General features: G+C 49.5%; 18 protein-coding genes, 2 long non-coding RNA genes and 1 pseudogene across 52 annotated transcripts; 7 read left to right on the top strand and 14 right to left on the bottom strand.

Annotated features, from left to right (window-relative positions):
• Positions 1–29,570: 29,570 nt before the first annotated feature.
• On the bottom strand, positions 29,571–47,498 carry THBS3 (thrombospondin 3). The gene is made up of 23 exons (XM_077840947.1): positions 47,420–47,498; positions 43,762–43,968; positions 43,148–43,404; positions 42,917–43,019; positions 42,109–42,135; positions 41,479–41,561; positions 40,932–40,983; positions 40,679–40,827; positions 39,774–39,914; positions 37,686–37,763; positions 37,442–37,594; positions 37,176–37,286; positions 36,767–36,874; positions 36,323–36,482; positions 35,896–36,014; positions 34,061–34,113; positions 33,498–33,691; positions 32,601–32,779; positions 32,272–32,320; positions 31,774–31,970; positions 31,431–31,603; positions 30,264–30,403; positions 29,571–29,629 (listed from the first exon to the last, which is right to left on the bottom strand). Exons 1-23 carry the CDS (start codon positions 47,496–47,498, stop codon positions 29,571–29,573), a joined length of 2,871 nt encoding a protein of 956 aa, XP_077697073.1.
• Positions 47,499–53,065: 5,567 nt separating this feature from the next.
• MTX1 (metaxin 1) lies at positions 53,066–63,050 on the top strand. Its single transcript, XM_077841392.1, has 8 exons — positions 53,066–53,194; positions 57,060–57,129; positions 57,938–58,017; positions 59,452–59,544; positions 60,121–60,303; positions 60,770–60,846; positions 61,837–61,991; positions 62,592–63,050. Exons 1-8 carry the CDS (start codon positions 53,114–53,116, stop codon positions 62,813–62,815), a joined length of 963 nt encoding a protein of 320 aa, XP_077697518.1. The 5' UTR covers positions 53,066–53,113; the 3' UTR covers positions 62,816–63,050.
• A 4,779-nt stretch (positions 63,051–67,829) lies between these two features.
• On the bottom strand, positions 67,830–80,435 carry LOC144279607 (lysosomal acid glucosylceramidase-like). 2 transcript variants are annotated; one of them, XM_077841181.1, is made up of 10 exons: positions 80,369–80,435; positions 72,219–72,410; positions 71,975–72,121; positions 71,676–71,809; positions 70,713–70,885; positions 70,102–70,339; positions 69,744–69,968; positions 69,474–69,637; positions 68,171–68,296; positions 67,830–67,932 (listed from the first exon to the last, which is right to left on the bottom strand). In XM_077841181.1, the coding sequence occupies exons 1-10, from the start codon at positions 80,433–80,435 to the stop codon at positions 67,830–67,832; spliced, it is 1,569 nt and encodes a 522-aa protein (XP_077697307.1). The 2 variants fall into 2 exon arrangements, with proteins under 2 accessions (XP_077697307.1, XP_077697308.1); XM_077841182.1 differs by lacking the exon at positions 80,369–80,435 and adding an exon at positions 72,747–72,813.
• Positions 80,436–91,437: 11,002 nt separating this feature from the next.
• Positions 91,438–101,615, bottom strand: GBA1 (glucosylceramidase beta 1). Of its 6 annotated transcripts, none has more exons than XM_077841134.1 (12): positions 101,561–101,615; positions 100,631–100,694; positions 99,314–100,205; positions 98,786–98,977; positions 98,535–98,681; positions 98,185–98,318; positions 97,513–97,685; positions 96,979–97,216; positions 95,255–95,479; positions 94,995–95,158; positions 92,579–92,704; positions 91,438–91,914 (listed from the first exon to the last, which is right to left on the bottom strand). In XM_077841134.1, exons 3-12 carry the CDS (start codon positions 99,378–99,380, stop codon positions 91,809–91,811), a joined length of 1,572 nt encoding a protein of 523 aa, XP_077697260.1. In that variant the 5' UTR covers positions 99,381–100,205; positions 100,631–100,694; positions 101,561–101,615; the 3' UTR covers positions 91,438–91,808. The 6 variants fall into 6 exon arrangements, with proteins under 6 accessions (XP_077697260.1, XP_077697263.1, XP_077697264.1 ...); XM_077841137.1 differs by having other exon boundaries at positions 99,314–99,446; positions 101,561–101,598; XM_077841138.1 differs by lacking the exon at positions 100,631–100,694 and having other exon boundaries at positions 99,314–99,446; positions 101,561–101,579.
• A 2,478-nt stretch (positions 101,616–104,093) lies between these two features.
• Positions 104,094–115,493, bottom strand: ENTREP3 (endosomal transmembrane epsin interactor 3). Of its 2 annotated transcripts, none has more exons than XM_077841140.1 (13): positions 114,835–115,493; positions 113,727–114,020; positions 112,712–112,768; positions 112,333–112,443; positions 111,732–111,863; positions 111,310–111,417; positions 110,778–110,938; positions 110,330–110,429; positions 109,720–109,804; positions 108,805–109,395; positions 108,320–108,388; positions 107,462–107,724; positions 104,094–105,642 (listed from the first exon to the last, which is right to left on the bottom strand). In XM_077841140.1, exons 2-13 carry the CDS (start codon positions 113,943–113,945, stop codon positions 105,469–105,471), a joined length of 2,070 nt encoding a protein of 689 aa, XP_077697266.1. In that variant the 5' UTR covers positions 113,946–114,020; positions 114,835–115,493; the 3' UTR covers positions 104,094–105,468. The 2 variants fall into 2 exon arrangements, with proteins under 2 accessions (XP_077697266.1, XP_077697267.1); XM_077841141.1 differs by having other exon boundaries at positions 114,908–115,493.
• A 1,026-nt stretch (positions 115,494–116,519) lies between these two features.
• SCAMP3 (secretory carrier membrane protein 3) lies at positions 116,520–124,444 on the bottom strand. Of its 2 annotated transcripts, none has more exons than XM_077841571.1 (9): positions 124,334–124,444; positions 123,092–123,169; positions 121,152–121,295; positions 120,858–120,981; positions 120,561–120,689; positions 120,045–120,204; positions 119,423–119,524; positions 119,081–119,198; positions 116,520–118,795 (listed from the first exon to the last, which is right to left on the bottom strand). In XM_077841571.1, the coding sequence occupies exons 3-9, from the start codon at positions 121,212–121,214 to the stop codon at positions 118,649–118,651; spliced, it is 843 nt and encodes a 280-aa protein (XP_077697697.1). In that variant the 5' UTR covers positions 121,215–121,295; positions 123,092–123,169; positions 124,334–124,444; the 3' UTR covers positions 116,520–118,648. The 2 variants fall into 2 exon arrangements, with proteins under 2 accessions (XP_077697697.1, XP_077697696.1); XM_077841570.1 differs by lacking the exon at positions 124,334–124,444 and adding an exon at positions 124,157–124,316.
• Positions 124,445–125,637: 1,193 nt separating this feature from the next.
• LOC144279441 (complexin-3-like) lies at positions 125,638–126,786 on the bottom strand. Its single transcript, XM_077840946.1, has 3 exons — positions 126,635–126,786; positions 126,228–126,315; positions 125,638–125,844 (listed from the first exon to the last, which is right to left on the bottom strand). Exons 1-3 carry the CDS (start codon positions 126,784–126,786, stop codon positions 125,638–125,640), a joined length of 447 nt encoding a protein of 148 aa, XP_077697072.1.
• Positions 126,787–132,231: 5,445 nt separating this feature from the next.
• CLK2 (CDC like kinase 2) lies at positions 132,232–144,162 on the bottom strand. Of its 3 annotated transcripts, none has more exons than XM_077841567.1 (13): positions 143,975–144,162; positions 139,927–140,096; positions 139,283–139,520; positions 137,364–137,460; positions 136,946–137,012; positions 136,517–136,633; positions 136,079–136,245; positions 135,551–135,645; positions 134,508–134,637; positions 134,118–134,200; positions 133,728–133,807; positions 133,353–133,443; positions 132,232–132,890 (listed from the first exon to the last, which is right to left on the bottom strand). In XM_077841567.1, exons 2-13 carry the CDS (start codon positions 140,094–140,096, stop codon positions 132,708–132,710), a joined length of 1,518 nt encoding a protein of 505 aa, XP_077697693.1. In that variant the 5' UTR covers positions 143,975–144,162; the 3' UTR covers positions 132,232–132,707. The 3 variants fall into 3 exon arrangements, with proteins under 3 accessions (XP_077697693.1, XP_077697695.1, XP_077697694.1); XM_077841569.1 differs by having other exon boundaries at positions 137,364–137,457; XM_077841568.1 differs by lacking the exon at positions 143,975–144,162 and adding an exon at positions 142,610–142,760.
• Positions 144,163–145,960: 1,798 nt separating this feature from the next.
• LOC144279735 (uncharacterized) lies at positions 145,961–147,829 on the bottom strand. The gene is made up of 3 exons (XR_013348693.1): positions 147,699–147,829; positions 146,996–147,105; positions 145,961–146,201 (listed from the first exon to the last, which is right to left on the bottom strand). It is a non-coding gene; the product is annotated as an uncharacterized LOC144279735 (long non-coding RNA).
• Positions 147,830–150,804: 2,975 nt separating this feature from the next.
• HCN3 (hyperpolarization activated cyclic nucleotide gated potassium channel 3) lies at positions 150,805–170,332 on the top strand. Its single transcript, XM_077841249.1, has 8 exons — positions 150,805–151,208; positions 163,474–163,903; positions 164,126–164,287; positions 165,606–165,824; positions 166,232–166,378; positions 166,499–166,739; positions 168,400–168,564; positions 169,188–170,332. Exons 1-8 carry the CDS (start codon positions 150,805–150,807, stop codon positions 170,330–170,332), a joined length of 2,913 nt encoding a protein of 970 aa, XP_077697375.1.
• Positions 170,333–177,602: 7,270 nt separating this feature from the next.
• Positions 177,603–183,903, bottom strand: PKLR (pyruvate kinase L/R). Of its 3 annotated transcripts, XM_077841315.1 has the most exons (11): positions 183,820–183,903; positions 182,468–182,647; positions 181,817–181,908; positions 181,228–181,359; positions 180,784–180,970; positions 180,249–180,519; positions 179,422–179,572; positions 179,005–179,157; positions 178,638–178,804; positions 178,121–178,302; positions 177,603–177,854 (listed from the first exon to the last, which is right to left on the bottom strand). In XM_077841315.1, the coding sequence occupies exons 2-11, from the start codon at positions 182,619–182,621 to the stop codon at positions 177,748–177,750; spliced, it is 1,596 nt and encodes a 531-aa protein (XP_077697441.1). In that variant the 5' UTR covers positions 182,622–182,647; positions 183,820–183,903; the 3' UTR covers positions 177,603–177,747. The 3 variants fall into 3 exon arrangements, with proteins under 3 accessions (XP_077697441.1, XP_077697439.1, XP_077697440.1); XM_077841313.1 differs by having other exon boundaries at positions 180,249–180,970; XM_077841314.1 differs by lacking the exon at positions 181,228–181,359 and having other exon boundaries at positions 180,249–180,970.
• Positions 183,904–185,937: 2,034 nt separating this feature from the next.
• Positions 185,938–189,633, top strand: FDPS (farnesyl diphosphate synthase). The gene is given in 10 exon segments (XM_077840989.1): positions 185,938–186,087; positions 186,089–186,247; positions 186,685–186,825; positions 186,973–187,053; positions 187,206–187,328; positions 187,689–187,777; positions 188,154–188,226; positions 188,470–188,547; positions 188,634–188,768; positions 189,146–189,633. Coding segments are annotated over 10 exon segments (1,230 nt in total). The 3' UTR covers positions 189,347–189,633.
• Positions 189,634–193,616: 3,983 nt separating this feature from the next.
• On the top strand, positions 193,617–213,959 carry RUSC1 (RUN and SH3 domain containing 1). Its single transcript, XM_077841507.1, has 10 exons — positions 193,617–195,174; positions 197,364–197,957; positions 201,583–201,681; positions 208,475–208,551; positions 208,878–209,052; positions 209,388–209,493; positions 210,103–210,149; positions 210,619–211,696; positions 212,356–212,484; positions 213,226–213,959. The coding sequence occupies exons 1-10, from the start codon at positions 193,617–193,619 to the stop codon at positions 213,392–213,394; spliced, it is 4,032 nt and encodes a 1,343-aa protein (XP_077697633.1). The 3' UTR covers positions 213,395–213,959.
• Positions 213,960–221,180: 7,221 nt separating this feature from the next.
• ASH1L (ASH1 like histone lysine methyltransferase) lies at positions 221,181–375,971 on the bottom strand. 2 transcript variants are annotated; one of them, XM_077841176.1, is made up of 28 exons: positions 375,774–375,971; positions 347,392–347,914; positions 310,339–315,034; positions 290,014–290,115; positions 284,423–285,161; positions 280,472–280,651; positions 257,960–258,054; positions 252,213–252,286; positions 250,586–250,631; positions 250,226–250,334; positions 246,347–246,553; positions 245,545–245,691; positions 244,347–244,455; positions 244,004–244,165; positions 243,714–243,808; positions 240,025–240,182; positions 238,752–238,904; positions 238,237–238,291; positions 238,001–238,133; positions 237,186–237,434; positions 236,664–236,750; positions 235,936–236,026; positions 228,496–228,634; positions 227,995–228,167; positions 227,449–227,615; positions 226,119–226,159; positions 225,036–225,337; positions 221,181–223,439 (listed from the first exon to the last, which is right to left on the bottom strand). In XM_077841176.1, exons 2-28 carry the CDS (start codon positions 347,812–347,814, stop codon positions 223,348–223,350), a joined length of 9,024 nt encoding a protein of 3,007 aa, XP_077697302.1. In that variant the 5' UTR covers positions 347,815–347,914; positions 375,774–375,971; the 3' UTR covers positions 221,181–223,347. The 2 variants fall into 2 exon arrangements, with proteins under 2 accessions (XP_077697302.1, XP_077697303.1); XM_077841177.1 differs by lacking the exons at positions 221,181–223,439; positions 225,036–225,337; positions 226,119–226,159; ... (1 more) ...; positions 227,995–228,167; positions 228,496–228,634 and adding exons at positions 232,207–232,717; positions 235,344–235,413.
• A 213-nt stretch (positions 375,972–376,184) lies between these two features.
• Positions 376,185–405,686, top strand: DAP3 (death associated protein 3). Of its 3 annotated transcripts, none has more exons than XM_077841262.1 (14): positions 376,185–376,302; positions 378,875–378,936; positions 380,513–380,559; positions 389,567–389,689; positions 391,024–391,125; positions 393,902–394,010; positions 394,258–394,350; positions 394,835–394,965; positions 395,632–395,712; positions 396,159–396,317; positions 398,555–398,614; positions 400,353–400,442; positions 401,020–401,137; positions 405,284–405,686. In XM_077841262.1, the coding sequence occupies exons 3-14, from the start codon at positions 380,518–380,520 to the stop codon at positions 405,367–405,369; spliced, it is 1,194 nt and encodes a 397-aa protein (XP_077697388.1). In that variant the 5' UTR covers positions 376,185–376,302; positions 378,875–378,936; positions 380,513–380,517; the 3' UTR covers positions 405,370–405,686. The 3 variants fall into 3 exon arrangements, with proteins under 3 accessions (XP_077697388.1, XP_077697387.1, XP_077697389.1); XM_077841261.1 differs by having other exon boundaries at positions 376,188–376,330; XM_077841263.1 differs by lacking the exon at positions 398,555–398,614 and having other exon boundaries at positions 376,188–376,330.
• Positions 405,687–406,457: 771 nt separating this feature from the next.
• MSTO1 (misato mitochondrial distribution and morphology regulator 1) lies at positions 406,458–425,295 on the top strand. 6 transcript variants are annotated; one of them, XM_077841471.1, is made up of 14 exons: positions 406,458–406,827; positions 407,263–407,392; positions 407,697–407,766; positions 408,365–408,440; positions 409,982–410,036; positions 411,020–411,161; positions 411,321–411,438; positions 411,532–411,666; positions 411,946–412,098; positions 413,263–413,394; positions 413,722–413,906; positions 414,281–414,385; positions 414,477–414,592; positions 424,784–425,295. In XM_077841471.1, the coding sequence occupies exons 1-14, from the start codon at positions 406,735–406,737 to the stop codon at positions 424,822–424,824; spliced, it is 1,551 nt and encodes a 516-aa protein (XP_077697597.1). In that variant the 5' UTR covers positions 406,458–406,734; the 3' UTR covers positions 424,825–425,295. The 6 variants fall into 6 exon arrangements, with proteins under 6 accessions (XP_077697597.1, XP_077697595.1, XP_077697594.1 ...); XM_077841469.1 differs by lacking the exon at positions 424,784–425,295 and adding an exon at positions 414,877–415,217 and having other exon boundaries at positions 406,465–406,827; XM_077841468.1 differs by lacking the exon at positions 424,784–425,295 and adding an exon at positions 414,874–415,217 and having other exon boundaries at positions 406,479–406,827.
• Positions 409,825–413,265, bottom strand: LOC144279808 (uncharacterized). The gene is made up of 2 exons (XR_013348697.1): positions 412,592–413,265; positions 409,825–410,235 (listed from the first exon to the last, which is right to left on the bottom strand). It is a non-coding gene; the product is annotated as an uncharacterized LOC144279808 (long non-coding RNA).
• LOC144279802 (GON-4-like protein) lies at positions 415,425–490,172 on the bottom strand. 7 transcript variants are annotated; one of them, XM_077841460.1, is made up of 32 exons: positions 490,145–490,172; positions 472,038–472,613; positions 469,498–469,719; positions 467,778–467,974; positions 466,229–466,303; positions 465,808–465,858; positions 465,295–465,345; positions 464,626–464,721; positions 461,564–461,683; positions 460,012–460,182; positions 458,848–459,040; positions 449,146–449,247; positions 448,336–448,376; positions 447,304–447,407; positions 444,429–444,627; positions 441,771–441,857; positions 440,597–440,768; positions 439,623–439,767; positions 438,930–439,080; positions 438,219–438,335; positions 435,653–437,398; positions 433,841–434,102; positions 428,408–428,589; positions 427,807–428,004; positions 427,186–427,329; positions 426,584–426,727; positions 426,010–426,129; positions 425,545–425,658; positions 422,125–422,332; positions 420,424–421,249; positions 418,498–418,600; positions 415,425–415,999 (listed from the first exon to the last, which is right to left on the bottom strand). In XM_077841460.1, the coding sequence occupies exons 1-32, from the start codon at positions 490,152–490,154 to the stop codon at positions 415,850–415,852; spliced, it is 7,077 nt and encodes a 2,358-aa protein (XP_077697586.1). In that variant the 5' UTR covers positions 490,155–490,172; the 3' UTR covers positions 415,425–415,849. The 7 variants fall into 7 exon arrangements, with proteins under 7 accessions (XP_077697586.1, XP_077697588.1, XP_077697589.1 ...); XM_077841462.1 differs by lacking the exon at positions 490,145–490,172 and adding an exon at positions 472,807–472,940; XM_077841463.1 differs by lacking the exon at positions 425,545–425,658.
• LOC144280052 (5S ribosomal RNA) lies at positions 457,764–457,881 on the bottom strand (annotated as a pseudogene).
• On the top strand, positions 472,861–518,255 carry SYT11 (synaptotagmin 11). 7 transcript variants are annotated; one of them, XM_077841478.1, is made up of 6 exons: positions 472,936–472,992; positions 497,290–497,363; positions 497,593–497,624; positions 498,667–499,490; positions 510,288–510,411; positions 515,161–518,255. In XM_077841478.1, the coding sequence occupies exons 4-6, from the start codon at positions 498,804–498,806 to the stop codon at positions 515,469–515,471; spliced, it is 1,122 nt and encodes a 373-aa protein (XP_077697604.1). In that variant the 5' UTR covers positions 472,936–472,992; positions 497,290–497,363; positions 497,593–497,624; positions 498,667–498,803; the 3' UTR covers positions 515,472–518,255. The 7 variants fall into 7 exon arrangements, with proteins under 7 accessions (XP_077697601.1, XP_077697600.1, XP_077697603.1 ...); XM_077841479.1 differs by lacking the exon at positions 472,936–472,992 and adding an exon at positions 473,124–474,346; XM_077841475.1 differs by lacking the exon at positions 497,290–497,363 and having other exon boundaries at positions 472,861–472,992; positions 510,288–510,408.
• A 31,573-nt stretch (positions 518,256–549,828) lies between these two features.
• On the bottom strand, positions 549,829–564,530 carry RIT1 (Ras like without CAAX 1). Its single transcript, XM_077841482.1, has 6 exons — positions 564,277–564,530; positions 563,990–564,113; positions 562,261–562,317; positions 556,930–557,003; positions 556,076–556,267; positions 549,829–552,769 (listed from the first exon to the last, which is right to left on the bottom strand). The coding sequence occupies exons 1-6, from the start codon at positions 564,421–564,423 to the stop codon at positions 552,539–552,541; spliced, it is 825 nt and encodes a 274-aa protein (XP_077697608.1). The 5' UTR covers positions 564,424–564,530; the 3' UTR covers positions 549,829–552,538.
• Between the last annotated feature and the right edge of the window lie 1,072 nt (positions 564,531–565,602).

Raw genomic sequence — 565,602 nt, 5'->3', positions numbered from 1 at the left:
CAAACAGCCCAGTGTCTACTGTAAATATGGCTCTTGTCACGCGCCCAGCTCTGCCCCTCACTGCCCCCCACCCCGACCTGCACAGGCCTGCCCTGCCAGCAGGCCAGGGGTCCGGGCGGAGGGGGCGCACCCTCCAGGCAACACCAGCCCCTCCAAGGTGCCTAGGAGCTGGCTACGCGCCCCGCCTGTCCCGCCCCAGCTTCCCATGACTTGGCTCTTTTGTCTCTAGCCGGGCAGAGGTAAATATTTACTCAGGCCGGGTGTTTGAACAGCCTGAGCCACCGGCTGCAGAGCAGAGGAGCTGGAGCCAGCCCAGCGAGGAACAGGGACACGAACACCCACCGGGGCGGCTTCAGGGCCCAGCCCCCCAGGAACCTCACCGGGCAGCAGGGCTTCTCTGCCATGCCAAATGCACAGCCGGTGACAACAGGGACTGACGAGCCCCCAGCTGCCCACTCCTCCGAGCGCCGGCTCACGCCAGCTCCCAGCCCAGCCCAGGCGGCTCAGCTGGCGGGGCCCCCCGCAGACGCACCCCCCCACCCCCTGCAGAGGGGCTGCAGGCTCTTGGTGCTGGCATCACTAGGCCCCTCACGCCGATAGTGCCCCCCAAGTCCTCCACCCCTGCACCGTCCCGGCTCCCCGTCACTGAGCCCTGGCAGAGCTCCTGGCAGCCCCGGCGCACCATGGCACCAGGCAGCTGTGCCGGGCCGGCGCCGGGGGCAGCGGGCGAGGGGGCAGGGGAGGCTGTTCAGTCACAGGGAGAGAAACGTGGAGCCGAGGAGGCACCAGCCACCCGCTAAGGGCTGCCGGGGCTCCATGGGGAGGCAAAACCAGAGCCTCACGTCCAGACTCCTCCTGCTCCCGCCCAGCACCTGCCACCCGGGCTCAGCATGGGCCTCGGCTGCCCTCCCACCGGTCAGCAGGGGCGTGAGAGCAACACTAACCCCCCGTCCCGGGGCAGGAGCGGGGCCGCCTGGGATCCATGGGCACGGTGCAGGGGGCAGAGCCCAGCCAGGCCGCCCCGGGCAAGGGGCCCAGCCAGCGCTGCCAAGGGGGCCATTTGTAGAGAGCCTTGTCTCAGAGCCAGGCATCGACCCACCTCCACCCCGCTCCCTGCCTGCCTGACCCACCACCTCGCTCTGCGACCCCACCCCATCCCACTACCCCACCACCTCACTCTGCGACCCCCGCCCCCTCCCTGCCTACCCCACCACCTCGCTCTGCGACCCCCTCCCTCTCCCTGCCTGCCCCACCACCTCGCTCTGCGACCCCACCCCATCCCACTACCCCACCCTCAACCTCACCCCCACTCCATCCCCCCTACCCACAGTGCCATCCTCTGACCCCACTCCTCTCCCTCCCTGCCCCACCACCTCGCTCTGCGACCCCCTCCCCCTCCCTCCCTGCCCCACCACCTAGCTCTGCGACCCCCTCCCCCTCCCTCCCTGCCCCACCACCTCGCTCTGCGACCCCACCCCTCTCCCTGCCTGCCCCACCACCTCGCTCTGCGACCCCACCCCATCCCACTACCCCACCCTCAACCTCACCCCCACTCCATCCCCCCTACCAACAGTGCCATCCTCTGACCCCACTCCTCTCCCTCCCTGCCCCACCACCTCGCTCTGCGACCCCCTCCCCCTCCCTCCCTGCCCCACCACCTAGCTCTGCGACCCCCTCCCCCTCCCTCCCTGCCCCACCACCTCGCTCTGCGACCCCACCCCTCTCCCTGCCTGCCCCACCACCTCGCTCTGCGACCCCCTCCCCTCTCCCTGCCCCACCACCTCGCTCTGCGACCCCACCCCATCCCACTACCCCACCCTCAACCACACCCCCACTCCATCCCCCCTACCCACAGTGCCATCCTCTGACCCCACTCCTCTCCCTCCCTGCCCCACCACCTCGCTCTGCGACTCCCTCCCACTCCCTGCCTGCCCAACCACCTCACTCTGCGACCCCCTCCCCCTCCCTGCCTGCCCCACCACCTCGCTCTGCGACCCCCTCCCTCTCCCTGCCTCCTCCACCACCTCGCTCTGCACCCCCACCCCCCTCCCTGCCTGCCCCACCACCTCGCTCTGCGACCCCCTCCCTCTCCCTGCCTGCCCCACCACCTCGCTCTGCGACCCCACCCCATCCCACTACCCCACCCTCAACCTCACCCCCACTCCATCCCCCCTACCCACAGTGCCATCCTCTGACCCCACTCCTCTCCCTCCCTGCCCCACCACCTCGCTCTGCGACCCCCTCCCCCTCCCTCCCTGCCCCACCACCTAGCTCTGCGACCCCCTCCCCCTCCCTCCCTGCCCCACCACCTCACTCTGCGACCCCACCCCTCTCCCTGCCTGCCCCACCACCTCGCTCTGCGACCCCCTCCCCCCTCCCTGCCCCACCACCTTGCTCTGCGACCCCACCCCATCCCACTACCCCACCCTCAACCACACCCCCACTCCATCCCCCCTACCCACAGTGCCATCCTCTGACCCCACTCCTCTCCCTCCCTGCCCCACCACCTCGCTCTGCAACCCCCTCCCTCTCCCTGCCTGCCCCACAACCTCGCTCTGCGACCCCACCCCATCCCACTACCCCACCACCTCGCTCTGTGACCCCACCCCCCTCCCTGCCTGCCCCACCACCTCACTCTGCGACCCCCTCCCTCTCCCTGCCTGCCCCACCACCTCGCTCTGCGACCCCACCCCATCCCACTACCCCACCCTCAACCTCACCCCCACTCCATCCCCCCTACCCACAGTGCCATCCTCTGACCCCACTCCTCTCCCTCCCTGCCCCACCACCTAGCTCTGCGACCCCCTCCCCCTCCCTCCCTGCCCCACCACCTAGCTCTGCGACCCCCTCCCCCTCCCTCCCTGCCCCACCACCTCGCTCTGTGACCCCACCCCCCTCCCTGCCTGCCCCACCACCTCGCTCTGCGACCCCCTCCCCCCTCCCTGCCCCACCACCTCGCTCTGCGACCCCACCCCATCCCACTACCCCACCCTCAACCTCACCCCCACTCCATCCCCCCTACCCACAGTGCCATCCTCTGACCCCACTCCTCTCCCTCCCTGCCCCACCACCTCGCTCTGCGACCCCCTCCCCCTCCCTCCCTGCCCCACCACCTAGCTCTGCGACCCCCTCCCCCTCCCTCCCTGCCCCACCACCTCGCTCTGCGACCCCACCCCTCTCCCTGCCTGCCCCACCACCTCGCTCTGCGACCCCCTCCCCTCTCCCTGCCCCACCACCTCGCTCTGCGACCCCACCCCATCCCACTACCCCACCACCTCACTCTGCGACCCCCGCCCCCTCCCTGCCTACCCCACCACCTCGCTCTGCGACCCCCTCCCTCTCCCTGCCTGCCCCACCACCTCGCTCTGCGACCCCACCCCATCCCACTACCCCACCCTCAACCTCACCCCCACTCCATCCCCCCTACCCACAGTGCCATCCTCTGACCCCACTCCTCTCCCTCCCTGCCCCACCACCTCGCTCTGCGACCCCCTCCCCCTCCCTCCCTGCCCCACCACCTAGCTCTGCGACCCCCTCCCCCTCCCTCCCTGCCCCACCACCTCGCTCTGCGACCCCCTCCCTCTCCCTGCCTGCCCCACCACCTCGCTCTGCGACCCCACCCCATCCCACTACCCCACCCTCAACCTCACCCCCACTCCATCCCCCCTACCAACAGTGCCATCCTCTGACCCCACTCCTCTCCCTCCCTGCCCCGCCACCTCGCTCTGCGACCCCCTCCCCCTCCCTCCCTGCCCCACCACCTAGCTCTGCGACCCCCTCCCCCTCCCTCCCTGCCCCACCACCTCGCTCTGCGACCCCACCCCTCTCCCTGCCTGCCCCACCACCTCGCTCTGCGACCCCCTCCCCTCTCCCTGCCCCACCACCTCGCTCTGCGACCCCACCCCATCCCACTACCCCACCCTCAACCACACCCCCACTCCATCCCCCCTACCCACAGTGCCATCCTCTGACCCCACTCCTCTCCCTCCCTGCCCCACCACCTCGCTCTGCGACTCCCTCCCACTCCCTGCCTGCCCCACCACCTCACTCTGCGACCCCCTCCCCCTCCCTGCCTGCCCCACCACCTCGCTCTGCGACCCCCTCCCTCTCCCTGCCTCCTCCACCACCTCGCTCTGCACCCCCACCCCCCTCCCTGCCTGCCCCACCACCTCGCTCTGCGACCCCCTCCCTCTCCCTGCCTGCCCCACCACCTCGCTCTGCGACCCCACCCCATCCCACTACCCCACCCTCAACCTCACCCCCACTCCATCCCCCCTACCCACAGTGCCATCCTCTGACCCCACTCCTCTCCCTCCCTGCCCCACCACCTCGCTCTGCGACCCCCTCCCCCTCCCTCCCTGCCCCACCACCTAGCTCTGCGACCCCCTCCCCCTCCCTCCCTGCCCCACCACCTCACTCTGCGACCCCACCCCTCTCCCTGCCTGCCCCACCACCTCGCTCTGCGACCCCCTCCCCCCTCCCTGCCCCACCACCTCGCTCTGCGACCCCACCCCATCCCACTACCCCACCCTCAACCACACCCCCACTCCATCCCCCCTACCCACAGTGCCATCCTCTGACCCCACTCCTCTCCCTCCCTGCCCCACCACCTCGCTCTGCAACCCCCTCCCTCTCCCTGCCTGCCCCACAACCTCGCTCTGCGACCCCACCCCATCCCACTACCCCACCACCTCGCTCTGTGACCCCACCCCCCTCCCTGCCTGCCCCACCACCTCACTCTGCGACCCCCTCCCTCTCCCTGCCTGCCCCACCACCTCGCTCTGCGACCCCACCCCATCCCACTACCCCACCCTCAACCTCACCCCCACTCCATCCCCCCTACCCACAGTGCCATCCTCTGACCCCACTCCTCTCCCTCCCTGCCCCACCACCTAGCTCTGCGACCCCCTCCCCCTCCCTCCCTGCCCCACCACCTCGCTCTGTGACCCCACCCCCCTCCCTGCCTGCCCCACCACCTCGCTCTGCGACCCCCTCCCCCCTCCCTGCCCCACCACCTCGCTCTGCGACCCCACCCCATCCCACTACCCCACCCTCAACCACACCCCCACTCCATCCCCCCTACCCACAGTGCCATCCTCTGACCCCACTCCTCTCCCTCCCTGCCCCACCACCTCGCTCTGCGACCCCCTCCCCCTCCCTCCCTGCCCCACCACCTAGCTCTGCGACCCCCTCCCCCTCCCTCCCTGCCCCACCACCTCACTCTGCGACCCCACCCCTCTCCCTGCCTCCTCCACCACCTCGCTCTGCGACCCCCTCCCCCCTCCCTGCCCCACCACCTCGCTCTGCGACCCCACCCCATCCCACTACCCCACCCTCAACCACACCCCCACTCCATCCCCCCTACCCACAGTGCCATCCTCTGACCCCACTCCTCTCCCTCCCTGCCCCACCACCTCGCTCTGCAACCCCCTCCCTCTCCCTGCCTGCCCCACCACCTCACTCTGCGACCCCATCCCATCCCACTACCCCACCCTCAACCTCACCCCCACTCCATCCCCCCTACCCACAGTGCCATCCTCTGACCCCACTCCTCTCCCCCCCTGCCCCACCACCTCGCTCTGCGACCCCCTCCCCCCTGCCTGCCCCACCACCTCGCTCTGCGACCCCACCCCATCCCACTACCCCACCCTCAACCTCACCCCCACTCCATCCCCCCTACCCACAGTGCCATCCTCTGACCCCACTCCTCTCCCTCCCTGCCCCACCACCTCGCTCTGCGACCCCCTCCCCCTCCCTCCCTGCCCCACCACCTAGCTCTGCGACCCCCTCCCCCTCCCTCCCTGCCCCACCACCTCGCTCTGCGACCCCACCCCTCTCCCTGCCTGCCCCACCACCTCGCTCTGCGACCCCCTCCCCTCTCCCTGCCCCACCACCTCGCTCTGCGACCCCACCCCATCCCACTACCCCACCCTCAACCACACCCCCACTCCATCCCCCCTACCCACAGTGCCATCCTCTGACCCCACTCCTCTCCCTCCCTGCCCCACCACCTCGCTCTGCGACTCCCTCCCACTCCCTGCCTGCCCCACCACCTCACTCTGCGACCCCCTCCCCCTCCCTGCCTGCCCCACCACCTCGCTCTGCGACCCCCTCCCTCTCCCTGCCTCCTCCACCACCTCGCTCTGCACCCCCACCCCCCTCCCTGCCTGCCCCACCACCTCGCTCTGCGACCCCCTCCCTCTCCCTGCCTGCCCCACCACCTCGCTCTGCGACCCCACCCCCCTCCCTGCCTGCCCCACCACCTCGCTCTGCAACCCCCTCCCCCTCCCTCCCTGCCCCACCACCTAGCTCTACGACCCCCTCCCCCTCCCTCCCTGCCCCACCACCTCGCTCTGCACCCCCACCCCCCTCCCTGCCTGCCCCACCACCTCATTCTGCGACCCCCTCCCTCTCCCTGCCTGCCCCACCACCTCGCTCTGCGACCCCACCCCCCTCCCTGCCTGCCCCACCACCTCGCTCTGCAACCCCCTCCCCCTCCCTCCCTGCCCCACCACCTAGCTCTACGACCCCCTCCCCCTCCCTCCCTGCCCCACCACCTCGCTCTGCGACCCCACCCCCCTCCCTGCCTGCCCCACCACCTCGCTCTGCGACCCCCTCCCCCCTCCCTGCCTGCCCCACCACCTCGCTCTGCGACCCCACCCCATCCCACTACCCCACCCTCAACCTCACCCCCACTCCATCCCCCCTACCCACAGTGCCATCCTCTGACCCCACTCCTCTCCCTCCCTGCCCCACCACCTCGCTCTGCGACCCCCTCCCTCTCCCTGCCTGCCCCACCACCTCGCTCTGCGACCCCACCCCCCTCCCTGCCTGCCCCACCACCTCGCTCTGCGACCCCACCCCCTCCCTCCCTGCCCCACCACCTCGCTCTGCGACCCCCTCCCCCTCCCTGCCTGCCCCACCACCTCGCTCTGCGACCCCATCCCCCTCCCTGCCTGCCCCACCACCTCGCTCTGCGACCCCACCCCTCCCTCCCTGCCCCACCACCTCGCTCTGCGACCCCACCCCCCTCCCTGCCTGCCCCACCTCCTCGCTCTGCGACCCCACCCCCTCCCTGCCCCACCACCTTGCTCTGCGACCCCTACCTCCATCTCTGCCCCACTACCCCACCCTCAACCTCATCCCCATTCTATCCCCCTACCCACAGTGCCATCCTCTGACCCCAACCTCCTCCCTCCCTGCCCTACCACCCCACCTCCACTCCATCACCTCACCCTGCCCCTACCCCCACTACCAAAGCCACCCTCTGACCCCCCTCTCACTCCGTCCCCCCACCCACTGTTGCACCCTCTGATCCCAGCCCCACTCCAGGCCCCCGCCCCTCTGGAGCAAGGCAGGGGGCTCGTTCCCCACAGACAGCAGCAGGAGTCACAGAGTCCAGGTTGGACTGTCCCAGGCCGGCCAGCCCATGGTGACCGTCTCGTCTGACCAGAGACCGGCCCGGAGTGAATTGCTGCCGAACTAGGGCCGAGTGTTCAGCAAACGCCCTGTCTGGCGCAGGACCTGCCGGGGCTGGAGAAGCCAGCGGGGCCGGGGGCTGGTCAGGGGTTACTCGCCCCCAGCCACACCTAACGCTCTTCCCAGGCTGAGGCTCTCTCCCCAAACAGCCCTGCTGAGGGTCCCGCTGGAGTCGCGCCGAGCCCCCATGGGAATGGAGAGCGATGGGGCGGGGGTACGGACCATCCGAGCCCTGGTCCCAGGGCAGGCAGGGACAGGGGACGCTGGTGCTGCCCAGGACAGGACAGACCATGGCAGGTACAGGACTGGCGGCCCCCAGAGACCCGGGCAGAGCCGTGGGGGTGGGGCGGGCAGAGCCATTAGCTGCTGGTTTCACATCAGCCAGGAGCTGCCCTGTTAGTGATTAACTCAGCGAGGGGGGCCGGGGTCAAGGTCAGAGGCTGCCCCACGGGACCTGTGCTGCAGCCACCTGACTGGGGAGAACAACACTTCCGCGGACTCCGGTCAGACCCATCCCCTGTCCCCCCAGGAACATGCACCCCCACACCACAGGACTACCCGCCAGGACCTCGCTCTATAATCCCCCAGACACCCCCAGGAACCACACCCCATAACCAAACCAAGACCATGCCCTATAATCCCACAGGATCACACCCCATAACCCCCTCTCTACCCCAGGAACACCCCTCAGCACATCCCACCCCACCCCCCCGATGAGCTGTTGTGACGAAGTGGAACTGTTCTTAATGTTTCCTCTGAATAGTGTGAGGGTGCCTCAGTTTCCCCTGTGCAGTTCTTAAGTATCTAGCTGGTGGGGTAAGGGGGTATGATCGTTGCAGAGCCCTAGAGGGCAGGTGTGTGCAGGGGTCTGGACACAGACAATGGCCAACACCCTGTTTCCTGGCAACTGATGACCTGGGCCCTTCCCCCCTGCAAGGTGAGAGCTAAAGGGTTGGAGAACAAAGGAATCCGGTGACCTCCTGACCCGGGAAAGGGACAAAGCCCAGGGGAGGAGGGGCTGGAGGGAGTTTCAGTTTGGGGCTGGCTGGGACATGGAGTGAAGGGCAGACGGGGTTGTCTGGCTCACTGCCCCCCAAAATGGACCCGGCTGAGGGTTCCGGTTCTCTGCACCTACAAGCTCTGTTTTAGACCATGTTCCTGTCGTCTAATAAACCCTCTGTTTTACTGGCTGGGTGAGAGTCACGTCTGACTGCGGAGATGGAGGGCAGGACCCTCTGGCTTCCCCAGGACCCCGACTGAGCGGATTCGCTGTGGGAAGCGCACGGAGGGGCAGAGGAGGCTGAATGCTCCGAGGCCAGACCCAGGAAGGTGGAAGCTGTGTGAGCTGTGTGTCCTGCAGACAGGCTGCTCCCAGAAAGGCGACTGCCCCAGAGTCCTGCCTGGCTTCATGGGGAGCAGTTCCAGAGCATCGCCCAGGGACTCTGTGACAGCTGTATAGTGCAGCAGGGCCCCGTGCTTACATTCCTGGCTCTGGGATCCCCTTTGCCCTTCCCCCGGCCAGCTCTGTCCTGGGGGGTGCATTGCGTGGGACACAGTTAGGACCGTGGGAAGCACCATGCCACCATCATGCACTAGCCCCCCCACACCTCCGGGTTTGTGTTCTTCTCTCTGGTGAAATTTTCTGGGATGAGCTCACCAACACCCTTTTCCCCTCAAAACCTCCCCTCAGTGAGCAATGTGGGGGACATCCACCCCCAGCGTGTGCCTGGCAGGGCTGCCATGTACTGGGGGCCGGCATCCGGGGTGCACCCAGGCAGTGTACGGGGACAGGCATTGGGGCACACGCTGGGCGAGGGGGCACCCCAGGGCAGGACCAGGCCCCGCTGCTTACGTCACTGTAGGGGTTCTGCTTCTTGCCGGGGGCGCTGAAGCGCCCGTGGGTGTGGTAGGTGGGGTACTCGCTCATGGGCTGGTAGGAGGCCTGCGAGCTGAACATATCCAGCTTCCCGCGGTTCCTTCTGCAGCACGAGCAGACGATCTAGAGGGGCGAGAGGAGGCTGGTGAGCGGGGGCGCGGAGGGGATGCAGGGGTCAGGCAGGGCGAAGGAGAGAGGCTGGAGGGGCCTGAGGCCGGAGGGATGGGCAGCGGGGGGCACTCACCAGCAGGATGAAGAGGAGAATGCTCAGCACCAGCCCAATGCAGACCAGGACCAGCAGGGCGATGCCCCAGCCGGGCACCAGGGGTGCTGGCGCCGAGGTGGCTGGGGGAGAGCTGCCAGAGTTGGCTGAAACACAAGTAGGAGCAGTCAGGGCTGGGGTGGACCCGGAGGGGAGGGATCCCGTAGAGGGGCCCACGCCAGGGGATGCAGCTGGCCAGGCAGAAGAGCCAGGGAAAGGGGCTGTGGGAAAGGGGCTGGCCCAGGGGTGCTGGGAAGAGGCTGAGTTGATGGCCGGGGGCCCAGCCCCAGGGTCAGCGAGGACGGCTCTGAATGGGCGCCCTGCCAGGGGGCCCAGAAACCCTCGCTCCCTCCCTGGGACAGATACAGGCTGGGCCGGGCTGGCAGGGCAGGGCAGGCACCCTCCACAGACACGCCCCAAAGCAGCCCAGCCAGGGGGCTCTGCTGGGAGCTGGAGGAGCCCCCGAGGGCAGCCCGGTCTCCACAGAGCTCTGCACAAGGGCCAAGGACACCAGCCCCCCTCAGCCATGGGCTGAGCCCCCCAGGACAGGGACCCCCGGACACGTGGCTGTGGCCACACTGTGGGGCCTGGCTGGAGCCTGCTCACCGCGGATACTGTCCAGCTGGAGCCCATCAAAGCTGTTATTCCTGCCCAGCCTTTGTCTCAGCTGCTGCTCAATGTCGGCGGCACTGATGCTGGTGTCGTCGCTCACTCGGTACAGCAGGACGGACTCTGTCACCACCGAGCCCTGGCTGCCGAGCGTGCCGGAGAGGGGGCGTTAACTGGGTCTGGCCCCGGCCCTTCCCGTGCCCCTGCACCAGCTCCCCTATTCCCACCTGCCCCTGCCCCAACCCCCCACTTCCCACCTGCCCCTGCCCAACCTCCCCTTCCCACCTGCCCCGGCTCCTCCATTCCCACCTGCCCCTGCCCAACCCTGCCCTTCCCACCTGCCCCCGCACCAACCTCCCCTATTCCCACCTGCCCCTGCCCAACCCCGTCTTTCCCACCTGCCCCTGCTCTGGCTCCTCCATTCCCACCTGCCCCTGCCCAACCCCCCCTTCCCACCTGCCCCGGCTCCTCCATTCCCACCTGCCACTGCACCAGCTCCCCTATTCCCACCTGCCCCCGCACCAACCTCCCCTATTCCCACCTGCCCCTGCTCCGGCTCCTCCATTCCCACCAGCCCCCGCACAAACCTCCACTATTCCCACCTGCCCCTGCCCAACCGCCCCCTTCCCATCTGCCCCTGCACCAACCTCCCCCATTCCCACCTGCCCCTGCCCAACCCCCCCTTCCCACCTGCCCCGGCTCCTCCATTCCCATCTGCCCCTGCCTCAACCCCCCCCTTCCCACCTGCCCCTGCACCAACCTCCCCCATTCTCACCTGCCCCGGCTCCCCCATTCCCACCTGCCCCTGCACTGGCCTTCCCACACCATCCGTCTGCCCCCCACCTGCCACCTAGCCCTGCACCAATTTCCCCATACTACCCACTGGGCCCTGCACCAGCTGCACCACCCACAACCCCCTTGAACCGTCCCTCCTTATGCCCCCATCTGCCCCTGCCCCAGCACCTCCGCCCCCTCCCCAGGGCAGCACACCTGCCCAGCACGGCCTCAGGCAGCCAAAGCTCTGGGCTTCTCAGACATGGCCCCCCCAGGGTCACACGCTCACAGATTTAGCCTCTCTCTCCTCACCTTTCTCCTCCACCCCAGCCCAGGAGGCAGCAGGCTGCCCCCTCCCCTGCCCACAGCTGGGGCAGCCCCATGGCACACACTGTACCTGAAACGCAGATCAGTCAATCCCAGGTAGTTCTGCCCATTCGGGCACGTTGGGCAGCCATAGATCTTGCCGTACTGTCACAGACAGAGGGGAACAGGGTCACCGCCAGCACCCAGCCAGCTCGGGGAGGCTGGGAGCACCCAGCTTGGCGGATCTGCCCCGGCCCCTGCCAACCTTCCTTGTTCTTCTCTGTGCTCTTCGCTGAGGTGCAGGGGCACGGGGTGTCTCCCCACAGCTGGCTGGAGAGGGGCAGAGGGGCCCAGAGCCGAGGGCAGGGTCCCGGGGAGGGGGCTCCCCAGACAGGATTGAGGGTCTGTCCCTTCACTGCTCCAGGACAGGAGACTCTGGGGCTGAGGGGCCTGGTGCCCAGGACTGGGCCGGGGGGTGGGGTGGGGGTGTCTCCCCTCCCTGCTCCATGGGGTCTCTGTGTGTGGAGCCCGAACGGCAGCAGCCACCAGAGGCCCGAAGACTCATTGCACGGCAGCTCAATGGAGCTCCCCGCAAAGCCCCCAGCCTGGGGCTGGCAGCCACCCCCAGCTGGCAGGCCGGGGCAGGGTGCCGGGAGGGGAGGGAGGAGCTGCTGTGCTCACCATGATCTGGATTTTGGAATATAACTCCTTGTAGTAACTGGTGGTGGGGTCGAGAAGGGAGTTGTTGAAGTTCCAGTTCACAATGCGGAAGGCGAGAAATAAATGGATTGGGGCTGGGGTTGTTATGGAGGTGCTGGGGGGCAGGTTGGTCGTGTTCCCGGGGGACGAGATGGTCGTATTCCCGGGGGACAGGGCGGTCGTGTTCCCGGGGGACGAGGTGGTCGTATTCCCAGGGGACAGGGTGGTCATGTTGCCGGGGGACGGGGTGGTCGTGTTGCCGGGGAACGAGGTGGTCGTGTTCCTGGGGGACGAGATGGTCGTATTCCCGGGGGACAGGGCGGTCGTGTTCCCAGAGGACGAGGTGGTCGTATTCCCAGGGGACAGGGTGGTCGTGTTGCCGGGGGACGGGGTGGTCGTGTTGCCGGGGAACGAGGTGGTCGTGTTGCTGGGGGATGGAGTGGTCGTGTTCCTGGGGGACGAGATGGTCGTATTCCCGGGGGACAGGGCGGCCGTGTTCCCAGGGAACGAGGTGGTCATGTTGCCGGGGGACGGGGTGGTCGTGTTCCCAGGGGACGAGATGGTCGTATTCCCGGGGGACAGCGTGGTGGTGTTCCCAGGGGACGAGATGGTCATATTCCCGGGGGACAGGGCGGTCGTGTTCCCGGGGGACGAGGTGGTCGTATTCCCAGGGGACAGGGTGGTCATGTTGCCGGGGGACGGGGTGGTCGTGTTGCCGGGGGACGGGGTGGTCGTGTTGCCGGGGAACGAGGTGGTCGTGTTGCTGGGGGATGGGGTGGTCGTGTTCCTGGGGGACGAGGTGGTCGTATTCCCGGGGGACAGGGCGGTCGTGTTCCCAGGGGACGAGGTGGTCATGTTGCCGGGGGACGGGGTGGTCGTGTTCCCAGGGGACGAGATGGTCGTATTCCCGGGGGACAGCGTGGTGGTGTTCCCAGGGGACGAGATGGTCGTATTTCCGGGGGACAGGGCGGTCGTGTTCCCGGGGGACGAGGTGGTCGTATTGCCAGGGGACAGGGTGGTCGTGTTGCCGGGGGACGGGGTGGTCGTGTTGCCGGGGGGCAGGTTGGTCGTGTTGCCAGGGGATGGGGTGGTCGTGTTGCCGGGGGATGGGGTGGTCGTGTTCCCAGGGGACGAGATGGTTGTATTCCCAGGGGACAGGGTGGTCATGTTGCCGGGGGACGGGGTGGTCGTGTTGCCGGGGGACAGGGTGGTCGTGTTCCCAGGGGACGAGGTGGTCGTGTTGCCGGGGGACAGGGTGGTCATATTCCCAGGGGACGAGGTGGTCGTGTTGCCGGGGGACAGGGTGGTTGTGTTCCCAGGGGACGAGGTGGTCGTGTTGCCGGGGGACGGGGTGGTTGTGTTCCCAGGGGACGAGGTGGTCGTGTTGCCGGGGGACGGGGTGGTCGTGTTGCCGGGGGACGGGGTGGTCGTGTTGCCGGGGGACAGGGTGGTCGGGTTGCTGGGGGACGGGATAGTCGTGTTCCCGCGGGGCGGGGTGGTCGGGTTGCTAGAGTGAGGGGTGGTCGTGCGGCTGGGGGGCGGGGTGTTCTGGCTGCTGGGGAGCAGGGTGGTCAGGTTGCTGGAGTGAGGGGTGGTCATGCTGCCGGGGAGCGGGGTGTTCATGCTGGTGGGGAGCAGGGTGGTCATGCTGCCAGGAAGCGGGGTGGTCGTGCGGCTGGGGGGCGGAGTGGTCCTGTCGGTGCTGCCAGTGGGGGGGCGGGTGCTGCTGCCCTGTGCTGCGCCTAGGAGAGAATTGGTCCATTCAGTTCAGGAGAAAACAGAACAAAACGTGAGGTGCAGGCGAGGAGCAGAAACCCCTGGACGGGGCAGCTGGGGCATCAGGCGCCCACGAGTCAGGGGCAGTTATTTTACACAGCACGTGATGAGCCTGGGGAACTCACTGCCACAAGGTCCCAGCGAGGCCGAAAGCTCCCAGGGCTCAGCCAAGGCCTGGCCTGTCACAGGGACAAGGGGGGCAGCCGGTGACCCCGAGGGGATGAAGTGGCTCCTAGGCAGGGGTCAGACAAGGAGGGGGCACGTCACTGTTGCCTGGGGGTCCTGCAGGAGCCGGGGGTGGCCTGTGGGGACAGGTCCCGGGGCTGTGCTGATGATCCCCGTGCTGGTTGGATGGGAGCGACTGGAGCGCCTGGGGCCGCAGCCTGACACATCGAGTCCCCCTCCCCCCCCGAACTCGGAGAGGGGCTGCGCTGCCGGGGCTCCAACACCCCGATGTGGGGTCTGACGTGGGCCCCGCCCAGCGACCCCTGGGCTCCAGGAAAGCTCAGCCCCGCTGCGGATCAGGCACCTTCCCCGAGCCCCGTGTTTGGAGGCCGGAGTCGGTGCTTGGAGCCGGGTGTCGGGAGCCCTTGGGGTCCCACCTGGAGCTGCCCGATGTCCCCCGTAGAGACAAGCCCTGCAGGGTCCCCGGGGAGCTGCCCCCACCCCTGGGTTCCCCGGAAAGCTCCCCAGACCTGTGTGCCCCGTGTGGAGCGAGCCGTGGGGCGGGCTGGGCTGGGCTCTGCCTCCCTCCTTTTCACAGATGGATGGGGCTGAGCCCCAGGGGCAGGGCCCTCCCTGCCCCTCCTGGCCTCTCCTCTGCCTGCTGGCACGCCCCAAGGCAGGGCTGCTGGAACAATTTGTACAGTGCGGGAGCTGAGAGCCATTGAAGCAAAGTTTAACCCTGTGTATGATGGAAACCACTTCAAGCCAGGGGGTGCGGCAGCCCCCAGCTGCCCTAGCTCCACACCTGTGCCCCCAGGCAGTGCGGGCGGCCGGGGCTCCAGCCCTGGAGCGCTGAGGCTCTGACCCCATCCTTCCTGGGCCTCGCAGCGCCCCGCTGCAGCATCCCGCTGAGCAATTCCTGCCGCTAACACAGCAGCCCACCCCGATGCCGAGAGCCCGGCCGGCCAGTGGGCAGCACTGCCCCGCTCACAGGCGGCCCATGGGCCACGCAGTCCTGGGACTGATAAAGACGCCCTCGACCTGAGCCCGCAGCTGGGGCCTGTCCTGCAGCCAGCACCAGCCTGGGGCTAACATCCCCCCTTCTCTTGGGGCGCGTGTCCCGGCCTCCTGGCAGGTCACTCGGGGCGTGGGCTCCCTGCACTCTCAGGAAGGGACCCACATGCTGCCCCCGGGGGTCCTGGACCGGACGTTCCCTGCTGGGCTTCCCTGACTGGTCCTGGGCCGTTAGCACTGGGCTCAGCCAGACCGACACAGTCCAGACACACCTGCGTCAGCCCCCGGGGAGTGTCGGCCAATGGCTGTCGGCCAACGCCCTCCTGGGTCCCAACCCGGGAGTTCCTGGGCGCCATCAGAAAGGGGCCCGGGGGAGGAGAAGGGGCTCCCCAAAGCACCCAGCCCAGGGGAGAGGGGACCCCATGAACACAGAGCCCTGGGTGGGGCTGCGCAGAGGGCACCCTAGGAACACTGGGCCCTGGGGGGGGGCTGGGCAGAGGGGACCCCGGTAACACTGGGCCCTTGTGGGGGAGCTGGGCAGAGGGGACCCCAAGAACACTGGGTGCTGCCTATTGTTCTCTGGGTCACTGCAGCATCTGGGACAATCAGGCCCCACTCGCCCATTGTCCCCCGTCGAGGGGCAGATCAGCGGATCAAGGCGGCGGAACAGAGCTGGGCCCTGGGGCTGCCGGACCTGCTGAGCCATGGCCCCACCCCCATCTGAGCAGCCCAGAGCCCCGGGGTGGGTCTGAGCCGACTCCACAAGTGCTGCTCAGGCCCGATGGCCCCCTCCCAGCAGCTCCTGGAGACTAAGGCTCACCTGTGGCCAGCAGCAGCAGGACTAGACCTAGCCGCAGGGCATCTGTGCTCAGGCTTCTGGGCTTCATGGCGGCTGGTGGGGTCGGGGCTTGGCCCCAGGTGTCCCAGCACCGGGCTCTGTCTCTCTCTGCCTCACTCGGTGGGGCTGCGCCTCCCGTTAGCCCACAGGGCTCTCGACAGTCCAGGAATCAGGAACTGGCAGCGGCTCTGGGGCTGGAGCTTTATAGCAGCACCTGCGAGCAGGTGTGGCCTCACCCAGCGGGCTGGGGACACTCCCAGGAGCTTGCTCCGTGTCACCCAGGTCTGTGCTGGTCTTGGGGCCCTGCCCTCCAGGGCACCCCCAGCCCTGGGGCCATGCCCCCAAAACCTACCCCCAGCCCTACCTCACCCGCCCTCCCTAGATGGGAGATGGGTGTGGAAAGGTCACAGAACAAAACCCTGGATTGTCCCCAGCACAGGGGCTCGGTGAGGGCCAGGGGAGGGCCCCGAACTGGGGCTGGGGAGAGGCCCCCCTGGGTGGAGAATGGGGCAGAAGCCCCAGGCTGGAGGAACGTGTGGATCTGATTCCCCCGACCCATCTGAGCACAGTCCTGGCCTTGTACCACAGCTCCAGAGGGGGTGAGAGGGGAACCAGGCCCAGAGATGGGGGTGAGGGGAGGGTCCCTGCAGCCCCTTGACTCAGATACCTTGGGGCCTCGGTGCTGCTTGGCTGGCCACCTAGTCCCCTCCCCAGCTCACGCCCGGTGTGGGGTTAATCATTCCAGGCACCAGCTATTGTCTGGCCCTGGGCTCCCCTCATCTGCCCCAGATTCACCCATGCAGAATGCACATGGTGTAAGCCCCAGGGCATGCCCAGGTGGGCGCCCATCCTGCCGGGTGCCAGCGCCCTCGCTCTGCTGGGCACCAGCGCCCCCCGTCCCTCCCCACCCCAGTCTCCCACCTGCCATGGTTCTGGGACTGGAGTGACCGTGACTCTCCCTCTGCTGGCACTAGGGCCTCTGCCCCCTCCCTGCTTCTGCCCACGACCTGCCATCATGCCCCTTGCATCTGAGTCAGTTACCCAGGCCCAAGCCAAGGGCGCCCTGGGGAAGGGGAGCCCAGTGGCAGCAGTGAGTTCTGTGCTGAGCCCCAGAGTCCCTACCCCACCTGCACTGAGTCCATGGGGGGCTTGGCCTTGTGTGTCGCTGGAGTTCCCAGTGCCTGGGCAGGGAGGATGCAGGGTCTGGTCTGCAGCACCAGGAACTGGGGAACACGGTCCTCTGCCCAGCGCCCTTGCCGGACCACGGCGCCAGCCATGGCCGCCCAGACTCCCAGCCCCCCGATGCTGCCAGGAGAGTCGGTGACATGGAGCTCGTGTTTGCTAACAGGGCGGGAGCGAGAGCAGGGCTTACCCAACAGAAACAAGGAAAAAGGGAAAAACAGCTTCACCCAGGCATGTCATGAGCAGGCCAGGGCTGCTGACGCCATGCCGGGGCAGGGCAGGGGGACATGATCAGAGAGGGGGCTGTCTCCATACGGGAGCCCCAGGCCTGGGGCCAGCCGCCAGAGCTGGGCATCCTGCCCAGCCGTGTCCCACTGCCACATCAGGGATCCAAGAGGCGAGGCGACCATGGGAATCAGCTGCAGGGATCAGGAGCGGGAGGGGCAGGCCCAGGGAGACCCCAGGAGCTTGGGTCTGGCCGGGCCCTGCGGCAGGCTCCTGACAAGCCCAGCGCTGCGGTGCAAGGTCTCTGTGCTGGACTGGGGCGGGCTGAGGCCGAGTACTGCACTCACAATGTGGGGAGCGTCCGGCAGGAGCAGGGCAGGGCTGGGGCTGTTCAGGAAACTGGGCAAAGACATCCGGGGCCGGGGGGGCTTCGCTGCGGAATGACACCAGGGCAGCTGGGTGTGAAGAGCGTCCAGCGGGGCTGAGCGGAGACCAATGGCCAGCAGAGATTTGCAGGGCCAGCGCTTCCCAAAGGGACGTGGCAGCCCAGGGCGACAGAACTGCTGTCAGGCTAATCAGAGGCCATGGGTCTGCAAGAAATGTGGAGGCGACCACCACACCATGCTGAGCCCACGGGGCAAGAGCAGCTCACGCAAGAAACGCAGCAGTGCCAGAAGCACGTTACCCCTGCAGAGAGCTGCAAAATCCAGGACCGCCTGCAGCTGGGGCGGCCAGGACTCTGGCGGAGACGAGGCAGAAGCAGGGTCTGCCTGGGTCTCATGCTAGGTGCACAAAGGCAGGTGCTGAGCACGGTGTGACCCCCGACATACAAGGTGAGCGAGTGCCCAGGGTTCACACGGAAACCTGGTTCCCTAGGCAGGTGCAGAATGAGCCCCGCTGTGAGGCTGCACCAGCTGGTCCGATAAGAACGGAGGCCCCGCAGTGTGTTTGAAGTAGCAGCGCTGGAAGCCTCCTGTGTCCTTGGCCTGCAAACTCAGATAGTCCAGCAGGTGCATGACCTACGCAGCAAACTGCCCAAAGCCCCTTAGCCTGGGAGAAAAAGGAAACTCAGACGCCAGCTGACTGGGCTGGCAGGGGGGCGCAGTAATAAAAGCAAACGAGGGAAGAGATCATGCAGATTCAGATGATCCAAGGATGCGACGGACCATGAGCACTGCCCCTCAGGAGCTACTGGCAGGCACCGGGGTGCTGAGCCAGGGCACAAGTCAAGGGTGTGGCTGGCAGATCGGGGGAAAGCAACTTCCCTTGGGTGCTGCCCTCGCCCCTGAGCTACAAGGCCCTGAGCAACCTGCCCAGATCACTGAGCAGCTGGCTGGGCGGGAGCAACTATCGACGGTCCCGGTCCTCTGCCGTGGGGAAAAAATGATCCGTGCCCCGTGCACTGGGTGACTGACATGTGCTGGGGGTGGGGTGGGGGGAAGATGGGATCTCTCCAATGGGGCAGCGGTTCCCAGGCCTGCAGAGGGAGGGGTGAGCTCCTTTGTAACCAGCCCCCCCTTCTCGCTGCCTCATTCCAGGAACTGGGGCAAGGGGGGGTCAGACAGGCAGGGGATGGACACAGGGTGCAAGGGGAGGGCCAAGACTGGTGCCTCTCCCTATCTCTCCCATGCCTTCTACACCCCCTGCCCTGGCCGTGTCTATCTGCCCCGGGCCCTCTGCACCCCCCTGCCCTGGCCATGTCCCCCCCACAGTGTAACGTTGTAAAGTGTGGCATGGGGGATCCGGTGGGCTCCTCCCCTCCTGCCCCAGCCCTTCCCACATCCCCGTGGCCCCTGTTGGGCGGTGAGGGCAGCTCATTGCTCGAGCGACGCTGCCTCCTGCTGGGCATGTCTGTGTTCGCAGCAGCTCCCCTGGCCGCTTGGAGGAGGCGCCTGACGCTGCGCTGGGGTCTCTGAAGTGCAGGTGAGTCTGAGCCTGAGCGAGGGTCCCCAGGACAGGACAGTTCGGGGTCTGGCTCCTCGCTGAGCACCAGCCGCGTCATCGTGCCTGGTTCTCTGGAAACGTGCTCAGCGTGCAGCGGCTGGCTAAGTAGAGGACACGGTGCTAGGCCCTGCTAGGGAAGGGGATAGACAATGAGACAGTAAATACGTAATGGCACGATGTAAACCCCTGGTATCCCCCGCCCGAACACGGCCTGCGGGGCTGGTCGCCCCCTCTCCGAAAGACGTATTAGCCTTGGAAAAGGGGCAGAGAAGGGCAACAAAAACCGTCAGGGGGCTGGAACAGCTTCCGTACGAGGAGAGATTAAACCTGGGACAGGTTCAGCTTGGAAAGGAGCCGACTAAGGGGGGGCTATGACAGAGGGCTATAAATCTTGAGTGGTGTGGAAAAAGCAAATAAGGAAAAATTATTTACCCCTTCATGTAACACAAGAACCAGGGATCACCCAATGAAATTAATAGGCAACAAGTTTAAAACAAATCTGAGAAAGTATTTCTTCACATGACACACAGTCCACCTGTGGAACTCATTGCCAAGGGATGTGGTGAAGGCCAAAATTGGAACTGGGTTCAAAAAGGAATGAGATACATTCTCACCCTGCTCTCTGCTCTAGCTCAACTCCTTCCCGTTGTGCACCGAACACCATGACTAACATCGGCGAGAGACAGGGTGGGTGGGGTAATATCTGGTATTGGACCAATGCCCGAACTACACCGAGCTCTTCTTACACTCTGTAGCTTGAAAGCTGGTACCTTCCACCACCAGACACTGGTCCAGGGAAAGCTTTTCCCTCACCCACCTCAACTGCTGGGACCAGCGCTGCTACGACCCTGCAACTGACTAACAGGTGTCCCATGTGGTTCATTTTCTCTCTACGTCTCTCCCCAGGGCAGGGGGATTGTGTTTGGGAACAGTCAGACTGGGTCAGACCTGAGGTCCGTCAGTGTCTCTCTTTGACAGGGCAGCACCAGATGCTGCATAGGAAGGTGTAAATACCTCGCATTAGGCAGATGTGTGAGTCTCTACTCCCGCCCCCGGAAAGTCTCACTCATTCATTTAGATACCCTGGGACCAGGCCAGGAGGTGCCTTGACACAGAGACCTTGAACTTGGCTCTGTTCTTTGGCAGGCCAGTGTAGGGAGCAGAGGGCAGGGTGATGCGCTCGTGGGATCCAGTCTTGCTGAGGAGACGCCAGGCAGGAAGCAGGGCACAGACGCCTCTTAAAAATGGTGTTTTGTGTCTGCAAATTTCATGTGCCTGCCATCAATTGCAAACCTCCAGCCCGGCCACTGGCAGCTCCCTAGCGCCCTCTGGTGGGCGCTGCCCCCAGCACTGCCCCTGGCAGCTCCACAGCGCCCTCTGGTGGGCCCAGCCCCCAGCACTGCCCCTGGCAGCTCCACAGCGCCCTCTGGTGGTCCCAGCCCCCAGCACTGCCCCTGGCAGCTCCGCAGCGCCCTCTGGTGGGCCCAGACCTCAACACTGCTACTGGCAGCTCCACAGCGCCCTCTGGTGGACCCAGCCCCCAGCACTGCCCCTGGCAGCTCCACAGCGCCCTCTGGTGGTCCCAGCCCCCAGCACTGCCCCTGGCAGCTCTACAGCGCCCTCTGGTGGTCCCAGCCCCCAACACTGCCCCTGGCAGCTCCACAGCGCCCTCTGGTGGTCCCAGCCCCCAGCACTGCCCCTGGCAGCTCCGCAGCGCCCTCTGGTGGGCCCAGACCCCAACACTGCCACTGGCAGCTCCACAGCGCCCTCTGGTGGTCCCAGCCCCCAGCACTGCCCCTGGCAGCTCCGCAGCGCCCTCTGGTGGGCCCAGCCCCCAGCACTGCCCCTGGCAGCTCCGCAGCGCCCTCTGGTGGGCCCAGACCTCAACACTGCCACTGGCAGCTCCACAGCGCGCTCTGGTGGACCCAGCCCCCAGCACTGCCCCTGGCAGCTCCACAGCGCCCTCTGGTGGTCCCAGCCCCCAGCACTGCCCCTGGCAGCTCTACAGCGCCCTCTGGTGGTCCCAGCCCCCAACACTGCCCCTGGCAGCTCCACAGCGCCCTCTGGTGGGCCCAGCCCCCAGCACTGCCCACTGGCAGCTCCGCAGCGGCCTCTCGTGGGCCCAGCCCCCCGCACTGCCCCTGGCAGCTCCACAGCACCCTCTGGTGGTCCCAGCCCCCAGCACTGCCCCTGGCAGCTGCACAGCGCCCTCTGGTGGTCCCAGCCCCCAGCACTGCCCCTGGCAGCTCCACAGCGCCCTCTGGTGGGCCCAGCCCCCAGCACTGCCCCTGGCAGCTGCACAGCGCCCTCTGGTGGTCCCAGCCCCCAGCACTGCCCCTGGCAGCTCCACAGCGCCCTCTGGTGGGCCCAGCCCCCAGCACTGCCCCTGGCAGCTGCACAGCGCCCTCTGGTGGGCCCAGACCTCAACACTGCCACTGGCAGCTCCACAGCGCCCTCTGGTGGTCCCAGCCCCCAGCACTGCCCCTGGCAGCTCCACAGCATCCTCTGGTGGTCCCAGTCCCCAGCACTGCCCCTGGCAGCTCCACAGCAGTCTCTGGTGGGCCCAGACCTTAACACTGCCACTGGCAGCTCCACAGCGCCCTCTGATGGACCCAGACCTTAACACTGCCACTGGCAGCTCCACAGCGCCCTCTGATGGACCCAGCCCCCAGCACTGCCCACTGGCAGCTCCACAGCGCCCTCTGGTGGTCCCAGCCCCCAGCACTGCCCCTGGCAGCTCCACAGCGCCCTCTGGTGGTCCCAGCCCCCAGCACTGCCCCTGGCAGGTCCACAGCAGTCTCTGGTGGGCCCAGACCTTAACACTGCCACTGGCAGCTCCACAGCGCCCTCTGATGGACCCAGCCCCCAGCACTGCCCACTGGCAGCTCCACAGCGCCCTCTGGTGGTCCCAGCCCCAAGCACTGCCCCTGGCAGCTCCACAGCACCCTCTGATGGACCCAGCCCCCAGCACTGCCCCGGCAGCTCCACAGCGCCCTCTGGTGGGCCCAGCCCCCAGCACTGCCCACTGGCAGCTCCACAGCGTCCTCTGGTGGGGCTAGCCCCCAGCACAGCTCACTGGCAGCTCCACAGCGCCCTCTGGTGGGCCCAGCCCCCAGCACTGCCCACTGGCAGCTCCACAGCGCCCTCTGGTGGGCCCAGCCCCCAGCACAGCTCACTGGCAGCTCCACAGCGCCCTCTGGTGGGCCCAGCCCACAGCACTGCCCACTGGCAGCTCCACAGCGCCCTCTGGTGGTCCCAGCCCCAAGCACTGCCCCTGGCAGCTCCACAGCCCCCTCTGATGGACCCAGCCCCCAGCACTGCCACTGGCAGGTCCACAGCGCCCTCTGGTGGGTCCAGCCCCCAGCACTGCCCACTGGCAGCTCCACAGCGCCCTCTGGTGGGCCCAGCCCCCAGCACTGCCCACTGGCAGCTGCACAGCGCCCTCTGGTGGTCCCAGCCCCCAGCACTGCCCCTGGCAGCTCCACAGCGCCCTCTGGTGGGCCCAGCCCCCAGCACTGCCCCTGGCAGCTGCACAGCGCCCTCTGGTGGGCCCAGACCTCAACACTGCCCCTGGCAGCTCCACAGCGCCCTCTGGTGGTCCCAGCCCCCAGCACTGCCCCTGGCAGCTCCACTGCGGCCTCTGGTGGACCCAGCCCCCGCACTGCCCCTGGCAGCTCCACAGCATCCTCTGGTGGTCCCAGCCCCCAGCACTGCCCCTGGCAGCTCTACAGCGCCCTCTGGTGGTCCCAGCCCCCAGCACTGCCCCTGGCAGCTCCACAGCGCCCTCTGATGGACCCAGCCCCCAACACTGCACCTGGCAGCTCCACAGCATCCTCTGGTGGGCCCAACCCCCAGCACTGCCCACTGGCAGCTCCACAGCGCCCTCTGATGGGCCCAGCCCCCAGCACTGCCCACTGGCAGCTCTACAGCACCCTCTGGTGGTCCCAGCCCCCAGCACTGCCCACTGGCAGCTCCACAGCGCCCTCTGATGGACCCAGCCCCCAGCACTGCCCCTGGCAGGTCCACAGCAGCCTCTGGTGGGCCCAGACCTTAACACTGCCACTGGCAGCTCCACAGCGTCCTCTGGTGGGCCCAGCCCCCAGCACTGCCCACTGGCAGCTCCACAGCGCCCTCTGGTGGGCCCAGCCCCCAGCACTGCCCCTGGCAGCTCCACAGCGTCCTCCAATGGACCCAGCCCCCAGCACTGCCCCTGGCAGCTCCACAGCATCCTCTGGTGGGCCCAGCCCCCAGCACTGCCCACTGGCAGCTCCACAGCCCCCTCCGATGGACCCAGCCCCCAGCACTGCCCCTGGCAGCTCCACAGCGTCCTCTGGTGGGCCCAGCCCCCAGCACTGCCCCTGGCAGGTCCACAGCGCGCTCTGGTGGGCCCAGCCCCCAGCACTGCCCCTGGCAGCTCCACAGCGCCCTCCGATGGACCCAGCCCCCAGCACTGCCCCTGGCAGCTCCACAGCGCCCTCTGGTGGGCCCAGCCCCCAGCACAGCTCACTGGCAGGTCCACAGCGCCCTCTGGTGGACCCAGCCCCCAGCACTGCCCCGGCAGCTCCACAGCGCCCTCTGGTGGGCCCAGCCCCCAGCACTGCCCACTGGCAGCTCCACAGCGCCCTCTGGTGGGCCCAGCCCCCAGCACTGCCCACTGGCAGCTCCACAGCGTCCTCTGGTGGGGCTAGTCCCCAGCACAGCTCACTGGCAGCTCCACAGCGCCCTCTGGTGGGCCCAGCCCCCAGCACTGCCCACTGGCAGCTCCACAGCGCCCTCTGGTGGGCCCAGCCCCCAGCACTGCCCACTGGCAGCTCCACAGCGCCCTCTGGTGGACCCAGCCCCCAGCACTGCCCCTGGCAGGTCCACAGCGTCCTCTGGTGGGCCCAGCCCCCAGCACTGCCCCGGCAGCTCCACAGCGCCCTCTGGTGGGCCCAGCCCCCAGCACTGCCCCTGGCAGCTCTACAGCGCCCTCTGGTGGACCCAGCCCCCAGCACTGCCCCTGGCAGCTCCACAGCGCCCTCTGATGGACCCAGCCCCCAGCACTGCCCACTGGCAGCTCCACAGCGCCCTCTGGTGGGCCCAGCCCCCAGCACAGCCCACTGGCAGCTCCACAGCACCCTCTGGTGGGCCCAGCTCCCAGCACAGCCCACTGGCAGCTCCACAGCACCCTCTGGTGGGCCCAGCCCCCAGCACTGCCCCTGGCAGCTCCACAGCGCCCTCTGATGGACCCAGCCCCCAGCACTGCCCCGGCAGCTCCACAGCGCCCTCTGGTGGGTCCAGCCCCCAGCACTGCCCACTGGCAGCTCCACAGCGCCCTCTGGTGGGCCCAGCCCCCAGCACTGCCCACTGGCAGCTCCACAGCGCCCTCTGGTGGTCCCAGCCCCCAGCACTGCCCCTGGCAGCTCCACAGCGCCCTCTGGTGGGGCTAGCCCATCTCTGCACACTAGCACGCTCCAGTGGGCCTAGTCTCAGATCTACATGTTGCAGTTTTTCTCCAGCTAGCCTGCTGTTTTCTCTCACTTCCTAAGAATGGACCCTGCCTTGGGCCTGGAGCCACCCACTCTCCTGGGGGTCAGAGGAGACTTCAGTCTCCCGGTTACTATAACAGAGAGACCTGCAGTAAGATGGGATGCACCTGGATTTCTCAAACCTTCGGGAACAGAAGCTGGCTTCCAGCTTGCCAGCCCAAGCTGCTTGGCTGGGTTTAGGCACCCTGAAGTGTTCCTCCACCCTGCCCAGCGCTGAGCCCTCCGAGATCAGCAGGTGCTGGGGCAGTGCCTGGCAGGATTGGGCCCTGTGTGTTCTAGGAACATGCTTTCAACAAGTCACATGAGCTGTTCTTCATCCACTGGGGGGAGGGGTGTGACTCCTCTGCCCTTGCCCTTGGAGTGGCTTCCCAAAAGCCCTTAAGCCACTGAGCCCGACTCCACGCCCACCTCAGTCAAGCTCAAGTCAACACCAACCCTTGCAAAACATGAGTGTGTTTGTGCTTCTTACCAGAAGGATCCACCTGTGAGGGAGGGGCAGCTTGGAAGCATGTATTGACAGTGAAATACACACAGTGCAACCCAGGGCCGGCTCGTGTGTTGTGCAAAAACTAGTATGTGATTGTTTAGTTAAAAACTGTCTAATAATTAGGCTTGGAAGGAATAGGTTTTTTAAAATTGGTAAATGTTGGTAAACATCTATGTCATATTTCAGAGTAACAGCTGTGTTAGTCTGTATTCACTTATGCTCAAATAAATTGGTTAGTCTCTAAGGTGCCACAAGTACTCCTTATATATGTCATAGTACACACACAAACCAATGACAACTATTTCCCTCGATAATGAGTGGAATTTACAACTAGGCAAATTACAAAAAATGCTGGTTGATTTAAGGATATTTACTTTGTATATTTTGACATGTGATGTTGATCATTTGTGTTTTAATGGGTATAAAGCTTTAACTTTTTGAATCTCAAGGTCTGTTGTCATTAAATAATTATTGTCTGGCTTCCCCACAACTGTCAAAATTTAAACTGAAAAAAAAAAATACTTAAAACCCATAACCTTGTGCAAGTGTGAACATTTACACTGATTAAAAACTGGAAGACAGGGATGCTTAGAGATAAAGATTGCTATTACACATTAAAATTATTAGAAAAATAAAAATCTAATTCTACCAAGCCTAATCATAATGCATACACACAAGGCGGCCAAATTAAGTTTGCATGGGCAGAGTTCATTCAGGCATTTCCTAGTGCATGCCTTTGCAGCCTCACTGGTCTTGTAACGTAGGGGTTTTTAATGCAGTTTCCCAGGTTTTTCAAAAAGGCAACTGAAAAAATAGAAATTCCATCCTGTGGCCTCACACTGACCAACATACAAATCACCATGAGGGCTGGAACCTTTCGATCGACAGCACAGAGCTAAGAGAGGTAACTTGTAGCAGTAGTAGGTTGTCATTCTGTGTGAGGACACACCATCAGAGGGGGATGAGACACATAGTTTGCCAGTGGGTTTCACAGGTGTTTGCTGACAGGAGAGGAACACTTAGCGCTCGTCTACACTAGAAGTGCTACAGTGGTGTCTGGAGAAGACGCTCTGTGCTGACAGGAGAGAGCTCTCCCATTGGCATAATAAATCCACCTCTGTGAGCGGCGGGAGCAGGTCTCACACCGACACAGAACATCCACACTGGCACTTAAATTTGTGTAATTTACATCATACAGGGGGTGGATTATTCACAGCCCTGAGCACCATAAGTCATATGGAAGTAAGCTCTAGTGGACACCAAGCCTGAGCCTCAGGAATCCTTGCTTCCATGCCAGGTTCTGCAGGTGAGTGTTGTCTCCTGTTTGCAGACACTTATCTCACAACAGGGCTCCATGTCTGTCTCCTCTTCTCCATGCTGCCCGAGTGCTCATGAGGGTGGGGGAAGGGCAAAGAGAGCACAGGAGAGACAGTCCCTCTGCCCTCGGTTGCGGTACTCTGTGGCTCTGGGGTTTGGAAGGAGCAATTGCAGAGAAAGTCCGGTTCCGACCTAGCAGCCTGGGGCCGGGGCATGCTCAGGCCAGTTGCCATGTAGGAGCTGGGGCGTGGGGCGCACTCAGTGCAGGTGGAACGTCTGGAGAACGTAGCTCCCAGCCTCTGATGAGCCTTCACTAAACGTGTGCATATTGTCAGATGGGCAGATTTGGGCCGACTTTCATGGGGACAGAAAAAGGCCCCTCCCTGACACAAAGACCAAATGACAAGTCCCTGCACCAAAGCATGGGGGCGCTAGAGCTTCTCACTGAAGCAGTTATAAGAAATTTGAAACATGGGTGATGTATTTTCCCATAACCTCTTTCTCAGAAATGACTAAACTGTTTTTGCTGAAAATTTCCAGAAAAATTCAGCCTAAAGCAGATGCTCAGCCTGGGAAATTTCAGCCAAAACAGCCTAAGTTTGGTAAAGTTACAAGCAATTGAAAATAGTCTTATCACAGAAAGCAGCAGACAACCTTGACTACAGGTGGCGATGAGCCGCTCCATCCCCCCATCAGTGTGGTTTGGCAGGAGCTCGAAATGGTGACAACTCCCCCGCTTCTCGAGTACAGGTGACACCCACCTGTGCACCCTGCCGCCTAGACCGGACAGGGACATGGCAGCCCCTGGTGACTAGGAGGTGGCACTGAGTGCCTCCAGCAGGCAGCAGGCCCTGAGCCCCATCTCCTGTGCATTGCGGGTGTGGAGTGGGGGCATAACCAGCTCACTGTATCCCAGTTGCTTGCACCAGGGCATGGGGTGGGGAAGGACTGCCCCCACCCCACCCAGGACAAGGGCTGGAAGCCCCCTGGCTTGCACTGTTGAAAGCTGGCCTGAGCAGAGCCCCGGGGAGCAGCCCGCAGGCACAGTCAGGACTCACTGCCAGGCTGGGAGGCCAGGCTGTCCTCAGTGGGTCGGCTCAGTCCCAGGCCAGTGGGAGTGCATTGCCCTTTTAAGAGGGGACTCTCCATGCCTCAGTGAACTCAGGCGACTTGGCATTTCCATTGTTGGGCGCTCCTCGCACTCGGTGCTGCAGCGTTTGGAGGGGAAGGAGGCAGGACCCGGCCCAGGCAGGTGGCCGGAGCCAGGAAGGGGCGCAGGGAGCAGCCTGGCACAGGAGGGCTGGGTCCCCTGCTCCTCTGCCTGGCCGGGGGCGCAAGGCAGGTAAGGGGGGTCCTTTCCCGGGGACGGGGCTGCAGCTGCCCAGGGACCTGGGCTTGAGGCTGGGCTGCCCAGGGGGAGGGGAGGCAGGGGCTCAGCTGCTCATTGTGACCTGCATTCAGCCCTGTTGCTGGGACACTTGTCTCCATGGCAACAGTAACTCTGATTATTTAACCGAATTCCCACAGAGCCAGGGCGCGTTGGAGCGCAGGGACCCAGTGGGTCCGGACGGGGCTGCAGAACCCGGCTGCACCGGGACCCACTGGCTCCAGGCAGGTCTCCCCCGTGGCTGGGGTGGTTCTGGCCCGCCTGGATCCTCAGAGAGCCCGGGGCCTGTACCGAGGGGATCAGTAATTCCTGAACTTTCCCAGGAGTGCTCAGCCGGGGCCCAGCCTCGACCCCGGGGCCAGGAGAAGTCGTGGAGCCAGGTGTTACCCCCTGGAGCAGGGGGAGCCCGAAAGGATGAGCCCAGCGGAGGTGAGATGTCGCTCGGGCGAAGGGCTGCGGCTGGCACCTCCTTCCAGGGCAGCAGGAGGGACGGGATGCTGTGCAGTGTTGTTCTATCACCAACCAATATTGCACTCGTCCCGGCCTCCTGCCTCCCTGGGCTCCTCCGCACCCAGGCACGCGAGGCTCCAGAGCCGCACCCTCCTGCCCGGCCTCACTCGCTGCTCCCCAGCCCCGCGGGGGGGAGCTGGTCCCTTTCGTTCTAAGGTTGGGAGAGCTGTAATTGGCATGACTATTTTTCAGAGGCATTGCACTCGTCCCGGCCGGAGTCAGAAGGGATTTGAGCCACTCAGCAAGGAGAGGGGTGGGAGAGCTCTGGGCACCCCGCCCTGGAACAGCTTCCTTGGCGAGGGATTAGTTACCCCTCCTGCCAGGGCTGACCTACCATGCATGTGAGCTTCTTCCAGCTGTGCCATGTCAAGATCCCCAGTGCTGCAAACTTCCTCCCAACAGCGCCCTCTCAGTGCCTAGCTGAGACCTCAGTGCTGCGAGCTTCTTCCCAACAGTGCCCTGCCAGTACAGGCTAGAAACCACAGTAAGACTGGAAGTGCATGTCAGCAAAGAGGACATAGTCTGGGTTCCTCTCTCCAGACAGCAGCATCCCAGAGAGATCCCGGCATTCCCACCAGCCCTGGACAAGATTCAAATGGGAAATAGGGCCCCAGCTGAACCCAGGGGATACTGGGATCTACAGGGCAAGCAGCTCCGAGTGCTGGAGTTGATCTTCCCTCTGTCTCCTCACCCTGGTCCCACCCCACCCAGAAACAAGGCGCACAGGGTAGAAAACAATCAGAACTTTATGGCCAGGTTCAGGGTGAAGGTTCCAGCAGGAGAAGGAGCGCCAGGGCTGAGGGGCGGGTGCTTTGGGCTTTAGCAGTACCAACTGGAGAAGCTCGCCTGATGGCCCCAATCCACTGGCAGACACACCAGTTGCCTTGTGGTCCTTTGCTCAATGCCCAGCTACAGAGACACATATGGCTGGGTCCTGGCGAGGCTGTGTGCTTTGGTTATCCTGCTGAGGGGGAGACAGGCCCAGCTGGGCTGGGCAGGCACTTTAGTATCAGTTAGCTGCAACGCACGGTCCAATGGGTTCCAGTACCCGGGTCTGGACAGCGTGGAGGCCTGTGGACCACAGGCAGGGAGAGGCCGGGGCCCAGCTCAGGGAGGAGGCTGTAGAGGCCACAAGAAGTCCCTTGGTGACGACTTGGAGAGGTCCTGGGTGTGGCTGGGAAAGGAGACTGGCTCACTCACGGCCCTCCAGCAGGAATCGGCGGAAAGGCTCAAAGTCTCCTGGGATCGTGTCTGACAGGGAGGAGAGAGAAAGAGGATGAAGGCAAATGCAGGGGGCCCCCGGGAACAGGGATCGCTTGGCACTTTTCCCCATAGGGGCTCCTACACCCTGATCGTCTGGGCTCATGCCTCCCTCTGTCTCAGAGAGGTGGGGAGTGGGACACAGGGGTTTTCCCCTCTAAGTGGTGCCAGGTCTGATGCAGGCCCAGAGCATGGGGGTGGGGAATGGGACACGGACCTTCCCTTCTCTGAGGCGCTGCCTCTGGTCTGACTCTGGGTCAGCAGTGAGTGAATGCCCTTTAGCGACCACTAAGCGGGCTGCAGCTCCCCACGTCACAGAGATCAGCACCTGCACCGGTGCCCTGGGCAGCCCCAGTGGAGGGGCCTGAGTCCGAGCCCCCGGCGCTGGCAGAACATCAATAAAATCCGAACGTTCTACGCTGAGAAAAGCCTTGTCGAGTTCTTGACACCACGGCTGCGTGGGCACCGCTGCCTGGCACAACCCCTAGTGCAGCCCAGGTGTGGGGGGACCCTACCCCCACCCAAACCCTCCCTGCCCAGGCAGGTCACACAGCAGGGCAGACTGGCTCGGAGTTGAATCCTGGAGCTGAGGATGCAGATTTATCCCCCGCCCCGCCGCGCTCACCATTGCACCGATACTGCAGATTGGACCAAATAATGTTCTCCTGGGAAAAGCAGAAGACACCCAGCCGCCCGCCCCGCATGGTGGTGTCAATGATCACCCCAGAGTCGGCCACCAGACGGGGTCCCTCATAGAGCCGTACCCTGGGGAGAGATGGGCCGGGCCCAGTGAGCACAGTGCCAGGGAGTGAGGGCGCTGGCCGGCGAGACCTGGGGGGCCATGGATGGTGGGGGCACCCCTTGGGGAACGGCCAGCTCCCAGGCTGCCCCGCAGGGCTCAGGAGGGGACATTCTCAGGCCCCAGCACCTGGCCTCTCCAGGCCCCATTGTTCGGCCTGTTTGCATGTGAAAGGCCTTTGCTGGGCCGGAGCATGCCGAGCCGGGATTGGGTTGCTATGGCGACAGGGACAATGGCCGCTGAGGCCCAGCTTGTGAATGGAGTCAGCGCTGGGCTGTGGGGGCCGGTTCCCAGGCGCTGAGCTGCACAAACACGTCCCCCACCCACCCCCCAGGAGCTGCCAGCCAGCGTGGTGGCCACATTAAAAAGGAAACTGCCTTGCACGGCCGTCCTCCTGGGCCCAGCTTCCAGTGGGGCCCCCCACCCTGAGAATGGGGTCCGGGGTCCCCCTGCCAGCCCCACTATCTCCACTGGGGGCCCCACCAAAACTGCAGTGTGCTGGGGTCCCTCTGCCAGCCCCAATGTTCCTACTGAGGGCCTCACCAAACCTGCAGGCCTCCAGGGTCCCCCCATCAGCCCCACTATCCCCACTGGGGGCCCACCTAACCAACAGGGTGCTTGGACCCTCCCTGCCAGCCCCTGTATATCCACTGGGGCTCCACCAAACCCACAGGGCTCTGAGGTCCCCCCGCCAGTCCCATTGGGGGTCCACCAAGCCCACAGGGCTCCAAGGTGCCCCCACAAGCCCCATTATCCCCACTGCGGCCCCGCCAAACCCATGGGGTGCTGGGACCCACCTGCCAGCCCCCCTATACTCACTGGGGGCCTACGAAACCTGCAGGGCTCCGGGGTCCTCCTGCCAGCCCCATTGGGGCTCCACTAAGCCCGTGGGGTGCTGGGACACCCCCGCCAGCCGCGCTATCCCCACTGGGGTGTGTGCTTTCCATGCCCTCCCCACTCTTACTGCCGAGCTCTGGGCCTGCCCCTCCTCACCTGATGTAGCCCACCTGGGGCCTGTGTGTGAGCTGCCATCGATAGGAGGTCTTGTCTTTCCAGCCCACATTGCGGGGGTCTTTCCAGAGGAGCCGGACCTGGTCTGGGGTGTGGCCCGTGTGCCACAGGGCATTGCGCAGGTGCTCCCCGGGGCCGTTCTTGGACTTCACGGCCTGTGGGAAGCAGGCAGGAGAGTTAGTGGAGAGGGATCCCAGGGGTGGAGGATGGGGACTCGGGTGCCCGCCGTGGGGCAGGGACAGCGTCTGCCCGACTCAGCTGGCTGCCTGATGCGGTGTCCAGGCCCGGCGGTTCCCGTGCAGCTCCACGGCTGCCCAGCACTGACCTTGAGCTGTAGACCTGGCTCGGCCACTGCCCGGAAGGGCGTCGCCTGCCAGTACGTCTGCTCTGTCTGCTTCCACATCACCACGTAGAAACTGGCGCTGTCCTGGTAGCTGAAGATGAAGCCGGCGTAGTCGTCGTCCGTGATGGTGTTAACATGAAAGGTGCCCTCGAAGTCCACCCCATTGAAGGCCGTGTAGCCTGTGTGCACAAGGGCAGAGTGGAGAGTTAGCAAGGAGCAAGGGCTGCCCGGGCAAGCAGGGAAGGGACCCCAGTGCTCCAGCTGGGGGACTGGCCATGGCAAGTAAAGGCCCTGTCCAGCATCACCCCAGCAGCCTGCTGCCTTCGTCTCCTGTCTCCAGAGGTCACGCTAGTCGCGGGAGTGGGGAGCCTGGACCTTAAATCTCAGCTGATGAGGGAAAGGGGGAGAGAAGAGGGGGAGGTGTAACTTGCGGCAGAGACCAGCAGGAACTCTGGGCAAAGGCCAGGAAAACCCACCTACCTACTGCCAGGCCTGGGTCACTGTTCATGGTCTGCACAATCTCCATGCCCTGGAAGGAGAGAATTTGGATGTGACTTTTAGTCTCCGTAAGTACAGCTCTGAGAGCCCTGCCCCAAGGCCAGCACTGCCCCGGCACCACACACTGCCCCAGCCATGGTCCTTTCTGTTTGCAGGGAGGAGCTCCCCACGCTGTTCCCTGCTTTCACCCTCCCCAGTGCTATGCACCCCGGGCACCAGCCGGGGAACAGGAGATGGGGCTGGGTCTCCCATGCAGCTCACACAGGCCACGTACCCCCTGCCCCACGAGGGGACACCTGGCGCAGCTGTACCTGATTGAGAACAACCCAGTTGGGGTCGATCTGGGCATCCCCTTCAGGGTCGAGGATGACGGTCTGGTAGGCCCGGAAGTCAGTCAGCGTCACCTCAGCGCTCTCCGGACACACGTCCAGCTGGTCCACCACAGTGTCGTTGTCAAAATCCTCCTCACAGACGTCGCCCACACCGTTCCCTGAGCACACAGCAGGCAGCTGGTCACGGTACAGGCCATGGGCAGGGACCCACACGTGCAAAGTGGGAGGAAGGCGCAGGGAAGAGTGCGCACGGTGCCAGGGGAGGGGAGGGGAGGGGAGGGCACGGGGCAGAGCCCACGGCGCCAGGGGAGGGGAGGGGAGGGCGTGGGGCAGAGTGCACGGCGCCGGGGAGGGTGTAGGGCAGAGCCCTTGGTGCCAGGGGAGGGGAGGGCACGGGGCAGAGCCCACGGCGCCAGCGGAGGGGAGGGGAGGACGCAGTGCAGAGCCCACGGCACCAGGGGAGGGGAGGGGAGGGCGCAGTGCAAAACCCACAGCGCCAGGGGAGTGGAGGGGAGGGCAGGGCAGTGCGTGGGGCAGAGCAGTGGGGGCTCAGCCTCCAACTCACTGGGCTCTAGGGCCTGGGAGCTGCAGAGCTTCTGGCCAGCCTGGCACTTGGTGCTGTAGCTGCCGGTTGGGGCCCTGACTCTGGGTGACATTTCCATGCCAGCAGAGCCTTGGGCAGACGCGATTCCAGTGGCCAGGAAATGCCTGTCCCAGCAGGGCCCGTTTCCCGGGCCAAAGCGGTACAGTCTGTATGTCAGCAGCCCTGTGCAGCCGGCGTGAGCCATGTCTGCATTGCAGGGATGGCTGGCTCCTTGGAGTTGCCCAGGCCTGAGCCGCGCTGGTCCCCGCACCCCGCCGGGCCAGGCCACTCACCGTCCGAGTCCTTCTGGTTGGGGTTGGGGATGAGGCGGCAGTTGTCGGGGCCGGGCGCCATGTAATCGGGGATGCCGTCGTTGTCATCATCGTTGTCACACTCGTCCCCCAGCCCGTCATTGTCCGAGTCCAGCTGGGAGCTGTTCGGGATCTCGGCGCAGTTGTCCTTGGTGTCCTGGTGCCCATCCCCATCACTGAGCGGCCCGAGAGCGGGATGAGTGCATGTGGGGCACAACACAGGGACCCACAGCTCCCCAGAGACCCTCCCGTGACCTCCTCTAAGCCCCTGGTGCCCCCCAGCGATGCTCAACTCCCCCCAGGACCCCAAATTTCCCCAAAGGACTCCCTCCAGAGCCTCTGCCATACCCATCTCCCCTAGGATCTCACTACCCCAACTCCTGAGGGACTCCCACTGCCCTCTAGAGAGCCCTGCTGCCCCACAGGGACCCACGCTTTCCTCCTGTGGGAGCACAGAGCTGCCAGGGAGGGACAGAGGCAGGAAAGCCAATAGCTGCCCCCTCCAGCCATTCTCTCCTGGGCAGGGCAAGGACACGGGCACCCACCTGTCCTCATTGGTGTCACAGACGTCTCCCACCAGGTCGCTGTCCACATCTGTCTGAAAGAGACCAGAGCCCCAGTTCAGCAAGGAACCTCCGAGGGACAGCCCCAATGGGCAGTGAAGGGGCTCCCTGCCCCAGCCACCCCAATGGGACCCCAGCTACTGAGGAAGGGGGGGCTTCCTGCCCCAGCCACCCCCAGCTACTGAGGGAGGGGGGGCACCCAGGTATCCCAGTAGTTGGGGTGTAGAAAACATGTTAAGTTTCAGTAACGTAATGAACAATATGCGTGACTCAGTTTGCCCACTCAGTGGGACAAGGGAGTAGGAGTCGGGACATGTGCAGGCCCTAGGTGGGTGTGAATGAACTACCAAGGACTGTCCATGTACGAATGGAGAGAACTGAAACCTCAGCAACCGACTGGGACATTAGCTGTGAACACCTGCAGCCGAGGCAGGGGAAGAGGTGGACACAGCAAGGCTGCAACAAGGAACCAGGGAGGAGGTGTGAGGGGTTGTGACGAAGTGGGACTGTTCTTAATGTTTCCTCTGAATAGTGTGGGGGTGCCTCAGTTTCCCCTAGGCAGTTCTTAAGTATCTAGGTAGTGGGGTAAGGGTGTATAATCACTGCAGAGCCCTAGAGGGCATGTGTGCAGGAGTCTGGACACAGAGGATGGCCGACACCCTGTTTCCTGGGAACTGATGGCCTGGGCCCTTCCCCCCTGCGAGGTGAGAGCTGAAGGGTTGGAGAACAAAGGAATCAGGTGACCTCCTGGCCCGGGAAAGGAACAAAGCCCAGAGGAGGAGGGGCTGGAGGGAGTTTCAGTTGGGGGCTGGCTGGGACATGGAGTGAAGGGCAGACGTGGTTGTCTGGCTCACTGCCCCCCAAAATGGACCCAGCTGAGGGGTCCCGTTCTCTGCACCTACAAGCTCTGTTTTAGACCATGTTCCTGTCGTCTAATACACCTCCTGTTTTACTGGCTGGCTGAGAGTCACGTCTGACTGCGAAGTTGGGGCGCAGGACCCTCTGGCTTCCCCAGGAGCCCCACCTGAGTGAACTCGTTGTGGGAAGCGCACGGAGGGGCAGAGGACGCTGAATGCTCTGAGGTCAGGCCCAGGAAGGTGGAAGCTGTGTGAGCTTTGTGTCCTGAAGACAGGCTGCTCCCAGAAAGGCGACTGCCCCAGAGTCCTGCCTGGCTTCATGGGGAGCAGTTCCAGAGCATCGCCCAGGGACTCCGTGACAGGGATCTGTGTTAAGGTTGCTACTGAGGACGGGGCGGGGGAGCCCCAGAACGGATCCCAGAAGAGCCTGGGGTATCGGGGTAGTTTCCTTGCCCAGCTCTGTCTCTGTGTGCAGCCTGGCTTCCCCACACTGGATTCCAGGTGACTCATCAACACTGGCTTGCTCTAACGAGGCTACTCGCTGGGTGCGCTGCCCCCTCCAGGAGAAAAAACCTCTAAGCAGGAGTCTGAGCTCGGCTGGACTCCTGTCGGGAGCTCATGGAGAAAACCAGGGGTGGGGGCTGCAGCCCGACAGCCCAGTCTCAGAGCCAGGGACTGCAGAGCTCGCCCGTGGGAAAGCCCGAGCTGTGGGCTTGGCAGAAACCTGTGGCTCCTCCCCGGAGGCTCAGCACACCCCTGTGAATTGGTAATGGAGGCAGGTGAAGAGACTCCTACCCCCAGCCCGGCCGGCTCTGCGCACCCCCACAGCCCAGGTCGGTGTGCGGGAGACCAGACTAGACAGTCTGTGGTCCCCTCCAGCTGGGAGCAGCAGTCGACGTGGCCTGTGGCCCCGGCAGCCAGGGGCGGGCATGGCAGGGTCAGTGGCACCCGGCCCCATACCTGAGTGGGGTTGCTCATTTCAGGGCAGCTGTCACAGGCATCCCCGACCCCGTCCTCATCCCGGTCCGTCTGCAGCGGGTTGGGCACCTTGGGGCAGTTATCGAGAACATTGGGGATCCCTGTTGAGGGACAGCACAGTATGTGTGTGAATGGGCACTGCCCACGAGCCCCTGCCCCACATAGCCCCCAGCCCAGCCCCCAGGCCTCCTGCCAGCCCAACCCCCTCCCAGCCCAATCCCGAGACCCCACCCCCAGCCCAGCCCCCAGGCCTCCCGCCGGCCCCGCCAACTCCCAAGCCCAGCCCCCAGGCCTCCCGCCAGCCCAACCCCCCCCATCCCAGTTCCCAGCCCCACACCCCTGGCCCAGCCCCCAGGTCTCCCACGAGCCCAACCCCCTCCCAGCCCAGCCCCCAGCTCCCCTCACTCACCATCCCCATCGATGTCATTGTCGCAGGCATCCCCCTCACCATTGCTGTCCGTGTCCCGCTGGTCATTGTTGGGTACATTGGGGCAGTTGTCACAGGCATCCCCGAAGGAGTCCGTGTCTGAGTTCTGCTGGTCTTTGTTGGGGAAGAGTCGGCAGTTGTCCTGTGAGAGAGAGAGAAACCCCCATCACTGGGGGGAGATGAAGAGAGACCCCTTCATCTCCGCTCTGGGGAGGCATGGAGAGACCCGCATCCCAGCCAGGGAGAGAGACCCCCCTCACAGCCGTGGGGGGTGGGGGGGTTGACAGGGAGAGAGACCCCCATCACTGGGAGGGGGGAATGGGGAGAGACCTCCATCACAGCCAGGGGACACCGTCATAGGTGCCATCAGTGGGGGCTCTCAGCTGAGAGCCCACCACAAGCAGGAAGCCCCCAGCACCAGGGCACCTCCACATTCTTGATGCCGTCCCCGTCCGCGTCGTCGTCACACTGGTCCCCGACACCGTCATTGTCAGCGTCCTCCTGCCCGGAGTTCGGCGTGAGCCGGCAGTTATCCTGGAGCCGGGAACCCGTGTTAGAGCCGGGGGCAGCAATCCTGTCACTAGGCAGACACCTCCCCGCCCCAGCTCTGGAACTGGGAACCCCCATTGCTCTCTGTGCTGCACCCCTCCCAGGGACAGGGTCCCATGGCCAGCCTCCGGACCCCAGGGCTGGGTCCCCCCCGACTCCCTTCGCCCCGGGGCTGGGTCCCTCCCCACCAGCCCCACTCGCCCCAGGGCTGGATTCTCCCCCACCAGCCCCACCCACCCCGGGGCTGGATCCTCCCCCACGAGCCCCCCTCATCCCAGACCCCCACCTGCTGGCAGTGCTTGTCATTGTCGATGCAGGGCAGCGGCTCGTCCGGGTAGCCATCGATGTCCGTGTCCCGCCCACACACATTCCCGTTCCCGGCCCAGCCCACGTTGCACTGGAAGGAGAGGTGGGGGAAGCAGGAGCCGTCATGGGTGGAAGAGGCCCACAGGGAGCAACCAGCCATGTCTGCCCCCCTATGCTCACTGGGCCCTGCCCCGGCTCTGCTCCCACCCCACAGCGGTCACTGGCCCCCACCCTCCCCGCTCTCACCGCACAGGAGACGTCGCCGTTCCGCTCGAACATGCAGTAGCCGTTGATATCACAGGGGTTGTGGGTGGGGCTGCTGCAGGATTTCTGTGGGACGCAGCCCAGCGTCTGGTTCCCCAGGAACCCAGTCTTACATGGCCCACACCTGTAGGAGCCCTGCAGGGAGACGGGGCGGAGCGGGTGAGCCGTGTCCAGGCAGCCCTGGCCCAGGCCGCTCAGTGCGGGTAAGGGGGCAGGTGCTACTCACCACTGTGTTGGTGCAGATGGAGTTCGGGTCACAGCCACCATTGTTCCCATCGTTACATTCATCAATATCTGTACAAACCTGCAGCAGCCCAGAGAGACAGTCACTCCGTGGCATGGGCCCCTGGGGACTCTGTGCCATCCCCAGCATAGTACGCACCATGGGGACACCCCCCACAGACCACAGGGACATGCCCCCTGTGACGAAGCGGGACTGTTCTTAATGTTTCCTCTGAATAGTGTGGGGGTGCCTCAGTTTCCCCTAGGCAGTTCTTAAGTATCTAGGGGGTGGGATAAGGTGTAGGATCATTGCAGAGCCCTAGAGGGCAGGCGATTGCAGGGGTCTGGACACAGAGAATGGCTGACACTCTGTTTTCTGGCAACTGATGGCCTGGGCCCTTCCCCCCTGCAAGGTGAGAGCTAAAGGGTTGGAAAACAAAGGAATCAGGTGACCTCCTGGCCCCGGAAAGGGACAAAGCCCAGAGGAGGAGGGGCTGGAGGGAGTTTCAGTTTGGGGCTGGCTGAGGACATGGAGTGAAGGGCAGACGTGGTTGTCTGGCTCACTGCCCCCCAAAATGGACCCAGCTGAGAGGTCCTGTTCTCTGCACCTACAAGCTCTGTTTTAGACCATGTTCCTGTCATCTAATAAACCTCTGTGTTACTGGCTGGCTGAGAGTCACGTCTGACTGTGGAGTTGGGGGGCAGGACCCTCTGGCTTCCCCAGGACCCCGCCTGGGCAGACTGGCTGTGGGAAGCGCACGGAGGGGCAGAGGATGCTGAATGCTCCGAGGTCAGACCCAGGAAGGTGGAAGCTGTGTGAGCTGTGTGTCCTGCAGACAGGCTGCTCACAGAAAGGAGACTTCCCCAGAGTCCTGCTTGCCTTCGTAGGGAGCAGTTCCCAAGCATCGCCCAGGGACTCCGTGACACCCCCCCAGCCCCACAGGGAACCCGTGCCCTCCCCGGCACCACTGGGACACCCCCCAGTACAACAGGGAACCCTCGCCATTCCTGGCACCACAGGGACCCTGCGCTAGCCTTGGCATGCACACGGACCCCCCCACGCCATTCCCACCACCCCAGGGACCCCAAGCCATTCCTGGCACCCCAGGAATCCCGTGCCCTGATACCACAGGGACCCCACGCCCTTCCTGGCTTCTGCAGGCCCCCAACCCTCCCTGCTCTCAGGGGTCCCAGGGCAAGTAGCTATAGGCCTCACCCTGCACCCATGGGCCTCAACTCAGGCACTCATTAGCTTCTCTCTGCCTGCAGCTCCTACAGGTGCTTCTGAGCGCACAGGGCATAGGCGCCGACTCTGTGGGTGCTCCGGGGCTGGAGCACCCACGGGGAAAAATTGGTGGGTTCTCTGCATCCACTGACAGCCAAGCTCCCCTCCCAGCCCCCCCGAGCGCTCCACGTCCCCGCTTCTCCTCCCACCGCTTGCCGCCACAAAACAGCTGTTTCATGGCGTAACAAGCACCGGGATGGAGGGAGGAGGAGCAGCAACAAGGTGCACTCAGGGGAAGAGGCGGGGTCGGGGTGGGGATTTGGGGAAGGGGTTGGAATAGGGGCAGGGAGGGGGCAGAGCTGGGACAGGGACTTTGGGGAAGGGGTTGGAATAAGGGCAGGGCAGGGCAGGGCAGGGGCGGGGCAGAGGGGGGTCAAGCACCCACTGGCGCCAGCAGAAGCTGGCACCTATGGCGCAGGGATGGGGTCCCTGAGCTGGGACCGGCCAGGGCCCCTCGAGAGCATAACTCCCCCCAGTTACCCTGCAATACTCTCTCCGCAGAGGGAATCTGCCCCGCCCCAGCTGAGTGTTCCCTGCAGGCGCCACCCTGGAATTGCCAGGGGAAGACCAGGCCCAGCAGGTGGAGACCATCACTCAGCCCATTGCCTCGTACTGTCCTGCAGCAACATCACCCACCCCAGACCCCCCGCCCCCAAAGCCTACGTATCCCCAGAGCACCCATTGCCACAGGCTGGACACAGAGCCTGTTCGAGGAACCCACCCCCAGCCTCCTGCCACCTGCGCTCTCCAGAGGCCCCCAGCTGCACGGAGCAGCCGGCAGCAGGGCCGTGGAGGTGCTGCACTCACCTGCTTGCTGGCCTTGGCATAGTCTGCTCCCACGCCAGAGATGAGGTTCCCCTTGTACCCGTGTGGGCAGGGCTCGCAGCGGAAGCCAGGCATAGTGTTAATGCACTTGGAGCCCGGGAAGCAGGGGTCTGCATAACCGCACTGTGAGACAGAGGGAGGGTCCCACGTGATAAGCCAGGTCCCCAGTACCAGAAGCAAGGCCAAGGCTCCCTTTGGGTCTGTTCCTTGGCCCCCTGACATCAGGCCCATGGGGAGCGGGGATCGTTTGGGTGACTTTCCCCAGCGTTTCTCTCAGACACCATGGCTAGAAATTCTGTTTTAACCGAAAGCTGAGACTCTCCTGCTGTGAGAGCCAGGGATCACCAGCCCTTGCCAGATGGGAGCTGGTGAGCAGTGGGGTCCTGGCACCCTCCCTAGAGGGCACAGGCTGCAGGCAGGCCCTGGGGGATGCTGGGACTCTAAGGGGCAGAAGTGGCATGGAGCTGCTCCCTGAGCCTGGAGCCAGAAGGTAATGGAACCCCATTGTGTGCTGGGGATGGATGGGGCGCTGTCTCCCAGGCCCGCATGAGCCCCAGCTGCAAGCTGTGCAGAGACGCTGGCCCCAGGAGCATGGCAGGGGGGCTCCGTGGAGACGCTGGCCCCAGGGGCATGACAGGGGGGCTCCGTGGAGACACTGGCCCCAGGGGCATGGTAGGGGGGCTCCGTGGAGACACTGGCCCCAGGGGCATGGCAGGGGGGCTCCGTGGAGACACTGGCCCCAGGGGCGCAGCAGGGGGTCCGTGCAGAGACGCTGGCCCCAGGGATGCGGTGGTGGGGTCCGTGCAGAGACGCTGGCCCCAGGGGTGTGGCGGTGGGGGCTCTATGGAGACGCGGGCCCCAGGGGTGCGGTGGGGGGGCACTCTCACCTCGTTGATGTCGGCACAGTGGGTGCCATTGCCCTCAAAGCCGGGCGGGCAGGGCCCGCAGCGGTACCCGGGGTACTCGTACGTCTCCATACAGTCGACGCTGCTGAAGCAGGGGTTGGGACTGCAGCGAGAGCGGTGCTCATGGAACCCTGCAGACAGAGCCAGGGGGGGAGGGCAGGTCAGCTGGCCGACCCAGCACAGGGAAGGGGACCCCTGAGGCAGGCGCCAGCTCCCCCAGGGCCCAAGCACTCACCGCAGACCTGGCATTCCATGATGGTGTTTCGGATCAGAGACATCTCCTTCACCTGCAAGGCAGCCGAATGCAGGGTGTCAGAGCCAGGGACCTGGGTGCCAGGCAGGGCACGGTCTGCAGGCTGGGCAGCACGTGGGGGAGATGCTGTGCCCCCAAATGTCACTACAGGGCCCACTTAAGGACACAAGAACCTTCTTCACGCCACAGAGAGAGGGGAAGGGGGCAGGTGGGTCAGTCTAGGCGGGGGTGGGGCCACGGGAATCAATCTGGGAAATGGGAGGGCAGGTGGAGCAATGGGAAGTCACCTGTGACGCCTGTCTCTCGGCTGTGGTTACATTCGGTGACCCCACCTGTGCCTGCCCCACCCCACCCCAGACTCCACCCCAGCACCTGTCCATCTCACCTGAAGGCACCCAACCACCAGCCTGCCAATGCGCAGGGCCAAGGTGAGAATTGGGCTAACGGGCACATCCAGACTGTGCCGATCCTGCCACAGCAAGGGGGCCACCCTGGAGCCGGGGAGCACCGGCCCCCAAAGCTGACTCACCTGGTCATGGATGTCCTCTCGCAGCTGCCCCAGGATCCGGTTGAAGAGGGTCAGCTGAGTCACCAGGGCCTTGGCCTGCTCACCTGCCCACACAGAAAGGACAAGGTCAGGCTCCAGGCCAAAGGCTCCGGGGGCTGCTGGCTGGGGACCACTCTGCCCACAGCCACCCTGAGCTCACGGGGAAGGGCAGACGCCACCACCTAGTGGCCAGTAGGAGCCGAGCCCACCGGGGACAAACTCCGAGTCAACCCTGGGTTCCTGGTTCTTCCCCTGGTCACCAGACCTGCTGAGACAGACAGGGCCAGGGCCAAGCAACGCAGACCAGGGCTGAGTCCCATCGCACAGTCCAGCTAGTGCCCTGCTATCCCAACCCTGAGTCTTCTGAGCACAGGATGACACTCCTGTTCAGTGGCCTTGTGCGGTGGACAAGGGAGCAGGCGGAGACCACCAAACCCATTGCTTTTGTGGCCCTGGCAGTGATTGCACTCAGGTATGGCTGGGCAAAAGTTTAGGTCATTAGACAGCTGCACGACTCCCCATCCCCGCCGGCATCCCTGAGGCCTCCAGCTGCCCACAAGCGGCTCCCCAGACCCAAGGGGGTGGGAGGGTGACGAGCAGCCAGCAACTCACCCAGGATGGAGTTTAGCACCCCGGTCACTGCAAGGGAAGAGACAGGAGGAGAAGTTAGTCTGGATAGCGCATCACCGGCCTTCCTGGGGCAGGAGGCCACGGCTCAGGGCTGCTGCAGAGGGAAGCCAAGAGCAGCCTCCCAGGCTGCAGCATCACCCCTCCCTCAAATGCCAAGGGACCGGAGATGACGAATGCCCCACAGGAAAGCTTCCAGGTGGTTCGAGGCTTTGCACCCTCCAGGAGGAGGCTGCTGGGGACAGCCCGCCCGGGTGTCATCAGTGCTGGAGGAGAAGGAGGTGGTACCACCCAGCTGTGCTTGGCCTGACGGACACTCTCAGTAACCTGTGTGTGCGTGAGCTTGTGGCCACCTGTGTTCCTTACGTGACACATACATCTGGGTCACCTCCTTTCCATGTGTAACATGCATGACTTGGATTCTCGCCATGTCCCTGCAGTTTCCCCGTTCAGTATGTGACACACACATGTATGTGTACGTGGACGCCCCATATGTGCTGGTATGGTGCCCGTGTTCAGTATGTAACACGTGTGTCTGTGTTGGGTGTATGACATATGTGTGTCCATGCGGTGCCCGTGTGGGGTGTATTACATACGTGTGTCCGGCCCACGTGCGTCTCTGCGGTGCCCGTGTTGGGTGTATGACATACGTGTGTGTGGCCTATGTGATGCCTGTGTTGGGTGAATAACATATGTGTGTCTGTCCCACGTGTGTCTCTGCAGTGCCCGTGTTGGGTATATGACATACATGTGTCTGACCCATGTGCGCCCACACAGTGCCCGCTGAAGTTACCTGCATTCTGGATGGATTCATCCCCTTGGAAGGGACATTCACTCAGGGCCCCAACTCGGCTCATGGACCCTCCTAGAATCAGCTTCATTGACTCCACAAACCCCTGATCCACAAAGAGAAAACGGATCAGCCTCTGGGGTCCTGTGACCATGGTATCTGTGGGACAGGGTGGGACCCGGCCACCTCCAGCGCTGGGCTCCTGCAGCCCCACAGTTCCCAGCTTTCACTCACCTGCATCCTCTGATAGGCCTTCTGCCCTGTGCGCACCTCGACCGCCTCCACCTCGGCCTGGGGCAGGATCATCAGCTCGGGCAGCCCCATGCTGGAGTCCACCTGCTTGCAGTCCACGTAAAGCTCCATGGCCAGGGTGTCCCCACGCAGGCCGCTCAGCCGCACGATCACCGCGTGGCTCCGCCCGTCTGCCACGCTGGCGTGCTGCAGGTTGACGGAGTGCACCTTGCCATCTTCCCGCATGTACCGCATGAGCACTGCCGAGCAAAGGACTGGCCATGAGGGTTTCTCCACACGGCGGGGACCCCCAGGGGACGGGCATGCTCTGCCCAGCACGCGCATGCCAGCCAACGTACCCTACCCAGCAGACGACCCGTCTCAACAGCCAGGTCCACTGATGCAGCCTCATGGGCTTCCCCTCCCCACAGAGCCCACCCTGCCTTGCTGAGACCACTCTCATGGCTGGGATGAGAGCCCCGCCTGTACTGCCAGCTCCCTGCGTGCACTGCCCCCATACACCCCACCTTTCCACTTCTCTTCAGGGCTTGAGGCAGGCACAAGCCCAGAGGCCTCCCATCTCCCGATGGGCACCCCTGTTCTGGCACACCCCATACCTTTGTTGATTTTCCCAATGACAGAGGCCTCCAGCCACCTGGTGTTGTCCTTTTTGGAGTACAGGCCGAAGAGCAGCCCGCCCTGCTTAGGGGGCAGGCGGAAGGTGGAGAGGAGGTAAATGTCATTGACTGCCAGTAGCTGTGTCCTGATCTTGTCTGCCACACTGGCCATATGCCGGGCCTCGGTCACCGTCAGCAGGTCCAGGACTGCAGGGAGGAGAGAACAGGCAATCGCACCGACAGCCAGAGGTACCTGCAGAGATCCTAACCCAGGACCTGCCCACCACCCCCAGGCGAGGGATCACAGCGCTTGGGGAGACTTTGCAAAGCTTCCCCTGCAATGGGGCAGGCTGGTCGAAGAGGGCAGCAAAGGACATGCTGGAAACACCAGAGATGGACGGATGCAAACAGAGCAAACCACTCTACCTCCAGGGCAGTGACTGACTGGCAGAGAAGAGCTCAGAGACTGCAGTTCCTGCCCTGGGGGGCTGGCATCCTTTCCATTCTGCCTGAGCAAGGATCAGGACCTCCTCTCCAGCTCGTCGGAGCCCCCAGGATCACCCCGCATCTTCCCTGCCCATGTCACTCTTCTTCCCTGGCATCAGTGCAGGAGAAATTGCTGTAGAGCCCCAGGGGCCTGGAACTGAACCCAGGGCGGGAACCGCACCCCATGGGGCCTGGCCTCTGCAGCACCCAGCACAAGGAGGGACAAACCTCTCCTGGGAGCTGAGCCCACAGGTCTCTCGCATGGGAGCATGGAGCACTGGCCACAGGGAGTCCAAGCCTGGGGAGGTGGTAGCCCCGTGGAAAGGTGCAGGCTTGGCAGAGCGGGGGGCTGGTGGCTGTGGCCACCCTAAAACCGTTTAGCCCTGTCCCAGACCAGTCGGCCCTGGGGCACAGGCCCAGCCAAGTCTCTGCCACCTCTGGAAACAGCAGGGTCCGGTCCTGGGTGCCCCTCACAAACAGGCAGCAGGGAGGCCAAGCCACAGAGATGCTGAAAAGGAGCATGCGGGAGGGGAGGTTACCTCTGTCTGTCCTACTGACTGGCTTGTCTCCACCAGCAATGCACTCACCTGGACTAAAGGTTCAGTGGCCATAGTACCTGCCTCTGTGAAAACCGCAGCAGCTGCCCACTCCCTTAGAATCATAGAAGATTAGGGTTGAAGAGACCTCAGGCGGTCCTCTAGTCCAACCCCCTGCTCAAGGCACGACCAATCCCGAACTAAATCATCCCAGCCAGGGCTTTGTCAAGCCAGGCCTTAAAAACCTCTAAGGATGGAGATTCCACCACCTCCCTGGGCAACCCATTCCAGTGCTTCACCACCCTCCTAGTGAACTTGTGTTTCCTAATATCCAACCTAAACCTCCCCAACTGCAACTTGAGAGCATTGATCCTTGTTCTGTCATCAGCTACCACTGAGAACAGCTGAGCTCCATCCTCTTTGGAACCCCCCGTCAGGTAGCTGAAGGCTGCTATCAAATCCCCCCTCACTCTTCTCTTGTGCAGACTAAATAACCCCAGTTCCCTCAGCCTCTCCTCGTAAATCATGTGCCCCTAATCATTTTCATTGCCCTCCACTGGACTCTTTCCAATTTCTTCACATCCCTTCTGTAGTGGGGGGACCAAAACTGGACGCAGTACTCCAGATGTGGCCACACCAGTGTCGAATAGAGGGGAATAATCACCTCCCTCGATCTGCTGGCAATGCTCCTACTAATGCAGCCCAATATGCCGTTGGCCTTCTTGGCAACGAGGACACATCGCTGACTCATCCACAAGACTATGAAGAGCCTGCTCCAGAGCGACCGGGAGCCTGGTACTCCAGATTCCAGATCCCGTCCCTGCTACTGTCTCCCTCACTCCACCTCTCCACTGCAGCGAGGTGAGGGGCCTGTGAAAGGGGTGAGAATGATACTTGCCCCCCACCCACTGGAGCCAGGAGGGTCACTAGTTCTGGTCTGAAAAGCACGCTGGAGATAGGAAGTGCTGGATGCTGAGTACAGGGATCCCTCAGCTGATTCAGCTACCTCTGGGGCAGCCGTCGGACCCTGGAAAGCCCCACAGAATCTTTAACAACGTGAACGCGGGGCACACAGACCCCCCAATGCACCCTGAGATGCCGCCTGCTCCTTCTGCAAGGGAATCCGGGGCAGCAGGGTGTAGTATGTGCCCCCAACGAATTTCCCTGCATTAGGTGAGCTCAGCCAGCAGCCCCTCAAATCCAGCCCTGAACAGGCAGCTGCCCGAATGTCCCAGCTGGCTCAGGCTGGCACTCTGGGTCACCAACAGAGGGGTCTGCGGCCTGCTTTCTGACATCAATCTGACCAAAGCCAGAATAAACTGTGACCCAGCCCTTTGAACTCTGACCTCAGGCTATATCCTAGACATCTAGCGCCTTGACCCTTTGAGCACCCCTGAACTCTGACCCCAGGCCAGCTCCGGCCAGTCAGCACCTCTGACCTTTGACCTATGGGTTTCTCCTGGCCAATGAGCACCCCTGAATATGACCTATCCTGAAAGCGCCTCTGAACTCTGACCATGCGCTGCTCCGGAACCAGCCAGCCCCTTTGCTAGCGCTTGATTGCACCCACCAGTGTGCTGGAAGGAGCGTCCGGTCCAGAACCAGAGGCATTGGCTTTGCTCTCGGCTGCTGGCTGAATATTTAGATTGATCGGTTTATACACAGCCCTTGGTCTGGTTCATCACCGCGAGTCCCTGCAGAGTGCTGTGGGCAACACCCCGTCCTGGATGGACCCCCAGTCCCTCCAGCAATACCACTCTGCAGGCTGCTCTGTGGTTTCCCAGGCTTGGGGGAAGAATGTCCTTCTGTACTGCAGCACAGAGACCCAGACACTTGTAGCTGTCCACAGTCCCTACTGCCAGACCTCCCAGGGAGGTCAGGAATCCAGCTCCCAGGTCCCAGCCGGCACGCTGCTCCCCACCAGCCTGATGCCGTGGAGCTGAGCACAGACGGGCTGTCCCAGCTGGGGAAGGAGCGGTCCAGGAGCACTTGCAAGTTCCTTCTGCTGCAGAGTTGGAAGCCACTGGCTGGGATGGTGGGGCTTCTCCTCCATTGCTCAGGTCACAGGAAGGGGATACTGAAGAGAGGCCGGGCGGGGGTGTGGGGCAACATGCTGCTGGTATCTGCCCTTTTCCAGTCCCTCCGCTCCCCAAATCCCAGCCAGTTCCCAGGGCCCCAGGGCTCCCAGACACCTCAGTGACCCCATCCCCCTATAACCAGGATTTCCAACTTCCCCAGCCTGCAGCTCCCAGAAAGTCCATCTCGCTTCCCCTTGCGCCAGCCCCTCATGCCGGCACCCCCAGCCCTTGCAGTTCCTCACCACCCCGCACCCCATCCATTCACTGCAGCATCCCTGGCACCATCCTGCAGCTCCAGGCTCCACACGGCCCCAGCCCGAGCTGGCAGGTCCCCCCAGGAGAAGGGCAGCCGAGGCTTCCCCCTACTAGATCTTGGGGGCTGCCTCTCCCTTACCCCAGGGCGCAGCGCCCGGCTCCGCGCCAGACAGGCTGAAGCCGAAACACACTCGGGGATCATCCCCTCGAGGTCGCAGCGCGCCCTGGAGCGCAGCCGGCTGCAGCACGGGGCAGTCCCAGCCCGCACCTCCCCTAGCTGGGGCACGGCGGGGCCCCTCTTACCTTGCAGCTCCTGCCTGGCGGAGCTGGCCGCGCCGAGCAAGAGCAGCGCCAGCAGCCCGCGGAGCGCCCCCTTCTCCATGCTGCTCCCCAGCCCCTGCGCGCGGGGGAAGCCCGGGCGAAGCGCCGGAGCCCCGAGCGCCGCTGCTCTGCGGCGGGGGGAAACAAAGAGCCGCCAATCAGGGGCGCTCCTCGCGGGGACCCGAGCGCGCAGCCCGGCTTCGGAGGTTTGAGCCGCCGCCAGGCCAGCTGGCTCGCAGGCCTCTTCCCTCCCACGCCGCGGGGAGCCCGGCCCTCGGCTGTCAGCGGCGCGCAGCGGCACGGGTCAGGTTGCGCTGGGTCTCTGCTGGGGACACCGGGGGTGCTGGGGCGCGCTGGGTCTCTGCTTGCAGCGCCCGGGGGCTGCCCTGCCCCGGAGCAGGCTGGGCTTTAGCAGGGAGACTCAGGGTCCCCTGGCCTCTGATGGAGGCGGGGGTTCAGGCCCCAGAGAGGCACACCACTGAGCGCTGGCAAGGCTCTCTCCCTGCCCTGGGGTAGCTGCAGCCAGCCAGTCCCCTGGCCTGCCCGGGAAGGGGCTGGAGGCAGGCAGCGGGCTATTAGTCGCCATTAGGCCTGCAGACAGACAGCAGGGCTCGTGGGCCAGTACTGTACCACCAGGTAAATCTGTGCAGGAAGGGTAATGGCCCCAGATGGCAGAGGAGGTGACTCCCAGCCAGCACCCACATGGCATCAGTGACTCACTTTCCAATGGCCCAGCCTCACCAGAGCTCTGATTAGCCAGGCAGCCCTGCCTTGGTGAGACAGCCGGACCAGACGGCTGCCACCAGCCGCCTTCCCCAGGCCCAACTCCTCACTCACAAAAATTAAACCTGACGCCCTCCATTCAGATCCTGCTGGCAGCTGCAGGGTCATGGGGAGGTCAGTCAGTCTGGAGCCAGCCCTGGTGTATGCTTGTGCGCCCACGAGTGCAGAAGACATGCATGTACCCTGCCCCAGTGTCAGCCCCCAGAAGGAGGATGGGAACTTGGAACAAAGGATGGACACGCTCTTCCAGCTCCTAGCCACTGTGGGCTGGAAAGCTGAGTGCAACACGTTGCACAAGTGACCCTGTGCACCTCTTTGCATGAGCAGCCAAACACTGGGCTTTGCACGAGCACCCCTGGGAGAGGTTTCCTGAAGGGAGTGTGCAGTGCAGCATACGGCCCATGATACACCATCACCCAGCCAACACTTGTCACCAACCATCCTGCCGACCTGCCCCACCTGCAAACGGGACAACCTGCCCTCCTCCCTGGGCCTGGGGAGGTTCTGTGGGCCCAGCACTCTCAAGAAGCAGAGGGAATGTTGGCACGGGAAAGGTCCGGGGCAAGGCTATGGGGAAGAGGCTGCTAGGCAGGGAGAAACTGCTCCATTAGCTTCAAGGGGGGGAGGGGTCATGCTCCAGGGAAGGCAGCAGAAACCAGGGGTCCCATGAGCAGATGCCAGAGACCAAAGGGGAGAAAAAGGGATGTGTGTGACTGGGGCAGCTCCAGAGCCTGAAAGGTCACCCCCTCCCATCCCCCAGGGCCTGCCAGAGACAGGGGGTCACCCCCCCCATCCCACAGGGCCTGCCAGAAACAGGGGATCACCCCCACATGCCCCAGGGCCTGCCAGATACTCAGGATATTTAACTCCAGCCACGCATTTGAGAGTCTGCCATGGTGGGTGTGCAGGGGGGTCCCCTCTCCTCTCCCCATGGGAAGCCTAAGTCCCAAGACAGGTTGTTCTCAGACCTCGCTGGAGGTGAGGCAGCAAAGCCAGGCCACCTAGCAGCTGCACAGCTGCATAAATCAGCTCTCAGGACCGGACCTAGGCTCCAGAACAAAACAAACGAGGTCATCGAGGAAGCTCCTTCACCTCTGAACTCTGCTAGCAGGGAAATGCAGAGTGGGGCAGGCAGGGACCCACAGATCAGGGGATGGGGAGGCACCATTGGTCAGGGCACTCAGCCGGCATCCCACAGGGCCAGGGCAGCAGCGCACATGCGAGGGTCGCAGAACAAGGCCAGGCCATTGATCCATGTGCTCCAGGGCCCAGCTTCTGGTGATGGCCAATGGGATATGCCGTGGATTGAGTCACAAACCCATAGTTCCGTGCCATTCTCTAGCTGGGGCTGGCTGCGCATCCTCGCTGAGCGGCCTGCAATGACACGGGTCCTTTCCAGTGAGGCTCCGGGTGATCAGGGCATCTGGGGATGGCAGAGGTTTGCAGGACACAGACTCTGGAGGCAGTGTGTGGGAGGGTCGGTTTACAGAGAGTAAAGAAAAGTGACTGGTCTGATTTCCTGTTGTTGCCACAATGGATTGGAGCCCCCAGCCCGCCGAGGGAGAGGGCAGGGTCCTCACTCCAGTGTCCCATTCACTCCCACAGCATCATGCCCTGCACCATCTCTGCACCTCACTGTCTGCGGAGCCTGTCAGATCTCCCGAATCCTGCTCTGCCATCCTGGTACCCTCCCTCTGCCCTGCTGGGGGGATGCGGCAGTGGGGCTGGACCCTGGCAGGGCGAGAGCTGCGACTCTCCATGCCTGCCTGTCAGCATGTGGGGAGTGTTCCCCAGCTGTTTGGATGTGTCCATATCTGACTGGGGCCCACGGGACACAAGGAGCTCCCTGGCGAATTCACGCAGCTGGCCGGGAAGGTCGTTCCTGAACCACAGCCAAGCCCTCTGCCGCACCAAGGCTCGCTGAGTGCAGCGTCAGCCGTGTTTACTCTTTGTTTCCATTGCCGTCATAACAACAAGATGAGCCGTGCCCAGGTGGGCTCCCTCCAGCCCTGGCCCTTCCTCCTGCTCTCAGCCAGGCAGGCCAATGCCAGTGGCTCGGCTGGATCTACTGCGGCAAGAGACTAAATCGAGTCCCAATTAACAGGGACTCCAAAGAGGGAGGGGGAGTTAGAATTCCTGCTTGGATTCTCCCAAATTACAGAGAGCAGAGATTTTCCATCCCTTTGCGTGTGCTGCTCCCCCACCCTGTTTTCTTTCCATGGCAACACGCACTCTGGAACGCAGGCTGCGCGCTGCTGGGTGGTTTTGGATCCAAGCATCGCGACCTCCTGAAAACATCCAATGTCTGGACAGGCCCACGCCACCCTCCTCGCTAAGCACAGGAGCGGGACTCAGATGTGCCGCTGGCTAGAGAGGCAGGAGCTCTTGACACGGACACCCCAGGGGACTAGATCCAGAGAGAACATGGTAAAACTGCAGCTTGTTCTGGGGTTTTTCCCCAGCTGAAAGTCTGCTCCAGGCAGCTGCAGCCCCAGAGGACCCACAAATGATGGGAAAGGGAGAGGCACACAGCTATGCTCCTTGTGGTGCAAGCACCCCGCTCTCCAGGAATGAGAGCTAGGAAGAGCAGGCAGGAGGGTTGTGTCACCACTCAGCCCACAGCCTGTCATGCACGGGGAGGGGAGACCCGCAGGTATTAACAGGCCTGTTAGCAATCCTGCAATCTCTCTCTCTAACAACAACATCCCCAGGGAGCCCTGGGCCTTGATTCGGGGACTGCTTCACTTCTGTTCAGCCGCAGCTGACTTACTTTCCCTGCACGTGTTCTCTGAGGGGGGCGAGGCTGCCTCTCCAGCAAAGTCCAAGGCTTAGTGTGGCAAATCCAGCACCCACTCTGCCTTTTGTTGGCACCAGGGATGAGCCCCAGTTGCAGATGCATGTCAGGGTATTAGTTCCTTCTATTTCATGTTTGCAGTTTTCAGGTAGTACTTTTCAGTGCAACAGGCTTCAAGCGTTACGGCCTCTCTTGTAAACCCTCGGTCCCCAGAACGGTGTGCACAGCAGAACAGTGGCTGAAGGACTGAGAAATTCAGAGGTGTGGGCTAGGCATGAGAAAGAGGTTTTCAGCTGGGAGTCGAGATGGGGCAGGGAGAGATAAAGGGAGACTCTTCCTTGCAGGAAAAGCTGAAGGAGAGGCTCTTTCACCCACAGTAGCCAGTAGAGCTGCTCGGGGAGCAGTACAAGGCCTCAATATGCTGCCTCTGGAGCCTTCACAGGATAAGCAGCCAGGGGTGAGAGACAAACATGGTGTCCCTGAGACAGGGGGAGCCTTCTTCAATGCCTCCTAACTCTACAGTAGTTTTGCACGCAGGATACCTCATACCATGATGATGAGTGCATTGTAAACACAAAGACTGCTGCAGCTGAGCCAAGCCTGTAACCAGACATAGCACAGTCCAGAGCATCTGTCACAAAGCTGTGACCATTCCCGGGGGCCTGTCAAAGCTGCAGCAATTGGTGCTAAACGGCTGTCAATTCCCTGCTCACTTGAGGATCACTAAGAGCCTTACCAGCCACAGCAGCCCCATTTTGGGAGAGAAAAGGAGGACTTGTGGCACTGAACGCATCCGATGAAGTGAGCTTATGCTCAAATACATTTGTTAGTCTCTAAGGTGCCACAAGTCCTCCTGTTCTTTTTGCGGATACAGACTAACACGGCTGCTACTCTGAAACCTGTCATTTTGGGAGAGGATCATTATCACTGTTCCACATAGGGGAAACTGAGGCAGAGACCAGCTCTTCCCCCCCCTCCCCCCCCCCCCGGAGATTTATATGGCACAAGATCACACAAGGAATCGGTCACAGAGCGAAGAGAAAAACAATCCCCCAACCAGCTATCCTTCTGCAAACACCCCCCCAGCAGCTCTGACCAGCTGTCCCATACAGGGCGGGGTGGCAGGTTTACGATGTGGGGACTAAGCTAAAATGTTCCAACTCTTTTATGACTTGCTGCACATTCAAACCATTCTGCGGAGATTCCCAGTTTAGCTGCTACAGAAAACCAATGTGACAAATAATTCATCCTTGGAATTTGCAACGCTGAGAGAAGAAGTCCCTGGGGAGATACAGGCAGGCCCTGTGGAGATATGGGGGCTGAGAAAGAGTTGCAGGGTCCGCTGGGGAGAGAGAAAGACCAGGCCTCTGCAAGGGGGTGATGGTGGGGATTTGGTCTCCAGGATGGCAGGGCACAGGGAAGGTGCAGGGGTATCAGGCTTGGGGGTATTGGGACACAGGGGGTCGGGGTATGGGGGCACAGGGGAGTAGGAGCATGGGGGATTATGGAGGTACAGGAGGGTTGGGGTATTGGGGCACTTGGGGTATGGGGGTATAGGAGGGTTGGGGCACAGGGGGTATGGAGGTGTGGGGGATACGGGTATGGGGGTACAGTGGGGTATTGGGGCACAGGGGCATGGGGGATTATGGGGGCACAGGAAGGTCAGGGTATTGGGACACAGGGGGGTATGGGGGCATGGGGGGTTGGGGTATGGGGGTACAGGGAGGGTAGGGACATGGGGGATTATGAGGGCACTGGGGGATTGGGGGCCAGGGCTCAGGGGGCATCGCAGGGGCTGGAGGGGGCACAGGAGGGTAGGGGGCACAGGGAGGTATTGGGGCACAGGGGGCAGGCTCAGGGGTCATCGCAGGGGGCGGGGTCGGGGGCACGGGGGCGGGGCTGAGGGGCGGAGCCTGGGGCACGGGGGCGGGGCTGAGGGGCGGGGTCTGGAGGCACGGGGCGTGGCTGAGGGGGCGGGGCCTGGGGCACGGGGCGGGGTCTGGAGGCACGGGGCGGGGCTGAGGGGGCGGGGCCTGGGGCACGGGGCGGGGCTGAGGGGCGGCCCGGGCCGTGCGGGTCCGGGGCGGGCGCGCGGGAAGATGGCGGCGCCCATGGAGCTGTTCTGCTGGGCCGGCGGCTGGGGGCTGCCCTCGGTGGACCCGGACTGTCTGGCCGTGCTGGTGAGCGGGCCCCGGACCCCCCGCCTCTGCCTGCCCCCGGGGGGGCCGGTCCCTCTCCCCCCCCCCCGCCTCTGCCTGCTCCCGGGGGGGGCCGGTCCCTCTCCCCCCCCCCGCCTCTGCCTGCCCCCGGGGGGGCCGGTCCCTCTCCCCCCCCGCCTCTGCCTGCGCCCGGGGGGGCCGGTCCCTCTCCCCCCCCGCCTCTGCCTGCCCCCGGGGGGGGCCGGTCCCTCTCCCCCCCCCCGCCTCTGCCTGCTCCCGGGGGGGGCCGGTCCCTCCCCCCCCCGCCTCTGCCTGCCCCCGGGGGGGGCCGGTCCCTCTCCCCCCCCCGCCTCTGCCTGCCCCCGGGGGGGGCCGGTCCCTCTCCCCCCCCCCCGCCTCTGCCTGCTCCCGGGGGGGGCCGGTCCCTCTCCCCCCCCCCGCCTCTGCCTGCTCCCGGGGGGGGCCGGTCCCTCTCCCCCCCCCCGCCTCTGCCTGCTCCCGGGGGGGGCCGGTCCCTCTCCCCCCCCCCGCCTCTGCCTGCTCCCGGGGGGGGGCCGGTCCCTCTCCCCCCCCCCCCGCCTCTGCCTGCTCCCGGGGGGGGCCGGTCCCTCTCCCCCCCCCCGCCTCTGCCTGCTCCCGGGGGGGGCCGGTCCCTCTCCCCCCCCCCCGCCTCTGCCTGCTCCCGGGGGGGGCCGGTCCCTCTCCCCCCCCCCGCCTCTGCCTGCTCCCGGGGGGGGCCGGTCCCTCTCCCCCCCCCCCGCCTCTGCCTGCTCCCGGGGGGGGCCGGTCCCTCTCCCCCCCCCCGCCTCTGCCTGCTCCCGGGGGGGGCCGGTCCCTCTCCCCCCCCCCGCCTCTGCCTGCTCCCGGGGGGGGCCGGTCCCTCTCCCCCCCCCCGCCTCTGCCTGCTCCCGGGGGGGGGCCGGTCCCTCTCCCCCCCCCCCGCCTCTGCCTGCTCCCGGGGGGGGCCGGTCCCTCTCCCCCCCCCCGCCTCTGCCTGCTCCCGGGGGGGGGCCGGTCCCTCTCCCCCCCCCCGCCTCTGCCTGCTCCCGGGGGGGGCCGGTCCCTCTCCCCCCCCCCGCCTCTGCCTGCTCCCGGGGGGGGGGCCGGTCCCTCTCCCCCCCCCCGCCTCTGCCTGCGCCCGGGGGGGGGCCGGTCCCTCTCCCCCCCCCCCGCCTCTGCCTGCGCCCGGGGGGGGCCGGTCCCTCTCCCCCCCCCCGCCTCTGCCTGCGCCCGGGGGGGGGGCCGGTCCCTCTCCCCCCCCCCCGCCTCTGCCTGCCCCCGGGGGGGGCCGGTCCCTCTCCCCCCCTCCCGCCTCTGCCTGCTCCCGGGGGGGGCCGGTCCCTCTCCCCCCCTCCCGCCTCTGCCTGCCCCCGGGGGGGGGGCCGGTCCCTCTCCCCCCCTCCCGCCTCTGCCTGCCCCCGGGGGGGGCCGGTCCCTCTCCCCCCCCTCCCGCCTCTGCCTGCCCCCGGGGGGGGCCGGTCCCTCTCCCCCCCCCTCCCGCCTCTGCCTGCCCCCGGGGGGGGCCGGTCCCTCTCCCCCCCCTCCCGCCTCTGCCTGCCCCCGGGGGGGGCCGGTCCCTCTCCCCCCCCTCCCGCCTCTGCCTGCCCCCGGGGGGGGCCGGTCCCTCTCCCCCCCCTCCCGCCTCTGCCTGCCCCCGGGGGGGGCCGGTCCCTCTCCCCCCCCTCCCGCCTCTGCCTGCCCCCGGGGGGGGCCGGTCCCTCTCCCCCCCCTCCCGCCTCTGCCTGCCCCCGGGGGGGGCCGGTCCCTCTCCCCCCCCTCCCGCCTCTGCCTGCCCCCGGGGGGGGCCGGTCCCTCTCCCCCCCCTCCCGCCTCTGCCTGCCCCCGGGGGGGGCCGGTCCTCGGCAGCCCAGCAGGGAGCCCACGAGGGCATGCGTGGGGGGGAGGGGGGAGAAGGACCGGCCCCCCCGGGGGCAGGTAGGGTGGGGAGAGGGGAGAAGGAACGGCTCCCCAAGGGGGGCAGGCGGGGTGGGGGGTGAAGCACAGAAAGCCATGGGGGAGATCATGTCTTACTACTCTATTAGAGTTCTTCAAGGGGGTCAATAGCCATGTGGACCAGGGGGATCCAGTGGACATAGTGTCCTTAGATTTCCAGAAAGCCTTTGACAAGGACCCTCACCAAAGGCTCTTATGTAAATTAAGTTGTCATGGGATAAGAGGGCAGTTCCTTTCATGGATTGAGAACTGGTTAAAAGACAGGGAACAAAGGTTAGGAATAAATGGTAAATTTTCAGAATGGAGAGGGATAACTAGCGGTGTTCCCCAAGGGTCAGTCCTAGGACCAATCCTATTCATCTTATTCATAAATAATCTGGAGAAAGGGGTAAACAGGGAGGTGGCAAAGTTTGCAGATGATACTAAACTGCTCAAGATAGTTAAGACCAAAGCAGACTGTGAAGAACTTCAAAAAGATCTCACAAAACTAAGATCTGGTTTGACTGGGCAACAAAATGGCAAATGAAATTTAATGTGGATAAATGTAAAGTAATGCACATTGGAGAAAATAACCCCAATTATACATACAATATGTTGGGGGCTAATTTAGCTATAACTAATCAGGAGAAAGATCTTGGAGTCATAGCGGACAGTTCTCTGAAGTCGTCCACGCAGTGTGCAGCGGCAGTCAAAAAAGCAAACGGGATGTTAAGAATCATTAAAAAAGGGATAGAAAATAAGACGGAGAATATCTTATTGCCCTTATATAAATCCATGGTACGCCCACATCTTGAATACTGCGTACAGATGTGGTCCCCTCGTCTCAAAAAAGATATACTGGCATTAGAAAAGGGCAACTAAAATGATAAGGGGTTTGGAATGGGTCCTATATGAGGAGAGATTAAAGAGGCTAGGGCTTTTCAGTTTGAAAAAGAGGAGACTAAGGGGGGATAGGATAGAGGTCTATAAACTCATGAGTGGTGTGGAGAAAGTGAAGAAGGAAAAGTTATTTACTTGTTCCCATAATATAAGAATTAGGGGCCACCAAATGAAATTAATGGGTAGCAGGTTTAAAACAAATAAAAAAAAGTTATTCTTCACTCAGCGCACAGTCAACCTGTGGAACTCCTTGCCTGAGGAGGTTGTGAAGGCTAGGACTATAACAGGGTTTAAAAGAGAACTGGATAAATTCATGGAGGTTAAGTCCATTAATGGCAATTAGCCAGGATAAGTAAGGAATGGTGTCCCTAGCCTCTGTTTGTCAGAGGGTGGAGATGGATGGCAGGAGAGAGATCATTTGATCATTACCGGTTAGGTTCGCTCCCTCTGGGGCACCTGGCATTGGCCACTCTCGGTAGACAGGATACTGGGCTGGATGGACCTTTGGTCTGACCCAGTCTGGCCGTTCTTATGACACAGGTTTTGCACCCCAGGTTTCCTTTCTGAGGCCTGGCGTCCAGATCCACATGCCAAGCCACCTAAGCTAGGCAGTCAAAGCTATGGAGAGGGGTTTGGCCTAAGCCCAGCCCTCAAAGAGAATTTGGCACCTAAATCTGGGTCATAGAGAGGCACTTGTCTCTGCTGGGGACTCCCCTATCCTGGAGCCATGGACCTACACTGCTTCTTGCAAGAAACAGGAGGAGGAGATGTCACCCTATAATCTTTAGCCGAGTCACCCAGGATGTAGGAGACCAGGGTTCAGTCCCCCTGACATGGAGAAGGGATTTGAACTTGGGTCTGCCCATCTGGCAGGTGAGGTCCCTAACCACTGGTCTGTGGGGGGTTCTGGGGCTGTTCCACCATGACTGGAACCTGGGTCTCACGTCCCATCTGAGCGCCCTGGCCACGGGAGTCATTCTCACTCTGAGCCAGTGCACAGTTAAATATTTATACACAGATGTCCATCTGAGTCTTTCTTCCACTTCTCTTCCAGACCTATGCCAGATTCACAGGTGCGCCGCTCAAAGTTCACAAGGTCACTAACCCATGGCGAAGTCCCTCAGGTAAAGGGGCCTATGAGAAAGGGGGAGGGGCATGTGGGATAGAAATAAACAAACATGAGGTGCACACGCGACTATTGGAGCCATCACAAACCACCAGAAAATAGGCAGAGATTATCTCCCTTTTACAGATGGGGAAACTGAGGCATGGTGAGGTGCCCAAGGCAAACTGGTGGGACAGCCAACATCAGAACTGAGCAGCACTGCCTTTAAACAAAGCCTTGCATTTAATTTCCCCATTTCGTTTAAGGAGGCAGGCAAACAAACAGCTCCTCTCTCCTGACTCCACGGCCCTGCCCTGGGGTGAGGAGACATTCTCCCTTTTGGAACTCAGCTGTCAGAGCAGCCCAGAACCCATGCCAGAGCTGACAGCTCTGCAGAGCTCTGCGACCAGATGGCCCAACATGGTGTTTGTTACTTCTGAATCCTGTCTGCCACACATAGCCTGGAGACTCCTCAGCAGGGACTAGGCACGTGGAAAATTCGTGTGTGAAGTCCAGCCAGTTAAGAGCTGTCCATGTGCAAAATCCATTTCACCCTGGAATGAGTCTCTCACATTGTTCAACACCAAACCAGTTCAGGCTTCCAAAAGGAAGTCACTGCATGGACTGAGACCAACCACGGAAACCCTCAGCACCACTGGGGCACATGAAAACAAAGGGATCTCTTGCAATCTACGTGTGATGCTGGCACCTGCGCCAGGATCCCCGATGAGAGCAGACGGGGTTGGGGGTGCTCACTGCATGCAGGAGGCCTGTGAAGGGGCAGCTCTGGGCAGGGTCTCCCCTGTATTCCCTTTCTCTGCTTTCAGGGTGTTTACCTGCTCTGAAGACAAAGGAGGAAGGTGTCCTCTCCCAGATGCACCAGATTATCACTCATCTCAGGAAACAGGTATGGGATGGGGACACAGACTCAGGCCCTGCTGCCCCAGAGCGAGAGGAGACAGTCACTTCCCACCTGCGGCTCAGGCCTATGGGGGGTGGGAACTGGGGAAAGCTGAGAGTAGAACCGTGGATGGAAATAACTGTGAGGGCTTTGCTGCAGTGGGTGGGGAGCCGAGAGCCTGTAGGAAGCATCCCTGGGGGAGGTGGGTCAGCAGGGTCTGCAAAACCCTGCCAGTGGAAGCATTGTGTTACGCAGCTAAGTCTCCAGTTGCCACAGAGCCTTGCCAATGGACCTATGCAGCGAAATCTGGCTGGTCCTGCAGTCAGTCTGGACTAGGAGAGGGCTGAGAACTGCCACAGCCCAGCTCAGCTCCCCAGATCCTGACCCATCTCCCCTGAGCAGCACTCTGTACTGGCCCTGTCCCGAGGGCCCCTGTGTGGCCATGGAGGAGAGGGCAGAAGATGCAAGGGTCCCCGCCAGAGAAGCCCCTCTGTCCCTGTGTGCTAGTTTCACCCTTTGAAGTTGCTCTTTCTTTGGAACTTGTGTCTGAAGATTCAGTTCTTCCCCTCCTGTCTTCCCTGGTCCCAAGTGCTGAGGCAAGTAGGGTACCAGCTCTGTGGATGGTTTGCCTGAGGCTGGCTAGCTGTGGGAGGAGCACAAGTGGCTCCTTTGAGGCCTGAGGGAGGTGTCAGTCTATGGACTCGGGCGGCTCTCAGACGCCAGGGTGTGTGCCAGCCACACCACTATTCAGGCTGCTCCCGGCTCTGTGGAACTAGGCCTGCCTGGTGCCAACTTTCCTTGGAAAGGCTGGAGTTGCTCCCTTTCACTGCTTGCACCCTTCATCCCAGACTCCGCCTTGGCCCCAGCTTTCCTGTTCTGTGTCATGCAGCCGCACAGACGAGCACAGCCACAGCCAGCGTGTTCTGAAATGGAGCAGGCTTCCAGCCAGGTTAAATACACCAGGCAGCGCTCACTGCAGGGCTGGCCAGAGTCTCCCCTTGAAAGCTGCAAGGGCAGCAGGCCTGTGCACTGGGCGCCTGTCCATGCACCTCCCCCCAGCCCATCGATACTGCTTCCTGGGGCGCCTCTGGAAGTCCAGGCTCATGTGAGCAGGGTTCAGCTTTGGCAGAGTTGGGTCTTGAAAGGGAACACGTCTCCTCAGAGCAAACAGCCGGGCGGACGAGCTCTGACCCCTGGGCTCTTGGAGTCGGCTGCGCATCAGCGTGTGCATTTTAGGAAAAACCCAGGCATGGCACTTAGTGCCTGGAAAAGTGTTGTCTGTGAAGGGAACTTGCCTGGGGCCCGTGTCACGCCCGGCACCCCGATGGGGGCTGCATTGCTGTGTCTGTCTCTGCAGCTTATGGAGAGGTGGCTGGAGCACAGGACGGGCTCATTCACCACTTCCAGCCCAGGCCTCACACTGTTCCCTTTACTCTGTAGAAATACAACGCTGACTACGATCTCTCTGCGAGGCAAGGGGCAGATACGCTAGCCTTTGTGTCTCTGCTAGAGGAAAAGCTGCTACCCGTGTTGGTGAGTGCTCGCGTGGGCCAGTGGAAGGGTTCCCGGAACGCTGCTATGGGAGGAGCTAGCTAGTTCGCAGTTCAGATGGATTCTGGGTCCAGCCCAATGGGACGGGCCCTCACAGCGAGGGAGTGAGGCGTATTGGCAGATCCCAGAACCACAGGGTGGAAGCTGCGGGTTGGGACTATGGTGCAGTGACAGCTATGGGAGGGTCTGGGGTAGCAGAGTGTCTTATAGGGCACTGCCAGGGCTGCATTTGGGTCCCCAGCCTGGGGCGGCTCCCAGCCCTGTGACTGTACCCTCTAATGCCCCTTCAGCCCTTTAGTGTCTCCCTGTCCCTGAGGAACGTGCCCTCCAGCACAGCGGGATTCAGTCGTGCAGCACCTGCCTGCGCAGGTTCATGAACCCTGTAGCACTGCTGCAGGCCAACTCTGCAAGCCAGGCCTGTGTGGCCTCCGTTCCCCAGGGCCTCAGAGAGAGACGAAAGCAGCCTGCGGAGCGTGAGCCACGCCCCTGGCTGCGCTGGGGCTGCAGAAAGCAGCCCTGCACTAGTTCTCATGGGTCACCGCTGTCCTCGTGCCCTAGATTCACATGTTCTGGGTGGATGCAAAGAACTATGTGGAGCACACGCGGAAATGGTATGCGGAAGCCATCCCCTTCCCGCTCAACTTCTTCCTGCCCAACCGCATGCACAAGCAGCATCTGGAGCGGCTGCAGCTGATCTGGGGGGACAGCTGTTTGGAGGACGAGGAGGAGCTGGAGAAGGAAGTGAGTGGGCTTGCTACCCTTGTGGCAGCTGGGAGGGCTGCCTGGGTCTCCTCTGGGAATCCATCACCCTGCCCCTACATGGAAGCACCATGAGGGGTCACCCTGTTCCCAGCTGCTGAGCATACTCCTGGTTCCCGCTAGGTTAGAACAAAGCCAGCTCCCATGGGGTGTTAGTGCTTGAGGGCTCAGTCTCTGTATTGAGTTTAACCCTTTTGTGCCCAGCCCCAGAATGCTCTGTGGTCGCTGGCTGTGATGCAGAAGCCAGAGTCGGTCCCTGGCATGGGCAGGTCAGCCAGTGGCTTTGCTCCCAATAAGGATGATATTCGCTCTCTTTGCTGGCGTTCTTGGATTGGAGATAGCTAGTCCTGGGACATGGCCTTTGCCAGGGGAGGTGGGGTCTCTGCCTCCTGCACCTCGTGTGCTGAGGAGATGTGACACCGGGGCTGCTTCTCTCCTGATCCCATAGATGTACCGCGAAGCCCGGGAGTGCCTGACGCTCCTGTCTCAACGCCTTGGGGACCAGAAGTTCTTCTTTGGAGACTCGTAAGTGGCTCTTGGAGGAACGTTCTTTGTGGGGGAAGTGAGGGCTCTTTCCTCACCTGCCCACACGTGGCTCTCACGCCCCTGCCCAGCACTCGTGGCTGGGAGCAGAATGTTCGAGCAGAGGGGTTCATGGTGTTAAGTCTCAGATCTCCTTGCAGCTCCCCGGCATGCTGCAGGACACCGGCCTCAGCAGCTCTTTGAAAGAGCTCTGAGTATTATAGAGAAACCTCGGAGGCAATTAAAGCGAAAGGGGGGCCCCAAGCTGGGCTGAACAGTGTCTCTCTAATGGAAGGCAGGGCCTTGGGGAGGGGGCAGTTACTTGCGTCCCATTAGGCTCCATCCGTTCCCACTGCTGTCCTGACAGTTCCCCTTCCTCTCCCATAAACCTGTGAGCAAGGACCAGATGTTCCAGCACTTCAGCCACGGCCTGCGTAGGAAGTTTTAGCCCATTAGACGGATGCCTTGTTTGCTTCATGTTTAATGGGCCCATAATTTATGAAGCTGTAAACGGTAATGGCTGAATATGCTGCTTATTCACTTCCAAAGAGCCAGCTGCGGTGAGTAGGAATCAGAGGAGACAGACACTTATTCAAGCGCTTGCAGAGAAGCCGTCTCCTGCCTTTGGTGACCCAGCACCTCTGGCATTCAGGCACCTCCAAGATTGCCTGCAAGAGGAGTTGTGAGCTCCCGCAGCCAGCAGCCCTGCCCAGCTCCTGGCAGCACCGTCTGCTGGGACAGGCCAAGATGAGCGTAGCTGGGCTCACCCCCCACAGCCCACACTCCTGTCTGCTCCCTGCACACTGGGACTGCAGTAGCAGGGAGAGGAGCAGCCTCAAGGGCTCTAGGTAATTTTGGTCATGCCCAGTGCACGCAACAGTTGTACCCTAGTGACGGTGTGAATTTGGGCCAGCCTGTTCCAAAGCCTGGGGTCCTGGGCCCCTGGCACTAGCAGAGGCCAGGAGCCACTAACACAAGCTCTCTGTGCCGCAGCCCCGCTTCCCTGGACGCATTCGTCTTCAGTCATCTGGCACCTCTCCTGAAAGCCAAGCTGCCCAACGGGAAACTGCAGCAGCACCTGAAGTCCCTGCAGAACCTCTGTGACTACTGCTCCTCCATCCTCAGCCTCTACTTCCCCTGGGACGGAGGTGAGGAGCCAGGCCTCTAGCCTCTCCTTCGGCCCTGGGCAGCTGGGGGTCAGCTGAAGTCACTGAAGCAAGGTCACAAAGATGTGGGGGGGATGCGAACAGGCTTGAACCGTGCCTCAGACCCCACAGGCTGAGGCTTGCTAGTCCGTGGCAGATCAGGAGAAGTGGGCCAGTGCCTTGGGGAGGAGCTCAGCTCACCTGGACTGCTCCACTCCTGGCTGCCAGGGGATGGGGGGGGAGACTGGACTTCCCACCAGGTGTAACACAGGGACCACTCTGTGTCAGCTGTGGTGTGGGTGTCTCCTGACACCCTGCTGGCTGTACCTGGGGCCTGGTGAGGGTGGGGAGCACCCCCTGTCCGGCTCTTGGAAAAGGAGGGGCAGCTTCTCCCTTTTTTCTTCCCCTGCTGCTTTCGGACCCCTGCTCCAACCCTTCCCTGGGCTCGCTGTGTTCACCCGTTCCCCAGCAGCAGTGCCCCTCTCTACCCCGAACGAGGGTAACATGCCTATGCTCTTCCAGGCTGCCCCCACTCTCTGCCCTCTGGGCTGGGGTACAGTTCGCCAGCTGGGTCTGGTTTCTGACGTGTCATTTCCTTGCAAGGGGACGCCCCATCCAGCACCCCCAAGACGTCTGCCTCTGAAGGGACCGAGTCCGAGGAGGAGCCCTACAAACGGCGCAATCAGATCTTGTCGGTGCTGGTGGGACTGATGGCGATGATTGGCTACGCCTTCCTCAGCGGGATCATCTCCATCCAGCGGGGCCCTCCTGGGGCTGCCGGCCCCCGGCCAATAGCCATGGAGGAGGAAGAAGAGGAGGAGGAGTGAGGCACTGGTCTCAGAGCTTTGATTCTCACTCGTCTCAGTATCACTTGAACTCAGTTTTTTTTTTACAGTGCTGGGTATGGCCTACTCTGATTCCTGCACACTGCCCCGTGTCCCGGCAGGACCCAGTGGCCTTGTTCAGTCCGGATCCCGGCGCTGCTGCAAACACCCGCCCAGATTTCTAGACCGTGTCACAAGCAGTCTGCCCCCCACTAATAAACCCGGAGCGCCCCCTGAAGGGCATCTGTCTGTGCTCTCTGTCTCTGCCCTCTGCAGCCCTGGGCACAGAGCCTGCATAGTGCTGGGCTGCTTAGCCCTAGTGGACCAATGCGCTGGGCCCTCCATCTCTACCCAGGGCAGACCTTCCCCACAGGGGGCATGCAGGACAAAGCAGCATGGAAAGGGAACCTTGGCTTGAAGCTGTCCCTGCTGAGCTGTGCCCCACAGTTCCCTGGCTACCCCCAAGACAGCGGGAAGAATCCTTTTGACTTCACATCCAGCTCCAATTGCATCCCTCTGTCCCTGAGGGCTGTGTTGCACGCAAGAACCTGCCCCTTTCCAGGGCGGGGAAGCCGCAAGTGGAGCGGCCTGGCCTAGAGATTCACAGTGACTCTGCCTAACTGCTTGGCTTTTGACCTGGCCCTGCCGGCAGCTCTAGCCCGGGCCAGCAGCCAGAACCAGCCCCTCAGGGAGCTGCCCTGAGATTGCCAGCCCAGGTCAGAGCGGCAGGGCTCAGGGAGAGCAGTGGCCATTGGGGCACAACCTGTCCATGGGGGAATATTTCCCCAATCCACATCACTTACTGGGTAGCACCTGTCCTGAAGCAGGGCACTTGGTGTCTGCAGCCGGCTGCTTTCGCTGTCCAGTCAGACCTCGGATCCTCCCCGTAGCATGGTGTGCCTGGGGTTAACTGCCCATGGAAGGAACCTGGGTCTTGTATTGTAGGGCAGGAACTAGGAGACTCCATTTGCCTTCTCTCACCTATTCATTGTTTGTTCTCCCTCAGTCACGGCCTCTCCCAACCCAGTGGTTCCAGTTGTTTCAATCTCTCCAGGACACTGATTGCTTCCCCGGCTCGTCTCTGGGCCCCATCTGTCCCGCCGTATCCGTTGAGGAAGAGCACCCAGGGAAGGGCAGCCCAGTGCTTTGCCTGACAGTCTTTTCATGGATGTTTCCATCTTGTTCTCTAGCCAGCCCAAGGCTTGGTTTGCTGTGGCTGTGCTGAGCACAGACCAGCCGCTCTGAGCTGGCCATGGTAATGCTCCGGGCCTTCCCCAAACGCTTCACTCACAGTGCCCCCGGTCAGGTTTATGAGGGGTTCATGTGGTTCTCTCCAGTGTGCATTATCCTGGCACTTCTTGACAGCGCAGCTTAGCTACTCCTTAGCTAGCTAATCGGTCTGTGTCAGCTGCAAATGTCCCCTCCCTGGTCACAGCCTGGAGCCCTGTGGCACCCACCGTTAGCCACGTGCCATGCTGAAAATTCCATTAGTCCTATGCTTTGTGTGGAACTGGAACTAGTTTCCTACTTCCTACATTTGACAGTCCAAATGAATACCACCTTTTGGTGCCAGACCCAAAGACTGCCAGGGCTCCAGTCCTCTCCCCTGTTACTCAGCGGGTGCGCAGAGCCAAGGGGCAGGCAGGGGAGATGTGCTGAAGTCCAGCTGTGCACAGCTGTGCCCAGCGCTACAGCACGGCTCAGAATGCTGCTTCCTGGAAGGTCTCCAGCCCTTGCTGCTGGGCATGGGGCAACCAGCCCAGCCCAGTGACTGACCGGCCTCTACGCCCACCCCACACACTTCCAGCTAGGTCCAGTTCCACTGCAAAGCTGTCAGCTTTAGGATACTGGTGCCCCAAATACAATAGACCCAGAATGCCAGGCCAGCGCTCACACACAGGACCTTTACCTGGTCACTAACAGCAGCCTCTGCCCCCAGGTGCCAGGAGGAGCTGCAGGAATAGACCTGGGTAATAGACAAACACCTGTCAGGGATGGTGCAGGAATTCTTAACACTGCCTCAGCACAGGCTGCTGGACTCTGACCTCGCATGGTCTTGCCTCACCCTGCGTTGCTGTGACACCTCCAAGGACAGCAGCATAGGCCTCAGGCCCCCGCTGCCAGAGCCCTGACAGCACCACCCGCTCCCCAAGAGCCACAGCCATGCCCAGGGGCCTGACTGGTGACCTGGGGAAGCCCTGCTGACTGGTTTGTAACATCTAGCCAGAGCTGCAGGCTGCACCTGGAGAGGCACAGACTGGCTGGAGAAGTGTCTCTGCCAGGCAGCCGCAGGGTTTATCCCCACCACCCTGGCCCTTGTGCCTTACCTCTGCAGGGAGAAGAGGGACCTGGGCTGAGGGGGACGAGGAGGTACCTGAGCCCCACTAATGCTTTCCCACAGTGGCTACTGAAAGACCAGCAGCTGGGACTGACTATTGGTGGCAGGCGGCCTGGGCTGGCTTTGCTCTCTGAGCGGGAGGGAAGTGCTGGCTCCCCGGGCAGTGGGAGCTGAGGGAAGCCCCCTTACCCTGTCTCGCTGCCGTGGTTTGAGAGGGGCCAGCAGGGAGTTGCTGGCCTGTTCACGTTAGAGATTCCTCCAGTGCTGACAGCTTTGTTTGCATTCCTGCCTGCACGCTGGCCAGGATGGGGGCTTTCCTTGGCGCTGGTGCTGCCAAGAGCGCGTAGCTCCAGAGTGAGCAGCCAAGGCCCTGAAGACAGCAGAGCACAGCATGAGGGGCTGGAAGCACTCGTCGTGAGATGGGGAGGGCAGGCAGTTAGTGCATGGTGCTGCACCTACAGTACACACAGGACTCCCTGCCCCTCGCTCGCTCCTGGGGAGCTGCACCCAGGCTCCTCCGGGCCTCGACCACGGGTGCTGGCAGGAGGGCCAGGGTGACAAAATGCAGTGCTGCTGAGTGTGTGGGGGTGCTAACGGAGAGCCCTAGCTTCATGTTACCTGTAACCCCCGTGCTGCACCTCCTGCACCCGCCTTATCCGGGGCTTGGCTCGCGGGGCCATGCGAGGGCTTCTTCCAGCTGCTCTTACATTCCTAGGCTCCATATGGCAAAGCAGCTCCTGGGTGACAGCTGGCAGGGGAGGCTGTTTGCATTATGCAGCCCTTGCCTGTTCTGCCCTGTGGCACCTCTCCCAGGATGCCTGGAGGCAGCGCTGTGGCTGCCCCAAGGAGAACGCCAGGGCCTGTTTCCCTCCGATTTAGCCAACCAGGCTGCAGCTCTGGCACAAGGTCCTGGCACTGCTCACAGGACAGAAGCTCCTCTGCTGTGCACTCGACAGCCTGATGTCAGCCAGCGCCCATACCCCAGTTTCTGCAGTGCAGCCCCCTGGGCGTGGGGAGCACCTGCTGGGGAACCATGCATGGCCTGGCACTAGCATGGCATGCTCGCAGGCACGGCTACAGCCCCCAGCACCAGAGGGCTGAGGTTCCAACGTGCTACCCTGTGCTCCGCTTGCAAGGCCAAGAGGTCTGGGGGCACCTGTAACGGGCACTTTCCCAGGGCATGACATTCACCCAACTCGCTTGGTGCTACTTGCCCCCCCCGGCGTACATGTGGTGACCCTACAGCTCAGCACCCCACCCAGGTGGGTCCCCCGCTGCGCCGTGCCGCAGCTTACCCTGCGCTCCCGCCTTTGCAGCCAGCTTGGGAGTGACCTTTCAGGGAGTGACGCAGGGCCCTGGGCCAGGCTGAAGGCAAGCAGAGCCCCTCAGCTTCTCCACTGTGAGTCTGTACTTGGAGCAGGGCATGCCCCTCCTCGCACACAACCCCAGCAGCTTCTGGGGCCTCCCAGCTGCTAGCCCAGCTGGCAGGGGCCCTGCCCCTCACCCTGAGGGGAGAATGACTCACCTCCCCCCTCCCCCCCAGGCTTCTGCTTCCACCCCATGTCAGGCCACCCCACCCCTGCCGCCCTGGATAACATCACTTTGGAAGTATGTGCTGCATTCTCCCACTGCCAAGTAGCGAGGGGAGGATGGGGGCGGGGGGCATTGCTGCTGCCTCTGGCCCCCAAGCTCCCTGCCACTGGAATTACCGCTCCAGTAGGAAACCGCAATGGATGGGCTCCCGCTCCCTTTGGAAAGGAACCGCAAGCTTGGCTGACGTCAGCACTCTGATTACATTCCCGTCTGCCTCACTCCGCATCACCTTCCAGCACAGACGCCAGCTGATTAGCAGGCTGGCGCTAGGCTGTGTGCTAAGACGGCACTGCTGAGCTAGCAGGAGTGGGAATTTCCTGGCACCACCTGGTCCCAGCCTGACCTGGGGCCTGCTCCGAACACTCCTGCTCCCCATGGAGACACCGGCCTTCATGTCACGCCTGGACAGAGCGACAGGCTGGGCTCTTGGCTTTGCTGCTACCCCCAGCCATTGATGGGCCAGCGCTCCAGGCTCGGGGCCTGCTCAGAGGGAACATTCAGCTACTCTTGGGCAGCGAGCTCTGAAGCTTCCTCCCCTCCACGCTTCTCCTCACCCAGGCCCTTCCCCGCCTCACCTGACCCCTCCCCAGCCCACAGCTCTGGCCAACATCCAACCAACCAAGGACAGGTGGAAGAAAAAACACCAGGAGAAGGTGTAGAAAACCTGTTTCTTGTATTAAAACAGCTAGGAAACAGTGGGACCCGGTGCTCTGGGAAGAGGCCCGTCGGGCTGGGGAAGGCAGAGGGGTGGGGGAGCCCTGGGCTGGGAGGCAGGTACCCAGGTGGGTCGGTACTCAGCATTTGCTCAGTCCTGGGTCTGTCATTTACAAGCAGGTTGGTGCATCCTAGCACAACACAGTCACTCAATGTGACCCTGCCCAACCCCAGCCTCCCCCTCCCTTGGATCCTTCAGGTCTCCTGCACTCAGCAAGGCAGCTGACTGGGTGAGATAGGACCCATCTGCAAGTCCCTCCCTGGAGGGATGGGGGGGTTTCTGTGTTAAATGGGGAGGTATCAATGCAGGGGGGCACGTCCTTCCTCCCCCGACAGCCCCCAGCTGCGATCCCGCCTGCCCTGGCCTATTCCTTAGCGTCTCCACAGGTAGGTCTGGATGGAGTCAGCCGGAGCCACAGCCTCAATGAAGCCAACGCCTGGGTCTGAGATCCCGAACGGCACATCCGTGGGGTACCTGGGGAGAGTGAGGTGGGGTGGTGATGCACATGGGAGAGGGGGAGGTCGGTCCGACGGAATCGGAGGCAACTAGAGGGGGGGCTGGGAAGGGCTTTGGGGCTCTTTCCCCCAGGAGGTTTCTTTTCTGCAGCACCCCCATCCTGGGCACCCACCCTCCGAGCTCCTGCCCCACTCGGAGAAAGGCAGCGCCTGGTCTGGACAAGGAGGCGGCCCTCATGGCCCGGCCAGGCACTCACCTGTTCAGGACCACGAGCGCGGCAGCCCGGTCTGGGCGCAGGAAGGCCGCGTACTCCAGGTTGCACTTGTAGCATTTCTTGGAGATGAGCAGCCGCACGCGCTGGGAGCCCTCGGAGACGAACTTGCTGCACAGACAAAAGCGGGAGCAGTGAGTGCACGGTACAAACAGCATATGGAAAGATCATTAAGTGGACTGCCGAGACCCTCAGCAATTTTCAAGTGGTCCGTGAAAAAAAAATGTTTGAGAACCACTAGAGCTCCACTCCAGCCCCAGCTGCATTAAAGACTAAATTTAGATGTGCCTTTCCCCAGGGTGCCGGGATCTAGTGCACAGCCAGCTGCACACTGCAAACCAGCACACGGACGGCTGCTGAGAGCAGCAGGGTCCTGTCACAGCACTGCTGCAAGTCAGCTAGGGTCAGAAATGCACAGTCAGGCCAAAGGGGCTGTGATGAAGTGGGACTGTTCTTAATGTTTCCTCTGAATACTGTAGGGGTGCCTCAGTTTCCCTATGCATTTCTTACGTCTCTAGGTGGAGGGATATGGGGGTGTAATTGTTGCAGAGCAAAGGGCCAGTGTATATAAATGGCCGACACACTGTCTCCTGGCAACTGATGGCCTGGGCCCTTCCCCCCCTCCCCCCAAGATAATAGCTAAAGCTAAAGGAGAACAAAGGAATCAGGTAACCTCCTGGCCCAGGAAAGGGACAAAGCCCAGAGGAGGGGGGCTGGAGGGAGTTTCAGTTTGGGACTGGCTGGAGACATGGAGTGAAGGGCAGATGTGGTTGTCTGGCTCACTGCCCCCCAAAATGGACCCAGCTGAGGGTCCGGTTCTCTGCACCTACAAGCTCTGTTTTAGACTATGTTCCTGTCATCTAAGAAACCTCTGTTTTACTGGCTGGCTGAGAGTCACGTCTGACTGTGAAGTTGGGGGGCAGGACCCTCTGGCTTCCCCAAGACCCCGCCTGGGCAGACTCGCTGTGGGAAGCGCACAGAGGGGCAGAGGATGCTGAATGCTCCAAGGTCAGACCCAGGAAGGTGGAAGCCGTGTGAGCTGCTTGCCCTGGGGACAGTCTGCTCACAGAAAGGAGACTTCCCCAGAGTCCTGCCTGGCTTCATAGGGAGCAGGTCCAGAGCATCGCCCGGGGACCCCGTGACAAGGGCACATTCTGCCTGGTGTGTGCAGGGATACGTACACACGACGAGCTGCACCCACCCTCCTGTTCACGTGCACAGGACATAACAATGCCAGCTGCACCAGGCAGCTCAGCCCTCTCCAAGCCTTCGGCAGGGCCCAGCTCACCTGAAATGGCCCATGTGGTAGAACATGGGCTGCTTGTAAAAGAGATCCTTGCTGCTGTCCACAATGACCGGGCTGTCCACATAGTTCTTGCTCCAGTTGGGCCCCCCGTCCATGTCCAGGGCCAGGTTCCAGTCTGTCCAGCCCGTGACGTAGTTGTTCAGGTTCTGTGAAGGGGAGATGGAGACGCTCAGCTGGAGGCTCTTGGGGGCCAAGGCCCTGGCTCCTGCCCCCCGGAGGAGGCTGAAGCAGTGTGCACTGAGGGGGTCTTACTGTCAGGATGCTGTGGCTGTACTTGCTCCCTCGGTCCCAGCCACCCAGAACCACCCTGGGCTCCCAGAAGTAGGACCCTGTGGAGGCCTCTGTGGAGAGCAGGTAGTAGCTGGGGAAGAGGTGGTGGGTGATGGACAGCGTGAGGTCGATGGGTGCCAGGAAGTCCAGGTACCAGTGAATGCCGATGCCGTTGATGAAGCTGGCGGCCACAGGGTCATTCAGGACCTGAGAGGAGGAAGGAGGAGGTCACCTGCTGCCAAGGCCACCACCAGGGGTGGGGGGCCTGGCTGGTGCCAACCCCTCCACCAAGCCACGCTGCCTGCTCGGAGCCGGGCAAGGCCCAGGCACGTGGACTCACCACTTCCGCCCAGTAGGGCAGCATCACTCGCTGGTCGTCCAGCATGATGAGCTGGATGCCCTTGTGCGAGCTGTTGGCCAGTGCCGGGCCCAGGTCCTGGGCGATGAAGTCCCGTTGGTGCTCAGGAGAGAAGCCCAGGCACTGGAAGGGGTAGAAGACGATCTCTCCAGCCGTGGGCTCGTTCCCAGCTGTCACCGCCCAGAACGTCAAGTTGTGCTTGGCGTATTCGTCCAGGAACCTGGGGGCCAGGAAGACAAGAAACATTAGCAGCCCCAGCCCCGCCCCGCAGCGCCCCTCCTGGGGTGCAGAGACTAGACCCTCTGCCCCCCACCCGCATAGTCTGTAGAGACCTCACCCGCAATAAGATCGTTTGGGGGCAGTTCTCTGGGCTGGGCAATACTGGGGGTCAGACTCATGCTCACAATGGGCCCTTCTGTGATTGTCGCTCTGCTGACTCAGGGAGCTCACATGGACTCCTCCAACGCCCCATCCCTAACACCCATCCAGCCCGTTACCTTGCACAGCACCAGGGCTAGCTGTACCCACAGAGACCCGCCGCATCCTGCCAACTTCTCTCCCCAGGAGAGCCCCTGCCCCGCGCTGCCCTTTACCTGATGAAGTAGTTGGCCCAGGTCTTGTGATACTTGTCCCCCGGCTTCCCTTTCAGCGTGCCCCTTCCTGTCATGGCTCCGTTAGTTTTCAGCCAGATGGGGGACGTCCAGGGACTGGCGTACAGGGAGAGCGGCGTCCTGGCCACAGCCTGGGCATGCTGGAGAATGGGGATCTGAGGGGCAGGGGGAGGCAGGGGATCATGCGCTGCAGTGGCCCCGTGAGCGAAGCTCCCCAGACCACCTGCCCTGCGGAAGCCTCCCTCCACCCGCAGCCTCCCCTGTGAAATGGAGCCCCCATGTCAGGCTGCCCTGGGGCGGGGGCTGAGCAGAATTCGAACACTGTACAGAAACCCACCCCCCAGGCAAGAGCAGGGCCCAGGGACACATGGGAAATGGCACCTCATGGCCCTGACCCAAGTGGCCAGCCTGGCTTTGACAGGCCCAGGGGCCCCAGTGCCCCCCAGAAAGGGCTGGGAGACGCCTGCCCAGGGGGATGTCAGGGGCGGCCAAACCAGTGTCGGATGGAGAGACTAGGATGATCGTGGAGGGGCAAGTGCCAAGGGGGGGGCTCAGTCCCAGCCTGTGATGGCCACAGGAAACACCCAGCATCAGGCAAGGCCAGGGAGCTTGGCCAAGGAGCAAACTGAGACTGGTGTTTCCTGCCGCATCCTGGCTCCCCTTCCCTGCCTCCAGTGCCGTTCCCCCCAGCCCGTCCCCCTTCCCTGCTTCCAGCACTGTTCCCCCAGCCTGTCCCCCTTCCCCGCTTCCAACACTGCAGCCCCAGCCAGTCCCCCTTCCCCGCTTCCAGCACTGTTCCCCCAGGCAGTCCCCCTTCCCCACTTCCAGCAACCCCCCCACAGCCCGTCCCCCTTCCCCGCTTCCAACACCCCCCGCAGCCCGTCCCCCTTCCCCACCACAGCTCCTCCCCACCCAGGGCCCTCACTCGCCGCAGGAACTGCTCACTTTCAGCTTTGTGTCCTCCTCGGTCAGGCTAAAGTTCCTCAGCTCGAAGTCCCCCTCAGAGTCGTCATAGGTGTAGAGACGGACAGAGAAGTCACAGCTGGCCATGGGGACGCGGACCAGGTTGTACTCGATCCCTGTGGGACAGGAAGGAGGTGACCCGGGACCCAGAGCCGGGCCCTTGTCCAGCTGAGTGGACAATAGGAGGGAACCAGGCCCAAGGGCCTTGCTGTGCCCTGGGGGTCAGCAGCCCCGCTTGCCCCACCATGCCTGTATCTCCAGGGCCCAGCCCCACAACTCACCTTCCTCTGAGAAGTACGACTTGAGTAGGTTGGTCTGGGCGCCCGGGGACAGGGCCATGATGTTCATGGCGGCAGAGTCTGTGAGAGCCCCGCCAAAGCCCTTCACTTTCTGGTACTGCTGCGCCGTGTCCAGCTTCAGCAACAGATCTGCGGGGCAGAGAGCAGCTCGGCTCAGAGCCCTGCAGCTGGGAGCAAGGGCCAGGGCCAGCCCTGCCCTTTGCATCCCTAGTGCCCAAGCAGATACCTGGGGCCGTGGAGTCGCTCTGGAACCTCCCCTCGCTGCGCTCCAGCCGCTTGCCTGCTTTGCTGCTCTCATACTTGGCGTATGTGCCCATGGCCGGGACGACAACGGGGTCCAGCGTGTCACAATACGAGGCGTTGCATTCACACACCAGAGAGTCGTGGCCAAAGTTCTTGGCATTGCAGGGATAGCCGCCTAAGGATGGGGAGACAGACAGGGCTGGGGCCGGGCTCTGGGTATAGTTTGAGGCTTCCCCACCCCTCCTGGGAGAGGATACCCACCCATCGATCCCATTCCTCCGAGCTCTGGGGATGGCCCTGAGCAAGGTCCCTACCACACGGTCCCAGACACCCATCCCAGGAGCAGCAGGGTTCTCAGCACACCCGTTTGGTCCCTCAAAGCCCAAGACTCCTGCACCAGCTGATACCCCACAATGCCCCACCCCACCCCGAGGAGAAGTGCAGAGGCTGAGCGCCACCCAGGAGGGACCCTTCCCGCAGGTCACACACACAACACGTCACAAGCGCTTACCTGCCGCCCCGGGCGCTGTCTGGATGAAAAGGAACCAGCCCAGGATGCTGGCGCACCCAGCCCACATGGCGCCTTTCCTGCCCAGTGTGACCCCGCAGCCAGTCCCAGCGAGCGCGGCGCTGGGCACCTGGGCCTGAAAGCAAGATGGAGGCTGTAAGTGTCGGGGCTGCTGGGTCACCCACTCCCCACTCACTGCCCCCTTGCTGGCTTCAGCCTCAGGAACAACCAGGCGGCGAGCCCAGCACTGCGGGGGCTCCTGGAGCAGCACACGGGGGGAAGGGTGGGGCAAGCTGCCCTGCAACAGGCTGTGTCCTGGAACAGAACTGGCGGCCCAGAAGAGTCCTCTTCACCTGTGCACCCTTGGCGTGGCTTGGGCTGAGTCTGTCACCTGCCCTCAGCTCTGTGGCCCCAGGCTAATCTCTGACTGCCCTGCCCAGTTTCCCTTGCAGCCAGGGCTTGGCCTGGTCCTGCTGCTTTCCCTTTTGTGCACCCAGACTTTCCTCCGGCTCTGCCCCCGCAGCAAAGGCTCCTGTCCCTGCACTGGGGTGGCATCTCCCCCCATCTCAGCTCTCTCCCCTTCTGCCCGTCTCAATGCCAGGGCCAAGAGGAGCTGCTTCCCTTAGGACCCTGGCCAGGATTCCCCCTTTCCTAACGCGGCCCCATCTCCTCCCGTACAGCCTGCTCCAGCCTCTCCCTCACCTTCAAAGCACCACCCAGCTCCACTCCTGGCTCCAGCAGCGTCTCCCCACTCCTACACCTGCTCCACCCTGGCTTCTCCGGCTCCACCCAGCTGCTTGCCAGAGCTGCTCCCTTTCCCTCGCCCACTTCTGAAAGTGAACCTTCCCACTCAGCCCCCCAGCTCTTCCCATTGCCCCCATCCCCACACACCCCTGCAGCCATCCCCTGCACAGGTCTTCAGGCGGGAACACTGTGTGCCTCCATGGGACGGCAGTAACAGTGGCTGCTCTGCATTCCTCATGGGGGCTCAGCAGCCATGTATGGCTCAGCCATTCAGGGTCCCTTGTGAGATGCCGTGCACAAGGGCTCCCAAGTTGTGGCTGCAGAAGAGCCCTCAGCTCCAGGGAGAGGGGCTGTTGGGTGCTTTTAACCTCAGTTTCTGAGCTCTGCTCTGCATAATTGCACCCGCAACTAAAGCGTGTCCAGGCTCCAGTTGAGCTGTGCCCAGTATGTTCTCTGGGCGTCGCCAAGTGCGGCATTTCTCCAGCTGGCAGTACGGGGAGCCCAGCTGGGCCCTGCCCACCCTAGAGAACTCGCTTGGCATTGGGAACATAACTTAAATAAGGGACCAAGCAATGAGTCGGCTGAGCGACCACAACGGCCTTTCATTGGGACTGGCTGTGCCTAGGTGCGAAGCCACTGCCATGTCCGGCAGGTGGTGTAGCACAGTGATGAACTGGCAGTGCAAACGCCCCCCCTTCCCACAGTCCCAGTGCGTCATGCATGGACCCGGGATTCACTAGGTCTAGCCCTGACTCTGCTACTCCTAGGTCTCTGGGCAAGACTCTGCCTCTCACAGAGCCCCGGTTTGCCCATGTGTGGAACGGGGCAGCTCCACCCTGCCTCCCATAGGCCAGTGCGGGTTAACTAATGAACACGCTCTGTATTCCCCGTGGGCAGCTTTCCACTTACCTGAACGACCTCAGTCAGCCCCCATGCCCAGCACCGAACAAACCAGACTAGCCCCACTCACCTGGTGAGCCAGCAAAGCAGAGACCCCTGCTGCTGAGACCACAGGTCCTGCTCTGCCTCTCTCCCCAATCCCCAAGAGACTGGGATGCAGTGGCACCTGCCTGGTGGGGCAGGAGCTCTGTGGGAGGCGATGAGCCAACCTGCTCAGCCAGAAGAGTCTGTCATGGGGAAAGGGAGGTTCCCTGGCACTGACTGAATTCTAAAGGGAATCTGGGGAGGATTTTGCAACTTTTGCTCCGACCCTCCCAGCAGCATTTGCAAACCTCTGGTCACACAACACGACCCAGGAGCAGGGAAGGCCCCAAGTGCTGGTCTGGGGCAGAGGGAGAGGACCCTCAGGGGAACCCCCTACCTGCCTCTCCATCTCTCCCCTGAATTCCTTCTATGGACTTCCCTGATGCACAGGATCAGCCCCACCCCCAGTCCAGAAACCTGGGGACAGTTCAGAGTTTCTCCTCTGTAATGTGTTTGTGCCACTTCTGCTCTCATCTCTTTTCAGGCTGTTGTCTCAGGGTCCCCTGAGCTCTCCTGTGGGTCTCTGTAAATGCTCAAGTCTCCACCAGTCCAGACAGCAAACCAAGTGCTGTCTCTGCAGATGTCTCCAGTTCTCAGCATTGCCTGAGTCACCCCAACACCCCACCTTGCCTCTGGCCGCAAGTCTCACGGCAACAGTTCTGCAACCTAATAATCTTTGGTTTACATTTCTCCAGCCATCTCCCACACTGACGTCTTCCGCTAACTCCACCAATCAGCTAATTCTCGGCTTTTGGCAGAAACCCCACACGACCCCCTCGGTGAATAGCGAGGAGACGGTCGGCCACAGGGTAAGACACCTTCCCGGGCACATCTGCGTCAGTCACCCCAGCACTCATGTGCCGATGGGATACCTTTCGCGGTCTTTGAAAGTAGGAATGCGCAGTGGCAGGTGCCCTGGCCTCCCAGAAAACCCCTGAGAGCAGCTCCCTCCTCAAGAACCTATCCACAGGCTCATCTGGAGAGCCCTAAAAAGCCCTGTGCTAGGAGCAGTGATTACCCTGGGCTTCCCAGGAGGCAGAGGCCTTACAACCTTGTTAAAACAGCTGTTTATAAGAGCCCCCCCTCCACTTTCCAGGGCTGCTTTTCGCAGAGGGTGGGTTGGATTGCCCCCCCCGCCCCCCCCGCTCCTAAGAGTTAAACAGGCCACAACCAACAAGTCTTGTGTTTTTGGTTGCTTTAGAGCCAAGATCTGGTCAGCGCTGGCCCATTCCCTGCTCTGTCTCAGCTGCCTTGGCTAGCATACCTGCCATGGACTGCAGCAGAACCAGCCCTTCCAGGCCAGCACCAAAGTGCAAGTTCTGGGATGTAAACACCTCCTTTCCTGCCTGGAGCAGGCAGCGCTGTTCTTGCGCAGTAGCTTGTTTCCTAGCACAGAGAAAGGGTGAGAACATCTAAGGTTTCCCCTGTAGCCTTTGCCACACCTGTGAGCAGGCAGCCAAACACTCAGCTTCCTGACACCTCTCCTGGCGTGTGAAGCAGATGCCAGCCCCAGGCTCCTGTCAAGCTCTGCACCAGGTGGCAGGGGACAGCTCAGACTGTTTGTGTTATTCAGCAGGACAGGAGACCCCAAGAGCTTCCTGTGCCCTTAGGCTGGTGGTTCCCCCTGTGACGAAGTGGGACTGTTCTTAATGTTTCCTCTGAATAGTGTGGGGGTGCCTCAGTTTCCCCTAGGGAGTTCTTAAGTATCTAGGTGGTGGGATAAGGGTGTATGATCATTGCAGAGCCCTAGAGGGCAGGTGTGTGCAGGGGTCTGGACACAGAGAATGGCTGACACCCTGTTTCCTGGTAACTGATGGCCTGGCCCTTCCCCCCTGCAAAGTGAGAGCTTAAGGGGTTGGAGAACAAAGGAATCAGGTGACCTCCTGGCCCAGAAAGGGACAAAGCCCAGAGGAGGAGGGGCTGGAGAGAGTTTCAGTTGGGGGCTGGCTGGGGACATGGAGAGAAGGGCAGACGTGGTTGTCTGGCTCACTGCCCCCCAAAATGGACCCAGCTGAGGGGTCCTGTTCTCTGCACCTACAAGTTCTGCTTTAGACCATGTTCCTGTCGTCTAATAAACCTCCTGTTTTACTGGCTGGCTGAGAGTCACGTCTGACTGCGAAGTTGTGGGGCAGGACCCTCTGGCTTCCCCAGGACCCCCCTGGTCGGGAAGCGCACAGAGGGGCAGAGGATGCTGAATGCTCTGAGGTCAGACCCAAGAAGGTGAGTTGTGTGAGCTGTGTGTCCTGAAGACAGTCTGCTCACAGAAAGGTTTCAGAGTAGCAGCCGTGTTAGTCTGTATTCGCAAAAAGAAAAGGAGTACTTGTGGCACCTTAGAGACTAACAAATTTATTTGAGCATAAGCTTTTGTGAGCTACAGCTCACTTCATCGGATGCATTCAGTGGAAAATACAGTGGGGAGATTTATATACATAGAGAACATGAAACAATGGGTGTTACCATACACACTGTAACCAGAATGATCACTTAAGGTGAGCTATTACCAGCAGGAGCGTGCGGGGGTAGGGGGGACCTTTTATAGTGATAATCAAGGTGGGCCATTTCCAGCAGTTGACAAGAACGTCTGAGGAACAGTGAGGGGGGGGAATAAACAAGGGGAAACAGTTTTACTTTGTGTAATGACCCATCCACTCCCAGTCTTTATTCAAGCCTAAGTTAATTGTATCCAGTTTGCAAATTAATTCCAATTCAGCAGTCTCTCGTTGGAGTCTGTTTCTGAAGTTTTTTTGTTGAAGAATTGCCACTTTTAGGTCTGTAATTGAGTGACCAGAGAGATTGAAGTGTTCTCTAACTGGTTTTTGAATGTTATAATTCTTGACGTCTGATTTGGATCCATTTATTTTTTTACGTAGAGACTGTCAAGTTTGCCAATGTACATGGCAGAGGGGCATTGCTGGCCCATGATGGCATAGATCACATTGGTAGATGTGCAGGTGAACAAGCCTCTGATAGTGTGGCTGATGTGATTAGGTCCTATGATGGTGTCCCCTGAATAGATATGTGGACACAGTTGGCTTTGGGCTTTGTAGCAAGGATAGGTTCCTGGGTTAGTGGTTCTGTTGTGTGGTATGTGGTTGCTGGTGAGTATTTGCTTCAGGTTGGGGGGCTGTCTGTAAGCAAGGACTGGCCTGTCTCCCAAGATCTGTGAGAGTGATGGGTCGTCCTTCAGGATAGGTTGTAGATCCTTCACGATGCGTTGGAGAGGTTTTAGTTGGGGGCTGAAGGTGCTCTCCTGCTGGTAATAGCTCACCTTACCTGACACCCTGTCACGAACTCCCTAGGAGATGCTCTGGAACTGCTCCCTGCAAAGCCAGGCAGGACTCTGGTGAAGTCTCCTTTCTGTGAGCAGCCTGTCTGCAGGACACAAAGCTGCTCACACAGCTTCCACCTTCCTGGGTCTGACCTCAGAGCATTCAGCATCCTCTGCCCCTCCGTGTGCTTCCCACAGCCAGGCAGGCTCCTGGGGAAGCCAGAGGGTCCTGCCCCCCAACTCCGCAGTCAGACGTGACTCTCAGCTAGCCAGTAAAACAGACGGTTTATTAGACGACAGGAACATGGTCTAAACCAGAGCTTGTAGGTGCAGAGAACAGGACCCCTCAGCTGGGTCCATTTTGGGGGGCAGTGAGCCAGACAACCACGTCTGCACTTCACTCCTCGTCCCCAGCCAGCCCCAAACTGAAACTCTCTCCAGCCCCTCCTCCTCTGGGCTTTGTCCCTTTTCCGGGCCAGGAGGTCACTGGATTCCTTTGTTCTCCTACCCTTTAGCTCTCACCTTGCAGGGGAGAAGGGCCCAGGCCATCAGTTGCCAGGAGACAGAGTGTCGGCCATTTATGTACACTGACCCTTTGCTCTGCAACAATTACACCACCTTATCCCACCCCCTAGAGACTTAAGAAATGCCTAGGGGAAACTGAGGCACCCCTACGGTATTCAGAGGATACATTAAGAACAGTCCCACTTCGTCACAGGGGCCTCCGCACCCAGCTCCTCCGTAGGGTCACTGTGACTCTTCCCTCTGTGGCTCCTCAGAGAGCATTAGCCACATAGGTGAGTAGCTGGAGGCAATGGAGGGCAGGACAATGGCAAACACCATTGTGGCACACCAGCCACTGGGCATGGAACACTTCCCAGAACAGCTGGGCACTGGCAGCCTCCATCGGGAGGCTGCTCCAAGAGCATGGGGTGGCATGAGGTTCTGCCTGGGTGTCACTTGGGCACCAGATGATGGGGGTGGTACTCTTCCAAGCTCTACCCACAGAATGAGCTCCACCCACGAAACACCACTCTCAGACACTCGTGCAAAATATGGCTTGGCTAGGCTCCTTCTTGGGTGGGTAGGGGTGGCTCTTCCATGCCCACTCACTCTTGATGCAGCAATAAGCCGTCATGCACTGCAGCCGTGCCGATGTTCACACCATGCTCCTCCCCATGTGCTCCAGTGAGCCGCCCAAATAGGCAATCGGCTACACACCGGCACTGGGTACCAGTGTGAGCCCCATGGGGGGAAGGGGCAGGACATGCTTGGCATAGCTAGTGTTCCCAGTTCTGCTAATCCAGATGTTGCTGCCTCACTGATGCTGGGGGCACGTTTTGGAGGCTTTCAAAGGCTTTCAAAGTGTGTCCAGTGCCTAGCTTAGCAGAGCCACCATCCAGCCTGGGGCTGCCCTGGCCTCCTTGCTTCCAGCTGCTTCTCTGTCCCACAGGCTCTTCATGGAGCAGGATCACAGGAGCAGCTGGAGAAAGGAGGCTCTGGCTGAACTGGTGCCAGTGGACACACAGCGAGGGGAGATGCCCTGAGGCCCAGAACTGCGGGCAGCTTGGTGCCAGCCGCAGCACTTGCCACGGCTGGTGATCGCTGCAGCGGGTTCATCGATCACAGGGGTGGGGGGTGCTCTCTACATCCCCCCCAAACGATCCCAGATCATAAACCTACCCACCCCCCCAGTCCGTGCCCCCTTTGCCCCCAGCCGGGCAGGGCAGAGTCCAGCCCCATAGTATTACGTGATCCCCATCGAGTGTGCTGGAGTGCAGGCTGCTCTCTCTGGCCCTTTGCAGTAGCCCAGCCCTACTGGCAGCAGCTCACTGTGGCCAGGGTTCCACCCCCCAAGGGGCCTCACTGGGTCATTCCACCCCCCAGCAGCTGGGTGGGGCTGGGAAAGCTGGATTTTCTAATGACCTCCAGCCATGGGCAAGCCCCAAAGTCTCCAAGCAGAAACCTGCCCAGGGTCCCCCCATGAGAGAGGGCCCAGCCCCCTGTGACACGGACACCCACATGGCGGGCTGCGGGAGATTCTGGATTTGATTTTGCAGCTTAGGCCCTTTTCTCCTCCCCGTTCTCCTTCCAATGCACCTCGTCCCACCCCGCTCCTGCCCATCTGCACACTGTGCCCACCAGGCACCCGCCTGCCCCAGGCAGGGAGCCAAGCCAGGAGGGGCTGGGCCGCGCACTGCAGCCTGGGAACCACACCGCTCACTCCCTGGGATGCTGCACCCCCTGCTGGATCACTGCTTTCTAGCATGACTAGTGCATGCCACCTCTGCACCGGGTGAACTGTGCCCGCAAACTGCCCCGCCCAAGGGGCGCCCAGGCAGGGCCCCTTGGGGGTGTCTGTGCACGCGAGCGGATGTTCGGCAGGGCCAGATACAGGGCCAGTGGGGAGGGGATGCAGATTCCAAAGGCAGCAAGCCCAAGCGTTTGGGAAACTGAAAGCACGAACGTTGTGGATGCCTGCAGCGTGGGCATTGCGGGTGGGGAATGGGGCCTGACAGGGCAGCTCCATGGGAGCACACAGGTCCTGGGGACAAAGCGCAGAGGCTGACCTGCCCCCAGGAGGGACCCTCCACCCGGATCACACACACGACGTGTCACAAGCACTTACCTGCCACCCCGGGCGCTGTCTGGATGAAAAGGAACCAGCCCACGATGCTGGTGCACCCGGCCCACATGGCGCCTTTCCTGCCCAGTGCCATCCCCACCGCCAGTCCCAGCAAGCGCGGCACTGGGCACCTGGGCCTGAAAGCAGGATGGAGGCTGTGAGTGTCGGGGCCGCTGGGTCACCCACTCCCCGCTCAGTGTCCCCTCAGCAGCACCAGCCTCAGCAGCAGCTGGGCAAGCCCAGCACCACAGGGACTTCTGGAGCAGAACATGGGCAGGGGGCCAAGCTGCCTGCCCCAGCCCAGTGATGGGGGGGGTCAGGGAGTGGAACTGGACCAGCCAGCTGAGTCCTTGCTGCCAGCACCCGGCACTCAGCAGGGCTTGGGCTGAGGCCATCACCTCTCCTTGGCTCTTCTGCCACTGCCGGGGGCTGCACCATGGCACCCAGGCCCACGGCCCCGGCCCAGCCCTCCGCCCGCCCCTCTGGCCCCACAGCCAGGGCCCGGCCCGGCCCTCCGCCTGCCCCTCCGGCCCTACAGCCAGGGCCCGGCCCGGCCCGGCCCTCCGCCCCCACCTCCGGCCCCACAGCCAGGGCCCGGCCCAGCCCGGCCCTCCGCCCGCCCCTCCGGCCCCACAGCCAGGGCCCGGCCCGGCCTGGCCCTCCGCCCGCCCCGTCCCCACAGCCAGGGCCCGGCCCGGCCCGGCCCTCCGCCCGCCCCGTCCCCACAGCCAGGGCCCAGCCCGGCCCGGCCCTCTGCCCCCCCTCCGGCCCCACAGCCAGGGCCCGGCCCGGCCCGGCCCTCCGCCCGCCCCGTCCCCACAGCCAGGGCCCAGCCCGGCCCGGCCCTCCGCCCCCCGCTCCGGCCCCACAGCCAGGGCCCGGCCCGGCCCAGCCCTCCGGCCGCCCCTCCGGCCCCACAGCTAGGGCCCACCCTGGCCCTCCGCCCGCCCCGTCCCCACAGCCAGGGGCCAGCCCGGCCCTCCGCCCGCCCCGTCCCCAGAGCCAGGGGCCAGCCTGGCCCTCCGCCCGCCCCGTCCCCACAGCCAGGGGCCAGCCCGGCCCTCCGCCCGCCCTGTCCCCACAGCCAGGGGCCAGCCCGGCCCTCCGCCCGCCCCGTCCCCACAGCCAGGGGCCGGCCCAGTCTCACCATTTTGCCCTCGTGTCACGTTTCCAGCCTTTCCTGCCTCTCTGCCCCAACAGCGAAGGCTCGTGTCCTGGCTCCAGGAACTCCTGGCTACTTCACGCCAGCTCCCCCAGTCTGGGGCTGCCCAAAAACGTCCCTGAGGCTCCTTTGGGGCCAGGCGTTCCTATAAAGGGCCTTCATCTGCCCGCCCAGCTGCAGCCGGCTGAGTCACCCGCTCGGACAGCGATGGCAGCCGGACCACCCAGCGTTCGCGTCTCCCACCCGGAGATGCTGCGCACGTCCTTGCTGCCCGCCATGGGGCACAGCAGGGCTAACCCCCAAGGCTGGCCAAACTGGGAGCCCATTGGACAGGAGACAAAGAGCCAAGAGCCAGAGGGGTGGCAGGACCCTTTCCACCCCAGAGGTCAGTGGGGACCCATAGCCTTCATAGCAACGGCCTGTGCTTGCCAATGCCGGCCTGTGGGTCCCTCAGGGACCCTGGGGAGCTGTAGAAGCTGGGGAAGCCTCTCCAAAGCCGCAGGCTTGGCAGCAGCTTTGGGGTCTCAGGTGGGGCATGGGGTCCCTGTGGCCTAGAGGTGCTGCAGGGACCAGCTGAGGGCCACACCTTAGCACTGTCATGGCAAGTGTGGACCTAGCCTCGGGCCTCGTCCCTGACCAGGGGAGGGGCTGTGCTTTGGCTTGTTTTCAGCATAGCAAGTTTATTGGTCAGCGTGACCCCCCCCGTCCATCGGTCCATCCATCCCCCAGCACTCAGCCTGGTCCCTCCTGGGCAGTGCCTTGCACTGGCTCCCCCCGCCCAACCCTGGTCACCTCCATCTTCCCCTAGCTGCTCTCGCTGAACCCCATTCCGTAGGAAGCGGCACTGCATCCGTCTCTGGGCTCGCCCAACTGCTCACGGCTGCCTGTCCCCCCCGAACGCCTTGCCACTGGGGCACCCTCAGCTGCCAAGTGCTGCACAATTCCCCTGTGACCATGGTGGCCTTCTCAACCACTCCTGACTTGCCACCCGCTATTCCTGGAGCATCCCCCAAACGCCCCTCTCCACTGCTTACTACAACCCCTAAGCCCCCCCACCCCATTCCCTGGGCCACACACCCAACGTCACACAACGCTCTGGTCGCCTGGGGCTAAACACCCCCAGTAAAACAAACATGAAGGCTGCAGGCTCCTTCAGAACTAGGCACCGGCTCAACTGCAAAACCCGTCCCAGAGCCATGCGCTGCACCGCTGAGCATCAGCGTCTTGGCTGCCAGGGCGGGAGTGCTGTGACAAAGTGGGACTGTTCTTAATATTTCCTCTGAATAGTGTGGGGGTGCCTCAGTTTCCCCTAGGCAGTTCTTAAGTATCTAGGTGGTGGGATAAAGGTGTATGATCATTGCAGAGCCCTAGAGAGCAGATGTGGGCAGGGATCTGGACACAGAGAATGGCCGACACCCTGTTTCCTGGCAACTGATGGCCTGGGCCCTTCCCCCTGCAAGGTGAGAGCTAAAGGGTTGGAGAATAAAGGAATCAGGTGACCTCCTGGCCCGGAAAGGAACAAAGCCCAGGGGAGGAGGGGCTGGAGGGAGTTTCAGTTTGGGGCTGGCTGGAGCCATGGAGTGAAGTGCAGACATGGTTGTCTGGCTCACTGCCCCCCAAAATGGACCCAGCTGAGGGGTCCTTTTCTCTGCACCTGCAAGCTCTGTGTTAGACCATGTTCCTGTCGTCTAATAAACCTTCTGTTTTACTGGCTGGCTGAGAGTCACATCTGACTGCAAAGTTGGGGTGCAGGACCCTCTGGCTTCCCCAGGAGCCCCACCTGAGTGGACTCACTGTGGGAAGCGCACGGAGGGGCAGAGGAGGCTGAATGCTCCGAGGTCAGACCCAGGAAGGTGGAAGCCGGGTGAGCTGTGTGTCCTGTAGACAGTCTGCTCACAGAAAGGAGACTGCCCCAGAGTCCTGACTGGCTTCATGGGGAGCAGTTCCAGAGCGTCACCCGGGGACTCCGTGAGAACTGGTGGTAGAGGTGGGATGTACTGCACCCCATGGGTGGCACTTCCTGCAGTAAGTGACTGGGGAGCAGTAGCACGAAGGGGGATTGACGAGGACCAGGTGTGCTGAAGGCTCAGAGAGGAGCGGTTTCGGAGAGCGGTTAACCCCTGGGAGTGTGTGACCAGCGAGAAGGACTGTGCAGTAATGGGGTCCCCCCCGGGGACTGCGGTGAGCAGTCTCAGGGGCAGAGGAGTCTGCAGCTCGACCCTGGCAAAGAGGTGGTGACCTCGAGAAGGGCTGGCACACTAGGGGTTCTCCCTGGAAACCGTGGGGAGCTGAGAGTACACAGGCCTGTGAGTCCACAACAACTTGGGAAGAGCGGAGTGATGGCCTGTCACCGTCTCCTTAAGAAGGACATTGTAACCCTGTGCAGAAAGAGAGGGTCGCACATTGGAAAGTTCACCAAAGCACAGTTAATTGTGCAGCTGGAGGAGGACGACTGCCCTAAGGAACAGATTCCTGACCCCAAATGGGGCTATAGCAGGATCTGGGAGCAGCTGGAGTGGGAGCCAGGCATCCCCAAGACTCCAGTCCCCGACCAGACGAGGGTCTTCACGATCGGGTTCCCCATCGGGGGATTGGAGACGGACGGGATTGGAGCTGAGTCCCAGAGAGCAAGAGGACTGTGAGAGACAGCGAGAGCCCAAGAAAGAGCTGCAGAAGCAGCAGCAGCATGAACTGGAGGTGGGGGAGCGGAGAGGCCTAGGGGACCCCCCAGGGGTGAGTGGGGTTAGACCCTGGGGGGCCAGTTCCGCAGGGAACCTTGAGACTAAATTGCTGCACCTGGTTAAGGAGGGGGGGGTGTGTGGATGCCCACCTCACTGCCTTTGAGCAGGCTGGCGATTTGAAGCAGGGGGACCCTGCGGAAAAGCCCCAGTATCTAGCTCCCTTGCTGGGTCCCAAGGCCATAGACTCCGTCAGCCAGATGGGTGGGGAGGCGGACAGGCTCCCACTCCTGATCCCAACCTATATGTCTGTGTGGAGTTTCCTGGGGCCAGGCCCCTCGGACCTCCAGTGGGAGCAGAAGGTGATGGTCAATGCGGAGACATTTCTGGGGTGGCGAGATCCTGGGACAGAGAGAACTGTTGTCAGGCCCCGGGTGGTGCAGCCTCAGATGCCGAGGGGCTGTGTGAGGGTCCCAGGGACGAAGCCCCTCGCCCTCTCTATGGCCCAGATCCCTGTGAAGACCCAGGAGGGGTGGGGCTGGCTGGTTGTTGGGGTTCTCCAGGATACCAGCTGCAAGACCCTGTTGTGGGGTGACTGTCTCTTTGGGACAGGATCCAGACCCTGCTCCGGTAACAGCCGAGGGTTTGAATTTGAATCCAGGGAACCAATCGGTGGAGAGGAAAATGGTCAGTGAAAATGCAGCTGACCTGGCTGGCAGCAGGGAGGAGCGGCTAGGCTCAGGCTACCTGCCTGCCTGTAACCAGACCCCTGGGGCTGGGTGGGACAGAGAGATGCTCCCCGCCCCCTTGCACACCGGAGAGGGGGGCTCAGGGGGCTCAGGCTGGTGCTGATGCAGTGAGGAAAGCAGCGAGCTCACTGCTTACCCCCACTGGGACAGCAAGGGCAGCGCTGAGCACAGTGGGAGCTGAGACCCCAGCTGAGCGGGGGGACCCACAGGCAGGGCAGGGGATCTGTTGGGAGTGACAAGGTGCTTGGTAATGAAAGTTTGGATGAGCCTAGGCAGCCTTGTGAGCTGATGGCTGTGTCTAGTCAGCAGTGGGGGAAGGCGAGGAGAGTGGAAGATGAGTGTCCCTGGACCTCACCTGTTAGCTGGGTGGAGAATTGTGAGAGTGAAGGAAACGTGCCTGTGTCTGTCACGGGTATTGACTTGCCTATGGAGGGAGCTACCCTAATCTCCAAGCAGCTGTCTGTGACCAGCCTTGTGTGCTGGGACAAGGGGAAAGAGATCCCAAGCTGTGTGTCTGGGAAAGGAGAAAGTGTGTCCGGCTCTTCTTTGTGGAGCAGACAGAAGGGGCCTTTCAACCTGTGACGGTTGAGGATAGTGCAGTTGTCTCAGAGTTGGTTCTGGATTCAGCTAAAGCCCAGGAAGGGAATGGTCCTAAGTCTGTGTCTGCTCGGGAGAATGGCCCTGTAACTAGGTCTCATCCAGTTAGTGTCTATGTAAAATCCCAGAGACCAGACAATTCTGGTGCTTGTATTTTGCCTGTTGCTAGTGTGTGGCAAAGGGAAGGAGAATGCTTCTGACCTTTTATCTAGGAAGTCTGTCAGTTTGCCTGAAAGGGGATTGTGTAGAAATCCGCCTGATGGGCCAGAGGTAATTCTGGATGTAAGTGAGACCCAGAAAGAGTCTGTTGTTGCTCAGGAAAGTGTTCCTCTAGAGCAAGCCCTAGGTAAAGAGAGTAAGAGCAGAATTTCTGTGAGGGGTGAATTGTTGCATAGAAAAGCCCTAGGGAAAGGAATCCTCATGGAGTCTTTGCAAGCAGTTTACAGCCACTGAAGGGTGTGAAAGTGATTTAATCAAGAAAGTTTCAGTTGCTAAAGGCCAGAAATTTTCTGTTGTGAATGGATCCACTGACTTTCCTGTTGAAAGATCCAGTGTGGATAGCTTTGAGAAGGTCTCAGATGGAGTGAAAGCTGTTAAGAAAGGTAAACCGTCCTATAACCAAGTGGCTGTGTTTGGCCAGCTTGTGGGGGAGACAAGGTTGTTGAGAAAGGGATGTCTCCATGCTAGTTCTGTAAGTGAACAGTATGTGGCCCAGGTCAAGATGGGGGCCCTTAACCAAGAGAGCCCGAATTGCAGCCCTCCAGACTGGAGCACTCGGAGAAGACCCAATCCCAGTTTGATCCCCTGGGGTTTTGGGGGGGCCAAAGGGCAAAGGCCGCATGTGGGAAGATTTATGCGGCCTGCAAGTGCTATCAACCACCCCCGACCTAAGGGAGGGTGTGAAACTGGAAGGGCCTGGTGTAACTCCCACCAAGGAATGGGAGAGATGCTGGGGCATCAATGGGAAAGTTGGTGGGTTCGAACTTCCCCAGGTCACCGGCTAAAGTGACCCCGCTCAGTTCGATCTTGAAGGGGGGAGAAATGTGACGAAGTGGGACTGTTCTTAATGTTTCCTCTGAATAGTGTGGGGGTGCCTCAGTTTCCCCTTGGCAGTTCTTAAGTATCTAGGGGGTGGGATAAGGGTGTATGATCATTGCAGAGCCCTAGAGGGCAGATGTGTGCAGGGGTCTGGACACAGAGAATGGCCGACACCCTGTTTCCTGGCAACTGATGGCCTGGCCCTTCCCCCTGCAAGGTGAGAGCTAAAGGGTTGGAGAACAAAGGAATCCAGTGACCTCCTGGCCCCTGAAAGGGACAAAGCCCAGAGGAGGAGGGGCTGGAGGGAGTTTCAGTTTGGGGCTGGCTGGAGCCATGGAGTGAAGTGCAGACGTGGTTGTCTGGCTCACTGCCCCCTAAAATGGACCCAGCTGAGGGGTCCTGTTCTCTGCACCTGCAAGCTCTGTGTTAGACCATGTTCCTGTCGTCTAATAAACCTCCTGTTTTACTGGCTGGCTGAGAGTCACATCTGACTGCAAAGTTGGGGTGCAGGACCCTCTGGCTTCCCCAGGAGCCCCACCTGAGCGGACTCGCTGTGGGAAGCGCACGGAGGGGCAGAGGATGCTGAATGCTCCGAGGTCAGACCCAGGAAGGTGGAAGCTGTGTGAGCTTTGTGTCCTGAAGACAGGTTGCTCCCAGAGAGGAGACTCCCATAGTGTCCTGACTGGCTTCATGGGGAGCAGTTCCAGAGCATCACCCAGGGACTCCGTGACAAGTGCCTAACTGCTTCTCTGTGGTATCAGCTATCTTTATGGGGCAGGGCAATTAAACTACTTTCCTCTGGTGCCACCAGCCACATCTGCCCTGCTACGCACAGAGCAGGGATAGGCCACACACAGCTGCGGGGACCCTCAGGGAGGCCAGCACACAGGATGCATCCGACTGACAGGCTGCAGCCAGGTCAATGCATCCCAGGAAGTGGGGACAGAAGCTGGGAAATCTCCAGGGAGGCTTAGTATGGAATGTGACCAACTAGAGAGAAGCCCCTTGTCCCGACCCCCCACAGCCCGCGTGGAGATGCCTGGCCAAGGGGAACCCCTCAGCCAAGCCCCATCTCAGATACTCATTGTGATCAGCCCCTCAGTTTGTCTTTTCATCTGCCTGCCTCACGGCTGAGGAGCTCAGCCAGGGACAGAATAGTCAGGGAGAATGGCTCTTGCTTTTCCCTGAAGCTGGGTGGGGGCTTGGGGCCCAGCCCATTCCCACAGCAGCAATTCTGCTTTAGGAAAATGACTTTAATAATGGATCCAAACCCGTGACTTGCAGCAAAGCTTCAGGAGCGGCTCAGTGCAAGGCCCTGTTCCCCAGTCCCGAGGCAGGCAGGCAGGCAGCATGCCACTGACGGAACCACAGAAACACACCAGGGGTGGGAAGGTCAAAGCACCCCCCTCCCCGCCTACATCACTGCTCAGAGAGGTGGCCTGATCCAGCCCCCTGGGCTTAGACCGTCCGCGCTCCAGGCCCCAAGGCCCCTGCCTGGCCATGGGCTCTCACTTCTCTGTGCCCTATTTCCCCAACTCACCCCCGAGAGGGCTGCTGTGGTGCTCAGAGAACAGCCCACGCTCAGCGTCTGTGCACACACCTCGCCTGCTCCTCTAAGGCCAGCCCAGCCCCTGGGGCCCTGGCACCCCCCAGAGCCACCATGGCTTCAGGTCTCCCAGGACCAGCCCTGCTCACCTGGCGATTGAGCCCGCGGCACTGCCAGCAAAGCCGGTGGCGCTTGTGCAGCCGGCTGCCAAGGAAACAGGAACTGACAGGAGTTGTCTTGCTCCACAGAGCTGACAGGGATACGGGGACACCTGCCTTGCAGGCCGCACTGCTCGGTGATCATCCTGGGGACAAGGCAAGGCCCTGGCTTTGCATTTAGGGGAATCCAGGGAGGATTTTTCAACATTTGCTCCAATATAACGTTCAAATCCGCCGGCTGTGCTTGCCAATCTTTGGCTTTTCACCCATTCCCAGTGCAGGGGAGACCCCGAGCACTGGGCAGGGAGCAGGGAACGAGGATGAGACTCCTTCTCCTTCCAGCCCTTTGGGGCTTGGGGTGGATCATTCCCTAGAAACCCTCCTGCAGACCTGGCCAGACACATGGTCCAGTCTTACAGCCGGTCTTGGACCACGTCAGAGGATGAGGTAAAATCACCCAGAACATATATTCCAGGAATCCCAGCTGAATGTGGAGGTGAGGTTGAGTGCGTTGTAGTGTCTCAAGGGTAAAACCGTTACAGGGAACACAATCGTCACAAACCCAGGAAAGGCCAAGTGAAGGTTAAACACAAACACAATCCAGACATGGTTATTAGGGGCTGGAAATGCCCAGTTTACGGCACCCAAACAAAGGTACGGCCTGCCCTGTAGCAACATCATGCAGTAGCCAGACACTGATCCCTCCATCACAATGCTTGCAGTTCCCGCTTAGGTTAAATGGATTTATACACATATTAGATTTTCTTCCTTTCTTTCATCCTGTTGCAGAAGGCTGGAGTTAGAGATGTTTCCAAACCTTAAATTCTGCATTCCCAAGCCTTAAGGAACATGTGGGGCTTGCTTTTAAACTTTCTTCACCTCAGCATTTCCTGGGTTTATAATGCCCGGCTTGGCGATAATTGCAACATCCCTGTAACATTTGCAGGTTCTGATACACACTCAGACTTAACGTCATTTCAACACAGACTGCAGCTGGCAATTTCCCTGCTTTCTGTTATTATTACAAACTCAACATAGGAACTAAAGGAGAAACCCAAAGCCAACATTACTAGTGATCCTGAGGAGTGTCAACCTTAAACGTTTCATTTATAGGGGCAGCTTCACCACAGCACTTTGGCTGTGCACCCACTCTGGAGCAGTGCAAAGTAGGCAGAGCACGCAGTCCCCAGTCCCTTGCTCACACCTACTTCCCCTCACACTCCTCCGGGTGCGTGCAAGCCCATATCCACACTGAAGCTTCCCCCTGCTCTCCCCCGCACCCTCGGTGAGCAGAGCAGGTGAAACAAGGAGCTTTTCAAAGCCATTTGTTTCTTTAGGACTGAGTCTCTCTGCTGCCAAGCCCCACCAGTGTCCCTAAGGGCAGGTTGGCTTCGTTACCATGGGTCATTTTGAAAGATGGCATCCTTGCTGAGGGCACTTTCAGCTTCGCTGCCACTGAGCCAACAGGAGACAGCAGCCAGGCGTTGTGTGCGGAACTCTCTGCAGAAGAAGATTAGTTGTCAGTCCCTGCTGAAGAAACTTGCAGTTACCAAGACCACTGCCAAAAAATAAAGATTAATCCTCTTAAAAAAAAGAAAGAAAGAAAGTCTTCAACTGTAGCCAGTGCACCAGGTTTTAGTGAGTCTGAAGTGGGCAGTTTGAAGCATCTCTGTTATCCCATTAATAAGATCATTCAGGACACACAAAACAGTCTGACACCAGGTGCTAAACTTCTTAAAGGAACCATTTTAAATTAATTTTTATTCAAAATAAGTAAACAAATTACTTGGAAATGTTCCGAAATTTCATTCTGTGCTCAAAAAGTAATAGCTGGAACGTGGAGGAAAGTATGCTGTGTTCCTCATACATAAACCAGTGGTGGAATACCTGCTTTACATGCAAAACAACTCCGCTTCAGTAACGGGGCCACTGGTCTGCTCGTTCCTCCTAGAGCAGTGAGTCACTGGGTCACGCTAGGAAGCGGGAGGGTTTAGATTTTGTCCAAGCTTTGGTTTTATCCTTTCAAAATGTAACTATGGGTGTTAATCCATATAAATGACTAATGCTTTTTTGGAATCCTATCAGCTCTTGGCCTCAGTGAAATCTTGTGGCAGTGAGTTCCACAGGTAAATTATGCACCCTGTTAGAAATAATTTCTTTTTATGTACTTTAAACATTTATTTCCTTACAATTTCATCTGCTGGGCCCTTGCTCTGCTATTCGCAGAAAAGGTAAAGAAGCTCTCTCACCCATTCCCTATTTCCTCTCCCTCAGGCCTGCCAGCCCTGGGGCAGGTGATGCAGGGAAAGGCACTGTCAGAGCAGCATGTTCCCTGGGCCGCTGCGCCCCTTGCTAGTCAACAATTATTCAATGTATACAGCACCATCCGCAGCATGAACTCTGCCAGGCAAAGTCCCTGGCCCAAGGGCTCCCAGGCGGGGAGAGCCTGTAGGGGTTGGAACAGCATCCGGCATGCCCCACTGGAGCCCGATTCTGTCACAGAGCAACAAGGAACACAGAGCCCAGAATGAGCCTGGGCCCTCATCTGTGACCCCCTGCTTCAGTTATCAGCCACTGTCTGAGGTGAGGGTCCAACCTCAAGGAGCTCCCTGTGATTCCATCTCTTGCAGCCCAACAGGGGAAGGCCAGAGATGCCGACAGACGGCAGCAGAACAGGCAGCCCAGCAAGCCAGGGGGAGACGGGGAGCCAGCCGGGGCACCCGCCCCAAACGCGGACCTCCCTGGGGCAGATTAAGGTGAGCAGCGCTCAGCCCAGGGGTAATGGCTCCTGGTGCAAGTGCAATGCCTGCCCATTGGATCTCAGCATGAAGCTACCGTCCTTGCCCAGGGGCTTCACTTACCACCCTGCAGACTGAGCCTCCAGCAGGGGTTTATAAAGGAGATTATTTCCCAGCATGCTCAGGGGTCTTTCCCCTCCGGAACCAGGTGTTCCGGTCTCCTTGGTTCAAGGCACCCAAGGAAGTGTCACTGGGGTGGGAGCAGCCTGGGGCGCAGTGCATAGGAGGGGAGAGGCGGCGGGATTTTAACTCCCAGTTGATGTAAAGCTCCAGACAGGCACCCACGCCGCTCTGACAGACATGCCCATGTGCTAGGCTCTGCTGGAGACCAGGCTGGGGTGGGGGTGGGGGTGGGGGTGGGGGTGGGGCCCAAAGAGAGCCAGAGACGGCTGCTGTTTGGCAGAGCAGCAGCGATTGTGTTTACAGCACATGGATCTTCACTCCTGTGAGGCAAAGGGAGTCCTGCTCCCACTGTGCCCGGGTCCAGTAGGGCCCAGCTGGCTCTAGACATGCTGCAGGCTTGGGGCTCAGCTTGTCAGCTCTGCCCCTGCCCAGGTGCTGTGCTTTGCAAGGGGCAGATCTAGGTGGGTGCTCGCCTCCCTGTCTCCCTGAGGGCCCCACCCAGCCCTGTCTGTTCTGCCTGGAACGTCCCCACAGAGCGAGTCTCCAGAGCAGCACGCAGAGTCCTTCCCCCCACCCCAGGCCCCCCGAGCCTTCTCACTGCCGTCTCCACAGGTAGGTCTGGATGGAGTCAGCTGGAGCCAGAGCCTCAATGAAGCCAACGCCTGGGTCTGAGATCCCGAATGGCACATCCGCGGAGTACCTGAGGAGGGCGAGGGGCAGAGTCAGTCTGACTGCATGACTGCCCAGCAGATCCAGCTCCACCACTGACTGCCTGACAATGAATCGAGGGGGCTGCACCTCACCTCCAGATGAAGAGAGCAGTGCCATGCAGGCTGCAGGAGCAAGGTGAAGGGACCACACTCGCCTGCCCTGCTCGCAGGCCCCTCTCTAGACGAGGATCAGTGAATGTGACCAGCAGAGTTCTCACCCACCATGTGTTCAGTGCCTCTCCCCTGCCCCACAACCAGCTGCTTCCAGGGTTCCCCAGCCCCCTGGATTGTACTGTGAGCTCCTGGGGGCAGGGTGCGTGCCTGCTGCCAGTTTGGGGGCACCTGCTGATGCTCAGGCCAGCGGCGTGGCCCTCCTCTGCCCCCATCAGCGCTGTTCTTGCAGTGCTCAGTGAGTAGCCTGGTTATCTCCAAGTCTCTTTCCTCCTCCCTGCCCCAAAGGCCAGCTCTGGGCTCCCAACTAGTTGGGGATTGGTCCTGCTTTGAGCAGGGGGTTGGACTAGATGACCTCCTGAGGTCCCTTCCAACCCTGATATTCTATGATTCTATGAACTCCCATCCCGGCACCGACTCCCTAAGCCCCTGCCCCGCTCCCAGTCTGGACGAGGCTCTCACACTCCAGGCCCAGCCACATACCTGTTCAGGACCACGAGCACGGCGGCGCCATCCGGGCGCAAGAAGGCTGCATACTCCATGTTGCACTTGCAGCTCTTCTTGGAGACAACCAGCCCGACATGCTGGGAGCCCTCAGGGATGAACTTGCTGCACAGATAAGAGGGAGCGGTGAGCACAGGGGGAAGGAAAGCGACGGCCCCCAGAGACAACGCTGGGCCAACAAACAGAGAGGCTGCAGCCTGGGGTGGTAGGGAGCAGAGCCTGGCTCACTGGGCACTGCTGTAATTATTGGACCTAAAATTTACCCCAGTAGTGATCTCAAGTGCAAAAAGGCTGCACCACTTCACAAGGTGTCAGAGTAACCTAGAACCCTGCAGGCTTGGACGTGAACCAGGAAATAGGTCACGTTGTTTTCAATAATTAAATTGAATCAATGGGTGCACAAAACCCAAAAGACACAAAGTAATAAAGCCCAAAAGCAACGGGCCTACTAGCATCATCCAAAAGCCACGTTAAAATGATGCAGGTTAAAGAACAGGAAATGTGGAGCTGAAAATTAATAAATCAAAATTGATGTGTCAAATGTTAGGCCTAGTTGGTGGGCAAAATAATGCGGGAATAAACCAGGCCAAGACATCCATGTTTTCCCCTCGGGGGAGGGGGTGAGGAAGGGGTGTCTTAAAAAGAAACTGGGGGGGGGGGGGAGTGGGGCTCAGCTTACAGTCGCCCAGCAGGCTGCTGAGCTCATCTTCCCTTGAGCCTGAGACCAAAGGAGCAGACCAGACTGAAGGCCTCACTCTTGTTAAAGGCCCTTTGTTTTTCACCTGCGAATCCTCAGCTCTGTGGGGACCCTCAATTCCCAGCATCGCAGAGGCACATTCTGTCTCCCTTTCCTGTTGTTACTTTCTGCCCCACTATCCTATGTCTGTCTCTCTCAGCTTTTCGCCAATCCTGAAATCAATGTGCTGCATCAGCACAGCCAGATGAGAGGGGCCCAGCCCTGCCCAAGGAGAAAAGACCCAACCCAGTAATGTCCCTGCCCAGAATGTAGGACAGGGTCCAAGCAAACAGGCGCCACGGTCAACATGGCAGCCAAAGCATCCACTGGAGACGGACCAGCCATCCAGCATTCCAAGACATCAGCAAAAGACTCATTCCCCACCCCCTTCTACCCTCTCCCCCTCCACCTTGTGCAAGCTGTCTGTTAGAATCAGGAGAAGTGAATACCCCTTGCAAAATAGCATTAACCCTTTCCTTTCCCTCAAAGAAAGGTTGTTCTAAAAATAAAAAAAAATAAGATTTTGCCTCCAAAAGGAGAAAACCTTTCAAGGTTTTAATTGAGTTTGTTTCACATAATCTCCCAATTTCAGTTTCCATATAAATGCTTCTTTTAACTTCTTGTTCTTCCTCGTGTTTAATCAACAAACTTTCAACTTTAGAACGAAGGGTTTAGGTGTTGGCCAAGAAATCAAGTAATCCGAGGTCCCTCAGAGAAAACCCAGACCTCTTGGCATCTCACTTTCTGGGCTGGTCAGGAAAAGCGTTTAACACACCTGTGACTCTTTTGACCCTGGGCATTAACTCACCAGCACACGTGTACTGAGTGTTAAGGAAAAGTTAGCACATGTGACTCCATTTTGGTTTGGGGCCCACCATTGTTTAAATGCCAGCACATCATACATCAGGAGGAGTAATCCTTAGATATTGAATCCCTGTGAAAATCCTCCTCCTTGTCTCCAGCCTGCCTTGTCTCCCAGTATCTGGTTTTTGTCAGTCTCTAACTCCCTGTCTCTTGGCCTTGATGTGAGGCCTCCCATCCTGATAATAAAAGTTACTGATGCATGGCTTTAGGACCATGCTGTGTAATTAACATACTGGTATAGCACGAGGAATGCACCAAGCAGGGATAGGTGGTAGATAAGACAAGGGTTTGTTTATTGGCTAAGGTTTCCGATGCACGAGGGCAACATGCTTTGCTAAAAGGTATATAACCTTTGTATAATCTGCATTCAGGGTCCCCTCCTGGCTAGCAGGGGGGCACCACGCTCGAGCGTAATAAACTTAGTGTCTTTTGGGAACTCTGCAGTTGTGGACTTTGTTTCTGTGCCTCAGCCTAGATTCGAACTGTGCGTGACCTATCAGGTATAATTCGCAGCACTGGTGTGCGTGTCCTATCAGGTATAATTCGCAGCACTTGTGTGCGTGTCCTACCAGGTATAATTCGCAGCACTTGTGTGCGTGTCCTACCAGGTGTAATTCGTAGCACTTGTGTGCGTGTCCTACCAGGTGTAATTCGTAGCACTTGTGTGCGTGTCCTACCAGGTGTAATTCGTAGCACTTGTGTGCGTGTCCTACAAGGTGTAATTCGTAACACTGAGCCAGCTGTGGGCACAATCTCTGCAGTCCAAACCAGCTGACTGGGAATGCCCCAGCTCACCTGAAATGCCCAATGTGGTAGAACATGGGCTGCTTGTAGAAGAGATCCTTTTTCCTGTCCACGATGACCGGGCTGTCCACCAAGTTCTGGACCCAGTTGGGCCCCCCCTCCAGGTCCAGGGCCAGGTTCCAGTCGACCCAGCCGGAGACGAAGTTGTTCAGGTTCTGTGAGGGGATGGCAGACATGCTCAGCTGGAGGCAGGGGACAGGGTGGGTGATGCTCCCGAGGCAGCCTGCGTGGGGGACCCGAGCGGGCCTTACCGTCAGGATGCTGTGGCTATACTGGTTCCCGCGATCCCAGCAGCCCAGGATAACGTCCCTCTCCCAGAAGTGGGACCCAGTGCAAGCCTCTGTGGCCAAGATGAAGTAATCAGGGAAGAGGTCATGGGTCGGTAACACAGTGTCCTCTATGGGAGCAATGAAATCCAGGTACCAGTGGACGCCAATGCCATGGACATAGCGAGCAGCGTTTGGGTCACCCAGTACCTGGGAAGGAAGGAGAGAGGAGGACCAGTCACTTATTGGCCCGGGCCTTCAAGACAGCAGCAGAAAGAAGGACCCAGCGACACACCCCTTTGAGAGCACACCCCAGATGGGCTCTCCCTCACAGCACAGGTCCAGCCACTCTGCTGCCCTGAGTGACACTGCAGGTGCCTAGGGATCAGGCCTTACGCCCACCAGGACACATTGTTCACGGCTCTGCAGCTGGGAACAAGTCCAGAGGCCAGGGCAGAGCGGGGTGCTGGCAGGACTGTCTCTTGGCACTCTGCTCTGTGCTGGCCCACCCAGACATTGCGAGGGAAGGCCAGGGTTTCCTGGGTGGAAAACAAAATGCAGGACAAGCCACTGCTGCTTCCCAGGAAGCCGAGATCACTCAGGGCCCAAGAGTCCCAAGGGAACAGCCAGGGCAGGAGCCCCTGCTGCTCCCAGGCTAGCCAACTTTACCCTAGCTTCATCCAGGCTGGGCATCAGGCACTTGGTTCGCAGCCAGGTCCCAACCACAGCTGGTCCCTGGGAAACCCAGAGGCTTCGTCCTTGAAAGCAGAGAGCAGGCAGATTGGGCCAAGCACCCCCAGCATTGAGAAGACTCTGCAGCCCAAGGGGAGAGCAAATGGGCCCCATGAAGGAAAGGAGCCAAGGAGAGCTGGGAGCTCAGCGCCCTGGGCAGCTGGGTCCTGGCTGCCACAGACCCCAGGCACCATCACACCCACGCAGATCAGCTGAGAGCACTGGATGTGTGTTTTGGAGTCCCAAGTTGGGCAGACCGTGGGATCTGGGGGGAGCCCCATGCTGGGCTCGTTATTCTTCATCAAACCCTCCTGTGCAAGCAAACCTCCCCTGGGGCCAGGGGCTGCTCTGCTGCAACCATGGCTGGTCACCGCCAGCGTCACCTCCTCAGCTCAGCTCCTGCCCACCTAAGGCAGCCACCCGTTGTCTGGAGTCTCCCCCAGGCTGCGAGGCAGGGCACAGCCTCCAGGCACTGCTGTGATAAACAACATGAATGGGAGGGCTGGCAGCTCTCCTGGGAGCAGCAGATTGCCAAGCCAGGTGGCCAGCACAGCCATACTCATGCTTATAGCCAGACCGAAAGGGCTAGGAAATTAGAGGCAGCTAGATGGAACCCTGCTGCTGGAGCAGCTCCCTTGAGGAAGGAGCAGGGCAGCTGTCCCTGGGGGCCAGAGTGCGCTCTCTGCCCCCAGCAGCCTCATAGTCATCCAGGGGTCATGGGAACTGGCTTTGGCAGGGCTGGAGTCTTCCTGGATGTCCTGCCAGGGCCCAGCCCTTAGAAGAGGGAGCACCCTGCTCAGCCTGGCGGGAACCGCTCCTCCCGCCCAGCAGGGCACATGCCAGGCATGTGCCCGTTGAGTACGCTCGGACCACAGGCCAATCCCAACACCCGGCATCTCCCCGCAGAGCGGAGCTCATGCACAGCCAGCCCCAGCAGAACAGGCGAAGGAGCAACGGGCCCCGGCATGCAGACTCACCACTTTGGCCCAGTGGGGGAGCAGCACCCTGTTGTCGTCCAGCATGATGAGCCGGATGCCCTTGTGAGAGCTGTTGGCCAGTGCCGGGCCCAGGTCCTGGGCAACGAAGTCCCGCTGGTGCTCGGCGGTGAAGCCCAGGCACTGGAAGGGGTAGTTGTTTATCAGCCCAGCCGTGGGCTCGTTCTGTGCCGTCACCGCCCAGAATGTCAAGTTGTGCTTGGCGTATTCATCCAGGAACCTGGGGGCCGGGGATGAGAAACATTAGCAGCCCCAGCCGTGCCCCCCAGCGCCCGGCCTGGGGCGCAGAGACCAGTCCCCCTGCCCCCCACCCGCATGGACTGTACAGACCTCGCCCACAGTCTGTTGTTCTGCCGGCTCAGAGAGCTCACACCGCGACTTCTCCAACGCCCCGTCCCTAACACCTGTCCAGCCCCTTCCCTCGCACAGCCCTAGGGCCAGCTGTGCTCACCGAGACCCGCCGCATCCTGCCGGCTCCTCTCCACAGGAGAGCCCCTGCCCCGCGCTGCCCTTTACCTGATGAAGTAGTTGGCCCAGGTCTTGTGATACTTGTCCCCCGGCTTCCCCTTCAGGCTTCCCTTCCCTTTCATCTCCCCACTGGTTTTCATCCAGACCGGGGATGACCAGGGACTGGCGACCAGGGACAGCGGCTTCTTGGACAAGGCCATGGCTCGGTGGAGAATGGGGATCTGAAGGGACAGAGCAGCAGGACCAGCTCACTGTGTGCCACAGGGGTCTCAGGAAGGAACGTGCCTAGACACACCGGTCCCCTGGGGGCTACTCCCTCTCAGGAGGGCAGCAGTGGCAGCTCAAGGGCTGCAGACGCAGAAGGGAGCCTAGAAAGGCTGCAGGACAGGGGAGCTCCCCTTTGCCATGGTGCCCAGCAACTGCATAGACGGGACTTTCCCCTCACAACGTCACAACTCGTCACGCAGGAGGGGCTGGGAGACGCCTGCAGGGCTGTCAGGGAGGCCAAGGAGCGTCTGATGGAGACCCAGAGCAATGGCTGAGGGGTGAGTGCCATCAGGGGGTGGGGGATCAGCCCCAGCCCCAGCCCATGATGGCCACAGAAAATACCCCAGATGAGGTGGGGCCTGGGAGCTCGGTCGGAGTGTAGAAAACCTGAGCAAATTGGGACTGGCCGCTCCCCGCTCCCTGGGGCCCCCTCCCCGCTCCAGTGCGGCTCACTTTCAGCTTTGTATCCTCATCCGTCAGGCCAAAGTTGAGGAGCTGGTAGTCGTAGGGGGTGTCGTCGTAGCTGTAGGGGTGGGTGGAGAAGTCACAGCTAGCCATGGGAATGCGGAGCAGATTGTACTCGATCCCTGTGGGACAGGAAGGAGGTGACCCAGGACCCAGTGTCACAGGAGCCAAAACAGCAGGTCCCAGTGACTACACGTGGGGACAGAGGGCCTCAGGCTGCAGGACGTGACGTGTAGCTCCTGAGAGCCATAAGCCCAGAGCCAGGGCCTGCCCCCCACCAGGACAGCCAGCAAGTCAACGCCGTACATCACTGCCCCGAGTCGGCCCCCAGCGCTCACCTTCCTCCGTGAAGTAGGACGCGAGCAGGTGGCATTGGGTCTCCTTGGACAGGGACAGGATGTTCATCGCAGCCGAATCTGTGACGGAGCCGCCAAAGCCCTTCACTTTCTGGTACTGCTGCGCGGTGTCCAGCTTCAGCACAAGATCTGCGGGGCAGAGAGCAGCTCGGCTCAGAGCCCTGCAGCTGGGAGCAAGGGCCAGGGCCAGCGGCCAGCCCTGTCCTCAGCATCCCTAGTGCCCAAGCAGATACCTGGGGCCGTGGAGTCGCTCTGGAACCTCCCCTCGCTGCGCTCCAGCCGCTTGCCCGCCTTGCTGCTCTCATACTTGGCGTATGTGCCCACGGCCGGGATGACAACGGGGTCCAGCGTGTCACAATACGAGGCGTTGCATTCACACACCATCAAGTCATGGCCAAAATACTGGGGGCTGCAGGGACGGCTGCCTAGGAAGAGAGAGAGAGACTGGGTGAGTGCAGGGCTCCGGGTACAGTTTGGGGCTTCCCCACCCTCCTGGGAGAGGATTCCCACCCCCCGTCAATCCCATTCCTCTGAGCTCTGGGGATGCCCCTGAGCGAGGTCCCTCCCACACGGTCCCAGGCACCCATCTCAGGAGCAGCAGGGTTCTCAGAACACCCGTTTGGTCTCTCAAACCCCAAGACTCCTGCACCAGCCAATACCCTGCTACTTCCCCCCACGCCGAGGAGAAGTGCAGAGGCTGAGCGGCACCCAGGAGGGACCCTCCCCGCAGGTCACACACACGACACGTCACAAGCGCTTACCTGCCGCCCCGGGCGCTGTCTGGATGAAAAGGAACCAGCCCACAATGCTGGCGCACCCAGCCCACATGGCGCCTTTCCTGCCCGGTGTGACCCCGCAGCCAGTCCCAGCGAGCACAGCACTGGGCACCTGGGCCTGAAAGCAGGATGGAGGCTGTGAGTGTCGGGGCCGCTGGGACACCCACTCCCCACTCACTGCGCCTTCAGTGGCTCCAGCCTCAGGAGCAGCCGGGCAAGCCCAGGACCACAGGGACTCCTGGAACAGCACAAAGAGAGGAGGCCGCCTGCCCAGCTCAGCCCAGCCTGGTGGTGGAGGGTATCAGGGAGCTGAGCCGCTCTGGTAACTCCTGTCCTGATCTCTCCTCCGTGCCCTTCCGCTCAGCTGAACCCCAGGGCCACAACAAGCTGCAATTCCCTCAACTCACCAAGACTTCCACCTCCACAGCCAGCCCCAGCCTCTCTTTTAAAGGGAGCCTTGGCTCCAGTCCCTCCCACACCTGATCTCATCTTCTCAAGTCTTGTCCCACCCCATGCTCTTTCCCAGCCTCTTCCCAACTACTCCCCTAGTCTCCTTCAGCCACCCTGACTTTGTCCCTTCTTACCCAGCAGCCCCTGCTCCTGGGATACCAGCTGCTCCTTCCCCTCACCCTGAACCCCTCCGGCCTCCAAGGCTCACCTGACCCAGCTCTTAAGGGGTTGTAGTGGGCACCTCAGCGATCCGGTCCTATATTTACCAACTTCATTAATGATCAGAGCAAGGGAGCAGAGAGCAGGTACATATCATTCCCGCATAACACTGACCTGTTCTTTGGTGCCAGCCCCAGCCAGTGAGAATCAGGAGGCCCTGAGGCCATCAGACACCTGGGCAGGAGACTATGACAACATGGGACTCACCCTGTGAGGACACAGAGCGAACAGCAATGGGTGGGCGAGACGAGGGGAGGAAGGCGAGAGAGGAGCTGGGTGCTGGCATAAGGACCTCATCCATCTTGCCTAGCCAGTAACACAGGCATCTTTTGCAATGGCTCAGTTCCACCTGACCTCGATTACGATGGCAGTCTTAATGAGGGATTAGCAAATGCCCAGTCATGCCAAGCTACATCTGCTGCCACATGACTTCTCACGGAGGCCTGCATTAACCCTGGTACCCTGGCCAAGTCCCACTTGGGCAATACTATGCCAAACTAGAATTGCCCTGCAATTTCAGGGGATGAAATTATTAGTCACTTTCTGTGACACTTGTTGCGCAGTTTCTCCTGGTACACAATGACTGCTGCGTTCCACCCTGGAGCTGGGTGCATTTCAATAGTAAGTACTCACTGTGTTGAAAGTATGCCAAGTGCTTGGCGATGCCTCCAGCTGAAAAGCACTGTGGGACAACACACTGAAAATAAAACCAACGAAGAATTCTTTGACCCTGCCGGCTGTAGGTTAGTTCAGGCCACATGGAGAAGAAAAGTTACTTAAAATCGGGGCAACTAGGAATGCAACATTCATCTCTTGCCTGGAAATGACCCCCACCCTTGAGAACATGCATGGTCATTTATCATGGCCCAAGACTCACTCTGGTTTAGGCTGCTGAGAATTCCCTTTTCCCCAGGAGACGGATTTTGAGAGGACGAGGCCATGGAATTAACTCACCTTTACTGTGATTATCTTTCCTGTGGATTCCACGTCAGGATGAAAATTATGAATTTGAAAGAGCCTAGATCAAAGCTCCGGCCCTAGCCCTGATTGACTGCATGGCCCCTGCTCTTGTCTCCACAGGTCCTTGGGGCAGGGACCATGGTCTCCTTCTAATGCCATAAAGGGCCCGGGGTGCGAAACAGAGATTGGGCTAAAAAAACAGAACCTGGCTGGCCCCACCCCTAGTTCAGGGCCCACACACGTGCCCTGGCACAGGGAGGATGAGGGGAGGGGCTCAGAAAAAGCCCTGACACAAGCCTGACCGGCTGCGCCAAGCAGCTCCCCCGGAGCCGGCTGGACGGGCCCCCACTCACGCAGCCCACGCGGGGCCCCGTGGAGAGGCTCCAGGCCCCGACCAGCACAGCACGGAACCACGGCAAGCGGGGGCGGCAGCTGCCCCCGGGGCCGGGCGCCCAGCACCGGGCTGAGCAATGGGGCGGCCCCGCCTGGCAGGGGGCTCACCGGGGCGCGGCGCAGCGGATCCCGGCCCAGAAGCCGCCGCCCCAGGCCCGCGGGGGAACCCAGGCGTCCGGGGCCCGCCCACAGGCTCCTGCGGCCACTCACCGGGGCAGCCCGGCGCCAGGGCCCGGCAGCGGCGGCGGCTCCGCGGACGGGCGTGGACCGAGAGTCACGTGACGGCGCGGTCACCTGACCCGGCCCCCGCGCCTGCGCCCGGAGCCGCTGGGCCCCCGAGCCTAGCGGGGATCGCCCGGGGCGGAGCCGGCCCGGGCCGGGATCTCCTGGGGCGGAGCCGGACTGGGCCGAGCCGGAACCGCCTGGCCACGGAAGGAGCCTGGGGCCGAGCCAGCCTGAGCTGAGCCGAGCCGAGCCGAGCCGAGCTGGAACTGCCTGGCCGCGAAGGGAGCCTGGGGCCGAGCCGGGCTGAGCTGAGCCTAGCTGAGCCGGGCCGAGCCGGCGTTCCTTGGCCGCGAAGGGAGCCTGGGGCCGGGCTGAGCCGAGCCAGAATCACTTAGCGGCTGAGCTGAGCTGAGCCGAGCCGAGCCAAGCTGGAACCACCTGGCCACGGAGGGAGCCTGGGGCCGGGCCGAGCCGGGCTGAGCTGAGCCTAGCTGAGCCGGGCCGAGCCGGCGTTCCTTGGCCGCGAAGGGAGCCTGGGGCCGGGCTGAGCCGAGCCAGAATCACCTAGCCGCAGAGTGGGCTGAGCTGAGCCGAGCCGAGCCAAGCTGGAACCACCTGGCCACGGAGGGAGCCTGGGGCCGAGCCGGAACCGCCTGGCCACGGAGGGAGCCTGGGGCCGAGTCAGGCTCAGCTGAGGCGAGCCGGGCCGAGCCGGAATTGCCTGGCCGCAGAGGGAGCCTGAGGCCGGGCTGAGCCGAGCCAGAATCACCTAGCCGCAGAGTGGGCTGAGCTGAGCCAAGCCGGGCCAAGCCAGAATCGCCTGGCCACGGAGGGAGCCTGGGGCTGGACCAGGCAGCCTGGCCTGGGGGCTCCGCCAGCCCATCACACCCGAGTTCCAGGGGCGTGGGGGCTCGGTGCACCCTGCTGCTGTCCAGCCCGCAGCAGGGCAGGCATGCAGGGAAGGCAGAGCGTGTCCCCGGGGCACAGAAGACATGGAGCCTGGGCTGCGGAGCTGAGCCACGGTTCTGGCTGCGGAAGTGCAGTGCCCCAGGAGCAATTGGGGAGGCCAGCAGCCCGTGCCCCCCCGACCCCACTTGGTGCTGGCACCCAGTCCCCCCAGCGGGTTAGTGCTAACAAGCTGGCCTAGGCACTGGTGGGAGAGGTTGGTACAATGGGGGAGCTGGCAGGGCCCTGCCTGCGAAACGCCTCTTCACCTACACCCAGGACCCTCAGTTCCGGGAGCGGCTCCTCCCTACAGCTGAGAGATCCCCTTAGAAAGGCAGCAAGAGGTGGCCGAGGGCAACCGAGGCAAACAACCCCAGGCTGCCATCAGAGACAGCACAGGTTCCCCGCCCTAGCCCCAGTCTGCACCTGTCCCGGTGTGCACCCTGGAGAGCTACGTAAAGGTTCCTTATAACTCCACCAGCTGCCCTCTAACCTTCAGCTGAAGCAAATCAGCCCCTGCGCCCCCAGGACCAGATACCATCTCAAGTTGGCATGGCCCTCACTATCCAACTCTCCCATCCTCATGTCCAACTCCCCTGACATGGATATTCTCTCTGGGGCATGCACTCAGCCCACTTCCTGCACCTGCAGTTCCTCTCAGATGCCTCTTCCCCACAGCTTGGCCCAGCAACCTACACTGCCCCTCCTCAGCTGCGAAGTTTCCCCAGGGAGCATAGAAGCTGCTGGTGGTAGCCCAGGCCCGGGGGCCTCTCAGGTGCACAGTGAGGGAAGCACTCTCTCTGCTGGCTCGTGGTAGCAGCTCCTGCCCACTCGCAGCTGGGGAAGCAGAGCCTAGGAACAAGGCTCCTAAGAGGCAGCCCAAGCCTCCACCCAAATGCTAGAGTGGGGCTGGAGCTGGGAGGGACTGGCCTCCCCCTATGCACGTGTGCACCAAACAGATCAACCTACAGAGCGTAGGCTCATAGAATGCAGGACAGGCTAGGACCTTCAGAAGTCACCTAGTCCAGTCCCCTGCCCCGAGGCGGGAGTGTATTATCTAACCCAGCCCTGACAGGTTTGTCTAACCTGTTCTTCAAAACCTCCAGTGACCACAATTCCACAACCTCCCTAGGTCATTTGTTCCAGTGTTTGACTCAACGCACACACCTCCAGCCACACAGCCCTCTCACCCTGTGTTCGGACATATGCCTCCAGCTGCACGGTCCTCAGACCCTGTGTCCAGACGCACGGCCCTCTCACCCTGTGACCAGACGTGTGCCTCTATCCACACGGCCCTCACACCCTGTGAACACGCGCACGCCTCCATGCACAGATGCGCCCCCCCAGACACCTGCAATGAACAGATACGCCCCACACAGACAATGCCTGAATGGGGCCATTGTCACTGACCCAAAGAGAGGCTTGTCTTCTTTCCCATGACAGGTTAGCAAGAGCCCCAGGGCTCCTTTCCCCACTCTCCTGGACTGAGCCAGAGTTCTTCCCAGCTGTAGCATGGAGGCAGCTGGTGCAGGTCCACTGCAGGCCGGCAGGACATGAGGCAGCCCAAGCTGGCTCCTGGGGGTGTATAACTTTATTTGGTTTCTTGTACAAGTGTCAGTGCAGCTTAAAGAGCCTGCAGTGGAGACTCCCTGCAGGAGTTCCCAACATGCTTCCCGAGGTAAAAAGAGTGCAACCCCCACCGTCCCAGAGAGGGGAGAGCTGCGTCGCACATGCAGCATACAAGCAAAGGCATCAGCTGGCGGGGAGGAGGAGGGAGAGGCTGCCAGAGCCCAGGGATGGGAAGAGCCTGGCTAGGGCTTGGGGAGGTGGGGGTGGGGTGGAGGGGGGATGGGCACTTAGTGCACAGAGGGGTTTAGTTTTGCCCCTAAACCTTGTGGAGCAGATTGACCCCAGCTTCCTGAAGCCCTTCTCCAGGGCCTAGGCCTTTCACTGGTCATGGCCGCACTCTCAAGCCAGAGTTCCACCATAAGATCCAGGCCCACAGCCCAGGACGGGGAAGGGCTGGGGAGATAAGATGAGCTGGAGAAGGGGACAAAAGGGAAGGTCAGTCTCTATGGGAAGGGGCTGCAGCCTCTGCTTGGGGGCTGTGGACCTGCCTGAAGAGAAGGGCAGTTGTGGGGAAGCCCAGCATAGCCTGGCCTACCGTGCCCCTCCTTCCCCCACTCTAGAAAGGGTTGCACAGCATCTGAGGAGAGCAGGGCTGAGCTGGGCTCAAGCCTACAATCTCCCTGACACAGACGGCCCTGTGAGGCAACCTGGCCAGCCAGCGAGCATTCCCTGAATGCAGGGGCCAAGCGAGACCCAGGCCTGTCATGGGAGGACATCACCATGCACATTGAGCCCAGCTTCCTCACCCTGGGAACCATGTTAGCGTCTGGACCAGCAGACTGCAGCGAAGGCGGCGGGACCAGGCTCCGCCCCTTCTATTGGGTTATTAATACAAGGAGGGCCTGTGTGGATGCACACTGAAATAGCCCTGTCCAATATACAGCAAGGGCTTGGCCCCAGGAACACCCCGTGTCACCCCCACAGGCAACGCTCCAAAGCTTGCTGGCTCCTCGGAGTGAGCACGGGGGCACGCACTGCCTGTCAGCACAAAGCAGGCTGTGTCCACGCTCACCAGTTTCCACTGCAGTGCGCAGACTGCAGCACCTCCTCCTTCCCAGAGTCCTGAGCAGAGATCCACCGAACCAGGCCACAGTGCTCTGCCCTTGGCGGTCTGTGTGGGTCCTCAGCTTGTGCTTTCTCTCACTGTCACCTAGCAGCGAGGAATGTCTGCTGGGAATGAGCCAGCCCGTGGCCCTTCCCCAGCACCCAAGGGAAAGTTCTTGCTGTGGACCCCAGGCAGAGAGAGCCTGATGCTGGTGGAGACTCCCAGCTGGGCTGGGGTATGAGAGGCAAGGCGGAGGGCAAGGTGGCGGCTTCCCTCAGAGGATGCTCTCCTTGTAGACCCCATTGAGGCTGCGCGGACGGCTGCACTCCAGCTGGCGGGCAGACAGGAGGCGACGCAGCGAGGAGGTGGAGCTCAGGTCCCCGCAGCTCTGCAAGTGAATCCCCTCAGGCAGCGCGTGCTCTGCTGCCTGCCACAGACTCCGAGGCACCTGGCAAGCCACAGCAACAAGGGCAGAGGTGAGGACAGCAGGGCACTGCGTGCTGCGTGTGCAACACCTGCCCCTCGCCTTCTCCAGGCTGGAACTGGAGCAGGACTGCCCCAGAGCTGCAGCCCAGACACTGCGCTTCATGCACCAGGGAGAGGCCGGTGTTTGGAGAGCCCATGGCCTGGCTTCTCTCCTGCTACTGCGCCTCTGGCTAGTAGCTGTAATGGGCAAAGGGCTCGGGGGGATGGGGGAAGGTGTCTGGAGTGCTCCGTGTGAGGGTAGGAACCTTGCCACAAGGGCACATCCAGGAGAAGCCCTGCCAGGCAGAACAGCCCTCAGCAAGTGCCGAGATGCAGACTGGAGGGGTGGGGACACCCCACAGAGGAGCCCTGAGAGCCCAGGGAGCAGGCACCTTCCCCCCAGTCACCCCTGAGCAGATGGAGGCCACAGCCAGGGACTGAGGGCAAGGAGGCAGCTGGCCCTGGTGGGTGACAGCACGAGCAGCCTGTGACTCGGTGAGGCAGCAAGCAGAGGTGTTGCTTGCTGTCCCAGCCAGGAAGGCAGAGTAGCCTCAGAACTCCCCAGAGCAGTTCCCAGTGCACAAAGTGAGGAACGGTTTCAGGAAGCCAGGGAGGGAACAGAGCTCTCCAGGACCAGTGAACAGTCTCCTGGGCTCAGGCCCATCAGGTCTCGCACGGTGGCTTTAAGCTGCCAAAAGGGGCAAGCTGTGACTTAGCATCATCCAAGGGACAGAGCCACCCTGGACTAGGAGGGGAAGGTCAGTGCACTAAAGTCTCAGCTCAGATGCCAGGATCGTGACCTAAAGACTTCATCAGAGAAGGGAGCCTAATTGCAGGTTGGGGAGATGGCTGCTGGAGGAGGAACGTCAGCACGGATGGCCTGGAAAGGAGACTGCAGGGGAAGAGGGCTGGTCACATGCAGCAAAGGCATGTATTGGGCCAACAAGCTGCAATTATAGACCAGCCAAATCCTAGAGTTCCTGGGGACCATTACCCAACGCAGGCTGGGTCCTTCCAGAGCCTTCCACACGGAGCAATGCAGGCAGCACTCACCGACCTTCACTAACCTGGGAGCAGGGAAGGGTCATGGGCCCTTTTTTACAAGTGGCTAAACTGAGGTGAGTCAGTGGCAGAGCCAGGAGCACTGTAGGACTCAGGAGTCCCCTGCTCCCAGCCTGGCCCGGGACCATAGTGACACAGAGCTCCAGAGTGCAGAGCCACATCCTGGCCCTACACATCTCACTGATGGGGGGGCCCATCCCAGGCAAGAACCAACAGAGAGAAACAGGCAGGCCCCCAGCTCCTCCAGCCCAGTGGAACAAGGGGCAAACGCTCCCAAAGCCCAGGGCATGCAGGGAGCCCCCGAGAGACCCTGCTCAGAGAAAAGGGAGGGGCAGCTGAGAGCGCCAAGGCAGTGGGCAGGTGTTTGCTGTGGCTATGGCAGCCCAAGGGCCAGTGTGGCCTGGGGGAGAACGTACGGAGGATCACGTCTCTCTGATGAGCTCACTGCTGGGCACCCAGCCAGGCAACCATAGAGAGAGGCTGGGAAGGGTTAATAGGCTGACTCTGCAGCAAGTGGCTCCAGGATGCCATCGCCCAGCAAGAAGGAAACTGGGAGCTCCCAGCCAGGCAATCTCCCCAGGGTAGGACAGGTGCAGGGGAGGCCGAGCTAGACAGGACTGGGCCTGGAAATGCCTGTATCGGACAGCCCAGGCCCAGGCCCAGGGGGATGGGCAGCATGGGGCCTGCCAGCGCTTCTCAGCTGCCCTGCACATAGAGCGTGGCCAACATAGAGCCCCTACCTGTTTGTGGCCCTGGGAGCTGTGCCCAGCCATCTCCACGCCAGACACCAGGCTGCGCTTGGATCTCTGCAGGAACCTGGCCACCAGCCCCCGGGTACCACGACAAACCTTCAGGTCCCCCAGGGAGCGCGTCGCTGCCTTCGACAGCCGCTGTGTCACCTTCTTGGGCACTGGGACCTTGTTCTTCCTGGCAGAGGCGGCCCGGAGGAGCGGGGGTGAGTCGCAGTGCGAGAGCCGGAGTAGGCAGGCTTCAGAGCACAGTCCTGTAAGGAGATTGGCCCGTGAGAACCGCGACCTCAGGGGAACGCAGTGGGGATGGGAGAAAGCACAGGCCGCATGGGGCCCCAGAGGCTGTGGCCAAGAGGCCTAGGGCTGCTATGCACTCTGGGGGGGGGGGGGGGGTGGTGAAGGGCCTCCCTATCAAGCCAGCCTCTCCCAGCAGGGGATGCTCTAGGGCAGGGATCAGCAACCTTTGGCACGCGGCCTCTCAGGGAAAGCCATAGGCTGGCCGGGCCGCTTTGTTTACTTGCGGCATCCGCAAGTTCGGCTGATTGCAGCTCCCACTGGCCACGGTGCCCCGTCCCAGGCCAATGGGGCCTGCGGAAAGCGGTGCAGACCAAGGAACGTGCTGGCTGAACCTGCGGACACTGTACTGTAGGTAAACAAGCCGGCCCGGCCCACCAGCGGCTTCCCCTGATGGGCTGCATGCCAAAGATTGCCGATCCCAGCAGGGGACACTACAGCACGCTGCCAGGTACTCCCAAGTAAAGGGGTCACTCATCAGCCCCCCCAGTGATTCCCAGCCCATCCCCCAGGTCGCGTGTCAGACACTCATCCTGAACCGGACTCTGCCCTGACCTGTGTCCGCAGAAGAGTTGGATGCATCATCCTCCAGCGCTTTGGTATAAAGCAGATCCCGGAAGTCGGCTGGAAGGAGAAAGAAGGCAAGGGGTAGATACTCAGGCTCTGCCCTCCTCCTGCCCCAGATCCCATCACATGACCATGCATCAACCCATCAGTTGCACGCACCCGTTCCCTCAAGGAAGCAGTGTGCATGGGCATGCCATCGCGCACACCCCAGCCCCTGCAGGGGCCATGCGTGCGCACCCACTGCCAGGCCTGCACAAGTCCCCTGACATGAGCTGCATATCGATCGTGCACCAATTCCACTCGGTGCCTGCAAACTGCACCCACCCAACCCATCAGTGACCACTGACCAGCAACCCCTGGAACACCCCTGGAGGAGCGTGAATGGTCCATCCCCCACCCCCAAGTGCATTAGTGAGAACAGACTGACATGGGCACCAACGCCAGCCCGGCTCCCCCTGGCCATTCCGACCTACCAGGATCACTGGCAACAGCAATGCCAGGGTCGCTGTGCGACCGCATGAGCGGCCGTCGGCTCAGGCCCCGGGCGGGGGCCAGCCGGCAGGATGTCTCACTGTTGCGTCGCTGATGGTGGCGGTGACCGTGCTCCGGATACAGAGAGCTGGTGTAGCTGATGCCCTGGTGCTCTGGCAGCGAGCTCTTGCCCTTGAGTCGCACCTCAGGGAAGCAAGGCCCAGCGCAGCGAGCCAGCCCTTCCAGACGATTGCAGCTGTGGGTCACGGCCCCGCCTGTCTCCAAGAGCCTCTCATAACTGGGGCCAGGGGTGGAGCAGGAGTAAGAGCGCTCCCCCCGCACCCGGGGCTGGGGTATATCCTCGAAGGGGCCCTGCAGGCCCAGCGTGGGGCTGCGGGGGTGGTGGCCGCACTGCATGCAGTCCACGCTCAGGCAGTAGTCCGCGCGGCTGCGCTGGATGGAGCGGAAGAGGACGTAGTCCACCGAGCGCATGGAGCCCTGCAGCTCCAGCAAGCAGGAGTCCTCTGAGGGACTGCTGTCTCCGGGGACGTCGATGATCTCGGACATGACCAGGGAGCCGCTGTCCATGGACACTGCAAGGCACGCAGGCAAGGCGGGATGCACAGGGCTCTCTGGGAGGGATCGGAGCACATTCCCAGGGTACCTGTCTTGGGAGCACCTATCCCAGCCCTGCTGGGGGACCAGCTCACAGGCACGGGACTCCCAGCTCCACCCCTACTGGGCACATGCCACTGTCCTCCCACCCAGCCCACAGGCACCCATATGGTGCTCACCAGGACTTTGCCCAGCCCCCATCTCCAGCCCCCATCTCCCACCCAGTCATGGGCAGAGTTGGACACAGGCTGCTCCCTCCTCCCTGGGCCCTGCCCCCAGCTGCTGCCCAAGGACCCTGTTACCTTCCCCGCTGAGCACCATGGAGGGGACGTGGTCACAGGTGCAGCCATGTGACGGATCCGTGAGCTGCGAGTCGAACAGTGTGGCCTGCAGGGTGGGCACATCACATCACAGAACCATACGCAGGGCGTGCGGGCAGGGAGAGGCTGCATGCTAAGCTCTCCCCCCAGCCAGTGCTCCTGCCCGCCAACCCCACAACACCCCTTGCTGGGAGAGGCTGGGGCTGGAGTCGCTATGGTAGATTTAGCACAGTGTATGCAGTGTGCTGTAGCTGGGTTGGCCCCTCGATGTTACAGAGACAGGGCAGGTGAGGTAAACCGCTACCTCCCCCCGTCCCTCTACCACCACAGTGCCGTCAGTGATAGGCTGAGGAGACAGCAGCAAGGATGTGCTGCTCACCCCCTGGGCCCGCCTGGAGTCCGTTACAGCTCCTCCATCCCCTCACCCAGCCCAGCTTCTCCCTCACCCGTCACTCTGTGGTTTTACCGGGGGTACCCTGAGCCTCTGGTGAAAGGACTGGGCCAGGCACCGCCTGCTCCTTGCCAGGCCCACCTCTCTGAACAACCGCCCAGCTCCGGGCCTGGCCAAGCCGAGAGCCCCTGGGCTCCTTACCTGGCTGCCTGCCTGGAGTCCCATGACAGTCTCGTAGGATGGGGGGAAGTCGGTGGGGTAGAGAGGCACAGGGCTGTCCATGGAACCGTTATAGGTGATGCTGTGGGTCCACACAGGAAAGGGGCATCAGCCACAATGGGGCACCAAACCTCCCATAGAAGCAGCCTAGTGGGGTCCAGGCTGAAACCTGCCCGGAGCAACCCCTGGGTCCCCCACAAGCCCTGCCCTGGCCTCCCCCTCCCTACCTCTTCCCCCAACCCCAGCTGGGTGTCCCCCAGTCCCACCTCAGGCTCTCCCCTCACTGTCCTCCCCGCCCTGTTTTCTTGCTGATCCTGTGTGTCCCTGAGGTCCCCGCACGCACAACTCAGCAATGGGCTTCCCCCCTGCCCCAGAGCCCACCCCACTGCCCTCCCCCCCGGCACTGCACTCTCCTCCAGTGTGTTTGTACCTCTGGGCGTCGGTCTCGGAGCTGCAGGTGTACTCCGGTGGATAGTACGGGGGCGGCGGCACCGGGGGCACAAACTCCTCGAAGTCCATCATGTTCTGCAGGAAGGGGTCTGGGGGAGACGTGCACTCCAGGGTCACCGAACTGGAGCGCTGCGGGGCCAGCTGCAGGGAGAGGGGAGCCTGTCAGCACCCCGGGCCAGGTGCCTAGGTGGGGGATGGGACACATCCCTTTCCCCTGCTGTTGGCCCTACTCACCCAGAGAGGTACCAGGGAACAGCTCCAGCGCCCAATAGTCCCCGTCCCTGCATATTGCACCACTGCAAATGCCAAGGAGCTGCTGCTTGTGTCCCTGAGGAACAGGCAAAGCATGGGGACCATGGGCAGGGGACTCCCTGGGTGCAAGGAGATTTGAGGGCAGGATCCAGACCCCTCCAGGTTCTCTCCAGCATCCCCAGGGCCTGACCCTCCGACCCCAGGCTCCTGTGGAGTGGGAATCCTCTGGGAGAGGAGCCGCAGGCCGGGCCAGGACTCACCGCATGGATAATGTCCAGGGAGAAGATCTGGATGCAGCACGTGACAGCGGAGAGTGTGCAGACAATGGTGGAGAAGATGGTCAGGCCACAAACACTGAATAGAAGATCCTGGGATGCAGGGGAGATGGGAATGAGCCCCAGAGATGCTGCTCAGAGCGTGCACAGGCTCTGTGCAGAAAGCATAGAGAGCACCCCCCAGACACCGAGCCCCCCATCCCAGTGCAAAGAGCATAGGGAGCCCCCCCAGACACCAAGCTGCCCCATTATGCAGAGAGCATAGAAAGGACTGCCCCCCAGACACGAGCACCCCCGACCCCAGTGGAGAGAGCCCCGGTCAGGCTCCAAGGCCCCCCGTCTCTCCCACAGAGAACCCCTGCAGAGTGCAAACCTCCCCACCTGCCCAGTGCAGCTGGCCCAGTTACCTTCAGAGCCATGCGGACGCTCCAGCAGTCAGGGTTGGGGAACATGGTCAGTATCTCGCCCTGCCTGCTGCAGGCGGGGCCCATGGACGGGTACTCGGAGCGGGCCTGGCAGCAGACACAGGAGTCTTTCTCCTGAAGGGAGGAGAGACCCAGAGTGAGTAGGGTTGCCAATTTTGGTTGGATGTATTCCTGAAGGTTTTGTCACATGGCATAATCTTTAATTAAGATTAATCTTCAATTCCTGGAGGCTCCAGGACAATCCTAAGAGTAAAGGATGGCCAAGCCCCCTGGGCCCAGACACAAGGAATCCTGCAACTGCACCATCTGCCCTGCCAGTAGGTCCCAGGGAGACCCAGCCAGTAGGTCCCTTCCACAAGAACCAGCCCCAAGAACTGTCCCAGCCTAGCCTCCCTTCGAGCAGCTGGGATACTAGCCCCTCCCTCCCATGGGCCCACTGCCCTGCCCCAGGCACAGAGGCTAAGCCCACTCCGCTCACCCACAGGCATTGACGTGCAACCTCCCCAGGCGTGCCCACTTCCCAGAGGGGCTGTCACCCAGCCCCAGGAGGCAGAGTCCCTCGAAGGGCTGGGCCGGGCCTTACCCTTGTGCAGGCCTCCAAGGACTTCACCAGCTGAGCGTTCTGGCAGGAGAGGATGGAGCCGGCGAGGCTCAGCATGACACCCAGCACGGAAAGCAGCGTGAAGAAGGTGATCTGCAGCCAGGACAGACAGAGGCCATGAGCTGGGCAGGCATGTCGGGGAAGTGAGAGGCAACAGGCCAGCGTGCATATTAGAAGCCAGGACACGTGATACACACATGCGTGCACAAGAGATTGCCTTTTCACTCTGCCCTTCCCGTCCTGGTGCAGGGCGGGGGAGAAGCAGGTGCCTGTGGTGGCCCATGACAGAAGCTGGGTGAGGGGCTGGGCCCTAGCCTGGGTCAGTGAGGACACCCACAGCCCACACACAGGAGACACCTACCACCAGGGTGAAGGGACGTTTCCAGGAGACGATGCCGATGAGCCCGGACAGCGCCAACTAGGTGGGACAGAAGAACAGGAATTACAGTGGGAAGGAGAGAGGAGGGGCAGGAGGCCTGAGACCCCCACAGGCCACGAACCCTCCTCCGAGCCCTGCAGCCCACAAAGCTGGTCCCAGAGGGATTGGGGCCAAGGCCTAGCCTCGGGAGTGGGGCCCATCCTGGGCGGCAGCAGCAAGGCCAACAGGCAGGAACCACAGGCCAAGGGAGCTGAGACAGCTTGAGGAAAGTGCTGATTCAGGGCACTCTGGAGAGCCCAGGGCCTGCAGGCAGCTCTGAGCCAGCCAGCAAGACCGTAGCCAGGCATCCCCCAGCAGGGGGCTGTGCTGATGGAGCAGGCAGGAGAGGTGGGTCCAAGGTGAGCTGGGGAGAGGGGGGGTGTCAAGTGTCTGAAACACAGGGCAGGGATCCAGGAGCTGCTGAGGGCCTCTCTCAGCTCCCGTAGGCCTGCAGCCCCATTGGTAAACCAGGGACCATCCTGAATCCCTGGAGCTGTAAGGGGGCATTAAGGTCTGTTGCACACCCTCTCCCCGGGCGAAGGAGGGCTAGGGCTGATGGCCTGGGAGATGGGGGAGTAGGAGCTGGCCTGGAGGAAGTTCAACAGGAAGCCAGTTCAGGGGGATTTGCCCCTAGGCCAAATTCCCAGCCCTGTCACTAACCAGTCTTGGTGCCTTGGACCAAGAAGGGCGGGAGGGGCATGGGGGGGAATGCATTGCTGAGAGTTATTCTGGAAATTCTCCTAGCCAACAAAAGCCAGAGGGGAGGAGTTCCCCCCGACCCTCTCCCCCAGCCACACAGCAGCTGGCTCCCACCCAACTCCCCAACCAGCTCCCGGAAAGGCCAGCAGCACACACAATTGGCCACCCAAGGCCTGGTCCAGCACCTTGGAGCTGCCTAGAGACTCCCCACTTTCCCTGGAGACGGCAGCTCCTTGTCTGTGAGAACCAGGAGACTCACCAAGAAGCCGGCCCAGGAGGGGCAGGAGTGCCGGACCTTGGTGGAGGGCGTGATGGTAGCTGCCACAAGGCTGAAGGTGATGACGAGGATACCCAGGATGACCTGAATGAAGCCCAGCACCAGCAGGATCTGCAGCCAGGTCCTCTGCACTCGGAGATGGGTGAGGCTGCGGGAGGAGCGGCCAGTCAGGGAATGGCTGGAGTCACTGGGAGATGGCATGACTCGTTTCCAGGTCAGGAAAAGACGTAGTCCTGGCCCAGGTGGTGCAGGGGAAGCCTGGTGCAGTTAACGGAACTGATGCCAAAGGAAGCAACAGTCAGGACGCGGGGCTGGCTGGCCTGCCCAGAACGGCAGCCGGGACCAGACCAAGCGATGCTTGCTTTTCTGGCTACCTGTGCAGTTTTTGTTCTGCTCTCTCTGTCCCTACTGCTTTGAGCTGGCCATGTGCTGCCCCATCCACCCTGGTGCTGGGAGGGGGATTCTAGGTCAGGCAGGATTGGGGACCCTGCTCTCTGAGTTTGGGGTTCGCTGTACCAGCCCCAAGTGCTTTGCAAGGCCAGTCTAGAGCCACTTCTTCTCAGTCACAGAACAAGCTGCCCTGGGATCCCTCTGTCTCAGCATCCTGCCCTGGGGGGAACACCCAGCTCAATACTCCTCACCAGACACGGAACAGCTTCCCAGGAGCTGAGTGTCCCACTGCCTTCCGCCATCCCTGAAAGCAGCTCCAAGGACTGCACGGAGCTAAGGCTAGAGGCACCAGGGTCAGATCTGCAGGTGAATGTTTTGCTCCATAAAGACACAGAGACGTGATGGGAACGGCCCTCTCCAGGCCAGGCCTCTGAAACCGGAGCAGCCAGGCTCGATGGGAAAGAAGTCTCATCCACCTTCCCAATTGGGTTTAGGAGCATACTCAAATCCAGCTCTCCCCAGGGAGTTTGACGTGAGGGTCACAGACCGGCTGGGGAGCACTGGGTGAGGAAAGAGCCGTTCACCCGTCTCCCAGTGCAGGGTTCTCAGGCAGCATTCACGTGCTCCCAGCTTCCGCTACCTAGAACAGGCTAAAAACAGACCAGCGTTCCCCAGCTGCGAGCTCCGGCTCCACACTCACCAGACAGCCTTGCTTAGCAGGGACTTGCCCTGCTACCATCCCCACTCCCTCAGACCTAGGGACTGGGGCTCACTTGACTTGAAGGCTGGGATGGGGTTTCAATCCCGCAAACGCCCTTAGGTTGACACCTCTGCAGCAGCCGAACAAAAGAGGTGGGGGGGAAAGGGGAAGCCCAACAAGCAGGAATCCTGCCAGGCAGATCTGAGCGTGGAGTCAATTAAACGTTATCCATAAAAGCCTGGGGTGCAGCCGAGTGAGGGGTTCGAGACTCCCGGTCACCGCCGGCCACACGGCGCCCCTAGTCCCGGGCGGCTCGCAGGGCGGGACAGGCCGCTTGCCCCGCGGCGATTCCCCTAGCGACCCGTCTCCGGCAGGCGGGATGCTCAGGCGCCAGGCAGACAAAACTCCGGGGGTCCCGGGAGACGAACGAACGGAGAGAATCCACCCAAAGCCCGAGCGGGAGGCAGCCCCGGGCGGGCTCAGCTTGGCCGGACCGCGCCAGGGTCTCGGGCGCGGGGATGGCAGCGGGCGCGGGCTGGGGGGACGGGGACGGCTCTGCCCCGCAGCCTGTGCCCAGGGCGCTGCCCAGGCCGGCCCCGAGCGGCCCCCGAGGCTGCGGCGAGGCGGGGCCCGGGTCCCGGCGCGCGGCGAGGCTGCGGGGCGCGGCGGGAGCTGGAGCCCGCTTCTGGCCTCGCCCCGAGCTGCGGCGGGCGCCGGGCGGGGGCGGAGTCAGAGTCGGGGTGTCTCCGCCGCAGGGCAGCTCCGCCGCGCGCCGCCCCGGGACGCTCAGCCCGGGGCGGGGCGGGGCCAGGGGACACGCCCCCCCGCGCTGCACCTTGGGAGTTGTAGTCTCGGGGAGGGCGGGGCCGGGCGCGCCAGCGGCGCCCAGCTGGGAGCCACGTGACCCGGCTGGGGCCCTGCTCGAGCTAGCGAGCGCCCGCGGGACCGCTGCAGCTGCCTCGCCGGGGGGGGGGAGGGAGGAGAGACCCTGTGCCAGCACCTACCCCCTGGCTGGGAGTGGGGCCTGCCCCAGCTGTGCCCCCCCGCAGCTGGAGCTGCCCCTGGGCTCTCGGGGGGGGGGGGGGGGGAGGAGGCGGCAGATGCTAGGGATGGCCAGTGCATTTCAGGCTGATGGGGGCTGGGTCGCCAGGGAAAGGAAGGAGCTGCGAGAGCATCTGCTACTTCTGCCATTAAACCCTCCCCCCACTTGCAGCCCTAACCCCAGCAGCTCCCCTGGGGCTCCCGGCCTAATGGAAATGCTTTCCTACCAGCAACCGCAGCCCCGCTCCTACCCCGCCTAGCACTGCGGCCAGCACTGCAGGGCAGCAGGGGCGCACAAGGGCCAGGGAGGCTGTTCAGACAGTGCACGGCAGGTGCTCTCCCCCAGCGAGGGGAAACAGGGGATAGGCCTTCACCCAAAGAAGGGAGCAGCAGAGGGAGATGGGCTGAAGGCTGCCAACAAAGGGGAGATAAGGTGGGTCCAGGATGGGTCTTCCAGAGCACCCCTCACGGCCAATCAAACCTTGCCCATAGCCTGGAGGTTCCACCCCCATTTCCCCACCCTCTGCCCAGAAGATACTCTCAGGTGCACAAAGGGCAGCTCACAGAAACTTATGACTCCCCAGCTAGCTGCCGGCCTGGGCCCAGGAGAGGCTAGACAGACATGCAGACAACACACACAGCCCTGGAGAACAAGGAGTTAAACTTTATTTTAAATAAAATCAAAGCTGGCTTTGCATTTGGCACAGAAAAAAAATGCACCACAGTTCTGGGGCAGGTGAATTGTGACCTGTAGTGTGGAAAGTCTCCATGCCAGCAGTCGCTCTCTGCCTCTTACATGCCCTGACAGCACAGGTCCCTAGTCACCCAGCCCCACCACTCCAGAGACAGAAGGACAGCAAAAGGAAACATATCCCTGCCCCTCCTACAGCTGTCATCACAACTCCAGGGAACCCAGGAAGTGCTGAGGGCAGGCTGCTGCACTGCAGGGAATCACAAATGTAGTGCTGGAAGACACCACCTGAGGGCAAGTCCCGTCCATCTCTCCCCTGCCCTGAGGCAGGGCCAAGTAAACCTAGATCCCCCTGACAGGTGTTTGTCCAACCTGTTCCTAAAAACCTCTAGGGATAGGGATTCCCCCACCTCCCTTGAGAGCCTAGTCAAGAACTCAACCACCCTTCCAGTTTGATTAGACACTAAAAAGGTTTTCCTAAATCTCCCTGACTGCAGATTAAGCTCATTGCTCCTGCCATGCTGGTCATCCTCAGCCCCAGGCAAGGCAAGAATTCAAACCAACAGTGCAACCTACTCTGCACCCAGCCAGGGAAAGGGGCTGCCCCCCCACCAGCCTAGAGAGATAGCACTAGGGAGCGGCCAGAACATTAGAGCTGTTTCAAGCCAACAAAACCCAGCTCCCAGAGTGGGAAGGGAGAGCTACACCTGTCCCATCCACAAGCCAACATGCTGTGGGCTCTGCCCCCACCTCCCTCTCCACTGTTTGGCTTCCCTGGGGCAGCCTGTGATAGAGTGCTGCCAGGACAGGAATGACCCTATACATTGTTGACCCCGGAGCATGGGGGAGGGGAGGCAGGAGGCACTAGGTGGGTGCTGGGAGAGAACACAGAGCCAGTAGAGTAGGGCACTGGGCACTATGGAGCAGAGATTTGGGGTATCCCTGGGGCTGATGCCCAGGGACACTGATAAATCATACAAAGAATGATCATGCTACATCGGCTAAGCCAGGGTATGCAAGGTCCATAGCGTCTCCCCCACAAGGGGGGACAGGGAAGCCAGGGCTACGGCGCCTGCTCTGCGACTTCCCCAGTGACAGAGTAAACCTAGATCCCCAGGCTCGGCTCAGCCTACTGGTACTACTGGGCAGGCAGTTCAGAGGCACAAGGAGCCTCAACACCCAGAGCAGTAGCTCAGGCATCTCACCTGTTAATCATGCAAGGAAGGAGTTCACCATAGGGCCCCAAGGCAAGTGCTGGCCAAAGGCTGTAGCCACAGCACTGGGTGGGCAGCTGCAGGGCAGGGGACCCAGGCCCAGGTTATTTCCTTGGCATCAAAGTTACCCTTCACTGCACGCAACATGTGCTGGGTAGCAGCCCCAAAGCTGCTCCCCATTCTCACCTCACTATCACACTGGGCCAACAGCCAACCAGCAAGCCAGCCCCACCCCCATGGGGAGGTCACAGCAGCAGTAGTCACTGGAGGAAGTGTCCTTGACAGATAAGGAGGTCCCACTTCAAAGGCAGTACAGTGAGAAACCTCCACCTATGCCTGGCCCAGAGCCAGCTCCCCCTCATGGCCTTACCCCTGAATGGACAGAGGGGAGGCTGAAGTTAAGACACAAGTCAGCCCCCTCCGCACAGAAGCGGCAGGCTCTCTGGGTTAAGCAGGAAGCAATTCCATGGGTCAGGAGGGGTCTGGGGATCTCAGGCCAATAGTGCAGCTGTGGCCAGGAAGAGCCAGGAAATGCAACATGCACAATTCCCACCCCACCCAAGCAGCTGGTGCTGGACATGGAGGGAACTGAAACGGGAAAGAGTCCCTTCCTGAGCGCAAGGGAAACCCCATCTTCCCCCACAGCCTCTGTCCACAGGGATGGCACAAACCTGAGCAGCACCCATCCAAGAGGGAGGAGGTTAGAGCAGCAGAGTATTTGGGCATCTGTGCTTCCAAGCTGGGATGAGGCAGCCTCTGACTGGCTGAGGCAGACACAAAGGGACCCAATGAAAAAAGTGCAACTTGATTTCCTTTTCTTTAAAAATAGCCCATGTGAGAGTGATGGGGCCAGGGGCTTGGCCTGCCCCTACTGCGCCCGGAAGGCACTGCCCGCTGCCCCCGTCGCGACATTGGCTGCTGCTGTGCGCACCGCCTGGTTTGAGAAGACACCTGCAGCAAACTCCTCCTGTGCCTTCTGGAAACTGGCACCTGTCCGGCGGTACATGGAGTGGATCTAGAAGAGAAGGCCAGGGTCAAGGGATGCTGTACTTGGGCCCAGCACCCAAACTGGGACCCCAGCACTACTACAGACTCTGAGGGGGCCACACAGTGGAGGAGAGGGGGCACCCTAGCTAGAGTGCGATCCCCCAGAATCAGGGCAGGCTCAGCCAAGCCCTGAAGAGCCCAGCAGGACCCACAGGACTCCAGCATGTGCTTGAAGCCAACTCTCTGCACCACAGGGGCAGGAAAGCACTGGCTGGGATCCTGCTAGAAGGCCGAGGCCCCACTTGGTACTCACCCTCTTCAGCATGATGATCCCCAGCACGGCCACCACTGTGAAGAACACGGCCACCAGGATCATGATCACAGCAGCAGCCTGGTTTTTCCTCAGCACAGTCAGACTCGCTATCCAGCCGCTGCAATGAGAGAGAGTGGGCTGCCCACGCGCACAGACTCCCAGCCCCTCCCCACCAGGACAGGAGCACCCAGCAACCTTGCCCAACAACCACTCCTGCTGGGATGGACTAGCCGGCACAGTAGGGCCTCTGCATAAGCAACACAGGGCAAGGCCAGAGAAAGGAGAGCCAGCTCCCCTGAGCCTAGCACCAGGCGGCCCCAAGGGCCCGTCCATGGCCCCTACCTGAATCCCGAGCCTGGGATGCCAATGGCCTGCAGCACGTATACAATGTCCTGGACGAAGAAGATGAAAAAGAACACAAAGAAGTTGAACGAGCTGTCACTCCTGAGGGGGGGGAGAGAGAGAGGCCGGGTTAGTTAGAATCTCCCTCCCCCTCCCTCCTCCAGCAGGGCCAGTGAACACAGGCCTGAGAAGCAACAGCCAGACCCAGGAGGTTCAGCCAGGCCTGTTGCTTTACCCCCCAGGAAGCGCACAGTTCAGTCACCCACAACTTGGGCACTTGACTCTCGGGGAGGGGCGCTCCTCCCTAATTCCCCAAGGCAGACACAATACGGGGCCGCTCGAGTCACCTCCTCCAGGGCAGGGGTCAATGCTAATGGGGGAGCGCAGAGATCTGGTACACTCAGATCATTACCCCTTTCTCCCGTAGGAGTTTAGCTGCAGGGTCTACAGCTCAGAAGCCCTTGGGAAGCCACGGAAGATCTGAGGTGTCACCAAGGCCTACAGCCAGGCAGACCCACTGCAGCTACAGGACATCTGTGGTGCCCTGGTAAATGAATGGAGCTGCTCAAGAATCAGAGGCTCTATTGATTTGCCAGCCCCAGAACTCCCAGCAGGGACGCACCGGAAGGCTTTGTACATTGGCCTGTACCAACACAGGAAGGAGCAGGGTGTGAAGAGGAGAACCCAGAGGATAGAGAGGCCAAAGCCCGAACCAGCTGTGGTATCCACGCAGAACCAGGCCAGGGAGGCCAAGAAGTTCAGGAAGAGAGTCACGGTGCTGGCTAAGAGAAACAGCAGGTTAGGAAACCCCTGGGGCAGCAGAGCCCTAACCCTCTGTGTGTCACCCCCGCCCACAGCAACAAGATCCACCCGCTTTGATCCCAGCACTGGGAGTCAGGAATCCTGCTGCTCTTAAGGGGGCGTGGGAGTACACCTCCTGGACCACTCCCATACGTAGGGTATTCACAGTCCCGGGCCTCATCCCTCTGAATGTTGCGAAGCCTGTGCCTCCCCCTGCCCCCTCCCAGCAGGATCTCTTTCATCCCCACCCCCCCACATGCAGGGATAATCACACCCCTCCAAACCCCCTCCTCATACTTGGGGATCTGCACCCTGGCGCCCTTCTCCAGATGCTCACCCATCCAGAGGTAGTACATGGAGGAGACAGTTTTCTGGAACTCCGTGGGGATCTCCACAGGGATGTCCTGGTAGAAGCAGGGCTTTACGGGGCAGAAGGAGGGCAGCGGAGGCCAGTTGTTTTGTCTGACTGTCAAGCAAAGCAGAAAGCATGAGGCCAGAGTGGGACCATGCAGCAGTTCCCCGGAGGAGGGGAAGTCCACGTTCCCCTTGCCCGGGCAGAGGTCATTTCCCAGCTGCACTGGGCCAGGGAGCCTGGGCTGCTGACCTTCCCCCCCGGAGTTGCTCTAGCACTTACTTGCAGCATTGCCCAAAGCTGCGTTCTGCAGCTCCCGCTCCCGCCTGTCCAGCTCCTCCGCCTTCCGGTTCAGCTCCTCCTGCCGCTTGAGCAGCTCAGCTGTGGCAGCTGCTGCTGTTGACTCCTAACAGAGAGAGAGAGAAGGGGGGATAACTCAGCTCACAGGTTCCAGAAACCAGCTGCTCCCAACCCTCTCCAAACTGTGACTCAATTCCACCACTCCCCACTGAGATAGCACAGGTGTCAACCAACCCCATTGCCAGTGTGCTGGCTTCCCTGCCCTGCACCCATCACCTGAGTTCCATAGGAGCCATAGTTTTTGGACTCTGGGGGGCTTGGCTTCTTGTGGGGCTGCATGGCGGAGGCCGGCGGCTGGGGCACTTTGGTGACTGGTGGAGTCGGCTGAGCCCCTGGCTGCGGCTGGTAGGGAGGGGGTGGCTATTGGAGACATAAGAGAATAATTAGACATGGACACTGCTCACAGTCTTCTGCTTATATCTAGGAGGCAATGGGCAGGGAGCAGGGGAAGAGACGGTACAGGCCTGGAGTGTGTAAGATAGGAGCTACTGACAGTCAAATGCCCAGAGTTGGTGTCAAGCTTTCTGGAGTGGCTCATGAGCACCAACCTCAGGGCAGATTGTTAAGAAGCATGGCAGAAACCCCAAACTGGCTGTCAGTTCTACACTTAGATTTCACCAGCCAAGTGTCAACTCCTCAAGCACTGTCACAGACAGTTCCTTTGGGCACTCTGCTCCCTCTATCTTGCCACCTAGGCAAGCTTGCCTTTGTAACAGAAGGCCCCTTACACCAAAAAAATCACAACAATATTCAGGTTAATCCCAGCCCTGAAGGACTAGTCACTTATCCTAGCTCAACTGTACTTCAGATCTCCCACTAAAGACAACACTTGTAGCCAGTCCTATAATTAACTAAAGGTTTATTAGTTAAAAATAGAAATGAGAGTTATTTACAAGGATACACACACAAATGAGTTAGGGTCTTAGGTTCCAAAAGGTGGTAGGTAGACACTGCTGTAATATGCAAGCTCTGTGCATCCTTTAGGGTCAGCCCAGGCTAAGCAGCTGGGGATTCTTTGCTTATGCTTAGAAATCTTGCCCTCTCAAAGTCCAAGCAGCATAGTGAGACAGTTTCTTGTTAGAGATTTTTATGTGTTCCCCCCAAGAGTTCAAGGTGATGAAATGAGTTCCCATGCAAGTCTCCACTTCATGAGCAGGGGTGTGTGTAGAATGCAATTAAAGTATTTGTTCTTTTATGTTTCAGTGGACCTTTTTGGAGGGAAGGACCTAACACCTTCTGTAGGAAGCCACCATTTTACATTAATTAATGCTCCTTTCCTGTTCGATGACTTACACCAGTGGTTCTCAAACTTTTGTACTGGTGACCCCTTTCACACAGCCAGCCTCTGAGTGCAACCCCCTTTATGAATTAAAAACGCTTTTTTATATATTTAGCACCATTATAAATGCTGGAAGCAAAGTGGGGTTTGGGGTGGAGGATGACAGCTTGTGACCCCCCCATGTAATAACCTCACGACTCCCTGAGGGGTCTGGACTCCAGTTTGAGAACCCCTGACTTACACAATTATAGAGGATGAGATATTTAATACCACTTCAAAACATGGGGTACAGATGTTCTAAGCGATATTAATACATGCAGCAACTTACAACTATTCCATAAAGTCTAAACACAAAACATTCTTGTAAATGTAAGATTTTAACAGTGCTAACACACAGGTGGGCCAGATGGGTTTCCAGCTGTGCATCTGTCAGTGTTCACTTGAGAGCTAGGGGCCTTAACATGAGCTGGCATCTGGCCTGCCAGCATGACAGCTGGGCATCACAGACTGCTGCTCTATCAGCAGTTAACCCACACACAAGATCCTTCTCCATGCATATGTACCGAACCAGCCCAGCATGAAACTCTGTAGGGAGCAGGAGGACTCAGCTCACAGTAGGTGTGAGAAACCCAACACTACCCTCCCACCAAAGTAAGAGCCCCCAGAGCCCCCCGTTCCCAAGAAACCCACATGAGCTGGCCAGGTGCCAAACAAGCCCCAGCTGAGAGGGACAGGCCACAGACTGGTGTCTGGGATGTAACCCAGGAGAAAATGAGCATGTCCACGGACAGCCAGAACAATGCAGAGGACTAGAACCCTGTGGCCAGTGCAGGCTCCTCCCCAATGCACTGCCCTCGGCGCCCAGAAGCTTCCTTACCCCTCGGTTATCAAAGGGGTTGTACACATCCAGCGTTGCATACTCCGTGCTGGGCTTGTGCTGCACCACAGCAGGATCCTGAAACGGAGCATGAATTTGCAGTCACCATGACCAAACAGCGCTCCCATTCACCCGCTATGCCCCAGGCCCTGCAGCAACCCACCCAGCTCCCACAGACGCCATCCCACTCCCAATACTCAGGGCAGCGTCGTCCTGTAGGCCATGCTGCTCCCTATGTGGAGGGCACTCTCTCGCCTACAGCACTCCCCAGCCCCTTGCAGCCAGCGCTGCTCATAAGTTTACTCAAGCCAAGGGGACGCTCCGGAAGCCAGGAACTGGGGCACAGACAGAACTGCTCAGGCCAGCACGGGCAGTGCTGGTCCGACGGCACCACCATGCAGGAGGGAGCAAACCCCACAACCGAGCACATGGGGCAGGTCTCCCAGGACCCCACTAAGGGACCCGTTTGGGAGTCAGAAGGGCTGAACGACAGGTACAATTCACTCAGCTAGTGTTTTCAGGAGACAAACGGGGGAAAACAACACCCAGCACCAGACTGACTCCCCAGAAGGCCGGGGAAGCAGAATTCCCAGGAGGGCTCGACCGGCTGCCAGGGGCTTTGCTGGCAGGAGGCAGGAAGACAGTGCAGCGGCCCGAGACGGCCGGCAGCCCGGCCACGCGCGGCTTCGGCCGACGCCCGCTCTCTTGCGGGGCTCCGGAGCGGGGGACAGCGGCCGCGCCGCAGGGAGGCCGCTGGGGCAACCTCAGGGCCGGGGCGCACCGGGAACCGGGCCGTGAGGCCTCCCGCCCCGCGAACCCGGGCAAGTCCTTCTCCGGCGCGTCCAGCCCCCGGGACCGGGAGCCACCGCCCGGCCCGGCCAGCTGCGGGGAGCCTGCCCGCTCCCCGGGGCTCAGGGCGGACCTGGGAAGCTGCCCCCGGGGCCCGATGACGTAGATTGGGACAGGAAGCGCTGCCGGAGGAAAGCTCCGCGGCTGCCGCCCCCGCCACAGCCCAGGACGTGGCCAGCCTGCGGGGCCCCCCCGGCCCAGGCCCGCGCCGCGCACCTGGAAGGGGTTGTCGGGCTCCCCGAAGGGGTTCCCCGCGCTACCCGCCCCGTGCTGGGCCATGCCGGGCTCCGGCCGCGCGACCGCGACCCCGACCCCGACCCCGGCCCCGGCCCAGTCCGACTCGGCGGCGTCCGTGGCCCCTGCCCGACCGACGCTTATTGGCTGCCCGCCCACCTACGTCACCAGCGCTGCCCACGTTGCGGGGCGGGAGCCCCGCACCAGAGGGCTGTGAGGCATAATCACGCGCGGCGGCTGCGTGTGCGCATGCGCAGGGCTGGAGCCTCCCGGCACCGCGCTGCATGCTGGGATGTGGAGTTTCTCCAGCCCCTGAGCTCGCGCGGCCTGACCGGAACGTCTCCCAGGCGCCGTCATCTCTGGGTCCCTGTGCATGCTGGGACACACGGGCCCGCCTGGTCCGCAAGGCATGCTGGGAGCTGTAGTTTCCAGGGTGACACACCCGGCCGCGGGGAGGACAGGCGGCCGGTGCCATTTTGTCTTCCTTTCCCCTCAGTGAGCCGGGCCCCGCCTGCCCCCAGCCTGTTGCGGCCGGCGCGGAGCAGGGCCGGGGCAGCTTCAGCCAGCGCCCCAGCCCGTCAAGCCGCCCAGCCTGGGCCCAGTCCGCGCCTGGCCAGCCCAGACCCATCGTTACGGGAGGGGGCCTTGGAGGGCTTCCCCCACCCTGGGGCTCGGTCCGGCCGGGGCCGCTGGGCCCCCTAGGCCGAGCAACAGCCTGAAGAGGGGGCCAGGAAACGACACTGGATTTGCGAAGGGAAGGCACGGGTGCTTAATTCAGAGCGGTCCAGAGGAATTTACACCAGCGGGAGAGCAAGGAACATAACATCAGAGTAAACTTTCAGTGGCCGACGGACTAAGGGCAGGACTGGCCCTCGGCCTTTCGTCCTTTCCTGGCTGCCCCAGGGTGGGTGGTTCCCACAAGCCAGTCTAGGTGAGCACACCAGGGCCGTGGACTCAGATTCATTAGGCATTGTGCGACTCAGTGATTTGCCTTGCCTCCTGAAAGCACCCACCACAACCCCCTGGCCTGCAGGCTGAAATCTTACACAATTACAAAGGGGCTATAAAATGTTCAGCCCTGGTGCAAGTGACCTGAATACTCCCCAAGAATCCCTGCTCACAAGTGTGCAAACACAAAGTGCCGTATCTTATAATTCACCATGGTTGGTACAAGCTCGTGAATCCTTCTTTCAGAGGAGCCAAAGCAGTAAGAAGTTCAGGGCTTTACCCTGCAACTTCCAGGGTGATCCCACTTCCACACTAGTGATTCCAAAAACATACAGTAAGGAAGAGATGGTTCATGGAATAGAAGCAAGGGTTGCATCAGAGGAGCAACCCTACTCCCACCTGAACTCCACCAACCCATAGTTATCCCAAGAGGGTGAGAACCGCAATTCTTACAGCCACAGGGGTAGGGAGCAGAGCAGAGAAACTGGGCTATTGGGCCCCAGCTGCTGGTTTGTTCACATGATAGGACAGCGCAGCCCCAGCTGCAGGGACGGCATCGTGCTCTCTGTTGTTTTTTTCAGGGAGCTGAGATCCATAGCCCTGAGGCCAGAGATGCATGAGTCAGAGTCAGGGGTGCCCTGAGGCCTCACCACAGCCACAGGGGCCTGCAGCATTTTCACCTTCCCCCCCATGGCCTCCAGCTGCTTCTTATCCACCTTGTTCTGAGGAGGAAACGGAAAGGAGAAAGATGTTAAGTGTGAGGAGTCATAAGTAGAGCCACCCAGCCGGTACCATGAGCAAGGCCCTGCCCTAACACAACTGTCCATCCAGGATCACAGGTCACTTGATCCTAAGGAAGCATCACAGCCTTACCATATAAACAGGTTTTTCCTCTTCCTAAATTAAGTAGGGCATTTTGCAGTTATCTGCACTCCATGGGCAAGTGAGCAGCCCCAGAGCGGGGAGCAGGGTCTAGCCCATATGCTGCTGGGCAGAACCTGACCAATGGATGCAACCCAGCAGGCAAAATCAGACTCTAACTCTAAGCTTCCCTGAGGAGCTACGTCTCCTCTTCCCCAGCCCTGTTGAATTGGCTCCCCCTTACCTTGGGAAGCTGGTACTTCTCTCTGATGTGGGTTCTGATGGCTGCACGCTCAGCCTTTCTCTGAGCATAGTCCACGTCCCATTTGCTCCTGAGTTAGAAAGAACTATGTCAGCAAGCTGCTTCTCCCAATCGGAACAGGGTAGTAGGTATAATGGGTTTCACTGGGGTGGAGGAACCTTGGGACAGAGAGCTACACTGTCTCATGGACTGACCATCCTATGCAGCCCTCTGAGTCTGGGCCATGCTCTGTGCTCACCCAGGGACATCTCCCACAGAAGATAACGATATACAGACAGGCCTGTCATTAAAGGGGTTCCCTCAACATGTGGGGGGACCCCCATCAGATCCAAGCAGGACCTAAAACATCTCTTTGAGCTGGGCATGGTGAGGTGGGCATTTGCTCTTACTTCTTGCCCTGGATCCTCTGGTTCTGTTCTGCTGGACTCTTTACGCAGCCTACCAACGCTTGGCAGTCCTTATCCTCGGGGAAGTCAGCAGAGATGCAGCACTGCAGCTGTTTCACTGGGGCCCTGAAAGCAGACTTCACCACAGATTCCATAGGTGCGAGTTGGAGAGAAGAGGTGAGCAGAGAGGCTGGAGCAGAGGCAGCAAGGACAGCATCAGTCAGTGCTGTGAAAGGTGCAGAGACAGACCTCCCGTGCTGAAAAGGAAGAAGAACATCCAGCAATTTTCTCTGAGATTGTTCCTATCTCACAAGCAAAGGAAAACAGAAAGCAGAAGATTCTGGAAGTGAATTGCAGGCTAAGTAAGTAGCATGGAGTAAAGGATTTTAGTTTCGTGGAACATTGGTCCACCTTTTCTGGGGAGAGGGCAATGTATAGTTTGGATGGCCTTCGCCTTGGCAGAAGGGGTACCAATCCCCTCAAGGACAGGCTGGGCAGACACCTCAAGCAGGGTGTAAACTAATAGTAAAAGGGGAGGGTAAAAAGAAGGAAGATATGAGCACTCAGCACGAAATCGAGATGTTGAGAACAACATTAATCAAGGAAGCTAAGGACATGGGGAGAGGAAATTCTTAAATTGCCTATACAGTTGCCTAGAAGCCTGGGTAACAAATGATATAATTGGAATTGGTCATTTATGATTTGCATTTGTGTGATTGGAATGTTAAAATCAATGGTTGTAAACTATTTAGGAAGGATCAAGTGGGCAAACGGAGAGAGAGAGTGGCACTCTATGCCAAAAATTGCACTGCCTGTTTCTGATTCTCTGCTAACTCAGAAGAAAATTATCTTGAATGTTTATGGCTCAGTGTCCTAACAGATAAAGCACAATATTGGGTATTAGTTGATGTCTGCTACAGACCACTCAATTCCAGAGAACAGGATGACCATCTCCTTATGTACCTTCCTAGGATGTGTAGGGAAAAAAACGGATCATGGGGGACTTAAATTTGAGTGAAATATGCTGGAGATCTCATGCTGGCAGTACTAAAACAAACTTGAAATTTGTAAATGTTATCTATAATTTCCTATCTCAAAAAGTGTTGCAGTCAATATGGAGGAATTCTTTATTAGATCTTGTCCTAACAAATAGAGGAATTAATTAATTAACAGTAGCTTAAGTACAAGTGATCATGACTTGGTCACATTTATACTGTGCAAGCAGAATAGAGTCCACACCTGTAATATATATGCTTTGTGCTTTAAAAGGGCAGATTTCACAAAGCTGAAAACAAGTCAGCTGGAAGAGAGAATTCAGTCAGAAAATGTGAATCATTTAAGAACAACAACATGCAATAGATGCCCATAAAGGCACAATCCAACAATTGAGAAAGAAGGCAGTGCTGGGTAAAAAAACAGCCTGGTTTACAGGGAAAGTGAAGGCAGGTATAATTATGTGTATGTACAGTATTGTAGAAAATTGATAAGGGAAACAAAGGGACACAAGGAGAAATGTATGACCAGCAGAGTTAAGGACAATAAGGATTTTTAACAAAATATATAAGGAACGAAAAGAATCCTGACAATGGTATTGATCCATTATTAGACTGAAATGTTCAATAAATATTTCTGTTCTGTGTTTGACGGAAAACCAGATGATAGTCTAATCATATGGTGATAACTTACTTTCCACTGCAATAGTATGTCTGGAAAATTTTAAGCAAAAGCTTCTAAAGTTAGACATTTTTAAATCAGCAGGTCCAGATAACAGGTCCAAGAGTTTTAAAAGAGCTGGCTGAGCTCACTAGACCATTAATGCTGATTTTCAATAAGTCTTGGAGTACTTTGGAAGAAAGCTAATCTTCTAGAACTTCCCATGTGCCAATATTTAAAAAGGGTAAATGGGATGACCCAAGAAATTATAGGCCTGTCACCCTGACATCAATCCCAGGCAAGATAATGGAGTGGCAGATATAGGACTTGATTAATAAAGAATTAAAGGAAGGTAATGTAGTTAATGGAAATCAACGTGCATTTATGGAAAACAGATTGTGTCAAACTATCTTTTTCTATTTTGATGAGATTAGAAGTTTGGTTGTTACAGGGAATAGTGTTGGTGTAATCTACTTAGAATTCTGCAAGACACTGGACTTGATACTGCACAACATTTTGATTAAAAACTAGAATGATGTAAAAGTTACATGGCACACATTAAATGGATTAAAAAAAAACGGATAAGTCTCAAAATGTAATTGTAAATGATGAAACATCATCAAGAGGATGTGTTTACAGTGGGGTCCTGCAGGGATTGGTTCTTGGCCCTACACTATTTAACATTTTTATCAATGACCTGAAAGAAAATATAAAATCATCAATTTTCACGACACAAAAATCTAGGGCATGGTAAATAATGAAGAGGACACGACACTGATTCAGAGCCATCTGGATTGCTTGGTAAACAGGGTGCGAACAGTATGTGTTTTAATACGGATAAATGTAAATGTATACATCTAGTAAAAAACTTAGTCTATACTTACAGATTGGAAAACTCTATCCTGGAAAGCAGTGACTCTGAAAAAACATGGGGGTTCCGGGGGATAATTAGTTGAACTTGAAATCCTAATGTGACACCATGGCCAAAAGACCTAATGCAAGCCTGGGATACATAAACAGAGGACTCTCGAGTAGGAAGAGAGAGGTAAAATAACCTCTCTTTGGCATTGGTGCGACTGCTGATGGAATACTGTGTCCAATTCTGGTGCCCACAATTCAAGAAGGATGTTGATAAATTGGAGAGGGCTCAGAGAAGAGCCATAAGAATAAGGATTAGAAAACATGACATAGTGATAGACTTAAAGAGCTCATTCTGTTTAGCCTAAGAAAGTTAAGGGGCAACTTGATTACAGTTGTATCTACATGCGGAACAAATATTTGATAATGGATTCCTCAGTCTTGCTGAGAAAGGTATAACACGATCCAATGGCTGGAAGTAGAAGTTAGACAAATTCAGACTGGAAATGAGGCGTAAATGTTTGACCGTGAGGGTAATTAACCACTGGAACAATTTAACAAGTCATGATAGATTTTCCATCACTGAATTTTTAAATCAAGATTGGATTTTTTTGAAAAGAGCTGCTCTAGGAATTATTTGAGAGCATTTCTCCAGCCTGTGTTATTCAGGAGGTTAGACTAGATGATCACATTGGTTCCTTCTGGTCTTGGAATCTATGAATCCATGTAGGGAATGGGGAGGGATTCTCCCTATTTGTAGGGATGTCCCAGTCCCAAGCTGGTCTGGGGGGAATCTCTGGCATGACAGAGACAGACAGATAGGCAAATTCCAGAGGCTTTGCACCTCCTGGCCAGCTCAGATCAGGATACAGGGACCCTCAGTGCAGCTGGTTCCACTAACATTTCACATTTAGACATCACCTGGAGACACACAGCAGCAAGTGGAGTGACTAAACTGCCCTGATATGCCAAGGGGATTGCTCAGCATCCTGGGAGCCAGCTGTATGGGGCACAAAGGGCATGCATGCCGAGCCAGACACAGGTCCAGGAATTCAGTACCTGGGCAGCAGTTGCACCTGCCTTGTGGCCACAGATTATCATCCATCCTCTAGGAGAGCAAGAGAGGAGCTATAAGGACTGTGTGGCCCAAATGCAGCCACTCCCCACCTAACCTCCAGGTTGCCAGACTGATAGCACAGGGCTTGGTAGCTTAGTGCATAATGTCCAGAGCAGAACTCTGGTCCTGTCTCTCTCAAGCTGCAAAGGGAGTTAGCTGTGATGCTACCCAGGAGGCTGAGGGCTGGTGGTCAGGCTGGAAATGGGGATTCTCTCCCAGACCTAAGCTGGGTACAGGGGACAGGTTACTCACTCAGATCCAGCTCCTGCTTGCCCTCAGCTGGACACTGACGACCGGCACAGTGGTGTCAGGCTTTCCTGTGCTCAATCCTGGATGCTCACTGTGTCACTGCAATGTGATCAACAGTGCTGCTCAGCCAGCAGCTTGAGGCAGATTAATGCTCCCAGCCCAAGCGCCTTAAATTTGAATCAGGACACAAAGATGACTCAATGTCACCTCATCCCTCACCCAAGTCTCAGGTCTCACTAACTCCAGGTGAAACTGAGCTTTTCCTTTATCCTTCTGAGTGATGACAGGGCGCTAGGCTAGGACACAGTCTGTCATAGCCAGATGGTACATTAGCAAAGCACCCTACATGAGGGCTCCTCACGCATCTGTTCTGTCTCTCCCCCCAGCCCCCTAGGAGACTTTCCCTGCCAAACATTTAACCAAGAACTAACATGAAGATTCCACTATGTTTGTGACTTCCCTGCAGGCTTCAGTGGGAGATAGCCCAGTTCAGACAACAGTCCCTGCTGTTCAGCTGGTAAAAGAGCAGAGAGAAACAGCAAGAATAGCTCAGCAGCTGAAGAGGTGGCTACACTGAGTTTGGGTAAGAAAAGCTCCTGATGGGATGGCCGCCTGCAAAGGGATAGCTACAGTGCACCTAAAGAGTTTTCCTGACAGCCATCACTAATACAGTCAATACCAATACATCCTGTGGGCGAGTGACACGCTCTGGCAAGACTTCAAACACTCAGGCTCACTTGGCACAGACATTAATGAGCCTGGGACACTTTAAAAATCTGGATTTGTCACAGCAACCCGGGCTTAAAGTCCGCTCTGTCCTTCCTGTTTTAGAAGGAACGGGCTGCCAGCCCCACCCCAGAGCAGGCTGCATTTCATATTTAGCACCTTCCCACCACAGAACACTAATCCTGAAATAATAAGGCTTTTCCAGAGAGGAGCCAGCACATGGTCTGCTGCCCCCTGGAACATCAACTGACCTCTCCAATCCTCTTACAGCCAACAAGCCAGGCTGGAAGACCAGGAGCCCTGCTGAAGTGACCTCTGCAGAGGTGCCAAGGCTACTAGGTAACACAGGGCAGCTACAGAAGGCACAAGAGCAAAGGAAGTCCATCAGAGGAATGCAGACAGGAGATGGCCCCACTGCTTGGAACGGCTCACCCTCAGGAAGGAGTTCTGGCTGCAAAACTGCAGAGCTGTCCCTGTACCCAGCCCGGTCTTCACCCTCTAATTGAATCAGAGTTACACAGCAGTAACTCTGGAACAGGACTGAGGCATCAGGGCTTATAGCTCAGATCCTGCTGCAGCCCTCACACCAAGAGGAACCCTTGGCAGGTGCATTTTTGGGCACCAGTCAAGCATTCAAGATTGGAATGAGTTTCACAGCTGGAGATGGGTTGAGCAGAGCAGATACCAATACAGGGATCCAGTCCCCTCAAGTATCTTCTTGCTGGGACAAAGAGACTCCCTTCCATCCTCTGCAGTAGCAGTGCCCAAAAGAACCACCAAGGGTACATTTACTACCCAATACAAGACAGAAGCTGAGCCTCCATTTCCAGGGAATTAGTAAAGATCTGGGGGTTAACGTTCATATTTAGGCTAATGTCACATGCACCACATGCCCCATCTCCTGGGATGGGGAAGCAGCGCCTCAATCCCAGGACACCAGAAAATGCTAAGATGGGCCCCAATAGTCTGGACACAGACCAGGAGAAAGGCCAGGAAGTTTAACTGACTTCATATTTATTTTCACAAAGACTGTACAAAATTCATATAAAACTCTGGTGCGGGGATGGGCTATGACATTGATCCAAAAAATAATTCCCATGTGACCCCACCAGCTTCATAACTTACAAGGAAATGGTTGAGCTACAGACAGCCAGGAGCCCTGGGGAGGGCAGGGAGAGAGAACAGGAGACAAAGCAACACATGAACAATGGTATTCACAGCATGGACGTAGGAGGCCCCTTCCCTAGGAGTAATGACAGCAGCAGGGGCTTGGGTCCATGGAGCTCAAAGGCAGATATAGATTCAGGTATTTACACTATCTCACATATTAACAGCTTTACATGGTAACAAAAAGATTTAGGGGATTTTGTTTGGGGGGGTTTTTTGTATAAAAAAAGCACCAAGTGTCCGAATAGAAATAACACAGGCCTCCACGGGGGCTAGAATCTGAGGAAAGACTGGGCACCAGCAGCGTCACCGGCTGATGTCTCGGCTAGAGTCCCACACTTTTGTGCTTGGCTCTGTTTTCAGCATGTCAAAGAATGGGTGTTTCAGTGCCTCGGCCAGAGTGATGCGCTTTGATGGTTCATACTCCAGCATGCTCTCGATGAGGTCGAAGAGATGGTGGTGATCCTCAGCCTCAGAGGTCAGGTATCTCTGGGGAGATGAGGGGGAGAAGTCAGGGGGAAGACTAAGCATGGCCCGCCACTCTCGCTGCAGCGCAACTGGGAGCTCCCAATACACTTCCGGGGCAAAGAGCCCAGTTAGGGCTCGGGACCTAGAAGGCTCCAAAGTTGTGGAGCATTCTAATGAGCATATGTTGTCCAGTTCTCATTTCTCCTTCACAGGCACCTCCCCCAGGGCTTCTTAGTCCCCAACCTCCCTTCCCAGTCTTCTGGCTAAGCTCCCATCACTGCCTTTTCCATTTCCAGTCTCAGTCTCTAACTCAGTTCCGGGTTCCATCAAGAAGCCATGTGGACAGAGCCTTTCAGTGGCTCCCAGCAGGCCATGTTCACAGCTCTGCTGGCTACACAGAGTCCAAATTCTCAGGAGCTGTGGCAGGCATTAAGAGTTCTCACGGGAAGGGAGGGGTGCCCCAGCTGGGAGCACCTGCCTTACCCGCAGTGGTTTGCAGTTCTCACGGACATAGCGGCCAGCAGAGGTGTTCTCGTCCCAGTCCAGACGACCATGGTAGAAATATTTCTGCTTCCTGCCAGAGTAAGAGGTGACATAGGAGGTTACAGCAGAAGGGACTGAGCAATGGTGGAGCTGGTGTGGAGACCCCCTGCCTCCATAGAGACTCAGCCACCCAGATTCTACGGGGCGGGGGTCACAAGCATGCTTGGCCACTCTACTCTGGAACAGCACTGTAAACAGAATCGATTCAGTAAGCAACCCCTGAGCCCGAGCCCTGCATCATCAGGAACCACCACAGGGAAACGAGGCAAGGAGAGCAAATGGCAGGTCCTGCAGCATCCCACCAGTCTCTCTCACCTGGTCTTTCGGATCATCCGGGAAGGAATCGGACCCAGGATCCTCTCCATCATGGCCAGATGCTCCCGGTTGTCATGAGTCTGAAAGAGAGACAGATTGGCCTAGCTCAAAAAGGGATGGCATGAAGCAGACTCTGACTCCTGCACAGCTCTGCGGATTGTCCAGCTCACTGATGTTAGGATGTCTCAACCTCTTGCTGCAGCCACAGAATGAGTGTGGTTCCTGGCTGCCAGCCAGTGCCCAGCGCATCGCTGACTACAGCGCCAGAAGACACCAATGATAGGGAGAACCCACTCCCAGGCTTGGATGTCCCAAAACAATAGTGGGAGACTGCCAGGATTTGCCTCCATCAGCTTGAAGCTGGCTGTGGAGCAAGGACGTGAGTCTCACCTGGAACAGGGTGAAGCCCACATAGTACTCGAAGACAATGCAGCCGATGCTCCACACATCACAAGGCTGGGTCCAGCCGAGTTCTAAGAAACAGAGGGGTTATTACCAGAGGGAAAGAGCAGTCACTGCACAAGATCTGCAAACATCCTGTTCTATAAGCTGCTACCAAAGGAAATTTTTGCCTTGACTGACACTCAGCATGCTCACAGCCTGTACTGAAGCCAGTGCTCTGAGCTGTGCATCTGCTGGCATTTCCAGAAAAATGGCATGGCAGGGGGGCAAACAGCCCCCAGCTCAGCAGGCAGAGCCCATGGTGCCTACTCAGTGTGATCCCTGGGAACTCAGGGGCCAGCATCCTGCAGCCCAGCGTGCAGAGCCAGCAGTACCTACCCAGTATGACCTCTGGGGCTCGGTAGTGCCTGGTGGAGACAATGGTGCTGTGATGCTCATGATCAAACGTTGCACTGCCAAAATCAACCACCCTGATGGCCGTGTTCTTCACGCTCCGCTCATCTCGCTTCTTGGAGAGAGGGACAGAGAAAGCACCAGTTACACAGGAGTTTCACCAAGCAGCCTCAGCCCCTTGCACAGCAGGGCATCACAGAAATGGATCACTCTGGAGGAGCATTGTTAGGCCTGGCACTTGTCCTTCCACTCCTGCCCACCCACAAGCACCAAGGCTGCTCTCACCAGCTCTTGGAGCACCCTGAGGCCACTGCTGTCTGTTTACAGAAGATGCAGGCAACTCATGTGATAACTAGGCCCTGAACAGACACAGGAACCCTATCAGTCCCATCACATCCACCTCCCGGGGCAGGAGAACACCACTGCAGAATCGTTCATAGATTCTAAGGTCAGAAGGGACCATTATGATCATCTTGTCTGACCTCCTGCACAATGCAGGCCACAGAATCTCACCTACCCTCTCCTGCGAAAAACCTCTCACCTATGTCTGAGCTATTGAAGTCCTCAAATCGTGGTTTAAAGACTTCAAGGAACAGAGAATCCTCCAGCAAGTGACCCGTGCCCCATGCTACAGAGGAAGGCAAAAAACCTCCAGGGCCTCTGCCAGTCTGCCCTGGAGGAGAATTCCTTCCCAACCCCAAATATGGCGATCAGCTAAACCCTGAGCATATGGGCAAGATTCACCAGCCAGATACTACAGAAAATTCTTTCCTGGGTAACTCAGATCCAACCCCATCTAACATCCCATCACAGGCCATTAGGCCTATTTACCATGAATATTTAAAGATCAATTAATTACCAAAATCATGTTATCTCTACAGCACAATTCACTAGTGCTCCTCCCAATCCAGCTCCAAGTGCTCCCACCAGGAAAACGGGTCCCCCCTACCCTTTCTTATCCGATTGTAGGGCCAGGGGAGGCCAGAACACCTCACAGGAGGCCCTTAAGGCGAGGGCAGCCCCTTTACCTTTTCCAGGTTATAGGTGAGTTCATAATCTGAGTTCACAAAGAGGATGTTCTCGGGTTTGAGGTCCGTGTGAGTGAGTTTATTGTCATGCAAAACTGGGGAGGAAAACATGATCAGAGTCAGAGTCCATTAAACCCAGCTGACACCGACACCAGTTTGCAGTGGTCAGTGAATGTGGTTTACATTGTCAGACGCTGCTCCAGCTTAGGATGGGGGGGACTGGAGCTGATGGGCTCCACACAGAGCTGTGGGACACAGGAGGAGAGGGTACCCAGATCTGTGGCACCCCTCTGTCCCTATCCCACATGATTACTACTCTTGCAGAGATGGGTAAAGGAGTGTGCGTTCACCCCAATACACCATTTTCCTTCTCCTGGTGGGCAGGAAGGGCTTGGCCTTGGAATCTGCAGAAGGGAGCCCCTTTCAGTGATGGAGTGCCCTGGGCCTATCAGATGCAAAGCTGGCACTGGTGGAGCCCAAAGATCCTCCCGCCCCATCCTGTCAGGGAGAGGAGCGGCTGCCACTCACATTTCACAGCCTGGCACACCTGGTAGGCCATATGCCGCACTTGGTGGATGGGATAGGGCAAATAGTTGTTGTCCTTCAGAAAGTCAAAGGTGCTGAGCCCCAGCAGCTCAAAGGAGATGCACATGTGGCCATGGTAATCGAACCAGTCAAACATCTGCACACACAGGCTGAGAGGAGACACTTCTGTTAGAGACAGTCCTAGTCCTCCCTGGCCGTTCCCCACCCCCCGACAGGGCTGGGCGTCTCCACAGAGCAGCCAAGACTGACCCCAACCCTACCATACTTTGAACAATGGACTCAGGACCCCAGTGTGGCAGGCTGGGATGGCACTGCCTCCCCACACCCTGCCATGGGCTGCCAGGCGGCTCCCTAGCAGCTGGAAGGCATAGGGGGTAGGATGACACTGCCTCCCTGGCTCCACCACAGCAGGACACTCACTTCTTATTCTCTGGATCCTTCTCATTGACTTTCTCCAACACGTTGATCTCCAGCCGAGCAGCCTCTTTATACTTCTCCACGTTTTTTATGATTTTTAGGGCGACGCGTGCACCCCCCCTGGGGAGAGGCAGGAAGAAAGCAAGGTCACTGCAGAGCTGAGCCCATGCCTGGTGGAAGGGGTGTCATGGATTAGCCAGGTCCAGCAGAGACTTTGGTTGGCTGGACAGTGCAGGCTGAGATGGTGGGTTTATAAGACCCACCATTATATCCCATGCCATATGGGATCAGCACTGGGTCCCTACTGATCCATACTGGATTTGAACTGGAATCCAGGAGGGAGAGGGCTCATCTCCCCGCAAAAGCTCCAGCCTTTACACACAAGTTCAACTGGTTACCCGCCCACCGTGCGAGCCCAGTCAGCACACTTACCTCCGGTGATCCACACACTGCACCACTCTGCCAAACGTGCCTTCCCCTAAGGTGCTAATAATCTCATCTGAGAGGGAGAGAGAGAGAGAAGGCGACATGAGGGAGTGAGCAGGACCTGGGTGCAGCGCATACACAAGGCAGAGGAGAATGCATTGCAACACCTAGCCTGCACACAGCTTGAGACACCAGTGCAGCAGAATGCTGACACCGGCTGCACAAGGCAACTTCCCTAGTTCCCTGGTATTTTGGTAACAATGCAAAATAGAAAATTAATATCTTTAACGAAAGGGGAGGAGGGAGGGAAGGGGGTTTCTCTTTAAAAACAATGAAAATAAAACAGAACAGAAAGATAAGACAGATCTGCGACTGCGATGGGAGCTTAACTAGAGAGCTAAATTATGTTACGATTCGGCTGTACATCTTTCCTGTAGCCAGTCGCCGACGCGATAGATCAGATGCCCCTCGTCGTCGTCCTCCACACTCTTGGCCCTTCTGCTGCTCTGTCGACTCCGCTGCTGGCCCAGGCAGACAGGGAATTCATCATTCACCAGCCAATCAGATTTTCAAACCAGCGCAGCAGCCAGCGTCACGCATTGGTTGGTTTGGAAATTCACATGGTTGTTTGAGGAGGGGTTGCAGGAGGAGATTCCCAGCCAATTCATACGGCACAGAGGAATATATAACGATAGGGATATTGCAAGGGAACATGTCAAGATACAACACACTAGCTCAGAAAAGAAAAAAACAGTTTGCTTTTCTTTGTAGCAAAAAAAGGAAAAAAAAAGAAAAAAAGAAAAAACCTACAAACAGCCCCACCCGAACCAGTGCAAGAGCGAAGACCAGAACAGGGGCTAGCGGAGGGAAAGGGGTAGTGTGAGGGGGCCAGCTGCTCTCACTCTTCTGGGGCTTTGGAGGGGAGCAATGCTGATATTCAGGTCCTGGATCAATGCCAAGAGAGCACACGGTTGCCACCCAAGTGTTCAGTGACCACAAGGAGGGGCTCACATCAGCCCCACATCAGCCACCAAGGAAAGGCAGTGGCAGACAGCATGCTAGGAAATCCATCACAAGCAAAGGGCCAAGCTGCCCCTGCACAGACATCCCCACCCTTTTCCAACAGCCCCCCAGAACAGCCTTCCCCACCCCAACACAGAAGGAAGAATTAAGAGGTTTACACAGCACAACGCTGCATCCAGAACGACACAGACCTTGTGAGTAACAGCCCCAGAGGCAGATCACAGACCTCTTCATCTGCCCTTCCCTCACAGAACTGGTCCTGGAGGGGCTAACCCACAGAGAAAAGGAGCACAAAGTGGAATGGGCACAGCCTGGGACGAGGTCAGATGAGAAACTTGCACCAGAGGAGAGAGAGTTCCTGCTTTCAGTTCTTCTTCAGCTAAGTAACCCCACACTTGGGAGTAAAGAGCCAGCAGCCTGGGGGCCCCATCTCCAGCCCAGGACTCCCATCCTAGTCCTGGAACAGCCCTGAACATGCAGCCAGGACACCAAGTGGAGACAGAGTATCTTGGGCCTAAAGAAAACGGAATGCAAGCAGCAGCGTAGGCAAAAGGAAGAAGGCTGGGGACCCTACGCTGGAAAGAGCCTGGTGCCTCCATCTGAACTGATTGGTCCACATGCCAAACTGTTTTGCCAGAGCCCCTTGCACAACATCTTAAATAGTCAGGGCCCACCCAACAGAAGCCAAGGGACGGCTCTTTGCAGACACAAGAGCTGAGCCCCCCCAGGGACCAGGCCTCCTGCCACAGCACCACGCCAGTGGGGATGCCAGGCACTGGGGGCTGCAGGGGCCAGTCCTTCAGTCACAGCGATACTGAGCTCTGTGAGGCAGGGACCATTTTATCACTTCCATGCTGCCCAGCACAGAGACCCCGCTGCTTAGTCGTGGCCCCTAAGCAGTACTGTGATACAAACACCACACACAACAACAACAGCAGCAGCACCCTACCGGGGGTACAGGAGTTGGGAACGACAGTCACAGCGTCACCACCAGGGAAACAAGAGGTGGGGGCTGCACAGACCCACATGGGGTGCACTGGGCCCCGTGGGGCACACAGCTCCTCTCCTGGCTTCTCCTACTAGAGGGTGAGTAACCCAGGAGGTGCTTGAAAGCTGCCTGGGCCCATCAGGCTCAGGGCAGCCACTGCACTGGCGCATCAGGACGGCGGACGGGAGCAGCTGCCTGCACTAGGTTTTTCTATGCATTTCACAAGCTGAGTCTGAGACTGCATAAAAAAGTAAGTGAGTGTCCTACTTACCAAGCGCACAACCTGGGAGAGAAAGGTTACAGGGAAAGATCTGGAGTGGCAGGGTACTCACCGATGAGGAGCGGCTAAAGGACCGGCTGCGGCGCCGTCTCCGCCTGTGCTTATTACGCCGGCTGCTTTTGCAGCTCCGGTAGCTGCCGTCATGGTCCCGGGAGCGCCGGTACTCGTAAGAGTGGCGGTACTCAGCTTCGTAGTAGGCTTCCCCGCGTTCACGGCTGTAGTCATTCCGCCTGTAGCTTTCACAGTAGCGCCTGTCATAGGCTCTCCTGTCTGAAGAGTGGTCGTCGTAGCTGGGGTGGGGAAGCAGAGTAATTGGAACATGATTGGGGCCCAGTTGGAAAGCAGCGGCAGCAGCAAGCCCCAGCTCTGTCTGAGCAGATGAAGGGTTTGGGGCTTTCCTGAGTTCAGGCTTTAGTGACTGCTCATATGCTCCCCCAGGAAGGACTAAAGCAGCTCTCCCCACAGCCCCATTGGCAATAATCCTCCAGACACCATCCTATCCTTCCTGGCTTCAGTGCACTTCCCCCCTGAGTGACTGGCAGGGGACAGCTGGTCAGTCTTTCCTCCAAACTGGGGCACCAGGGCAGTCTTGCCAACTTGCCAGGCCACCTGGCTGGCAGAAACTGAGCTGACTGCAGCTGCCTTCAGTGCAGTTACAGGGATGCAGCCAGGTCCCAGCCTGGCCCCAGCACTCACCTCCTTGAGCGAACGTGGTAACTGTCTTCCCGCCGGTGCCGCCGGTCACGCTCACTGCTGCTTGACCGGGACCGCGTCCGCCGTCTCTTGTGCTTGCGACTTCTGTAGCGCTCGTGATAGCTGCCTCGGCTGCTGTGCTCCGACGAGCGGTACCTTCTGGAGTGAGGCATCTAGATGAGAGGGCAGAACCAGCAGGTGACCCCCAGGGTGCCTGGCAGCAGAGAAAGCCCAAGTGGAACCGACCCCAAACGAGCATCACACGGAGCAGCAAGAATGAGAAATTGTCCAAAAGAGCAATGGGTCAGAAACCAACCTCCCCACATGCCCTTTTAGAAGAGGCGACAGGACCCCCCCAGGCAGGCCCATCTCAGTAAGCAGTACAGGAGCTACCATTTCACCAGGCTAGCTGCTGCCACAGGACACCTCCCAGAGACCCATTCAGCCCGAAGACAGCAACACCAGCTGCTGCGAACACAAGCACAAGCCCTGCCTGACTGGGGCTATGTCTGGACTGTGCTAAGGGCTGTTGGACCACACGCTGAACTGGGATGAAGGCTCCAGACTTAGTTGCCAGAGAGCTCTCTGCCCTAAAGGGCTCCTGGGTAAGTACGACACAGAGTGTGATCTGAATGCATTACAGGGCCAGCAGGGCCCCAGGAGAGAGAGAGAGGCAGGAAAGAAGCTGGCTGGTCTCTGAAAACATCTCAATTCATCCTGCAACCCATTTTGTACTGAAATCTTGTTTTTCTGACCAGCTCTGAGGGGCGGATTGTGCCGTGTGTGCACATGGGGACACCACTTCACATGGTTATGGGAGACTGCAGAGCAGCACTGGGCAGAGGGGACAAGGACAAGGGCAGCAATAGAGAGCTCTGAAGAGAAGCCAGTGCAGACTCAGTTGGGTGACATACCGATGGAACAGCGACAGGGGAAGGCAAAACTGTCAACAGTGTTCTGAGCATGCTACATGGGAGAGGCAGACTGCAGGGTGTTACTGCAGCGGGTCAAGGGCAGAGATGAACTAGGCCCAGCGCAAGATGTGGGGGAGCGAGGATAGAGAAGGTTCACTCTATATGGGACATGAACATCCCCCTAGATCTGTTTTCACTTTGGTCCATTTGTTTCCTCATTTACATTTCCCTTCCATCTCACTGCCCCCCAAGAACAGATGCTGACAGCAGGGCTCAATTAAATGCCATGCAGGGAAGAGGACATTGCTTTTGTCCAGCAGAATTCAGAGAAACACACAATGTACAGGCCTCTCCCTCTCAGATTCCAACAGTTTCCATTCTGGGCCTACACCCATTTATCCAGCACATGGCACCAGCAGCCCCAGGAAGTTAAGCCCAGCCTCTGGTCTCAGCTCTACATCAATGGAGAGTTCATCAAAAACACCCCCAGCCTCTCCTACTATCTCCAGTCAGAGCCTCTCTGAGTAAAGGCAGCTCAGGGTGAGCTTCATGGTGCAGCTGGAAGGGGCTCTCTCAAATTCGGCCTGCACAGGGATGGGTTGCAAAAGTTACAGGAACTCACTGAGCCCCTCAGTGTTCTCTGGAAGGGACAAAGCCCCAGGGACATGTCACTGAGGGGTCCAGGTGCTGCAGGCTGGAACAGTTGAAGAATACAAGCAAGTCTGGGACTCACAGGTTTTTCTTGGTTCTGGGCAGAGGGTGTGAAGTTCTGGTCACCCAGGGCAAGATCACAGTCATGTCCTCAGAGGAGCAGGGCCAGGACTAGCCAGCTCCATACCAACATGGCCAAACACTTTGCTCCCATCAAGTGAGCTTGATTCTATCAGCTGAATTCAACAGTAGAAGGAAACTTTCCAAACAAGGAAAGGTGAGGATGCCTGGGCTGCTCACTCATGTCTCTGAACTGGATGGGGGGGAAGACGACTACCCAAGTGTATCAAAGGACCTCTGTGCTGGAGCAGACCCCTAAGCTGGTACACATAGACCCTCTGGTGGCAGGATCCATGCTGCTCTCTCCTTAGCAGAGTGCCTTTTCCCAACAGAAGGGTCTGTACTACTCCCCATCCCCAAGGGAAGAGGTTTTGGCCACTGCAATTCCAGTGGCAGCACCTGTACGTTCCACCCCCAATCAGTCCTTCATTTCCTAATGAGCACACTGACAGCCAGCATACTCTGGAGCCCTGCCCTTTCCAAGACCCAGGAAAGCAAAGTCACCTGGGAGAGGAAGGAGGCAGGCGAATCAGAGCTCCGGGTGCTGCTGGCATCTGGCCCAAATGCCTAGTGGAAGCAGGCAAACTCTAAGGGGAACTTCTCGGGATATTGGTGTGCAATACAGCAGCAAGCAGGTCTTGTGAACAGTTCCCATAGGACTTGCACTGCAAGGCAATCACATGCCCCTTTGGGCATGCAGACACATTCCCAGGGTAGGCCAATTAAAATGCTAACAGTGTGCACTTCCCTGATGCCTTCTTTGCTCACTGGCTCTCAAAGTACCTCACAAATATTTGCTAATTCAATCTCACATGTCCCCCACCCCTCAAATGCAGGCAATAATCATCTCCATTTCACAGATAGGGAAACTGGAGCATGGGAGAGGAGGGGGGAAGGGATGAAATGTCTTAACTGGGCAGCAGCCAGCAGAAGCTGTAAAAGGGGTGCCACTCTCAGGAACCAATACCAATTCTGAGCTAGCACGTCATATTCCCACTCACTGTCCAGTTATAAAAACCACCAGAGACTGAAATGGAAACAGCAACCAGCTGCTGCTGATCGTGGTCCCTCCAGGGATCAAGGCCACCACTGTGAGCATTTATACTGGACTTTCCAGACACCACTGAATTAATCCAGATACCCTGGAAGACAGGAAAATGTCATGATTCCCATCTACAGACAGAGAAACTGAGGTACAAGGGAAGGAGATTGCCTAGCGCACAAAACAAGTGAGAGCTAGAACTAGAACCCTCCAATCCTGGCTCCCAGACCTCTGCTCTGATCCCACCCCTGAGCCCTGCTCCCCGGCACCAGTGAGCTCTGCTCAGTGCTCCACCTGGTCCTGGAAGCCCTTCACTGGATCAGGCTGCAGAGCGACCCAGATCATATGAACTCTGAGCAGCCAGCAGGGGAGGGGGGCTGCTCCTAGAGACACCAGCACTGGGATCCCAATATTTTCAGCACTGGCACTGGAGAAGGAGAAATGTGGCCCCAGCATCTGCTCCCCACCAGCGATCACCCACACAGGCACCTACTCCTGTCTGGGGACAGCAAGATGACAGCAGCAATGCCTGCTTGAGGCGACCACCCAAGTCTCCCTGCAGAGCTGCCAGACTCCCCCCGCATCTTCCCGCACCCCCTCAACTGTCAGACACCCCCTGGGCTGCTAGACCCCCCTTCATCTGTTAGACCCCCCCAGGCTGCTAGACCCCCCCTCCTTCCCGCACCCCCTTAAGTGTCAGACCCCCCCCCCGGGCTGCTAGACCCCCCCCTCCTTCCCGCACCCCCTCAACTGTCAGACCCCCCCGGGCTGCTAGAACCCCCCCATCTTCCCACACCCCCTCAACTGTCAGACCCCCCCCGGGCTGCTAGACCCCCCCCTCCTTCCCGCACCCCCTCAACTGTCAGACCCCCCCGGGCTGCTAGAACCCCCCCATCTTCCCGCACCCCCTCAACTGTCAGACCCCCCCCAGGCTGCTAGACCCCCCCCTCCTTCCCGCACCCCCTCAACTGTCAGACCCCCCCCGGGCTGCTAGACACCCCCATCTTCCCGCACCCCCTCAACTGTCAGACCCCCTCGGGCTGCTAGACCCCCCCCTCCTTCCCGCACCCCCTCAACTGTCAGACCCCCCCCGGGCTGCTAGACCCCCCCCTCCTTCCCGCACCCCCTCAACTGTCAGACCCCCCCCGGGCTGCTAGACACCCCCCAAACTACCAGCCACCCTCCTTCCCGCACCCCCTTAGCTCTCAGACCCGCGCCGGCCTGACACCCCCCCAACTGCCAGAGCCCCCAACCATCAGACCCCAGCCCCCCCCGATATCCCGCCCGGCCCCTCCCCCACAGCGAGCCCAGGCCCGGCCCGCACCCTCCTCGCCGCCAGCCCGGTGCGCTTGTCCCACAGGAAGTCCGTGTTGGCGGCCGTGGGCCCCCGGGGATCCGGGCCCCGCTCCGGCTCCTCGGGCTGCGCTCCCCGCCGGGCCCCGCACTGGGCCCGCGCCCGCCTCCGCTCCCTCCAGCTCGGGGCCCTTCCGATCAGGCCGCGCGCGCTCCCGAGTCCGCGGGGAGGGGTGCGCGCGCACGGCGACAGACACGGAGCCCCGCCCCTACGTGGTACGGCCTCAGTGACGAACCCCGCCCTCAGTACGTCACACAGGTGGCCCCGCCCATGGCACACGTGATCGGATTGATCTGCGTTCCTGCGGGGGGCTGCGCTGGGCCTATGGCTCGCCCTGCGGCCGCCCCCCCCCCCGCTCTAGAGCCCCCCACTTCTATAACCCCTCCCTCACTTCCCTGTGTCCCCTACAGCCCTCCCCCACACTTCCGTGTGTCCCCTGCAGCCCCCCACCCCTATAACCCCTCCCTCACTTCCCTGTGTCCCCTGCAGCCCTCCCCCACACTTCTGTGTCCCCTGCAGCCCCCCACCCCTATAACCCCTCCCCCACTTCCCTGTGTCCCCTACAGCCCCCCCATAACTCCTCCCCCACTTCCCTGTGTCCCCTACAGCCCTCCCCCACACTTCTGTGTGTCCCCTGCAGCCCCCCACCCCTATATCCCCTCCCCCACTTCCCTGTGTCCCCTACAGCCCTCCCCCACACTTCTGTGTCCCCTGCAGCCCCCCACCCCTATAACCCCTCCCCCACTTCCCTGTGTCCCCTAGAGCCCTCACCCACACTTCTGTGTGTCCCCTGCAGCCCCCCACCCCATAACCCTTCCCCCAGTTCTCTGCAGCTCCCCACCCCTATAATCCTTCCCCCACTTCCCTGTGTCCCTGCAGCCCCCCACCCCTATATCCCCCCCACTTCCCTGTGTCCCTGCAGCCCCCCACCCCTATAACCCGTCCCCCACTTCCTTGTCCCTGCAGCCCCCACCCCTGTAACCCCTCCCCCACTTCCCTGTGTCCCTACAGCCCCCCATAACCCCCACCCTCACTTCCCTGTTCCTTCAGTCCCCCACCCCCATGTGTCCCTCCACCCCTACTTCCCTGTGTCCCTACAGCCCCCCCTCCCTACAGACAGTCCCAGTTCCAACTCCACCTCCCTCTATCTTCCTCCCTACAGACCTCCCCCACCTCCGTACATACTGCCTCCCCAGGTACAGTCCCTCCACCTACCATCACTACAGCCCCTCTACTCTCACATCTACCATCCTCATGGTCCCCCAGAGCCAGCTCCCCACCGCTACTTCCCCCAAATCCCCCACCCCACTAGAGCCCCTACACTCCACACAGCTTCTACTCTCTCTCCTGTTCCAAGTTCTTCACATGTACACTACTCTTCCAGCCCCCCCCCGCCTCCAGCCTCTCTTCTACTTATATCCCCTACACTGACACCCCCCCCCAAATACCTGCAGTTCACAATCCAGAGCTGGGGCCCAGAAGAAGCCCCACAAGGAGCCAGTAAGAAATCTGTACAACAGAATTGATATTGAGACGTGGCCCACACTGGTATCCAGATAGAAAAAAACTAATCCAAATGATGAGAAATGAGCATAGACTTCCCATCGAAAAGCAAGGAGAGCCAGGTATTGCCATTGAGTCCTCCCCGACTGAGCTTCTCCCTCAGGAACCCGCCCTCTTTGAGGGAAGAAGCAAACCAGATTGTAAATAAAGACAAAGGGGGAGGAAGAGCATTCAGGGCTGTCACCTTCCCACAGTGGCTGCTTCTGCCTGTGGAGGGGCACCGGGCACCATTCTGAGCCAGCCAGGTTAATAGCTGAGATTCCTTAGAAACAGTGGAAGCTACAGGGACTTTGAGTCAGAGGAAACAAGGCCCAGCTCACCCGCTATAGTCAGCATTCAGCCACAGCTGGGAATTCTCACATTACTGTTTTTTTAAAAAAGGAACCAATCTAGTTTAATGGGGTATTCTGTTTATTCCTCAGCCAATAACACAGTTTCCAGGGGGCTCACTGAAGACTCAGAGAGGGATTTGCTCCCTTCCCTTAACACAGGGACCAAAATAAGTTCAGACATTCTCTGCTATGGGCACTGTGCAATCTACCAGACAATTCCTAGCTCACTTTCCAGGAGCTGCAAATGTGGGAAGACGTTTCCGATGCTTGGATAATTCATTGATGTTCTCCATCCATGAGCACTATGGTGGGAAAGGAAGGAGGTTAGAGACACAGAGCTTAGTCTGCCTAACAAAGTACTAAGCTAACACTGCGAGAACAACCCATTTGTACCACAAAGGCTCACAAACCGATGTGAACACTCCAGTACCCATACAGACTCAGCCTACGTCACTGATCCTGCCCTGCCAGCAAGGGGACTCTGGAATTAGTTGGTAGGGTTCTTTGGAGATAAAAATGCTACCTAGCAAGGTACTCAGGGCTTGGCTACACTTGCGAGTTACAGCCCATTAAAGGAGCCCCGGGCGCCCTAACTCACTCCCCGTCCACACTGGCAAGGCACGTAGAGTGCTCTGGCTCTGCAGCTAGAGTGCTCCTGGTACTCCACCTGGGCGAGTGGAATAACACCCCCGCTGGAGCGCCGCAGCACCCGTGTGGACAGACTCCAGTGCTTTCACAGCTGCGCTCTCGGAATGCGGGTTTAACGGAAAGCGCTCTACAGCTGCAAGTGTAGCTATGCCCTTAGTTTAACAAATGGAGCGATTCACCCAGGGTCACACAGCAAGTAGTGGCAGAGCCATGAGAGGGTCGGGGTGGGCAGCAGGACAGATAATTCCATCCCTGCACTGGGTGGGTGCCTGCTGGCGTCGTGCCCCGGACCAGGGCACCTGTGCAGAACCTGCTCTTGGGAGGCTCATGTTAGGAAGTTAAACTACATGGGATACTTAGTGGGCCCACAGCTGATCTGAGGAGGTGGGGTTTGCACAGGCTACCCTCATCTGAGGGAAGGGAAGGGAAGCAGCAGGAAGCTCCTCACCAGGCTCTTGTTGACGCTGAGGAGGGTGGCCTGGTAATGGGTCAGCGCCTGCAGGTTCTGGGCCAGTCTTCCCAGCTCCTGGGACAGCTCGGCCACGGCCTCTTCAAAGCCTGCAAGAGACAGGTCAGAATTGCTTCGGAGCGAGAAGGGAACCCCCCACCACCTCCCTCAGCCCCCTTCGCTGCGTGGGAGCCATCACCAGCCCCTATCAGTGTGTGGGGCACACATCACACCCCACCCCACCCTGTGCAGGGCGCATCCCCCCACCACCTCCCTCAGCCCCCTTCACTGCGTGGGAGCCATCACCAGCCCCTATCAGTGTGTGGGGCACACATCACACCCCACCCCACCCCACCCTGTGCAGGGAGCATCCCCCCAACCACCTCCCTCAGCCCCCTTCGCTGCGTGGGAGCCATCACCAGCCCCTATCAGTGTGTGGGGCACACATCACACCCCACCCCACCCTGTGCAGGGCGCATCCCCCCACCACCTCCCTCAGCCCCCTTCACTGCGTGGGAGCCATCACCAGCCCCTATCAGTGTGTGGGGCACACATCACACCCCACCCCCGCCCTCTCCGTGCCGGGGGGCACATCACACCCCATGCCCGACACTAGCACCAGTGCAAACGCCATGATCTGAGCTCGGCTCCTCACTAGCGCTTTGCAGGGCGCGGGGGGGCACCAGAGACTCCCCCCCCTCACCTCTCAGCCCCGCCTGGGGGCCCCCGGACTCCATCCCCCGCCCCGCGCTCTGCAGCTGGACAAGCAAAGGAGACACGGCAACCCCGCCCCCTCCCCGGCCAACCACCTCCTGCCCTGGGACCGCCCCCCCCCCCCCCCACGGGGCAACCCCGTCCTGCCCTGGGACCGCCCCCCCCCCCAACGGGCCAACCCCGTCCTGTCCTGGGACCGCCGCCCCCGGCCAACCACCTCCTGCCCTGGGACCGCTCCCTCCCCCCCCCCCCCGGGCCAACCCCGTCCTGCTCTGGGACCGCCCCCCCCACGGGCCAACCCCGTCCTGCCCTGGGACCGCCCCCCCCCCCCAACGGGCCAACCCCGTCCTGTCCTGGGACCGCCGCCCCCGGCCAACCACCTCCTGCCCTGGGACCGCTCCCCCCCCCCCCCGGGCCAACCCCGTCCTGCTCTGGGACCGCCCCCCCCACGGGCCAACCCCGTCCTGCCCTGGGACCGCCCCCCCCCCGGGCCAAGCGCGTCCTGCCCTGGGACCGCCCCCCCCCCCCCACGGGCCAACCCCGTCCTGCCCTGGGACCGCCCCCCCCCGGGCCAAGCGCGTCCTGCCCTGGGACCGCCCCCCTGCCGGGCCAAGCACGTCCTGCCCTGGGACCGCCCCCTCCCCCCCCACGGGCCAACCCCGTCCTGCCCTGGGACCGCCCCCCCCGGCCAACCACCTCCTGCCGTGGGACCGCCCCTCCCCGGGCCAACCGCGTCCTGCCCTGGGAACCCCCCGCCCCCGCCCACACACACACACACGCGGGCCAACCGTGACCCTGCGTGGGACACTTCCCCCCCCACTCCCCCCCCCACACAGAGGCCAACCATGACCCAACCCCCATCACATACCCCCTGCAAGGCCAACCATGACCCCCCAAAATACATGCGCCAACCTGACCCTGCCCTGTGGCACCTTGACTGGGCCCAGCCCCCGCCCCACCACTCCCGGGCGCTGGTTCCTAGTATGGGCTGGTGTTGTGCAGGGGGGCAAATCTTTCTGGCCTCCAAGCCAGCAGCAGCCCGGGGGGAATCGTGGGGGGGATGGCGGGGATCCTGTGCCGCCTCTGACCCCTGTGGCTCCAGACACCACATAGGAGAGGAGGGCAGAGCTAGGCCTGGACCCGCCTTGTCCTGCCACTCAGGGCCCCTTGCTCCCTCCATGTCTAGAGTTCATTGCCCGCAAGGGCAATACCGGGGGGGGATGATGCTGCCGAGGCCCAGATAGGCACCAGCACCATCCTGTTTTTTATGGCTGGTGGGGCAGTGAGCACCGGGGGCTGGGGTGTGCGGGCTCTGCTCCCCAGGAGCCCCGGCCTGGCCTCTCCTGCGTTACAAGTGCGGCTTGTGCTGTACCTGTAAGCCAGGCTCCAGGGGGTCAGAAGAGGAGTCCCCCCCTTCCCGGACCAGTCAGCCGTGGAGCTCAGATGTGTTACTGGTGGGGCCGTGCACATCTGTGTGGGGCCACGGACGGGCTGGCCAGGATCAGGAGCTTTAGGGGAACAGAGACCTAGAATTTTTTTCTGTTGTAAAGTGGGATGGCAGCCTGCAAAAGGCGAAGAAATAGGGTCTGAAATGATGGGGTCTAAATTAGCAGTTACCACTCAAGAGAGAGAGATCTTGGAGTCATTGTGGGTAGTTCTCCGAAAACATCCACTTAGTGTGCAGAGGCTGTCCAAAAGCAAACAGAATGTTCGGAACGATTCGGAAATGGATAGATAATAAGACACCAAATATCATCATGGCGCTATATAAATCCTTGGTACCCCACACCTTGAACATGGCCTGCGGGGCTAGTTGCCCCCTCCCACAAAAGATACATTAGAATTGGAAAAGGTGCAGAGAAGGGCAACAAAAATGATCAGGGGGATGGAATAGCTTCTGTATGAGCAGAGATTAAATCTGGGACTGGTTCATCTTGGAAAAGAGCCAACTAAGGGGGATATGACAGAGGGTGGGGAAAGTGAAGAGGGAAGTGTTATTTACCCCTTCACCTAACACAAGAACCAGGGGTCACCCAATGAAATTAACAGGCAGCAGGTTTGAAACAAACCTAAGGAAGTACTTCACACAATGCACCTGTGGAACTCATTGCCAGGGGATGTTCTTCAGGCCAAAAGTACAACTGGGTTCAGAAAAGACTGGACAAGTTCATGGGGACAGATCCATCAGTGTTTCTTACCCAAGATGAGCGGGGACCCAACCCCATGCTCTGGATGTCCCTAGCCTCTGACTTCAGAAGCTGGGACTGGAGAGGAGGGATGCCCTCTCTGTTCATTCCCTCCGAAGCCTCTGGCACGGGCCACTATAGGCAGGCAGGACACTGGGCTAGATGGACCATTGGTCTGACTTAGTGTGGCCAGTCTTATGGTCTTCTGTCCTAGGCCCAAGGGATGCCTTGGCCTGGGGGTGCAGGGAGGGACTGGGTTGGGGGGCAGGGCTCAGCCAAGCTTTCCCCTCCCCAGAATTGCAATAGGTGCTTTCACTGGGGTGTTTCAAGGACAAGGGATGGAAAGAGGTTTGTTTCTCACAGAAGGAAGCTGAGAGTCCCCTTCACGGAAAGTGCCCCCGGCGGGGGCTGGGCACCGCCCCCACACCGCCCAGCAGGGGCGGGGCCCCACTCGGCACCTCCCCCCCCGCTGCAGTCTCCGGGCTCCCGTCAGGGGGCAGCACGGGCCTTGCCGAGCCCCGGCTCGCCGCTGGCTGGGCCGAGCCGCCGCTGCCTGCCCGCGCTCCGGAGGATGGAGCTGCGGCTCCCCGAGCCCAGCTGACGTCTCCCCGCCTGGGCGTGTGCAACAGGCTCGCTCTGCCCCGCCGGCACCTGCCCTGGGGCGGCCATGGGGGAGCAGCGGCCGGCGGCCCCCGCGGCCCGCGGCTGAGCCCGGCTGCGGGGCAGGGAGCGGAGCGCCCCCCTCGGGGATCCCCGCGCCCCCGGCAGCATCCCCCGCCGCGCCCCCGAGCTGCGGCCGCCTCCCACCCGCCGGCTCTGGCTGCGGCCAGCATGTGCCCAGGGGAGCCGGGCCGGGCGCCCGGGCAAGGGCGTTTGAAGGGAACCTGAGCAGGGCGCTTCCCCGGCAGGATGGAGGCAGCGCCGGGCACGGAGCCCCGGGACGGGGCGCGCAGGGCGCCGGGCGCCGACCCGCGGGACAAGCCCCTGGTGCTGGACGGGGAGGCCCCCGGGCGCCCCGAGGGTAGCGCGGGCTCTGGGCCAGGCCAGCCGCCCCGCGCAGTAACCCCCGCGGAGGCGCCCGCCTCGCAGCCCGCGGCCGGCAAGGCGGAGGCGGCGGAGCAGATCCTGGCGGACGCCGAGGACCCCGCCGCGCTGGCCGGCACCTTCGTGCAGCGCCAGCTCGGGGCCATGCTGCAGCCCGCGGTCAACAAGTTCTCGCTGCGCATGTTTGGCAGCCACAAGGCGGTGGAGCTGGAGCAGCAGCGGGTGAAATCGGCCGGGTTCTGGATCATCCATCCCTACAGCGACTTCCGGTGAGAGGGGCCCCGGCACCTGCTAAGGACCACCTGCTAGCCGGCCACCCCTGACCCCATCCTCCCTAGCCAGCCGCCCAGTCTGGCCCTACCCAGCCACCCCTTCAGCGACTTCAGGTGAGAGGGGCCCTTGCCCCTCCTGACCCCAGCCAAGCCCCGGTCCTCCAGCTGATACACAGGGCGGTCAGGTTGCATGCATCCCTGCCCATCCCCGTGCAAGGCTGTCTGCCCAGCTCCCCCACCATGTCCTCCCTTCTGCCAGCCTGGGGCTGGCGCTGTCCTGGGTGCTGACTGTGAGGCTGCAGGCTAAGCCTGGCCTTCCCCTGCTGGAGTGGGCCCTGCTCAGCCCCGGGGGTGGGTCCCGGTGGCTCATAGATTGAGGTCTCAGCGGAGTGAGGAGGCTGCAGTCTGTCCTCCCTTTCCCCCATGGCCCATACCCTCTGCTCCTCCAGCGGTTGCTCCCTTGCGCCATGAGCATCCGTCTTCTGTTTGTGCTGGTGCTCTGGGGCCTGCAGCCCCGGTCCCATTTTGCGGGGGAGGTGATGTGGGGCTAACCCAGATGCCAGGGTCCTCTCACCAGGCTGGGTGAGCCCTACAGCGCCGGTAGGAGGCTAGGGGGTGACATCCCAGGGATGGCTGGGCAGTGAGCTAGGGCGGGGTGGGGGGGAAGGCTCTGTTCCCCAGGAAACCTGGAGGGGCCCTTCCTCAGCAGCTTGTGCTATTCCTACAAGCCAGGCACCAGGGTCCCTCCTCCCCAGACCAGTCAGGAAGCTCAGTCTTGTCACCAGGGTCCCTCTACCTCCAGGTGGGAGCAGGGCAGCAGCTGTAGGGGAGCTGTAGGGGAGTTGGGGACTAAGAACTGACAGGACACAAATCCAATGCCGTTCGCTTTGCTGTGCAGGAAGTTTCTATTTCCAAGTCCTCACTATCATGAGCCTTCCCTGCACCCAGACTCACCAGCATCACTGGGCCACTGGGTTTTACCCCAAGGAGGCCACACCTAGAGTGGTCCCTCTGTTATTCTTGGGAACCCCTTTCAGGCAGGCCCGGTGTGACCCTGGGAGGCCAGCTGATCACCAGAATCAGAAACTCCCCTGCTGCCCAGAATTCACCCCCTGCCCCTTCTCCTTGGAAGGATTCCTGTCCCTGACTTTCCAGGGACGGGCTCTGTCCACCACATGGTTAGTCCTCCCCTCTTGCACTACTCTCCGATAAGGCAGGGGCTAAAAGTAACATGCAGAGAGGCCAGGGGACTGACCGGGATGTGCTTCTGCTGCCCAGCAATCGTTCTGCTTTAGCATTTTCCAACCCTATAGAATCCCAGGCTAATTCCTCTGGCCGCAGGACATAGGGTATCCCACGCTCAGCCCTTGGGAGTGACTCAAACCCTCCTACTCCTGCAGTCCTAAGTGTTCCAGCAATCTCTCCCATAGCTCACTCATGCATCCATCTGAGCCTGGCAGTGCTTCGTGTATGGACAGGGCAGAGCTTCTAGGTAGCTGGGCCGAACCGACCTCACTCACCGGGCACCTGTGCACCCCCAACAGAGGAAGACTGATCCTTCTGTCTGCCTCTGAGTAGCCCTTCTCTCTTGCCAGTGGACTAGGAGCTGTTTTTAATTTGTGAATGTACTGAGGAGTCGCACCACATCCAAGGAGATTAACTCTCGTCCCAGCTCTAGCAGAAGGGGCGCCTGCAGAGCCCTCCCTCATCAGGAATGGCTCTGGCTGTGCAGGCTGGTGGTGGAGATGTGCTGGGAAGGGCAATGTGACCATTTAGTGCAGGGTGTGTGGCAAGAAGGTAGGCCTTGTGATGGCAGGTCCAGGCACACCATGTCCCTGGGATCTCCAGGGTGTTACTGGGATGTCTACGTGGTGAGAAGGAATTGGATGTCACAGCGTTGTTGAGTCACATAGGATGGACTTTCTCTATGGGGGATGAAGATGCAAGACGTTAATTTCTAGTGGAAAATTATGCCACGGTCACTGTGACCCAGCACAAGACTAGCACCTGAGTCCCGTTGTAAAACTGAAAGTAGCCTGCTCACATGTAGGTGTAACCAGGGGTCCCCCTGCAGAGCCAGGCAATGCCCGGAGGCCCTGATTCTCAGTGATGCTAAGGATCCTTTACACTGCTCCAGCAGAATGCGAAGGGCCATACAGCAGCCATGTGTTACATCTGCACCCCTGTAAGGGCCTCAGCGTAAGTGAGAAGGCCCCACGTTTACAAGCTGCAGCTTCTGTGAAGTCATGTTCCCTGCAGCTCTGCCTGGTGAAGGTGACGGGGTGACATGCAGAGGGGCTGGTAGGTAGCTGTCCAGGTTGGATTACGCTGTTGTTGTTTATTATCTGCATTATGGTAGCAGCTGAGACCAATCGAGATCATGGCCTCATTGTGCTGGGCGCTACCTGACACAGAATAAAAGACGGGCTTTGCCCTAAAGAGCTTACAAGGTAAATCTGAGACAAGAGGCTCCAGGTGGGTTTGGGCAGTCAGCAGGAGGGGACTGGGAGAGGAAGGACAAGGTTAGCTTGGTGAGCTTGTGTATGGCATTTGTCAGGGGCCAATGAGCTGGGGCAGATGACATTAACCGCTCCATAGCCAGAGTCCTTCGGGGCTGGCACTCCTAGCAAAGTACTAATCAGAGGAAAGCTCTTGACTGCAGCTGGAAAGTCCCCAGAGTCGTGGCTTGGAAAGGGTTAACCCAGCGTACAGCGTGGCCCCCAGAGAGGCATTAGTGACCAGCGCTAATCCTCAGCTTCTGACTGTTGGTTTCTCCTGTTAGGGAAATTTGGGGCCCCACCACTGTTAGCTCTCCAAAGCCTCTTTCTCCCTGCAGGAGGCTGGACTGTCCGTGAACTGAGTTGGCACCTGACTGTGCACCCCAGATACCGGGGGAGCTCTCTGGCTCTGACTTTAATTTGTTCCTTTAAACTATTCTTGGCTACAGCGCCAGAGACACCTCACGTCCATATGGACACTGGTCATGAGGGCTGGGTACAGTTCTACTGGTCACAGGGAGAGCGGGAGTGTGAGCTGGCTAGGTTACAGCAGAGAGAGGAGGAAAAGAGCCACATGGGGCTGGGAGGAAGGAGCAAAACTGCCCTTGATTTCTTCCTGTGAATGATTGTGGACTCCTCCATTACTCAGGGCCTGTCATGAGGGTCCAGATCTGCGTGGTGGAGAGGGGAAGGGGGATGTGTGTACCTGTGATGGGGTGTCAGAGTATGTTTGTCGCACTCTGTGGGCCTGTCTGAGCCTGGCTCCCTCTCTGTGTAGCTTGCCAGAGGATGTTGTGAAGGCCAAGACTATAACAGGGTTCAAAAAAAGAACTAGATCAGTTCATGGAGGATCAGTCCCTCAATGGCTGTTAGCCAGGATGGGCAGGGATGGGCTCCCTAGCCTCTGTTTGCCAGAAGCTGGGAATGAGCGACAGCGGATGGATCACTTGGTGATTCCTTGTTCTGTTCGTTTCCTCTGGGGCACCTGGCACTGGCCACTGTCAGAAGATAGGACACTGGGCTAGATGGACCCTTGGTCTGACCCAGTCTGGCCGTTCTTATGTTGTGCTTGTGCAGAGCGCTGGGTTGTGTGTTTTTTCCCTGGCATGTGCAGGTGGAGTCCTTGGCATGGTCAAACCCTCCAGAGCAATCGTCTGTGCCAATTGCTGGTCTACCAGCCAGGTTCAGCAGGTGGAATCCAAGCCCGTTGGTTTCAGGATGGTCCCCCCTGCATGGGGCGCACAGGCCCAGTCGCTGGTGTCCTTGTCTTCCAAGTCTCTGCTGCCAGGCAAGGGCTTTTCTGAAGTTCTGGTCCTTGGTTTTTGAGCAGAGCCCTTCCCTCCACCATGAGCATCATGTGACACTTACACTGGGCCCTTGGCTGGAGTTCTCTTGAGCAGGAAGCATTGTTCCCTCAGACGGTTGGGAGATGGGCCCTGCCCTGCGTTAGAGGCTGGGGCAGGCTGCGGTATGGGGTATGGGAGAGACTGACGAGGTTAGGAGTGTTTGGTTAGAGAGGGGCTGGATAAGGTGGTGGCAGCAAAGCAAGAGTTTTACAACACAATGGATGTGATGCTGCATGTCAGCCAGGCCCCTCCCTATCTCCGTGTAGCACAAGAGCAAAGGACCAGGCAATGAAACTCAAAGGCAGCAAACTCCAAATTGATCCAAGGAAATATTTTTCATGCAGTATGTGATTAACCCATGGAGCTCACTGACACAAGAGCTCACTGAGGTTTAGCAAGATTAAAAAAGGTCAGACATTTCTGTGGAGAATGAGAACATCCACAGCCCCACTTGAGTGTGTTTAGAGAGAGAATTTTAGGGTGTAATCCAACCTCTAAAAGAGTCTATTATGGGGGTTCTTCCCCCTTCCTTTGAAGGATCTGGCCACTGTCAGAGAGAAGAGTGGGGTGGATGGGTCTTCTGGCGGTGTCTCTGGGGGATTAATCTCTCTCTCCACTTCCCTCCTGGTGTCTGTCTCAGGGAGGAGCTAGTTTGGGTTTCTTTTCTTTCCCCCGTTCTGAATGTGGCGTTGACGTAGGACACGGTTGCCCCACGGAGAAATCTCCTCCATACCTGAGAGGCAGCCATTGTGTGGGATGAAATTACACAGCCAGCTACTCTCGGGCGTTCAGGTGGGGGAGCCAGAGCATGTCAGGACAGAGGCAGAAGAGAGATGTGCGAGGGGCACTGGCGAAGGGCTCTGCCAGCGGAGGGGTGAAGCTCTCTCACTGTGTTAGCCCCTGGCTACTGGCCAGTCTTGTTCTGCACCTCCCCCGAGGCTAGGGTGTTGACAGAACCTTCCAGAACCAGCAGTGTTCTCAGCGCATTCCCCGTCTCGCAGTGGGGACCCCCCCACCAGCACACGGCCCAAGAGCTGAATAAAAGCAATAGTGGGGGGATGCTTGTCCCGCTGGAGACCAGCCCAATGGGGGCAGGACGTGGCTGGAGGGAGCTGGAGTCCCAGCCACATTGACAGGGGCTACCTGCGAGATGGTTTCTGTCATGGACTCCCTGGCTTTCCAGGGAATAAAGGGCTTTGGGGAGGCATGCAGGTGGCAGCAGCCAGGAACTGAAATGAATAAACTAGCAGCAGAGGTCGAAGGCCACACTCAGGGGCAGGGCTCTGCCTGCCTGGGGCAGAGGGTTTAGAACCTGTCCTTCTGTACTCATACCACTTGCTGCTTGTTCCTCCTCAATAAAAGACTTGCTCGAACCAAAGGTCCCTTTAGATCCTCTCAGAGCCTTTGCCTGGATCCCAGCCATATTCCGAGCCTGGCTCTGGAACTGCGAATGCGGCACTCCTGCTTGGTCGATTGGTGCTGTGGTGGCACCTAAAGACCATAACCAAGATCATGGCCCCATTGTGCCAGGTGCTGCCCAGACACAACATGAGAGACTGTCCCTGCCCCAGAGCCCCTGCAATCTGAATGGACCCGACACACGGGCTGAGAAGAGAAACAGAGGCCCTGACCAAAGCCACCCTGCAGATCAGTGGCAGAGCTGGGGTCTCCTGAGGCCCAGCGCGGTACCCAGAAGTCTCTTCTCTGCTGATGCTGGCCTTTCCCCTCAGTGGCTCAGAGCTCCACCTGAGAGATTCACTGGAAGAGGCAGCATCTTCTTATACCTGGTTTTAAATATTTTTTGTAAGGGCTGAAGCCAAGGCCCTGGGGAAGGTCAGGGCAGGAACCCATTAAGCCAGGCCGGCCCCCTGTGGAGGTCACAGCCTGCAAAGCCTGATGCATCCATGTGCCTGCAGAGGCCTGGATTCTAGTCTCTTCCCCAGAGCAGCTTGGCTTTGCAGAGTAAATTCATCTGGCACCGGCGCCACCTCTCCAAGGTGAGTTAGTGGGGCTGTAGCACATGGTGGGAGGTGAGTCCAGCAGGGGAAAAACCAGGCTGAGAATTGCAAGAACCTCCCATCTCCAAAATCCAGAGCACAGCCCAAGATGCCCAGGCACAAAATTGGTGCTATAGGAGATACAGGGTCTCCCCTCTGCCCAGCGCAGAGCACGCCCTGCAGCATCAACTGCCAGAATGCTAACCACTCCCTCTGGCACCCGAGGAGCACCGTGCCCAGGCCTGGGTGGGACGCAGCAAGGGGTGTCACTCTCCCGACTAGTGCGGCTCTTTGGCCCTGTGGCTTGTGCCGCTTCCTCTCACCCATCTCCTGGGCAGCGGGTTGCCCTCTGGCACGGGGAGGGCGCTGGCTGCAGACACCCCTCAGCCCAACAGAGGGACGGCAGGAAGGTGCATCTCCTGTAGCCCCCATCTCTGCCTGCATGGCCACACTGTGCTCAGTACCCCAGCCTCTTCATGGCTCTGACCATGAGGCAGGCTTTGGGAACCCACACTCACCCTGACCCAGAGGGTGCTGCAGGGCCCCCCTTCCTGGCCCCGGAGCCCTGCCCCTCCCATCCTACTTGTGTAACTAGAGAACTTATTCTAAACCCTGTAAGCCCCTGTGGGCAGTAATAAGGATAAGCCCCTGCCCCCCATCAATGCTCAGGGGCACTCTGGAGGGCCAGAGCCAGAATTCCCGGGGAGGAAAGAACCTGGGACCCCCTGTGCTTGGCCACTTGTGCCTGGGCACTTCAGCAAAAGCAAATTGCCCTGAAGCGCAGAAGCGGAATCCAGTGGGGACTCTTTTATCCTCCCCCTCCCTCCACCCTACCCCCAGCTACACCCACGGGCTACACCCTCGAGCTCCCTCCTGGAAGTTAGGGCTGGCACAATAGGCGCACGGGGTGCTAGGGAAGAGGGAATTTTGATCCTTGAGCTTCAACCCCATGATCCCAGACAGAAAGGGACAGAATCCATCATCTGAGCTCCAACCCCAGCTCTGACACCGCTTCCCTGGGTGCAAGTCCCATCCCCCCTCTGGGCTCAATCTGCCCATCCATGACCCTGATCCGCCTGCCTGGTGGGTGCCTGAGGTGCCAGGAGCGAAGGTTTGCACGGGGACGCTGGGAGGTGTAATCTCTTTACTCCTTGCTGTTGGGTAAAGCACCACCAGGGAGGGTCTCCGTACCCTGCCTCTTCATCCACGGGAGGGATCTCCTCTCCCCGGGCTGCCAGGACTCAGCCTGACACCCTCCCCAGGGGGAAGAGTTGGTTTCCACAGGGGCTCTCCATAAGGCCCCCACTCTCGATAGCCTAGGCATCATCTTTGAACCCGAGCTCTCCTCTTCCTCCTTCACCGTCAGAACTGGCCATCACCATCTCAGCAACACTTCCTGGGGCCTTGCCTCCCCCTTCCTGGACTCCTCCCCCCAGCCTTCAGCCCCTTTCACGGAGACTATTGCAACTCTCTTCTGCCAGGCTCTCCAAGCTCCTGTGGAGCTTTATCCTGTGGAGATAAAGAGCAGGGCAAGACGCCAGGTGGAGAGGGAGGCCAGCCCCCACGATGGGGTGGTGGGGGTGGTGGAGGATACATACTCCTTGTGGAGTTACTGAATGAAAGGGAAACTGAGGCAGGGTGCTACAGAGCCACCCAAGGCCATCAGATGCACTTGGCAGGTAACCAGTGCTGTTACAGAGCCCCTCAGACGCTGGGTCTCTGTTCTCTTCTCACCAAGCTTTGGCTGTCTTGTGCCTTCATGGATCTCCCCACTGTTGGGGCAAGAACTTCCCCCTCCACAGCTTGTACCACCAGGCTCAGCCACCCTATCCCTTGCTGCCTCAGCAGCTCCTCGGCTCCTTTCATAGCCATCTGGAGCCTTCTCTCTCTCCTTCCCTGCCACTGTGCTAATTCCTCTCCCCTTGGGATCTCGGGCTGGGTGCAGACTCAGCCCCTCTGTGCTCTGGTTGTTTGCGGGCACAAAGGTTGGGATTAGAGCTGTCTGGCCTGGCGTGTTGTGTCGCCCCCACAGATGGCTGGCGAGCTGCAGCTTGGAATGACAAGCTGCTCTCAGCCCTCCCAGGTGGAGAGACAAATGGGGAGAAGTGTGTGTCCGTGTCCATGCATGCACATCCGGTCTCTATATCTGTTTGGGGCATGGGCAGAGGGAGGAGGGTATGTGTCCGTGTCCATGCATGCACATCCGGTCTCTGTATCTGTTTGGGGCATGGGCAGAGGGAGGAGGGTGTGTGTCCGTGTCCATGCATGCACATCCGGTCTCTGTATCTGTTTGGGGCATGGGCAGAGGGAGGAGGGTGTGTGTCCGTGTCCATGCATGCACATCCGGTCTCTATATCTGTTTGGGGCATGGGCAGAGGGAGGAGGGTGTGTGTCCGTGTCCATGCATGCACATCCGGTCTCTGTATCTGTTTGGGGCATGGGCACAGGGAGGAGGGTGTGTGTCCGTGTCCATGCATGCACATCCGGTCTCTATATCTGTTTGGGGCATGGGCAGAGGGAGGAGGGTATGTGTCCGTGTCCATGCATGCACATCCGGTCTCTATATCTGTTTGGGGCATGGGCAGTGGGAGGAGGGTGTGTGTCCGTGTCCATGCATGCACATCCGGTCTCTATATCTGTTTGGGGCATGGGCAGAGGGAGGAGGGTATGTGTCCGTGTCCATGCATGCACATCCGGTCTCTATATCTGTTTGGGGCATGGGCAGAGGGAGGAGGGTGTGTGTCCGTGTCCATGCATGCACATCCGGTCTCTGTATCTGTTTGGGGCATGGGCAGTGGGAGGAGGGTATGTGTCCGTGTCCATGCATGCACATCCGGTCTCTGTATCTGTTTGGGGCATGGGCAGAGGGAGGAGGGTATGTGTCCCTGTCCATGCATGCACATCCGGTCTCTGTATCTGTTTGGGGCATGGGCAGTGGGAGGAGGGTATGTGTCCGTGTCCATGCATGCACATCCGGTCTCTATATCTGTTTGGGGCATGGGCAGAGGGAGGAGGGTATGTGTCCGTGTCCATGCATGCACATCCGGTCTCTATATCTGTTTGGGGCATGGGCAGAGGGAGGAGGGTATGTGTCCGTGTCCATGCGTGCACATCCGGTCTCTATATCTGTTTGGGGCATGGGCAGAGGGAGGAGGGTGTGTGTCCGTGTCCATGCATGCACATCCGGTCTCTGTATCTGTTTGGGGCATGGGCAGTGGGAGGAGGGTATGTGTCCATGTCCATGCATGCACATCCGGTCTCTGTATCTGTTTGGGGCATGGGCAGAGGGAGGAGGGTGTGTGTCCGTGTCCATGCATGCACATCCGGTCTCTATATCTGTTTGGGGCATGGGCAGAGGGAGGAGGGTATGTGTCCGTGTCCATGCATGCACATCCGGTCTCTATATCTGTTTGGGGCATGGGCAGAGGGAGGAGGGTATGTGTCCGTGTCCATGCGTGCACATCCGGTCTCTATATCTGTTTGGGGCATGGGCAGAGGGAGGAGGGTGTGTGTCCGTGTCCATGCATGCACATCCGGTCTCTGTATCTGTTTGGGGCATGGGCAGAGGGAGGAGGGTATGTGTCCGTGTCCATGCATGCACATCCGGTCTCTATATCTGTTTGGGGCATGGGCAGTGGGAGGAGGGTATGTGTCCGTGTCCATGCATGCACATCCGGTCTCTGTATCTGTTTGGGGCATGGGCAGAGGGAGGAGGGTGTGTGTCCGTGTCCATGCATGCACATCCGGTCTCTATATCTGTTTGGGGCATGGGCAGAGGGAGGAGGGTGTGTGTCCGTGTCCATGCGTGCACATCCGGTCTCTGTATCTGTTTGGGGCATGGGCAGTGGGAGGAGGGTATGTGTCCGTGTCCATGCATGCACATCCGGTCTCTGTATCTGTTTGGGGCATGGGCAGTGGGAGGAGGGTGTGTGTCCGTGTCCATGCATGCACATCCGGTCTCTATATCTGTTTGGGGCATGGGCAGAGGGAGGAGGGTGTGTGTCCGTGTCCATGCATGCACATCCGGTCTCTATATCTGTTTGGGGCATGGGCAGAGGGAGGAGGGTGTGTGTCCGTGTCCATGCATGCACATCCGGTCTCTGTATCTGTTTGGGGCATGGGCAGAGGGAGGAGGGTATGTGTCCGTGTCCATGCATGCACATCCGGTCTCTGTATCTGTTTGGGGCATGGGCAGAGGGAGGAGGGTATGTGTCCGTGTCCATGCATGCACATCCGGTCTCTGTATCTGTTTGGGGCATGGGCAGTGGGAGGAGGGTGTGTGTCCGTGTCCATGCATGCACATCCGGTCTCTATATCTGTTTGGGGCATGGGCAGAGGGAGGAGGGTGTGTGTCCGTGTCCATGCATGCACATCCGGTCTCTATATCTGTTTGGGGCATGGGCAGAGGGAGGAGGGTATGTGTCCGTGTCCATGCATGCACATCCGGTCTCTATATCTGTTTGGGGCATGGGCAGTGGGAGGAGGGTGTGTGTCCGTGTCCATGCATGCACATCCGGTCTCTATATCTGTTTGGGGCATGGGCAGAGGGAGGAGGGTATGTGTCCGTGTCCATGCGTGCACATCCGGTCTCTATATCTGTTTGGGGCATGGGCAGTGGGAGGAGGGTGTGTGTCCGTGTCCATGCATGCACATCCGGTCTCTGTATCTGTTTGGGGCATGGGCAGTGGGAGGAGGGTATGTGTCCGTGTCCATGCATGCACATCCGGTCTCTGTATCTGTTTGGGGCATGGGCAGTGGGAGGAGGGTGTGTGTCCGTGTCCATGCATGCACATCCGGTCTCTATATCTGTTTGGGGCATGGGCAGAGGGAGGAGGGTGTGTGTCCGTGTCCATGCATGCACATCCGGTCTCTATATCTGTTTGGGGCATGGGCAGAGGGAGGAGGGTGTGTGTCCGTGTCCATGCATGCACATCCGGTCTCTATATCTGTTTGGGGCATGGGCAGAGGGAGGAGGGTATGTGTCCGTGTCCATGCATGCACATCCGGTCTCTATATCTGTTTGGGGCATGGGCAGTGGGAGGAGGGTATGTGTCCGTGTCCATGCATGCACATCCGGTCTCTGTATCTGTTTGGGGCATGGGCAGAGGGAGGAGGGTGTGTGTCCGTGTCCATGCATGCACATCCGGTCTCTGTATCTGTTTGGGGCATGGGCAGAGGGAGGAGGGTATGTGTCCGTGTCCATGCATGCACATCCGGTCTCTGTATCTGTTTGGGGCATGGGCAGAGGGAGGAGGGTATGTGTCCGTGTCCATGCATGCACATCCGGTCTCTATATCTGTTTGGGGCATGGGCAGAGGGAGGAGGGTATGTGTCCGTGTCCATGCATGCACATCCGGTCTCTATATCTGTTTGGGGCATGGGCAGTGGGAGGAGGGTGTGTGTCCGTGTCCATGCATGCACATCCGGTCTCTATATCTGTTTGGGGCATGGGCAGAGGGAGGAGGGTGTGTGTCCGTGTCCATGCATGCACATCCGGTCTCTGTATCTGTTTGGGGCATGGGCAGAGGGAGGAGGGTATGTGTCCGTGTCCATGCATGCACATCCGGTCTCTGTATCTGTTTGGGGCATGGGCAGAGGGAGGAGGGTATGTGTCCGTGTCCATGCATGCACATCCGGTCTCTATATCTGTTTGGGGCATGGGCAGTGGGAGGAGGGTATGTGTCCGTGTCCATGCATGCACATCCGGTCTCTATATCTGTTTGGGGCATGGGCAGAGGGAGGAGGGTGTGTGTCCGTGTCCATGCATGCACATCCGGTCTCTGTATCTGTTTGGGGCATGTGCACGTAGTCTTCAGGGGGTTTATAGAGTCCAAGGCCAGAAGGGACCTTGCTGATCAGCAGGTCTGACATCCTGTGTCACGTAGGACATGGGACTTCCCCAAATCGGTTCCTGTTGGATCTACAGCCCATTTTTTTAATTTGAGTATTTCTGGTGATGGAGAATCCCCCACAGCTCTGGGTAAATTGTCCCAATGGTTAATTACTCTCACTCTTAAACGTTTGCACTTTATTTCCAGACTGAATCTGTCTCGTTTCAACTTCCAGCTGTTGGCTCGTGTTAGACTTTTGTCTGCTAGACTGAAGAGCCTGTGATCAAATATCTTGTTCCCCAGGAAGGTACTTACAGACTGTGAGCAAATCACCCCTTAAACTTCTGTCTAAACAGATGGAGCTCTGTCACTGTAAGGCAGGTTTTCATGCCCGTTCATCATTCTCATGGCTCTTCTCTGAACCGTCTCCAGTTTAAACTGATCCAATTTGTCATGCAGGTTTAGCTACTTGAAGGAAGTTTTCATTCTTTCCCTCCCTTTCTCCTTCCCTGGCTCCATTCCCCATCTCCTTTCTCATTCCCCTGCTCCTCTGTCCTCTGCTTCGTGCCCGCTCTCCGTTCCTCCCGCAGGTTTTACTGGGATCTCATCATGCTGCTGCTGATGGTGGGGAACCTGATCATCCTGCCCGTAGGCATCACCTTTTTCAAGGATGAGAACACACCGCCCTGGATTGTCTTCAACGTGCTCTCGGACACCTTCTTCCTGGCTGACCTGGTGTTGAACTTCCGCACGGGCATCGTGGTGGAGGACAACACGGAGATCATCCTGGACCCGCACACCATCAAGATGAAGTACCTGAAGAGCTGGTTCCTGGTCGATTTCATCTCCTCCATACCCGTGGATTACATCTTCCTCATCGTTGACCTGGAGACTCAGGTGGACTCCGACGTCTACAAGACGGCGCGGGCCCTGCGCATTGTGCGCTTCACCAAGATCCTCAGCCTGCTCCGCCTTCTGCGCCTGTCCCGCCTCATCCGCTACATTCACCAGTGGGAGGAGGTGGGACCACCAGGGGAAAAGCGTTTGGGGGTCCCTGCCTGGAGGGATCAAGGGGGGCTTCAGAACCCCTGGCCAGGGGAGGGGCATTTTGTGGACCTGTGGCTGGGAGGGGCTTTGGGGGGGGTTAAGGGGCATTTGGGGGCTCCCTGTCCCCCGCTGCGAGTACCTGGAGAAGAGAGCTGGCTTTTCACAGTCTTTCTCCTGGCTTATCCCCTTGCTCAGATTTTCCACATGACCTACGACCTGGCCAGCGCCGTGGTGCGGATCTTTAACCTCATCGGCATGATGCTGCTGCTGTGCCACTGGGACGGCTGCCTGCAGTTCCTGGTGCCCATGCTGCAGGATTTCCCTGCGGACTGCTGGGTCGCCATCAATCACATGGTGGTGAGCACCCCGCCTGGCTCTTCTGCTCTGAAGCCTGAGATCCCCAGGCTCTCCATGTCTCCCTGAATTTGCTGTCCACTGGGGTGGGGCCGTCGGGCTCCAGCCTGTCCCTTCCTCATGGTCTCTGCTCTCCTCAGCACCTGTCATCCCATTCTGGTTTAAGAGACCCCTGCGGCAGAGTGGTGCCATCCACTGCCTGGTGCTTGTCGTGGGACATAAGGAGCAAATCCTTTACTTTACAAGGCAATTGGTTAAAACCATCCCCCATCCCAGACTGTCGCCACAGAGCTGTATTCCTGTGGGCTCCCGGAGGAGCGGTGCCCAGGAGCAGGCTGGTTGGGGCAAGGGGGGAATCCCTGGCCAGGGCCATGGGCTCTGTGCAGAATCCCAGTCTCCACTGTGGCCATGACACATGCACTGTGTCACTCACTGTTAACAATGAATGTGCTGGAAGGCAGATCCCCTCCCACCTGGCTCAGCGGCCATGGGCTGCATGGGGTCAGTGAGGGCAGAATTTGACCTCCCTGCCCCTGTCCCCAGGCCAGGCTGGCCCTGCAGGGCTAACAGGAGAACTGCCTTTGTGGGGGTTGATCTCCTGAGTGAGAGACTGGGGCAGTTTGCAGAGCCTGGCTGCAGTCTGTGTAACGGGGATCGTGGCGCGTGCATGGGGTCGGGGAGGCTTAGTGTTTATAAAGGGATAGGCAGGTGATAAATAAACCTTATGCTGATGGCTCCAGCCTGGGAGATCTCACGGACCAGACCATCACGCATGTTCCAGGCTGGGAGCATCCCCTGGCACGCACGTTGCTACATGCAGACTCTTACACACACCCATGTGCACACTCTTAACCTGTGCTAATTACCCATGCACACATGTGCTGTCCAGCGGGGGGCTGATGGCGATCCCGGAGTCTGATTGCAGCCCCACTGGCATCAGTCAGACAGGGGAATCTCTCAGTCTGGGATTGTCCCTGCTGCAGCACATCTCTGCCACTAATTAAATCCGACAAACAAGGGAAATCCCTCCCACCAGCTGCCAAGAGACAGCAGGCAGTGGGGGCTCCTGCTGCCTCCCTGGGCGCTGGGCTGGGGGCAAACCTCTGGTCCTTAGATCAGCCCAGAAGCTGCCGCACCCTGGGGAACAGGGCCCTGCCCCGGGGTGTGAGGCCACAGACCTGTTCCCCTGCTGGTTGGGAGTTCACATTTCCCCCACCCTGGGATGGGAGATACAAAGAGGCTGCAAAGTCAAAGAAATGCCTGGCTACAGTGGCAGGAGTTAGCCCGGCTGCAGCCTGCTCAGGTGCCCTCCTGTCTGCAGAATGACTCCTGGGGGAAGCAGTACTCCCATGCCTTGTTTAAGGCCATGAGCCACATGCTCTGCATTGGGTACGGCCAGCAGGCTCCGGAGGGGATGACCGACGTCTGGCTCACCATGCTCAGCATGATTGTGGGTGCCACCTGCTACGCCATGTTCATTGGCCACGCCACTGCCCTGATCCAGTCGCTGGACTCCTCCCGCCGGCAGTACCAGGAGAAGGTGAGTGCACTGGGAGGAGTGAAGCAGGCCCCAAAGCTTAGGCAGGGTGGTAAGGGACAGGCCTTGAGGCAAGCAGGGGAGGTGATGGGCTGGTGCTGTGGGTGCAGGGGAGATCGGGCCTGGGTATGAGCTGGGAATGAACAGATACTTGTGTCACTAAACACTGCCTGACCCATGCCGCTCCTTACCAGCTTCTTCCCTGGTTCTATTACTGTGTCGGCACAGCTGGCCCAGGGCTGCCTGGTTCCAAGCCTTCGGAGGCTGCCTGGCATCACGCTGCACTCTTCACTCTTGCCCTGGGGCTCAGGCCGCAGGCATGGGCCCCCTCCCACCCACCTGTGGAGCCCCTGCCCTTCCCATCTGGGTGTTTCCAGCCCTGGCATGAGTGTTTCTGTCTGTCCCTCCAGTACAAGCAAGTGGAGCAGTACATGTCGTTCCACAAGCTGCCCGGGGACACACGCCAGCGGATCCATGAGTACTATGAGCACCGCTACCAGGGCAAGATGTTCGATGAGGAGAACATCCTGGGGGAGCTGAGTGAGCCTCTCAAAGAGGTAGGGAGTCCTGGAGCCAGGGCCAGCCCCGTTGCCCCCTCTGGGTGGTGATCGCTGGCGGGTTGCTGCTCTCAAAGGGGTATATTGCTTCCAAGTGACCCTCTGCTGCCCTCCTCCCAGGAAATCATCAACTTTAACTGCCGGAACCTGGTGGCCAATATGCCGCTGTTCGCCAACGCCGACCCCAACTTTGTGACGGCTATGCTGACCAAGCTGCGCTTCGAGGTTTTCCAGCCTGGGGACTTCATCATCCGTGAGGGCACCGTGGGCAAGAAGATGTACTTCATCCAGCATGGCGTGGTCAGCATCCTCACCAAGGGCAACAAGGAGACCAAGCTGTCCGACGGCTCCTACTTCGGGGGTGAGGCTGGGCTGGGAGAGGAAGGAAACAGCCATGCAACTCCCCAGATGGGAGGGGGCATCTGTGGCTCAGGGGGCTGGGATGAAGATGTGACGGGATCCACAGGGTGCAGCCTGGAACCGTGGGACCTCTGTGCCCCCTTAACTCTCTCCAGCCTGGGCTGTCTCTCACAATGCCTTGCTAGTGACCAGCAGCGAACCCTTCCAGGTGCTGTGATAACTCAGCACAACTGCATATGGAGCCCCACACCCAGCTAGATTGCATGAATTCTCCCAGAGCCACCTACGAATCAGACAAGGAAAGGCACCAGCCCGTTCCCCCCAGCTGCCAGCACTGTACCTCAGGAATATACTGTCTTGCACTGCTCAAGATGAGCAATGCAGATTTATTAATTGGTTCACCACTTCATCAATGGAAAGTGAACACACACCAACCTTTGCAAACCTGAGCACACACTTCAGGCAAACTCATTGGTAAAGATAAACAGTTAAACAAATCTATGGACTACAAAAGATAGATTTTCAGTGGTATTAAGTGACAGGCAAAATTTCAGAGTTAGTTACCAAAAGAAAAGAAAATATAAGCAGTCTAAACTCTCAACCCTATTAGACTGGGCAACATCTAGATAAAGCAGTTTTTCTCAGCCCATTGGATATTGCAGTTCATAGTACTCAGATTTCACCCTTGAAATCTGGGCCAGTCTCCTCTGTTGGAGTCTTAAGTCTTCTTGTTGCTTGCAGCATAGGTGGGGGAGGAGAAAAGGTGAAGCATGGGCCCCTGTGTCCTGTTTTATACCCTCAGTCCCATGTGCTTGGAGAATACAAGGCCAGGCATGTCTCATGGGCATTGCTGAGGCCCCAGGCAAGGTTGAGCAATTCCCCTGGTGTGGCCTTATGCAGGTGAGTTATTGAATTGTAGCTCCCTGGCTGGACAATGGCTGGTGCTGGTTGTTTGACACCCGGTGTCCTTGCTGTTGTCTCTGAGGGGCTAATATCTGGCTGATTCCCCAATTTACAGCATGTTTTACACCCTACAACACAATTCTCACAACTTAATATGCATTAATGATACACATCTATAGATAGAAAAATGACTTTCACTACATCAGAACCTTTTCCCTGATACCTCTCTCAGCCTGCTTTATATGCAAGATCACAATCAAGTATAAAGGAGGATATGGGGGTGTCACGGAGTCCCCAGGTTCTCTCTCCAGCTCTGGGAAGGCAGTGGGGGTAAGAATGGGGGAGGAGTGGCTGGGAGCCAGGACTCCTGGGTTCTCTCCTCAGCTCTGGGAAGGCAGTGGGGGTAAGAATGGGGGAGGAGCCAGGACTCCTGGGCTCTCTCCCCAGCTCTGCGGGGGAAGGGGAGTGCTGTCTAGTGGTTAGAGCAAGCTGTGGCCATGCCACACAGAACTTCTGGGTTCTGTTTCCAACTCTGTAAGTGGCTGTTGCGTTGCCTGGGATTGGTCCTTTCCGCTCTTCGTGCCTCAGTTTCATTCAGCTCACAAGCTCCTGTAACATAAAAGGCACTAGACAAGGTAACCATCTCCCCTTCTCTGGCTGCCAGAGCAGGGAGTAAAGACGCGGCCTGCGGCAGCTTTAGGGATCAATGCCAGCAGGGAGGTGACCGTAGCCATGATGCTGAGCTCTGTGTCCCACAGAGATCTGCTTGCTGACGCGGGGGAGGCGGACAGCCAGCGTGCGTGCCGACACCTATTGCCGCCTATACTCACTCTCGGTGGATAACTTCAACGAGGTGCTGGAGGAGCACCCCATGATGCGTAGGGCCTTCGAGACCGTGGCCATGGACCGCCTGGACCGCATTGGTGAGGGACCGCCCACCCCAGTGCATGCCAGCCACCCCCGCGAATCTCCTTGCTCCCAAGCAGCTGCTGCCCTGGCACGTACCCCCAACTCCCCGACCGCCTTCCCCTGTCCTTGGGCCCCTAATGTCAGGGACATTTCTTTCCCTGCCTCCTCTGGGGCTGGGCTGGGCAGCCCTGCTCTGGGATTTCCTCCCTCTCCCCAGTAGGAGGTAAGGGGACCTGCTATATGGCATTGCTTTTGTTCACAAGGAGGGTCTATATGTTACCTCCCACACCCCAAGCTCAGCCACCTCTCACTGCCTCCCCCTTGCAGTCCTTACTGGTGAGGGCCGACCTGACTAGCTGCTGGCCCTGGGGGCAAATGGGACCCAAGGGCACCAGGTCTACGCCCTTCTCACATAGCCTTAGAGAGACACTCAGCCAAGAAAATCGCTAGTGTCAGCATAACCCTCTGGTAGGAGCAGGGAGCCAGGACTCCTGGGTTCTATCCCCCGGTCCTCACCCTCCCCATCTGTAAGATGGTGGGGATGCTCCTATCTGCCTGTTTCTCCCATGGTGCCCCTGGCCCTGGGGCACAGCTCAGGCAAGTGTTGGTGACCCTGTGTCTTCTCTCTGCGCCTCAGGTAAGAAGAACTCCATCCTCCTGCGCAAGCGAGCAGAGCACAGCTCAGGGGCCATGAACAATGAGATGATCCAGCAGATCGTCAAGCATGACCGGGATATGGCCCACAACATCCAGGACCTGCAGCAGATGGCGGTGGGCCGGGAGTTGAGTGGCAAGCCGGTGATCTGGGAGCCCCTGGTGCATGCGCCACTGCAAACGGCAGCTGCCACCACCAACGTGGCCATTGCCTTGACTCACCAGCAGAGCCTGCAGGCCCACATCTTCCTGCCACCCTCCTCCATCTCCAGCCCGCTCTCGCCTGAGGCCACCCTGCTCACCAGGCAAGCGCGCAGGTCCCAGCCCAGCCTGGGGGGCTCCCGGCCCTCCTCAGTGAGCTCCCCATCCAGTATACAGCCCCACCTGCAGACGCCTGCAGCCAACTCCCCTTCATCCCCTATGGTCCAGTCCCAGTCGCCTCTGGAAAGCGGGGGGCCGAAGGCCGGACACGTGGGACTGCCACAGCCAAGGCTGGTGCAGAAGGGGGAGCCCCTGGCAATAGCAAAGCAGCCCCTTACGGGCTCCCAACCCCAGCTCTCCAAGTCCCGAGGCACCTCAGTTTCCACGTCACTTCTCCAGCAGCCAGCAGGGGGTCCATCCCCCAGCTCTGAGCAGGTGCTCCCAGCAGGGAGAACTCTCCACTACAGCCTGTCCCGAGCCACCGGCTCCCACATCTCGCTGCTGATGCAGCCGCAGCAGCTGGTGAAGCACAGGAGCATCCAGGGCCTACCTATTGGGAGGCTCACACAGGACGTCCGGCTCCTGTCAGCGTCTCAGCCATCCATCCCCAATAAAGTCACCCAGCAAGCAGACGGGAGCTCCTCCCATCAGGGCAGGAAGTCAGCAGGGAACCTGGCTCACAGGTCATCTCCCTCGGTAGCTGGACTCCTCACCAAGCCACCCCCTGGGGTTCCAGGTCAGCCAGCACACCCGCAGCAGATGCCTTCCGGATCTTTAGTCCAATCCAGCCGGCCCGTGAGTGGAGCGTCCACGCCGCAGTCTCCCGTCTCCACGCCCAGGCATGCGGCAGGCCCCTCCCGCAAGGGCTCCGTGGCGTTCAGCCCTGAGGTGGAAAGTGGGAAGCCCAAACTCCCGTCCAACATGTGAGAGCCCAGCGCTGTAGCCAAGCGTGGGGGAGAGAGAGGAGTGGATTCTCTGGAGAGCTGTGCTCCTGGGGCTGTGTCTGACATGGGGCTGGGGCAGGGAGAAAGGGGGACAGCCTCCCCCAAAGCCCCCACCCAGGGCTGAGGCTGAGTGGGCAAGGAGAGGAGATGGCCAGGGGTGACCACCTACCACAGACACGGACTCTGCTTGAGTCATGTGCCTGGCTGCAGGGCAGGCTCTGCCTTGGGGTCACTCTGGGATACTCCTGACTCCACTGACGACAGGAAGCCTCTTCTGCACCCCACAGCAAGGGGGCAGGGGGGCCATGGGCTGGGCTGAGTCCATCAGTGCTCTCTTCACTTTGCCTCTCCTGGGGACACAAACCTTGCTATGGGGCCCTGCCCCATCCCCTCACTCCACCCCCTCCCAAGGGGCCCAGCCCCTGCCCTGAAGGGCATAGGCCCCACCGCAGTGAGCAGCGTCAGGAAGGCACTCGGGGGCTCCTCCCACTCATGTTTCTCTGTTAGGAAATTCTCCCAGCCCCCAGATGCGTCCCCACAATGGCCCGCTTGAAGCCTTTGCCCTGTAGGGGAGGCAGGGTGAGGGGGATAGGGCCAGAGCCCCAGGATAAGGCCTTTCCCCTCACCCACAGCCGGGAACAGAGTGGGGGAGATGGACCCCATGGAGAGGCCTTTGCACTGGGGGGTCAGAGCGGGAGGAGGTGGGGGGCTGCAAGGTTCCTGAGAGCCTGGAATCCCCCTCACTCCAGCTTCCAAGCCTCTGTACCCACAGTAGGACACCTGGGGCCCCATGGCACTGCCTACCATGGCCAACCCAGGAAGCCAAGATGAATCCATCCAGCACCCTGTGGTCCCAGGCAGCTCCGAGTCCCCAGGACTCCAGGTGTCTCCCCTCTCTCCCTCTTATCCCCAGCTGGTCTAGTCTGAGAGGCCACACAGATCCTCATACATGTGGCCTTTGTCCCCAGAGGCCTGGCAAGTCACTGCTGGTTGTGAACACATCTCAGCTGCCCCATCTCTCCCATAGAGTAACTTTAAACGTGTGAAGCTGAAGCTCATGCGAATTCGTCTAGCCCTAGAGAACCCAGTTCCCTGGGGAAGGGAGGCACGGGGAGCAGGCATGTCTCATCCCCCACCCCTCCGAGCACCTGGTCTTTATAGTCAGATGGTCCCTGTAGAAAGGGGCCGTGGGCCAGGGCTGTCCTGGCTGTAACGGTCTGGGCTGGATTTGAGCTGGTGGGTTCCCTTGACCTCACAGCTCCTGGCCTGCCCTGGGCTCGAGGAGGCTAACTCTGAGGACATAGGCCCAGTGCTGGCTGCCCTGAGGGGCTTGTTCACGGTATCCGTGGGTTGTCAGGAGAAGATTAATCAACTCCCCTCAGTGTAAGGAGCCAGGCCTGGAAATGCAAAAGCTGCATAGAAATGTCCCCAGATCCCCCAGGGCCTATGCTGGGTTGCCAAAGGTGATGTGTGTTCCCATGAGACAGGCTCTGCTGGATGTTCTGGGAGCCCTGGGGCAGCCAGACCCAGGGATCTGACTGAAGGGCCTCCTTGGCTGGGTCTTGTCCCCTCACTGTACTGAGGCAGGGAGCACAGGCTAAGGGTAGGGGCTGTAGTTCAGGGCTCTCAGCATCACACCGAGATGTGCATTTCTCACTGGGTGTATTCTTAGCAGACCAGACTGTTTTCTGCTCCCCTCTTGTGGGAAGGGACTTGGAAAGAGTTTTGCTACCTCTGCTCTTGACTGCTAGCTCCTGCACCCCTGGAGGGTCTTGGAGAGCTGGGCCAGGGGGTTTCTCTCCTCTTACCTTGCAGGCTGGTGCCCCATTGCCTGGGGTTAGTCTGAGTGAGCAGCACTGTCCCAGGGAGTTCAGTGTAAGGGGAAGGGTTGGTCCTCACCCCCTGTCTATGGTCAAGTCTTGCTAAAGACCCACCCCCAGTTTCTGGAAGTCAGTCCAAGATGTTCTTCATCAGCATTAAAGTGACTCCAGGGAGATTGCAAAGGAGATGCTCACACTCCCCCTCCCCATGCCGGTCAGTCACGCCCCAGTCACTGTCTGGATCTCAGCTCGAAGCAATGTTGCTTCCTTCACTTGTAGCCTCCCCATGGGGAGGATTCTGCGTCCCTGTACAGAAGGGTTGGGATTTCCGGGGAGTCTCCCGGCTCAGCCCGAGCTGCCCCTCTCCAGGAACCAGTAGTTAGCAATGTGTGTGCGAGTCGTGGCTCTGCTAAGCAGCTGAATTCTGCTGATGGTGTTCCTTTCGGGTCCAAACGTGTTACTGATTCGGGTTAGAGTAGTGCCCCCCCCCCCCAAACTCTGCTGTGCTGTATAGCTTCTTCTTTCCACTACCAGAGTCAGGAAAATTGTTCCTTGTCATCCCTGCTCTGGGAGCACTGACAGTGTCAGCAATATGAAGCTCAGCCCTGTAGGTACCTGTGCTAGAGGCGATAGACCCAGCCATGGCTAGGCACGGTGTTGGGCTAGGGTTTCTTTTCATAGAATGTTTCTTAAAGGTAAGTTGTTCAGTTCTTCTCTCCATTCGTATTTTGGGATGTTGGGACCAGAGTCTTCACTGCAGGACGAGGAGGGGGAGCTCAGCCCTTGGCGGAGTTCAGTCCAGTGGGAATCACTTGGATGCCTGTATTGCAGGGAGTATTCAGCACTGCCTTCTTCTCATGGACTTGAGTGTCCTTTTCCTCTGTCCCTGCCTCCCCCCTCCACTTGGCCCCGTGTGTCTGTCCCAGCAGCTCCTCTAGAAGGGGCCTGCAGTCAGGTCGCTTAGATTCAAACATTCCAGGATCTTCTTGTTTACACTACGTAATGTAGAGACATTTGTAGCAATTGTGGTAGGATTCCATTGAAAGGAAGAGTGCTGAGGTGTGGGCTGGCCCAGGTGGCAGCTGCAGAGCTGTGGCCCTCCTTCCACAGCGCCTGGACCCTTTCTGGTCTTTCCAGAGAGGAAACCGTGCTCTGTGCGGCTGTGTCACCCTGCGGCTCTTCCCCTGCAGGTTTCCCGTCATTGCTAACCCCGGGCAGCCCTGCTACTGAGCGTGCCAGTGTTCACGGTGCTCTGGGTAACCCCCAGCACAGTACCACTGTGCTGCCCGGCCTTGTTCTAAGCAAGGTTACAAACACGGCAGCTGTGTCTGTTTGTGTCACCCCAAGGAGGTGGGGGAGGGCTAGATGCAGCAGGACATAGCTTCTGCCCTAGAGAGAGGCTGTCACTCCCGCCCATATTAGCAACAGGGGGAATCAGGCTGGGGGAAAGGCCACAGTAGAAGCACCCTGCGTGTGTGTGTGTGTGTGCGTGCACGTGTGTGCGAGTCTAGTCACCAAAGACCATGATCCTTCACTCTTGCACTCACAGCAGTCGATGTACAGAGCTTGTAGTTTTCATATTGCAGAGACTTTAAAAGCGTTTTTCAATTTTCAGTCGTTGTACATAACAGATTTAAATAATAAAGAGTGACTCCAAGCTGGCATCTAACTGCACCTCTGTCAATAAAGCAGCTGCGGCCCAGTGAAATGCTACCCACCCATCACCTGCGGCTGGGGTTAGAAAAGCCCCTAGCCCCTGCTCTTCAGCAGTCACAGCTCTAGATGTCCTCCCGCCCGTGACTTCTTTGGTCATGGTGCCTATTAGTGACAACAGGCCAGAGGGAAGGCAGCCCCCTTGTGCCCTTTGCTCAGGCAATGCCTGTGCAGGCACCTTGGTGCTGGCAGTTCAGAGTCTGCCTTGCTCTCTGGGGCAGTTCAGGGTAATTCTCAAAGCCCTTCAACCCTGATGAAATTGTAATGGTGCCTGGGCTCGTCCAGGGACTGTGATGAAACCGGACAATGCTGCTTCCCAAGACCAATGGCAAAGCAAAATCTAGCTACTGGGAGAGGATTGTAGATGGGGGTGGCGGAAAAATTGTATCCCCCGAGCCCTCATTGGAACCAGGAAGCTGTGCGGCAGAGGGGCAGGCAAGGCCAAAAAGAGAGACCGAGAGAGATGGGGACAGAAGCTGGGCTCTCCCTGAGATTTCAGTGGGGCCTTGATAGGCCAGCACAGTTGTTTTGGACAGGAGGCACTGCAGAGGAGAAGGCTCTCACCACACAGAGAGGAGGCAGCCAATGTTAGCTGAACAGAGGGAGCTGGGGGAAGGGGCAGCTTGACTGGGGTAAGTCTGTGGTGGATTTTTAAAACAAGGATAGCGTACTGAGTCAGCAGTTTGCACTTGGCCCCCCACTTCCATCCTAGGAGCCGAGAGGAGGGTTTGGCTGCATCGTACCCCCACACATACATCACCCACTCCCCAACGGGCAGCAAACACTCCCCCACAGACACAGCAGCAGCAGCTGGGACACCACCACCCCCTGCTTTATTTTGGGATTAGTATTTAATCTTTAGAATCTTTCTTCCATTTATTAACTGGGGGGAGGGAGGGTTGATAGTGCCTGATTGCAGCTTGGACTTTAGGCATTAAGCAGATTAAATCAAGGTCACACAGGGCACAATGGGCTGTTGCTGGGGATCCAGGCACCCCTGCAGCCAACGAACATTTCTGCAGGGAACAGAACCCTCTGCGGCATGTGCAGCATCCAGCCAAAACCCAAGGCAAGCCCCACGGCCCTGCCCTGGGGTATAGATCTGAGCCCATCCACAGGCAGCTGCTGCAGCCTTACAGTATCCCACTAGCCAGTTCAAGATGGGGAAAAGCAGAAGGAGTGACCTCAAAGTAGTGCCCAGCTGAATGCCAATGCTGCACGCTTTCCCCAGCCGTGCCCAGGGCTGCAAGCTTCCCTGCAGCAGTGCCTTGTCAGTCCCCAGTTAGGCTTCTAGCACAGTGTGCTGGCCCCCAGTCATGCCCAGCTGGGACTCCCAGTACTGCCCCTGAGGCACAGCAGTGTCTGTCTACCCCCTGGAGGGGGGAATAGGGCTGGGCAGCAGGTGCCCCTGTGTCCGTCTGTCCCCAGGACATTTACTCACTGGAGGCGCTAGCAGCAGCCCCTCATTGTGCAGGAATTAGGCTCTATGACACAGGAGGAGTTCAGCCCCGATTAGCAGGTTTCTTGTTAATTTGATTATTTCAGATTATGCTGACTCTGAGCATCTTAGACTCTGGGCCTTGGGCTCCCTGCATCCCTGGGTCCCTGTTTGGGAATGCCAGGGGCAGCGCTGCAGCCTACCAGCTGTTTGTGTGGATGATGGTCAGTGGCACTGACAGCCGCCAGGGAGAGGGTCCCCTTGCTGGGGCTGGGAATCCCTCTGGAGCAAGGTGTATGTGAGGCCTGTGCCCCTTAGAGCCCTGGCTCTCACGGGCATGAAGCTCACCCATGCACCTTGCACCAGGGCTCTTCTGCTCCCTCATCCATGAGCCCAAGGAGAGAGGGAGTGCAGGGAGCACCTGCTGGGAGCCCCAGGGCTAGGCCATTGTATAGAAATTGGAACAGGTCCTACCTAGCCTGGCCCCTGAGGCTGGGACAGGGCTGCTCTCCTGGCTTTGCTGCTTCCAGAGGGGGCTTCCACCAGGAGATGACTATGAGTAACCACATCACAGTTAACCCTTTGGGCCCCATAAAAAGGTGGGAAATTACACTGGCCCCCCCTGCACAGACTGGCTTTGTGGGTGCAGGTCCTTAGGGCTCAGCAGAGCAGGGCTCTGTCTAGGCTGTTCTCTTGCATGCACTGAGGCCGGAGGAAGGGAAAAGAGCATTTGCTCAGAAATGTCATTTCTGCCCATATGGTCCGGATGCTGGGAGAGCTCAGATTTACTCACCAGTTCCCCAGTTCCATCTGCCTGGGTGACAGGGTCAGGCACCACAGAGCAGAGCTCAGGCTAATCACAGCCCCTAGACTGCCCAGTGGCTGTGAAGGGAGAGCAGCTCCAGGGGCAGGCCCTGTCTGCCCCAGTCCAGAGAGGAGAGTGGTACAGTCCAGCATGGCCCAAACCCCTGTAGCCCAGAAGAGCGAGCAGCCCAGCTCCCCCTCCTGCAGCGCTCTCCCACAGAGCCTGGCCCTGGGGTGGGCTAGATGCAGCCTCAAGGAGGCTGGGTTTGCAGCGATTAGTAGGGACTCTGTCCCATCAGCTTGTCCCTTGGAAGCCAGGAGCCTTCCACGGCCATTAGCCTCCGGCACTGCTATGGCCACGGAGAAGTGGGATTGGTGGGATTTAACTTTAGGGGCCCAGTGCCTCTGGGAGCAGCAGCAGTTGGTGAAAGGGATTACAGGGAGCTGGGCAGAGATTGATTAAAATGGGTTTAGTTGCAGATCAAAGGAGATAACAGGGAGACTGCCAATCAGCACATGGGCACGAGCAGAAACGCATGGGGTGAGTGACCCAGGGTGGGGGTGGTGGGTGGGTGCTACAGCACCAGCCCAGCTGCTCCCTGATCCCAGGGAGGGGAAAACTTCCAGCACCAGCCCCGTCCCCATCACAGAAGCTAGAGCTGTCCCTGGGGAACCTGCAGCAGAGGGACCTCCTGGGGAAAGAGCAGGTTTCTGGCTGCTCAGAAGCAGGGCCAGGGGAGTGTCTACCTCCTCTGGCCGTCCCCCAGCGTTAGCCCCCTCCCCACATCCCAGCAGGATCCTGGCCACATGGGAAGCCCCCAGGGGCAGATGCCTGAACATGCTGCAGGGCCCTGGCAGCACCAATGTTCCACAGCCTGACACAGCTGCTGGGACAGGCTTCTTCCAGCAGGTGTGGGAGGAAGGAGCTAGTTCTGATAACTTCCCCAGAATCAGAGCCGGGGTGATGTAGGCTTGAGGTCTCAGCCCAGGGCGACTCCCACCCCGGGGCAGGAGCTCCTCAGCTGGTGAAGCACAGGATGGGCATGCCCCTTCCCATGCTCATACTGCTGTGCTGACCCCTCCGAGGGTGCCATCCACCCACCATGCCAGTGTGTGACTGAGTTCTAGTTGTCCCTGCCCCATGCTTCCGTCCCCAGCCCCAATGTCCCCAGTGCCAAACACCCTACCCACTCCCATGCCTTTGTGTTCATCATCCTCACCCCAGCTGCCACCTTTCCACCCCATCCAGGGTCCCCCATGCTGCCAAGGGGTCCAGGAGCCACAACAGCTCCTGGTTGGGCCTCCCTGGGCAGTGGCAGAATCCTAGCTGGGAGGACATAGGTGAGGGGAGTTTGTGTTCTGGAGTCTAGGACCTTCCTCCCTCATTTCCCTCCGGGTCTGGGGTGGTCCCTGTGGTGATGCTGGTGATGTATCCACAGAGCCCCTGGGGGGCTGGTTCAGTAATGCCAGGGAAGCAGTCCTGGGTGGGAAGGTTTACTTGCTGAAGCCTGGAAGCTGTGTGGTACAGACAGGACCAAAGCATAGAGTGAAGAGGCAGGAGCAGGGAACTTCCAGTGTGGGAGATGGAAGCATCTGCCCCAGTCCCTCTCTCCCAGCAGCTCCTCACGATACCTTCACCAGCCGCATAATGTTGGTGTAGCCGGCACCAGGTCTCCAGCCTGTCACGATAATGACGACATCATTGGAGCAGAGGAATCCATGCACCCTCCCTGGGGAGGAGAAGGAGCTGGTGAGTGAGGGGAGAGCAGGCTGGGGAAAGGTCAGGCAGGAGCAGCGAGGGCAAGGTGGCCCTGGGGGTCCCCATGGAGCAGCAGGGGGATGGGAAGCTGGCTGGGCCAGACAGATGGCGTGACGGGAATTGCTGGGGGCTGGGTGGAGTGGTTGGGACTGGGCACTGGGGGAAAGGCTGAGCTGGGCATGTGGTAGAGAGGAGCTGGCTGGGCTAGGCAGGTGTTGTGGGGAGGGTCACATTTACCCATCTCTATGCTGAACTGCACTCTGCGATCCACATCATCTGCCCACACCTTCTGCTGTGCCCCCCGATAAAGCACAGGGAAGACGCCCCAATACAGGTGTGCCTGGCGTGCCACCTGCTCATTCCGTGTCAAGGCGATGATGAGGGCACGAGGCCGGTAGTGGGAGAGCAGCTGTGCAGACCTGTGAGAAAGGCGGGAGGTTAAAAGGAGTAAAACAGCCTCAATCCACATATTCGCTCCCTGGATTCAGCCTGGTATGCAGGATAGCCCTGTCTCCATTCAGGTCTGAGAGATCTGGAAGTGCCGTGAGCTCCCTGCAGAAAGGGTGCTAAACAGGCCAGGAGTTAGTGATACACATTGTTCCAAGGGGAAGGTTCCGACCCACTAGTCTCCTCCTCTGTGCTGCCCCCTCCCCTGGGCACCCTCAAAGGTACAGCCTCCACACAGGAGCCTGGCTCCACGCTCTCTCCAAGAGCACAGCCCCCATCCCAGGAGAACCAGCCCTTCACCTCTTACCTGCCCGAAGCGGTCAGCACAATGATGGCCGCAGCGCAGCACTTGAAGGATGCCTCCACAGCCCCAATGGCTGTCACCTCGGTGGGGTCCTGGCTCAGAGGAGTGACCCTGCGCAACTCCTCAAACAGCTGCTGGTTATAGATGGCAGCCTCAGCCTCCCTGGCAATCTGCAGAGAGACCAAGCAGCTGGTGAATGATCTCACTACAGCCAACACACCCAACCCCCGCTTCAGTATGCCCTGCTGGGGGAGACTGGGCCAAGAGCTGGGAGCTCCCTCCAAAGCCACACTTCCATCCCTCTCCCCATAGCACCTCCTGCTGGGAGAGGCCAAGCTGAAGTGCTCTTACATCTCTCTAAGCTACGCACCGCATGCTGCATGCGCACAGCTTCCACTGGGTAGGCCCCCTTGGCCGTCTCTCCTGACAACATGATGCAGTCAGCTCCATCCAGCACAGCATTGGCCACGTCGCTGCTCTCTGCCCGGGTGGGACGGGGCTTCTTGATCATGCTCTCCAGCATCTGTGGGGGAAAGGGAGGGAGACGTCAGGGACATGTTTCACATGATGATGAGGCCTAATCCTCATCGCTAGCGCCAGACCAGCACTTCACCCAGCATTCCCAGTGTCCAGGGCTCCCACACAAATATAGGGGTTGGGGGTTTTGCCTAGTCCCCCAGACCTGGCGGGGCAGGATCTGGAGTCCCCAGCTGGGCACAGCAGAGTTGGGTCTGTCCACGTCAGCTCCGTCCACGTTGGCTCCTGCTGCTCAGGGGACTGGGCTAACCTGCGTAGCACAGATCACAGGCTTCCCGGCACGGTTGCAGCGGCCAATCATCATCTTCTGAGCCAGGAAGACTTTCTCTGCTGGGATTTCAATGCCCAGGTCCCCACGAGCCACCATGATCCCATCACTGGCTTCCAGGATCTCATCAAACCTGCAGCCAGGACAGAGCCAGGCTCAGTGCTATGGGCAGGGCCCAGAAGATACCCGGCCCTGGTGTCCGCCACCCCAGCCAGCTCACAGAAAGTACTGCACTGCTGCAGAGAGTGTTAACAGAAGCAGTGAGTCTAGCGGTTAGCGTGCAGGAAGGAGAGTCAGGAGCTCTGGGCAAGAGGAGGTCACAAGTAGGAGTTTCTTTTTCCCATGGCCGATTTTACAGGTGGACAGACAGGGCAGTGTTCCGGACTGCCCGATTCCTGGGACTGCACCCAGCTGGTGCAATTCACCTGTGTGTGTGGGGAGGGGGGGGGGGCAGGTGGACACCAGGTACTGGGGATGTAGAGATACACAGACAAAGGGGCAGATCACTCAGTGCAGTGTGTAGCTGAGGGTGATCGGTGGGGCAGACGGACACAGGGCAGAGATGGACATGAGGGGGCAGGTGCTTGGTGGAGCGGAGGGACAGATGGATGCAGGGCAGAGATGGACATCTGGGACAGACAGACAAGATGGACACAGTGGGGGTGGGTGCTCATTGGGGCACAGGAACAGATGGATGCAGCAGGACTGGGAGATGGACATGGGGTGGCCAGGGTGCTCAGTGGGACATAGGAACAAATGGACGGGAGGGTGAGTACTCGGTGGGGCAGAAGGGTAGACGAGACAGTTACTTTCTGACACCCTCATGGTTCTCGATCTTGCTGATGATCTTGATAGCGCGGCCACGCTCGCCCAGCACGTCCCGGATGGCAGTCACATCCGCGGCTTTGCGGATGAAGGAGGCAAAGATCATGTCCACACCATGCTGCAGCCCGAAGTGCAGGTCACGGATGTCCCGCTCGGACACAGCTGGGAGGTCAACCTCTGCCCCTGGCAGGTTGACCCCCTTACGGCTGCATAGCATCCCCCCATTTTCCACCTCCGTTATGCAGCTGTCAGCACCTGGCCAGAGAGAGAGCGGCAGGGTCAGGCTGAGACACCTTGCCCAAGGGAGTAGCATGAGGCACAGAGGGGCCAACATGGAAGCTCCAGGGGGCAACAGGGGGCACAGAAGGGGCAGGGGTGAGGGAATCACATGGAAAGGGGACAGGTGACTTAGGCGGGGGGGCAGCACAGACATGCAGGGGCAACAAGGAGCAGTACAGACACTCCAGGAGTGTGGGCTGGGAGCGAGTGCAGAGCCCCACAGAGTGTGAGGGGACGTACTGATTTCCTTGACCAGCAGGGAGATGAGCCCATCATCTACAAAGATCTTCCCACCGACCTTGACGACGTTGGGGAGGTTCTTGTAATCCACCCAGATGGTGGCCTGGTCGCAGCACTCCTTGAAGGCATCATCAGTGGTGACTGTCACCCGAGAGCCCTTCACTAGCTCCACCTCCATGTTCTCGCCCTGCAGCAGCACGGATGGGATTGGGGCTCCATCACAGCCAGGCCTTCCCTGATCCAGCTAGACCAGCTCTGCTCACCGCAGCCCTGTCCACGATGCACCAGCCCCTCACAGTCACCTTCCCAAGCCTTCTGACCCACCCCCACCCCCAGCACCCACTGCCCCCATGCCCAGCTGCCTGACCCCTCCAATGACACTTTCTGCAGCAGAGCTGGGCAGACCCCCGCACCCTGTTTTGCTGCTGATCTTGCCATACTCACTGCTTTCACCAGGCCCGTGCGGATTTCTGGCCCCTTGGTGTCCAGAGCGATGGCCACAGGGTGGTAAAAAAGGGGGTTGGAGGCAAAGCTCTCAGTTGCCTCCCGGATGTTTTCAATGGATCCAGCATGATACTGTTGGAGAAGAAGGGCTGGATCTGCAGGGCAAAATCCATCCAAAGGCCCTGTGCCTTGACCTCAGGGACCCTGCCCCACCCTGGGGGCTCTGCACCTTCACCACTATCCTTACCCATCCTGGGACCCTGCCCCACCCCTCCCCTTTCCCCAGGGTCTCTGTGCTCCACCTCTGGGACTCTAACCCCAGGGTGGGCCCCATCCTGGGTCTGCCTCCAAGTCTGCAGGAATAATTTCACATCCCAGCTTCTTCCCCCAGGAACCCAGAATGAGCAATCTTCCTCGTTCCAGCCTCACCAGACAGGACTGTCAGCCACTCACAGGGCAGGATTTCTCCCCAGCTGTCTCCAGTGTGCAGGATATTCCCTAACTGTGCACTACCAAGATCCCACCACCATCCTGAGAGACTGGTGGTTCCTGGTGTGATGTGATGCTCGGCGTGTGCCTCCTCCCGTACCTCATGTGAGCCATGCGAGAAGTTCAAGCGTGCGATGTTCATTCCAGCCTTAATCATCTCCCTCAGCATCTCCACAGAGCGGGAGGCAGGACCTTTAACAGCATGGGGCTCAGGTGAGTACTGCTGATGGGCAGGTGCCTCCCCCCAAATCCATTCCCCTCCCACCCTGCAGGTGCCTCCCAACCCACCTCATGGACTCCCCTCCCCAGCAGGTGTCTCACATCTTGTTCTTATGCCCCAGGAGCTCACCTGTGCCCCACTTAGAGTGACCAGATGCCCTGATTTTATAGGGACAGTCCCAATTTTTGGGTCTTTTTCTTATATAGGCTCCTATTACCCTCCACCCCGTCCCAATTTTTCACATTTCCTGTCTGGTCACCCTGCTCTCACTCCCCGTAGATGGGTCCCTCAAACTCTTATCCAAACCCAGTGACCCTTAGAGCAGTGGTTCTCAATGACTGGCCCGCAGACTGGCGCCAGTCCCTGACATCTCCTAACACAGTTTTAGAAGGCAGCAAGCTGGTCCCTGGTATCGAAAAGGTTGAGAAACACTGCCTTAGAGGAGCCAGCACCCCCGCTGGTCATTAGCTGCAGCTGTGAGTCCTCCCAAGGTTTAGCTGCAGCAGTCCATGTGGGGGAGAGGGTGGGTACCTATGGTGCAGATGATGCTGGTGTTGCGGGTGGTGATGGGCTCAGAGTCTATGTCCAGCAAACAGAGATGCTCCAGGAAGGTATCAGCCATGGCAGCAGTCAGCTGGTGCCTCTGGAAACAGGCTGTGCTGAGCTCCTGGGTAAGCTGGGCCATGTTGTCCAGCAGCCTCAACGCGGCACCTGCTGACACAGGGACAACTCCTGTGTTAGGACCCTGCCAGTGGCGCTCTCCCAAGGGCCCTCAACCCAGGCACTGGGTCAGGCTGCTTGCCTGGGTCTCTCCCACGCAGGTGAGGCAGGCAGAAAGTGGCACAGCCTTATCAAGGCGCCTGCAAAGTGTCCTGTGATCACTGCTGTGCCTCATGATCAGAGTGTTCACAGCATTGCTGCTCCCTGAGTGCTAGAACTCACACTACAGAGACCCACCGGCCTGGCCCTCTGGAGCCCCTGGATGATCGCTTCCCAGGACTCAGTGAAGGAGCTGCTGAGCAGGGCCCAGACTCACCTTCCATGGTGTGGATCCAGAATCCCCAGGGACTCACCTGCCCACCAGCTTCTGGCTCCAAGCCTTCAGTCACATGTGTCCCTGGGACGGACACTCCCAGCTCAGAGGTCGCATAAACTAGTTAAAGACTCACCAGACCCAGGCTGACCCTGCAGCTGACTGACAGCACAGGAGAGGCCATTACCCAGTCCCAGGAGATGGCGGCACCACCTGGGATGCCACCCAAGCTGCACACCCCTATAGAACAGCGGCTTGAGGGGCTGTCAGTCTGATAACAATATCCAGACCCTGGGGCCTGAGCTGTGGGTACCAGATACTCCCACCCAACCCCTCAAATCTGTCATTGGGCACCCGCACCATCCGCCCCACCTGCGGCCCCACAAGGACAGAAAGATGCAGAGCCGGAGTCTGTGTGGACAGAAAGACTGCACCCATTCCAGTCTCAGTGGGAACTTGGGAGTCTGCCCCAGCTGGGATAATATGAAGGGCCGAGGGCCAGTCCTTAGCCATGGGGTGACAGGCAAGGCCTGGCATTTCTATCTCAGACACTGTTATTACTAATGGTCCTGTGGCACAAGAACATCACAGATACTCCTGGGATCCAACAGACGTGCCCCCCACCCTAGAGAAGGAGGGGTAGGCCTGGGGTGACTAGGAATAGGCCGGGGAAGCCAGTGGAGTTGTACTGTGGGAGAGTCAGGCCCCAGCTCCAAGGTCCATCCCCAGGAGGAGAGATGCAAGGGTGAGGGCCCTTGCCAGGATAGGGGCTGCAGTCTGTGCTTCCCATGCCCCCTGGCAAGTCTGCACAGGAGGGGTGACCTGCCTGCACCGCAACTGGGGCACCCACCTCGCTCAGGTTTTGCTGCTGCGTTTCCTTCCCAGCGGCTCTGTGGCGACGCCCAAGTGAAAAATGAGGAAGTGGCAGATGTTTCCTTACTCTCTGCCAGCCCCTTTTGAGCCGCCCATTCTCAACCCCTCCCTGCTGCTCCCTGGCCCAGGCGCTGTCCCTCCAGCATCCAAAGCAGCTGGGGGCATCCTCTTCCTGAACGGTTAACCCAAACCCAATTTATTGGCTCAGCCCAATGCTGGGGGCGGTCCCAATTATAGCAACTCCCAGCCTCAATCCCTGCCCCATGAACCACACATCTCTTTCCCCCCCTCCCCCCCCCCAATGCTGGTATATGTCCTGAGAGCCCAATTCCCTCTCTGGGTAGGTGTCAACTGATTCTCCCATCTGCCTGTTCCTGCTCCCAGGGGAGGGCCACAACACCCTTCCTTTGGCTTCCTGTCCAGGCAGGTGACTGCTGCTCCCTTTGGACAATCAGGCCTGGGGAGGAGAGGGGTTATGGGGGCTTCCAAAGAGTCTGGCACTGGGAGCCTCTTCAGCTCCTGGAGCAGCTCAGGTTTCAGAGTAACAGCCGTGTTAGTCTGTATTCGCAAAAAGAAAAGGAGTGCTTGTGGCACCTTAGAGACTAACCAATTTATTTGAGCATGAGCTTTCGTGAGCTACAGCTCACTTCATCAGATGCATGAGAGTGAGTTTGTGTGTGTATGGGGGTGGGTTTTTGGAGGGGGGTGAGGGAGTGAGAGAACCTGGATTTGTGCAGGAAATGGCCTAACTTGATTATCATGCACACTGTGTAAAGAAAAGGAGTACTTGTGGCACCTTAGAGACTAACGAATTTATTTGAGCATGAGCTTTCGTGAGCTACAGCTCACTTCATCTGATGAAGTGAGCTGTAGCTCACGAAAGCTCATGCTCAAATAAATTCGTTAGTCTCTAAGGTGCCACAAGTACTCCTTTTCTTTTTGCGAATACAGACTAACACGGCTGTTACTCTGAAACCTGTCATTGTGTAAAGAGTTGTCACTTTGGATGGGCTATCACCAGCAGGAGAGTGAATTTGTGTGCGGGGGTGGAGGGTGAGAAAACCTGGATTTGTGCTGGAAATGGCCTAACCTGATGATTACTTTAGATAAGCTATTACCAGCAGGACAGTGGGGTGGGAGGAGGTATTGTTTCATATTCTCTGTGTATATATAAAGTCTGCTGCAGTTTCCACGGTATGCATCTGATGAAGTGAGCTGTAGCTCACGAAAGCTCATGCTCAAATAAATTGGTTAGTCTCTAAGGTGCCACAAGTACTCCTTTTCTTTTTGGAGCAGCTCAGAATCCCTTACAGACACTTTAGCCCCCACGCTGTGCCTACTGGAGGTGCAGCCCAGAATCTCAGTCCTAGTATAGACAGGCTGCCAACCCCTGCCACGCTCAAGGGTCAAATTCCTCACAGTCATCAGACCCAATCCCCCCTCCTCCGCTCCCTTCCCCTCCCCATCACACCCAACTTCCCTCCCCTCTGCCCCCTTCCCCTCCCCATCACACCCAACTCCCCTCCCCTCAGCCCCTTTCCATCACACCCAACTCCCCTCCCCTCCGCCCCTTCCCCTCCCCATCACACCCAACCCCCTCCCTTCAGCCCCTTCCCCTCCCTATCACACCTCCCCTCCCCTCTGCCCCCTTCCCCTCCCCATCACACCCAACCCCCTCCCCTCCGCCCCCTCCCCATCACACCCAACCCCCTCCCCTCCGCTGCCTTCCCTTCCCCATCACACCCAACTTCCCTCCCCTCTGCCCCCTTCCCCTCCCCATCACACACAACTCCCCTCCCCTCCACCCCCTCCCCATCACACCCCCCCTCTGCCCCTTCCCCTCCCCATCACACCCAACTCCCCTCCCTTCCGCCCCTCCCCATCACACCCTAATCTAAAGGGTTAACATTTGCAGGTTCCCGCCCATAACCCTCCTCTAGCCTCCTCCAATCACAAGGCCCACTAAGGGGTAGCCCCGCCCCTTCACCCTCCTACTGGCTCAGAGTTCCCGAGCCCATCCTCATACGATGGAGCTGGCCAATGAGCGCTGCCGCCTGCCATGGTCCGCCACGGGGCCCCGCTCCCTTCCCGAGGCATGCTGGGAGTTGTAGTTCGTGGACGGAGGAGCGGCGCCGGCTGCTGCGGGCGTCTGACAGCCGAGAACCACAAGCCCCAGCGTGCCGCGCGGCCCGGCGGGTCCCGCCCCGACCGGCGGCAGGTGGGTGCCGGGCTGGGGCGGGGCGGCCCCGCTGGACCCGGCTCCTGCAGGCAGCGCGATGAGCGGGGCTGGGGCAGCGGCGGACAGGGCGGCCTTCGTGGGCTTCTTCCCGCAGGTGCTCCGGGACCTCACCGCGGAGGGGCTCCGGCACCCCGAGGTGGGCGACGCGGTCGCCCGGCTGAAGGAGGTGAGGCGGGGGCTGCGGGGCTCGAGGTCCGCGGGCCAGGGCGCGCCTGGGGGGCACATAGGCCCTGGGCGCTTCTGCCCGCGCGGACACTGCTGGCACTTCCAGCTGCCGTCTGTAGGCTTCAGAGTGAACGTCTGGCTGCGATGAAGAGCCCCTCCCCCAAGCTGTTGTGTCAGACCGCCTGCAGGTTCGCTGGGCCGGTTACGTTCCGTTCGCCCTTGCTCTCCAGGGGGATCGGTCCCTAGCTGTTGATTGTATGGTAGTGCTGTGATACTAAGGCAGGGCCATCATCCCCCTGGGACTGGGGCCAGACTCCTCCTCACAGGGCGCACAATGCAGGTGCGCTTTGTGCCTCTCTGAGACGTGGGCAGGGAGCTGTGGGATGGGGTCCTCCTGGGATGACTGCACAGCTTCCTTTCCCCTTGTGTCCTCTGCAGATTCTGGAATACAACACCCCAGGTGGGAAGTATAACCGGGGCCTGACAGTGCTGGCTGCCTTCCGGGAGCTGGTGGGGCCAGAGCAGCAGGACCCAGAAAGCTTCCAATGTGCCTTGACCGTTGGCTGGTGCATCGAGCTGGTTAGTGTGTGCTCTGAATTGGGCTCTATCTGGAGCAGAAGATGCTCCTATTGGGGCAGCATTTCAGTGTCAAGGTGGGATTTGGGGATGCAGAAGCCCCGTAATGGGGCCTTGTGCAAGTTTATCTTATAACTCCTTTTATTGTAGCTCCAAGCTTTTTTACTGGTGGCTGATGACATTATGGACTTCTCACTCACCCGACGTGGCCAACCCTGCTGGTATAAGAAGGTAATAGAGGTTGTCAGGGGTCTGAGTGGGGGCACTGGGGAGGGTGGGCATGGGGGTGGGATGCCTGGGGTATTGGGGGAGAGGTTGAGGAGTCTCTAGAGAGTGTGGGGGGAATGGGCCTGCTGATATAACATGTCCCTCTTCTGTTGCAGGAGGGAATTGGTTTGGATGCTGTGAATGATTCCTTCCTCCTCGAGTCCTGTATCTACCAGTTGCTGAAGAAATACTGCCGGCAGCAGCCCTACTATGTGCACCTGCTTGAGCTCTTCCTGCAGGTGGGGCTGGTCCCTGTGCTCCCAAGATTTCCCATCTACTCCCATTCTTGGGTCACCCCCACCCCACCGAACTCAAAGGCACTTCAGACCTTGTTCAGGTCTCTCTGCTTTGTTCTTGGAAAGTCTCTGCCTTTCCTGTGCATTGCCCTGGGGCTGCATCCCTGCAGCATTGGAGGGGAGTGCCTGCGGGGCAGTGACAGTGAGATGGCAGCTCCTGCCCCCTCTCTTTAGTGATGGTGAGGGGGTGGGCACTCAGGCTCCCCATATGCTGCCTGGGGTAGGTGGCTCCTGGGTCTCTTCTCAGAGAGTAATGTGAAAATTATCATGTAGGGTTGGGTCCATAAAATCTCTTGTCCCCAGACCACATACCAGACCGAGCTGGGACAGACACTGGACCTCATCACTGCTCCATCTGGCCACGTTGATCTTAGTCGTTTCACTGTGGAGAGGTGAGGTGCTGGGGCAGAAGAATCCTGCCCGGTGCGGGAGGAGTGGAGTCCTGGGTTCTGTAGGTTGAGAGGTGACCTTAACTCTCAAATAGTCCTGTCACTTCAGAGTTCTGTTGGGCACCTCTGTCTAGCTTTGGGGTGGTCAGAGAGGGGTGCTCATCTCTCTGCTAGGCCCATCGGGCTCTGGGGACAGCCCTGCAGGAGCAACTTATCACTCCAAACCAGCTGGAGAAGGGACACTTGATTCCCCTGTTGTTGAGCAGGACTTGTACCCGGCCCATCCCACAGGAAGTGACCCCAGTGTCTGTGCAGACCAGATACAGGGACTTAAGTTGACCTGGGGCCAGCGTTACTGAGTGTGGATACTGTCTGACAGGTACAAGGCAATCGTTAAATACAAGACGGCCTTCTATTCCTTCTACCTGCCGGTTGCGGCTGCTATGTATATGGTGAGTGTAACTCCAGCTGCTGGTTACGTGGGTTCAAGCAGCAATGGAGAGGCCATGGGGCGTGAGCCAGGCTGACCGGGGGAGTGGGGATGTGTGGGTGGGAGGCTGGGATGGAGGGGAGCTGATGTCTGAGGATCGGTGAAGTGGGGTAGGGAAGAAAAGTGGTGGGGAAAGATATAACAGGCTGGGAGATGCAGGTGCTGGAATATGCCAGCAAGTGTCTCAGCCCCTCCCATCTCTCAGGCCGGCATTGACAGCGAGGAGGAGCATGCCAACGCCAAAGCCATCTTGCTGGAGATGGGAGAGTTCTTCCAGATCCAGGTAGGAGACTCCTCCCTGCCCCAGGGTGCTCCTGGGCTCTGGGAAGCTCACAGTGAGGAGGCCTGTAACTGGCTCTCTGCCCATAGGATGACTTTCTTGACTGCTTTGGGGATCCAAACCTGACGGGTAAGATTGGCACTGACATCCAGGACAACAAGTGCAGCTGGCTGGTGGTGGAGTGCCTGCACCGCGTCTCGCCAGAGCAGAGGCAGCTCCTGGAGGTAACATCAGCAGCTGGTTAGAGGGTGGGGAGGCAGCTTGGCACAGGTGGAAAACAGTCCTGACCCTGAGGTACCAGCTGCCAGCTTGGCACCAGCTTTGTTCCCGTAGCATGAACCTGTTGGTGGAGAAGGGGTACGGTTCTGTACCCTAATGTGTATCTGAAAAAGCTTACTGGGCACGAGAAGTCCTGCCAATCAGACCCTGACAGCTGCTAGGCTCATAGTTCGGGGTCTAGTGATAAGAGTGCTGAGCCCTATGACAGGAGGATGCAGATCCCAAAACTGGGGGAGGTGATGGCTTCTGGTGCAGCTGGTTGTGGCAGCCAGCAGCTCCATTCCAGGCTGGGCCTTGTCTGACCCTGTTCCTTGGCTTCCAGGAAAACTATGGGCAAAAGGAGCCGGAGAAGGTGGCCACGGTGAAGGAGCTGTATGAAACTGTGGGCATGAGGACAGCCTACCACGAGTGTGAGGAGAGCAGCTACTGCCGCCTGGAGAAGCTGATTGAGAAACATGCCAACCACCTCCCCAAAGCAATTTTCCTTGGCCTGGCCCAGAAGATCTACAAGCGTCAGAAATGACAGGGTGGGCTGGCTCCTCAGGGCTGTGACAGGAAAGGCGTTGACAGGCCTCCTTCCACGAGGCCCAGCTTCTGGCATGGGAGCTGACTCTGCAAACTCATCTGCTTAGGGGAAGGTGATGCCTTCCCTGTGCGCATTCCATTGGGGATGGCGACCCATATAGCATCTGATATGGTTCCTTGTTGTCTTATGTTGGAGTGAAGGACAGAAGCCCGCTGTCCATGTAACAGATCAGCTGTGATAGCAGAGATGCAAAGCATTTGTATGAATAAACATAAGTTATTGTAGCGGCTGCCTGTGTGATTATGGGGACACACCCTGCCCTGAGAGCCTCTGCCTCTCTCACCAACACACCTGCCTGCTCACCTACTGTGAGCAGTATTGCTGGCCATCTGGCCTGGGGTGGACATGGGATCTGGTCCCAAGGGGCTCAGCTGGCCCAGAGATGATGATGATGGGGGAGGGATAGCTCAGTGGTTTGAGCATTGGCCTGCTAAACCCAGGGTTGTGAGTTCAGTCCTTGAGGGGGCCATTTAGGGATCTGGGGCGAAAATTGGGGATTGGTCCTGCTTCGAGCAGGGGGTTGGACAAGATGATCTCCTGAGGTCCCTTCCAACCCTGATATTCTATGAGATGGGGAACTGCCATAGAACCTGACCTAGCTGCACCACTTGTGTTTCTTTGGCAAGATGGGCCTGGGGAAGGGGAGCGTCTCTAATCTAGCCTCTTGGTAAAGGGCTTGTCCAAAGCATCTGCTCTCATCCCACCTGAGCAGGCTGCTTGGGAGACACCTGGATGCAAAGGCTAGCCTCCCAGGGAGTAAAAGCTGACAAATGAGCAAAGCAGGTCCTAAGGGTGGAGGGACAGATCCCAGGCTGGTGGGTTGTAAGCTCTGGTTTCCTTGTGGGGGCGGGGGGCTTGGGGTGGTGGAGGTTCTCTTGTGCAGGCAGGTCCTGGGTTTGCAGCCAGTGCAAGGTATTTCTGCAGTGTGTGTGGGGCGGGCAGTGGAGGATTAGTCCAGGCATGAGGGCGTCTGCAGCCCGGGGCAGGGAGGGTTAATGGCAGAGGCTGGCGGAGGATGGATCACCCATCACTGGCTCCTCCCTGCAGCTGGTGAGCTCAGCGGAGCTGCTGCAGCCTCTTTTCTCCGTCCCCTCCAGCCGCAGAGCCATCCCAGGAGCTAGGCAACCACGCACTGCCCGCAGCTAGGAGAGGTGAGCATCCCCCTGTGGGCGTGGAGCAGGGTCTAGCCTGGCTGCGCTGCCAGCCACCAGCAGGGAGCCCGCTGCACCTGCTTGCCAGGGCAGCACCCAGCTGCAGTGGGAACCCCTTGGTCCAGGTGCAGGACTTACACCCCTCTGGGGGCCAGTCCCCTGTTCCCCCCCCCCCAGCACCCTGGTGGAGCTGCAGTGGCCAGTGGGGGTCTCACACACCCAGCCAAGCACAGGTGTGGTAACCCCTCTCCAGCACCAGCCTGTTACATCTCTGCGCTTTGCAGCTGATCCCCTCCCTCCCCCACAGCAAGCGCGGAGGCCCCCCTGTCCCTGCTGGGGGTCCACTCCTATCCCATCCCCTTTCCCCTGAGAGTGCATCCCACCACGGGTTGTCTGCAGTCGCTCCAGGCTCAGCAGGGAGTGGCCCCGGTCGGAGCCTGGCTCCAGCCCTCCTCCAATTGCCAGCCCCAGCGGCTGTGCCCTTAGTAGGGGTTTGGGGAGGAGTTGGGTGGTGACCCCCTCACTCCGGCGGGAAGGCAGCACCTGGGGACTACATTGACCTTTCTAGGCAAAGCCCAGCAGGCCAGGCCAGAGCAGGACTACTCCCTTCCCCCCCTGCTGGAGAGGCCATCCTCCTCTCTCTGCTTGGCAGGGTTACAGGACCCATTGGAGCAGAGCAGCAGCAGCTCCCTGGCACTGAGACCAGCCTCCCACCCCCCCACACACAACTGAGCACAGGCTATGGGCTTGTGTAACTGCCTCCTAAAGACCTCACCACCTACAGGCTGCGTGCAGGCCCTTCTAGTCTTGTTATTGGTATTGTGCAGCGCCTAGGAGCCCCAGCTATGCCCCCATTCCTCCTGGTGCTGTGTGATGTGCAAACAGAACAAAAAGATGGATGCAGTCAGGCCAGAGAAGGGGGGACTGGGACAGGCTGAAGAGGCTGCATGCAGGTTACAAGGTAACACCCCCCTCTGCCCATATCGGAGGAACAGAATGTTTTCTGGTGCCTGTGTGATGAGCTGGGAGTCTTTGCTGGACCCTAGTAGGACTTTCTAGAGCTACTCCAACCAGGACTCCCCTCCAGCGGCAGGGACTGCAGTGAGGAGCACAGAGCTCTACCTCTGGTTTATTTTTACAGCAGTTGTAGTGAGTGAGGAGGTCTGGGGCTGAGCAAAGATGCCAGCAGCCCCTCAAGCCTGAGCCTCTGTCCTTGTTCCACCTGCCCCGGGTTCTGCCTGCTGAGACTGATAGCACAGGATTGCTGGATTGTGAAACGTGGCTTGTAAGGAACTGGTCTGAGATCCTCCAACTCGTTTCATGGTGCCTCCCACCAGGGCTGGATCAAAGCCAGTGTCCCCAGAGGGGAAAGGCCCCACCTCTCCCCCAAACCAGCCGGTCCCTGCTCTTTGTTCCTGGAGGGTCTCCCTCCCACTCATGGCTGGTGAGTCTGTCGGAGATGCAGTAACCACCAGGCAGGAAGAAAATCCATCAGGCCAGAGCTGATTCAGGTTCCACCTGTGGCTCGCCCCAGCCACGAAATCCCCCTTTCCCTGGATGGCCAGGCAGAGCCGGGTGTGGCAGGGCTGGGCATGGTGCAGAGGGCAGGTCCACGTGACAGGAAATAGCGGTTGTCATGAGAACAAATCCCTCCTTGTGAATTATTGATGACCAGGGAGATGGAGATGGAGATGGAGATGGGGAGGGGACAGGATAGGAACGGAGGCAGGACTGGCTGCCTCTTGTGCTGGTGGGGTGAAGTAGCCTGAAATGTTCTAATTCCCTCTCTCCAAGATCATACATGGGGGGTTGGTACCAGCAGGGGCGGGGCTGCCACTGGGGGTGGGGTGGAGGGAACGAACAAATCACCATTTGGCTGCTAGGATGTTACAGCATCACTTTGCCCAGTGATGCTTCCTCCAAACATTTAGCAAAACTATCCTTGTGGCCTAGGGTCAGCGATTGCCGTGCTGCAAAATTCTCCGAGGTCCCTCAGAGATCAGCATACACATGCGCACTCCCCATTCGATACAGAGCCCTGACAGCCATGGACATCTGAAGTGGTGGGGGGGACCAAAGGAAGTGGAGGGTGAGCTCCTGGGAGATTCAGTGCAATGGCCTCAGCTGAGACTGAAACCAGATGTACCTGGAACGGGGAAGCCTCCAGAGAGGCCTCGGGTCAGGAGCAGCTGTTGGCACTGGGGCGGGGCAGGGAATGTGACCTGCGGCTGCTATCCCTGCAGTCCATTTTTCTGATGCCTGCCCATGTGTGGGGGCAAAGCCAAGCAACTCCCCAGACGTGACCCCGGCCTTTTGGCTGCTCTCCTCTTGATGCTGGGGAGCCTTTTGACACAGCCCAGAAGCCTTCCTGACAGCGAGGCTGAGCCTTCAAAGGTATCATCTCCTTGACTCTGCGTTGGTGAGACACTGGCTGACGGACCTGGCAGAGGTAACAGAGCTGATAGCCCATGTGATGTGAAACCCCAGAGAACAGCTCCCAGGGCCAGAGAAACTGAGGGCAGACTCTACCCAGCCCAGAAATGCAGGGCAATTCCCTAAGACTGTATACCTTACAACATTGCCCAAAGCCAAGGAGGAGTCAATTCCCAGCCAGACCCATCTCCCTGTCCAGGGACGATGGGGCTCTCAGCACCCCCCCCCCCAATGGGAGATGATTCCCTGACTGGATCCATCTCACTGTCTGGGAATTCTTTTTGTTACTTGCCCTCAACTTCCTCTCTCTTGACTCCATCCCATTTCTCCCAGCCGTGACCCCTTGTAGCAGTCTACACTCCATCAAGGACCATCATGCCCTTTTAGTATCTGTGGGCCATGAGGCTGTCGATCCCTTTAGCTGAGCTGCCCAGATCTGCCCCTTAATTCTCTCCCCATAAATTGGTCCCTCTGGTGCATGCCCATTTGGCTGATAACCTGCCTGCTCCAGTGACTGACAAGCTATTTTGTTGTTTGCAGAGAGTTGAAGCTGGGTGTTCAGAGCGACGTGCCTGTGGGGGTCTGTGATGAGCTGAGGAATCCAGGCTCTGCCAGCCAGCACCATGCTGTCCCCGAAGAAAGGTCTGCTGTGCAACCTCAACCACATCCACCTGCAGCACATCTCCCTGGGGCTGCACCTCTCCCGTCGACCCGAGCTCCAGGAGGGCCCTGTCACAATGGCTCCGGGAGACCAGACAGGCTGCAGCGACTGCCGGGAGAACTGTGGTGCCCTGGAGCAAGTCGACGCCAACTCCAACAACACCTCCATGCAGTGCCGGTGCTGCAAGTCCCACGCGCAGCAGACCCCGACGCTAGATCTCTGGAACCAGCCTCTCCTGGAAGATTTCCCTTCCCTGCACATTGAGGAGGAGGTGGCGGCTTCCCCTTCAGACCCGGCTTCCTCCTCTGTCAGCAGTTGCTCGGATTTCAGCTTGGATGACACACCAGTCTCTGTTTACTGCAAGGCATTCCCCGGTGAAGAGGCCCTATCTCCTGACAATCAGCCAAACATCGTCCCCCTGGAGGATGCCCATGATGCTCCCTCACTGACTGACAAGGGGGAACCGTCTGATGGGAGAGATGCTAACCTCAACGTCCAGGTACAAGAGCGACCGGATCCTGGGGCCCGGGAGACCCCAGACAGCCTGTGCAGCAGCAGTTTGCTTGACTCCCCGTCTGATGACGCTGACTCTCCCAGCAGGGATGGGCAGGGGACCATGGCAGAGCCGCTCCCCACCAGCATCTGTGCTGAGTTGGACTCCAACTGCAATGCCCTGCCTGCCCTAAGCATCCAGCCATCTGGTCTGTCTGTGCTAGCACCAGGAAAGCGGGGCCCCAGTCTGAACAGTTCAGTAAGGGCTCCCCCTCCAGTGCCCCCGAGGGCTAAGAGAGGGCTGCAGGTGCTGAACAGGAGCGAAGTGGAGAGGCCTGTCCCAACAGAGGTAGACCAGTGCAGAGATGCCACTCGGAAGACCGTCACCTCGTTCCATGAGTTGGCTCAGAAGCGGAAGAGGAACACGGCTGGGCCATCCCCCACACAGGCCAAGAAGGACCACAGTGACTGGCTAATTGTATTCTCCCCCGACAAGGAGCTGCCGCCCCTCAACGAGCTCACCTGCTGCAGCACCCTGTGTCTGGAGCCACCTGGGCACCAGCTGCAGCCCGACAAGCAGCCAAAGCCCCCCAGCTGCAGCCAGAGGGAGGTGACCACGTTCAGGGAGCTCCGGTACCGCAGTGCCATCAACAAGCAGAAGGGCCAGCTGGCCTGGGAGCAGGGAGCGAGAGCAGCATCCCAGGAGCAGCCTGAGCCCCAGGAAGCAGCAACGGGCAGAGACACCCCCAGTGGCAGCAGGCTCCAGGGCCCCGACGGGGGGCCGGCTCCACAGTGGAGCGGGCACCTCCTGGCACGCACGGAAAGCCACCAGCAGAGGAGGCAGTCTCGGCCTGGGCTGCCAGGTGACACAGAGGAAGGGGGGCAACCCCTGGAGGGCTACGTCCTGAGGAGAAAGATGCCTGGCTCTGGCTGTGATAAGGAGACACTGGGCCGGAGGCTCGGCGGACCTGAGGGGGGTCCCTGGGTGTCAGGGAAGGCCCAGAGAGGACACAGAGCCTGCAAGGAGGGTAAGAGCACCAGCTGCTATCAAGGCACTTCCCTCCTCAGCTACATGGGTATCCCAGGACTGGACTGGGGCTGGGGGCATTTCCCCATGTATGGAGGCATGTGTCCCTGGGGACAGAGCTGCAGAGTCCCCATGGGGTTAATACAGGGTTTCCGCCTCCTGATCCTGGCACATCCCCATCTCCATCACTAACCCCATCTCTCTCTCCACTTGCCGTTCTTCTTGCTGCTCTTCTTGCCCCATTCCTGGTGGGCTGCAGGGCTGGGAGATGTGGAACTGGCTTTGGCTTGGGGTGAGCTGCAGGGTCCTGGCGGGGGCAGAAGGCATTAGGTGTGCCTGGAATGGGTTTGTAGGGCTGGGCTGAGGCACTGGGGTGGGGCTGGAATAGGTTTAGGGGACAGGTAGGCAGAGTGAAGTGGTGGTGAATGCATGTTGCATCTGTGCACTGAGCTGGCTAGTTCTTTGCTATGCCGTGCAGATGATTGCTGTGCTGGGAGAAGGAATCCCACCCTCACCCTCCTTGTCCTAGCTGCTCCTCGCATACATTCCCCTCCCTCCCTGCTGCATTCTCCTTCCTCTATCAGTGTGCTGCAGCTCACCACACCCGTGCATAAAGGGCTTGGAGCCGGTTTGACTGCAGGAGGAGAGGGATGCACTGAGCCAGGCAGCAGGCAAAACCCAAGGCCATGGGTTAAGCAGCTGATCCATCTGCGGCTCCCTGTGTGTTGACTTGGGGAGACAGCCTGGCCCAGGTTCCCTCAGATGGAGCCTGATGCATGCAGGAGTCCTGCCCCAGTCTAAGAGCTCTGTGATACCCTGAGCCCTGTGGGATCCCTGAGCAGCTTCTGCCCAGGGACCATCGGAGATGCACTTGGCTGACTTGTTGGACATGAGGCTTTACTGGGGTCGCACACTGCCCTGGGGTGAGAGATGAAATGGGCTTTCAGTGGGGTGGGTGTTTCCATCTGGGGGCTGAAGGGGGTTTCTTAGGGGCAGGCGATGAGGAATGGCTCACGGTGGGGGACAGAGCAGTGCAGGGAATGCTGATACCAGAGCTGGGCCCTGCATTAAACCCTGCTTCCAGCCAAGGTCCCCGAGAGCCCTTGAGTTGGCAGACTCCTAGGGCTGTTCTCAGTGGCAGGGAATAGCTTCTTTCTCCCCCTGCTCCCTACCTGGGGTGGGTGGTTCCTGGTACTCGGTTGGCTCCTGTGGGTTGGCAGGAGTAGCCCTCGGTTCAGTGGCTGCTGCAGGAGCTCCTGGCTCCAGAGACCCTGAGCAAACCAAGCAGAGGGCATCTCTAGGGAGAGCAGTGGACGTTACTGGCCCATCAGGCTGCTGCGTTGTGCCCGAGTAGCCAAGTCCTGGCAGTGCAGGAACACCTCTGTTGGGGGGACAGCCACAGCCTTGACTCCCGGCTCCCTGAGAAGGGCGCCCCAGGACTCTGGGTCTGGGGGAGACCAGGACTGAATTTCCCTTCCTCTGAAGGCTGCCTCCATCTTTCCATCATGCTCAGCTGCTTGGCCCTCAGCACCTCCCTCCTTCTGTCCTGTTCTCTTGGGGAAACCTCCCAGGGGCTGGGGCTGGACTCCCACAGACCCTTTCCCAGTGCAGAGGTGGGGCACTGCCAGGCTGGGGCCTGCACGGTGACAGAGGGCACAGGCGTGGCCATGTGTCGTCATGGTTGTGAAGTTGGTGTGTGTGTGCTGTGATTCCTCTGAGCTAACTGTCTCTCCATCTCTCTCTCCTCACCCTGCCACCCTGTTGCTGCTGCCCCTGGGAATGGCTCACTCTGATTTATTGGGGGGTTGTCCATTTTCTGTTCCATGCTTCCTGGTTTCTTTGATTTCCACCCCCATGTTCTCCATGCCCACATTTCTGCCTCTCTCCCCTTCCCCCCACTGTGTTCTCCATGCCCCCGTATTCCTCCTTAACCCCCACTGTGTTCTCCATGCCCCCGTATTCCTCCTTAACCCCCACTGTGTTCTCCATGCCCCCGTATTCCTCCTTAACCCCCACTGTGTTCTCCATGCCCCCATATTCCTCCTTAACCCCCACTGTGTTTTCCATGCCCCCATATTCCTCCTTATCCCCCACTGTGTTCTCCATGCCCCCATACTCCTCCTTATCCCCCACTGTGTTCTGTGCCCCCCTGGTTTTGGTTGCATTTCTTTGCAATGTTCCCGCCTGCAGTTGGCTCTCCCCTCTCTCACTGCCCCAGGCCTCAGATGCTGCCGTTCCAGCCTCTGCTCTTCCATTTCTCGGCCGACGGGAAGCCTCTCTACTACAGCTCGGACCTGGTGGCGCCTCCCCTGCCCTTAATCCCCTCCCTTAACTCCAGCTTGGAGAGCATTGAGCTGAAGTCTCCTGCCCTCTTCACCCCGTCCTTCCACCCCACGCTGAAGACCTTGTCCTGTGATGAAGTCTGCCTCCTGGCCAGCAATAAGAGGACAGTCTTGGGCACCCTCTCCCCAGAGGAACTGCTCCCCATCCGCCTGTCCCCCGTAGGGGCCTACTCCCCCCCTCACCGGGGAGTGCTGCCTTTCCTGGACAGCCCAGACCTGTCTGTGCTCTTCTCCCCACTCTTCCCGAGAAGCAGAACCTTCCCAACTATGGCCTTCCCCTCCCACCAGGTCCCAGAGCTGCCACTCGGCGTGGAGGTGTCCAGAGCCCGCTGCCCCAGGGGAGAGGCATGTGCACATAGTCAGGCTGGAGCATGCTCTGGGGCAGTGTCTCCTGAGCGAAAGCAGAGCAAAGGGGCCAAGAATCCAAGACCTCCCAAGCAACGTAAGCCGCCCGTTTCCTTTCCTAGCTTGCAGTCTGAGCACCTGCTCTTCCTCTCTGCCCTGGGACCAGGCACCCAGGAAGCAGCTGTGCATGGTGATGGGAAGTGACGCCAGGGAGATGGGCAGAGGGGATGCCTAGTGGGGATGGGACAATGCAGGAGAGCAGAGCATAGTAGACGGGGGCAGTGTATGGGAGCCAGCTTCCTGGGGGTCCGCACACAGGGTTGTGTTCAGAAGGATTCTGGGGGCTGTGTAGTGATGTAGGCAGGGCTGCTCCTCTGTGCTATGAACCAGGCACCCAGGGGAAGGCTGCAACAAAGACAGGAAGGATGGCCTATGGCTTGGGGCAGGCACAAGCCTGGGGCTCTGGGGCCCCAGGTTTAATTTCCCTGTCACCTCACCTGTCTGGGCCTTCAGTCCCATCTGGAGAGTGGGGATAATGCTGTTACACAGGGCATATGATACCATTAAAGCTTCTGAGGCACTGGCATACCACAGCAGTGAGGGACCGAGAAGTACCACAGGCAGGCCAGGGGGGCCATCTTGCAGGCTCATTCCAAGGGCTGGGGATGTTTGTGGGGCTCCCTGGCCTTCTCAGCTCCGCTCCTTTGTGCCCCAAGCTATTTATCTGAGAATCAAACTCACTGACAAGCTCTGGGGTACCTAGCTAGCAACGAGTAACTTGGTCAGATCGTTGCCCCCAGAGTGTGCCTGGGCGTGGAGCAGGGGAGCTCTCCTCAGGCACTGCACTGCTAACGCCCCACTCCCCGTCCTGGCTGGCTTGTGTGGTCACCACAGAGCTCAGACACGCCGCACATTTCTTGTGTTACAAGCTCAGAAACCCCGCGTGTGTGAGAGTCCAGGTGTGTGTGCATGACAGGGGCTGGGGGCACATGGCCCCCACTCCCCAGGCAACCCTGGGGTATCTCAATGACTAACCAAGGGGGGATTGGAGCAGCAGGAAGGCAGCTTAGGCTGGGGGATCTTGCTAGACCCTGTGCCAAGGGACCCTGCGCACCTGCCTTTTGGGGTCTGGACAGGGTGTGGTGCTCACTCACTCTCCCCTCCATCTCTTTGTCCGTCTGTCTGTCCCTCTGCCCCATTCCCTCTCTCCCGCTGTCCTTTGCCCTGTCACTCTTCCAGACCTGCCTGGTGGAGCCCAGGGCCATGTGCCCTGTAGCTGTGACCCTGCCGAACTCCCAGCACTGGGGCAGGGCCAGGTGCCCCATGGCTGTGCCCCCTCCAAAGCCACAGCAGTGGGGTAGGGATGGGTGCCCCATGGCTGTGTCCCCTGGGGCAGGGGCAGGTGCCCCATGGTCGTGACCCCTTCAAACCCCCAACACTGGGGCAGGTGCCCCTTGGCTGTGCCCCCTCTGAACCCACAGCACTGGGGTAGGGATGGGTGCCCCATGGCTGCGTCCCCTGGGGGAGGAGCAGGTGCCCCATGGCTGTGCCCCCTCCGAACCTGCAGCACTGGGGCAGGGGCGGGTGCCCCGTGGCTCTGCCCCCTCTGAACCCGCAGCACTGGGGCAGGGGCGGGTGCCCCGTGGCTCTGCCCCCTCTGAACCCGCAGCACTGGGGCAGGGGCGGGTGCCCCGTGGCTCTGCCCCCTCTGAACCCGCAGCACTGGGGCAGGGGCGGGTGTCCCGTGGCTCTGCCCCCTCTGAACCCGCAGCACTGGGGCAGGGGCGGGTGCCCCGTGGCTCTGCCCCCTCTGAACCCGCAGCACTGGGGCAGGGGCGGGTGTCCCGTGGCTCTGCCCCCTCTGAACCCGCAGCACTGGGGCAGGGGCGGGTGCCCCGTGGCTCTGCCCCCTCTGAACCCGCAGCACTGGGGCAGGGGCGGGTGCCCCGTGGCTCTGCCCCCTCTGAACCCGCAGCACTGGGGCAAGGGCGGGTGCCCCGTGGCTCTGCCCCCTCTGAACCCGCAGCACTGGGGCCCTGCTGCCTCCCCATTGGAGAGCCCCAGTCAGCTGGGCTCTGGCATCCCGCCCCCATAGTGGCCTCCCGGCAGCTGCTGTCACACTGTCCCTGCCCAGGCTGGTGGGCGCCTGTAGGTGAGTCCCAGACCGGCCGGGAGCCTCTCCCCTCGGCTGCCCCATGCCCAGGCCCCTGCCTTCCAGCCTCCTCCGCCCCCTGCGCGGCTGAGGCTGGGCAGTGACTTCCTGGGGCCTGGGGCCTGGCAGGCGGGGAGCAGCCTCTGTGCCCAGGTGCCTGCCAGCTCAGCGCCCCAAACCGCAGCCCTGGGGCAGGCTCCCTACAGCTGTTCCCCCTGCCCCCAAACCGCAGCCCTGGGGCAGGCTCCCTACAGCTGTTCCTCCTGCCCCCAAACCGCAGCCCTGGGGCAGGCTCCCCTACAGCTGTTCCCCCTGCCCCCAAACCGCAGCCCTGGGGCAGGCTCCCTACAGCTGTTCCCCCTGCCCCCAAACCGCAGCCCTGGGGCAGGCTCCCCTACAGCTGTTTCCCCCTCCGAACCCCCAGCCCTGGGGCAGGTTCCCTCCAGTGTGTCCCCTCCAAACTCCCAGCACCAGGGCAGGGCCCCATGACTGAGACCCCCAAGCTTCCTGCGCTGGGGCAGAGATGGATACCCACTCTGAGTCACCACAACACTAGAGCAGGGTGCAGGCTCAGTGAGGAGCAGTTCTTTGCCATCCCAGACCCTGCCTCCTCCTAGGTCTCCCTCTGGTCTCTCTTGCCTGGGTTTGTTGGATGCCCCTGCAGGGAGCAGTGACCTCCAGCCCCTGCCCCTCTGGGAGCTGGGCTTGAACTCCCAACTCCTCTCACACAGGGACAGCTTCTTACCAGGGGTCTGTATCTAGCGACTCACTTACAGAGCCTGTTACAGGCTGCCAGAGCAGGGCTGTATCCCTGGGCAGCTGTCCTGGGCTCACCACTCCTTGGGGAAAGTGTTCCAAGCTTGGAGGGAGGCTATGGCCATAGAGAAAGAAATTTGGGAAGCTCCATGTGCACAGCAGGTCAGGGAACCTGGCTGGCAAGGGCCAGCACTAGGGGCCATGCCGGGGCCAGCGCCAGGGGCCATGCAAGGGCCGGAGCTAGGGGCCATGCCGGGGGCTGTGCCGGGACAGGTTTCCTTTGCCAGGGATGTTTCCAGCTTTGTCCACCTTGGGAAATCTCTTCTGATCAGCTTCCCATCATCTCTAGCTGCCGAGCCCTTTGCTCTGGCCTGGGGATTGGGGTCTGGACACTGCACGTCCCCATTCAGGGCTGGGCTCCCTGAGCCGCTGGCGGGTAACCTGGAACATACCGTGCAGACTGCTCCATTGCTCTCCTCCCCAGTCCTGGCCCTGACACCGACCTGGCCTCATTTCCGTACGCTCTAGCTAAGCACACCCAGGACTCCATGAGAAGGGGGAGGTGAGACTGGGGTGAATGAGGGACCGTCCCCCTTCCCAGGGAGAGTCTGGGTGGATGCAGCCCCGTTGGCAGGAATGTGCAGCTGTATGGCTGGCTTATAGAAAGGCTTATGAGGAAGGACCCTGCCAGCCACCAGTGACTGTGGCCATTGTGGTGTCTGCTCCCAGGCAGGGCATGCTGTCCCCGGTCCCTGTGACGCCTTGCCACAGAGCCCCTGCCAACTGACTGACTAGGTTCTCTTTCTCTCTCTAGTCAGACATTCTCAATCCTTTGCCGGTGTTCCAGGGACAGGCCAGCACTGGATGGCAAATGCAGACAGAGCCTATGACCATCTGAGAGAGCAAAAGAAAGGTAACTCTCGCCCACCCCAAAATCTGTGCAGGGGGTCCCTTCCATGCTCTTTGAATCCAGATGGGTGGGAAAGTCCCATTCTTGAGGGGGCCTGGTTTAATTTCCAAAGCAGCTTTGCAAAGGCACAAGCAGGCCCAGCCCCTTGGGACACCAGAGCCAAGGAGACTGCCTCAGACCTGGAGTTTTTCACTGTCTATGCCAGCTGGGACCTCAGGCCACTGGAACTCCCCTCCTACCGCAGGGTGATACTTTTGTTAGAGATGCATCGATTTTAAGGCCGGTAGGAGCTATTCACTTAAGAAAGAAGTTGGTAAAGTCCAGGTGGGGAACAGTCATATGAAACAGAATCCTATTTAAATCTAACACATGAAGGCAAGGAACTGAATATTGACAAAATGTACAAGTGCTTACATACAAATACTAGAAGTCTAAATACTAAGGTGGGTGAACCAGAGTATCTGGCATTACAGGACAATGTTGATATAACGGGCATCATCAAACCTGGTGGAATGAAGATAATCTATGGGACACGGAAATCCAGGATATAAAATATGTAGGAATGACATAGTAAGTCACTCTGCTGCGGGAGTGGCACTATATGTTACAGAAAGCATAAATCTGACATGAAATTAGCTGTACCATGGAATCTCTTTGGTTAGAAATTCCAAGTTTGACTAAAGAGAGTATAGCAGTAGAACCATACTACTGACCACCTGACCAGGACAGTGACAGTTCTTGTGAAAAGCTAAGAGAAGTTAGAGAAATCACAAAAGCAGAAAGTGCAATAACACTGGGTGACTTCAACTATCCTCATATTAAAAACAACGAGGAGTCCTTGTGGCACCTTTTGTAAGCTTATGCCCAAATAAATTTGTTAGTCTCTAAGGTGCCACAAGGACTCCTCGTTGTTTTTGCTGTTATAGACTAACATGGCTACCACTCTGAAACCTATCCTCATATTGACTGAGTAAGTGCTACCTCATGGCATGATGCAGAGAGAACATTTCTAGACACCATAAATGACTGTTTCTTGGAGCGGCTAGTCCTGGAAGCCACAAGGGCAGATCCAATTCTTGAGTTAGTCCTAAGTAGACCACAGGATCTGGTCCAAGAGGTAACTATAACTGAAGCACTCGGTAATAGTGACCATAATGTAATTAAATTCCACATCCTTGTAGGGGAGATAATACCAAAGAACACCCCTCACAGTAACATTGAACTTTACAAAGGGGAACTACACAAGATTGCTTGTTAGACTGAAATTTAAAAGGAGCTGTCACAAGGGCTAAATGCCTGCAAGCATCCTGGGGACTAGTTAAAAACACCAGAGAAAGATAGTAAGACGACCTAAAGAATTCTACCCTGTGTAAACAGCAGAGTAATGAAGATTGATGGAGGCAAAAAGGCATCCTTTAAAATTTAGAAGTCAAATCCTAGGGAGGCTAATAGGGTGATGTACAAACTCTGACAGGTTAGTGTAACGGTATTAGAAGGCAGGCCAAGAAAGAATTTGAGAAGCTATTTGCTAAAGACTCAGAAACTAAAAGTAAGAGTTTTGATAAGTACAACAGAAGCAGAAAGCTGCCAAACAGGCAATGGGCCAGTAGATAACCAAGGTATTAAAACTGGTCTCTCACCAAAAGATGTTGGTCCAATAAAAGATATTACCTCACCCACCTTGTCCCTCTAAGGCATTAAAAGGGAGACGCAGTCATTGCAGAGAAGCTACATGAGTTCTTTGCATCGGTCTTCACATAAGAACGGCCATACTGGGTCAGACCAATGGTCCATCTATCTTAGCATCCTGTTCTCCGACAATGACCAATGACAGATGCTTCAGAGGGAATGAACAGTGCAGGACAATTATCGCCTGTTGTCCAGTCCCAGATTCTGGCAGTCAGAGGTTTAAGGACACCCAGAGCATGGGGTTGTGCCCCTGACCATCTTGGCTAATAGCCATTGATGGACCTATCATCAAGGAATTTATCTAATTCCTTTTGAACCCAGTTATACTTTTGGCCTTCACAACATCCCCTGGTAATGAGTTCCATAGGTTGACTGTGTGTTGTGTGAAGTACTTTCTTTTGTGTGTGTTTTAAACCTGCTGCCTATTAATTTAATTGGGTGACCCTAGTTCTTGTGTTATACAAAAGGGTAAATAACACGTCCTTGTTCACTTTCCCCACCCCAGCCATGATTTCATAGACCTCTCTCCTGTCCCCGCTGAGTCGTCTCTTTTCTAAGCTGAACAGTCCCAGTCTTTTAAATCTCTCCTCATACAGAAGCTGTTCCAGACCTCTACTCATTTTGGTTGCCCTTCTCTGCACCTTTTCCAATTCTAATATATCCTTTTTGAGATGGAGGAATCAGAACTTCAGGCACCATTCAAAGTGCGGGTGTATCATGGATTTATATAGTGCCATTAGGACATTTTCTGTCTTATTATCTATCCCTTTCCTCATCATTCCAAACATTCTCTTCGCTTTTTTGACTGCTGCTGCAATTGAACAGATGTTTTCAGAGAACTATACACAATGACTCCAAGATCTTTTTCTTGAGAGGTGACAGCTAATTTAGACCCCATCAGTTTGAATGTATAGTTGGGATTATATTTTCCAATGTGCATTATTTTGCACTTATTAATGTTGCATTTCATCTGCCATTTTGCTCCCCAGTCTCCCAGTTTTCTGAGAGCCCTTTGGAACTCTTTACAGGCAGCTTTGGACTTAACTATCTTGAGTAATTTAGTATTGCCTACAAATGTTGCCACTTCACTGTTTATCCCCTTTTCCAGATAATTAATTAACATGTTGAAGAGCACAGATCCCAGTACAGATCCTTGGGGGACCCCGCTATTTACCACTTTCCATTGTGAAAACTGACTTTTATTCCCTACCCTTTTTGTTTCCTATCTTTCAACCAGTAACTGATCCATGAGAGGACCTTCCCTCTTATCCTATGACTGCCTACTTTGCGTAAGAGCCTTTGGTATGGGACCTTATCAAAGGCTTTCTGAAAGTCCAAGTACACTGTGTTGGCTGGATCACCCTTGTTCATCTGCTTGTTGATACTATCAAAGAATTCTAATTGATTGGTGAGGTGATTCCCCTTCAAAAAAAACGTGTTGACCCTTAGCTACCCTCCAGCCATCTGGTACAGAGGCTGATGTAAGTGATAGGTTACATACCACAGTTAGGAGTTCTGCAGTTTCATATTTGAGTTCCTTCAGAATCTTAGGTGAATACCATCTGGTCCTCATGACTTACTACTGTTTAGTTTATCAGTTTGTTCCAAAACCTCCTCTACCGACACCTCAGTCTGGGACAGTTCCTCAGTTTTGTCACCTAAAAAGAATGGCTGAGATGTGGGAATCTTCTTCACATCCTCTGCGGTGATGACTGATGTAGAGAATTAATTTAGCTTCTCTGCAACGGCTCTGTCTTCCTTGAGTGCTCATTTAGCACCTTGATCACCCAGTGGCCCACTGACTGTTTGGCAAGCTTCCTGCTTCTGATGTACTTAAAAAAACGTTTGCTCTTAGTTTCTGTGTCTTGTGCTAGTTTCTCTTCCAATTCTTGTTTGGCTTTCCTAATTATACTTTGACACTTGACTTGCTTTGTTTATGCTGCTTTCTATTTTGGATTTGACTTCTGGTTTTTAAAGGATCCCTTTGTGTCTCTAACTGCTTCTTTTACTCTGCTGTTTAGCTATGGTAGCATATTTTTGGTCCTCTTATTGTGTTGTTTGTTTGGATATACATTTAGTTTAAGCCTCTCTGGTGGTTTTTAAAGAGTTTCCATGCAGCTTGCAGGCATTTCACCCTTGTGACTATTCCTTTTCATTTCTGTTTAAATGCTAAATGTTATTGCGGTGATTTTCTTTGGTATTTCCCTCCACTTCCACAACAGGGATGTTAAATTTAATTACATCGTGGTCACCATTACTGAGCAGCGCCACCTATATTCACCTCTTGGACCAGACCTTGTGCTCCACTTAGGATTAAATCAAGAATTGCCTCTACCCTTGTGGGTTCAAGGACTAGCTGCTTCAAGAAGCAGTCATTAATGGTGTCCAGACATTTTAGCTCTGCGTCCCGTCCTGAGGTGACAGAGACCCAGTTAATATGGGGTCAGTTGAAATCCCCCATTATTATTGGGTTTTCTTTTTTTGTAGCCTCTCTAACCTCCTTGAGCATTTCACAGTCACTGTCACCATCCTAGTCAGGTGGTTGGTAGTATATTCCTACTGCAATACTCTTATTATTCAAGCAGGGAATTTCTATCCATAGAGATTCGATGGTACAGTTTGGCTCATTTAAGATTGTTGTTATATTTGACTCTATGCTTTCTTTCCCATACAGCGTCACTCCCCCACCAGCACGACCTATTCCGTCATTCCTATCTATTTTGTACCCTGGTAATACTGTGTCCCATCGAGTATCATTGTTCCACCAAGTTTCTTTGATGCCAGTTGTGTCAATATCCTTATTTAATACCAGGCACTCAAGTTCACCCCATCTTAGTATATAGACTTCTTGCATTTATAATAAGTACTTATAATATTTGTCAATATTTAGGTGTCTGCCTTCATGTGATGTAATTAAATGGGGCTCTTTTTTGTTTGACTTTTTCTCTTTAGTTCCTACCAGTGCTTTATTAACCTCTAGCCTTTCCTCTTTACTAGGATATAGTAAATCCTCCCCTAAGGGATGTCTCTGTCCAAACCGTGTGCTCCTCTGGACCTGTCTGCTTTCCCCCAGCCCTCAGTTTAAAAACTCCTCTACAACCTAAAGGAACTATTAGGAAATGAATAGAAAATAAGACAGAAAATATCATAATGCCACTGTATAAATCCATGATGTACCCGCACTTTGAACACATGTCCCGCTCTGGTTGCCCTTCTCAGAAAGGATGTAGTGGGCCCGGCTCAGAGAAAGGCAGAAAGATGACCAAGGCTATGGAACCTTCCATAGTAGGAGAGACGAAAAAGACAAGGGCTGTCCAGCTTGGAAAAACGGCGAGAAAGGGGGGCTATGACAGCGGTTTGTAAATCACGAATGCCATTTAAAATGGGGCTATAGAACTATTATTTACCCTTTTCCACAACACAAAAACCAGGGGTCACCCAACGAAATTAATAGGCAGCAGGTTTAATACAAAAAAGAGGAAGTACTTTTCACACAATGCACAATTAGCCCGTGGAACTCATTGCCAGGGGACGTTGTGGTGGCCAAAAGTACAACTGGGTTCAGCAAAGAACTAGATCAGTTCATGGAGGATAGAGCCATCAATGGCTATTAGCCAAGATGGCCAGGAATGCAGCCTTATGCTCAGGGCCACCTTAAACCTCTGTCCACTAGAAACCGGGAGGGAAGACAGGGGTGGATCACTCCAACTGACCTGTTCAGTACGCTCCCCCTGAAGCTCTGGCTTTGGCCACTGCTGGAGACATGATACTGACCTAGATGCACCATGTTCTGACCCAGTGTGACAGTTCTTACGTTCTTATTCTGCTCCTCCAGCTGATCTCCTGCATGACAGGACAGATAATTCCACCCAGCAATTCCTGCATCTAGCCAGTAATGGGGGGTAGCGAGAGCGTGTCTTTGAGAAACCCCCAATTTTTACCCAAAGGGTCCAGGTGCATCCCAGGGAACCCTCTGCCCCTAGGAGTTGTTGCCCTGTGCAATCCCCTTGCCCTTGCAAATTTGCACCTTATTTGCAGTTTCAGTTTTTCTAGCTCTCCCTTTGGCTGGGAGATTAGAGGTCTGGGGGTTTATGGAGTAACATCCTGCCCTCTTGGTAACTTTTCTGGCTGAGCCATTCTTGTCTGTGAGACGGAGGTGTGGCTGTGGGGAGCTCCTGGAGGCTGGAGTCTTTGGGGATCATGCTCCCAGTCTTTTCCAACAGGTGGTGCTGTTGAGCCTGAAAACTTGGGGCCCCAGGTGGGTAGGTTGGTGGGGGAGGCCCTGGATTCTACAAACACCTTTAATCTTCTGTAGCAAACATTTCCATCCTGGGCTTGTTGCCATGGTAACTGCCAGTTTCCCTTGCACCTTTATTCTTAGACTCTGGAGAATTGCTAAAGAGATGACGGTTCCCATGGCAATGCCCTGTGTTCCCCAGCAACTCTGGTGCATCTACGCAGACCTCACCAGTGAGCCTGCCCACCAAGGGCGACAGACTTGGGATTGCATAGCGCTCTGAAAATAGTGGTGTGGAAGCTGCAGCTCGGGTTGGAGCTGGGGAAGGCACACTGCCAAGGTCTGAGTAGACTCACCCAGAGGCTGAAGCAGCTGGAGCCACCCCGAGGGGCCCAGGTTCTGTGCCTCGATTCTGTTCCAGCCAACAGTGGGTACTGTAGGGAATGGGGTGGGGAGTCTCACAGGGGAGAGGGGCCGAACTTTCTCCCAACCAGCGGGGGCACTGCAGGGAACAGGCCTGTGGAGATTGCAGGGGACAGGTGCTATCCCTGCTTTAGCCAGCAGGGGTTGCTGTGGAGAATGGGGGAGGCTCACAGAGGAGAGGGGATGTGCCCTGCCTTAGCCAGCATGGGGCACTGCAGGGAACAGTCCGGTGGAGATTGCAGGGGACAGGCGCTATCCCTGTCCCAGCCAGCAGGGGGTGCTCCAGGGCAGGGGCCAGTTGTATGAAGGGATGCCATCCAGCCCTAGATAAACAGGGCTCCCTTTCCGTGGCCATGGGCTCAGGTGCAGCTGTTGCGGGGTCACATGGTTGGACCTGGTGCGGCGACTCAGCACAGGCCTGACTTGTCCCTTCTCTTTCCGTCCCAGCCCTGCTGGTTGCCATCAGCACCTCCGTGGAGAAGCTCATTGCTCACTTCAGCACAGCAAGGAGCCTGGTGCAGAAGGTAAAGCTCTGGGCAGGGGTGGGGTCTCTGGCCTGGGCCATGGGTCCCGTGGCAGAGGCTCAGCTTCTGCCTTGCCTAGTAGCTCGGTCATGTCCCCTCTCTGCTGGCTGGGTGGGTGGGGCTATGTGGGCATCGTGAGCTCATCCCTGTTCCCTGGCCTGCATCTCATGTGCCATGAATGCTGGGAGCTGGAAGCAACATGGGCGGTGTCCCAGGCAGAGGGAACCCACCATCCCTGCCCTGCTGGCTCTGAGGGAGGAGTGCGAGGGACATGACTGCTGTCTCCCGACCACTCCAAACCATCATCCGCACCTCTCCTTGCCCAGACGCAGCTGGGTGACAGCCGGCTAAGCCCAGATGTGAGCTACCTGCTGCTGAACACCCTGTGCCCGGCGCTCTATGGCCTGGTGGCAGATGGGTTGAAGCCCTTCCAGAAGGACATCATCACGGGCCAGAGGAGGAGCTCGCCCTGGAGCGTGGTGGAGGCCTCGGTCAAGCTGGGTAGGTTGGGAGGGTGTTGCTGGAGGGGGCTTAGTCTGGCCCCAGGAGACACCATCTGTTCCCCTTGCTGAATAGCGTGGTAAAGCCCAGGGCCCCAGGGAGCACGTGGGAAGAGCCGGCCAGGTGACACACACCAGTATGTCGGGAGATGCAGGTGACGGGCTCTGTCCGCAAGGCCTCTCGTTGGCCTGATGCTGCCGTGGCTGGGTTGCTGCCCTCCATGATGGTGCTGCTCTTTGAGCAGGGCCCCCCACTTCACGCCAGGCTTCTGGGAGGGAGAGGAGCCAAGCTCGGGGGGACGGCTGCTGAGTAACTCTGTGCCATGTGTTCTACAGGCCCCGGCACTCGGCCCCTGCACTCGCTGTACTGGCAGGTGTCCCGGTTGGCTCCCCTCCGCAGCAGCAGGCAGAGGTTCCACGCCTTCATACTCGGCCTTCTGAAGTAAGTACCAGGCTTGGGCACTGCTTTGCCCCCCGCCAGAGAGCCGCAAGAGCCGCTGGGCTCCCTGGGCAGGATGGTCCCTGCGGGGGGACCGCTGGGCCTGGGAAGGGGGCGGTTCTGGTGTCTCGGAGCCCTTCTCTGTGCTTCGGCCTGCAGCTGCTGGACTTACTCTCACGTGGGCGTGCACTCTCTCATGCTTGCTCTCACCCTCGAGCTCACGGTGCTCCCGTGTGTGGGTGTGTGTGCTCTCTCTCAGTTTTTGCCATTCTCTCACTCGCTCACACTCATGCCCATGGCCTCACTCATGTTTACGGGCCTACATTTGTTCTCAGCTGAACACTGGGACTGTTATTCAGGGTGAGATGGGAAGCCCTGACCCAGGGGAGGGGAGCTGGGGTGCAGGCAGATGGGGGAAGGAGCTGATGCCAGCGCCTGCCAAGTGAGGCACCCAGGTTCAGTCTCAGGCCTGGTTCAGGGCACCATGGCGCCAGAAGCTTCGCTGTTGGTATGACACCGGCACGAGTCAGGCAGTTTAGTGCTGTTGGCACGGCCCAGTCTGGGGCTGTTGTTCTGAGCGGTTGTAACTTGGACCCTTTCTGTCTCGCTCAGCATAAAGCAGCTGGAGCTGTGGCTCTCCCACCTGCAGAAGAGCTCAGGTAGGGAGCAGTGGGCTCGCTGAGCTCTGGTGCTGTGAGCCTTCCTAGGGAAGTGCCCATCTGGGGCTCCTTTAATGGGACACAGGAGTCCTTTCCCACTACTGTGCCCCAGCTGAGGAGGGAGGAGGATCCCGGGCAGGCTGCTTGCTGAAGTACAGATGGAAGTCTTCCCCCCCCGCCCCTGCCCCCGCCCCATGATGCTAGTGACAGACCCAGGAGAGCCAGGCTGGTGTCCCCGGGTGGAGAGGTGGGGGGCTCGGTGGGGTGGTTCTGTGAGGTGGGGGGACTCTGGGGATTAGTTCTGTGGGGGGGAACTTGGTCGGGTGGGGTGGCTCTGGAGAGTGGTTCTGTGGGGGAGCTCTGTGAGATGGGGGGCTTGTTGGGATGGGGGGGCTCTGTGGGGTGGTTCTGTGGGGAGGAGGGGCTCTATGGGTGGGGGGTGCCATCTCACCCCGCCTGTGTCTCTTAGGTGTCATCTCTGTTCTCTACCTGCCCACGGCCTTCTTCTCCCTGAGCCAAGGCCCCTTCCCACACTTGGCCCGTGAGCTGCTGCTCCTCGTCCAGCCCCTCTCTGTGCTGACCTTTCACCTCGACCTGCTCTTCGAGCACCACCATGTGCCCGTGGATGTGCGGCCCCTGCCCCGCAGGCCGGACTCCCCCCCCAGCCACCCCCTTGGCCCTGCCCTGGTGGCTGCTCCCGCACAGGGCCGGGACCAAGGCCGCAGTGGTGCTAGCCCAGAGCACAAGCTGCCCCCTGATGGCCCCGTGAGGGCAACGCTGGTGGGCTCAGAGGAAAGCGCTAGATCCCAGTACAGCGCAGCAGCCGCCAAATCAGCCCCTAGCCCCCCGGCGGGCATCTCCCTGAAGCAGACATTTCAGCAGGTGCTGCAGTGGGGGGAGCAGCTCACCCAGACGCTTCTGGGACCTGAGGGTCCTGCCAAGCCTGAGAAACACCAGCGGCCAGTCCCACAGGACACAGGAGAGAGGCAGGGCAGCTGGTGGGGGCAGCTGAGCCAGGCCTCCAGGGTCTACACCACGCCCACAAAGGAAAGGTTCCCCGTCACCCGCTGGACGAAGCTGCGGGTGGCTGCAGGGGACACCAGCTCCAGCCTAGCTGCTCCGCCCCGTGGATCCAGCCAGGCTTCCGCGAATGAGTTCAGTGCTCGGGGAGGGGAGGGGGCCAGCGGCACAGCCCTGCAGCCCCTCCAGCCCAGAGCTGGGGAAGGAGGTACTGAGGCTCCGGATCCAATGCCCTCCAGCGAGGCAGGGAGCTTGGAGGCTCCTCATGCTGAAGAGCTGCCACTGCAGGCCAGGGCCAAGGGATGCGCAGGCCCCAGGGAGACTGAGCCACCAGAGCCCTCTGCCTGCAAGAGATGCCTGCCTCTGTCCGAGGAGCCGGGCCCTGATGTGAGCCAGGAGGCCACACCCACCCTGAACATGGACTGCTCCCCCATCCGCCCTAACTGGCTGGGCCGACTCTTCGGGGCCACGTGTCCACCTGCCAGAGGCTTCCCCGCTGGCCCGGAGACCAGTGCAGCCAAGTCCAGGTCAGTGCCTGGTGGGGTGGGGCAGGGTGAGCCGTTGCAGGGCTTCCCCCTTCTTCAGGGCAGTGGCATGGCCTATGCCCTGCATCTGTTTCTTGGCTTCTAGGCTGTATGCAGCAAACAGCCTGCAGTGTGGGGCGTTAGCAGCTTCTCAGTTACAGGCCCTAGGGTGCTATTGGTTCTACTGGCACCAGCCCCCAGGGGAGGGGCTACGGGCTGCTCCGTGCAGTGCCCCGTGGAGGAGCAGGTTCTGGTCCATTTCCCTGATAGACATTCAGGCCTCTTGCTCGGCCTTTGGCGTCATTTGCCCGATTCCAAACCCACCCGGGATGTTGCTGCAGGAGAAGAAACGCCCAATATTGTTGGGTCAGTAACACCTCTTCTCCTCTCCCCCAACGCGTTCCCCCAGCGTCGCCCATGGGGCCAGGACAGTTTATACAGGACCTGGCGGGGATGTTACAGTGGGGTTCCAGATTTCGGACACTGTCTTTGAAAATGTGACTCTTTCTTGCAGTGTTTTCGTTGGGGGGGGCTACACTTGGGGATCTTGCCCACCCCCCTCCCCCTTTGCTCTTGTTATGGAGATCTGTGAGCCTTTTCCGGTCTCAGTCCCATTGAGGTGTTTCTCAGACTGGCTGGTGACTCCCTCTGCTCTCTGGCAGGAGACCTTCCAGCTGGCTGCCTCCCAGTGTGAACGTTCTCGCCCTGGTTCTGAAGGGGGGGCCCTCTGAGAAGGCCTGGCCTCAGGAACACCGAAAGAAGAATGCGTCTGACGCACTCCAGCTGCACAGGTGCCTGGGGGTGGGGGGTCGGGTGGATTCCAGTGTTTGGGGTTGGGTGGATTGAAGAATTTTATGGATTTCTGAGTTCCCAAAGTGCTGGGTTGGTGCCAGGTCCCGTGTTCTTCCACACCGTCCTTCAAGTCTGCAGCCCCTGCTTGCCCAGCCCTGGCCTGCCTCCTCATGCACAGCCCTGTCAATGTCTCTCAATTCCAGCCTGCAGTCCCCTTCTAGTACAAGTCTCTGAATTGCACAGTGGGTTTGTGAGGGGGATTCTTGACTGAATTTGTCTAATTGGCCTTGGGAGACATCTGGACTGAGGTCCCTGGCGTTTCCCCTCTGGGATTCCTGGTTTCAGCTGGGGCTCTGGGTACGACAGGGCATCTGTTGTCTCAGGTCACTCCACAATGTCTGGTCATGGGCCAGCACCTGCCACCCCAGTCTTGTTGGAGCCTTGTTCCTGGCTTGTGGACTGCAGGTCACTCGCCCTTTGTGTAACCCCCCTCGTAGATTGCCAGCCATGCTCCCTGTGTAGAACCCCACCAGGGTCTGGCATAGGGTTGCCAACCTTCCAGGATTGGCCTGGAGTCTCCAGGAATTAAAGATTAATCTTTCATTAAAGATGAAATCTCCAGGAATACATCCACCCAAAATTGGCAACCCTCAACCGTGCCCCTGACCCATAGCCTCCCCTCTCCCCCATCCTGCCCCCCCTGTGGGTCTAACCCCTAACTGAACCCATTTGTTGCGCAGGGCTGTGCGGGCGCTGTGTGACCACACTGGGGCTGGAGATGATCACTTGAGCTTCAGGAGAGGGGACATCCTGCAGCTCCTAGCCACAGTGGATGAGGACTGGATCCGCTGTTGCCATGGAAACAACGCTGGCCTAGTTCCTGTTGGCTACACATCCCTGATTTTATGAGGAGGAATCCTGCATGAAGCATCTGCCGGCCCCAGGGCAAGGGCCATGACCCTGTGATTTCCCTAAGCAGCTTTGGGGGGCTAGTTCCAGGCCACGAGAGCGAAGGGTTCCCTGGTGTCATTTCTCTGCACCAAGCTGCAGGCTCTAGCCAAGGGATGCATCCTCACAGCAGTGCCCAGCAGTGCCAGACGGGTCCCTGCCCCCCCATGCTTCAGTTCTCTGCAGCAGTACACTGTTAACGCACCTCCCGCTCTGAGCCCTGCCCCTGCATCCCAATGGTCCTGGTGTGTCTTGTGTGTGTTGGCTCAACTGTTGCCTTTTTGTGCCCCTCTGCTCCTGTGTAGTAATCACACTTGAGTATATATCTTCCTGCTGCCTCCCGTCAGCCCAGCATGCCCGCGTGCTGCTCCCCCGCTCCCCCGCCACGCCCTCCAGACCCAGGCTGGAGCAGGGGAGTAGTTGGGCTCTCAGCGGCGGGGGCTCAGCCCCAGCACCATGTAAATACCTGTGACCATAGGAACAAAAAACACTGTCTGGCCAGGAATGTGGGAAAAATAAAAGGTGCACCCGAAACACAGCCACCTGCTGCTGGATCATTGCAAACCCCGGTGCGGCCACAGGCAGGCTCCAGGAGCGCGTGGCACCATTCCCTGCGACCAACCTGCGGCCCTGCGACGCAGAGCTCTCGGAGCCAGGGTTCCGCTTTCCTGTGCACACACATCTCGAGGGCTGCGCTGCCATTTCTGGGCAGCAGGTGGCACAAGCATCCTGCAGCCCAGTGTGTTACCCACACCCACAGAAGGGCCAAGTGGGATCCCCACAGACCCTGGACAGCGAGAAGAGGGTGTGTGGTGGGGGGTGGGGGTGCGGGGGGGGTAGGGTGACCAGCCAGTAAGTATGAAAAATTGGGACAGAGTGTGGTGGGTAATAAGTGCCCATATAAGAAAAAGCCCTGAATATCGGGACAGTCCCTATAAAATGGGGCCATCTGGTCACCCCAGTGTGTGTGTGTGTGTGGGGGGCACATGGAGTGAAGTGTGGGGTAGTGTGTGCCTGGTCACAGGGAGGGGGATTGGGTGGGCAGGCTGGGGTAGTGGTAAGAGCAGCGTGTGTGTGGGGGGGTGTTACATAGCTGGGGTGTGGAGGCTAATGGGGGTACATGGCAGGGGTTGGGAGGGGCGGGTAGGATGGGGGGGACAAAGGTGGGTGGCTATTGGTTGGGGGGGGGAGTCTCAGGGAGCTGCGGGGGGCAGGGTGTGAGTGCTGGCTGGGATGCGCAGTTGCCACTTGCTCAAGAATTGCTCTGTACTCCCCAGGCTGCAGCTTTCCCAGCTGCTGTTTGGGTCTAGTGAACCCGCAGAGCAGCGTCAGAGCAATGGAAATTCCTCATAGCTCTGAAATGAAGCCAGAGAGGCCCTTGCACGGGAAGACAGCTCTGCCTTGCCCGCCCCCACAGGCCCGAGCTCCGTACAACCCAGGGAATCGGGGGGCGCTGGATTGGGCAGTTGTGGTTTTTGGTGGTTTTTTTTTTTTCTAGACAGTCCCATGTCAGGCTAAATCCTGCTGGGTCCAAAGGTGCTGTGCTGCTTGTAAGGCGCTCACAGTTGGTCCCTGCTGGACTCTGTCCCAGCGGGCTGCGCGGTAGGGAATCGACCAGAGTGCTGCACGCAGAGCAGGAGCTGTTTACGGCTTGCATCCCCAGATGGAATCGCTTGCCCTAATGAGAGCCACATTGCTTGTCTATTCTTAGCTGTAACCTTTCTGGGGCTGGGCTGAGGCACCTGGGCTGAAAGAGACTGTGATGGGCTAGCTGTGTGGACTGATGGCTCCACCTGATGTGGTCAAGGGGGTGCCAGTTACTGCACAGGGCCAGGGAAGTGGGTTAAACCTCTGAAAGCAAGGATGTGCTTGTACAGAGATACCTCAGGGAAAGATACGCCACAAACTATGGCATGAAATCCTAGAAGGGAACGAGCTGAAGGGTGTGAAGTGCAAGGGTTGAAGGCGCGGCGGGGAGGGAAGCGCATGGCTTGTGCAGGCTGCTCCAAGAGTGTGAATCTAGGCACAAGGGAAAATATAACAGGCATAGCTGTAACCTGTTTCCTCATGGCTTGGGGTATGCAAAATGATACGGGCCCAGTGCTGGACAAGCCCTGACCCAGCCACGAGATAAGTCACCTAAAGACTGTTGGTTCCTGGTGCAGCTATTCCACCTATTGCGCCTGCTCCCAGGGGACCGGAGTGGCATGCGCTAGGGCACGATTGAGCCAGCACAGCGAGCTGAGCAGGTTAGCAGAGGCCAAACATGGTGCCCGGGCACAAGCCTGGCTGAGGGGGCTGTAGCGCTTCATGTTCCCCTCTCAGCACCATGCAACTGCTGGTGGCTGCTCAGAAGTCAAAGCTGACCTCAGCTGGCAAAGCGTTAATTCTAATGTGCAGCTGCTCTTTGAGCCAGTGGGATCCAGAATTTGGATTTTTTTTTAAACCTTTTCCTCCTAGCTTCCTCTGTGCAGCTGGGCGTATACTGCTCCATTCACACCACCGTCCTCTAGGTTGTGAGGGTTGTCCCCGTGCTTGGCCCTGTCACCTGTTAAGACTATCTTCTGCTACTTGAACACGAGTGCAACACTGACCCAACATGGGGGGGGGGAGGAGTTCAGGAAGCCTGGACAAAATATGCCCCTCTTTCCCACCCCCTCCCCCCAGCCCTGTCACACCCATGGGAGGAACTGATGTGTTGAGACCATGCTAAGTGAGGTTGCTCCCAAACTCATGCCAGCTGGTCTTTAGCACAGTGTCACAGGGAGCCTGGTAGGGTGCAGGCAGCATGGGCATCCTATCTGACACGAGAGGACCAGCATGTGAAAGAGCTGATGGGTTTTCTTTTGTGTGGGGTGAAGGGAAGTTGCTTTTATGTGTTTGAACATGACCAACATATTCAGCTTCACAACTGACCATTCCAGAAAAGGCCAAAAGTGTCTCTGAGATGGTTCCCACCCACCCCCCCGCCTCCCACATTGCCAGGCCAGTGAGTTATACTATCCATGTAGCTCTTATTTAAGGCTGGAAGGGGCAGGGGTGCAGCATCTGCTCCCCATGAAAAGGAATGAGCAGGGCTCAGGTCCTAGCAGCAGATGCTGATTTCAATGAGGCACATTGTCTCTTCATGCTGTTTGTCTGGACCTGTGTCTCAACTTCTTGGTGGCTGGAGGAACATTTGACTTTCTCATATAAGTCAAGTACCAGAAATAAAGCATGCTGGAGCCTGCACAAGAGAGACAGGAGACCCAGGCCTCTAGGCACACATGCGGTGAGCCCATGACAAAAGTCCCACACCCTGTAGTATCTAGTCCACACATTTGGTGGCTGCCTCTGCTCCCCACCCCACAGCTCCTCCAGTGTCACCCCCTGGTTTATCTTCATTCCCTATTCTGCCACTCATTCCTGCTCTTAGTTTTTAGTGGGCATAGCTGCAGAGGCCCCCGTGTGTTGGGTGCTGCTCCCCCCCTGCCCCGGTGAGAGACAGACCCTGCTCCAAAGCGCTTACAGGCTAAAAAAAATCAGCTAGACAGAGTGGGCGCCCACAAGCAGCAACAGTCCCATTTTACAGATGGGAGCCTGAAAGACACAGACATTAAGTGACTTGCCCAAAGTCACACAAGGAGTCAGTAGCAGAGCTGGGCATTGAACCATGATCATCAGAGTTCCAGCCCAATCTCTTAACCCGACCCTGGCTTCCTCAACAAACTAGATGTTGTTTGTCATGAACATGCAGGAGAAAAGGGTAAGCAGACCCATCCCTTTTATATGTATCCTCAATCCCTCAGCATCTCCCCAGAGCCACATTAGCTAGGGTTTGGGCAACTCCTGGATTCTTATGCTCTTGGCTTTATTTCCCTCCCTCCTTCATTCCAAGATATCTCTTTATTACTCCATGCACCAAGGCACTGCTCCCACAGCAGCAGCTATGGGATACACTTTCCCCATATTTCCTGTGGCAGCACCTCTCCCTGCCCCAGGGATAGCGGACTCTGGACTTTCTACTGGGCTGATAGGGTACTTGGCTCTTTTTGGGAAGGGACAAGCTCACTGAGGGCATCCATCAGGGGATAGCTTGGGGCCAGGCAGTCGTCCCCCACTTCCATTCCTGCTTGCTCTGTCATGCTGGCTTGCTAGCAAATGTCTTTCCTGAATGGACTGCACTTCCTCCATTTGTCTCCTGCAGGGGAAGAAGTCTATGGCTGACTGGTGATACTGGCAAGAATGGGATGGTGGGGACAGACATGCAGGGTACTGCAGTTCAGACTCTCCCCCACAACAACTGTACTTCCACTCCACCGTATGATAGCTCTGCATCTCTTGGGAAAAGCAGCGATGTGCTAGTGACATGGAGGTTAACACAATCAACAGGCAACACACTAGCCCAGCTGAATCATTGAGTTTCCTATTTACAAAGGACACTGCATTCTTGACATGCCGAGACCACTGTACATGTGTCTTGGGCACTTGGTTGTCTGCAGCATACTTTGTGCCTGGGTGATCTCAGAGTACCTGCTATAGAAGATATGCAAGCAAGATCCACCCAGGGCCCATGGGCTGCATAACAAGCTACTCTCAAAGCTGGTGTGGGGGCAACAGGCCAGCGTGTGAAAGTGCCTTGATCACACATTAATTAATTAAGCCTCTCACACACAAGGAATGAGTCAGTGTCAGAGCTAGAAACAGAGTTCAGGAATTCATGGTCCCTAGTACTGTCTCTACTAGCCTCACTCTTCACCTTTCCCAGGTGGTCCTGGGCCTGACACTCAACTGTTGGCCATTTGTATTTAGCAGCAAATTGATTAAACATACACATTTGCTGAGAGCCAGTCTCTCACTCCATGGTACCTGCCCCACAGGACTATGAGAGCATTTCCAATAGTTTATTTGGAGGACAAATATCGCACATGCTGCTGAGAATTAGAAGAGACACCCCAAGTCACTGGACATCTGCCTCAGTGTTTGGGATTTGAGTCCTGGCACATGACTCAGCTGCCAGTGAGGGCCTGTGTACTCTCCCCTTCCCACTATACAGAAACATGATTAAAAGGTGGGTTGTATGCCAATATAAATGGGTGGTTTACTCCTAATTGTGAAGCTTGAGTTGGTGCCTGTGGAAAACCCGCTTCAAGGTGGTGTCTCATAAAAAGCAAAGCACAATTAATCTGGGATTCTTTCAGTCAACTGACCACAGGAGGAAGTAGGCTTCCTCAGTAAGAAATTCCCATAGCCCTCTCCATGGCTTAACGAGTTTCTTTGTGAGCACCCCCTAGGCAAGCCAGAAATGACCTCAGAAAGGCTGAATCACCTATCCTGGACTGTTACAAACCAAAACAGATGGCATGAGGCCACTCTTAAAGTCTTTGGTTCCTCTAATGATCACAGACATTACATGTGCAGTTACTATGTGTGGCACCTGCACTGACCAGGTCTATTAACTTTGGCAGAATATTGAAGAGTTGGATTGAATGGGGCATGAGGGTATCTCCAATGCCCATGATTAGGCACATATTCTTTGATTCAGAGTTTTTCAATTGTTTTAGGTCTAATCAAGGTTCCAATTTGTTTCAGGTGGAATAACTGGGCATAAGAATTACTATCCCTCAGAGTTCATCCCCAAGGAGATCCTGATCCAGAACTGCTGGTGAAAGATTTTCTTCAGTTCTAAGTCAAGTAGCATTTAAGTGGGCTCTAATCTGAAATATATTAACTCCTGTTGCCAAAATATCATTTGCCAGTTGGAGCTGGAAATTTGTTTGTCTAATCCTGGCATCAGCCCTGCCTTTTCCTGCTGTTGGGGTGTGAGATAAGCCTAGCCCCCTCAAGCTCTGCCTTGTACATAAGTGTCCTCATGTCTGGGAGACCATCAAAGCTAGGTATTGTTACAGTAATGGAAGTGGTGTAACCTTAAAGCAATGCTGTTTGTTCATTCCTTTTCTTGGCATGGTATGTTCAGCACTGGAAACTTAACTGACTTGGCATTTCCCATCCCAGCTGTGGATGCAACACCGAGTGCACACTAGCCCAGTTTCTGACTTGGAAAGTTGATAGTAGCTATTCTTAGGACCCCGCTTTCCTGCTAGTGGGTTTCTGAATGACCTTCTAGGCCAGAGAGACACTTTTAAACCCTTTAAATGACATTTAAATAGCATGAGCCAATATTTTGGTAATTGGTTATTGTTCTATATGACAGGATAAAGGGCTCTGATTTTATTCTGTTCTTACTTCTAGCTCTCTGTGCAATTCTTAGCCTCAGACAAGGGACACTGCATCTTAATTGGAATGTTATTTTGCTTGCATGTGCTGTGCATATGTATGATTGAATTCCACAGCTGTCTTTGTACTCTGAAATGGGGTGAGCCTGGCAGGAGATGAATCCAGGTGCTTTTCAATTAATTGTTTAATAATACAGCCCTTGAGATGATGTCTGCAGCATGGAGGGAATGAATGCAAATGTATGGGTCAGATGAAGCATTTTAAAGGTAATATAGAGAGTCAGCCCGGGGGCTGGGCTCCCATATCAGTTTGCTTATGTTTCTGTATGTTATGTTACAGCAGTTGGCAAGAAACCATTCTGTCCTGGGCGACCAATACAAATAGACAACAAAATGTTCCTGGTGACTGCTCCATTTTCCTGTGAAATACAGAATTCCTGAACGTACGGGAGCTCTAGAGGCCATTAAGTTACCAGAGCAGGATAGTGACCTGAGTCTCATGTCACCTCCTCCATCTGCAGCAGAGTACAGGCTAAGCACCTCAAAGGATTCAGAACAGCTTTCTTGGAAGGTCAGGGTCCCAACCTCAGGGGGAGGAGCTTAGTGGACTGACTCCCAGGTGAACCTCTAAGGAAAGATGTGACAAGGGACCTAGTACAGTCTTGAGGAAGCCAGAGGCAGGGGTCAGGTTATTAGAAATGACCCAAATAATGTGATTTCTAAGGGTTTTTGGTGTTGTCTCCTACGTGCATTCCACTCACAATGTGTCTGACAATGCAACCGGACTCTCCTGAGGAGAGTCAAAAGGCCCATAAGGGGGTGGTAGTACTTGGCCAGGCTGAATGCTTCAAGGGACTCCAACTGTCTCTTATTCTTTCCTAAATCACCTCTTTGTTTTTTTGGCTATTTCCTTTCATATGGAACATGGTTAACTGTTACAATGTCAGTGTATTTATCTGGCACTCCCTCTGATCTAATATTAGTGGCAGTGAATATGCAGGATATGGTGCCACTTTGAGATTAGTTTGTGGTTACTGGCGTTGATACAGAGAATTTAGCAGGAATTGGGGCAGTGATCTGAAGGCATACGATTCCCCTTGATTTTGGATATGAGGATTTGGATATGGGCATCATATTTATAGGTTTAATGACTCATACCAACCTGCCAAAATGTGCAATCAAGGTTATACATCCCTCTGCTTCCTAATACTGGATGCCTTGTGCTGCAGCTCGATTTAGGCTCTTTGCACCTCCACTGTGATTCATATCAAGGTGTATTCAGGGCCTGCACACATGCTGTCAGCATCCTTTCTACTACAGGCTGTACAGCAGCAGGAAAAACAACAGCACCACAACTATATCTGCTCGGTTTGCCAACAGTGATCAGGCAATGTGATATTCAAAGGAGATGGGGCAGCCATACAATTTAAAAAAAGGCTGTAAGACTTTGAACACATCACAGGAGCTGTTGGGACAAAGAGGTAAAAACGTGAAATCAAGGATGTGTGAAAGAAAAAACCCCACAAGTCATCAATAGGAAAAGTTTTTCCATTTAATACTAGACTCTCTCAGGATTGAGATGCAGGCTTTTTATGCAATTACATCCAATGTTAAAATTGGTAATACATAATTTACAAAGATTAACATCAAAACAATGATCTATTTAGATATGCTTTTGTAAAAAGGAAATATATTAGCAGCATTTATTTTCAGCAATCACACAGCCTACACCCATGCAGACTAAGAGTTCATATCTATTTGCAATAATGTAGTGCTTCCTGGTCTTAAAACAGCGATCCTGGTGACACACTGGTCTTCTCATTATTATAAAATAACCAAAAAATAAAAAAAGTCATTAATTTCTACACCAGTAAGAAAAACAATTCTTTGCACTTACCTAACATTTGATTGTCTAAAAAACATTTTGTTTAGTCTTTCAACAAAAGAAAGATAAAATGACAGAGCTAGTGTCTTGCTTCTGTACGCACTTTATTTTTTAAAAAGTTTTTAGTGTTTAACACCGTTTGAGACAATGATTTCTGTTATTAACTAAATGAGACAACCCAAAAGTTTGGACATGCGATATTCCTACTACACGCACGAGTATTTTATACTCAGGGTTCCTGGTACTGTACAGTGCTTCTCTACAGTAAGAAAATATTCCAAACTATTTTCTTATTTCTTTTTTTTAATAAAATATTTTTTTCCTCAAAGGGTTTTTTCCTTTCTTTTTTTTCTTTTTAAATCAACACATAAAAGTTAATGGAATGAGTCATGTTCCACTAAGAGTAAAATAATAATTATAATAATAACAAGAATGTACATTAGGACAAGCTTGGTCCATTAAAAAGGAACATGTAACTACCGTATTGCTTTACATCCACGCAGCAGATATATACAACTTGGCACATTAAAAACTGGTTTTTCTTATAAGAACATCTAAAACAGGACTGTATATGCATATGTACGTCTGAAAGACAAAAAAGCAAAGCTATTTTAAAGGGGCAGTGTATGCCTACTGCCCCCTCCCTTTGCCACTAGCAGGGCCTGACCCAGAGACAGATGACAGCTTCACGGCACTGGCTATTGGGGAAGGTTACATGTTGAAATATAGGGGATCCCAGTACAGCACTAGTTTATGGCAAACTATGGCAATCACAATTTCATGCAGTGAAAAGTTAGCGCCTTGGCTGTAGTCTTTGGCAGCAATACTTTCATAACGGCAGAGAGAGGGAGTGGTAAAATACACTGTCTCTTTAAGAGACAGACGTTTTAAGCTGTACAGTTAGAACACAAGAATAGTGTTATTAGTTGATATATTCTACAGTTCACAACAAATACTCGCTCTGAATACTGCTTGACGGTTCATGTAGTGAAGGTTTCTTTTTTTTTCTTCTTTTAACAGATTTTAATTTGCACAACACATTGGACACACAAGAACCACAGCTTATCAAAAAAAACCAACAGCAATGGCGTCGTCAGGATTTGACTCGCTTTATAAAATTTATCTGCAGAAAAAATGTGAAAAATTACACACCCCCATTTCAGGATGTGGAACAAGTGCTTCAAACAACCAACTCTCGTTTCACTCTGAGCTGACTGGGGGCTTTTCCTCTCTACAGATCAAAGGAGCATCTGGGCACTGGCCGTTTCACGGTGAACCTTTTATACATCCTGGTACATTTCTTTCCCCTCTGAACTTGTGCAAATCTGAGGCTGCTCCTTTATGGCAGCCTTTATTTTAATCTACTGGGCCTTCACCCTCCCTACAGACTTCATACATTGGTACACACCACTGGCAGTGCCAACAGTATCTTGTACAATCATAGGACGACTGGTCTGTATGGGGAATATTCTCATCAGAGTAAATCACACCCTTCTATTTTCCTCCCCTTTTTCCCTCCAAGTGGGGACATTAAGCAAAAATAAATTAAATCTGACCATCTTGGACAAATAATCACAAGGTTTTCTCAGTACCTAACATCAATACAAGGCACGCCCAACAACACACACATCATAAGAGCACTGCAGAGCAAGACAGGGCCACCTGCCTGCTCAGACTTCTAAGTGCTAACTGTATTTATGTCAGTTTTCTTCTACCCTCCTCTTCTTGGTTGGTGTACAGAAAGGAGGGGGCTTCCCCGTCAGTCTCTAGCAGACCTGGTAGTGGACTCCAGATCACAGTCTGTTGTTGGAACATCACTTCCTGAAGCTGCTCTCCAGGATGGTGAGAGTACGCCTCCTCAATTTTCTTCCTGATCCTTCCTCCAGCAGGTAAGTGACATCAATAGCTGCAACAGACCACAGGGCTCTTAGTAAGGAGCTGATACAATACAATTCATTGTACCTGATGCTCTAATATTAATCCATGTAACATGACAGAGAAGCGTGGTCTACTGGTCTGAGCACAGAAACTCCTAGGCTTTCATTCTGGTCTTACGTAAACTCTCTCTAAGGCATAGGGCACGTCTCTAAAGAACTGATCCAAAGCCCACTGAAGTCAATAAGAGTCCTTTAATTCACTTCAAAGGGCTTTGGATACAGCCCTCAATCTCGTGCCTTTCTCTCAATCTTCTCATCTGTAAACTAGAGATAATAATAATTAAACTACCTATCTCACTGGAGGGAGGGAGTGAATAATTAGTAATGACAATGGGCTGTGAAAAAGTCCTATATAAATGCCTGTTTCATTATTAACAGGAGATTTCACTCAGATATTTAGTGGGAATTGCAAATGCTTCATAAGTAGGGCCCTACCAAATTCATGGTTCACTTTGATCAATTTCATGGTCATAGGATTTTAAAAATAATCAATTTAATGATATCAGCTATTTAAATCTGAAATTTCATGGTGTTGTAATTGTAGGAGTCCTGACCAAAAAAGGAGCTGTGTGGAAGTGCGGGTTGCAAGATTATTGTACGGGGGGTTGTGGTACTGCTACCCTTACTTCTGCGCTGCTGCTGGCGACGGCACTGCCTTCAGAGCTGAGCAGGTGGAGAGAGGCAGCTGCTGGCCGGCAGTCCAGTTCTGAAGGCAGAGTCACCACCAGCAGCGGTGCATAAGTAAAGATGGCAGGTACGGTCTTGTCACCTTTACTTCTGCGCTGCTGCCTGCAGAGCTGGGCCCTCAGTCAGCAGCTGCCACACTCCAGCCACCCAGCTCTGAAGGCAGCAGCGCAGAAGTAAGGGTAGCATGGTATGGTATTGCCACCCTTACTTCTGTGCTGCTGCTGGTAGGGCGCCACCTTCAGAGCTGGCCACTCGGCCACAGCTGCCACTCTCTGGCCACCCAGCTCTGAAGGCAGTGCAAGAAGTAAGGGTGGCAATGCTACGACTCTCCCTAAAATAACCTTGCGATCCCCCTGCAACTCCCTTTTGGGTCAGGACCCCCAATTTGAGAAACACTGGTTTCCCCTGTGAAATCTGTATAGTATAGGGTAAAAGCACATAAAAGCAGATTTTATGGGGGAAGACAAGATTTCATAGTCTGTGATGTGTTTTTCATGGCTGTGAATTTGGTAGGGCCCTGTTCATAAGAATGGCCCTACTGGGTCAGACCAAGGGTCCATCTAGCCCAGTATACTGTCTTCCGACTGTGGCCAGTGCCAGGTGCCCCAGAGGGAATGAACAGAACAGGTAATCAAGTGATCCATCCCCTGTCGCTCATTCCCAGCTTCTCGCAAACAGAGGCTAGGGACACCATTCCTGCCCATCCTGGCTAACAGGAAACATTTGTGCAGAGAACACTGGACACAAAATCATGTCCAGTAGCAATGAGTTCAGTTAAAAGCATTTGCTTTACTAATATGCCATGCATGACTCCAAAAACAAACCTAGAGAGGAAATCACTGTATTGCAGTGTACTGACGGAAGGGGTGCTTGCTCACCATTTTTCCCTGGGATTTTCTCTAAGAGGTTGAGCAGGATTTGATTAAGTCTCTCTCTCTGAATATGCCGCCTTTCCTCTGGAGTGCACAGTTGCCTTGTGACAGAGTTACTTTCCTCCACCTTTTTATCATTCTCACAGCCTTCACTAGAGACTGCTTCTCTCTCTGGCTCTTCCGGGCTACGCATCTCATTTGAAGCTTGTTCTTGGCTTGCTAGCACATCCTCAATGAGTGGAAGAGGATCTTCTTCTTGGTTCAGGTCTTTGATCTGTGGCTTTGAGCGGACCGTCTTCCAGGATGATCTAGCAGGGAGAGAGAGGTGTAAAAATCATAGTTTTGGACACACCTGACAGGAAGGTCAATTGTCAATGAGTCAGGAACCCCAGCTGTGGAGTGGCTTACGAATTTTCTATGGTTTGGAGCCAATCATACAGTAGTATCCTTGGAGGGGAAATCTGCAGCCAGACACCATAATTATAAAGCATGAGAGGCAATGCCCATAGCATTAGCTTACCTTGCAAAACTGCAAATGTTATTGCACATTTCCCGCGTTACTTCTGCATATTTAAAAAATAAAACATATTTCTCCTCCTACCCTGAAAATTTTTTTTCCCAAGTGCTTAAGCTCATGATCCACTGAGAACTTGCTCTCTAATCTTCAACAGTCTTGACTACTGTTTTTAACCCCCCAAATGGCATAAGACTGTGGAATCTCTGAGCCTCATCCTGATGTCAATCTGCATCACCCTCTGCTCAGGGATCTCTAGTGGCTATTCTGCCTTTGCAGTGGTGGGTCCTACGGTCTCCCATGACATGTCTCAAACCGTTTCTGCCCACTTTCAAGAGCACCTAACCCCCATCTCTTTCTGCAAATGTGTTTCAGGAGGATTGCTGCTGGCTCCATATTTATTACCATTCCCCCACACTCGTATCTGTTTGAATTTTGAGCAGGTTGTTTTTTAATTACTTCGCTTTTCTGTTTTTACAGCCTCTCAAGGGTATTGATAGGGCATGGGTGCTTTACAAATAAAAACAACTATCCCATCTCTTTCACTAAAGAACAACTCAGTAGGTAGGACTCACCTGCCTCCATTTCTCTTGTAGTTGTCTGGTACATAATGAGGCTACAACAATAATAAAGGTCACAGTTAAACAAACAAAGCACTAAGAACTAAGCATTGGACAGTATAAAAATATCACAAATTAAATCCAATGTAGAAGGAAGAGCTGGCCTGCCTCATGCATTGGACTTTAGTGGCTGAGGAAAAGGGATTGTGACCCATCATGATAAATACAGGGTGCAGGCAGAGAGCTAATCACCCCTTAGCACCAGCCCCTATTACTCCTCTCTCAACACTGTAGCCCTCTAGGTCACCTGGGTAAGTTTCAAAACCAGTGGGATATTTTGCTTTAAAACACTGCTATTCAGAAAGCCTGATTTTCCCTCTGTGGGAATATGGATAGAATCTCTAGATCATATACAAGAGCTCGCTGCTCCTGAGGAGGAGAAACAAGCTCAGCTATGAAAGCTCTGCCAAATCTGGTGCTTCTGAGCTTGGGGGACTAAGCTGCTGACACTGCTAGAGGTAGGGGTGTGTACAGGGAGCAGCTAGTACTTCCAGGGAGTGGGGTGGTGAGTGAGAGAGACAGGGAAATGTGAAGTTATCAATGCTTGAGATAGGGAGGGGCACCGCACTCCATGGTCTGGCAGCTTATCTGGAGTTCTCTTCTTGATAAAAGACATGTAATTTTCAGTGCTGAAGGTCAATGATATGCAATTTGATGGAGCTGAGAGAGAGAAATTTGAAATTACGCCTGTTCTATTGAGAACCATTGTTTAGGGCTGACTAATCAAAACAACTTTTAGCAGAGCAATGGGCTTGGGATAGTTAGACACAGAATGTGGGATGTGCTTACACTGTAAGCGGCTTGGGACAGGGAGCAAGTCTCTAAATAAATTAATGTTAATAATGTTACTATTAATATTTATGCCCAGGGGTACAAAGCCAGCACAGACAGGGTAACTGTGGGGCTATTTTCTGTGAAGTTCATTGAAATATGAAAATGTTCTGCAACTGCTGAATTGTTGCTTGAGTCAAGGTTCAAGTTTTCTCTAGCCAGCAATGTCTTTGGTGAAAGCAGCACTGGGGTTTCTGTTGGAAACCAGGATGTTCAGCCTTGCACATCTCCATTCGTTCTAAGTGCATTTGAGAATTGGCAATGATCTGCCTGCAATCAATTTTCTTTTCAGATTCTTTTCTGATCAACTTTCTATCCAGTCTGAGTGTAATGTTTACATGTCAGTTCTCCTTGGTTTACCAGGCTTCATTCAGAAGCAGGGAGGCAACAGTTTTCCGAGACTGTGTTCTGTATTATATTAAGAAGCTGAAAGGTCATGAGAAGAGACACTTACTGAGAAGTCTCTCTTGGGTGTGAGTTTCTTGGGGAAGTGGTCAAAGGCATACGGCTTGGTGCAGACAGGATAGCGATTCCGGTGGATTTTATAGAAGAGGTGGGCTGATTTATCAAGGCGGTAATCACAGATATACACATCCTGCTCCTTCACTCCTTTTGGCCTCCCTGCAGTTATAGCAAAAACCAAAGTGCATATAGCATTCCAGGACAAGAACAAACAGAATACACTATGGTATAGAGATGTATTGTGCGTACTTACACTGAGGTCCCAGCTACACTTGTTCTACTCAATTCAGATTCATAACAAACAGGGGAATCTCTAATTCATTTTAAGAAAGAAACTTCCTTGCTCTAATCCCACTACACACCCATCCACATTTACAATATATGAAAAAAGTAATGAGTAGAAAAGGAAAATGCAAGGAGGTGGGGCTGAGGAGAGCTGATGTGAAGAGAAAAGAGGAGGAAGGGAGCATTCTCTATTGTATGTGGAGAAAGACAAATCCCAATGTGTTTATTTTCTCACCGAGTAAAGCCTGCTTACCTTTACAGTAGGTGTAGAGGTCCAGCACACAGCAAGTCCCCACCACAGCCTCTAAGGGGATAATCTCATACAGTGGCACCCGGAACAGCTCATTGTGATAAAACCTTCGGGAAGGGGAGTGGTGGGTTTCATGTGGACGGAAATAATGATGACCAAATGCAAACCGCTCCTCTCTGTTAAAAGGTGTGAGAGAGAGAGAGACTATTTCCCTTGAGCTGTGGTTTTGACTTCACTTTATGCCCTATACTCACCACTCTTTTTGAATTATCTATATTGCCCTTTTAGCATTGGTTATGACCACAGACAAGGTCACACCAATGAGCCTTGTGTTTTCTTGTTTACCCCTTCAGCAAATACCAATAATAATTCCAGTCTGATCTCTAGATCTTGTGTCATAAAAATAACCTTTTCTTTACACTCTTTAAAGAAGACTATTACAAGTTATTCTGTTTTCGGCAGATACCCAAAATGTCTTGAGTGCAGAAGATGCCTTGAACATACTTTTCATTTTTCCAAAGTTTTTCTATGCGGAAGATATCAAGTTTCTCCCTGTTAATGTGGGATAGCAGCCGGTAGGACTGCCGGACAGGGTGCCCATCTGGAGTTCTTCGGCTGTCTCTCATCAGATATACGCAGTCACCTGGCAATAGGCAGAAGAGACACATCCTGTAAAGAATGTCTCATTTGACACAGTGGCCCAAAAACAGAGAAGCGGCTGGTTTAGTTAAAACAATAACATGACACAGCTGCCCCATATTTAATTCTGAAAGAGTAAAATACAACTAATGCAGAGCCAGTGAACAAGGGTCAGATTGCCTTGGTCTTCTTCATGACACATTCTACTAGCAGAGAATGAAACATAACTTGAATTTTATGTCCCCAGCCAAATGTGACGACAGATTCATCGATTCCAAGGCCAGAAGGGACCACTGTGATCAGTGGTTTGACCTCCTGTATAATACAAGTATGGACCTTCTCCAAAGTAATTCCTATAACATATCTTTTTAGAAAAACATCCACTCTTGATTTCAAAATTGTGAGTGATAAAGAATCCACCATGACCCTGGGTAAATGGTTCTAATGGTTAATTACCCTCATTGTCAAACAGTTACTCCCTATAGCCAGTCTGAATTTGTCTAGTTTCAGCTTCTAGCTGCTGGATCATGTCATGCCTTTTTCTGCTAGACTGAAGAGCCTATAATTAAATATTTGTTTCCCATGTAGACACTTATAGACTTTACTCAAGTCACCCCTTAATTATCTTTTTGTTAAAATAAATAGATTGAGCTCCTGGAATCTCTCACTATAAGGCATGTTTTCTAATCCTTTAATCATTCTCATGGCTCTTCTCTGAACCCTAATTTATTAACATTCTTCTTGAATTGTGGGCACCAGAAATGGACAAAGTACTTCAGCAATGGTCACACAAGCGCCAAATACAGAGATAAAATAACCTTTCTAGTCCTACTTGAGATTCCCCGATTTATTCAACCAAGGATCGTATTAGCCCTTTTGGTCACAGCGTTGTACTGGGAGATCATGTTCAGCTGATTATCCATCATGACCCCCAAATCTTTTTCAGTCACTGCTTCCAAGGATAGAGTCCCCCATCCTGTAAGATAGCCTATGTTTTTTGTTCCTAGATGTATACATTTAGCCATATTAAAAACACATATTTTGTCTTGCATCCAGTTTACCAAGAGATACATGGTGCTCTGAATCAGCAACCTGTCCTCTTTATTATTTACAACTCCCCTAATTTTTATGTTATCTGCAGACTTTATAGTGAGGATTTTATATTTTCTACCAAGTCATTGATAAAAGCATAGGGACAAGAACCAATCCCAAATCAAGAAACACACCTGACCGATGAAGATTCCCTGTTAAGTTTTTAATCCACTTAATATGTACCATGTTAATTTAATCTAGTTTTTTAATCAAAACATTATGTAGCACCAACTCAAACACCTTACAGAAGTCTAAGTATATTATGTTAACGCTATTACCTCTATCAACTAAACGTGTAAACTTATCAAAAGAAGATATCAAGTTAGTTTGACACAATCTATTTTCCATATACTCATGTTGATTTACATTAATTACATTATTCTCTTTAAATTCTTTTTTAATTGAGCCCCGTATCAGGCGCTTCGCTGTCTTGCCAGGGATTGATGTCCGGCTGACAGGCCTATAATTACCTGGGTCATCCTGTTTATCCTGACACAACTGATCAGTTAAACTGATACAACATTAGCTTTTATCCAGTCTTCGGGAACTTTCCTGATGCTCCAAGGCTTATTGAAAAATCAACATTAATGGTCCAGTGAGCTCCTAAACCAGCTCTGTTAAAATACTTGGATGCAAGTTATCTGGAACTGCTGATTTTAAAATGTTTAACTGCAGTAGCTTCTGTTTGACAATAATGTGCTATCACCACATGATGAGACTATATCATGTTTTTTTCCCATATTTAATTCTGAAAGAGTAAAATACAACTAATGCAGAGCCAGTGAACAAGGGTCAGATTGCCTTGGTCTTCTTCATGACACATTCTATCAGAACAGAAATATTTATTGAACACTTCTGTATTATTAATGATTATTCTATCATTTCTATCTAGTAATGGATCAATACCATTGTCAGTATTCTTTTTGTTCCTATATATTAAAAAATCCCTTCTCCTTATCGTCCTTAACTCTGCTGGCCATAGATTTCTATCTGTGTCCCTCTGCTTCCCTTATCAATTTTCTACAATTCTGAACTCCTGATTTATTTTCATTACTATCAACTTCCCCTTTTTTCCAATTTTATATCTATAATCTATCTATAAAAAAACAGCTGCCTTCACTCCCTTCTAAACCAGATTGTTTTTTATAACCAGCACAGCCTTCTTCCTCAATTGTGTTTTATTGGGGATCTAGTAAGGAGTTCTTAAATGATTCCCAATTATCAGTCTCATTTTTCTGATTAAATTCTTCCTCCCAGCTGATTGAGCTCATAACTGTTTTCAGCTTTGTGAAATTCGCCCCATTAAAGTACCAAGTATATATATTACTTGTGCGCTTTATTCTGCTTTCACATTATAAATGCAACCAAGTCATGGTCATGTGCACCTAAGCTACTATTAATTATTAGCTCAGTTATCAGTTCTTCTTTATCTGTTAGGACAAGGTCTAATAAAGAGTTTCTCCCCGTTGTCTACAACATTTGAGAAAATAAAAATAAATCATCATAGGGGGTAGGACTGACCGCAAAAGAGGATTTGGCTAGTAAAACGTTATTCAAATTTGTAATCATAACTGTAATGTTCTCTAGACTTCCTAGAGAACAGATCATTGATGAGAAAGTAGATCATTGATCCAAAAAGCACTAAGCTCTGACTACTCTCAGAACTCTAACAGGAGTAAAGCTCCTGAGAGATACATGCAGCTCAGGGGAAATGGATTAAAGAGGGCCAAGCAAAGGGAACATTCTTGAGAATTGTGACTCTTTGCTCAGTGTAACCAGGGGACAGTTCCATGAACTTCTGCTTGTTCTTTACCAATGAAAGGAAGAAACAGTAGGGAAGTGAGTGTGGCCCAGAACTCAGAGCAAGCGAGAATGCTAGAGAAATGCACAGCGTCATTCAAAATGCCACAGGATTTAATGTGCAATATTTTAAAAGATATTTCCAACTGTATTTGAATCCATTCACAATGAATGAAAAGCTGTGAAAGCCCCAGGAGAGCAAGTTCTTCAGCCCAAGACAATTAGTGGTTCTGTGTGTGGCCCTGCAAAGCTGAACCCTTTTTACATGCAGACAGAAACTGGTGTTTGTTTGCAAAACCCACTATCCATTTGTATTCTCCCCACAGACTGATATCATCTGGGATGGGAAAAAATAGCTTTTTCAGCTAATTTCCCCGACTTCAGTTCAGAGTAGGTTCAGCCTGTGCCTTGGTTACTTCCAAAGCTTCACACAAGAGATGCCAGACAACTAGGGCTGTAGTCTGAGAAGTCAAGTTCCATGAAGACCTGAAAGATTTCAGGATCCCTGGGCCTTTTCAGTCAATTTTAGGATTAAAATAAAAAAAAAAAAAAGTTAAATAGATCATTAAAAAATTGTAAAAAGTTAAATAGATCATTTGTCAAATTTGTACATATTAAAAAGGGGCTCTGAGACTCCTCCTCCCAAATCTATTTCAGGGATTTACACTGCTGCCCATCACCGTAGTAACTAAGATACATATATATATATATACACACACACACACACACACTGCAATATGTCAAGAAATGATAGACATAAAAATGAAAGCTCTCTTTTCCTGTGTAGCCCTGACATATGCCCTGCTGCCATAGGCCTCTCTTTAAACCCTTTGGCACATGGAGTTAAGGGCTTTTCTTCAGGGAACACCACCTTTTCCTATTAAAAGGCCTGAGAGGCAAACCTTCCATGCTGAGAGAGGCTGCTGGCCACCCAGCTGAACACTGGGAAGCAAATGAGAATGTTTAAAAGCTTTGACATATTAAATTAATAAAAGTTTCAGCTTTTAAAAACAGAGAAGCAACTTTAGTCCCCTCTGCCACCCACAGGGAGAGAGTAGAACAACTCCAGCATCTACTGTACATGACTCTCACCTCTTAGAGCATCCTGAAGTAGAAACATGACCAGATCGGTGGCGGGGAGAGCTGTGGCTCAAATGCATTTCCTCACTGACCTCTGGACACAGGGAGAGCTTGTCTGCAAAGCCAGGGCTCAGATGACTAAGTTCTAAGCATATTTTCAATTAGACCCAAAATTCAAAGCATATTTTCAATTCACCCAAAATTAATTTTAAACATAAAAAAGAAGCTTACAAGAAGTGGAAGGTTGGACATATGACCAGGGAAGAGTATAAAAATATTGCTCGGGCATGTAGGAATGATATCAGGAGGGCCAAATCGCACCTGGAGCTGCAGCTAGCAAGAGATGTCAAGAGTAACAAGAAGGGTTTCTTCAGGTATGTTGGCAACAAGAAGAAAGCCAAGGAAAGTGTGGGCCCCTTACTGAATGAGGGAGGCAACCTAGTGACAGAGGATGTGGAAAAAGCTAATGTACTCAATGCTTTTTTTGCCTCTGTCTTCACTAACAAGGTCAGCACCCAGACTGCTGCGCTGGGCATCACAAAATGGGGAAGAGATGGCCAGCCCTCTGTGGAGATAGAGGTGGTTAGGGACTATTTAGAAAAGCTGGATGTGCACAAGTCCATGGGGCCGGACGAGTTGCATCCGAGAGTGCTGAAGGAACTGGCGGCTGTGATTGCAGAGCCATTGGCCATTATCTTTGAAAACTCGTGGCGAACGGGGGAAGTCCCGAATGACTGGAAAAAGGCTAATGTAGTGCCAATCTTTAAAAAAGGGAAGAAGGAGGATCCTGGGAACTACAGGCCAGTCAGCCTCACCTCAGTCCCCAGAAAAATCATGGAGCAGATCCTCAAGGAATCAATCCTGAAGCACTTGCATGAGAGGAAAGTGATCAGGAACAGCCAGCATGGATTCACCAAGGGAAGGTCATGCCTGACTAATCTAATCGCCTTTTATGATGAGATTACTGGTTCTGTGGATGAAGGGAAAGCAGTGGATGTATTGTTTCTTGACTTTAGCAAAGCTTTTGACACGGTCTCCCACAGTATTCTTGTCAGCAAGTTAAGGAAGTATGGGCTGGATGAATGCACTATAAGGTGGGTAGAAAGCTGGCTAGATTGTCGGGCTCAACGGGTAGTGATCAAGTGATCAATGGCTCCATGTCTAGTTGGCAGCCGGTGTCAAGTGGAGTGCCCCAGGGGTCGGTCCTGGGGCCGGTTTTGTTCAATATCTTCATAAATGATCTGGAGGATGGTGTAGATTGCACTCTCAGCAAATTTGCGGATGATACTAAACTGGGAGGAGTGGTAGATACGCTGGAGGGGAGGGATAGGATACAGAAGGACCTAGAAAAATTGGAGGATTGGGCCAAAAGAAATCTGATGAGGTTCAATAAGGATAAGTGCAGGGTCCTGCACTTAGGACGGAAGAATCCAATGCACCGCTACAGACTAGGGGCCGAATGGCTAGGCAGCAGTTCTGCGGAAAAGGACCTAGGGGTGACAGTGGATGAGAAGCTGGATATGAGTCAGCAGTGTGCCCTTGTTGACAAGAAGGCCAATGGCATTTTGGGATGTAGAAGTAGGGGCACAGCGAACAGATCGGGGGACGTGATCGTTCCCCTCTATTCGACATTGGTGAGGCCTCATCTGGAGTACTGTGTCCAGTTTTGGGCCCCACATTACAAGAAGGATGTGGATAAATTGGAGAGAGTCCAGCGAAGGGCAACAAAAATGATTAGGGGTCTAGAACACATGACTTATGAGGAGAGTCTGAGGGAGCTGGGATTGTTTAGTCTGCAGAAGAGACGAATGAGGGGGGATTTGATAGCTGCTTTCAACTACCTGAAAGGGGGTTCCAAAGAGGATGGCTCTAGACTGTTCTCAATGGTAGCAGATGACAGAACGAGGAGTAATGGTCTCAAGTTGCAGTGGGGGAGGTTTAGATTGGATATTAGGAAAAACTTTTTCACTATGAGGGTGGTGAAACACTGGAATGCGTTACCTAGGGAGGTGGTAAAATCTCCTTCCTTAGAGGTTTTAAGGTCAGGCTTGACACAGCCCTGGCTGGGATGATTTAACTGGGAATTGGTCCTGCTTCGAGCAGGAGGTTGGACTAGATGACCTTCTGGGGTCCCTTCCAACCCTGATATTCTATGATTCTACTCATAGGTGAAACAGGAATAACTCCCCCTCAGCCCTGAAAGGCAGTTTGCAGCTGTGAGAGTGCAAGGGGACAGCCTCTGTGCCACTGTTCTTGCTCGCTGGGGTGTCCCAAGAGCTGTGCAAATCTCAGGCCATTGGTGAATTTATGGTATGGAAGTTCCTGTTCATTCTACAGAGTACAACTCCAATTGCAGAGTTTCCTAGCTCTGTATGTTGGAAAATCTGTGCCGCGCTGTTATTCTGACAGCTCTGTATTGAATGGGTGGTTCAAGATTGGTTCAGTACATTAATAAGACTCTGGGTGTTAAAAAAAGACAAAAAACTAGCTGAAACAGAGAAGAAAGAGAAGGAACAAACCTAGAAGCCCAATCAGCAACCCCAATCAGCAACCCAATGACAGAAACCAAAACATAAAGAGGAAACCAAATGTCTTTGGTGTGGCCAAGATGGTTGCTGCAGAGGGATTCTAAGAAAGGCTGAGGAAATAAGCATTCCAGAGTCCCACACAAAGGATGGAGAAGGCACTGCTCCTGGTCTCCTGAAAAGTCTCCCATCCCCCACACCCCTTAATAAACATACCAACTGGTTTAACTCATTCTTGATCAGTTCTCTTTATATTGTACGGATCTCTTTCTAACCTTGTCTGTATCTGTGGGGTGAAATTAAGAAAAAGAAAAATTCAGGTTCAATATCAGGAAAAGTCTTCTGACAGAGACCTCTATGAGATCTGACCCCTACAGGGCTTGGGGCTTTGAAACAATTACTAGAAGTATACACTGTGAGGAGCAGAGGAGGGGATGGATGATCTAATACGTCTTTTCCGTGTCCAGCGTATATGGTCCTATGATTTATTCAGCTTGGTACCAAAGTGCGTCTGAGCCCATGCCTTCCTTCTTGGACTTGCTCTTTCCTGTTAACTCCCAGCAGCTGCCTCAGCTTTCTCTCTTTGGCCAGAAGGAAGCTCGTGCCTCTGCTAAAGAAACGTAATGCCTACCCATCAATCAGTCTGTATCATCTCAGCCTCCTCACTATGTGTCACCTGCGTAATAGCTAAGAGCATGATTTCATATTCATATGAAAGATGCATATATTTGAATCAAGGTCAAACCAGAGTGTTCTTTGTATCTTCCTTTCTGATGGAAATCACAGCAGTCACAGAGAATGCACACACCTTGGCGCAGCAACAGGTCATCCCGTAACAGACAGATGAAATAAACACAGCCAGGCTGGGCATAATGGGGACGAGGAATCATAGGGACCTCCTGGCAAAAGAAAGAAATGAACTGGTGAGATGGGGTGACCCTTTCATTACATCATTTACAATCTGTCCAACACCGGGGCAGAGGCCAACCATATATGCTGCACTTTTGGACATGCTCAGTAGAGCTGGACACAGAATAAGAATTAATATTTAACAGAATTAAAGAGGACTCAAGGAGATTGTAATGTAAAGCTGGAGAGCCTCAGGTGCGCATTTCCTTTCATGTTTGAGCTGTCAAAAGCTCTGGGCCTCACAATTCTATACTGGCCTAACCAGACTCTTCTGCCTTGGAAAAAGGGGAAACTCTTCTGTGCAGTTTCTCTTTTCCTTGGGTAGGAGATGTAGGATTCTGGCTACTAACCTGCTCCCAACTTGATTATTGTTGCAGTTGATAAAACCTGGCATGCGTTGCTTCAGAAGCTTGCTTTCTGCCTTTGCTAGCCCAAGAGAGAGAACTGTGAACTGATCCCACACTATTTGCAGGCCAGCACAAAGCTGAGAGCAACAAGAGTTAATTCTTTATTAACTCCATAGATTAGTTACACTCTGGCTAATTGGCACATGCAATAATTTAAATGCAAGAAGTATTACAGTTTGTGATTGTTACATCAGAGCAAGAGCAACTGAAAATAGTTTACCCTGTCCACGGATCGAGGGTCACACTGTTCACACAAGTAGTGTTCAACATCAGAATTTACACCCATGCAATCACAGTGCTGCCAAACCTACAAAGAAATCCCGATTAGGAAGACATGGATTATAATTTGTAAATAAAACACATCTCCTCATGAGACAGATTAAGAGAGCATAAGAACAAGCAACCAAAAAGAAATGCAGGGCTTTCTGTGAAATATTTCACATATTGTCAGATAAAAGATAATAAGATCCGTATGCTGTGGTTTTTATTAATCATTGCTGAAGTTTTAACGTCTCGATATAAATATATTGCTGGCTGTTTCATAAGTGTTAGCTCCTATCTCTAGTCATTTTATTTGCATTTCCTGTGTGGAAACAGCGGTGCTAAATTCTCTTTGGAGAGAAAAGGGAGATCTGGAAGTGGGACTCTGCCGTATCAGCTGTGTGGAAGCTGTGGATATAGGAACTATTCACCATGGGGAAGGTGGAGCTGGACACTCCCTCTCCCTTTTGTTCCCCCTCACCATGCACTTGTCACACTGGATCATGAGTCCTTCGTCTTTGTAAAGGCCACAGATGCAGCGGATTACATCCTCATCTTTCTCATGCCCATTCTCCTTCTCACAGATGGACGTCTCACTGCTGTCGGCTTCGCTTGCTGTCTCCCCCACAATCTCATCGATCTGGGCAGAAGCTTCATGGCGAGCATTGTAATATGCCTTCCGTAGTCGGCACACGTCACGTCCAATTGGAGACTTCCTGCCATAGTATTTCTGAATACAAACAAAAGAAGCAACTCACTCTTCTAAACACCCCCTACCTTGGACACATTCATCCACTCTGCCCACTTCAGCGTGCATTCTTGGGAGATGGCCTGCTCTGCTAGCCTCATGTACCTCTGGGGTAGATATATTCACTCTACCTACTGCCATGTGTTTCTGGGTCAGATGTCCCTGCCCAGCCAGCTCTTGTGTACCTCTGGGGCCTGCCCCATATGACTTAGAGGCAGGTGCGTGTGCCCTGGCTATCCCTGAATGCCCCTGAAGTACAAGTTAATTCCCTTGAGAAGCACCCTGGTCTCTTCAGGCTGGAAAGATGCACACTATTCACAAGCCTTTACTTTGTTGGCACCATGCAGCTGGAACAAGTTGAGAGAGCAGGGTGAAGGGAACAAGTTACCAGTGTCATCTCTCTGCACTCACTTGGCTTGTCAGAGGAGAGTTATATGACTCTCTCTCTCTCTCTCTCTCTCTGTTGCAAGAACCTCTGTTGCCATGACCATTAATTCAGGCCACACCCACAGTGCCTGTGCTGTAGCTTTACAGCTTGGCATCCTCACCTCAGCATTCCGGAAGACCTTCAGCATGTCCCCATCAAAAGCTTCCACAGTTTTATAATACCCAGTCAAGATCTGCTTCTCAATGGTGGCAAGGTCCAAGGGGTCAGAGATCTTCTCATAGTAATCTGCATTTCTAAAAGAGGAGGGAATCTATAGTGTCATTTTCACCAACATGTCAAAGATGCACAAACCGGTTAGAATAAAATTACAGATTGGTCTGAGAAGCAAGAACTTACTTTTTCTTTGGAGGAAGGTTCAGCAGTGGAGCTGCGAGAGCCTGCCTGGAAGAGTCTGTAAAGGAAGCACAGAGTTGAACAGTGCTTTGCCATATCAGAATTAAACAAGAGATGTAAACAGTGAACTCAGTCTAAAGAGAGCCCCTTTTTCACCCTCAGACACAGGGAACAGGAATTGTTGGATATTTTAAGGAACTGGCTGTTGGGTACTCTTTACGTGTACAGCACTGAAGATCAGTTCACACTGCAGCAGCATCTTGCACACTGAATCATAGAGCTGAATCTATACAAAATAACTTTTGTAGGACAGCCCCACCTGTGGTAGCAGGAGAAGAGATTGTGGGAAATGGAGGGTGGAGCTGGGGGTAGGATCAGGGGCAACGGAGAAGGGGTTGTTTGAAGTCCTGAAATAAATGTATTCTTCTTTAATACATTATGCTCTGATGACCCTCATCCCTGTGTTCTGAAGAGTGATCAGATCTCAATGCAGGCTGATAGCAGAGTGTCTGCTTCACCTTTGTAGGAGATGATGCTGTCACATATCTCCTTGAAGATTTGTGCAAGGCGTGCAGCACGAGCCACTTCAATGTTCTCTTCAGCTGCAGCCAAGCGCCGTGTTCGCACAGAACGGGAGGTTTGCAGGGCTGAGAACTGGGTCATGAAGACATCTGAAAGAACGGACAAAGAACAACCTTTATACAGAAGTTCTACCTCAAGAGGAACTAATGTCCTTCTCAAATTGAATACTTAAGATGACGCCAGATGGCGTCTCCTCTCCTGCACCAAGTTCAGAAGCATATTTCCTGTTAGCATTGACACTGATCTGGGTTACAATAAAAAGTAAAGGGTCAGATTCACTGGTAGTCTCTGGCTGTTTTGTGCTGCTCTAGCCAGCCAAGCTGGATTTATGGCTACGTTGTGTTGCTAGAGCGGAAAAAAGGAACCAGAACAAACTAGGGAATGTGAACGAAGGCATGTGGGTCCCAATTTCTCACTTAGCCGCCAGAGGGGAGCCAAAAGCTGGAATGGGGTTGCATGGGTATAACTGAGGGTAGGATCTGATCTTCTGAAAGGAGTGGTGTTTTGGAGAGGGGTTTGTAACTTTCCTTTGGCCGCCACATGTCCCATCCCCATAACAGATGGCAAGCCAGAAAACCTTGTTTCCCAAAGACCTAAACTCAGAGATCCTCACTGTTATGAGGATAATGAGAACTCTCAGAGTTAGCATGGATTGCTGCTGCAGGTGCTGAGCAGCTCTCTTCTCATTAAGGACCAATCCTGCCCTGCATTATTTATGCTGTTATGCCAATTTCCTAAAATGGCCACATCAGGTTTCTCCTTCTCTGAAAAATCACCTGTGGGGAGAGGGGACAGGAATTCCAAATGAACAATAACATTTCCAGTAGGAGCTGTGAGCCTTCAGGATCCTGCACGGGAACACAGGAATTTCCGTACTGAATCGACCAGCGGTCTATCCAGTCCAGTCCTTGGCTCTGACAATGGCCAATACCAGATGCTTCAGAGGAAAATGTAAAACTTCATAATGAAGAATAATAAAAAAATATGCCTGTAGAGGGAGTTTTTTCCTCACTCAGAGTGACATTGAAAACAGATCTGTACATAAACATCCCGATCAGTATTTGAAAACCTATTTGGACTTGGTAGTAACTTTCTATTGGATCTGTGAACTGATTTGAATTATCCATGGCTGTAAGCTTTCATACCAATGTGATTTGACTAGGTCCCCCAGAAGAAAGAGGTAACAGCAGGAGACTGTGCAGGCCTCACCAGATTTGATGTTGCCGTCATCACGGCAGATTCCATTCCAGCGGTTATATAATGATGCAGAGTGGATGTTGTCACTGACATGTTTCACTTCCTCTTGTTTTTGCCGAATCTTCTCCCAATTCCGTACCAGAAAAACATGACGTTTTAGCACAAAATTCCTGCAAAAATTAAAAACATGCATTTTCAAATCACGTCACTGTCTTAATGTTGACTACTGGAAGCAGAAGAAAGAAGGCAACAGCTTAGATATTCCCTGATCTATTTGGAAGTACTGTGGGGATCTAATCTATTAATCAGTTAATATCATCTATTATGCAGCATGCCAGAACTCCAATTGAGGTAGTGATGGGAGCCCTTTTTTTCAGATGGGCTCATGACAGTCTAAGGCTTGTTTTCTTGGTGACTTTTGACATGGCTGATCATGTGTTACTGAAATGGTAAATAAGTGATGATGATGGTGTGTCTGGAACTGCCCTCCAGTAGTGTGGTTCTTATTAGTGACAATGGTAATGATAAGTAAGTGCATGTCTAGCAATGAAGAGTTTGAAATGCTGCATCCCTCAAGTTTCTGTTCTGTCACCCCTGTAATACCTCTTGGAGAGATCATTCCTAAACACATCAGTTTGCTGATAACACGGTTATAGATTCACAGATTCTAAGGACCCTTGTGATCAACTTGTCTGACCTCCTATATAACACAGGCCAGAGAACTTCCCCAAACTAATTCCTAGAGCAGATCTTTTAGAAAAACAACTGCTCTTGATTTAAAAATTGACAGTGATGGTGAATACACCATGGCCCTTGGAAGTTGTTTCAATGGTTGACTACTCTCATTGTTAAAAATTTACAGCTCATTTCCAGTCAATTTGTCTCGCTTCAATTTCCAGCCATTGGATAGTGTTATACCCTTCTCTGCTAGACTGAAGAGCTGTTGATTAAATATATTTGTTCACCATGTAGGTACTTTTAGACTGCAATCAAGGCGACCCTTAATCTTCTCTTTGTTAAACTAAACAGATAGACTCAAGGAGCTCCATCACTAGAAGATACTTTTCTAATCCTTTAATCATTCTTGTGGCTCTTCTCTGAACTCTCTCAACTTTATTAATCTCCTTCTTGAATTGTGGACACTGGAACTGGACACAGTATTCCAGAAGCAGTCAGATTAATGCCAAAACCAGAGGTAAAATAACCTCTCCACTTCTACTCAAGATTCCTATTTATGTATCCAAAGATCACATTAGCTCTTTTGGCCATAGCTAATGTTCAGCTGATAATCCCTAAATCTTTTTCAGAGTTACTGATAGAATCTCCCATTCTATAGTATGGCCTACACTCTTTGTTCCTAGATGTATACATCTACATTTAGCCATATTAGACCACATATTGCTTATTTGCACCCAGCTTACCAAAGATCTAGATTGCTCTGTATCAGTGTCCTGTCCTCTTCATTATTTAGCACTGCCCCGATTTCTGTGTCATCTGCAAACTTTATCAGTGACCATGTTAAATGGCATAGGACCAAGAACCGACCCCTGCAGGACCCCGCTAGAAACACACTCGTTTAGTGACTGCCCCCATTTACAATTACATTTTAAGACCTATCCATTTAGTCATTTTTAATCCATTTAATGTGTGCCATGTTAATTTTATAGCTTTCTATTTTTTAATCAAAATGTCATGCGGTACCAAGTTAAATGACTTACAAAAGTGTAAGCATATTATATGAACCCTATTATATTTATCAACCAAACGTGTAATCTCATAAAAAGAGGTATGAGGTTAGTTTGATGGGATCTATTTTCCATAAACCCATGTTGATTGACATTAATTATATTATCCTCCTTTAATTCTTTATTAATTGAGTCCTGCATCAGTCACTCTATTATCTTGCTTTGTGAATCCTGATAGCCTCTCTTGGAGGGACTACCTTAAAGACAGAATTCTACCTTCTGGGTAAGGAGCATCAGTATGAGGAGGGTCTCTTTTCCTTTGTGTCCCCACTCACAATGGGGTATCTTTGGAAGTTATGAAGTAGGTTTCATTATTTTCAGTCACATTCTTTCCATGAAAAGGAAGGTTATTTACATTATACAGCTTTGATTTTCAGCAGCATAATTTGTACAGGCTGTGCACTTACCAGTATTTACCCTATGATAACTTTACCCAAGAAACACATGTATTCCCAGCAAGGGGCCATTATTTTCCTTTCCACTTACTAGGGACTATAGCTTGGTTGCCACTTGCAGTTGCTGCAGATTGCAGCTACTGACTGCCCAAAAGGTCTAAGAGCTGACATCACATCATGCCTGCCACCCTGCGTTATTTACGCTGACTGCCTGAAGAAGTAGTTGACTGAGTTTAAGGTGGTCCTGTTGGTCTGCGGAATGGGTCAGAAAGTGGATCTGAGCAAACTGTAAGGGACTGGGGAACAGGCAGTCTGGCTTAGTGATCACAGCTGGGCTGGGGTCCACACGTCAGGGACATGAACAAGGGTTGGAGGAATCACTAGAGCCAGGTTCAATAAGCATGAGTCAGGATCAAAGTCAGGCCAGGGTCAGAGATCAGAGATAGTACCAGGCTGAAGTCAGAGTCAAAGCCAAGCTGGAGTCTGAGTCTGGAGATTGCAGGTAGTACGAGGCTGGAGTCAGGAGGCAAGGGTCAGGGTCAGAGTCATGCTGGGATCAGAGACCACAGATCAGAAGCTGTGGTAAGGTCTGGAATTGCAGCAGGCCCAAAGTCAGACAGCTTCCTGGGGCACCCTCCAGGGTTAAATAGGGCGTTTGGCAGAGGGCCGTAGGGTACTGTCACTCTGGGTCCCTTGGGCAGTACTTCCTGCGGTGCCTACTCTCTACAGTGCTCCCTGGCCATGGATCTGAATGGCCCCCTGGTGGCACTGTGGGAATGTCAGCTGTCCCAGGCTCTTCAGACCCAGGTTCTAGTCCATGGATCCTTACACCCTCATCCTGATGGTAATCTGTGCCCTGACAGTTCCACCACTGTATTGGTGAACAATGCTAAGGTGTAGAACTTGCTCTCCTGGCACATCTCTCCCCACTTTTAATATATGCTTCATAAAAAACATTACACATTCTCTCCCTACTATTTTCCTTTCTAAAGAGGTCTTAATCAATGCATCAGGCCAAACTGCTGCCTGCCCTGTTCTACTCATTGCCAGCCATACTAATGCAATGAATTTTGTTAGTTGCACAGGAAGAACTTTTGTGTGGTTGGTTCCACTCAAACCAGCACTTCATGTTGATTGGTTCTGCTTTGCTAAGAGCAGATCCCCTGCCAGAACAGCAGCAGAGAGCAGGTTGAGGCATTCCACACTGGTCTGAACAGGTGTGCCTGATTCCAGGAGTAACTTTTAGTAACACATTACCCAGGAGCAATGTGAACACTGATGCAGTGTGTGCATTCTCCACCCCACTAGTAATGACCCATTCTAAAACAGCGATTGGAAAGGCCGTTCTAATACCAATGCCACAATTTCAGATTAAGGACAACAGATCCTATCTGATCCACAACAGATCCTAATATTTAATCTATTTAACACAGATCCCAGCACCCCTTCTTCTTCAACTGGACATTCTGTGATGCCTTATTTTATGGAAAAAAGATTCATTTTGATTTTATAGCAACCCTGCATTGCCGGGGAGAAAAACAACACTGAAATCCTTCCTTACCTTTCTCTGTTGGACATGGGCTTCATCTGAAGCTGTGGGGTCAACCTGGTTGGTGTGTTCACACTTTCACTAGTCTCCTCTGGAATGTGGCCCCTCTGTAAAATAGATAATTCTGGTGAGAAAAACCAAGGACAAATGGTATGGCAATTCATTTGAGCAACAATCTCTGAACATTGTTTCTCCAGTTTTCTATGCACATATATAACAAATATGCTTCACCTTGGTCTGGCTGAAACAAACTGACTTCCCTATAACCTGTCTATGAAAGAAGACTTGGCTACAGTACTCACCCCCTTCTTTAGTTTGTGCTTTGACTTTCTCTTCTCTTTCGATCGTCCAGGCCTTCTGTGTGTGGTTACAGGCTGGGTGGTTTTGCCTGAGAGTCCATTCATTCGCTGACTCTTGCCCCCAATTATTCCTCTGCATTTGTCAAAACCACACTTGCAGAGTTGCTTTGAAGTAAAAAGAAGAATTATTTTTTAATAAAATCACAACAATGGAAAAATCTGTCAATATTACCAAATACCAGCTCACGCACATATAGCACAGTGTGGCCTTATTAATAACCCCTAATCTGCACAGAATTGTTCATCTTTTGTGAGACTCATCTAGGTTTAGTAGTGCGAGCCTCACCTGTTTTTCAACATTAAATGAGTGAAAATTGTAGTCATAAGTCAGTTCTGTACCAGCAGGCATGTCCTTAAGTGCGTACAACCCAATCCGGTAGACACCATTAACAGACCTGTAGAGAAAATATAATGAAAAATGTCCTGGCTTTTATCATCGTACAGGGGCCGCAAGGTCTGGAGGTGGTGGCCAAAAGAATTGGTGCTGGGGCAAAATTAGACTTGTCCACACAGTGCAAGCGTTGAGAGGTGGGAAACAGCATTTTCATCGGGCCTTGAGCCAAACATTCCTCATTTTTACCATTCTCTCCTGCTTATCCCTCTCCCTACAAAGCCCTCCAAGGAACATTAAATGTATACTTCACTTACAAAGAGCAGGAAATTGTGGCTTCAAAGTGAGAGGAGTCACAAATCACATGAGGCACCACAAATTAAAGAACCACCCCCCCGCACCAAAATTCACTTATTTTCAGGGCTTCATTCTGAACCAGAAACTAACACTTGACCTCACATTATCATTGAATATATCTATTAATAATATTACTTTCCATATTGTTTCTGTGTTGAATTTTCATGTTCATATAAAGGAAAAACTAATTAGCACTGGGTAAAGCTGCACTAGGTACAGACAAGCACGGCAAGCTTCCACACCATGCTATCCTTATTATAAATCCTATTATGCTCACCCAACATTCCAGTTTAAAGCCACCCCTGCAAATCTCTGCTAATACACTCAATCCCTACCCGCTGTATTTCCTGCTATCCTAACACTAGGGTCTTTCCTAAGTAGAGAATAGTGGTCACAGATAGTGGTAAATTCTGACTATTTTACTATTATCCTAACTCACAAATACATTTGAACTGCCAGACGGGAAAAGCATATGGATTTATTTTACTGCACCATCTAGTCTTAATGATTTATTATATCATAACAACATGACATACATAATGTAGGAGCTTCCATACCAGAACAGACTATTTAGATCCATGTAGGACAGCAGCCTGCCTCAGATGTGACATTACCTGACAGCAATACAAATCTTACACAATACAAGATCCTTAGTCAATATTTTGATGTTGTTTCAATCTCTGCCCAACTCATCTTTTCCCTATTTCGAGACCAACTTCTCTAAGATGCTCATCCTATCTACATTTTAACCACGGATATAGCCAGAGGTCCAGCATGTACAGTATTTGTTTCTTACCATTTCTGCATCTCGCAGTTAGGATTACAGCTGTGGTTGATAAATCGAGCCTCGTTGCCCATGCGATAGCTGTCAATCACCATCCCACTGTCTAAGTTCAGGCAATAATGATCACTGTGATTATGGTACTGTTCAATCATCCGGTTCCTAGAAAGCAACAGAGGAAAGTTCTTGTGATTCCAACTGTCAAAGCAAAGCAGACACATAGTTACTATGGAAACAGAGTGTGCAGGAACTCTGGGAGGTGGCTTTAGAGAGACAATTGTAACACTTTACATTTACATCCAGAGATAGAGGATAAGCATTGTCATCTCTGTTTTTACAGATGAGGTAACTGAAGCACAGACAAGGGCAGCGTACTTGACCAAGGTCATGACGGAGCTGGGATTAGAATTTGGGAGCTGTTCCCTCCAGACCATGCTGTCTCGTGTTATGCAAATTAATTGTACAGATTTCATCTTTGTCTCATGCATGTGGAAGAGGACTGTGCAAGTACAATTGGAATCCTGTACAGAGCTTGTTTCTGTATCAAATTCATATTCACTTGTGGCACTGGGCATTTACAGAACAGATGTTGCAGGCACTATGTTGCAGAGGCTAATCACCTTTCTCAGTTTGACTGAAGAAAAGTTTATTGATTAAAATTATAAATTCTGTGGGTTCTACCTGGTGCTAGTGGATAGAAAAATACTGTCCCTTCTTTCCCTCCTCATACTTAGTAACTAATTCCCTATAGGGGATAACGTGTTCTCAGAGCTACTTAGTGAGTCTGCCATTTGAAACAGTAATTACAAGTTTCTACCTGAATTCTTGTTCACTAACAACTTCTCCCAAATATTCAATGATAAACTGTCCTGCTTTCAGGGGCTCTTTGGTACGAATACCCCATCCTTTCTCTTCAGCACGGAAACGTTCCAGACACTGCACCCACTCATGCCGCTGAATCCGCTGGTTACAACATTGTTCACCACAAGGGCAAGTGTTAGGGGAACACTCAGCAAAGATCATCCTAAAATCAAAGACAAACAAGCTAAAAGAAAATGGTAAACATACATGGAGAGCTGCTGTCAAAGCAAAACATGCAGTAAATCCTGTTAAAGGTGTCACTTTTCCCCAAATCTCTGACAATGGGATACCCTTTCCTTCCTCTGTCACAAAACTGATACTATCTCAGTCCCAGTTCCTATCTCAGAAGTAGCAATACAATGAGCTGTCTATCACATGGAAGTTTGTAGGTCTACACATCCAAGTGAAGATGCAGAGCCAAAAAAACCTCTAATTAGAGCTGACTAGGAATTTTTGACACAGCTTTTTTTGGTTGTAAAATGGCAATCTATCAAAACAGAAATTGTTCCTGGAAAAGGACTGGTTTCAGTGAATTTCTCAGTTCAAAAATTTTTTGGAAACAAGTTTAGAAAATCTGGAAATGTCTCATTTCAATATTTTCAAAATGAAAACTTATGGTTATAGGTTCAAAATGCCTTTTTGTTTCAAAAGTTAAACTAATTATAATACAATTGTCTTGTTTAAATAAAAAGGTCGAAACTGAAATTAAACATTTTGATTGATGTAAAATGTTTTTTTTTCAGATTAATTTGTAAACATTTTTGAGATTTGAATTTTGAGTTCTGATTGGGGATGAATTTTTTGAGGTTTTGAAAAATCTTCCCAGGATCAGAAAAGAATTTCCTGCTCAGCTCTACCACTACTATGCTTCTTACAGGGGCACGTGGCATAATTTATGTATAGCATTTCAACAGAGTCCAGTCCTGATTCTCCACTCTTTTATGTCAGTTTAGCTGGTGTGCAATTTCAACAAAGTCACATCGTGGAGAAAAGAATCAGGTTCAATATCTCTTGCATTTTGACTGGCTAGTAAAAGGTATAGAAATCCCTTACACTAATCTCTGGATACCTATTATAAATTTGTGCAACCTGTTTTTTTCAGAGTCGCCAACATTTTTCCCCCACCTTGTTGAATGATCCATTGGGAGAATGCTATGGTTTTAATCCTGAGAAGGAGATTATGGATTGGCTCTGCTTCTGGGATGATAAACAACATTTTTGGTACAGTGTTCCATTTTAATTCTTCTAGTTATGCTGTAATACAGGCCTGAACTGGAAAGGGCAGTGGACTCTATGACAATATTCAAAGGAGGATGAGTAAACTGCAGATGCTTCATTTGGGGGATGTGTTATGCTGAACAGGAAGATCTGATCTTTTCACACTTTCTGGGATTAAACATTAGAAAATTTAAATAAATTCTTAGAAAAATTTCATTTTTTCTAATCTCACTTTGTTGAATGGCAGGAGAGCTGTGAGGGACAGGAGCACTGGGGAGATAGGGTGTCGTTTAGATTCAGGAACAATGGAAAATTAATGAAATTATCATTTTTAAAAAAGATAACCTCTTTGGTAACCTAAAGTATCCGAGAGTGCTAAAGGAATTGGCGGTTGTGATTGCAGAGCCATTGGCCATTATCTTTGAAAACTCATGGCGATCGGGAGAAGTCCCGGACGACTGGAAAAAGGCTAATGTAGTGCCCATCTTTAAAAAAGGGAAGAAGGAGGATCCTGGGAACTACAGGCCAGTCAGCCTCACCTCAGTCCCCAGAAAAATCATGGAGCAGGTCCTCAAGGAATCAATCCTGAAGCACTTACACGAGAGGAAAGTGATCAGGAACAGTCAGCATGGATTCACCAAGGGAAGGTCATGCCTGACTAATCTAATCGCCTTCTATGATGAGATTACTGGTTCTGTGGATGAAGGAAAAGCAGTGGATGTATTGTTTCTTGACTTTAGCAAAGCTTTTGACACGGTCTGCCACAGTATTCTTGTCAGCAAGTTAAAGAAGTATGGGCTGGATGAATGCACTATAAGGTGGGTAGAAAGTTGGCTAGGTTGTCGGGCTCAACAGGTAGTGATCAATGGCTCCATGTCTAGATGGCAGCCAGTATCAAGTGGAGTGCCCCAAGGGTCGGTCCTGGGGCCGGTTTTGTTCAATATCTTCATAAATGATCTGGAGGATGGTGTGGATTGCACTCTCAGCAAATTTGCGGATGATACTAAACTAGGAGGAGTGGTAGATATGGTGGCAGGTAGGGATAGGATACAGAGGGACCTAGAAAAATTGGAGGATTGGGCCAAAAGAAATCTGATGAGGTTTAACAAGGATAAGTGCAGGGTCCTGCACTTAGGACGGAAGAACCCAATGCACCGCTACAGACTAGAAACCGAATGGCTAGGCAGCAGTTCTGCAGAAAAGGATCTGGGGTGACAGTGGACGAGAAGCTGGATATGAGTCAACAGTGTGCCCTTGTTGACAAGAAGGCCAATGGCATTTTGGGATGTATAAGTAGGGTATAGCCAGCAGATCAAGGGACGTGATCGTTCCCCTCTATTCGACATTGGTGAGGCCTCATCTGGAGTACTGTGTCCAGTTTTGGGCCCCACATTACAAGAAGGATGTGGAAAAATTGGAGATAGTCAAGCGAAGGGCAACAAAGATGATTAGAGGTCTGGAACATGACTTATGAGGAGAGGCTGAGGGAACTGGGATTGTTTAGTCTGCAGAAGAGAAGAATGAGGGGAGATTTGATAGCTGCTTTCAACTACCTGAGAGGTGGTTCCAAAGAGGATGGTTCTAGACTATTCTCAGTGGTAGAAGATGACAGGATAAGGAGTAATGATCTCAAGTTGCAGTGGGGGAGGTTTAGGTTGGATATTAGGAAAAACTTTTTCACTAGGAGGGTGGTAAAACACTGGAATGAGTTACCTAGGGAGGTGGTAGAATCTCCTTCCTTAGAAGTTTTTAAGGTCAGGCTTGACAAAGCCCTGGCTGGGATGATTTAATTGGGGATTGGTCCTGCTTTGAGCAGGGGGTTGGACTAGATGACCTCCTGAGGTCCCTTCCAACCCTGATATTCTATGATTCTATGATTATGCAGACTAGAGCTGTGCTTAGCACACAAGAGCTGAAGAACTTTCATAAGCAAAGTTGATTTAATCATAATGAAATGGCAAATTAGTCTAAGATGTTATTTGATTACTAGTCTCTAAGACTGAAGAAATGTCATGCTCTTCCCTACAGAGAACTGTTCTGGGTAGTCATGAATGGAATCCAAAATCCCTATAACGTGTCTCTGTTCTTACTTTCTTCCTGGCTCTTCTCTTTGTGATAATTACTACATTCCGTTTCTCTTCTCCTCATGGGATTCCTGTTCTTTCTTCATACCTTCCCTTCCCTCCCGAGTCATCCATTTCCAGCTCCATCAGCAACTGCTCTTTTCTGAACATAGATATGACCTCAGAACAACTGAGAGATTCCTTCCAGTCCTCAAACTAAAGTTCTTCAAAAGGAAACATCAAAAGAATGGCTTCTACTATTGTCCATGGAATAACATGGGTCTTTGAAAGCTTCAAGCACAGCCCAATAGACTGCTTTCCTGCCTGAGGAAGGGAAAGAAATAGCATGCTCTCTTATTATTAAAGCGGTAGCTAGTAAAGGAAACTATGCTATATGCTTCTGTATCCACACTTTGTTGTACTGGGATCATTTCAGACTGATGAGCTTCTGATCACACCCAGCACATCTCTTTAACTTTCAAATAGTATCAGTTTATGGGGATTAGCCTGTTCAGGGGAATTCCCTTATTCTGCTTAATCAGCACATTTCCTACCTGTTAAGACAGTCATCTAAACAGCCCTTTCCATTGCCATCATCTGGTTTCTTACAATTGCAGGTGGTGGCCTCATAGCCAGAAAGAGGCTTAACATCTACATAGACGTCTGGAAAAAGAAAAAAGGAAAAGAAATAATTTTTCCAGAATAAAACAGCTATTTGAAATGCTTTCACCCCAATGATAGAAACCTGAGAAGAAGGTGGACGGCCAGTCTTTTATGGAACAGAGGGGTGGTGGAAGAAAGGAAGTCATGTCAAAGTTCCATACTTACACTGCTTAGTGAAAGGCACATGTATAATGACACCCACTATAAAGTAATAAATACAATAAATAATAATAATTAATAAAGTTACTTACTAGAACGGATTTTTTTATAAAGTGGGACATCTGGCTTTTTGTACAACTAAAAGGAAGAAAAAGAAAATTCTTACTTAATACATTGAACAACTGAAGCTGACATTCAGAAGTGTCAGGAAAATGATGGGCATGTTGTTCATATGTATATATTTATGTTAATTACTGGATAATATATGCATAAAGATCAGCTCAGGCTATTTCTCTGTGTGCGCACATCAGAGGAGAGATTAAAAATGTATCTGAATAAAAAATACCTAAGTTTAGAGAGCCTACTGAACAAAATTTCCAACATGGTTTATTCCTCCATATTGTCTGACACAGCAATCAGGAAAAGTCAAACAGAACATCTATGGAAACAGACATAGCTTTTTGGGATAGTAATATTTCCCTCAGCATTGCAGAGAAAAATACTTATTTAAAATAACTGAGTATGGGCACCTGCTCTTGTGGTAGAGCAGTATATTCATACGCAGTACAGTGGTAAGGAGGGGGAATCAGAACTCAGGCCCAAGATCTCTGGGCTGGAACCAAGGGAAATGCAGATCCTTTAGTCAGAATAATTTGCTATATATAAGGAGAGGACAGGAGATAAAACGGAGTTCCCACTGTTACATATTTTCTACATAAGCTATTACAGAACTAGATTTCAGCTTATAATTTAATATATAGTAACATTAATTGCTTCTCCTTTTAATTGTTTTAAAAGAATAATTACAATTCACTTTCTGTGTGTACTGCACTAGTAGCCCCTTTCAGTATCAACTGTCTCAGACATCATATAACAAAATGATTCTGTAAGTGTTCAGATATTAGGTGCATGAGGAGTGCATACCATTTTTAACTAGGTAATATTATAATATAGATAAGATATTGATAGAGGTAGCTAATCTTAAAGTCAAAGCCAGGAACTCTCCCCAAGTAGAATGTCAACAGCTTTCACTTTTTTAAGATTAGACTTTGGTGGTATTCTGATGAGCACCTGGAGCCACACTAGTTTGGGAATTTGTTTAGCTCACTTACATGGCGAGATTACATCTCCTAGAGCTCATTTCTTGCTGTAGAGCTGGAGATGGATTTACCCTGCCTGTGTTAAATCACTGGTGGAGACTTCTCAGTTAAGGAAAAGAAAAGAAATCCCTATTTTTAGGCTTACATTCTTTTTAAAGATCTTTAAAGTGTGTAACTGTTAAACACTCTCTGCACACCCCTCAATATGAAAATTTCAGCTTGCAAGTAAAAAATAAATTCCATTCTGCTGGGACTGATTCAAGAAAAACAAGGCCTGAAATTTCTCAGTTCTGTTGGCAGTACATCTGAATTCTCCTGAGGCGCGTCTAAAACAAGATCCTTATAAAAAGTAAGCAGGCCTCCAAAATAAAAGTCCATAGCAAAATTAAAGATGGGCTTTTTCAGAAACTCAGTAGACTGCTGCTATTTTGCAGTGAAGGGGAAAATGGAAATTGTCCACATTAAATATATATATGCGAATTATTTTTTCTCATTAATGTCAACATGAATATTTACCAATATTCAGAAAATGTTACTGTAGGTGTGGTGTAAGAACCCTAGTCTCTTTTTAGAATTTCTGAATGCAATCTTGGCACTTAGTAACATTTTTGTCTTGTACCTGATTATGTTTCCACTGCCAGAGGATGTCGTACGGCAGCTGGAAGTCTATTCTCTTCTGTCTCAGATACTTCCCTGAAACAAAATTGATTATATGTCACTCATTCACGTATACTCATGAGGAAAGAGGATCATGAATGGGCACAGAGCCCAAATTCTGACAGAGCCCCTCAAATCTCTGAAAATAGTAAAAGGCAGAATAGCAGAAATCCTCAAAGAACATTTTGTTTATTAGGGGCAACACAGGAAACATGTCAGTAAAGAATCCTTCAAAAGCATCGCAACATGCTGGTGTTGTTGGCTTTCCTCTAGTGTCACAGATAGGTTTATTCTTATGGGTATTGAATGAGGTTTTTTCACATTATAACATCCTAAATGTTATTACCAGGGACAGTGTGTACAGTGGGGTCCTGGTGACCCAACAGTTCAGTAACAGATCTTTTCCATTAATCTCTTAAGTGGGGTCACATAAACTGTACTTCCAAATATGAAGATTGGCTTGCTGGGGAAGGTGAGAGGGGAAAGGCACTCTGCTTTCTGTGGAGAGGGGTCTTAAACTGTACTTTGATGACTGACCTTAGAGAGATCATAAAACTCTGATGTTTGCAGCTAAACTCCTGACAACAATGCCAAGATCTCTGCGGGGGTTCTCACAGGAGAGGTCATTGTAAAGCGAGCAACTTTGAAGGCCAGAATACATTTTACAGATATAAAAAGACTTGCCTTTTAATCTTCAAAAATCTATTTTCCCCAAGAAGGTACCTACTCTGGTTTTGCAGTATTTTTCACACTGTAACATCTCAATGTTATTACTGGGACAGTATGTAGAGTGGGGTCCTGGTGACCCAAGAGTGCAGTAACAGATCTTTTCCACTAGCAATTTCCAAAGTTGTGCTTTTCAGTCAGGACTTCATTCTGGCATTTGCTCTTCACAACCCCCTTTCCCCAAACAATGTACTAGTATGTAGAGGGTGAGTCTCTCCTCCCTCCCTCTCCCGACCTATGAATGTACTGAAATGGGATCTCAGTTAAGTTTCCAAAAGGTGGGACTATCCTGGATTTTTTCCCAGCCTGACTCAAAGTGAAATTTTCTGATCCATGAAGCCCTGCCCTCTATGTCAGAGAAACATTGTGGAGAATTTATTTTGCCAATCCTCATTAAAAATGTACTTCCTATCAGTGTGAGATGTCTGTAAAACAAGCAACTGTTACTCTCCCTTCTGCACATTCTTCTGGAAAATCTGACCAAGTCATCTGATAAAGTACTCAGTTGGATGCTCCTAAGAATCATCTGAGTCCCCTTCAGTGCTCCCCTTGCTCCCAGTATACAGCACTTAGGAGAGCAATTCAAGTGGGTGTACTAAAAATATGGCAAGTAGAAAATGAATAGTGTTCTTAAGCATTCAATCTATTTTACTTTATATTTTCTCAGGAAGGATCATTTTCCCCCTACTTATTTTACCAAACTGAGCACAATTACTATGCGTACACTGTTTATTATAGGACATGAAAAAAGATGTTGGAAGAAAAGAGGAATTCTTTAAGCACTTTTGATTTACTAAATCATACAATGAAGAGAGGAGGAGGCTGGAAGAGACTGAACAGTTTGCACTGAACTACATTTTGTAAAGAGAGACGAGACAGTGGCTGGGTTGGTTCTCAAGTATCTAGACAAGAATTCCAGAACTCTGCCCAGACTTGATTTCTTAACCAATGAGACAGTGAATGGCTCTTTTACTGGCATTATGCTGCATAATTTAACAAGGAGATCTCTAAAAATAATTGTATCTGCTATGCAGTGCAGGGTTCCAGTATATATGAAGTGCTTCCTGATTCCAAGCTCCACATCTTCATATCACTTCCTCTTTCCTAACCAGTATAAGTGACCTGAATAAAACACTTTCCACAGTATGCATCCGATGAAGTGAGCTGTAGCTCACGAAAGCTTATGTTCAAATAAATTGGTTAGTCTCTAAGGTGCCACAAGTACTCCTTTTCTTTTTGTGAATACAGACTCACACGGCTGTTACTCTGAAACCTGAATAAAACCTGTTGTACAAGTGTTCTTTTTTTGGAGAGGTATCTACAGCCCATCCCACTGCTTTTGTGTAAGAGTTATTCCTTCCTATTTCAACAGTTGGTGTCAAACAGTTAGTAGAGGACACAGATACTACACAGTACAAATCTGTTGTAACTTCCAGAAATGAAGTTACTTAAGGAGACTTACTAAGGAAAACAGCTATCTGACTAGAGGAGAGAAGCACTGTCTTATACATTATTCATCAGTAACTTCTAATTAGGAAATCTCAAATAAAGTTTGATACTCTCTCCTTAATTCTCATTACTGTGCCCAAAGAACTAGAATGATCTAGCACAGATAACAAATATATACAAAAAGTTTCCACAAGCCTAATTTACACAATAGACCAGAGGGGTCAGGAGAATCCATTAGGGTCTAATGTACTAAGTCTTAAGCCCATTACACCCTAAGAATACGAACGAGTGCTGAAAATGACTTTCAATAATCGGTTTCCATGAACTGGTATTGACAGTGGCCTAAATGTTAAGTGTAGATTTGACAAGGCCATTCCTAATAACGTTTCAAGGGGACATGATATTGAAAAAACATTTTCGCAATAGTTCAATTTCTTGGTGTGCATAGAATTTCTGCCATTAAGAACCTGGCTTCTACAAGTGTCAGGGTTTGATACTGCAAACACCAGGAGTTTTTAAATTAAGATTAAAATGTTGTCCTGTCATTTTGTTGGGATACTGCTGCACAGATCTGAAACCAAAAGGGGTGAATATAGATGAAGTGTCAGCGCAATGCCCAAACATCCTGGCTTTCCTGGGTCTAATCAAGCCCTTTCATGTTCCTCTAGCAATAATTTCTGTGGTTTCATTTAGATTCAAATGCATACCTCCATCATTGAGAAAACTGGAAAATAAAAATTGTAATGTTTTCCTTACAACTTACTCTTAAATTAGTTTTTATTTTCAAAGCTTTTTTTTACCCTTAGCAGGTTCCAGGAAACAGCTAAATCTGCTGGGAATTTGCTTTCACTTCTATGACCTCACTGAGTGAAACAAAAGGCCCTTTCAAGTGCCCTGGCACTGAGCCTGGAGAATATGGAACGTTCTCCAGCCCTCATTAAGCAGGCACTAGAAAAGTTATTTGGCAGAGAATTAAACCTTGTAACACTATTCTGTAGTTATACCACTCTCCAGCTACCCAATACAGAGTAATTAAAGCTGCCTTATCTTTATTGCAGAAGTTTGTGTCTGCTGGTACAAATAAACTGGAGGTTATGGCTTTGTGTGGAAAAAAGAGAACAGGATCATTGCATTGCATACTAAACCTGAGCCTCTAGGGAGACAGTTCAATTGTGGGACAAAGCCACATGAACTAATAAAAAAGGAGGAATTTATTGAGAAAGTTCACAGATTTCTTGTTAATACCTTTAATTCTGAAATTTGAATTCTTAAAAGTTCATGGTTATTGATTTACACATGAAGATCTGTCATATCCTTCAGCTGCTGTTTCATTAAATAAGCTAACCCACAACACAACACAACACACAAGTGCTTGGCTAAAGGAGACATTCTAATCAAACAAAAACATTTGGTGGCACAAACATTCTGTCTGAACAATGCAAAGTTCCCTACAAACCCCTTTTCCCAGTGTAATGTTGTAATACAAATCAATAGAACACAGGGAGTTTGCACCTATTACTCCTGGGGGAATTCTGCACTACTGCGCACGTGCAGAATTTATGTCCCCCCACAGATTTCTTTGCTCCCCTGCAGAAAAATGATTTTCTGATGGAGAAGCAAAGGGAAGCCACAAGAACGGTCATGCAACCCTCTCCAACAGTATGTTTTGGGTGCCCAGGGCAGTTGACAGAGAGGTAAATCACTTGGAACTGGGGAATACCAGGCTGGTGGCTCCTACCCTGTGCCGGGATCAGCTGCTAGTCTGGACTGGGCTGGGGAGGATTGGACTTCCTCTTCCCCAGCATGGCATCTGGGGCCGGGTTAGACCCACCCCCAGATTTTTCGCTTGTATGCAGAAAGCTCTGTAAACTTCCCCTCTCCTCTGCATCCTGCCCCCATAGTTCCTCAGCTGCAGGGGGAAGGATCCCTGTACAGTGAGCTGCTCTCCCATCTGCCCAACTCCCATGCATCCAAACCCCCTCATACCAGACCCTCCTGCTGAGCCTCACCCCCTGTACTCAGAACCCCCTGATGAGCCCCACTCCCCCTGCATCTGGACCACCCAGATCCCCACCCCACCAAGCCCCAAACAGTTGCCACCTGGATCCCCACCCCACTGAGTCCCACTCCCTCAGCAACTGAACTCCCCACATCCAGACTCCCTCAGCCGATCTCTATACCCCCTATACCAAGACTCCCCTCCCCACAGAGCGCCACCCACCTTCACCTGGACCCCCCCTGCAGAGTCCTATTACCATTGCACCCAGAACCCTCCAACAAGGGCCTGTGATCACCCACCTCTGGGCAGCCGGTGGCCTGTGCTTCCCAATGCCATGCTGGAGCCTCCACGTTTATTTGACAAATAAAATTAGCAGAATTTAAAAATATTGTGCACAGAACTTTATTTTTTTTGGCGCAGAATGCCCTCAGGAGTAACCTACGTGCTCTGCTCTAGACAATTGTGTTCAAAAGTAATTTTAGATTGGTTGCTGCTATACTGGGAAGTGACCTGTTTGTGAAAGCCCTCAGTCTGGAGGTCCTATGTCAAACAATAAACTAGTTTGAAGCAGTATAATCTAGTAGTCTGAGTATGTGACTAAGAGCCAGGAATTTGTTGAGTTCTAATCCTAATGCTACCACTAGCACATTGGGGGTAAAACTGACCTTTGTGAAAGAGAGTCAGCACAAGACCTACCCATCACTTAAGTCTTATTTAAACTCTCAAAATAGGACTGAAGTGATGCACATGTCTTGCACTTGCCTTCTGCACAAAGGTGAATTTCAACCTGTATGACTTTGAGCAAGTGACTTAACCTCTCTGTATCTACCCTTTCCTCATCTAGAAAGTGGAAGCTAAAAACATTCACAGGTATGTGGGAAGGATTTATTAATGTTTGTGTTTTGTTTTAGAGATATAACAGGTGTTCATTATTTTACTGGTTTCCATCCTACTTTAATACTGCTTTGAAAAGAAAATTATTGTACAACATTTAAGCAAAGTATATAATGTTTAAAGAGTAACATTTATTTTCTGACTGATAAACCAGTATGAAAACTAGATTAAGATCTTGACAATGTAGAGTAAACAGAAAAATTGCAAACAGTAAAATCCAAAAAATAATTGAAGCTTTTATTGTAGTTCTCATATAGTCCATCTTGTTCCCATAGACCTCTGAATGATGAAAGCATTCAGAGTCTGAATCAAATGAGTTTGATACAATTTTGGGGACAAGAAACTTTGGTTGTTGAACAGCTACAAAGCCATTTCTACAAAAACAAACCTAACACACAGAGTGCCCTTCAGTCTGAACTGTTAGACTAAAGACAGTTCACAGAGCACAGAGTGAATAAGTATGACTTCTGACAGTTAAAGAGCAGGGGAAATGAGTGACTCTACAAGAAAAAGGCAGAAAAAAGTGGAGAGGAAAAGGAGAGAGAGAAAGAGAACAGAAAATCTAAATGGAAAAGTTTAACCCCCAACCTGAGGAGTGGCACTTGATTCTCAGTAATAGAAAACATATATGAAGTACTCACCAACATGAATAGGAGCTGGGAACAATCCATGTTCATGCTCTCCAGGAGTGTACTCCAGCTTCTCTTTCTTTAATTGGATCAGGCGGCTCTTTGGGCTGAGAATGAGAGGCAGAAAGAAGCAGAGAAAGCCAGAGTGAGAAAGAGTTTTATCACTTGTGAAAACAACACTTTCTATGCTAATGAAGGTATTAATCCTCTAGTCTGTCAGACAGTAATGGTCTGTACCACTTTTCTGGACCCCTACCACTCTTGAAAATCAGGCCTTTTCTGGGATTCAGGGCTTCTGAAGGTCAGGCCACTTGTATTTCAGTGTCTAAATAGGAATGTAGGTATCTTTAGGCATACTATTTTGAAAATTGTAACCTGGGCTCATATAGGTTATTTTTACATGTCATATTTACATGGACTAAAGAAGATACAAACTCCAAAAGCCTAAATCAACTTTCCAAGATGTTTTCCAAGTAGATCTAACCTACCTGTTTCAAGACTAATGGTCAAAATTATTTTTAATTGTATAATTTCTTTGTGGACAATACTGAAAGGGAAAACATCGACTTGAAAAATCACATTTCCATCTCAATATTTGTACCTACAGTTGTTATAAATAATGTCCAAGATTACTAGAACAAAAAAGGTAAGAGATTAAATAAAATAATATACGCTTTTTTCAGTTTGCTCACTTAGTGCATTTGATAGCATTTTGTGTATAGTCAGTTTCACTGTTTTGTTGACTGCATATGTCCTCCTCCAAACCCTTCAAGAGTTTGTTAACCAGTAAAACAGCAGAAGTGCTGAAACTAAACAGACAGCAACCAGCAGAGGAAAAGGGGAGGGAAAGAAGTGAGCCTGTGCACATTTGGTATTGTAGGTCTGAGGCATACTCACCAGGCCCATCTAAACATGAGTAGGGGGACAGAAAAATTCTTACTTTTATTTAAAGAAAAATTTTAAACAACATACTATGGCACAGTATATAAAGGGTACTGAATCAGAAAATGGAATGTTTAATCATCAATTAAAAAAAACCCAACTTGACATTGATACCAGAGTTTAAAGGGACAACAGCCAATAAGAATTTCTGAGGGCTAGAAAGAGGATTTATGGATGGAGAAAACCAGTGGTTCTACTCCTTCTTCAGCCCTTTCTGTCAATACCCTCTCTTATCTAACAGAAGGTGTATTTATTCAGCAAGTATATTCACTCATTTAGTTATTATTTATTATCTGTATTACAATAGCAGCCAGATACCCCAACTTGGATGTGGGACTTGTTATGCTGGGTGTTGTACATTATGAGACACTCCCCGTGCTGAAGAGTTTATAGTTGAAGGCTTTGATTTGTCTAAGACATATGTACTTAACTTTATTCATGCAAGTAACAGAGTTAGATTTTCAGGTAAGAAAAAAACATTAGGATCATCTATTTGACCTCTGGCATAACATAAGCCATCAAATTTAACCCAGTGAATTCCTGTACCTAGTCCAACAACTCGTGATTGAATTAGAGCATATATCTTGATTTAAAGCAGGAGTAGGCAACCTATGGCACGTGTGCCAAAGATGGCATGCGAGCTGATTTTCAGTGGCACTCACACTGCCCGGGTCCTGGCCACCGGACTGGGGGGCTCTGCATTTGCATTTAATTTTAAACGAAGCTTCTTAAACAGTTTAAAACCTTATTTAGTTTATATACAACAATAGTTTAGTTATATATTATAGATTTATAGAAAGAGACCCTCTAAAAAAGTTAACGTATTACTGGCACGCGAAACCTTAAATTAGAGTGAATAAATGAAGACTCGGCATACCACTTCTGAAATTTTGCCAACCCCTGATTTAAAGACTTTAAGTAATGGAGAATTTACCATATCCCTTGGTAATCTGTTCCAGTGGTTGAGTACCCTCAATTGCTAAAAGTCAATGAGACTATTTGAATGCATAAAGTTAAGCATGTGCAAGAGTTTTTGCAGGTTTAGGACCTAAATAAATAAAAAAACAAAGGGTGGGAAAAAGTATTAACAACTCAATTCTACATATGGAGAATTGAGACTGAGAGATTAAGTGACTTGCCAAGGTCACAGAGGAAGTCTATGGCAGAGCAGGGAAGTGAACATGAAGTCCCAAAGCAGCGCCTTATGCGCAGAACCATTCTTCCACCTCTTTTATATTATTATTGTACTTTGCTCTTAGGGCCTTTCATCCAAGCACTTTATTACTTGAGAAAAAATTAGGATGATCCCCATCCTATAGACAAGGAAACTGAGGCACGGGTAGATTAAGCAACTTTCTCAATATCACACAGTGAATCAGTGGCAGATCCAGGAATGGAACTGAAGTACCATCACTCCGAGTCCATTGTTCTACCTTCTAGATACACTTACATTTGTTACTTAATGCCGAGTATATATCCAACTTTGCTTCAAACTCATGTATGCATTTGCTTCTACATCATCATTCTTTGACAGTGTTACTGGCCTAGTGGATAAGGTGGAAGCAGTCAGTGTGCTATATGTTGATTTTAGTAAGACTTCTGACATAGTCCCACGTGACATTCTCATATGCAAACTAGGGAAATGTTGCCTAAGTGAAATTACTACAAGGTGGTGCACATCTGGTTGAAAGACCACAGTCAAAGTGTAGTTATCAACGGTTTGCTGCCAGACTGTGAAGGTGTATCTAGTGGGGTCCCACAGAGGTCAGTCCTGGGTCCGATACTATTAAATATTGTAATTAATTACTTGGATAATGGAGTAGTTAGTATGTTTATCAAATTTGCAGAGGACACCAAGCTGGGATGGGTTGCAAGCACTTTGGAGGACAGGATTAGAATTCAAAACTGCCCTGACAATTGGAGAACCGGTTTGAAATCAACAACATGAAGTTCAATAAAGACAACTGCAAAGTACGTCACTAAGGAAGGAAAAATCAAATGCAAAACTACAAAACGGGGAATAATTGGGTAGGTGGTAGTTCAGCTGATAAAGATCTGGTGGTTACAGTGGATCACAAATTGAATGAGTCAACAATGTGAAGGAGTTGTGGAAAAGGCTAATATTTGGGAGTGTATCGACAAGTGTTGTGTGTAAGACACTAGAGGACTGTCTTGCTCTACTTAGCACTGGTGAGGCCTCAGCTGGAGTGCTGTGTCTAATTCTAGGCACCACACTTTTGGAAAGATGTGGATGGACTGGAGAGAGTCCAGAGGTGACCAACAAAAATGATAAGGTTTAGAAAATCTGACCTCCGAGAAAGGGTTAAAAAAACAGGGCATGTTTAGTCTTGATAAAAGAAGAGACCTGAGAAAAGTCTTCAAATATGTTAAGGTCTGTTATAAAGAGGATGGTGATCAATAGTTCTCCATGTCCATTGAAGATAAAACAGGAAGTAACGGGCTTAACCTACAGCAAGGGTGATTTAGGTTAAATATTAGGAAAAACTTTCTAACTATAAGGGTGGTTAAGTTCTGGAATAAGTTTCCAAGGGAGGTCGTGGAATTCCCATCATTGGAGGTTTTTGAGAACAGACTGAACAAACACCTGTCAGAAATTGTTTAGGAGGTTTACTTGGGCCTGCCTCAGCACAGGGGACTGGACTAGATGACTTCTTGAGGTCCCTTCCAGTCCTCCAAGCAGTTAATGAAAATACTGAATTGTACTGGACCCAAGACAAACCCCTGTGATCTGATATGTCCCCCAGGTTTGACAGTGAACCACTGGATAACTATTCTGTGTATGGTCTTTCAACCAATTTTGCATCCACCTTATAGTAATTTCACTAAAGACCACATTTCCCTAATTTACTTATGATGTATGTAGCCTAACATCATGTTGGTTCTCTTTTGGCATTCATGAGTATTACACACCACCACCCTTCACCCACTTTCTTTCTCTCTGTCATCTAACTTATAATGAATATTCCATATTTTGGTTAGATATCTTCATATACATGCATGTTTCCTGAGACTGAAAAATATCTTCCACATCACAATTACCCAGTGAAATAATTTTAGCCTCCATTGTGACAATTACCTCTCCTGTTTTCATTTCATTTGGGGCAAGACTGTGACCAGCCACAGCACCTATGTTCAGGAGCCTCCCCAACCTTTTCATCCCCTGAACAGAACCCAGACACAATGCTGTCCATGGACTTCCCTGAGTTGCAAAGACTACTGCTTGCAGCACCACCAGTGGTGACAGCCAAGCTAAAAGATGTGGGGACTCACTTTTCTGCACACTTGTCAAGCTGAGCACATACTGCTCCCTCGAGCATGGGGAGCTCCAAGAGACATAAAACTCCTCTTGGTGGCAAAATGCTACCTGATGATCCCTTGGAGCACACAGGCTACAGCCTAAAAGGCACGAGTGAGTCTTTGGACATCAAATACTGTATTGTTTGATATGATATATTCATATTGAACGTGTGCATTTTCAGCTAAGTGATGCACAATTTCTTTCCTAATAAACCATTCCAATATGTTCTCTCAGACAGAATTCAGTTATTGGTCTGCAGTTAACAGCCTCTTCCTTGCAAGCTTTTTCAAAAATTGGCATATCATCTGCTTTCCTCCAATCACCAAGGATCTTTACTTTATCAAACATCATATAAAATAAAGATACAAGTGGCTCTGCCACTAACTTCTTAAAGAGGACCTGCAAAAGGTGAGTTACTTTCCCCACCTGTATAATGGGTATATATTTACCCACCTTTTTAGTATGCTTGGAGATCCTTGGATGAAAGGTGCAAATGCTTTATAAGTGCAAAGCATTATTCATGTTTATTATTAATTATTATTATTATTATTATTTAATATGAAAATACAAAAGTCAAACAGTTTCTGTATATTTTCTTATTATTTATATAGTGCCACAGGTATGCACAGTTTTTTACAGGTAAAATAATGAGAGTACAAGGAATTTAAGGAGGGTCTGAGTTCCTAACAAAAATATGTAATTTTTCATTAAAAAAAGCTGCCGTGCCAGACAAGCGGAGGGTAGAAAATATACCCTGCTTTCCCTCCAGTACAAGGAAAACTGAGTGAATGGATAATTAAAGACAGAATTATAAAACACCTGCATGAAAAATAATAGGATAGGGACAAACCAGCATGGCTTAAATAAGGAAAAAATATGTCTCTCCAATATAATAGAATTCTCTGAGAAGTGTCAACAAAATAATAGATAAAGGAGGACTGCATGACAATTTATCTGGACTTTCGAGAAGTCTTCAAAGTCACTCAAGAGACTATTCAGGAAGCTATGTGGGCATAGGTCAGTGAGCAGAAATTGGCTGAGAGTCAGAAAATAAAAAGAGTAGGGATAAATGATGAATTTTCAACCTGGCAAAAGTTAGCAGTGGGGTGCCCCAAAGTTCCAGACTAGAACCTGTGTTTTTTAAATCTGTATATAAAGATTCCAGGATTGGCACTGTGTGTCACTCTGAAGCCTAGAATGTCTGTTGAGTCAGTGTGAAGTGATGGAAACAGCTACAAGCATGGTTGAGAGCTCTGCTTTTTAGATTTATCATCTTGTTCAAACATCACTGAGATTTGCATTCTGTTACCGTTAAATTATTAAATTCTCAGCCATTTTGACTTTACAATCGACACCCTGAGACAGCATGGGGTTTCAGCTACAATAAGGCATGCAGCTATGCCATGCCAAGAGGCTTAGACCACTGTGATATCAAAGGTAACTCAACCAATTACCATCCTTACCCTATAGATAATTTGCATGTAACAATTTCATTGGTTGTTTGAGGGAGGGGGCGATCAAATAAGTTTGAAAACCACTGCTTTAAATTAACTGTAACCATTTTGGAAAAACAACTGAACATCAGTGTGCACAGATCAGTGAAAGCTTCTGTTTAAAGTGCAGTGGTGGTTAATAAAGCAAACAAAATGCTAAGTTGCAACAGAAAATTAATGCTGAAAAAGGTAATGATGCCATTATATAAATAGATGGCATGCCCTGATCTCTAGTTCTGTGTTCAGTTCTGGTCAACTATTTCTCAAAAAGGATGCAGTAGAAATTAAAGGGATACAAGAGATAGAAGGCCAAAATTATTAAAGGCCTGGAAAGACTTCTATATGAGAAGCCACTGTAATGTGCTAATAAAGTTTGCGGACAACACGAAGCTGGGAGGTATTGCCAATACAGAGAGGGACCGGGATATCATTCATGAAGATCTGGATGACCCTGTAAACTGGAGTAATAGGATGAAATTTAATAGTGAAAAAGTGCAAGGTCATACATTTAGGGATTAATAACAAGAATTTTTGTTATAAACTGGGGATGCATCACTTGGAAGTAACAGAGGAGGAGAAGGGCCTCAGAGTGTTGGTTGATCACAGGATGACTATGAGCCTGTGAAAAAAGCTAATCTGGACTTGGGATGCATCAGGCGAGGTATTATTTAAGCTCAGTACCAATGTGGACACAAGAACAAATGGATATAAACTGGCCAACAGGAAGTTTAGACTTGAAATTAGACGAAGGTTTCTAACCATCAGAGGAGTGAAGTTCTGGAATAGCCTTCCAAGGGGAGCGGTGGAGGTGAAAGACATATCTGGCCTCAAGGGATTAAGCTTGACAAGTTTATAGAGGGGATGGTATGATGGGATAGCCTAATTTTGGCAATTAATTGATCTTTGACTATTAGCAGTAAATATGCCCAATGGCCTGTGATGGGACACGAGATAGGGTGGGATCTGAGCTACTACAGAGAATTCTTTCTTGGGTGTCTGGCTGGTGAGTCTTGCCCACATGCTCAGGGTTTAGCTGATCACCATATTTGGGGTCAGGAAGGAATTTTCCTCCAGGGTAGACTGGCAGAGGCCCTGGGGGTTTTTCACTTTCCTGTGCAGCGTGGGGCACGGGTCACTTGCTGGAGGATTCTCTGCACCTTGAAGTCTTTAAACCACGAGTTGAGGACTTCAATAGCTCAGACATAGGTCAGGGGTTTGTTACAGGAGTGGGTGGGTGAGATTCAATGGCCTGCACTGTGCAGGAGGTCAGACTAGATGATCATAATGGTCCCTTCTGACCTTAAAGTCTATGAAACTTCTCCTAAAGGCAGGTTATTCTGTAATGTTGATTCTGGAGATTCTAGCCCTTCCTCTGAAGCATATGGTACTCTCCACTAATACAGATTGGATATTGGACTTCATGAAATTCTGGTTTGGCAGTTCAGATATTACACACAAATGGAGGATACTCTAAGGAGATGATAAATTTTTACTTATATAAAAATATGTGCCTGTTTCTCTGTAGTTTCTAAAGGGTTAACGTTAGGTGCAAACGCTACTGACTTGGAAAGGGTGTAAGATCTGGATGTGTTATCTTGGTAAGGGTGAATTTTAATGAAAAGGAAAGTTAAACACAAAGTCAAAGATGAGAAGCCACATATAATGGGAGTTAAGATTCATATTTTATAAACATAAATACGGAACAAGTGAGTTCAAAGGAACGTCTCATAACACCATACATCAGGGGAATGTGTTGCATAAGTCAACAGCAACATGCCCACGTGTTCACACTGGGACGATAAAAGACACTGAGTTATGTTGGGTAGGAGTCTGTGGGAGGAAATGAAGGTTTTGTTTTTGTTTTTATCAATGATCTTTATGGGAAGGCTTCTCTCTTTCATTTCATAAATGATGGCCTCTCAGAAACGCAAAAGTAGGGTTCCCTGGGTGCCAACTGGGCTGCTTTCTGTGGAGATGGTTTTATCAGGGAAGAGTCAGTTTTCTTTTTGGACCAAAGATGGAAGTTTAGTAAACAGATAAACCTCAGTACAGATGGTAAATGCAGTAGGAATTCCCAGTGCAGAGCTGACTGTGTTCTCACAGTCACTGATACAAATGCCTGCTGGAGCCAGTCTGCTGCATGTTATTGATGAGGACAAGCATCTAATTATTTCTATGCCTTACACTTTATGAAGTATTTCCCCCAGTAAGTGAGTACAAAGAACTATTCTAGCTGAAGGCGAGCATTACAGATTGGGGACTCTCCAAACAGGCAGCACATGCCACACCCATTTTCCTTCACAGACATGAGCACTAGATTAGGGCCCAAATAACTTTTCTACAGTTACCAGGGAAATGATTCCCCATGACAGTTACAACAGAAAAGCTTTGATGGGACTCTGTGGAAATGGCTTTTTCACAGATAGCTAAGTAAAAATATAATCGGGGTAGAGAAGGGAGGATTCCTCTCGCTATCATCCCTTCCCACAATTTGGTTTGCTTCTTTGTGGATAAATATAAAAGCTCTACCTTGCAAAAACAACGAGGAGTCCGGTGGCACCTTAAAGACTACCAGATTTATTCGGGCATAAGTTTTCGTAGGTATAAAACCCCAGTTCTGAAGAAGTGTTTTTTTAAACCAGGAAAGCTTATGCCCAAATAAATGTTAGTCTTTAAGGTACCACCGGACTCCTTGTTGTTTTTGTGGAAACAGACTAACATGGCTACCCCTCTGATACTTGGCACCTTCTACCTTGCAGTTACCATTCTTCTCAGCAGTGGACTAAATGGGACTCTCTTTAAAAGCCATCAGCAGTAGTTAGTCAGAGTGGCTGCTGTAGTCTGGCATGAAGCACTTGGTGATCTTCAAGGGTTGAATGTGAGGCCTCTAGAACCCCGCTACTCCCAGTCAGATGGTAAGGGTAATGCAACCAGAAATGCTGTTTTATTTTACTCCTACTCCCCTTCTTTATGGTCTTTAACCTGTTAACTTCTCCATTTCTGTTCTTCTCCTTCCTCACTCTCTTCCACTACTGTCTTCCCTTACTTCCCAGGGGTTAGAACTCTGTAGGCAGCAAAGTGAAACTTGAAGAAACCTGTAGCTACATTCTGTTACACCAAGGGGAAAATCATCAAAGTAAAAGAAAAAATGGTTACCTACCCTTTTGTCACTGTTGTTCTTCGAGATGTGTTGCTCATGTCCATTCCATTCTAGGTGTGTGCGCGACCATGTGCACAGTCATCGGAGATTTTTGCCTTAGTGGTATCTATAGGGTCGGCTGTAGCGCCCTCGAGTGGTATATTAGGTGCTGCCGACTCTACACCCTCTCAGTTCCTTCTTGCTGGCAACTCCGACAGAGGGGTAGGAGGGCGGGTAATGGAATGGACATGACAAACAAATCTCGAAGAACATTTACAAAAAGGTAGGTAACCATTTTTTCTTCAAGTGCTTCCTCATGTCAATTCCATTGTAGGTGACTCACAAGCAGTATCCTCGGAGTTTAGCAGCTTTAAGTACTGTTCTACTGATGTCAGCATCATCCCGGGCCTGCTGGCTAAGTGCATGATGGGACATGAACCTGCGGACAGATGACCACGTGGCTGCCCTACAGACGTCCTGGATAAGCACTTGGACTAGGAAAACTGCTGACGATGCTTGCACCCTGGTTGAGTGGGTGGTGACAATCGCCAGAGGTGGCACCAGTGCCTGGTTGTAGCAGCAACGAATGCAGGGAGTGATCCAAGAAGAAATTCTTTGAGTGGACACTGGACGACTTTTCATCCTGTTGGCCACCATGATGAACAATTGCGTCGACTTGCGGAATGGCCTGGTCCTTTCAATGAAGAAGGCTAGCGCCTGCCTGACATCTAGGGAATGCAATCTACACTCCTCCTCCAACTTATGCGGCTTTGGAAAAAAGACAGGTAAGTAAATGTCCTGGCTCATATGAAACTGTGAGACCACCTTGGGCAGGAAAGCCGGGTGTGGCTGCAGCTGGACCTTGTCTTTGTAGAAGACTGTGTAAGGCGGTTCCGAGGTAAGTGCCCTAATCTCGGAGACCCAGTGGGTGGAGGCCGGTCCCATGAGCCGTGACAGCACAAGATTCAGGTCCCACTGTGGAATGGGGTCCCTGACGTTCAGGTAAAGGCACTTGAGACCACTGAGGAACCTGGCAGTCATGTCCTGGGCGAAAACCGACCCACCCTCGAGTGGCGGACGGAAGGCCGAAATAGCGGCCAAGTGGACCTTGATAGATGAAAGGGACAGGCCTTGGAACTTGAGATGCAGAAGGTAGTCCAGGATCAAATGGAGCGAGGTCTGGTCGGGCTGAATACTTTTAGCCGAGGTCCAATAAGTGAACTGCTTCCATTTGGCCAGGTAGGTCACTCTGGTGGAGGGCTTTCTGCTGCCTTGAAGGACCTGCTGGACAGCAACCAAGCACTCCTGCTCCTCTGTATTTAACCATGCAGCAGCCACACCATCAGGTGCAGCACCGCCAGGTTCAGATGCAGAAGACTACCGTGGTTTTGGAACAGCAGGACTGACCTGAGCTGCAGCCGTAACAGAGCAACCACCGAGAGGTCCAGCAGCGTGCCGAACCAGTGCTGGTGCAGCCAGGCCAGTGATATGACAATTACCGTCACCCTGTCCTGCTCGATTTTCATGAGGACTCTGAGAATCAGCGGCACCGGACCGAAGGCGTATAAAAAAGCCCCTGACCACGGGAGCAGAAAAGCTTCTGACAGGGAGCCTCTGTCGATCCCCCAAATCAAGCAGGAAACATGGCATTTCTTGTTCTGTCTGGACGCGAACAAGTCCACCCAGGGAGTTCCCTACTTCTGGAAGATGAAGCTGGTCACCTCCTGATGGAGGGACTATTCGTGGCGAGACAAGAAGATCCTGTTGAGGCGATCTGCCAAGGCATTCCTGGCCCCGGGGAGGTGTGCGGCTATGAGATGGATGGCGTGTTGTACACAGAAGTTCCAGAGCTGGAGGGCTTCCTGGCAAAGTGCAGATGACCTGGTCCCACCTTGCCTGTCGATACAGAACACAGCTGCAGTATTGTCTGTCAGGACCTGGACTACCCTGCTTTTTATGTGAGGTAGGAAGGCTTGATAGGCCAGGTCAAACCGCTCTGAGCTCCCTGACATTGATGTGTAGGGAGCGATCGTGACTCGACCAACAACCCTGCATGCTGAGATAGCCCAGGTGGGCTCCCCACACCAGGTCTGTGGCACTGGAGACGAGGGTCATGGATGGGGATGGAGCTGTGAAGGGAACCCCCTCCAACACCAATGCAGGATTCTGCCATCATGTGAGTGATGACAGTAGGTGTATGAGGAGTCCCAGGGGAGCCAACTGAGGTCACTCAATTAGGGTGAACTGCAAAGAATAGGGCAGACAATACCCAAAGCTGGATATTTCAGCTGGTGTAATATTCCAATACTTAGATTTACCAAGTCAGCACAAAACAGCTTCTATATTACCTCACTGGTTGCCAAGAAGCCAACAACACAGTTCACTTGCAGTAACCCAGCCGTAGGCCTCCACCTAGACACCCAAGTCAAATATGAGGAGGATTACTGAAAATTTTATACATCACATAAAAAACTTCTAACAATTTCAAAGGATCGGATACATTACCTCCCAGGTTAATGAATATTCTAGAACTTACCCAAATACACGGTTACAACCAATTATTATTAACTAAACTAGAATTTATTAAAAAAAGAAAAGAGAGTATGGTTAAAAGATCATTATACATACAGACTTGAGTACAATCTTGAGATTCAGATTCATAGCAGAGATGGTGAGCTTTGTAGATGCAAAGAGTTTTTTCAGAAATAGTACACAGGTTATAGTACAATGTTTACATTCAGGGTGGTCCAGTCAGCGCTGGGATCTCAGTCCCTATGGCTTAGGCTTCCGCTGCATGAAACCTCAAGCAGATCTGCGATAAACAGGATCAGGACCCACGCCATTTTTTACACAGTTTCAGGCCTTCTTTGACAGCTTGGAGTCCTTCGGCGAACAATAGGCATTCATGGGAACTTTGAAGTGGACCCATTTCCTAAGCATCATCGGTAATTATCCACACAGATTAACATAAGGCAATTGCCTGTTTTTCCACCCTTCACAGATGATTTCAAAGAGAGATGATATCCTATGTTTCCAGTTATTTAAATGTTAAGATGTCCTCTTGATCTCTGAATTAACAGAATACAGCATAGACAGGGACTGTTTGATTACATTGTTGACCATTACCAATATATATGTAAATATACAAAAACACAACATTATCTCCCCATATGTCTTTAAGGGTTGAATTTGAGTCATTTATCCTGCAGGACCCTAACCCTAACCCTTTCCGGTCATGCGTTACAGTGTGGTCTGGGACCCTGACCATAATGTCCATACTGTGTCTGCTAGGGACGTAGACTGATACCAGCCACGCCTGCAGGGGCCTGAGGCAGAGCCATGTGTGCCGGACCATGTAAGTGCAGGTCACCATGTGGCTCAACAATCGTAGGCACGTGTGAGCACTGGTGAGAGGCTGGGTTTGTATGCACAAGATCATGTCTGCTATGGTTTGGAACCGAGCTTCAGGGAGGAAGGCTCTGGCCTGAGTAGAGTCGAAGACCGTTCCAATTAACTCTGTGTGTTTTACAGGCATTAAGGTTGATTTTTTTCTCGTTTATCAACAGCCCCCGGTCATGACAGATGGAGCAAACTGCAGGGTGTAGCCCGAAGATATTACGTCGAGCATCCAACGGTCCGAGGTCAGCCACGACCAGGATGATCGGAAGGGGCACAGGCGGTTGAGGAAAGAGTAGGGGGGTGGACCCTGGGAAGTGACTGGGGCACCGTCCTCAGGGGCATCCTCAGAACACCTGCTTCTGGCTTGCTTGGCCAGAAGACCCAGGCTAGACGAAGGAATGGGAAGACAAAGGGTGACGCCATTTAAATCCTTTGTCTCTGTCCTTCTTTCTGTAGGAGGTGGACCGGGGGACATCCCAGGACCAAGATGGAGGCAGAGGTGACAGGGGACGGAAATGCTTTCTAGCCTGCTGAGGGGTGTGAAGGCCCAAAGAATGGAGGGTGGCACGGGAGTCTTTAAGGCCATGAAGCCATGCTCTGGTCAGCTCCAAAAAGAGCCCTGCTCCCTCAAATGGAAGGTCCTGAAAGGTAGTTTGCATCTTCTGCTCAAAGGACAGCTCAGAGGACTATAACCAGGAGCTGTGCCTCATGAGTGACCACCACAGAGGTGACTACCCTGGTTGCCGAATCCGTAGTGTCCCAGACCATCTGAAGGGTGCCTCTCACCACTGCTTTGCCCTTGTCCACCAAGGCGGTGAACTCCTGGGCTCGGTCCTGTGGGAGGCCCTCCTTAACCTTGCTGATGGAGTTCAACAGGTTGAAGTTGTACCTGCCTAGCAGGGCCTGAGAGTTAGACACCCAAAATTGCAGGCTGGCTGTCGAATAAATTTTCCTGCCAAACAAGTCCAGCCTCTTGGCATCTTTATTTTTTGGCGTGCCACTCACCTGTCCCTGCCTGTCCCTTTCATTGACAGTGGACACAACCAGAGATCCTGCTGGAGGGTGGGTGTACAGGGACTCAAATCTCTTTGCGGGGACATAGAACTTCTTTTCTACCTTGTTGGAAGTAGGTGGAATGGAAGAGGGGGTCTGCCACACAGATGTGGCAATTTTAATGACCCCTGGGTAGATCGGCAATGCAACCTGGGCCGGGGTGGAGGAGGGTCTAACATTAAAGAGGTCATCTGACTCCTCTGCTAGTTCCTTGACCTCCAAGTTCAGGTTGGCAGCCACCCTTCTGAGCAGGGCCTGGTGCTCCTTGAAGTCATTGGAGGGGCTATTCGTTTGCAAGGGGCCAGCCACCGCTTTGTCCGGAGACGACAAAGATGACTGCACAGCAGGGGAAGGAGCAGTTTCCCCTTGCTTGTCCAGGAGTGGCTCCTTGGGCGTTGGGGCCCACTGTGTTGCCTGCACATTGACTTCAGTACTGTGTTCCGACTCATGTGCTGGCTGTGCTGGGGGCAGCTTGTCCAATGCAGCCTGGGAGGAAAGGTGGCAGTACGGGACCAGCATAACAGGTATACCCCATGGGTTTCAGTACTGCCATTGAGCGGGCCATTGCCCCTGCCTTCACACCACCATCGCCGTAGGAGCCATGCTGGTCTTGCGGGCCGGTAGTGATCTGCCTTTTATAGGTGAGGGACTGAGCTTCCCTTCAGGCTCAGACCATTGCCCTTCCAGTGACCAGAGCAGAGCTGTAGATGCCTGAGTCTGCCAACTGACCCTCGTTGGCGACCGGTAAGGAGAAGGTGATGACTGGTGCCTGCCTGAAGAGCGATACTGGGGAATTGGAGACCAGTGCTGTGACCAGGAATGATCCCATACCGGGGGGAAATTGATGCCTGGGAGACTGCCTAGGCAATGGTGATCTGCACAGTGGTGAACTCTGGCAAGAGGCCAGACGGCACCATGGGTATGAGAATTGGTGTTACGACTCAAGTGTCCCGTGCCTTGCAGGCGGAGACCTTGGCATCAGGGACCTGTGTCTTCTAATCTGGGACTGAGGCTGCGGTGCCAGGGTCCGAGGCCGGGGTGATGGGGACCGATGCCTGCAGTCCAGTGATCAGGGATGCTCTGCTGCTTTAGGGGGCAATCCCATAACTGACCCATAGATGCCGGGGCCTTGGCCAGGTCTGTTGCCTGGCTTGGCGTCTTCAGTGTTGATTGGCCTGCCTCCTCTTTGGCTGCTGGGCCCGCTTCGGGCACAGATGACCCTACTAGGGGCTGGGACTCCCTGCCACTCCCAGGAGTTGGGGATGGGACCCTGGCTGGACTAGGGGGTCCCACTGCAGCGATACTCCCAAGCAGCTCCGAGGTGGGCATGTGGCCTGACACAGGTCTTTTGCAAAGCCCCCTTTTTCTGCGGTGCTGGTGGGCCAGTCGACTTCAACTGCTTCTTAGGCACCGAGAAGGGGGAACGGTGCTGGGAGGGTTCTGGTGCCGGTGGTGCGCTGCGTGCTGACGCTGAGATTCTGGGTGTAGAGTCTGATCGAGAGGGCTCCGAGGTCAGATGAAACGCAGCCTCCAGGAGGGCCCTCAAGTGGATATCCCGCTCCTTCAGAGTTTGAGGGCAAAAGTTTTTGCAGATCCTGCATTTATCCTTTCTGTGGGACTCCCCCAAAGCACTTTAAACAGCTCTCGCGGGGGTCACTAATGGGCATTTGCCAGTTGCACGATGAACATGGCTTAAACCCTGTGGAACGGGACATGCCTCATTCCGGGACATGCCCCATTCTCAGGCAAGGTCTCAGCTGGGATTCTAACTCCTAAACAATTATTCTAACACTTAACTTAAAGGTCTAAGTACCTATCAACTATGAACAAAGGAGACTGAACAATGGACTGTAAGAACAGCTAACACTCTTGTGATGCAAGACAAGGAGGCACAACCAAGCATCATGGGTGGTAAGAAGGAACTGAAAGAGCATAGGGTTGGCAGTGCCTAATATACCAACACATGAACACTCAAGAGGGTGCTACCGCCAACCCTATGGATACCGCTAAGGCAAAAATCTCCAACTATGCACATGGGCACGCACACACCTAGAATGGAATCGGCATGAGCAAGTGCTCCAGACAGTCTGTGACAGGGTGGACTAGGCCCTGAGGCCCCTGCTGGAGACCAAACTACCTCAGAAAAGGGTAGTGGAGAGGGTCCTCCTAATTGCTTAGAGAGGCAGCATCAGACACAGCCAATCAGGAAAGAGGCTGCAGGGATCAGCCGATCCGGGTCCAGCAGGCTTGTATAAAAGGAGCTGAGGGACAGAGTCAGACTGTGGGATCAAGAGGTGCTCCTGGCTGGCTGCAGGGGCTGAAAGAAGCTGGACAGATTAGTTGCTGTCAGGGACAGTGAGAGCCAGAGAACAGTTCTCTTGGTTCTCTCCTGGGACTAAGCAGGTAGTTACTGGCAGGGACCAGGGGAGCGAGGAAGGAGCTGCTGGCTGGCTGCTGGGACTCAAAGATGGGCTACAGGGAAGTGGCCCAGGGAACCATAGAGCAGCAATTAATAAAGGGACAGAGCATGAGGCTGCTATACTTAAAAGGTCCCAGGGTTGCGACCCGGAGCAGTGGGTGGGGCTGGGTCTCCCCACCACCCTCCAGACACTAGGGGAAGTGGCTACGCCCTAAGGAAGAGAATTAGAACTGTGGCAACCCAGGGAATGACTCAGCAGGGAGCTGTGGTCAGTGAAGTGAGTCCAAGAGGGATGGCTCAGCAGGAAGGCTGGGATCACTGAGGACTCAAGGAGATGCAAGGAGCCCCCAGGGAGGAAGCCATAGGAGGGCTGTTCAATACCAAAGTAGGAACCTTGCAACCCAGCTGGACCATATGAGGGTACCCTGACGGGCCTTGTTGGACTGTTAAAGACTGAGCCCAGTGCTTAAGGACGTTTTGGACTGTGTACCCCGGAAGGGGCTTGTTTGTTATGTACATCAACAGAGTGTGACTCAGCCAGAGGGCTGAGTCACCAAAGACTTGCCTGACAAGTGCAGCGGCTGACAGAGGCACCGTGAGCGGAGGAAAAAACTGCAGGCACAAATGCACTCAACCAGGGGGCTCTTGCATGAGGTGAGTGCAAACCATTACACCATCTAACTTCAGTCTCTGGTCAAAAGTAAAGCTTTGCCATCACAAACATGAAGACTGTGATGCAGTATTATATAGTTTAAAGACATACAAGTGAATCTTAAAATAAAATTCATGGGGCAGTTAAGCTTTCACAGAATTTATTTAGACTTAAAAGGAGGTTATGTTTTCTTTTGGTCTGGGCAAAACAGCTGTGGGGGAAGCACCACAAGAAGATGATCTACTGCTGTGCAGCTGGAAGTATGGCTGGCAGGGTCACAAGATGACTGCCCACAGCCATTTGTCCATCACAGCATTCTTTCATCTGTTCCCAAGAAAGGAAATTGCCCCAGGAGCATGGGGACAAGACACTAAGACTGAGGAGGGCTGCAATTCTGCAAACAAACAATTTAAAGGAGGAGTCATGAGCACACATATTCCCAATGAGGGAAATCTGCAACTTGCCCCTATTAAAAATCTTGGCCAAGAAAGATAGCAACAACCTTTTTCAAGCAGAGTAGGATGGCAATCTTTAAGATATGCTATATCCATCAGACCTTAACTCAGAACTTCCACTAGAGATGAGAAAAGCTGTTTATTGTTCTTATTTTGGATGATAGCTCTGTTATCCATGTCATGAGCTGAAGAGATCTCCTGTCTGTCATAATGTCCTGAACAAGGCAATAAATAAGTCCAAGAGTATTATGCAACTTCGAAGAAACCAGCAGGCACATAACAAAAAGCCAGAAAATTGTAGACCCAACATGTATTCCGACCTTAGAATCTTGGCTTCTATTAGTTAATATTTATATATTTTCAATACTATCCCCAGAGGAACATTACTCCCGAGGTAGGAAGAACATCTCTTGCATGAGGTAGTGACTCCAAATTTCCATTAGAAGAGGTATCCCACAGTAACTATTTTCCCCCAGGAGCTAGAACAATTATTAAATATAATTAGGAACGGAAGATGGGAGAGACTCTGAACTCCTCCACAAAAGCCCCTGTTGGGTGAATAGCAATGATTGGCCTCCATAATCTTCCTTTGTTTTCAAGGCCTCTGGCTTGCACAGGCATACACTGAACTACTTTTTTATCGGTCTCATGAGGCTGTAAAGAGTAATGCATGTTGTATTTTCAGAGACTTTTTAAAGTTTTGGGAGCTTCCGATAAAATCTGAAGCAAGTATCCCCTTTCTCTGAGGAGGGAGAGGCCTTAGGTTCTCATCTTCTGCAAGACTCCAAATGAGCCCCAATATAGATAAGATCTCCAAGTCTATGCTTTCTGGACATATCAAATCAGGATGCATCTCGTCAGCAAAAAGCCTTTATTATTTTTCCAGCGTTAGCTGAAGACTGGGGAAAGCCCACTTGTACACTAATACCAAACTTGCTATCCCAGGCAGTAAAACCACCCTAGGAAATAGAGAGGAGCTGAGGTAGATCTTAGACAGCATCCCTTTAATTCTTGGTTCTTTTCCCAGGGTTCATGCTCCACTGATGCACTGCACTGCATATCTGGGCTTCCTTCAGCCTACTGTAAGAAAACCTTTACACCTAGTTGAGTTGAAAGAGTGGGATCCTACAGTAGCAACCTATATAATTCAAATTCCCTAAGCATAGGCAGCAGAGGCAGAGAAATGAATGCAGACCTTACCCCTGCAATGGTAGGCTACAGCTTTCAATGGCACTACAAACATTTTCTCTGCTATCTTTTAGCTGTTGGCCCATAACTGATCCAAGGAGAGGCTCCAAACAGAAATGACAAAGCTCAGCAGAGCTGCAACTACTGCTATTGTCCTCCCACACTGCAGCGTGGGAAACCAGTTTTGGAGGTTCCAAAACATCTGAAGTTGTATAATGTAAAGAGCAAAAGGGAATAAGTGATCGATACCACATTGGAAAAAAGTAAGAATGCAGACAGTGGCTTCTACTGGAAACATGGACAAGCACTTAACTGTACCATCACTAGAGGGTGCTGTGTCATTATAACAGTTGCATTCTTGCTCCCAAACCATGACGTTTTTACAGCCAAAAAAATATGGGTATGGGTAAAGTTACATGAAACCTAGAAGAACACATATTAACAGCTCTTCCTTCCCCAACTAGTAGTCCCATGATTTTTAATGAAACACCAAATAATAGCTATAGAGGCGTTAATGATAAATGCAACTACTCCAAATGATAATTCATGCCTGCCCAAGAGATGGAAAATAAGATTGGATTGTTATCAATTTTTGACTTACTAAACTGTTATAATAATTTGATTAATACTGGTTTACTGGCTAAGGGTTGAGAATCATTCCTCTCCCACTTAGGATTTTAACTTGCAAAAGGGAAGTGGAGGAGCAAGTCTCAAGTTTCAGCCAGCAAGCAGAGATGGGATGGGAAAAAAGAAAAAAAAAAAAAAAAAAAGAAGAGAAAAGAGGCCCAACCAATAGAAATGATCATACAAAGCCCACTTTCAGGTGACTCGTGTCACCCTAATGTCAGTCCTCCTTTAATCACTTTTACTGTAGCAGAAAGGGAAATGGGTGAAGCTTAGTCCTGGGATAGAATTGGTGATCAAATTTATTCAAGCAAATAACTTATAAAAATATTGTGATAAATTGTTCCATGGTTGCCCCTCTGAAAAAAAAGGAGGAACAATACACTGGAGAGAAGAATGGGAAATCCATTTAGGACATTACAGTGGACAGCAGTAAAAGGGAATTAGGTGGTTAATAAAAGATCTTTAGCGTATGAGTATCTTCTCTGTGGACCATTTCCATTTACTATTACATTCAGTCCCATCATTCCAAGACATGGAATAATCTATTAATTTAATAAACCACAGTGGTTTTTAAAATAAAAACTATTATACTAGATGCCAGATTGCAAGCCCCTTACTCACACTGGTAAGAAGTTACTCACGAGTAGTTCCACTGAAGTCAATGAATTTGTATAAATAACTGCTCACCGATGTTAGTGAGGCGCTCACAATCTGTCTCTAAGTAAAAACAGGAAAGTCAGATGTGCCTAAGAGACATGGATTTTTTAACTTGGATCATAGTCAGGAATCTCTGGTGTGGGTTGTGAAGGGGATATATCACATTTATGTCTTATAGTGATTTTCATACACCCTGATTTTCTTAATTATTTTGTGCATGTTGACAGTTACATTAGAAGTTTGTTTAAAAGACAGATATAAGTGATTCTTTTTTAGCTTTGCATGGGACTAAAGAACAACTTTTCAGTTTACAGTTCAGTCTTGTAGAAGCTTATGATATGCAAAATACTAGCAGTAATTTTTTAAAATGGTGGTATGCAGTCCAAGAGACAATAATTAGTTACTGACTTCAAGGATCCTGTTAGGCTGCATCCTGTAATACTTTCCACTTGCAAAGAACTCAGCCAGTGCAGATCAGTTACATCATTTTCAGTCAGTTATGGCACTGACAGTCAAAGCTGTCTCTTTACAGTTTAAAGAGAGACTGGTGACTGACTTAATCAGTCGATTTAAAAAAAAATTTAAGATGATTATTATGGGCCAGAGACCACTATCTTTATGCACACTGAATAATATCTTATTTCATGAGCAGTCTGATACAAATGGGACTACTTATGGAATAAGGTCCTACTCATTGTGAGAAAGAATGTAAAAACTGGCTCTAAATATCTGTATTAATAAACCATCATAGCAAGGAATTTCTCCACATCCCTTTTGGAGTTCTTAAGGTTCATATTTCTTCCACTCTACACCTATGAAGCCTTGAAGCCTTGCGTGGCAGCAATGTTATTTCTGTCAAAAGACCTGGCATAGGACTTAAAGTGGGGAACTCTGTGAAGATTTAAAACATGTTACCTAACTCCTCTGTACCACTCTAGATACTATAGTGACAAGCACACTTATAAATGCTTAATCAGTCAGTTTCTTCATCTGCAAAAGCGGGATAATAATCCTTACTTATCTTTGTAAAGTATTTTGAGACATAGGCCTTGATTTTCAGATGTGCTAAGCATTCACATCTCCAAATGACATCAACAGGAGCTGCAAGTACTCAGAATCTCTGAAAATCAGGTCCCTACTGTAGAAAAGTGCTATTAAATACTAGGTATTATTATTTATCTTTTGGAGCTCATCAACACTGCTTTAAGAGTGAAATTTGCCCCGATGCAGAGGACCAGCACAAGGTCTAAGTACTATGTACAAGAATCTCCTTAGCTTTCCCCCCAGAGGGTAAGAGACGCCAGACATGCCCAGTTATCTACATGCAAGGTGGGGGGTGGACATATATATAGGTTCCTGTTTCTTAATCCTTGTAAGGGGGAACCATGCCCTTTGCAGGCCTTCTTAAGTCTCTTCTGATGGGGACTCAAAAGGAAAATTAAATATTTCAGTGTACCCAAGAATAACTTCTTCCTGGGGCCAACAGTACCTTCTTAGTTCTGGGCTATCTGCGCAGCAGATTGCAAGGAGTCCTTCCAGCTGGGCTGCTGAATCTGGCCCACTTTGTCAGGCTTTCCATGGGAGTTTGCTGGGCTCCCCACAGGTCCTGGATGGAGATCTCCTGGACAGTAGTTCCCCCTGTGGCTTCAGTTTCCTGCTCAGGGTGATCTCTCTCCCCTGCTGACTACAGTTTCCTCTTTTTTAAAGGCCTGCTCCCTACAATACATAATTGACAGGGCCAGAGGAGCAGGGCTAGTCCTGCACATAGGGCGTCTCTGGCACTTTTGTCATCCGTGTGGGGTCTATACACCCCATCACATTGTATTTGGAGAGCTTACGGGGTTAGTAATGGTATATAGACTTTGCGCTGAACTTCTCTACATTCATGCCCAATTCTGATAAATCTAGATATTCACTTGAACTTTTAATTAAAATTTGAAAAGTGACATGTCTGCCCACCACACCTGCAATGAGTGCTCCAATTGTCTGGGTAGGCTTCTGGCAGGATCATTAACATTTTATTACAAAGACAAAAAAGATTCTCAGTTCCTCAGCCATGGTAACATGTCTATCTGCTCCAGTGGAAATATTCTATTGTAAACAAAAATGCTCAGACAACTAGACATTTAACGCTTAATTTCAGAAAAGACTCTCATCTTGAGAAACAGAACATCCGAAGGACAGTACCACTACCACAGCTCGGGGAGGAAGTGCTTTCTAACAAACAACAGCTGAATAAAAATGCAACTGCAGTCTCATTTTGGTCAAAACAAGAACCTCACAGCTTCTTCTTACAGTCTTGCTCAAATAACTACATTCTAATGTGAAAAGAGATGTAACTGGGAACAGTTACTAAACTATACACCAGCAGGTCTCACTGTAGTCTCTGAGGCATTTGCTAATTGTCTATGGAGAGCTCACTGGTCACATGATGCCTGCCCTCCTCTTGGTTTCCATCTGCTAAATCGCATTCAAAGGAAACTAAAAATACAATACTTTACTAACATAAACAATTGCTGTAGCTGCGGCAGGGATGTTATATGATCACAAATGGGAGGGGAAGTCGGTCCATGCAATCAGAAATGGGAGGAGAGATGTCCATGAAACAATCTCTCTATTAAGTTGTGAGCTATGTTGTGAAAAAAAGTTTAAAAATCTCAGTTCTTTACATTAAACATCACATATAGAAAGAAGCAGATGAACAGCACTTATCTGTAAAATGAATAGGAAGCAGAGATGCATCTTTGGTAAAACATGAAGTCCCTCACTTTACAAGCCAGTCACACTAAAGATGACTGTGTTATCATAAATCAATAAAAGCAAGACAACTAATGGCCCGTTTTATGTTGACACTGTGCTCAGTACCTGAGTATCTCAAGCTCCGCCAGCCCCTTTATTGTCATGATCTTTTAGGTTGTTGAATAAAGCTGTCTTACCTTCTTCAAGGCTGATACTCAGCAACACTTTCAGATTGCTGGCGGTTGTTTTCTGACTGGGGTTACATTTTAAATCTTCACTGGGTCAGATTCTGATAATTATCATGCATGTAATTTTTCACAGGCTTGAATTAAGTTGGTGGTTTTATTTCAGCTGCTTATTAGTAGCAGCTCTTCAAGGTTCTAGTTGAAAGAAGAGAGTTTCCTGGAATATCAGACAGCAGCGTTTCACTGGTACTACTTACTCTGTTGTTTTGTACACATCAGAGTACAGCCCCGCCTTCTGGTACTTCTTCTTTGGGGGCCTAGGAGCCTTTTTCTCACGCTGGGTAAAAGTAGGCAAATGCTGCTCAGTGTTTTCAGATTCATGTGCCTTCCCTATGGCTTCAAGGTGACTAGGTGATTCAGTTGATGTCTCAGAAAAGCTGGAAGAAAATGTAAAGATGAACTTATTTCACCAGTATTATTCTATATTGTACAAAGAAGCCCAACAAAGAAGTCTCTGAATGGCCAGATGACTTTATCATATTAAAACTTTTTTTTGCCAATTTTTGCAACTGAGACAGGATATTTTACAAGTAACAATTAACTTTGTACAAAAACAAGAAATCAACTTTATTGGAGTGTAAAGCACAAAGTAACTTAAATATCTGTTTTATATATGTATAATCATAAACAAGTGTCTAGCAGACTGTGCATGTATATACAAATAGGCACATATGCTCACACCATGTTACTAAATTTCTCCAGCCTACAGAGAGAAATATTTAAAACTTTAGAACTAATTTCATTTCAACGTAAATTCATTTTTGGTTCTGGAAACAGTAAGCTGTTTGTTAACAAACTGAGGAAGTTATTCAGCACTCCTCCAGAATTTTAAGATGGTTATTTTCCTCATAGTCATGAAGACCTAGGGCTTGATTCTCTCTCATTTATACTAATATATATCAGAAGTGACTCCACTAAAGTCAATGGGACAACCCCGTGTTGGTGAGTGTAACTGAGGGTATGTCTACTCTGCAAATGAAGGTGTGACTGCAGTGCAGGTAGGCATACCCATGCTAGCTTTAGTCTAGTTAGCATGGGTAACAGTAGCAGCGAAGACACAACGGCACAGAACCCAGGGTGGGCCAGGAACTTGAATACATACCCAGAATGTCCACCAAAGCCTGCACCGCCACATCCATACTAACAATGTTACTTACGCCAATTAGATTAAAGCTAGAGTGGGTACACTTACCCGTGCTGCAAACACCCCTTCATTTATGGTGTAGACGTACCCTGAGAGGATAATCAGGTCCTTAGTTTCTAAACAGGGCTTGACGTAGTCTCTATGAAATGCCCTGATGATGGAATAATATTCAATTGTTATAAAAACTGGGTATTAAACATAGGGTATGTCTACACTGCATGCCACTGGTATGTAGGGTATTTTTTGCTACATGCTGTGGTGAAAAGCAGGCTGCACTCATGCTGCAGTATCTAGCTACACACATCAGGGAAAGACTTAGCAAGGTGGAGGCAGCAGCGAAAGGCTCTGTCAGCAGGAAGCTGCCAGAGCCTTTGTACACTGCCTCCTTGCTCCCAGAGTCTTTTCCTTGCTGCTGAAGCCTTTCCCTGTGGCAGAGAAAGACTCCAGCAGTGGGGAGGCAGCAAGACATCACATTGCTAAAAATAGCAGTATAGACAGGTGAGGCATTGCTTGGGTGCGTAGAGTACATACCCACAGGGTTCCTATTTATACCCGGACTAAAGGGCACGCAGTGTATGTACTCCACTCACCACCACAAGGAGTGTGCAATGTAGATGTGCTCATAATGGTCTTATCCACACCTGACCCATTTCAGAGTTCTCTATTTTGATGGGCTTGGTCTGCAACCCCATACAATATAGACTACTTTAAGCTTTGTTTCTAAAGCTATTGTAAAAGTAAGAATGGCAGCTTGCTGCTGCATAGGTTGAATTATTAGCTAATGAATGTCTGAAGCAGATGCTGACCCAGTACGGCCATTCTTATGATGTTATTTTAAGCAATGCAAAGTCTTGCTACCTTAAGAATCAAATAAGGAGCAACTTGTGATCTGTGGTGTTATATACAAACGCTAACAGTAAATACTGCCTGGCCAACACATCCTGGACCAGTGAGGGGAAAGTTCTACCCATATCTTACTGAGGGATACAGAGAAATACTGGCACTGAGATTTGTCCCTCTGTTGGTGAAGACTAACTGATGTAGAATTTAGCTTTCCCACATAAAGGAATTAGGTGGAGCTGTTGAAGTGCCATGGTTATGACAGGGTTCTATTTTGCACTTAAAAAAGAGTTCAACCTCTTTTTTTTGTATGAAAAAGACAGTATATCTGCTCCAATTTTTCTGTACATAACTTCTGTATAAAACTTATATTTGAAAATCCTCAGAAAATTCATCTGTTAATTTTTGGTTTCTAATCAGTTTAAAATTGGCCTAAAAAGTTCACATTACTAAGTTTCACGATAATTTGGGCCCCTCTAGGATAAAAACTAAAAACACATTTTTAACATTCTACAATGAGAGTTTGGAGGTCTGGGGTAAATGTAATTTGTAGTTAATTAAACACAAACAATTATTAGCATTATTTGTCATAATTTAATCTTTATTTTCTGCAGTTAGCTGATGAAAATAATGGTTTATGTTATCTACTTCCACTGTCCAGTGCAGTATGTGGACACCTTTTTGAGCAGTTTAGGAAAAGAGTAAAACTACCTTTTGACATATGCCCCCAGTTATGTTCCCTGCATCTGAAATTGGGTTATGCCCACCTTCCAGCACCCTCTTCCCCAAACATAAGTGGGCATGATTTTCCAGAACTGTGCAGAATAGAGAGTAAGGAAAAGTTTGAGGCAAATGTGGTCTGTTTGTGGTGGTAAGTTTGGGGAAGGAGGTACTGGAAAAGTGGTATTCCTTTTGGGGAAGAGTTATATTTGTGGTCATCATCATAGCCTATCACTTCATTGTCTGTGATGTACAGTGACTGCTCTAGTGGTAAGGTGTATGCCTTAAATTTTCTTTGCTTCTTGGTTTTATGTTGGGTATGTCGTATACAGATCGTCCTTAACTGACACAAAATGTAGTGGTTTTATATATTAATTTATATTGGGCATATGCCACACTTGAAGAAAATTCAAGTCAAAGACCTCCCTGATGCATGGAACTGTTATTTTCACTTCTTCACTGGGTGGTGTAGGGACAATCTTTGTTATAACCTTTCTGTCACCTGAACTGTCAACTATAATTACAATAGCCTAAAAATATTCTTTGCTAATCAGTCAGACAAATAATTTCCATTAATTGCTCCATCTGAAGCACAAGCCCAGAAGGAGAATAGGTTTCTCCAAGATTTTCTGTATCCAGTGTTTGCAAGTCTGAATGTTAGAATTACTGTACTTTAGATGTCCTCTCATTTTGGTGAGTCATATTCAATAGTTTAAAGATCCTATCTGAGATACCTTAAAGAGTGCTGATTTTAAGAAAGCGTTGGGCACCCCCCTTCTGAAAATCAAGTCCCTTTAAGGTTTCTCAAATTGGGCACCCTAATATTGAGGCACCCCAAAACAAAAGTTACTTCTAAAAATCTGAAAACCTAACTCCCTAATGGCAGTTCCTCCAGGTCCAGGCTGAAGCACACTGGTAGAGCAATGAATGGGAAATGTATCTATTTAGGTACTTATATGGCTTTCATCATCATCATATCTGAAAGCATTAATTAATTTTATCCTCAGAGGCAAGTTTTATCCCTATTTGTAAATCTGAGGCACAACACAGATTCAGTAATTTGCCCAAGGTTACACAAGAAATCCACGGCTGAGCCAGGAATTTAACCCAGGTCTCCTAAGTCCAAATTTACCAACCTTTCTCCCTACAGAGCTACTGCTGCCTCCAGTACTATAGAGAAGAAAATTACTTTGATATTAGGGCTACTGATTTAGCACTTTTAATGAACACTAAATTCACTTTAACAAAAAACAAAATTTAAAAAGAAGTTATAACTTAAAAATAGCACACGCTGATTCCCTCTGAATTGATTCCCTCCGTCAGAGGGATGCACCTAGCAGTGTATGTAAGATGGGGGATGGAATAGTTGAAGTTCTGGAGAAACACATTTCCTACAGGTTTCAATTGCCAATTCTTTGAAGGTACAGAAATGTAAAGGAATTACCTTTTATTACTCTCCTGCTCATCTTCTGGTACAGACTTCTGTTTTTTCCTGGCCTGTTCCTCTGTAAGCCATCTCTTCCTCTTCCACCCTTTTCTGTGCTCTGCATTCAAGTTCACACTCTGTACTACAGCTTCGATTACATCTGTGATAGTATCAGGTCCAAGGTGTAAAGTGTTGCTCTCTTTCCTTCCCTCTAACTCCTGACTGACAAACCGAGCTGCCTGGAAAGCCTGCATTGAAACTACAGCCTGTAGTGGGTATTTCCGGGGCCTGCCTGGCTTGCGCTTCACAAAGTTATTCCCTGTCCGTGACTGCCTTTGCAGCTTTTTGGCTTTTAGAATTTTATTGACGTGGTCCAGATTTTTCTTGGTTGCCAAAATCTTGTTGTAACTACACATTTTTCTAGCCTGTCGCTGCATAGCTTCAACCACACTTCTCTTCAGATGATGTGGGGAGAAGCTGCTTGGTAATCTGTCTGAAAGAAGTGAGATGCCATCATTGCAAGAGTCACTTGGAACTGCTGGAACTAACAGACTGTCCTGTTTTCCCAGGACTCTCTCTCTGTTGTGGTTTCGACCAGGGCTAGCTGAAGGTGGAACAGATACATTTGCAATGACTGCTTCTATGGTTTTGTCCAGTGCAGCCTGGCTGTCATGTTGTGCCATGCGCTGCAGTAAACTATCCACTGAATCATCTACAGCAATCCCCAGTTTTGCTCCTCGTGTGGGTATTCCAATCACTGGAAAACACAAATAAACATAAGCATACTAGAACAGATTTTAGTTATGATCATCACTAAATTCTATGAGGTTTAAAACAAATTCCAATGGCTACATGTCCCCCTTGATCTCAAAATACTAAGGAGATATTGCCAAATTTTGATTTCTTATAATAAAGCTTCCAATAATTACACATTGTAAAGATACTTGTTTTTGTAACAAAGTCTTACTAGGTAGGAGGACTAGGGATGGAAGTAAGAGGGGTACCTGCATTCTGTCCTATGAATTTCTTTCACATTTTTCTTTTCTCTTTGATCTAACCAGATCAGCACACCTTGTTTTCCCTCTTCAGTTTCTTTCAGGGCAGAATGATAAAGGCATTGTCAATTAAAAAAAAGCCTGGAAGGATGCATTAGTCTGCAGCAGTAAAGTGCTTAAGAGTATGCCACTTTTCTTCTTATGTTCTGATCCTGAAAACACTTGTGCACATGAATTCAAGTGTGAAAGTGTTTTCAGGATTGGGGGGCTTTGAATTGTAAGCTCTTCAGGGTAGGGATCATGTCTTTGTATGTGTTTGTAAAGTACCATGAAAGGGGATGATCCAAACTGTTATCATAATTATAGCTGTTCCTCCCTACCCCTGCTTAGATGGTGATCAGCATTTGGAATCTTGTCTCCAGAACTGCCTGCAGAATCCAATATATTAGAATTTAAATAAAGAAAAATTACTTGGACACCAAGGATGCCCTGGAAAGTAAGTTGGGTAGGACTCAGGATCACAAACACTGGAGAAAAAGGACTGCTATTGTTGCGTTCAGAAACAAATTTTCCCCAGTTGGATCAATTCCTATACAAATAACAACATTCTCAGAAATTCTGTGAACACATAATTTAAACGCTGATCAAATGTTAAGCACTATTTCAAATCATTAGCTACACTGCTAATGACACTGACTGTGCATTAAGGAAATAACCTGGAATACCTGGAGAAAGCAGCAAGATCATTTACACAGGAAACAAAGTTAGCTTATTTTTTAAACAACATGAATGCTATTCTATGTGCTTTGCATCTTCATCTTTACACTGTTACTTGGAAGAGAGAGTTCCAGATCAGCCATGCTGTTTATGCAGTATAAGAAAGGATTTGTTCCAAATGAACTATTTCCCAAAGATGCCCTGTTGGTTTTTACAGATAAGATTTATTAGAAGAAACTCTGCTCTCTATGGAATAACAGGAATGCTCTTAGTCTTCTCATAAATATATTTCAGTTACAAATTTGCATTTACAAAATGTTACAGTAATTATTGCCAATTATTGAGATTACATCTACTTAAACGGCTGGCAAGTAAGACAGTAGAGTGTCTTTTGGTGTAAGCATAACTTTTAAAAGAAAGACACCATGAAGCATTGCTGTCAACAAGGTTTGTATTTTCTGGCAGGAGGGAGATTGTCTGTTAGCTCAGTGGTTCTCAATGAGGGGTACATGTATCCCTGGGGGTAAACAGAGGTCTTCCAGAGGGTACATCAACTCATCTAGATATTTGCCAAGTTTTACAACAGGCTATATAAAAAGCACTAGCGAAGTCAGTACTACAATTTCATACGGAAAATGACTTGTTTATGATGCTCTATATACTATATCAGCAGTTCTCAAACTGTGGGTTGTGACCCCAAAGTGGGTTGTGAGTTCATTTTCATGGGGTTGGCAGGGCTGGTGTTAGACTAGCTGGGACCCAGGGCAGAAAGCCAAAGCCCGAGTCCCCCGGCCTGGGGCTGAAGCCGAAGCCCAAGTAACTTAGCTTTGCGGATCCTCCTGTAGCGTAGGGCCCCAGGTAAATGTCCTGCTTGCCAGCCCCAATGCTGGCCCTGAGAGTAGTAACAGACTCAATATTTTGAAAAACTTAATTGTTGCTGTTGCTTCACTGGCTCCCAGAATGACAAGTCTCACAAGAGAAAAACAGGCTCAAGTATCACACTGAATTATAAGTACGATATTTATAGTCCAATTGATTTTTTTTTTATGATTATATGGTAAAAATGAGAAAGTAAGCAATTTTTCAGTAGCAGTGTGTTGTGACACTTTTGTATTTTTTATCTGATTTTGTAAGCAAGTTGTTTTTAAGTGAGGTGAATCTTGGGGTACGCAAGACAGATCAGATTCCTGAAAGGGAATACAGTACAGTAGTCTGGAATGATTGAGAGCCACTGCATTAGCTGACAGATAAGACACAAACAATTGAAGATAAATCTTTGTGTTCACCAGTCCAAGTCAAATACTCGGAAGACAAGAAAAAGAATATTAATGAAACTGCACACACTGCTGAGTTCTCAAAGTAACAAATCTACAAACACAAGTGACAATAATTTTCAGAGATAGAAGGCAACTTAAATGAGAAAGAACTGGCCATTCAACTTCTAAAATTTTCTTATGACCAAATCACTTCTTAAAGGTGTTTGGAAAGAAATACAAGAACACGGGTTAGGTCACAGCTATTAGGGTCAACTGTGAACTCTTAGAAACCTCATTCTCACTGAAACAAGGGGAAGATTCACACTGTCTGCTTTCAATTTTAGATGCAATATTAAAAACAAATAAATCATCCTTAGCTCTGTTACAACTTGTTAGATAAAAAATGCTAAGGAAATGGAATGTCTCTGGGATTCCTTATAAGCACACCATCTGTTTAGTAAACTGAGCTATTGTAAACAGCTGCACTAACTGAAGATAATCAAACTACACAATACAACACATTTTCAGACGTGTCATTTGATGGTCCGTCCTTGAACTGGTGTTCCTGTTTTGAAACTAATCCAAAAAGGATCAGACAAAGTGTATGATCCCAATGACAGCTGCAGCACTGGTCATGCATGCCTAGAGCACTTGCTAACAAAGACGCTTTCTATGACAAAAACATTGAAATACACAATGTGCTCATGATCTACAAAGAATTTAAAGACAGAAATGGTCACACCAGAAGCCCTAGCAGCTTCATCTTTACGGCGATGATAAATTTGTCATTCAGTTTTCTACTTGCACTCTTCTTGCACAAGAGATATCCTGAATTTCCAATGTCTTCCTGTACACAGACTTGTGCCAGTGGGTTAAATCAACTTTTTAATTGTCTCTTTAAAATGAATGTGTAAACAAGTCAAATGGAACATCTTTGCTCTGTACAGGAATATGCTAAAAAAAAAAAAAACCTTCAAATTTCTCTGTTTAAATTAAGGATCTGAGCAATTTTGGCACCTTGTGGACCCTTGGAAATCATAAAAAATAACAACAATTTCTGCAACGACGGATGGCTGTGCCACCAATCCAATTTATGTTGTAATAGATGATGAATGCTGCCAATCAACTGCATATGGTCATACCACCAGTTTACATAAGTGCACTTGAATCCAATTTACACAGCAAACAACAGCCATACCACTAATCTAATTACATACTGACATAGTCTGTTTTTGGATTTTCAAGGTGCTCACCACCATATTATTTAACAATTATATTGTTAAATATTGTATATAGTCATTGTGATAGGCACTATACAAGCATACAATAAATGATAGTACACTACCCAAAGCACTTATTACGAAGCTTGGCAGAATTCTATTTTTATTTTTTTATAATCTCAATGGATAATATCAATGTTTATTTTTAAGCTTTTTTTAAAATTTTCATCTATTTAAATTTTCACAGTTGTGGGAAATTGTGGGGGAAATCAGATAATTATTATTTAATGACAGTAGACACTGAGATTCAAAGCCTTAAAGCTTTATAATCATTAATGATGAATTGTATATGATGACACTGACAAAGTAAATATCCTTAAATAAAAATCTCAAGTTCTCAAGAAGCATTTTTCTTACTTTGCCTATCCGTACATTTTGATTAATATCAGTAGAAATATTTTTTTGTTGGTTTGTGTGTATACACTCAAATTGACATTTACCAATAAAAATCTAATCCTCCCAAGCCTATTTATAATCTAAAACACAAGAAGTGACAAGTGGATGAGACAAACAAGCCAGGGTAACAGGGAGACAGGGTCACAAATCTGTGCACAGTTCTTAGTCAAGGATGTGCACAGTTCTTAGTCATTCTGTAGCAATGATCACACCTTGCCATCTGCCAAGATGTTATCACTTTGCTGTTTTCTGTATGCATTATGCAGGCAGTGAGCTTTGAAGAAGGGTTGGTAGCTTTATAGATTTTCACTGTACACTTTCCCACATAGGAGAGCGTATGAATGGTTGATCAGAGAAGAGGGTGACTGAGGCTGCATCATTGCTCATGATTTATTAAACTTTCCAGTGCCCCTTACTTCAATAAGTAGAATTATTCTTCATTGGTGTCTTCCAGGAGAAATGTTACTGAACTATTTTGTAGTCACCCCATTAGAGGGAAAGTATACATAAAGGTGAGACAGAAGTGTCAAGTCTTTGTGTCATCCTTATGTCAGATAAAGGAAAATGCACTTTTTCTCTCTTCTTTCACTAATAATGGCCGATCTTGTTCTGCCCTTTTTTTCCCCTTCATTTTTAATTTTTTTTTTTTAAAAAGGAAATAGCCTTGTACAGAGAACAGGTACGGCCAGTTCCAGACCCAAAGATGACAGCATCTCAGAGGAATGGCCCAACCAAAAGCAAGGGCTGCAACAGAAACTGTTTTGCAACATTAACTCCTGCTTTAAGAAAGGGCATGGGACACAACTGAAAGCTTCTATTGGGGTGGGTGAGCCCAGCATCTGTGTGCTGAGGTACTAGTGCGGTTAGGTCTCCTCTTGAACTGCTGCCTTCCCTATCTATTGTAGTGCAGACCTCAGCATTAGTATCTATCCTGACAACCTTGGTGAAGAGCAAATGTTACTTGCCTGTAGAAGATGTGCTCTCAGAAGTAGATCTCTTTCTGGAAGGACTGCAATTTGTGCTCTCCGTCTGCCTCTGGGAGGGCTTGTCCTGTGCTGGCAGGGTGCCTGAAAAGCAGAGAAGAGAAAACAAAAGCCCAAGAGAACTTAAATTAACTTAAAACTAGAAATGCCAATGAAACACATTCCAGATGTCAAATGTTTAAAGCAGGATAACAATTTTTACCAGAAATAACACTTGTTTGTATGGGGCACGCAAGTGGGGAAGGGCAGAGTTTCTCAGGTCCGATGATTAGTAACAATCAAAAACACTACCCTCCTAGAAAGAGGGGGCTGTTTTACAATTAAACTAACTTTTACTATATGTATTTCCGATTAAAGGCCTACTTTTAAGCTCATGGTTGTACATCTGCAACAGTATACACACTCCCCCAACACCTCACTTTGCAGGAAAATAAACAAGACTAGAAGAATTCTTGCATCTCTGGGTACATACATTTTGCATTTTTAAAGTGAGTGGAGCTATCTGTATCTGCAAAGTTCAATGCTTTATATGCACAAGCACAAGAGAAGGCTAGGTAGAGGACCACTTAGAAATTTGGCACTTAATCTCCAAAAATAATATGTAATAATAAGGTAAATCATATTACAATTCTAATGAACATAAATGAGCTGCCTGCATAAGACTGTGAAATATTTAACAGATTTTATCCATGTCTTAGCTGAATATTTCATGTCTTGGAGTAATGAGGGCCACAGACCCAGGACACTGGGTATTCTGCTCTATGCAGCCTTGGAGGCAGACCAACCCTGTCAATCAGAGGCAGGGCAGGTGTGGTTCCACCACCGAGAAACCGCCAGTTGAGACATTTCCATAGCCTAGGAAAAATTAAGCACTCTATATCAGTAAGGAAAATGAGTCATTAAGACTAAACAGAACAAGGAATTCTGCAGAGCAAGGAATTCAATGAATAACAAACTTTGAGTGCCAAATAATAAGTCAGTATTTTTCCCCACTTAACAGCCCATTTAGTGTGGACTGAATCTGTGGACCTCATTATTCTAAGAAAGGTAGTTTTCAGGTAAGACATGGATATATTTTCCTTTTCTTATACGTAATGAGGTCCCCAGATCCATGACACTGGGATTTTATAGCAGTGTTCACTCAGGAGGGAACTATATACAGATATGCACAGAGGTGAAAGGGAATAACCTTTTCCAAATAGTTACAAGGATGCTACAGTAGATGCACCATCTACTCAAGGCAGCATCAGATGATGACTGGATGTCCAACTTGTAGAATTTTAAAGGTGGCATGAATAGATGAACAGGTGGCTGGTTTACAGATTTTCTTGTATGGGGCATATGGTCTTTCTGCCCATGAAGCTGCCTTGGCTCTGAGGCAGTGAGCTCTGATATTGGAAAATGCAATTAGGCTTTTTGACTTGTACGCCTCTGAGATACAATATCTCAGCCACCTGGAAGGGAGGATTTTGAAGCCTTCTTTCCCTCTAAACAGTGGATAAAAAGCATTAAAGAAGTGTTTGTCATTCTGACCTGTGCTCTGTAGTGAATATATACATTGAGACCTCTGGACATCCAAAGTATGCCACAATTTCTCTTTGGAGTGTGACAGAACTTGACAGAAAGAGGGAAGAACAATTTCCTGTGCTCTAGGGAGCCTGGAGTTAGTCTTGATTATGAAGACAGGGTCGGTTCTGAGTATCACTTTAGCCTTATAGAACATGCAGTAATGAAGTTCCAGGAAAAGAGCTCCTAACTCAAACACCCTGCAAACAGATATAATTCTCATGAAACAAAGCCATTTTAATGGTTAGAAAGTAATAAGATACCTTCACGAGTGGTTCAAATGGAGGCCCTATGACAACATTCAGAACCAGGTATGATTCCATAAAATAACTTTATGCACATCAGGAGGATGCAGAGGAGATTATGCTCTCATAAGAAAAATGCTGGATAACTGGGTATGATGAAAATTCAACAGTTATCTACCGCACAGGGGATGCTAGACAAAGTAGCACCTTGATCTTTGTGTTTGAACTGTCAGGTCTAACCTGAGTCTATTCTGAAGATATGCGAGAATCTGTGGTACCAATACAGGTGAGAGGGGGTAAGGAGGGGTCAGACGCTTGACCTGGGACTAATGGTTAAAGCTCAACCATGCCCTTGAATACACTGAGTAGATTTATTTCTGGAAGCTAAAATAGTGGATATTACCTCTCTGAGTTACCTCTGACTTAAGAGGTTCTGTCCAAAAACCAGACAGCTAGTCTCAGACTGTCTGGATTTTGATTGGCCCGTGTAATATCATATCTCTTCTAGATGGAAGGCAGAACAGTGATCTTTATACCCTGTGAAAAGACCCAAGGCCTCCTTGGCCAGAATAGGGATAACAGAATTACCAGTTCTGCTTCACTCCTGATCTTCTGTAGAATTCTGAGGACATAAAAAGGGAGGGAAGGCATGTAAGAGTCCCTTTCGGCCATAGTTACAACAAAGCCTTTGTTGCCTTGGGTCTGTGATCCCACCAGTAAGGGCTTGTCTACACTTACATTTTATAGCGCTCTAACTTCCTGGATCGGGGTGTGAAAAATCACCCCCCCTGAGCGCAGCAAGTCTGAATGCTTTAAAGTGCTAGTGTAGACAGGCTCCGAGCGCTGGAAGCCGCCTCCCAGCGCTCGGAGCTAATCCCCTCGTGGAGGTGGATTACCGGGAATGCTGAGAGAGCTCTCTCCCAGCACTTGCGCACGACCACACTTGCACTTCAAAGCGCTGCCGCGGGAGCACTCCCATGGCAGCGCTTTGAAGTTTCTAGTGTAGCCATGCCCTAAGAGAATAACTCTGAAACCATGCAATTCAGGTGGGAGGCAAACAGATCTATTGCTGAGAGAGTAACATTGTATACCAGGAGATGAAACACCTCTAAGGTGTAGTTTTCATTCTGGATGTTCTAGCTTTTGCTTCTTGAGCCAGTTGGCTGTAGCATTCAGTTTTGCCTTGGATAAGAAAAAAGTGAATTGACTGCAGATTCTCCTTTGCCCAAGTCATCGGGAGGTGAGTTTCTCTTTGAAGGACAGTAGACCTTGTTCCCTTAATCTGTTGTTGTATGACAGGGCTGAGCTGTTGTCTATCCTGATCAGCACTTGAGGTAAGTCCAGAGATGGGAGCAGAGCCTTGAGACCATACTGGATTGCCTTGAGCTCTCCTCAGTTTATGGTATGCTTGTGCTATTGTTTGGACTAGATTCTTTGTACAATCTTTGTCCCTTCATGAACAACCTGGGAATTCTCCTGGCGTGATATACCTTAGTTGAGCAGTGGATAAGAGACAGTTGAGAGAGCGATAAAATGAAGTTCTGTAGTGGCCTCATGTGAGCACTGATGCACTAAGAATATCCATATGGGAGACCACTAATCCCAGAAGAGACAGAAACATATGAATGGATACTCTCCCCTTGAGAAATTGACCATTTTAATAAGATGTGTCTGCTTCTCATTTGTTTCCTGCAATTTGTAGAGGACAGTTACTGTTCCCACTCAGACTGTGAATATGCTGAGACTGCAAACTGAGTCTCACAAAACCATGGCTCTGCAGCCCTTATTGCTATGACAGTACAGTCCATACTGACTGACTGAGGCTCAGAAAAGGAGGTCACCCAGAAAGGGGGAGACTGGAACCTTCCTTTCTGATGGCTGATATTAACACTAGCAGCATTTGTGTAAACACTTGCAGTGCTGTGGTCAAACCAAATGGCAAGGGCTTGTATCAGTAATGTTGTGCTCCAAGAGCAAAGGTGAAGCAGCACCTGTGAGACTGACAAATTGAGTTTCTCGGACATCTTACAGATGTCATGCAGCCCCCTCTGTGGATGGCAGTTAGTCTGGATTTTAGGGTCTCCATCTTGAATTTATTTATTTTTTAATCTGTTGAGATACTTGACGTTGAGAACTGCTCTGTAGTCTTCTGATTTTTTTAAAACGAGAAACAATATGGAATAAGGCCTTTTTTCTCCTGAAGAGGTGGAGACAGGTTCAATTGCTCCCATTTGCAGGAGATGTAGGATGGCTGTCTGTATGCCCTGACTATTCCTCAAGCAAAACCTCCTAGGCTGTGCAAATGTTTTAATTGGTTGACAGAGAACATACTTGCCATACTGTCTGCCCATGTTAGCTCTGCAGGGCACACAGGGTGTGTCTACACTGCAAAATCAGCAGCAGCAAGTCTCAGAGCCCAGGTCAACTGACTTGGGCTTGCATAATGGGGCTAAAACCAGCACCGCAGACATTCCTGCTTGGGCTGGGGCTCTGAAACCGACAAGTGGGGTGGACCTCAGAGCTTTAGCTCCAGACTAAGTTGGAACATCTACACATTGTTATTTGTTGCTCGGTAATGCAAGCCCCAGGAGCCCAAGTCAGTTGACCTGGCCTCTGAGACACGCTATCACAGAGTTTTTTTTTTTTTCTTTTGCAGTGTAGACGTACCCTTAGGGCATGGGTGGGCAAACTTTTTGGCCTGAGGGCCATGTCTAGGTATGGAAATTGTATGACGGGTCATGAATGCTCACGAAATTGGGGTTGGGGTGCAGGACGGAGTAAGGGCTCTGTCTGGGGGTGCAGGCTCTGGGGTGGGGCCAGAAATGAGGAATTCAGGGTGCGGGAGGGGGCTCTGGGCTGGAGGTGCGGGCTCTGGGGTGGGGCTGGGGCTGGGGATGAGGAATTAGGGGTGTAGGAGGGTACTCCAGGCTGGTACCAATGGGTTTGGAGGGTGGGAGGGAGATCAGGGCTGGGACAGGCGGTTGGGGCATGGGGGGGTGAGTGCTCTGGGGTGTGGCCAGAAATGAGTTCAGGGTGCGGGAGGGGGCTCCAGGCTGGGGCAGGAGTGTGTGTGTGGGGGTGAGAGCTCTGGCTATGGGTGCAGGCTCTGGGGTGGGGCTGGGGATGAGAGGCGTGGGGTGCAGGAGAGTGCTCCAGGCTGGGATCGAGGGGTTTGGAGGGCAGGAGGGGGATCAGGGCTGGGGCAGGGGATTGGGGCGCAGGAGGGGCTCAGGGATGCAGGCTCCGGGCTGCACATACCTCAAGCAGCTCCCGGAAGTAGTGGCATGTCCCCACTCCAGCTCCTACCCGGAGGTGCGGCCAGGGGGCTCTGCGCGCTTCCTCGTCGGCAGGCACCGCCCCTACAGCTCCCATTGGCTGCAGCTCCCGGCCAATGAGAGCTGCGGGGGCGGCGCTTGGGGTGGAGGTAGTATGCAGAGCCCCCAGGCTGACCTTAAACATAGGAGCCAGAAGGGGGGCATGCTGCTGCTTCCAGGAGTTGCGCGAAGCGGCTCCCGACCCTGCTCCCCAGCTGGAGAGCGGGAGCGGGGCAAGCCCCACACCCGCTCCCCAGCTGGAGAGCGGGAGCGGGGCAAGCCCCACACCCCACTCCCCAGCAGGAGCTCAAGGGCAGATTAAATCGGCTGGCGGGCCGGATGTCACCTGCAGGCTGTAGTTTGCCTACCCCTGCCTTGGGGTGTTAGATAACAGTTCTCTTTTGTTTATATATTTATTCTTGTTGGCCAGATGCCCTTGATAGTGTTTATGCCTGAAGGAGGCGGAGATTATGCCTGCCTGGACCTGGCTGCCTACAAAGGGCCTGTATAGTGAGGAGGCCATTCTTTCAGGTAAAAAATTTTCCCAGTTAGAAATGACGAGTACTTCACCACCAGGGGAAAAGGCACATATATCTTTGGTAGTGACACCAGGATAAATTTTGGCTGGTGCATTCTGAGGAACCTTCTGGCTTCATAGAATGAAGTCCGGGGACATGTGGGATAGAAGAAATAGTGGGAAAAGAGCAATAACTAGGACATTAGGACCTGGTGATCCACAGCAACAGCTGAAAATGACAATCCAATATTTAAGACATGGCGACCTGCAGTGGCAGCTGAAGACAACAGCCCAATGCTTTTCCAGTTTTTAGATCTGACAAGAAATCCCTGTTCCACTATTACACATTCATTGGGTGCATGACCAGAGATACATAGCTATAGCCTGTCTAAGGCATCTGCAGAGATAATTGTAGTTCACAATACACTTTCCCTGAAAGTCTATTCTTTGTGTCAGCTTTCAGAGTAGCAGCTGTGTTAGTCTGTATGCACAAAAAGAAAAGGAGTACTTGTGGCACCTTAGAGACTAACAAATTTATTTGAACATAAGCTTTTGTGAGCTACAGCTCACTTCATCGGATGCATTCAGTGGAAAATACAGTGGGGAGATTTATATACATAGAGAACATGAAACAATCATACGCACTGTAATGAGAGTGATCAGGTAAGGTGAGCTATTACCAGCAGGAGAGTGGGGGGGGGGAAATCTTTTGTAGTGATAATCAAGGTGGGCCATTTCCAGCAGTTGATAAGAACATCTGAGGAACTGGGGGGGGGGGCGGGGGAATAAACATGGGGAAATAGCACCACTGATTTGAAGGTATACGTTGTCCCCAAATGTTACAGACCTAAAAATTGCAATTCTTCAACAAAAAAACTTCAAAAACAGACTCCAACGAGAGACTACTGAATGGGAATTAATTTGCAAACTGGAAACAATTAACTTAGGCTTGAATAAAGACTGGGAGTGGATGGTTCATTACACAAAGTAAAACTATTTCCCCATGCTTATTCCCCCCCCTCCCCTTACTGTTCCTCAGATGTTCTTGTCAACTGCTGGAAACGGTCCACCTTGATGATCACTACAAAAGATCCTCCCCACCCTCCACCCCGCTCTTCTGCTGGTAATAGCTCACCTTACCTGATCACTCTCATTACAGTGTGTATGATTGTTTCATGTTCTCTATGTATATAAATCTTCCCACTGTATTTTCCACTGAATGCATCTGATGAAGTGAGCAGTAGCTCACGAAAGCTTATGCTCAAATAAATTTGTTAGTCTCTAAGGTGCCACAAGTACGACTATTCTTTGTGTGTGGTGTTCCCCCGCAGGATTTTATTAACTGATAATTAGCTATGATCTGGTGTGTTAGCCTTACTCCCCTAAGCAGGGAGAATTTCCTTTTTGGGGTTGTGTGTATGAATGCCTAGAGGAAACAGAATATGTCTATGGCTTGGTCTTTTTTGCATTGATTTGCCATGCTGCACTTTATGAAGGAGAGCAGGGGATCTAAATGCTGGTGGATTATCCTGAGCTGTACTCCATGAAGGTGAGCAAGAGAACTAGGTACAGAAGAATATCTGCCCTGTCACAGTCCATGAAGTTGAACAGGAGAACAATGCGTTGAGGATTTTTGCCCTGCTGCCCTCCATGACGGTGACCAATGGAACCAAACACTGAGGATTATCTGCCCTGCTGCACTCCATGAAAATGAGCAAAGGAGCAAGGTGCTGAGGATTATCAGGCTGTCTGCACCACGCAGACTTATGCAGTTTGAGGGAAACAGACTACACTTTGTGCCTCTAGAGGGCCTCCTAGAGGAATCCCCTAAATCAGATTTTTCAGTAGATGAAGAGAATTAGGGGCTCTTGTGTGCGTGTGTGTGTGTATGCACTTTATGTTAGGGTGTCTAGAGGGGTCTGAACATCTGTGAGACCTCTTTCTTACGACTCCCCTTGATCATCCTTCTCCTCAGGAGGGAGAGAAATTTCAAACTGATGGTTCCCTGGAAGGTAGCAGGACCTTGTGGTTATTCTTTTGAGTGGCTTTCTTGCCCTGAGAAACAGTTTTGTGCTGGACTGGGTCCAGAAGGCAACTTCCCAGCTCCCAGGCTTTGTTTAAGGGAGATTTCTGGATGTGGCCTCGAGATAGGTTAAGCCCACAGGGGTGGCCACCCCAAAGACACCAGGCTTCAACCCTGAACATTCAAAGGGAGTCCTTGACCCATTTGCTGCACTAGAAGACAGCATTGGGCTGACATTGCTGTCGGGGTGTAATCCACCCTGAGCCACTGCAGGGTTGGGCAGTGGGCATGCTATAGAATGGAGGAAGGAGCTGGGTCCAAGGGCCTCTTACCAGGCTCTCCTTGCTCTGTCTCTGGATCCTTGACAGTACAGTAGTTTCCTGCTGCTGTAGCGGCATGGGGGTGGGACTGGGCAGTTGCTTCAAGGTCAACACACAGGGCTGTGAATGTGGGCTCCAGTGGTTGAGAGGAAGCTTCCCTTGCCTTTTGATACTGTGGTTCCACATGGGGAGCAGCTGCCAGTACTGCTTGCTGATCCCAAGACTGCCTGCTGCTGTCATCTGTGCCAGGCCTGGGGGATTTTGCTGTCGCTGAGGTGCTGCCACTGCTTCCTAGGAGCTCTCCTGCTCAGAGGAGGAGGCTGCTGAGAATCCTACCCCTGTCTGAGCACCTGAGACAGATCTGGGTCTTCAAAGAACAGGCACAGATCTCCATGCAGGCATTTAATCAGCAGAGAAAGTTCAGGAAACATCTGGTTCTCCCCTCTTAGCCTTCTCTGCCATGCTGCACTCGGTGTGGGTGAGCAGGGAGCATGGAAGTTTCCAGCAAATGAGGAGACAGGGAATCCTCTCTGCCAATAAAAGCAAACCCCTATCGGCCTGGAGATCTTAAGCTCTTTTCCTTTTTCTTCTTCTTCTTTACATATGCTCTTCAACAGGAGGCGCTGGTCTGCCTGACTGTACCTGGAAAGGCAGATGAAATCTGGAGGGTTTCTCAGAGATGGCGCCTCCAAGGCTGCACAGAATAGAGTACGCAAAGCCATAGATCTGTGGACCTTATTACAAATAAGAATTACTCCAGGCAATTAAATATAGAGTGAAATCCTTGTCCTACTGAAGTCAATGAGAGTTTTGCCATTGACTCAAATGTGGCCAAGATTCACCCACACACTGTTTACATTACTAGATTTGTAATAATATAGAAGATGGAGATTAATCTTATGTTGCCATGATAAAGCCAATATGCCAGTTATGAATGGCGGCTGTGCGATCTTCAAGTAGTACTGAGAGATTGTGGATATGTCTACACTGCAACTGGAGGTGTGACTGAATCACATGTAGACATACCTGAGCTAGCTAGAGTATGTATCCAAATTTATGGGTAGACGGGGCTAGCCTTTGTAACTGCCTGTTCTGCCATGATTTCACTGCTATTGTTATTCAAGCTAGCTTCGATCAGTATCTACATGTGCTGCAATGACATCTCTTGATTTCAGTGTAGATATATACCCTAAGAGGCAAGCTAGCTCTGCAGGACAGGGACAGTCTTCTTGTCATGTATCTGTACAGAAGTACATGAGTGGGGCTCCTAAGCACTATTACATTAAAAATAAATAATAAAAATAATAATATAATGTAAATCTATAGTTGGTGGTGAAAGGCTAAAGATTTTTTTTCTCAAAGTACTCAAGCATGCTGTTTACCATGAATCTTCTTAAACACTTTCTCAGTCATTGTATTCAATGAGCAATAATTACTAAATTATAACTGTAAAAAAGTAAAGTTGCATTAAGAAACTACTGTCAAAGACTTAATAAAAAAGTGCCCATATACTTGTAAGAAGAGTGTTGCAACTTTTATGTAAAACTGGCTTACAAATGTCTCATCTAAAGAAACTTCCTTAAGCAAATGGCAGAAATATATTTGGAAGCATGGGTTTCAACCATAAACTGAGAACAGGTTCTTACATCCAAAAAGATTTACAAACACAGGAATAAATCCATCTACATGTAACATGCAGATATGGTCAGCCACTGTTTAGAAGAATCAAGACCAAATAAAAATAAAAATAAATCCAACTTTTCTGTTGGCTCCTTAGTGCTCTCCAGACAGAACCTAAGAATCTGAATCACATAAATGGTAGCCAAATTCTTTCACTTGCAGACTTCAGGTAAGGACAAAAGAGAAATTTCTCAATTAAAAGAGGGCAAACTGACACAGGTTCCAAGGAGAGATAACTGGATATAACCTCAAAAAGAAAAGGAGTACTTGTGGCACCTTAGAGACTAACAAATTTATTTGAGCATAAGCTTTTGTGAGCTATTCGAGTACTCCTTTTCTTTTTGCGGATAAAGACTAACACGGCTGCTACTCTGAAACCTGGATATAACCTGACAGCTAACCCAATATACATTGTATAAGAAATATGAGAGGAAATGGTTCTAAATAGTTTTTTTAAAAAATTCTCGCTGTGGACTTTTTCTGCCTGTGTTCTGCGACAATAACTAGTAAGTGAGAGTGGGTCCTCCTCTAGATGACCAAATTCGCAATAAGCAGCCGGGCAATCAGGATCATGAAGAGTTTTGGAAGCCTCTGCTTGTCTCCTCCCACTATGCTGCTACAGCAGGTTAGAAATTTTCATAGATAGGAAATCTTCCAAGACTTGGAAATGCACAACCCAATCCATTTGAATATAATACCGTTGGAGACTTGCAAGCCTGTTCTTAGGATTCTGCTACCATAAAAAGAGGAGTTCAGGTTTTCTCTCTGTCTTAATCTTGTACTCACACAAACTGAAGGCTTCATATATGCCAAGGGAAAACCTGCATAATGTTCTTGGGGTTAGGACAGAAAATAGGGAGGAAATTTCTTGGCCAGTGTGCAAGGGACAGATCACCTTAGGGAGGAAGGACAGCACAGTTCTGAGACTAGGAATAGATAAGAGCAGATTAAGCCTGTGAGCCATATTTTCAAAAGTGTTCAGAATTCAGCAGATTCCATTGGAAAAAAAGGTACCTAACTGGGAACTAAGTTCTTTTGAAAACCTGACTGCTGATTTAGGTGCCCTAAATGAGAACTATTAGGTACTGAGCTCTTTGAAAATCTGTCCCTGTGATCCTCCGCTTGCACTCTGGTCAGACTTGACAGCTACTAGAAGAGGTCAGGAGCTTTAATGAACTTGGATTAGGTGCTATAAGAATTTGCTAGCCATAGGCTTGAAGCAGAAGAGAGAAACTGATTTAGAATGAGGTTATGACACTATGGGGAAGGTATGATAACCATAGGCAGGGGCTGAATTTGACACCACAGAGAGATCTACTTTGGGATAGTGACCCAATGTGGACTACTTTTCCTTGGGAAATTTGTGCAGCCCATATACATTGTGAGTGACCAGATCTATATGTTCCTACATTAGAGAAACTATAGAGTCTACTTACTCCAAAATGGACAGGGAGAGAGTAATCCTCCACCTGTTCTTCCAGGTTAATAGTACTCTTTGAGCGTCAGACAAAGGGAATGACTGCTGAAGACAACTGCAACTATAGATACAGAATGATGGGGTCTAAATTAGCTATTACCACTCAAGAAAGAAATCTTGGAGTCATCATGGATAGTTCTCTGAAAACATCTGCTCAATGTGCAGTGACAGCCAAAAAAACTAACTGAATGTTAGGAACCATTAGGAAAGGGATAGATAAGAAGACAGAAAATACCATAATTGCCACTATCAATATCCACGTTATGACCACACCTCGAACACTACCTGCAGTTCTGGTGACCTCATCTCAAAAAAGATATTTTAGAATTGGAAAAGGTGAAGATCGGACAATAAAAATGATCAGAGGTATAGAACAGCTTCCATATGGAACACGTGCGTGTTTTATACACCAGACTATGGCTTACAAACCTCAAACTTAACTAGGCATGATAGAAAAAGCAGATTCTCCTTTCGATGAACAGATAGTGAAAGTACTTCTGGATGCAGTTTTCTTCCAGGAACAGATTAATCATAAAAGTGTCTTAATCTGATTAGAGTATATTTAACAAACTACAAAGACTGTGAACAAATGGTTTATTTTTAACAAAGGGAGTTTTCTAAATAACATTATGCCTTAAAATAATATCCAGAAAAGAGATAAATTCAGAACTTTTTAAAAAGAGGCATAAGAGCAATACAATAGCTGTGACCAGATTGTTCAATTTAGGAAAATAACAAATCAAATGCACAGCTGGATGTCACTTGTGGACAACTCAATTTCTTAAGGAATTAGGGAGGACACTAGGAGAAACTGTGTTGATGAAAAGGTGCTAGGCCTGGTCTCAGGCCCACTGTGAAACCCAGTTAGACTTGTACTCATGCATCCTCTGGCCTGACCTACCTTATTGGCACCTCACTCGTCTGACAAATCCAGACGCCAAAACAAACAGCAGGGGGTCAACTGTCAAAAGCAGAAGCTGGCAGCACGAAGATGATGACAAGGAGACCAGAATTTGCTCTTTGTAAAGAGGCAGGCCAGCACGTGTGTGCAAGCAGGGAGAGAGTATGAACCTTTCTGCCCCTTGAGAGGGGCATGTTTGTCTTCCAACTGTCATCAGGGTGGGAGGTAGACTGGGACAGATTAGAAGAAAACCTTATTTTAGAGAGGTGAAAACAAAATGGGGAAATAAAGAGGGGATGGCGCTTGTGGTAAAGGAGATTAGGGGCCCTCATTATAAATATACTCTTCCTCAATATCTCAGGCCAGAGTTCTAAGGATGAGTATATTCTTCTGGATCCTAAAGTTTCAGTGAGGTATCAAGTAGACAACAGACGGGCTGTTCACTCTTCTATGATGCAAAGTAACCCTACAGAGGCTCTCTACAAGGAACACTAGAAGACTATGTACATCTTGCTGGAAGTTAGCCCAAAGCACAATCATCTGGCTTACTTACATAACTTTATTGCAATGCATTCCCAGCTGTTAGGAACTGATGCGCAAGTGGTATCGCTAACAGTATGTCTACACTGCAGTTAGACACCCCCATGCCAGCTGACTCAGACTCACAGGGCTCAGGCTATGGGGAAGTTTAACTGTGGAGCAGGCTTGGGCTGCAGCCTGAGCTCTGGGACCCTCCCACTTTGCAGGGTCCTAGAGCCTGATTTTAGCTTGAACCTGAACATCTACACCACAATTAAATAGCTCCTTAGCCCAGGTCAGCTGTGGGTTTCTAACTGAAGTGTACACATACCCTGAAATGAGAACATGGGGGCTTTGAATAATTAGGGCATGTCTACACTCCAATGCAAGCCCATGGTTTGAACTCAGGCTCAAGCCCAGCCCCCCTTCTCTCTATATGCAAATCATGCTAACCCAGGACTTGGACCCAGAGTACCAGAATCCCACAGGAGCTGAAGGTCCAAGACTGAGTCAAGCCAGGATCCAGAGTTCAATTCCTATTGCTTAGTAGTGTAGACTTGTGCTCTGGGAGTCCAGCAAAAGTATCCCAAAATCCCACTTTCTTTGTCCTGTGGACATTCATGTTTGGTGGACAGTCAAGTTTTCCCGCACTGCACCATAAAAAAAGAAACAGAATGGCCCCATTTTGGAAAGGTGCTAGGAAGTTTGGGATATGAGTGGTTGGACTCGGGCCCACATAAATCAGTGTAGACACTGAGTCCCCAGTTGGGACGTAGGGTTCAACAACTCCTAATCTGAGGTTACAAATTAGTATAGACACTCAAATCCTAGATTAACAAACCCAAGATCTGCTAACTTGAGTTTTACTAACCCGAAGGTTTACACTGCAGTGTAGACATACCCTTAGGGTATGGCATACCCCACAAAGGGTCCGAGAGCCCAGGCTCCAGCCAGAGTGTTTACACCGCAATTTTACAGCCCAGTAGCCCAAGTCCCACAAGCCCGACTCAGATAACATGGGCCAGCTGTGGGTGTTTGACTGCAGTGGAGACACAGCCTTACTGTCCAAGCCATACTCTAGTCTTGTCATTTAAAGGTGAACTGCAAAGGACTGGTGATTTTTGAGTTAGTATGGGTTTATGTGCTGAATGTTTCTGCTAACCACAGAAAGAAAGCAGTGTATAACAAAAAGCTTTAACTTACCTTTTGAAAACTTCTTTTTATCCTCTGTGAAATCCTGACACTTCCTGGTTTACTAGTTGTCCCAGAATGCATGTATCTGTGATGCCACTGATACTAGATATCCTATAAGACTTATGGTATCAGTAACATCCCAGAATGATGAAAACACCTGTTAATAGCTTCAAAGGATGGACACAAACCTTGTATGATTGATGAAAAGACTATTCCAGTAGGAATTACACCATATGGAGTGGATAGTCTAAAATACAATATTGTGGTTGGCCCCAATGACCATTTACTACAATTTTAGAAGGCATTCCCTGCTATTATTCTCACTTCCTACCAGTCATTTTAACTGCTCTGATTCAATCTTCTCTCCACTGTGGCACATAATTTACATCTGCTTTAATAATATGAACTCCCTTTACTGTACCAGAGGTTTTCCCTTCCTTCCACCTTATTGTCTCTAAAGTGTACTGTATACAAATCTGAGCTTTTTATGAATACTTGGTGTTTCAGAATCATACTCCTGTGATGGTAAAAAAGGCAAAAGCAACATGAAACTGACACTGATCTTTTCATAAAACTCTGATTATGGAGCTTGTTCCTAGATGCAGTTCTTAAGGCCTTTGCTGTCTCACACTGTTGATATGCAGCACTAGAAGCTTCTTGTGAATGAGCTGAATGCTGAGCTAAAAGCTGGTTCAACAATAAAAACAGCTGGTTCCAATTGTGGGAAATACACTTACTGAAAGCAATACATTTAATCTGACTCACCAATTATATGCACTACAAGACAGAGGGTGATTCAGAGCCTGCACCAGCAGGTTTTAACCTAAAATGTCTCTACTTTTCCTCTAATTAGACTGTTTCTCATAAAACCCAAGTCAGATCATTCACCATAATGGAATTCCTCAGGAAATTCCCAGAACTGCACTAACTACCACAACTAGTTTTCTACTCCTCATATTTAAACTTAACCCCTTGATGACTTAGCATTTTGGAGCTTTCTTCATAAATAGCAGGAAGAGCTACATAAGGTTAGTTCCTATGTAACTAAAATATTTTTAATAATCTGAAATATAGACCTAGGAAAGTCACAATTATTATTATTACACATGAATGCACTACCAATGATCATGGTATCTGGCATTTTACATGGGTTAAATTGGATCACTGAGTCATAACACAAACACGTGCTTCAAACAATTAATATAATTTACTCAGATATACTTTTTAAACAAACACAGAGACTAACAGCTAATCCTAATATAATTCCTGCAAGACAGCAACCCAGTGAGCTAAAATATAAATATAAATATAAGATAAAAATATCCCCTATCACAGACTAACACGGCTGTTACTCTGAAACCTGTCATTATGCAAGGCACTGCATTTAGCCGTATGGAGTGGAGGTGCCACAAGTACTCCTTTTCTTTTTGCGAATACAGACTAACACGGTTGTTACTCTGAAACCTTTCTTTATCCTAACATTCCAAGCTTCTGAGCAGCTTCAAACAGCCACCATTTTAAAAATTTCAACCTCCCAAACAAATTACTAGTTTTTTTCCTTCCAAATGTGGAATCCCGCCTCCACCCTCCCAAGTCCCATAATGGACAATATTCAGTCCTGAAGTTGTGACGGGTATAAGAGCTAATATTTTTGTCCCAGCAGAGCTAGAAATGAGAGCTTTATATCACTGGAAAGATGAAAATCTTCCCTTTCCAAAAAGAACAGGAGTACTTGTGGCACCTTAGAGACTAACAAATATATTTGAGCATAAGCTTTCGTGAGCATCCGATGAAGTGAGCTTATGTGCAAATAAATTTGTTAGTCTCTAAGGTGCCACAAGTACTCCAGTTCTTTTTGCGAATACAGACTAACACAGTTGCTACTCTGAAACCTTCCCTTTCCAGTGGCACACACAGCATTTTTATAGCTGTAGAAGGGCAAGATATACCAGATTTTGAAGTTATGATATTTTTATGTATAGAAAAGCTATGAAGTCATTAAAATAAGTTTATATAGTTTTTCACTTCCAGGGAGACTATATCATTTTACTCATAACTAAGGCAATTGTCTTTTACAGGAGGAGGTATAAAAGAAATAGTTCCATTGACAATTTAAAAAACCTTAATGTCACTATCCCAACATGTGTTCTATATATACTTGTGTAGTAAATATTTAACTAAGTTATGATTAATCACTACTCTATTCCTTTACATGCTGTACCTGTTGATGCCTTTCTTCATATGAAAGCCAACTTTCTATTCCTGAAATACATGAGAAATCTAATTTGCCTCTTCCTGCCCATTGGCAATATTTCAGGCTGACTATATGCTACTTGGGCCTAACTGCATTCTCCATGACTCCTTCAAGAGGGAATCTCTTCCAGTACACCAGTTCATAATGGCGCTGCAAGGGCCCAATTACTTACACTATTCATAATGGCCTTTGCTGGTACATCTAAAGCTGTGATGTTCATTTCATTTTCAGGCAGCTGATTAGCGATGGTTGTAGCTTTAAGTGGATCCTGGATTCTGGAGAGACCAATCAAATGGATCCTTTGTTTAATCAGTTTTCCATTTTTACCTTAGAGACAGAAGTTTAGAACACACTGGAGCTCTTGGCAGCTTGTGATGTTTACAAGCAGCTTCAAAAGAATGTCTGTCTGTTTGAGTAGTTTCTTGTTGGAAAACTTGAAAGGTTGCTCTAGCTAATATAACAGTCTCTGTTTTCTATCCAGTACTGGAAAACAAGGTGCTTTCTATCCCAGCACCTGAAGATGAGACATATCTTGTTTTTGTGCTTCTACATTTTCTCCAGATTAGAGATAATAAGGAGTTCAGCTTGAGGCAATCTTCTTTACAAGTTAAATTTACAGACATGTGGTCAACAAACACATCGTGACCACTGCTCTACCATCTAAAGTGGTACATCCAATCTGTTTATGTGGGTGCATCTACATCACCCATCACCGCACCTACATCAACTCACCAACCTATTAAAATTATTTGAGGGGGTCAGCAACAAGGGGACAAGAGTGATCTATTCGACACAGTGTACTTGGACTTTCATAAAGTCTTTGACAAGGTCCTACACCAAAGGCTCTTAAGCAAAGTAGGCAGTCATGGGGTGAGAGGAAAGGTCCTCTCATGGACCAGTAACTGGTTAAAAGATAGAAAACAAGTGTTAAGAATAAATGGTCAGTTTTCCATAGCGGAGAAAGGTAAATATCGAGGTCCCCCAAGGCTCTGTACTGGGACCTGTGCTCTTTAACATATTCATAAATAATCTGGAAAAAGGGGTAAAAAGTGAGGAGGCAAAGTTGGCAGACAATACTAAATTACTCAAAATAATTAAATCTAAAGCTTACTCTCAAAACTGGATGACTGGACAACAAAATGGCAGAAGAAATTCAATGTTAATAAATGCCAAGTAATGGACATTTGAAAAAATAATCCCAACTATACATCCAAAATGATGGGGTTTAAATTAGCAGTTACCACTTAAGAGAGATTTTGGAGTCATTGTGGATAGTTCTCTGAAAACATCTTCTCAATGTGCAGTGGCAGTCAAAAATGCTAACAATGTTAGGAACCATTAGAAAAGAGACAGATAATAAGACAGAAAATATCACCTGTAGGCAAAAACTTTTCACAAAGTGATCACTCCATATCTGATCTTTCAATATTCACCCTCAGAGTAAGCCTGCACACCACCACCTTCAAAACCTAACTCTGGGAACTTAAGTTCATAATGCTGCTGGACACTAAAAACCATGGACTTAATGGGGACCCTGGTTTCACGGCTCATTACAATTATCTGTAACACACACCTGCCTGGTATCCCTTAATGGCTCACTTCAAGTCTCTTTTGCATAACAATCTAACCCTTATTTCCCACTCACCATCTCAAGTGACCTCCTACGAAGCTCATGCTCAAATAAATTGGTTAGTCTCTAAGGTGCCACAAGTACTCCTTTTCTTTTTGTGAATACAGACTAACATGGCTGCTACTCTGAAACCTTACCTACCTTGTGTCTCTCATATCCTGGAACCAACACAGCTACAACACCATTGTAAACAGGTTTGAAAATTGTAGTGTACACGTATATTCTGAACTGTAATTCAGTAAAAATGCCATCACGGGATTCTCTGTTTATTGTCTCATGTTAGCTTTCACTTCAACTTTGCTCAAGTTATAAGTAAAAAGATAGTTAGATAACTTATCAGTTATGCAAACCAACCTGGAATATTAAGATGTATTCTTCCTGATTCATGCATCACCATCATTATTACTGTTATCATTTTGCAATAGCATCTAGAGCAGGGGTGGGCAAACTTTTTGGCCTGAGGGCTACATCGGGTTTCCAAAATTGTATGGAGGGCTGGTTAGGGGAGGCTGTGTCTCCCCAAACAGCCAGGCGTGGCCCAGTCCCCGCCTCCTATCTGACCCCCCCAACTTCTCGCCCCCTGACGGTTCTCCCGGGACTCCTGCCCCATCCAACCCCCCCGTTCCCCGTCCCCTGACGGCCCCCCACTGGGACTCCTGCCCCATCCACCACCCCCTGCTCCCTGTCCCTTGACCACCCCCGGACTCCCCACCCCTGACTGCCCCCCACCACCCCATCCAACCCCCCATCTCATTCCTGACTGCCCCCCCCCCCGGGACCCCTGCCCCATCCAGGCCCCTGTTCTCCACCCTCTGACTGCTCCGACCCTTATCCATACCCCCGCCCCCTGACCACCACCCTGAACTCCCCTGCTCCCTATCCAACCCCCCCACCCCCACCCTCTGCCCCCTTACCTGGAGATACTTACCTGCCTGGAGCACCGATGGCTAGTGGCACTACAGCCGCACAGCCCTGAGCACGGGTCAGGCCACAGCTCTGCAACTGTGCTGCCCGGCCACACAGAGCATTGTGCCAGTGGCACCCTGAGGCTGCGGGGAAGGGGGAACAGTGGGGGAGGGACTGGGGACTAGCCTTCCAGGCCAGGAGCTCAGGGGCCAGGCAGGAGGGTCCTGTGGGCTGGATGTGGCCCACGGGCTGTAGTGTGCCCACCTCTGGTCTAGAGGCCCCAGTCAGGCATCTAGGCTGCACTGTAGTAAGCACGGTAAACATGTAACCAAATGAAAGTCCCTGTCCCAAAGAGTTTACAATTTAAGGCTATGTCTACACTATGCATCTTTTGGCGACACAGCTGTGCCACTACAGCCATGCTGCTAAAAGATGCGCAGTGCAGTCGCTCTTTGTTGGCGGGAGAGAGCTCTCCTTCCAACAAAAAAATTCCACCCCCAACGAGAGCTCTCCTGCTGACAAAGTGCTGTTCACACCGGCGCTTTTCGTCAGTAAAACTTTTGTCGTTCGGGGGGTGTTTTTAATCACATCCCTGAATGACAAAAGTTTTACCAACAAAAGTCCAGTGTAGACAAAGCCTAAATATAATATGAGACACAACAGGTGGATACAAAAAACAGATGGAAGCACAAAGTAACCGAGACTTTATTATGATAAGCAGCAGTCAAAGCACACCAACTGCCTAGTCACGAGTAATAAAGATTCTGCAATGGAATTTAGTTAACAATTCTGTCGATGCACAGAGTATTAAAGAATCCAGCTGACTCTCCCATAACTGCATTGACTCTATAGTACCATGGAGAGTAAAACAGAAAAAAATATTTTATTTGGTTAAGCAAGTAGATATGATTTATGAACACAAAAGGATACAGGATCTGTTGTACAAAAAGGTACTAATTTTATATAGTTACTTTTCTGACTATTACCATACTTTAAAAACGGAACTGAGTTATTAAGAGTAAAGAAAAATCTGAACATTTTCTTACAGCATGGGGGCAAAAAAGCATATTACTGGCTAGCTCAAAACCAGCCAAATAAAATTTTACCAAATTAAACAAACAAACACACTTTACTTTTAGACTAGAATCAAGCATGAGAAATTTCAATCCAAAGAACTATTTCCCCAGAAAGTTAAAGTGATCAAAAATAGGAGCTTATAATGGAAGTGCATCCTTAATCATAATGATAGTATTGTTAAGCAAAACAGTAATAAAGGATTGTGTGAAATTCCACTTAGGTAATCTTGATAGTGTCTCCATGCATAAGACAGTACAATACACAGTTTCCAGTACTGTATAGGACAGTATTCCAAACCAGTGGAGATGCTCAAAGTGACAAACAGCATTTCAGAACCCCATTATACTGGCACACCTCTACCCAGATATAACATGACCCAATATAACACTAATTCGGATATAACATGGTAAAGCAGTGCTCCAGGGGAGCGTGGGGCTGCGCGCTCCGGTGGATCAAAGCAAGTTCGATATAATGTGGTTTCACCTATAACCCGGTAAGATTTTTTGGCTCCCAAGGACAGCGTTATATCGGGGTACAGGTGTAGATTCCTAATATAGGAAAATTTTTATAAGCCAATGTAACTTTTGCCACCAAACCTTTTAAAAAATATTTTATTAGATATGGAATACAATAATATAGTAATACCATCAACAAGAAGGGAGGTAGCATAAAAAGCTCTCCTACCTGACAGTGGCTGTAGTGCCTTTTCAATAGAAGGCAATGGGTCCTTTCTGAGAGGTCGGCTGAGGGAAGCCTCCTGTACACTGAAGAGTCCAGGGCCGTCAGTTAATTTTTTACGTCCACTAGTGCTGGTAGAGTTAGTGACTCTGCAGCTGCCTATTGCACTTGTGAAAAGATTTGTGTGTTCATCACTGGTAGCTGGCTCAGAGCTAGGGGTAAATCCTCCCAAGGACAGACCTGCAGAGTTTTCAGAACAGTCTATCTGTAATGGTGTCTGTAATCCCAATGCTAAGGAATTGGACTCCGAAGGCTCTCTCCTTACCCACTGTTCCTCTCTGCTTAGCAAACCCTTTGAAGGTGAAAGGTGTGGACAAGACATATGACATCTGTGTTTCTCTTTATGTTTATATCTCTCACCAATAGCCTCCTTCCCAAATCTGTAGCGCTTCAAGGATTCCAGGACTGTTCTGGAAGAGCTGTTAGCTGTTATAGTGTCCATGGAAACCTGTGGTTGCTCTGAAGAACGATGTTCTCTATGTTTATGACGATGTCTGTGTTTATGTTCAAGCATCCAGCCATAGGCCATTTCAGGTGGAACACTGGGGTAGGTGCTCATAGAGAGGAGTGGAGTCCTGCTAGTTGTGAGGAAGGCTTCTTGACGTAGAAGCTTATGCTTCTTCTTGTGGTATTTGGCAGGGTTAAGAAGCAAATGGCCTGTATGCATGTAAGAAGGTGGTGGCAGTGGGGTAGTAAAAGAAGGAGAAGGTGGTGGAGGATAAAGAGTTGGAGGATACCTTCCATAATAACCTAATCCTATTGGAGCAGCTGCAAGGGGAGAAGGAGAATAAGGCATGCCATAAGAGGGATAGAATCCAGTACTGGAAAGAGGAAAACTAAGACTATGCATGAAAGGCATTTCTGCCATAGCCTCCCGCATCTTGGGGGGTCTGCCTCTCTTCTTCTTTAAATCAGGTTTTCGAATGTAGTGCAAAGGATCTAAAGGAAACGTTGGATGAGTATAGAAGCTATTAAAGTTTATCCTAAAAATAGTAGGCAGTAGGTCTCGGGGTATAAAATGATGACTTCTGTGGGTTATTCTAATTTCACTCAAACGACTTATTAGTTCCTCTAACTCAGCAAGAAAATCAGGGTCTTGCCTACCTCGGAGCTGAGGATATTTCTTTTTCCTTTTTCGCTTCTGTCTTTTCATTTTGTCGTAGCTGAGGTAATCATGACCCCTACGCTTACATTTATGTTTATGTTTTTCTTTTAGGCTACTTAAAACTGTTGAGGTTTCAGGGGAAATGAGGGAAACATGTTCAAATGAATGTCTTTTCTTCTTCTGCCCACAGAATTTCTCTGCTCGGTCTGAAGTACTGTTATTATCTGTTCCTATTCCACTGTCACTGGGAACTGTCTCATCGCTGTGAGACTCACTAATTGGTGAAGGAGTGGCTTCCTTCAGAGATGTCAGTTCACTTAAGTGAGAAGGAGAGCTCGGCAATAAAGTAGGAGGAGATAATCTCCTCCTTCCTTTGGAGGCCTTTTTCATTGCAAGGGTCTGAACTACACTTCCTTGTCTGGAATGTATATGTAAATATGGCACTGAACTGGGCTCAACAAATCCTGCATCACTGCTGACAGGGCTCTGCCCCCCACTTGCTGCAGAAGACTGAGAGCACACTGGAGATGGAAGAACCTCTGAATTATTAGCTGCTGAAGGCAGCAAAGGAGGAAGTACTTGTCCCAGTATTGTCCCCGCTGTTTGCTGGGTAGTATTCTCAAGAACAGTTAAACTGGCAGAATTACTAGTTAAAATACCATTTAGGACAGCTTTAGGTTTCCTACCTCTTCTCTTTCCTATGTAAATGGTTCCTTTCTTGCTGACATTTATCTGCTGGCCTAATTTTGAACCAAATGTGGCAGCAAGAGTTGACACTGTATTGTGGAGTTTTGATTGCACTTTCCCTTTGTTATTTGGCTCCACTGTGCTAGAGAGGATTTGATTCAAAAGCTTTTTTCGCTTCAAAGTTTTCATTTTGTTTATTTTTCGGATAATTGTTTTCATTAATTGCCCATTACTTCTCTTGGTAACTTTTCTATCTGATTCTACCTCAACGTCTCTCATGCTACACAGAGTTTTCTGAGCTTCCTCTGGACCGCTGACCTGGTCCTTCCTCCCAAAAAAATCCCCACTACATTGCTGATCACTTTCAGATTCCATTTTGTTTGAATTATCTGTAGCAACAAAAGATGCCACAGACAGAATAGGTGGTTTCATTTTAACAGCTGATCTGATCTGTCTTTTAGGTCTCCCTCTCTTCTTAGGAAAAGTCTGTCCTGTTAAGCTGTGTTTTAGGGAGGGAATTTCTATCTCTGGCTGCAGAACAGGAGGCTCTTGCTCTTCCTTTGACTGCACTGAGAAGACTTTTGATGCTGGAATTTTTAGGGTTCTCTTTGGGGGACCTTCCAGCTGGGGCATCTCCTTTGATTTAGGCCTTCCTCTTTTGGGCTTATAAATTTCTGGTAAGATGTCACCTGACACACACACACTGGAGGGCTGTTTGTGAGTACTATAGAATTTTTGAGTCTGTTTGTCAGCTTCAGTTAACAGAGCAAGAGACTGTCCGCTGCTAGATTTGCTCAGTTTTGGCAACTGATGTTTGACAAATTCATGCTCTATAAATGAAGTTGACCCTATATTTTTCAAGAACTTAGCCTGCTCCAGACTACTGTTTGATAGTGCAGTGCATGAAATGTTTTTAAAAAGCTCTGACCTTTCTAATTCTAGACCCTTTGGAGGCTGACATATGTTTCTAGACACCACTTTAGTCCATCGTGGTTTCCTTCCTTTTCTTTTCTTTAAAGATTTTGACTGAGTAGCACTCAGGTCCTCAGCTCCTTGGCAAGGTTTCCCTGATGCAGTTATTGCACCAATCTTTAGAAACTGTTTGGTATTAAACAAACTTGTGAAGCTAACCACTGAAGAGGTGATTGTAGCATGAACATTTGATTCAGTTGTCAGACTGTTTTTTTTCCCTATGGAAGGATTAGTTCTTGTGGTGTCTGTGTGTGTGGCTTTTGAATCATTTAATTCTTTATCCACACCTTTCAAATCAGTGCTCAGACTGTGATTTGATGATCTATTCAGGTTCAGAAGTGTACTGTCAGAAGAAAACTGAGTCTTCCCAATCTGCTCAGAAATTCCTTCTAAGAGATCTGCTGTGGTGGTACTTATATGTGATGGATTTGAAGCTAACGGAGAGGAGGTTGCTGTGGGGCTCCTGTTTAAGGTAGTAACAGATACTGTGGGTGAGGGTGATGGGAGGTTTCCCTCTCCGACAGCACTAAATGGGGACTTTGCTGTAGATACATCTGAAGCTCCTCCTGTCCTGAAGTCTGGTGAAGTGCAATATACTGGAAGCTGCTTTTCATGCTTAGATGTTTCATAAGTCCCCTTTTCATTGCATTGGAAACTGTCCTGTTGAATACAGGTTCCTTCATTAAATATTTCTTTGTCTATACCAGCAACCTCTTTTCGAACTGAAATCTTTTCCAAGATATTGTCTTTATTCTGTCTTATAATATGTTTCTCAAAAGTTTTACTGCTGATATTATCTTTCAGTAAATCTGTAGTCTCATGGCTTTCAAGATTATTGAGGTTTGTACTGCAAGAAAGCTTGAAGGGCTCTGAGGCAGGACAGAGAGAATCAGCTTTCAGACTTCCAGAGTCCTTGTTAATCAATCCTGCTGAAGTGCCAATTCCCAGCAGTTTCTTCCCAGAGTCTTTGTTAACCAGTCCCACTGGGGTGCCAATCCCTAGCAGCTTCTTTCCAGAGTCTTTGTTAATCAATCCTGCTGGGGTGCTAATTCCCACCAGCTTCTTCCCCAACTCCTTGTTTACCAATCCCGTTGGGGTAACAATCCCCAGCAGCTTCTTCCCCGACTCCTTGTTAATCAATCCCACTGGGGTGCCAATCCCCAATGACTTCTTCACCAGCTCCTTGTTAACCAATCCTGTTGGGGTGCCAATCCCTGGTGGTTTCTTCCCAGAGTCCTTATTAACTAATCCAGCCACAGAGTTAGTCACTGGCTGCTTCTTCCCAGAGTCCTTGTTAATTAATCCAGATGGAGTGCCAATCCCTGGTGGCCTCTTTCCAGAGTCCTTGTTAATCACTCCAGCTAAAGAGCCAATCCCTGGTGGCTTCTTCCCAGAGTCTTTGTTAACCAATATGGCTGCAGTGCCAGTCCCCAGTGGCTTCTTCCCTGAGTCCTTGTTAACCAATCCAGCAGCAATGCTAGTTCCTGGCAATTTCTTTACTAAGTCCTTGTTAACCAGTCCAGCTGCAGTTCCAGTTCCTGGTAGCTTCTTCCCAGAGTTTTTAACCAACCCAGATGCAGTTCCAGTTCCTGGCTTCTTCTGCTTTGTTTTGGAAGACTTTGAGGGGGGGCAAATTGCAATAAGTTGAGCCAATTTTTCTGTTACAGTTGTTGCTCCATTAATTTGTGCTCTATCCTTCAAGTCAGGATCACGGCTACCAACAAGAGTAGAAGGAGCTGACGTTACATAATCTGTCATTTCAGTGGGTAGTGGAGAAAGCTTCTTCGATACAGGACTTGTTTCTCCTTGTATGTCTTCCTCAGCACGGAATTCAACTGTTGCAATTTCTCCAGATTTCTTGCAAAACTTTGAAGGGTCCTAAAAGTTTAAATAAGAAAAATACTTTAGAAACCAAATAAAAACAAAAGTAAATTTTCTCTAATCATACTACCCTATAGTGTTGATGTAATTAATCACTGCTTGTTTGATAAGGGATCACTGTGAATGAGATGTTGCATCTCAATGGACTGTATCATTTTTAAAAGAACACATTTCAGTGGACATGTACAGGCTTTTATAAAACAACTATCACCCACACACCTTCGCAGCACCCAGTCCAAGTAATTTAATCTCTTCTACTGATTGGAATGGTGATGGGCTTTCATCACAGCAGATTGCTAACTGCGCTAAAATATACCAAACTGCATGGTGGTTTGTGCACTGGAAAAATGAGGACTACAGACTACCAAAATTATTTGCTGCTGTGGCTCAAACCATATTTGAAACCTAGTTTCTAGAGGTGAAAAGCTATGCTAATACAATAATCCATTACATCACTAAATCTTTTGGAGATGTTCCAGTAAATTAACCTTTTCCTTACAGAGGATTTTCATCTTTTATATACCACTTCCAATAGCAATCCTAGAAATGCATGAGATGTATTAACTTCTATTGGGAGCTGGGGGAGGAACTGACACTTATTCCTTATAATTATCAGGTAATGAAGTAGTAAGTACAAGGCTTGAAGAAACTTACCTGATACCTACTGGCCTGAGATTAAGCCTACTACCCAGGGTGAAAAATATTGGTGCTACCATGCCCACCCAACACTATCCTCCCTGACATTTAAATTAATACAAAAATTGTATACTGTTTATTTTTACTGTACTTAATTGACAATCAATTTTGTATTTAATAAATTTTACAAAACTAACTTGGGCTGGCCAAATAGCAGAAAAAATATTTGTTGAATATATTTAAATGTCACCATAATTTATTTACTATTATTTGGTGAACAGGAGGTGACAAGCAATAGAGCTGCTCAAATACTGCAAAACAAAATTGTTGAGATATACCAGTGATGTTAATTGAGTGTACTGTAATATATTAGCACTGTCCTTTTTGACCAGTCTCACTTACTCCAGTCTCATGCTTTTGATAGATCTTCTTTCCCTTCCTGGCTTATGTTCTTATGTGGCTTCACCCACTGTTTTATGTATTCTTCAGCAGCCAAAATTTTGATTAAAAAAAGGAGTCTAAATTTAGGCTCCTATGTTCATGTAAAGTCAATGGGATTTGTGCTCCTAATTCACTTAAGCACTTTTGAAAATCCCATAACTAAGGCACCTATATACGGACTTGGTGTCAGGAGTAAGGCCCTCAGCCACATCTGCTCAGTATTCCTGATACCTTAATGAGCCAGCCAGGCTGCCTGATGGACCACTTTGCCTGATTGGCTGAGGAAGCCAGCAGGCCAGCTCTTAAACCTAAGAGCAGCAGCTATCCTCTGGCTGCTCAATGCACATGCCCATGGGTCTCTGCCTCCCTAAGCTTGTCTCTCCGAGCCTCCTCCTCCACATCTCTAGCCCAGACCCTGTTCTGCACCCAGGCTTGCTCCTGTCTCAGAACCAGCTCTGCTTCTGCCATCACAGACTCCTGGTAATCCGGCTCTGACCCTCAGCTTTGATTATGACTCCATCTCAACCCCTGGCTCTGGCATTCGGGCTCTGACTTTGGTCCTGACCCTCGACTCTGATTCCTGACTTCAACTCTGTCTTGCCCCTTGTCTCTGGCACTTGGACTCTGACCATTAGGCCTAACTGCCTATGACCCAGTCCACTGACACTTGGGAGCCTAATTTCTGGCTCCTATTTTCAAAAATTTTAGCCAATAGTCTATTTCCTCTTTTCCGTCTCTCTTTTTCTCCATTCCTCCTATAGCTCTCTTTCTTTCCCTTTTGTTACGTTGTGGACTCTGACTCCTACCTGATATTTCATGTTTCTCCTTTCTTCTCCAATATCTCTTTACATGCTGTGCTTCTCTTTTCAAATGTATCCTATCAATCTCTTCCCTCTTACACCCACCCATGCTCCCATATATAGGGCTTGGAAGTTTTACTAGACAGTGAAATATTTGAGACCTCACTGTCTGGGGCAAAACCAAAATGAGAGGCAATCCCTGCCTCCCTGAACTGCTGGGATATGGAAATATACTAGAAATCTTACCAAGATACTGTCCCAGGACCCTGCTCAGTTTGCTTCATATTTTGTAAAAGTCTTTGGCTAGCAAGAGTGATAAATCGCAAACTCTCTGACCGTCAGAAGGGAGAAGGTGCACATTCTCACTCTCTCTATATATATGCGTGTGTCCCTCCTTCAAACCCAGGGCTTCTTGTTTTCTTCAGAAAGGTGCCTCAGCTACACTACACTTCTCCCAACTCTCTCTTATAGATCCTGCTCCTCAGTGAATAGTTCCAGCGCTAGCCTCTACTGCGGTTCAACTCAGAGCTTTCTCAAGTAGCACTGTAGCAAAATTGATTTAATTCTTGTCAGTTTCACAAAACTGGAATATTTTCCAAAAAGGATCTGAACAGCAGCAGTGAAAATGGAGAAGGCTGATCAATTTTCATTTTGTTCCAGGTTAAAAAGCTCTAAGCAGCAGTAAATACTTCATGTGTCTGTTGGCAGATTTAGGAAAACAGCATTGCACTTAGTTTACCCTCAGGTCACATTTGAAAAGTTGTTTCAAACGATAAGAACTTGAACTGTCCTCTTCAAGTCAGGTACTAATTTGGACCAAGTCCCAAAGCATGTGCTCAGGTTTTGACTGCCTGCAATATATTCTTGGAGAAAGATGCAGATCAAACTAGTCTTTGATGGGATGGGTGGTCAAGATCTTGAAGCTTTGTTTTTAAATGAGCATAGATTCTGCAAAAATTGATGGCACTCACCCTGAAAAGCTTCTTCCTCATGCTGGGTGAGTGCATATTTCAAGCCCACAGAAAATAACTGTCAAACGTGTAACATGTAATACGTGTGTGTGTGTGTAGAGAAATAAACTGAAACTACTGCTGAATTAAAGACAAGAGGTTGGAAGAAATCTGTATTTTTGCCTGCAACTCGAGAAACCAGGCCTCTGTCCTAGTTTGGAAACCAAGTATTTTGAATTTTACAGTTCAAAAAAAAAATCACTTAATCACAGGTATGTTAACAGAAAATATCTGGTTTAACAAACACGTTTTGGAAACCAATTTCATTTTGTTCATTGGATATCAAATAAAACAAATCCAGTTAACAGAGACATCTTGATATTGAGAATATTTTGTCTCCCTAGGAGCCTTCTATATCAATAGGCTGCTAGTATAGTTACAAACCATTATGAAAGGCAACATTTATAACCTGGATCAACAGAACAGCTCTTTGTTTACCATATTCTCTAGAACAGGGGTGGCCAACCTGAGCCTGAGAAGGAGCCAGAATTTACCAATGTATATTGCCAAAGAGCCACAGTAATATGTCAGCAGCCCCCCCATCAGCTCCCCTCACCCCTGGCTCTTAGCACCTCCCACTCACCAGCAGCCCCCCCAATCATCACCTCCCCACACCTCCCGATCAGCTGTTTTGTGGCATGTAGGAGACTCTGTGGGGGAGGGGGAGGAGCGAGGGCATTGCAGACTCAAGGGAGGGGGCGGAGTGGGAGCAGGGCCTGTGGGAGAGCCAGGGGTTGAGCAGTGAGCACCCCCCCGGCACACTGGAAAGTTGGCACCTCTAGCTCCAGCCTCAGAGTCAGTGCCTATACAAGGAGGTACATATTAACTTCTGAAGAGCCGCATGTGGCTCCAGAGCCACAGGTTGGCCACCCCTGCTCTAGAATGTTAAATAATTGAGGGTTGGTGACATCAAGTGATTTATCTAAATAAAAATAAATCACTCACATGCTATTGTCTGACTGATTAACTTGCTGAACTATGTAAACAGTCAACTGAACTGCAAAGACAATATTTCATCACCTTTCTCCATTATCAATTACTTAGGAGCTCAGCCAATCAAAATATTTTGAATCCCTAAAGCTTCTTTACTGCAACAAGAGTGTCTGGTGTTCAAATAAAGCTAGGATTAAAAAAAATTAAATAATTCTGATCATTTAAAAAAGTGATTTCTAAAATGTTCCTAGATGAACCTGGGAATACCGCTGACGTAATAAGGCTTTTCACTTCACAGATCTCTCAACATCAAAGGGAGTCCTCCTTCTGCTTATAAACATATACCATTACTAAGGTTTGAACAATTATCTATTTTTATGATTTAGTTTCTCATAACTCATTACTTATTTGTTTCACAGCACCCAAAAGTGTGGTAAATTGCCTTCCTGACACATAAAAACACACGGGTCCTGCCCTGAAGTTCTTATAATTTGACTAAAGATGATGAACAAGGGCATGGGGAATGTGAGAGGAGGACAAGGGTTGCAATAGCAAGATTGTATGATTGCATAGGAAGTATTGCAACCATCTTAATGAATTTAATGTTGTCTTCTTTGAAGATATGTTTTAAACTGTTTAATTTATATTATAAAAGGTAGGAGTTTGTGTGTGAGCACTAGGGTTGAAGTGTGAGAGGGGCGTGGTGGGAAGGAGAAGTTGCAGGAGTGAGAGACAGGAGTGCCTAAAGGGAAGCTAAGTGAGAGGGAGGTGGAAATGGAAAAGGAGGAAGGGAAGATTAATGAGAAACATAATAGATAAGAGATAGTGAGGATGGGCACCTGAAGGGTCACAGTGACAACAGAGGGGTGATGTAAAGGGGGACCAGCCACCAGTGACAATACAGCAAATGTGAAAAAGCATCCTGAGTTCAAAGATCTGGTAGCCTCAGTGGCTAGGACATTTTTAATCCTAGCTGCTTCTGGACTGACAGTCCAACCTCCTTCCCATTAACTACAGTTCCCTCATTTTAGAAGAGGGGACTGTAGGCAAGCTGCTGACAGCCCTTTGACCCTGGAATTCAAAAGTGATACATATAGCTGATAATAACTGGAGAACTAGATATTTTACTATTTTCAAATACTTCCTCCCACCAAAGGCTTTGGTCTTAATCATCACCTAAAACATATACAGATAATCTTTGGAGGCACAATTAGAGTTTCTGATTTTCCTGAAATGTTGCAGACTTTAACCTCTTCACTGCCCATCAATACTAAACCAAAGAAACTAGACTCATTTACCACTTCCTCCCACCTCTTGGTTGCAGACCTGTCTTCAAACTGCCTCCCAGGCTGTCTCTACATTGATAATTTAGGTAAGTCTTCCACTATTAATCCAGGATCAGTCCAACTCCAACAGTTCCAGCAATGTTGTGAATGCTAGTATAGACAAATAACCATGTCATCAAACATTGCTCAGAGTAGGTCAGACAACATGGCAGTATATATGTCTGTGGTCAGCCTACATTACATTTTTAGATCCTTGCTAGTACCTGTGGTAGATCACGGGTGGGAGAATTGTCTAAAATTCTCTGCATAGATTAGGCCCCAGTAGCTGAATGTCACTTTCCACAATGCTCACTGCCCTGCTGGCCCAAGAAGTGACTCCAGAAATCAAACAGTCTTCCACAAAGCAGCAATGTGTTCTTGATTAAAGTCCTTTCTAAAGCAAAAACCTGTTAGGTCAGATCCCTCCAGGCCCTCCTGTTTCAGAGGGTTGATGCCTCCAGGTACTACTCAGTTGTTTGCTTTGGAAGCTACTAGTGCTAGAGGGATTTTTGTAATATAGAGAACAGTTTGGCATTGAGCCCAGCTTTTCCATGGCAGCTGCAATCTTATGTAAATTGTACTGAGGCTTCACATTTCAGAGGAGCTTTTTTCCTTTGCACACACAAAACAGACAGCTGTGGGGGCAGCCATGATCTGTCTACAGCCTTGGAGACTAAACAAGGTGCCACTCTTATTTCCCAAAATAACAGTGTGGAAACATATGCTCCCTTAAATGGAAAAGGAGTAATCCAAAGCTCACTTCTCTTGGTCTGACCAACCACACAGTAGTAGGGTGTGCTTTCAATGAGTAAAGATTTTAAAGGTGCAATAGTTTGTTCGGTGAGGTTCACTGTCAGCCCTATAGATTTAGATCCAGACTATTGCTTTCCTTTTTTTTTGTTTCTGCAGTTCTAAGCTGGCCCACATACAGCTGATTTAGCATTTCACTTCCTCTTGTTGCATATTGTGGTTGAAAAGTCTGCACTGTTTTTAATGGATGCAAATAGGGATTTATAACTCAATGAAGTATTTCTTATTTTCCTGTTGATCTAACTAACATAAATTACCTAGGTATAATACTAAGGGTCTTTACTAAAGAGAGCTAACAGGAGACATTCACAGACAAACACCTTATCTTGGATGTCTTGTTTAGGGACTGCCATTTATGCCTATATGTTCTTCCCTTTTATTTTATTTTTAATAACTTTAAATCATGCTGAGATGTCCACACTGAAGCTGTCCAATAAGCATGCATGATTACCTAATACTAAACTACAGCAAGCAATGAAAATTAATTATACTTGATAAGAATAATATGTATGTTTACATGAGGAGTGTAAGATTTAGGATACACTTAACTTCTCTTTCTTTACCAATAATTGCTCGAGTTTTGTAAATGACGTGACATTGTTCTTACTTAGCAACCACAACTGTTTTTTGAAACAAGTTTTTTGTTTTGGAATCTCTCTTCTCTCCCCCGCCTCAACTTTCGAAAGCCTTAAGTAAGTGCGATGAAGGGGCCACTAAATTATTAATAAAAGTTAAGAAGTAAGTGGCACTGCCCCATTAATTATTTGTATTATTGCAGCGCCTAAGAGTCCCCTGTGTTAGATGCTGTATAAACACAAAAACAAACGAAAAAAGGAAGATAGACAATAGCAGATTCTGGCTTGATAAGTGTTGTAGGGAGGAGGGTTTTGGTTTTGTGGGAAACTGGTACACCTTCTATAGTGAAAGGCAGATGTATAGCTTGGATGGCCTCTGCTGTTTTCTCGGAGACAGACTGACTAGAATAGTTAAGTGGGCATTAAACTAATAGTAAAAGTGGAGGGTAAAAAGACAGAGGATATGAGCATTCTGCACAAAAATACTGAGATGCTGAGAATAATATTAATCAAACAACCTAGGGACATGAAGAGAAAAAAAATCTTTAACTGCCTATTCATCAAATTATAGGAGCCTGGGTAACAAACAAGATGAACTGGAACTGCTCATTTATGAGCATAAATTCACTCTAGTTGGTATTACTGAAATTTGAAGGGATGATTTGCATGATTGGAATGTTAAATAGTCCCTCTGCCATGTACACTGGCCAAACCGGACAGTCTCTATGCAAAAGAATAAATGGACACAAATCTGACATCAGGAATCATAACATTCAAAAACTGGTAGGAGAACACTTCAACCTCTCTGGCCACTCAGTAAAAGATTTAAGGGTGGCAATTTTGCAACAGAAAAGCTTCAAAACCAGACTCAAACAAGAAACTGCTGAGCTTGAATTAATATGCAAACTAGATACCATTAATTTGGGTTTGAATAGAGACTGGGAGTGGCTGGGTCATTACACATATTGAATCTATTTCCCTATGTTAAGTATCCTCACACCTTCTTGTCAACTGTCTAAATGGGCCATCTGGATTATCACTACAAAAGTTTTTTTTCTCCTGCTGATAATAGCTCATCTTAATTAATTAGCCTCTTACAGTTTGTATGGCAACTTCCACCTTCTCTGTATGTGTGTGTGTATATATCTATATCTATCTATCTTCTTACTATATGTTCCATTCTATGCATCCAATGAAGTGGGCTGTATCCCATGAAAGCTTATGCGCTAATAAATTTGTTAGTTTCTAAGATGCCACAAGTACTCCTGTTTTTTTAGGTACAAGTGATCATGACTTGATCACATTTATAAAGTGCAAGGAGAATAAAATCCACATCAATAATATAAAAAGAAAAGGAGTCCTTGTGGCACCTTAGAGACTAACCAATTTATTTGAGCATGAGCTTTCGTGAGCTACAGCTCACTTCATCAGATGCATACCGTGGAAACTGCAGCAGACTTTTCCACGGTATGCATCTGATGAAGTGAGCTGTAGCTCACGAAAGCTCATGCTCAAATAAATTGGTTAGTCTCTAAGGTGCCACAAGGACTCCTTTTCTTTTTGCGAATACAGACTAACACGGCTGTTACTCTGAAACCTATCAATAATATAAATACTTGGTGCTTTAATAGGGCCAATTTCACAAAGTTGAAAACAATTATAAGCCAAATCAGCTGGGAAGAAGAATTTAATCAGAAAAATATGACTGATAATTGGGAATAATTTAAGAACATTTTTTTATTAGATGCCCCAAAAGCCACAATCCCACAACTGAGGAAGAAGGCTCTGATGGTTAAAAAAACAACCTGGTTTAGAGGGGAAGTTAAGGCAGCTATAAAAAAAGACAGCTAGACTGATTAGATAGGAAAAAAACATGTGAAAGAAAAGGGAAGTTGATAGTAATGAATATAAACCAGAAGTCAGGAATTGTAGAAAACTGACAGGTAAAGCAAAAGGACATAAGCAGGAATCTATGGCCAGCAGAGTTAAGGACAATAAGAAGGAATTTTTAAAATATATTGGGAACAAAAAGAATCCTAAAAATGGTATTGATCCACTACTAGATGGAAAAGGTAGAATTATCCATAATAATGTAGAAAAGGCAGCAGTATTCAATAAATATTTCTGTTCTGTATTTGGGGGAAAACAGAAGATCTCGTCTCATCATAGGGTGGTAACATTCTTTCCATTCCACTAGGATCTCCAGAAGACATTAAACAAAAACTAATAAAGTTAGATATTTTCAAATCAGCGGGTCCAGATAACTTGCACCCAAGAGTTTAAAAGAGCTGGTGGGCAGCTTGTTGGACAGTTGATGCTGATTTTCAGTAAGTCTCGCAGCACAGGGGAAAGTTCCACAAGACAGAAAGAAAGCTAGTGTTGTGCCGATATTTAGAAAGGGTAAATGGGATGACCCGGGTAATTATAGGCCTCTCAGCCTAACATCAATTCCTAGCAAGATAGTGGAGCAGCTGACATGAGACTTGATTAATAAAGATTTAAAGGGGGTAATGTAATTAATGAAAATCCAAGTACGCTCATGGAAAATAGAGCCTTCGAACTAACCTGATACCTTTTTATCCTCCAAACTTGTGATTTCATCAAAAAAAGGTAACAGCGTTGACATAATATACTTACACTTCTGTACGGTGTTTGACTTGGGACCGCATGACATTTTGATTAAAAAACTAGAACATAAAATTACCATGGCACATGTTAAATGGATTAAAAACTGGCTAACTGATAGGTCTCAAAATGCAATTGTAAACAGGGAATAGCCATCGAGCGGGTGTGCTTTCAGTGAGGTCCCAGAGGGATCATTTGTTGGCCCTATGCTATTTAACATTTATCAGTGATGTGGAAGAAAACATAAAATCATCACTGATAATGATTTCAGATTACAAAGATGGGGGAGTGGTAAATAATGAAGAGGACAAGTCACTAATGCAGAGCAATCCAGATCTCTTGGTAAACTGGTGCAAGCAAATAATATGTGGCTAAATGTATAGGTATACATCTAGGAACAAAGAATGAAGGCCACACTTACCAGATGGGGAACTCTTTCCTGGGAAGCAGTTTCTCTGAAAAAGATTTGGGGGTCAGGATGGATAATCAGGTGAACATGAGCTCCCAATGAGACACTGTAGCCAAAAGAGCTAATGTGATCCTGCAATGAATAAATGGGAATCTCGAGTAGGAGCAGAGAGTTTATTTTACCTCTATATATTGGTGCAACTGCTGCTGGAATAGTGTGTCCAGTTCTGGTGCCCACAATTGAAGAAGGATGTTCATAAATTGGAGAGGGCTCAGAGAAGAGAATGATTAAAGGATTAGAAAACATGACTTATAGTTATAAGATAAACAGATTGAGCTCTTTGAGTCTAACAAAGAGAACATTAAGGAGTGACTTGATTACTGTCTAAAAGTATTTATGTGGGGAACAAATAATAACGGGCTCTTCAATAGATCAGAGAAAGTTATAACACGATCCAATGGCTGGAAGTTCAGGCTAGACAAATTCAGACTGGAAATAAGGCATTAATTTTTAACAGTGAGGGTAATTAACCATTGGAACAATTTACCAAAAGTCATGATGGCTACTCCATCACTCAAAATTTTCAAATCAAAATTGGATATTTTTCTAAAAGATATACTCTATGAATTATTTAGGGAAGTTCTATAAGAACGGCCTTACTGGGTCAGACCAAAAGTCCATCTAGCCCAGTATCCTATCTTCTGACAGTGGCCAGTGCCAGGTGCTCCAGAGGGAATGAACAGAACAGGTAATCAAGTGATCCATCTCCTGTCGCTCATTCCCAGCTTCAGGCAAGCAGAGGCTAGGGACACCATTCCTGCCCATCCTGGCTAATAGCCATTGATGGACCTATCCTCCATGAATTTATCTAGTTCTTTTTTGAACCCTGTTATGGTCTTGGCCTTCACAACATCTTCTGGCACAGGTTGACTGTCCGTTGTGTGAAGAAATACTTCCTTTTATTTGTTTTAAACTTGCTGCCTATTAATTTCATTTGGTGACCCCTAGTTCTTGTGTTATGAGAAGTAGTAAACAACACTTTCTTATCTACTTTCTCTACACCTGTCATGATTTTATAGACCTCAATCATATCTCCCCATAGCCATCTCTTTTCCAAGCTGAAAAGTCCCAGTCTTATTACTCTCCTCTCATACGGAAGCTGTTCCATACCCCTAATCATTTTTGTTGCCCTTGTTTGCACCTTTTCCAATTCCAATATATATTTTTTGAGATGGGGCGACCACATCTGCACACAGTATTCAAGATGTGGGTGTACCATTGGTTTATATAGAGGCAACATGATATTTTCTGTCCTATTATCTATCCCTTTCTTAATGATCTCCAGCATTCTGTGCCGCTGCACATTGAGTGGATGTTTTCAGAGAACTATCCACAATGACACCAAGATCTCTTTCTTGAGTGATAACTGATAATTTAGACCCCATCATTTTATATGTATAGTTAGGATTATGCTTTCCAACGTGCATTACTTTGCATTTATCAATGTGACCTGTGTTATACAGGAGGTGAGACTAGATGGTCATAAGCACATAAGACTGGCCATACTAGGTCAGACCAACAATACATCTAGCTCAGTATCCTGTCTTCCAGCCATGGCCAGTGCTAGATGTTTCAGAGGGAATGGATGGGACAATTATCAAGTGATCCATCCCATGGCCCACCTTCTGGCAGTGACAGGTTTAGGGACACATGGGGCATGGCACTGAGTCCCTGACCATCTTGGCTAATAGTCATTAATGGACCTATGCTCCATGAATTTATTTAATTGTTATGAACCCAGTTATACCTTTCGCCTGAACATCCTCTGTCCACAAGTTCCACAGGTTGACAGTGCACTGTGTGAAGAAGTACTTATGTTTGTTTTAAACCTGCTGCCTATTAATTTCATTAAGTGACCCATGGTTCTTGTGTTATGTTGAGGGGTAAACCCTTCTTACTCACTTTCTCCACACCATTCATGATTTTATAGACCTCTATCATAGCCCTCCTTAGTCATCTCTTTTCTAAGATGAACAGTCCCAGTCTTTTTAATCTCTCCTCATATGGAAGTTGTTCCATATCCCTAATCATTTTTGTTGCCCTTCTCTGTACTTTTTTAAGTGTAACATATCTTTTTTTATATTGGACAATGAGAACTGCATGCAGTATTCAAGGTGTGGGCATACCATGGGTTTATCTCATGGCATTATGATACTTTCCGGTACCTCCATAATATGTATATCTATATAATCTGGTTTGGGTTTGGTGTGGGTGGTGTTGGGTTTGAGGGTTTTTTTTATTTGTTTTGAAACACTTATAGCCAAGGGTTAAATTAAACTAAAATAATTTTTCATCCAGTCCCAAAATAGCACAGTATAATTTTTAATTTAATCTAGATCTGTTTTTTTTTAATTAAAAACTCCAAGCCTAACCAAACTTCCTCCCTGGCAGCCAGATAGAATAATCTTAGATGAAGTCTATACTGGATCTGAAACCTCAAACTGAATTTTTACGTAGACGAAGAAAAATTATTGTGCTCTGGTACAGAGGCACAAATTAAAAAAGCATTTCTTTAGCTTGCAGGATACAGGTGTTCAGGAAAGAGCTTGAAGGACACAGTAGTTCTAAGAAATTATGCTTTTCTATTCTAATAGGGAAACAGGCAGGATGTTGATGTTGTCCATGGTGACTGAGAAAGGAGGTAGTGGGGAGGATTTTCGGGGGGTGGGGTGGGGAGACTAAGAGCTGTTTCATCCATGTTGAGCTTGAGCGGGCAGCTAATAATGGTTTCTGACGAGCTTTGCCTCATTCAGTGCTCACCTGAAAACATGCACGGTCACTACATATCTTAGTTAGTACACGCACTCACAGCCACGTTAATTTCAAATACTGATAAAAAAGTTCTAAAAATATAGCAAATTCAACACCACACCAACGATTACAACACAGATCTTTTGGTTCCATAGCCATTGCCTAATCATCTAGGCCACAGCATCGCTCAAATAAACCACTATGATTTTGTTACTGAATCTGAAAATTGTGGCTATAGCATTTGCTATTCTACATAAAATCTTCCTGAAATGTAAGCTGAGTTTCTGACTTTTGTAAAGTGCTTTGAGAACTGGTGAAAAGCTCTATATAAGATCTAGGTATGATGATGATAACGTTCATGCTAACATTTCCACTTCTTGCTTTTGGAAATATTTTAGCTGCTGTTTATAAAAATATTAAGTAGAACCTTTGAAAGGCTGTGTGTGTGTGTTTATATATAAAAATAATTTGTTAATAAAGAATTAAAATATTTCTTAGAGTTACCTGACTCTACGACTTTCCACATATTGCTTAAACTAGATGTGAATTCTTAGAATAGTTATTTCTTCATGCAGTTTAAACTTGTCTTTGCTAATCTAAATTTAAGGTCCACACAATATGTGCCCATTTGCAGTTTTATCAATAGAAAGTAAAAATAGCATTGGGATGTAAAGCATGCTTCTTTAGGGTTGTATAATTTCACTGAATTTACCACCTGTGCTGTTCATTCCATTGTGTTCCACGGAAGTCTACAGACAGATTTTGGTCTCCAATATGTCAGCAAACATGTACAGCAGCTAATTTTACAAAACACACTCCTACCTGTATTAAATAAAAATAGTTGCGTTATGAATTCTTAACATTATAGGCAAGATTCTTGGTCCCCGTAGGGTCCCTTTACATTTTTTGGGATTGCCTGGCCAGCTAACCATTCCCCGGCCAGCTAACAATTCCCCTGGTGCAGGAATATCTTCCTGACAACAATTTTATAGTGGGGGTACTGACAGTCATTGAATAAAACTGTAAACCCTATGTGATGGAAACCGCTTCAAGCCACGGGGTGCAGCAGCAATACCTCCAGTACCCTTAGTTCCAGCACCTATGCCCGACCATATAAATTCCAGAAATCCCTATTTGCTGAAATGGTGCCTATGGGCTGTTGGCAACTAGCATTGTGTAGAGGAGCCCTGAAACTTCTGTAAACTATGCTGATGACTGGACAGTGTAGAAATGGTCAATATGAGGGAGACGGTAGGAAGGGGTAGCCTCATTTTGCACATGCTGGAGCTTGGATACGTGGGATTTGGAAAGGCTTTATTGGAAAAAATAATCCCAACTATACATACAAAATCATGGGGTCTAAATTAGCCATTCCATTGAAGAAACAGATCTTGAAATCATCATGGATAGTTCTTTGAAAACATCTGCTCAGTGTGCAGCAACAGTCAAAAAAGTTAACAATGTTAGGAACCATTAGGTAAGGGATAGATAAGACAGAAAATATCTTAATGCCACTATATAAATCCATGGTATGCCCACACCTTGAATGCCACATGCAGTTCTGGTGGTCTCATCTCAAAAAAGATATACTGGAATTAGAAAAAGTACAGAGAAGGGCAACAAAAATGATTAGGCGTAAGGAACAACTTCTATATGAGGAAAGATTAAAAAGACTGGGACTGTTCATCTTAGAAAAGAGACAGCTAAGGGGGGATATGATAGAGGTCTATAAAATCATGAATGGTGTTGAGAAAGTGAATAGGGAAGTGTTGTTCACCTCTTCACATAGCACAGAAACCAGGGGATCGCCCAATGGAATTAATAGGCAACTGGTTTAAAACAAACAAAATGAAGTACTTCTTCACACAGCACACAGTCAACTTGTGGTACTTATTGCCAATGGATGTTGTGAAGGCCAAAGATATAACTGGGCTCAAAAACGAATTAGGAAACTTCATGAAGGATCAATGGCTATTAGCCAAGATGGTCAGGAATGCAACCCCATGCGCTATGTGTCCCTAAAACTGTGAATACCAGAAGCTGGGACTGGATGACAGGGGATGGTTCACTTGACAAATTTCCCTGTTCTGTTCATTCCCTCTGAAGCCTGTGGCACCGGCCACTATTGGAAGACAGGATACTGGGCTAGATGGACCATTGGTCTGACCTAGTATGGCCATTCTTATGTTTTTATGCAATAGTGGCTCTATAATTGAAGGTTGCACTGAGATCAGAATTTAAAGCAGAGATTAAACCCCCTATGAATGAGTAATAAAGTGTACCCAGTCCAAATTTACAACATTTATTCTAAATGTTCAAAATGATTTCTGAGAATTTTCAAGTAAATGTTAGTTTATGAGTTATAATCACTTTAGATAACCCCAATAAGATCCCAAGAGAAAAAATATTTCTCATTTCCAATATGCGAAAAAGACTAATTTAGGTATTGTAGCAAGATAAAAGACACAGGGTACTCTTTAATGTGTTCATATTTTATTAACAGTATGAATAACTATTTTAATAACAGTATGAATAACTTGCAGTGATAGCCAACTAATATTTTCATTGTCAAATATTTGTCAAATGGTTGCTTCAAGAATCTAAATTTTCATTTTAAAATGTTTATAGTCATGTTTGTGAAGAAAACCTAAGTGTAAAGCAACACAATATTTACTTCCTGAATCTGTTGATAGTTTCAATTTTTTCTCTTACATTCTGCATTTCTGTAGGTGTGTTGTGTACACTTCAATATTTGTTTTTTTCTAATATGTATTACATATAATTCTGATTTAAAGTCAAATATATAGAAGTTTGCTTTTGAAAAAAGAAATTCTGAGTATGTAAGTCACCTTTCTATTCTCAGCATCATAGGTGAAAATGCTAAAACTGAAATTTTAAAACTATAGTTGTCATTACGTTATTAAATGTAGCATTGGAAGATAAAAGTTAAGAGCAATTTTCACTTCTTTGAGTGCACTGAAGGGGATGGCATTGTTGAATTAAGATGGAGTTACGAGTATTAGGCCTTGGTCTGGTCTACACCTAAAACTTTGGTTGATCTAGGTTTGGTCACTCAGAGGTGTGAAAAATCGACCTAGGTTGACTTAACTACATCTCTTAAGTGAGTCATGGTGTATGTACCATTAGGTCAAATGGAAGAATTCTTCCATCGATCTAGTTACCAACCCTCAAGGGAGTGGACTTACTACACTGATGAAAAACCCCTTCCATTGCTGTAGTAAATAGCTATACTACAGCACCTTGTGTCCACACAAAAATGGTTTTCAAAGCGATTTATTTAGCATCTTAGGTCGCAGTACGTACTCCTCCTTGGAACAAGAGTAATTCCACTTTGCAAAAACAACAAGGAGTCCGATGGCACCTTAAAAGACTAACATTTATTTGGGCATAAGCTTTCGTGGGTAAAAAACCCACTTCTTCAGATGCTTTGCAGTCACTTCATTTGCTCTGAAGTTTGTGGACCAATTTCTAACTACTGTGCTGTTGGCAGTCCTCCAGCTAGTATCCCAAACTGCACTACTTCACACCTACATTGATTGACCTGTCTTGTACCTGGGCTCTCCACTGCTCCAGGGGCATCTTGCCTTAATGTAAAATATCTCTGTTTAAATGCTGGCAGGCAGACAGGAATGCCCCTTTTCAATACCAGACAGTAGTGAGATCACATACTGATGATAGCAGCCATGCTGCCCTCATGCTTCCATGTGGGCACAGGCAGAGGTCCCAGACTTGATTGGACTCTTTGGAGACATACATATCCAGTTCCGTCTGAGTAAGCTTCATTGTAAAGCAGACATTTATAAGGCACAGTCAGAGAAAACAAAGGTGAACGAGCACTGTCAGAGCTGGTTCCAGTGCCAAGACAAAGCAAAGGAGGTCTGGAATAAGGGACCAGGACCTCCAGTAATGGCACTGCTACCTGCTCATATGAGGAATTGCACCACATTTTTGAAAGCAATGCCACCACGTGATGTGATAGATAGCACCCCACACCACATGGCAAGTGCCCAGTAATACTGCCAACTACTTGCTTGACCTCAAGAACGCCATGCTGTCCAACCAGGAGGAGATTTATCATGGTAGCCAAGAACTACAGGACTCGCTTGATACAGACAATGCACAAGAATCCAGTGCAGACAGCCATATTGAAATCTCTGTGGAGAAGAACTCTACCATCACCCTGCCTGAAACTGCTGCAGAGGAAAGCTGTGCCACTAAGAATTGTGTTGTACTATAATACAACCACTTTGGGGAATTTAAACTACTTTTTCCTGGTATGGGATTTTCAGCACCAACTCGGGCAGAGTTAGAAGACCCTCTCCACTTGCTATGCATTTAAACCCACTCCCTCCCAATATGTTGTCCAGGGCAGCTGTGCCACTGAAACTTCATTTTTTAAATTCTCTTTTATATCTAACCCTACAGCCACCAGTACCTTTTCCGCATAGAAGAAAACCCCATTAAGAACATAAGAATGTCCATACTGGGTCAGACCAAAGGTCCATCCAGCCCAGTATCCTGTCTACCGACAGTGGCCAATGCCAGGTGCCCCAGAGGGAGTGAACCCAACAGGTAATGATCAAGTGATCTCTCTCCTGCCATCCATCTCCACCCTCTGACAAACAGAGGCTAGGGACACCATTCCTTACCTATCCTGGCTAAGTGCCATTAATGGACTTAACCTGCATGAATTTATCCAGTTCTCTTTTAAACCCGGTTCTAGTCCTAGCCTTCACAACCTCCTCAGGCAAGGAGTTCCACAGGCTGATTGTGCGCTGCATGAAGAAGAACTTCCTTTTATTTGTTTTAAACCTGCTACCTATTAATTTCATTTGGTGGCCCCTAGTTCTTCTATTATGGGAACAAGTAAATAACTTTTCCTTATTCACTTTCTCCACACCACTCATGATTTTATATATCTCTATCATATCCCCCCTTAGTCTCCTTTTTTCCAAACTGAAAAGCCCTAGCCTCTTTAATCTCTCCTCGTATGGGACCCGTTCCAAACCCCTAATAATTTTAGTTACCCCTCTCCATTCTGAAAATTTACCATTTATTCCTACCCTTTACTCCGTGTCTTTTAACCAGTTCTCATTCCATGAAAGGATCTTCTCTCTTATCCCATGACAACATAATTTATATAAGAGCCTTTGGTGAGGGACCCTGTCAAAGGCTTTCTGGAAATTTAAGTACACTATGTCCACTGGATCCCCCTTGTCCACATGTTTGTTGACCCCCTCAAAGAACTCTAATAGATTAGTAAGACATGATCTCCCTTTACAGAAGCCATGTTGACTTTTGCGCAACAAGGGTGTCTAGGTGTCTGACAATTTTACTGAGACTTTTTCTGCTTGCTCTCCCTTTTCTCCACCCCAGGCCTCCCTTGCTCAGGATGTTGGCACCACAGGTGTTAAGAAAGGAAACATACTACATATAAAGCATCTTTAGTGTAGCCCCACAAACAAACAAAAAAAAGAGAAAAGGTACAGTGATTCATGTTTCATTAGTGCACTCAGGTGTTATGGAACTTCATAGAGTTCAGAGGTAAATGCCTCAAATCAGGCTACTGAGACATTCAAAACGCAGATATTGTAAAGTGCTATAATATATTTGGATACAGAGTACTTAAAGGAGAATTCTATTATTTTGCAGTACACTTTAAGCCTCAAATATTAATGAAATAAGTTTGAAAACCATCTTAAAAGGAATCACAGAGTGGGAAGAGATGATGGGAATGGCATTCCAAAATTGTGGGAAAAGAAATGTTATCAGTGTTGGCTTTGAGACTACCAGGTACTTATTGTTCCACTCCCATGTTTTTTTCTGATTTCCCTTAACATCTGTAATTGTACAAAGAGGGAAGTTGTCACCCACAGAAAGGCTGTCAGAAAAACAAAATGATATAAACGATCTCTTCCATTAAGTATTACCTTCAATCAAAACAGAGGGCCATGATGAAGGCAGAGTTGTGCAGGGAAGGTTTTCTGGAGCACATGGCCCTGGAGAGGGACATGATGCAGTCAATGCAGACACAGCCAGCTGCGATGAAGCATCTTTTGATGCAAAGATCAAGCACTATACCTCAACGTTCCAACGTCACACAGAGTGGAGAATACACCATACTGGGACTGTCATTTCAATCAACCTAATTACAGGTCCTTCCCTCTACATCGAACCCCGCAGGAGATGGAGAATGAGAATCCTTTCACTCACACGATCTTCAGGACTTTTAGACCGCTCCTTAGTGTTGCAATACCTTAACAATGGTGTTATTAAAAGTTTGCACTATGTTCTTTGTTTGTCTTTATTTTTATTGAAGAATGTGATCGGGCAGAGGCCCCACACCAGCAGAGTCGGGGTTAAGAGGAGTGTATGGGCCCAGTTCGCCCCACCCCACTATGCCTGCAGCCAATGCCAAGCATGGAGTGGGAATAAAAGGAGAGAGCCTGGCTCATCTGAGGGAGGGCTGGCCAAGAAAGAAGACAGAGCTCTGCCTCTCTGCCTGAAGGAACTTTGCTTGCAGAGTTTCAGAGGGATGGACCTGCTGACCGGAGCAGTCACTAGGGAGGAGCAGTTAGACCAAGAGTGAGTGATGCATAAATAAGAGACTGTCTGGGAGACGAGTCTGAAGGGCGATAGAGGGGTACCTCATTGGAAGGATGGGGGATGGCCCAGTATTGAATTGGGTTTGCCTTTTATTTCAGGATTTTTCAGGGCTTAGCCCCTCCAACTCCCACACTGGGGATAAGACTGAAGGGACAATTAACTGGTGTGACAGAGCCCTGCTACAGTGGGCCGCAGAGGTGGAGACTTCTCCCCCCTGCCAGGAAACCAGCACCCATGTCAGGGCACCTGGAAAGTCCACAAGAAGCACTGCTCCTGCTACACTGTTACAAAGCAGCACTGTCACTCCTCCTCCCCCCCGCCATTCCAGTGCAATTTTCTAACAACTTAAAAAAGTAATTCATGTACAGCTAAACTCGTCCAGCCGTTTCAAAAGGTAAGCTGAATGACAGGAAGAAGCATAACTCCATAATGTTCAGTGTTCTGATGAACAAAAGTTCCCTTGCTTATTCAAGACGACAGGCATGAATTTTTAAATATTTTTGCGTTATGGACCTTTCCAGATCACTCCACATTAATACTGGTGAATCTTCCACAATGATCAAGCAAGTCTGCTGTACCATGAAGAAATACCCCTTCCTGTTAATCAAGTCTTTGGTCTGGAGCGGGGTGCAAAGAATAGGAATGTGTATCTCATCAACAAACCGAATACAGTTTGGGAATCCCATCTGTGCAAATACATCAATAGCCTCCTGTGCACTGCCACACTTTGACATAACATAACAGCACTCTCCTCATAGCATTGCAAACCTCCACAACAGCACCCCCAACAATTGATTTACCCACATCAAACTGGATTCCCTACCAACCAGTAGTAACTGGGAGTGGCAGTCTTCCAGATGATGATGGCAACATGCTTTTCCATATTAAGGAGAGCTCATGTTAGTCTTCTGCTGCAACGCAGAGGTGAGTTCTGCACAGATTCCTAGGGAAATTGCAGCAAGTTATGTCACTATTGCTAGTCATTCCAGTTCTGCATCACTATGCTTTCCCACCAGTCACTGATAGTTGGCCGAGCCCAGAAGTGATGTTCCACTGAGTATAGGTGCTCCAGGTATATGCTCTGTAGAAGCAAATGCTCAATTTCATCCTCTACCATTAGCCATACCACTGCAGCATCAACAGCTCTTTTAAAGCCGGACAGCCAAATTGATCCACCTGAGCAACTCAGAATGCATGTACATCATTCTGTTCATATTAATGACGGTCATGATCATGGTGCTCAGCACTGGATCCTCCATGCTGCCTGACATCAGTCTGAAAATGGTGCTGGCAAAATGGAATGGATGACAAGAGAGGAATCATGCAAGTTTGTTAGTTGGACCTCAAATTCCACATGTCCTATAGTTTCTGGTATGCCCCACAAGAAAAAAAACAGAGCAAAGCAGCAGAACAGTGCATCATGCGATATTTGCCCAGTAATGCTGAATGGCTAATGGATGCTGCTGCCGAGCTACGTGGATACAATGATCAACAATGGAAATGCCATAAAGTCATGTGGACACACGTTAGTTCACTACTTTTAAATCACTACACTGAGAGCAAACAAACTACAAAATTGTAACATTGCCATGTAAAGGTCTTATTGTGTTGCTGAATATTGGACATTGGAATTGTGTTGCTTATGACTTCCATAGTTTTAAATATTTGTGTTGTTGTAAGGAAACAGTGTTGATTAAATTTAATTCAAAACAAACAAATTTTTATAGGAATATGGTAAGCATCAGAAAGCTATTATTATGGAGGCCTGTAGTGGCAAACAAAAAACAATGACAGTAACCTCATCTCACTGCCCCCCCCTTTCAGTCCACCCTTGTCACCTAATGCCTAGAAAAATACACAGGCTTTGAAATATGCCTAGAAATGTTACAAATGTGGGCTTTGGTAAACCAAGCAAGTGAATTCCAGAGCCAAAGACCTCCACATACAGAAAGCCCTGCCAACATCCTTCTTCCATTTGAACAAGAGTTGTAGCTCAAGAGCCTCTACTGCTCACAAATGCAACAGTTCCACTCACAGAGAGAGGCACTCTCTCAAGCGACTAGGTCTACTTAAAAATCAGTACCTTCAACTCCACCCAAAAAGTAACAGAATATAGATTACACAGAACTCATGCAATGTGCTGAGCGGCATATGGCTTAATAAAAATGTGTGGTATCTTAAGCTTACATATGTCCTCACAATATAGGTCCATTGAGGCATCCATGACTATAGCAAGGGCTACATATGAAAAACTGTAGCACTCATCTTGTCAAGAACAGATTAAATTCTTGGTCACCGCTACTGTAACAAATAGCTGCCACACCCTCTCAATCAGGGGTGCAGATGTAATCTTTGACAACTCTTCATGTTGCTTTCCCCAAACTACTAATGTTATCTCAGTCTTGTCAGGGTTGAGCCTCAGTGAACTGGCCTTCATCCAACAATTTAATTTAGACCTCAGGTCATTTGTTCCAGTGTCAGCCAGTTCAGATGAGATGGAGATGCAGAGTCGGATGCCTTCAGCATATTAAAAGACACCATAGTCCATGATTCCATGCTAACCTTCTTAGTAATTTCATATAAACATTCAACAGGAATGAACAGCATGAAATGCTGCAGAACCACCCATGAAAAGAGATCTCAGAATAAAGAGGAACTGCCCAAACTACCACCTAGAACCTCAGGACTAAGGAAAGCCTCCAGCCACCTGTTACAGCCCACTTTGTGGTCAACTGTATGTAAGATAGCTGACAGAACAAAAAGGACTCAACAAGGACACTTTATCCAAGCTTAACCTAATACAGTAGAACAGAGGTCTCCAAACTTTTTGAATCACGCACCCCAGAGCCAGCTCTGAGGAAGGAAAAAAAAAAAAAGAGCTGCTGCAGGTGTGCCACCGAAAAATCAAAGGTCCAGGACCTCTGCCTGCTGCGCACCCCCTGTGGTGCGCGCACCCCACTTTGGAGACCACTGCAGTAGAATTCAGAGTTACGAACCTTTGGGAATTGAGGTTGTTCGTAACTCTGAAATGTTCATAACTCTGAACAAAACATTATGGATGTTCTTTCAAAAGTTTACAACTGAACATTGACTTAATACAGCTTTGAAGCTTTAGTATGCAGAAGAAAAATGCTTTTAACCATCTTAATTTAAATGAAACAAACAACAGTTTCCTTACCTTGTCAAAAAAAATTTAATCCCCCCCCACCCTTTTTTAAAAGTAGTTTACATTTAACACAGTACTATACTATAATTTGCTTTTTTGTGTGTGTCTCTTGTCTCTGCTGCTGCCTGATTGCGTACTTCCAGCTTCATATGAGGTGTGTGGTTGACTAGTCACTTTGTAACTCTGGTGTTCATAACTCTGAGGTTTTACTGTAGTATCTCAGAACATCAGCTCTTTATATGGGAAGAATGTTTATAACATGTCTTCATACCCAATTCCTCAGCAGTATGAAATTAGACATTTAAACAAAATTGTAAGATTTGCCTTTATTTGCAGATGAGTTACAAGTAAACACAGCAGGGATGGACTTGAAAGGGAAAAACCTGGATAGGTTTTCTTTTTTGCTTCCTTATAATGCATAATGATGACTTTTGAAAGCGTTTTTTGTTTTGTTTTGTTTTTTAAACACTTTAAAATTTCAGGTTTTGCCTAAGCTGGAAAACTCTACAGTTGAGTCCTCACAAGCTTCAGCAGCATTCAAGCTTCAAACACCACCCCCACATCCAACAAGCTAGCTACCTTGAGCTTAACGCTGCACTTAATTTGAGCTAGCAATTTGTGTGTGGATGTGCGTCCGGCTAGGGGTAACCCTCAAGATATACCTTGAGCTAATGATGCAGTGAAGACAAATCTATGTTTACTGGAAAACTAGAGCAGAGAGTGAACATTAAGTAATTGAGAGGGAAAAGAGGGGAAGAAATTTTTAGTTAGGCAATCTAAAACTCTGTTTTGTGTTTGTTTTCCTTTACTTTAAGTGCTAAAAATTCTAGAGAAAGAAAAGATTCAGCACTTCCACTGTTTCAATTAAGGTGTAAAAACTACCAACATACATCTTCTATGACCAACACATTTTTTTAGCAAAAAAAAGGAAAGACTAGAACGTAAATTACATTATATTTGAAAGACAAGGTAGGTGAGGTAATATCTTTTGTATTGGACCCAGACCTGAAGAATAGCTCTGTGTAGCTCAAAAGTTTGTCTCATCAATAGATATTACCTCACACACCTTGTCTCTCTAATATCCTGGGACCGATGGAGCTACAACACTGTACACATTCCTTATATTTCTAGTGTTAATAAAAAGACAGAGACATTATAAAAAAGGATTTAGACCTTTACCTATCGTAGAAGCACAAAAAGCACAAGCTCCATTTAAAAAAAAATCCTTTGGAAACCAGAGAAATAAAGAAAAATGGTTCTTATCTGCTCTGGAGAACAACTGGGAAGGGCACACTGCTGTTTATGCTCAATGGTTTAACTTAAAGGGACACACATTTCCACGTTTAACAATAAAAAAAAGGTCTTCCACACACTATTTTAATGTGGCTTAGCATGGCAGGAAATGTTCTGTTTAATTTCAATACTACTTTATAGGAATGACAAGCCAAACACAAATGCCAAGTGTTGAAGAGACAGACCCTCTCAGGTCTCTGACATAGGATGGAAAGTGCTCAAGACAGGCTTTCACGGTGTTTAGATTTTTATCCCATGTCCATTGTCATTAGTGTGCATTCCTAATTTTGAGGTAATTTGATATCTAACATGATGTTTGGAATAAATTGGAAAGGGGCAAGGTGTTAGCATCAAAATTAGTTTGAATTAAAACAATATTAAAATGAAGACATTCACTTCAAGCCCTTAATTTTCAGAGATGTATTTTATTTATTCCATTTTTACTGTTTTCTTTTTTGTTTTAAAAATACACCTGAAGCTCTGGGTATACAAGTTTTTAAAAAAATAAATTCAAACAAATCTTTAAATTCTACCAACTCACCTCAAAACTCTTAAATAAGCCACTTCCCATCAAAATGTATCCCTTTTCCAAGGAAAAGCCTGGAGAACAAATAGGCCTTGCAGCACGACCTGAAGATCCACAGATTCAGCCTATGATGAACTGAGGTGGAAGCAAATTCCACACCTCATAGAAAATGCACCCTCTTCAACCCACAGCAATTAAACCTGAGGGATGTTAGATCAAATGCACTGGATGATCCAGTCTAACGTGTGGAGAAAGGTGATATCCAAAGGCAGAGCTTTAAGAGAATGCCAGACACATTTTATGTAGGATGCCTCTTTCTTCCTTAGTAGTGGTCTCTGCAATCCTTCTGATTTGACTCTCCACCTATGTACTCTCTCACTGTCTAGAGGCTTGTCTACACTGCAACGTTGTTGACAAAACTGTTGTCTTTCACAGGTACTTTAAAAAGCTCCCCCCCAACCCCCCCATGAAAGACAAAAGTTTTGCCGATGCAAGTGGCAGCGTGAACACTGCTTTGTCGGCAGGAGCACTCTAGAAGTACTACCGACAGCGCGCGTTTACACACTCTGACTTTTAGCGACAAGACTGTGTGGACACAGCCTTGTCGCTAAAAGCTGCATAGCGTAGACAAGCCCTAGCTTTTTTTTTTTTTTAAAACTGTACAACAGTCAAAGAACCAGGGTGATGAGCCACTGAAGCCACCTACAAGTTCCTTCCTTCTCTGGTACACATGGAGGAAGGACATTCTGAGCCAGTTCACCTGGACGACAACAACATGGGAATGCAGGCCTGGGGAATGGAGCCAAGCCACCTGAAGTGCACAGCAAAAAACTCCATTATCAAAAAATAAAAACTGTGGAAGAAAATCATAGTGAATTTTACTTTGAAGTATTTTCAACTGTGAGCCATAAACTGTGTCTATTTGTATGGGGGTGGAAGGGATGCAAATGAAGAGTATTTCATGGTAACAAAATAAATTAATGTTGCCACAGAATTTAGGGACTGTTGCCAAGAAGCAACTACCGACCTGTCTGTAAACCCTGGGTATAATCAACAGGCTGTTAAAAATGCCAAAAGATTTTTCCATAGCACAGACAAGGCTTGAGAATCTTGTACCTTTTCTTACTACTGCATCTTATTTTTTCACAATGCAAAGTACATGTGTTTGGAGTAACTCTTCTTGACAGTGTTAAAAACGGGTTTATTCCTGCCTCCATTAGCATTTTATTATTTATTCTTTATATTATAGTTGTACCTAAGGATCCCAATAAAGGATAAGAGACCCTTTGTGCTAGGTGCTGTGCAAATATGTAGTAAAAAGACAGTATCTGTCCCAGAGTGCTTATAGTATAGGTTTCTGACAAGGCATAGCACGTAGTTGAAACATTTTGGGGGTGGGGTGAGGAAAAGCAGAAAAACTAATGCGTTTTGCATAATAAGTATTAGTCTCAGTTCACCATCTAGTTAGATATAGTCAGATGGCAGTGTTCTGTAGTTATTATAGTAGAGAAGAATCTGATGGAAGGACTTGAAAGAGGATAAGGTGGTGGTTTTATGTATTATGACGGGGAGGTTTTCCCCCTTCAAAGTGCGAGACACAAGACTGTAAAGGAACTTATAGCAGTTAAACTGTTATCAATACCATCACAGCTGCATCTGTTGCTAACAGGTATTGGGGCCTTGTCTACTCTTACAATAATGGTACCACCAATATTCACCACCAGTGCAGCTCCAATGTATCTAACCCTGCTCAGCCTACACAAGGACAGAGAGATGCAGTAATTTTAAGTCACTTTTTAAATATAATTAATCCTGGTCTTTTCATCATCAAATGAAGTATTTAGCAGAGTATATCACTTGAGCGGAAGTTACTGGGCCCATTGCCCTTCTTGGGTAGAAGGTAATATTGCACCTGGGAGCCATCTTGAAGGAGAAGTCAGGGCCTGCATTTTATGCTTTTACATTTAAAACTGTAAAAACAAATAGCTCCCATTGAAAACATTTACATAAAACCAACTAATTTAAAACTTTTCTTTCTTTTTTTTTTTTTAAATAAAAAACAACAAATATATCAACCATGTCACTGAGATTGTTCATTCCCTGCTTGGGATCCTCCCCTCCTCCTGGGCTTCTTTCAAATCCCCCTAGAATGATCTATCATCTTTCTCACCCCACCCCTATCTCCCCAATTACTATATGCAGGGGAGCAAGAATACATTAAATTATGGGCTTCTTTAAAGTTTGCATTTTTATTCCTGTGGAATGACTTTTCAAACAAATCCAAGCACAGGTGACAAAATGTTAGCAGGATGTTTCCACTAAAATGATTAGCAGTGAAATAATTAATGTTACTATTTACCTTGCCCATCACTGTTTTTCAAATTTACCGCTCCATTGTGTTGAAAAAGACAATTCAAATTTTTGAACGCTATTATCTAGTCTGTCCCCAGACCTTGAAAGACAGCACTGCATTGCAATTGGGTAGCTATTTTTGCAACCAGAAAGTCTACAAATATAAATTTTATTTAAAATGAAAGCTTGAAACTTTCATATACGTGAAAAAAAATCTGGAACTATCAAGATATGTCTGTTTAAACTGAAACCGGGAATCATCTTTGTTACCCAATTTCTTCCTCATCCCTATCCTTCTAGGTATATTTTATCCCTACTTGTCTGTCAAATCAATCGTTTAGACTTTTAGGGCATGCACCTGTCTTGTGTTTTCTATGTAGCACTTAACATAACTGTGCACTATAAGTAATTTATTCAAACAACTCAAATATATATATACACATACACACACACAAACGTTTGGCATTTATATATAGATACTCTACATTTACATTCTCCTTGGCATGTATTTTCAGTGGCTTTAGTGATAACTTTAGTGGCACGACAATATGGTCTTGGATCTGCAACTAGAGTTCAGGAATGTGGAAATTATACACCAGGGTAGATCGATTTCAAATTAAAGTGATTTAAAACCTCATTTTAATCATGATTTAAATCAGCAAGCAGGAAGCCTTATTTTAAATCATCAGTTTTAGTCTTGTTTTGCATTTGTACTTTTTAGATATCTTCCTAATGACAGGTTGATTCTCATTGATTGGTAATCATTAAACCACATGGATTTGCAACAAAATATAGTCTTTACACTAAAATTGGGACTTCATTTTGCTAACCAGGAAGATGAACACATTTATTTAAGCAACTTTAACATACATTAGGATTCCTCATTTTTACATTTTTATTATTTTAGAAAATGATGAATGACGCATTTCCTATTTACTAGATGACGATAATTGTTTTACTTATGATTTGTCTCAGGCTCTATTTGGATGGAAATTGGAATTCAATTCGAAATAAAAACCAGCATTTTAATTTTTTTCTTTTATTAGTTAAATAAAACTACCTTAAAATGTTCTGATACATAAAGGGAAAAAAGTTTATCAAAACATGTTTGGCATTTAAAACTAACTGATTTATTAAACAAAGGAAGTATTATCTGTAACTGGTGAGTTGTACTGATTGTTTCTGATCATCTTATCCTTCAAGATTTTAGAACTAATAGATCTGATCCTTTCACACCTTCACATACTGGAAAAGGAAAAATAACCTTTCCTGCTTTTTCAATTCCCAATCAGTGTCTCAACTTTGAAGTGGTCACTAAACTGACCTAGTTGAATAAACTGAAATGAAGAAAATATTCTCTCTGCACTGCAGAAAAGGCTACTGCTGTCAAAAGCTGGTTAGCACTTCAACAAACTCTGGTTCCAGGTAATTAGTCAGTGACTTCCACCACTTCAGTGGTTTGACTTTCTTTAAAACTTCAGCAGCAAACATGAAGCTTGAAAAAAACATCCAAGCAATACAATTTTTTTTTAAATTGAAGTTAACACAGTTAGTAAATTTAGGCCTTAACACAGGTCGTCATCATTTCAAATTTAATTTTTAAAAAGTTTTATTTTAAATAAGAAAAATGTATTCTATTTAAGTAAAAATATCTGAGTTTATTTTTAAAAAGTCATCCATTTTTATCTTTCCTAATATTGTTATATCCAATATTAGAATTATTCACAGAAGTACACATTGGTGTGAAATTTGTTCCTACTTCCTCCCATGCAGTGAATATCCAAGGGGCCTGACAAAAAATAAAAAAAAAAGTTTTATGCTATTTGCAGTGGGGTTTTTAATAAGCCAGTGACAAAGTAATTTCTGACGTGCAATAGGTTCACACCGATTAAACAAATGAATACTGCCCAGCAAAACACAGTGGAAAAAAATATATGTTGCCTTTGCTTTGTACATGAAACACTTTGCGTGATTTAGTCTGGAGGAGAAGGAAGGAGATTTCAGCCACTACTGTTATTACACTGTATCTATTCTTTAAGGGCAAGGACAAACGCTTAAAGTTGAGAATGTGCTTAAGTGTGACAATCTCGTCAATGGGGGAGGGTGTGTGTCAGCCAGCAGAAAATCAGGTCCCTAATGCCACATGACCAAGAGTTCTATTCTGCCACCTCCAGTGCGTGGTTCTGCCTGATAGATGTTGCTGGCTGTGTGTTTATACAGGCAACTTAGCTGGGGAGGGCACAGGATAGGGAAATGGAACACCCTTCAGTCTTGGGAGCTTCCCAGGGCAGCAGCAATGTGGAAAGCAGGGGACTTGTGTTGAGGAAGGGAGCTGACTGGTAGGACGAGTTGTGGCATATTATCAGGATAAATTGTCTAGGGTTGCCATGTGGCGTGAGGGTAGATGGTGGTAGGATGCTGAGGGAGTATAAAGAGAAGGGTGAATAGTTAGGGAGGTTGGCAATAAGGGGAGATGAGTATTTAAGGAGGGTTGGTTTGAGGGGAGGAACTTGGCCCTCAACTCAGCATAGTACTTCAGTCCATGTTTAACTTTAAACTTCAACAGAATGTAGGCACCACAGAAATATTTTGCTGAATCACGGCCTTAGATAAGCAGTAAAGAGAGGCAGTGAAAAGGGGCACTTTGCTCTAGAATAGCATTTTAGTTGGTTGGAGAAATTGTTATGCATATTGGGAAATGTATTTTGTAACAAGATGTGTACATAAAAAAAGATAGTAATCATGCACACTTATTTTTGTAACCCTTGTCCACTCATCGTATTTATCCCATCTATTACCGTAGCTCTCGTTGCACATCTTATCAGAACAAGAGTTCCTTGAAGCAGGGGCTGTCTTCTCATATTTGTAAAACACCTAGAACATTTTGGGTGCTACTGAATTATAAGCAGTACATTGTAAGTCTTCATTCCATCAGATCCATTGTTCTTTTTCCTTTCCAAACACTGACTAACGAGTAGCAATATCAATGGCTAGGAGCTAAGCATTAAAACAATTGTTTAGTAGGGGATACAAATCTGGTTACTATAGTGATGAGCGTGGTATAAATACACAGTTGTCACTAAGTGGAAGCAAGAGACTAAAAATGGTACTGCTACTTACTCTGGTCACATCCACTTAGGATACCAGCAAAAACTAGTTTTTACTACTGTAAACACTACAACAAAGTCAAATTAGTTAATCATCAGAGGGATAGCTGTGTTAGTCTGGATCTGTAAAAGGGGCAAAGAGTCCTGTGGCACCTTATAGACAGACGTATTGGAGCATAAGCTTTCGTGGGTGAATACCCACTTCGTCGGATGCATGTAGTGGAAATTTCCAGAGACAGGTATAAATATGCAAGCAAGAATCAGGCTAAGGATAACGAGGTTAGTTCAATCAAGGAGGATGAGGCCCTCTTCTAGCAGCTGAGGTGTGAACACCAAAGGAGGAGAAACTGCTTTTGTAGTTGGCTAGCCATTCACAGTCTGTGTTTAATCCTGAGCTGATAGTGTCAAATTTGCAAATGAACTGAAGCTCAGTAGTTTCTCTTTGAAGTCTGGTCCTGAAGTTTTTGCTGCAGGATGGCTACCTTTAAATCTGCTATTGTGTGTCCAGTGAGGTTGAAGTGTTCTCCTACAGGTTTTTGTATATTGCCATTCCTAATATCTGATTTGTGTCCATTTATCCTTTTACGTAGGGACTATCCAGTTTGGCCAATGTACATAGCAGATGGGCATTGCTGGCACATGATGGCGTACATGACACTGGTGGACGTGTAGGTGAATGAACCGGTGATGGTGTGGCTGATCTGGTTAGGTCCTGTGATCGTGTTGCTGGTGTAGATATTTGGGCAGAGTTGGCATCAAGGTTTGTTGCATGGATTGGTTCCTGAGTTAGAGTTACTATGGTGCGGTGTGTAGTTGCTGGTGAGAATATGCTTCAGGTTGGCAAGCTGTCTGTGGGCGAGGACTGGCCTGCCTCCCAAAGCGTGTGAAAGTGAGGAACCGTTGTCCAGGATGGGTTGTAGATCACTGATGATGTGTTGGAGAGGTTTTAGCTGAGGACTGTACGTGATGGCCAGTGGAGTTCTGCTGGTTTCTTTCTTGGGCGTCTCTTGCAGCAGGAGGCTTCTGGGTACACGTCTGGCTCTGTTGATCTGTTTCCTTATTTCCTTGTGTGGGTATTGTAGTTTTGAGAATGTTTGGTGAAGATCTTGTAGGTGTTGGTCTCTGTCTGAGGGGTTGGAGCAAATGCGATTGTACCTAAGCGCTTGGCTGTAGACAACGGATCGTGTGGTGTGTCCGGGGTGGAAGCTGGAGGCATGAAGGTAGGCAGGTTTTCGGTATAGGGTGGTGTTAACGTGACCATCACTTATTTGCACCGTGGTGTCTAGGAAGTGAACCTCCCGTGTAGATTGGTCCAGACTGAGATTGATAGTGGGGTGGAAGCTGTTGAAATCGTGGTGGAATTCTTCCAGGGTCTCCTTCTCATGGGTCCAGATGATGAAGATGTCATCAATGTAATGTAGGTAGAGAAGGGGCGTGAGTGGACGAGAGCTGAGGAAGCGCTGTTCCAGATCAGCCATAAAAATGTTGGCATATTGTGGGGCCATGCGGGTGCCCATAGCGGTGCCACTGGTCTGGAGGTATATATTGTCACCAACTTTGAAATAATTGTGCCTGAGGATAAAGTTACAGAGCTCAGCAACCAGCTGTGCTGTGGCATCATCAGGGATACTGTTCCTGACAGCTTTTATTCCATCTGTGTGTGGGATGTTTGTGTAGAGAGACTCTACATGCATGGTGGTTAGGATGGTGTTTTCTGGAAGATCACCAGTACATTGTAGTTTTCTCAGGAAATCAGCAGTGTCATGGAGATAGCTGGGAGTGCTAGTGGCGGAGGGCCTGAGTAGAGAGTCCACATATCCGGACAGTCCTTCAGTGAGAGTGCCAATGCCCGAGATGATGGGGCATCCAGGGAACCAATCCATCCACCAAACCTCGATGCCAACTCTGCCCACATATCTACACCAGCGACACCAACACAGGACCTAACCAGATCAGTCACACCATCACCGGTTCATTCATCTGCACGTCCACCAATGTAATATATGCCATCATGTGCCAGCAATGCCCCTCTGCTATGTACATCGGCCAAACTGGACAGTCCCTACGTAAAAGGATAAATGGACACAAATCAGATATTAGGAATGGCAATATACAAAAACCTGTAGGAGAACACTTCAACCTCGCTGGACACACAATAGCAGATTTAAAGGTAGCCATCCTGCAGCAAAAACTTCAGGACCAGACTTCAAAGAGAAACTACTGAGCTTCAGTTCATTTGCAAATTTGACACTATCAGCTCAGGATTAAACACAGACTGAATGGCTAGCCAACTACAAAAGTAGTTTCTCCTCCTTTGGTGTTCACACCTCAGCTGCTAGAAGAGGGCCTCAATCCTCCTTGATTGAGCTAACCTCGTTATCCCTAGCCTGATTCTTGCTTGCATATTTATACCTGTCTCTGGAAATTTCCACTACATGCATCCAACGAAGTGGGTATTCATCCACGAAAGCTTATGCTCCAATACGTCTGTTAGTCTATAAGGTGCCACAGGACTCTTTGCTGCTTAAACTAGTTAATGAAGAGCAAAATGAGTTCTCTGCTGAGTCAAACATCATCAACAGAACGGTCATTAAATTCTGAGACCAGAGTCTTCATTACTGGTAATGATATACGAAGCAGTCAACATACTGCATGATTTTGTGATGGAGACAGAAAAACTTTGTTTAAATTAGTAATTTTGAGTTGACTTGACCTGGAAATTACTAGTGGATATTAAATATGAAATGGGTAGATGTCACTTCTCTGACCATAACCAGACTTTAGAATGAAGACAGTTCCTCAGATATGTATTTTATACAGGGGTGTAACTTGGCCAATAGCACATACAACCCCTCACAGGTTAATCTAGGAGTTGGGAACCATTTAATAGTATATAAACACTACTCACTTGTTTTGAAGGACAATGTTCATTCTTCTCATCTGTCATTGTCCCACTCTTTGATGCCTTTCTTGGTTGCTTGATAGTGGTTTTTATGGCAGGCCGGCACACATAATTCTCCAGGTTCTTAGGGGGCTTTTTAGTTCTCTTAGCTTGAAGACCAATTTTCAATTTTAAATTTCCTTCTGAAAAATTTGTTTCTTTCACTGAAAACTGTTGCTGTGCATCAGTCAGACCCTCATTCTTCCCAGGCTCAGTGTTGCTCCCCTCCCAGTTCTTCTTCTTAATATCTTCTTCCTCCTTGGTGCTACTCTCTAGATCTACTTCTCTCTTGCCTATCACTATGTCAGTATTGACTGCAGAGGGGCTTTTCCCAGAAAAACCTTCGGAATCAGAACCCAACCCTAACATAGCAGTATTCTGAGGGTCCATCACAGGTGCAGTATATGCCTTCAGGGGATTTTAGGGAAGGTTTACAGAGGTATGTTCCACAGAAAAATCTCTTCTACAACTTGCAACCACATCTTTTACACTGTAAGAGAAACACAAAAAAAGAATAAATCTTTTATTTTAAAGAAGAAATTAATGAAACATTCTTATCATTAATGACCAGAAAGCAAACATTATTTCTAGACAAAAGTTCCAAACAATGAGCATCAGATACACTCAGAGGGTATGACAAAACTCCCAAATCTCCGCTGACCTACAGCAGGAACCTACCAGCTCTCTTCTGTCAAGAGATAGTTTTTAGGTATCGGCTAGTAAAATTTAATCTGATTATTGGTTTAAAGGCCTGCAACTGTAGGTCCTATAAGGCCTTTTCAATTGAAAACTCCTGAACAAATACAGCCAATGTCAAAATTATTTTCCTATCACTGGCACTTACCCACTCCTCCCCTACAGCCTCACTGTAAAACTGGAAGCATATACGTACCCAGTTTTCCATCCACAAATCTCACCCCAGGTTTTTTTTTTTTTTTTTGAGTAATAGGCAACTTTTGATCTCAGTTGTTATTCAAAAATCCAAGTCTCAAGACTGGGGAAAATAATGGGATAGTCTGTTTTTATTTCCTACAAACACCAGGAAACAGTTATAACATTTAATGGTAAGATTTGCCATTCAAAACCGTTTTCTGCCTTCTAGCCAACTCCACTTCTAATACAACTGCTAATGAGGTGTCTCTACTCAGCACAGATTCATTAAAAGACAACGTAGCCATTGCTCACTCCAGAGGCTCAGACACAAACTCTAAAGTAGACACTAGTTCCTGATTGTGTTGGAGAACAGGAAATGGCGATTATGACAGAAAGAAAATCTGCTAAATGGCAGTTCAGAACTACCACCCACTGTAAAATGGTAGAAGAACACCATTATTTACTGTTTAATCATCTGCAAGAAATTAGGTAACATTTTATGGTTCCACTTGCACACTATAAACACAAGAAACATAACTTCTCTTTTAGAGCTGATAAATATTTTCTGTTCTAGAAAGGACTATTTCCCATTAGTATTTCTTCATATTTATACATACATACATACCTTTAAAGGGCAGAACACTTTTAAAGGCTGTTGTCATGGCAACATTCTCCCACCATGAAATTTGATCAGATTTGCTTTCTTTCAAGTTTCTGCAAGTTGCAACTTTCACTGCGCCAAACAATCAAGCAGTCTTTTTTCTTAGCAACTTTGCATTTAATAAATTACACATACTGACTAAGTTGAAGGCCAATCACATCAAACAGAAATGACCCTGGGGTTAAAATAGTACTTGAGATAGTGCTTTCTATTAGATGTCAGGGAATTATTTTCACACACTAAAAAAAAACAAAAACAAAAAACTAGTTGCCTTATTGCCCAGTCAGTATGTTTTTAGTTTTTGTTTTCCCTCAGCCTATCCCTCTATTCCATCTCCAACATATCAATCTAACTCCGTTCTCTCTCATAAGACTAGAATTAAGAGGAAGGTTCTAGAAAGTTTCTCATGTGTAGTTAGAATGGTCACTACAAGTGCTCTATCACTGAAAAATTATGAAAGGTCATTCTCAACTCAAAAATATTTCTTAGAGCACATTGCTTATTATCATTTACACAGAATAATCATAGTGAATAGTAAAATCCATATCCTTTTTGAATAGGACAGGGAACTGTAAGAGAGGTTATATTTAAATTTTATTTTAGAGTATGCTACAAGAGAAGCAATGAAAAGCAAATGGAAAGGCAACACATTTTTATAGGGATAAGGAAGACTGTGTGTGTTTCTTTTTGTTACTATTCAAGGACGTGCAGAACTTAACAACCAGGAAATATCTGAAGGATGGCAGGATCCTGGTTTAAAAACTCCAAATTTGAATTTCTTTACTGTATATTTGACTTATCCAATAATTTTATTTCCTCGAGATAAAGAGCAACAACAAACGCATTAATGTAAGAATTAGGGTTTTCAGACATACGTTCTGATCATGTTGTTCTTTTTCTTTGGTTCTAGTTTTTGTTACCACATGTTGGACTCTTCTAACTCCATACGCACAAACAACTTGACAAGCTTCAATTTCTCCAAGACTTGGCATCTCATCTCCTTATCAATATAAGGAAATGGAACACACAACTCCCGTTCTCAAATATTCTGTGTTGGTCTATTCCACTATGCAATACAAAATGATAGAAAATGGTTGTTTCTAACTACAGCTACCAAAGCAAGTTTCAAAGGTTGATCACAAGTTTCAGAGTAACAGCCGTGTTAGTCTGTATTCGCAAAAAGAAAAGGAGTACTTGTGGCACCTTAGAGACTAACCAATTTATTTGAGCATAAGCTTTCGTGAGCTACAGCTCACTTCATCGGATGCATACTGTGGAAAGTACAGAAGATCTTTTTATACACACAAACCATGAAAAAATGGGTGTTCTTGTAGTTGATCACAAGGCGCTGCTGACCTTCTTACACGACAGAAATGCAACAGATAACACAACACTACAATGGTTTCGAACATGACCCAAATAGCATTAAGGGCAACTGATCCCCTTCCCTAAGATTTCTCACTTGCAGAGTCTGGCAGGAGTCTACTCACCCTCAACATTTATATAAGACCAGTTGGAGAAGTTATGAGATACACAAGCTACACTGACAACAATATGCTGAGGACACCCACCTTTAAACTATCCTTTACAACAAAAGCAACAACTCCATCTTAAAAGACATCCCAATGCCTGTGGGACACGTTCAACTGGCTGATTGGTAGCTGTACAAAGAAGACTAAAACGATGTTGGTTGGAAAAGGGAAGTGTCAAGGAACTGGCCAAGCACTGATCTCTCACTTTTGTCATCTGCCCTCCATTCAAAATAGTATAAAATATTGGGGCTCTGCAGATTTAATGATGATCAATTAGTGACAGTGGCAAGAAAGGCCTTCTTTCATCTTCAGCTTGCTACAAAACTGTTATTTATTCTCAAAGAAGGATATAGCCACAGTCATCTCTATACTTTCATCTCCACACTCCCACTACTTTAAAAAGAGATACTTTGATACAATAGCTGCAGCAAAGGGAACTGAATTTTCCATGATTGGCTGTGCTACAGGCAAAATCCATCCAACCTGCTCTAGCAGATTCCAGATGGCAGAACATAGCACCCCACCTTCTTACTGAGATAATCCACAAAGGGTATGTCTACACTACGAAATTAGGTCAAATTTATAGAAGTCAAATTTTTAGAAAGTGATTTTATACAGTCGATTGTGTGGGTCCCCACTTAAGACCATTAAGTTGGCGAAGTATGTCTACAGTACCAAGGCTAGCGTCAATTTCCAGAGCGTTGCACTGTAGGTAGCTATCCCACAGTTCCCGCAGTCTCTGCCGCCCATTGGAATTCTGGGTTGAGAGCCCAAAGATGGGGCAAAAAACATTGTCGCGGGTGGTACTGGGTACATGTCGTCAGGCCCTCATTCCCTCCCTTCCTCCCTCCGTGAAAGCAACGGCAGACAATCGTTTCACACCTTTTTTCATGGGTTACCCGTGCAGACGCCATACCACGGCAAGCCTGGAGCCCACTCAGCTCACCGTCACCGTACGTCTCCTGGGTGCTGGCAGACGTGGGACTGCATTGCTACACAATAGCAGCTCATTGCCTTGTGGCAGCAGATAGTGCAGTATGACTAGTAGCCATCCTCGTCGTCTCCTGGGTGCACTTGGCCGGCCTTGGTCAGGTCGGTCAGGGCGCCTGGGCAGACATGAGTGCTCCTGGCAGACTTCAGTGAGGTCTGTCAGGGGCGCCTGCACACAAATGGGAGTGACTCAGGCCATTCTCTTCTTCAAGTTTTGTCTAATGGAGATTCAGTCCTACCTGGAATATTGGCAGAGCGATAGTTCAGTGGTTTGAGCATTGGCCTGATAAACCCAGGGTTGTGAGTTCAATCCTTGAGGGGGCCATTCTGCCTCAGGCTACTCTCCGAGCCAGCAGCACAGTCTGCTGCCAGCCTACCCCTCCCTCCGTGAAAGCAACGGCCAACAATCGTTTTGCGCCTTTTTCCATGCTGTCAGCATAGTCATCCACCTGCTGCTTCCGCTGCCACTCTGCTCTCCTGCTCACGCCATACCATGGCGAGCATGGAGACTGCTCAGATCACCACGGTAGTTGTGACCACTCTAAACACCACGTGCATCATCATGCGGTATATGCAGAACCAGAACCTGCAAAAGCAGGCGAGCAGGCGATGGCAGCGAGGTGAGGAGAGTGATGAAGACTTGGACACAGACTTCTCTCAAAGTATGGGCCCCAGCAATTTGGCCATCCTGGTGGCAATGGGGCAGGCTCATGCCATGGAACGCCGATTCTGGACCTGGGAAACAAGTACAGACTGGTGGGACTATATAGTGTTGCTGCGAAACTTTCGTATGCATAAGGGCACTTTCATGGAACTTTGTGACTTGCTTTCCCCTGCCCTGAAGCACCAGAATACCAAGATGAGAGCAGCCCTCACAGTTCACAAGCGAGTGGCAATAGCTCTCTGGAAGCTTGCAACGCCAGACAGCTACAGGTGTTTGGAGCGGGCAAATCTACTGTGGGGGCTGCTGTGATCCAAGTAGCCAACACAATCACTGAGCTGCTGCTACCAAGGGTAGTGACTCTGGGAAACGTGCAGGTCATAGTGGATGGCTTTGCTGCAATGGGATTCCCTAACTATGGTTGGGTGATAGACGGAACGCATATCCCTATCTTGGGACCGGACCATTAAGGCAACCAGTACATAAACCGAAAGAGGTACTTTTCAATGGTGCTGCAAGCACTGGTGGATCACAAGGGACGTTTCACCAACATCAACGTGGGATGGCCGGGAAAGGTACATGACGCTCGCATCTTTAGGAACTCTGGTCTGTGGGAACGGCTGTAGCAAGGAACTTACTTTCCAGACAGAAAAATAACCACTGGGGATGTTAAAATGCCTATAGTTATCCTTTGGGACCCAGCCTACCCCTTAATGCCATGGCTCATGAAGCCATACACAGGCACCAACAGTAGTCAGGAGCTGTTCAACTATAGGCTGAGTAAGTGCAGAATGTTGGTAGAATGTGCATCTGGACGTTTAAAAGCGCGCTGGTGCAGTTTACTGACTCGGTTAGACCTCAGCGAAACGAATATTCCCATTGTTATTACTGCTTGCTGGGTGCTCCACAATATCTGTGAGAGTAAGGGGGAGACGTGTATGGCAGGGTGGGAGGTTGAGGCAAGTCGCCTGGCCACTGATTACACGCAGCCAGACGCCAGGGTGGTTAGAAGAGCACTGCAGGGCACGCTGCGCATTAGAGAAGCTTTGAAAATCAGTTTCATGACTGGCCAGGCTACAGTGTGAAAGTTCTGTTTGTTTCTTGATGAAAACCCACCCCCTTGGTTCACTCTACTTCCCTGTAAGCCAACCGCCTTCCCCTCCCCTCTTTGATCACCGCTTGCAGAGGCAATAAAGTCATTGTTGTTTCAAATGTATACAATCTTTATTAATTCGTCACACAAATATGGGGATAACTGTCAAGGTAGCCTGAGAGGGGTTGGGAAGGAGGGAAGCACCGGGTGGAGGAGGAGGGGAGGATGGAAGGACAAGGCCACACTGCACTTCAAAAGCTTATTGAATGACAGCTTTCTGTTGCTTGGGCAGTCCTCTGGGGTGGAGTGGTTGGGTGCCCGGAGGCCCCCCACCGCGTTCTTGGGCGTCTGGGTGAGGAGGCTATGGAACTTCGGGAGGAGGGCGGTTGGTTACACAGGGTCTGCAGCGGCGGTCTGTGCTCCTGCTGCCTTTCCTGCACCTCAACCATACGCCGGAGCATATCAGTTTGATCCTCCAGTAGCCTCCGCATTGCATCCTGCCTCCTCTTATCACGCTGACACCACCTTTCCTCTCGCTCACCCCTCATCTCCTCGTGTTCCTTTTGTGCTTTCCTGGATTCTGATATGGTCTCCCTCAATGCATCGTGCTGGGCTCTTTCAGCGTGTGAGGCCTGCATGAGCTCAGAGAACATTTCATCGCGAGTGCGTTTTTTTGGCTTCTAGTCTTTGATGGCCTCTGGGATGGAGATGATAGGGGGAGCGTTGAAACATTTGCAGCTGCGGGAGGGAAAAAAGGGAGATTAGTTTTTAAAAAAAGACATTTTAGAGAACACTCTTTCATGGTGAACCAAGCTGTTAACATTACATAGCACGTGCGCTTTCTTTACAAGGTCGCATTTTGCCTCTTATATCGAGGGCCTGCCAGTATGGTGTGAAAGATCACACATACAGGGCTGGCGGGCAACAGAATTCAGCTTGCAGGCAGACATAGTAAGCCACAGTCTTTTGGCTTCTTTAACTTTCCTAACATGTGGGAATGGTTTCAAACAGCACCCCCCTCATTTCACATACCAAACACCTGTTGGGTTGGCTCTTTAAAATGGGTTGGGCATTTAAAAGGAGGGGCTGCAGTTTTTGGGTTAACGTGCAGCACAAACCCAACGCCCCCCACCCCCCCACTCTCTGGGATGATCGCTTCACCCCTCCCCCCACCGCATGGCTAACAGCTGGGATGATTTCTGCTCAGCCACAGGCAAACAGCCCAGCAGAAATGGCCACCTCTGAATGTCCCCTTAATAAAATTCCCCTATTTCAACCAGGTGACCATGAACGATATCACTCTCCTGAGGATAACACAGAGAGATAAAGAACAGATGTTGCTTGAATGCCAGCAAACACCAGGACCATACGCTGCCATGCTTTGTTATACAATGATTTTAGACTACGTGCTGCTGGGTGGTAAAGTGTCCTACCATGGAGGACAGAATAAGGCTGCCCTTCCCAGAAACCTTTTGCAAAGGGTTTGGGAGTACATCCAGGGAGCTTCACTGAGATGTCCCTGGAGGATTTCCGCTCCATCCCCATACACGTTAACAGACTTTTCCAGTAGCTGTACTGGCCGCGAATGCATCTCAAGTCTTCAGGGCAAATTAATCATTAAACATGCTTGATTTTAAACCGTGTATTATATTTACAAAGGTACACTCACCAGAGCTGCCTTCTCCGCCTTCAAGGTCCGGGAACCCAGGTTGGGAGGGTATTGCATCCAAGGTGATAAACAGTTCCTGGCTGACGGGGAGAACGGTTTCTCTGCTTGCCTGGTGTGCACTATCATCTTCCTCATCCCCCAAATCCTCATCCCTGTTGCATGAGACTCCCCCCTTGCAGGAGTCCACATACAGGGGAGGGGCAGTGATAGGGGCACCCCCTAGAATTGCATGCAGCTCATCATAGAAGCTGCATGTCTGGGGCTCTGACCCCGAGCGGGCATTTGCCTCTTGGATTTTTTGGTAGGCTTGCCTAAGCTCCTTAAGTTTCACTCGGCACTGCTGCAGATCTCTGTGATCTCCTCTGTCCTTCATGCCCTTGGAGATTTTTTCAAATATTTTGGCATTTCTTCTTTTGGAACGGAGTTCTGATAGCACAGATTCGTCTCCCCATACAGCGATCAGACGCATGCTGGAGCTCTTTTGCAATTCTGGGACTCCATGGTCACCTGTGCTGAACAGCTCACCACACTGGCCAAACAGGAAATGAAATTCAAAAGTTCACGGGACTTTTCCTGTCTACCTGGCCAGTGCATCTGAGTTGAGAGTGCTGTCCAGCGGTCACAATGGAGCACTCTGGGATAGCTCCCAGAGGCCAATACCGTCAAATTGCGTCCACACTACCTCAAATTCGACCCAGCGAGGTCAATTTCAGCACTAATCCACTCGTTGGGGGTTAGTAGAGAACTGAGTTTTAAGAGCCCTTAAAGTCGGAAAAAATGGCTTCGTAGCATGGACGGGTGCAGGGATAAACTGATCTAACACTGCTAAATCCGACCTAAACTCTTAGTGTTGACCAGGGCTGAGAGTATATCACTCCATTGCTCTGTATTCTTTCATTGGTTCCCACTGCACTTCCAATGATAATTCAAACCCTAGCGTTAATACTCAAAATATTTTTGAATCAGGACTGCGTTACCTCTGAAATTGACACTTTCACCCATGACTCAGCGAGACAGCTGCACTCTGAGAACTACACAGCTAACAAAATCTAGTTCAAAACGTGTGATAATCAGAGGTAGCATGTTTTTGATCAAGTGGGATGAGGTACCAGAAAAGAAGCCAACGTCTGACTGCTTTTCAAACATACTGGAAGACTAGCCTACTCCCTAAAGTTTTTCCCACCATAATCAAAATCAAGAGAGAAAGTGGGCCTTGGAGCAGGGAAAGAACCACACCAAGCAGTGCTTTGCAGAGCCAGAAAAGGTTCTCTGGAGCATACACTCTTAGTTACTATTCAAAATGGACAACAATGTATATCTAACTTACCTGCTCAATGGTAAGATATTATTCAGATAGCCTCTACAGAAAAGCTTAAGACAGACAGAAAACATCTGTAGTGATCTCTAAAGTTTTTCTAGTTTTACCAGATCAAATTTTACCTAGTTAGTATCATTGACAGATAAGGAGATCTACACAACTGGAATGTTAAAATCACTAGATATAACCTGTTTAGGAAGGATCGAGTGGGCAAAAGGCAAGGTGAACTGGCACTCTGTCAAAAATGGTACTGCCTGTTTCCATGTCACCAAACGACTCAGAAACAAATAATCCTGAATGCCTATAGCTCAATGTTCTAACAGATAAAGACCAAGATGGGATACTAGCTGGTGTCTGCTAGGGACCACCAAAAATCATACTAGATAACATGATGACTCAATCACCTATCTGTAATGTGTAGGAATAAAAGATTCATTATGAGGGAATCTGATCTGAGTGACATATGCTGAAGGTCCCATTCTGCCTGCACTGTCCTTGGAATATCTAAAAGTTGTAGATTTCCCAATTCAAAAAGTGCTGAACCCAACATAAGGGAACTCAGTATTAGACCTCATCTTGACAAATAAAGAGGAACTGATCACAGAACTGAAAATTAGTGGTTACTTAGGAGCAAGTAATCATGACTTTATTACATGTAAACAGAATAAAGTGCAAACCAGTAATATGTATACTTGGTGCTTTAAAAGATCCAAATTTCACAAAGCTGAAAACAATTATAAGCCAAATCAGCTGGGAGAAAGAATTTAAAGAGAAAACTGTGAATGATAATTGGGAACTGTTTAAGAACATCTTACTACATGCTCCAAAAGCCAGGATCAAGCAACAAGACCTCATAGGTTAAAAAAAAACCCAAAATAATTGGGCTTAGAGTGTAAGTGAAAGCATCTATAAAATAAAAATATATATATATAACAAATGGAAAACAGGGGAATTTGATAGCAATTAATATAAACTGGAAACATGGAATTATAATAAATTTGGAGGGAAAGCAAAAGGACACAAGGAGAAATCTTTTTTCAGAGTAACAGCCGTGTTAGTCTGTTTTCGCAAAAAGAAAAGGAGTACTTGTGGCACCTTAGAGACTAACCAATTTATTTGAGCACAAGCTTTCGTGAGCTAAAGCTCACTTCATCGAAATCTATGGCTAGCAGAGTCAAGGACAAGGATAAAGAAACCAGAGTGATACAAAATCAACATGTCACACATTAAATGGATTAAGATCTGGCTAACGGATAGGTCTCAACATGCAACTGTAAATGGGAAATAGAGTGGGTGTAATTTTAGTGCGGTCCTGCGGAGATTGATTCTCGGCCCTACACTATTTAACACTTATCAGTGAAGAAAACATACAATCGTCACAGATAAAGATGAGAGATGACACAAAAATTGGGGGAGTGGAAAATAATGAAGTGGACACATCACTAAAAAAGACCCATCTGGATTGCTTAGTAAACTAGGCACAAGCAAATAATACATGTTTTAATATGGCTAAATACAAATGCACAAACTAGGAAAAAAATGTAGGCCATATTTACACAACAGGGTACTCTATCCTGGGAAGCAGTGACTCTGGAAAAGATTTGGGGATCATGGTGGATAATCAGCTGAACATGAGCTTCCAGCACAACACTGTGGCCAAAAAGGCTAATGTGATTCTTGGATACATAAATGGAAGAATCTCAAGTAGGAGTAGAAAGGTTATTTTACCTCTGTATTTGGCACTGGTAGAACCACTGTTTTAATATTGTGTCCTATCCGGGTGTCCACAATTTAGGAAAGATGTTGATAAATTGGAGAGGGTTCAGGGAAAAGCCAAGAGAACGATTAAAGGATTAGAAAACATGCCTTACAGTGACAGACTCAAGGAGCTCAATGTATTTAGCTTAAGAAAGAGAAGGTTAATGTGGACTTAATTACCATCTGTAATTATCTACGCAGGAAACAAATATTTGATAATGGGCTCTTCAATCTAGCAGAGAAAGGAATAAAACACTTCAATGGGTGGAAGCTGAAGCTACACAATTCAAACTGGAAATAGGACATACACTTTTAATAGTGAGGGTAATTACCACAACAGTTGGTAAATTGTTCCAGTGGTTAGAGTCTCCATCACTGGCAATTTTAAAATCAAAAAGGAATATTTTTCTAAAAGATATGCTCTAGAAATTATTTTGGGGAAGTTGCATGGCTTGTGTTATACAGGAAGTCAGACTGATGATCACAATGGCCCCTTCTGGCCTTGGAATCTATGAATAAGTCTACTAAAGATCTGACCATTCCTACTGATGAGTAGGGGGAGGGATAGCTCAGTGGTTTGAGCATTGGCCTGCTAAACCCTGGGTTGTAAGTTCAATCCTTGAGGGGGCCATTTAGGGATCTGGGGCAAAAATTGGGGATTGGTCCTGCTTCAAGCAGGGGGTTGGACTAGATGACCTCCTGAGGTCCCTTCCAACCCTGACCTTCTATGATTCTATGTTATGTGAAAGATACTCAGATGCTCATGTGGAAGATACTTAGGCTTGGAAGGATTAGATTTTTCTAGGTCAATTTCACCGTACACATACAAACCAATGAAAAAGTATTTTCATAGGTAATCATCAAAATTTACAGATAGGTAAAGTAAGAAAAGCACTGTTAGAGAATTTCTTAGAGTTTGAGTTAAGGATATCTACTTTCTGTATTTTGACATGTGATATTGACAATTCGTGTTTTAATGGCTATAAAGTTTTTTGAATCTCAACGTCTACTGTCATTAAATAATTATTGTAGGATCATCCCATAATTTCCCACAACACCGAAAATTTAAATAGATCAAAATAAAAAAAAAATGCTCAAAACCCATAATTTTGTGTAACTGCAAAATTTTTAAATCAAAATAGAAAAAAATGCTTAAACATCTATATCAGTCAAAATTATAAAAAAATCCAATTCTGCCAAGACGAAAGATACTTTATGTGGAAAGTGTTTGTACCCCTAATCTTACAACTTGCTTTAAGACAGTAAGATCTTTGGGGTGGAAACAGCTTTTTACTGTGTGTATAGCACCTAGCACAGCTGAGCTCTAGATTCTAACTGTAGCCTCTAGGCACTACCGTAATCCAAATAATACATTAGAACAGCTAGAAAACACTGAAATGTGACTGGACAGGAAGCAACATACTCCACTTTCAAAGCACTGAAATCTACTCAGAGGTTAAGAGAATGTTCAACTCACCAACAGAAACTAGTGTTAGTTGATGAGAAAATACAGCAGAAATATTTAAACCACAACAGTTACTAGACAAAAATCTTCATGGTAATTGTTTTTCCTACACTGAGCATGTCTCATTTCTAAACTGATGACTTGCTAGTTCATTTGAACAAGCAGCAGCAACCATCTATAGGCATAACTTTTCTGAGGCCCTCTAGTGGTGAACAATTTCTAGAATTAATTTTCTTCAGCTGAGCCTTCCAAACACTTGTTCTTTGGAAAATAAATGCATCAAACTGTTTTCAATACTCTACAGCTATGTGAGCTGCAAACCACAAACATCTAACAAACAAAATGTAAGCAGTTTAAGAGCCTATATCAAAACTTATAAAGTACCCAAATTGCAATTCTTTCCATGATGGGTTGTTCTGTACTTGGCTATTACTGCTACAGAAAGACAATTAGCAGGTAAGGTATCTATTTTTCAGCTCTTCATGTGCCAGCTTACAATTAATGGATCTGATTAGCAAATCCTCAACTACAATATAGGAAGCTATATTTACAAAGAAAATTGATAACAGTGATCTCACTGACCCTAAAGAAAATCAGCCAGGACTTGGGGTATTGAACACACAAACTTTCCTGCAACTCATGTTGAGTACCTGAAAGCTCCTGGCAGATGCTGTGGATGAGCTGGTGATGCCTGAGATACTGGCTTCCATTATGAATATCTCCCATTCTAAATGCCTCTCAGCTGAACATGGTGACATGCCATAACAATTGCTGATGAGAGCTGGAGATCCTCCTGGAAAGGATGATCTTATCCTAGTTCTGTGGAAACTGAGATCCCTCTCTTAAAAGGAACAGCAAGAGAGCCCTAAAATGTAACCTGGCCCAGGACACTAATATTTCAAAGATCACTAGCTTCCCTCTAAGAAGAAATTTTTTTTCTTTTTTCTCTTTTTAATTTTGCTCATTCTGTAGACAGATCATTTCTACAGTTATACTCAAGTGACCCCAAGACGTTCATCTTCTGTCGTGGGGTTAAAGAGCCTTTGTGCACCAGAACTAGGCTGTGGATAAATTCTAGACAGTTCAGATTACTGCTAGTGCTGCTGGATATGATGAAGGTTGAATTAGTCAATTACACAGACAGGACACTAATGCAATCCCTTTCTTTCTTTAGGGCTACTGCTTTCACCCACAATTTTGGTTAAGATCTTTGAATATTTAGCCAGAACAAAGAGCAGAGCATAATAGTGGACATGCTGAGAACTAAAGTAAGAATGAATATTGCTGAGCACACTGGAGATATAATGTAAGTGAACATCTTGGAGATTCACTGATGCTAATAACCAGATGGATTTATGGACAGAACAATGGATTTTGAATACTAATTTATTAATTGTCTTGTTTGCAAACTGGTTTATTTAACATTCAGTCAATTGTCAGTTTATTCTGAACAATAAAATGGGTACAACTCCTCAGCATCTCTTAGGTTCTGACATTGCAAATGTTGCTCGTGCACTTTGGGGGAAGGGGATATAGGAGCTTGGATTCTAGCCCTCTTTTCTTGCTATCTGGAGAGACAGAAGTTACCTTTAAATAACAGAGCCATGAATTTTATACTTTTCTGTGAGACCTTGGATAAACTATTCTATAAATACACACACAAGACATAACATTTAGTGAGGCCAGAGAGTAATCCTGTGCCATATACGAAACTGGAGATAAATAACGTTTGGATTTTTTTTTTTAATTTTATGGAGCCCCATCAATGTGCTTATTCAAGGAACTCTTGGGAGATACAACACCTTTCAAGGTATGTCTACACTGCAATTAAAAACCCAGGCTGGCCCATGCCAGCTGACTAGGGCTTGTGGGACTCAGGCTAAGGGGCTGTTTAACTGACGCGTAGAAGTTCAGGCTCAGGCTTTGGGACCCTTCCCCCTTGCAGGGTCCTGAATTACTGAATTTAAACTTTCTAATGCTTTCATGGGACTTTCGGTCCCCCATCCTTGTTTAAGGACGGTTTCCACCTTCAGCTTCTTATTACCTATACAATTGTTCTCAGTGTTAATCCATAAGAGATGCTATTAAAATAGAGGCAGGAAGTATTTTTTGCTCCATCCAAGCACCTACCAGCCAAAGCTTTTCAATCCCAAGTTTTCTTCCAAACAAGGCATCTTTGATGATGCTGATCTCAGGCTTTCACAAAAGAGCCTTATAAAATCAGCAGGGGGGCAGAAAAACCTTGTATTTTTTTTTCTGAATTCTAAACTGCTATTTAAAGGGCTGTCTATTAGAAACTAGATTTTTTTCAAATTAGTCAAGTTGAAAGCATCTCTAACTAATTAATCCTCAGGCCACTCACAGGAAGTAAACTGATAAGTATTATCCCCATTTTACAGATGGGGAAAGTAGACAGTGCTTGTGATTCTCCCAGGGCCACATAGCAAGTCAACAGTAGAGATGGAATTAGAACTCAGGAGTTCCTGGCTGCAGTCCCTATGTTCAAGACATAAAACCAAACTGTACCTCTAAAAGTGATGTTTTCTACATACTGATATGCAAATAAAAACTTGGAGAGGGGATAAATAGATTTAAGATAAACACATTAATTTTCACTATCTAGAGTTAGAGTACAGAATGCTATGGAAACTCCATGTAACACATACCTCTTGGATCTATGCCCACCCGAGTGCTTTTTTCTCCTTCTCTGTTCTCCTAGCGAACACTGTGCAAAATACCACCAACTCTCTACAGCTGTTTACTTTAAAATTAAATTTGTTGAATCCACCAGCTTGTAAAAGAATCAACAATTTTTTTAAGTGATTGAAATCTTACTGTACTGTAGCTGGATGTGAATGAGCACTTTGTCTCTTGCTGCTACATCTGGCTCCACATTTACTCAAAATAGCAAGACTTTTTCTTCTTCTTCTTTTTTTTTTTTTTTTTTTTTTTTTTTTTTAAGGGTAGGAAGAATCAAGCTCAATCACACTAAGCTTGCAATTGGCAAGACCAGGGTAAAGTTCACATTCAGATTTAGAGGCTGAAGGAAAAATGGACTGAAACCTGATTTAGCAACAACAAAATTAGTAACCATATTCTAAACAAGTTCACAAAATTGATGACACTCATGAACACGTGCCAGGTTCTATTATTTACTCAGGTTTCAGAGTAGCAGCCGTGTTAGTCTGTATTCGCAAAAAGAAAAGGAGTACTTGTGGCACCTTAGAGACTAACCAATTTATTTGAGCATAAGCTTTCGTGAGCTACAGCTCACTTCATCGGATGCGTTCAGTTAATTCCTTTCTATTCAGATAGCAAAAACTCATCTAACCACTCATCGTTTTGCCTTGATTACTGCAATCTACTCCTCTTTGACCTCCCTGACACCCACATAATCCCTCTGCAATTCATACAAAATGCACCATTCAAGATGATCATTTGCCTAACCTGATCTGACCGAAGTTTTCATTTATTTGAATCCCAGTGATTCAGTCCCATGATGGCCTCCCTTCCTCACTTCATCAAATTCAAGATTCATGTAACTGCCTTCAAGCCCCTACATAAAACTTTGCCAATGCTTCCTGGTCTGCTCTTGTACCCCTTCTCTGCCTCACGATGCCAGCTTATATGCCCTTTAGTCTGCTTCTCCAACTAACATCTCCATGCTTTCTTCTGCACTTCTCCTTACACGTAGAACACTCCCTGAACAGGGTGGATAAATATCAATGGTTTTTTTAAAAATCAGATTTTTATAAAATTTAAATAGGAATTTTTTATTTTAAGTACACTTTTTTTAAAAAATACATCTATTTAAAATTAATTTGAAATGATGTCAACCTATGTTAAGACCTAAACTTATTACAATCTATTAAAATCATTCAAATTAAATAAAAAAATATTAAGCAGTGCACATTTGGTGCAAAAGTTTTAAAGAAAATCAAACCGCTGAACTAGTTGGAAATATCTGGCTAAGCTTTTGATATCTAGTTGGAAATCACTGGCTAAGCTTTTGTTGGCAGTAGCCTTTTCTGTATGCGCAAACAGAATATTTTCTTCATTTCAGTTTATTCAGCTAGTTCAGTTACGGCCAGTTCATTCAAAGTTAAGAAACCAGGTAGAAGCTGGAAAAGCAGGAAAGCTTGTTTTCCTCTTTCTATGAATAAACACTAGGTGTCAGAATAAAATCTACTAATTCTAAAAACATTCAAAGACACAGGTAACCATAAACAATCAGTGCAATTCTCCAACTACAAATAACACTTCCTTTGTTTAATAAATCTGTTAGGTTTAAATGATAAATACATTTTTCTTCTTATGTCTCCAGCATATTTGAGGTAGTTTTATTTAACTTATAAATGTAAAATGCTATTTGTGCAATTTTTAATTGCATTCTAGTTTTCATCCAAAGTAGTCTGACATAAGTCATAAGTAAAAATTATTAAACATCTAGCAAATAAGAAATACATAATTCACCATTTTTATCATAAAAATGTAAAAATTTAGAACTCAATAAATATATGTTAAGCTATATAATCGCTTAAATAAATGTGTACAGATACAGTGTTTCCTCCTGGTTAACAAAGCACAGAAATTAGTGTAAATTAATGGTTATATTTAGTTTTAAATGAACATGTTTTAATGGTTACCAACCTATGAGACCAAGCATTTCATTAGGAAAATAACTAAAATGTGCAAATGCAAAACACAATCAATTAAATCAGGGTTTCCTGTTTGCCGACTTAAATCATATTTAAAATCAGTTCTTTAAATTGATCCACCCTGTTCATCACTGAATCCACAAGACCATTACCCTCTCCTCTTTCAAGTCCCTTTTTAATACCCACCTCTCCTGTGACCCCTACAAGAAATCAATCAATGAACGATAGCTTTTATTTATTTAAAAAGTTCAAATATTTTTAATTAAAAGTTGTGCAGGTAACTATCTGATGAAACCATGTGATGTTACCTACATTATCTGTGCTCTCTCTCCCAATGCTTGCTCTACTCACTATGAAGTCTTTTTTCAAATCAGACAGTAAACTTTTTCAGAGCAGAGAACATGCCTTTCCTATGGATTTGCACACCACCTAATACAACGACGTCCTGATCAAGGCCTTTGTGTACATCCATAATACGATAAGTAAATAGCAACAGTAAATACATTAATCCGGTATGCCAAACATGACTATGTTAAACCAGAGCGATGAATGCTGACTTATGGCCCACAATCATGATAAGATAATTGTTTAAGACTCTTATACTTTGTCATTTAATCATGCTCTTTCTCACCTGTTCCTTTCTATTTTTGTTCTAGGGTATGTGTAGTTTCTGTGATTTTACATTTGAGTTTATGGAATTTTTACTTTATAAAAAAGAAGCATCGATAACCTCTTACTTCAGAAAGGAATAGCTTGTAGTATTATGAAGCTTTCAACTACATTGTTCAATTAATTTATTCCTGGATGGTTCAAGTCACCAGACGTTATTGTAGATTTTGTTACCTCCTCCAATCCCTGTCAACATTCTTATGTCACCATCACTATTCTGATCCAGAAGCCAGCTCTTATACCCCCACTATTATATTTCTATTCTTATTATATGGGACTTTTATCCATTGAGATTCTCCTTCATGGCCCTCTCTATTCAGAACTTCTCTTTCAACAGGGTATAGAACACTTTACGTATTCAAGCGCATTAACTAGTTTGTATGAGGCAGTGTGAAACAGTGGCTAGATCACTGAACTGGAAGTCAGGAGATCCTGAATTGTATTCTTTTTGGCTGTGCCAATGACCTGCTACGCAACCTTCAGCAAGAAATTTTACCTCTCTGATTCAGTTTCCCCATCTGTAAAATAGGTATATGTATATTATATAGTCTACAGATAAGAAATGCTATAGGAGTTAAATATTATACTAAAAAGACAGAATGAGGGTTGGATAGGTCTATGGTGTATATATGAAATACAAGGGTTGAAATGTTAATTTCACTGTCTTATCAATTAAGGATGCATTACAGAATATGACATGATTTCATAGGTGTCACATGTGGTGGGTGATGCACATATTAGAATGCTTAATGAGAGTTCATGGCTTATATACTAGACCAGGGGTCGGCAACCTTTCAGAAGTGGTGTGCCAAGTCTTCATTTATTCACTTTAATTTAAGGTTGTGTGTGCCAGTAATACATTTTAACATTGTTTAGAAGGTCTCTCTCTCTCTAAGTCTATATATTATATAACTAAACTATTGTCGTATGTAAAGTAAACAAGGTTTTCAAAATGTTTAAGAAGCTTCATTTAAAATTAAATTAAAATGCTGATCTTACGCTGCTGGCCCGCTCAGTCCACTGCCAGCCTGGGGTTCCATTCACCTAGGCCGGCAGCAGGCTGAGCGGGGCCTGTGGCCGAGACCCTGGCTGGCAAGGGGCTGGCAGCCAGAACCCCAGACCAGCAGCGGGCTGAGTGGGGCTGACGGCTGGGACCCCAGACTGGCAGTGGGCTGAGCCACTCAGCCCGCTGCCGATCTGGGGTTCCGTCCACCGGCTTCTGCCAGCCAGGGTCCCGGCTGCCAGCCATGCTCAGCCCGCTGCTGGTCTGGGATCCCGGCCCTGCCCACATAGAGTGGGTACCTACCTTTTCCCTGGTTCTAGCCCATTCTCTTCCTCTCTTTCTGCACTGAGCTGAGGGTGGGAGTGCACTGAGCACAGGGCTGGGGGTGAAGGAGCAGGCTGGGGGTTGGAGTATAGGGTCTGGCCAGGAGCTAGAATGAGGGAGGGGGCTCAGGAGGTTTGGGTGTGGAGTGCCTACCTGGGCAGCTCCCATTTGGTGCAAGGGGTGCAGGCAGGAATGGGGTGTGTGTGCAGGAGCTCCCATTTGGTGCTCACGGTGGAGGTGAGAATGTAGGGGGTGCAAGAGTCAGGGCACGAGGTGTGGGGGGCTGGGTATGTGTTGGGGTGCAGGAGTCAGGGCTGGGGGTGTGTGAGGAGGGTGCAGGAGTTAGGGCATGGGGGGGCTGGGTATGTGTGTGGGGGTTCTGGAATCAAGGCTGGGGTTGTGGGGGGTGCAAGGGTCAGGGCAGAGGTCTGGGGGTGTGTGGGGGGGCGTAGGGGTCAGGGCAGAGGGCTGGGGGTGTAGGCTGGGGCTGTGGGGGTGCTCCCAGCCCCCCGCCCAGAGCAGCTCAGGGCAGGGGACTGGAGGGGATATGCCCTGATTCCACCCCCCTTCCCCAAGGCCCCGTCCCCACCTCTTCTCTGCCTCCTCCCCGGAGCAGCGAGTACGCTCAGGCCCTGCTTCTCCCCCTCCCTTGCAAGGGCCATCAGCTGATCAGTGGCAGGGAGGGAGAGGAGGAGGGGCAGGCAGGGGGGCTGGGGTGGAAGCTTGCCTGCCCTGCAGCAGCAGCAGGCAGGACCAAGCTTCTACACCCTGCCCCCGTGCCAGGGGTGGGGGGGCTGGCGGAGAACAGCAGGCCGGGGTGGGCAGGATTTTTAAGGGTACGCTGCTGCCTGCCGGGGTCCCGGCCTGGGTTCGGCAGGGAGTGCTGACGCGGCCGGCAGCTGGGACCCAGCAGGCAGGCAGCAGCGTGCCATTAAAAATCGGCTCGCGTGCAGTCTTTGGTACACATGCCACAGGTTGCTGACCCCTGTACTAGATGATGAAGATGTACAGAGTGCAAACATAAGACCATCTCATGCTATTGGGCTCTAGAGAGTGGGCAGAAGAATATGAGAGCAGATTTAAGGTTCTTTGGGCTACCTTACCTTTGTGTTTCCGATTTTTAATTAAAAAGTGTTCACTTTTTTTTAAAAAAAACACAGCATAGTTAAGTTCTCTCACCACCCTTTAATTATTGATATACATATTTACTACCTTAACTCCAGCTTTATTATTTATGCCCCGCATTATGAAGGGTAATGTACCAGAAACAATAAAACAATATTTCACTTTGAATTCTCTCTATACTGCAAAGAGAATGCCTTTCGTTATGCTGAACAAGAACTAAGGTTGCAATATGGAAATTAGGAACAAAGATTCAGGTTTTGTTTTCTAAAGGTGTTAGGCTAGAGGATCAATTTACCAAACTTTAACCAGCTTTAAGATCAGAAGCATTACCTGGTTAGGGTAAGAGAATCAGGCTCATGGTGTAATTCTGCCTCTCTCCAACTGTGGGGCAAAACATGCTGTCTACATTCCACCTGATATTAATTTCTACTTAACAGCATTGAAGTTCTGGAGCAATATATTACATTTAATTTTCCATAATCGTAACAGCATCATGATTTGTATCAACGGCCCTGTGGCATGTCAATTGTTTAAAACTACTTTCTATACACTCATAAGAGTTGTAGACGTGAATAGTTTCATTGTTTGTTAGTTGCTGAACTGAGAATGTCTTCCTTTTTATAAAGCATAACTAAATGGATTTTGCTGTTCAGTATTAATGTTATATTAACTGATTTTTAGACAATTGTTGGCTCCCAGGAGGAAATCAAGTGGAACTGAAATATTTTGGAATATATTTGTCTTTAAAACTGGGGAAAAAACCACCAACACAAGAGATGTTTTCTTACATTTACATCTTAGAAAAGCTAATGTGTTTTTAAAAAAGAAGTTTTAAAAAAAGGAACTACTCATTCTACACTAATATCTACTAGAACAGATCCTGGTTTCTGCTCTCTTCACTTCTTGAAGAGAGATTAGAATATTTCTTGTAGTATTACTAAGAAGTTCAACACAAGCACCATTTGGTTTAACTGTTATTTTTTATGGTTTAGTTACCTTATAACGCAAAAAGAAAAGGAGGACTTGTGGCACCTTAGAGACTAACCAATTTATTTGAGCATGAGCTTTCGTGAGCTACAGCTCACTTCATCAGATGCATACCGTGGAAACTGCAGCAGACTTTATATATACACAGAGAATATGAAACAATACCTCCTCCCACCCCACTGTCCTGCTGGTAATAGCTTATCTAAAGTGAGCATCAGGTTAGGCCATTTCCAGCACAAATCCAGGTTTTCTCACCCTCCACCCCCCCCACACAAATTCACTCTCCTGCTGGTGATAGCCCATCCAAAGTGACAACTCTTTACACAATGTGCATGATAATCAAGTTAGGCCATTTCCTGCACAAATCCAGGTTCTCTCACTCCCTCACCCCCCTCCAAAAACCCACCCCCATACACACAGACTCACTCTCCTGCTGGTAATAGCTCATCCAAACTGACCACTCTCCAAGTTTAAAACCAAGTTAAACCAGAACATCGGGGGGGGGGGGGAGGAAAAAACAAGAGGAAATAGGCTACCTTGCATAATGACTTAGCCACTCCCAGTCTCTATTTAAGCCTAAATTAATAGTATCCAATTTGCAAATGAATTCCAATTCAGCAGTTTCTCGCTGGAGTCTGGATTTGAAGTTTTTTTGTTTTAAGATAGCGACCTTCATGTCTGCGATTGCGTGACCAGAGAGATTGAAGTGTTCTCCGACTGGTTTATGAATGTTATAATTCTTGACATCTGATTTGTGTCCATTTACATTCATAAACCAGTCGGAGAACACTTCAATCTCTCTGGTCACGCAATCACAGACATGAAGGTCGCTATCTTAAAACAAAGAAACTTCAAATCCAGACTCCAGCGAGAAACTGCTGAATTGGAATTCATTTGCAAATTGGATACTATTAATTTAGGCTTAAATAGAGACTGGGAGTGGCTAAGTCATTATGCAAGGTAGCCTATTTCCTCTTGTTTTTTCCTACCCCCCCCCCCCAGATGTTCTGGTTTAACTTGGTTTTAAACTTGGAGAGTGGTCAGTTTGGATGAGCTATTACCAGCAGGAGAGTGAGTTTGTGTGTATGGGGGTGGGTTTTTGGAGGGGGGTGAGGGAGTGAGAGAACCTGGATTTGTGCAGGAAATGGCCTAACTTGATTATCATGCACATTGTGTAAAGAGTTGTCACTTTGGATGGGCTATCACCAGCAGGAGAGTGAATTTGTGTGGGGGGGTGGAGGGTGAGAAAACCTGGATTTGTGCTGGAAATGGCCTAACCTGATGCTCACTTTAGATAAGCTATTACCAGCAGGACAGTGGGGTGGGAGGAGGTATTGTTTCATATTCTCTGTGTATATATAAAGTCTGCTGCAGTTTCCACGGTATGCATCTGATGAAGTGAGCTGTAGCTCACGAAAGCTCATGCTCAAATAAATTGGTTAGTCTCTAAGGTGCCACAAATCCTCCTTTTCTTTTTGCGAATACAGACTAACACGGCTGTTACTCTGTTACCTTATAACAAAATTCAAAATCCTTTTAACAACAAAACTGATCTGATTAGAAATAAATCTAACCTCTACTGAAACAACACACTTGCAATGATATTTTGAATGTTTCCACAGGAATCCTTCCCTTATTCACTACACATCCTGCATATAAATGACTTACTGCTTGTCTATCTGACAGACATACAGAGTAACACACAGTGGAAGAGGCTACGCAGGTGCAACTAGTGTAGAAAGCACTTCTAAAAAAAATCAGGCCAGCTCTATTTAGGTGTCTAACTATGATTTAGGAGAGCTGAAGATTCTGGCCTGTGTTGTAATATATGCTTTACAAGGGGGGGGGGGGGGGAATTAAGATTGCATGAGCAACCCTAGCACTGGCATTTCTTTACTCCTAGGTACTGTATAAACACAGAGTAAGAGACAATCCTGCTCCAAAGAACTTAATTCACCTCATCCACATACCATGAGCTCAGGTTCATGTATAATAACAGCCTGTCTCAGAAATAATACAAGCAACAGCCCCTTTCCCCTTCCATGGCTACTGAAAAGGCAGGGTGAATTCTCTGTGGAATCTGACATGGCCAGCTAAAGTGTCCAGTTAGTAAATAACAGATTATGGATAAGAGTAAAGACTAGATGACTATACAGATCCATAACCATCACATAAGAACAGCCATACTGAGTCAGACCAATGGTCCATCTAACCCAGTATCCTGTCTTCCAACAGTGGCCAATGCCAGGTGCTTCAGAGGGAATGAAAAGAACAGGTAATCATCATGATCCATCCCCATCATGAACAAAGGGGATTTATTTGAAGGATAACGAAAGGGACATTTCCACTGACCATAGCAGATAGTGCATTTTCCCATTAAAATATGCAGCTGTGGTCCATCCATCCCAAGAATTCCCACATAATTTAGGAGAAACCACAGAGCCCCTCAACCCTGTTAAACACAGGCTCTGCTGTCAAGGGCCTATCAACTCCACAAACAAATTGCTGACCATACTGTTGAGCAGTCCCCCATAAAAAGTCCCATAAAATCTGCCACTGACCAAGAAAGTAAGAACTCCATCCCTTCAAAATAAAACAATACACTGTTAACGTGCTCCCACCCCTTCATAAACATGAGTAAAATCCCCTCGCCAAACAGGCCCAACAGACTAAGATCCATTCCTTCTTGTTCAAATACAGGTTTAGCTGCCTCATGGGTTATCTTGCAGATCGCAGATGACTTCAGGGAACTCGGAAGCATACTGAAAAAGAAAGTCCAAATGAACTTCTCTGTGATCCTTCCTGTCCCATGAGCAAAGGAATACAGAATGCAGAAAATTCTGAAAGCGAAGCACTGGCTAAGTGAGTGATGTAGGGTGGAGGTCTTTGGGTTTGTGAAATAGTGGTGCATCTTCTTTGGTGAGAGACAGATGTATAGTTTGGATGGCCTCCAACTGAGTAGAAGGGGGTCCAATCTTCTTGGGGACAGGCTGTCTAGAGTAAAGTAGTTAAACTAATAACAAAGAGGGAGGGAAAAACGAGGGAAGATATGAGTACTTAGCACAACAATCGAGATGATGAGAACATAATTAATCAAGCAACCTAAGGACATGAAGAGAAGAAATTCTTTAATAGCCTATAAACCAAAGCTAGGAGCCTGGGCAACAAACAAGAGGAAAGGAATTGTTCATTTATGAGCATAAATTATAATTAAGGCCCTATTTCATTTGTGATATTGTGGATCCTACAATATTAGGCTTCTACTGCACTTTTGATTTTAATTACCTTACTTTGCACACTCCATAATTTTGCATACATTTTGAGTATGCAATTAGTACTGCACTAACATTAAATACCTGTAAAATGTAAAAGGCTAAAATGACTAGACTTGGACTTTCTATAGCAATTGTGTTAAAACTTTTAGTCTTCTGAATTTCATATTGTACTGGTCACTTTTTATTTGTTAAACGAATGTAATATAGTTGCAGCAAAATGTCTGGTTATCAAAAAAATCTGTAGGCATAACAATACTGGAGCCTTTATATATCATTCCAGCAATTTTTTTCTTAAACAAATAGGTCTACTCTGGCTTTTCCAAATTGCCGCTATTAATAAAGGTCCATTATTACTTTTCTGTGATTTTCCATGTCTTGTCCTCAACTCAGCTGCAATTATTTTACCTCTGTATTTGGCACTGGTGCAACCACTGCTGGAATACTGTGTCCAGTTCTGGTGTCCACAATTCAAGAAGGATGTTGATAAATTGGAGATGGTTCAGAGAAGAGCCACAAGAATTATTAAAGGATTAGAAAACGTGATTTACAGTGATAGACTCAAGAAGCTCAATCTATTTAGTTTAAGAAAGAAGATTAACAGGTGACTTGATTACAGTCTATAAGTACCTACATGGGGAACAAATATTTGATAATGGGCTCTTCAATCTAGCTTAAAAAGGTATAACATGATCCAAGGGCTGGAAGTAGAAGCTAGACAAACTTAGGCTGAAAATAGGGCATACATTTTTAACAGTAAGAGTAACTAACCATTGGAACAACTTATCAAGCATCATGGTAGAGTTTCAATCACTTTTTAAAACAAGACTGTTTTTCTAAAAGATATACTTAGGTACTATTTTGGGAAAGTTCTATGGCCTGTACTATACAGCAGGTCTGACTAGATCATCACAATGGTTCCTTCTGGGCTTGGAATCTATGAACTGTTAGGAAATATTGTGATTCAGAGGTTGGTTCCCTGACTCCTGATTGCCCTATCCACCCATGTTCAAATACAGGCCAGACCATCAGCAGTCACCCCTTCTCCAAACACAGGTTTGATCCTCATGGATCTCCTAGTTACTTACACTGCCCTATAACCATCGTACTGGAGCACCTCAAATATTTAAAAAGAGAAAATCTCTCTCCCACACGCTTTCTGACAATAGGAGAAATAGTCTGATCAGTTCATTTTTTTAAATGTATGTGTGAGAGAGTAGGTGTGTTGTGAGCCTGTCTCTCCGTGCACAAAAAGTTTATTGAGGGAAAGCCAAGCCTAAGACGGGTTGTGCATGGAGTTCTGTGGTCATTTTATCTAATGCAGGAGAGTTCATAGACTAAGTCTACCTCCAGCGCAAGTTGAGTTTCTAAGGCATGAGCTTTGCCTATCAGTCTGCCACCCAGTCCCCTTCAAATACATGTCCTACTGCCAGGATCCCGCTCTCTGCGCCTCAGATACAAGCTACAAAGTCAAGTATTCCACACATCGTTCTGGCCTGTCAGGATTTTCATCTCCCTTGCCCAAAGCACAGGCATCTCTGCTAGTGATCTTACATTTGAAACACAGGGCTTCCCAAAAGCCCCATCTCCAAACTAATTGAACATGGAAGAGAATTCCTGCCAAATACAGGCACAACCGTCTGGGATCCTTGGCATCCAAATTTCCTACTTTCAAAAAATCTTATCCCTCAAACACAGGCAAGACGGTCAGTGATTCCCCCTCTCCCATTCTATGTTATGCAAGAGTTCAGGCTAGATGATCAACTGAGGTCTTCTATCCATAACATTTATGAGTTTGCCAATCCCAAATATAAAATCAGTTGGTCAGAAAGCCCCTCACATCTTCGTCTAAAACATAAGATAAACTATTAGGGTTTCCCTGGCCACCAGCCACAGGTTTAAGGAGGGGACATCCCCATTCCCAGCTAAACACCGGCTGAAATGTCAGAGGATTTCCTGCCACTTTCCCGCAACCTTGCTGGGAACCTACCCTTTCCCAAACACAGGCTTGGCTTTTAGCGATTCCCCTTGTTAACCCAAATAGAACAGATTGCCCGGGATTAATCTTGCCAACCTAAACACAGGCTAGAATGTCAGGTAGCCATCTCTCTTATCCCTTCTGACACAGGCTGGCCCAGGGATTTCTCTCCACTAGAAACACACAGATATATAGAACTGTCATGGACCCACCCTCTCTTCACTCATGGGACAGACTGTCCGAAGTTCCCACACCCACAGTCTGGAACATCAATGATCCCTTTCCTCCCAAACAGGACTTCAAATTTAGGCCTTATCAAGAATCCTTACAAGCCTCAATGGGTATGTCTACACTGCAGCTGGGAGCAAGCCTCCCAGCCCAGGCAGACAAACTTCTGCTAGCAGGACTTGAGCTAGCATGTGAATAGCAGTGTGGACGTTGCAGCTCGAGCTGGAGTTTAGGCTCTCAAGCCTATTGGGTTGAGAGCCCAAGCCACAACATCCACACCGCTATTTTTAGTGCGCCAGCTCAAGCTCTGCTAGCGAAAGTGTGTCTTTGTAGGCTGGGAGGCTTGTTCCGAGCTACAGTGTAGACATACTGAAAGTCAATGATCCTCTTCCCCGACCCCTCCAAATGTAGACCTATCCAAGATTCCTCACCCCCACCCTAAACACAGGCCTGTAAGGGATCTCCCTTGCAAATACAGACCCATCAGGGATTTCACTCCCCCACATACTTGTATCTCCAAACACAGCATTTCCCAATCCAAGGTCATACCCCCAGGAAGAGTCAGACTAATGCAATGAGGATCCAGAGCAGATGAGAAGAACTGGATGACTCTGAATCTGACTACTGATCCATCCCCAATAAAAAAAACGTGAGACTGTGGGCACTTCCATGAAAGGCACTTGCTTTCCACCCCTACTACCAAAGGGCTCCTAATTAAACTGAATGGCCACATGAACAGCTAACTGACCTAAATACTCTCACACAAGCCTGATTACTAAAGAACTCCCTGCTTCCTAACACACAAGCCAGGCTGTGATGGATTCCCTCTCCCAAGGCACAGGGCCTGGCTCTCAGGGATCTCCCTGTTCCCCCCATGCACCAGGGGTGGGGCTGGCTGTCAGGGATCCCCCCCTCAAGGTACAGGACTGGCAGTCAGGGAATCTCCTCACCCGCCCTAAGACTCAGGCATGGCTGTCAGGGATTTCCCTCATCCCCTAAAAGCACAGACCCCAGCTGTCAGGAATCTCTCTCAGCCCCAGGCACGGGGGGCTGTCTGTCTGTCAGGGATATTCCTCCGCCTTCCCCAAGCATGGGACCTGCCTATCAGGGATCTCCCCCCCTCCCAGGCACGGGCTCTCAGGTATATTTCCCCCACCCCAGGCACAGCCCCTGGCCGTCAGGGATATCCATCTCCCACTCCCACACCAGGCACGGCCCCTGGCTGTCAGGGATCTCCCCCACCTCTAGCCGGCCCCCCAAGCAGGAGCCCCGGCTGTCAGGGATATACCCCCACCAGGCACGGGCCCTGGCTGTCAAAGATATTCCCCCCCACCCCGGCCAGGCACGGCCCCCCCACCCCTGCCAGGCACGGGCCCTGGCTGTCAGGGATATTCCCCCTCCCCCTCCCGCCGGCACGGGCCCTGGCTGTCAGGGATATCCCCTCCCCCCCCGCCAGGCACGGCCCCCCAGCCCCCGCCGACACGGGCCCTGTCTGTCACGGATATTCCCCCCCCACCCCCCGCCAGGCACGGGCCCCCCACCAGCACGGGCCCTGGCTGTCAGGGATATTCCCCCCCACCCCCCCGCCAGGCACGGCCCCCCGCCGCCACGGGCCCTGGCTGTCAGAGATATTCCCCCCACCCCCCCGCCAGGCACGGCCCCCCGCCGCCACGGGCCCTGGCTGTCAGGGATATTCCCCCCCCACCAGGCACGGCCCCCCCGCCCCGCGCCGACACGGGCCCTGGCTGTCAGGGATATTCCCACCCCCTCCCCGCCAGGCACGGCCCCCCCGCCGGCACGGGCCCTGGCTGTCAGGGATCCCCCCGCCTCTCGCCCGCCCCCAGGCACAGGCCTGGCTGTCAGGGATTCCCCGTACGTATCCACGGCCCAGGAGAGGGGGCTGGTGAGGGCCCGGGCGCCGCATGCGTGGGTTGTTGAGCATCCTGTTTATCGGGGACGGGACGGGACGGGGCGGGGCCCCTAACGCGGACCCCCTGCCCAGGCTCCCCTCCCCTCCCCCCCGGTCTCCGGGCCTGTGGAGGCTCCGGTCCCCGCCCGGCCCAGTCCGACACGACCCCTCCTCACCGTGTCAGCGACAATACGGCCAAGGCCGGGGCCGGGTTCCTCCGCGCCGCATCCTCCCGGCCGCCCTCACGGACGGGGCCAGGGCGGGACCCGGACCAGCCCGCCGCCGCTTCAGCCCCTTCTCAGAGAGCCGAAGCAGCGAAACCAAAATGGCGGCGGCAGGCGCCAGCGGCAGCTCCAACCTCAGCGCGAGCGAGCGCCTCGTACCCCGCCCTCCTCGCGCCTGTCCACGCCCCCAGCAGACACACCCCCTGCTTTGCTCGGCCCCGCCTCCTCTGCAGATCCCATTCCCTTCCAGGGCCGGGGGAGGCTGAGGGCGGGTTTAATCTGCTGGGGGCGGGGCTCAGAGAACTCGGCTCCCCATTTCCGCGCGTTTTTGTTCCCCTTGCTGGTTTGTCCTTTCAGAGCATCCGTAGTAAGCAGATCTCTTCATGACTTCCGTTTCTTCCCGTGTAAGATGGCGGCGCCCAGGGGCGCGCTGGGAGAGTTGTGAGCGGTCTAGTGGCTTGTGCGGGGTCCCCATCTGCCGGTGAGGCCTCGCGGGGTCCTGTGCTTGGGTGAGCGAGAGAGGCCCTCCGGCACGCGGGCAGCTGTATCCCGCTATTCCCCCGCGTTTGGGGAGGGGCCGCCACCGCCCCGGCGGGGGACGCTCGCGGGACGGTGATGAAGCGTGTACTTGCCCCTGCGGAACCTGTGGCGACGCGAATGGGGTCCTAAGACGGCTCGGTTGTCAGGGGCCCAGGGAGGCAGCCGCCCAGCCCGCAGCACCGCTCTGGCGTGGCGGGGCAGTGCTGGGTCTCAAGAGTTTTCAGAGGTCTCAGCTACGGGCTCCCGAAAGTTCCGGGGAGAGCGAACCAGAAACACCCATCGGTACAATGGAGCTGGGACCCCAACCTGAGGGCTAGTGGCTTTGGGGGGCAGGGCGCCAAGTTTAACGCCCTCTACCCCGGCCCTCACTCATGGTGTCTTTTGCTTTTACCCCTCATTTATATTTGTTCACTCTCTACAGGATCTTCCCTTTGCTATGACCTCTTCTCTATCTCCCCCACCCAGTAGTGTTGCCCTTTGGAGTCTCACTGGATCCCAGCTTGGTCCACCCATGCTGTTGCTTTGACTCACAGTGTGAACTCTGGCACACCTGCCACTTGTCAGTTATATTTGGCTCCTAATGTGTCTTCCTTGTTGCCCTCTCAGTAATTTCCACCTTTTCCCTTCAAATGCTATGAACCTTTGGGTCCCAGTATCCCTTTGCCACTCTTCTGAAAGGGCCTTCACCCCCAACAAATCTGAAAGCCTCAGATTTTGGTGTTTTGAAGAACCTTTGCAATTTGGCTGACTCAATGTTCCTATTCATAACAGACACAGCAGTGGATATGCTCAATGATTCCCAAGTGGCCACTGATTGAAAATTAACCAGTATCTTCAGTTCTTGCTGCTGCTTTTGGGACCTCTGTGGGCAGCAGTGACACTGATAGTCTGATCACTCTGTGCTGCAACCTGTGAAAGCTCTGAATAGACTAAACACTGGAGCTAGTCACTGGAGAAAGGTGAAGCTATAGTAGGATCTGGGAACGGTACCTTGGCAGAACTGTCAGCATTTTCACTTTCCTTGCCCTCTGGGTAGATTGCAGCCACCATTTTTTACAACAGTCTGAGACTGCTATTTTTTATTCTTTGCCTGTGAGATATCTGAAACCTTTGTGTGTGCATGTGGGGTAGCGTGAGAGGGAGAGATTGATGGGACACATTAGAAGAGTATGGTAAAGAGATATTTGGGGAGGAGCAGAGGGAGAGCAGATGTGAGTGGGGTAGAGAATACAGTGTAGGGAGAGAGGAGATTCACTATGTGAATCTGCCATGGAGGGTGTGTGGAGGAAAGTCACTGTGCTTCTCCTGCCATATCATTTCCTTTTGGGGTTCTTGAATCCCATGGTAAATGTAAATACACCAGTACTAAACATCCAGTTTTTAAAGCTTCTAAAGAATCTTGTTTTTCAGATTAATGTAGGGAGGGAGACACCAGATTAGGGTTTCTCTGAGGTGAAGATGCTTGTATATGTAACCTTCAGGCTACTTCATAGAGAGAGTTTTCACTGGTAAATTAATTGTGTGGCTGAGATGCCTCCAAAATTTCTTGCTGTTTACTTTTTAAAATTACTATTCACAAGCAATTTCAAAATAAGGTGCAAACTTTAACAGTGTGGGTAACTACCGTAGGAACAATTTACCTACTAACATGGTGGATTCTCCATCACTTGAAGTCTTTAAATCAAGATTAGATATCTGTCTAAAAGATATGTAATAGCTCAAATAGAAGTTATGTGTTTGATGCAGAAATTATTGGGTGAGGTTCTTTGGTTTATCTTATGCAGGAGGGCAAACTAGATAGTCAGAATGGTCCCTTCTGGCCTTGAATTCTATGTCTCAGTGAGCTGCCTCTTGCTCTCCAGAACCAGCAGTAGTTGGTGTAGGGCCTTGTAATGATCTTCTGTGACACGCCCCCCCACAAACTCACTCACATATATGGTGGTTCAAAACTATGCCCAATTTGAGATGGATCCTCTATGACTTGAGGAGGCTTCCAAGTAGCACAGTTAATGCTGCTGCTCTGAAAGTAGTCTCAAAAGACTGAATTCAGGTTTCTTCAGTGGCAGAATGTGAGTAGCATCCTGGGTTGTTTTTGAACTTAGTCCTTATTTTAATAAGACCAGGCACAAGTCCGTGAAATAGCTGTTTATAGTAGAGAAGTTCATGACTCCTCGACAAAGGGGTTAAACTCTTGTGAAAAAGTTGAATTACTCCTTTCTGTTCCTCACCAATGTCTTGTTATCATTCTATGTGCTGGCACTGGAGAGTAGAATGAGCTAAGAATTTCAGCAAGTTTTATGTGGCAAAACAAAAACTTGCTCTTTTAAATTTGTTTCATGCTGATTGTTCAGTGTGAGATCAGAGCGCCTCTTTACAAGGCTAATGTCATCCTTCCTTAAGTGTTCAGTTATTTTCCTTCCTCCTCAGCATAATGAGAATTCCAGATACGATTCCACCCAGTTAGTAACCTTTGTCTTCCTTCATAAATTAGCTTTTGTGTTTCCTCTGTGCAGAAGCTGTTAACCACAGGAAGATCAGCAGCTATTGGTTCCTGAAAGTCATCCACTCCTGAGAGGTTGGTGTCTTGCTTTGAATGTATTATATAATAACTTCTCACAAGTGCAGGGTTTTTTAAATCTGTTACATTTTGTGTTGTGTTCTCACATGCCCTTTAGGATAGTGCTATGAAGACAGCCTTGAGCACAAATATCCTGATTGATTTTTGGGACCCTCTGTTCTTTCCTCAATCTGTCTATTGTGCATTTTGCTGCTTTTCCTTCTGTCATGGTAACCAAAGCTGGCTGTTGAGAAACAAACTCTGACAGATGGAGGAGCAGGAGCGAATTGAGAAGCTTTCTATGTCTCCTAGTGTTGTCTTGCATGATTTCTGCTTCATACTATCTAGTAATATTAAACTGACTTCCCTTATTCAGAAAGGGGATCATCTTTTGAGTCTGCCTGTTAAAATCATAAGGAAATGGGAATATCCATCCTTCAAGATAGCTGAGCGCAAGACCTAGGCTTTCAGTCTTTAAAGCTACTTATCAAGTATGGTGCTTATTCATAGATTCATAGATATTTAGGTCAGAAGGGACCATTATGATCATCTAGTCTGACCTCCTGCACAACGCAGGCCACAGAATTTCACCCACCACTCCTACAAAAAAAAAAAACCTCACACCTATATCTGTGCTATTGAAGTCCTCAAATTGTAGTTTAAAGACCTCAAGGAGCAGAGAATCCTCCAGCAAGTGACCCGTGCCCCATGCTACAGAGGAAGGTGAAAAACCTCCAGGGCCTCTTCCAATCTGCCCTGGAGGAAAATTCCTTCCCGACCCCAAATATGGCGATCAGCTAAACCCTGAGCATATTATTGCAAATATCTCTGCAAAATATCCTTCTCCATTAGATGTAAATGTTATGCTGTCCCCCAAGGCAGTGCTGCTGTTTTAATAACCTGCTTTACTGCTGTGAAGCACATACACACCACCTGATACTTTGTCAGAATCCTATTTATCTATTTAGATGGTAAGCTCATTGGGCAGAAACAGTTTGTCCTCTATGTTGGGTATAGTTGACACTAAACAAAAATCATATATTTCCCAAAGTCCTTCACCTTGGGATTTGGGAGATGCTTACATATCAAGTTTTTGTGTGATATTTGACATATTTTTAGCTAACTTTTTGAAGAGCGTGGACATAGGATTCTCAGTAAAGGAAAATCAATTGCTTGCAAATAGTTCTAAAGCCAGAAGGAGACAGTGCAAAGTTTTTCTTCATTCTCATTGACATAAGAAATAATTTATGCCCAACTGGATACATGGTTAACCTGACTTCATTTATTCTCTTGGGAGCTCACTAGGATTCTCTCTTCATGGAACAGGCTCACAGCATGACTGATTAGAGAGAAGACGGAAGAAGAGCTCTCTGTAAGCTCGAAAGCTTGTTTCTCTCACCAGCAGAAGTTGGTTCAATAAAAGATATTTCCTCACCCACTTTCTCTCTCTCTCATATTCTGGGACCAGCAGGGCTACAATAACACTGTAGACACCATGGCTGATTACGGTTCCTAAGACACGCATTTGACAACTTGATAGGAGAGATCAGATATTGTGAATTGCTGTGAGTAAACTCCACTCTTGTCTCTGCAGGGATAATGCTGAGAAGTGTGAAAGGAGTGATCTGCCAGGGGCCCAAGGTGAGTCCTGCACTGGCTCTGTGAAGCATATCCTTTGCTGGATCTCCGTCTTGGGATCTGGAATGATTATCACTATAAAGGGTCCAGAATGCTATTTTTCACATTATACTGCATAATATAAGTCATTTTGAAAACAGAAAATCTGCTGGATTTGCACTAAAGTCATCCTTTCTCAAGAACATTGAGCAGCACTACCCTTGGTAAGAAGATCCACTACTGATGATGGCCTTGATTCTTTACTGTGCCTCCCGAGGAGGTATGGCCCAAGAAGGCGGGTAAAGATGGGGCAAAGATGGCTTTTGTATGCTCTTTACACCTCTGGGCTTGGCTGCAAGCCTATCTGCCCCCTGTGTGACTCAGAACAACTCTAGGGGGCCACTTATGGGTCATGCTCTTGCCTAAAGTAGCTGAAGTGCAGAGTAATGTGGTCCTGCTCTGGCCTGGCATGCCCCTATCCTGGGGACACTGTCAGAAGTAGAATCATGGGGTCATCTTAATGACCTTACGTTTGCTAGGGTTTTGTCCCTGGGGGCTTTCTGCTCTGCGTTTTGTCCCTGGGGGCCAATTAAATTGGTTCTGTGGCCCTTTTATGGCAAACAGCAGCACAGTTGTGAGGGCCTTTGTCTTCAGAAAGATTTAACCCTCAGAATAACAGCCTTTTGCATGTCAGTCTAGTCATGTGACTACCTTCCAGCAGCTCTTATGGCCTTTAAATCTCAAATGTTCTGTGACTGAGGAATGTAACTTCATCTGTCAGCAAACCTGCAACCCTAAATTGTTCCAAGTGGCCAGGAAGCAGGCTCCCAGCTTCTGAATGCAAATGGATTATAACGGCAGTTCATCTTGCCTGTTTTCAAGCTGTAAAGTTTTGTGAATTTATGGTTTAATTGTAGGATTTTTACCTGCTTGTGTGTAAACTAGGAATTTAAAAGCCAGGGCTGGACTGAAGCATAGACACTTTAGGCCCATGTCAAGGTCCCCATCTCCTGGAGCCAAGTTACATCAGACTCTAAGCTGTTTTTTGAAAAAAAGTAAGGGTTTGTCTACATGAAGTTTTTGTACCAATTGAACTGCTTGAAACCAGTATAGTTAAAGCAAGCAATACCCCCCCTTGCATGGATGCAGTTACACTGGTATAAAGGTACCTTCATACCAATAGAACTCATCCATATTAGGTGGTTATGTTGCTTTAACTTTTGGTAAAAAGTACTGTCCCTAGCCAAAAAGGCGAAGTTTGGTACTACACCAAACTGTACACAACTATATGGAAAAAATACCGGGTCTAAGTTTCTAGCCCTGGTGATGGCAAAGAAAAGCCTGAATATGTGAACCAAATAAAACCAAGACAACAATTCTTTCCAGAGTACAGACAGCATGAAAAAATGAGGTATGAACTGCTCTGTGCATCTCAACTAGGTGCTAACTCCAAGACCCAGTGCTGGGTGGTTAAGGAAATGCCAATGCCACCCCAGAAAAGGACTCTGTGTAGCAGGAGGAGAAGAGTGCAGTGGGCCCACCAACCCTACCCAAGAAGATTCATCCAAGTTGCTAGGGGTCCTCCTTACTGCTACCTCTGCCTTTCTGGGAAGTAAGGAGGGGGCTTAGTGCCACAGCCCTGCCTATTTATGGATAGAGTCCAGAGTCTGTCTGTTTTGCACTAAATACTCCATTGCATCACTAGCTCAAAGATTACACTTGCACACTCAGCATGTGTGTCAGTACACTAGTCTGGGGATACAAACAATGAGCAGGATTTAAAGACCTAGTGCACTACCTCAAAATGTAAAATCTACAGCTTTGTGAACACAATGCTAATGCATTAGCTTTGCCCATCTGGGGTGAATCGTGAATAGTGAAGAGGGTCTTCTAGTTGGTTGTTTTGTTTATATCAGGGTGACCTCTTTTGAGATGACTTCTAAATGCTCTTTTGTCAAGAACTGTATCATTCCTGTGCTGCAGAGGGAGAATATACAAACTGTTTCTAGAGACAAGATTCCTGTTGTGCAGTGCAATATTTATCACTGAGACCTGCATAGAATGTAGGGAATCGCTTTTATGGTGATTTATTGAATAAGTGCATGGCAAGTGAGATGCAGGGATTCATATAGAAACAGCTCCACCTTATGGCTTTTGGCTTCTTGATGAATCCCTGATTTAGCATGGTTGTAGGTGGCTTGCCATTTAAGAGGTTTGAGTTAGATTACTGTCTTCTGGCAGACAGCAATTTAATATAAATGCCACTTGCTAGGACTGAGATAAATTATGTTGAGATCGTGTTTGAACAGCTTGTTCAATTTACATACCTGCTTTTCAAAATTAATTAAATGAAATCCTATGATGAACTGAAGATATGAATACACAAGTATTCCATGTGAATAGCTTTACAGCCTTGAGGGTGAAGTTGTGAGCCATCATCGTTCTTGCCCCCACTATAAGGGGCCAAGCTGTGCCTTGTTGTTTTAAAAAGTCAAGGCATGTAGTGTGTATATTAACGGTGGTCTAGGAGTAAACCTTTTATGGTACAAAATAAAAATAAAGCTTTAAAATTCCCCTAACAATAACTGGTTTCAGAGTAGCAGCTGTGTTAGTCTGTATTCGCAAAAAGAAAAGGAGTACTTGTGGCACCTTAGAGACTAACAAATTTATTTGAGCATAAGCTTTTGTGAGCTACAGCTCACCTCATCAGATGCATGCCGTGGAAAATACAAACAATAACTGGCAATCTTTCAGTCCCTCTTCTTGGCTCGTTTGCTGTCTGTGACATAAGAATCTGTCAGTTCCAAAGACTGAGTGACATTTGTTGCTTCCATACAGGAGCATCATTACATGTAGATTGGGGGAAAAGGAAGCCTTGGTAGTCCAATGCCTAGTGAGTTACTGTTGATTTTCTCTCTTCGCCAATGGTAACTCCTTCTGAACATGAGACTGAAAATGTTTATTTTCACGTGCAACAAAGTGACAGTTTGAAGACTTGATTGTGTTGATGTTGAATTATTGTAGAATATTGGGCATGTTTTAGTTTAATCACTTAAGTGTCTTGCAAAATCAAATTGACCAATAAACTGCAGTGAACTCAGAAAATGCAGATGTGTATCCTTAAAGTTCTAGGACAGTTGTTAGAGCTGTTGCATTATGTTTTGGGGTAGATTGGTACCCATCACTCAAGGGGCTTGTAATTTGGTTCTCTATCCATTCTAACATATTTAGATGGACTTTGTGTCCAGGTATATTAAAAATTGCATCTATGGGATGGTGCAGAAAGGAGTCCCTAAATGGAAACTGCCAAAGCAGTGTGACGAACGAGGAATGTTGTGCAGGTGATCCTAAGAAATACATCATGCTATCTCATGCCTTTTGGATCATCTGTCTTTGGGACAAAGAGAATTGTCTTCACTTCATGTAGTATCCAAGCTTTACTGAGGCCGTGGGATTTCGCTTTGGGAAAAGTGGAATTAGCAGTCCTGGTCTCAAAGCTGTGTAAAAATGGAACCAAATTCCTGAGATGAGCTATATATCTTATCCTGTTTACTGGAAGACTTATGTGGGCAGGCATTGGGAGGAGTGGGATGGGGAGCAGGAAGTCTGGCAAAAGGTCTTGGTTATCCTGGCTTGTCTATATAGAGCTTAGAATTTGGCTTTCATTCAAGCAATGATGGATGTGGGGGAGGGGGAATCTGTGGTGCTTTCGGGGAGGGAGTCAATAGCAGACTAGTGCAATAACTTTTCATTTCTGTGACCCAGGCCAAGATTTGAACCCAGTTTACTAAGTCCTGACTTGTCTACATCACTGATCAGCCACACATTGTGAAGCTCTTTGAAGTCTCAGCAGGAGAGATGCATATTTGAGAAGCAGGGGATGTTGCAGGGCAGGCTTGAGCTGCATTGGCAGGGCTGTGAGGGAGGAAGTCAGGACCGAAACAGCATGAGCGGTAGATAGTTGAAACTGAGGTACCGTTGGCAGAGACTGGGAGGTTGTGGGGATGGGAAGGACTAGAACTGCAGGGGTTATACCAGGTCATGCCTGAGGTGTACTCGCAGAGCAGGGAAAGGTACTTTCACAGCCCCAGTTGTTGACACTGCTTAACTCAAGTGAGTGCTCTTAGTTCCTTGCTCTCACAAGCACTAAAATAAGTCATACATCTTTAGATGAAAAGAAAATCTTTTAAAATTAATAAATAAGTAAATAATGGCCAAATGAGACATCTCTCCAAATTGTGTGATGCTAAGGAGAAAAGGGCACCCTTGGGGCAAATAGAGACCACCAGCCATATGATGATAAACCTGAAGATTGATGGTATAAACATGGAGGTGCTTACCTGCATAATGCCCGCTATTACTAAGGTTAGTTAAATATGTAGAGTGGAGAATACAAACTGGTTTTGTTCCTTCCCTAAGCAGAGAGACCTGAAATGCTAAATCAGGAGCACAGTCATATTTAATTTGGATGTGGGTTAATCTGAGTGTTCTGCTTTCTTCTAAGCCCTGTGATGCCTTTCAGGTGGGAATTAAAGCAGCTGTTCTGTGTCTAAATCTTGGTGTTTTGGCTTTACATAGTGCTGCTCTCATCTGTGCTGGGGAACAAATGGACTGTACAGGAACGCAAAGCAGGAAACTGCTTTCTTTGTGTCTTGAGTTGGAGACAGCAACTGTTGCTGTCTGTAATATTTAAGCAGGTTTTCATTTCTCTTTGTTTTGGCCTCTCCTCAGCCTCTCTGCCCTGAGTGTGTGGGACAATTTATTCACTGTGTTATCTCTGAGCTCAGCTTCTACATTCACCTTCAACATTTTCTTTCACCTTGGCCTACTAGAATCATAGAATATCAGGGTTGGAAGGGACCTCAGGAGGTCATCTAGTCCAACCCCCTGCTCAAAAGCAGGACCCATCCCCAATTAAATCATCCCAGCCAAGGCTTTGTCAAGCCTGACCTTAAAAACTTCTAAGGAAGGAGATTCCACCACCTCCCTAGGCAATGCATTCCAGTGTTTCACCACCCTCCTAGTGAAAAAGTTTTTCCTAATATCCAACCTAAACCTCCCCCACTGCAACTTGAGACCATTACTCCTTGTCCTGTCCTCTTCCACCACTGAGAATAGTCTAGAACCATCCTCTCTGGAACTACCTCTCAGGTAGTTGAAAGCAGCTATCAAATCCCCCCTCATTCTTCTCTTCTGCAGACTAAACAATCCCAGTTCTCTCAGCCTCTCCTCCTATGTCATGTGTTCCAGACCCCTAATCATTTTTGTTGCCCTTCGCTGGACTCTCTCCAATTTATCCATATCCTTCTTGTAGTATGGAGCCCAAAACTGGACACAGTACTCCAGATGAGGCCTCACCAATGTCGAATAGAGGGGGACGATCACGTCCCTCGATCTGCTCGCTATGCCCCTACTTATACATCCCAAAATGCCATTGGCCTTCTTGGCAACAAGGGCACACTGCTGACTCATATCCAGCTTCTCGTCCACTGTCACCCCTAGGTCCTTTTCCGCAGAAAATCTCTTCTAAATCTAAATCTCTACTAAAATCTCCTTTTTATTCCTTGCTACCCTTAATCCCCTGCCCTCTCTGGTTAGGATTTACAGGCACGCTTCATGAGTTTCCTATAGAGTAGCTTGTATTCGCTCAGCTGGCTGTTTGTTTCTCCTTCATAGTTCTGTTTTAATGAAAAATTCTGTATGCTGGGACACAGTTATCCAGGAAATCAATGCAATGAGTTCAATTATAAATACCAAATAGTGGGCAGTGCTGCATTAATCCCACAGTAATTGAAGCGATTATGGATTACTAGGCAGCTTGAATTTGCAAGGTACTAGCTGCCATTCATCACTGTAAGCAGAAACCTTGCAGGAACTTCTCAGCTATAAGACTTTAATGGCTGCACTGTGCTCTTGAGCTGTCCTTAATGAGGTAAAAACAACCAGGAGTCCGGTGGCACTTTAAAGACTAACAGATATATTTGGGCATAAGCTTTCATGGGTAAAAAATGCATGGAGAGAAAATTACAGATACAGGCATAGATAGATATTGGCACATGAAGAGAAGGGAGTTGACCTTCAACATTGGTTCTCCATTTGTAAGGTAATTCAGTCAGAATGGATGTAGTCCGCTCCCATTAAGGACCGCTATTATCTATATCTGGCTATTTGGACTCTCTCCTCAGACCCTATGCTACCAGCACTCCTAGCTATCTTCGAGACACCACTGACTTCCTGAGGAAACTACAATGCATTGGTGATCTTCCTGAAAACACCATCCTGGCCACCATGGTTGTAGAAGCTCTTTACACGAATATTCCACACGAGGATGGTCTACAAGCTGTCAGGAACAGTATCCCTGATGTGGCCACAGCACACTTGGTGGCTGAGCTTTGTGACTTTGTCCTCACCCACAACCATTTCAGTTTTGGGGACAACTTATACCTTCAAGTCTGCGCACTGCTCTGGGTACCCACATGGCCCCACAGTATGTCAATGTTTTTATGGCTGACTTAGAACAACGCTTCCTCAGCTCTCGTCCCCTAATGCCCCTACTCTACTTACGCTACATTGACATCTTCATCATCATGGACCCACGGGAAGGAGGCCCTTGACGAGTTCCACCTGGATTTCAACAATTTCCACCCCACCATCAACCTCAGCCTGGACCAGTCCACGCAAGAGATCCACTTCCTGGACACTACAGTGCAAATAAGTGGTGTCACATAAACACCATCCTATACCGGAAACCTACTGACCGCTATACTTACCTACATGCCTCCAGCTTCCATCCAGGACACATCACATGATCCATTGTCTACAGCCAAGCCCTAAGATACAACCGCATTTGCTCTAATTCCTCAGACAGAGACACACACTTACAAGATCTCTATCAAGCATTCTTAAAACTACAATACCCACCTGGGAGAAGTGAGGAAGCAGATTGACAGAGTGAGATGGGTACCCAGAAGTCACTTACAACAGGACAGGCCCAACAAGGAAAATAACAGAACACCACTGGCCATCACGTAGAGCCCCCAGCTAAAACCTCTCCAGCTCATCATCCACGATCTACAACCTATCCTGGAACACGATCACCCACTCTCACAGGCCTTGGGAGGCAGGCCAATCCTCACTTACAGACAGCCCCCCAACCTGAAGCAAATACTCACCAGCAACTACACACCACACCACAGAAACACTAACCCAGGAATCAATCCTTGTAACAAACCCTGTTGCCTTCTCTGTCCCCATATCTACTCTAGCGACACCATCATAGGACCCAAACACACCAGCCACACCATCAGGGGCTCATTCACCTGCACATCTACTAATGTGATATATGCCAGCAATGCCGCTCTGCCGTGTACATGGTCCAAACTGGACAGTCTCTATGTAAAAGGATAAATGGACAAATCAGACATCAGGAATGGTAACATACAAAAGCCAGTAGGAGAACACTTCAATCTCCCTGGACATTCAATAACCTATTTAAAAGTAGCCATTCTTCAACAAAAAAAACTTCAAAAACAGACTTCAAAGAAAAACTGTAGAACTACGGGTTTCAGAGTAACAGCCGTGTTAGTCTGTATTCGCAAAAAGAAAAGGAGGACTTGTGGCACCTTAGAGACTAACAAATTTATTTGAGCATAAGCTTTCGTGAGCTACAGCTCACTTCATCGGATGCATTCAGTGAATGAACAGGAATGGAGTCTTAGAACTTAATAAGTAATCTAGCTAGATATGCATTAGATTCTGTTTTCTTCAAATGGCTGAGAAAATAAGCTGTCCTGAATGGAATGGATATTCCTGTTTTGTGTCTCTTTGTAACTTAAGGTTTTGCCTAGAGGGATTCTCTGTTTTGAATCTAATTACCCTGTAAGGTATTTACCATCCTGATTTTACAGTGGTGATTCTTTTTACTTTTTCTTCTATTAAAATTCTTCTTTTAAGAAACTGAATGCTTTTTCATTGTTCTTAAGATCCAAGGGTTTGGGTCTGTGGTCACCTATGCAAACTGGTGAGGATTTTTATCAAACCTTCCCCAGGAAAAGGGGGGTAAGATTTGGGAGGATTTTGCGGGGAAAGACGTTTCCAAACTAACTCTTTCCCAGTAACCGGTGTTAGATGTTTGGTGGTGGCAGCGAAAGTCCAAGGGCAAAGGGTAAAATAGTTTGTACCTTGGGGAAGTTTTAACCTAAGCTGGTAAAAGTAAGCTTAGGAGGTTTTCATGCAGGTCCCCACATCTGTACCCTGAATGTATCCGATGAAGTGAGCTGTAGCTCATGAAAGCTTATGCTCAAATAAATTTTTTAGTCTCTAAGGTGCCACAAGTACTCCTTTTCTTTTTGTAGAACTACAATTCATTTGCAAACTTAACACCATCAGTTTTGGCTTGAATAGGGACTGGGAGTGGCTGACTCACTACAAAAGCAATTTTCCCTCTCTTGGTATTGACACCTCTTCGTCAATTATTGGGAGTGGACCACATCCATCCTGACTGAATTGGCCTTCAACATTGGTTCTCCACTTGTAAGGTTATTCCCTTCTCTTCATGTGCCAATATATATTTATGCCTGGTATCTATAATTTTCACTCCATGCATCTGAAGAAGTGGGTTTTTTACCCACGAAAGTTTATTCCCAAATAAATCTGTTTAGTCTTTAAGGTGCCACTGGACTCCTCGTTGTTTTTGTGGATACAGATTAACATGGCTACCCCTGTGGTACTTAATGGGATAACTCATTTAGGTAGAGAGCTCAGCTCTGTAAGGGTGGCAGATGGACTTAAGTGAATTGAAGGGGTTTAGAAAGATGCAATTGAACTTGCAGTACAGCTATACATAACATTGAGCTTTACACAATGAATTTCCTATGTATTCTAATTGCTGTGACCCCTACTTCCAGAGTAGGGCATGTTACATTGACTCTTCCCTGATGTGTCTAGTACGTATGTAAAGCTACAACTGATAACTGGATTTTTGCATGTAATTATGATCTTTCAATTGCTGAGAAATGTTTTTCCTCTGTAGTTGGATTCTGGATATTTTCTCCATGCCAGTGCCAGGGCTTGGTTAAGTGCTGCAGTTAATCAGGATGCCCAAATCCCAGCAGAGAAACCCAGAGCAGTATTCCGCACCAATGAGAGCAACCCGGTGAGTTACTACCATATTTACTATTATGTCAACTAGCCAGTACCCTAAGTGCGTCAGAGTCTGTTCTTGGGCACCCTGGACCCACTGACTGAGATCACATGCTACTTATGAGTGGAAATGAAGGGAGTAGGTAGTTTTTCATAATAACCATGCCCTGCTCCTGTAGGGTGTGAATAATAAACCTTCAAAACAGGGCCAAGACCCTTTCTGAAATCCCCTTTGAACATGTATTGATTCTTTCTCTGCAGCTGTAGAAATGAAATGGGCCATATATTGTAGCAGCTCAGATGTGGGTGAAAACTTGGCATCAGACACTATTAATTTCAACTTCAGGGTCATTCTTTTCTGACTAACTTCCCCAGATTGGTTATTAAGGGAAAAAATAACTAAGCACACCCCACCGGCTTTATAATTCCAGCTGTAGTCTCTCTCTCTCTCAAGCACAAGATGAAGTGAAATGAATGAATGAAATAAGCCTTTGAGGAGCTTTTCCACTGCCTCTGTAATTGGAGTCTCTTGCACTGCTGATTCCTTTGAGGTCTCTATGGAAACAGCAGCATGCAGATGATCCAGTCATGTGATCAGAGCATCTCTATAGACTGCACAGAAGAGCCCAGATGGCAAGAATTGTCTGCTCTGTCCTAGGTCTAGGATTTATGTTGCCAAGCAACTGGCTTCAGCATTCCGGTTGCACATGCCTGATATATATTTGGCAACAGCAGCCGATGCCTCTTAATTAATCAAATCCATGTTCCTCAAGCTTGTCCATATTGTGGACCACTTCTTAAGCTACAGATTCTCCTGTGGTTCATCTCCGCACCTTATTCCACAACTTTCCTCTAGAAGTTAAAATGCTTGGTTACAGGGAAATTTCACTAAACAGCACTGAGGTGACAACAGGAAAGCTAAACTCTCAAAAGAGACTGTAAAAATGGCATCTTCTTACTTAACAGCCCTGGTCCCTATATGTATCCCCAGATAATATCTTGATGGGGTGGAGGTATGATTGACCTGTCTAGATCAAAACTAATTTAAAAAAAAATTGGAAATCCAGGAGACACCCTGGACTATGCTATAGCCAGTAGGAAGCACTGCTGCTTCCAGACTTGTATATGCTTCACCACTGTAAAAGAAACCATTTTGTGGACCACCACTGTGCTAAATAAATAAAACCTAGAAGCAGGTGTATTCTGACTGAGTAATTTGATGATTATTCTGCCTGGGTGGTACTTTACTGCCTCACTCTTAAGGGAACCTCTGTACACAGACAGATGAGATGGCTCATCTAGAGTTCAGCCTCCCATGGTTGTTACAATTGTATTTTAACTTCACAGGCCAACCATGCAGAGCAACATGAGGGTCAGCATTACAGCATCCCCCTCCAGGAGGTGAAGGTGGTGTTTCCACATGGACTGCCCTACCGCTTCCAAATGCAGGTACTCTGTTTCAGCACTGGTTGAGGAGATGTGGGAAGGACTGGATGTGTAGACTGTGATGCGAGGATCAGCAGGGAGCCACATTCCTGAGGCACCTTCACTGAGTCGAATACAGTTGTTTTGGGTCAATAGAAAGCTGGATTTTCTTTTGGCAGTGATGGCACACAGCCATGAGTGATCCTTCTGTGGGAGGGGGCTAGGTTGAGAGAAGATTGATCTTGCTTTGCATAGTGGAAGAGAGCTGGGGAGTGGAGATTACTGAGATGTGATTTAAGTTTCCTCAGTCTCTAACTTCTGAGTCTATAATGTGCTATGGGTCAAGACTGTCTGAGCACAACCCCTCCTGGGGACTTGAATGGTGTCATTTCTGTGTAAAATAGACTTGTTTATAAAATGGCTTTAGATCAGCAAAAAATATCTTGCTCTTTCTTTCCATCTCTGACACAGATCTCACTCTGACTGGTGGGGTTTACTCTGCAGCTATAGCATGCTGTTTAAAATGCATTTCTGGACTCAGAAATGATCTGTGGATTATTAATGTAAATGAACCAATGACAAGGAAATGAGGCATCTAACGCCAACTGTTAAAATATTCCAAGAAATTCAGTGAAACATCTTATGCTTGAGCGCAGTGGGGCTCCTCCCCTTAACACTTCCATGGCTTTTCTCTTCACGCTGTGCTGTAATGTGCTTCAATATCAGTTTCTTGGCTTTGGTTTATTTGTTGAGCCCTTCTTGTTCCTGATTGTATCTGAGTGCAGACAATAATGTATGTGCTCCCAACATCATACAGCAACCTAGTACCTTACAAACCTTATGGTTTATGTAAACTACATACTGTGGCCTTTTAAAGGCTAAGTTAAATATCTGGGCAGGTTTCTTTTCTTTTCAGAAAACCAGTAGTAATTAAAGCTCATTATAGACTGCCATTTATGTTTGCCTTGGTTATTTAGAATTAAATTTAAATTCAAGCTTTTTAATTAAATAAATGCAGAGAAAAGTCTCCAACTGGGTAACTTTTTTTTCCTAATCATGCAACATAAACATAATTTTTTTAAGGAAATCTATTCTGCTAGACTGAGGCAGTGTTGTGAGCTTCACTTGATATTTATCCTCTCAAAATATTTTCAGGCAAATGGTTCTTCCCCAGATAATGTAGCTTATAACAACATACATGCAGCTGAATTACGTTTGTGTGCTTGTCAAGGGACATCTGCCACTAGTCATAGTGCTGATGTTGTACAAGGAAAAATAAAAAATGAAATAGAGACCACAGTAGTCTGAAGTGGGAAAACTTTGAGTTCACTGATCATTTTACTTTCAGCAACTGGTATAAATGTTGTGATAGGATAACATTAAGATTGCAACAGGGTCCCATATACTCCAGGATTGCAAAATTTGCTGTCAAGTCGTCCTTTACTGCAGAATTGTGCTCCATAATCTAAGTGTTTATTTAAAATAAAAATTTCCAGTGCTTGTGGTTATGAAGGAAACCTTAGAAATGGGAACCAAATGTAACCAAAGCAATGTTGTCTTCCTGAGTGTGCCAACTGCCTGAAACAATACCTTGGAAAGGTGCAAACTGTCCCATACATCTTAATGAGATGCTGACTGTGAAACTTAAAGATGACCACACAAACATTCACTATAAACTAGCATAGCCCACAATTCCAAAGGGCTTCTCATGCCTTCTCTGCTGCCAAAAGATGCAAATGGCACTGTCAGGTGGCCAAAATCTCAAGCTTCCCTTCTCTGTTCCCCAACCTTCTGATATGAATTTATGCACTGTCAAGAAAAAACATCTGACACATCAAAACAAACTACACATCTGTATAACATGGAATTGGGGGTAAAATCCTGGCCCCACTGAATTCAGTGGGAGTTTTGCATATATTTCATATTTAATTCTTTTAAAATGTTAATTTTGAAATTTAAATGCAGCTATTGCAGAATTTCCAATCTGCCATAGCAGAGTGCTGCTGAATTTAAGCTGTGAGCTATACAGGGCCATGGCTAGGGAGTATGAATATCTTGGGCCTCAAGACATCCTCTGATCACTTCAAGGGTTGTAAGGAAATGTTTCCTACCATGTGCAGCATTGCATTAGGAGCATTAAGGCAGGAGGACTTGAGGACTGGGGTGGTTATCTTCTTCCTTTGAAGCTTTGGGTATTGGCCACTGGATACTGGACTTGAGGGCATGTTGCAAGTTCCGTCTGGTTACTCAGGCATTGGGGAGGCAGGTAGACAGAGGTATTGTTTAGCGTAGCTGGTAATTTTCTGACCTCAGACAGGGAGTAGATTGTTTAATTTTTGGCAAAGATGCCTACAGCCCTTGATGGGTGCTCTTTTGAATATATTGTATATCAAAATAAGTTGGTCTGTTCCAATCTTGGCAGATCCTATGAGATTGGGACTTTCAGGCTGGTTAGTTCTACTATAGCATTAGTAGTAAGTTTGAATTTTAAACTAATCTCTGTAACATGTTAATGTGGAAGTAATTCATAGATTCCAAGGCCAGAAGGAACCATTTTGATCATCTACTTTGTAGGTTACTTATCAGGAAAGTGCTTCTGAATAAGACAGAGAAGAAAAAGTGAAGGAAGGTCATGATACAAGCTGGAGGGGTTGTGACACATAGCGCAGTCCACTGGTTTTGTTAGGGCTGGTGTTACTGCAGCCCTGAAAGACTATTGTATAACTCAGACATAATCAGGGTAGGAGCTGCTGATGTGCGCTTATATGCGGCTCCTTGTTCCTATTCTGTCTCCTGTCAGATGAAGACGTTCAATGAAAGCTGCCTGATGGTTCGGAAACCAGCTCTAGAACTCCTTGGTTATCTGAAAAGCACCAACTTGGCCCACCCGGCTATCCGATATGTTATCTGTATCCTTTCTTCATTTGCCGTGCTCTAGAATGTGGGTTAAATAAGGGCAGCTGCGCTTCCTGCACACTGAGAGGGAGATGGGATTCTGACCTCATGTTGGGTGGCATGGGTCAGCCTCCCACCTTCCCCACCAATGCCTTTTCCTCACATAGTTAGATGGGAAAAAGAGGCTTTTCTGCACCCCCCAAAAAAACCATAGCCTGGAGACACTCTATCTGAGGTTTTCCTTGACAGTTTATGCTGGAGATGGGGAGAAGGGAACAGGAAAAACAATGACACTGTGCCATGCTATTCATTATTGTGCAAAACAGGACTGGCTGGTTTTACACATTCCAGATGGTAAGTACCCTGGTGATACCTCTGAATGCATAATGTTCTGTGCGCTGTAACTAACCTACTGGGAAGGCAAAGCAGCTAAAGACATTATAGAGTGGGAGATTTTGTTCATCATGGTTTTCCCATGATTGGGATACAAAAAGTTATTAAATTAAGAGCAAAACATAAAGAAGAAAACAGAGGCGTTGAATAGTGTTTTCCCCTGTGCACACACGCAGATCAGCCTCATGCTCTGTCACTACAAACTAGTCAATCTGGTATGGGTGCCCTGAGTTACGGATCCTGCTACATTTGGAGGCTGTTGATAAATCATGGTGCATGTTTACTGAGTGGCTATTTCCCCAAGGGTGGGGTATGCTCATTATATGGCATAGTGGCTTTCTGTGGTGAATAGAGAAGAATGAGGAAAAAGGACCAGAAAAAAAGCGTGCAGTTACCCTTAACTAAACAGGACAATTGTTTGTCTCGTTTTGTTTCTGCTTCACAGCTCACCTCTGGGTGAAGAATTGCAGGGAGCTTATGCAGTCCTCCTATAACAAAGAGCGGTTTGACCAGCCTCTGGAAGCATCTACCTGGCTTAAGAATTTCAAAACTTCAAATGACCACTTCTTAAAAGAGGTCAGTAAATTCTACTGAGTCCCTGGATTAGGAACCAGGGAAAACCTACAAGAACAGCTTCTCCTGGAAATTTCATGGGGATTGCTCCCTCACTTGGAATGTCTATCCAGTGGAATGGGGTCTACGGATCTGTTCATTTTTTTGAGAAGCATTTCCTGTGTTGGTAGTGAATAAGCATTCACATTGGATAACTTACTATTAATCACATATCAGAGTAGCAGCCGTGTTAGTCTGTATTCGCAAAAAGAAAAGGAGTACTTGTGGCACTGAATGCATCCGATGAAGTGAGCTGTAGCTCACGAAAGCTTATGCTCAAATAAATTTGTTAGTCTCTAAGGTACCACAAGTACTCCTTTTCTTTTTTCATTTATCACGTAGTTTATTTGGAGGTAGGTTTCAGTGGGGTTGGAAATGCATTAAAGATCCCTGTGTTTGCAAAGGGGTCCCACCACTGGGGGAAGTCTGAGATTTTGGTCATTATATCACTGAGGGATGCTGCACCAAGAAATGCCATTCTGTAGCTCTTTCCCAGTACCTCTGGAGCGGAGTGGGGGCTCCTACTGCCCAGGTTTGTTGAGGTGCCCCTGAAGTGGGAGCTTGGCAGTTCACACTCTCCATCTACGTTCAATTACCCTACCCCCTGCCCCAATTCTCCTTTTATTACAGATAAAAACACAACAGACATATATGTGGAGCAAACGGGAAAGCACTGAGAAGGGCAGACCACTGGGTGAAGTGGTAGAACAGGTGAGGGAATGACAATTGCCTATGGTATTGTTGGAACCTGTCAATAATATGAAAATGAGACATGATGCCCAGTGAAGGGAATGGGGAGAAGAACTATATTTAGTGCTTCTAAAGCATTGTGCAGACATTAGTCCTGGGAAGTTGGAAGGGTTGTTATCTCCACCTTGTAGATGGGAAGACCAAAGCATGGAACTAGACCTCTCAAGGAGGACACACAAACAGTCTGTGTCAGAGCTGGGATTAGAACTCATGAGTTGCTGACACCTATCCCTATGCTCAATCTATTTATTAGACCATGCTGCCCCTTAGGGAGGGGAGGACAGAGTCTTAGGTCTCTTCTGTCCCATCTTTTAGATCCTCATAGAGAAGTTGGTGCCAAGGCTTCCTGATTGCACATGGCCTGCATTCTCTCCCTTTGCTAATGTTGTATACCAATCTATTTGTAGGGTTTAACGCGAGTGAAGAATGCCAGTGATGCTGTGGGGGTTGTGCTGAAAGAGTTAAAGAAGCAGTGTCCTCTTGGTTCATTTAGACTTCTGGTGGCAGTGGATGGAATCAATGCTCTCTGGGGACGGACAACACTGAGGAAGAAAGACAAAAGTGCTGTAGGAAATTACCTTCCTTTCTTGTGGCTAACACAAATGGAGAAACCTAAGGGGAGGGTTTGGTTCCACCTTTGGATGATTGTTTCCGGGGCTATTAAGTTCTAGCAGTTATAAAGCTTCCTCTAACTCAGAGGATTCTGCAAACTGTAGCTCTCCAATGAGGATTCTGCAGTGCAGAATATGAAAGTGAATGACTTCACACAATAAAGAACAGGAGGGCATTCATTTTGCTCAACACCCTTGCCAATATACAGCTTTATTTTGTGTAGTTATTTTCATAAATCTGCTCCTCCAAAATTCTTGAGATTAAATACAATGACGATGTTAAATAATAGCAAAGGAAGAAGGCATTTACATGATATAAGCAAACAAGAGGCTTCCAAGCTGGATTTTGAAGGAATTGGAGAGTCACTGAGGCAGAAATATGCAAGGAGCATGGTTCAGGTGGAAGGTGCTGCAGAGGAAAATGTTCTCACACCTACACTGCTGAGAGTGTGAAGGCATGGTGGGGGGGGAACGGGGACCAATGCTAGGTGAGAAAATGTGAGGAGAGTCACATTCTATAAGGGTTCAAAAACAGGGAGGGCAATTTTGAATTGGATCCTGAAATGCAAAGGAACCCAGGTCAGTATGAGGAAGAAGGTGGGATGGGGGTAGTAGCCTCATTGATTTGGAGAGGCCTTATCAATGTTGATAAATGTAGAATAATGCACATTGGAAAAAATAATCCCAACTATAAATGCAAAATGATGGGTCTAAATTAGCTGCTCCCACTCAAGAAAAAGATCTTGGAGTTGTCATGGATCGCTCTCTGAAAACCTCTGTTCTGTGTGCAGTGGCAGTTAAAAAAACAAAAACAAAACTAACAAAAAGATAGGAACTATTAAGAAATAAAACAGAAAATATCCTAATGTCACTATATAAATCCATGGTATGCACACATCTTGAATACTGCAGGCAGTTCTGGTCGCCCCATCTCAAAAAAGATATATTTTAGAATTGGAAAAGGTACAAAGAACAACAAAAGTTATTAGGAATATGGATCAGCTTTGGTATGAGGAGAGATTAAAAATACCATGACTGTTCATTTTAGAAAAGAGATGAGTAAGGTGGGTGGCGATATGATGGAGATCTATAAAATTGTGAATGGTTTGGAGGAAGTGAATAGGGAAGTGTTGTTTACCTCTTCATGTAGCACAAGAATCGGGGTCACCCAATGAAATTAATAGGCAGCAGATTTAAAACAAACTTCTTAATAGAATGCACAGTCAACTTATGGAACTCATTCCCAGGGAATGTTGTGAAGGACAAAAGTATAACTGGGTTCAGAAAAGAATTAGAAAAGTTTGTGAAGGATAAGTCCATCAATGGCTATTAGCCAAGATGGTCAGGGATGCAACCCCATGCTCCAGATATCCCTAAACCTGTGACTAGCATGAAGCTGGGACTGGACAACTGGAGATGGATAACTTGATAATTGCCCTGTTCATTTCCTCTGAAGCATGTGGCATTGGCCACTGTCAGAAGACAGGATACTGGGCTAGATGAACCTTTGGTGTGATCCAGTATGACCGTTCTTACGTTAAGAATTTTAATAGTCCAGGTGAGAGGGGATTAGGGCCTGGGTGGGGTCTAGCACATGACTAGATCTGCTGACACAGGAGATGTGGAAGAAGAGACTGGTATCAAGGATGATGCCAGGCCTACAGAGAGGGAAAGCAAGTGGAAGTCCTGAGTTGAGAAGGGCTAAGAGTAACTAATAGTGGTAGACTGTTGAGACTTCAGAACTGCTCTTTGAGGTTCTTGATAGGTGGAATATTGTGCTCCGTTGTAACTTTTCCCATAGAAGGGTGACATAATTGCCTTAATCAAATTAATTCATGTTGTGTTTGCCATGTGGCTAATGAATTCAAATTTAGTAGTGCCTGTATGGCATGGAATGGATCAGCTTACCAGTATCCCATTCCCAGAAACTGATCTCATGGCAGATGGCTGCCTGTGGAAAAGCTTCTGCCTTCTTCTTGTGCATGCTTGTGTTTCGGACAGCCTCTAAAAATCTCAATGGCATCTCTGAAGGAAGCTCCAAATAGTTCTTTCACTGCAGTCACTGTTAAGCTGCTGTTGTGCTCTGGGGTTTTTTGCTTGTTTAAGCATCCAAAGGAACCTCATGGGTGGCAGAGGAGCTGGGAGACAGTGATTTCTCTAGCCAGCTATACCTGACCTTCTGTCATCATTAGGTTTCTCCAGAGGAACTGACGCTAGTCCACAATCTGAGGAAGATGGTGGTGAATGACTGGGTGAGTGCATTTGTGGGCTTGCTGGCAAGTCATTGCACAATGTTCAGAGCTAAATGCTGATGTCCAGAGCAGTGAGACCTTCTGAGGGGCTTCCTACTGGGAATTTACAGAGCTGTGTGACTTGGGGGAGTTACCTCTGTTTAGTAGTTTTACATTTATTCCATTTCTTCCTTTCATTGACAGATGTATTACAGGAAAAGCTTTTAAAGAGTGTGGTGGAGAGATGTTTCAATTGAAAGCTGTTTAAACAATCTTGACTGCATAACAGATGCCTCACTTTATCGAAGGGGTGGGCAAACTTTGTGCCCCTCGGGCCACATAGGGGAATAGAAATTGTATGGTGGGCCATGAATGCTCACAAAATAGGGGTTGGGGATGAGGAGTTTGGGGTGTAGGAGGGTGTTCTGGGCTGGGACCGAGGGGTTCGGAGGGCTGGAGGGAGATCAGGGCTGGGGCAGGGGTGCAGGAAGGGGTGCAGATTCTGGCTGGGGGTGTGGGCTCTGGGATGGGGCTGGGAATGAGAGGTTTGGGGTGCAGGAGGGTGCTCCAGGCTGGGATCGAGGGGCTTGGAGAGTGGGAGGGGGATCAGGACTGGGGCAGAGGATTGGGGCATGGGGAGAGGCTCAGGGGATGCGGGCTCTGAGAGGTGCTTACCTCAAGTGGCTACCAGAAGCAGTGGCATGTCCCTTCTCCAGCTCCTACACGGAGGCATAGCCAGGCGGCTCTGTACGCTCTGCCATCTGCAGGCACCGCCCCTGCAGCTCCCATTGGAGGGCGTAGGAGCCAGAGCAGGGCCATGCCGTGGCTTCTGGGAGCCGCGTGGTTTGGCCCTGACCCTGCAGCCCAGCAGGAGTGTTGGAGCAGGGCCGAGCTGCGTGGTGCAGCCCCAACCCAGCGCCCCGGCTGGAGCACCAGAGCGGGGCCGACCCATGTGGTGTGGCCCCAACCCAGCTCCCGGGCTGGAGCACTGGAGCCGGGCCGAGCCGCGTGGTCCAGCCCCCAACCCAGTGCCCTGGCCAGAGTGCTGGAATGGGGCTGAGCCGCATGGTGCAGCTCATGGGCTGGGCCGTAGTTTGCCCACCCTTGCTTTATCGCCTCCAGTTACCTTTTTCTTTTGTGCTGAATGTCTGCTCGTAGTGGCCAGGCCTGGAATGACTGGGAAACCATCATAGCCTCTTCTCAGATTCTGTACAGTGCCACTCAGTGAAAAAGCTATTTCAGTTCCAGCTTCTCCCAGTAGAGGTCCGAAACGATTGTCGGCCGTTGCTTTCACGGAGGGAGGGGTAGGTTGGTAGCAGATGGTGCTGCTGGCTGGGAGAGCAGCCTGAGGCAGAATGGCCCCCTCAAGGATTGAACTCACAACCCTGGGTTTAGCAGGCCAATGCTCAAACCACTGAGTAGTGTGGAGATCCTATAGTTACTTCACTCCCATCCTGAAGTCTCTGTAATCAGTGCTTCTGTCCCATTCAGCACTATCTCCTGGGAAGAGCTGCACAGGAAACAGTGCTTCTTCATTGCTCTCTGCACTGCATCCTGCTGGGACGAGAGTAGGTGGGTGCTCTTCACAGCCAGTACTTCTGTTCTGTTCCACACATTGCGTAGGAGAAGCTGGGATTGAAGGTAATTACAGGATCCAGAAGGAAAATGCAGGATATCATAGGAGACGGTTAATGATTCTAGACAGGTGAGGTGTATGTCCTATACCTAAGACTCCTTCTAATCCAGCTCTGTGTTTCAGAATGGAGGTGCCATTGTGACCACTCTTAGCCAGACGGGCTCTCTCTTCAAACCACGTTCTGCTTATTTGCCCCACGAGTTGCTGGGAAAGGTGAGTTATGGCCTCTGTCTTCCTCTGCATTGGTACATGTAAAGCAACAGAAATAAGAATACTGGTTTGGGACCTACTTCCCCAGTAGATATGATGAGCTGAATCATTCTTGCTCTGTTCAGTCATTCTTGCATGCTGTCCCTTATGCTTGGCTTAGACTCTCTATTACAGTGTGGCTACCAACTGCCATATCTCTCAAATTTTTCCTTACACTCTTTATCTAACTTTGTCATAGTCTCATTCTTCAGCTTGGCCTGTGTGTGAAAGGGATGGGGGGAACTTGCCTCCGAACATAGTGAAACAGGTTGTCCAGCCCAGTCTGCCCCAGTGCTCCTGCTTTTTGACTTCTCATTCTCACCTTTTTGCTCTTTCACTAGCCCCCTTTTGCACAAATAACCAGAGTATCTCAGAGTTCACTTATTCTCTGTGTTTTAATTGCTTTCCTGGGTTACACGAACCATAGAGCTATTCTTTTTCGAAGCAGTTCTACCTGAGCTTCCTCATGGCTAGGCTGTGCCTTATCCTTCCGCAGTTCAGACCATTCTGTCTGCCTCACAGTTTCACTTTTCCCTTCCAGGAGGGTTTCGACACACTGGACCCTTTCATTCCCATCCGGGTTTCCAACTATAGTCAGCGAGAGTTTGAGAGCTGTTATCAATATTACCTTGACCGCAAGTGGCTTCAACATGACAGAGGTGAGTTCCGCCCCCCTCCCATGCAAAGGAATGAAGACAGCTGTAGTATTTCAACTTCCATCTCCATCACAGAGAAAGATGAGCTCTGTGCCCTTCATACCATTATTCCAGCTGTTAGCTTTAAAAACAAGTTTCTTGGTTTGAGTTAAGTGCTAATAATAAAGCTACCTATTGTATTTAAAAAATCTAAGAATTTAAAGGAAAAGGGACAATCTAGATCTTACATTGCCCTCATAATAAACATACACATTATCACCAAGCATAAAGAAATGCACATTTCATCAAAGACAAACCTTCTCTTCCCAATGGATTTTTTTTAAAAGGTCATATTTAGATCCTGAAATGAAGGTAATCTTTTGTGGGTTATAATTAAATAGAAAATAGCATTGCCGTGTCTTGCAATTGTGACAGGGTCGGGCCAGATGGCTACAGGAGAGTAATAGGAGGCAGATATATTAGCCCCAGGCTAAGTAGGTCCCTTTTCCCTGCTGCCAAGGCGAGCAAATCCACCAAAAAGCGGAAGACCCACCAAGGTAGAGGAGGAACTTTGTCACAACTGGTGTAAGAAGTGGGATTTGGTGTACACAGCGTGGTGGAAGGAGGAGGGTGTTGGGGGCGGGGGGGAGGGTCTATTTTTATTTTTTTTCACCACAATGGAGGAGGTATTGCGGGCCAGCAATTTGCTACAGAAAATGACACGGGAGGATGATGTAGAGGCACACCTCCTGGCCTTTGAGAGGACAGCCCTGCGGGAGGCTTGGCCCCAAGAACAGTGGTCTGGCATCCTCGCTTCATTCCTGTGTGGGGAGGCCTAGAAGGCCTACTATGATTTGCCTGAAGAGGCTGCGGCAGACTACCCCAGCTGAAAGCAGAGATCCTGACCAGATCTGGGGTAACGACCGCAGTGCAGGCCCAGCAATATCATGAGTGGAGGTACCAGGAAAACAAAACTCTGCGCTCCCAATTATATGACCTCATCCATCTCGCACGAAAGTGGTTATGAACTGAGTCCCCGAGTCTGGAGGAGATGCTAGAGGTTCTTGGCATCAACCGATACCAGGACGTGTTTTCAACCAAACCAGGCTGGACCATCAAAGCATATCACCACATTATCACAGACCCTGGGGCAAAGGTCACTTTAAGGCCCTATTGGGTTCCAGCAGCAAAAAGGGAGGAGATCAAAGCAGAGGTAAAAACGATGTTGGAGCTGGGAGTCATTGAAGAGTCCCACAGTCAGTGGTCAAGCCTGATTGTGTTGATTCCCAAACCCGATGGCACCACTAGGTTTTGTAATGACTTTCGCTGGCTGAATGGGATATCCAAATTGTGCCTAGTTGTGAAATGGGCCATGGAAACACTACGTTATTACCTTCTGGGATGACGGTTTATCCTTGTGACCGACCATGCACCCCTCCAGTGGATGCAGCGAAATAAAGAGAAGAATGCAAGGGTGACCAGATAGTTCCTGACCCTACAACCTTTCCAATTCACCATACAACACCAGGCTGGAAGCCACCATGGCAATGCAGATGGCTTGTCTTGAGTACACTGCCTGATGTCCCAAGTTGCCCAACCCCATAGTGTTGGGGGGCGGGGGGAGGAATATGTGACTGGGTCGGGCTACAGGAGAGTAATAGAAGGCAGATATATTAGCCCCAGGCTAAGTAGGTCCCTTTTCCCTGGGTAAGGTAACAGGGAAGGTTCCAGAACAATCAGGAACCTTCTGGAGACAATTAAGACACACATGCTGATTAGAATACCTGCAGCCAATCAAGAAGCTACTAGAATCAATTAAGGCAGGCTAATCAGGGCACCTGGGTTTTAAAAAGGAGCTCATTTCAGTTTGTGGTGTGTGTGTGAGGAGCTGGGAGCAAGAGGCACTAGGAGCTGAGAGTAAGAACGTGGACTGTTGGAGGACTGAGATGTACAAGCATTATCAGACACCAGGAGGAAGGTCCTATGGTGAGGATGAAGGTGTTGGGAGGAGGCTGTGGGGAAGTAGCCCAGGGAGTTAGTTGTAGCTGTCGCACAGCTGTTCCAAGAGGCACTCTAGACAGCTGCATTCCACAGGGTCCTGGGCTGGAACCCGGAGTAGAGGGTGGGCCCGGGTTCCCCCCAAATCCTCCCAACTCCTGGTCAGACACAGGAGTCGTCGACCTGGACTGTGGGTTCAAGAAAAACAGTCAAGCTGAGGGCTGCCATCCTATGGGGATGTAGGATAACAAAGTAACACAGCTACACTAAACTTTAGAAAGGGAGACTGCACTAAAATGAGGAAACTAGACAAAAGGTCCTAAAGTCAAAAGCAAAGGAAGTGAAATTCTTAGATATGGCATGGATGCTACTTAAAACAATATAAGGCCTGAAATAAACCAGTGTGGCTCAATGACAAGGTTGAAAACTTAGAGAGACAAAGTGGGTGAGGTAAAATCTTTTATTGAACCACCTTCCCTCACCCACCTTGTGTCTCTAATATCCTGGGACCAACACCGCTACAACAAGGTTCAAAACTTGGAAATCTAACCCTAATGAAGCCAATAAACAGGAACATAAATTACAGTAGGCAGAATGTTGAACTACTCAGATACCTTCAGCATTCTAAATGAACAGTATCAACTCAAAAAAAAATTGGACTGGACACAATTCTGGGGTAGTTAATGAAGAGCTTGGCTAACTGCAGCTGTGCTCTAAAAAGCAAACTGTTACAATGCATAAGGAATAGGCTGGAGATTAATTCAGAAAATATGTTATAAGTCAATGGTTTGTCTCTTCTGGAATACTGTGAGCGGTACTAATCATCCCAACACAAAAAGGATACTGTAGAATTAGATGGTTTTGAAAGAAGGGTAATTAATTATATCAAGGGCCTGGAAAAACACAAGTGAGGCAGATTTAAAAGATGGGGATCACTTATCTTAGAATGGAGATAAATAAGGGGGAGAGGGAGTGTATTTTAATAAAAAATAGTCAAGAGTAGAGTGGGAGCTTCTGTTGTTTCATAACAGCAGCTATTCAGTAAAAGTGAAGGGTGACAAATTCAGAACTAGCTGTGGAATTCAAGAATTAGCAAGAGTCAAAGAGGGATTGAACACTGATAACTTTTGGATATTCTTGTTATGGTTAATATTGCCAAATTTTGGAAGGGATATAAAACCACCTGCTTCAGGTTTTAAGCCAATTGCTAACTATTAGGACTAAGTGGGAGTGATGGGGGCGACAAAGGCCTGTAACAGGTTGCTGACAGATCTAGATCAATTGGTAAACTAGGTGCAAACAAACTATGTGTTTGAGGATGGCTAAATGTAAGCATCTAGCAACCAAGAATGTACACTATACTTTCAGGATGGAGGACTCAATCTTAGAAAGCAGTGACTGAAAAAGATTTGGGCCTTGTAGTGGATAGTCAGCTGAACATGAGCTCACATTGTGATGCTGTGAGTAACAGGGCCATTACAGTCCTTGATTGCATAAAGAGGGGGAGTTGCTCTCAGGTGGGAGTAGCAATGTTATTTTACCTCTGTGTTTGGCACTAGTGGAACCACTGATGAACTATTGCATCCAGTTTTGCTGTCCACAATTCAACAAGGATGTTGATGAATTGGAGAGGATTCAGAGATGGGCCATGAGAACAATTAAAAGATTACAAAATGTGACTTATAATGATAGACTCTAGGTGCTCAATCTATTTGGTTATGAAAGAGAAGGTTAAGGGGTGACTTGATTAGTTTGTAAGTATCTACAAATATTTGTTAATGGACTCTTCAATCTTAGCAGAGAAAAGTATAACATGATCTAATGACTAGAAGTAAAAGCTAGGCAAATTCAAACCAGATATGAGGAGCAAATAGTGGATAGTGAGGATAATTTGAAACACTGTACCAACAATGGTTGGGGTGGAGCCTCCATAACTGACCATTTAAAAATGAAGATTGGATGTTTTTGAAAAAGAAATGCTCTAGGAATTCTTGTGGGGAAGTTGGATGGGGCTGTGTTATACAGGGCATCAATGATCACAGTGGTCCCTTCTTGCCTTTGAATCTATGATTTTTTAATAAAGCTTTCAAGGCCACTACATTGGAATGCTAACACAATTGAAGAACTTGATGATGTGGTGTTGACAGGGTTCCTTTTCTCTGTTTGTTTCAGCCAGAACAGAAGAAGGGAGAAAGGAACTGCTGTTTCTCAGCAACTCCAACCCCTGGCAGCTGGAACGGATCTCTGCTTATCTCTAACACTAAGGCATCTTTGCTGGCAGCCACTGCTGGCTTTTAATAAGATAACCAGCTCTTCTTCCTGCTCTATCATATGTCCCCTTGGCTGCTTCGCTACGCAGAAAGAACTGAGCTGTCTTTCCCAGCCCTGACAGGGAAAGACTTTGTGGAAAAGCTGGGTGAGGAGGAGAGCTCTGCACCAGCCGAGGAGGGGCTGCAGGGATAGAGGGGGAAAGAACAGGGCTGGGGCAGGGCTTCTGCAACTGACCCTGTCAGGGTTTCTCTAGGAGAAGCTGTGATGAGGCTGCACCAACCATAAATGGAGAGCGGTGTAGGTCTGTGCTGTCTGATGTTGAATGAGCAGGGGCCTTGCAGGCAGTCTCCAGCTGTTCGCTCTCCTGGCTACATGTTCTGTGGTACTGGCGGGTTGCGGCGGCCCTGGGGGGAGGAGATGTCTCAGGCCAGGTAGGGCTGGCGGAGGGTGTCACGGGGCTGGTGCTATAGGCGGCCTGGAGGGAGGAGATGTCTCAGGCCAGGTGGGGTGGGCGGGGGTGTCACGGGGCTGGCGCTATAGGCGGCCTGGAGGGAGGGAATGTCTCAGGCCAGGCGGGGCGGGCGGGGGTGTCACGGGGCTGGCGTTATAGGCGGCCTGGGGGGAGGAGATGTCTCAGGCTAGGCGGGGTGGGCAGGGGTGTCACGGGGCTGGCGCTATAGGCGGCCTGCAGGGAGGGAATGTCTCAGGCCAGGTGGGGTGGGCGGGAGTGTCGCGGGGCTGGAGCTATAGGCGGCCTGCAGGGAGGGAATGTCTCAGGCCAGGTGGGGTGGGCGGGAGTGTCGCGGGGCTGGAGCTATAGGCGGCCTGGAGGGAGGGAATGTCTCAGGCCAGGTGGGGTGGGCGGGAGTGTCGCGGGGCTGGAGCTATAGGCGGCCTGGAGGGAGGGAATGTCTCAGGCCAGGCGGGAGTGTCACGGGGCTGGCGCTATAGGTAGCCTGCAGGGAGGGAACGTTTCAGGCCGGGCCGGGGTGTCACGGGGCTGTCGCTATAGGCGGCCTGAGGAGAGGGGGCCAAGTGGGGTCCCTGCTCGCGCAGACGAAAACGAGGTCTCGCGAGCTGCCAGCCCGTCGGGCGGTGGAGTCTACGGCCGGGGCGGCCCAATCGCAACCGGCGCGAAGATTGACAGCCGGCGAAGTCGCACGTGACTGTGTTGCTAGGTTACATGACCCGGTCGCTGCTGCGCCGCTTCCAATCAGGAGATGGCCCGCCTACATTTTGCGGCATTAGTTGTGGATTGGTGAAACTCTCAAATGACAAGTACTTCAGCCAATGGGACCAAGTCAGTAGTCAAAGCCCCGCCTCCAGGCCGTCCCGGGGCTGGCGGTTGAAGTATGTTCGAGGCGGGCGGGACCCCGCGGGCGGCGGTGACGCTGCAGCTGGGCAGTTACGCGGGGTTCGTGGGCGCGCACTGGTGGAACCTGCAGGTGTGGAGCCTCCTGGTCCTGTCTCGAGCCGCCCCTGCGGCCCGGCCCCGGCCCGGCCTGTCTCGGCCCCCCCCACGGCCCGGGCCCGGCCTCGGCCTGTCTCGGCCCCCCCCCCCCACGGCCCGGCCCCGGCCCCCGCCCCGGCCTGCCTCGGACCCCCCGAGCCGCCTCCCCCGCCTTGACCGAGACCTTCCCCGGCGCGGGCCCGGCCCGCCTTGCCGGCATCCCGCTCCCCCGCCGCGCCCGCCGGCCGAATCCCCGCCAAACGCGCTCCCCGGCCTCGCGTTGCCTGCCCGGGCCATCTGATCTCGACGCCTGCTCGCCTGGCCCCTCCGGCCGGCGGGAGGCCGCTGTGCGGGGCGTGCCGGGGACTGGCAACTCCCTGGGGCCGGGGGGCGGCCCCCTGCTCGCACCGACCGTCTCTCTCCGCCGCAGGATGCTGCGTGGTGCCGTGACTCGGAGGCGGCGGGGCGCGAGATCTGCCCCGATGTGCTGTACCGCGCTGGGCGGACCCTCGGCCGGCCGGAGACCTACGCGCCGCGCCTCATCCTGATGGACTTGAAAGGTGGGCGGGGGGCTGTTCGCTGGCGGCGTGCGTGCGGCCCTCCTGCCAAGGGTCCGGGGAGCTGCCGGGCGAGGACTTCGCCCAGTGGGGCGGGCATCCCACCAGCTCGTGCGTGGCTGACTCTGCCCCGGCCCTGGATGTGGCGCTAGAAGCAGCGCTTCACCCCCTGCCTGTGCAGGCTCGTGATGCCTAGTCGGGCAAACCTCTTGGGGGCGGGGTTCATCTGGGCTGGAGAATACGGTGGGCTTTCTTACTGTCTTTAGCCCCAAGTACTGCAAACCCTGTGACCTGTTCTCTTGTGCAGGAAGCCTCAACTCTCTGAAAGAAGAGGGATGTTTATATGGGGACATGAAAAGAGACACCTCGGTAGCTTGGTGAGTGTTACCATTTGTTCTTTCATCCTCTTAGCTGGAGAGGTTACTCTGCTGCAACAGTGTGGGGTGGGGTGCAGGAGAGGTTTGGGTTGTGGGCTCTGGCCCAGCGACGTTTACCTGGAGCTGCTCCGAGGTGGCAGCGACGCACAGCAGGGTCAGGGCAGGAGCCTGCCCTGGCCCTGTGCCTTTCGGGGAGGCAGCTGGCACCATGTCCCTGCCACCCCGGGGGGGGGAGGGTGCAGAGGGCTCTGCATGCCTCTGGGTACGGCCCCTGAAGCTCCCATTGGCCGCGGTTCCCCGTTCCTCACCAATGGGAGCTTCAGGGGAGGTACCCATAGGCAAGAGCAGCACATGGAGCCCTCTGCTCCCTGTCCCCCAGGGGCTACTGGGACATGGCGCTGGCTGCTTCCTGGAGCAGAGTGGGGGTGGAAAATCCATGGCCCAGATCCAAAGCCCTGACGGGCCGTAGTTTGCTCACCCCTGTACTAGACTGTAAGCTCTTCGGGGGGGACTGTCTTGCTACATGTCCAGTGCGATCTTGCTCTCTGAGGCTCCTTGTGCTCCTGTAGTACAAATAATGAGGGGATTTATTTTTCAGGCCGGGTAGTCTGTCGACTCATCAAGAAGACCCTCCTGCAAAGAATCTTTTTCTACAAGACCTCAGCAAACTGGAGGTGAGAAGCCAGTGAGAAGCTACTCAAGGTGTAGATACTGAATGGGTTTGATTTGTATCCTAGAACCAGAGATGCTAAATTAACAGAGTTTTGGTCTTGACAACAAGCTTTGTTAGATATAGTTGCTTTTCTTGTTTGTAGGTTTTGGTGTCTAGACCAGAGGTGGGCAAACTACGGCCTGCGTGGCCCAGCCCTCGGCTCCTCCCTGCTGTTCCCCCTCCCCCACAGCCTCAATGCACCGCGCCACACTCTGGGCAACCAGGCAGCCCAGTTGCAGAGCCGCGGCCTGACCCGCTGCTCTGGGCAGTGCGGCTGTAGCGCCGCCAGCCACTGGTGCTCCAGGCAGTGTGGTAAGGGGGCGGGGGGAGTGGATAGAGGGCAGGGGAGTTTGGGGGTGTGGTCAGGGGTGTCGATAGGGGATGGGGCAGGAGTCGGGGGGGCAGTCAGAATGAGAGGAGGGGTTGGATGGGGCGGCAGGGGGTAGTCAGGGGAAAGGGAGCAGGGGGTGGTGGATGCGGCAGGAGTCGGGGGAGGGGCCATCAGGGAGCAGGGGGGTTGGATGGGGCAGGAGTCCTGGGGGAGCTGTCAGAGGGCAAGAAGCGGGGGGGTCAGATAGGAGGTGGGGGGCCAGGCCACACCTGGCTGTTTGGGGAGACACAGCCTCCCCTAACCAGCCCTCTGTACAATTTTGGAAACCCAATGTGGCCCTCAGACCAAAAAGTTGGCCCGCCTCTGGTCTAGACCTTTCTATTTCCTCTACACCATGTACACACTTCCCCAGATCCTGTTGATCTTCCTGCTTGCTTTTTTGTAAAAGAACATGTGGTTGGAATTATTTCCCCCTTAAACCTTCCTAAGGCCTTTCTGAACATAATACCAGCAGAGCAGCTGACTTCTCCATGTCTCCAGTGACAATGCTCAAGGGCAGAGAGACTGAGAAGCTGCAGTAAAGGCAAGACTATCAGAGGGAGGCCAGTACACACAAATGTAGATTCTGGATTTATTATTGGTGATGGGTATAGGAGGGAAAGCTGTTCTTGCACAAACTGTGAGAAAAGTATAACTGTAAGTGGACCAAAGGCAGCCATTAGCATTGCACCAACAGTGTTTTTTTTTTTAAAGAGGGTTCAAGAGTTGTGAAAGGGTCTTCTCTCTAATGTTCAGCTGTCTGTGCAAATCAAAGGTCTTCTGTTTTGATGTGAAAGAAATGGATGAAATGTTGTCCAAATAACACATCTCTGTAGCTTGTGTTCTACAAATTCAGGCTGAAGATCTACCATTAGTGTCCTTGATTAAGATTGCACTCCTCCCCTAGTGCCTTGCAGCATGCATCACAGTACTGCTGTTTGTGTGAACCACTTTGGGGTCGTTCAGGATAAAATCATTAGAGAAATAAATAAGACTTTATGAATGTACAGTGTACCATAGAAGCACAGATGTAGAACAATGTTCCCAGCCCCTTCCCACTATATTGCCCTGTTATCCATTTACAAGTGAGGCAATGCCATAATAAAACCTGTCTCCGGAGCTTTTTGTTGCAGGGAGGCATATCCTCTGATGGAGACTTCAGTCCCAGAGCTCTTCCTCTCAGTAAAGGTATGTAAGTCTTCGGTGCCTATATGTCTGTTCAGGTGAAAGATCACAGGAATGGAGAATTGTAAAGCGAGTGAAATGGGGAAGGGACTTCATTGCAGTCAATCATGAGCTTAGAGAACATAAGTATGTCCATTCTAGGTCAGACCAAAGGTCCATCTAGCCCAGTATCTTGTCTTCCGACAGCAGCCAATGCCAGGTGCTTAAGAGGGAATGAACAGAACAGGTAATCATCAAGTGAGCCATCCCTTGTTACCCACTCCCTGCTTCTGGCAAAACTAAGGCTAACCACCATTGATGGACTTATCCTCCATGAATTTATCTAGGTTTTTTTTTAACCCAGTTATAGTCTTGGCCTTCACAACAGCCTCTAGCAAAGAGTTCCATGGTTGACAGTGCGTTGTGAGTAGTAGTACTTCCTTTTGTTTGATTTTAAACCTGTTGCCTATTAATTTCATTTGGTGACCCCCCTAGTTCTTGTGTTATGAGGAGTAAATAACACTTTTTACTTTCTCCACACCTGTCATGATTTTATAGACCTCTATCATATCCCCCATTAATAGTCTCTCTTTCAAGCTGAAAAGTCCCAGTCTTATTAATCTCTCCTCCTATTTTAAGTCCAAATTCATCATACTCCCTCCTGTGGCTGCTTTCCTCCATTGATTGGTTTTGTATGCTGGTATTCAGCTCTAAAGCACTCTATTTAGCACAAAGTATAATTTTACGCACAGGTAATAGTTTTATTATAATGTTATCCTGTTGCTATGAATCTGTGACAGAGGCAGGGGTTTGGGATAATGCCATGGTGTGAAGGGCACAGGAAATAAGTGTGGGACTAGGTTACCAAGAGAATTGTGTGTAAAGTACTAGGGCCTTGGTTTAAAATCAAAAACACTTTAGCAGAGAGCCTTGTGATCCCATTGTCTGGGTTATTAGAAGCTAAGTGTTGGAAGGTGAACCTTTATCTGTAAATGTTCTTTTTGCAGATGTATCTCAGCTCCCTAAACAGCTGCATGTTTCCCAGAAGGGTCACCAGTTGGAAGGCAGCGTGCAGGTTTGGTCTGATTACCTCCGAGTGCATCTGCATCCCAGAAGCATCTTCATGATACATCAGTACAACTATGACGGGTATGTTTATTTTACTTCAAATGCAAACTGAGGCAAAGTGGTAGCTTCACAAAGGGGCATGGCTGCTGACTGCAATTTAGGGATCAGCCTAACTGGATACTTGCTAAAAGACACAAAAAGGGGGAGTGGAGTTAAATGCTCACCTTGTCCTTCTTTTAGGGAGTCCAGTCAACTTGAAGCCTTTGGACAAGGTGAAAGCCTCCTGCACAACTCCACTTACCTAGAGGAGCTGGAAGATAGATTGCACTTCTACGTGGAAGAGTGTGATTATCTGCAGGTACATGGGCTACATTTACCTGACCTGTTTAGGGAACTCTGCCAATTGAACTTTTGGTAGAAATTCAAACACTATTTGTCCCTTTTGGTGTAGGGTTTTCAGATTCTGTGCGACTTGAACAATGGATTTTCTGGAGTTGGAGCTAAGGTGACAGAACTGCTCCATGATGAGTATTCAGGGAGAGGAATCCTGACATGGGGACTGACTCCAGTCATTCATAATGTTGGGGTAAGTATGCAGTGGAAAAAGAGTGTGCCTGATCTCCTGAAATTAGTGCACACGTTCTGACTCAGGCTGCTTCCTATAAAACAGATATTGAGAAGGAAGAAGATAGAGCAAAAGAGTGTCTTAGTGCAGTGGGTACTGCAACAGTAGCTGCCCTTCTTTGTGCCTCACATAGCACTTTTACTTCCAAAGGAGCCTAAGGCCAGGGCAGATTAATTTGGGGGAATCATGTTTAATTGCCAAGCAGAGCTGTGTGGATTTTTTGGCATCTTTTGTCCGCAGGTGTCCTGGAAGGATTTTTACAGGCTGATGAACACAGTCCTGGGAATTGTCCATCTCTCCACTCACAGCTCACTCTTTTGCCCACTGTCACTCAATGGAAGTCTGGGACTCAAACCAGAAGCCCCTGTTACACTCCCATATGTACATTATGATGTGAGTATACACGGTCACTGACTGGGCACACAGACTGGAAGCTTTTGGGAACGTTTTCTGTCTGGAAAGGCCTGACCACACTAGTGTATATAGTCAGAACTTTGTGCCAGAAGGGCTAAATCCTTCCATGCTAAAAAATAAAGCTCATGTTCTATATAGGGGGAAGTTCTAAATAATAGTTTGTCTCTCCAGACCTGCCTAATCCTATCCCTAATTTTGAAGTTGATTATGTAACTCCATCTCTGTATATTTCCTCAATTTTAAACCTACAACCCCTTAGTTCTGGTCTGTCCAGTGGCCTTGGTGATCTATTTAATAACCCTTTGATTACTCACAGGCCTGAAGTATTTACCAGCTGTTTTCTGCTCACACATGAGCCTACATTCCAATTACCTTTGATGCCATTTACTGCACTCTCCATTTTAACTCTGGGTTATGGCCCTTTACATTAGTTGTAATAATTGCAGGTTCCTGAATTGTCTCACACACTTACCTTGTGTTGTAGGTAGAGCCCGCCTGGATACAAAATTTGTATACACAGCTGATCAAGTATGGTCTGTGGATATAAAGCAGATATCCACAGATTTGCAGGGCTCTAGTTACAGGACTAAGATGGATTCATTCACATGATTGAATTCAGTTTGCAGTCTCAACTCTTGTTTAACTGGTTCAGTCCAAGGCTGGAGGTAATGCATATGGGTGACTGTACAGGAAATCTAAATTGGTGCAGCATTGTAATTGCAGGCAGACACTGGCTCATTCCCTTCTGATTTAATCAGCTTTTTACAATGCTAGTTGAAGTGCAGAAAGCTCAAAACTTTGTAGATTTCAGGACTGGGTCTCAGTGACCTGAGCCCCTCAACTGGGAATGCACAGCAGAACATATGGGATGACCATAACACTATTCTGTCATTTGAAAAATTACTAATGAGATAATCAGCAATAGCAGTTTTTTTTATTAAGATTTCTACTGCATGAATGTCAAGTCACTCGGGCTTTAAACTGTAACAGTTTGTATCCTTAGGGCTGTTCTGCTCTGCCTTGGTCATTCCAAAGAGAAACTGCTTTTAGTTGGTTTAGTTAAGGAATGGAAGTGTCTGAAATTCAATCTTAAATGACCTTTTCCTCCTCTAACTTTGCTGTGGTTCAATTGTTCTTCTGTAGGCCTCTCTAAACTATCACAGCAGTGCAATCTTGGCAACAGCATTGGATACCCTCAGTGCTCCATACAGGCTCCATTCTTCCCAGTTCTCCATGGTACAGCTTGCAGATGCATTTAACAGCTCTGGGAGAAAGGTAGCGTTCTTCTAAAGGAAATCATTAGTGGCCACAGTGAAGCTGGAGGGGCTGAATAGTGTAAGGTAGAAGTAATATGCTGAATGTGTTACTGTAGCTATTCTGTTTCATGCATGTCTTCTGTTGAGCATTGTTCCCACAATTCTCACTGGCAGAATCTTTCCTCTTGCCTATAAATTGAGCCTCTGTGTATGTAGATGTTATATAACATGCTGCATTGTCTGCTGGTAGTTTTGGATACAGATCTCTTGCAGGAGTCCCCCTGATCTCCAGAAAAAGCTGAGATCAGATTATTACAGACATTTCTATTGGCCTGTTCTCTCTCAGGTTGTGGCTGCAGGGGCTGCTGTACCCTTTCCTATGGCATATGGTCAGTCTCTCCCAGATGCTTTGTGCAGCTACCAGCTTGCAGTGCCATGGACACCATTGTCTTCGTGTGGGGAGCGAAAGGACAGCTGCTGTTTTGCTCAGTCTGTTGTGCTGAGAGGAATTGGCAAAGAAAATCTTATCAGGTAAGAAACAGCTAGATCAAATACCTGTCTTTCAGAGCTGGCCCCTATCCATGGTGATCTCTGACAATAGGGGCTTCTTAAGGGAGGGACTCTGGCCTTTAAATTCTTACTGGTCCAAAAGAGCTGAAGCAAGTAACCTTTAGGATATGTGGAAGGCCTGCTTTGCTTGTCAGGTTATCACTTGAGAGGCTGGCATCAATAAGGAAGAATCTCTTGTTACTAAGAATTACAGGACCCTTGCATTGTTCTAGTACGTGTGGCTGGTTTTAGATCAGGGTAGAACCATTCCTGGCCCCCTGTGGCTCAGCCACACAGTTACCAGCATCTTAGTTCAGGCACTCCTACAATATGCATTTACTTGTTTTTCTTTGCAGTAATCTTCCTCCAGGGTCACAACCCAAGTCTGCCCTACATGTTTGTGAAACTGGGGAGGAGGTTCTAGGAAGCTACTTACGTGCTCGGTGCCCAGGGACATTCAGGTCGGTGATATGCTTGGGGGATGGGGTCCCTGATTGCTAATTATGAAATTTCTATAGTGAATTTTGGATAATTCTCCTTTTTCCTTGGCAGCACCTCATATTTGCTTCAGGGCCCATGTAAAGTGTTACCCCCATACCCCCAATTTTTCTCTGCTCTTCTAAACAAGCAAGGTTTCCTCCTGGACAAGCTTCCTAGGTGCTCAACAGGTAAGATGCTCTCTCATACCCCTGTATGTGAGGAAGGGGTTAACTTTTTTTAAAAAAAATAAGCTTGGGAACTTAGGGTGCCAGCTTTTGAATACCTCCCTCTAAAGCTAGCCATTTTCCAGCTGTTGGAGTAGGGCCAGTGCATGCCAATGGCACTGTCCTACAAGCGCTCTCAAGACCCCTTTCCCTGGTAGAACACTTATTTTAAAAGTAGAATGGGAAGGAAACATGGTGACATACTCTGAATGTGAGATGTTTCAGGGGAGATGTTTTTTCCACAGCAGTCGAAAGCATCCCTGTCCTAACAGCACTGCAGTCATCACCTGCTCTGTACAGTGCTCTCAACAGTTTATATAAGGAGCTGCATCGAGTGGATGTACAGCGCTGGGCTAGCTTCTTCTCTGCAGGCGTTGAACTTTATGATTTTCAGGAGGCCCTACATGAGCTAAGAACGCTGTCCCAATGCTATAAAACAAGCTCGGAGTTTGATGAATCTGAAGAGGAAGCAGACTCAGATTAACTCTGCCGCTTATCACTTTAGGAAGAAGATAAACTTTAAAAAAAAAAAATCAGTGTTGAACTAGGGCCCTGGCTTTTTAAAGAATAAAATGTTACTGCAAATTAAGTGACAGTTGTGCTGCATCTGTTACATAGAGAGGGTGGCTTTAGACCTCTGTAATTCAAGTACGAGACTTACCAGTTTACATCAGCATTGTCCATTATTTATCACAACAGAATTATGCTTTAGAATGAGACTGAACAATAAACATGGATCATTTCAGCTTATAGCCTTTCCAGATATAAAAAGGGGACAGTAATGAAATTTACAAAATTTGAGTGTGGGAAAGCATTTACTTCATCTAACAGGACACATCTTATGATACAGTAATTACAAGTTTTTTATTGCTGTATCTGCAATAAATCATGAGGATGTTCAATTTAAATCTTTGTTACACAGAGAGGCAAGGCCTTGCCCCAGTGGAATCTTTTTAAGTTTTAGTCATGCAGGTCACATTTGCGGAATGAAAAGCTGCCAGGGTAACATTATCCTATTGTTTATCAAACATTAGACCTGTGCTCCTGTAGAATGAATTTAGTTGGTTATACATGTAGCAAGATTATCCAAAAAATTAAGGTGCCATTTTAAGTTACAGTCCTGTGCAAATATTCCTGCCTCCACCAGAGCATCCTTCTAGCAGCAAACGGGCTAGTACCTACATTTGTGATGTACTAGTTAGTCCACCACCACAAAGGTGTTTAGTCATCCTGTTCTTCTTCAGAGAGGAGCAGATCCTTATCTGACAGCTGGTCAGTATTGCTGGTGCTTGTTGCGTCTTCCTCATCCTCAGAACTTCCATCATAGGATGTATGGAAGAGCCTCATCAATTCCCTGAAGCGGTGGGACACCTGATTATGGAGAGAGACTTGAGATTAAATGGCTCATGCACAGTGGGGCAGCTTGTAGGTCCCACCCATACATAGCACTAAGATTGGAAATTACTGTGAAAGCAGAAGTATTTAACACACTCCAGTCCCATCACAGGAGAAAGAAAAGTGGTACCCAGGAACCATTTTAAAAATACTGGACACAAAAGCAGTTAAGTTACAGAGTTGAGCTAATTATCTAGTGCAGGGGTCAGCAACCTTTTAGAAGTGGTATGCCAAGTCTTCATTTATTCACTTTAATTTAAGGTTTCGCATGCCAATAATACATTTTAACGTTTTTTAGAAGGTCTCTCTCTATAAATCTATATATTATATAACTAAACTGTTGTCATATGTAAACAAGGTTTTCAAAATGTTTAACAAGCTTCATTTAAAATTAAATTAAAATGCTGATCTTACGCTACCGGCCTGGGGTTCCATTCACCTAGGCCAGCACCGGGCTGAGCGGGGCCTGTGGCCGGCACCCCAGCAGCCAGAACCCCAGACCAGCAGTGGGCTGAGCAGGGCCGGTGGCCGGGACCCCAGACAAGCAGTGGGCTGAGCAGCTCAGCCTACTGCCAGTCTGGGGTTCCGTCCGCGGGCTCCTACCAGTCAGGGTCCCGGCCCTGTCCACATAAAGTAGGTACCTACCTTCTCCCTGGTTCTAGCCATTCTCTTCCTATCTCTGCACTGAGAACAGGCCTGGGAGTGAAGGGTCTGGCTAAGAGCTAGAATGAAGGAGGGGGCTCAGGGTTGGGGCAGGAAGTTTGGGTGTGGAGCGCTTACCTAGGCAGCTCCCATTTGGTGCGAGGGGTGCAGGTGGGAATGTGTGTGGGGTGTGGGTGTGCAGGAGCTCCCGTTTGGTGCGAGGGGTGGGGGTGAGGATGTGGGGGGTGTAAGAGTCAGGGCAGGGGGCTGGGTATGTGGGGGGTTGTGCCAGAGTCAGGGCTGGGGTTGTGGGGGGGTTCAGGGGTCAGGGCAGAGGGCTGGGGTCATGCGGGTGCTCCCAGCCCCCTGCATGGCAGGAGGCTGGAGGGGATATGCCAATTCCACCCCCTTTCTCCAAGGTCCCTGGAGCAGAGAGCATGCTTCAGCTCCACTTTCCCCTCTCCCCTCTGTAGCAAGGGCCATCAGCTAATCGGCCACAGGGAGGGAGAGGAGAAGGGGCAGGAACCCAGCACACTGGGGGAAGCTTGCCTGTCCTGCAAGGAGAGAGCGGTGGGCAGAGAAGAGCAGGCCGGGCAGGGCAGGATTTTTAATGGCACGCTGCTGTCTGCCGGGTTAGGCGGACAGCAGTGTGCCATTAAAAATTGGCATGCATGCCATAGGTTGCCGACCCCTGATCTAGTGTTAATAGCAAACAGTGTGAAACATCACAGAGCTTCCTCAAGGCAAAGCCTTTACAAAATCAACCTACAGAGGATTTAGGCACATTAGACATTCAAGAGTTTAGGCTAGTACATGATGGTGGGAAACACCACTGGGGTCACGATATCTCTGAACAGCTCACAACTCTGCTAATGCACCATCCTAAATTCCAAAACCTTGTGCAATCACAGTCCCAGCACTCTTCTGCACAGACTGATAAGCTATGCAGGTGGACTTTTTTTTTCCATTTTGTGGCACAAGGTATGCTTGGTACCCAGGCTAATGCAGTAACCATCTCTCAGTCCCTTAAGCCAGTGGTTTTCAAACTTTTTTTCTGGCTCCCCAGCTGAATAAAATTGTTGATGTCCGCAACCCAACAGAGCTGGGTTGAGGGGTTTGCAGTATGGGAGGGGGTCGGGGCTCTGGGGTGGGACCAGGGATGAGGGGTCTGGGGCAAGGGCTTACCTCCAGCAGCTCCCAGTCAGTGGTGCAGCTGGAGTGCAGAGGCAGGTTTCACACCTGTCCTGGAACTGTGGACCGCGCTGCACCCCAGAAGCGGCCACCAACAGATCCCGCTCCTAGGTGGAGGCACGCAAATACCTCTCGCCCGCAGGCACTGCCTCCCACCCCCCAGCTTCCCAGCCAATAGGAGTGCAGAGCCAATGCTGGGGGCAAGGCCAGTGCACAGAGCCTCGTGGCCACCCTGCCTAGGAATCGGACCTGCTGCTGCCCACTTCTGGGGCACCGCACAGTGTTGGAACAGGTAGGGACAAGCATGTCTTAGCCAGACAGTACCGCTGACAGGACTTTTAACAGCCTGGTCAGCGCTGCTGGCCTGGGTCGCAACCCACAGTTTGAAAGCCACTACCCTAAGCAGTGGTGCTCAAAATTTTGTATTAGTGACCCCTTTCACACATCAAGCCTCTGAGTGTGACTATTTTATATTTAATACTATTATAAATACTGGAGGCAAAGTGGGTTTTGGGGGTGGAGCGGACAGCTCAAACCCCTTCCCCACATAACCTCGTGACACCCCCCCACCCCCCAGTTTGCAAACCCCTTCTTAACAGCTTTCAAAATGATCTGCACCCCTCTCACATACAAGCACTTACCTCACTAGCAGTTTTATTGCCCAGTTCCTGTGAGATAGCACTGAAGGTTTCCAAGTGGGCTCCTCGCTCCTGGCAGGTGGTAAGAATGACACGATCGGCCTCCCTGTAAGCAATACATCACAGTTATGGACACAGCTTGGAGCAGGAGACTGACCCTACAGCCACCTCAAGTATGAAAAAAACCCACCAGTGCACTTCGGCCTGAGTCAGGGTGGGATGCACAAAGGGACTTAGGTTGTTACAATGCTGAGCATCACGGTGTCTAACTTTTAGGAGCCTAGAAAAAAAAGTCACAGGAACAACTCTGCAATCCCCAAAGCCCAAGTTAGCCACCTATGGTGGGCCTTAGACTGCACCTCACAAAGCCAGCACGATAGGCCAAGAGTCACCTAATCTAGCCACTGGGAAATACGAACCAGACCTCTTTCAGAGATAGGTACCCAAGTCTGGGCTGCACAGAAGGCATCTAGCTCTGCTAGTGAGTCATACAATGGAGAAAGATTGGTGCTTGGCTGCTTAAATTGCGTACATGATTTGAAACAAAAGAGCCAGTGTGTGGGGGGGAGGATGCGGGAGGAGAGGGGCAAGACTACCCTTGCAATCTTTAGCCTAGTGCATAAGGTACTCATCCAAAATGTAGGAGACACCCCCTCTCCCCCTCCTGAGGGAGAAGGGATTTGAGCAAGGATCTCTACCTCCCACAAGTGTGCTAGCCTCGGCCATGGAGTCACTCTTACATTCTCTAGCTTAGTTTAAGTATTCCATTGTTTAATTAGCATGGAACTTCAATAGGAGAGACCGAGGGAGTGCCACATCAGCATAGTCCATACCCTAGTTGTTAGGGTACTAAACTGAGAGGTGGCAGATCCCTGTTCATATTCCTTCTCTCCCTTAGGAGGGCAGGAGCCTTGAAATAAGGATCAATAACATTGTGGTCGAGTATCCTAGCCCCTAGGCTAAAGATTACAAGGGAGATCCTCCCCGCAGGGCTATACTGCATGAACTCACCAGAAAGGGTGGATCTGGTAGGCATGCTCAGAGGTGACCTACCAGATTGGGTCCCCTGCCTACAACTTGGGCAGCCACACACTTATCTTTCCTTGTTTATGAATCTCGGTGAGGCTTAGGTGGGACACAGGTGTGTCCAGATGCCTATCATAGGGCAGTAGTGTATATGCATATGCAGGAGACAGATGCCTAGCTGTCTAGAGTGAGGCTGTAGCACACATGGCCCAAGAAAAAAAAAGTTGGGCACTGAGTAAATTTAGGTGCAAGAGTTAGGCAACAGCCAAGCAGGAGTTTCGTGAATATAAGGTGTGCCTAAAACTAGGACTTCGGCATCTTCATGGCTCTCACCCTAAGTCTCTCTCTCTCTCTCTAGTGGCCAGCTTCACACAATGTGCTTAGCCTTTCTAGGGCAGGGGCATAGGCAGCGGGTCGCATAGGCAGGGGGAGGCGCTGCCTCCCCAAACAGCCAGGCATGACCCCACCGCCTGCTGTGATGCTCCCTGCATGCAGCTGTGGCTCCAGTAGTCCCCCAGGCTCTGAGTCCATCCCCCCAATAAGCCGGGGCTGGGGGCTAGCCTCCCTCAGCCAGAGGTTCACACGCTGCCCATGTGCAGGGGGGCTCCTAGAGAAAACCCACTTCTTTCCCAGCCCAAAGTATTGGACTTATTATTAGAACCTGCCTGAAACAAGGCAGTATGTTTAACAGCTGGGATGAAAAGTGTTATGCTGCTGCTCTGGGCTGCTCTAGTAAGAAACTAGACGGGAGAGCAAGAGGAAGATAGATGAGAAGACACAAGGAAAGACATCAGGAACAGGGGAGACAGCAAGATGGAAAAAAGGGAAACTATAGCAGCTGAGAGATAAGCCACTGCAGACACAGTAAAACAGGAACATAAAATATGATGCACGAGCACATACCTGGTCCAGAGAACAACTTTCTCCCCAGTAGAGCTGACTTTGCTATTCTTTGCACACACGGTGGCTTCCATGATTTTCTGCTGCTGCTCATCCTCCCTTTGTCCCATGTCGGAAGGAACTGCTCTACATTCCAGCTCTTCAAACTGTTGCTGCACCTTGAAGCAGCAGTTACTTTCATCTGACTTTAATCTGATCTGTGATTCCCGGCCAAAAGGAGAGACTCCACTGCAGCCAGTACCATCTGCTTCTGATAGTACATGGTCAATGGGGACCTGCAAGTGGACATGCTTTGGTGTCTTCAGCTTGAGTTTTCTAACTGCTCCCAACCAATTCCTCCTCACTTCAGTTTTTCCTTCCAGAGGGAAAGATAATCTCTCCATTTCTCTTCCTCCTGATTTTGAAGGAGCGTGTCCAGGTTTAACTGATGACTTGAACTGAAGGGCTATCTTCTGTTGTGAGCTCCTTCCAGGAAAGCGATCAGCTCCTGTGCAGCTTGTCCTTGTAGCTGAATCAGACCCTAAAACATGCTTGGCAAGGTCAAGGGAACCCTCTCCAGTCCCTCCATATCTCTGGTTTAATCTTGTCTCACTATCACTTCCTAGACCATAAGGGTTGCTTTCGTTCTGTTGAGGCAGCTTTATATTAAATCCAGAGTCAGTAATTCCAGTTTGACTTTCTTTTGCAGTGTCCACGACAGCAGTGACCCCAGCTTTTGCAGAGCACAGAGGGCTTCCCGTAGAGCTCAGTTCTAGGACCCTGCTATTAGGCAATGCTCCTTCAGAAGAGACACCTCTGCAGCAGATCAACTGTCCTTCTAGTTGAGATCCTGCCCAAGAAACCCCACAAGATTAGAAGGAGGAACTTCTGAAGGATGGAGATTTTTAGATTGGAGCACAAAGAGAAAGCAGAGAACATGGTTTTAACCTCTACTGTGTTTTGCACAGATCACTCCCCAGTGCAGTTTCCCTAATTATGTTACTGTGTAAGAGTGCTGGGTGCAGAGGTAAATCACAGCTAGCGAGACTCTGAACATCCTGTGCCTGTAAGAAGGTGTTGCACATGCTAGTATCCCAATGTGCACTAGGTGCTGCCTGCCCCTTAATACTTAAACATGGAAAACAAGATGGCATCTCCATATGTGCTAGGTACCATGGTACACAAACGTAGAATCTTCTCCAGCAAGTTGTAATCCAACTGCATTTATGGACAGGAGGGGTATGCCCCCTTAGTGTATTTACACTGCCAGTCATCCTGTGTATTTTGATCGCACAGGCAGGGACCAGGGGAGAGAAAAGAGAGAATAACTAAGTACTCTGGATAGATGGAACTGCATGGAAAAGTGTGCTGGCAAGGAGAGCTTACATAAATTAGTAATTTTGTGGAGCTGGCAGGAAGGCTCTCCAGTCCCATGGAGGGGAGAGTTCCACAAACAATCCATCAGAATAGTTTAGATTTGATGGGTGTTTTTTGTCCAGGTGGGCTAAGATGACTGACATGGGGGCAGGTATACTTTGTAGATTGGGTATTTAGGCCACCTAGAGCCAAAGTGAGGCACATGGAAGGAGCTGAATTAACAACTATTTCTAATCATCCTCATTTTAACCTCAATGAATCTGTATTTAGACGACACTCAAGACCCATCCCAATTTGTCTGCAAAATTTACACAGTGACAGCTGCCCATGCATATGACCTTCACAGACCTGAAGCCAGGGAGTCTGCTTTCCTAGACATGGTTTTTGTTCTGCTCTGGCCATTCTCCACTTCATCCCTGTACTCCAGAGACTCCTCTGCAGGCTCCTTACATGTCCCAAGCTCCTTCCCTTCAGGCTGAGGGCTTAACTCTCGTTGAGTCAGGCTGTTAGTGAGCTCTTGAGAATCTTTATTTTTATAGGGTTTGCTATCACACACCTGCAGATCAGAAGAACTTCACAGATTACAAACAGACTCTCAGTGTATCTGACCAACCTGTAGCACCACAGCTCGTGTAGAATCATAGAAACAATGGAGCTGAAAGGGCCCTCAAGAAGTCCAGCCCCCTGAGCTGAGGTAGGACAAAGTAAACTTAGACCATCCCTGACACATAGTCTTAAAAACCTACATGATGGGGTTCCACAGCCTCCCTTGGAAGCCTATTTCAGATCTTAACTCCCCTTATCAATAAAAGTTTTTCCTAACATCTAACCTAAATCTCCCTTGTTGCAGATTAAGCCAATTGCTTCTTGTCCTACCTTTAATGGACAGGAAGAACAACTGATTACCGTCCTCTTTACAATAGCCCTTAACATATTTGAAGACTGTTCTCAGGTCTCCAGTCTTCTTTTCTTAACACTAAACATGACCTGTTTTTTTTAACCTTTCCTCACAGGTCAAATTTTCTAAATTTTTTTTATCTTTTTTTGCTCTCATCTGGACTCTCTCCAATTTGTCCACATGCTAAGTGTGGTCCCAGAACTGGTCCCAGTATTGGCCTCCCCAATACTGAGTAGAATGGAACAATTACCTCCCATGTCTTGCATATGACACTCCTGTTAATATACCCCAGAATGATATTAGCAACTGCATCACATTGTTGATTCACAGTCACTTTGTGAGCCACTATAACCCTCAGATCCTTTTCAGCAGTACTACTGCCTCCCAGTTATTCCCCATTTTGTATCTGTGTTTGACTTTTGCTTCCTAAGAGTAGTACTTTGCACTAGTCTTTTTTTAATTTCATCTTGATTTCAGAATAGTTCTCCAATCTGTCAAGATCCTGTTGAAATCTAGTGTTCTCCTCCCAAGTACTTGCAACCTCTCCCAGCTTCATGTCATCTGCAAATTTGATAAGCATACTCTCCACTCCATTATCCAAGTCATTAATGAAAATATTAAATAGTACCAGACCGAGGACTGACCTCTGAGAGACCCTGATAGATACACTCTCCCAGTTTGACAGCAAGCCACTGACAACTACTCCTTGAGTACAGTGTTTCAACCAGTTGTGCACCTATTCTTAGAATAAATTCATTTAGACTGCATTTTCCTAGAACCCTCACTATCCCCCCGTCCAAACTCAGCCTTCAACTTGGTGGTTTATGTACTTTGTCTTTAGGAAACCAAACTTCTATATCCATGAGCAGATAAAGGTTCAGCTTACATAGTGTCTAAGCAAGCTTCCTCCACACAGAGTCTTACCTCTGTTCTGGAAGAGCACAAAAATCTCAATTATTTAACATGGCAAAGAAGGATAGTAAAAGGGAATGGAAGGTGTATGGGAAGAGAAAGGTTAGCACAGTTAGAGCTCATAAGAGGGAGGTGCTTATTTTGGTGGTTCCCCTTTGGATTTTTGTTTTAATTAGGACTGTCAAGTGATTAAAAAAATTAATTGCGATTAATCGCGCTGTTAAACAATAGAATACCATTTATTTCAATATTTTTGGATGTTTTCTACATTTTCAACTATATTGATTTTAATTACAACACAGAATACAAAGTGTGTATTCTCATTTTGTATTTATTTTTATTACAAATATTTGCACTGTAAAAAAAACAAGTGTTTTTCAATTCACCTAATACAAGTACTGTAGTGCAATCTCTATCATGAAAGTTGAACTTACAAATGTAGTATTATGTACATAAAAACCCTACATTCAAAAATAAAATAATGTAAAACTTTATAGCCTACAAGTCCATGCAGTCCTACTTCTTGTTCAGCCAATTTCTCAAACAAGTTTGTTTACATTTATGGGAGATAATGCTGCCTGCTTCTTAATTACAATGTCACCTGAAAGTGAGAACAGGCATTCACATTGCACTGTTGCAGCTTGCGTCACAAGGTATTTACATGCCAGATGCGCTAAAAATTCGTATGTCCCTTGATGCTTCAACCACCATTCCAGAGGACATGCGTCCATGCTGATGACAGCTATGCTCCATAATCCAAAGCAGTGCGGACTGATGCATGTTCATTTTCATCATCAGGAGTCAGATGCCACCAGCCGAAGGTTGATTTTCTTTTTTGGTGGTTTGGGTTCTGTAGTTTCTGCATCAGAGTGTTGCTCTTTTAAGAATTCTGAAAGCATGCTCCACACCTCATCCCTCTCAGATTTTGGAAGGCAATTCAGGTTCTTAAATCTTGGATTGAGTGCTGTAGCTATCTTTAGAAATTTCACATTGGTATCTTCTTTTCATTTTGTCAAATTTGCAGTGAAAGTGTTCTTAAAACGAACATGTGCTGGGTCATCATCCAAGACTGCTATAACATGAAATATATGGCAGAATGCGGGTAAAACAGAGCAGGAGACATACAATTCTCCCCCAAGGAGTTCAGTCACAAATTTAATTAACGCTTTTTTTTTTTTTTTTTTTTTTTTTAACAAGCATCATCAGCATGGAAGAATGTCCTCTGGAACGATGGCTGAAGCATGAAGAGGCATATGAATATTTAGCGCATCCGGCATGTAAAGATTTTGCAACGTCAGCTACAACAGTGCCATGCGAACGCCTGTTCTCACTTTCAGGTGACATTGTAATTAAGAAGTGGGCAGCATTATCTCCCGTAAATGTAAACAAACTTGTTTCTCTTAGCGATAGGCTGAACAAGAAGTAGGACTGAGTGGACATGTACACTCTAAAGTTTTACATTTTTTTTTGGTTTTGAGTGCAGTTATGCAACAAAAAAACCTACATTTGTAAGTTGCACGTTCGTGATAAAGAGATTGCACTACAGTACTTTATGAGGTGAATTGAAAAATACTATTTCTCCTGTTCATTTTTACAGTGAAAATATTTGTAATAAAAATATAAAGTGAGCACTGTACATTTTATATTCTGTGTTGTAACTGAATTAGATATACTTGAAAATGTAGAAAAACATGCAAAAATATTTAATAAATTTCAATTGGTATTCTATTGTTTAACAGTGTGATTAATCATGATTAATGTTTTTAATTGCGATTAATTTTTTTGTTAATCACATGAGTTAACTTTAATTAATCAACAGCCCTAGTTTTAATACATTACAGTCTGGAGACAGGAAGAACAAGCCTGGGTGGATTATCAGAACAGACACCAAACAATGGGATACTCAGTACAACTGTTCCTTTCCCACACCATCCCAGTGCTCAGCCCCTTCAACTGACCTTACAGCTGGAATGGCTGCAGGTCCTCCTCTTGCTCTTCTTTAATTTGGGGTCACTGCTCCCTTCATGGCAGGAGCACAAACATTCCTTCACCCCATCCACCCACTCCATCTCCTGGAAATAAACACACCAGCTGACATGGACTTTCCTGATCCACACAGAGCACTGCACAGATAACACATGCACACCAAACAGAAGCAGATCACAGGCTGGCCAGACCACAAAAAGAGCCAGAGCAGGGCCAGTCTGACAAACCCCAGGGAGAACTAAAGCAAGTAAATTGCCAACAGAGATCAAAGCAGGTGAAGTTTGGGCAGAAGCATTTTAATCCCTTTCATCCTGTTGTCTAACACTTTAGAGACTGGGACCATTTCTACACAGACACATTTGTCGTCCTAGACACGTATTTGCCTGGAGCATGGAAGAGGCCACATGCTGTGGGCTATTCAGATATCCCAGTCCCACCTTGTCATTGTTCTGGCCTCCAATCTCTTTCCTCTTTTTATTTTTCGAGGCTGTGTGCATCTTGGGGGTTTCCTCCTCCTCTTCTACATCTGGTAACGACACCTCTTCAAACCCATCAAACTAAAAGAAGCACAGAGGCTGTGTTACCAGCACAGCAAAGTGAGCTGTCAGTAGACTGAGCTTTCATACTCTCTCCTACAAAGAGAAAAGGAGTACTTGTGGCACCTTAGAGACTAACAAATTTATTTGAGCATGCTCTAAGGTGCCACAAGTACTCCTTTTCTTTTTGCAGATACAGACTAACACAGCTGCTACTCTGAAACCTCTCCTACAAAGGGCTTTCTTTGCATGAAGCCCCATTTCAGGACAGCGTGACAAGTTTACAATCTTGTCAAAAGTAACAAGTGCTGAAAGAATTTGAAATTTCCACCCCAACCATTCCCAGCCACCCACAATCCCAGATCTTTATCCCATTTCTTCCTTTCTGGGTCTGTAGCCTCCCTATTAAGCCTCTCAATCTGAGGGATCCAAGCCTCCCTACTTCTCTCTCCTAGTTTAGAGAAAGGGTCTCCACCTCATACTCTTTCTCCTCTGTCCAGTTGATCTCCTCAAAGTCTCCCATGCGGCTGGCTGATGGACGTAAATGATCAAAGAAGATGGAGAATTCATCCTGCAGGTGATCATGTCCTTTCAGCAGCTGCCACATCTGGGTCTTCAACTGTGGGAGAAAACTCTGGAGTAAGATAATGGTGGAACATGGCAACGACTTCAAGGTCTGTGCAACAAACAAGACCCTTTGCTAGAAACAAACACAAAAGCTCAGGCTCAGTGTTACCACTTGTACTATAGTTCATTTTTGGATCAGAGTACTTCCAGGAATCATCCTGCCACTGAAGAATCTCCCCAGAAATTCTAGGCAGAGGTTACTTGAGACAAACTAAAGCATCAACCTGCAAGGTGATAAAAGCAAGGTGGGAAAGAGAAGATACATAGGGGCCAATTAGCTGTACAATCTTATGGAGGTAATGATAGATCAGTTCTCTCTGATCTTACTCCAGCTGGGGGTATCTCTCAAGGCTGCAATCTGAAAGTCAGAGGGGAAAGCACGATGGGGTATCTACTTCTGCATTCTCAGGGCTGGCTGAGGGGGAGGGGAATACATAGAAGTTTGGTTACCTCTGCAATGTCCTGCGGGAGGCAGTCTGCGCAGCTTTGCAGCACTTTGATTATCTTTTGATGGTGGGTGGGATTTTCAGCAAAGCAGATTTCCAGCTGCCTGAGGAACTTCCGGCTTTTGTCAAATGCTTGCTGCTCTTCAAACTGACCAGAGAACAAGGAGGGCCTTTTCACTCCAGACACACCAATCTATATTTACAAGCATTTCTAATCCGCTTTGAGAAGCTAAGCAAAGTATATATGCTCCAGCCAAGAGTTTTATAACTCACTTAGGACTGCGGACTGCAGGGCTCAAACAGAAAACTGCAGTGATTTGAAATTGGTTTCAAATCTCTAAAGGCTTAAGAGATGCAGAGGAGAAGTTAAACTAGGCCATTTGTTTTCAGTAAACAGTTCAGATTTTTAAATCTACAGATATACCAAGTTACGGAAGGCTGTAGCTGTGCATCATGCTGCAGCATTCCTCAGCACTGTGGAAGATTTTATGGAAAAGTTAATTAAATAATTAGCACCTCCATCCAATTTATCCCTGGCTCTATACTTAATTCTTCCTCCATTCCTGCAAGGCTCACTACATTTGTCTTCTCAAACTCTCCTGTTTGCTTCTTCCCTTTTACTTACCAATCCACACTCCAGAGCTTGCTCAGGCAAAAGAAAGGCAGCAAAGTCTGTGAGCAGCTGCGGCCACTCCTGCAGCAGGGTCTGGAGAGTGGAATACAGATCCACAGCAGTTGGCTTGTGGGTGCTGGTCTCAAATTCATAGATAACACGAAGGAAGTCTTCATATTTCCCAGGCACATTCCGCAAAGCTTCGCGCACCTGCAAAGCACATCAGACAGTTATGAGACTTTCTCCCTGCTTATGAAAACTCAGGAGGAAAGAAAAGTTAATTCAATAGCTTCTTCAATACTCAGCACTTATACATTACTTCACATTTTCAAATTGCTGTACCAACAAACAAATTATTCTCTAGATTCAGGAGCATGGAATGATCACAAGAGACAGAACTAATCCCAAGTGGGTTACAAATTTTGGAAACACATCAGATCTGGATGGATTCTTCAGCTAAGTGGCTCAGGTGTTAATTCTGTTACAGAGGAAACATTTATCAGGAAATGATAACCGGAAATGCCAGAAATTTGATTATTTTTATTTTAATAGACATACAAGACTCACATTCTGTCTGAGGACAAAGCTCTAACGTCAGCCTATTCGTTCTTACCCTGTTCAGATAGGCCTGTGCAAATGCCAAATCCTTCTGTTCCCGGAGAGGGTCTCTCGCCAGAATCTCTTCATCATAAAGCAGCAGCAACTTGGAGGTGTCTTTGCTGGCACGAGTCCGTCCCCTCTTATTCCTGGCTCTGTGGGCGTTCCTGTTTTTCCCAGGCACTTTGGCATTCTCATCTGAAAGCACAGTCCCCATGCAAATTCCTCATTCCAGGGAAATGCAAAACCCATTGAGGTTGGTGCTGTGGACCATGCTGACTGCCAGGAAAGGGTTCCCTTCCTTTTATTCATCATTAGGCCCTGACCCCCAGGCATACTCCTGTCCTGCCAGAGCAAGGAGTGTGTTTGTGGATCATATAAGCTCCCCTTTATTTTGTGGGAGACCGCAGAAAATGAATGTAAAGAGAGAAGTGAACTTTGTATTATACATTTTACTGAGTATCCTCATCCCATTGAGTCAGCAGAACCGATTTCTTCTCTAGAGTGTGGAAACACTTGCCTCATTTTCATGGTCACTGAATCCCTTCCAAACTTACAGCTCAAACACACCCAGTTAGCAGAGACCATGAGATAAAGACCAGTCCAAGGCTTTGATGGGGAGACTGAATGAACAGAGTAAATCTGATCCATGTTACCAATATGCCTCACATTCTCATATTTTGGAGAGTTGGGGCACAGCAGAGCTCGTATCACAAGGGATGAAGAGTAGGAAAGATGCTTCAGTGGTGAGGGCACTAGCCTAGGATTTAGGAAAGACAGATTCAGTTTCCTGTGTGATCTTGGACAAGTCACTTAACCTCTCTGTGGCTCATTCCCCATCTGTAAAAGGGGAATAAGAACACTTCCATACTTCACAGGAGTGTCATGAGGATAACTACATTAAAGATTGTGAAGCACTGAGATCCTCTGATGAAAAGCTCTATATAAAATCTAGGTATTATTTATTATTATTATTCATGAGGGTCTAGGTCTCTGCCTCTTCCTGGGCCTGCTTCACAATCTGGGAACGCGCAGTCTGCTTTTGGAAAACAAATAAAAAAAAGCCAGAAGATCACAGATCTGCTGGATTTAGGATTATTTTCAGCATCACTAGCTTTATCTTCCTCCCCATTCCTAAACCCTGTGTTTCTGAGTCCTGCTTACTGACTTCACTTACACGTGGATTTTTTTAGTCTTGTTAGCAGGTTCTGCTGTGATCCTAACATATCTGGATTCTATTCTGAATCACACAGAACAAGCAGCTCCATTCTGACTTCAGAATCTTTATTATCAGTGATGTCTGATGAAGAAAGAATCCCAATGGTTTTTCAGTTCCCAGGTTGAGCCACCGGAAAACTCATCTTATGACCTGTACATTCAAACAATAACACATATAAAGGCCAGAAAGAGACCTTGGAACCCCACAATCTCATTTACACGGTCACTTTTCAGAGTATAACTGCACGGCAAGTGGATGGATAGGAAGGGACTGCAGAAGGGCCCAGGCATTGCGAGGGAACTGTTTTTATAGACTCTTGTTTTTCAAAGCCTCTTTTCCAAAATCAAGACAACACTGTTAAACCATGAGGAAATTACACACTTGTTGTTTTGCTGCAGCAAACCAGTTCTGTCTTCCCCATCCCCTCCGTGACAGTCTGTACCCCTATGTTCACCCCTTTTACAAGACTATGATAAATTTTGTACAAAGTATACCTGGTGAGGTACCGTTTGAAAACTCAAATTGCTGATCATTATTGTCCTGGTAAAATACATGTGGTAACATTGTATGTAAAGTTATAAAAATCTACTCTGTGACATTACTAATACATGTTCCAAGTTTAGAAAAGCAGCCACAAACCAGTTCCTCAGAGACAAAAGGCAAACTGATGCCTCAGCCAGGTGTCAACAAAATCAAATGGATCATCACCTGGTTAAGTGTTGACAACTTAGCTACTTTGTCACTAGATTTAGTGACTTCCTAGTGAAGAAATAAGGGTCAAAGTAACCAGTGACAAATCTAGCAACTTTCACAGCTGATTACAGTGACATTCAGAGAAAAAAAGTCACCAACATACATGGTCAAAAAATCATTCACAAAGAGCTCAATAATGTTAATAAAATCCATTCCATGCTCTTACTACATTCTGTTGCATACCAAGTCAATCTCATTATGTCTCAATTGAGCATGTCCTCAGAAGGAATCACATTCCAGGGCTTCGATCACTAAAATCTGCAGGCAAGGAAAAGAAGTTGGTGGAGGCTAATTAAATACTTTAGTAAAGCCAGGTGCACTTTGGAGAGAGCAGCACATTAGCCAGGGCTTGTTTTTACCGAAATATGTTTTCTCACTGCTCCATAGTAGGATAAAAGGTGTAGCTAGCTTGATTTCGGCTCCTCTTTACTCCTTCCCCTGGGTTGGCCTAGGGTTAGCTGCCCAGCTGTTACATTTGATCCCACTACGGAGCAGCAAGAAAGAACACAACTGGATAAAAACAAACCCTGGCTAATGTGCTGCTCTCTCCAAAGTGCACCTGGCTTTAGCAAAGTATTTAATTAGCCTGCAGATTATAGTGATCTCAGCCCAAGAAGCCTTGGAATGAGATTCCTTCTGAGGACATGCTCAATTGAGACGTAATGAGATTGACTTGATATGCAACTGAATGTCGTAAGAAGAGCATAAAATGGGTTTTATTAACACTACTGAGCTGCTTGTGAATGATTCTGTAACTATACTCACCTGGGCACGTGCACACACACACACACACACACACTATATATAGAGAGAGAGAGAGAGAGAGATATTGTGACAAAGTTCCTCCTCTGCCTTGGTGGGTCCTGTGCTTATTGGCAGCTTTTCTCGCCTCAGAGGTTCACGGCAGCCCCCAGTTTGGCCACTTTCGTGGCTCAAATCTGCCGTTCACTCAGTTAGCCTCAACACTGGCCAGCATGGGGAAAGGAAGAAGAACAATCCCCACGGTCTCTGCTGATCCACCTAGTGGATCGGGGAACAGGCCAGCGACCTTCCCCTCTGGTGGAACCCACAGTCCAGTTCAACTCCTCCGGTATCAAGTAGGGAGTTGGGGGGATGGAGGGAACCCAGGCCTGCCCTCTACTCCAGGTTCCAGCCCAGGGCCCTGTGGATTGCAGTGTCTACAGTGGCTCTTGTAACAACTGTGTGACAGCTACAACTCCCTAGGCTACTTCCCCATGGCCTCCTCCCAACGCCATCGTTATTCTCACCACAGGACCTCCCTCCTAATGTCTGATAATGCTTGTACGTCTCACTCTCCCAGTAGTATGCCCTCTCACTCTCAGCTTCTTGCGCCTCTTGCTCCCAGCTCCTCACACGCACCACAAACTGAAGTGAGCTCCTTTTCAAACCCAGGTGCCCTGATTAGCCTGCCTTAATGGATTCTAGCAGCTTCTTATAGAATCATAGAATATCAGGGTTGGAAGGGACCTCAGGAGGTCATCTAGTCCAACCCCCTGCTCAAAAGCAGGACCCATCCCCAATTAAATCATCCCAGCCAGGGTTTTGTCAAGCCTGACCTTAAAAACTTCTAAGGAAGGAGATTCCACCACCTCCCTAGGCAAAGCATTCCAGTGTTTCACCACCCTCCTAGTGAAAAAGTTTTTCCTAATAGCCAACCTAAACCTCCCCCACTGCAACTTGAGACCATTACTCCTTGTCCTGTCCTCTTCCACCACTGAGAATAGTCTAGAACCATCCTCTCTGGAACTACCTCTCAGGTAGTTGAAAGCAGCTATCAAATCCCCCCTCATTCTTCTCTTCTGCAGACTAAACAATCCCAGTTCCCTCAGCCTCTCCTCATAAATCATGTGTTCCAGACCCCTAATCATTTTTGTTGCCCTTCGCTGGACTCTCTCCGATTTTCCACATCCTTCTTGTAATGTGGGGCCCAAAACTGGACACAGTACTCCAGATGAGGCCTCACCAATGTCGAATAGAGGGGGACGATCATGTCCCTCGATCTGCTCGCTATGCCCCTACTTATAATCCCAAAATGCCATTGGACTTCTTGGCAACAAGGGCACACTGCTGACTCATATCCATCTTCTCGTCCACTGTCACCCCTAGGTCCTTTTCCGCAGAACTGTTGCCTAGCCATTCGGTCCCTAGTCTGTAGCTGTGCATTGGGTTCTTCCGTCCTAAGTGCAGGACCCTGCACTTATCCTTATTGAACCTCATCAGATTTCTTTTGGCCCAATCCTCCAATTTGTCTAGGTTCCTCTGTATCCTATCCCTGCCCTCCAGTGTATCTACCACTCCTCCCAGTTTAGTATCATCCGCAAATTTGCTGAGAGTGCAATCCACACCATTCTCCAGATCATTTATGAAGATATTGAACAAAACCAGCCCCAGGACCGACCCCTGGGGCACTCCACTTGACACCGGCTGCCAACTAGACATGGAGCCATTGATCACTACCCGTTGATTGGCTGCAGGTGTTCTAATCAGCCTGTCTGCCTTAATTGTTTCCTTAAAAGTTCCTGACTGTTCTGGAACCTTCCCTGTTACCTTACCCAGGGAAAAGGGATCTACTTAACCTGGGGCTGATATATCTGCCTTCTATCACTCTCCTGTAGCCATCTTGCCCAACCCTGTCACAATGTACACACACACACACACTGACGGTTCCAATCACCACTGACTTTGTCTCCTGAACCCCAGATGGAGATGATTGTCAAAGAAAAGAAAAAAGCATAAGAATGGGGAACAGATCCCACAAGTTATTCCTCCCTTTCTTTCTACCCATGGCAGCCACAACATCTGAGGAACAAAAACAGCTTTGGACTGAGGGAAGGATGCTGTCTGAAAGAAATTCAGCCAGTAAAACTGTTGAAGCATGTGGTGAGAGAGACTTTTGCTTCAAATTCACTTAGCTTGTTAAGATAGGTGTTAGTTACATTTTACTTTTATTTTCTTATAGCCAATTCTGACTTTTTATGCCTCATTCTGTAGTATTACAAGTAAAGATAGTTATTTTAAGTTAATAAACTTGTTTATTGTTTTATCTAAACCAGTGTCCTTGAACTGAAGTATCTGGGAAACTCCATTTAAGATAAGAGGATTTGTGCATATCATTTTCTATTAATAAAATGACAGACTTTATATGAGCTTGTGTTGTCTAGTAGAGGGCTGTGCAGTACAAGATGCACAATTCTGGGGGAAAGTCTGACTAGGCATTTGCTTGGTGTTGCTCCACAACTCTAACTCAAGAGTGGCTGGCCATAGCACTCATACAATATAGCTAGGAGTAATTTACATGCTGGAGGCTGTGTATGAACAGACTAGGAATGGTTACTCTCACAGTGAAGCAGTGTAAAAGACACCTCAGGCTGGAGAATTGAGGGGACACAGCTATTCAACAGTCCAGACTGTACCCTGAGTAATGTCACACCTCCATATAGAGGACAATTAACTCACCTGGTGGCATTCTGTTGGTTTCCACCTCTGGGGCAACCTTTGTAAAAGTGAAGGCAGATTTGGGTTCCTCTGCTGCATCTTCAGCTATCTCATCTGTCATTTCATCTTCTTTTTGCAAACTCTCCATTCCGTCTCCTTCTCCCTCCTCCTCCTCTTCCTCTTCCGGCTCTGAGTTCTCTTCCTGGGAATTCTCTTCCTCAGAATCTCCCTCCTGGCTCAGACGCCTCTCCGTTGCAAGCCAAGTCAGTTTTTCCATTGTCTCCTTTAGATCAAAACACCCCAAAATCTCTAGCCCTTGTATGCAATTCAACTACTACCTCATTTAATTGTAATCTTAACTACTAACCCCAGGTATCAACTTAGTTCTTGCCCACTAATTATTAACATATTTAACAGTGAAAAGAAAAGGAGTACTTGTGGCACCTTAGAGACTAACCGATTTATTTGAGCATAAGCTTTCGTGAGCTACAGCTCACTTCATCGGATGCATAAAGTGGAAAATAGAGAGGATGTTTTTATACACACAGACCATGAAAAAATGGGTGTTTATCACTACAAAAGGTTTTCTCTCCCCCCACCCCACTCTCCTGCTGGTACTAGCTTATCTAAAGTGATCACTCTCCTTACAGTGTGTATGATAATCAAAGTGGGCCATTTCTAGCACAAATCCAGGGTTTAACAAGAACGTCTGAGGAACGGGGGGGGGCGGGGCGGAGATTTGATCTCTCTACGTAAAAGAATAAATAGACACAAATCAGAAAATCAGATGTCAAGAACTATCACATTCATAAAGCAGTCGGAGAACACTTCAATCTCTCTGGTCACGCGATTACAGACATGAAAGTTGCGATATTACAACAGAAAAACTTCAGAAACAGACTCCAACCAGAGACTGCTGAATTGGAATTAATTTGCAAATTGGATACAATTAACTTAGGCTTGAATAGAGACTGGGAGTGGTTGAGTCATCATAAAAAGTAACCTATTTCCCCTTGTTTATTCCTTCCCCCGCCCCGCCCCCCCGTTCCTCAGACGTTCTTGTTAAACCCTGGATTTGTGCTGGAAATGGCCCACCTTGATCATACACACTGTAAGGAGAGTGATCACTTTAGATAAGCTAGTACCAGCAGGAGAGTGGGGTGGGGGGAGAGAAAACCTTTTGTAGTGATAAACATCCTCATTTTTTTTCATGGTCTGTGTGTATAAAAACATCCTCACTATTTTCTACTTTATGCATCTGATGAAGTGAGCTGTAGCTCACGAAAGCTTATGCTCAAATAAATTGGTTAGTCTCTAAGGTGCCACAAGTACTCCTTTTCTTTTTGCAAATACAGACTAACACAGTTGTTACTCTGAAACAATATTTAACAGTGACATGCGATACTATCTAACCCAAGAACTGGAGCTGCCAGCCTCCACATGGCTGCTAAAATCAAAGTAATCTGACATTCATTTATAAGTGTGAAACTGTGCATTTATTTCTTTGGTAGGATTTTGTCTATTTATTATGCTTGTTTGAATTACTTTATCCTGAGGAACTAATTAAAAATAATTTCTGCAAGGTGCGCAGAACAAACAAGGAGCAAGCTCAGCTGAGGAAGCCCTTACAACTCCAGAAGAATTGAAACCTGGCCATTTGCAATTTATGCTCCTAACCTAGTCTGTAAGCTCCTCAGGACAGGAGTTGGTCCTTTAATTTGTCATGTGCCATGCACACTCTTGGCGCCATATAAATTCACAATGAGATGGTTCTTACAAAGTGTGGCTTTATCTCATTTGCAGAATTCATTATCTAGGCTACTATGTTTTTACCTGAAGTTCTGGCACAGAAAGCACGGACTCTTCTGATGCTGATGACATTTCTTCTTCATCCTCATCTTGAGTAAAATCATCGAAATCCTCCTCCTCTTCCTCTTCTTGTCCATCCTTCTCTCCCACTGCTTCAGGGCCAGCTGGTGTCCCTACAGACTGACCATCCACACTGCATGAGTCCTCTGGTTTCCCCAATGGGCTACTACACTCTGCATCAACATCTGTTGAGTGAGAGGCATTCTTGGAAGACTCATTGCTCATTTCCACCCCAGCTGTATCAATGTCTTCCAACTGCTGCTCATCCTGGGTGGGTGCCTCCACATCTCGTCCTTTCTCCTGTCCCTTCTCCTGATGGGACGTGCACTCTTTTTTAATTTCCTTCTGTTCACTCAGATGCTCAGATGTGACCTCCATGTCCAGCTCTTGCCCTAGATCCAGTATGAACTCCTCCTTTATTTCAGCATTCAAGTTTTTCTTCTCCTGTGTTGGGTTTGTTTCTTCAAGGGCATCACTGGGATCTTCAGGTTCAGTTTTCACTGTTTCTCCTAAATCCTCCAAGTGAGGTAAGAGGTCCATGGGTAATGGCTCCAAGGCCTTCTTCTCCACTGTCTCCACAACTATCCAACTATAGCACTCACTCTCTTTAACCTTCTCCTGGCTGTCATTGTCTGGAGTAGCAGGACCTGTGCTATGTTCCTTCTTGGGGGAGATGGCAGAACATGAAGAGTAAAGTTCTTGGGGTTCCACTTTAGGCTCAGCTATAGCGTAAGAATTTTCATCATTTACAGCAAGACAGGAAGTGACTGGATTCAACTGCTCTTTGTCTTCAGCCGTTGATGAAGCAGGAAGACCTACAGAGTTAGGAGAGGCTATCAAGGGAGGAATGGAAGAGGACACTAGAGGCTGGTTTAATGGGCATGGGAAGGTGGTGGGATTTACCAACAAAGTTGCAATTGGAATAGCCTGAGTGCCCCTGCCAACTGTTGTGTTTATGGGATGAATCATATTGCAGCCATTGCCAATACTAACCACTTTCACTGCAGCAGCAGGTACTGTAAAGATGACAGGGGCTGGATGGATCAAAGGGGCAGCCTTTATCAAAGGGGTGGATTTTGTTCCCTTTTTCTTTTGGTATCCCCTGCGGACACAAGGTTTGCGGATTTTTGATGCAGTCAACGTTGGCAGCATTTTTGTCTGAAAAGTCACAGGTGTTGAGGATACTAGTGCTGGTGGTACAGCAGCTGGAAGAGAAGTTCTGGAATCAGACTGTAAAGTAGAGAGCACGTTTTGAAATTCAAAGCAATCGCCACTTCCTACTGCTGACGGGATGTTCAAATGCTGCATTCCTGGCACAGTCTGCATAATTGTAGCTGGCTGGATTAACCGGGGAATCTGAACCACAACTTTGCTAGGAGGAGCTTCTGATTGGGGTAACTTTACAGCAGCTTTCTGAATATTAATAGTGTTGGCACTCTGCTGCAGACAAGGACTCGGTCGAATGAGTAGGGGCTTCAGGGCTGCAGACCCCTGCCGCCTCCAAGCTCTCCTGGAGAAACGGTTGGCAAGGGGCTTCAGTGTCAGCACTATTCCTTTGGGCATGAGCAGAGGGTATTTTTCATCACATTGTGATTCCAAAGTTTCTTTTTCTGTCCTCAAAAGAGCAGATTCTGCACTGGGTGAACCTGCTGCCTCCCCAGCATCTTCTGCTAATTGCTTCAGCTCCCTCTGAATGGAGGACAAACTTGCCTGCAGGAGACAAGAACTTCAGTTATTTAGGTCCCCTGACCCTTACCACCTTCAGGCAACACAGAAAACATTATTCCAGAGCAGGAGGCAGTGACTTATTTTGATTCACTTTGTGAATAAGTATTTTTTATTTACTGCTCACTGTTCACTAGTTTTACTTGAAAGTCTCCAACAAGGTTGTTATTTTGTTTGTAAACGCTGACAGAATGTGATGATCTGGAAGGAGCAATGTGATCACAAAGTTCATGACCCTGATGTGTCTCTTCCAAACTGGTTTGTAAAGACTCTCTTAGCAAGAGTCAAGTGTCATCAATTCCCCAATAGGATGGTCATGTGATGAAACCCTGAACTGGGTCTTGGGGGATCTGGGTCCAATTCTTGGCTCTGCTACATACTTCCAGTGTGACCTTGGCAAGTCAGTTAATTTCTTTGTGCTTCGGTTCATCCCTTACACACAAGGGGTTGTGAGGAAAAAATAATGGTTGAGAAGCATTTAGGTACTACAGGCATAAGGGCCCCGTAACAGGAGAGAACATCATTCAAATCCCATATCTGCACTTTATTCCCAGGGCAACAGGCCCACAATGAGAACGTCCGTCTTTCAATAGGACTGTTTGATGCAGCGAGGAAGATAACTGCTGCCTGTAAGGTGGTGGCCAGCCTGCCCTGACACACAAACTGCAACCAGCAGCACCAGCGTCACACAGCCAATATTCTAACCAGCTGAATTAAACAGTTCAAGCCAACAGCACTAAAAGGTTAATCAGCTCTAGGGATAAGATAGTGGAAGCATGATGCTTCTAAACAGCAGGCACTGTACCTTCAGCCAGAATGGCAAATGCTGTTCTTCCCTCTCCACAGGGGGTTTGCACTCAGAAGGCTGGATCTCCTCACAACACTTGAACAAAATGGGCAACTGCTTTGTTCTTTTATAATACTGAGGAGAGAGGGGGGGGGGGAGAGACCAAGGTCAGCAATCACCATCCTTGATTAGCCTAACTGCCAGTGATCGGAAACTTCTCTGGACAGTACACATTGGGAGTTCAAGTGATCCAGAATTACTCCTACAGTGATGGAGTGTTGCTCAAATGTGTAAATATTAAGAAATGGAAAGGAGGGCTGGACAAAATCTTATGTCCTTTTTGACTCATTTCTCTGGACAGATCATTGGTATAGCACATGTGCGCGCTCACTCTCTACTTCTGTACCGTATGCAAGTCTACTGGTAGGAAGCTCATTATTTCAGCATTATGTGAATTACAGTCGTATCAGGGTTCTCTGTAGTAGGTGCTGTGTTCTTGAAAGACAAGGCAGCAATCAGAGCAGTTGTAAAAGGTAAGTACAGAGGGTAGGGTCTCTGAAGAAGTCTTCATGCTTAGTGGAAGTGAGGTGTCATGGTCTATGAAGAAATGACAGTGCAGACCGAATGTAAACTCTTTGGGGAAGGAACTGTGACTTCTATTATGTATGGGCATCACCTCTCACACATGTAAAATACAAATACATACAAACTATAGATTGTCTCACTTACTCTGATGATATTGTCAGGGGCACGGTTCATATTGAGGTTCTTGATTCGCACTGTCAGTTGGTGCGCAGTCTTTGCTGGCAGGAGATACTTGCTGATCAAAGGTTTAGGAAACTCTGTCCCTTCAAAGTGTTTCAGACCCAAAGCTAATAAACTGAAAGGAAAAATAATTCTGCCAGACAATGATTCAAACCAAAAGAAACTGTAAATGCTCTCAGCTTGTCCTTCACATCTGTTAACATCCCTGGAGTGTCTCAATCTGGTCATCCACAACAACATGGAGAAGACAGAGTATGGAAATAAAACAGCTCAATCAACTGCTGAATGCTCAACATGGTTTAATCTAATGAAACAAATTGTTAACTACTCCAACACAGAACTTGACTGGAGACACATTAATAAATCAAGATGGGAAGTATGTTGGTTCAGGAACATCTCAACACACTCAGATTTGTCCCTCTGATCACCTTGGAGGTCAGTACACATACTGGCATGGAAAATCCACAGAAGACTAAATCTGTCTGGCCTACTGAGCTAATAGCAATTTTTCTACAGCTGGGAACAAAGGGCCAAAGTTGCCATCTGATGGCGCTGTTCCAGAATGTCCAGATGTCCCATCATTTGGCTACAGCACTCTACTTTTTCGCCCAGGGAAAGATGCCCCATTTATTTTACACCCTAACATTGAACACCTACTTGTCCTCTGCCTTTGTGAAGATAATCTTGTTCTGTGGGGCTTTTGCCTTCAGGGAGCAAATTGGTAACAGCTCTGGGTACATAAAGACTTTTCTCGTTGCCAGAATCCATGCCACTTGCTTTGGAAGACAGGGGAATTCATTTGCTGTGAAAAGAATCCACAGATCAGCACAAGCTGATGAACCTCACAAGTGTAGATGCTCAAATTCTGAAACTCACCATTACTTTATTGGAAAAGGTATGGTCCCCATAACTTCTGCTGTGAAAGCAGTACAGGCTGGGGTAATTTTTTCCACACAAACTTTTGGACTTTGGTTTAGAACACAAGAAACTAAAACTAAGAATTTATTCTGGCCCAGCAAAAGTTACTTTTCTTTTTGATTTCCCCACAGAATTATGTACACAATATCGGCTCTGTGGAAGGATGGAGCAGATCCATTTGACTCTAATCATTGAATGGCTCCATTTGACTCTAAACTGCCTATCATTTGGCTAAGAAAAAATCATGACAAAAATTTCCAAAACAGTCCATTCAGAATGCTTTTTAATTTTATAGTTTCATAGTTCAAGTCCCTAGTCTTGTTAGTAGAACCATCTCAACCAGAAGAAAATGTCTGATGTATCATTCAAACCACTGGAACAAATTTTTCCAATCTATTGTTACTTTCCTGATGGATTTCCAAAGCTTGAAACATCTGCAAACATATCATGCATTCCAGACTACCAAGCTAAGCAATCTTGTACAAATCCCTATGATGTGAGCTTACTGTGTCACATTTCCATGGCTTAAGTAGCAAAAGACAGGCAATAATACTGAGGTCATTGCTTAAAGACGTGTTAAAAACAATGCTGCAAAATAATGCTAAATTCCATTTCAAATCATAGCAAAAAATCTGGAATCCATCTCATCTGAGGGGAGGACCTCACCAAAAAGGCTATTACTACCCTACAAACCTGCCCCTTCAACTACATACCATTCTTCTTCACAGTTTTGCGAGGACTCCAATCATCTTTGACCTGGGCACGAAAGTCTTCAATGAGCTGCAACGCTCCCTTCAAGTTACATGGTTGGAACACTGTTTGAAACTTGGGATGGAACTGCTGACGAAGGAGCATGGAACTGTGAGCAAAGTTACTCAGCTCAGTCTGAGGAGTCAAATACAGAGGAGATAAAGGGACTTGCTTTCGGTGTAAATAAGAACTTATGTATCTAGAAGAAGTCATTCAGAAAGCAAACTTGCCAGATAGGAGGCAGAAAAAGTTTCAGTTATTATCAACCCTGCTTCTGAGAGATACCAAGCCATGGGACACAATTGATTACATTTATTCTGCTCTGAGCCTATAAAGCCTCAGCTCTGCTGTGAGTTATTACTCCCCCATTCCCATACAGAACCATTAACGATCACAAAGCATTCACAGAAATTGTTCTAAGAATGACCTTTTCAAGCTTTGTTTTTAATCCTTCAAAAAAAAAAATACAAAAAGCATGCCAACACAGACCACTGTGTTATTGCCATTACACGCAGTTACAAACTCATTCGGTAAGCAATTGATCAAGCATTAGTATGTAGAGGATACTATCATTTTAAACAAATGTTAAGGAAATCTCTCTCAGCTGAATGAAGTCAGATTTTGTTTTTTTTAAGCTTTGCAGGGCATTCCCACTAGCCACCCACCCTCACTGGAATTTTTTGTACTTCCCTCAGCAAATGCCCACACAGGCTTCAGACAAGTATAGCATAGGCATTAGCTGAACAAGCTTCTCTCACCCAAGGCTTGAATTCCAACCTGCAGCAGTCCTGCTAATCCCACCCTAGTCCTCTCTAGAGCAAGGACTGTCTGTAGTGTCAGACTGGATGGAGGTTTGTGTTAAAACTAACCAGAAAACAAAACTAATTTTTACCTAAACTAGCCCAACGTTAGTGCACCAGCCCACTGCACTAACTAGGCTCTCCTCCTATGACAGCAAACTGTCTCTCACACAGTGCTGAACCATTTAGCAACATAAAGGCAGCTGCAGCTACACAACAATGCCCCTCCTTCACTGCTCATTTTTGAAAATATAGACCAAGTCATCTTGATTAAAGACAATGGCAACCTTTATTTTTGTGACAGAATTATTGTATTTCTGACTAGCTAGATCCTTACCAGAAACATCCTCGTGGTGCTGGCCTCTGAACTCAGACTAGGGTTGGAGCTGGTGAGAAGGTGTATTTGAGTCAGGAGCTGGACATGCTGGAAGAACAGATTAGGCAGATGAAGCTTTTCCAATACACTAAGACACTATAATATCCAAAAATACTGGAAAATATTCTAAAGCACCAATAGGCAGAGCAGGTTATATCTCCTGGGTCTCAAAATGAGCGTTGGCTACAGACATACTTCAGCTAACAGAGAGCCTGAAAGAAATTTTAGTGCTGACATCTTAAGCAATTACCTTAAAAATACACAAGCACACACTAGTGACAACTACAGTTCAGAGACATTTCCACAGTAAGTGAAACCAGAAGTTAGAGACTTGATGCAGGAATCACTTGGGGAAAATCCTGCAGTTTGCATTTGCAGGAAATTATCCTAGATGATCATAATGGTCCCTTCTGGCCTAAACATTTATAAATCATTTAAACTAAAACATGGTGGTTGAGAATATAAATGCACAAAAGTCAGGAAATTCAACATTGGGGTTCCTAGAGCAATGTGAATGGGAACTCCTAGGAATTTTGTGCACAATATTTTGAAATTCTGCAAAATTCTGCATATTGTATTTGTCAAAATAACACAATATAATCATACCATTTTCAATTATTTTCGTAATTTATTTCAAAATACCTGTCAACAAGCATGTCTGTGACAATACAGACAACAAAAAAGATCCAGGAAATGTTTTTTGACAAATAGATTCCTTACTAGGCATATTGGCACATCTATACGGCTCCACCAAGCGAGAGGGACAGAGTCTCATATGCACGCCCAGCTCTGCCCCCGATCCAGGAATGGGGCAAGGAGGTTCAGCCCAGCAGGATCCAGGTGTGGGGTGAGAGGGTTCAGGTGAAGGTGGTTGGGGCTCAGCAAGGGGGGGAATGGGTGTGGGGGGATGGGACTCAGCACAGGGGTCATGGGGCTTGGTGGGGTGGTGGTCCAGGTGCAGCTGGTTGGGACTCAGTGGGGTGGGGCTTTGAGTGGGGGTGGCGATCTGGATGCAAGGGGTGGTGCAGACAGGAGGGGAAGCTCACTTCCCCTGCAGCTGGGGAGTGATGGGAGCAGGAAGTGGGGCTGGGTGTGAAGCTTCCTGCAGTCAGGAACAGCCCATGCAGGGGAAGAGGAAGCCCTGTTCTCCCCCCAGCCCAGCCAGGACTAGCAGCTGCAGCCCAGCACCTGGTAGGACCCACCAACCGGAGCACCCCCAGCCCTGCTTCCAGACACACCGCCATAGCAAGAGAGACAGAGACAGCCCAGCCCAACCCCCGAGAGAGTGATTTACATCTCCCTGGCTGCTCTCTTCACCCAAACCAGACATATGCCTCCCCCCTCGTGTGAATTAGTTTTTCTGCAAGGAAAGCATAAAATCTGCAGGGGAGATTAATTCTGCACTTGTGCAATTGCACAAAATTCCCCAAAGAGTAAATGGGGCTATAACACACACTTTTAGTGCTCTGCATTACTGCTTCATATACCTACGCAAATATTATCCCAACACTATAGAAATTCTGGATAAACATATTTACATGAGCCCAACTGGAGTTCCAGATCTTAGTTTACTGCTGAAAAATTAAAATGGTCACATACCACGCATGTGAAACCCATGCTTACACAGCATGGCTCTCTCAAACCTGTGTGCTTCCACCAATAGAAGGGGACAGTCTGCTACTGGGTTTGAACTAATATATCTGGCCATATTCTGCTTGCACCCGGGGGTGCTCAACCCACCTCTTCTCCTGGCCTTGCCCCGGCTCCACCCCTGCCCCGCCCCCATTCCAATCTCTTCCCCAAATACCCACCCAGGCCCCACCTCTTCCCCTGAGCCCACCATGTTCCCGCTCCTCCCCTCTCCCTCCCGGAGCTTGCTATGCTGGGAGGTAGGCAGAGGAGCGGGGACGCAGCACACTCAGAGGAGATGGTGGTGAGGTGGGGCAGGGAGAGGAGCTTGGCTGCTGGTGGGTGCAGAGCACCCACTAATTTTTCCCTGTGGATGCTCCAGCCCTGGAGCACCCACAGAGTTGGCGCCTAAGTATCTACTTCATCAAGAGGATCTTATGCTGATGACCCCATGCAGGGGTGCAGAGTCTCAAGGAAATGGTATGCAATTTTCAAGCAGAAAATGTGTCTCCCAGTCTGACAGCGAACCACAAAAAATCTGCTTTGACTATGGTCTTTCAACCAGTTGTGCACCCACTTTATAGTGAATGATTTCCAGCCAAAAGGATAATCTTTTCAGAAAGCTAGAAGGCCATAAAAATAGGGGTTTAGAATTAAATCATTGCTTCAACATAGTCATGACTGCTACAGCTCTCACATCTAGTTAAGGAAGATGGAATTCACCTCTTGGCAACCACTTCCCTTGGATGATTTTAATTCATTCCAGAAAGAGGTACCAGATTGTAGTGCACAGATCTGCTTCACTAATGTTGTGGTACCAGATTCCAGGGTACAAAACGTGTACCTTATTTCAATAGGGAACTTGCTTGAGTGCTTCCTGTAGCACTGATGGTGCCACCATACTATGCAGAGGCCTTTGTCCTGCAGTTGACAATGAAGATGTGATAAAATGGTATAGTATTTGTGTTTGATAATTAGTACATCTCTTACCTGCTGCATCTGCTGATGTAGCCTCCTTCTCTGCCCCATGTCCAAAACTAGGGTCTGAAGTGGCTTCTCAATTTGAGGTTTTGACCTCTCCATCTCCTGTGGCTGCTTGGTTGAAGATTTCTTTATTCTCAGCTGTTCAAGCTGTTCCTTCACTGTCCGGTGCTGTTCATTCAGTAAGTTGGCCAGAGGCTCTTCAAATCTGTTTCAGATCAAGCAGACAGTATTATGCCAAGTCCATGACTTACAAAGCTCTTAATGACCTTGTGAATCAAGTAGATTTTACTTAGTTTCTGGAAAGCACAATTAAATATTAAAATTACATTTCTATAGCAACTTTCATCTCATAGTACCCTAAGTATTTTATAAACCTGGTGTTTACAAAAATCCCTTCACCTACCCCAGCAATGCTGCGCCTCTGCTGGAGTGGGACACAGCACCTATTCATTCAACAGTCCAAAGCAAAAGTTAATTTCCTGTCCTAAACTGTTAAGGCAAATCCTGTGTCCCATTAAAGCTATGAGAATTTAGAGAATCAGAATAGAATTACCTGAGGTAAAGTTTGGGCACCACACCAGGATTAATAATCCAGTTCTTGAGCAAAGTGCCATGGAATCTTTAATGACCACAAGCAGTCAGGGCTTTAGTTTTACATCTGAATGCAGCATCTTCAGAAGCACTGTGCCACTCTAACACCATGTTGGGGTACTGGTAAGTTACAGACTCAGATAAAAGCATTCCCTACTCAATCACCTGTAACATTTTCCTGCATTTTTCTTGAAAGTAACTTACTCAGGTACTCAGATACCAGTGTAATGGTCATCGTATAAGAACCTAGATAAGACATAGCTAAAAAGAGATGATTCAATAACTAGACCAGACCCGACCCAAACTCATTTAGCTTGTGGGATTAAACAAAATCACAGCCCAAAGTATTATGGCTGCTGGCTATTACAATCATCAGTCCCAATGAGATCACTTGCAGCTCTCCAATGCTATGGACACACACTGTAAATATTAATGATGTGCCCCTGAGTTCTACTCAGCAGGCTATTTCATTACACGTTTGTTTCTGCTGCAGCAAGGAAGTAGTGTAAATATTCCTGTCATTGCAAACAGCTTTAAGTGTCAGCCTGCTTATAACAGAGCTCTATAGATAGCCCAATCAACACCCTCCCACCTCTGACCCAACTAGGATCAGCTCCACTTCCACAACAGACCCAGCATGTGTGCTCAAAGCTAGTCACAATCAAGTCCCCTCTAACACATTCACATTACAAGATATTAAAAGGAAGGAACCAATGGAACAAATAGGTGAAATTTTCCCACAAAATTACCTCCCTAAAGAAGTCCAGGAACCACACTATGTACAGATAGTACCAGGGAAGAAGACATCAATTAGGAGAAGGACTTACCCCACCAACATGAAATGGACACAACTAAAGTGTGTATGGAGAGATACAGACAAGGGAAGTAAGCATGAAATACCCTTCATGCTAAGATTGTAGCTGGTCAAAGATTTACGCACTCCCCTCCAGTACTGCTCATCTGGAGAGAATGGTGCAGACGCCCAGCAGTCATTTTAGCTCCCTTCCCAAACAGATACAGCCTAGTCTTGAGCTGAGCTGCCCCATAGACAAGGAGACTCTATTCAAACTGTAGTTCACATTCAGACCCCCAGTTACTGTTACCGTTTCAAAAGTAAGCCACTATTTCTCAAAATAAATATTAACTAAGAACAAGAGAAGGATCATGACATCTGAAGCCGATCAGCTCCAACTCATTGGCTAAAATTTAGCCCATGCTAGTAGTTATCAAAAAGGTGACATATGTTGCCCACAGCTGACAGTTGCTTCAGTCCCGTGCCCCTACACAGCTCTGCCAGTCCAACTCTTTCCTGACTAGCAGCATCCATCTGTTTAAGAAGTGATGTGCACTGGGAGATTTGCTAGGCAATGGCCAGTACAGTAGAACCTCAGAGTTACGAACTGACTAGTCAACCACACCCCTCATTTAGAGCCAGAAGTACACAATCAGGCAGCAGCAGAGACCAAAAAAGAAAAGCAATACAGTACAGTACTGTGTTAAATGTAAACCACTAAAAAACTAAAGGGAAAGTTTAAAAAATGATTTGATAAGGTAAGGAAACTGTTTCTGTGCTTAGTATCAGAGGGATGGCATGTTAGTCTGTATCCACAAAAACAATGAGGAGTCACCGGACCCCTCATTGTTTCTGCACTTGTTTCATTTAAATTAAGATGGTTAAAAGCAGCATTTTTATTCTACATAGTAAAGTTTCAATGCTGTAAAGTCAACGTTCAATTGTAAACTTCTGAAAGAACAGCCATAACGTTTTGTTCAGAGTTACGAACATTTCGGAGTTACGAACAACCTCCATTCCTGAGGGTTCATAACTCTGAAGTTCTACTGTACTTGAACAGCCCAGCTCCTCAACAGTGCCTTCATATTACCAAGAAAGCTGGAGGTAGTGAGCGAGCTCCTCCAGAGGAAGTTAAAAAAGCTGTCACCCTTCAGCTGTGTTGCTAGAATACAATCCAGGCCCTCAACGACCCCTCTTTTCTGAGGTCCACTGCCTTTCCTCCAATAAAAGCCTCTATTATGCTCTCCTTCAGGGCATTGCCTCCTTCTTCCTGGCCCCCTCACTGAGGAGCACTGTCTGTATTGGCTCCCACCACGATGCCTACAAATTGCAGCAAATACAGTGATGTATCAGGGAGTCACAGAGCAAAAGGGCCATGGACCCCATCGCCATCTGGATGGGATGTGTTTGGCTTCCATCTTCTTTCTGTTACATCTTATTTGACAGCTGGTTGCCCAGGCACCCTCTGTAGCTCTTATTGAGGCCAGACAGTCATACCTAAGCACCTGTGGTGTGTTAAAATTCGGCCGTGACTCTGCAACAGTGTCCTCATCCTCTGGGCCGTCATCCTCCATGTTGGAGAAACCCATCTCATCCTGGAACTGATAGGAAATAAAGCTCAGCAGTTGTCAGGTATATGAGGCTCTGTCTGAGGTTCAGGGAATTACTTTTCGTACCGAGGGGCTTTTGGCTCAGTATAAAATTAATCACAGTGGACCTATACTGATGCCATCAGCACAGACACACTCAGCACCCTTGGGTCTTCACTGTGGTAAATGCTTTCGCTTCCTGACAGTTGCACATATATGACAGGACCCCTAAAAGGGAGTTTATGCTGAGACATCCAGTAAAGTCCCCTCTCTTTGGCTTATGATGGCACCTTCAGAAACACGCTGTCAGTTCCAGGATAGAAAGACTCCCATATAATGTTAAAAGTCTCACTTAGACCTAGTGTATACTACCGAGTTAAGTCAACCTAAGGACATTTACATCAGCCTATCTCTGCAAGCGTCTACTCTAAAATGTAGCTCCCAACAATGTAATTCACCCACTACACTGACTTAACTCCACCTACGCAAAAGGTGTCGCGCTTAGGTTAATGTATTTAGGTCCATGCTGCGTCAGTGTAGACACTGCATTGCGTACATCAACTTTTGCTGCCTTTCAGAAGCCGTCCCACAATGCCCACACTGACAGTTAAATTGGTGTAAGCATTCCTAGTAAGGACGCATACCACTGACACAAGGAGTGCAGTGTGGACACGCAAAAACTATTTAATTACTGTGGTGGCTGTATGTCGATATAACTAAGGTCGACTTTAATTATATAAAAAGAAAAGGAGTACTTGTGGCACCTTAGAGACTAACCAATTTATTTGAGCATGAGCTTTCGTGAGCTCACGAAAGCTCATGCTCAAATAAATTGGTTAGTCTCTAAGGTGCCACAAGTACTCCTTTTCTTTTTGCGAATACAGACTAACACGGCTGTTACTCTGAAACCTTTAATTATATAGTATTGACTTGCCCTTACGGTCTCAAACAGCTCCTCCATCAGTTCATTTACTTCTTTCTCTGTAAGAGACAAGATAGGGTGCATGAAGAAACAGTGATCCAGTAAGAAAAATTTCAGCAATTTGCAGGATTTCCTTTTCAGAAGATGACAAACGCTTGCAAACCTTCCAACACAAGTGGGAAGAAAGAGGACCCTCTCATATACTCTTACATTTTCTCTTTGTGATGGGGATCAGCCCTGAAGCATCCAAGTACAGCCTGCTTCTCAGCCACTCCATCCTAATCCCCTGTGTATGCCAGAAGGGCTTCACCTCCTTGATCTGTGACTTAAGCAATCAACTCCCCACAACTGTGGTCACAAGGTTTTCATCCACATTCAGGATGCTATTTCTCCCCACATGCTCTCTATGTGCCTAATGATGCAGCTCTGACCCCACTTCACAGCTGAAGGCCTGAGCATAACAGTAAAGTCCTTCAGTGCAACCCTTTCTAACCTCCTTAACACCCACACCAGACCCACAGAGTATCTTGGCTAGAGTCTCATTTTGTCTACATCAGAACTCAAAATAAATAAGTCGCTGTACCTGATGGCAGTGAAATGGTAATGCTGCACCACTAACCAGATGCATTCGTGCATTTATGGGGAGTTATTACTATACAGAGGAGCTGGTGAAGTTAACAGCATGGGGGGTCGGTTCTATTTTTTTTTTTTTTAATTACATCTGCCTTGCAAAACCTTTGCAACAAACACTGAAGTTTTCAATTTGGATCAACAATTCTAACAGAAGCAGTACTGAAGGAGCTGAGCTTAGGTTATAACAGTACTTACTGGTGATTCTCACAGCACGATCATTCCTGAAGTCTTCTGTGTCTGGTTCATCCAGATCTTCCAGGAAGTTATACTCAGGGTCATCATCATCATCTGCCTCATCTAACAAAATAAACGTTTGAAACATATTTTTTTCATAATCAGACTGTAAGGGAGACCGTGCTAATGGCAACCTAGGGAGAAACACTGGGCTTACTGGCTATCCTGCCAGACAGAGGCAGGACGTGAGTTAGTGTTAGCAATTGAGCAAACTGGGACCCTGTTAAAACTATGATAGCAATAACAAAACTATCTTCCTTTCAATCTGCGCTTGTAGCACCCTCATTTCTTTCCTTAGTATTTTAACCATTCTTGTTTAGTAAGGAGAGTCATTTTCTACTGGCTGTAATTTGTATCATCTAAATTTGTGCAAAGTGAGTGTATAATGCCACTATTCTAATCGGTGTGTTTTACACCCACTGTGCACAGGTGTAAGTGCTGACACAAAAGGTAAGACAGAGAATCAACTGCTGAATTATTTTCTTGATTTTTTTAAGAGCATAAACCATGATAGTAAATACAACATGGTGCCCCTCACACATAAAAACACCACATTGATAAACAAACACAAGATGTGCCCTATACTGCGCTTTGCAAGTTAGACCCTATTACAACAAGAAACAGGCCCAACTGTATTTTCTGATCATAGACTATCAGGGTTGGAAGTCCCCTCAGGAGGTCATCTAGTCCAACCCTCTGCTGAAAGCAGGACCAACCCCAACTAAACCATCCCAGCCAGGGCTTTGTCAAGCCTGACCTTAAAAACTTCAAAGGGAGGAGATTCCAGTGTTTCACCACCCTCCTAGTGAAAAAGTTTTTCCTAATAGCCAACCTAAAACTCCCCCACTGCAACTTGAGACCATTACTCCTTGTCCTGTCCTCTTCTACCACTGAGAATAGTCTAGAACCAACCTCTCTGGAACCACCTCTCAGGTAGTTGAAAGCAGCTATCAAATCCCCCCTCATTCTTTTCTTCCGCAGACTAAACAATCCCAATTCCCTCAGCCTCTCCTCATAAGTCATGTGTTCCAGTCCCCTAATCATTTTTGTTGCCCTCCACTGGATGTTTTCCAATTTTTTCACATCCTTCTTGTAGTGTGGGGCCCAAAACTGGACACAGTACTCCAAATGAGGCCTCACCAATGTTGAATAGAGGGGAATGATCACATCCCTCGATCTGCTGGCAATGCCCCTACTTATACATCCCAAAATGCCATTGGACTTCTTGCCAACAAGGACACACTGTTGACTCATATCCAGCTTCTCGTCCACTGTCACCCCTAAGTCCTTTTCTGCAGAACTGCTGCCTAGCCATTCAGTCCCTAGTCTGTAGCGATGCATGGGATTCTTCCATCCTAAGTGCAGGACTCTGCACTTGTCCTTGTTGAACCTCATCAGATTTCTTTTGGCCCAATCCTCTAATTTGTCTAGGGCCCTCTGTATCCTATCCCTACTCTCCAGCATATCTACCTGTCCTCCCAGTTTAGTGTCGTCTGCAAACTTATTGAGAGTGCAATCTACGCCATCCTCCAGATCATTAATAAAGATATTGAACAAAACCGGCCCCAGGACCAACCCTTGGGCACTCCACTTGATACCAGCTGCCAACTAGACATGGAGCCATTGATCACTACCCATTGAGCCCGACAATCTAGCCAGTTTTCTATCCACCTTATAGTCCATTCATCCAGCCCATACTACTTTAACTTGCTGGCAAGAATACTGTGGGAGACAGTTCAAAAGCTTTGCTAAAGTCAAGGAACACCACGTTCACTGCTTTCCCCTCATCCACAGAGCCAGTTATCTCGTCATAGAAGGCAATTAGATTAGTCAGGCATGACTTTCCCTTGGTGAATCCATGCTGAGTGTTCCTGATCACTTTCCTCTCCTCTAAGTGCTTCAGAATTGATTCCTTGGGGACCTGCTCCATGATTTTTCCAGGGACTGAGGTGAGGCTGACTGGCCTGTAGTTCCCCGGATCCTCCTTCTTCCCTTTTTTAAAGATGAGCACTACATTAACCTTTTTCCAGTCGCCTGGGACTTCCCGCGATCACCATGAGTTTTCAAAGATAATGGCCAATGGCTCTGCAATCACATCCGCCAACTCCTTTAGCACTATCTGACAAACAAATCCAAGCTTCAGGTTCTCACTGCATAAGTCATTTTAAGATTTCCTCCTGTCCATCCTGGGGCTTTCCTCTTCCATTGAAGTCAATGGGAGTTACTCATATAATGTTGTGAAAATGACAAATGTCATTCTGCAATGTATTAACAAGAATGTCATATGCAAGGAACAAGAGGTAATTTTTTCACTCTACTCGGCAATGAGGCCTCAGCTGTAAAACTATGTCCAGTTTTGGGCCCCACACTTTAAGGAAGATGTGGACACACTGGAAAGAGTCCAGGAGAGCAACAAAAATGGTAAGATGTTTAGAAAACATGATCCATGAAGAAGGTATTTTCATGCTCCTTCTAAAAGAGATCAACGTATGTCCCCGTCAGTACCCAGCCCAGGCAAACTAATGATCCAACCAGCAGATCAAATTCAGTGATGCATCCTACTTTGAGCAGGGGGTTGGACTACATGACCTCCTGAGGTCCCTTCCAACCCTGCTATTCTATGATCCTGGGCATGTGCCACTTAAGTCATGTTATGCATATGCTAAGAAGAAGATTCCAGCAACGATTCCAGCCTCTGCTAACATTAGCCTGCTTCAGTAGCCCTTGTTAAATTCAGTTTGCAAACAAAACTAAAACCAAAGCAATTACATTAGTCCTTATGACAGGTTCAATATCTATTCACCTTTCTCAAATGGTCTGTTGAATGAAACATTCAACTGCATCAGGAAATTCCTCTTTTCTTGTAAGAGGTTCAAGATGTTATCTTAAAGCCTCAGCATTCCAGGGAGTTGTGCACTTTACACACAGACCTCAGACATGCTCTGTTTTCAGTCTTGGACTTGACTCACCAGGATACTCATATGATGCATGAGGATCAGAGGGTAAGTGATCTCGGAAGCATTACAGTGTTAAGGAAAAGTTAGCACATGTGACTCCATTTTGGTTTGGGGCCCACCATTGTTTAAATGCCAGCACATCATACACCAGGAGGAGTGATCCTGAGATACTGAATCCCTGTGAAAATCCTCCTCCTTGTCTCCAGCCTGCCTTGACTCCCAGTTTTTGTCAGTCTCTAACTCCCTGTCTCTTGGCCTTGATGTGAGGCCTCCCATCCTGATAATAAAGGTTCCTGATGCATGGCTTTAGGACCATGCTGTGTAATTAACATACTGGTATAGCATGAGGAATGCACCAAGCAGGGATAGGTGGTAGATAAGACAAGGGCTTGTTTATTGGCGAAGGTTTCCGATGCACGAAGGCAACATGCTTTGCTAAAAAGTATTTAACCTTTGTATAATCTGTATTCAGGGTCCCCTCCTTGCTAGCAGGGGGGCACCACGCTCGAGCGTAATAAACTTAGTGTCTTTTGGGAACTCTGCAGTTGTGGACTTTGTTTCTGTGCCTCAGCCTAGATTCGAACTGTGCGTGTCCTACCAGGTATAATTCGCAGCATTTGTGTGCGTGTCCTACCAGGTATAATTCGCAGCAGTTTTGGCGACCCAGATGGGACTCTAGGCTCGCCCCAATAAGCGAGACTACACTCCTCCTCTCGGACAGCTCCAGCCGGCACAGGGTGAGTTCACCTTTGAGAACTCCAAGGAGGGGGGAGTGTGAGCCGTTGCTTAAGCGATAAGGTGGCACATTTGGTGTCCTTTTGGTAGCCCATTATGGGTTCTGGGCAGAGTGTAAGTAAGGGGACCCCTTTGGCTGAAATTCTCGAGAATTGGGGGAATATTTCTGGTATCCATGGGTTAGGTTAAAAAAAAAAAAGCTGTAATCTTGTGCAAGGTTGAGTGGCCAGCACTAACAACTCAAACACCTTTTGACTAGCCACCAGATGGTTCCTTTGCTGGGGAAAAATTAACAGCGCTTAGGAAAAGGCTGGAAAGCAAAGCTCCAGCCCAGATGAATTATTGGTATGTATGGGAAAACTGGGCTTATGCGCATGCGAAAGGACGTCCTCTTTCCTCCTCCTTTTCTTATTCATCTCAGGGGTCTCCAGCCCCTCTGTGCTATGCCTGCTTCTGCTCCTCCTCCGACTTACCCTCGGCTTTCTGACTTATGCCTGTCACCTCCTTGCTTGCCAATTAGCCGTGCTTTCTGTCCAGGTGACAAGCCTCATGGGGGGAGGACTCAGGTAGCCCTTGTAAGTGAAAATATTTAAAAAAAGAGACCAGGAGGGCTGGGGGGCTAGTTAAGAAGCCCACCCTCCTTGTTAATTTGGTAGTGAAACAAAGCTGGTGCTCATGGAAGGGACAGTTCAGAGAAAAAAAACAGGATCGGGCCCAAGTGGGCAGGCAACAGATAGAGAGATTGGAAAACAGGTTGGAAACTTGAAGGTCATAATGAAAAAAGAGTAAATAATTACAGGAATGGAAAACGTAAATCCCGGAATAATACTTGAAATGGTAAAATCTAAGTTAATTGGGTGTCGTTTTGGGAAATAAGCAAGTGATTTAAGAAAGGAAAGTAAGAAGTTAACTCTTTAGTTGCTGGAAAGAATTAAGCAGTTGAACTTTGTGAAATACTGGAAAGAAAAAGAATTCTTGGTTTCTTTGCAGCCATTTTGGAAAAAATGGGCCCTTTTCCAAAGAAATGCAATTATACAGTGCTACTTAATTAATATCTTATTAGGCTCCAAGGGGCTACAATAGGTGGTGTCTTCCTTTTCAGGTCGCTGTGTGTTTGACAGCAGGAGTTAAAAGTAAAAGGCAATCAAAAGTCTGGTAAAGTTTATTGTGCCCTTTTTAAAGTAAGAATCTTTAACCTATGGATCCAAAAGCAAGCCGGAAAGCATTTGTTTTAATGTAAATTACCTAACTGATAAGGTAGAGGCCACTGAAACCTGGGCTGCCTATAAAACAAATACAAGAAAATATGGGTAATTCCTCTGTTTTGCCTGCAATTAACAAAGGTATTTGTATAAAAAGGAAATATTTTAAGCAACGACTGACTGCCCAAAAGGGGTAGATCTGTGGTTTTTTTTGTCTTTCAGAAAATCAGAGAAAATTGATGCCAGCTGAAAAGCAATTCAACATCTCATGAATTTACTGGCACAATAGGAACTCTGTTCTGTGTTCTATGTCCTGTCTTGTGGTGTTTGTCTTGTGGCCAGAATTGCTGTGTTTAATTTTTCATAGGACAGTTTAGTTTAAAACTAAATAGAAGGGTTAAATCAAAATGGAGATACTTGTTTTATTCAAGTTGGAATACAAAGTGTTTGGATAATATCAAAAAAATGTGATATACTAAAGTTTGATACATTTGCTTAAGTAAAAAAAAAAAAAAATTTCATTGGCCAGATCTTTTAATTGAAAAAATTGTTGTTAAAATTTGCACACCAACAGTCTTTGGAAGCAAGGACATGAAAGGTTAACCCACTCCCCATATTATACATGAGATCCTTCTGGCTACCTCACATTTCTAGCCAGAGGGCTGGGGAGGGAGGAAAGCTATTGGACACCAGTGGTTGTACCAAGTGGACTCCTCAAAAGTGGGTGTGCTTGTCCTGGCTTGTTGCTCCAAAGCTCTGTAATAAAGTCATTTTCCTAGAAGGGTGTATGTGGCATACATTAAACAATAAGACTAAAGTGCTATATAATGGGCAATGTACATGTGTTCCTTTTTAAACAAAGGTGTATGAGTAAAAAGTGAAAGTTTCCTTTGCAGGTTAATAAAAGCCAAGAAGGGGAAAATAAAACAAAACGGAGGACGAGCTAATTCAACACTGTAGCTGGCAGGCTCGGTCCAAAGACAAGACACTGGCCTGCCCAAGGACACTACTCACAGCTAGGATTTGGCTAACAGCCAAGAAAGAGGGGGGCTTGAATGTGCCCAAGCAGCTGTGAGATCTGCAACACACTGCCAGACATTAATGAAATGTGTTAGGTCTCTGTATTTACAGGTAAAAGAAGTCCTGCTTCAAGAATCCTGAGCAAACCCGCCATTTGTTAAAACCAGGTGACTGGGTTTACATAAAGGTCCACCAACAAAAGACTACTCTGGCCCCATGCTGAAAAGGCCCTTAATTAAGTCCTGCTAACTACCAACACTGCTGTGAAGTGCCAAGGACCGACTGCCTGGACCCATGCTTCTTACTGCAAAAAGACCCCTCCACCTCAAGATAACTTCACTTCGACTACTGATCAGCCTGTCCCTCCTTCTGGGTTTTTTTTCTTTCCTCCTTTTGGACAGCAGGAAAAAAAACAAGGTGAAGTAACCTCTCCCTTGTCCACTGACAAAGCTAACCTGCATTCAGTATTTGCTAAAGAAACCAAAGCACTACAGGGTGACATGCTAGTAACCTCTCCCCTGTATAATGCAAAACCATGACTGTTCCAAGAAAAAAGAAGAAACGCCTGCTCTGATAAAACCACCAAAATCCAAGGATTCCTGACTGCAAAAGACACTGAGAATTGGCCTTGATGGCAAAGACGGAGCATTGTACACTGGCAGGAAGTTGCGGGATGTATTCTTGGGAATGTGAAGTAAAGTGGTGGGATGGGTTTATTCCAGAGGCTGGAACCTGTGCTTGTAGGCAAGTATAAATACCAAAAACGCCTTACAGCCACAAACATTACTCCCACCATCTGCCACCACTCCTTTGCAGGTAAAGGTTCCTGGATCCATCATAGCTACGTTAAGTTGGCGCTGGGACCCCCACCTGACCCTGACAAGCCATTGGACGAGCCACTTCCCGAATGAACACCACGACCAACCCATGGACTAAGCTTTCCAGCTACTGGGACCTTCACAGCCCACCAGGACTTTTTGTGTTCCTGTTTATTGGACTTACATTGGGGGTAGTGTTTTTTGTATGGTTCAGGGGAGGATGTCGACATTGGTATAAATAGAGACTGGGAGTGGCTAAGTCATTATGCAAGGTAGCCTATTTCCTCTTGTTTTTTCCTTCCCCCCCCCCCCCCCCAGATGTTCTGGTTTAACTTGGATTTAAACTTGGAGAGTGGTCAGTTTGGACGAGCTATTACCAGCAGGAGAGTGAGTCTGTGTGTGTATGGGGGTGGGTTTCTGGAGGGGGGTGAGAGAGTGAGAGAACCTGGATTTGTGCAGGAAATGGCCTAACTTCATTATCATGCACATTGTGTAAAGAGTTGTCACCTTGGATGGGCTATCACCAGCAGGAGAGTGAATTTGTGTGGGGGGGTGGAGGGTGAGAAAACCTGGATTTGTGCTGGAAATGGCCTAACCTGACGATTACTTTAGATAAGCTATTACCAGCAGGACAGTGGGGTGGGAGGAGGTATTGTTTCACATTCTCTGTGTATATATAAAGTCTGCTGCAGTTTCCACAGTATGTATCTGATGAAGTGAGCTGTAGCTCACGAAAGCTCATGCTCAAATAAATTGGTTAGTCTCTAAGGTGCCACAAGTACTCCTTTTCTTTTTGACATTGGTATGGTTTGCCTAGGGGGTCCTCTCCCTATTCCCAAGTCCAGTACAAGGATGGGAGGGCAATAGCTTCTTGAATTTAACCCGTGCTATCAAACCGGGTGTAAATCGAATGCAGTGTTGGATTTGTATTCATACCCCCACATATTTAGGTCAGGGGGTCCCATTGGTAGGGGTACCTATCCCCCTTAATCGAACACTCCAAACTAAGCTATGGGCAAACACTACATTTAACTGGAATGTTACAATCCAAATATGGTCTATTGATATGGTGGCCCAGGGTAATTATGCTTTATGTGTGTCACGACGTAAGGGCATAGAAAATAGTTTTTGTAGGGAATTTTGTGGGGTGCAAGGACACCACCCAAATCAGCTCTGGTGCGGGAGGCCCCTCTACCTACTCCAGGACCCCGTGGCCAGTCCCCAAGGGGTCTGGCTGGTATTGGTTATGCAATCACACAGCCTATACGGTTCTCCCAGCAGGATGGTGTGGTACATGTACCTTAGGGGCTATAGTACCCGCCGTGACAGTACACCAGAACCTGACCTGGGGAGAGATCCGCAATCTAGTATGGAGGGACCGACGAAGTATTCCTTTAAACCCCCTTTCTCAATGGCCCAAAGGCTTTCGCTCCTTTGTGCGTTGGTTTCTGCCACGTTTGGGAGTAAGCGAGCTGGAAAAAGCTATAGTTAACATTTCAGCTGCTTTGGAACTAATGGCAAATGCTACTGCAGATGCTTTATCTGCCCTTCAAATTGAAGTCACCCAGCTATCCCAAACTACATTGCAAAACCGCCTAGCCCTGGATTATCTCCTTGCAAATCAGGGCGGGGTTTGTGCTCTGGTCAACTCAAGCTGTTGTGTATTTGTATTTCCACCATAGGGTGGAAACTGACATCCACATCTTCAAGCAACAGGCAGCCCTATTCCACCACATCAGCCTCGACACTACCAGCGCCGGATTCCAGGAGGTCTGGGACTGGCTCACCTCATGGCTACTGGATGTGGGGACTTGGGGACGGTGTTTTTTGTATTTACTTTTTTTTTTTCCCTACAGCACCCAGTATTCCCAGGAGGTCTCCCATCCAAGTACTAACCAGGCCCGACCCTGCTTAGCTTCCGAGATCAGACGAGATCGGGCGTGTTCAGGGTGGTAATTCATAACAACATAGCAATTTGTCACAGGTGAGACACTATGAAGCCAGCATAATCAAATAAAAGTCACACAAAAGAGAAGGGCAGCACTGACATTAAACCAACAGCTGACTTCATCCTGGTAGTTATGGAAACGGTCATGTGGAAAGTTTCAGCAATAGTGAAGGTTGAAATGTAAAATACTTCACTCCAGTTTCTGGGATCAGGTTATGTGAACAGCAGCTTCCAAGTTTCCCTTTAATTTCTATTATTAAAAATGTATATTATATATTTGTATTCAAATGATCAATCAGGATCAGAGACCCATTGTACTAAGCACTGTACAAACACACATTAAAGTCAATGTTCCTTCCCTGAAGAGTTTACAATCTAATGAGAAAGGTAGAACAAAGTGCAAGAAAGGAAGCCAGGTTTAGAAAAGAAGAAGAAATCTCCAAAATATCTGACACAACAGCATCCACTGTGTTAGTAGCCATTAAAAGATCTCTGTATAAGCAGACTCAGCCAGCCAAAACTTCTCATCTCTAGATCCATTACTAAAGCTCATATTACTGTAGTATCTAGGTGTTGATACAGGCAGTGTGTTGGAGCATGGGGAGGAATATAAAAAAAAACAATAAAAATAGCAGAGCTAGTTAAACAGGACACTGGAGTATTTATAGTGCAGTTGAAATGCACAACACCCTCATTATTAGTCATGGGCAGCAGTTAGCACACATGCTAGAACGCAAGTCAATGCATGTTTAGCCTTGAAGAGAGGACTGAGCCTAGAACCAATACAACATACATATGTGGAAGGTTAGCAAGGCTGTTGACATGCAGAACATATCCATGTTACTAACCAAGCTACCAGCTGTACACAAGACTGCCTGGTATAGACAGGAAGAGAAAACTTCAAGCTTCCCACAGAACTTTTAATCAAGGTCAGAGATGAAAATGCCACCAACACCACTAAATAACCGGGTGTTGCTGCATACCTTCGCTCTCCACATCATCATTCATAAGTCCCCCAAGCCACCTTTTCCAGTCTTCATCATCTGCAGTATTTGGGTCATACATGTCTGGTGTGATATCTGGGGCACGGAGCTCAGCCTCCAACTGACCAAGAGGAACATCCTTCAAGGGTCTCTTTGATCGGGTGCGGAAAGCAATGAGGCTATCATCCAGAGACTGAAACATGGAGAGAAAGCACAATGGAATCACAGCCGCCCCATTATTCTTCTAATTTCTTTGATGTCAGGCATTTCAGTGCAGCCAAAAAAAACAAACCTGACACCAAAAAAATCTGATTCTTGCCACAAAAAGATTCATGTTACTTTGTTGTTCCTTTCAAGTGTAACATTTAATTAATCTGTAGATATTACACTAACATCACTTAAAAATATCTTTTCAACCTGCACCTCATTCAAACCTATTGCCTTAAGAGCTTTCTCCCCCTTCAGTATTTTACTCTTTAGCAGTTGGGTTTACCCTGTCCATCCCCACTGCTAAGTTTTCATCACAACAGCTCCTTTCCAAGACAGGAGCCAGAGAGAACAACTTCTACTAGAGTCTGTATCATTGCAGCTCCATAGATTCACTGAAATACAATCATTAACTCACTACATCAGCCTCTTAGGTCTCTTGCTCCCAATTTTACAGTGTACTGCTTCCCTGCTGAGCCACAGGGTCATCTAAAGGGAGCAATTTACACTATCAGCTTAAATTTGGCAAGTGTTACATTTTGTAAAAACAAGATTTATAAAATACAACACCAAAAGAAACATTTCAAACAATGTATAAATTCCAAACACTTTAGAAAGAAACAATCTCCTGCAATGTTTTGAAACCTGAGCAATACAGCACAAAGAATACAAATGTGAAACTGACGGAATTGATTTTCATTTATCCAAGCTGAGAGAAATGCAGAGAGTAAACAAGGGCATAAATAAGGAAAATTAATTGATTTGTATAATTCTCTCACTTTTAAGAATCTTAAAGTGTTAGCAATGTGCTTGATTGCAAAATTATGAAGTTGACAGCATGTAGAGGGACTCAGCAAACAGGGTTTTAGACAGTACAGATCAAACAACCATCTTCCATCAACAATGCTGTTATACTTGCACCACAGTGTCACTTTGGAGCATCCCTAATCGCATTACCTGATAGGAATCCATGCACACTGGGCTGGAGGCCAGTTCCTCATCCACAGCATGCAGCTTCTCCATAAAAGTGCTATCCCTGCTTTGTTTCGGTTTAGGTGGTGGTGGAGGTCCCATGGGAACCACTTCAGCACTAATATGCCTAATAAGGGGTGTAGAAACCTTCTCCACCTAATCAAAAGAAGCCTTCATGTTAAAAATATTTTACTTAGGCCAGTCTCTCCAGGGCAGGGATTGTCTTTTTTCTGCTTGTATAATGCCTTACACAATCAGGTGCTACTGCAATACAAAATAAAACAGGCATCACAGGGGAAATGGACTCTCCAGATTCTGGTAGACTTGATTTTTAGCAAGCATAGTGGTGAGAATGTAACTATTCAGAGCTCTGCAGGAGAGGAGAAAATTTCAAAGATTTCAGTCTAATCAGTTCCCAAAATAATCAGCTCTAGAAGCATTTTAACTATATGAGATTAAATTAAATTGGTGATAGGAGACAATGGCAGGGAGAAAGGGAAGGAGAGAAAAATCAGTACATTCACTGTGTTGCCTCTGATCCCATACACTGTGCCACAGGTGAAGGGTTAATAATTTCTTCCGACAAGAAGAGATAAGCAGCACTATATCCTTCCTGTTTACTGCAAGGAGCATTATTAAAAACAGAAAAACTAGGCTATTTGGGGATTGGGGGGTTATGTTGAGGAGTTCCAGGAAGACCTAACTTCTAGAAAAAACAGGCTCAAGAATAAAGTTTTCACTCTTTAGAAGCCAGGGAAAGCCAGACAGACTCTTGCACATAGCACACAGCTTTCTCTGTTCTCATGATCACATATTCCCAACCTACAGTTGCATATGAGGGAATCAGAAAAAATGAAGCTGTTAAAATCATGTTCCTTGCTCATCTCTTGAACACATCATCCTCCATTTTTTTTAATCCGTCCGCTAACTCTCTTCTTTACACTGAATCAAATGTAAGCTTCTTCTCCTAATCTTCACAGCCCTTCCCAACTCTCTGACTTTCTACTTATCCATTATGTATCTCTTATTGCATCACCCACCCCCCCCATTCACATTCCTCCACCTGCAATACCATCTTTGGCAGTCTACAGACACTACAAACTTTTGGTACTTTTTTCCACACTACTCCTTATTCATGGAGACTCGCCCTGCACTGATGCATAAGGTTGCTAATCTCTCCCAGGCCCAATTCTGTCTCAACGCCTACAAGAAATCACCCAATGTTTAATGGCTCAGCTGAGGTGCAGTTGGAGGAGTAGCGTACAAATATGTAACTAGAAAATATATATAAAGTTGCGTATATTTTAACTGTCTCCCTCTCTCTGATTCTTTGTAAACTGCTATTCATACACTATAAGCTCTTTGGGCATGGGTTGCATCCACCTCTTTGTATAGCATCCATAACAATGGGACACAGTCAAATCAGCACCTGAGTACTACCATAATATAAATGTTAACAATCAACATTTATTATGGGTTTCTCACTGGTGACTTAGAATGAAAGACTGAAGCTATTTCAGAAAGATGTGAACTGTACCTCAGATAGGGTTGCTCCCTCTTCATCTGTCTCTATCATATCTGAAGATCGCCTTGTCCTAGACCGCTTTGCTCCCCGAGGAGAAGAGGCAGTGCTCTCAACATCACTTTCCAACAAGCTCTATAGAACAACAGAACAGCAAAACACAGTCAAGTAATTTTGCAATCACTAACATCTTTTTCATAAATGATCTGGAGAAAGGGGTAAACAGTGAGATGGCAAAGTTTGCAGATGATACTAAACTGCTCAAGATAGTTAAGACCAAAGCAGACTGAAGAACTTCAAAAAGATCTCACAAACTAAGTGACTGGGCAACAAAATGGCAAATGAAATTTAATGTGGATAAATATAAAGTAATGCACATTGGAAAAAATAACCCCAATTATACATACAATATGATGGGGGCTAATTTAGCTACAACAAATCAGGAGAAAGATCTTGGGAGTCATCGTGGATAGTTCTCTGAAGAAGTCCATGCAGTGTGCAGCAGCAGTCAAAAAAGCAAACAGGATGTTAAGAATCATTAAAAAAGGGATAGAGAATAAGACGGAGAATATCTTATTGCCCTTCTATAAATCCATGGTACGCCCACATCTTGAATACTGCATACAGCTGCGGTCCCCTCATCTCAAAAAAGATATACTGGCATTAGAAAAGGTTCAAAAAAGGGCAACTAAAATGATTAGGGGTTTGGAACGTGTCCCATATGAGGAGAGATTAAAGAGGCTAGGACTTTTCAGCTTGGAAAAGAGGAGACTAAGGGGGGATATGATAGAGGTATATAAAATCATGAGTGGTGTGGAGAAAGTGAAGAAGGAAAAGTTATTTACTTGTTCCCATAATAGAAGAACTAGGGGCCACCAAATGAAATTAATGGGTAGCAGATTTAAAACAAATAAAAGGAAGTTATTCTTCACTCAGCGCACAGTCAACCTGTGGAACTCCTTGCCTGAGGAGGTTGTGAAGGCTAGGACTATAACAGGGTTTAAAAGAGAACTGGATAAATTCATGCAGGTTAAGTCCATTAATGGCTATTAGCCAGGATGGGTAAGGAATGGTGTCCCTAGCCTCTGTTTGTCAGAGGGTGGAGATGGATGGCAGAAGAGAGATCACTTGATCATTACCTGTTAGGTTCACTCCCTCTGGGGCACCTGGCATTGGCCACTGACGGTAGACAGGATACTGGGCTGGATGGACCTTTGGTCTGACCCATTATGGCCGTTCTTATGTTCCAATATACCCTTTTATCAACTAATATCTCATTCCAGTGATTTTCTTTTAACATAATGAAGTTAAAGTCTCAGTGTACTATGAAGGAAAGAATGAACTAAAACCAGTAGGATAATCTTTCACGGTGGACACCAAGGGTAGACCTTTTTTCTGCTGTGGAAGAATCTCCCTTACACCTAATAGCCCACTGGTTAGAGCGCTCACCTGGAATGTGGGAGACCTGGTTCAAATCCCCACTCTGCCTGAGAGGAGTGGGGAATTGAATCTAGGTCTCCCACCTCCAAGATGAGGGCCCTAAACATGGATTTATGGGGTATTCAATCTCTCCTGTTGCAGCTTCTCCATTTTACATAAAATACTTAAACATTCATTGAAGCAGGGACATGAACCTTAGAAAAAGGTTGGAGGAGTGAGGTTCTGGAACAGCCTCCCAACAGGAGTTATTAGGGCACACACCTTTAGTTAGTTTTAAGAGATCTGGGTAAATGTACATGTGGGATTGTATGATGGGGCTGTTTGTGATGATGGCAGATAGGGCTCAGCACTCTTGAGGGTCCCTTCTGGTTTCTACCTATCTGATGTTCCTAAAAAGCTCATGCTTCAGGAGTGAAGCTGTTCACTTGCAAGAGTCAGAAAGGGATTCCAGAATATACTGGGGTGGGGGTTGGTTTGTTTGTCTTCTTCCTGTGAAGCATCAGAGATAGCCGCAGATAGGACATTGGACAGGGTGGGCCAGTGCTCTAAGGTGGTATTAAGAATTCTCTCTCAGATGTTTGCCAGGTTGGTTCTTGCTCACAGGATCTAACTGATTGCTATATGTGAGATCAGGACAAATTTTCACCCAGGTCAGACTGACAGGAACCTCAGGGTTTTTTTTGCCTTCCTTTACAGCATGGGGTGCGAGTCACTTGCCAGGATTACCTGGGTATATCTCACATAACCACAGGTGAGATTCAGTCCCTCCTATTCTCTGCCTGTGGGACATAACAGTTCAGTCTCCTAAGGGTTAGAATATCTGGATCCAATTTCTGTTGTGGGATTTAGTGTGCAGGTGCTGGGTGGTATTGGTTGTCTGTGATATACAGGAAGTCAGACTGAATGACCTGGTGGTCCCTTCCAGCCTTAAATTCTACGATTCTATTAACCCGACTCTCCTACATCCCAGGGCAGTGCCCTAACCACTGGGTTAGAGCGTAATGCTTGCTCTCTCTAGGGCCCAGTGAATATTTAAACATTTTCTGCAAACTAGAAAAGCTTCAACAGGAGAGACCCCTCCACAGAATAACTGATGCCCAAGTGATTAGGGCACTCACTCAAGACATGAAAAAGCTGGGTTCAAGTTGCAGATCCTCTCAGGCAGAATGGGGATTTGAACTGAGGTCTCCCACATCCTGGATGAGGGCTCTAACCACTGAGCTATTGGATTAAAAGGGCCGGGGGAGGGGAGGGGGGAGAGAAGAGTAGGAGAGAAACAACCTTCAACTCAGTTTTGTGCAGGACCTAATCGAGGAGGTGTGCTTTAAGGCAGCCTCTGAGAACACATACCAGATTGGACCCTATAGGCACCATAGGTGGAGGAACACCCAGTTTGAAGATTCTGCTAGGACCTAGGTATGAGCTAGGCATCAGGACTTAAGTGGCTGTGCGCATGCCTGCAGGCAGATTTTTAGGTACCTAGGGACTTTATCAGCAGCAACTCAGACACCTACACAATTAGAGAGCAGCTGAGCGGAGATTTTGAATATCTATATTTTGGATTTGGGTGCCTAAAGTGGTTGTTTGGCACTTAAATCCCTTTGTGGATATAATCAGAGGTGTTCAGCCATATTTACCTCTTCAGCAGTCTCATCCTCATCCTCATCCTCAGGCTGGTATTCCTCATCAGATGAATCATCTTCTTCAAGGGGAATGTCCACAAACTGAGGAGGCTGCAGTGAGACCAAGGGAAATAAGAACTTTACAGGTTTAAGCTAAAAGTTTTACGGTTTCAAATGTCCATACCTCAGGACATGTGTGGAGAAGCTCAGAGAAGGAGCCAAAATAAGGAGGATGGGGAACTGTATCCAAGTAAGGCTTGTGGAATGGGTGGATTCAGAGGTGCAAGGACAGGCCCAATTTACAATATTAAAAAGCCACTGAATGAGCTCACAGCATCTCATATTGCACATACCTAGTCTATGAAACCACATGCTTCTAGCACTGATACACTCACTTGTTGCACCGTAACTAAAATTAGACTGTCAACTCTTTGGGGTAGGCAGTGCCCAGCCCTCAGTGGGGTCTCTGGGCAGTACCACAATACACATCATAAAACACTGAAGAGGAAAACAAGCTACAGGTCAGAGAAGGGACAGTCAGAGAGAAACATAAGGCCAAGATGTGAGCCCAAAGTGAATCAGATGAGTATATTCACTGAAGGTTTTTGCATAGGGATGCAAATCTGCTTGCAACAGACTCTGCAGACAGAGGAAACAGCACAGATTCACCTTTCAGTTGCTAACCTTGATCTCATTAGCCTTCTTAATTGGAGAAATATTCCATGCAGGGATTACCTAATGAAAATAAAACGATTATTAATAATCCGTGTAACATCAGATTTCATAGTGTTAAAACAAAGGACCATCTGTGTTTTGTGATCCTATTTCCCAAATTACCCAAGTAACATCAGACTTTAAAACATATGCTTTCAAAGCCGCTCAGATTTGTGCATCAGGCAACAACTCTCTCCTATATTAGATACTCTCAGTTCACTGTGTGCACTTTACCTACATAACTCTCTCCAACTTTGATCTGGTACATTTCTGTTAATCTCTAAGGAATCCCTATTTTCCTTATTTAAGATCACTACAAATACGGACACATGCATACACTTCACCTTGTAACATCTTTTAGGCTTATGAATAGTTCACAGAAAGCATCCTCAGTCTACAGTTCCTATTGCCTCTAGAGGCCAGAAAAGCATCTTCTGTCCTTTCCCAAACCAATGGGAAAACTAAAGCAAATGACATACTCACCACTCCTTTCTCCACAACTTCCTTCAGTTTAGAGCGAGTCATTTTTGGCTCCTAAAAGAGTTAAAAAGAAAGCACGCTCTTAAATATACATTTTTCACCAGTCTCTCTTTATGGAAAATTTCTTTGTTTCTTGTTGCTAACAACATCACCTCTCTGACATGGTGGGCATGATGGGCATGTGCGCTAAACCTTATACATGATGATTCTTTTTAGCAGTTAGGTTCCAACAGAGCAGTTAGTGTCTCAAGCTGTCTATACATATTGCAATACAAGTTCTCCCATGATCCTGCTGTTAGCCTATTCTCTCCCCACATCCGAACGTTAGCAAGATTCATCAGTCAGAGCAGCGTCTGAAGAAACGATGCATTTGGATAGATAGCAATGGGGCGGGGGGAAGGAGAGGGAGAAGCTTTTTACTCACAAACATGGGCATGTCTTCTGTCTCACTGATGGCTGCTTTCATCATGGCAACCACATGCTCATTTGTGATCACTTCCTGCAGGAACATAAAAATTGGCTTCAAGTCTCCTTTTTTATTTTTGTTGTGAAAGAGTCTGATCTCAGCTCAAAATAATCTTGGAAATGTGGTAGGAGGTGGAAAGAGGACAAGAAAATATTAAGTGCTCCTCTGATGATAAAGTACAGGCCATGCAATTACATGCAACGATTCTGCAGAATGAACCTATCAAACTTTCTCAATGCTATTAGGAGAGAACACAGCGCAGTCTATACACACATCAGTTTCATCAGCTCTGTTCTTCTCACATAATGTAAAATCCTGTAATTTGGTGGTTGTAAGAACATGAGAAAAAGCTACTGTGGGGCAGCACTGGAGAATTTGCATCTTAAAACATACATTCACACGAGTGAGACTGAGAATATGATATCTGTTCCACTGTACTCCTGCTCCAGGGCAAGTTTAATGCTACATTTCAGAGCACAATGATTACTAGAGAAGAGATACACAAAAAACAAAACTGAAAAACAAAGAGAGCTTATAGAAAGTAAAAGTTGAGGAGATAAGACTAGTTCAGAGACTCTGGCTCCTGAATCCAAATATTGTAACTAGATTGCCAGCATGGGGCGCTCTGGGAAGGAAATGACCCCATCAGCGCCAGGCTGTAGATGAAGGTAAACTTATTGCATTCTGACATTTACATAGTAATGACGTGAATATGCCTGAAACAGAAGCAGTGGCAGTCACTTGTCACTATAGAGGGAATGGACAAAGAACAAATTCCTGTGACCATCAGGCATGGAACATTATTAGAATGCAAAGAAAAAGCTTAAAATAAATAGCATAATTTATTATTTTGAAAACAGCATTGGTGTTCCCTAGGCTCAGTTCAGGGATGACTGGAATCTGACAAGTGCTTCACTACAGAATTAGCTGGCTCAAGTTTTGAACTAGGTCGCTAAGCAGATGTGGATTTTCTCTCCACTACAATTCATTCCCATGTGGAAATTGAATGATAGGATAAAAATATAAAAAAACAGGAGGGGGCCTTTGTCACTATGTACACTGCATTTCCATTAACAGTCCCACCAGAATTCCTGAAGTCCTTTACCAAGAAACCCAGTCCTCTCAGAAAATATGAGGTTTGTACATTTCCAGTCTGTGTCCTCTCATCCCATCTTAATAGCTTGTGCCTTTGTCCTGGGCTTCTCAGGTGTGGTACAACCAGTTGCAAAAGATCATGCTACAGGAAGTAACAGATTAACATCTGCGAGTGACAATGTAAGTGACCCAGTTCTGGATCAATTCCACCTATAACAATAGATAGCTCTCGTTTTACAGTCCATCACAGGAGACAGACTAGTCTGTGAATCATTACTATGTTTACCCCGTTTATAAAATCCTGCACAATCCTATAGGCTAACCTCAGCCTAGCCAGCACTTTGCCAGTAAGATACTCAGAGTCTATTCCTTTTCTTAGTACTGACATACATCTCCACTTCACCCCACTCACATGGAGGATATTTCGCACATTGACGACGGTCAAGTTGTGCTGTTTCGCTCCATCTTCTAAGGTGCGATCAAGCATGTCATCTAGTTTGATGTCACAAGCCAAGGACGCCTCCTCTTCTTGGCCTCTCTCTTCACGTTTACGTTTGGTTGCCTTCCTCCTCTTCTTCCTCCTCTCACTTTCATCTCCATCTTGCTCCTCTGCAGATTACCAACAAACAATTCAGTTTCAAAATACAAGACAACCTCCCACTCAGACAGTGGGACTCTTCAAAAGCTAGAATGCAGCAGACATTAACAGGTCTCATCTGCTTTCCACCTACTGATCATGAATAGGAACCATGAGTCACTAAAACACTGGTGTTTTGACCGGCTCCTATGCAGGTTATAACTAGTGCGGGGGGTCAGGAGGCGTCAAACTCACTCTTCGGGAGAAAGATGGATTCCATCTTAGTGACAGTATGTGGGCTGCAACATAAATTTATAACCACATACAACCCGCAATCCACAGCGGACTCAGGCAGACAAGAGTGAACTGATCCCTCACATCCACGAGAGCTAGGAACACATTTTTCAAATGGAAGACTAAGATATGGAAGAATCTGAACTAATCAGAGTCCACATATACATTAAGCTAGGTATTAGACATCTATGCTCTAGTGACTTTACAGAGCTGCCATACTAGCCACCTTCCCTCCTCCTGAAGGAGTTGCCATGAAGCAACCATGCAGTCAGGCTGCAAATCAGGAAAATCCTGGATCCCAATAGGACCAGTGGGTTAGAAAACTTATCAAGCCTAAGTGTATTGCTGACTCAGGAGAAGAGAAGAGCAGCATCCAAGCTCTTCTCTTAGGATGCCAGTGTTTGGGCAATAAGTGACAGACCACCACAGGGATCAACTCCAGTTTGTTTCAGAACATGCTCCTCACTGGGCCCCTGAGGCTTAGTCAGTTACTGAATTACAGTGCAGAAGTTTAATATATCATTCAAAATTGCTGAACCCAAAGGCTGGATTCCTACACCAGTTTTGTGCTTCCTTTCCAGAGAATTTCTAGTTGTACTGTGTCACCATGCGTTAAGGAAAAGTTAGCACATGTGACTCCATTTTGGTTTGGGGCCCACCATTGTTTAAATGCCAGCACATCATACACCAGGAGGAGTGATCCTGAGATACTGAATCCCTGTGAAAATCCTCCTCCTTGTCTCCAGCCTGCCTTGACTCCCAGTTTTTGTCAGTCTCTAACTCCCTGTCTCTTGGCCTTGATGTGAGGCCTCCCATCCTGATAATAAAGGTTACTGATGCATGGCTTTAGGACCATGCTGTGTAATTAACATACTGGTATAGCATGAGGAATGCACCAAGCAGGGATAGGTGGTAGATAAGACAAGGGTTCGTTTATTGGCTAAGGTTTCCAATGCACGAGGGCAACATCCTTTGCTAAAAAGTATGTAACCTTTGTATAATTTGTATTAGGGTCCCCCCCGGCTAGCAGGGGGGCACCACGCTCGAGTGTAATAAACTTAGTGTCTTTTGGGAACTCTGCAGTTATGGACTTTGTTTCTGTGCCTCAGCCTAGATTCGAACTGTGCGTGTCCCACAAGGTGTAATTCGCAGCATTGGTGTGCGTGTCCCACAAGGTGTAATTCGCAGCATTGGTGTGCGTGTCCCACAAGGTATAATTCGTAACACCATGTCACAGGTTCTCCTCCTGCATGACACTTACCCAGTGGAATAAACAGCCCAACGTCCTCAGTTTCCTCATCAGTCTGCTGCAGCTGCTCCCCAATTTTGGTGTTTTTTAGTGACTTGATCGTGGCAGGAGCTTTAATTGGCAGCAGCAAGGAACTTCTCACTTGGGCCACTTGTTTTGGCGAGTGGTTGTCAGCTGGATGGGGGTGTCTCTGCAAAATTACTTCTACCTCTGTATGCAATTTAGGAGATTTCCCTGCAAACAGTATATATTAGGGTCATTTTGTTCACAGAGATTCTCCCCAGTTAGCTTTTCCTCTTTTTCACAAACCTATGATCCAAATACAGTAGGGATTCCATAAACCCTACAACAATACAGGTCTCATGCATTCACTATTCAAAGCTTGTGAACTTCAGAAAAATGGATCACCTAGGCTTCTGATGCTGCCTCATCACTTCTACCAGTCATTCAAAAAAGCAGACACCATATAAGTTGAACAAGTAATAAGTGCTTTTGCTACCTCCTGGATTTCAATCACAAGCGTTCAGATATATTAGAAATCACAAAAACTCCTTTAAATACATAGGTCATATAAAGAAAAGGAGTACTTGTGGCACCTTAGAGACTAACAAACTTATAATAAATCATATAGTGTCAGGAAAAAATGGTGTGAACAAGCTGACAAATTAGCATTTTGCTTATATCATAGTTTCTTTATGCTTCCTATGATACACTGTGGTGCTAAGGTTTCTCCTGCCACTTGATGTCACAAAACCCAAGTGCTGTAATAAATCTGTATAAAGTTATAAACTTGCATTACAGCCTAGGGAGGGTATTGCTAGAGATTGTGGTGGCTTCCCATTACAAGCTCTAACAAGATGGACCTAATCTTTCATCTGTGTGAAAGAATGCTATTCTGAGAATGAAAATATAGGCTGACAATTTACGCACAGACCACCAATAGCATGAAATGTCTGAAAGGACGTTTGGTTACACTTTGATCAGTTTTTACACATATCTAGCCAAATCTTTAATCTTTAAAAGTAATGCAAGGATGATTACTTAGCTAGTAAGCAGTGTAGTTGTAGCCATGTCGGTCCCAGGATATTAGAGAGACAAGCTTGTCTCTCCACCAGCAGAAGTTTGTCCACTAAAAAATATTACCTCACCCACCTTGTCTCTCTATTTAGCTAATATTTAGACAGCACTTTCAAGATGCAGATATTTGTTTTAAGGACAAACTTAAACAATACAAAATATTTTACACTGTACATTACCTATGAAAATTACTGGTGCAAGATAGGTTTAGAGTAGCAGCCGTGTTAGTCTGTATCGCAAAAAGAACAGGAGTACTTGTGGCACCTTGGAGACTAACAAATTTATTAGAGCATAAGCTTTCGTGGGCTACAGCCCACTTCATCGGATGCATAGGATGGAACATATAGTAAGAAGAGGCAGATAGACAGATAGATACACACACACACACACAGAAGGTGGAAGTTGCCATACAAACTGTAAGAGGCTAATTAATTAGGATGAGCTATTATCAGCAGGAGAAAAAAAAAACTTTTGTAGTGATAATCAAGATGTCCCATTTAGGGAGTTGACAAGAAGGTGTGAGGATACTTAACATAGGGAAATAGATTCAATATGTGTAATAACTCAGCAGGTTATAGCCTCTTACAGTTTGTATGACAACTTCCACCTTCTCTCTCTGTGTGCGTGTGTGTCTCTTCTTACTATATGTTCCATTCTATGCATCCGATGAAGTGAGCTGTAGCTCACGAAAGCTTATGCTCAAATAAATTTGTTCGTCTCTAAGGTGCCACAAGTACTCCTTTTCTTTTTGCAGATACAGACTAACACGGCTGCTACTCTGAAACCTATCAGAATAAAGTAATGCTTGCTCTAGTCCAGTATCCTGTCTCCAACAATGGCAGATACCCATGTTTCAGAAGCAGATGCAAGAACTCCTGTAATGGAATAACCTGCCCAAACAAGAAGTTTCTTCCTAATCCCTCAGTAGACGGCTGGCTTATGCCTAAAGCACCACTGTTTATATCCCTTCTAAAAGAAACTGTTTATTGTACCGAATATAACTCTGGATGTTCTTATCCCCATAAACTCTGGACCGCAATAATATCTAATGTCAATGAGTTCCCTGGATTAAATGTTGTGTGAAACAGTTATTTCCTTTCATATTTTAAATGTGTTGTCCTTTCAATTTTATTAAATAATATCTTATTCTCTCTGACTTTCTAATTCTTTGTTTTTTTGGTCTTTCTTCTGAAGATTTTCTGCCTGGACAAAACAAGAAAGTGGCTCTAAGAGCTAAATTATAGTCTTCTTCCTGACAAACACCACCACTCCAAGAACTCACAAAGCATGTGGACCACCACACACCTGTAACAACAGCTTAAATTCAAGAGTTTATATTTCAGCAGGGCTGAAAATCAGACCCAACATTCTATGAAGCAGAGACCTAATCCCTTTTTGTTTATAAAATACCTCGTGTGCTTATGCTGCTGTGTAAATAATGACAGCAGCAAGCAAGCCATATCAAATTAATTTACCTTCTGCAGTGAATTCTTGATCCTTACCCTGCTCAAGAAATTCAGTTGCGGACGCAGTTTCTTTTGTGTTCTGTTGACCTTCACCACTGTCCTGACTGAGATCTGATCTATGCTTCACTGTGATTCTTTTCCCACTCCTCAGGAAATTGTCCACTGGTTCTTTCCAAGCCCTTTGGCTACATGCCTCGGAGGTCCCTTTTCCTGGGATTATGTTTCCCTGAAAGGCTCCACCATCAGTGGCTTCCAAAAAGGGCAAATCCTCATCCAGTGTGACAGTAGTGCTTGCAGAACATGCAGGCTGTGCACCAGGCTTGTCGGCAGCTGACACAGGCTGAGTATCTGTGATTTTGCTCACTAGCCAGTGCTTTGATACAGAGTCTCTGAGCTCCTCAGCGCGACTAGCATTAGAAGACTCCAGTTTAACAGACTCTGCATCTGAGAGGAGAGCTGCACCCTCCTTGTGATAGCTCAAGTCGACGGAAGGACTCTGGGGCTCCACAGCAACAGCTCTTCTCTTCTTGCAGGGCAACATCTTCAACGAGTGCGACATTCTGCTACCAATCCCCCAGCTCCACCCTAAAAGGACAAGAGCAATTTCTTACCACAGCAGAACCCACCCCTGGACACGAGACCGGGGCCCTCCCCCCTAGCTAAACCCACGACAACCCCTCCCGGACGGCCCGGCCTCAGCGGTCAGACCCAGGAGCCCGCCTGGCGGTGCGCCCGGTTTACAATAGCAGGAATCTGAGCGTCCCACAAGGCCACGAACCGGGAAGCCGTAAGCCCCACGCCGACCAGACTCTTCAGCTCCATCTCCCCGTCCCGCTTGCCGCCGCTTCCTCCAACGGGAAACGGAAATTACGTCCAGGCTCCCGTGTGGAGAGCAGCGCGCGCCGGCACCGCCATGTTTGTTTGGGAGCAAAGGAAAACGAGCCGCCATGGTTCCGGGCGGAAGGTAAGTAGGGCGCTGCCATGATTGTGCCGGGCATGGGGGCGGGGGCGAAAGTATGACCGCCAACTTTATGGGGGAGGGGGAGAAAAGGGGAGCCGCCACAAGTGCTACAGAGCGAGCTGGGGTCGCTGCCCTGGTTCTTGGGTACGTAGCTGAGACCCCCGCCATGTTAGTTTGGTGAAGAGACGGTGGGGCCCCGCCCCCTTCGTAGGGGGCAGAGCTGAGGAGCCGCCATGTTTGTTGTTTTCCGTCTCTCCGCCGCTATGGGAACGTCTCCTGCGGAGACTTAGTCCCTCTGCCCCACGCGTGCGTCGTGTATGAACAGAACAGGCCGGAATCCAGAGAGCCGGGAATCAGAGGCTGGAACATCTGCCTCGGGCAGGCCGTGTGCGTTACACCCAAGAGGCTTTTGGGAGCCTGCTCGGGTGCGGCTTGCAGGCGACGGTGAATTGGCCCTTACAGCCTCTGCGTCACCGAGCGACTGTCTTGCCCGAACTCACACAGCGGGAGCCTGGAGCGGAGCAGGCCTCTCCCAAAGCCCAGGCCAGTGCGCTGACCTAACCCTTCTTCACTTTGTCTTAAGTCCTCGATCTCTTGAGGTCTCTTTCGCATACACACACCCTCCACCCGCCCACTCTCTCTTTGGCTGTTAGATCGGATTCATTGCGTAGTAGGGTCATTGCCCTCAGTTTGCTGCAACTGGAATGATCCGGTTTGAGACATGTCCCCTTCCAGCTCCGCGAGAAAGATATACCCTTACAACACCCCGTGCAAGATAACACACAGGGAGGGATGCACCGCTTCCTTAGTCTAGCCCAGCCCAGTGCAGAAGCGCGCCCTGGATGCACAGACCACCACCCTAATGTGGGATAAACCAACTCCCTACCCCCTCCAGCCCTACTGCAGTATATAAACAGCGCCACCCCAGTGTGGGGTAGACCACCTCCCAAGCCCTGCGCCGGCTATACACCCAGTGTGGGATAACCTGTCTCCCTGCCCCGCTTGCCGGTGGAATACACTCCTCCACCTCGCAACCCTACTGCTGGATACGCCCGCCTGCTGCCAATGTGGGTACTGTAGGGTAAGCGAATCCACTGTCCGGTGGTGGCGTCGGCGTTTGGGCGGAGTTTCCTCTTCGGGTGACATTGGAGAGGGGTGGAGCCTAATCCCCAGATCGGTCTTTGTGGGCGGAGTCTGTGCTGCATCAGGGCCAGTCGGCAGCTTCTGCATCCCAGGCTCGGAGCATCCTCAGGGCGGAGGCCGGTACCGCGGGAGCCCAGCGAACAGGATCCCGCACCCCGACTGCATCCGTTCATCTGCACAATGGCTGAGATCGCCAGTGTCCGACCCGGTTTAGGTGAGTGGAGCTAGGTCACCGGGTCCTACCCAGTTCCTGTCGAGACCAGGCCGTGCCCAGCGCCTCCCCTCCCCCATCGAGACCGTGTCGTGCCGTGCCCTCCCAGCCCCATCGAGACTGTGCCGTGCCCAGTGACATGCCCGTGCATCCCAGCGGCCGTGCCCAGCGCCACCCCCCTGCCAATCGCGATTGGGCCGTGTCCACCACTTTCCTCATTCCGTATACCGGGCCATACCCAGCAATAGCACCCCTCTCAGCATGCCTAGGTCTTAACCTCCCCTCTAGAGCAACACGATCAGTGTCCACCTCCGGCAGTCTGGGTCGGTGCCAGGGACTCGCCCAGGCCGATGCGAGGGGCAAAGATGCTGCGAAACGCTCTGCCAGATACCGAGAATGTAGACTCCGCGTGTGGGAATAGGAAAACGGGGCGGGGGCGAGTCCCTGCTGCCCTCCCATCGGACGGGGTGCTGTGGGCAGAGTTCTTGTTACTCCCTGTCGGGGCGGGTTGCAGTGGTTAGGGGCCCCTTTGCTCCCCGTTTTGGGTGGGTAGAATGCAGTGAAGGGAGCTGTCTCCCTACGGCTGTGGTGGGGAGGAGTGGGTCAGGGTCTCTCTCCGCTTCGGGGCACAGCATCAGCACTGAGATAGGTAGCGAGGGAGGCTGGGACTGAAGCTGGCGCTGCCCTTCGGCCTGATCTCCATCCCCAGGAGTTGTGGAGGAGCAGGTGCGGGGAGCCTGAGCTGCAGCTGCAGCTGCAGCTATGGAGCCGCTGCTGCCTAATGGCTTCGAGCGGGATGACGTGATGTCTATTCCGGGCCAGGCAGCGCCCCGGCCTCTGGCTGGAGCCTTTGTTCACGATTCCCTGGGGGGAGAGACTGCTCCGAGGGGGCTGCCGCAGCAACACAGCTCCCGGTCCAGAAGCAGGTTCTAGCTCTTAGACGAAGCTGGATAGATGGAACATTTTTTCTGCACTATGTACCTGGATGCGGGCAGGGCGGTTCTGGGGGAATCTAAGCAGTGTCCCCAGAACTGAAGAGAGCGGCTCCCCATCTCATATACTCTCCTTCCTCACTCTGGAACAGCCAGGTTGCCAGTATCCCCAACCCCTCTGTTTCTTATCAGGCTGAAATACCTTCTGCTCAGATCAGTCTGTTAATTGTGTGGGTCTGGAGAGATGCTTTGAGGCTGTAGCCCTGGGAATGAGGGGCCCTGCTTTGGGGGCAGGGACACATTGTGTTTTAAGAAGCTGTTTAATTAATTTAGTGACAGGTTTCAGAGTAACAGCCGTGTTAGTCTGTATTTGCAAAAAGAAAAGGAGTACTTGTGGCACCTTAGAGACTAACCAATTTATTTGAGTATAAGCTTTCGTGCGCTACAGCTCAAGTGTAAAATAGGCTGAAATTGTGCCTACTCAGTAAAAAGAAAAGGAGTACTTGTGGCACCTTAGAGACTAACAAATTTATTTGAGCATAAGCTTTCGTGAGCTAAAGTTCACTTCATCGGATGCATGCAGTAGAAAACACAGTGGGGAGATTTTATATACAGAGAGAACATGAAACAATGGGTGTTACCATACACACTCTAAGAGAGTGATCAGGTAAGGTGAGCTATTACCAGCGGGGGGGGGATGGAGGGGGAACCTTTTGTAGTGATAATCAAGGTGGGCCATTTCCAGCAGTTGACAAGAACAGTTGGGGGGGGGGGGGGATAAACATGCAGAAGTAGTTTTACTTTGTGTAATGATACATCCACTCCCAGTAAAACCTCTCCAACGCATCATCAAGGATTTATAACCTATCCTGAAGGACGACCCATCACTCTCACAGATCTTGGGAGACAGGCCAGTCCTTGCTTACAGACAGCCCCCCAACCTGAAGCAAATACTCACCAGCAACCACACACCACACAACAAAAACACTAACCCAGGAACCTATCCTTGCAACAAAGCCCATTGCCAACTGTGTCCACATATCTATTCAGGGGACACCATCATAGGGCCTAATCACATCAGCCACACTATCAGAGGCTCGTTCACCTGCACATCTACCAATGTGATCTATGCCATCATGTGCCAGCAATGCCCCTCTGCCATGTACATTGGCCAAACTGGACAGTCTCTACGTAAAAGAATAAATGGACACATTTAACATTCAAAAACCAGTCGGAGAACACTTCAATCTCTTTGGTCACTTGATTACAGACCTAAAAGTGGCAATTCTTCAACAAAAAAACTTCAAAAACAGACTCCAATGAGAGACTGCTGAATTGGAATTAATTTGAAAACTGGACACAATTAACTTAGGCTTGAATAAAGACTGGGAGTGGATGGGTCATTACACAAAGTAAAACTATTTCCCCATGTTTATTTGCCTCCCCCCACACACTCTTCCTCACACGTTCTTGTCAACTGCTGGAAATGGCCCACCTTGATTATCACTACCAAAGATCGTCCCCCCCCACCTGCCCACGCTGGTAATAGCTTACCTTACCTGATCACTCTCGTTACAGTGTGTATGGTAACACCCATTGTTTCATGTTCTCTGTGTATTTAAAATCTTCCCACTGTATTTTCTACTGCATGCATCCGATGAAGTGAGCTTTAGCTCACAAAAGCTTATGCTCAAATAAATTTGTTAGTCTCTAAGGTGCCACAAGTACTCCTTTTCTTTTTGCGGATACAGACCAACACAGCTGCTACTCTGATGCCTACTCAGTGTTATTGCCTGGTGCACAATGTACCATATACTGGAGTCTGTGGCTGCATAATAGGATAGCTGTTGATCCCCTGGGTCACCAACAAAAATGTTCTCCTGACTTTCTTAATGAGCGACATTTTAAATAAAGGAAATTTTAGCAATTACTTTTAAGACCTCAGGACTTGCCTACAGAGCAAATGATGAGGGGAAAACAGCAGGTGAATATGTGGGTTTCTCAGGAATACAACCTGCTCCCCCTCTCTTTCCTCTAAATCTCAATCTTGCTTTTTAGGCCACTCTTCAATGAGGTCTCATGGTTAAAAAAATGGTTGCTGCATTTCCTTTTTATTCTCAGGTGTTATATAAAACGCTGACAGACACACACACACCATTTCTTATGGTAAGCACACAATGTATCTATTTATATTTACAACCTGTGCAAATCACTGTGGAATCTAGGTGCTGCATACTAGCAGTTTCACCACTGATAATTAGTACACTATTGCAGCTTCTTTAAGGACCCCCCACCCAATATTATTAAAATCAAAGAAAATTAAAAGTGACATATTCTGTCTTTTAATTATTTTAAATATTTACAGAGTGAAATTTCACTTTTATGGGGCCCTTATTTTAAATTAGTACTAGTATGGTGCTAACAGAGTACTGGGAGCTTTATAACAAGGATGAAGACAAAATCCCTGCCCCATACAACTTATTCACTAAAGATAATGTTTAATTCTTGCTGTATAAAGTTGCAAACTGTCTAATAATCACTATATGCAGTGTCATTGTAGCCGTGTGCGTCCCAGGTTATTGAAGACACAGTGGGTGAGGTAATATCTTTTATTGGACCAACTTCTTTTGGTGACAGAGACAAGCCCTTAAGCTTACACAGAGTTTTTCTTTAGGTCTGGGAAATTTACTCAAGAGTGTAGGGTGGAACAGATGCTAAACAATCTGTTTCACCTTATATTAGCTGTGATGCTCTGTAAGTTTCCCAGACCTGAAGAAAAGATCTGTGTAAGCTCAAAAGCTTGTCTCTCTCACCAACAGAAGTTGGTCCAATAAAAGATATTATTGTGATGGGTTCCCTGGGGTGCAGCCTGGGACTATGGGACCACTGTGCCCCCTAAACCTTCCAGCCTGGGCTGTCTCTCACAATGCTTTGCTAGTGACAAGCAGCAAACCCCTCCAGATGCTATTATTACTCAGCACAACCGCATGTGGAGCTCCACACCCAGCTATATTGCATGAATCCTCCCAGAGCCACTCATGAATCAGACCGGGAAAGGCACTAGCCAAATCCCCCCAGCTTCCAGCCTTGCACCTCAGGAATATACCGTCTTGTACTGCTCAAGACGAGCAATGCAGATTTATTAATTGGTTCACCACTTCATCAATGGAAAGTGGATATACACCAACCTTTGCAAACCTGAGCAGTTTTGCCACACACTTCATACAAACTCACTGGTAAAGATAAACAGTAAAATAAATTTATTGGCTACAAAAGATAGATTTTAAGTGATTATAAGTTATAAGCAAAAAGTCAGAGTTAGTTACCAAAAGAAAGAAAATATAAGCATGCAGTCTAAACTCTCAACCCTATTAGACTGGCCAACATCTACATTAAGCGGTTTTCTCACCCCATTGGATATTGCAGTTCATAGTACACAGATTTCACGCTTGAAACCTGGGCCAATCTCCTCTTGGAGAGGAGTCTTAAATCTTCTCAGTGTCCTTGTGGCTTGCAGCATAGGTGGGGGCAGGCGAAAGGCGAAGCATGGGTCCCCATGTCCTGTTTTATACTCTTAGTCCATGTGCTTGGAGAACACAAGGCCAGGCATATCTGGTGGGCATTGCTGAGTCCCCAGGCAAGGTTGAGCAGTTACCCTGGTGTGGCCCTATGCACGTGAGTCATTGCATTGTAGCTCCCTTGCTGGACAGTTGCTGGTGATGTCTGTTCAACAGCACCCATCCAGGTGTTGGTTACCTCCCTTGTCATTGTCACTGTAGGGCTAGTATCTGAGTGCCTCCCAAACCCACACCATATTTTAGTGAAAACTGTACAACACAATTCTTATAATTTCATATGATACACATATTTAGATAGAACAGTGTCTTTCAGCAGACCATAACCTTTCCCCTGATACCTTACAAGGCATGCTTTAATGTAATATCACAGTTATATACAGATGAGGAATATGGGGGTTACAGGACACTCCCCCAAGGTATAGAATGTCACATTTATCTCACTCATCATGTCTCTCTAACAGTCCTTATGGCACTCTTATAAAAAAGCCATCAAAGCTTGCTTCTGCAGATAGACCATTGTTAAATGGTTTGGTTCCCAGCAGTCTTTCTTGTGTTATGCATTATCAAAGTACAACATTCTGCATCGGGGACATCCAAATAATTGTTTGTGCCATTATTCAAAGGACTTGTCTACACACAAACTTGGACCAATTTAACTAAAGATGTTTTTAAATCAATTTAGTTTAACTGATGCAAAACCCTATATGGGCACTCTTAAAGCAGTTTAAAAATGGCGTGGATCAATTTAGGCTATATCAGTAAGGGCTCTACCTATGCCCTTAATAATGTACACAAAGGGGTTTGCATTGGTTTAACTAAATACATTTAAAATCCAACTTTTGGTTAAAGTGGTGTGTGTAAATATTGCCTAAACACTTCCACTAATACTAATTCTAGTTAGCTTTGTAATGGGTAATTTAGTTACAGTATTACAACCTTTCAGCCTTAGATAATGTCCTTGGCCTTCTACCATACAATTGTACACTTGTACAGACTGTCTCAAAGTGTTTGGTCCTTTTATTCATACAGCTCTGCACCTTTTCCTGAAACAATCACTCTTCCCACCTCTTCTATTTCTTACTTGCAGAGAACTTATAAACTAATCTAAAATAAATTGTGTAAGAAACATAGGATATTATTCAACATATGTAAGTGCCTCCTGGGAATGTATAAACTGTGAGAATTACAGAAAGTCCTGATTAAGAATAATTGACTGCTTAACAGAGTAGGCGTGTGCTAGTTAGTTTGAATGACCCAGATTCATAAAGATATGTGGGTGCCCAACTTCCACTGAAATCAATGGAAGTTAGGAGCCTAATTACCTTTGGGGATCTGGGTCAATCAATGTCCATGACTTTCATCTGGTTTTAAAAGCTAAGGTGGCCTGCCCTCAAGTAAGTACTCTGAGGAGGAAAAGCCGTTTGCACCATGCACCTCTGAGGCCTGAGTCTCCACTTTTACACCATTTGTATGCCTATGTAACGCCATTGAAATCAGTGGTGTCATACCAGCATAAAAGTAGTGTAGCAGAGTGGCACATCAGGCTCCTTTTGTGTGCCAGTGTTATCACCGAGAGAATAAATAGAATCTTATTTTTTATTATTTTGTATTATGGTTGCTCCTAATGGCCCCAACCAAGACTGGGGGCCATTATGTTAGGCTGTATACAAACCCATAAGAGGAATTCCCTGCCCCAAAGATGTTGAAGTTTAAACAGGAAGAAAGAGAGAGAGGAGGAGGAGGCTACAAGGAGAATGAACAATGAGATGGTTTGAAAATGTCATGTTCATTTCATGATCTTCTCGCCCCCAGTTTTGCTGGGGATTGTTGTTTTTGATTTATTTACTTATTTAGTAAGTGGTTCTCTCTTAGATGGGGATTCTCTGATCAGAAGGATGAAAGAAAGGAGTAGAGACACTGAAGAGAGGAATGTGAGAGTGATTGGGGAGGGAAGGAAAGAGCAAAGCACGAAGGACAATAAGAGTAAGAAAAAAGTGAAGAAATTGGTTGGGGGCAGTTGGAACCAACTTCTCATCAGCAGATGGGAAAGACGGTTTGGAATAAGCTTTGGCAGGAAATTCTACTGCTTCTGAATGCAGAGGTACCCAGTTAGTTTCTTGCAGGAGTGATTCATTAAAATTATAACTTTCATTTGGTGCTTACTCACTAGAGAACTGTGCTGTTGCAACTTACACCACTATAACTGCACCAGTGGTTAGTAGGGTGCCATGTGGTTTTGAGTGCACAAGTGCAGTGTATTTGCTGCTGCATTGTGAGAGACTTTCCAAGAGTTACTGGCACAGCTCCTAGAAGATCAACAGGACAGGTGCATTAATGAGATGTGGATCTTCTAAGGTCCACAGTGCCTGTGCTACCTTCCCCTGCACTTCCTAAAGTGCACAGTAGAGGAGTGTGATACTGTAAATCTCCTGCAGTTTTTCTCCTACTGATAATAGCGCACCTTAATTAATTGGTCTTGTTACAGTTGGTATGGCAACACCCATTTTTTCATGTTCTCTGTGTATATATATCTTCCTACTGTATTTTCCACTGCATGCATCCGATTAAGTGGTTTTAGCCCACGAAAGCTTACGCCCAAATATTTTTGTTAGTCTCTAAGGTGCCACAAGTACTCCTCGTTTTTTTTCTTGATACAGACTAACATGGCTACCACTCTGAAACCTTAGACTAGTTGTTCCCAAACTATGGTTCGTGAACCCCTGGGGTACCAGGCGCGGTGAGAGCCGGGGGAAGTCCTTTCCCCAACCTGAGCGACATGGGAAGCGGAGTGGGCTGGGGCTGCGTCGCTCTGCTTCCCGCCGCTGGTGAGTGCGGGGGGCGATCCTTTCTCCGTACTCACCGGTGGCGGGAAGCGGAGCACTGCGGCTGGGAGCGGGCTGTGACCAGGTTGCTCCGCTTCCCGCTGCTGCCGGTGAGTGCGGGTCGGTGGGGGAAGAGGTGGAATGGGGGCGGGCCGGGGGTAGAGCAGGGGGGAAGGGTAAGAGGCAGGGCAGAGGGAGTTGTCCAGGGCCCCACACACCCCTAGGGACGGCCCTGCGCCTTGCAGTGGGCACAGCCTGTGCGGGGCCGGCCGAGGGATAGGGCTGGTCGCAGGTCTGGTGCTGCCGCGTATGCAGCACACAGCTGCCTAGGACACCATGAAATTTGGGGCAATTTGGTGCCCCAAATTTCATAGTGCACTATGCTGCTGCATATGCCTAATGATGGCCCTGCAGCCAGAGCCGGCACCTCGCACCCCCTCCCGCACCCCAACCCCCTGCCCCAGGTCAAAACCCCCTCCTGCACCCAAACTTCCAGACCCTGCACCCCAATCCCCAGGCTGGAGCCCCCTCCTGTACCAAACTCCCTCCCAGAGCCCACACCCCTTACCCTCTCCTGCACCCCAACACTCTGCACCAGCCTGGCGCTCCTTCCTGCACCCAAACTCCCTCCCAGACCTCGCACCCCCTCCATTAATATAGTAGAAATGTGCAGGCCCGTGATGACTTACCAAAATTCATGGAGTGGTAAGCCCTGCAAAAATTATTGCCCACCCCTGCCTTAGACACATACCATGCAGATCAGGCCCTTTTAGTGCCATTTCCAATGCGTACTGGTACACCAACTTCTCCTTCCACTCCCAAAACCAGAGGGCTGGAGGGGCAGGAATAAATTTCTGCACATCTTAGGAAGCATGTAGGAATGATTCCTTTTTCTGTAGACCACTGCAGGTCACCAGTAGGGAAAAGGAGAAAGTACTCCTCCCTCTATTCACCTCCACATGCACCCAAGAAATTATCAGAATTTAAAATGGGATTGTATATTTGTATGGAAAATAAAAACATCCCGGGTCACAACTTCAAGTTTTTGAAAGGATATAAACTCTCATGTTTCAGGGCATAAGCTAACCTCTAATGCAGTGGTTTTCAAACTGCGGGTCGCGACCTAGTACTGGGTCATAGAATGTAAGGCACTGGGTCGCAGCGGCTCTGGTCAGCACTGCCGACAGGGCCGTTAAAAGTCCCGTCAGCGGTGCTGCCCGGCTAAGGCAGGCTAGTTCCTACCTGGTCCAACACTGCACTGTGCCCCAGAAGTGGCCAGCAGCAGGTCTGGCTCCTAGGCGGGGAGGCCACGGTGCTCCGCGCATTGCCCCCAGCCTGAGCACCAGCTCCCCACTGCCATTAGTTGGGAACCAATCAATAGAAGCTGGGGGAGAGGGCGGTACCTGCGGGTGAGAGCCTTGCAGAGCTGCTTGTGTACCTCCGCCTAGGAGCCAGACCTGCTGGTGGCTGCTTCTGGGGCGCAGTGTGGTCCGCAGTGCCAAGACAGACAGGAAGCCTGCCTTAGCACCCCCACTGCGCCGCTGCCCAGGAGCTGTCTGAGGTAAGCCCATGCCCCAACCCTGCGCCCCAATCCCTAGCCCTGAGCCCCACAAACACAGAGCTCCCTCCTGCACGCCAAACCCCTCATCCCTGGCCCCACCCCAGAGCCTACACCCCTAGCCCAGAGTCCTGACCCTCCCATGCCGCAATCCCAGCCCTGAGCCCCCCAAACCTGGAGCCTGCTCCTGCACCCCAAACCCCTCATCCCTGGCCCCACCCCAGGGCCTGCACCCCCAGCCCAGAGCCCTTACCCCCTCCTACTCCCCAAATCCCTCATCCCCGGCCCCACCCTGAAGCCTTCACTCCCGCACCCCAACTCTCGGCCCCAGCCCTGAGCCCCTCCCACACACCTCATCCCCAGCTCCGTTGGGTCGCTGTTATCAACAATTTTCTTCAACTGGGTCGCCAGAAAAAAAGTTTGAAAACCACTGCTCTAATTAATGAGGGTTAAGTAGCAGCCTTTCCTGTAGGCAGGCTCTTCTATAGCTGCCCCCTGAAGGGTTTCTTGGACCTTCTTCTGAAGCTATTGATACAGTCCACTGTTAGAGGCATAAACTGGACTAGATGGACCACTGTTCTGAGACAATCTGGCAATTCCTATGTACCTAATACACCAGTCTGTGCTCTCCCTTGTGTGGTCCTCTAGAGGCAGAATGGGACCTTATGCTCGAGGTTTGCAAGGGGCTCCTGTAAATTGCACTTTCTTTGTCAGGCAGTATAATTTTTATTTCTTTTGGCCAGAATGTGTTTATAGTTAAGGCAGAGGTTGTAGGGTGTAAAACTTTCAGAAACAAAAAAACAGTGTTTTCAGCTGAGTCTAATTCCTGTTCTCAGCCCAGATTTGGGGGGGGGGGGTGTATTTGAAATTTGCTGGTGGCTTTTTCTGCTGTTTTTGAGGATTATGCAGTATTTTGAGATCAGAACGAATAGGGACAGGGGTTACAGCATTTGTCGGCATCTTCTTTGCATTTGGCATGTAACTTGTAATATCTACAAAGGGTAACTGTAGTGATTTTATACAGATAATCTGTTAACGTTTATTTGTCTCTCTTCAAAGAGGATGAGAAGACTAGTAAAAAATCCTATGTTGGAAGCAGAATCCAGTTCATATGGAGGGAACAGGGAGTATTAGAAATAAAAACAACCAAAGACATGTCTACTGAATTGTAAATGTCATCTATGAGCACTGTATGCTCTAGTTATTCTAGTCACAGATCATGGGACCTGAGGCCAATTTATCATCACTTGGGTCAGTTACCTTTGGGAAGTTGTGTTTCAGTTGCAGTCCAGAAAGACAGTTTATTTTCTAACAATAAGGACAAAACCGTGAAGAGCTTACAGATATTGGTATCCTTAGAGAATTCAGGGTTTTCGCTCAGCTCACTAAATGTTAATCTGTTGCAGTTCAGCTAACTATCAAATGACACCCTCCTTCTTCTTAAGACCAAAGAGCATTTAAAAATGAGAAAATGAAAAATCCAAGATGTTCAATACCTTTCCCATTTACCACTTTCAAAGTTGCCTTGTTAAAAAATTGGGTCTAGCTGCTCTGGCTGGTGTAGAATGAAAGTCCGTACAAAAGGTTAGTTTTTTAAGACTGTGCTGCCCATCACTGACTAAGTTCGTAGTAATGCAGAGATCAGGCTGATTTCTGGTATTTAATTTTATTATGGAAGTAGTTTATGCAGGTCTCTCTGACGTGTTGTAGGCCAGGGAGGAAGAAAGATGGTATTGAAAGGCTTTCCTCTCATCATTCAGGTGAAGTATGATGGGGATTTGAGAAACAGCAAACCATGACTAACAATGCTGTGTGAATCTAAAACAGGTCAGATGATCTGTTCAGATAACTCCTCCCACCCCTCCAAAAATAGATGCAGTAGTTTCATTTCTCTCTAGCCCTTCTCTTCACAACCGCACAGAGATTTTCTTACCTTTGAAAACCCTCCCAGAAGTTAACTCTGCACTAGAAAAACAGCACTTGCTGCGATTGTAACATACCTTCTGTCCACACATAAGTATTTGCAACAATCCGCAAATAATGCCAGCACTATTCCAGTTGTACTTAATTGGAGTCAGGGTCCCACTTTTGTACCCTGCACTGAATCACTGCACCTTTTGACTTCATCTATGCTGGACAGTTTAGATGTAATTCTCCCTGTTAGAAGCTGTAATTTAGACAGGGCTAAAGTGTTTTTTTTACCACCATGTTGTCTGCCTCTGAGTGGGTTAGGACAACAAACTGGTAAAAATGCTTGAGCTCTGTCTACAGCTTTCACTATTGCTACCATGATTTGTGGTGAATTGTGGGGCATTGCCAGCAGATCGAGGGACGTGATCGTTCCCCTCTATTCAACACTGGTGAGGCCTCATCTGGAGTACTGTGTCCAGTTTTGGGCCCCACACTACAAGAAGGATGTGGAAAAATTGGAAAGAGTCCAGCGGAGGGCAACAGAAATGATTAGGGGACTGGAACACATGAGTTATGAGGAGAGGCTGAGGGAACTGGGGATGTTTAGTCTATGGAAGAGAAGAATGAGGGGGGATTTGATAACTGCTTTCAACTACCTGAAAGGGAGTTCCAAAGAAGATGGCTCTAGACTGTTCTCAGTGGTAGCAGATGACAGAACAAGGAGTAATGGTCTCAGGTTGCAGTGGGGGAGATTTAGGTTGGATATTAGGAAAAACTTTTTCACTAGGAGGGTGGTGAAACACTGGAATGCGTTACCTAGGGAGGTGGTGGAATCTCCTTCCTTAGAAGTTTTTAAGGTCTGGCTTGACAAAGCCCTGGCTGGGATGATTTAATTGGGGATTGGTCCTGCTTTGAGCAGGGGGTTGGACTAGATGACCTCCTGAGGTCCCCTCCAACCCTGATATTCTATGATTCTATGAATTATAGCTGTGAGGTTGTAATGGGCCCTCTTGCAGTTCCACAGTCCTCTTGCAACCTTTTTAGTGATCACACTGCTATGGCTGCTGTACCATCTTCTGAGCTACTGCAGCTTTTAGCGCTCAAATTAGGCATAGAGCACCTTGGCAAGCTAGCATTTTTTTAGGTGGCCATCTTGTGCTACAAAATGTCAACTTGCATAAAAGAAAGTCTCCAGCCCTTTTTCTTTGTAAAGAAAACCATCAACATGTGAACAGAGTATGAGCCTCTGCTGTGATAGCTGCCTTAGTTTACATGGGGCCTGAAATAAAAGATCAAATGTGAGCTACCCTGTTCATCTTAAAGGGTGTTAACTCAGATGCCTAATGGTTACAGTTTTAATGTCATTTAATGTCATAGGTTACATTTCACTAATGATCAAAGCATGTAAGAGGGAGGGAAAAAGCTACGAAGTCCAGCGATGTATCTGAACCCATGCTGAGGAGTCCAGCATTGTCTCCACAGAGCATGCAGGATCCGTTTTTTAATACCTGCACCAGGAGTTAGCAACCTTTGGCACGCAACCCATCAGGGTAATCTGGTGGCAGGCCGCGAGACATTTTGTTTACGTTGACTTTCCGCAGGCACGACCCCCCACAGCTCCCAGTGGCCGCGGTTTGCCATTCCTGGCCAATGGGAGCTGCAGGAAGTGGCGGGCCGTGCTGGAGCTGCAGGGGGACATACCTGCATATGGTCAACATAAAATGCCTTGCGGCCCACCACCGGATTACGCTGATGGGCTGCGTGCCGAAGGTTGCCGACCCCTGATCTACACTGAGTAGTGTCTCAGTTTAGACATCTCATATGGGTAGAGCTTGGAAGAAGAGTATCATTGCTTTCCCCCCGCTCAATTCTACCTGTAGAACCTCTCTTGTAATTTTATGCATACAAGCTTTCTGTTGCATAAGGTGGAAATACATATGACTGTGTTCTTGCCAGAAAAAATAAAAATAGTTTTTTGGAATACCTACTATTTTAGGCATTTTAAAAGGGTAAATGTATATGGTTAACATTTAAAATATATTTGATTCAGCACCTCTTCAACTGTGGACTGCTACTCTTACAACTCTTGTATAAGGGACCTATACAGTTCCTCCCTTTCCCCACTTTTGAGAAGATGGGAGCACTGGTACTCTCCCAAGAACCACCCACAACCCATTTCACTTTCCTGTGAAAGCAAAATTAGATTATGCAGATCTTCAGAATATAATCATCCATTTCCTGTTTTACCTGTTTTGATCATCAGTGAAATACTTATCTAAATTATTATGAACAAAGGTCATTCTCACTTCGGATCTTGTATTTCAGGCTGATTGCCGACTAGGACAAGGACAAGGGTCCTTGTCTACACTAACCATCTTACTGAAAAGCTTTCTATCATTGGTAACACTGGTGCAGCTCCACTAATGGGAGTCCAAGTGTAGACAAGGCACTGTCCGCAGCTCATATTTTTGCCAATATGTCATGTTTTAAACAGGTTTAGCTGACAAGCTGAAACACCCATGGCTGCTTGGAGCCTTGACTATCCCAATGTTCCCACTGGAGGAAGTGCCACAATAGGAAATTTTGAGAAAGAGTTGTTTGCAAACATTGCAGCTACACTGGAAACATAGAACATAATGCAAAACTTACATTATAGCAACTAGTGGCAATGATACAACTGGATTGGTGCTTATGTTAAGCCATTAATATAGAAAGGGCTCACCACTGTATCATGAAAACCTATTTTAACAGATTTTCAAGACGGTGGTTAAAAACTCCTGAGCTCTATCCTTGGTATCACTTACACTTTTATCACCAGTGCCATCTGTGGCAATGGCTGAAATATGGGTACTAACTTTCCTAGCATAGACAAAGTCTAAAGGGTAGAGACTTATTTGTAAAAAAACAAACAAACAACCTGGGCTGTCATAAGCTGTCAAAATTCAACTTCTTAATGCGGTGCGGTAGATCTCTAGGATCCCTGCCAGTTTGCCACAGAAAAACGTAGAATCTGCATTTTTAAAGAGAATCATTAGTTTTTACATTTTGTGAAAAATAAAAACATATACAATGGAACCCCAATTATCTGATTGAATTGGGAATGGGGACAGGTCAGATAATCAGGAGAATGGGCAGGGCTCGGGCTGTCAGCTTAAAAATTGTAAATATATCACTAGAACATTGTGTTCCACTGATATGTGTATATATTGTAGCTAGGGTAACTAAAGTTCAGCATTTCATTTTAACCGTGGAAAAACTTGGAATTTTATGGTTTTTTATTGAAGAATTTTGGTTTTTGTATCACAGAAAACTAGGATTCCTGGTGATAGGCAACGGTAATGTCTGCTACTGCAATAACTGGAGAGTTCAGACACTCTGAACAGCCAGGATGAACACACTGCACACAGGCCAGTCCTTGCCTACAGACAGCCCCGCAACCTGAAGCAAATACTCACCAACAACCACATACCACACAACAGAACCACTAACCCAGGAACTTATCCTTGCAACAAAGCCCGTTGCCAATTGTGCCCACATATCTATTCAGGGGACACCATCACAGGGCCTAATAACATCAGCCACACTATCAGAGGCTCGTTCACCTGCACATCCACCAATGTGATATATGCCATCATGTGCCAGCAATGCCCCTCTGCCATGTACATTGGTCAAACTGGACAGTCTCTACGTAAAAGAATAAATGGACACAAATCAGATGTCAAGAATTATAACATTCATAAACCAGTCGGAGAACACTTCAATCTCTCTGGTCACGCAATCACAGACATGAAGGTCGCTATCTTAAAACAAAAAAACTTCAAATCCAGACTCCAGCGAGAAACTGCTGAATTGGAATTCATTTGCAAATTGGATACTATTAATTTAGGCTTAAATAGAGACTGAGAGTGGCTAAGTCATTATGCAAGGTAGCCTATTTCCTCTTGTTTTTTCCTACCCCCCCCCCCCCAGATGTTCTGGTTTAACTTGGATTTAAACTTGGAGAGTGGTCAGTTTGGATGAGCTATTACCAGCAGGAGAGTGAGTTTGTGTGTGTATGGGGGTGGGTTTTTGGAGGGGGGTGAGGGAGTGAGAGAACCTGGATTTGTGCAGGAAATGGCCTAACTTGATTATCATGCACATTGTGTAAAGAGTTGTCACTTTGGATGGGCTATCACCAGCAGGAGAGTGAATTTGTGTGGGGGGGTGGAGGGTGAGAAAACCTGGATTTGTGCTGGAAATGGCCTAACCTGGTGATCACTTTAGATAAGCTATTACCAGCAGGACAGTGGGGTGGGAGGAGGTATTGTTTCATATTCTCTGTGTATATATAAAGTCTGCTGCAGTTTCCACGGTATGCATCTGATGAAGTGAGCTGTAGCTCACGAAAGCTCATGCTCAAATAAATTGGTTAGTCTCTAAGGTGCCACAAGTACTCCTTTTCTTTTTGCGAATACAGACTAACACAGCTGTTACTCTGAAACACTGCACTATGACAAGTAACAAAGTTCAGCTGAACTGTTTACTTGTAATAATGCAAATCTAAAGTGCAGATGGAGCTAGTGTGTCTGCTGGTAGACTGCTGTTTTATAAAGACAAGATCTTGGGCTTCCCCATCAGTCAATCTCAGTGCATGCAGATCTTAATGCAGTAGAAAACCAGAGACCAAGACAACACAATTTCCCAAAATCATCAGATTTCAAGAGAATCTTCAAAGGCACAGGAACCACAGGGGGATATCATTAGTCTTTTCTTTTATACCTGTAACAAAAAATGTCTACTTTTTCACAACCCTAAATGTAAAATCAAATGTTATTAGTGCCACATCCCCGGCAAGCCCCTCTGCCTAAAGGCCAGCCTATATGTTACTTTCTCTCAGAAGACAATTAGTATTTTTTACCAGTGACAACACCGTTTTTCCAAGCAAACACATTTATTAGGGCAAAAACGTTACAGGGAAACCATAAAAAATAAGAGTTCCTATATGCATGCTAAAAGCTTACCAGAGGTCATCCATCAGTCTTATGAAGTTCTAGTAAGCCAAAGGCCCTCCAAACCTTCCGCAAGTGGGTCCTTTCTGTTTGCCAAATCAAAAGAAAGCCATGTAAACCGAAATGCTTTTTATACCGAAAGCCCTTTCTTTATCCAAATCTCTGGAAAAATCCAGTTTCAGTCAGTATATTCAAACACCCCAGGGGGTGGCATTTTTTTGGAATTGTTTACAATCTCCAGAGTAATCACCCCCTTATAATTACTCCCCTACTGTTTTTAGTTCCTGGAGGATCCATGGAAAGCCTCCACCATGGAGTAGAACACAATCATGCATAAACCATTAATATATTTCATACAGTGGACCCCAAAGATGCTGCATGGGATTGCAATATCTGTCACAATTAGAATCACACAGGCCTGTAGCTAGGAAAGCAAAAATAGGGAGGCAATAAATTGTGGGTCATCGCCCTCCTGGCAAATTTTAGATGAGCAAGTGCAATTTCCTGTATTTTAGAAGATTTAATTTCTTAGGAATTGCAAATAAACTGTCATTGACAAATTATATGGGATATCAGTCATTTATAAGATGCACTGTCTTTTTTTTTTTTAAACCTGAGACCTGTTCTGAGCAAAGATTGACAACTCAGTGTTTAAATCACCAGAAGCCACCTGGAGCCCTGTCTACACTAATGCTTTCACCACTGCTTCCATTGATGGAGCTGAACTGGTGGTAATGATGGTGTGATGCTTGGCTAAAAAAGGGTTAAACATCCTGCAAAATAAACAACTCAAATTCGACCCTTAAAGACATGTGGGTAGGTAATTGTTGTGTTTTTGTGTATTTGCATGTGTATGGGTAATGGTCAACAATGTAATCAACAGTCCCTGTCTATGCTGTATTCTGATAATTCAGAGCTCAAAAGAACACCCTAGCATTTAAATTAATTGTAAACACGGGATCTCTCTGTATTCATCTCTCTTTGAAATGCATAGCAAATCATCTGTGAACGGTGGAGGAACAAGGAAATTGCCTTATGTTAATTCTATATCTAAGTACTGGTGATGGACCTCCTGCAAAGATGGATCTCCCCGAGGAACTCCAACTTGTCAAAGAGGACATGAAATTGTATAAAAGATCCTTGGGTCCTGATCCTGTTCATCTCAGAGCTGCTTGAGGCTTCATACAGTGGAAACTTAGGCCATAAGGACTGCGATCCCAGTTCTAACTGGATCACCCTGAAATATAAACATTGGACTATAACCTATAGACTATTTCTGAAAGAACTCTTTGCAACTATAAAGCTCACCATCTCTACTATGAATCTGAATCTTAAGAATTGAACTCATGTCTGTATGTATATTGATCTTTTAACCATACTCTCTCTCTTTTGTTTTTTAATAAAATTTAGTTTAGTTAATAAGAATTGGCTGTAGCGTGTATTTGGGTAAGATCTGGAATATTCAATAACCTGGGAGGTAATGTGTCCAATCTTTTGGGATTGGTAGAACCTTTTCTTTTATATGATGAAATAAGATTTTTAGAAATCATCATATTTGACTTAGGTACCTGGATGGAGGCCTGAGGCTGGATCACTTTAAGGGAACTTTATTGTTTGGACTTCTGAGTAACCAGTAAGGTAATAAAGAAGCTGTTTTATGCTGGCTTGGTAAATCTGAGTATTGGAATATCCACCAGCTTTTTGGGGATTGTCTGCCCCATTCTTTGCAGTTCACCCTAATTGAGTGACCACAGCTGGCCCCCACTGGGACCCCAGCTACAGTGACTTAGTCATGCTAGGATACACATTACCACAGGTTAATTGGGTTTTTGGATCAGTTTTTGGACCACACGCTTGTCAAAAATTAATGTTGGCTATTGGAGAGTTTAAGGGTTAAAAATCAGTTACAGTGAGTGACCCTGATTAAGATCCTGACAGAAAAAGCCTGGAAGAATTGTGCTCACAGAGGGGGTTGTCTTTTAAGAAAAAAGCCCCAGAGCAGGAATTGAAAATCTGTTAATTGCTAGTGGTAAGGAAAAACAATGAGAAGTCCTTGTGGCACCTTAGAGACTAACACATTTATTTGGGCATAAGCTTTCGTGGGTAGAACCCACTTCATCGGATGCATGGAGTGAAAGTACAGGAGCAGGTATAAATACATGAAAGGATGGGGGGTTGCTTTACTAAGTGTGAGGTCAGTCTAACGAGTTAAATCAGTTAACAGCAGGATACCTTCAAAACTTCAAAAACAGACTCCAACGTGAAGCTGCAGAACTGGAATTAATTTGCAGACTGGATACCATCAGATTAGGCCTGAATAGAGACTGGGAGTGGTTGGGTCATTGCAAAACCTAAACTTAATTTCCCCAGTACTAGTTTCTCCCTACTGTTACTCACGCATTCTTATCAACTGTCTGTAATGGGCCACTCTCTTACCGCTTCAAAAATTATTTTTCCTCCCTTGATATCCTGCTGTTAATTGATTTAACTCATTAGACTGACCTCACACGTGGTAAAGCAACCCCCCATCCTTTCATGTATTTATACCTGCTCCTGTATTTTCACTCCATGCATCCGATGAAATGGGTTCTAGGCCATGAAAGCTTATGCCCAAATACATGTGATAGTCTCTAAGGTGCTACAAGGACTCCTTGTTGTTTTTGCTGATACAGACTAACACAGCTACCCCTCTGAAACCAGTGATAGCGAAAATGCTTGCAGTGAGAAACCAGTAGCAGTTTGAACAAAGAATGGCATATCTTCAGTTTCTGGAAAAGCAAAATATAACTGATATGGAAAGAGAACGCCTGTGTTTTGAACATGAACAGAGACTGGCATATATTCGATTACAGGAACTAGAAGCTAAGGCAAAAGTGGACAGACTTAAGCTCCAACTCAAGAGAATAAAGGAACAACAGGAACTGTATCATCCTGAAAAGCCAGCTTCTCTGAACAACAAAGATGGGGATAGAATCTATCCAGTTTGTAACAATGTTGGTATGTTTTTTGACTCTAAGCAGTTGTCTGTGTGTAACCAAATATACTCCAACACTGCCACCTTTTATGTAAATGCTTTTACTGTGATCTCAGGTGAAGGTAACCCCATTACTTGTGCAGAGAATGTAAAAGTCAATGGTAAAAGCTGTTTAGGGAAAGTTCCAGCTTCTAACATCACACTTGTTAAAGAAGATTACTTATAAGATCAGAGTGTGAATATTGTAATTCTCTATGAGTTTACTGTAAGTGCCTTTAGCCAAAATCCACCTTGAATGGAATGGTGTTAAATATGAAGTTAGAGCTGGTGTAAGGAAGTTATTGCCTAAGGATCTTTTTATTGGGGATGATATTAAAGCTTTGTTCAATCAGGTTGACATAAATCAGTCACAGGAAAGAAATAATCCTGAACCTGTGTCTATTAGGGGGCAAGGACTTGCTTATGGAGCGGTTCTCCAAATGCTTGTCTAAGGAAGATAGCTGTTTATCTATGCAAGGAGGCAGTGTATATGTGGAAGAAATTTCTGTGTCTGATATCTCAGAAGTAAATCTGCCATTAGATAAGGCTCAGGGAAATGTTTCTCTAGAGCAAATTAAAGTTGGTGATCAGGTTAAAGCCCTAACTGAGGAAGGAAAGGATACAGTCTTGGTAAGTGATGAATTGTTAGCAAGTGATTTGTTTAAAGCATCTCCGTGTAATGAGAAAAGGAGTACTTGTGGCACCTTAGAGACTAACCAATTTATTTGAGCATAAGCTTTCGTGAGCTACAGCTCACTTCATCGGATGTTTCCACAGTATGCATCCGATGAAGTGAGCTGTAGCTTACGAAAGCTTATGCTCAAATAAATTGGTTAGTCTCTAAGGTGCCACAAGTACTCCTTTTCTTTTTGCAAATGCAGACTAACAGGGCTGTTACTCTGAAACCTGTCAGTGTAATGAGACTCTTATCTATGGAGAATAGCAATTTATCTGTTGGGAGTGGCATTTTAAGGAAGCTGTCACACTGTCTGGGTGTATGTCTGAAATCAGCCATGGGTGCTGAAACAAAGAGAAAGATGAAGTGAGCTGTAGCTCACGAAAGCTTATGCTCAAATAAATTTGTTAGTCTCTAAGGTGCCACAAGTACTCCTTTTCTTTTTGTGGATACAGACTAACACGGCTGCTACTCTGAAACATATCTCCAATTTATTTGAGCATAAGCTTTCGTGAGCTACCGCTCACTTCATACTCTGAAACATATCTCCAGTTGTTTGTCTGTTTTGAATAGCAGCATGCCTGCTGAGAAACAGTGTCTCTCTAGTTCTCTGTCTGTAAAGCAGACAGAAGAAGCCTGTCACCTATGATGGTTGAAAATTTATTAGTTAACTCAGAGTTGATTCTGGATACAACAAAAGCCCAGGAAGGAAGTGGTCCTAAATTTCTGTCTGCTAGGGATAATGACATTATAACTAGGAAAGGAGTACTTGTGGCACCTTAGAGACTAACCAATTTATTTGCTTTCATGCTCAAATAAATTGGTTAGTCTCTAAGGTGCCACAAGTACTCCTTTTCTTTTTGCAAATACAGACTAACACGGCTGTTACTCTGAAACCTGTCATTATAACTAGGTTGCATCCAGTTAATGTCATAAGTAGCTCCCAGGGACCAAGCAATTCTGGTGCTTTTATTTTGCCTATTGCTAGTATGTTGCTGGGTAAAAATATGACAACCTTGTCTGACCAGGTTGATATAGCCAGGGCACAAGGAAAGCATGAAGGTGATTTAACTATGTTACCCACTGACAGTGGGGAAACTTTTAACAAGGAAGAGGATGTTTCTAATCTTTTGACTATGAAGTCTAGCAATTTACCTGAAAGGGGATTGTGTAAAAATCCTCCTGATGGGCCAGAGGTGATTCTGGATGTATGTGAAACTCAGAAGGAGGTTGGTGATTCGTCTGTTGTGCCAAAGTCAGTTCTGGACATAAATAAAGCTCAGAAAGAATCTGTTGCAGTGCATAATACTGCAGAAGGAAAGGAATTTCTGGGTGAAGTCTTTGAGGTCTGTGAAAAGGAATTGTTTCCATTGACTCTTAATGGGCCATTGTTGATAGTAAACAGTCTCTCTTCTGAGGAAAGTATGTTGGTGCCTAATGGCCAAAAGAAAAGGAGTACTTGTGGCACCTTAGAGACTAACCAATTTATTTGAGCATGAGCTTTCGTGAGCTACAGCTCACTTCATCGGAGTCTTTCAAATGAAAATGAATCCACTGAATTTGCTTTAGAAAAATCTAGTGTGAATAGCTTAAAGAAGGCTTCCTTAGCTAATTTTGAAAGTGAACAGTCTGTGTCTCAGGTTGAAGAAAGAGGCTAGATTCCTGGTTTTACACAGCAGAGCAGCCTCATGAATAGACCCATAGACACTTTTTGGATTTGTCATGTAATTTCTTAGTAAGCACTAGCTAGTGCATCTGATACCTTGTGGATGCAGAAATTGCTAGGTGAAAAGCAGAACTATAGTTCAGACATGATAGAAAATGGTTGTGTCTCTTTAAGGCATGATGCCCATACAAACTTCCTACCTGACAAGAAAAAAAAAGAAAAGCAAGCTAACTCTTAAAAAGCAAAATGCCCTTACAAACTTGCCTCCCTCATCTCTAAAATACTAAAACCTCAAGGAAGTGGTTAAACTGAAATCCTATGTTAAGAAAAATCCTAAAGTAAAGAAAAAGCTACGAAAGTTCAAAAGGGACATTGAACAAGCTAACCTAACAAATTATTTGTCTAAACAAAAGGCTTGGTATGACAAAAATTATTGTAAATGTACACATGATAGAACTGATGTTAATATTATTGCTAATAATTGTAACTAACATGTTGCTGATACCAAAAACTGTAAAAATTTACAATGTGCCTAATCTTTTGGAAAAACCCTTGAACATGTTAAGAGTGATACATAAGAACACACTTTATGTTAAAAGGCCTTGTGATACTGATATTTCACAGTGAATGCCTGTATCTGATCTGGAAACTGTACACAGGAGAAAAGACATTGTGGACCTAATGTGCTGTGCAAAAAAGGGAAACTGAGGTATAACACCTCACAGCCCTCATGGTTGAATGCCAGAGTATGTGCTCTTTGAAGAACATTAATGGCTATGTTAAGTCAATACATAGACTAAATCCTGGAATCACTAAAGTGTTTCACAAAGTACGGACTAAGGTTCTAACTTGGGCAAAAGCATGCATCAATAATTTGGCCTTACTAAGAATTCAATGTAAACATGGCACATATCAATGTTGGAAGGTCCTTAAAAGGTATCCAGGACCTTTAATTTCTCCCTTCCACACCAGACTCACATTGAGGGTGTGACGCATGGCTAGAAAGGGTTAAAGATCCTGCAAAATAAATGACTCAAATTCGACCCTTAAAGACATGTGGGGAGGTAATGGTTGTGGTTTTATGCATGTATATGGGTAATGGTCAACAATGTAATCAACAGTCCCTGTCTATGCTGTATTCTGATAATTCAGAACTCAAAAGAACATCCTAGCATTTAAATTAATTGTAAACATGGGATCTCTCTGTATTCATCTCTCTTTGAAATGCATAGCAAATGATCTGTGAACGGTGGAGGAACAAGGAAATTGCCTTATGTTAATTCTATATCTAAGTACTGGTGATGGACCTCCTGCAAAGATGGACCTCCCCGAGGAACTCCAACTTGTCAAAGAGGACATGAAATTGTATAAGAGATCCTTGGGTCCTGATCCTATTCATCTCAGAGCTGCTTGAGGCTTCATACAGTGGAAACTTAGGCCATAAGGACTGCGATCCCAGTTCTAACTGGATCACCCCGAAATATAAACGTTGGACTATAACCTATAGACTATTTCTGAAAGAACTCTTTGCAACTATAAAGCTCACCATCTCTACTATGAATCTGAATCTTAAGAATTGAACTCATGTCTGTATGTATATTGATCTTTTAACCATACTCTCTCTCTTTTGTTTTTTAATAAAATTTAGTTTAGTTAATAAGAATTGGCTGTAGCGTGTATTTGGGTAAAATCTGGAATATTCAATAACCTGGGAGGTAATGTGTCCAATCTTTTGGGATTGGTAGAACCTTTTCTTTTATATGATGAAATAAGATTTTCAGAAATCATCATATTTGACTTAGGTACCTGGATGGAGGCCTGAGGCTGGATCACTTTAAGGGAACTGTGTTGTTTGGACTTCTGAGTAACCAGTAAGGTAATAAAGAAGCTGTTTTATGCTGGCTTGGTAAATCTGAGTATTGGAATATCCACCAGCTTTTTGGGGATTGTCTGCCCCATTCTTTGCATTTTACCCTAACTGAGTGACCACAGCTGGCCCCCACTGGGACCCTGGTCACAGATGATAGGACTTTTTTCTTTGGGGCTGATAGGGAGACACCCCCTAGTGAAACACCCCCTTAGAAAGCTTTCCTCTCTCTCTGCAGCTGCCCGTCTGCCAAGATATGGAAGACAACAGGTAATGACACTGAGACAGGTGTGGAAGCAGAGAAGTTCAATGTTCATGAATGGGAGTGGTTAACAAAGAAATAAACTTTTGGATGAGACACACTTGTGGGCATTTCATATCACATGGCATTCTTCTCAAATGTAGGGATGTAAGTCCCAGTACCTGCTTAAAATCTATCTAAAATTATCCTTGCAGGTTGACTTTTATGATATTCTACAGTTCCTGCCTTACACTCTTGTCTAGTGTCAATATGCACGCTTACTAGCTACCACTTTCCACCCCAGAAACAGTAGCATTTAGTGGTCAATGAAGTGATTCCTCTATATGTACCCTGTGAGGCTCATAAAATTATATAGAATCCTTCAGGATGAGAATCCTCATGTAAATGGAAACAATTTTTGTAAATGTTTAATATATACAAATTACAGTTGTCAGTATCCAAAATCTATAGCCATGTCTGAGATTCAAGTATCTGAACAGGGTGGGAGGTTACAGTCCTTACAGTGAATCATTTTAGGGCCAAATATCTAATATTTAAAATTACTTAAGTGTGACAGAACTCTGGATTCTAAATAGTATAACTACTTATTACTCAATTGCTGATATTAAAATAGAAACAAGTACTATTTTTAAAGAAGCCATCAAGTGTGAGAGTGCCTCTTATGGCCCATGAAACGGTAGTTCCCTAGTAAACACTTTTACTAGAGCAGTGCTGACATTGATGATGATGGCATACAAAATTGATTTGAGAGAATAAGGAGCAATAAAAATTTGAAGATGTTATTAAGCAAAACCTAGGGCCTCTATAAGTGTGTGGAACTGAGTCCCACATGGAAAAGAACAATTTTAGGAAAATAATTTCAAGCTCCAAAGGCATTTCTGTCACCAAGATCATTGAGTAATAATGGACATATTCACTTGATAGGTTCGTTGGTTTTACGAGGTGTAGGGTGTATTTTCTTTAATTAGAATAACATGCTTTTTTAAGGGCTGTATGAACATAATAATCCTAAGGGCTATCTCATCCCTAATTGTTTTGTCTTCTTTACAGATGTGCCTCCAATTGTGGCAGGGCTTATTGGTGCCACGGTCCTTGTGGTGTCTGTCTCGGTAACAGTATTTGTGTGGACATGCTGCCACCAGCAAGCAGAAAAAAAGCACAAAACGCCCCCTTACAAATTCATTCACATGCTGAAAGGCATTAGTATCTATCCGGAAACCTTGAGTAACAAGAAGAAGATTATCCGGATCCGCAGAGACAAGAACGGCACTGTCAAGGAGACTGGAAGAGGAAACCTTTTGGTAGATGCTGCAGAAGCTGGTTTAGTGGGCTCCGAGAAGGCACCAAATGGGATGAATGCAGCCCCTTGTATCGACCAGCTCCCAATAAAAGTGGATTACGGAGATGAACTGAGTCCAGATCAAAGCATCACTCCAAGTGGGAGCAAAATCTCCTCCCCATCTTCCCCAGAAGAGGCTGTCCTGCTGGGAACACTGACTTTCTCAGTGGACTACAATTTCCCCAAAAAAGCATTGGTGGTGACCATTCAAGAGGCCCATGGGCTGCCAGTGATGGATGAGCACACTCAGGGCTCTGACCCCTACATCAAGATGACAATTCTTCCAGACAAAAGGCATCGAGTGAAGACTCGTGTGTTGCGCAAGACCCTGGACCCTATCTTTGATGAGACCTTTACCTTCTATGGGATCCCCTACAGCCAGCTGCAGGATTTGGTGCTTCACTTCCTGGTGTTGAGCTTTGATCGCTTCTCTCGAGATGATGTGATTGGAGAAGTCATGGTGCCCCTCTCTGGAGTGGATCCGAGCACTGGAAAGGTCCAGCTAACCCGAGAGATCATCAAAAGGAACATACAAGTAAGTGACTTCTCTCTCTGAGTTTGGAGAGACACTTCACGGGTTATGCTTGACCCTGTGTAAGCTGATCCCCAGTTAGGCTGAGTTTTCTTGGCAGAGGGGACTCAAAATGTCTAGGAACCAGGCATACAGCAAACCCTTATTCATGTGAGTAGTTCTTACTTGTACTAGTCCCACTGAAGTCACTGGGAGAAATTGTATCAGAAAGGCTTGCAGGATTGGATCCCAGGTTATTTATGTTCTGGGTTCTTGTCCAAAAGTCGCTATGTAAATGGTTCCAAAGTAAAATACCCACAGAAGTACTTGTCTCCTCTTATATTTAGTGCCTGATAATCACTTCATTTCATTAATGATAATCATTTCATTTAAACTCCATTGTTTCAAACAGCTAGGTGTCACTGCTGCAAAAGTTTCAGAGTAGCAGCCGTGTTAGTCTGTATGCGCAAAAAGAAAAGGAGTACTTTCTTTACTCGTGAGCTACAGCTCGAAAGCTTATGCTCAAATAAATTTGTTAGTCTCTAAGGTGCCACAAGTACTCCTTTTCTTTTTGCTGCAAAAGTGAATCACACCATGTCACTATAACCAAAACAGTAAAGTGTGGACCACATCAGCGAGGAGGGAATTTTTAACAGAGTCTGTAAATCAGGGTGAATAAAAATCAATGATTTAAAAAAAAAATCAGATTTTTTGGATTTAAATCGGACTTTTTTGATAAAATGCTTTTTGAGGAAAAAACCTATAGTTTTAATTAAAAGAAAAGGAGTACTTGTGGCACCTTAGAGAATAACCAATTTATTTGAACATAAGCTTTCGTGAGCTACAGCTCACTTCATCGGATGCATACTGTGGAAAGTGTAAAAGATCTTTTTATATACACACAAAGCATGAAAAAATACCTCCTCCCACCCCACTCTCCTGCTGGTAATAGCTTATCTAAAGTGATCACTCTCCTTACAATGTGTATGATAATCAAGTTGGGCCATTTCCAGCACAAATCCAGGTTTTCTCACCCCCCCCCCCCCCACACACACACACATAAACCCACTCTCCTGCTGGTGGGGGAGGGAGTGAGAAAACCTGGATTTGTGCTGGAAATGGCCCAACTTGATTATCTTACACATTGTAAGGAGAGGTTTCAGAGTAACAGCCGTGTTAGTCTGCATTCGCAAAAAGAAAAGGAGTACTTGTGGCACCTTAGAGACTAACTAGCTGTAGCTCACGAAAGCTTATGCTCAAATAAATTGGTTAGTCTCTAAGGTGCCACAAGTACTCCTTTTCTTATTGTAAGGAGAGTGATCACTTTAGATGAGCTATTACCAGCAGGAGAGTGGGGTGGGAGGAGGTATTTTTTCATGCTTTGTGTGTATATAAAAAGATCTTCTACACTTTCCACAGTATGCATCCGATGAAGTGAGCTGTAGCTCACGAAAGCTTATGCTCAAATAAATTGGTTAGTCTCTAAGGTGCCACAAGTACTCCTTTTCTTTTTGCGAATACAGACTAACACAGCTGTTACTCTGAAACCTAGTTTTAATTAAGATACATTATAGCTCAAAGATATCTCATCATGGAATAGGGATTATAAATTATAATTCTATAGTATGAGACAATATATTCATGTAATGTTTAAGAAAAGTTTTGTAAATGAGTTCCAATAGTTCATGGATTAGGGACCCGATTTTATGGGGTTCCACAGGCTTCTGTATAGATTATTTAGGTTAACCTTTCTATCTACCCAATGAGACTCAGTGCTCAGTTTAGAAGATACCATCAGAGATGCTTAGTTTTGCAGTTCTCAAACTGTGGATTTATGTCTCCAGAGGTAACATGCTTGTTAACAGCAAAATTTTTTTTAAATAAATAAATAATATAGAGAGGTGAGAAATAACAGACCTTAACTCTATTGTCCCTCTGCAACTTTGTGTACACAGAGTTAATCCCTTACCTCTCTCTAAAAGTGCAAAGTTTCAGAAAATTCAATGAATAGAAGATTGTTGGGGGTGGAATAGATCTGGACCAGGAGAAGAAGTCTGGAGATAAATGTGAGAAGTGTGGGACATATGCTTGTTTTGTTAAAATATTATATGTTTGCTGTTGAAGAAAAAAATCCAGAATACTTAACACTGTTGTTTTAGTTAAATAAAACAGTTTAAATGTCTCTCTGGTGATGTTCTCCTCCTAATACAGCATGGCAAGAAAATCCTCCAAATATTAATGATTAACCTTTTGAATTGGAGGTAGTTCACCTCCCAATGACTTCATAAATATCTGCTTCAATTACTTTTGGTAATTGAAATAACCAATCATTCATTTTCTGATATAGCTGTAAAACTAATCTGAAAAGTTTTCAAAATAAATCCCTGTTTAAAAATGTATAGTGTATACCTTTTAAAAATGAAACCTACACTTATCTCTGAGTTGTGAAGAATATGTATTCAGGTTATAACAACCAACAAGAATGCACTTCTATGTGGAAAATCATGATTAAATCGAGTCTTCCTGACTAGTGATTTAAATCATGCTTTAAATCAATTTGATTTAAATCAAATCCACCCTGCTATAAAGGCTGGTTGACTCTTGTAATTTGCTGCTGTGTATATATGTCTCTTTTCTAATTATGGGTTAATGTTTTATTTTCCGTTTTTATTTAGTACCTGTCATGCAAAATTAGAAATAACGCATACTTGGATAAAGAAAGTTTAATGCACGTTGATTTGTTTTCTTGTACATTTCTAAATTGAAAGTAGTTTAGTATTGATTTCTTTTTATCTTTAACTCATTGGGGCCTGAATGCACAAAAGGAGTTTAGGCATGATGATGCTCAGTGTCACCATGCCTAACTTTTTGGCACCTAGAAAATCACTGCAATTAACAACTGAGTTAGGTGCCTGAGTTCCTATTTAATGAATCGGGAGAGCTAGGCACCTTAGACTGCAATTCACAAAAGCCAGCACATTAGGCAGACAGACATGGAAGTTAGCCAGTGGGAGATGCTGATGAGAAAGGTGTGCGCTAAGCCCCATCCTGTCTCAGATATAGGCAGACCTGCAGATATGTACCTATCTCTGCTTGGGATTCTCAGCTGCAAACCCTCTCTTGGCAGTAGGTGCCTAGCTGTTAGGTGGGGAGGATAGAAAGAAGACTTCCCTGATAACTTTTATTCCAGTGGTTAGGGTACTCCCCTGGAATGTAGGAGACCCCTGCTTCAAGTACCCCCTCTGCCTGAGAGGGAGAACCACATCTCATACGAGATGCTATGTGCTGCAGTGCCATCAATAAGCTACTACTCTCTTTTCTTTGCGCCATGCACTCAGTGCTATTTCTCTATCCTGTTGTCTGGCTGAACAAAGATCCAGAATGAAAACTAACCACTTATTAGCAAGAGAAAGTATTTGAGAGGCTGGCAGAAGCTGTGACCTCACTCCAGTTGAGGGTGGTTTGTCCTCCAATTCTCAAGATTGTTTACACGTCTGAAATCTTATTAAATTCATTTCAGCAGTGTCCCTATATATGTCTTTTTAATGTTCTGCTGGCCAAGAGATTAATTCCTTTCAGAAGCAGACATGGTCATCCACCTCACTATTGGCTTCAGGCTAGATTACTGAACACACTACTTGGGGCTATCCCTAAGGACTACCCAGAAACTTGCACTAGTGCAGAATATAGCAGATCGCCGCGCTCTGTATTGTCTGCCATTTTACTTCTCAATGCAACACGTTGCCTTGGGCTTTAAAACCTTAAACAGTTTAGGTCTTAAAACCAGCCACCATATCAGATACCTTTTCCTCCTTTATCCTGCCATGGCAGCTGTGATTAATGAAGATGTTTGAATCTTCCTCTGCAAATCTGAAACTGCAGGGCTAGAATTTTCAGCTGTGCCTAGTATCCACTGTGGGATGGAAAGAGGCTATTCTAAAGTATACTTGCTGGCTATAGCCCCATTAGTCTGTTATGGCATCTCTGAGTAGCCAGAGTGCCATGGTATTCTTACCTTGTTCCCTCCAGTACAGTCATACCACTGCAGCACTAGCATAGGAAGAACTAGCTGGCAACTCCCCCTACTAGAGGGAGTTGCTGCACCTTCCTGGCCTCTGTGTGTTGCCAGAGCGACACAGAGGTCTCAGATAATGCAACAGAATTTGGTCCACAGGAGAGCACTGCATTTAGTATTGGACCCTGTAGTCTGGAATTTAATTCTGACAGACAGTGGTGGCACTAGGTATAAGGAGACTAAGCAATTGCTTAGGGTCCAGCAGTTCAAGGGGGCCCCAAAATACTATTCTTATATTTAATGTGGACTTGTATGTGTTGGGTAGGTATATTCTTTGATTTGTGGAAATAATACAATTAGTATTGTCAAGAGATGGGTGAGGGGCAAGGGGGCTCCAAAATATTTGTGCTTAGGGCCCCCAGTGGGCTAGCCCTGCCTCTGCTGCCAGAACAGTTAGACCCTGTGTCTTGCTGCCTTTAGGGTATTAGGCAGTTTGCATCAGTTTGGCAGATTGTCTCCTGACTGTGAGGTGGACTTCCCACTGAGAATTAGTGTCATGGATGGCTCTCTCTTGGATCAAGTCTCCTTTAAGAAACTGGTTAAGTATCGTATTCTATTCCTTAAATTATGTAAATTGTTCCTAGATACTACAGTAATGGGCACCTTGGAATTGTGTGCAATAAATAAGTGTGGAGAATTAAAGGATGAAACTAGGACAAGACATAATGTCAGCAGACTGCAGTCCCAAATCTTCCTCAAAGGCTTTGGTGGAAAACAGCCAGTTACACCCTCTTACTGCTAATAAAGTGTTATCTATTAAGCTGTGATCTATGTTTATGAATGATGTATGGAGTGAGAGCATCACATGAATCAAAATTCAGTCTATCCAGTGTATTACTTGAAATTTTCTGTGCATGACTTTTAAAAAAAACTCCTTAGAAGCATTGCAAAACTAAATGCAATTTTCAGACAGCAGAAACTGCTGAATAGTTTTGAGTATGAGATGGTTTTCCCCTCTGTAATTTATGAGTTGAAATGTAAATGTGCAAATTCCAGCATTTTGGTTTACTCCTCATAGGCTCTGCAAGCAAACCCAATGGGGCTATTTAGAAGTATAATGAGGAGACAGTACTTGCATTCCAATTCTGATTTTTCCTTTAGTGGTTGATCTATTTTTGTTACTCAGCTCTAGTTTCAATTGGATATGGGATTCTCTTCTTAATTTCCTGCTCTAAAATGTGGTAAATTTTTGCGGTTCTCTATTAAAGAGCTATTGTGTCTCATCCTAGACGTAGCTGCATTTTTATTTGTAAGGTTAAATTCTTCTTCTGTGTGCAGCCTGTAAACAAACAAACAAGCAAAAATTATAAAGGATCTCTTAGCATGAAAGATTTTAAACTCTAAAACAACCCCTCCCACATCATTTCATTTTAACATTATTGCTCCCTACCACTAAATTTTCTTCCATGCTTGGAATTCATTTGCAAATTGGATACTATTAATTTAGGCTTAAATAGAGACTGGGAGTGGCTAAGTCATTATGCAAGGTAGCCTATTTCCTCTTGTTTTTTCCTCCCCCCCCCCCAGATGTTCTGGTTTAACTTGGATTTAAACTTGGAGAGTGGTCAGTTTGGACGAGCTATTACCAGCAGGAGAGTGAGTCTGTGTGTGTATGGGGGTGGGTTTTTGGAGGGGGGTGAGGGAGTGAGAGAACCTGGATTTGTGCAGGAAATGGCCTAACTTCATTATCATGCACATTGTGTAAAGAGTTGTCACCTTGGATGGGCTATCACCAGCAGGAGAGTGAATTTGTGTGGGGGGGTGGAGGGTGAGAAAACCTGGATTTGTGCTGGAAATGGCCTAACCTGACGATTACTTTAGATAAGCTATTACCAGCAGGACAGTGGGGTGGGAGGAGGTATTGTTTCATATTCTCTGTGTATATATATAGTCTGCTGCAGTTTCCACGGTATGTATCTGATGAAGTGAGCTGTAGCTCACGAAAGCTCATGCTCAAATAAATTGGTTAGTCTCTAAGGTGCCACAAGTACTCCTTTTCTTTTTGCGAATACAGACTAACACGGCTGTTACTCTGAAACCTTCCATGCTTTGTTGTTGCTCACGACCACTCCACTCTTTTCCTGTTCATCCAAGTTGTTGCTGTCTGCTATTCCCATCTCCCTGTCCAGTCTTGTTAGTTTCCTCACAAACTCTTCTCCAGGACAGAGATAATGTCTTATGATAGAAATGACCCATTTGAATGTAATTAAAATGTATTGTCTCTGAACATATTGGATTCATTTAATCAGGGGAAATTAATTGTTAATAAAAGTATAAAGCACACATGATAATCACTGTGACTTCATCACAAGGCTAGCCACAACATTTTTGGAAGAGAAGTACCTTTTGTATGTAGCTCATTGGTAACCACTGCAACCTTACAGAATCCTGCTGGAACAGAACTGGAGTGCTATTATTCAGATCGGAAACTCAGGATTCTAAAACCTAAGGCATTCTGGAGTGAGTACAACGGAATGTCCAAACATTGATCTGAGAACATTTTCGTACTGTAGTATAGCAAGTTATTTGATTGGATTCTCCCAATGATATTCCTTTTAAATTCACTGACTTCTAACTTAGAGAAGCTTAAGGCAGTTTCTGCCCTCATATTTGGGATTGGGTTCATCTCTCCCAACTTGTCAGACAGAGGAACTTTAAGGTTTTATATAGTTGGTTTGTATTTTCTTTTTGTAATTAATTAACGTCAACCAGAAATGACTGATCAGGATCCCTGTATGTATCCACAGAACCTAAGTTATTTAGATACCAACATGAGAGTCACTTCTAAGCATCACTAATAAGAAATTCAGTCTAAATAAAAAAAAATTATAGCCCCCATTATAACCTTTATCAAGGATACACATTATGTAACATTACTAATAACCAAAGAACACTTTCAGTGAGAGCTGTGCATTCCTGAAGAGATACACAATCCTACAGACATCAAAAAAGTTCATACTGAAGATAACTCTTCTAGAACAAATATATGAAAGTCTGGAGTATGACATTTTGAAAATCCAAGAAGCTATTATATAGCTACAAGACAGTAAAGCTGTAGTTCCTAATGGAATTCCCATTAACTGATATACGAATTTTTCTAATGCTGTCACCCAATTTACACAAAATGTACTGTTACTTCAAGCTAACAAAAAGCCTAACAAACTCTTACTGAGGCTACAATTAGCTTTCCTAAAAGAGATTAAAATCTGGCATTTACTGGCCCATTTCCCTCCTTAATGTCGTTTGCAAAACCTTAGAAAGAACTTTACCAACAGCTTGGCTCCCTGCTGCCTACAATTAGGTACACAGATCAATCTATTTTTTGGTATCAGCAGGTAGCTGGCAACAATGTAAGGTGACTTTTGAATATTATGACAAAAAAAATGCACTCATTCTAAGCCTTGACTCAGAAAAGGCATTTGACAGTTTCCTCTGGGATTTTCTTTTTTATTTGCAACCTTAGAGGCCTTCAATCTGGGGTCTTACTTTGTTACATGGATCAATATGTTTTATCAAAAGCCAACAGCAGCAGTACTGATGCGTCGTCTGAGCTCTTGAAAGCTGAAGGAGTAATCAGATGTGGCTAACTTTTATCTCACTTATTATATTCATTGGTCTTAAAACTCCTTCCCGTCACCTTTTGGACTATTAGAAGAGTGAAAATTGGCAGCCACAGCCACAACATTTTACTCTTTGCTGAGAATCTACTGATATATTTACTCCTTCCCTACAATTCTGTGCCTCAGGTACCTTTACTTTTGGAAAGAAAAGGAGTACTTGTGGCACCTTAGAGACTAACCAATTTATCTGAGCATAAGCTTTCGTGAGCTAGAGCTCACTTCATCGGATGCATACTGTGGAAACTGCAGAAGACATTATATACACAGAGACCATGAAACAATACCTCCTTCCACCCCTCACTTCATCGGATGCATACTGTGGAAACTGCAGAAGACATTATATACACAGAGACCATGAAACAATACCTCCTCCCACCCCACTCTGGGTGGGAGGAGGTATTGTTTCATGGTCTCTGTGTATATAATGTCTTCTGCAGTTTCCACAGTATGCATCCGATGAAGTGAGCTGTAGCTCACGAAAGCTTATGCTCAAATAAATTGGTTAGTCTCTAAGGTGCCACAAGTACTCCTTTTCTTTTTGCGAATACAAACTAACACGGCTGTTACTCTGAAACTTTTGGAAAGCTAATTGGTCTTAAAATTAAATAAATTTGAACCCTTATGTACAAAGATGCTACCAAAAATTTTTAAATTATAGTGGAAGCCTCCCTATTTAAATACCTAGCAGTAATAATGCCAACAAATCTGAATAATAATATTTAAAGGAAATATTTCACCACTTGGTCACCAACCAGACAGACCTGACAAAGCAGCAGGATCTCATATTTTCATGATGGGGCTGTGTTTGCTGGCACCGTATCTTAGTTGGATATCAGTAAAAGATAGCATCAGTTTCACACTCACGAATTGTAAATCCATTTTCACTGAGAGTGCAAAAGCTTAGGCTAACTTTGTGGGTATCTAAAGCAAAATCCATTTCTAACACTTGGAAGCCTGCATTATTTTAAGCTTGTTAAGCTTACTATTTTCAAAGACAACATAGCACGTGTTATTCAACACAGTTCACTTATCCAGACTCTCTCAGCCTTGAGGCGTGGACTGGGAGTAAAATTTTCAAAAGTGCTCAATGACTTAGGAGTCTCAGGACCCTAAGTCTCATTGAAGGTCAGTAAGCCTTAGCTCCTAAGTGAATGCTGAAAATGGTACTTACGTGCTTTTGCAAACTTTAGTCTGGATCAGTAGTTCTGCAGCACAAGGACTGTCCCCAGCATCCAACTATAGTTGGATCATAAAAGCACCCCCATACTGGGACAAGCACTCCAAATCTACTAAAGGTCAAGATTTTAAAATGATAGAAGAGAAGTACTGTAGTGCTCCAGAAGTGAATGTGTAACATGGAACTCTGTATTTAAAGTTAATTATTCCATGGCTATTAAACATTCCTACCTGATGCTTATATTCTGCATATCCTTCACATTAGTATTTATATTACAATGGTATCTGACGCCTTCAGCTAAGATCAGGGCCCCATTGTGTTAGTCCCTGTGAAAGCACATAGTAAGAGACAGTCCCTGCCCCAAGGAATTAATCTGAATAGATAAAATAAAGGGATTATCATCATCATCTCCATTGTACAGATGAGGGAGAGAGGCACATAAAGATAGGTTACAGTGGCCAAGGTCATAACAAAAGCCTGTGGCTAAATTGGGAATTAAACTCAGGGTGTAACATGTAATTACTAAGCAACAATTATATTGCGGAATGTATATTTATAGTTTTCTTCCCAGAGGTGTTTACATTGTTTTGTATGGCAAAAACTATTAAAATTGTACAAATAAAAAAATGTTGATCTATGGCAAAAGGCATTATTATAATCTGGCACCATTATTAGGCAGCTTTCTAACTGGTATTTGGGAAGTAGGAATTACAACTGATAATATAAAATCTCATTCTGTTGGGATTCAGAAATTCCTCCAACTGCTTTTGGGGGACACATTAGCTCTGAGCTGAAATATGGTAAAAGCAAGTTTTCAAAATTGTAGGATGTTGTAGGCTTGCTAGAGTATACAGGGTCAGAACATGGGGTAAATGGAAATTTTAAATGAAGTAGATATCATTATTTCTTCATATAATTGTTAATGTTTTTGTTTGTTAATTGTTAATGCTGATTTTGGTGAATAGATGTGGTTAAAAGGGTGGCATAATCCCCAAGAAAAACTGACTTTTCTTCTGAATCAAATAGTTGACCCATTACTCAGGGCTTTGGTGCTAGATTTCACATTTTGCAGTTATAGTGCATTGTATCATAACTGTACATAGTACTGTACAGAACCAACATCTTCTGGGTTGTTATAACCCCTGCTTCGAGTACTGCCTCTGGAATAAAACTGTACAGTGTTGTTGTATCTGTGTTGGTCCCAGAATATTACAGAGACAAGGTGGATCTTTTATTGGGCCAACTTCTGTTGGTGAGAGACACAAGTTTTTGAGCATACACAGTTCATCAGGTCTAGGAAACACTATAACGCACTAACAAGCCGCCCCCCCCAATGACTAGAGGGCTATTAACAGGCCATTTCACCTTGAATGGTCCCTTGAAATGTGTTTTAACTATTTATGCTAAACCGTCTATTCCACCTTGTATTTAACTGAGACACAAAGAAGAGCTCTGTGTAAGCTCAAAAGCTTGTCTCACCAACAGAAGTTTGTCCAATAAAAAATATTACCTCACCCACCTTGTGTGTCTGGTATAAAACTAACACATAACAGTAGTTTCAACTCTTGGGATTGCTGTATCTGTGAAATTCCTGCAGGCAGTGTTCCTGCCTCTCTCTTTCTACAGTACCTCCTGGTAAGGAAGGCTGGCACCGATGTAACTGTAAATACTGAGTTCACGTCCCCCCAATTCTAGCTGAACATCAGTACTTTCAAGATAAGGAGAAAGCTTTCCCAACAGGAGCCTCATAGTCCCTAAGCTGGTCATTGTTTTCTTTTCACAAGCCAACCTCTGAGGCAGTGATCCTCATTTTTTCCATTGTGAGACACCCCCTGGGAATCTCTCTCCCATCTAGCAATATGGGAAGGGTACTGTGGTCATGACCTCCTGGCACCTACCTGTTTATTACTTCCCAGGTCTTCCCAGTTGTATCTGCTTCTTTTCCACAGAAATGCATTAGCAGAGGAGAGCTGCAAGTCTCACTGTCTTACCAGCCTGTTGCGCAGAGAATGACTGTTGTGGTGCTGAAAGCTAGACATTTACCGAAAATGGATATCACTGGCCTCTCAGGTAGAAGCTATTTTCTCCAGCCTATTAATAGTTTACTGCACTCCACCTGATGCATAGTTTGTTCTTCCCTGTAAACACAAAGGGAATGCTGTGAAATGGAGTGTTAATTTAGACTGTAGTTACTGATCAGTTGTTTATTGGTTAACTCATCAACTAGATCTGAAGTGTTTGTTCTTCCATTTAATGCCTTGAAGTCAGTGCAACAATAAAAATTTACCCCACACAGGCACTATAGAGAACAACTTTTAACATGGCATGCTGTGAGTGTGTCAGTACAAAGGAGGACTGCTTTATTTTCATCCTAGTGTGTGTCACACTTCTACTTGCAGTATGAACAAAAAACAAACTGCTTGCTGGGGACGAAAATACAAGACAGAGGGTTGGGGTGGGGGTCCTAGATGGAGGTGCACAAAAGGCAGAAGTGCTTAATAAATATTTCTGTTTGGTATTTGGAAAGAAGCAGGATGATGTTTTCATACTGCATGAGGGTTAACTTTTTTTTTTTTCCAGTCCAAGGAGGATTGGAGACCGCCTCTACTAGGGATAAACATTTTTAAGTTAGCAGGCCTTGATAATTTGCACCCAGGGTCCTAAAAGAGTTGAGTGAGGAGATCTCTGGCCTGTTGGTGGTAATTTTTAATAAATCTTGAAATACTGAAGAATCTAGAAGACGGTGTGAGTGCTAAAATCGTGCCAGTATTAAAAGAGGGCAAGTGGGATGATGCTAGGTAATTAGAGGCTGGTTAGTCCGATATCAATTCCAGGCAAAATTATGGAAAAGCTAATAAAGGATTCAGTAAATAAAGAATTAAAGTATGGGAATATAATTATTGCCAGTCAACATGGTTTTATGGAAAATACATCTTTTCAAACAAATATCCCATTCTTTGATTAGATAAGTTTAGCAGAGAAAGGTAACTGTAGATATAATACATTTAGACTTTTGTAAGCGTGATGGTTCTCGGGGTGCCTAGAGCTATGAATTACCTTGTTTCCCCATGCCACCAGCATGAGGGAATTATGCTTGTTCTTAACTGGGTGTCAGTCTCCTAACACTGCTAGCCTGTTAGCTACTCAAGCACTCTTCTCAGTGCTATGACAGCCCTTACTTTGCCTTGCAGTTTAACACTATGTCCACCTCAGTCCCCAAGTCCCTTTGAAGCATTCCCCTGTGATATCTAGCCCCTGACACTAGCTACTCACAGAACTACCAGGTCTGCTATTCCCAAAGGAACAGACCATACCAGCTTGTAAAATTCCACTTTGGGATCAGCACTTTGCTTAACATCACAGCACTTAGCTAGCTATACGTATAGTGAAAACAAGAGTAAGTTTAGTATCAAAGATTCAAGTGATAGTGAGTAAGAATATTGGAAACAAATGGTTGCATATAAAAGAAGATCATAATATACTTTCTAGAGACTAAACTTAATTACCAGGTTAACCTCCTGTCTAAAGAAGTTTCTCTCACCTAGAATCCTCTTAAGCAATTTAAACCAACGTTGGCTGAGATCCTATTTTTATTAATGAAACTGTGCTGTTTGTTTACTTCTGAGGTCAAGGATGAAGGAATGTCTTCTTTGCTTCCTAGTTATACCCCCAATGTTCATGGTCTTAGCTCATAGCCAGAATAATGACACGACTTCCGTTTTGATTTCACAACTCTTTACAAGTTAATAGACATCCATTGTGTCAGTTTACAATGCGTAATTTACATCCTGACAGAGGAAAACATCTTTTTCACCTTTGCTGGTGACTAATACTTTGAGATACAAACTTTAAAAACATATTTTTCAGTATATATGCATGATGCTTTACATAGTATCTGTATACTCAGTGTTTTTGTAGTAATGTGGGCCCCAGGATATGAGACACACGGGGTACGAGAGGTAATCTTTTATTGGCCCAACTTCTTAACTTAAAAAAATCACCGCACCCACATTGTCTCTATAGTGCCTGTACATACTGTGACAGGGTCAGGCCAGATGGCTACAGGAGAGTAATAGAAGGCAGATGTATTAGCCCCAGGCTAAGTAGGTCCCTTTTCCCTGGGTAAGGTAACAGGGAAGGTTCCAGAACAATCAGGAACCTTCTGGAGACAATTAAGACAGGCTGATTAGAACACCTGCAGCCAATCAAGAAGCTGCTAGAATCAATTAAGGCAGGCTAATCAGGGCACCTGATTTTTAAAACCTGGGTTTTAAAAAGGAGCTCACTTCAGTTTGTGGTGTGCGTGTGAGGAGCTGGGAGCAAGAGGCACTAGGAGCTGAGTGAGAAAGTGGACTGTTGGAGGACTGAGGTGTACAAGCATTATCAGACACCAGAAGGAAGGTCCTATGGTGAGGATAAAGAAGGTGTTGGGAGGAGGCCATGGGGAAGTAGCCCAGGGAGTTGTAGCTGTCGCACAGCTGTTCCAGGAGGCACTCTAGACAGCTGCATTCCACAGGGCCCTGGGCTGGAACCCAGAGTAGAGGGTGGGCATGGGTTCCCCCCAAATCCTCCCAACTCCTGGTCAGACACAGGAGGAGTTGACTTGGACCGTGGGTTCAGAAAAACAGCCAAGCTGAGGGCTGCCGTGAAGCTCCAAGGCAAGCAAATCCGCCAGTAAGCACAAGACCCACCAAGGTAGAGCAGGAACTTTGTCACAATAGGTTTCAGAACAATATTAATACCAGAATGACACTGGCTTTCATTTGAGACCTCACATTACATTTTTTGGTGAACTAGAATGTAAACACCAACCTCATGAAATTTCTATAATTGCTTCCCAGTTGGCTTAAGAGGGCCGTGGTCACAGAAAGGTACTTGACTTACTACTGCATGACATTCTAATTAAAAAAATAGCACTATACACATCAAAGCACATTAAAGGGCTTACCAACTGGCCTACAGCTCTCAAAAAGTAGTTGTAAATGAGGAATCAGCAAAATGGGGTATTCCTAGTGTAGTTCTGCATCCATCTGTTCTAAGCTCAACACTAATAATTATTTTAAATATTTGAATAAAAATTACTGTTGATAAAAATCTATAGATACTGAAGACCTATGTTAATGTGGACACGGTAGTTAGAACAATCTGGATTGCTTGATCAGCTGTGTGATGGGTTGGGTCACAGAAACACCCTTGGGACTGCCACCTGATGTGCTGAGACTACCTCTGAGCCCGTTTTCCCTGCCAGCTTGGGACTGCAGTACCCTGTTGTAACAATGCTGCCCGTGGGAGCCAGCTGAGGTCACTCAATCAGGGTGAACTGCAAAAAAACGGGGCAGACAAACCCCAAACGTTGGTGGATATTCCAGAATTTAGATTTACCAAGCCAGCCCAAAACAGCCTCTGTATTACCTCACTGGTTACTCAGAAGGCCGAACAATGCAGTTCCCTTAAACTACCCAGCCGCAGGCCTCCATCCAGACACACATGTCAAACATATGATGAATTATTCTGAAAAATCTTATTTCATCATACAAAAGGTTCTCCCAATCCCAAAGGATCAGCCACACACCCAGGTCAAACAACAACTTAGATCTTACCCAAAATACATGCTTATAGCCAATTCTTATTAACTAAACTAAGATTTATTAAAGAAAAGAGAGAGAGAGAGAGAGAGTTGGTTGAAAGATCAATATACATATAGACTTGAGTTCAATTTCTTGAGGTCCAGATACATAGCAGAGATGGTGAGTTTGTAGTTGCCAAAAGTTCTTTTAGAAATAGTCCATAAGTTATAGACCAATGTCCATATTCAGGGTGGCTCCAGTCAGTGATTGAGGATTTCAGTTCTTATGGCTTAGGGTTTCCCCTTCTTGAAACCCAAAGCAGATCTGAGATGAAGAAGGATCGTGTCCCAGGGTTTTTATACATTTCCAGCAGCCTCTTGGCCTGAGAAAACAATAGGCTCAACTTTCCGTCTCCCAAATATCATGGCAATTAGCATAGGGTAATTTATCCATTGAACAGTTCAGATACAGGTTACCACAACCTTCAGAGAGACATATAGACAATAATACTATTTTACTTAAGTGTCTTCCTAAATATTAATACTCCTTTTTTGATCTCTGAATCAAAGCTATAGACAAGAATTGTTTGCTTACATCACAAGACCTGAGCAAAACTCTACCCTTCTATCTCTAACCATGCAGGCTTGCATTTCAAAGTTCTGTTTATTTACATATCGTCCTAACCAGTCTTTAAAGTTCAGCCATGGGTCAGGTCAGTCTGTGAGTTAACTCTCCAGTCCGCCATGGAGACTGCCAGTAACACAAGGAAGATGAGCATTTTTTTCCTCTCAAAAGAATAAAACAGTTTTTGATTGGGAGGAGATTGGGAAGCAGAAAGTTAGAACAAAACCTTTTTTTTGCTTCTTTACCCAGTATAAAGGCGGCCTGAAAGGGCACAAACTTCCTTTTCTTTTTATGTATATTTTTGCTCCCTGTATAGATCTCTTAAAGTTTTTCATTTGGGGAATTATTCATCGCTTTGGTTCTTCACCTGTAAGGGAACCAGGGATTTAAACAAACTTTCTCAGATATTTATGGGACAATAAACTTTTATTTCTGATCAGAGTCTCTAATTTCCACGGTCATGGTTTGGATTTTAATGGAAGTGGTATAAGTGGGAGGGCAGCCAAGGTGTAGGGAGCTATGGGGCACTGTGATGTCTAACCTTTAATTCATTCTTGACCTCTTAGACGTACTATTCCAAAGAGTATTATTAGGCTGTGTTATTGGTTTGCTTTTCTCTTTTCTCTGGCAGACCCCTATGTTAAGGTGAACGTTTATTATGGGAGAAAACGCATAGCAAAAAAGAAGACCCATGTGAAGAAGTGCACTTTGAATCCCATCTTCAATGAATCCTTCATTTATGATATCCCTGTGGATCTCCTTCCTGACATCAGCATTGAATTTCTAGTCATCGACTTCGACCGCACCACAAAAAATGAGGTGGTAGGTCGGCTGATTTTGGGAGCACACAGCATCACCACTGGTGGCGTGGAACACTGGCGAGAGGTGTGCGAGAACCCCAGAAAGCAGATTGCCAAATGGCACAGCCTGAGCGAATACTAGCAGAGGCTGCTGCAGCAGCGACTGCTGGCTCATAGAACAGACTTAAACCTTGTTTTAGTCATAGAACTAAACTTTCGTAAGATGCAGCTGATTGGTTCTCAAGTGATGTGATTTTGCAGGGCACTAAAATTCTTAAAAAGCATTAAATTTAAAAATACCACAACTATATGTAAGTGTAATCACGCTATTGCATGCCTAATACAAACTAAAATTAGTGTAACTTACCAATATCAAGTTGCAGATTTTAATATTATCTGTTACTATGGAAGTTGTGTTTGTGCCGAACTGTCTTTGCTGGTATTCACCACAACTGCCCTCTCTTTATTAGGCTTCTCCCAAAGTTTCTGAATTCTGCTGTTTAACCTCTAGTTTCTTGTTAGTTCATCTGCCTATAGATTCTTGCTGTTCAGTCCTTTGATTTGGAAGCATTAACTGCATTTTCATATATAAAAGTTTAGAATTCAGCAATAGTGCAAAGACGTACAAGGAAGAAGAGCTCTCTCCTTTTAAGAAAAATGCCTTGTAACCTGGTATTGGAATATTTCCCTTTGTGATGTATTTGCTATAGAGCTATAAAGTCATGCTTGAAGGTATAAACATCTAAAATTGAAATATTAGCAACCTGATCACTTTGCTTTTGCCATATGGGACTTGGTTCAGGATAAATATTTGGTGCATCCCGAATTCCCACAGAGCACAAACTGTATTTTATTCAAATCTGTATATGAATAAAGGGTCCATACAGAACATTATAAACTAAATGTGTAAGATTCATTTTAGGGCGACTGAGGCTAATTCTCTAAAAGGATTTTGAATTCTACCTAAGCATCATCTTTTTCTAGACTGACAGTGACATATCTGAAATTAGACAGGAAACTTTATGCTGGAGAAAGGCTTTTAATGAATATAATCAAATAATTAATGATATAGCCTCCTCCACATTTGACTTGAGATTATATTAAATGTACTTCTTTACGATTTGTTTCTATAATAGCCAGTATTCAAAGCATTAGACTTAATTTACATTGAGAAAAATAAAAAAACCTGTCTTCTCAAAACATGAATTAAACTCTCAAATGAAAGTACAAAGCATTCTGAACTATCTTTACGTTTTTGGCTTCCAAGAATTAGAATTTGCTTACTGTCATCTTTGGAATTTAAAAACTTTAGTGGATAACTGTGACTTGTAGCACTTTGTAGAACATTTGCCTGAATAGTCAGCAACTTCTTTGTACAGAAGGACATGGACCCAAGTTCTGTAAAGGTAAACAAAGGGTGGAAGCAGTTGCACTAGATCTCACTGTAAAAACACTGGTCTAAACTTTTGTACAAGATATCTTGATAAAGTAATCTGATTTGGCTTCCTATAAACAAGTCAATTTTTAATTTTAAACATTATTGGCAAGCTGATCATAAACAATTATAACAAGAGACCTAGTAAACAGCTCCTCTGCAGGGATCTGAGTTTATTTTTAAACACTACACATTAAAAACAAAGAAGAATTGAGTGGGCAGAAAGGCACACAGAAGAGTGCAAGTTTTCAGTATTCATTTTGTTGCTTCCATGCAGCCACTGTTCTGTGCCCTGTGGAATGTAAATAATGTATCATAAGTAAATTTTTAAAAATTCATTTATCTGTTTACAGTACTTGAGACCACTGAATTTTAGAGCCCTGTTGGAAAAGCATGATCCTCACAATGTTCTTACTATTGAAAGTAGAATAACTGAGCATGTCTTAGCCTCCAGTTTCCTCTCAAGCCATAACATAGAGCAACGGCTGCTCGGTTGGCAAACAACCTAAGTTTTACCACCCATTAATCTCTCAGCAGCACTTTCTGACAAGCTGTCTTTGGAAAGTTGAATCTTTCCACTGTCAGCTTTTGTTGCTTGTAGGAACTCCCTTAAAGAGAAAGAAAGTTTCAGTTTAGCTGTGGCTGTTAATGGGTCCAGGACTAACAGTGATGTTGAGACTGAAGTCCTCTCAATATTTCTAAGACTTGCAGTGAAGTAAATACAGTGCGGGCTTCTCCATATGATTTATCAGGACATCTCAATCTTGATTCCTGCTTGAGGTTACAGTAGATTTTGATCTTTGTCTTAATTCCTTTGTAGCTCTTACTCTATTAGTGGTACTCAGCCATGAACAGGAGAACAGATTTTCATCTGGAAGCTGGTGTAGATCTATTTGAATCTGAGTTTTTACACTGAGCAATCTGATTGTTAAAGGTTAGGATCTATCACTATTCCTTCCACATTCTTCCCCCACTATAAAAATGATTACTTGTGTACATTCCATTCAAAAGTAACTAAGAGGTTCCCTTTTTGTCTTCAATGTGAAAAGTATACTTAAGCCTAGATCATCTCCTTATTCCTATTCCTTAGTTGAAAAAGGAAAGACTAACATCTTGTCAAGGAAAAGTGCTCAGGGTAATTAAACTTAGGCTTATTGGACAGATGTGAATAGCTCCATTACTCCTCAAGAATAATGGAAAACTGAAGATGTGCAGATAATTTTTCTTTGGTGTAAAATTGACAGTTACTGACAGCTGCCTCACGGTGGCATCTCCCAGATGTGTTTTTTCTTTATCTTGTGTCTTCTGTTGTAAAATTAACTTGGACAGTTACAACTTTGTGGTAAAAAAAGTTGAAAAGCGAAAAAAACTAACTTGAAATGTGTGAAACTGCATAATACTGTATGCTAATCTACAATATGTAATGCTATCTTGTATGTTGAATTTGTTAACGCACGTTGAGTGTGCGAATAAAGATTGATTCACTTTAAATAGCTTCTGACTGTGGACCGTTTGTAGAAATCAGAAGAATATAAATGTATTTAAAACATAACTACACCAACTACTTTTAAGAATTAATTTCTAAAATTTGTGTTCCTGCCATAAGCTGTTGTTTTATAGGAAGCAGCAGCTCATGTACAAGAAAAACATCAAAGTAATAGCTGAGCAACATCAAATGCAGAAACCAAATTAATGAAATCTACTTGTCCCTTCACTGCATATGACTATCACCATCACCACCACCACAGCCCAGTGTTTGGACAAGATCAGCTCATGGATGAACAAAAGCTGTTCGGAGTGGAACCCAAGCAAGACAGAGATGATGCTACTAAGCAGAGAAAAACCACTCGTGAGAGTTTGCAGTCCTGATGCAGGCTCCTTTTGTTGACAGTGCACAGCCGCTATTAATTAGTTCAGTCTGTCTTTTAGGAGTGTTCCTAGAATACTAGCCCTGACACTAAGCTCTTACATACTTGCATCTAAGAGCTGGTCGCTTTGAACCAGGAGGAGGTCAGCGTGTACCAGAGAATTTTTTAGTGCATGGTAGCAGTGTCCACACGAACAGTTTGTGCATGTCATGCTAGTTCATTTTAGATTTACTTCCCAGTTTGCCACCCACTAACTATTCGTCTAGATGAGCCCTAAGCCTAACACTTTCTACCATTTCTGGTTGGCGAGGAGATGTTGGTCAGTCCTGAAAGACAGTGATCTGGCCACAGTTATACACTCCTTCATCAGCTCCCTTCTGGACTACAGTAATACAATATATCTGGGCATGAAGCCTTCAGCCCTTAGGAAATGCCAAATACAACACAACACTTTAACGCGTCTCCCCAGCAACATAGGCTACTGTGAGCACATTAAATCTGTCCTCTGCTTGTTTCACGGGCTTCCCACAGACTATCAATTTAAGTTCAAGGTCTCAATCCTCATCTTCAAGACACTCAATGGCCTCAGTCCAGAATATATAAAAAATTGCCTAAAGTCCAGGATGAGCACCATGGTCAACAATTCAGCTCCTCAAGCACAATGAATTTTCTACCATATGGGGAAAGTTTGTCTATGTTGGAGACAGCTTTCTTAAGGGACTGCCACAGAAACTAAGGACCATCACAAATCTCACTACTGTCCGCTTCAAGTGCAAAGTGCACTTATTTGATCATGACTTCACTAATATAAACACATAGCAGCATGTATATTTAAAAAAACCTTACTAGAACAAAACACTACATTACACACAAAATTTCCCCCCTGGGGGAAGGATGACAATGTATGACGCACGTGATAAATGTTACTCACGTCACTACTGGAAGATGCGGAGATACCACAGACTCCTAAAAGTGCAGGTGAAATTTTTAAGTTAATGGTGGAATTCAGTCCAATTTGGCACCTGATGCATGAATTAAATTTCAAAGAAGCTACCACAATTACCTATGAATCTGACAGTTCTATATACACATATCAAAATAAATATCTTGCAACAGGGATCTTAGTTATCGAAACAACTAAATTTTCCACTAGTTATTGGTGTTCTCTGCACTTTGGTTCTGAGGTTCAGTGTCTAATCAGTGTCAACTGCCTGTCATTATCTCAATAACTGTGCAATATGTGTAATGATTGGCTAATAATGACTGTCTGCCAAAGTATAAATGTTTGAATAATAACTAGTTATTTTCCACCAACTCTACTGTAAACATTAAAATCTTTTCACATATCTCTTCTTGGCTTCCTTACGTAGTGCTCACACTACCTGCCATTAACAAATATTCCACCTCAGTGTTTATCCCCTTCAGCTGAAGTAGAAACAATCCAAAGTTTACATAAGATAAAAAACAAAGAAAATGGGTTTGACAAACTGTGAAAAGGGAAACAGTTTTAAAAAACAAAGAAGTTCAACTATCACTCATTTCCCTCCTTTCTTTGGGTCTGGCTCTTGATCCCACTCAAGCAGATAGAAATTTTGTCACTGTCTTCAATGGGAGCACAATTCAGCCTTTCTGCCCCCACACTTCCACCCCAGGTAACTCTTACACATCAACAAGTTTCTTATCAGCACAAAAAGAAAAGGAGTACTTGTGGCACCTTAGAGACTAACCAATTTATTTGAGCATGAGCTGTAGCTCACGAAAGCTCATGCTCAAATAAATTGGTTAGTCTCTAAGGTGCCACAAGTACTCCTTTTCTTTTTGCGAATACAGACTAACACGGCTGTTACTCTGAAACTTATCAGCACAGTAACTCATTTATGTTTATTTCTTCATTACAAACTCCACGTCAGGAATCTCTTGCAATTGTGTCTTGTGGAAAATATAGGCTTTGACGACAGCCAAAAAAAAATTAAACTCCGAAGTCTGATTTAAGGAGCGTCCCAGAGAGGACCAGGCAGTGGTTCCTCTTTCTGATCTCAGGGAATACAGTACAATAACACCAGGAATAGTTTCTTGTTCATGTAATAGAATAAAATAGAGAAAAATAAAAAAAGCTGGTAAAGTCAGACTTTACCTGAACCTTCTGTAAAGTTTTATGGCATAAGGGATGAGGTAGCTTCTGGGTCTTTGTGAGATTACGGGATAAACTCTATTTCTCCTTGAGTAAATCTAATAATCTTAAACCCAAGTCATTTGCCTGTCATATGTCTTAAACAGCCTTTCTAGAATTTTTATTCTGTACTGGTAGGCTTTGATTTTTCACTATTATCAAGATTGCTTTCAGATTTTTTTTTTTTTTTTTTTTTTGCTGCTTATCAAAAATAAGTCAGATGTAAAGATTATTAGCCATTCATCTTTAATAAGGCCATCTAGTGGTTTAGCTCCTACAATGCAAATCAAGTTACAAGGCTTCCTGTCATGTGCTTTTATTGTGCAGTCTCACTTTGAAAGACATTACCTAATTCTATTTACCTTGGCTGGGCTGTGGACATTTCAATATCACTTCTTTGTTGTGACAAAGGGATAGAATGTGTCTGTCAGCAAGAGACACCCATAATTATTTTTTCAGGGACTATCTTTGCTAGGTTTCAGAGTAACAGCCGTGTTAGTCTGTATTCGCAAAAAGAAAAGGAGTACTTGTGGCACCTTAGAGACTAACCAATTTATTTGAGCATGAGCTTTCGTGAGCTATAGCTCACTTCATCGGATGCATACCATGGAAACTGCAGCAGATATTATATACACACAGAGATCATGAAACAATACCTCCTCCCACCCTACTGTCCTGCTGGTAATAGCTTATCTAAAGTGATCATCAAGTTGGGCCATTTCCAGCACAAATCCAGGTTTTCTCACCCTCCACCCCCCTACACACAAACTCACTCTCAGCTAGCCTTATACAAGTGAAAGGCAACTGGCTGGAGAAAGGGAAATGAGAAGGGGAGGCATGGGACTTGACAACTCAACTACCTTTAGAAAAGGAAGAAAACAAGTATCAGGAAGTTGCCGAAGGCCCAAAGGACTCAGTGACCCATCTTCCAGACAATGTTTTGCTTAATTCTTCTAATCCTGAAATTGTACTAAGATTGCTACTTTAATTTGTCAGGCATTTCAGCAATTTTTTTTTTTAATACTCTACAGTACAATGGTTCTAACTCCTAAAACTTCTATCACAACATAAAAAGAAAAGGAGTACTTGTGGCACCTTAGAGACTAACAAATTTATTTGAGCATAAGCTTTCGTGAGCTACACAGCTCACTTCACGAAAGCTTATGCTCAAATAAATTTGTTAGTCTCTAAGGTGCCACAAGTACTCCTTTTCTTTTTGCGAATACAGACTAACACGGCTGCTACTCTGAAACCTATCACAACATAGACATCCTGCTGTATGCGATACTACTATAACTGACTTTGAAAAGTCACAAACTGGCACACTGATAATCATCATTAACAACTATGTCAGCAGAAGCTTTACGTTTATTCATAGCAATGATAATGTTATGTTACGTTACATCACCGTTTCCTGTAACATATTAAAAAAAAAAAAAGGTGACAAGCCTGAAGCAGCACCCCAAAGTATCTGAAAAGATTTTTCCAGTACATTTGAAGTATGAGGCAGACAAAGGAATTAGCATAACTAGATATATACATTGAATAAAAAACTCCCCAGGAAAAGACAGAGAGGTAGCAAGAGGTGCACTGTACTTTTTATTTTTTTGTAATCAGTTAAAAAGTAGCTTATCTTAATGCAAGATCCAATATACTGCTGAAGTTGATCAGGGGTAGACATAGGAAAAGGAGGAAAATTTTTATTAGAATAGTTTCCTACCTTGATAAAACCTAAATTATGTAATATAGCTTCAATGTATAACTAGCGACAACTTCCTAAAAAAATGGCTACTCACTTCTCGTAACTGTTGTTCTTTGAGATGTGCTGCTCATATCCATTCCAATTAGGCATGCGCATGCCATGTGCACAGTCATTGGAAATTTCTTCCCCTAGCAGCACTCATCGGGTCGGCTCTGGAGCACTCTGGAGTGGCGCCTTCATGGCACTCAATATATGATCCTGCCGAGCTGGTGCCTCCTCAGTTCCTTCTTGCCTGTCACTCCGACAGAGGGGAAGGCATGCGGGTTTGGAATGGATATGAGCAACACATCTCGAAGAACAGTTACAAGAGGTGAGTAACCATTTTTTCTTCTTTGAGTGATTGCTCATATCGATTCCAATTAGGTGACTCCCAAGCCTTACCTAGGTGGTGGGGTCAGAGCTAAGGAAACGCTGATTGTAGCACTGCTCTGCCAAAAGTCGCGTCACCTCTGGTGTGCCGGACGATGGAGTACTGAGAGATAAAGGTATGCACTGAGGACCCAGTTGCTGCCCTGCAGATTTCTTGTGTCAGGACCTGGGCCAGGAACGCTGCTGACAAGTCCTGGACCCTTGTGGAGTGTGCCGTAAGAGCCAGGGTCACTACTTTGGCCCGCTCGTAGCATGTGCGGATGCATAACGTGATCCAGGAGGATATTCTTTGAGATGAGACCGGGAGTCCTTTAATCTGGTCTGCCACCGCTATGAACAACTGGTTCAACTTTCTAAACAGCTTAGTGCACTCAATGTAGAAAGCTAATGCTCGTTAAACAACGAGGGAGTGCAGCCTCTGCTCCCGGTTACTGGCATGAGGCTTAGCTTAGGGTAAAAGAAAATGTCCTGGCTGGCGTGGAAGTACGACACCACCTTGGGGAGAAAGGCCAGGTGCAGCCTGTGCTGCACCATATCCTTGTGGAAAACTGCGTAAGGTGGGTCAACCATGCAAGGTGAAAGCCTTTAGCACAGACACCTTCCTCACAGAAGTAATGGTGACCAGGAAAGCTACCTTCCAGTACAGATACAGGAGGGAGCAAGTTGCCAGTGGTTCGAATGGGGGCCCCAGGAGTCTGGAGAGGACCAGGTTAAGGTCCTGATCTGGGGATATAGGCGGTCCAGACCTTTGAGGAAGTGACCAACCATAAGGTTGGTGAAGATAGATTGACCAGATGCTCCTGGGTGGAAGGCCGAGATAGCAGTGAGGCGTACCCTTATGGAGGACGCCTCCAGGCCTTGTTGTTTCAGGTGCAGAAGGTACTCCAAGCTGAGAGGTACAAGGGCCTAGATGGGGGGTGTACGATGCCGGTCACACCAGCATGAGAATCTCTTCCACTTTGCCAGATATGTGGCTCTAGTGGAGGGCTTCCTGCTGCTGAGGAGGACCTCCCTTACATGTTCTGAGCACAGAAGTTCCATGGGGTTCAGCCACGAAACCTCCGAGCTGTGAGGCGGAGGGACCACAGGTCGGGGTGATGAAGGCGACCATGGTCCTGAGTGAATAAGTAGGGGACAAGAGGTAACATGATTGGTGCCTCCACCAACAGCTCCAGCATCATAGTGTACCAGTGTTGTCGGGGCCACACTGGAGCTATCAGAATTACCTTTGCTCCCTCCCTGCGGACATTGAGCAGGACCTTCTGCACGAGAGGGAACGGGGGACAGGCGTAGAGCAGGCAACCTCTCCAGGATAGCAGGAATGCATCCATGAGTGAGCCTCGGCTGTGACCCTGGAAGGAGCAGAATCTTGGGCACTTCCTGTTGCGTCGGGTGGCAAACAGGTCAACCTGGGGAAACCCCTACTTTTAGAAAATGAGATGCCTGACATCTGGCCAGATGGACCATTTGTGTGTGCGGAAGGACCTGCTGAGGTGGTCCGCCAGTGCATTCTGAACTCCTGGTAGAAAGGATGCTTCCAGGTGAATGGAGTGGGCTATGCAGAACTCCCACAGTCGGAGGGCCTCCTGGCATAGGGGAGAGGAACAGGCTCCCCCATTTGTTGATGTAAAACATGGTGGTGGTGGTGTCCATTAGAACTGCTACGCACTGGCTTTATATTCGGGCCTGAAAGGCCTGGCAGGCTAGGTGCACCGCCCTCACCTCTCTGATGTTGATATGTAGGGAGAGCTCATCCTGCAACCACAGGCCCTGTGTCTGGAGGTCTCCCAGATGCGCACCCCATTCCAGAGCCGATGTGTGCATAACCAGGGACAAGGAAGGTTGAGGGTTGTGGAAGGCAATTCCTTCGCACACTGCTTGAGGGTTGATCCACCAGTGGAGGGACATGAGGACCTGCCCTGGCTCCATGATCACTGAATTCAAGCTCTCACGCCCGGGGCAGTAGGGCAAGGCGAGGCAGGCCTGCAACGGTCTGAGCCACAGCCTGGCGGGCCGGATCACGTAAATCCAAGCAGCCACGTGGCTGAAGAGACTCAGGAACCAGCAAAAAATTGCTGGAGGCTTTGAATTATGTCCGTGATGGCTCAGAATTGGGTATCCAGCAGAAGGGCTCACACCTGAACTGAGTCTAACACCGCCCCAATGAATTCTATTCTTTGGGTTGGTTCCAAGGTTGACTTTCCCAAGTTGAGGAGACCCAGCTGCTCGAACGTATACCTGACCAAACGGATTTGGGACTGCACCTGCGCAGCCAGTTGTCGAGGTAGGGGTGTACCTGCATCCGCTGTCAACAGAGGAAAATAGCCATGACCAACAGGCACTTGGTGAACACTTGGAGAGCTGTTGAGAGGCCAAACGGTAGGACAGTGAAGTTGTAATGCTTGTGGTTGACCACGAAGCGTAGGACGCGCCGGTGTGCAGGACAAATCGCTCTATGGAAGTCACTGTCCTTCAGGTCAAGGGCGGCATACCAGTCTCCCAGATCCAGGGAGGGGATAATGGTGCCCAGGAAGGCCATGCGGAACTTCAACTTTACCATGAATTTGTTGAGTCTGCATAGATCTAGAATGGGTCTGAGATTCCCCCCCTTGGCCTTGGGGATTAGGAAGTATCAGGAATAGAATCCCTTGCCCCTTAGCTCCTGAGGAACTGTCACGCACTCACAGGTGATGCCCACTCTTGGCCCCATGCGGTCCATTGGGAGAACCCCCTTCAGTGACACAGCCCTTCTCGGGAGTCCACTCTCTCTCGGGAGTTAAGCCCGTCCACCTCCTGGAGCCACACTGCTCTGAGCCTTAGCACAGCTGTTTCTCACCGTGGACCCCCTCAGGGAGTCCACTTGCTCTGGACCCCAGGGGCCTCCACTCCCAGAGGGAATAATGCAACCCTGTTCTCTAGACTGGAGTGACACTCAGCCAGCGTAAAACAGGAGGCTTTATTGAGCATTTGAACACAGCATAGGAAACTCTCAGGGCCCTCAGGCCTTGCCTCCCTCAGCATAGCACATCCAAGTCTCCCCAGCATCCAGGTGGGCTCTGCCTGCTCTCTCTCCCCAGCCTAGAGCCCCCTTGCTTCCCAGCTGGACATCTGATATCACTGGCCCCAAGCTCCGCCTCTGTCCATTGTTTTCTCTCCAGGTAAACAGGGTCACCTGGGCCTCCTCTCCCCTCTTCTGTCCTCTGGCTCCCTCTGGCCAGAACCAGCTGGTTAGGTCACCGGGGTCCTCTCTTCACAGCCCATTGTCCTCCCACTGGCCAGAATCGGCTGTGAGTCCTGAGCTGGGCCTCTGGGTCACCAGGTCGCCTGTTGCTGGGGTATCCATTCTCCAGGCCATTGCCTGGGGTCCCAAGTTCCCTCGCCGGTCCTCTGTAAACTCCCTCTCCCATCACCTTGTTAAACCAGTAACACCCAGGGAAACTGAGTCTCACCCCCTCTGCATGCAAACCATTGGAAAACAAGGAAAAAAAAACAAGAAATCCCCCACTTCGTCACAGGAACCTCCTCCACCGCTTCCATCGCAAGAAGTGCTTGCTCCTCTCCTGGATAAGGAGTTGCTCATGAAAGGGGTCCCTGAACAGGGACGGGAAAGGGGGATGGGGGAGAGGGTATGAGCAGAACTGGAAAGAATATCACAGTTCCATCATTTGGAGGACCCAGCGGTCTGAAGTTATCTGGGACCAAGCAAAACAGAAGTGGGACAGACGATTAAAAAAATAAAAAGACAGGGAAGGATCCAGAATCAAGGCTGGTGCACCATCCTCAGGCACCCCTTCAAAAAGGCCTGCTTGGAACCCGATGATGGTTTGGTTGAGCCCTGGCCCGGAAGGGCGGTTGGAAGGCTTCCTTCTGCCGTTCCTGCCCCATCTGCTGTAAAAATCCTGCCTTGGCCAAGGAGGTAGGAGTGCTGCTGTTGGGGCTTGAAACGTTTGCGTTGGGTTACCAGAGTGTGCATACCCAAAGATTTCATAGTAGCCCTTGAGTCTTTTAGGCTATGCAGCCAAGAGTCAGCCTGCCCCATCAAAAGGCAGCTCCTGCATCATCTGTTGAACCTCAGGCAGAAGGCCCGAGAACTGCAACTATGAACTACGCTCATGATTATGCCGGAGGACAAGGTGCATGCCGCCAAGTCCACAGCATCCAATGAGGCCTGTAAAGAGGTCCATGCCACCGCCTTGCCCTCCTCCACTATTCCTCCAAACTCCTCCCTGGACTCTGTTGGCACCAGCTCCTTGAACTTGAGTATCAAGTTCCAGGAGTTGAAGTTATACCGTGGTGCTCAGAATTGCCTGCTGATAGGCAATCCTGAGTTGCAGCCCACCCCCGTCGAGTACAACTTATGCTCAAACAAATCCAGGGGCTTGGCGTCCTTGGACTTAGGGGCTGGGGCATGTTGCTTCTGCCTCTCCTTCTCATTCACTGCTGCAACCACCAATGAGCAAGGCTGTGGGTGCGTAAAGAGGTATTCGTACCTCTTTGATGAAACGAAGTATTTCCTCTCAACGCCCTTGGCGGTGGGAAGGATGGAGGCTGGGGTCTGCCAGATGGTCTTGGCAGTGGCGTGTATGGTCTTGATGAGGGGCAGAGCCACCCTCAAAGGATCTTCTGGGGCCAAAATGTCAACTACCAGGTCCTCCGTCTCCACCCCTCCTCAGCCTGCAGACCCATGTTGCGAGCCACTCTGCGAAAGAGGTTCTGGTGGGCGTGGCTGCCTATGGTGGCGGGGGGGCATCCCAGAGACAGAAGTGCCTGCAACTGCCTTGTCTGGGGAGCAGGACGAGGAGGCTAATGGGGGAACAGGGCCTCCTGTCCCTCCTGCTCGTCAGGAACCTCTCATCCTGTCTCGCTGGCTGGACCAAGTAGACCAGGGTCCTGCTCAGGAACCAGGGTTGGAGTTGGTTCTGTGGGGGGGGGGGGCGAGGGCACGGCACCTCCTTGGCACCCCTAGGGGTGGGGCAACTGGCGGAAGCCTCCAGCACCCATGGTTCAGAGGTGGGCGATCGGAAGCCTTTAGACTGGGCACCCTGCCCCTGGTGGTATGCCCATAAGGTCCAAAATGGCCACTGTGCTAGTCCCTGCCACTGCGCAGGCCACAGCCCTGCCACCACCTCAGAGCATCCACGGCCTGACCAGCGTTGGCCCCGCTCTGAGTATCTAGATCCCGCCTCCGAGTCTGAAGACCAGGATCGGGACCACAAAGGCCAGGGCGGTGCCAAGCGGAGCTGATCCGGTGAGTGGCGCCATGCTGGGGAGCAGTGTCTTGATGTCAGAGAGCGGTGCTGCAAAGCGATGCCGCAACCTGGAGCTGTGCGGGGTCACTGAGAGACGCCGGGACCAGTGCCGGGAGCGAGACCTGCTGTGTGATGGGGATAGATGCATGGATCGGTGCTGCGAGCTGGAGTGTTGGCGTGACCTGGAGCAATGCCGGGACTCCATCAGCAGTGCTGAGGGCCGGAGCATCACTGGTTTGCCTCAAGACAGCGCCACTCCACATGGTACCGGAGGCTTGGCACGAAGGGTGAGTGACCTTGGCACTGTCATGGCGATGTGGTCCCTCGCGGCCTCAAAAGATGTCTGGGGTGGATGGCAGTTCCACCTCCTTGATTACCTGGGCTGGGGAGTCCAGTGGCACTGGACTCGATGGTGCCCCTTGCGGGGCCAAAGTTGACAGTGCCATCTCCGCAGACTCCGGCACTGCGTACTCCTCACGAGGACGCACCCCATTGGCCGGCTCTAGAGGGGTGGACTTGGGACAGAGAGCTGCTCCTCCCTTGCTTCCAGTGCCACTTCTCTGCCCGGGAGTGGGAGCGGTGCTGAGTTGATCTCGCCGGTTTTGGTGCAGGGGAGCGGCGGTGCTGCAGGTCTCTGCCAGAGTTCTTCTGTGGTGCCACTTCCACCACTGTCGCTGGGGCGCTACACACTGATGAACTCAGCACGGGGTTTGCCACACTGGCGGAGGCTGAGGTCTAAGTGCTGCCTCCATAACGAGCTGCTTGAGGCAAAAGTCTCACTCCTTTTTGGTTCTGGGGTGAAACCCCTTACAAATCCTGCACCATTTGGCTTGGTGAGCCTCCCCCAGATGCTTTAGACAAGAGTTGTGGTGGTCGCCCATTGGCATGGGCTTACTGCAGGACTTGAACGCCTTGGACTTGGGCATGTAAGCCCTCCCAAGAAAAAGCGATCGGGATAGAGGGTAACCCCCCCAGCCCAACTGCTAACTACTAATACTAACTAACAACTAAAACTAACTAATACGCCTAGAGAACAACAAACAAAGCTAGGGAAACATGGAGCACATGCTGAGCAAGACACCACTGTTCCAACGACCATCAATGGTGGTAAGAAGGGACCGAGGTGGCGCCATTGGCAGCGTCATATATTGAGTGCCATGAAGGCACCACTCCAGGGGGCTCCACAGCCAACCCGACGGGTGCTGCTAGGGGAAAAAATTTCCAACGACTGTGCACATGGTGCAAGCACACCTAATTGGAATCGATATGAGCAAACACTCGAAGAATGATATTTTCTTATTCGCACCAAGATCAAACAGAGCCTCTAGAATACAATCATCACAAATACTACTGCTTAGTTCTCACATAGGACAAAATATGTTTGATACTTATTAGGGCTGTCAAGCAATTAAAAAAATTAATTGAGATTAATCGTGCTATTAAATAATAATAGAATACCATTTATATAAATATTTTTGGATGTTTTCCACATTTTCAAATATATTTATTTCAATTACAACACAGAACACAAAGTGTACAGTGCTCACTTTATATTTATAATAAAAAATAAATTTGTATTGTAAATAATAAAAAATAGTATTTTTCAATTCACCTAATATAAGTACTTGAAATAACAGTTGAGGCTAGCTGATCAAGCAGCTGTTCTATCTCGGGGCCTCTCCTTCTGCCCCTCCACCCCCATGAACATGATACAGTTCTGTGGTGACCTAGAATCCTATTTTCGACGTCTCCGACTCAAGGAATATTTCCAAAATACCTCTGAACAACATACTAATCCACAGAGGTCTCCCTACCAACACTACAGAAAGAAGGATTCTAGGTGGACCCCTCCTGAAGGTCGAAACAGCAGACTGGACTTCTACATAGAGTGCTTCCGCCGACGTGCACGGGCTGAAATTGTGGAAAAGCAGCATCACTTGCCCCATAACCTCAGCCATGCGGAACGCAATGCCATCCACAGCCTCAGAAACAACTCTGACATCATAATCAAAAAGGCTGACAAAGGAGGTGCTGTTGTCATCATGAATAGGTCGGAATATGAACAAGAGGCTGCTCGGCAGCTCTCCAACACGAGTTTCTACAAGCCATTACCCTATGATCCCACTGAGAGTTACCAAAAGCAACTACAGCATATGCTCAAGAAACTTCCTGAAAAAGCACAAGATCAAATCCGCACAGACACACCCCTGGAACCCCGACCTGGGATATTCTATCTACTACCCAAGATCCATAAACCTGGAACTCCTGGGCGCCCCATCATTTCAGGCATTGGCACCCTGACAGCAGGATTGTCTGGCTATGTAGACTCCCTCCTCAGGCCCTACGCTACCAGCACTCCCAGCTACCTTCGAGACACCACTGACTTCCTGAGGAAACTTCAATCCATCGGTGATCTTCCTGATAACACCATCCTGGCCACTATGGATGTAGAAGCCCTCTACACCAACATTCCACACAAAGATGGACTACAAGCCGTCAGGAACACTATCCCCGATAATGTCACGGCTAACCTGGTGGCTGAACTTTGTGACTTTGTCCTTACCCATAACTATTTCACATTTGGGGACAATGTATACCTTCAGATCAGCGGCACTGCTATGGGTACCCGCATGGCCCCACAGTATGCCAACATTTTTATGGCTGATTTAGAACAACGCTTCCTCAGCTCTCGTCCCCTAAAGCCCCTACTCTACTTGCGCTATATTGATGACATCTTCATCATCTGGACCCATGGAAAAGAAGCCCTTGAGGAATTCCACCATGATTTCAACAATTTCCATCCCACCATCAACCTCAGCCTGGTCCAGTCCACACAAGAGATCCACTTCCTGGACACTACAGTGCTAATAAACAATGGTCACATAAACACCACCCTATACCGGAAACCTACTGACCCCTATTCCTACCTGCATGCCTCCAGCTTTCACCCTGACCACACCACACGATCCATCGTCTACAGCCAAGCTCTGCGATACAACCGCATTTGCTCCAACCCCTCAGACAGAGACAAACACCTACAAGATCTCTGTCAAGCTTTCTTACAACTACAATACCCACCTGCGGAAGTAAAGAAACAGATTGATAGAGCCAGAAGAGTTCCCAGAAGTTACCTACTACAGGACAGGCCTAACAAAGAAAATAACAGAACGCCACTAGCCGTCACCTTCAGCCCCCAACTAAAACCCCTCCAACGCATTATTAAGGATCTACAACCTATCCTAAAGGATGACCCAACACTCTCACAAATCTTGGGAGACAGGCCAGTCCTTGCCTACAGACAGCCCCGCAACCTGAAGCAAATACTCACCAACAACCACATACCACACAACAGAACCACTAACCCAGGAACTTATCCTTGCAACAAAGCCCGTTGCCAATTGTGCCCACATATCTATTCAGGGGACACCATCACAGGGCCTAATAACATCAGCCACACTATCAGAGGCTCATTCACCTGCACATCCACCAATGTGATTTATGCCATCATGTGCCAGCAATGCCCCTCTGCCATGTACATTGGTCAAACTGGACAGTCTCTACGTAAAAGAATAAATGGACACAAATCAGATGTCAAGAATTATAACATTCATAAACCAGTCGGAGAACACTTCAATCTCTCTGGTCACGCAATCACAGACATGAAGGTCGCTATCTTAAAACAAAAAAACTTCAAATCCAGACTCCAGCGAGAAACTGCTGAATTGGAATTCATTTGCAAATTGGATACTATTAATTTAGGCTTAAATAGAGACTGGGAGTGGCTAAGTCATTATGCAAGGTAGCCTATTTCCTCTTGTTTTTTCCTACCCCCCCCCCCCCAGATGTTCTGGTTTAACTTGGATTTAAACTTGGAGAGTGGTCAGTTTGGACGAGCTATTACCAGCAGGAGAGTGAGTCTGTGTGTGTATGGGGGTGGGTTTTTGGAGGGGGGTGAGGGAGTGAGAGAACCTGGATTTGTGCAGGAAATGGCCTAACTTCATTATCATGCACATTGTGTAAAGAGTTGTCACTTTGGATGGGCTATCACCAGCAGGAGAGTGAATTTGTGTGGGGGGGTGGAGGGTGAGAAAACCTGGATTTGTGCTGGAAATGGCCTAACCTGACGATTACTTTAGATAAGCTATTACCAACAGGACAGTGGGGTGGGAGGAGGTATTGTTTCATATTCTCTGTGTATATATAAAGTCTGCTGCAGTTTCCACGGTATGTATCTGATGAAGTGAGCTGTAGCTCACGAAAGCTCATGCTCAAATAAATTGGTTAGTCTCTAAGGTGCCACAAGTACTCCTTTTCTTTTTGCGAATACAGACTAACACGGCTGTTACTCTGAAACCTGCTTTCAGTATATGGCCCACAAATCTGGATTTTACTCCTCTAGCTGGTCTTAAGACCAGGTTTGTTGCCCACTAATGCTCACTACAGCACCTCTCAAACATTTGCATGAAAGACAGGAAGCAAGATGGAGTTAGCAGGAGACAGACTGTTTCCTTAGCCAAGAATACTGTCCAGTTTCCTTTTGCCCTGATAAGAGGCCAATTGTTTCGTGCTTTCATTGACATGGAAGTGCACATTTTATGCATCTCAAGGCAAGCATTGCTTTAATAGAGAGGTATTTAAATACACATCAATAAACTCAAAATTAAGGATTAACTCAGCTACCTGAAGTCTGACAACTTAAAAAATTACAGTATTTTATTCCTCTAGCAGGGAAAGTTCATGCTCTACTAGTGCCTCAGCACAATGATGGCTCTGCTTCCCTGCAGAAAACAATTCCTTTTCATCTTGGTCTCCCCACCAGAGGCATCCCGCCTTTTCCTTCTGATTCTCACTTTCACAGCAGATTTTAAACTCAAAGGGAGCTGGGCACAGCACATGGGGAGGGGTCAGAATTTGCTGTTTTCAACTGTCCCACCTTATGTCATCGGCCAACAAGAAGTCTCTGGCATACAGTTACATCTGTCCACCTCCATGCCAAGGATATTAATCAGTCTGAAGGTGTCCACTTAGCTTGTTTTTAAAGAGAATTACTACACGAACGTGAACTTTGGAATTTCTTGACTTCTGCCTTGAACAGCTCAGTCTTAAAGTTATGTTTTAATGGGGGCGGTTAATATACTGTTTGATAATTATAAATATGTTTTGTGAATATTGGGATCAAATTTGCTATTTTCCATTTCTCTGGTCCTGCTCCAGTTCTCATTGTAAGGTCTCTGAGGCAGGAACCATCTCTTTCTACATGTCTGTACAGCACCTACAACAATGGGGTTCTACAGAAATATTAAAAAAACCTGACTCCTTTCAAAAAAGAATTGCTAGCAGTTCCATACAGCAGTATCCTTAAGGTCATGGAAAGAACATGTGCAAATATTTGATTTCTATATACCCCGTTTAAAAAAAAAAAAAAAAGAAAGCCTGCATATTTACTAGGTCTTCATTACATCATGGTTATCCAAAAACTTTTTCTTTATTAAAGAGGTTTGGAGAGTGTTTTAAGGTCATGTCTAACCTCTAGCCAGAAGTGTTGGATATAGATGTTCCTTGTGATTGACTAGCAGCTGACAATAATGAAGTTGGCAAGGGTCATCTTCCTCCTTGCTACCTGGACGTCTAACATAATGAATACCAGTGAAAATGAAGTAGGAACAGAAGAGGCTAAAATAGGGAAAGAACAAGTTAAAAATTACTTAGACAAATTAGATGTCTTCAAGTCACCAGGGCCTGATGAAATGCATCCTAGAATACTCAAGGAGCTGACTGAGGAGATATCTGAGACATTAGTGATTATCTTTGAAAAGTCATGGAAGACAGGAGAGATTCCAAAGACTGGAAAAGGGCAAATATACTGCCAATCTGTAAAAAGGGAAATAAGGACAACTGAGGGAATTACAGCGCAGTCAGCTTAACTTCTGTACTCGGAAAGATAATAGAGCAAATAATTAAGCAATCTATTTGCAAACATCTAGAAGATAATAAGGTGATAAGTAACAGTCAGCATGGGTTTGTCAAAAACAAATCATGTCAAACCAACCTGATAGCTTTCTTTGACAGGGTAACAAGCCTTGTGGATATTGGGGGGGGGGAGAGGGGGGGCGTGCGCGGGCGAGGGAGCAGTAGACGTGGTATATCTTTGACCTTAATAAAGCTTTAGATACGGTCTCGCATGACCTACTCATAAACAAACTAGGGAAACACAACCTAGATGGAGGTACTATAAGGTGGGTGCAAAACTGGTTAGAAAACCATTCCCGGAGAGGAAAGGAGTACTTGTGGCACCTTAGAGACTAAGGAATTTATTTGAGCATAAGCTTTCGTGAGCTACTGCTCTGTAACTCACGAAAGCTTATGCTCAAATAAATTGGTTAGTCTCTAAGGTGCCACAAGTACTCCTTTTCTTTTTGCGAATACAGACTAACACGGCTGTTACTCCGTTCCCAGAGAGTAATTCTCAGTGGTTCACAGTCATGCTGGAAGGACATAATGAATGGGATCCCGCAGGGATCAGTTCTGGGTCCGGTTCTGTTCAATATCTTAATCAATGATTTATATAATGGCACAGAGAGAACACTTATAAAGTTTGCGGACGATACCAAGCTGGGAGGGCCAGTAGCATAGCTAGTGAGGGAGCAGGGCAGCATCCGCTCCCCCACCAAGCAGAAGTGGTGCCCTTTTCATTCTTTGGTGCCTTTTAAATTTTTACTCACCCGGCGGCGCTCCAGGTCTTGGACAGTGGGTCAGGCGGCACTCCGGGTCTTCAACAGCACTTCGGCGTCGGGCCCTTCACTCGCTCCGGTCTTCAGCGGCATTATGGTGGCTGGGGGGGCTTCAGTGCCGCCGAAGACAGGAGCAAGTGAAGGACCCGACACCGAAGCACTGCCTGACCTGCCGCCCAAGACCCGGAGCGCTGCTGGGTGAGTACTAGCAGGTGGCGCCCTTTTTTTTAAAATCTCCGCTCCCCCTGTTTTCTCCACCTGGCTACGCCACTGGGGAGGGCTTGCAAATGCTTTGGAGGATAGGATTAAAATTCAAAATGATCTGGACAAACTGGAGAAATGGTCTGAAGTAAATATGGTGAAATTCAATAAGGACAAATGCAAAGTACTCCATTTAGGAAGGAACAATCAGTTGCACACATACAAAATGGGAAATGAGTACCTAGAAAGGAGTACTGCAGAAAAGGATCTGGGGGTTATAGTGAACCACAAGCTAAATATGAGTCAACAGTTGCAGAAAAAAAGCGAACATCATTCTGGGATGTATTAGCAAAAGTGTTGTAAGCAAGATACGAGAAGTAATTGTTCCGCTCTACTCTGTGCTGCTTAGGCCTCAACTGGAGTACTGTGTCCAGTTCTGGGTGCCACCTTTCAGGAAGGATGTGGACAAATTGGAGAGTTCAGAGAAGAGCAACAAAAATGATTAAAGGTCTAGAAAACATGACCTATTAGGGAATATAGAAAAAATTGGGTTTGTTTAGTCTGGAAAAGACAAGACTGATGGGGAAAATGATAACAGTTTTCAAGTATGCAGAAGGCTGTTACAAGGAGGAGGGAGAAAAACTGTTTTTTGTAACCTCTGAGGATAGGACAAGAAGCAATGGGCTTAAATTGCAGCAAGGGAGGTTTAGGTTGCACATTAGGAAAAACTTCCTGTCAGGGTGATTAAGCATTGGAATAAATTGCCTACGTAGATTGTGGAATCTCCATCATTGGAGATTTTTAAGAGCAGGTTAGACAAATACCTGTCAGGGATGGTCTAGATAATAGTTACTCCTGTCGTGAGTGCAGGGGACTGGACTAGATGACCTTTCAAGATCCCTTCCACTCCTCTGACTCTATGTTTACAACAGATCCAAGTTTGGGAACAATGTCACCAGAAAGTGAAAACCGGCATTTGCTTGGCACTTTTGTAGCTGGCATTGCAAGGTATTTACATCCCAGATATCCTAAACATTCGTAGGCCCATTCATGCTTTGGCCACCATTCCAGAGGACATGCTTCCACGCTGATGACGCTTGTTTAAAAAAACAATGCGTTAATTAAATTTGTGACTTAACTCCTTGGGGGAGAATTGTATGTCCCCTGTTCTGTTTTACCCACATTCTGCCATATATTTCATGTTACAGCAGTCTCTGATGACGACCCAGCATACACATTGTTCATTTTAAGAACACTTTCACTGCAGATTTGACAAAATGCAAAGAAGCTAGCAATGTGAGATTTCTAAAGATAGCTACAATACTCGGCCCAAAGTTTAAGAATCTGAATTCCAAAATTTGAGAGGGACAACGTGTGGAACATGCTTTCAGAAGTCTTAAAAGAGTAACACTCTGATGCGGAAACCACAGAACCCAAACCACCAAAAAAGAAAATCAACCTTCTGCTGCTGGCATCTGACTCAGATAACGAAAATGAGCATTGTTGGATCGCACTGCTTTGGACTGTTATCAAGCAGAACCCGTCATCCGCATGGATGCATGTCCCCTGGAATAGTGGTTGAAGCATGAAGGGACATATGACTCTTGAGTGCATCTGATGCAGCTGGTGGTGGAATACCATATCCAGTTCTGGCGTCCACAATTCAAGAATGATAAATTGATATATTGAAGAGGGTTCAGAGAAGAGCCACAAGAATGATAAGATTAGAAAAATGTGCCTTTTAGTGATGGGTTCAAGGTGCTCAATCTATTTAGCTTAACAAAGAGAAGGATAAGACGTGACTTGATTACAGTCTAAGTACTTATATGGGGAACAAATATTTAATAATGGACTCCTTAAACAGAGAAACATATAACATGAACCAAGAGCTGGAATTTGAAACTAGACAAATTCAGAGTGGAAATCAGGCACAATTTTTTAACTATGAAAGTAATTAACCATTGGTACAATCTACCAAGGTCTGTGGTGGATTCTCCATCACTGACAATTTTTAAATCAAGATTAAATGTTTTTCTAAAAGATCTGCTTTTGCAATTATGTTGGGCAAGTTCAATGGCCTGTGTTATACAAGAGGTCAGACTAGATCATCACAATGGGCCCTTCTGGCCTTAGAATCTATATATAATTGGTTAGTTCAGTAGGTAGTTGAGCAGCGCTGCGCTCTTCCTCGCTGATGTTAACCTCTCAGATAGCAGAATCCAAAAGTAATGCTTTTTGCCATCTCTGGCTGGCTAGGAGACCAACCCTGGCAGATGATGAACTGAACTGGCCCCAGTTATACATGTCTTTGTCATCTTCCATCAGGTTTACAGCAATGCAATATACCTGGGCATGAAGCCATGTGCCCTCAGGAAACTCCAACTAATTCAGAACGTGACAGTTCATCTTTTCAGAAAGATGAAAAGACTGTTACTTACCTCTCATAACCATTGTTCTTCAAGATGTGTTGTTCATGTCCATTCCAATTAGGTGTACACACGTCACATGCACGGACGTCGGAAATTTTCTCCCTTAGCAGCCCCCATTAGGAGGGCTGGGGAGCCCCCAAGAGTGGCGCCCTTATGGCCGTGTATATAGTAGCCTGCCAGCCCAACCCCTCTTTGGTTCCTTCTTGCCATTGACTCCAAAAGAGGGGAAGGGGGCGTGGGTATTGTAATGGATGTGAACAACACATCTAGAAGAACAACAATTACGAGAGGTAAAGTAACCGTCTTTTCTTCTTCGAGTGCTTGTTCACATCCATTCCAATTAGGTGACTTCTGAGCTGACCATCAGTGGTGGGTAGGAGTCAGGGAATGATTGATTGGAGGACAGCTCTGCCAACCGCTGCATCATCTTTGGACTGTTGGTCGATGGCATAGTGGGCTGTAAATGTATGCACTAAAGACCAGGTAGCCGCCTTGCAGATCTCATGGATGGGTACCTGTGCCAGAAAGGTGGTCTTGCGCTCTCATCAAATGGGCTGGGATTCCTGAGGCTGGGACCTTGGCCAGCTCATAGCACGTGGGAATACAGTCTGTGATCCATGATGATATGTGCTGCGTGGAAACCGGAAGGCCCTTCATTCTATCGGCTGTGGCCACGAACAGTTGGGTTGATTTGCGCAAAGGCCTCATGTGCTGTATGTAGAACTCTCAGGCTTTTCGAACATCTAGGGTGTGTAAGCTGTGGTGCTGTGGGCTCATCTGGGGCTTCAAAAAGAACACCAGCAGGCAAACATCCTGCCCCATATGGAATTGGGAGACCACCTTGGGGAGGAATTTAGGGTGCAGTCTAAGTTGTACCTTGTCCTTATGAAACACCATATAACGGGGTTCAGAGGTGAGACTCCTCAGTTCAGACACCCTCCTTGCCCAGGTAATGGCCACCAAGAACGCTACCTTCCATGAAAGGTAAAGGAGGAAACAAGTTGCTAGGCGCTCGAAAGGTGGGCTCATAAGTTTGGAGAGAACCAGGTTCAGATTCCAGGTAGATATGGGTGGATGAGAGTAAGGGTACACCCTCTCCAGCCCCTTGAGGAAGCGCACCACCATGGGATTTGAGAACACCAAGTGCCCAGATTCCCCTGGATGGAAAGCTAAGATAGCCACCAGGTGTGCTCTGATGGAAGAAAATGCCAGGCCTTGTTGCTTGAGGTGCAGCAGGTCATCCAGAATACCCGGGACAGAAACCTGTAGTGGTAGAAGACGTTTGGGTTCGCACCAGCAGGAGAACCTTTTCCACTTGGCCAGGTAAGTTGCCCTGGTGGAAGGTTTCCTACTACCAAGGAGAAGCTGTCTCACTGGCTGAGAGCACTGGCTCTCCATGGGATTTAGCCACGGAGCTTCCAAGTCATGAGGTGCAGAGACTGCAGGTTCGGGTGGAGAAGGTGCCAGTGGTCCTGCATGAACAAGTCAGGGTACAGGGGCAGGGCTATCGGGGCCTCTACAGACAGGTCTAGGAGTGTCATGTACCAATGCTGCCGCAGCCACAACAGGGCAATCATGATTACCATTACCCTCTCCCTGCGAATCTTGAGCAGGACCCACTGGATCAGCAGGATTAGAGGAAGGCATACTTCAGCCCCTTGTCCCTCAGTATTAAGAATGTGTCGGACATCAAGCCCAGGCTGTGGTTTTGAAATGAGCAGAACCAAGGGCAGCATCTGTTGTCCTTGGTGGTGAAGAGACTGACTTGGGGATAACCCCACCTTTGGAAAACTGACTGCAGGACATCTGATCGGACAGACCACTCGTGAGCCTGGAAGGACCTGCTGAGGTGATCTGCCAGCTCGTTCTTTACCCCGGGAAGGCAGGATGCTTGGATGGACTGGGCTATACAGAAGTCCCATAGGAGAAGAGCCTTGCAGCAGAGGGGTGAGGAGCAAGCTCCGCCCTGTTTGTTTTTTGTAAAACATGGCGGTGGTGTTGTGTGTCAGGACTGTCACGCTGTGACCTTGCAAAGTGGCATGAAAGATTTGACAGGCCAGACGAACCGCTCTGAACTACTTCAGGTTGATATGGAGGGGTATCTCGCCCTGGGACCACAGACCTTGTGTCCTCAGATCCCCTAAGTGTGCACCCCAGCCCAGGTCTGAAGTGTCTGTTACTTGCATCAGAGAAGGTTGGGGCATGTTGAAGGGGACTCCTCCACAGACTACTGATCAGTCCAGCCACCAATGCAGGGACTCTTGGACTTGCCTGGGTACCGTTACTATCAGGTCCAGGCTGTCTCAGGACAGGTAATAATGTGCTGTGAGCCATGCTTGTATGGGCCTGAGCCTCAACCTGGCATGCTTGACCACACACATACAGGCTGCCATATGTCCTTTTAGCTTCAGGCAAATCCTGACGGTTGTGGTGGGGTACTGTAGCATTGTCCTGACAATTTGCTCTATGGCCTGAAATCTGGGAGGCTCGTTTTCGCCTGTACTGAGTCCAGGACCGCCCCTATGAACTCTATCCTTTATGTCGGTATGAATGACTACTTATTTATGTTGAGGAGGAGCCCCAGTCTGTGAAAGAAGAAAAGGAGTACTTGTGGCACCTTACAGACTAACCAATTTATTTGAGCATAAGCTTTCGTGAGCTACAGCTCACTTCATCGGATGCATGCTGTGGAAAAAGTGTAGAAGATCTTATTATATACACACAAAAAGCATGAAAAAATACCTCCTCCCACCCCACTCTCCTGCTGGTAATAGCTTATCTAAAGTGATCACTCTCCTTACAATGTGTATGATAATCAAGGTGGGCCATTTCCAGCACAAATCCAGGGTTTAACAAGAACGTCGGGGGGGGGGTAGGAAAAAACAAGGGGAAATAGGCTACTTTGCATAATGACTAAGCTACTCCAAGTCTCTATTCAAGCCTAAGTTAATTGTATCCAATTTGCAAATGAATTCCAATTCAGCAGTTTCTCGCTGGAGTCTGGATTTGAAGTTTTTTTGTTGTAAAATAGCGACTTTCATGTCTGTAATCGCGTGACCAAAGAGATTGAAGTGTTCTCCGACTGGTTTATGAATGTTATAATTCTTGACATCTGATTTGTGTCCATTTACTCTTTTACGTAGAGACTGTCCAGTTTGGCCAATGTACATGGCAGAGGGGCATTGCTGGCACATGATGGCATAAATCACATTGGTGGATGTGCAGGTGAACGAGCCTCTGATAGTGTGCCTGATGTTATTAGGCCCTGTGATGGTGTCCCCTGAATAGATATGTGGGCACAGTTGGCAACGGGCTTTGTTGCAAGGATAGGTTCCTGGGTTAGTGGTTCTGTTGTGTGGTATGTGGTTGCTGGTGAGTATTTGCTTCAGGTTGGGGGGCTGTCTGTAGGCAAGGACTGGCCTGTCTCCCAAGATTTGTGAGAGTGTTGGGCCATCCTTCAGGATAGGTTGTAGATCCTTAATAATGTGTTGGAGGGGTTTTAGTTGGGGGCTGAAGGTGACGGCTAGTGGCGTTCTGTTATTTTTTTTGTTAGGCCTGTCCTGTAGTAGGTGACTTCTGGGAAGTCTTCTGGCTCTATCAATCTGTTTCTTCACTTCCGCAGGTGGGTACTGTAGTTGTAAGAATGCTTGATAGAGATCTTGTAGGTGTTTGTCTCTGTCTGAGGGAGTGGAGCAAATGCGGTTGTATCGCAGAGCTTGGCTGTAGATGATGGATCGTGTGGACTGATAGAGCCAGAAGAGTGGCTACGCAGGTGGTGTCGGAGAGAAGGCTTTGGATTCTTTGACCATGGGATGGTGTTCCATGAAGGAGGAGTGCTAGGCAGAAACGGGCTCCACCTTACGAAGAGAGGGAAGAGCATCTTTGCGAGCAGGCTGGCTAACCTAGTGAGGAGGGGCTTTAAACTAGGTTCACCAGGGGAAGGAGACCAAAGCCCTGAGGTAAGTGGGAAAGCGGGATACCAGGAGGAAGCATAGGCAGGAATGTCTGTGAGGGGAGGGCTCCTGCCTCATACTGAGAATGAGGGGCGATCAGCAGGTTATCTCAAGTGCTTATATACGAATGCACAAAGCCTTGGAAACAAGCAGGGAGAACTGGAGGTCCTGGTGATGTCAAGGAATTATGACATGATTGGAATAACAGAGACTTGGTGGGGTAACTCACATGACTGGAGTACTGTCATGGATGGTTATAAACTGTTCAGGAAGGACAGGCAGGGCAGAAAAGGTTGGGGAGTAGCACTGTATGTAAGGGAGTAGTATGACTGCTCAGAGCTCCGGTACGAAACTGCAGAAAAACCTGAGTGTCTCTGGATTAAGTTTAAAAGTGTGAGCAACAAGAGTGATGTAGTGGTGGGAGTCTGCTATAGACCACCAGACCAGGGGGATGAGGTGGATGAGGCTTTCTTCCGGCAGCTCGCAGAAGCTACTAGATCGCATGCCCTGGTTCTCATGGGTGACTTTAATTTTCCTGATATCTGCTGGGAGAGCAATATAGCAGTGCATAGACAATCCAGGAAGTTTTTGGAAAGCGTAGGGGACAATTTCCTGGTGCAAGTGCTAGAGGAGCCAACTGGGGGGGAGCTTTTCTTGACCTGCTGCTCACAAACTGGGAAGAATTAGTAGGGGAAGCAAAAGTGGATGGGAATCTGGGAGGCAGTGACCATGAGTTGGTTGAGTTCAGGATCCTGACACAGGGAAGAAAGGTAAGCAGCAGGATACGGACCCTGGACTTCAGGAAAGCAGACTTCGACTCCCTCAGGGAACGGATGGGTAGGATCCCCTGGGGGACTAACATGAACGGGAAAGGAGTCCAGGAGAGCTGGCTGTATTTCAAGGAATCCCTGTTGAGGTTACAGGGACAAACCATCCCGATGTGTCGAAAGAATAGTAAATATGGCAGGCGACCAGCTTGGCTTAACGGTGAAATCCTAGTGGATCTTAAACATAAAAAAGAAGCTTACAAGAAGTAGAAGGTTGGACATATGACCAGGGAAGAGTATAAAAATATTGCTCGGGCATGTAGGAATGAAATCAGGAGGGCCAAATCGCACCTGGAGCTGCAGCTAGCGAGAGATGTTAAGAGTAACAAGAAGGGTTTCTTCACGTATGTTGGCAACAAGAAGAAAGCCAAGGAAAGTGTGGGCCCCTTAATGAATGAGGGAGGCAACCTAGTGACAGAGGATGTGGAAAAAGCTATTGTACTCAATGCTTTTTTTGCCTCTGTCTTCACTAACAAGGTCAGCTCCCAGACTGCTGCGCTGGGCAACACAACATGGGGAATAGATGGCCAGCCCTCTGTGGAGAAAGAGGTGGTTAGGGACTATTTAGAAAAGCTGGACGTGCACAAGTCCATGGGGCCGGATGAGTTGCATCCGAGAGTGCTAAAGGAACTGGCGGTTGTGATTGCAGAGCCATTGGCCATTATCTTTGAAAACTCGTGGCGAACGGGGGAAGTCCCAGATGACTGGAAAAAGGCTAATGTAGTGCCAATCTTTAAAAAAGGGAAGGAGGAGGATCCTGGGAACTACAGGCCAGTCAGCCTCACTTCAGTCCCCAGAAAAATCATGGAGCAGGTCCTCAAAGAATCAATCCTGAAGCACTTACATGAGAGGAAAATGATCAGGAACAGTCAGCATGGATTCACCAAGGAAAGGTCATGCCTGACTAATCTAATCGCCTTCTATGATGAGATTACTGGTTCTGTGGATGAAGGGAAAGCAGTGGATGTATTGTTTCTTGACTTTAGCAAAGCTTTTGACACGGTCTCCCACAGTATTCTTGTCAGCAAGTTAAAGAAGTACGGGCTGGATGAATGCACTATAAGGTGGGTAGAAAGTTGGCTAGATTGTCAGGCTCAACGGGTAGTGATCAATGGCTCCATGTCTAGTTGGCAGCCGGTGTCAAGTGGAGTGCCCCAGGGTTGGTCCTGGGGCCGGTTTTGTTCAATATCTTCATAAATGATCTGGAGGATGGTGTGGATTGCACTCTCAGCAAATTTGCGGATGATACTAAACTGGGAGGAGTGGTAGATACGCTGGAGGGCAGGGATAGGATACAGAGGGACCTAGACAAATTGGAGGATTGGGCCAAAAGAAATCTGATGAGGTTCAATAAGGATAAGTGCAGGGTCCTGCACTTAGGACGGAAGAACCCAATGCACAGCTACAGACTAGGGACCGAATGGCCAGGCAACAGTTCTGCGGAAAAGGACCTAGGGGTGACAGTGGACGAGAAGCTGGATATGAGTCAACAGTGTGCCCTTGTTGCCAAGAAGACCAATGGCATTTTGGGATGTATAAGTAGGGGCATAGCGAGCAGATCGAGGGACGTGATCATCCCCCTCTATTCGACATTGGTGAGGCCTCATCTGGAGTACTGTGTCCAGTTTTGGGCCCCACACTACAAGAAGGATGTGGATAACTTGGAAAGAGTCCAGCAAAGGGCAACAAAAATGATTAGGGGTCTGGAACACATGACTTATGAGGAGAGGCTGAGGGAACTGGGATTGTTTAGTCTGCAGAAGAGAAGAATGAGGGGGGATTTGATAGCTGCTTTCAACTACCTGAGAGGTGGTTCCAGAGAGGATGGTTCTAGACTATTCTCAGTGGTAGAAGAGGACAGGACAAGGAGTAATGGTCTCAAGTTGTAGTGGGGGAGGTTTAGGTTGGCTATTAGGAAAAACTTTTTCACTAGGAGGGTGGTGAAACACTGGAATGCATTGCCTAGGGAGGTGATGGAATCTCCTTCCTTAGAAGCTTTTAAGGTCAGGCTTGACAAAGCCCTGGCTGGGATGATTTAATTGGGGATTGGTCCTGCTTTTGAGCAGGGAGTTGGACTAGATGACCTCCTGAGGTCCCTTCCAACCCTGATATTCTATGATTCTATGCCATCATGTGCCAGCAATGCCCCTCTGCCATGTACATTGGCCAAACTGGACAGTCTCTACATAAAAGAGTAAATGGACACAAATCAGACGTAAAGAATTATAACATTCATAAACTAGTCGGAGAACACTTCAATCTCTCTGGTCACGCGATTACAGACATGAAAGTCGCTATTTTACAACAAAAAAACTTCAAATCCAGACTCCAGCGAGAAACTGCTGAATTGGAATTCATTTGCAAATTGGATACAATTAACTTAGGCTTGAATAGAGACTAGGAGTGGCTTAGTCATTATGCAAGGTAGCCTACCTCCCCCCCCCCCCGCCCCAGATGTTCTTGTTAAACCCTGGATTTGTGCTGGAAATGGCCCACCTTGATTATCATACACAATGTAAGGAGAGTGATCACTTTAGATAAGCTATTACCAGCAGGAGAGTGGGGTGGGAGGAGGTATTTTTTCATGCTTTTTGTGTGTATATAATAAGATCTTCTACACTTTCCACAGCATGCATCCGATGAAGTGAGCTATAGCTCACGAAAGCTTATGCTCAAATAAATTAGTTAGTCTCTAAGGTGCCACAAGTACTCCTTTTCTTTCTGCGAATACAGACTAACACAGCTGTTACTCTGAAGTCTGTGAAAGGTGTCCCTGACAAGTGTCACATAGGACTGTACCCGATCTTTGGATTGTCCTGTCAGAAGCCAGTCGTCGAGGTATGGGTACACTCGAATGTGTCTTTTGTGCATAAAGGCTACTACAACCGCCATGCACTTGGTGAACACGTGGGAAGGCCTGGACAGGCCGAACTGGAGTACCGTGAACCAGTAGTACTTTTAGTGTATTACAAACCAGAGGAAGCATTTGTGTGCCGGATGGATGGCAACATGGAAATAGGCATCCTTCATGTCGAGGGCAGCGTACCAATCTCCTGGATCCAGAGACAGGATGATAGTGCTTAGGGAGACCATGCGGAACTGGAGCTTGACCATAAATTTGTTGAGTCTGCAAAGGTCTAGCATGGGTCAGAGACTCCCCTTTGCCTTGAGGATTAGGAAGTAACAGGAGTTGTACCCGTTTCCCCTTAGCTCCTGGGGAGCCTCCTCCACTGCCCCTATATCGAGGAGTGAATGGACCTCCTGCATGAGGAGTTGCTCATGAGAGGGGTCCTTGAAGAGGAGTGGGAGCGAGGGAAGGAGGAGAACTGGAGGGAGTATCCCACCTGTACCATGCGTAGGACCCAGTGGTCCGAAGTTATACGGGACCATGCATGGTAGAAGTGGGATAGCCAGTTTAAAAAACGGGGGATGGATCTTGGAACTGGGTTGGTAGACTCTCCTTGTGTGTGCCTTCAAAACCCTTGCTTGGGCTTATTCTGGCCTTGGTTAGGTGTGTTATTGGACAGCCTACGCCTGTTATTTCTGCCTCGCCTGCGATACAGGTCTTGTCTGGGGTGAGGTTGATACTGCCTCTGCTGCGGAGGCTGCGGCCTGAAGGGCTTCCTCTGGGTTGCTCGTGTATGCATCCCCAGTGATTTCACTGTGGCCCTGGAATCCTTAAGGCTGTGCAGTCTGGAGTCAGTTTGCTTGGAAAAGAGGCCTGAGCCCTTGAAGGGGAGGTCTTGCAGTGTGTTTTGGACCTCGGGAGGGAGGTCAGATGCCTGCAGCCACCCTGAACGCCTCATAACCACTCCTGAGGCTATCATTCTGACTGCAGAGTCAGCCGAATCGAGGGAGGCTTGCAGCGATGTTTTGGCTACAGCTTTCCCTTCCTGGATTAGCGCAGCGAACTCTGGGTGTAAGTCCTGCAGCAGGCAATCCTTAAACTTGGACATAGCGTTCCAAGAGTTGAAACTGTTAAGGATCGCCTGTTGGTTGGCTGTGCAAAGTTGGAGGCCTCCTGATGAGTATACCTTCCTACTGAAGAGGTCTAAGCATTTGGCCTCTTTGGCTTTCAGAGCCCAGGCTTATTGATCCTGGCGTTCCTTCTCGTTTACAGCTGAAACGACCAGGGAGCAGGGCGGGAAAACAAGAACTTGTAGTCCTTGGATGGGGCAAAAAATTTCCTTTCCACCCCCCTGGCCATCGGTGTAATCGAGGCCGGGGTTTGCCAGATAGTCTTGTAGTTGCTCTGGATGGTCTTAATCAGAGGTAGTGCGACTCTGGAGGGATCTTCTGGAGCCAGGATGTCAACCATGGGATCCTCCGGCTCGACAGTCTCTTACATCTGAAGGCCCATGTTGAGGGCAATTCGGCGGAGAAGCTCTTGGTGGGCCCTATGGTCAAGCAGTGTTGGTCCTGAAACTGATGTACCTGCCACTACTTCATCTGGGGCTGGTTGCCATCGTCCTGGCCTTCCTGTAATTCCTCATAGCCTTGGGAGGTGTCGGGGCCTGAGATGATAACTGCCTCCTGAGACGTAGTCTGCTTTGGCAACAGACCTGTCACTGTAGGCTGCTCCAGGGGATGCGAGGGTGGCCGAGAGAGCATGGCCTCTCTTGTCCTCGAGGTGTGCCTATATGGAAACCTTGAGTGGCGTCTCGTTGAGTGCCCGGATCTAGAAGCTCTAGAAAGGGTGCCGTTGGTGGTGGTAGGCCTATGGGGTCCAGAATGGCCATTGCCCCAGAAGAGGCCACTGCGGCCGCCACACTGTGTGGGACTCTTTGCTGGTCATGGTCTGGTGCCTGCTGTAGCTAGAGCGACTGGAATCGGCTTCGGAGACAGAGGAGGCCAAAGGAGAGGACCAAGGTGGTGCCGATCCTTGGGCGGCTGTGGGGTGCCATGAGGTACGGGTCAGGGACTGGTACTGAGATGACTGGGACCGCGAACGGTGCCAGCTATCCCGAGACCTGGATCGGTCTCGCACATGTGGTGCCAGGGAAGTGGTTGGCACTGAGTCCCAGTGCCGAGCAACCGATGGCGTCATGGAATGGCATTGAGTCCTCGATGAGGGTGCCGTAACCTCGTATTGGGTCATGGGTGCCAGGAAGTGGTGCTGTGCCGAGCTCGAACGGGAGCGGTGTCATGAGCGGTGCCGGATTGGTGACCTTGAGCGGCGCATCATTGCTGGTTTTCCTTTGAACAGCACCCGCCTTGGCGATGCCAGAGGCTTCTCCCTGCAAGGGAGGGGATTTGGCGTTGACAGTTCTAAGAGATCTTTTGCTGACTCAAATGTGTCAGGCATGGAGGGGGGTTCTAAGACCTCCTCAAGACACTCATCAGCGCTGGAGTCGCTGGGCACTGGACTCAACAGGGCCTGCGGCGCCAGAGTCAACAGTGCCAGCCCCTGGAGGGGACCCAAGTCCTGTCTCTGAGTGCTAGGGGCCTCTCTGGGCGTCTTGGTTGCTCTTTGAGGGGAGCGTCTTCTTTCCCCCTTATCGTGCTTGTCAGTGTCAGAGAGGTCGAGCAGTGCCAGGGCTGGTCAGCCCGTCTCGCTTCCAGCGATTTATGATGCCTGGGCAGTGCTGAGTCGTGCACCAATGCTGCGGCACTTCTCACCGAGGAGCTCAGGCCTGGTACCGGGCGGTCTGGGGCCGCTGGTTGCAACGCGGCCTCCATGAGCAGCTGCTTAAGACAAAAGTCTCTTTCTTTCTTTCTTTGTGTGTGACTTGAAAGCCTAGAAAATTTTGCAGCGCTCAGCCTGATGCACTTCCCCAAGACAACGAAGGCAGGAGTCGTGGGGGTCGCTGTTGGGCATAGGCTTGAGACAGGTGGCGCAAGCTTTAAACCTCTGGGCTTGCGGCATCCCCCACAGCCCAAGACTGGTGCTGGAACTAACTCTCAGACGCCTGTAACTAAAAACTGTATCTAACTAAGTTGTAAAACTATCTAAGAACAACTCTAACTAGAAAGACTAAATTGATAAGGGATCACTCGCAAGTGAGAGAGCATATTCCAACGCTGTCACGGACGATAAGAAGGAACTGAAAGAGGGTTGGGCCAGAAGGGTACTGTATACACCATCATAAGGGCACCACTCTAGGGGGCTCCCCTGCCATCCCAACGGGGGCTGCTAAGGTAAAAAGTTTCTGACGTCCGTGCACATGACGCACGCACACTTAACTGGAATGGACGTGAACAAGCACTCAAAGAAGAACTACTGCAAGCACACCAAATCTAGCCTCTGCTCTCTACATTGGCTTTCTATATAGAATACTGAGTCAAGTTCAAGGTCTCTATCCTTGTCTTCAAGGTGTACAATTGCCACGGCCCAGGATATCTAGATCACCTAAAGCTTTGGGATAAGGACTATAGTTAACAACTCTGCTGCTTCAGCACAGTAGAATTTTCTACCACACGAGTAAAAAATGTCTATGCAGGAGATAGGGTACTTTCTCAGAAGGTGCTCAAATTGCTGAACAAATTCCCACCAGATCGAAGAACTATTACAAACTTTACTATCTTCTTCTGCCTGTGCAAAGTACACTACATTTACTTTGCTTTCTTTAATATGAACACATTTATATATTTATTTTAAAACTCCAAACAGTACACTGCACACAACAGTGTATTAGAGAAAGCGAACCACATGACAGATATGTGCCATGTAGCTTAATGCGCTACTGGCACTCATACTATCATGTTAAGATTGGTAGAAGAACTTCTATAGAATAAAATAGGAAGACAAATGCTTGTTACATAAATCCCTCATGCTACTTTAACCATGGAACACTGGCGTCTGCCTAACTGAAGGGCTGAGGACTTGAGAGCTCATATGGATCAGACGGGTGCAGATAGAACCAGCCCAGATTATCAACACAAAAAAGGTGATTATAGTTTCCTTTCATCTATCATAAAACAAAAAAATTCAGATTAAATAATAAACCTTGTAAACTGGTGGAGGACGATGTTTTTAAAAAGTTAAAAGAGTCATACAATAGCTTCAATTAAAAAAAAAAAAATTAACCTGCCTTTTTTAAAAGGGTATCAAAACAGTTGCCCCATTGTTAGCTAGTAAAAACTAAGAAAACTATACAATGGGAAATACAGGATTAAGTTCTCCTGTATGATATCAAGTTTTCCAGACAAAGTTTAGCTGCTTACCCTTCTAAACACCATTATCTTCCCAATCCTAAAAGTCAAAACATGGCAACTCAAAGACTCTTATATAGTACATACCAGTCTGAACTATTATATTAATGAAAATTCTCTCACAATCTTAAGTAGGTGGTAGCATCAAACTCTTCTTATGGTACTTCTTATCCTTGCATCTTTTAAATGGTTATTTAGTTTTACAGCTCACCTTCTAAGCCTCCAGCTAGTAAGCTAAATCCACCAGAAGTTATGAGCATACTACAAACTTTCTGTTTATTTCTGAGCCCCCAGCCGCAATATTTTCTATTGACAGTCTTAGGCACCTAGGATTAAAACATAAAATACGAACATTTATATTAAAAATTCTGTATTGTGTCAAAATGAAAATCATTTCTTTGTGTACAAATGTATACATGACAAAAATAAAACAATCTTCTTGAATAACATTGTGTAAAAAAGTGCTTGCTATTCAGATTTATTAATTCCACAAGCAACAGGCTCAAATGGAATCACTAAACATTGAATTTGTTAAAGGGCTAATTTAAGGCACAGAAATCCCACCATTTATCAGAAGGCAAAAATAGGATTAGCCCCATTAGCTTTCATCGCTGCTCACAGGTTATGTCTTGTTAATGGCTGCAAGTTTTGAACATAGTAGTAGCTGAGTAGAAGTTCAAGTCAAGTTTCTATCCTTGAAAAGAAGTATGAATTAAAATGCTGTTTAACTTTTAGAGAAATCTGGTTTTGTCTCATCTTTTAATTAGAAACAGCCTTTTTGTGTGTGTGCACTATTTCTATATTTTTTCACGGATGTTTTCTGTTGTGTGGCTTACCCAGGATTTTTATCTCATGGTTATAGACAGTACTTACTCCAATACCTAATAACTATTAGGGCCTTAATTTCTAAATCAGTAGCTATGGTAAAGATATGCAACATTGCTCATGAAGTTAATTTTACCAAACTCTTTCATCTTACACTGCAACAAACAAGTAAAATACATTCTAAATGTTCTAGATTATTTTCAGCTACTTTTTCCATGTAATGGATTGTGGCACAGCACAGCACAGCACAACACAGGTGGATTTGCAATGGAACTTTATAAGAAAGAACCCATAAACTGATTTATACAACTTTGTTGTGCAGGTGCACAGTTTTAAAAAAGTATAAAAACAAAAACAAACAAAAACCCAGAAAATTCTATATCAGTTTCTCCAATTTCCTACACAAAAAATCAAACTTAAAAAGCTTTCATTTCCTATGATGCTGTTCGCAAAGGAACAGGAAAAGCTAAGCAGTTTCGTGAAGGAAAGCATGAGGGCTCACCCATTTGCCCTATTTGTTGCTTTCATTGGATCCCTTATACACAAATCTTAACATCTCTGCATTCCAACTCTGAACGTACAATGATCATGTATGCCAAACTAAGGCTGAGAATACAGATCTGACACCAACCCAGTATGGCCAACTTAACTGACAAAACCAATCATAGAATACAGTTGTGATACTATATTTGTGGACAAGGAAGCACTTTCGTTTTAAATTCCAGTTTTTAGTATTTGATTTTTTGAGAAATTATGTTTAGCCTAAATTTTCTCTTGCCATTTCTGAGTTACCTATGTGAATTAAGTTACTTAAAAAAAAAAAATCAATCTTTCATGCTATTTTTATACTTGAATAAACTCTAGATTAAAAATCTTCATAACTGACATATATATAGTCGTTCATGAGGAACATTTAATTTGCACCATTTAAAAAAATGTGCTTGACAAAACACCAGCTTCCTAACCAGCGTAAGTGATCACTGGGCACAAATAGCTATATATACCCACTTGAGTTTGTGTATATGTAGGGATATCCATGTATATCATTCTCAGGACCTTTTCCCCCTCATCTCCCCACCTACCTGCAATGGAAGAGTCTCACCAGGTTTGGAGTTATTTCTGCTAAGTCCCATTGCCAGTAATCTCTGATTTTACACTCTCTCTCTACAACACAGTGCAGTGTCGGGTACAGAGCCTCAAAGCATAAAAAAAAATCTGTAATGAAACTGTGTTTGAGACTTCAATCTAACAATATTGGCTTCTTTAAGAAAAGAATGTAAAATTTTATGCAAATACATAAGCTAATGCAACATTACAGATAAGATTTTAAGCATGCAAGCCAGGAAAGTCAAAGCTCTAGTTTCCTAGAGCCCCTGCAACTTTATCACATTGCACATACTATCCTATGGCAGTACAAGAACACACTATATACATTAAGAAAATGCTACATACTCATGAAATATTCTCAAGTTATGGCTGCCTTGGGAATCATAATTTTAATTTTCCTGACTTGTTTAAAATCTAAACTATACTGTTGCATTACACTGGTTTCTTATAATTACTTTTAGATAAACATGCACATGGAGTCAATCATTACTCGTTTGTTGGAAAAATGCACAATCAGAACAAAAAGCAATTTCAACATGAGTTCTTCTCACTGACATATGCATGCAGTTTGTTCCATTAGTCTGCTACATGTGCTTCACAAACATAACACTGATCTTGACAAGCCTTCTCATACATTGTGAATTACTTTTTCAGAAAGCAGCAAACTTTGTTGTGCAATCCTCCAGGGGAAGGGGGGGAAAAAAAAAAAAAAAAGACTTAACTAAGTTAGGCTCTAAGTAAAAGTTCAAAGACATTCTACATGGTTCAGTTTTCATTTTGCTGAGATCCCTTAAGACAAACATTCAAAAGTGCAGGAACATAGGTAACAGCATTTTCAACCAACTACGTCAATGACATTTGCAGGATCCAAGTCAGAAAGTGACAGTAAACAAAAGTAAAACCCACTGCTGTGTCATAGACCAAATGTTCTGAAATTGGGGAAAGATTACTTTAAACAACAATGTAAATCGCAGCCCCCTCAAAACTCCCAATAGTTAGATTTCCTTTTAAAATAGTCAAAAAAATAGAGAAAAAAGCATGATGCTCAAAATGTAGGTCACTGGACTGCTCTGATTACATATTCCAGTTCACAGTTTGACAGATACACCACACAGTGCGCGCCCCCCTATTTCAGGTCACTGAATCTTTCTTCTTTCGGAACGGTGACTTTAGTCTTTTCCACACGCTGCTTTTGGGTTTGGATTTTTTTTCCAGGGCCATTACTGCTTCCTTCTCTTTCCTACGGATTTCTCGCACGAGAGCATGAAATACATCATCGATATAATAGCGGAACGCGGCTGAAGTTTCAAAAAAAGGGCAGCTGAATTCTCGTGCTAAAGCTGAGCCTTCTTCTTTGGAGACCTTCAACGAAGTACATATTTGTCAACAAAGCAAAACTGTTCATTCCTTCCCCCTTTCTGCTCCCTTTGCCTGTTCCTCTCAGTCTTAACCCTGTGCATTCTTTCACATTACCTGCTCCTTTGGAACATCCCCTTTCCATGCATCTCTCTGAAATCTCTCCCTAAAATCCACTTTTCTCTAAACTTTTGTTTACTCCTAGTCATTCACCTGATCTTTTAAACATTTGTACTGCATCCTATATCCATAAGACATCCAGCTCCTTGAGGTATGGACTGGGTCATAATCTGCATTTGTAAATAATGTGTACACCTTTGGCACTATATAAGTAATAAACAGAATAGGGATTTAATAGCACTATATGCAAACAAATTATTAATCTTTCAAAACCTGAAAAATTAATAAAAACAAACGAGAACAATTGTTGAGGTGGAATGACAAGACATGTATTAGGTCACAATTAATCCATTTCCCTGTCAGCATAAGAGTGTTCTTCTACTGCAGGTTTTATAGCCTTTTGTCCAAAATTATGGCACTTCAATCACGTTCCTGTGGCAACTATTCCACTGTCTAAAACATTTTAGTCGGGATGATTTTACAGATATTGAGACTAATTTTTTTCCATTCATAATTTTATCTCATTTCATATTTAAACACCCTTTTATCAAATAATTAACCTCCCTTGTTGGTGTTAAACCTGCAATTATCTGAAGGCAACATGCAACCTCCCCAAGTTGTCAATAGGAAAGTTATACACTGGATAGAACGCGGGGTTTGGGATCCATTGCCATGACTGCGCTACATGCGAAGCCGCGCTACAGCGACGCACCCTCTAGCGAGGGTCCACTGTATTTCTTCACATCAGTCACCATCTGCGATTTTTGGTGGTTTTCTCTGAACGCCATCCAATTTGTCCATCTTTCGTCCCAGAACGGAGCACAACATTTCAGAATGTGGGCTCACTCGAGCCATATGAAGGGACTGTTGATTCCCTGTCCTGTGATATGACTCCTCAGCATATAGATCCAACTATGTCCATGGCATTTTGCTCTCATATCACATTGGAAACTCAATTCCCTGTGCAACCACTACCTGTGGTCTATTTCAGGGTTACTATTTGCCAGATTTTTTCCCCTCACAGTGAATCTGTATTTTGGATTATTCTTCCCCAAATGTTCTAGCTAACACTTTCCCAAGTTGAATCTTATTTTATTTTCTGCCCTTTCTAAATCACCTTTTATTATTTCTCTTTTCTCAATGTACTCACAACCCTTCCTAATGTATTACTATTTGCAAAGTTTGTTCAAGTGCTGTTTAATGCCCTGTGCAGATGCACTCTCCTTTCAGGATAAGAGAAATGAAGAACATAACGGGAGTTGAGGGTTAGAAATTCTAGTGGCAAACACCCAGGTTTTCAAAGCTGAAAACTGATGAGTTTGAGATTATGTCATGTCTATTAACTTTACTTTTGATATTACTATTCTATAATAAAACTACATGCATTTTAGAGATCCTGCATTCTGTGCTTACCACCATTGCATCACATCCCTCTTTCAACATTATTAATACAAATATTACATTTATTTTAACCATTAAACCAAGAGCAAAAAACGTAATTCAAGAAAAAGGAATAAGCAAATACACTTAGAATAAACCATAACATTATGTTTTAAGTAGGGCAGTTAACTCATGCGATTAACTCAAAAAAATTAATCGTAGTTTTAATTGCACTGTTAAACAATACTAATTGAAATTGATTAAATATGTTGGATGTTTTTCTACATTTTCATATATAGTATTCTGTGTTTTAACTGAAATCAAAGCGTATATTTATTACAAATATTTGCACGGTAAAAATGATAAACAAAAGATACAGTATTTTTCAATTCACCTCATGGAGTACTGTAGTGCAATCTCTTTATTGTGAAAGTGCAACTTACAAATGTAGAATGTTTTTGTTACATAACTGCAGTCAAAAACAAAAAATGTAAAACTTCGGAGTCTACAAGTCCACTCAGTTCTAGTTCTTGTGCAGCCAATCGCTAAGACAAACAAGTTTGTTTACATTTACAGGAGATAATGCTGCCCTCTTCTTATTTACTTCACCAGAAAGTGAGAACACACATTCACATTGCACTTTTGAAGCCAACACTGCAAGGTATTTACATGCCAGATATGCTAAACATTCGTATGCCTCTTCATGCTTCAGCCACCATTCCAGAAGACATGCTTCCATGTTGATGACGCTCGTTAAAAAAATAATGTGTTAATTAAATTTGTGACTTAACTCTTTGGGGGAGAATTGTATGTCCCCGGCTCTGTTTTACCTGAATTCTGCCATATATTTCATGTTATAGCAGTCTAGGATGATGACCCAGCACTTTGATCATTTCAAGAACACTTTCACTGCATATCTGACAAAACGCAAAGAAGGTACCAATGTGAGATTTCTAAAGATAGCTACAGCACTCAACCCAAGGTTTAAGAATCTGAAGTGCCTTACAAAAGGCTGAGAGGGATGAGGTGTGGAGCATGCTTTCAGAAGTCTTAAAAGAGCAACACTCCAATGTAGAAACTACAGAACCTGAACCACCAAAAAAGAAAATCAACTTTCTGCTGGTGGCAACTGATTCAGATAATGAAAATAAACATGCATCCGTCCGCACTGCTTTGGACTGTTATCAAGCAGAACCTGTCATCAGCATGGATGCATGTCCCCTGGAATAGTGGCTGAAGCATGAAGGGACATATGAATCTTTAGCGCATCTGGCACGTAAATATCTTGTGAGGCCAGCTTCAACAGTGCCATAAGAACGCCTGTTCTCACTAGTGGTGACACTGTAAACAAGAAGCGGGCAGAATTATCTCCTGCAAATGTAAACAAACTTGCTTGTCTGAGCAACTGGCTGAACAAGAAGTAGGACTTAACGGACTTGCAGGCTCTAAAATTTTACACTGTTTTATTTTTGAATGCAGTTTTTTGTATATAATTCTATATTTGTAAGTTCTACTTTCATGATAAAGAGATTGCACTACAATACTTGTATTAGGTGTATTGATAAATGCTATTTTTTGTTTTTTTACAGTGCAAATACATGTAATAAAAAATAAATATAAAGTGAGCACTGTGCACTTTGTATTCTGTGTTGTAACTGAAATGAATATATTTGAAAATGTTGAAAATATCCAAAAGTATTAAAATAAATGGTATTCTAGTATTGTTTAACAGCGTGATTAATATTTTTAATCGCTTGACAGGCAGCCCTAGTTTTAACATATATACCTCCTGAACTCCTTTGCGTAGTTTACCTGTCGTAGCAGCGTCAGATCAGATTTGTTCCCCACAAGAACCACAGGAGTGTCATCAGTGCGCCGAACACGGTAGATGAGCTGTTTGAACTCACGCACTTCATGAAAACTGCGGCGGTCCGTGATTGAATAACAGATGATAAATCCCTCACCTGCCCTCATGTACTGGTCCCGCATGGCTGTAAACTCTGCCTAGAAAGAAAGTTATATTTCAATTCTTGTACAAGCTCAGCAGCTATTGATCATCTAGTCACTGGCAGCCCTCTTTCCATTCTAACAACAGCTATATGCCACTCAACATACTGGTTTGCTTATGCCACACAAAGCTCACGAAAGCTCATGCTCAAATAAATTGGTTAGTCTCTAAGGTGCCACAAGTACTCCATTTCTTTTTGGAAAAAACTGGAGATTTTATGGATTCTCCCTATGTGAAATATTACTTAAACACCTGAAATACACAACTAAAAGTGCAACATGTAGCAGTCACAGTTAAAAGAACGTTATGAACATTTGTTTTCTTCCTATTTTTAACACATCAAACAAAATATTGTGAAAATTTGGGACCAATATACGAAGCAAATGAAAGGCATGAGTTTCTGTTGCTTCAGGGAATGGGTAAGAATGCTGGCAGCTCTTAGTTTTTATATATTATGCATAAAAAAAGAACAATGGAAAAATGGGGAAACAATAAAGCAGGGTACAAAACAAATACAATATGTTGGGGAAATGGGATAATTCCGAAGACAAAACTAGAACAAAGAAAAGACAGAGACAGACAATACATTTTTAAAGGATCTCTGTGAATATGCCTGGCCATTAGTTCCATCCTATTCATATTTTTATTGCTCACATACCTGTCCTGCTGTGTCCAAAATGTCCAAATTTGCAGGTTCATCATCAATCCGTATTCGTATTTTATAAGCATCTTCTGTGGATTTAGAAGAAGAGGGATGGGGGTAACAGAAGTTCAGTAAAATTGCAGTACCTATCTCATGCATACAACGAAATACTACTACTGAGCATTTGATATAAAGCAACAGAAAATACGTTATAAAATCAATTGTAATAATGTAAGAATTCAGTTTTGTGTACCTTAATAAAGACATATACTCTCTCAGACTAATGGGCCTTTCTCAACTGAGGCGAACAGGCAGACAAGTAAAATAATCCTAATGGCAGCCACCAATAGCACTGCCAATTTCCTAAAACAGGATAAATTACTAAGAGTATGTCAACACAACAAGCACAACTATGCCACTGTAGTGTAGACACTGACTACGGCAACGGAAGGGGTGTTTCTGTCACCATTGTAAAATCACCCCCTTGTGAGGCAGTAGCTAATTTGATGAAATAATTCTTCCGTCAACCTAACTGCGTCTACAATGGAGGTTAAGTCATCCTAAATATGTTGCATAGGGCATGAAATTTTTCACAGTCCTGTGAGACATAGCTTGGCTGACCCGAGTTTCAGGTGTAGACCATGCCTTAGAAAGAAACCGATCTTTCCCTCCAAATTAAACTAACCCAACTAAAAAAAAGTCATCAAAAGGTGCTCAGATGTTACCGTCATGGGCACGCTATAAGAACCTGAATAGAAAAGCAAGTTCTCCTTTCCGTTAGATCAGATTCTCCTATCATGACTAATGGGCTGAGTGAAAACTCCAAAAGATGTAGCCTGAATAAAACAGTCAGATCTCAAAACTAACAACAACACTTTATTTGGAGACAAAGATTGCAGAAGTTCCTGATCCATGGCTAAGGCTCCTACGTGCCACAGTAATGCAAATAAAAAATAACAGTGATATCCTACAGGATTTTGAAAAATCATGGTGCCATGGGTGGTGGGTATCAAAGGCTGTGCCTCCCCAAACAGCCTTGCATGGCCCTGGCCATGCTCCACCCCCAGGCCCTTTCCTGCTTCCCGTTCCTAGGCTGTGCGCTGTGGGGGACTCTTCCCCCCCTGGTGGCCAGAGTCCCAGGCTGCGGAACTAATGGGGGCCGGCCTGCACTCCGGGGCTGGGGGAGGGAAGCTGAGCCACCTTCCAGGCACGCCATGGCTGAGCCACACCACCTGCTCACCAGCCCAACACTTTGGGGCTGGGGTGGGGCATGCCACCAGCTCACTGCCCAGCGCTCTGGGGCTGGTGGCGCTCAGGCTGGGGAGGGGGGAAGAGGGGAGCTGCCTGCCATGCCAGGATGGGGGGGAAACAGGACTCTGGGCTCCGGCGGGAGGGGCAGGACCTCGGGCAGAAGGGATGGTCCAGGACGGGGACTAGCCTCCCTGAGCCTGGGGTTCACCTGTCGCCCATGCATGGTGCTTTGTAGATACTGGTTTGGAATATTTTCTTTGCTGAGGCAAGTTCTCTCAGCACAGAAGTTAGTGTTGCCTTGAGAGGGGCGGGGTAAAAAGTAGTGGGACAGAGAGAAACCTTCTTGAAAACAAGTAACTGGTCAGACTAGAGAAGGGGTGGGCAAACTTTTTGGCCCGAGGGCCACATCTGGATGGGGAAATTGTATGCAGGGCCATGAATGTAGGGCTGGGGCAGGGGGTTGAGGTGCAGGAGGGGGTGAGGACTGCAGGAAGGGGCTCAAGGCAGGGGGTTGGGGTGCAGCCTCCGGCCCAGTGCCTCTCACCTCGAGCAGCTCCAGGGTGGCAGCAGGGCTAAGGCAAGCTGTGGAAGTGGCGAGCTCCTGGAAGTGGCCAGCATGTCCTGCAGTTGCTCCGCCGCATACTGCCCTCACATACTAGTACTACCCCTGAAGCTCCCATTGGACACTGTTCCCCGTTCCCGGCCAATGGGAGCTGCGGAGGGCAGTGCTTGGAGGCAAGGGCAGTGCATGAAGCCCTCTGCCCCCCCATTCCCCAGGGGCCACAGGTACATGGTGCTGGCCGCTTCTGTGAGCGGTGTGGGGCCAGGGCAGGCAGGGAGTCTGCCTTAGTCCTGCTGCGCCACGGGGCTGGCAATCCTGTGGGCTGGACCGAAAGCCCTGACAGGCTGGATCCAGCCCATGGGCCGAACTTTGCCCTCCCCTGGACTAGAGCCACCTCTGCATGGTGGGATCCAGGGAGGAGTGCCACCTCTACCCCGATTCACCTCAGCAGGCCACCCAGCCTGTTGAGGAGGAGGGAACCTACAAATTGTAACTCAAAGGTGGGGGGCTTACATCAAAAAGTTTGAAAACAGCTTAGGGTGCAGGGAGGGGGTAGCTAGGGGCTGTGTGCAGGCAGGGGGGTAGCTCAGGGAGAAGGGTACTAGGGGCTATGTGTGGGCAGGGGGTAGCTCAGGGTGCAGGGAGGGAGGTATTAGGGGCTGTGTGCTGGGAGGGCTCCCCTGCGGCCCCTGTTCCCGGAGGGGTCTGCCAGCCATGGAGCCGGGTCTCCTCACTCAGGCCGCTCTTACCGGGTGCCTCTGCGGGAGCAAAGGGGGCTGGCAGCTGAGGAGCAGCTTCAACCTGAGGCACCAGCAGGAGATGAGAGAACGCTGCTGCTGCCTGCTCCATGGCACCAGCCAGAGCAGCAGCTGCCCCGCACTGCCTGGCTCTGGCTTCCTGCCGCTGACCTGGCCAGGCAACGGGGAGAGGAAATGGGGGGTGGGCGGGGGAAGGTGTGGAACTGCCCCCCGGACTGCCCTGCTCTTGCAATGCCCTCCAGGTTCCCAACTCGGCTCAGGGCTTCTACCCCACAGGGAGCACCCATGCTTGGGGCTCCAGGATTCAACCCTGCAGCCTCCTGGCTTCAGCCCCACGGGGGGGCGCTGAGAATTGGGGCTTCAGCTCCACGTCTCCCAGCTTCAGTCCCGTGGGGCCATTAGGGCTCGGGCTCCACGGACTCCCTGAAAGGGCTCATGGACCCCCACTTGAGAATTGCTGTTTTAAATGACTAAAATTCAAGAATGTATGCCTCTAGAGTCACCTACTAAAGAAAAGTTAAGGTTGCTTGCTCTTCTAGTTCTCCTGGTTTGTATGTGGAAGGGTAAATCTGTTGATTCATAATTTCGACAAAAGACGTGTGAAAATCAAATGGAACACACAAGAGATAATTTAGCTGAACAGAAGCATTTTGGGTAGTTACTCTCTTCCTTCTTTTAATCTGCCGCACATTTATAAAAAGTAGCAATAACAAAAGGACACAAAGGCAATAATGTACGACTGAAACTATCACACTGCACAGCAAAAATGGTATGACAGAAGAGTTGATGGCCATCAAGAGGTCTCATTTTTGTTATTAGTCTGTTAATTGTGACTGGTAGTTAACTTATCTTAGTCTTTTAACTTTTTCTGCAAGTATTTAATAATACCTAGCTCTTATATAGCACTTTTCACCAGAAGATCTCAAAATACTTACAGGGAGATAAAGTATCACCACCTCCATTTTACAGATGGAGAAATTGATTCATAGATTCCAAAGCCAGAAGGGACCATTGTGATCATCTTTCTGGTCTGACCTCCTGAACAACATAGGCCATAGAAATTCCACAAAATAATTCTTAGAGTACATCTTTTAAAAAAAGCTTCCAATCTTGATTTTAAAAATGATCAGTGATGGAGAATCCACCATGAACCTTATAAATTGCTCCAAAAACGTACACCTCATTTCCAGCATGAATTTGTCTAGGTTCAACTTCCAACCATTGGATTGTTTTATACATTTATCTGCTAGATTGAAGAACCTATTATTAATTATTTGTTCTTCACGCAGAAAACAAATGGATTAATCAGGTTATCCCTTAAGATTCTCTTTATTAAGCTAAATTGACCTACTTATATTGATTTATCACTATAATCCAGGTTTCTAATTCCCATGAATCTCATTGCTCTTCCATGAACTCTCTCCAATTTTTCAACATTCTCCTTGAATTGTGGAAGCCAGGTTGGGATACAGTATTCCAGCAGCGACACCAGTGCCAAATACAAGTTAAATAACTTCTTTACTTGTACTCAAGTTTCCACTCTTTATGCACTGCAGGATTACATTAGCCCTTTTGGCCAAAGCATTGAACTGAAAGCTCATGTTCATCAGCTGATTATCCAGAATGACACCCAAATCTTTTCTAGAGTCACTGCTACTCAAGATAGAGTCTCCCATTCTGAGAGTGTGACCTACAATATTTGTCCCCTAGATTACCTATATACATTTAGCTGTATTAAAACACATGGTATGCTTGTGCCCAGTTTACGAAGTGATCCAGATCACTCTGTATTAGTGTCCTCTTCATTGTTTACCACTCACCCAATTTGTATCATGAGCCAACTTTATCAGTGATTATTTTGTTTTCTTCCAGGTCGCTGCTAAAAATGCTAAATAGCACAGGGCCAAGAACAGATCCCTGCAGAAGCCTACTAGAAACACACGTGCTCAGTCAGGATTCCCCATTTACAATTACATTTTCAGACCTAACAGTTTGCCAGCTTTTAATCCATTCAGTGTGTGCCATGTTAACTTTGTACTGATCTATTTTTTTTTTAAATAAAAATGTTGAGAGGCATGAGCTTAAACTATTACCTTTATCAACCAATCTTGTAATCTCATCAAAAAAGATACCAAGTTAGTTGGACAGGATCTATTTTCCATAAGCTCATGTTGACTGGCATTCATTATAGACTATTTAAACTCCCATACCATCTGTTCCATTACCTTGCCCAGGATTGATGTCAGACTGATTAACCTATAATTATGCATATCATCCCATTTAAATACTGGCACAACATTAGCTTTCTTGCAGACTTCTGGAACTTCCCTACTGTTATACAATTTAATTAAAATCAACATGAATGGTCCAGCGAGCTCCTCAGAGAGCTCTTTTAAAATTCTTGGATGAAAGTTATCCAGACTTGCTGATTTTAAAATGTCTAACTTGATAGTACCTGCTGTTTACTCCTGGTGGAATTCTGCACCACTGCGCAATGCAGAATTTGTGCAGAAATTAACGCTGTATGCGCAGAATTTTCTGTAAATAACTTTAAAGATGTGGCCATTAGTCCTGTTCCTAGCACAGCCCACAATCCTCTTTGCAGACTTTGGACTCGTAATAGCTAGACAAGTTGTTACTAACATGATTATGAATGCTTTCCTTGCAGCCGAGTTTCTGGTTTTCTTTAGAGTATAAAGTTCATGGTAAATGATTCCACAAAAGCTACTTTTTAACTTGCAAAACAGAGACAGATGTTGTAGAGGTTTTTCTTACCAATGGTAGGATCATGGTCCTCTGGGAACCGGTGGCTGATGAACTGCATGGTCATAGCTGAAAATTAACATTGGATAACTACAATTACACAGGTGATTTCCAGTCGTCCTGACTAACCTCACAGGTGTAGGTGGGGACATGATAACGGACAAAATATTTAGAATTACTGATTACACAGAAACATTTAAATTATACAACTGGCATACTATTTTGGCATTCGCTAAAAATTGGAGCACTTCATAAGGAAAATGCACATTTTGTTCACCCTAAATCGCAAAGGTGATATGGTAAAATGTACTTATCTGTAAGACTACGTTTTAGTCACGGGTATTTTTAGTAAAAGTCACGGCCCGTGACCTGTCCATGACTTGTATTATATAGCCCTGACAAAATCTTGGATGCTCGGGGGCGGGGTACCACCCAGGGACGCTGTGGTTGCTCGGGGTGGGGGAGGGGAGAAGGCTGAGGGGTGCCCTGGGTGCTTGGGGGAGGGTACCCCTGCTGGTGCTGGGGGGTAGGGCGGGTGAGGCTGGCAGGCTCCCTACCTGACTCTGAGCAGCTCCCGGGAAGCGGTGACATGTCCTTTGGCTCCTAGGCGGAAGCGCGGCCAGGGAGCTCCATGTGCTGCCTCCATCCTGAGCGCTGGCTCCACAGCTCCCATTCGCTGGAAACCATGGGCAATGAGAGCTGTGGGGGCAGTGCCTGCGGGCAGAGGCAGCATGCAGAGCCACCTGGCCACACCTCCGCCTAGGAGCCATGCGAGGGACATATCACTGCTTCCGGGGAGCCACCCGAGGTAAATGCCTCCCGTGCCCCAACTCCCTGCCCCAGCCCTGAGCACCCTTCCACACCCAAACTCCTGCTTGGGCGTGGGGGCGGTGGACCAAGACTGCCCCAGGTGCAGCCGATGCTGCTGGCTCAGGGATTGGGCCGGAATCCATGACAGACTCACAGCCTTACTTATCAGTATGTAACTGAACAATATTCTCACCTATTACCTATCATTTTCATGTATAGGGCGACCAGCTTAAAATGGTTTACTAAATTAAACAATGTCTTATAGATACAACATATTAGAACTCTGCAGTGTTTACGATCCTTACTCCTCAAATATTAACTCTCAAATTTAACAGAAACTGCTGTATTGCAGTTTAATCAATCCTAATCAAGGATTTTCACAGATATACTTTCAATTATTGAGAATACAAAGGTAGGAGCTGGGGAAAAATATATTTTTAAAAATCTCAAACCAACCCTTATGTCTCTACAACGAAGCAAAGCTGTAGCTCACGAAAACTTATGCTCTAATAAATTTGTTAGTCTCTAAGGTGCCACAAGTACTCCTTTTCTTTTTACGGATACAGACTAATACGGCTGCTACTCTGAAACCTGACGCCTGAAGAAGAGCTCTGTGTCACTCAAAAGCTTGTCTCTCACCAACAGAAAGATACTACCTCACCCAGCTTGTCCCCCTCACAGTGGGTACCTCCACAGTATAGCAGCAAGCAAACCCATTCTTCACCATGGGAGCCACCGCTCTCAGCAGTGACTGAGATTAAAGCCTAACGCTCTGCCCCATTACAGACCTTGACCCAGCGCCCGCAACGGTGCCAGACAGAGGTCCCCACCTCGACCGGCCCTCAGGGCTCAGAGACATCCCGCAGGACAGCCTCTTCCCCCGACTCCTGAGCCAAAGGGCGCCACACCCCAGCAGGCCCAAGACACCCACCGCTCTTGCCCACGCCTCCAGCTCCCAGCATCACTAATTTATACTCGCGGGATTGTCCTAAGGCGCCACCGCCCTGGCGGGCTCCAGAGTCCATCTCCCCCGGCGCCAGGGAAAGCGCCGCCGCCTGCAAGGAGAAAAGAGTGTGTGTCAAAAACCGGCCGGGAAGGGGTGGAGCGGGCCGGAGCCACGGGGTCTCCACAGGCTCTCTCCGCCCCGTCCCGCGCCAATCCGAGACGGGCTACATCTCCCCCATCCCAAAACTCGCAAGCGCGGGCGCCCGAACTCACCGCGTCAGGGACGCCGGGCTTTTCCGCGTTGCATCCTGCAGCCCTCACTAACAGGGCAGGACCCCCCCGGCCCAGGACCGGCGCACCACCGTTTCGGCCCCTTCTCAGAGCAAACCAAAATGGCTGCGGCAGCAACTTTGCTGCCATAGGCCCAGCGAGCGCTTCATGCCCCGCCCGCGTATAGGCCCGCCCCTTCCGTGCATGGAGTGCATCGGGAGCAAGGGCAGCGCTGCGCCTAAAGGTGGGAGAGGGACTGTCCCTGACTCCTTCGCTCCCGGGCCTTTGTCTTTTGAGCAAATTGCTTACCTTCCTCGATTCTTCTCAAACATCATCTCCTAGTGAAAAGCAGCCTTTTGTGTACAACTTTAATAGGTGGCCAGGCTGATCAGCGGGGTGATCTTATGCAGCTGAAACTCACTTCCTTTCCCCAAAAAGAAAAGGAGTACTTGTGGCACCTTAGAGGCTAACCAATTTATTTGAAGCTCATGCTCAAATAAATTGGTTAGTCTCTAAGGTGCCACAAGTACTCCTTTTCTTTTTGCGAATACAGACTAACACGGCTGTTACTCTGATTCCTTTCCCCAGCCACCCCACAACATCTAAGCATTTAATTTTAAAAGTAAATTTACTCTGCCAGTTTCTGGCTTTTGTACATTTATTTTTGCTAACAATGTAAAAAAGACTATCTGGTAGTTTCTACCTACCTCGCTATAATTAGCGAACAAACAAACATGGGTATGGTGAGATTTCAAAACACTGGAAAACTATTAGACCTAGAGTCTGGCCCTCTTGACTTTGATTTCAGTGGAACTACTCACCCTCTTAAAGTTAAGCATGTGCATAAATGTTTGCTGGAGTGGGGTTTATTAAAAGTAATTTATGGGAATTGGTGTCAAGGTTCCCTCCCCACGCTGAACTCTAGGGTACAGATGTGGGGACCCGCATGAAAGACCCCATATGCTTATTTCTAGGAGCTTAGGTTAAAAACTTCCCCAAGGTACAAATCCTTGTCCTAGGATGGGTACTAGCTGCCCCCACCAAGTGAGTTAGACAAAGATTCAGGAAAAGGACCACTTGGCATTCCTGTTTCCCTAAAATATCCCTCCTTCACCCCCTTTCCTGGGGAGGCTTGAGAATAATCTACCAAATAGGTAAACCAGGTGAGCACAGACCAGACCCTTGCTTTTTAGGATACTAAAAACCAATCAGATTCTTAAAAAAACAGAACTTCATTATAAAGAAAAAAGATGAAGAAACACCTCTGTAAAATCAGGATGGAAGGTAATTTTACAGGGTAATAAGATTCAAAACACAGAGGATCCCCCT

This window comes from Eretmochelys imbricata, chromosome 24, assembly GCF_965152235.1.
Source record: "Eretmochelys imbricata isolate rEreImb1 chromosome 24, rEreImb1.hap1, whole genome shotgun sequence".
NCBI lineage: Eukaryota > Metazoa > Chordata > Testudines > Cheloniidae > Eretmochelys > Eretmochelys imbricata.
The sequence above is the reverse complement of the archived record's forward strand: the minus strand, read 5'-3'. Positions and strand labels throughout refer to the sequence as shown.

Coding starts and splice junctions, on each gene's coding strand:
- THBS3 (XM_077840947.1), bottom strand. CDS start 47,498: ATGGAGAAGGGGGCGCTCCGCGGGCTGCTGGCGCTGCTCTTGCTCGGC. Junction 41,562..42,108: donor GGTGCTAAACTCCATCCTGG/GTGAGTTGCTGG, acceptor CTGTGTGGGCAG/GTGAGCAGGCCAAGGCCCTG. Junction 31,971..32,271: donor TGACCCAGGCCTGGCAGTAG/GTAGGTGGGTTT, acceptor TTGTGCACACAG/GCTACACGGCCTTCAATGGG.
- MTX1 (XM_077841392.1), top strand. CDS start 53,114: ATGGCGGCGCCCATGGAGCTGTTCTGCTGGGCCGGCGGCTGGGGGCTG. Junction 57,130..57,937: donor CCCATGGCGAAGTCCCTCAG/GTAAAGGGGCCT, acceptor CTCTGCTTTCAG/GGTGTTTACCTGCTCTGAAG. Junction 58,018..59,451: donor TCACTCATCTCAGGAAACAG/GTATGGGATGGG, acceptor TTTACTCTGTAG/AAATACAACGCTGACTACGA.
- LOC144279607 (XM_077841181.1), bottom strand. CDS start 80,435: ATGTGGGCCGGGTGCACCAGCATCGTGGGCTGGTTCCTTTTCATCCAG. Junction 70,340..70,712: donor TGGGCCAACTACTTCATCAG/GTAAAGGGCAGC, acceptor CCTGGCCCCCAG/GTTCCTGGACGAATACGCCA. Junction 69,969..70,101: donor TGCCCTACTGGGCGGAAGTG/GTGAGTCCACGT, acceptor TCCTCCTCTCAG/GTCCTGAATGACCCTGTGGC.
- GBA1 (XM_077841134.1), bottom strand. CDS start 99,380: ATGTGGGCTGGGTGCGCCAGCATTGTGGGCTGGTTCCTTTTCATCCAG. Junction 97,686..98,184: donor ATGAGGATACAAAGCTGAAA/GTGAGCCGCACT, acceptor CTGTCCCTTCAG/ATCCCCATTCTCCACCGAGC. Junction 92,705..94,994: donor TACCACATTGGGCATTTCAG/GTGAGCTGGGGC, acceptor TTATCTGTGCAG/CAAGTTCATCCCTGAGGGCT.
- ENTREP3 (XM_077841140.1), bottom strand. CDS start 113,945: ATGCCATCTCCCAGTGACTCCAGCCATTCCCTGACTGGCCGCTCCTCC. Junction 109,805..110,329: donor GACTCCAGGCAGGCAGCCAG/GTAAGGAGCCCA, acceptor CCCACCCTGCAG/GCCACACTGTTCGACTCGCA. Junction 108,389..108,804: donor TGCTGTTGCCAGTGATCCTG/GTAGGTCGGAAT, acceptor TTCTCCTTCCAG/CCGACTTCCGGGATCTGCTT.
- SCAMP3 (XM_077841570.1), bottom strand. CDS start 124,219: ATGGCCCAGCACGGGGCGGGTAGCGCGGGGAACCCCTTCGGGGAGCCC. Junction 120,690..120,857: donor AGCTTTGGGCAATGCTGCAA/GTAAGTGCTAGA, acceptor TTTGCTTGACAG/TCAGACAAAACAACTGGCCT. Junction 120,205..120,560: donor CATGTACTACCTCTGGATGG/GTGAGCATCTGG, acceptor TGTTTCTCTTAG/CCAGCACCGTGACTCTCTTC.
- LOC144279441 (XM_077840946.1), bottom strand. CDS start 126,786: ATGGAATCTGTGGTGAAGTCTGCTTTCAGGGCCCCAGTGAAACAGCTG. Junction 126,316..126,634: donor CAGAGGATCCAGGGCAAGAA/GTAAGAGCAAAT, acceptor TTTCTAACTCAG/GAGCAAATGGGACGTGGACT. Junction 125,845..126,227: donor AGAAGTACCAGCTTCCCAAG/GTAAGGGGGAGC, acceptor TTTCCTCCTCAG/AACAAGGTGGATAAGAAGCA.
- CLK2 (XM_077841567.1), bottom strand. CDS start 140,096: ATGCCTCACTCCAGAAGGTACCGCTCGTCGGAGCACAGCAGCCGAGGC. Junction 134,638..135,550: donor TCACCTATAACCTGGAAAAG/GTAAAGGGGCTG, acceptor CCTCTCTCCAAG/AAGCGAGATGAGCGGAGCGT. Junction 133,808..134,117: donor TGGGCTTCACCCTGTTCCAG/GTGAGACTCACG, acceptor TCTCTCTTTCAG/ACTCATGACAACCGGGAGCA.
- HCN3 (XM_077841249.1), top strand. CDS start 150,805: ATGGAGGCAGCGCCGGGCACGGAGCCCCGGGACGGGGCGCGCAGGGCG. Junction 151,209..163,473: donor CATCCCTACAGCGACTTCCG/GTGAGAGGGGCC, acceptor TTCCTCCCGCAG/GTTTTACTGGGATCTCATCA. Junction 163,904..164,125: donor ACATTCACCAGTGGGAGGAG/GTGGGACCACCA, acceptor CCCCTTGCTCAG/ATTTTCCACATGACCTACGA.
- PKLR (XM_077841313.1), bottom strand. CDS start 182,621: ATGGCCCAGCTTACCCAGGAGCTCAGCACAGCCTGTTTCCAGAGGCAC. Junction 181,360..181,816: donor TCTCGCATGGCTCACATGAG/GTACGGGAGGAG, acceptor CTTCTCCAACAG/TATCATGCTGGATCCATTGA. Junction 179,158..179,421: donor CTGTGATCTGTGCTACGCAG/GTTAGCCCAGTC, acceptor TTTCCCCCACAG/ATGCTGGAGAGCATGATCAA.
- RUSC1 (XM_077841507.1), top strand. CDS start 193,617: ATGCTGTCCCCGAAGAAAGGTCTGCTGTGCAACCTCAACCACATCCAC. Junction 201,682..208,474: donor TCTGAGAGAGCAAAAGAAAG/GTAACTCTCGCC, acceptor TTTCCGTCCCAG/CCCTGCTGGTTGCCATCAGC. Junction 212,485..213,225: donor GACGCACTCCAGCTGCACAG/GTGCCTGGGGGT, acceptor TTTGTTGCGCAG/GGCTGTGCGGGCGCTGTGTG.
- ASH1L (XM_077841176.1), bottom strand. CDS start 347,814: ATGGACCCTCAGAATACTGCTATGTTAGGGTTGGGTTCTGATTCCGAA. Junction 280,652..284,422: donor GAGCAGGAGAGTAATAAAAG/GTAATTCCTTTA, acceptor ATTTTCTTCCAG/CTTTTCTGAGACATCAACTG. Junction 258,055..280,471: donor GATGTGTACAAAACAACAGA/GTAAGTAGTACC, acceptor TCTCATTCTCAG/CCCAAAGAGCCGCCTGATCC.
- DAP3 (XM_077841262.1), top strand. CDS start 380,518: ATGCTGAGAAGTGTGAAAGGAGTGATCTGCCAGGGGCCCAAG. Junction 380,560..389,566: donor TGATCTGCCAGGGGCCCAAG/GTGAGTCCTGCA, acceptor TTTCCTCTGTAG/TTGGATTCTGGATATTTTCT. Junction 401,138..405,283: donor GTGGCTTCAACATGACAGAG/GTGAGTTCCGCC, acceptor TGTTTGTTTCAG/CCAGAACAGAAGAAGGGAGA.
- MSTO1 (XM_077841468.1), top strand. CDS start 406,735: ATGTTCGAGGCGGGCGGGACCCCGCGGGCGGCGGTGACGCTGCAGCTG. Junction 407,393..407,696: donor CATCCTGATGGACTTGAAAG/GTGGGCGGGGGG, acceptor TCTCTTGTGCAG/GAAGCCTCAACTCTCTGAAA. Junction 413,395..413,721: donor TTAACAGCTCTGGGAGAAAG/GTAGCGTTCTTC, acceptor GTTCTCTCTCAG/GTTGTGGCTGCAGGGGCTGC.
- SYT11 (XM_077841474.1), top strand. Junction 497,625..498,666: donor CAAGATATGGAAGACAACAG/GTAATGACACTG, acceptor TCTTCTTTACAG/ATGTGCCTCCAATTGTGGCA. Junction 510,412..515,160: donor TATCACTGGCCTCTCAGGTA/GAAGCTATTTTC, acceptor TTTCTCTGGCAG/ACCCCTATGTTAAGGTGAAC.
- LOC144279802 (XM_077841460.1), bottom strand. Junction 439,081..439,622: donor TTCACAAAGGCAGAGGACAA/GTAGGTGTTCAA, acceptor TTTTCCTTTCAG/TTTATTAGCTTTGGGTCTGA. Junction 426,130..426,583: donor CAGAGGAGAAAGAGTATGAG/GTGGAGACCCTT, acceptor TGCTTCTTTTAG/TTTGATGGGTTTGAAGAGGT.
- RIT1 (XM_077841482.1), bottom strand. CDS start 564,423: ATGGCAGCAAAGTTGCTGCCGCAGCCATTTTGGTTTGCTCTGAGAAGG. Junction 562,318..563,989: donor TGGAGGCGTGGGCAAGAGCG/GTGGGTGTCTTG, acceptor GTTAATTTTCAG/CTATGACCATGCAGTTCATC. Junction 557,004..562,260: donor GGACCATGATCCTACCATTG/GTAAGAAAAACC, acceptor CTAAATCCACAG/AAGATGCTTATAAAATACGA.